At 43.5% G+C, this 576,716-nt stretch overlaps 1 protein-coding gene across 3 annotated transcripts; it reads left to right on the forward strand.

Moving 5' to 3' along the window:
* The first annotated feature begins 127,856 nt into the window (after nt 1-127,856).
* LMBRD1 (LMBR1 domain containing 1) lies at nt 127,857-398,488 on the forward strand. Of its 3 annotated transcripts, none has more exons than XM_073569390.1 (16): nt 127,857-127,875; nt 141,007-141,183; nt 146,716-146,779; nt 171,600-171,694; nt 204,933-205,000; nt 224,241-224,329; nt 230,856-230,929; nt 257,247-257,372; nt 267,493-267,645; nt 268,571-268,635; nt 307,470-307,572; nt 311,613-311,717; nt 316,381-316,527; nt 338,128-338,185; nt 394,828-394,919; nt 397,888-398,488. In XM_073569390.1, the coding sequence occupies exons 2-16, from the start codon at nt 141,157-141,159 to the stop codon at nt 398,008-398,010; spliced, it is 1,389 nt and encodes a 462-aa protein (XP_073425491.1). In that variant the 5' UTR covers nt 127,857-127,875; nt 141,007-141,156; the 3' UTR covers nt 398,011-398,488. The 3 variants fall into 3 exon arrangements, with proteins under 3 accessions (XP_073425491.1, XP_073425490.1, XP_073425489.1); XM_073569389.1 differs by lacking the exon at nt 127,857-127,875 and adding an exon at nt 128,592-128,681; XM_073569388.1 differs by lacking the exon at nt 127,857-127,875 and adding an exon at nt 129,107-129,263.
* The last annotated feature ends 178,228 nt before the right edge of the window (nt 398,489-576,716 follow it).

Here is a 576,716-nt window from a genome sequence, read left to right on the forward strand (position 1 = left end):
AGCGGTCAGAATTTCGGCCCTGATCTTTGGCCCTCCAATTACAGTTTGTCTGCATCAACAGACACTGTCTAGTCACCACATTCCTCTCCCTGTTAGCTCCGTTCCCCGACCAGCTCCCCCGGTTGGTACGGTCATCAGTCTTAATCGGGCCTACTGTCTGGCCTGAGTCTGACTCATTCAGGGTTTCACAGGAACTACGGTCTCTCAACATCGCACAGCCCGTTGAACTGCCACTTGCTGACATTCTTCGGCTATCTGCCCTGTCACTTCTTGGCGGAACCCTTCTGGTCCTTACATCTTGGGATGAAGGCGGCCACCACCTGGTATTCCATACTTCTTTATTAATTCGCCAGTGGTCCAGCTTCAACTGCTCTATTTCTTGCAGGTACCCCACTCGATACTCCACAAGCATCTGAAAGTCTCTCAGGCTCTTCACGGAGCCAACCACCATGATGGGAATCCTACCCACTTCACTGGATATCTGGTCTTCATCATCAGGAGGGATCCTCACCCTCACCACACCGGAGATATTCACAAGGTCTTGCATTACCTTCCCGGATCTTCCAATGATTCTCCCAATCAGAGCTTTGGGTACCGGAACCACATCTTACCGCAAACCCAGCCAATCCATAGCCTCCCTTGCTAACTCTAGGCGTCGAGCAGCCTTCACATTACTCTGCCTGACCAGCTGTTTGGTGTGGAGACATTTAGATGCATCTCCTTCAGGACAGCTACTCGGTTTGATGTATCTTCTCTGGCTGATACTATCACCAACTGCCGAGTCTCAGGTGCCCAGTGCACCTTACACGCTTTGACCGCCTCTTTGAAAGCCTCATGCACACCTTCCTCAGCACAGGTTTCTTGCATGTCCTCTGGTACATCAATCTCAGACTGGTAGGTTGTGGTCTTGCTCTCTTCCTGGACTGAAGGCTCTAGCTTTACCACGGACACTTCCCTCACTATCGCTGACCCGACCGGGTGACTGTCTTCTTCAGTTCTTAACTCACCAACTTCACACGATTTGATCACTTCATGACCCTTTGCCACAATGGCTACTGGCAGTTCTGTCTTATTATCACTCGCGCTCACCCGCGGCAACTCTTCGTCCAACTTCTTCTCCCGCAGAAGACCTTTTACTACTCTTCTGAGTTCTTCCATCTCTTCCTTAAGGCTCTTGTTCACACTTTGCCAAGTGGACAAGTGACCTCTGAGCTCCAAGACTTCTTTCTCGAGCCCCTCAACCCTGTGCTCGGCCATTTGTCTCAGGACTTTTTCTCTTTCGAGATGTTCTTCCACTGTCTCTTTTATCAACTGTATCTCATGGTCTTGTTCTTTTTTTGCCATCACGTGTTGCACCACTACTTCTTTAATTATATCTTCAAGGGGTACCACTGGGTCAGCCCTATCAGTCGAGTGAACCCTCCAGTTACTGTCCACCAATGTGTCTAGTCCAGACGTCTCATCTCCCAGCCCAGCATCCGTCTTGTCACGAGATGTCAGGTCCATCAGTTGGGCAGATGTACTTCTTCTTCTGGTCACTTCTACCTCTGACCTGTCCACGTCAAGAGCCATCACTGTCTCAGTGTCTGCTGGCCCCACAGTCGAAACATCTCCATCATCCGACCATACGTCATCAAACAAAACAAAGTCCCGGCCCCTCTCCAAGGCATAGACTAAGTCCCGTGGTATCCCGCCCCCTTGGCACTCACCACCTTTGGTCCCCTCAAACATTACTTGGTCTACTGCATTGTTCACCGTGACCCCATGTTTACAGCGAACCCTGGCGTTTTTCTCGGTCAGAGATAAAACGAGAGGAGTTCCTGTCAGAGTCACCTGACTCTCTGGGTCCAGTCTACCAGAGACTCCTTCCCGGTAGAGCATCACGGTACACACCTGCGGCCCATCATTATCTGGAAAATACATGCCGCACTCCTCAAAACTCATACAGACACACTGCAGTTCCACAGACATACCCACTGAGGCAACCGGTGCTGCCATTTCCTGAACCATCCCAATTTGGGTCGCCGCCCCCTCCCGTGACTCCACCCCTTTTTTGGTTTCCACCCCCTTCTGGGACTCCACTTCTTTTTGGGTTACCACCACACTTTGGGTCACCGCCCCCTTTCGGGACTCCACCCCCTTTTGGGCTACCACCCCGATTTGGGCCACTGCCCCCTTTCGGGATTTCCCCATGTCGGTTATACCGGTATTCTCAGACCACAGTTCACACAACACAGTTTGTCTCTTTTACGATACCACACAAGTCCTTGTTGGCACCACCACAGCTCCTGCTGTCACCGATCACCGACACCACACCAGTTCCTTCTGGCACTGCCACAGCTCCTGCTGCGCCATCTTCGTGGACCCGCCGATCCGCGGAAGCTACTTGTCCCCTTCGTAACCCCTACGAGTTACCGGAATCCGCTTGTCACCTTCGTGACTCCCACTGAGCCACCGCAGGCTGATTTGAGAAAAAAGAAAAAACACCACACAAAAAACTCATGTGTCCTGGCTGTGTGCTATTCAGGACTTACCGTCTCTTTCTGAGACCGTCCAACACACAGGGTCCACCGGGTGCTATTCAGGGAGCGTCCCTCCTCCACGGGTTTCCCAACACACCGGCCTCACCAGGTCCAGGGGCTTAGCGGGTGCTCTTCAGGACATCTGTCTCCACCTGAGACTGAACAACACTCACGCTTCACCAGGTCCAAGGACATACGTGCTCCAGGGATCCGATTCTTCTCCTAGAATCTCCCAACACTGACCCTCCAGGACCTAGCTCACTGAACCCTCCAGGTACACAGTCTTACTCACTGACCCAGGTCAGTACCACACGAACACCAGTCCATTAACAGTGTCAGCCACACAGGTCCTCGGATACCTCTTCTCCACAGAGGCGCCCTATAGCAATCACCAGTCTCTTTCTCACTGAGCCCGGTCAGTGCAACACGGTTTTCACGACTGTCACCTGCTGGCCGTGCAGGTTCTCGGACCCCTCTACTGCAGAGGTATCTTATAAGTCTTTTCCACTGACTCCAGTCAGCATATCACACGGCATTCCATACCGTCAGCTCTCCTGGCTCAGTGTTGCCCTTAGCAACCAACTTTGCAGTCCTTCCGTTACTCCTAGCAACAAGGCTATAACAATGTCCATAGCTTTCTCCACCAAATGTGAGGTAGCGCTGTCGTCTAAGTAGGGGATACTCGCTCAGCAGCCACAAAAAAGCAGATCCGGCACGGGTTTTCCATAAAACCATAACTCCATGCGGTTTATTATGCAGCATAAACCGTGACCAATAACATAAAGTTCATATCACCAGCATAGCGTCCATTACAGAGCTTCCCTCTGTTAAGCCTGTGGTCACACAGGTTGCTCAATGTCCAGTACTCAGGCTCTTCAGCCTCAAAGTTATCTCACCCGTCAGGGTTCTCTCATGGCTGTTCCTCCATGCTGCATGCATCCATTCCCTCCAGGGAACTAACAGGCACACGTCGCCATTACTCACAGCCACTTCACATGTGCTGTCAGGCAGGAAGCTCCATCTCAGTGGGACCTTCCACACTGGACCAACCAGGTCCCAGCATTCACTCCTTGTGACTCACCCTGGCCACATTATATCATTCATAGCCACGCCCACTGGGTCACATGACTCTGACCTCATCACAGGTCCTTCAGGCATTTTCACACTCTTTACAACAGTGCTTTAAACACACTCCCTGTGTGAGTTTGCAGGTGACCAGGTCCGCCCATCTCTCTAGTTACCTGGAGACTTCTCCCTTACACGTAGAAATGACACCTCAGCAGTATCACTGCTGGTCAATACATGCATCAGTCTCCATCTCAAGGTTACCCACCTTGAGATACATAATGGTCCTTCATGGTTCTGCCATTCATCCTTTCTCCTAGGACATCCGCACTGCACCCTCTAGTGAACACAGTGGTCATTACACCACACACCCCAATAAGCCTTTGAACCAACACACTGGATGGGCACAGGAAAATCTACTTCACATTATTCATTTTTTACTACCATTCTGTTTTCTTATGCATTGACTGCAAGGTCTGCCCTGCTACCAAGTCATATACACTCCAATAACCCCAATCCCCCTTGGAAGAAACATGGAGGAGGGCCTCTTAACAAAAAATGTCCCATTAAAATGGAGCGGGTCTTCTAGACTTGTAATGCCCATACACTAAGTGTGTTGGCTGGCAAACATGTTCCCCTATGGGGTACACCTCAACCTTTTCCATATCAAGTATTTAACGCCCAGCAAAAACACCCACCCTTGTTAGGATTTTGACAATGGCTTTAGCAGCATGGAACACGTTAACGCTGGTGATCTAGTGGCGGCGGATGATGAGACATGGAGGAAGTCCTGATTAAAAACTATGCCCAATTGAAAGGAGTGGGTCTCCTAGATTTGGAATGCCCATACACTAAGTGCATGAGTTGACAAACATTCCCCCCTGGGGGAGTAAAATTGTTAAAAATATTTTATGCGCATCTGTTATGATTCGGTCACCGAGGATTACGAGAAATTAGCTAAGCAACCAGGAAACCAGAAAGGTTGGAAACTTATCGGATTGCAGACCCCTAGACTAGCATTAGCCGTGGGACGTGCCTACGATGCCCTAGATGCCTCGGCACAGCCAAAGAGTTAACTAAGCCTAAAGCAAGAAAGGGGGAAGCTAAACTGCCCCGGACTAGAACCCCAAAGAAATAGATAGCCCCCAAACATATATTGTCGGTGAGACAAGATGAGGCACAAACGCAGGCAGAAAATAGAGTGAGCAAATGATGGGGTCCAAACTGTCTAGATAGGACAAGACAGAAAAGATACTGTCTGCAATCACGCAAAAACCCTAAAAAATCAAACACGTCTGATATACAAAAACACTGAGGCCACATGACCTCTCCCCCGCTAGATCAGCATTCTGGTGTGAACTGGAAGCAAAGCAAAAGATACTAATATAACAGGGAATTAGCAATACTGAACAGAATGACATAAGCTGTGACATATGAGCGGGGTCCAGCTCAAATCCCAGCAGGGAATAATGCTGAACCCACACAGCAAAGCAAAAAGCAGAGAAAGTAAAAACTATATCAAATGCAAAAGATTCCAGCAAACAAATAACTTATCTGAATGACGCAAGACCAAGGAGGGGAAAAAGCAGACTTCACAATGCACAGGAAGACAAACAAATCACCAGCAGCAACTGAAGGAAGCTTGCTCACTTAAATCCTCCCAGTCAGTAACCCCTGACTTCCAATCATCGTCTTCAGGTGATAGACTTCTGTCAATACAATCAGCTCTACTACTTGCGGCAACCACCAGAGGGAGCCCCGACTCAGAAGTCAGATCAAGAGAGTTCACAACAGTAACCTCCCCCTTGAGGAGGGGTCACCGAACCCTCCTCCACACCACCAGGCCGATCAGGATGGGCCCGGTGAAAAGCACGAACCAATCTCTCGGCATGAATTTCAGAAGCAGAAACCCAAGAATTATCCTCCTGGCCATAACCTTTCCACTTGACCAAGTACTGGAGTCTCCGCCTAGCTATACGAGAATCCAATATCTTCTCTACCTAATACTCCAGATTACCCTCAACCAATACAGGATCAGGGGGCGCAGCCATGGGAACCACTGGTTCCACAAACCTTTTTAACAAAGATTTATGAAAAACGTTGTGAATCTTAAACATTCCTGGAAGAGCCAAACGGTAAGAAACAAGATTAAGGACTTCCAAAATCTTATAAGGTCCAATGAACCTTGGCTTGAATTTTGGAGATGCAACTCAAATATTTTTTGAGGACAACCAAACCATGTCACCCACTTTAAACCGGGGACCAATGGTCCTATGCCGGTTGGCAAACTGTTGGGCCTGCTCCTGAGAATGAGACAACTTATCCACTACTTGATCCCAAAGGGTGTTTTTATGATGCCTGTTACTAATTTGAAACTAAAACAAATGTTATTCCCCCGGGGGGAACTGTCATAAAACTAAGATGTACGTATATTCTTCCCATTTATTCTTATACTTACCATTCTTCCTACCTGTGGAACATCCTCTTATGACATAGTGTATACTTCTCCAATATAAAAATAGTGAAATCCTATTATATTTAATTTACCGTATTTTTCGCTTTATAAGAAGCACCTGATTATAAGACACACCCCAAAATTTGGTGAAGAAAAAGAGAAAATGTAAAGGAGCCGGTCTCCTAGACTTGAAACGCCCATACACGCAGTGCATGGACTGACAAACATTTCTCCAAGGGGGTACTTTTTTTCAAAATATACTATGGGCATCATAGACACCCTTGCCAAAAAATGGACTGACTGTAATAGCACAGAACACGCTAACCCTGGTCATCAAGTGGCAGAGAATGAGGAGACGTTGATGAAGGCCTCAGTAAAAGCTAAGCCCAATGTAAAGGAGTGGGTCTCTTAGACTTGTAACACCCATACACGCAGCATGGAGGGTACATTTTTTCAAAATATACCATGCCTGTAGCAGCACAGAACACGTTAACCCTGGTCATCTAGTGGCGGAGAATGAGGAGACATAATGATAAATCATACTGAAATCAAACAAATAAATTAAAAATGAAATGTGAATCCACCTATGAAAAAAATAACAAAATGGAGGGGTGACACAGGTTCATAGATATGAAGCCAGAATGTGTTCAGCAAGATATGTTTGTCCCTAGCAACAGCTCAGAGACAGGGACGTATTTTTCGGATTATAAGACGTACTTTTGTTCCCCTAAATTTTGGGGGAAAGTGGGGGGTGCATCTTATAATCCGAATCTGTGTGCTGTACAGAAGGGGGGCGGCTCTGGCATGGTGTCAGGGGGCTGGGGTGGGCTGGCTGCAGGCTGCAGAGACACGTGGTCACATGCTCCCGCTCATTAGGCTCATGTAATATTCACTACACCCGCTGTCCATCACCTCGGTGCTGAAGCCGCGCCGAGTTGGTATACAGGGGAGCGGTGCATTTTGCATGTGCCTGCAGTCTCCCCCCGCCCTGTCACTATATTCTCCTTCGGATGATGACTCCGGGCTCCCAGCTCCCCCATGGCTCTTCCTGTGTCTGTGCCGACATCCTCCTTCTGTGACTCCCAGTGTGCACTGCGGTCACATGACGGAAGGTCCTGAAGCTACAATGAAGTGCCTGAATGAGCAGCTCCTGCCGTGCGCCCTCGCAGGATGAGGATGTCGGCACAGACACAGGAAGAGCCATGGGGAAGCTGGGAGCACGGAGCCATCATCGGAAGGTGAGTTAAGTGTTTGATATAATATCATGTGCTTGCCAGCAGGGGGGAATATAGGGGTGGGGGGGCCTGTGTGCATGCCAGCAGGGGGGAGTATAGAGATGGGGGCCTGTGTGCATGCCAGCAAGGGGAAATATAGGGATGAGGGACCTGTGTGCATGCCAGCAGGAGTGAATATTGGGACAGGGGCCGTATGCATGCCAGTAGGCGGGAATATAGGGACAGGAGGCCCGTGTGCATGCCAGCTGGGAATATAGGGATGGGGGGCATGTGTGCATGCCAACAGGTGGAAATATAGGGACGGGTGACCGTGTGCATGCCAGCAGGGGTGAGTATTGGGACGGGGGGGCTGTGTGCATGCCAGCAGGGGGTAATATAGGGATGAGGGGGCCTGTGTGCATACCAGCAGGGGGAAATATAGGGATGGAGGATCCGTGTGCATGCCAGCAAGGGAGAACATAGGGACGGGTGGCCCGTGTGCATGCCAGCAGGGGGGAATATAGGGACGGGGACTCATGTGCATGCCAGCAGGGGGGAATATAGAGAGAGGAGGGCATGTGCATGCCAGCAGAGGGGCATAGAGAGATGGGGGGCCATGGGAGTGTCAGCAGGGGGCATATAGTGACTGGGGGGCCATATCCAGGATGGGATGAGGGGGCCATGTGCCAGCACAAGAGGGCCATGTGCCAGGATGGGGGTTATATAGATACTAGGATAAGGGACATATATATATGATTTGAAAGACAGACACTGGCATTATAAGACACACCTCCATTTAACATAAAAAAAAATTTCTCTTTTTCTTCACCAAAATTGGGGGTGCATCTTATAATCAGTTGTGTCTTATAAAGTGAAAAATACAGTAAATCAAATTTAATAGGATTTCACTTTTTTTATATTGGAGAGGTATACATTAGGTCATAAGAGGATGTTCCACAATAGGAAAAATGGTAAATATAAGAATAAATGGGAAGAATATACACTCACTGGCCACTTTATTAGGTACACCTGTCCAACTGTGTGTTAAGACTTAATTTCTAATCAGCCAATCACATGGCGGCAACTCAGTGCATTTAGGCATGTAGACATGGTCAAGACAATCTCCTGCAGTTCAAACCGAGCATCAGTATGGGGAAGAAAGGTGATTTGAGTGCCTTTGAACGTGGCATGATTGTTGGTGCCAGAAGGGCTGGTCTGAGAATTTCAGAAACTGCTGATCTACTGGGATTTTCACGCACAACCATCTCTAGGGTTTACAGAGAATGGTCCGAAAAAGAAAAAAAATCCAGTGAGCGGCAGTTCTGTGGCCGGAAATGCCATGTTGATGCCAGAGGTCAGAGGAGAATGGGCAGACTGGTTCGAGCTGATAGAAAGGCAACAGTGACTCAAATTGCCACCCGTTACAACCAAGGTAGGCAGAAGAGCATCTCTGAACGCACAGTGCGTCGAACTTTGAGGCAGATGGGCTACAGCAGCAGAAGACCACACTGGGTACCACTCCTCTCAGCTAAGAACAGGAAACTGAGGCTACAATTTGCACAAGCTCATCGAAATTGGACAGTAGAAGATTGGAAAAACGTTGCCTGGTCTGATGAGTCTCGATTTCTGCTGCGACATTCGGATGGTAGGGTCAGAATTTGGCGTAAACAACATGAAAGCATGGATCCATCCTGCCTTGTATCAACGGTTCAGGCTGGTGGTGGTGGTGTCATGGTGTGGGGAATTTTTTCTGGGCACTCTTTGGGCCCCTTGGTACCAATTGAGCATCGTTGCAACGCCACAGCCTACCTGAGTATTGTTGCTGACCATGTCCATCCCTTTATGACCACAATGTACCCAACATCTGATGGCTACTTTCAGCAGGATAATGCGCCATGTCATAAAGCTCGAATCATCTCAGATTGGTTTCTTGAACATGACAATGAGTTTACTGTACTCAAATGGCCTCCTCAGTCACCAGATCTCAATCCAATAGAGCATCTTTGGGATGTGGTGGAACTAGAGATTCGCATCAGGGATGTGCAGCCGACAAATCTGCGCCAACTGTGTGATGCCATCATGTCAATATGGTCCAAAATCTCTGAGGAATGCTTCCAGCACCTTGTTGAATCTCTGCCATGAAGAATTGAGGCAGTTCTGAAGGCAAAAGGGGGTCCAACCCCTTACTAGCATGGTGTACCTAATAAAGTGGCCAGTGAGTGTATGTACTTCTTAGTTTTATGACAGTTCCCCCTGGCTGAATAACATTTATTTTAGTTTCAAATTAGTAATAGACATCATAAAAACACCCTTGCCAAAAATTGAGTGACTTTTGCATCACAGAATACATTCATCCTGGTGTTCTATAGGTTGTGGACGATGAGGATGAGGATAACACGAAACAGACCAAATCAGGAAGTGGATAGCCATGTGTGGTTGTGAAGAGGTGCATGAGAATACACCTCCACAAAAACGACAATGTATTTGAGGTTTTGCTTCGCTGTTTTTATTCGGTGGTGTACAGAAGTCTTGCCCAGCATTGTCAGTTGACAGGCGGATGCGCTTATCTGTTATAATTCCACCAGTGGCACTAAAAAGCCGCTCTGACAGAATGCTAGCAGCAGGGCAGGCCAGGACCTCCAAGGCGTGAGAGCTAGTTCATTCCACGTGTCCTTCTTGAATACCCAATAATTAAAAGGCACAGAGGAATCACGGAGGACGTTTGTACGATCTGCAAGGTACAGTACTCCCTCACCATCTTCCCAAACATTGCACTTCTTGTGACAGCACCCCTTGCCTCTGTGGCATCACGATGGGAGGGTCTGAGAAAACTGTCTCAGAACTTTGCTATTGTTCCTCTGTCTGAGTTGGATTGTACGTCTGTCTCTCTCGCTTGGACTCCATGGTTGTACAACAAACTCTGACGTCTGCTGCAAGCGTTCTCACATGGGAATTTTTTCTGTAATTCTGCTACAAGGGCCCTCTGGTACAGCAACATTTTTGTACACCTCTCTGCCTCTGGAAGAAGAGCTTGAAAGTTCTCCTTGTCGCATGGGTCTAGAAGTGTCACCACCCAGTAATGAGTGTCACCGAAAGTTTTTATAATGCGAGGGTCACGGGAAATGCAGAGAAACATAAAGTCAGCCATGCGTGCCAGACTGCTAACAGGCAAGACTTCAATGTCCTCATCAACAGGACGACTGACCATGCTGTCCTCCTAATCCTCCTCCTCCCTGTCCTCAGGCCATCCCCACTGAACAGACGGTATGACAGCTGTGCTTGAAGTACCATCTATAGCGCATGAATGTAGCTCCTGTTCTTTCTTGCTCCATGTCCTCCTGCTCTGCCTGCAATGCATCCTCTTTAATTGTGAGCAGAGAGGTTTTCAGAATGCTAAGATGTGGAATGATGACGCTAATTATGGCATCATCGCCGCTCACCATCTTGGTGCAGTCTTCAAAGTTCAGGAGGATGGTACATATGTCTGACATCCATGTCCACTCCTGAGGTCTTATGTGTGGAGTCTGAACTGAATATCGATGGCCTTGTTGATGCTGGTAGTTAACAACTGCCCTCTTCTGCTCACAAATCCTTTCCAACATATGCAGTGTAGAGTTTCAATGCGTGGGGACATCACACACCAGTCGGTGAGCCAGAAGCTGCAAATGCTGCTGAAGCACAGCAAGGGCGCCTGAAGCTGTAACTGACTTTCTAAAATGGGCAGACAGACGGCGTACTTTCACTAGCAGATCCGGCAGCTCCGGGTAGCTTTTGAGAAAATGTTGAACTACGATGTTAAGCACATGGGCCAGGCAAGGTACGTGTGTGAGCTCACCTTGCCTCAGAGTCACCACCAAGTTCCAGCCATTGTCACACATGACCATGCCTGACTGTAGGTTCAGCATTGTCATCCAAATATCTGACTGCTCTTTCAGCGCTGTCCACAACTCTTCTGCATTGTGTGGTTTGTCACCTATGCAGATTAGTTTCAGCACAGCATGTTGCCGCTTGGCTGAGACAGTGCTGCAGTGCTTCCAGCTTCTGACTGATGTGTTCATTTCAGAGATGGAAGCTGAAGAGGAGGAGGAGGTGTAGGAGCTGTAGACTGTGGGGGCAACCCTGATTGACGTAGGGCCCACAATCCTCGGTGTTGGGAGGATGTGTTCCATCCCAAGGTCCGACTGGGTCCCAGCTTCCACTATGTTAACCAGTGTGCCATCAGTGAGATGTACTGTCCCTGCCCACAAGCACTTGTCCATGTGTCCGTAGTTAGGTGGAATTTCACTGTAACAGCATTGTCGAGGGCACTGGTAATGTTGTGGGACACATGCTAGTGTAATGCTGGTATGGCACAATGGGAGAAATTGTTGCGACTGGGGACTGAGTACCTTGGGACGGCCGCTGCCATCAGGTTGTGGAAAGCTTCCGTCTAAACAAGCCTAGAAGGCAACATTTCGAGCACAAACAAGACGAGAAATGTGCGAATTAAGTACTGTGGCTTGTGGGGCATTGGCTGCGTATTTTTGCTTGCGTTCCAATGCCTGGGGTATAGACAACTGAAGGCTGGGCTGGGACAAGGACGTGGATGGGCTTGATGATGGTGCTGGTTGACTGTGGGGCAACAACAGGTCCAGGGCCCATGGCATCTTCACAGGCACGGTGAACTGGAAATTGGCTTGTACGCAAAACAGTGGAAGAAGCAGTGTTGTCACCTGCAGACAATGTTCCTGGAGCCTGGGGTTTAGCCCAGAAATTCAGATGCTTTGCTGCCATGTGCCTAATCATGCTGGTGGTGGTCAGGCTGGTAGTTTTGCTACCCCTGCTGATGCGGACATGGCAAGTGCTGCAAATGGCCTATTTAGGGTTATCGGCAGAGTCTTTAAAAAATAACCAGACTCTGGAAGATCTAAAAGTTGGAATGACAACTTCCGTCCTGTTGGTGTTACAGGGAATGGATGCACACCTTCTGTCTGCAGCCACCACACTGCTTCTTCCTGCCTGTTTGGGTGATATGCCTCCTTCCCCATGTGTGCTGCTGTCCTCGCTCTGCATGTCCTCCTGCCAGGTTGGGTCAGTCACTATGTCATCCACCACCTTGTCTTCCACATCCATACCCTGCTCCTCCTCCTGACATTCCGGCAATTGTGTCTCATCATCGTCCACCTTTTGTGACCATGGTTGCTCATAGATTTATGCATCGCTACATGGAATATCATCTTGCCCTGCTTCAAGTGGAGTTAGCAAGAGGCACGAATCTCCAAATGGAAAACTGAACAGCTCTTCGGAGTGTCCGAGTGTGGGATCAGTTGTCTCAGGGCACTCGGCATGGTGGGAGGAAGTAGGATCAGGGTGAGTAATATCCGGTCCACACTCACGGCTACTCAGACTTGACCGGATGGAAGACATGGTGGTGGTGGCTAAGTGACTGGAAGCATTATCTGCTATCCAACCAACAACCGATTCACAGTGCTCTGGCTTCAATACTGGTGTGGTGCGGTCCCCTAGAAACTGGGACAGGAAGGTCGAGCGCGAAGATGTGGGTCTTTGCTGTGGCTCAGTTTCAGCTTGGCCACAGCCTGGTCCTCTGCATGCACCATCAGCATCACGTCCACTTCCCCGTCCCTTGCCCCTTGCCTTGCCCATTTTAAATGGACTACTGAAATATTTTAAAAGCTCAATACAAATGGATTTATTTGGAGAAAAATTATACAGTGTCTTGCGAAAGTATTCGGCCCCCTGGAACTTTTCAACCTTTTCCCACATATCATGCTTCAAGCATAAAGATACCAAATGTAAATTTTTGGTGAAGAATCAACAAGTGGAACACAATTGTGAAGTTGAACGAAATTTATTGGTTATTTTAAATTTTTGTGGAAAGTCAAAAACTGAAAAGTGGTGCGTGCAATATTATTCAGCCCCTTTACTTTCAGGGCAGCAAACTCACTCCAGACGTCCATTGTGGATCTCTGAATGTTCAAATGTTGTCCTACATGACTAATGATGATGATAAATATAACCCACCTGTGTGTAATCAAGTCTCCGTATAAATGCACCTGCTCTGTGATAGTCTCAGGGTTCTGTTTTAAGCACAGAGAGCATCATAAAGACCAAGGGACACAACAGGCAGGTCTGTGATACTGTTGTGGAGAAGATTAAAGCCGGATTTGGCTACAAAATGATTTCCAAAACTTTAAACATCCCAAGGAGCACTGTGCAAGCGATCATATTGAAATGGAAGGAGTATCATACCACTTCAAATCTACCAAGACCCAGCAGTCCTTCTAAACTTTCATCTCAAACAAGGAGAAGACTGATCAGAGATGCAGCCAAGAGGCCCATGATCACTCTGGATGAACTGCAGAGATCTACAGCTGAGATGGGACAGTCTGTCCATAGGCCAACAATCAGTCGTACACTGCTCAAATCTGGCATTTATGGAAAAGTGGCAACCATTTCTCAAAGATATCCATAAAATGTGTCATTTAAAATTTGCAGCAAGCCACCTGGGAGACACACCAAACATGTGGAAGAAGGTGCTCTGGTCAGATGAAACCAAAATCAAACTTTTTGGCAACAATGCCAAACAATATGTTTGGCGTAAAGGAAACACAGCTCATCACCCTAAACACACCATCCCCGCTGTCAAACATGGTGGTGGCAGCATCATGGTTTGGGCCTGCTTTTCTTTAGCAGGGACAGAGAAGATGGTTAAAATTGATGGAAAGGTGGATGGAGCCAAATACAGGACCATTCTTGAAGAAAACCAGAAGGTCAGGGACAGGAACAGCATAGTAAGGCTAAAGTATAGTCAAAACACAGACTGAAGTAAAAACAAGAATCAAACAGGCTAAATAATAGCTGAAATAAACATACTGAACCAGAAAAAGAATACTGTAAACTATACCTATCACCTCCTAACAGTTACTGTAGTGGTGAGAGTTTAATTAGGGTGTGGTGCTGTGCCATTGTCCATAGCAGTGAGCTGTTAACTCCTGCTGGACAGCCCACACACCCACAGTGCCAGACTGGGTTGCATTACAGGACCCAGCCACACCAGCATGTCTGACTGGACAGATGCTGCACCCCCCAGAGCCTCCATCCCCAGCACCATCCATAGAATGAATACTGCTGCAACTAGTGAAAGAAGATGTCGCAGGAGCAGGAGCAGGTGGAGAAATGACAGATACCTGTTGGCTGACAGTTTTCTTAAAGAGAATCTGTCAGCCAGTTTGCCCCCATCCACTAATTGCTACCTGAATCTTGATAAATCCTCATAGGTTGTGTTATGCCACTGAGTTGCAGTGTGTGGGGACACACATGTGGGGACATATGACACAGCAAGAAATGACCTGGAAACCATCTGCAGTGACTTTGAAAACTTAGGCAAGAAAGTGAAAGAACTGCAAGCGCAGGTGGTCTTCTCTTCCATCCTCCCAGTGGATGACCATGGAACCAGGAGTTGGAATAAGATTCTGTAGGTGAACAACTGGCTACGTCGATGGTGCTGTCAGCAAGGATTTGGATTTCTGGATCACGGAGTGAATTACCTATACAATGGACTACTTGCTAGAGATGGGGTGCACCTTACGAAGACTGGAAAGCATGTATTTGGAAGTCGCCTTGCTACACTTGTAAGGAGGGCTTAAAACTAGAACAACATGGGAAGGGAAGCAAAAGCCCAGAAAAAGCCATACACCTGACAAATGCTATTGAGAACTCTGCTATTAGAAGTGGAAAGGAAGAACAAAGACAAAAGAATCTAATTAATAAAAATACTGGAGAAAGAGAAACCAATCACAAACTAAAATGTTTCTATACTAATGCACAAAACATGGGCAACAAACAAGGAGAATTGGAACTACTAACACAGGAAAAGAAATATGATGTCATTGGAATCACTGAAACTTGGTGTGATGATACACATGATTGGAATACAAGGCTAGAAGGATACAAGTTATTTGCAAGAAACAGACTTGATAAACGAGGAGGAGGTGTTACATTGTATGTTAGAAACGCGTATATCTGCACAGAGATTAACGCTTCAGAGACTGGGAGTCCTGTGGAAACTGTTTGGGTAAGAATACAAGGACAGAACAATGGAAAGGACACCATTGTAGGCATTTACTACAGGCCGCCTGTGCAAGCTGAAGATATGGATGAACTCTTTATGCATCAAATGGCCAAGTTCTCCAAAAAATATGACATAGTTGTCATGGGAGATTTCAACTATCCAGACATTTGTTGGGAATCTCTCTCAGGCAAAACTAACAGGTCAAGGAAATTCTTATCCTCTCTTGCTGACTACTTTATCTTCCAAAAGGCAGTGGAGAAAACAAGGGGATCTGCTACCTTGGATCTAATCCTTATAAACAGGGAGGAAATGGTTGAGGAGGTAAAAGTGGCTGGGACCCTAGGAGGTAGCGACTATGCTATTTTAGAAATTTTTATAACTAGACGAGGAAGACCTGTGAAGACTCAGATGTCAAGGTTAGATTTCAGAAAGGCAGATTTTAAGGGATTCAGAAAGAGAATTGGAGGGATCCAGTGGCTGGATATCTTTAAAGACAAAAATGTCCAGGAAGGATGGGAAATCTTGAAAAATGAAATTCTCAAAGCACAATTGTTAACAATTCCAAAAAGAGGGAAGAATAGGAAGCATTTAAGAAAACCAGGATGGATGAACACAGAACTTAAGCACATGCTAAAAAGGAAGAAATAAATGTTTTAAAAATGGAAAGAAGGAGGCATATCTAAAGAATAGAGTTGAGCGACTTTTGGTTTTTTATGGTCGAGTTTCAATTTCGTGAAACCCGACTTTTCCAAAAGTCCGGTCGAGCAAGATCGGCCGATTATAGGGAAAAGTCGGGGTCGTCCCGACACACGAAACCCAATGTAAGTCAATGGGGAATAAAAGTCGGCAGTGAGAGGAGGACAGGAAACACACCTACAGTGCTCATTTGAATGCCAAAAGCATCAATTCTTCTTACTTAAGCTGGTCAACCTTAATTAACTTCATAATACAAGTTACGCACTGAAAAATGGGGGTTATTTGGCTAAAGTTGTGGGGGGGTAGGGCTGGCTCCAGGTTTTCATGTGCCCTGGGCGAAAGAGCGCCCCTTTAACACATACCACAACTCATCATGCTCCGATACGGCAGAGAAATAGCGGTATAGTACAATGAAAAATACTACACTTTTTACATCTCATGACGAGGCCCATCTATTTCTCCATACAGAATCATTGGTCCCATATAATGTTTGAAACAGTATATGATGCGCTCCACATAATGCTACAGTATATGTTGGTCCCCATGGATGAAGCTCCACTGTCTTATGGGCCCAAATAATGCTCCAAACATAATGGGCCCCATTTCTAATGCTCTAGTTTATAATGGGCCCTGTAAATGCTGCTCCAGTGTCTGATGTCCACCTTTGGAATGTTCCAGTGTATGGTGGGCCCCATCTATCATTCTCCAGAGTATAGTGCTCCCCAAAAATTGCTGTCCCAACATTGAAAACAATGAAATAAGTCTCCTCGCTAGGGAATCCCTGTACTAGTCTGGACTCCTCGTCGTCCCCATCTTCCATCTCACTGCACAGTATTTCAACCTTGCAAGTGCTGTGATCCTGAGCAAGCAGGGGGGGCCCACTCGTTGGCGACGGCACTGGCACAGGGCCCATGATAGTACGGTGGTGTGTCTGATAGCGGGTGAGCCGAACCTGCACTTTCATCTGCAGCTTCCTCTTTGTCACCGTGTAAGATGGAACTGTATATGGGAAGGGTAACCTGAGTTGCATAAGGGTCAGATTCAGGCCGTGTAGCGTGCGAGGGGAATGTAGTGGTCTGGGTCAATGTACCAGCAGATTCATCGAGCAGTGGCTGGGCATCAGTGCACTTGTGTCGCCCCTAGGAGTACGGTCGCCATGGTGGCATTACCTTCCTCCTAGGGAGTGTGATGTCATGCTTGGGAGCAACGAAGGATCTCTCTAGCAGGTTAACTGATTGGGCGGCGTTATTCCCACGAGTCATGACCCTCCAAACAGCGTTCATGAAGGCAAAGTGTTTGTTTTACGTGGGCAGTATGGTTGCAAAGCTGAACCTTAAAGGAATGTCCAGAAGGGCACCACCAGGAGTGGAGCCTACGGCGTAATTTGACTCAACACGGGCAACCTCAACCATGCCAGCTACAGAACAGATGCACACATTGCAAGCTTAATTCCGTTAACGAACGAGACTCCGTCATGCCCCGCGGTCCGAGTCCGGCTTACTAGAGGGACACGTGAGGCTCTGGCACATGAGATTGGCCAATAACTGGTGTGTCATGCCCTTACATGTCCGTGGCTGCATGTGCGCTACACTGAAAAGGCCAGCGTTTGTCGCTTATAGGTGCAGATAACCCGCTGAACAACGTTAGTGATGGGGATCATTGATTACAATTATTACTCGTGAACGATGATTTCCCAGTAAGTGCAGGTCAACCGCAGTTCCGGAATTAGGCCTAACCGACATTCCTGAAAAAATGAAAAACTTACGTGTGCAAACCACAGGTGCTGTAGCTTGCTTAACAGCTCGCCAGCCGTTCTCACGCCCAGTATGGATTACACGTGATTGCACAAAGGTGAGAAAGGGTACCGTATCCCCGGATAACATGTATGGATAGCGTACACATTCAAAAGATATGTCTATACATCAGGAGGCAGGCTCAGACGGTGTTAGGCCCAGTATGACTTGCACGTGATTGCACAAAGGTGAGAAAGGGTACCGTATCCCTGGATAACATGTATGGATAGCGTACACATTCAAAAGATATGTCTATACATCAGGAGGCAGGCTCAGACGGTGTTAGGCCCAGTATGGCTTGCACGTGATTGCACAAAGGTGAGAAAGGGTACCGTATCCCCGGATAACATGTATGGATAGCGTACACATTCAAAAGATATGTCTATACATCAGGAGGCAGGCTCAGACGGTGTTAGGCCTAGTATGGCTTGCACGTGATTGCACAAAGGTAAGAAAGGGTACCGTATCCCCGGATAACATGTGTGGATAGCGTACACATTCAAAAGATATGTCTATACATCAGGAGGCAGGCTCAGACGGTGTTAGGCCCAGTATGGCTTGCACGTGATTGCACAAAGGTAAGAAAGGGTACCGTATCCCCGGATAACATGTATGGATAGCGTAGACATTCAAAAGATATGTCTATACATCAGGAGGCAGGCTCAGACGGTGTCAGGCACAGTATGGATTTGACGGCCCAGACTACACAGCGGAGGAGCAGGGAGAGGTAAAGATTGCAAATGCTGGGGCCCTGCCCAAGCAAGGGGGGCCCACTCGTGGGCGTCGGTACTGGCACTGGGCCCCTCATAGTACAGCGGTGTCTGACGGCGGGTGTGCACCACCACCGTCAGAGACACTTGATTGCACTATGAGGGACCCTGTGCCAGTGCCCGCGCCCAAGAGTCGGCCTACCCACCTGTCCAGGGCAACGGCACTCGCACGGTGTCGTGCGCTAGGTGGTGACCCCGGCCATGGGGGGGAGGCTGCACAGTTAGGGAGTTTTAGAAAGTGGCATATGTTGATGTTGGACATTCAGCTGATGCAAAAGGCGAAATAGGTCAAGTCCCAGGAAGAGGTGGACCAAAGCAAGCCATTTTTCTGTCACCCTATGTGTCATCAGGGGAAGGTGGGACAAAATCCTTGGAAACCCATGCATGGTTCATTTTAATGAAGGTTAGATCATCCACATTTTGGGTTGACAGATGGGTCCTTTTTTCTGTCAGGATTGATCCAGCTGCACTGAAGACTCTTTCCGATAGCACAATTGCAGCTGGGCAAGCGAGCTCCTGTAAGGCATATTGTGCCAATTCATGCCAGGTGTCCAGTTTAGCGGCCCAATAGTCAAAGGGGAATAACCTGTGTGGGAGAACATCGATATGGGAGGAAAAGTAGTTTGTAACCATAGTTGACAACTGCTGTCTCCTGTCACTTTCCATCGATGCTGTATTACCAGTTGTGTGAGCGGTACTTGAAAAATCAGTCCACAACATTGTCATGAAACCCCTGTCTCCAACGCCACTTCTGCTGTGTGCACCATGAACACCTCTGCCAAGCTGCCCCTGGCCCGTACGGCTCGTGTGAGAACCATCACCGCTGCTGTGTGCTGGGAATGCCTCAAGCAACCGATTTACCAGAGTTGCTTGTTTATTAGCCAATATTAGGTCAAGGTTCTCCTGTGGCATGATGTTTTGTAATTTGCCTTTATAGCGTGGATCCAGGATGCTGGCCAACTAGTAGTCGTCATCGTTCATCATTTTGGCAATGCGGGGGTCCCTTTTTAGGATCCGCAAGGCATAATCTGACATGTGGGCCAATGTTCCCGGTGTCAATGATGCACTGCGAGTGCTGGTTGGAGGAGCACTTTCTGGCAAATCCACATCCCTCCAGTCACGCACAAACCCTGTACCAGACCTTGCCACGCCAGCATTTTCACTTGCCCCACGAGATGCATCCTCCTCCCCTAAGTAATCATCCCCATCATCATCCTCCTCCTCCTCTTCTTCCTCCAACTCGTCCAGGAGAGGTCCCTGAGCAGACAATGGCTGAATGTCATCAAGGATTCCCTCCACCTCTTCCTCCTCGTCAACATTGGCTGCAGACGCCTGCTCCTTAAGGTGCATCAAAGTTTGCATGAGCAGACGCATAAGTGGGATGCTCATGCTTAGGATGGCGTCGTCTGCGCTTACCAGCCGTGTGCATTCCTCAAAACACTGAAGGACTTTACAGAGGTCTTTCAGCTTCGACCACTGCACACCTGTCAACTCCATATCTGCTCTCAAAGTGCCTGGCCATATATCCTCCCACAAATGCATTATGGCCTGCCTCTGCTCGCACAGCCGCTCCACCATGTGCAGGGTGGAGTTCCACCTTGTTGCAATGTCGATAATGAGGCGGTGGTTGGGAAGGTGGAGCAATCGCTGCAGCCTCTGCATACGAACGGAGTGTACAGGCGACCGGCGGATGTGCGCGCACAGTCTTCGCACCTTATGGAGCAGGGCTGTTAACTCCGGATAATTTTTGAGGAAGCACTGCACCACCAGGTTCAAGGTGTGAGCCAAGCAAGGTATGTGGCTGAGTTTTGAAAGGGCTATGGCTGCCACAAAATTACGGCCGTTATCACTAACTACCTTGCCTGCCTCAAGATGTACACTGCCCAGCCATGACTCAGTTTGTCGCTTCAAGTACTCGGCCAGCACCTCGGCGGTGTGTCTGTCGCCCAAACACATCATCTGCAACACAGCCTGCTGACGCTTTCCACTAGCTGCTCGATAGGGGGACACCTCGTGTGCAACAGTGACAGCTGCAGATGGAGTGCTCGTACGACTGCGCTCTGAGGACGAGCTTTCGCTTCTGGAGGAGGAGGAGGAGGAGGGTGGAACGCCTACAGCCAACTGTTTCCTATACCGTGGGCTAGGCAGCACTGTCCCACCACCGCTGTCCCCTGTGGACCCTGCATCCACCACATTAACCCAGTGCGCAGTGATGGACACGTAACGGCCCTGGCCATGCCGACTGGACCATGCATCAGTTGTTAGGTGCAACTTTCCAATCACTGACTGCTTGAGTGCATGGACAATGCGGTCTTTCACATGATGGTGGAGGGCTGGGATGGCTTTGCGAGAGAAGTGGCGACTGGGTAGGTCACAGCGTGGTACTGCATAGGCCATGAGTTCGCGGAAAGCTGTGCTTTCCACCAACCGATAGGGCATCATCTCAAACGAGATTAGTTTGGCAATGTGGGCGTTCAAACCCAGTGTACGCGGATGAGAGACTGAGTACTTTCTTGACCTACTCATAGTGTCTGGGAGGGTGAGCTGGACTTGAGAGCTGCATATGGTGGAAGTAGCGGTGGACAGGGCGGACTGAGAGAGGGTTGATGATGGTGATGGAGTTGGTGTTCTTTCTGATGGCCTAGATTCAGTATTTCGTTGATATAACAGTGGGATTCCCTGACTGCTGTGGCCTTGCAACGACACTTCAACATTTGCTGCTGTGCTAACCGGTGGGCTTACAGTGAGGGAAACAATGACTACCTCCTTTGTGATCAGTTGCACATGTGGCACTTGAGGTTTGGTATTGTGTCCACGCTTGCAAGTGCATGCTGGTTAAATGTCTAAGCATGCAACTGGTATTCAAATTTTTCAGATTTTTCCCTCGGCTAAAGATCTTTGCGCACTTCTTACAGATAACCTTGGCCTGATCATGAGGATTTTGTTCAAAAAAGTGCCACACTGCACTCTTCCTACTTTGGCAGACATTTTGCGGCCTAGCACGCTGTGATGTTTTGACCCTCTGGACAAGCTGTCCAGCAACTCTTTTGATTTTTGGAACCTGTCTTTGGAGTGCTCCGGGCCTGCCAGATAACAGCTGTTGCGATGTCGATGTATGCTGTGGATGCTCCTCATCTGAGCTATTGGAAGCAGCACCCTCTTCCCCCAATGGATGCCAATCTGGGTCAACAACTGGGTCATCCATCACCTCCTCTTCAATGTCATGTGCACCTTCCTCTGTGTCACCGTGTATGGTGGTATAGTGTGTGGGAAGGGGCACCTGAGTCTCATCAGGGTCAGAATATGGCTCTGTACACTGCGAGGACAATGTAGTGCTCTGAGTGAATGTACCAGCAGAATCATCTATCAGCGGCTGTGCATCAGTGCACTCCATGTCAGATAATAATAATAATAATAATTTTTATTTATATAGCGCCAACATATTCCGCAGCACTTTACAATTAAAGATGTCAGATTCATCTTGGCCTGGGTAATTCACCATTTCACTTGATAATCCAGGCATGGTATGTGAAAACAGCTCCATGGAGTAATCAGTAGTATGGTCTGCGTCATCCTTCAATCTTGGTTGGGGTGAAGGACACAAGGAAAGGTGTGGTTCATGAACATGAGCCTCCAATGACGACTCAGTGCTTTTACTTTTTACAACTTCAGAAGAGGAGGCGATAGAGCTGGAGGCTGAGTCAGCAATGTAAGACAAAACTTTTTCCTGATGCTCTGGCGTTAAAAGCGGTTTGACAACTCCTAGAAAACTAAGCCTTCGAAGCCTTATGGAGCCAGACGATGACACAGGCTCAACACCTCCTGCATTCGGTCCTATTTTGCTTTTGCCACTACCATCAGATCCACCACCAACACCATCATTACCAGCTGCCAACCCCCGCCCAATTCCACGGCCTCTTCCACCAGCCTTCCTCATTTTTGGTAGAAATGTAGACAAAATCCAACAAACTACATAGTAATGTAAAACAAGGTACAAGGTGTCTATAGGACAGGGGAGATTTAGATTTTCTGCAGGCACTTGTGGACACTGGACACTTGGATTGTGTGAGGCCCACTGAATATCAGAGCGCTATGTCACAGGCTCGATGGCACAGGTGTGAAAAAAGTGACTACAGGATAAGGGAGATTTTGAATTTCTGCAGACACTTGTGGACACTGGACACTTTTGGATTGTGTGAGGCCCACTGAATATCAGAGCGCTATGTCACAGGCTCGATGGCACAGGTGTGAAAAAAGTGACTACAGGATAAGGGAGATTTTGAATTTCTGCAGACACTTGTGGACACTGGACACTTGGATTGTGTGAGGCCCACTGAATATCACAGCGCTATGTCAAAGGCTCGATGGCACAGGTGTGAAAAAAATGACTACAGGATAAGGGAGATTTTGAATTTCTGCAGACACTTGTGGACACGGGACACTTTTGGATTGTGTGAGGCCCACTGAATATCACAGCGCTATGTCACAGGCTCGATGGCACAGGTGTGAAAAAAGTGACTACAGGATAAGGGAGATTTTGAATTTCTGCAGACACTTGTGGACACTGGACACTTTTGGATTGTGTGAGGCACACTGAATATCAGAGCGCTATGTCACAGGCTCGATGGCACAGGTGTGAAAAAAGTGACTACAGGATAAGGGAGATTTTGAATTTCTGCAGACACTTGTGGACACTGGACACTTGGATTGTGTGAGGCCCACTGAATATCACAGCGCTATGTCACAGGCTCGATGGCACAGGTGTGAAAAAAGTAACTACAGGATAAGGGAGATTTTGAATTTCTGCAGACACTTGTGGACACTGGACACTTTTGGATTGTGTGAGGCCCACTGAATATCAGAGCGCTATGTCACAGGCTCGATGGCACAGGTGTGAAAAAAGTGACTACAGGATAAGGGAGATTTTGAATTTCTGCAGACACTTGTGGACACTGGACACTTTTGGATTGTGTGAGGCCCACTGAATATCACAGCGCTATGTCACAGGCTCGATGGCACAGGTGTGAAAAAAGTGACTACAGGATAAGGGAGATTTTGAATTTCTGCAGACACTTGTGGACACTGGACACTTTTGGATTGTGTGAGGCCCATTGAATATCACAGCGCTATGTCACAGGCTCGATGGCACAGGTGTGAAAAAAGTGACTACAGGATAAGGGAGATTTGGAATTTCTGCAGACACTTGTGGACACTGGACACTTGGATTGTGTGAGGCCCACTGAATATCAGAGCGCTATGTCACAGGCTCGATGGCACAGGTGTGAAAAAAGTGACTACAGGATAAGGGAGATTTTGAATTTCTGCAGACACTTGTGGACACTGGACACTTTTGGATTGTGTGAGGCCCACTGAATATCACAGCGCTATGTCACAGGCTCGATGGCGCAGGTGTGAAAAAAGTGACTACAGGATAAGTGAGATTTTGAATTTCTGCAGACACTTGTGGACACTGGACACTTTTGGATTGTGTGAGGCCCACTGAATATCACAGCGCTATGTCACAGGCTTGATGGCACAGGTGTGAAAAAAGTGACTACACGATAAGGGAGATTTGGAATTTCTGCAGACACTTGTGGACACTGGACACTTTTGGATTGTGTGAGGCCCACTGAATGTCACAGCGCTATGTCACAGACTCGATGGCACAGGTGTGAAAAAAGTGACTACAGGATAAGGGAGATTTTGAATTTCTGCAGACACTTGTGGACACTGGACACTTGGATTGTGTGAGGCCCACTGAATATCACAGTGCTATGTCACAGGCTCGATGGCACAGGTGTGAAAAAAGTGACTACAGGATAAGGGAGATTTTGAATTTCTGCAGACACTTGTGGACACTGGACACTTGGATTGTGTGAGGCCCAATGAATATCACAGTGCTATGTCACAGGCTCGATGGCACAGGTGTGAAAAAAGTGACTACAGGATATGGGAGATTTTGAATTTCTGCAGACATTTGTGGACACTGGACACTTGGATTGTGTGAGGCCCACTGAATATCACAGCGCTATGTCACAGGCTCGATGGCACAGGTGTGAAAAAAGTGACTACAGGATAAGGGAGATTTTGAATTTCTGCAGACACTTGTGGACACTGGACACTTTTGGATTGTGTGAGGCCCACTGAATATCACAGCGCTATGTCACAGGCTCGATGGCACAGGTGTGAAAAAAGTGACTACATAATAAGGGAGATTTTGAATTTCTGCAGACACTTGTGGACACTGGACACTTGGATTGTGTGAGGCCCACTGCATATCACAGCGCTATGTCACAGGCTCGATGGCACAGGTGTGAAAAAAGTGACTACAGGATAAGGGAGATTTTGAATTTCTGCAGACACTTGTGGACACTGGACACTTTTGGATTGTGTGAGGCCCACTGAATATCAGAGCGCTATGTCACAGGCTCGATGGCACAGGTGTGAAAAAAGTGACTACAGGATAAGGGAGATTTTGAATTTCTGCAGATACTTGTGGACACTGGACACTTGGATTGTGTGAGGCCCACTGAATATCACAGCGCTATGTCACAGGCTCGATGGCACAGGTGTGAAAAAAGTCACTACAGGATAAGGGAGATTTTGAATTTCTGCAGACACTTGTGGACACTGGACACTTTTGGATTGTGTGAGGCCCACTGAATATTAGAGCGCTATGTCACAGGCTCGATGGCACAGGTGTGAAAAAAGTGACTACAGGAAAAGGGAGATTTTGAATTTCTGCAGACACTTGTGGACACTGGACACGTGGATTGTGTGAGGCCCACTGAATATCACAGCGCTATGTCACAGGCTCGATGGCACAGGTGTGAAAAAAGTGACTACAGGATAAGGGAGATTTTGAATTTCTGCAGACACTTGTGGACACTGGACATTTTTGGATTGTGTGAGGCCCACTGAATATCAGAGCGCTATGTCACAGGCTCGATGGCACAGGTGTGAAAAAAGTGACTACAGGATAAGGGAGATTTTGAATTTCTGCAGACACTTGTGGACACTGGACACTTTTGGATTGTGTGAGGCCCATTGAATATCACAGCGCTATGTCACAGGCTCGATGGCACAGGTGTGAAAAAAGTGACTACAGGATAAGGGAGATTTGGAATTTCTGCAGACACTTGTGGACACTGGACACTTGGATTGTGTGAGGCCCACTGAATATCAGAGCGCTATGTCACAGGCTCGATGGCACAGGTGTGAAAAAAGTGACTACAGGATAAGGGAGATTTTGAATTTCTGCAGACACTTGTGGACACTGGACACTTTTGGATTGTGTGAGGCCCACTGAATATCACAGCGCTATGTCACAGGCTCGATGGCACAGGTGTGAAAAAAGTGACTACAGGATAAGTGAGATTTTGAATTTCTGCAGACACTTGTGGACACTGGACACTTTTGGATTGTGTGAGGCCCACTGAATATCACAGCGCTATGTCACAGGCTTGATGGCACAGGTGTGAAAAAAGTGACTACAGGATAAGGGAGATTTTGAATTTCTGCAGACACTTGTGGACACTGGACACTTTTGGATTGTGTGAGGCCCACTGCATATCACAGCGCTATGTCACAGACTCGATGGCACAGGTGTGAAAAAAGTGACTACAGGATAAGGGAGATTTTGAATTTCTGCAGACACTTGTGGACACTGGACACTTGGATTGTGTGAGGCCCACTGAATATCACAGTGCTATGTCACAGGCTCGATGGCACAGGTGTGAAAAAAGTGACTACAGGATAAGGGAGATTTTGAATTTCTGCAGACACTTGTGGACACTGGACACTTTTGGATTGTGTGAGGCCCACTGTATATCACAGTGCTATGTCACAGACTCGATGGCACAGGTGTGAAAAAAGTGACTACAGGATAAGGTAGAATTTGAATTTCTGCAGACACTTGTGGACACTGGACACTTGGATTGTGTGAGGCCCAATGAATATCACAGTGCTATGTCACAGGCTCGATGGCACAGGTGTGAAAAAAGTGACTACAGGATATGGGAGATTTTGAATTTCTGCAGACATTTGTGGACACTGGACACTTGGATTGTGTGAGGCCCACTGAATATCACAGCGCTATGTCATAGGCTCGATGGCACAGGTGTGAAAAAAGTGACTACAGGATAAGGGAGATTTTGAATTTCTGCAGACACTTGTGAACACTGGACACTTTTGGATTGTGTGAGGCCCACTGAATATCACAGCGCTATGTCACAGGCTCGATGGCACAGGTGTGAAAAAAGTGACTACAGAATAAGGGAGATTTTGAATTTCTACAGACACTTGTGGACACTGGACACTTGGATTGTGTGAGGCCCACTGCATATCACAGCGCTATGTCACAGGCTCGATGGCACAGGTGTGAAAAAAGTGACTACAGGATAAGGGAGATTTTGAATTTCTGCAGACACTTGTGGACACTGGACACTTTTGGATTGTGTGAGGCCCACTGAATATCAGAGCGCTATGTCACAGGCTCGATGGCACAGGTGTGAAAAAAGTGACTACAGGATAAGGGAGATTTTGAATTTCTGCAGATACTTGTGGACACTGGACACTTGGATTGTGTGAGGCCCACTGAATATCACAGCGCTATGTCACAGGCTCGATGGCACAGGTGTGAAAAAAGTGACTACAGGATAAGGGAGATTTTTAATTTCTGCAGACACTTGTGGACACTGGACACTTTTGGATTGTGTGAGGCCCACTGAATATTAGAGCGCTATGTCACAGGCTCGATGGCACAGCTGTGAAAAAAGTGACTACAGGAAAAGGGAGATTTTGAATTTCTGCAGACACTTGTGGACACTGGACACGTGGATTGTGTGAGGCCCACTGAATATCACAGCGCTATGTCACAGGCTCGATGGCACAGGTGTGAAAAAAGTGACTACAGGATAAGGGAGATTTTGAATTTCTGCAGACACTTGTGGACACTGGACACTTTTGGATTGTGTGAGGCCCACTGAATATCAGAGCGCTATGTCACAGGCTCGATGGCACAGGTGTGAAAAAAGTGACTACAGGATAAGGGAGATTTTGAATTTCTGCAGACACTTGTGGACACTGGACACTTTTGGATTGTGTGAGGCCCACTGAATATCACAGCGCTATGTCACAGGCTCGATGGCACAGGTGTGAAAAAAGTGGCTACAGGATAAGGGAGATTTTGAATTTCTGCAGACACTTGTGGACACTGGACACTTTTGGATTGTGTGAGGCCCACTGAATATCAGAGCGCTATGTCACAGGCTCGATGGCACAGGTGTGAAAAAAGTGACTACAGGATAAGGGAGATTTTGAATTTCTTCAGACACTTGTGGACACTGGACACTTGGATTGTGTGAGGCCCACTGAATATCACAGCGCTATGTCACAGGCTTGATGGCACAGGTGTGAAAAAAGGGACTACAGGATAAGGGAGATTTTGAATTTCTGCAGACACTTGTGGACACTGGACACTTTTGGATTGTGTGAGGCCCACTGAATATCACAGCGCTATGTCACAGGCTCAATGGCACAGGTGTGAAAAAAGTGACTACAGGATAAGGGAGATTTTGAATTTCTGCAGACACTTGTGGACACTGGACACTTTTGGATTGTGTGAGGCCCACTGAATATCACAGCGCTATGTCACAGGCTCGATGGCACAGGTGTGAAAAAAGTGACTACAGGATAAGGGAGATTTTGAATTTCTGCAGACACTTGTGGACACTGGACACTTTTGGATTGTGTGAGGCCCACTGAATATCACAGCGCTATGTCACAGGCTCGATGGCACAGGTGTGAAAAAAGTGACTACAGAATAAGGGAGATTTTGAATTTCTGCAGACACTTGTGGACACTGGACACTTGGATTGTGTGAGGCCCACTGCATATCACAGCGCTATGTCACAGGCTCGATGGCACAGGTGTGAAAAAAGTGACTACAGGATAAGGGAGATTTTGAATTTCTGCAGACACTTGTGGACACTGGACACTTTTGGATTGTGTGAGGCCCACTGAATATCAGAGCGCTATGTCACAGGCTCGATGGCACAGGTGTGAAAAAAGTGACTACAGGATAAGGGAGATTTTGAATTTCTGCAGATACTTGTGGACACTGGACACTTGGATTGTGTGAGGCCCTCTGAATATCACAGCGCTATGTCACAGGCTCGATGGCACAGGTGTGAAAAAATCACTACAGGATAAGGGAGATTTTGAATTTCTGCAGACACTTGTGGACACTGGACACTTTTGGATTGTGTGAGGCCCAATGAATATTAGAGCGCTATGTCACAGGCTCGATGGCACAGGTGTGAAAAAAGTGACTACAGGAAAAGGGAGATTTTGAATTTCTGCAGACACTTGTGGACACTGGACACGTGGATTGTGTGAGGCCAACTGAATATCACAGCGCTATGTCACAGGCTCGATGGCACAGGTGTGAAAAAAGTGACTACAGGATAAGGGAGATTTTGAATTTCTGCAGACACTTGTGGACACTGGACACTTTTGGATTGTGTGAGGCCCACTGAATATCACAGCGCTATGTCACAGGCTCGATGGCGCAGGTGTGAAAAAAGTGACTACAGGATAAGTGAGATTTTGAATTTCTGCAGACACTTGTGGACACTCGACACTTTTGGATTGTGTGAGGCCCACTGAATATCACAGCGCTATGTCACAGGCTTGATGGCACAGGTGTGAAAAAAGTGACTACACGATAAGGGAGATTTTGAATTTCTGCAGACACTTGTGGACACTGGACACTTTTGGATTGTGTGAGGCCCACTGAATGTCACAGCGCTATGTCACAGACTCGATGGCACAGGTGTGAAAAAAGTGACTACAGGATAAGGGAGATTTTGAATTTCTGCAGACACTTGTGGACACTGGACACTTGGATTGTGTGAGGCCCACTGAATATCACAGTGCTATGTCACAGGCTCGATGGCACAGGTGTGAAAAAAGTGACTACAGGATAAGGGAGATTTTGAATTTCTGCAGACACTTGTGGACACTGGACACTTGGATTGTGTGAGGCCCAATGAATATCACAGTGCTATGTCACAGGCTCGATGGCACAGGTGTGAAAAAAGTGACTACAGGATATGGGAGATTTTGAATTTCTGCAGACATTTGTGGACACTGGACACTTGGATTGTGTGAGGCCCACTGAATATCACAGCGCTATGTCACAGGCTCGAAGGCACAGGTGTTAAAAAAGTGACTACAGGATAAGGGAGATTTTGAATTTCTGCAGACACTTGTGGACACTGGACACTTTTGGATTGTGTGAGGCCCACTGAATATCACAGCGCTATGTCACAGGCTCGATGGCACAGGTGTGAAAAAAGTGACTACAGAATAAGGGAGATTTTGAATTTCTGCAGACACTTGTGGACACTGGACACTTGGATTGTGTGAGGCCCACTGCATATCACAGCGCTATGTCACAGGCTCGATGGCACAGGTGTGAAAAAAGTGACTACAGGATAAGGGAGATTTTGAATTTCTGCAGACACTTGTGGACACTGGACACTTTTGGATTGTGTGAGGCCCACTGAATATCAGAGCGCTATGTCACAGGCTCGATGGCACAGGTGTGAAAAAAGTGACTACAGGATAAGGGAGATTTTGAATTTCTGCAGATACTTGTGGACACTGGACACTTGGATTGTGTGAGGCCCACTGAATATCACAGCGCTATGTCACAGGCTCGATGGCACAGGTGTGAAAAAAGTCACTACAGGATAAGGGAGATTTTGAATTTCTGCAGACACTTGTGGACACTGGACACTTTTGGATTGTGTGAGGCCCACTGAATATCACAGCGCTATGTCACAGGCTTGATGGCACAGGTGTGAAAAAAGTGACTACAGGATAAGGGAGATTTTGAATTTCTGCAGACACTTGTGGACACTGGACACTTTTGGATTGTGTGAGGCCCACTGAATATCACAGCGCTATGTCACAGATTCGATGGCACAGGTGTGAAAAAAGTGACTACAGGATAAGGGAGATTTTGAATTTCTGCAGACACTTGTGGACACTGGACACTTGGATTGTGTGAGGCCCACTGAATATCACAGTGCTATGTCACAGGCTCGATGGCACAGGTGTGAAAAAAGTGACTACAGGATAAGGGAGATTTTGAATTTCTGCAGACACTTGTGGACACTGGACACTTTTGGATTGTGTGAGGCCCAATGTATATCACAGCGCTATGTCACAGACTCGATGGCACAGGTGTGAAAAAAGTGACTACAGGATAAGGGAGATTTTGAATTTCTGCAGACACTTGTGGACACTGGACACTTGGATTGTGTGAGGCCCAATGAATATCACAGTGCTATGTCACAGGCTCGATGGCACAGGTGTGAAAAAAGTGACTACAGGATATGGGAGATTTTGAATTTCTGCAGACATTTGTGGACACTGGACACTTGGATTGTGTGAGGCCCACTGAATATCACAGCGCTATGTCACAGGCTCGATGGCACAGGTGTGAAAAAAGTGACTACAGGATAAGGGAGATTTTGAATTTCTGCAGACACTTGTGAACACTGGACACTTTTGGATTGTGTGAGGCCCACTGAATATCACAGCGCTATGTCACAGGCTCGATGGCACAGGTGTGAAAAAAGTGACTACAGAATAAGGGAGATTTTGAATTTCTGCAGACACTTGTGGACACTGGACACTTGGATTGTGTGAGGCCCACTGCATATCACAGTGCTATGTCACAGGCTCGATGGCACAGGTGTGAAAAAAGTGACTACAGGATAAGGGAGATTTTGAATTTCTGCAGACACTTGTGGACACTGGACACTTTTGGATTGTGTGAGGCCCACTGAATATCAGAGCGCTATGTCACAGGCTCGATGGCACAGGTGTGAAAAAAGTGACTACAGGATAAGGGAGATTTTGAATTTCTGCAGATACTTGTGGACACTGGACACTTGGATTGTGTGAGGCCCACTGAATATCACAGCGCTATGTCACAGGCTCGATGGCACAGGTGTGAAAAAAGTGACTACAGGATAAGGGAGATTTTGAATTTCTGCAGACACTTGTGGACACTGGACACTTTTGGATTGTGTGAGGCCCACTGAATATCACAGCGCTATGTCACAGGCTCGATGGCACAGGTGTGAAAAAAGTGACTACAGGATAAGGGAGATTTTGAATTTCTGCAGACACTTGTGGACACTGGACACTTTTGGATTGTGTGAGGCCCACTGAATATCAGAGCGCTATGTCACAGGCTCGATGGCACAGGTATGAAAAAAGTGACTACAGGATAAGGGAGATTTTGAATTTCTTCAGACACTTGTGGACACTGGACACTTGGATTGTGTGAGGCCCACTGAATATCACAGCGCTATGTCACAGGCTCAATGGCACAGGTGTGAAAAAAGGGACTACAGGATAAGGGAGATTTTGAATTTCTGCAGACACTTGTGGACACTGGACACTTTTGGATTGTGTGAGGCCCACTGAATATCACAGCGCTATGTCACAGGCTCAATGGCACAGGTGTGAAAAAAGTGACTACAGGATAAGGGAGATTTTGAATTTCTGCAGACACTTGTGGACACTGGACACTTTTGGATTGTGTGAGGCCCACTGAATATCACAGCGCTATGTCACAGGCTCGATGGCACAGGTGTGAAAAAAGTGACTACAGGATAAGGGAGATTTTGAATTTCTGCAGACACTTGTGGACACTGGACACTTTTGGATTGTGTGAGGCCCACTGAATATCACAGCGCTATGTCACAGGCTCGATGGCACAGGTGTGAAAAAAGTGACTACAGAATAAGGGAGATTTTGAATTTCTGCAGACACTTGTGGACACTGGACACTTGGATTGTGTGAGGCCCACTGCATATCACAGCGCTATGTCACAGGCTCGATGGCACAGGTGTGAAAAAAGTGACTACAGGATAAGGGAGATTTTGAATTTCTGCAGACACTTGTGGACACTGGACACTTTTGGATTGTGTGAGGCCCACTGAATATCAGAGCGCTATGTCACAGGCTCGATGGCACAGGTGTGAAAAAAGTGACTACAGGATAAGGGAGATTTTGAATTTCTGCAGATACTTGTGGACACTGGACACTTGGATTGTGTGAGGCCCACTGAATATCACACCGCTATGTCACAGGCTCGATGGCACAGGTGTGAAAAAAGTCACTACAGGATAAGGGAGATTTTGAATTTCTGCAGACACTTGTGGACACTGGACACTTTTGGATTGTGTGAGGCCCACTGAATATTAGAGCGCTATGTCACAGGCTCGATGGCACAGGTGTGAAAAAAGTGACTACAGGAAAAGGGAGATTTTGAATTTCTGCAGACACTTGTGGACACTGGACACGTGGATTGTGTGAGGCCCACTGAATATCACAGCGCTATGTCACAGGCTCGATGGCACAGGTGTGAAAAAAGTGACTACAGGATAAGGGAGATTTTGAATTTCTGCAGACACTTGTGGACACTGGACACTTTTGGATTGTGTGAGGCCCACTGAATATCAGAGCGCTATGTCACAGGCTCGATGGCACAGGTGTGAAAAAAGTGACTACAGGATAAGGGAGATTTTGAATTTCTGCAGACACTTGTGGACACTGGACACTTTTGGATTGTGTGAGGCCCACTGAATATCACAGCGCTATGTCACAGGCTCGATGGCACAGGTGTGAAAAAAGTGACTACAGGATAAGGGAGATTTTGAATTTCTGCAGACACTTGTGGACACTGGACACTTTTGGATTGTGTGAGGCCCACTGAATATCAGAGCGCTATGTCACAGGCTCGATGGCACAGGTGTGAAAAAAGTGACTACAGGATAAGGGAGATTTTGAATTTCTTCAGACACTTGTGGACACTGGACACTTGGATTGTGTGAGGCCCACTGAATATCACAGCGCTATGTCACAGGCTCGATGGCACAGGTGTGAAAAAAGGGACTACAGGATAAGGGAGATTTTGAATTTCTGCAGACACTTGTGGACACTGGACACTTTTGGATTGTGTGAGGCCCACTTAATATCACAGCGCTATGTCACAGGCTCAATGGCACAGGTGTGAAAAAAGTGACTACAGGATAAGGGAGATTTTGAATTTCTGCAGACACTTGTGGACACTGGACACTTTTGGATTGTGTGAGGCCCACTGAATATCACAGCGCTATGTCACAGGCTCGATGGCACAGGTGTGAAAAAAGTGACTACAGGATAAGGGAGATTTTGAATTTCTGCAGACACTTGTGGACACTGGACACTTTTGGATTGTGTGAGGCCCACTGAATATCACAGCGCTATGTCACAGGCTCGATGGCACAGGTGTGAAAAACGTGACTACAGGATAAGGGAGATTTTGAATTTCTGCAGACACTTGTGGACACTGGACACTTTTGGATTGTGTGAGGCCCACTGAATATCACAGCGCTATGTCACAGGCTCGATGGCACAGGTTTGAAAAAAGTGACTACAGGATAAGGGAGATTTTGAATTTCTGCAGACACTTGTGGACACTGGACACTTTTGGATTGTGTGAGGCCCACTGAATATCACAGCGCTATGTCACAGGCTCGATGGCACAGGTGTGAAAAAAGTGACTACAGGATAAGGGAGATTTTGAATTTCTGCAGACACTTGTGGACACTGGACACTTGGATTGTGTGAGGCCCACTGAATATCACAGCGCTATGTCACAGGCTCGATGGCACAGGTGTGAAAAAAGTGACTACAGGATAAGGGAGATTTTGAATTTCTGCAGACACTTGTGGACACTGGACACTTTTGGGTTGTGTGAGGCCCACTGAATATCACAGCGCTATGTCACAGGCTCGATGGCACAGGTGTGAAAAAAGTGACTACAGGATAAGGGAGATTTTGAATTTCTGCAGACACTTGTGGACACTGGACACTTTTGGATTGTGTGAGGCCCACTGAATATCACAGCGCTATGTCACAGGCTCGATGGCACAGGTGTGAAAAAAGTGACTACAGGATAAGGGAGATTTTGAATTTCTGCAGACACTTGTGGACACTGGACACTTTTGAATTGTGTGAGGCCCACTGAATATCACAGCGCTATGTCACAGGCTCGATGGCACAGGTGTGAAAAAAGTGACTACAAGATAAGGGAGATTTTGAATTTCTGCAGACACTTGTGGACACTGGACACTTTTGGATTGTGTGAGGCCCACTGAATATCACAGCGCTATGTCACAGGCTCGATGGCACAGGTGTGAAAAAAGTGATTACAGGATAAGGGAGATTTTGAATTTCTGCAGACACTTGTGGACACTGGACACTTGGATTGTGTGAGGCCCAATGAATATCACAGTGCTATGTCACAGGCTCGATGGCACAGGTGTGAAAAAAGTGACTACAGGATATGGGAGATTTTGAATTTCTGCAGACATTTGTGGACACTGGACACTTGGATTGTGTGAGGCCCACTGAATATCACAGCGCTATGTCACAGGCTCGATGGCACAGGTGTGAAAAAAGTGACTACAGGATAAGGGAGATTTTGAATTTCTGCAGACACTTGTGGACACTGGACACTTTTGGATTGTGTGAGGCCCACTGAATATCACAGCGCTATGTCACAGGCTCGATGGCACAGGTGTGAAAAAAGTGACTACATAATAAGGGAGATTTTGAATTTCTGCAGACACTTGTGGACACTGGACACTTGGATTGTGTGAGGCCCACTGCATATCACAGCGCTATGTCACAGGCTCGATGGCACAGGTGTGAAAAAAGTGACTACAGGATAAGGGAGATTTTGAATTTCTGCAGACACTTGTGGACACTGGACACTTTTGGATTGTGTGAGGCCCACTGAATATCAGAGCGCTATGTCACAGGCTCGATGGCACAGGTGTGAAAAAAGTGACTACAGGATAAGGGAGATTTTGAATTTCTGCAGATACTTGTGGACACTGGACACTTGGATTGTGTGAGGCCCACTGAATATCACAGCGCTATGTCACAGGCTCGATGGCACAGGTGTGAAAAAAGTCACTACAGGATAAGGGAGATTTTGAATTTCTGCAGACACTTGTGGACACTGGACACTTTTGGATTGTGTGAGGCCCACTGAATATTAGAGCGCTATGTCACAGGCTCGATGGCACAGGTGTGAAAAAAGTGACTACAGGAAAAGGGAGATTTTGAATTTCTGCAGACACTTGTGGACACTGGACACGTGGATTGTGTGAGGCCCACTGAATATCACAGCGCTATGTCACAGGCTCGATGGCACAGGTGTGAAAAAAGTGACTACAGGATAAGGGAGATTTTGAATTTCTGCAGACACTTGTGGACACTGGACATTTTTGGATTGTGTGAGGCCCACTGAATATCAGAGCGCTATGTCACAGGCTCGATGGCACAGGTGTGAAAAAAGTGACTACAGGATAAGGGAGATTTTGAATTTCTGCAGACACTTGTGGACACTGGACACTTTTGGATTGTGTGAGGCCCATTGAATATCACAGCGCTATGTCACAGGCTCGATGGCACAGGTGTGAAAAAAGTGACTACAGGATAAGGGAGATTTGGAATTTCTGCAGACACTTGTGGACACTGGACACTTGGATTGTGTGAGGCCCACTGAATATCAGAGCGCTATGTCACAGGCTCGATGGCACAGGTGTGAAAAAAGTGACTACAGGATAAGGGAGATTTTGAATTTCTGCAGACACTTGTGGACACTGGACACTTTTGGATTGTGTGAGGCCCACTGAATATCACAGCGCTATGTCACAGGCTCGATGGCACAGGTGTGAAAAAAGTGACTACAGGATAAGGGAGATTTTGAATTTCTGCAGACACTTGTGGACACTGGACACTTTTGGATTGTGTGAGGCCCACTGAATGTCACAGCGCTATGTCACAGACTCGATGGCACAGGTGTGAAAAAAGTGACTACAGGATAAGGGAGATTTTGAATTTCTGCAGACACTTGTGGACACTGGACACTTGGATTGTGTGAGGCCCACTGAATATCACAGTGCTATGTCACAGGCTCGATGGCACAGGTGTGAAAAAAGTGACTACAGGATAAGGGAGATTTTGAATTTCTGCAGACACTTGTGGACACTGGACACTTGGATTGTGTGAGGCCCAATGAATATCACAGTGCTATGTCACAGGCTCGATGGCACAGGTGTGAAAAAAGTGACTACAGGATATGGGAGATTTTGAATTTCTGCAGACATTTGTGGACACTGGACACTTGGATTGTGTGAGGCCCACTGAATATCACAGCGCTATGTCACAGGCTCGAAGGCACAGGTGTTAAAAAAGTGACTACAGGATAAGGGAGATTTTGAATTTCTGCAGACACTTGTGGACACTGGACACTTTTGGATTGTGTGAGGCCCACTGAATATCACAGCGCTATGTCACAGGCTCGATGGCACAGGTGTGAAAAAAGTGACTACAGAATAAGGGAGATTTTGAATTTCTGCAGACACTTGTGGACACTGGACACTTGGATTGTGTGAGGCCCACTGCATATCACAGCGCTATGTCACAGGCTCGATGGCACAGGTGTGAAAAAAGTGACTACAGGATAAGGGAGATTTTGAATTTCTGCAGACACTTGTGGACACTGGACACTTTTGGATTGTGTGAGGCCCACTGAATATCAGAGCGCTATGTCACAGGCTCGATGGCACAGGTGTGAAAAAAGTGACTACAGGATAAGGGAGATTTTGAATTTCTGCAGATACTTGTGGACACTGGACACTTGGATTGTGTGAGGCCCACTGAATATCACAGCGCTATGTCACAGGCTCGATGGCACAGGTGTGAAAAAAGTCACTACAGGATAAGGGAGATTTTGAATTTCTGCAGACACTTGTGGACACTGGACACTTTTGGATTGTGTGAGGCCCACTGAATATCACAGCGCTATGTCACAGGCTTGATGGCACAGGTGTGAAAAAAGTGACTACAGGATAAGGGAGATTTTGAATTTCTGCAGACACTTGTGGACACTGGACACTTTTGGATTGTGTGAGGCCCACTGAATATCACAGCGCTATGTCACAGATTCGATGGCACAGGTGTGAAAAAAGTGACTACAGGATAAGGGAGATTTTGAATTTCTGCAGACACTTGTGGACACTGGACACTTGGATTGTGTGAGGCCCACTGAATATCACAGTGCTATGTCACAGGCTCGATGGCACAGGTGTGAAAAAAGTGACTACAGGATAAGGGAGATTTTGAATTTCTGCAGACACTTGTGGACACTGGACACTTTTGGATTGTGTGAGGCCCAATGTATATCACAGCGCTATGTCACAGACTCGATGGCACAGGTGTGAAAAAAGTGACTACAGGATAAGGGAGATTTTGAATTTCTGCAGACACTTGTGGACACTGGACACTTGGATTGTGTGAGGCCCAATGAATATCACAGTGCTATGTCACAGGCTCGATGGCACAGGTGTGAAAAAAGTGACTACAGGATATGGGAGATTTTGAATTTCTGCAGACATTTGTGGACACTGGACACTTGGATTGTGTGAGGCCCACTGAATATCACAGCGCTATGTCACAGGCTCGATGGCACAGGTGTGAAAAAAGTGACTACAGGATAAGGGAGATTTTGAATTTCTGCAGACACTTGTGAACACTGGACACTTTTGGATTGTGTGAGGCCCACTGAATATCACAGCGCTATGTCACAGGCTCGATGGCACAGGTGTGAAAAAAGTGACTACAGAATAAGGGAGATTTTGAATTTCTGCAGACACTTGTGGACACTGGACACTTGGATTGTGTGAGGCCCACTGCATATCACAGTGCTATGTCACAGGCTCGATGGCACAGGTGTGAAAAAAGTGACTACAGGATAAGGGAGATTTTGAATTTCTGCAGACACTTGTGGACACTGGACACTTTTGGATTGTGTGAGGCCCACTGAATATCAGAGCGCTATGTCACAGGCTCGATGGCACAGGTGTGAAAAAAGTGACTACAGGATAAGGGAGATTTTGAATTTCTGCAGATACTTGTGGACACTGGACACTTGGATTGTGTGAGGCCCACTGAATATCACAGCGCTATGTCACAGGCTCGATGGCACAGGTGTGAAAAAAGTGACTACAGGATAAGGGAGATTTTGAATTTCTGCAGACACTTGTGGACACTGGACACTTTTGGATTGTGTGAGGCCCACTGAATATCACAGCGCTATGTCACAGGCTCGATGGCACAGGTGTGAAAAAAGTGACTACAGGATAAGGGAGATTTTGAATTTCTGCAGACACTTGTGGACACTGGACACTTTTGGATTGTGTGAGGCCCACTGAATATCAGAGCGCTATGTCACAGGCTCGATGGCACAGGTATGAAAAAAGTGACTACAGGATAAGGGAGATTTTGAATTTCTTCAGACACTTGTGGACACTGGACACTTGGATTGTGTGAGGCCCACTGAATATCACAGCGCTATGTCACAGGCTCAATGGCACAGGTGTGAAAAAAGGGACTACAGGATAAGGGAGATTTTGAATTTCTGCAGACACTTGTGGACACTGGACACTTTTGGATTGTGTGAGGCCCACTGAATATCACAGCGCTATGTCACAGGCTCAATGGCACAGGTGTGAAAAAAGTGACTACAGGATAAGGGAGATTTTGAATTTCTGCAGACACTTGTGGACACTGGACACTTTTGGATTGTGTGAGGCCCACTGAATATCACAGCGCTATGTCACAGGCTCGATGGCACAGGTGTGAAAAAAGTGACTACAGGATAAGGGAGATTTTGAATTTCTGCAGACACTTGTGGACACTGGACACTTTTGGATTGTGTGAGGCCCACTGAATATCACAGCGCTATGTCACAGGCTCGATGGCACAGGTGTGAAAAAAGTGACTACAGAATAAGGGAGATTTTGAATTTCTGCAGACACTTGTGGACACTGGACACTTGGATTGTGTGAGGCCCACTGCATATCACAGCGCTATGTCACAGGCTCGATGGCACAGGTGTGAAAAAAGTGACTACAGGATAAGGGAGATTTTGAATTTCTGCAGACACTTGTGGACACTGGACACTTTTGGATTGTGTGAGGCCCACTGAATATCAGAGCGCTATGTCACAGGCTCGATGGCACAGGTGTGAAAAAAGTGACTACAGGATAAGGGAGATTTTGAATTTCTGCAGATACTTGTGGACACTGGACACTTGGATTGTGTGAGGCCCACTGAATATCACACCGCTATGTCACAGGCTCGATGGCACAGGTGTGAAAAAAGTCACTACAGGATAAGGGAGATTTTGAATTTCTGCAGACACTTGTGGACACTGGACACTTTTGGATTGTGTGAGGCCCACTGAATATTAGAGCGCTATGTCACAGGCTCGATGGCACAGGTGTGAAAAAAGTGACTACAGGAAAAGGGAGATTTTGAATTTCTGCAGACACTTGTGGACACTGGACACGTGGATTGTGTGAGGCCCACTGAATATCACAGCGCTATGTCACAGGCTCGATGGCACAGGTGTGAAAAAAGTGACTACAGGATAAGGGAGATTTTGAATTTCTGCAGACACTTGTGGACACTGGACACTTTTGGATTGTATGAGGCCCACTGAATATCAGAGCGCTATGTCACAGGCTCGATGGCACAGGTGTGAAAAAAGTGACTACAGGATAAGGGAGATTTTGAATTTCTGCAGACACTTGTGGACACTGGACACTTTTGGATTGTGTGAGGCCCACTGAATATCACAGCGCTATGTCACAGGCTCGATGGCACAGGTGTGAAAAAAGTGACTACAGGATAAGGGAGATTTTGAATTTCTGCAGACACTTGTGGACACTGGACACTTTTGGATTGTGTGAGGCCCACTGAATATCAGAGCGCTATGTCACAGGCTCGATGGCACAGGTGTGAAAAAAGTGACTACAGGATAAGGGAGATTTTGAATTTCTTCAGACACTTGTGGACACTGGACACTTGGATTGTGTGAGGCCCACTGAATATCACAGCGCTATGTCACAGGCTCGATGGCACAGGTGTGAAAAAAGGGACTACAGGATAAGGGAGATTTTGAATTTCTGCAGACACTTGTGGACACTGGACACTTTTGGATTGTGTGAGGCCCACTTAATATCACAGCGCTATGTCACAGGCTCAATGGCACAGGTGTGAAAAAAGTGACTACAGGATAAGGGAGATTTTGAATTTCTGCAGACACTTGTGGACACTGGACACTTTTGGATTGTGTGAGGCCCACTGAATATCACAGCGCTATGTCACAGGCTCGATGGCACAGGTGTGAAAAAAGTGACTACAGGATAAGGGAGATTTTGAATTTCTGCAGACACTTGTGGACACTGGACACTTTTGGATTGTGTGAGGCCCACTGAATATCACAGCGCTATGTCACAGGCTCGATGGCACAGGTGTGAAAAACGTGACTACAGGATAAGGGAGATTTTGAATTTCTGCAGACACTTGTGGACACTGGACACTTTTGGATTGTGTGAGGCCCACTGAATATCACAGCGCTATGTCACAGGCTCGATGGCACAGGTTTGAAAAAAGTGACTACAGGATAAGGGAGATTTTGAATTTCTGCAGACACTTGTGGACACTGGACACTTTTGGATTGTGTGAGGCCCACTGAATATCACAGCGCTATGTCACAGGCTCGATGGCACAGGTGTGAAAAAAGTGACTACAGGATAAGGGAGATTTTGAATTTCTGCAGACACTTGTGGACACTGGACACTTGGATTGTGTGAGGCCCACTGAATATCACAGCGCTATGTCACAGGCTCGATGGCACAGGTGTGAAAAAAGTGACTACAGGATAAGGGAGATTTTGAATTTCTGCAGACACTTGTGGACACTGGACACTTTTGGGTTGTGTGAGGCCCACTGAATATCACAGCGCTATGTCACAGGCTCGATGGCACAGGTGTGAAAAAAGTGACTACAGGATAAGGGAGATTTTGAATTTCTGCAGACACTTGTGGACACTGGACACTTTTGGATTGTGTGAGGCCCACTGAATATCACAGCGCTATGTCACAGGCTCGATGGCACAGGTGTGAAAAAAGTGACTACAGGATAAGGGAGATTTTGAATTTCTGCAGACACTTGTGGACACTGGACACTTTTGAATTGTGTGAGGCCCACTGAATATCACAGCGCTATGTCACAGGCTCGATGGCACAGGTGTGAAAAAAGTGACTACAAGATAAGGGAGATTTTGAATTTCTGCAGACACTTGTGGACACTGGACACTTTTGGATTGTGTGAGGCCCACTGAATATCACAGCGCTATGTCACAGGCTCGATGGCACAGGTGTGAAAAAAGTGATTACAGGATAAGGGAGATTTTGAATTTCTGCAGACACTTGTGGACACTGGACACTTGGATTGTGTGAGGCCCAATGAATATCACAGTGCTATGTCACAGGCTCGATGGCACAGGTGTGAAAAAAGTGACTACAGGATATGGGAGATTTTGAATTTCTGCAGACATTTGTGGACACTGGACACTTGGATTGTGTGAGGCCCACTGAATATCACAGCGCTATGTCACAGGCTCGATGGCACAGGTGTGAAAAAAGTGACTACAGGATAAGGGAGATTTTGAATTTCTGCAGACACTTGTGGACACTGGACACTTTTGGATTGTGTGAGGCCCACTGAATATCACAGCGCTATGTCACAGGCTCGATGGCACAGGTGTGAAAAAAGTGACTACATAATAAGGGAGATTTTGAATTTCTGCAGACACTTGTGGACACTGGACACTTGGATTGTGTGAGGCCCACTGCATATCACAGCGCTATGTCACAGGCTCGATGGCACAGGTGTGAAAAAAGTGACTACAGGATAAGGGAGATTTTGAATTTCTGCAGACACTTGTGGACACTGGACACTTTTGGATTGTGTGAGGCCCACTGAATATCAGAGCGCTATGTCACAGGCTCGATGGCACAGGTGTGAAAAAAGTGACTACAGGATAAGGGAGATTTTGAATTTCTGCAGATACTTGTGGACACTGGACACTTGGATTGTGTGAGGCCCACTGAATATCACAGCGCTATGTCACAGGCTCGATGGCACAGGTGTGAAAAAAGTCACTACAGGATAAGGGAGATTTTGAATTTCTGCAGACACTTGTGGACACTGGACACTTTTGGATTGTGTGAGGCCCACTGAATATTAGAGCGCTATGTCACAGGCTCGATGGCACAGGTGTGAAAAAAGTGACTACAGGAAAAGGGAGATTTTGAATTTCTGCAGACACTTGTGGACACTGGACACGTGGATTGTGTGAGGCCCACTGAATATCACAGCGCTATGTCACAGGCTCGATGGCACAGGTGTGAAAAAAGTGACTACAGGATAAGGGAGATTTTGAATTTCTGCAGACACTTGTGGACACTGGACATTTTTGGATTGTGTGAGGCCCACTGAATATCAGAGCGCTATGTCACAGGCTCGATGGCACAGGTGTGAAAAAAGTGACTACAGGATAAGGGAGATTTTGAATTTCTGCAGACACTTGTGGACACTGGACACTTTTGGATTGTGTGAGGCCCATTGAATATCACAGCGCTATGTCACAGGCTCGATGGCACAGGTGTGAAAAAAGTGACTACAGGATAAGGGAGATTTGGAATTTCTGCAGACACTTGTGGACACTGGACACTTGGATTGTGTGAGGCCCACTGAATATCAGAGCGCTATGTCACAGGCTCGATGGCACAGGTGTGAAAAAAGTGACTACAGGATAAGGGAGATTTTGAATTTCTGCAGACACTTGTGGACACTGGACACTTTTGGATTGTGTGAGGCCCACTGAATATCACAGCGCTATGTCACAGGCTCGATGGCACAGGTGTGAAAAAAGTGACTACAGGATAAGGGAGATTTTGAATTTCTGCAGACACTTGTGGACACTGGACACTTTTGGATTGTGTGAGGCCCACTGAATATCACAGCGCTATGTCACAGGCTCGATGGCACAGGTGTGAAAAAAGTGACTACAGGATAAGGGAGATTTTGAATTTCTGCAGACACTTGTGGACACTGGACACTTTTGGATTGTGTGAGGCCCACTGAATATCACAGCGCTATGTCACAGGCTCGATGGCACAGGTGTGAAAAAAGTGACTACAGGATAAGGGAGATTTTGAATTTCTGCAGACACTTGTGGACACTGGACACTTTTGGATTGTGTGAGGCCCACTGAATATCACAGCGCTATGTCACAGGCTCGATGGCACAGGTGTGAAAAAAGTGACTACAGGATAAGGGAGATTTTGAATTTCTGCAGACACTTGTGGACACTGGACACTTGGATTGTGTGAGGCCCACTGAATATCACAGCGCTATGTCACAGGCTCGATGGCACAGGTGTGAAAAAAGTGACTACAGGATAAGGGAGATTTTGAATTTCTGCAGACACTTGTGGACACTGGACACTTTTGGGTTGTGTGAGGCCCACTGAATATCACAGCGCTATGTCACAGGCTCGATGGCACAGGTGTGAAAAAAGTGACTACAGGATAAGGGAGATTTTGAATTTCTGCAGACACTTGTGGACACTGGACACTTTTGGATTGTGTGAGGCCCACTGAATATCACAGCGCTATGTCACAGGCTCGATGGCACAGGTGTGAAAAAAGTGACTACAGGATAAGGGAGATTTTGAATTTCTGCAGACACTTGTGGACACTGGACACTTTTGAATTGTGTGAGGCCCACTGAATATCACAGCGCTATGTCACAGGCTCGATGGCACAGGTGTGAAAAAAGTGACTACAAGATAAGGGAGATTTTGAATTTCTGCAGACACTTGTGGACACTGGACACTTTTGGATTGTGTGAGGCCCACTGAATATCACAGCGCTATGTCACAGGCTCGATGGCACAGGTGTGAAAAAAGTGATTACAGGATAAGGGAGATTTTGAATTTCTGCAGACACTTGTGGACACTGGACACTTGGATTGTGTGAGGCCCAATGAATATCACATTGCTATGTCACAGGCTCGATGGCACAGGTGTGAAAAAAGTGACTACAGGATATGGGAGATTTTGAATTTCTGCAGACATTTGTGGACACTGGACACTTGGATTGTGTGAGGCCCACTGAATATCACAGCGCTATGTCACAGGCTCGATGGCACAGGTGTGAAAAAAGTGACTACAGGATAAGGGAGATTTTGAATTTCTGCAGACACTTGTGGACACTGGACACTTTTGGATTGTGTGAGGCCCACTGAATATCACAGCGCTATGTCACAGGCTCGATGGCACAGGTGTGAAAAAAGTGACTACATAATAAGGGAGATTTTGAATTTCTGCAGACACTTGTGGACACTGGACACTTGGATTGTGTGAGGCCCACTGCATATCACAGCGCTATGTCACAGGCTCGATGGCACAGGTGTGAAAAAAGTGACTACAGGATAAGGGAGATTTTGAATTTCTGCAGACACTTGTGGACACTGGACACTTTTGGATTGTGTGAGGCCCACTGAATATCAGAGCGCTATGTCACAGGCTCGATGGCACAGGTGTGAAAAAAGTGACTACAGGATAAGGGAGATTTTGAATTTCTGCAGATACTTGTGGACACTGGACACTTGGATTGTGTGAGGCCCACTGAATATCACAGCGCTATGTCACAGGCTCGATGGCACAGGTGTGAAAAAAGTCACTACAGGATAAGGGAGATTTTGAATTTCTGCAGACACTTGTGGACACTGGACACTTTTGGATTGTGTGAGGCCCACTGAATATTAGAGCGCTATGTCACAGGCTCGATGGCACAGGTGTGAAAAAAGTGACTACAGGAAAAGGGAGATTTTGAATTTCTGCAGACACTTGTGGACACTGGACACGTGGATTGTGTGAGGCCCACTGAATATCACAGCGCTATGTCACAGGCTCGATGGCACAGGTGTGAAAAAAGTGACTACAGGATAAGGGAGATTTTGAATTTCTGCAGACACTTGTGGACACTGGACATTTTTGGATTGTGTGAGGCCCACTGAATATCAGAGCGCTATGTCACAGGCTCGATGGCACAGGTGTGAAAAAAGTGACTACAGGATAAGGGAGATTTTGAATTTCTGCAGACACTTGTGGACACTGGACACTTTTGGATTGTGTGAGGCCCATTGAATATCACAGCGCTATGTCACAGGCTCGATGGCACAGGTGTGAAAAAAGTGACTACAGGATAAGGGAGATTTGGAATTTCTGCAGACACTTGTGGACACTGGACACTTGGATTGTGTGAGGCCCACTGAATATCAGAGCGCTATGTCACAGGCTCGATGGCACAGGTGTGAAAAAAGTGACTACAGGATAAGGGAGATTTTGAATTTCTGCAGACACTTGTGGACACTGGACACTTTTGGATTGTGTGAGGCCCACTGAATATCACAGCGCTATGTCACAGGCTCGATGGCACAGGTGTGAAAAAAGTGACTACAGGATAAGTGAGATTTTGAATTTCTGCAGACACTTGTGGACACTGGACACTTTTGGATTGTGTGAGGCCCACTGAATATCACAGCGCTATGTCACAGGCTTGATGGCACAGGTGTGAAAAAAGTGACTACAGGATAAGGGAGATTTTGAATTTCTGCAGACACTTGTGGACACTGGACACTTTTGGATTGTGTGAGGCCCACTGAATATCACAGCGCTATGTCACAGACTCGCTGGCACAGGTGTGAAAAAAGTGACTACAGGATAAGGGAGATTTTGAATTTCTGCAGACACTTGTGGACACTGGACACTTGGATTGTGTGAGGCCCACTGAATATCACAGTGCTATGTCACAGGCTCGATGGCACAGGTGTGAAAAAAGTGACTACAGGATAAGGGAGATTTTGAATTTCTGCAGACATTTGTGGACACTGGACACTTTTGGATTGTGTGAGGCCCACTGTATATCACAGCGCTATATCACAGACTCGATGGCACAGGTGTGAAAAAAGTGACTACAGGATAAGGGAGATTTTGAATTTCTGCAGACACTTGTGGACACTGGACACTTGGATTGTGTGAGGCCCAATGAATATCACAGTGCTATGTCACAGGCTCGATGGCACAGGTGTGAAAAAAGTGACTACAGGATATGGGAGATTTTGAATTTCTGCAGACATTTGTGGACACTGGACACTTGGATTGTGTGAGGCCCACTGAATATCACAGCGCTATGTCATAGGCTCGATGGCACAGGTGTGAAAAAAGTGACTACAGGATAAGGGAGATTTTGAATTTCTGCAGACACTTGTGAACACTGGACACTTTTGGATTGTGTGAGGCCCACTGAATATCACAGCGCTATGTCACAGGCTCGATGGCACAGGTGTGAAAAAAGTGACTACAGAATAAGGGAGATTTTGAATTTCTGCAGACACTTGTGGACACTGGACACTTGGATTGTGTGAGGCCCACTGCATATCACAGCGCTATGTCACAGGCTCGATGGCACAGGTGTGAAAAAAGTGACTACAGGATAAGGGAGATTTTGAATTTCTGCAGACACTTGTGGACACTGGACACTTTTGGATTGTGTGAGGCCCACTGAATATCAGAGCGCTATGTCACAGGCTCGATGGCACAGGTGTAAAAAAAGTGACTACAGGATAAGGGAGATTTTGAATTTCTGCAGATACTTGTGGACACTGGACACTTGGATTGTGTGAGGCCCACTGAATATCACAGCGCTATGTCACAGGCTCGATGGCACAGGTGTGAAAAAAGTCACTACAGGATAAGGGAGATTTTGAATTTCTGCAGACACTTGTGGACACTGGACACTTTTGGATTGTGTGAGGCCCACTGAATATTAGAGCGCTATGTCACAGGCTCGATGGCACAGCTGTGAAAAAAGTGACTACAGGAAAAGGGAGATTTTGAATTTCTGCAGACACTTGTGGACACTGGACACGTGGATTGTGTGAGGCCCACTGAATATCACAGCGCTATGTCACAGGCTCGATGGCACAGGTGTGAAAAAAGTGACTACAGGATAAGGGAGATTTTGAATTTCTGCAGACACTTGTGGACACTGGACACTTTTGGATTGTGTGAGGCCCACTGAATATCAGAGCGCTATGTCACAGGCTCGATGGCACAGGTGTGAAAAAAGTGACTACAGGATAAGGGAGATTTTGAATTTCTGCAGACACTTGTGGACACTGGACACTTTTGGATTGTGTGAGGCCCACTGAATATCACAGCGCTATGTCACAGGCTCGATGGCACAGGTGTGAAAAAAGTGGCTACAGGATAAGGGAGATTTTGAATTTCTGCAGACACTTGTGGACACTGGACACTTTTGGATTGTGTGAGGCCCACTGAATATCAGAGCGCTATGTCACAGGCTCGATGGCACAGGTGTGAAAAAAGTGACTACAGGATAAGGGAGATTTTGAATTTCTTCAGACACTTGTGGACACTGGACACTTGGATTGTGTGAGGCCCACTGAATATCACAGCGCTATGTCACAGGCTCAATGGCACAGGTGTGAAAAAAGGGACTACAGGATAAGGGAGATTTTGAATTTCTGCAGACACTTGTGGACACTGGACACTTTTGGATTGTGTGAGGCCCACTGAATATCACAGCGCTATGTCACAGGCTCAATGGCACAGGTGTGAAAAAAGTGACTACAGGATAAGGGAGATTTTGAATTTCTGCAGACACTTGTGGACACTGGACACTTTTGGATTGTGTGAGGCCCACTGAATATCACAGCGCTATGTCACAGGCTCGATGGCACAGGTGTGAAAAAAGTGACTACAGAATAAGGGAGATTTTGAATTTCTGCAGACACTTGTGGACACTGGACACTTTTGGATTGTGTGAGGCCCACTGAATATCACAGCGCTATGTCACAGGCTCGATGGCACAGGTGTGAAAAAAGTGACTACAGAATAAGGGAGATTTTGAATTTCTGCAGACACTTGTGGACACTGGACACTTGGATTGTGTGAGGCCCACTGCATATCACAGCGCTATGTCACAGGCTCGATGGCACAGGTGTGAAAAAAGTGACTACAGGATAAGGGAGATTTTGAATTTCTGCAGACACTTGTGGACACTGGACACTTTTGGATTGTGTGAGGCCCACTGAATATCAGAGCGCTATGTCACAGGCTCGATGGCACAGGTGTGAAAAAAGTGACTACAGGATAAAGGAGATTTTGAATTTCTGCAGATACTTGTGGACACTGGACACTTGGATTGTGTGAGGCCCTCTGAATATCACAGCGCTATGTCACAGGCTCGATGGCACAGGTGTGAAAAAATCACTACAGGATAAGGGAGATTTTGAATTTCTGCAGACACTTGTGGACACTGGACACTTTTGGATTGTGTGAGGCCCAATGAATATTAGAACGCTATGTCACAGGCTCGATGACACAGGTGTGAAAAAAGTGACTACAGGAAAAGGGAGATTTTGAATTTCTGCAGACACTTGTGGACACTGGACACGTGGATTGTGTGAGGCCCACTGAATATCACAGCGCTATGTCACAGGCTCGATGGCACAGGTGTGAAAAAAGTGACTACAGGATAAGGGAGATTTTGAATTTCTGCAGACACTTGTGGACACTGGACACTTTTGGATTGTGTGAGGCCCACTGAATATCACAGCGCTATGTCACAGGCTCGATTGCGCAGGTGTGAAAAAAGTGACTACAGGATAAGTGAGATTTTGAATTTCTGCAGACACTTGTGGACACTCGACACTTTTGGATTGTGTGAGGCCCACTGAATATCACAGCGCTATGTCACAGGCTTGATGGCACAGGTGTGAAAAAAGTGACTACACGATAAGGGAGATTTTGAATTTCTGCAGACACTTGTGGACACTGGACACTTTTGGATTGTGTGAGGCCCACTGAATGTCACAGCGCTATGTCACAGACTCGATGGCACAGGTGTGAAAAAAGTGACTACAGGATAAGGGAGATTTTGAATTTCTGCAGACACTTGTGGACACTGGACACTTGGATTGTGTGAGGCCCACTGAATATCACAGTGCTATGTCACAGGCTCGATGGCACAGGTGTGAAAAAAGTGACTACAGGATAAGGGAGATTTTGAATTTCTGCAGACACTTGTGGACACTGGACACTTGGATTGTGTGAGGCCCAATGAATATCACAGTGCTATGTCACAGGCTCGATGGCACAGGTGTGAAAAAAGTGACTACAGGATATGGGAGATTTTGAATTTCTGCAGACATTTGTGGACACTGGACACTTGGATTGTGTGAGGCCCACTGAATATCACAGCGCTATGTCACAGGCTCGAAGGCACAGGTGTTAAAAAAGTGACTACAGGATAAGGGAGATTTTGAATTTCTGCAGACACTTGTGGACACTGGACACTTTTGGATTGTGTGAGGCCCACTGAATATCACAGCGCTATGTCACAGGCTCGATGGCACAGGTGTGAAAAAAGTGACTACAGAATAAGGGAGATTTTGAATTTCTGCAGACACTTGTGGACACTGGACACTTGGATTGTGTGAGGCCCACTGCATATCACAGCGCTATGTCACAGGCTCGATGGCACAGGTGTGAAAAAAGTGACTACAGGATAAGGGAGATTTTGAATTTCTGCAGACACTTGTGGACACTGGACACTTTTGGATTGTGTGAGGCCCACTGAATATCAGAGCGCTATGTCATAGGCTCGATGGCACAGGTGTGAAAAAAGTGACTACAGGATAAGGGAGATTTTGAATTTCTGCAGATACTTGTGGACACTGGACACTTGGATTGTGTGAGGCCCACTGAATATCACAGCGCTATGTCACAGGCTCGATGGCACAGGTGTGAAAAAAGTCACTACAGGATAAGGGAGATTTTGAATTTCTGCAGACACTTGTGGACACTGGACACTTTTGGATTGTGTGAGGCCCACTGAATATCACAGCGCTATGTCACAGGCTTGATGGCACAGGTGTGAAAAAAGTGACTACAGGATAAGGGAGATTTTGAATTTCTGCAGACACTTGTGGACACTGGACACTTGGATTGTGTGAGGCCCACTGAATATCACAGTGCTATGTCACAGGCTCGATGGCACAGGTGTGAAAAAAGTCACTACAGGATAAGGGAGATTTTGAATTTCTGCAGACACTTGTGGACACTGGACACTTTTGGATTGTGTGAGGCCCACTGAATATCACAGCGCTATGTCACAGATTCGATGGCACAGGTGTGAAAAAAGTGACTACAGGATAAGGGAGATTTTGAATTTCTGCAGACACTTGTGGACACTGGACACTTGGATTGTGTGAGGCCCACTGAATATCACAGTGCTATGTCACAGGCTCGATGGCACAGGTGTGAAAAAAGTGACTACAGGATAAGGGAGATTTTGAATTTCTGCAGACACTTGTGGACACTGGACACTTTTGGATTGTGTGAGGCCCAATGTATATCACAGCGCTATGTCACAGACTCGATGGCACAGGTGTGAAAAAAGTGACTACAGGATAAGGGAGATTTTGAATTTCTGCATACACTTGTGGACACTGGACACTTGGATTGTGTGAGGCCCAATGAATATCACAGTGCTATGTCACAGGCTCGATGGCACAGGTGTGAAAAAAGTGACTACAGGATATGGGAGATTTTGAATTTCTGCAGACATTTGTGGACACTGGACACTTGGATTGTGTGAGGCCCACTGAATATCACAGCGCTATGTCACAGGCTCGATGGCACAGGTGTGAAAAAAGTGACTACAGGATAAGGGAGATTTTGAATTTCTGCAGACACTTGTGAACACTGGACACTTTTGGATTGTGTGAGGCCCACTGAATATCACAGCGCTATGTCACAGGCTCGATGGCACAGGTGTGAAAAAAGTGACTACAGAATAAGGGAGATTTTGAATTTCTGCAGACACTTGTGGACACTGGACACTTGGATTGTGTGAGGCCCACTGCATATCACAGTGCTATGTCACAGGCTCGATGGCACAGGTGTGAAAAAAGTGACTACAGGATAAGGGAGATTTTGAATTTCTGCAGACACTTGTGGACACTGGACACTTTTGGATTGTGTGAGGCCCACTGAATAACAGAGCGCTATGTCACAGGCTCGATGGCACAGGTGTGAAAAAAGTGACTACAGGATAAGGGAGATTTTGAATTTCTGCAGATACTTGTGGACACTGGACACTTTTGGATTGTGTGAGGCCCACTGAATATCAGAGCGCTATGTCACAGGCTCGATGGCACAGGTGTGAAAAAAGTGACTACAGGATAAGGGAGATTTTGAATTTCTGCAGACACTTGTGGACACTGGACACTTTTGGATTGTGTGAGGCCCACTGAATATCACAGCGCTATGTCACAGGCTCGATGGCACAGGTGTGAAAAAAGTGACTACAGGATAAGGGAGATTTTGAATTTCTGCAGACACTTGTGGACACTGGACACTTTTGGATTGTGTGAGGCCCACTGAATATCAGAGCGCTATGTCACAGGCTCGATGGCACAGGTATGAAAAAAGTGACTACAGGATAAGGGAGATTTTGAATTTCTTCAGACACTTGTGGACACTGGACACTTGGATTGTGTGAGGCCCACTGAATATCACAGCGCTATGTCACAGGCTCAATGGCACAGGTGTGAAAAAAGGGACTACAGGATAAGGGAGATTTTGAATTTCTGCAGACACTTGTGGACACTGGACACTTTTGGATTGTGTGAGGCCCACTGAATATCACAGCGCTATGTCACAGGCTCAATGGCACAGGTGTGAAAAAAGTGACTACAGGATAAGGGAGATTTTGAATTTCTGCAGACACTTGTGGACACTGGACACTTTTGGATTGTGTGAGGCCCACTGAATATCACAGCGCTATGTCACAGGCTCGATGGCACAGGTGTGAAAAAAGTGACTACAGGATAAGGGAGATTTTGAATTTCTGCAGACACTTGTGGACACTGGACACTTTTGGATTGTGTGAGGCCCACTGAATATCACAGCGCTATGTCACAGGCTCGATGGCACAGGTGTGAAAAAAGTGACTACAGAATAAGGGAGATTTTGAATTTCTGCAGACACTTGTGGACACTGGACACTTGGATTGTGTGAGGCCCACTGCATATCACAGCGCTATGTCACAGGCTCGATGGCACAGGTGTGAAAAAAGTGACTACAGGATAAGGGAGATTTTGAATTTCTGCAGACACTTGTGGACACTGGACACTTTTGGATTGTGTGAGGCCCACTGAATATCAGAGCGCTATGTCACAGGCTCGATGGCACAGGTGTGAAAAAAGTGACTACAGGATAAGGGAGATTTTGAATTTCTGCAGATACTTGTGGACACTGGACACTTGGATTGTGTGAGGCCCACTGAATATCACAGCGCTATGTCACAGGCTCGATGGCACAGGTGTGAAAAAAGTCACTACAGGATAAGGGAGATTTTGAATTTCTGCAGACACTTGTGGACACTGGACACTTTTGGATTGTGTGAGGCCCACTGAATATTAGAGCGCTATGTCACAGGCTCGATGGCACAGGTGTGAAAAAAGTGACTACAGGAAAAGGGAGATTTTGAATTTCTGCAGACACTTGTGGACACTGGACACGTGGATTGTGTGAGGCCCACTGAATATCACAGCGCTATGTCACAGGCTCGATGGCACAGGTGTGAAAAAAGTGACTACAGGATAAGGGAGATTTTGAATTTCTGCAGACACTTGTGGACACTGGACACTTTTGGATTGTGTGAGGCCCACTGAATATCAGAGCGCTATGTCACAGGCTCGATGGCACAGGTGTGAAAAAAGTGACTACAGGATAAGGGAGATTTTGAATTTCTGCAGACACTTGTGGACACTGGACACTTTTGGATTGTGTGAGGCCCACTGAATATCACAGCGCTATGTCACAGGCTCGATGGCACAGGTGTGAAAAAAGTGACTACAGGATAAGGGAGATTTTGAATTTCTGCAGACACTTGTGGACACTGGACACTTTTGGATTGTGCGAGGCCCACTGAATATCAGAGCGCTATGTCACAGGCTCGATGGCACAGGTGTGAAAAAAGTGACTACAGGATAAGGGAGATTTTGAATTTCTTCAGACACTTGTGGACACTGGACACTTGGATTGTGTGAGGCCCACTGAATATCACACCGCTATGTCACAGGCTCGATGGCACAGGTGTGAAAAAAGGGACTACAGGATAAGGGAGATTTTGAATTTCTGCAGACACTTGTGGACACTGGACACTTTTGGATTGTGTGAGGCCCACTTAATATCACAGCGCTATGTCACAGGCTCAATGGCACAGGTGTGAAAAAAGTGACTACAGGATAAGGGAGATTTTGAATTTCTGCAGACACTTGTGGACACTGGACACTTTTGGATTGTGTGAGGCCCACTGAATATCACAGCGCTATGTCACAGGCTCGATGGCACAGGTGTGAAAAAAGTGACTACAGGATAAGGGAGATTTTGAATTTCTGCAGACACTTGTGGACACTGGACACTTTTGGATTGTGTGAGGCCCACTGAATATCACAGCGCTATGTCACAGGCTCGATGGCACAGGTGTGAAAAAAGTGACTACAGGATAAGGGAGATTTTGAATTTCTGCAGATACTTGTGGACACTGGACACTTTTGGATTGTGTGAGGCCCACTGAATATCACAGCGCTATGTCACAGGCTCGATGGCACAGGTGTGAAAAAAGTGACTACAGGATAAGGGAGATTTTGAATTTCTGCAGACACTTGTGGACACTGGACACTTTTGGATTGTGTGAGGCCCACTGAATATCAGAGCGCTATGTCACAGGCTCGATGGCACAGGTGTGAAAAAAGTGACTACAGGATAAGGGAGATTTTGAATTTCTGCAGACACTTGTGGACACTGGACACTTGGATTGCGTGAGGCCCACTGAATATCACAGCGCTATGTCACAGGCTCGATGGCACAGGTGTGAAAAAAGTGACTACAGGATAAGGGAGATTTTGAATTTCTGCAGACACTTGTGGACACTGGACACTTTTGGATTGTGTGAGGCCCACTGAATATCAGAGCGCTATGTCACAGGCTCGATGGCACAGGTGTGAAAAAAGTGACTACAGGATAAGGGAGATTTTGAATTTCTGCAGATACTTGTGGACACTGGACACTTGGATTGTGTGAGGCCCACTGAATATCACAGCGCTATGTCACAGGCTCGATGGCACAGGTGTGAAAAAAGTCACTACAGGATAAGGGAGATTTTGAATTTCTGCAGACACTTGTGGACACTGGACACTTTTGGATTGTGTGAGGCCCACTGAATATCACAGCGCTATGTCACAGGCTTGATGGCACAGGTGTGAAAAAAGTGACTACAGGATAAGGGAGATTTTGAATTTCTGCAGACACTTGTGGACACTGGACACTTTTGGATTGTGTGAGGCCCACTGAATATCACAGCGCTATGTCACAGATTCGATGGCACAGGTGTGAAAAAAGTGACTACAGGATAAGGGAGATTTTGAATTTCTGCAGACACTTGTGGACACTGGACACTTGGATTGTGTGAGGCCCACTGAATATCACAGTGCTATGTCACAGGCTCGATGGCACAGGTGTGAAAAAAGTGACTACAGGATAAGGGAGATTTTGAATTTCTGCAGACACTTGTGGACACTGGACACTTTTGGATTGTGTGAGGCCCAATGTATATCACAGCGCTATGTCACAGACTCGATGGCACAGGTGTGAAAAAAGTGACTACAGGATAAGGGAGATTTTGAATTTCTGCAGACACTTGTGGACACTGGACACTTGGATTGTGTGAGGCCCAATGAATATCACAGTGCTATGTCACAGGCTCGATGGCACAGGTGTGAAAAAAGTGACTACAGGATATGGGAGATTTTGAATTTCTGCAGACATTTGAGGACACTGGACACTTGGATTGTGTGAGGCCCACTGAATATCACAGCGCTATGTCACAGGCTCGATGGCACAGGTGTGAAAAAAGTGACTACAGGATAAGGGAGATTTTGAATTTCTGCAGACACTTGTGAACACTGGACACTTTTGGATTGTGTGAGGCCCACTGAATATCACAGCGCTATGTCACAGGCTCGATGGCACAGGTGTGAAAAAAGTGACTACAGAATAAGGGAGATTTTGAATTTCTGCAGACACTTGTGGACACTGGACACTTGGATTGTGTGAGGCCCACTGCATATCACAGTGCTATGTCACAGGCTCGATGGCACAGGTGTGAAAAAAGTGACTACAGGATAAGGAAGATTTTGAATTTCTGCAGACACTTGTGGACACTGGACACTTTTGGATTGTGTGAGGCCCACTGAATATCAGAGCGCTATGTCACAGGCTCGATGGCACAGGTGTGAAAAAAGTGACTACAGGATAAGGGAGATTTTGAATTTCTGCAGATACTTGTGGACACTGGACACTTGGATTGTGTGAGGCCCACTGAATATCACAGCGCTATGTCACAGGCTCGATGGCACAGGTGTGAAAAAAGTCACTACAGGATAAGGGAGATTTTGAATTTCTGCAGACACTTGTGGACACTGGACACTTTTGGATTGTGTGAGGCCCACTGAATATCACAGCGCTATGTCACAGGCTCGATGGCACAGCTGTGAAAAAAGTGACTACAGGAAAAGGGAGATTTTGAATTTCTGCAGACACTTGTGGACACTGGACACGTGGATTGTGTGAGGCCCACTGAATATCACAGCGCTATGTCACAGGCTCGATGGCACAGGTGTGAAAAAAGTGACTACAGGATAAGGGAGATTTTGAATTTCTGCAGACACTTGTGGACACTGGACACTTTTGGATTGTGTGAGGCCCACTGAATATCAGAGCGCTATGTCACAGGCTCGATGGCACAGGTGTGAAAAAAGTGACTACAGGATAAGGGAGATTTTGAATTTCTGCAGACACTTGTGGACACTGGACACTTTTGGATTGTGTGAGGCCCACTGAATATCACAGCGCTATGTCACAGGCTCGATGGCACAGGTGTGAAAAAAGTGACTACAGGATAAGGGAGATTTTGAATTTCTGCAGACACTTGTGGACACTGGACACTTTTGGATTGTGTGAGGCCCACTGAATATCAGAGCGCTATGTCACAGGCTCGATGGCACAGGTGTGAAAAAAGTGACTACAGGATAAGGGAGATTTTGAATTTCTTCAGACACTTGTGGACACTGGACACTTGGACTGTGTGAGGCCCACTGAATATCACAGCGCTATGTCACAGGCTCAATGGCACAGGTGTGAAAAAAGGGACTACAGGATAAGGGAGATTTTGAATTTCTGCAGACACTTGTGGACACTGGACACTTTTGGATTGTGTGAGGCCCACTGAATATCACAGCGCTATGTCACAGGCTCAATGGCACAGGTGTGAAAAAAGTGACTACAGGATAAGGGAGATTTTGAATTTCTGCAGACACTTGTGGACACTGGACACTTTTGGATTGTGTGAGGCCCACTGAATATCACAGCGCTATGTAACAGGCTCGATGGCACAGGTGTGAAAAAAGTGACTACAGGATAAGGGAGATTTTGAATTTCTGCAGACACTTGTGGACACTGGACACTTTTGGATTGTGTGAGGCCCACTGAATATCACAGCGCTATGTCACAGGCTCGATGGCACAGGTGTGAAAAAAGTGACTACAGAATAAGGGAGATTTTGAATTTCTGCAGACACTTGTGGACATTGGACACTTGGATTGTGTGAGGCCCACTGCATATCACAGCGCTATGTCACAGGCTCGATGGCACAGGTGTGAAAAAAGTGACTTCAGGATAAGGGAGATTTTGAATTTCTGCAGACACTTGTGGACACTGGACACTTTTGGATTGTGTGAGGCCCACTGAATATCAGAGCGCTATGTCACAGGCTCGATGGCACAGGTGTGAAAAAAGTGACTACAGGATAAGGGAGATTTTGAATTTCTGCAGATACTTGTGGACACTGGACACTTGGATTGTGTGAGGCCCACTGAATATCACAGCGCTATGTCACAGGCTCGATGGCACAGGTGTGAAAAAAGTCACTACAGGATAAGGGAGATTTTGAATTTCTGCAGACACTTGTGGACACTGGACACTTTTGGATTGTGTGAGGCCCACTGAATATTAGAGCGCTATGTCACAGGCTCGATGGCACAGGTGTGAAAAAAGTGACTACAGGAAAAGGGAGATTTTGAATTTCTGCAGACACTTGTGGACACTGGACACGTGGATTGTGTGAGGCCCACTGAATATCACAGCGCTATGTCACAGGCTCGATGGCACAGGTGTGAAAAAAGTGACTACAGGATAAGGGAGATTTTGAATTTCTGCAGACACTTGTGGACACTGGACACTTTTGGATTGTGTGAGGCCCACTGAATATCAGAGCGCTATGTCACAGGCTCGATGGCACAGGTGTGAAAAAAGTGACTACAGGATAAGGGAGATTTTGAATTTCTGCAGACACTTGTGGACACTGGACACTTTTGGATTGTGTGAGGCCCACTGAATATCACAGCGCTATGTCACAGGCTCGATGACACAGGTGTGAAAAAAGTGACTACAGGATAAGGGAGATTTTGAATTTCTGCAGACACTTGTGGACACTGGACACTTTTGGATTGTGTGAGGCCCACTGAATATCAGAGCGCTATGTCACAGGCTCGATGGCACAGGTGTGAAAAAAGTGACTACAGGATAAGGGAGATTTTGAATTTCTTCAGACACTTGTGGACACTGGACACTTGGATTGTGTGAGGCCCACTGAATATCACAGCGCTATGTCACAGGCTCGATGGCACAGGTGTGAAAAAAGGGACTACAGGATAAGGGAGATTTTGAATTTCTGCAGACACTTGTGGACACTGGACACTTTTGGATTGTGTGAGGCCCACTGAATATCACAGCGCTATGTCACAGGCTCAATGGCACAGGTGTGAAAAAAGTGACTACAGGATAAGGGAGATTTTGAATTTCTGCAGACACTTGTGGACACTGGACACTTTTGGATTGTGTGAGGCCCACTGAATATCACAGCGCTATGTCACAGGCTCGATGGCACAGGTGTGAAAAAAGTGACTACAGGATAAGGGAGATTTTGAATTTCTGCAGACACTTGTGGACACTGGACACTTTTGGATTGTGTGAGGCCCACTGAATATCACAGCGCTATGTCACAGGCTCGATGGCACAGGTGTGAAAAAAGTGACTACAGGATAAGGGAGATTTTGAATTTCTGCAGACACTTGTGGACACTGGACACTTTTGGATTGTGTGAGGCCCACTGAATATCACAGCGCTATGTCACAGGCTCGATGGCACAGGTGTGAAAAAAGTGACTACAGGATAAGGGAGATTTTGAATTTCTGCAGACACTTGTGGACACTGGACACTTTTGGATTGTGTGAGGCCCACTGAATATCACAGCGCTATGTCACAGGCTCGATGGCACAGGTGTGAAAAAAGTGACTACAGGATAAGGGAGATTTTGAATTTCTGCAGACACTTGTGGACACTGGACACTTGGATTGTGTGAGGCCCACTGAATATCACAGCGCTATGTCACAGGCTCGATGGCACAGGTGTGAAAAAAGTGACTACAGGATAAGGGAGATTTTGAATTTCTGCAGACACTTGTGGACACTGGACACTTTTGGGTTGTGTGAGGCCCACTGAATATCACAGCGCTATGTCACAGGCTCGATGGCACAGGTGTGAAAAAAGTGACTACAGGATAAGGGAGATTTTGAATTTCTGCAGACACTTGTGGACACTGGACACTTTTGGATTGTGTGAGGCCCACTGAATATCACAGCGCTATGTCACAGGCTCGATGGCACAGGTGTGAAAAAAGTGACTACAGGATAAGGGAGATTTTGAATTTCTGCAGACACTTGTGGACACTGGACACTTTTGAATTGTGTGAGGCCCACTGAATATCACAGCGCTATGTCACAGGCTCGATGGCACAGGTGTGAAAAAAGTGACTACAAGATAAGGGAGATTTTGAATTTCTGCAGACACTTGTGGACACTGGACACTTTTGGATTGTGTGAGGCCCACTGAATATCACAGCGCTATGTCACAGGCTCGATGGCACAGGTGTGAAAAAAGTGATTACAGGATAAGGGAGATTTTGAATTTCTGCAGACACTTGTGGACACTGGACACTTGGATTGTGTGAGGCCCACTGAATATCAGAGCGCTATGTCACAGGCTCGATGGCACAGGTGTGAAAAAAGTGACTACAGGATAAGGGAGATTTTGAATTTCTTCAGACACTTGTGGACACTGGACACTTTTGGATTGTGTGAGGCCCACTGAATATCAGAGCGCTATGTCACAGGCTCGATAGCACAGGTGTGAAAAAAGTGACTACAGGATAAGGGAGATTTTGAATTTCTGCAGATACTTGTGGACACTGGACACTTTTGGATTGTGTGAGGCCCACTGAATATCACAGCGCTATGTCACAGGCTCGATGGCACAGGTGTGAAAAAAGTGACTACAGGATAAGGGAGATTTTGAATTTCTGCAGACACTTGTGGACACTGGACACTTTTGGATTGTGTGAGGCCCACTGAATATCAGAGCGCTATGTCACAGGCTCGATGGCACAGGTGTGAAAAAAGTGACTACAGGATAAGGGAGATTTTGAATTTCTGCAGACACTTGTGGACACTGGACACTTGGATTGCGTGAGGCCCACTGAATATCACAGCGCTATGTCACAGGCTCGATGGCACAGGTGTGAAAAAAGTGACTACAGGATAAGGGAGATTTTGAATTTCTGCAGACACTTGTGGACACTGGACACTTTTGGATTGTGTGAGGCCCACTGAATATCACAGCGCTATGTCACAGGCTCGATGGCACAGGTGTGAAAAAAGTGACTACAGGATAAGGGAGATTTTGAATTTCTGCAGACACATGTGGACACTGGACACTTTTGGATTGTGTGAGGCCAACTGAATATCACAGCGCTATGTCACAGGCTCGATGGCACAGGTGTGAAAAAAGTGACTACAGGATAAGGGAGATTTTGAATTTCTGCAGACACTTGTGGACACTGGACACTTTTGGATTGTGTGAGGCCCACTGAATATCACAGCGCTATGTCACAGGCTCGATGGCACAGGTGTGAAAAAAGTGACTACAGGATAAGGGAGATTTTGAATTTCTGCAGACACTTGTGGACACTGGACACTTTTAGATTGTGTGAGGCCCACTGAATATCACAGCGCTATGTCACAAGCTCGATGGCACAGGTGTGAAAAAAGTGACTACAGGATAAGGGAGATTTTGAATTTCTGCAGACACTTGTCGACACTGGACACTTTTGGATTGTGTTAGGCCCACTGAATATCACATTGCTATGTCACAGGCTCGATGGCACAGGTGTGAAAAAAGTGACTACAGGATAAGGGAGATTTTGAATTTCTGCAGACACTTGTGGACACTGGACACTTTTGGATTGTGTGAGGCCCACTGAATATCACAGCGCTATGTCACAGGCTCGATGGCACAGGTGTGAAAAAAGTGATTACAGGATAAGGGAGATTTTGAATTTCTGCAGACACTTGTGGACACTGGACACTTTTGGATTGTGTGAGGCCCACTGAATATCACAGCGCTATGTCACAGGCTCGATGGCACAGGTGTGAAAAAAGTGACTACAGGATAAGGGAGATTTTGAATTTCTGCAGACACTTGTGGACACTGGACACTTTTGGATTGTGTGAGGCCCACTGAATATCACAGCGCTATGTCACAGGCTCGATGGCACAGGTGTGAAAAAAGTGACTACAGGATAAGGGAGATTTTGAATTTCTGCAGACACATGTGGACACTGGACACTTTTGGATTGTGTGAGGCCAACTGAATATCACAGCGCTATGTCACAGGCTCGATGGCACAGGTGTGAAAAAAGTGACTACAGGATAAGGGAGATTTTGAATTTCTGCAGACACTTGTGGACACTGGACACTTTTGGATTGTGTGAGGCCCACTGAATATCACAGCGCTATGTCACAGGCTCGATGGCACAGGTGTGAAAAAAGTGACTACAGTATAAGGGAGATTTTGAATTTCTGCAGACACTTGTGGACACTGGACACTTTTGGATTGTGTGAGGCCCACTGAATATCACAGCGCTATGTCACAAGCTCGATGGCACAGGTGTGAAAAAAGTGACTACAGGATAAGGGAGATTTTGAATTTCTGCAGACACTTGTGGACACTGGACACTTTTGGATTGTGTTAGGCCCACTGAATATCACATCGCTATGTCACAGGCTCGATGGCACAGGTGTGAAAAAAGTGACTACAGGATAAGGGAGATTTTGAATTTCTGCAGACACGTGTGGACACTGGACACTTTTGGATTGTGTGAGGCCCACTGAATATCACAGCGCTATGTCACAGGCTCGATGGCACAGGTGTGAAAAAAGTGATTACAGGATAAGGGAGATTTTGAATTTCTGCAGACACTTGTGGACACTGGACACTTGGATTGTGTGAGGCCCACTGAATATCAGAGCGCTATGTCACAGGCTCAATGGCACAGGTGTGAAAAAAGTGACTACAGGATAAGGGAGATTTTGAATTTCTTCAGACACTTGTGGACACTGGACACTTTTGGATTGTGTGAGGCCCACTGAATATCAGAGCGCTATGTCACAGGCTCGATAGCACAGGTGTGAAAAAAGTGACTACAGGATAAGGGAGATTTTGAATTTCTGCAGATACTTGTGGACACTGGACACTTTTGGATTGTGTGAGGCCCACTGAATATCACAGCGCTATGTCACAGGCTCGATGGCACAGGTGTGAAAAAAGTGACTACAGGATAAGGGAGATTTTGAATTTCTGCAGACACTTGTGGACACTGGACACTTTTGGATTGTGTGAGGCCCACTGAATATCAGAGCGCTATGTCACAGGCTCGATGGCACAGGTGTGAAAAAAGTGACTACAGGATAAGGGAGATTTTGAATTTCTGCAGACACTTGTGGACACTGGACACTTGGATTGCGTGAGGCCCACTGAATATCACAGCGCTATGTCACAGGCTCGATGGCACAGGTGTGAAAAAAGTGACTACAGGATAAGGGAGATTTTGAATTTCTGCAGACACTTGTGGACACTGGACACTTTTGGATTGTGTGAGGCCCACTGAATATCACAGCGCTATGTCACAGGCTCGATGGCACAGGTGTGAAAAAAGTGACTACAGGATAAGGGAGATTTTGAATTTCTGCAGACACTTGTGGACACTGGACACTTTTGGATTGTGTGAGGCCCACTGAATATCACAGCGCTATGTCACAGGCTCGATGGCACAGGTGTGAAAAAAGTGAATACAGGATAAGGGAGATTTTGAATCTCTGCAGAAGTTGTGGACACTGGACACTTTTGGATTGTGTGAGGCCCACTGAATATCACAGCGCTATGTCACAGGCTCGATGGCACAGGTGTGAAAAAAGTGACTACAGGATAAGGGAGATTTTGAATTTCTGCAGACACTTGTGGACACTGGACACTTTTGGATTGTGTGAGGCCCACTGAATATCACAGCGCTATGTCACAGGCTCGATGGCACAGGTGTGAAAAAAGTGATTACAGGATAAGGGAGATTTTGAATTTCTGCAGACACTTGTGGACACTGGACACTTGGATTGTGTGAGGCCCACTGAATATCAGAGCGCTATGTCACAGGCTCGATGGCACAGCTGTGAAAAAAGTGACTACAGGATAAGGGAGATTTTGAATTTCTTCAGACACTTGTGGACACTGGACACTTTTGGATTGTGTGAGGCCCACTGAATATCACAGCGCTATGTCACAGGCTCGATGGCACAGGTGTGAAAAAAGTGACTACAGGATAAGGGAGATTTTGAATTTCTGCAGACACTTGTGGACACTGGACACTTTTGGATTGTGTGAGGCCCACTGAATATCACAGCGCTATGTCACAGGCTCGTTGGCACAGGTGTGAAAAAAGTGACTACAGGATAAGGGAGATTTTGAATTTCTGCAGACACTTGTGGACACTGGACACTTTTGGATTGTGTGAGGCCCACTGAATATCACAGCGCTATGTCACAGGCTCGATGGCACAGGTGTGAAAAAAGTGACTACAGGATAAGGGAGATTTTGAATTTCTGCAGACACTTGTGGACACTGGACACTTTTGGATTGTGTGAGGCCCACTGAATATCACAGCGCTATGTCACAGGCTCGATGGCACAGGTGTGAAAAAAGTGACTACAGGATAAGGGAGATTTTGAATTTCTGCAGACACTTGTGGACACTGGACACTTTTGGATTGTGTGAGGCCCACTGAATATCACAGCGCTATGTCACAGGCTCGATGGCACAGGTGTGAAAAAAGTGACTACAGGATAAGGGAGATTTTGAATTTGTGCAGACACTTGTGGACACTGGACACTTTTGGATTGTGTGAGGCCCACTGAATATCACAGCGCTATGTCACAGGCTCGATGGCACAGGTGTGAAAAAAGTGACTACAGGATAAGGGAGATTTTGAATTTCTGCAGACACTTGTGGACACTGGACACTTTTGGATTGTGTGAGGCCCACTGAATATCACAGCGCTATGTCACAGGCTCGATGGCACAGGTGTGAAAAAAGTGAATTGTAGAATTGGGCAGAATAGGAATCTCCCTAGAGTGTAGGTCTGTAAGATCGGAACAAGTCCTCCACTTATCCTTCCACAGTGACACACAGATAGCTTCACTGTGGCTGTGATAACAGCCGTTACACGGTACTGTGTGAGGAGCGTACACCGCTGTATGGTGTGAATAAATGCATGCTCAGTACCTTAGCAGGACAAAAAAAAAAATTGGGATTGCTTTTAAAAAAGCAGTTTGCAGAGCAGTGGGGAAACAGCAATGCAGCTGTCAGGAAGCCTTAGAAGGCAGCCTAACAACCAACACCGCTGATCCACCACAATATAGCCTCCCCTTGCACTGCACACACAGTGACTGGTGTGTTGCACAGGCAAAATCGCTAGCAGCAGAAGCAGTTTTTTTGTCTTCTTCCCTGCCTAACGCTCTCCCTACAGAATCAGCAACCTCTCCCTATGCTAAGATCGGCAGAAGTAAGATGGCGGTCGGCGTGCACGCCCTTTTATAACCCCTGTGACGCCCACCAAAGCAAGCCAATCACTTGCATGCCCTTCTGAAAGATGGTGGTGACCCCTGCCTATGTCATCACGTTGCCCACAGTGTCCGTGGATCCTGATTGGCTGAAAAAGAGCGCTAAACAAACTTTTGAAACGCGATTTTGGCGCGTAAGTCGCCGACCTCGTGGCCGACCTCATCCTAGGGTCGGGTTTCATTTCATGAAACCCGACTTTGCCAAAAGTCGGCGACTTTTGAAATTGTTCGACCCGTTTCGCTCAACTCTACTAAAGAAGAATATAATGTTGTCTGCAGAACCTGCAGGGCACAAATCAGATTATCTAAAGCTGACAATGAATTGAGGCTTGCAAGAGACGTCAAAAGCAATAATAAAGGATTTTGGGGATATGTCAAAAGTAAAAGAAAAGTCAAAGATGCTATAGGATTTTTACAGGATGAAAATGATGAAATGGTAAGACAGTATGTTGAGAAGGCCGTTCTTTTAAATTCCTATTTTGCATCTGTTTTCTCTCAGAAAGGAAATGTAACATCAACTGTTCTTCACTGTCCTATTAAGGGAATAGAAGAATCCAGGATATCTATTAACAGAAAGATAGTGAGGAAACACTTAGCTAACCTAAATGAATTCAAGTCTCCAGGTCCAGATGAATTACACCCCAGAGTAATGAAGGAGATAGCAGAATAAATTTTTGAACCCCTCTCCATAATCTTTGAAAATTCTTGGAGAACAGGAGAAGTCCCAGAAGACTGGAGAAGAGCAAATGTTGTTCCTATCTTGAAAAAGGGGAAGAAGGTGGACCCAGGCAACTATAGGCCAGTGAGTCTGACTTCTATACCGATCTTTGAACAAATTATTAAACAACATGTATGTCAGTACCTGGATAAGAATGAAGTGATTAAACAGAGTCAGCATGGGTTTGTAACTAATAAGTCATGTCAGACTAACTTAATTTCCTTCTATGACGGTATCACTGATTGGGTGGATCAGGGAAATGCTGTAGATATACAGGGGTTGGACAAAATAATGGAAACACCTGGAAACATCAACAAAAGTTAGTTTAATATGGTGTAGGTCCATCTTATGCGGCGATCACAGCCTCAATTCTCCGAGGTATGGAAACATACAAGGTGTGAATTGTTTCCAAAGGCATTTTAGCCCATTCTTTAGTTAAAACACCCTCCAGTTCTTTGAGCGATGATGGTGGCGGAAATCGACGTCTAACTTGAATCTCTAAAATCGACCATAAATGCTCAATAATGTTGAGGTCTAGGGATTGTGGGGGCCAAATGAGATGCTCAACTTCATTAGAATGTTCCTCGTGCCATGCTTTAACGATTCTAGCTGTATGAATTGGTGCAGTATCATCCTGAAAGATGGCGTTCCCCTCCGGGAACAGTGCTTGAACCATAGGATGCACTTCGTCGCCCAAAATGCCTAAATAAACTCGGCTGTTAATTCTTCCATGAAGGGATATCATTGGCCCGGCGGATCTCCACAAAATAGCACCCCAGATCATCACAGAACCTCCACCTTGTTTTACAGTTGGGAGAAGGCAGTCTGGATGGAATGCTTCTTTCGGCTGTCTCCAAACGTACACTCGGCCAGAGGTCGGAAATAGGGTAAATAATGATTCGTCTGAGAATATCACGTTTCCAATGCTTGAGGGACAAATTCTGGAGGTTTCTACACCACTCTAAACGCTTGGAAACATTTGTCATTGAGAGCAGCGGTTTTCTAATTGGAGCTCTTCCGTGGAATCCAGATTTGTGCAGCTCCCGACGTACAATTTTCATGGAAAGTGGGTTCTGTAGGTGTTCATTGAGCTCAGCATTGATTTTCTGAGCCATGGTCTTGCGATCCTCTCTCACAATTTGCTTTAGAGTCCGACGGTCTCTCTCAGTGAACTTTGACTTTCGGCCGGACCTGTGCTTTGCTGCGGATGTTTTTCCATCTCTTTCAAATGCAGTCATTACTTTGGAGACAGTACCTCTTGACACGCCAAGCATTCGGGCACTTTCTGTTACACTAGCACCTGCCATACGAGCACCAACAATTTGGCCTCTTTGAAAATCCAAGAGGCCTGCCATTGTTATCAGGTTCTCATCAATGTTCTTACAATTCTGCAAAACAAACAGTTAATTTACATACACATATCACATAACACAAATAATCAACTACAAAACATTACCATATGTCACAGTTTGCATGTTTATAACACGTTTGAAGATTATGATGCCAAAACGTTAGGGGTTTCCATTATTTTGTCCAACCCCTGTAGTATATCTTGACTTCAGCAAAGCATTTGACATAGTATCTCACACAATCCTTATTGAAAAAATTACTAGGTATGAAATGGACAAGGCAACTTTTAGGTGGATTCATAGCGGGCTTAGTGATCGGACTCAAAGAGTGGTCGTAAATGGCTGCACATCCAGTTGGAAGAATGTCTCAAGTGGGGTACCACAGGGCTCTGTCCTTGGCCCTGTATTGTTCAACATCTTTATCAACGATTTAGATGATGGAATTGAGGGTAAACTGATTAAACTGAGGAGACTTAATAGCTGTCAACAAATATCTCAAGGGCTGTCACATTGTAGAAGGATCAACTTTATTCTCATTTGCACAAGGAAAGACTAGTAGCAATGGGATGAAACTGAATTGGAGGAGACACAGATTAGATATTAGAAAAAACTTTTTGACAGTTAGAGTGATCAATGAGTGGAACAGGCTGCCACGAGAAGTGGTGAGTTCTCCTTCAATGGAAGTCTTCAAACAGAGGCTGGAGAGACATCTGTCAGGGATGATTTAGCAAATCCTGCTTTGAGCAGGAGGTTGGACCAGATGGCCCAGGAGGTCCCTTCCAACTCTACGATTCTGTGATTCTAAGTGCATTGAATCAGAGAATGTATTTGCTGTAACTCTGCATCATCAGATATCTGAGCTAAAGGGAACCTGTCAGCAGGATTGTGCACAGTAACCTACACACAGTGTCAGGTCGGCACCGTTATGTAGAACAAAATGATACCTTGGTTGACGAAATCTGTCTTGTGGCTGTTTCTTAATATTTATTATCAGTTTTGTGATAATGATAGGCTCGTGTCTTAAGGCGAGGCTGGGGTATGTGGTGCTCTGATTAGGTATTCATAATACAGACTGCTGACAGGTCACTGATCCCTCAGTGACCTGCCCCCTAGTTTGCATAATGAATACCATCACATACTGAATGAAAAAAAAATGCTTCTGCAGGCAGTTGCCTGCCATGGCACCAGCGCTGCAGCATAATCGCATGGTTACTGTACACTTATCCCTTTTGCAGATTTACTTGAGGAAAAAAAAAGTCATTTTGAAAATAGCACCCGCTGCGCCTGCAGCTATTGATTTGTATAGCGATCCGATAGCTGCTGTTGCGGCGGCGCCATCTTGCTGGAGAAGAAAAAAAAAATGTCCTCCTCCAAGATGGAGCCGCCCGCGTTTGTGCAATAGCAGCTGTCGGCGATCTCATTACCTGCCCAGAGATGCTTGCCTGTATTAAATATAGACAACGTGATATTTCAGTTTATCAATAAATAGCCTGAATAATCTTTTTCCCCAACACAACAGAAATCACAATTTCCAAATATCCTTACTAATTTGCACATATGATTTCTGCAATAAAGGACTTAGCAACTTTTGACATTTTCCAAAAGCTGAAATATTTTGTCAAGAATGAGAAAAATATTGCACTGCTGTACATTTCTTACCTTTCTTTCATTCTTTGCACAGTAACATATTCTCAGCCCTAAACCCTTAGATTGATGAAAAAGATATTGAGTTTGCAATATATTAAACTCATTGTACATTAGTTACATCAATATTATGCTTTACTCCCTCAGTGATAGCTCAATGACATTTATGAAGAAACATAGTATTATAATATATAATATTTGGGCACACATTGCCTTGTATATGGAAATACAGTAGGGAGCCCCAGACCAAGGAAGATTGACAGTCATCTTGTGCTTCTTCTATTTTCTTATTAATTGTGCCAACAGTTGTTGCTTTCTCACCAAGCTGATTGCCTATTGTCCTGTAACCCATCCCAGCCTTGTGCAGGCTTACAGTTTTGTCCCTGGTTTCCTTAGACAGCTCTTTGGTCTTGGCCATGGTGGAGGTGTTGGAGTCTGATTGATCGTGCGGACAGGTGTATTTGATACAGGTGACTAGTTCAAACACTAGTAGTTAATACAGATAATGAGTGTAAAGTAGGAGGTCTTCTTAAAGGAAAACTAACAGGTCTGTGAGAGCCAGAATTCTTGCTGGTTGGTAGGTGATCAAATAGTTATTTCATGCAATAAAATGCAAATTAATTATGTTAAAATCAAACAATGTGATTTTCTGTCTCTTATTTTTAGATTATGTATTTCACAGCTGAATTGTACCTATGATAACAATAACAGACCTCTCTATTCTTTGTAGGTGGGAAAACTCGCAAATTGTCAGTGTATCAAATACTTATTTTCCCCACTGAATACACCTCAAATAAATCCTATATTTTTAGGCACAAATATACTAAAGCAAACAATTGCACAAAACAAGCACTTTTTCTAAGCAGGAAAGATAAAGGCTTATCAAAAACAAGAGCTCGTAATTACATAAAAGCATCAAATTGAAACTTTATATTTCAGATGGAATTTTTGGATTTATGCACAAATAACACCCTTCAGCAATCACACATTTCTAGTCTATAATTTAAAATCAGTAATTGGAAAGTAATTGTAAGTAAGCTACCTTTTTTGCAAATGAAAATAGCTAATAGCACATTTTTCAAAATTACATTTTGTAAGTTAGGTTTTAATGAAAAGTACATATTTTACTAGATGTGCCACCAGTTAGAACGTGGGTTTCTGCTTCTGCAGCTCTCTGTCTTTACTGTGTTTGCTTACTGCAGCATCTGAGGAGTTTAACAGATACCATCGAGTTTAAAAACTACAATACATGAACATCTTGAAATTAATTAAACAAAAAATGAAAAAAAAATGAAATTCTGCTACTTTGTCTCAACTAGTGAATATCGATCAAAAAAAACCTTTGTCTCAACTAGTGAATATCGATCAAAAAAGCATACAATTGAGGAAAAAAAATTTTTCTACTGGGAGTCAAACACAAAAATATTGGTCATCTTTGCCACAGGCACTGGATACAACTTCAGCCCTGGTTCTCAGTATAGGTAGAATGCCACTCTTCCTGGCTTTCCTAGCCCTAGGGAGTCTTCTCCACTTCTAGAAGTATATTCGGATTGCTATACCTTCCACCCCATGTGAGTCCATCTTTCCCTGTAGCTTCACAAGCTGAGTTTTTCCCAGGCCCCCGCCGTCTATCTCGATGTTGCCACAGGCCATTAGATGGAATCACATGTGAGATATGGGAAAATGATATCATTTTGATTATTGATGGAATTCCCCATCAGGATAAGTTTGGACCAAAAATACTTGCTTCAGACCACTGAGCCCCCTCCCTTGGCATGCATTCCCCAAGGCCATAAAAAGCCATGCAATGTTTATCTTTAATTAACAACCAGGACCAAACCCTTTTAAGCTCCGTGACCACCAATTAGCACCAGGGTGTGAACTCTCCTGCAGCTACATGCAAACTGATTCAAACACATGGAGACAGTGTGGTACTGTAAGTCACAGCAGGCTTTGAAGTATTGAATTGGAAAATGACCTATAAAACAGAAAGCAATATCACTGAGACTAGCAGAGCACATAATCCGAATCGGCGTTCCTTCCCCCATACGCCAGTGCCCGGGAGCCACCTGTATCACTCTGCGTTTTTGAGTTATAAAGCATAGCTACCAGGAATTACATACGGTAGGCATATTTTGTCTCTATGTGCAGATAAAATCTAGCGGAACCCAGTGGCAGCACCATCAACCCATTCAGAGCTTCCGGCGGAAAGTTATGGGCTATCAATGATTATGGACAGAAAATCTTATTCCCAGACATGGGAGGAGGGAGGCATCACAGCCCAGGGGTGGCTGCAGAGTGTGGGAGGGAACAGCCTAGAAGATATAAGGCAGTCCCTCATTTTGGACTTGGTTTTTCTACTGGCAGGAGGGCCTGTTATGTGACGCGGCCAAGGAAAGCCAGTAACTAAGATTTGGACCTGTGATCCATCAGCGCCTCCCTGTGGTCACATGCTACATAACACGGTAATTGCAACCTATCTTTACCCTACCTTTGTACTGCATTGACTGTGAACAAGAATATTTGTTCTTGTATATATACCTGTATATTTCAAGTGCACCTTTTCAGCAATTAAATATAAAATTAATCTTGGGCTGCTCTTTTATCTCGATTCACGAATCCCCACATCCGCACGCTCCGTTGTTCAATTTTATGCTACCCGGGTTGGTTTCTGACCTGATATAAGCCTGCTGTCAGACAGGGCTTATTTCAAACGAGGAACTGTTGGCAGAATAGCATACTGTGTTAGTGAGGAAATCCAGAAAGTCATCTTGTCCGATTTAGTAAGATTTATTTTTCAAATTATGGTGGAAAATAAGTATTTGGTCATTAACAGAACTTCATTTCAATATTTTGTTATATATTCTTTGTTGGCAATGACAGAGGTCAAATGTTTTCTGTAAGTCTTCACAAGGTTGGCACATGCAGATCTCCTCTAGAGCAGTGATGCTTTGGGCCTGTCGCTCGGCAACATGGATTTTCAAATCCCTCCAAAGGTTTTCTATGGGGTTGAGATCTGAAGACTGGCTAGGCCACTCCAGGACCTTCATATGTTTCGTACAAAGCCACTCCTTTGTTGCCCTGGCAGTTTGCTTGGGATCATTATCATGCTGAAAGACCCATTCATGTTTCATCTTCAATGTCCTTGCTGATGGAAGGAGGTTTGCACTCAAAATCTCGCCATACATGGCCCCATTCATTCTTTCATGTACACGGATCAGTCGTCCTGGTCCCTTTGCAGAGAAACAGCCCCAAAGCATGAGGTTGCCACCCCCATGCTTCACAGTAGGTATGGTGTTCTTTGTATGCAACTCAGCATTCTGTCTCCTCCAAACATGTTGAATTTTGTTACTAGCAAACAGTTCTACTTTGGTTTCATCAGACCATATGACATTCTCCCAATACTCTTCTGGATAATCTAAATGCTCTCTAGCAAGCTTCAGATGGGCCCGGACATGTATTGGCTTAAGCAGTGGGACACATCTGGCACTACGGAATCTGAGTCCCTGGTGGCGTAGTGTGTTACTGATGGTAGCCTTTGTTACAGTGGTCCCAGCTATATGCAAGTCATTCACTAGGTCCCCCGTGTGGTTCTGGGATTTTTGCTCACCATTCTTCTGATCATTTTAACTCCATGGGTTGAGATCTTGCATGGAGCTTCAGATCAAGGGACATTATCAGTGGTTTTGTATGTCTTCCATTTTCTTATTATTGCCCCCACAGTTGGTTTCATCACACCAAGCTGATTGCCTATTGCAGATTAAGTTTTCCCAGCCTGCTGCAGAGCTGCAATTTTGTTTCTGGTGACAGCTCTTTGGTCTTTACCATAGTTGAGTTTGGAATGTGACTGCTTAAGGTTGTGGACAGGTATCTTTTATACTGATAACAAGTTCAAACAGGTGCTGTTACTACAGGTAATGAGTGGAGGACAGAGGAGCCTTTTTAAGAAGAAGTTACAGGTCTCTGAGTGCCAGAAATCTTGCATGTTTTAGGTGACCAAATACTTATTTTCCACCATAATTTGAAAAATAAATCTTTCCAAACCAAACAAGGTGATTTTCTGGATTTGTTTTCTCAATTTGACTCTCATAGTTGTGGTCTACCTATGATGTCAATTACAGGCCTCTCTCATCTTTTTAAGTGGGCGAACTTGCACAATTGGTGGCTGACTTAATTCTTTTTTTCCCACTGTTTCCCCAGCCTGGGCTGGTGATGTATATCCCCCCTTACTGGGAGCACCTCAATAACTCATAGCTATAAGTCAATGGTCCCCAACTTTTCTGACCTAGAGAGCCACTGCTATGGAACTGAGGGACACCGGCGCCGAGACGACCCTCATGCGGCCTGAGATAGTGTCCCCCAGGACTTGATACCTGTAAAAACCCTCGCCATCTCAGGGACTGGAGGCATCGAACTGGTGCTGCCCGTCACCAGGGTTCATCTGGACTGGGGTGCCGGGAGGAGAATGAGGGAGGTTGGAGTGTCAGCCAATATTCCCGCAAATGTTTTACTTGGGACAGATTTGGGGCAGCTAGTGTCACAGTATGTGGCTACTGAGACCCCAAATTCTGGTCCCACACTGCATCTTGATTTGTCTACTGCTAGTAATATTGTAAATGTGTTGCCTGTTCCTTCTGCATCAAGGGGGGAGGTAGGAGCGGAGAGTCACTCCTGCACTGACAGGACAGAGCAGGAGACATTGCCGGACACACATCAGGGGATGAACTGACGTGACTGAGCCCCAGTAACACAGGAACAAGTGTGGATTGTGCAGATGCCACTTCTGAGCAGCAACTGGTGGGGTTGGAGGCCAGGGGAAATATTAGAGACAGTGGAGCCAGAAGCCTAAGTGGAGCACGGTTAAAAATCAGTAGTAGTTTGAATGTGAAGGCAGCAGGAGACTTTGCCGTCCACACAGCAGGGGAGCAGCTGACGTTACAGAACCCCACTAACACAGGAGCTAGTGTTTTTCTCTGTGCGGACAGCACTTACGAGCGACAACTGGCTGTGTTGAAGCCCAGGATCAATCATGCAGGAGGCTGAGGCCTACTTGGAGCAAGTAGAAAATCGGATGTAGTGTGAATGTGGAGGCAGCAGGAGACTTTGCCGTCCACACAGCAGGGGAGCAGCTGACGTTACTGAACCCCACTAACACAGGAGCTAGTGTTTTTCTCTGTGCAGACATCACTACCGAGCGACAACTGGCTGTGTTGAAGCCCAGGGTCAATCATGTAGCAGGCTGGGGCCTACTTGGAGCAAGTAGAAAATCGGATGTAGTGTGAATGTGGAGGCAGCAGGAGACTTTGCCGTCCACACAGCAGGGGAGCAGCCTAAGTGGAGCACGGTTAAAAATCAGTAGTAGTTTGAATGTGAAGGCAGCAGGAGACTTTGCCGTCCACACAGCAGGGGAGCAGCTGACGTTACAGAACCCCACTAACACAGGAGCTAGTGTTTTTCTCTGTGCAGACAGCACTTCCGAGCGACAACTGGCTGTGTTGAAGCCCAGGATCAATCATGCAGCAGGCTGGGGCCTAATTGCAGCAAGTTTTATATAGGTTGTAGACTACTACTGGTTGTAACCGTGCTTCACTTAGGCCTCTGGCTCCACTGTCTCTAGTATTTCCCCTGGCCTCCAACCCCGCCAGTTGCTGCTCAGAAGTGGCGTCTGTGCAATCCACACTTGTTCCTGTGTTACTGGGGCTCAGTCACGTCAGTTGATCCCCTGATGTGTGTCCGGCAATGTCTCCTGCTCTGTCCACATTCCCACTACTAGTAATTGGAATGTGGACAGAGCAGGAGACATTGCCGGACACACATCAGGGGATCAACTGACGTGACTGAGCCCCAGTAACACAGGAACAAGTGTGGATTGTGCAGGGAAATACTAGAGACAGAGTGGAGCCAGAGGCCTAGTTGGAGCAAGTTTGAAATCAGTAGTAGTGTGAATGTGGAGGCAGCAGAAGACATTGCCGTCCACACAGCAGGGGAGCAGCTGGCATTATTGAACCCCACTAACACAGGAGCTAGTGTTTTTCTCTGTGCAGACGGCACTTCTGAGCAACAACTGGCTGTGTTGAAGCCCAGGGATTACAGTTCAGGTGGTAGAAACATGAACACAACAGGAGACCTGGATACTGTTGCCAACCAATTATTTATTCTGGAAGAGGACTGGCAAATTCTGGCGAGATCCAGGACTTGTTCATTTTCAGAAAATGAAGCCGGTCAACGTTGTCGGAGGATAATGAAACAAAACCGTTGGCACAACCCTGTAGTATTAGTGGTGCTCAAGTAGGATCCCAATCCGTGACTCGTGATATACAAAAACTTGGCACACACTTGTGGATTCTGATGCAGAAAAGTGATTGATTTTAATAAAGTACAGTACATACATATAGACGCTTCGAGCGCCATTGACTCGCGGCGGATACCGCATCCGTTTACTATCTTCTAGCAACGAGAAACGGCCTTTTGTGCCTCCTCATTTATCGGATTTCTAGATCTATGCCCAGTTATTTTTGAGCTCACAGTACAGTCTCACGTACACTGATGAAGGTCATAGACCGAAACGTCTATATGTATGTACTGTACTTTATTAAAATCAATCACTTTTCTGCATCAGAATCCACAAGTGTGTGCCAAGTTTTTGTATATCACGTTGTCGGAGGATAGTCTCGTGCAACGGTCTGTTAGTACACCACCTGAGGCACTAAAGACGCGTTCCGATAATACACTGGCAGCAGGGCAAGCCAGCACCTCCAATGCATACTGGCTAAGCTCTGGCCATGTATCCAGCTTAGAGACCCAAAACTTGAAGGGGGAAGAGCCGTCTGGGAGTACACTGACAGGGCAAGACATGTAGTCTGTCACCATCTGACGGAAACGTTGCCTCCTGCTGATTGGAGCCGTCTGTGATGGTGTAGACATTTGTGGCGGGCACACAAAACTTTGCCACATTTGGGCCATACTGGTCTTCCCTTGTGCTGAGGCGCTGTCTCTGCTCCCTCTTTGTGCAGAGCTTCCTCCACTGCCACGACACACAGAGCTACTTTGTAAAGCACTAGCAGCACTGCTCTCGGGTGGAATGGAGAACATGATGGACTGCACCAGTGTGTCTTGGTACTCCCGCATTTTACGCTCCTGATTCAACGGTGTTATGAGGCTTTGTAAGTTGTCCCGGTAGCGAGGATCTAGGAGGGTGTACACCCAATAATCAGCCGTGTTGAGAATGTGGGCGATGCGGCGGTCGTTTCTCAGGCACTGCGGCATGAAATCAACCATGTGCTGCAGACTCCCAACTGCCCAAGAAACGCTGTCCCCTGCTTGAGGCGTCATCTCTGCCTGCTCTGCATCATCCCACCCTTGCTGTACATACTGACTAGAGCATTGTGTACCTCCCTCCTCTGGAGAGATGTCTTCCTCCTCCATTGACTCCTCCTCATCCTCCTCACAAAGTGTCCCCTGCCTAGGCCTTTGTGAGGAACCACGTAGCGCAGACTGTCCAGAAGCAGATGGCATTTTTGACTCCTCATCCTCCACCTCTTCCAAAACCTCCTCCCTTAGTGCTTGCAGTGTTTTTTGAAGCAGGCAGATAAGGGGGACAGTCATGCTGACTAGTGCATCATCTGCACTCGCCATCCGCGTGGAATCATCGAAGGCACGCAAAACGAGGTATTGAGGTTGCTGACATTTTTCCCTCTTTTGACTTTCTGATGACACAGCTTGCATTTGACAAAGCAAATGTCATCTGCAACTGTGTCAAAAAAGGACCACGCACTGCAAGTCTTGGGAGCGCCCGTTTTGGCTTTTGGAAGAGGAATGCTCCTAACGGGTGCTGAAGTGGAGGCTACAGGCAACCAAGTCTGCCCCCTCCCTCTCCCTCCTGTTTTGGCCATTCGGGGAATCTCTTCCTCAGAGCTGCTCCCACCACCTTCCTGTTCCTCACGCCATGATGGGTCAAAGACCTCATCATCTACACTCCCCTCTTCAAACATCTCCTTCTCCTGGGTAGTCTCGCCAGCACCGTACGCACCAGAAAGTGGCACCTGAGTCTCGTCATCATTTGATGCGTACTGAGGTGTGCTGACCATAGGCACTGGCCTACCCGCCTCTTCAGATTCCGAGGGACAAAGAAGTTGTGCATCACTGCATACTCCCTCTTCTTCTCATTCTTGAATGCTGCTTGGCTGGCCCCCTCTTTCCAAGCCAACAGATTCAGAGAACAGAAGTAGAGACTGTGATGGCTCCTGTCCAGGGCTCTCTGACTGCCTGGGCACTTTGGCAGGTGGTGAAGAGACAGATGGTTGCTCTTCAGTGCTCTGGCCCTGAGAGGACGTGGAAGTCATTGAAGTCGATGAGTTAGCTGCCATCCATACGACAACGGCTTCAATTTGTTCCTCCCACAGCAGTGGGGTACGGCGAGGTCCTACAAAGCTATACATAAAGGACTTTTGCCTACTAAAACTGGGGGATGCTGACTCACTGGTGCCTGCAGCAGGCACAGAATCCCCATGTCCTCTCCCTGCAGAATCCCCACGTCCTCTCCCTGCCTTCTTCATCTTGGTAGATTGATAAAGATAGGCAGAAAAGTACAAAGGGGGGCTTAGTGTGCTTATTCCTGAACAGCTGCTAACAGGTATAAGAAACACTAATTTTATAAAGTGTGTGGACTACACTATAATATGAGCTAATGTGGCCTACACAACTGTCAAATGGAGTGTTTGGTGAACTTTATTTTGTTTTTTGTTTTTAAAAACTAAAAGGACGTGAAAAAAGATTTGAAAGCGATAGTATCACAAACTTTTTGGAGCTATTACAATGCAGGAAGGTAACCTACAATGCAAAAGATGAGGCTCCAAAAAATAGGGTAATACTAATCTGGCTGCGTCTGAAGGGCACAAGCCAGAAAAAAGGCTCCTCTATCTACTCCTATATAGTGTTTGCAACCAACCAATGTAGATGGATACGGATGGATGCACACTAATAGGAGAATGAAAAATGAGCTGCAATAAAACAAAAATATGTATGAGGCAGTGACGCACGCTGAGCGGCCTACAACCAGACATAGCTGTAGGACACACTACAGCATGAAGAGACCTCTCAGGCAGCCGTGAACAGTGCAGATAAGTGGGCACTAGCACTGAAAGGCTGCAGAAAGGCTCCGCTGTCTACTCCTATAGTGTTTGCAACCAATGTATATGGATACGGATGGATGCACACTAATAGGAGAATGAAAAATGAGCTGCAATAAAAGAAAAATATGTGTGAGGCAGTGACGCACGCTGAGCGGCCTACAACCAGACGTAGCTGCAGGACACACTACAGCGTGAGCTGCACTCACACACAGAGACCTCTCAGACAGTCGTGAACAGTGCAGAAAACAGGGCTCTAGCACTGAAAGGCTGCAGAGAGGCTCTGTCTACTCCTATAGTGTTTGCAACCAACCAATGTAGATGGATATGGATGGATGCACACTAATAGGAGAATGAAAAATGAGCAGCAAAAAAAGAAAAATATGTATGAGGCAGTGACACACGCTGAGCGGCCTACAACCAGACATGGCTGCAGGACACACTACACAGCGTGAGCTGCACTCACACAGACCTTGCAGACAGCTGTGAACACTGCTGCAAGGCAAAAGAAAGCTACTGTGGTTTATTATGTAGCCTGGGTAAAGCACAATATGATTTTGAAAATCGCTATCTCTAACTGTCCCTCAGAGTCTTGAACAGCAGCCTGTCCCTAACTGAATTCACAGCAGAGTGAACCCGAAATGGCGGCTGCGGCTTTTATAGTGCACATTACATCATTTCAGCAGCCAATCACAGCCATGCCATTACTTAACATGCCTACATGCCTAACAGGATGTGCCCACACTTCTGAGGATTGTCATTGGCTGAATCAAATCAAACTGGCTGATAGAATTATGGGAACTTCCGATTCCGGTATTCGATATGCTAAAAGTATCGGAACTCAGTATCGGAATTCCGATACCGTGAATATCGGCCAATACCCGATACTTGCGGTATCAGAATGCTCAACACTAGTGCTTGCATATGTGTAGATCAGCTATTTATGTTATTTCAGTGGAAAATTCAGAATATACTGTTACAGAAAAAGTTCATATGAGTTTTTAGAATTATAACAGAATATGTTTTGTATCATTTCTCAAAAACCTTACGTGATAGGAAAAATCTGAAGTCATTTCTGAAAACAGCATGAAAAAATCTATCATGAACACTCAAAATTGTCTGAGGGACAAAACCTTGGTAACACAGTATTATTTGATCCCTTGCTGATTTTGTAAGCTTGCCCACTGCCAAAGACTTGAACAGTCTATAATTTTAACCCCTTTCTGCCATCCGACGTACTATCTCGTCCATGGGACCTGGGCCCCTATGCCCATGGACGGGATAGTACATCGGCGCGATCAGCGGCGCCCACGTGGTGAGCGCCGCTGATAGCGGCCGGGTGTCAGCTGATTATCACAGCTGACACCCGGCACAATGTGTCAGGGGCAGTCACGGACCGCCCCCGACACGTTAACCCCTTGCACACCGTGATCAAACATGATCGCGGTGTACCGGGGGTTAAAGGGAAGCATCGGCAGGGAGGGGGCTCCCTCCGTGCTTCCCTGAGCCCCCCACGGCAGCGCAATGTGCAGCGCTGCTGCGGGGGGCTCCTTTCCTCCAGGCCCCCGAATCCAAGATGGCGACGGGGGCCTTCGGGGGCCTGAGGAAGCTGGCTTCCTCAGTGCCTGCAAAGCGCAGGCATGAGGAAGCCTTCTGCAGTGCCTGTGTCAGATCGCTGATCTGTCACAGTGATCTGTGATGTGACAGATCAGCGATCTGTCACAGGACAGTGATGTCCCACCTGGGACTATTTGATAAAGTAAAAAAAAAAATAAAAAAAGTGTTAAAATAATTAAAAAAAAATCGCCAAATAAATTACAAAAAAAAAAAAAATATTCCCCCAATAAATCCATTTTTTGGAAATAATAAAAAAAAATAATAAAAGTACACATATTAGGTATTGCCGCGTCCGTAATGACCCGCCCTATAAAACTGTCCCATTAGTTAACCCCTTTAGTGAACCCCTTAAAAAATAAAAATAAAAAACGAAGCAAAAAATAATGATTTATTATCATACCGTCAAACAAAAAGTGTAATAACGCGCGATCAAAAAGACGCATATAAATATCCATGGTACTGCTGAAAACGTCATCTTGTCCCGCAAAAAACGAGCTGCCACACAGCATCATCAGCAAAAAAATAAAAAAGTTATAGCTCGCAGAATAAAGCGATGCAAAAATAATTATTTTTTATATAAAAGTTTTCATTGCATAAAACCAACGAAAACATAAAAAAACGACCTAAATGAGGTATCGCTGTAACCGTACTGACCCGAAGAATAAAACCGCTTTATCAATTTTACCGCACGCGGAACGGTGTAAACGCACCCCCCCAAAAGAAATTCATGAAACGCTGGTTTTTGTTCATTCTGCGTCCCAAAAATAGGAATAAAAAGCGATCAAAAAATGTCACGTGCCAGAAAATGGTACCAATAAAAACGTCAACTCATCCCGCAAAAAATAAGACCTCACATGACTCGGTGGGTCAAAATACGGAAATATTATAGCTCTCAATATGTGGTGATGCAAAAACTATTTTTACAATAAAAAGCGTCTTTTAGCGTGCGACAGCCGCCAAACATAAAAACCGCCATAAATAGTAAATCAAACCCCTCGATATCACCCCCTTAGTTAGGGAAAAATAATAAAATAAAAAAAAAAGTATTTATCTCCATTTTCCCATTAGGGTTAGGGTTAGGGCTAGGGTTAGGGCTAGGGTTAGGGCTAGGGTTAGGGTTAGGGTTAGGGCTAGGGTTAGGGCTAGGGTTAGGGCTCAGATTAGGGTTAGGGGTGTGTTGGGGTTAGGGTTGGAGTTATAATTGGGGGGTTTCCACTGTTTGGGCACATCAGGGGCTCTCCAAATGCAACATGGCGTCTGATCTCAATTCCAGCCAATTCTGAGTTGAAAAAGTCAAATGGTGCTCCTTCCCTTCCAAGCTCTGCCATGCGCCCAAACAGTGTTTTACCCCCACATGTAGGGTATCAGCCTACTCAGGACAAATTGCAAAACAATTTTTGGGGTCCAATTTCTCCTGTTACCCTTAGGAAAATAAAAAATTGGGGGCAAAAATATCATTTTTGTGGAAAAAAATGATTTTTTTATTTTCATGTCCGAGTGTTATAAACTTCTGTGAAGCACTTGGGGGTTCAAAGTGCTCACCACACATCTAGATAAGTTCCGTGGGGGGTCTAGTGTCCAAAATGGGGTCACTTGTGGGGAGTTTCAATAGTTTAGGTACATCAGGGGCTCTCCAAACGCACATGACACCCGCAGACCATTCCATCAAAGTCTGCATTCCAAAACGTCACTACTTCCCTTCCGAGCCCCGACGTGTGTCCATACAGTAGTTTTCTCCCACATATGGGGTGTCAGCGTACTCAGGCCAAATTGGACAACAACTTTTGGGGGTCCAATTTATCCTGTTACCCTTGGGAAAATGAAAAAATTGGGGACTAATTGATCATGTTTCTGGAAAAAATACTATTTTTTTATTTTCATGCCCTGGCATTATAAACTTCTGTGAAGCCCTTGGGGGTTCAAAGTGCTCACCTCACATCTAGATAAGTTCCTTAGTGGGTCTAGTTTTCAAAATGGGGTCATAAGTGGGGGGTTTCCACTGTTTAGGTACATTAGGGGCTCTCCAAAGGCAACATGACACCCGCAGACCATTCCATCAAAGTCTGCATTCCAAAACGTCACTACTTCCCTTCCGAGCCCCGACGTGTGCCCATACAGTAGTTTTCTCCCACATATGGGGTATCAGCATACTCAGGACAAATTGGACAACAACTTTTGGGGTCCAATTTCTCCTGGTACCCTTGGGAAAATAAAAAAATGGTGACTAAAAGATCATGTTTGTGGAAAAAATACAAATTTTTTATTTTCACGCCCGGGCGTTATAAACTTCTGTGAAGCACTGGGGGGTTCAAAGTGCTCACCACACATCTAGATAAGTTCCTTGGGGGGTCTAGTTTACAAAAGGGTGTCATTTGTGGGGGGTTTCCACTGTTTAGGTACATTAGGGGCTCTCCAAAGGCAACATGACACCCGCAGACCATTCCATCAAAGTCTGCATTCCAAAACGTCACTACTTCCCTTCCGAGCCCCGACGTGTGCCCATACAGTAGTTTTCTCCCACATATGGGGTATCAGCATACTCAGGACAAATTGGACAACAACTTTTGGGGTCCAATTTCTCCTGGTACCCTTGGGAAAATAAAAAAATGGTGACTAAAAGATGTTTGTGGAAAAAATACGAATTTTTTATTTTCACGCCCGGGCATTATAAACTTCTGTGAAGCACTGGGGGGGCAAAGTGCTCACCACACATCTAGATAAGTTCCTTAGGGGGTCTAGTTTCCAAAATGGTGTCATTTGTGGGGGGTTTCCACTGTTTTGGTACATCAGGAGTTTTCCAAACGCGACATGGTGTCCGATCTCAATTCCAGCCAAAAACGTCAAATGGCGCTGCTTCCCTTCCGAGCTCTGCCATGCGCCCAAATAGTGGTTTACCCCACATGTGGGGTATCAGCGTACTCAGGACAAATTGCACAATAACTTTTATGGTCCTGTTACCCTTGGAAAAATAAGAATTGAGGGTGAAAAGATCATTTTTGTGGAAAAAATATGATTTTTTAATTGTATGGCTTTATGTTATAAACTTCTGTGAAGCCCATGGGGGTTCAAAGTTCTCACCACACATCTAGATAAGTTCCTTAGGGGGTCTAGTTTCCAAAATGGTGTCATTTGTGGGGGGTTTCCACTGTTTTGGTACATCAGGGGTTTTCCAAACGCGACATGGTGTCCGATCTCAATTCCAGCCAAAAACGTCAAATGGCGCTGCTTCCCTTCCGAGCTCTGCCATGCGCCCAAATAGTGGTTTACCCCCACATGTGGGGTATCAGCGTACTCAGGACAAACTGCACAATAACTTTTAGGGTCCTGTTACCCTTGGAAAAATAAGAATTGAGGGTGAAAAGATCATTTTTGTGGAACAAATATGATTTTTTAATTGTATGGCTTTATGTTATAAACTTCTGTGAAGCCCATGGGGCTTCAAAGTTCTCACCACACATCTAGATAAGTTCCTTAGGGGGTCTAGTTTCCAAAATGGTGTCATTTGTGGGGGGTTTCCACTGTTTTGGTACATCAGGGGTTTTCCAAACCGACATGGTGTCCGATCTCAATTCCAGCCAAAAACGTCAAATGGCGCTGCTTCCCTTCCGAGCTCTGCCATGCGCCCAAATAGTGGTTTACCCCCACATGTGGGGTATCAGCGTACTCAGGACAAATTGCACAATAACTTTTAAGGTCCGGTTACCCTTGGGAAAATAAAAATTGGGGTGAAAAGATCATTTTTGTGGAAAAAATATGATTTTTTAATTGTACCGCTGTACGTTATAAACTTCTGTAAAGCCCTTGTGGGTTCAAAGTTCTCACCACATATCTAGATAAGTTCCTTGGGGGGTCTAGTTTCCAAAATGGGGTCACTTGTAGGGGGTTTCCACTGTTTAGGTACATCAGGGACTCTCCAAACGTGACATGGCGTCCAATCTGAATTCCAGCCAATTTTGCATTGAAAAAGTCAAACGGCGCTCCTTCCATTCTGAGCTCTGCCATGCACCGAAACAGTGGTTCCCCCCACATATCAGGTATCTGCGTACTCAGGACAAATTGCACAATAACTTTTGCAGTCCAATTTCTCCTGTTACCCTTGGTAAAATAAAAAAAATTGAACCTGAAGTATTTTTTTTATGAAAAAAGTTAGATGTTCATTTTTTTAAAATATTCAAAAAAATTCCTGTGACGCACCTAAAGGGTTAATAAACTTCTTGAATGTGGTTTTGAGCACTTTAAGGGGTGCAGTTTTTAGAATGGTGTCACTTTTGGGTATTTTCTATCATATAGACCCCTCAAAGTGGCTTCAAATGTGATGTGGTCCTAAAAATAAAATGGTGTTGTAAAAATGAGAAATCGCTGGTCAACTTTTAACCCTTATAACTTCCTAACAAAAAAAAATTTTGGTTCCAAAATTGTGCTGATCTAAAGTAAACATGTGGGAAATGTTAGTTATCAAGTTTTTTGTGTGCCGTATCTCTGTGATTTAAGGGCATAAAAATTCAAAGTTAGAAAATTGCGAAATTTTCAAAATTTTCGCCAAATTTCCGTTTTTCTCACAAATAAACGCAAGTTATTTGAATTAAATTTTACCACTAACATGAAGTACAATATGTCACGAGAAAACAATGTCAGAATCACCGGGATCCATGGAAGCGTTCCAGAGTTATGACCTCATAAAGGTACAGTGGTCAGAATTGTAAAAATTGGCCCGGTCATGAACGTGCAAACCACCCTTGGGGGTGAAGGGGTTAAGGGTAGGTTAAATTTAACATTGAGAGATGGAATATCAAAAATAAAATCCAGAAAATCACATTGTATAAATTATATAAATGTATTTGCATTTTGCAGTGAGAAATAAATATTTGATCCCTCTGGCAAACAAGTCTTAATACTTGATGGCAAAACCCTTGATGGCAAGCACAGCAGTCAGACATTTTTTGTAGTTGATGATGAGATTTGTGCACATGTCAGGAGGAATTTTGGTCCACTCCTCTTTACAGATCATCTCTAAATTATTAAAATTTTGAGGCGGTCACTTGGCAACTCAGAGCTTGAACTCCCTCCATAAGTTTTCTATGGGATTAAGCTCTGGAGACTGGTTAGGCTACTCCATGACCTTAAGGTGCTTCTTTTTGAGCCACTCCTTTGTTGCCTTAGCTGTATGTTTTAGGTCATTGTGTTGCTGGAAGACACAGCCACGACCCATTTTTAATGTCCTGGTGGAGGGAAGGAGGTTGTCACTTAGGATTTTACAGTACATAGCTCCAGACATTCTCTCATTGATGCGGTGAAGTAGTCCTATGCCCTTAGTAAAGAAACACCCCCAAAACATAATGTTTCTACTTTCATGCTTGACAGTGGGGACAGTGTTCTTTGAGTCATAGGCAGCATTTCTCTTCCTCGAAACATGGCGAGTTGAGTTAATGCCAAAGAGCTCAATTTTTGTTTCATCTGACCACAGCACCTTCTCTCAGTCACTCACAGAATCATTCAGGCGTTCATTGGCAAACTTCAGATGGGCCGGCACATGTACGTTCTTGAGCAGGAACTTGCGAGCACTACAGGAACGGTGTAATGTGTTACGAATGGTTTTCTTGGTTACTGTGGTCCCAGCTGCATTGAGATCATTAACAAGTTCCCCCATATAATTTTAGGCTGATCTTTTACCGAGGGCCGCCATCAGGGCTTTACTGCCCTTACTGCTGTATGGGGCCTGATGACAAGTGGCACATAGAGGGGCCCGCAGTTTACCGCCTCTTGTGCTTCTGCTCATCGGGTCGGGGCCCCATCGTGAACTAATGTGCTTCTGTGCGCTGCGGGCCTGCAGTGCACATGTCATCTCCGGGGCCCAGGAGCTTTCTCGGCGCTGTGCACGGCCGTCTATCCTTGAAGGCTGCGCAGCTCCAACTCCCTCCACCCTCCCTGGACTTCTGGTCAGGAATAGGTTAGTACGCGATGACGTCATTGCGTACGCGCCGACATGTATGAGGACACGGTTGCAGCTAGAATGTATGGGCTCCCTCCAGGTCCTGACTACAGCCTATATATTCTAGCTGTCTCACACAAAGAAGGAAGAAGGAAAGCAAGCAATCAAAAATTAATACGTGTTATTAGTGATTATATATAATTTTTTGTAATTGTTTGCTAGCTAAAAAATGGACTTAGGTAATCAGGACAGTCGTAATTTACCAAAGACAACACAGAAGAACCACATAACGGCCATAAGTCCCTGATGATTATAATATTTATTAATACAACAAAATCATATATTAAAATGACATATGAATAGGAGGTCAAAACCAGTTTATAAAGCATATGCTGACAGATGTAATATTAAAGGGGAAACTACCCAGACCGTTTACATATAATAGTGCAAAAATTGTGATAAATACACACCAATATTAAATGTGCAAAATTGTGTTGGTTATAAATCTACATATACTTAACACATTGTTTTATAGAAATAAAGTGCTGTGCAATAAAATAAATAATAAACATAACTATGTCTGTGCACATTACATAAATAAAGTGCAATTGCAATTCAACAATACACCAGTAGGTGTCAGTGTGCCTATGCAGATCATACATATAATACTAAGAGACACACATGGTGTCACAATTCAATCAATATGTCTGCAGACCAAGGAAACAGTCAGTAAAGAAAACAATAAAAAAAAATCCTTTACAATAGTGACTTACAAAATAATTATGTGTTACTGCTCCAGGTCATCTGGGATAGCTGCCCAGCCCCAACGTGCGTTTCAGCGCTATGCCTTCATCAGGGGGTGGTGCCTATCAGAGACGGGAGAGTATTTATATAAAGAAAAATCAATGAAAAAAGAGGGTGTGTGTAAAGTGACCAATATGCAAAAAGGGGGGGGGAAACCAAAGTTGTGTCCAGACGTCATAGTTTATTGCGCATGACCGGAGGTCAATGAAACTACATATATTGTTCCACAGTGGCGCTGTTGCCAAGGTAAGCCCGGCGTCCATAGAAACCGGAAATAAACCGGTATATAACCGGAAGAAAATGGCCGCCAGTAAAAAAGTATCATAGTTGCTAAGAAACAGCCGGCACATGACCGGAAGAAGATGGCCGCCAATATATACCAACAGCGTCTGTGTTACTAAATATCATAGTTTATAAGAGACAGCCGGCACCTGATCGAATGAAGATGGCCGCCAATATATAACAACAGTGTCTTTATACTGAGTGATATCACACAATGGGCGGGTAAAAAGTACTTATATGTACACTCGGAAACCACTAATTGACAGGCCATGCACACATCAAATCTGAGTAGAAAAGCGACGCACATGTAACAGAGGAAGGCGGACGCACAGGGAGGGGGCGCGTCATGCCACCAAGCCACAACTATGTGTGACCAGGGGGCATAAAGACGCGACCACAACCCCAGCAGACCACATACCCCTGCCACAAGCGAGTACCTGCACCAGCAGATATGTGGTTAACAAACTTAAATCATGACCAATTAGTATTAATATTGAAAGATTATTCTTATAATAGAAAAATACATAAACATATTGTTAAAATATATAAACATTCTATTAGAATATATAAACATGTGAATAAAGATACATATATACGACCATATAAATGTACAATACAACCAAAGTTGCAAAAAAATCTGTTATGTATCTTCAATATTCTCAGCGTTTTTTCCTTTTCTTTTCAAATTAGAAAGAATCCATCATGAAGATCACCAGATGACAGTCCACTCCACATTAAGGCAACGCCCAGACTAATTAAAAGAAAAATAATGATTATGGATAAACAAATAATAAATAAAATATATAAAATAAAAAAATATAAAAAATAAAAATGAATGATTATACATGAGGTCATTTTAAAAATTAGATAAAATGCATTAAAATATACAATTATACACACATAATATATGTGTAAAACCCATATAAATGCTATTGATCACCAGGCACAACCATATTGTACCCAGTATAAAACCAGAACTACCATAATACCATATATATAATATTATATTTAAAACATGTCTCCAATAGGTGTAACAATCTAAAAAGTCAGTATAGTATACAATTGCTCCTAAAAAAATCAGAGAAATGGGGCAAAACTATTGTTTTCATTGAGGCCAAGTGGTTGGACCGTGTTGCGGGTCCAAATCCACCTGGTCTCACACTGTCCCAGCTTACGACTGACATTAGCACCCCTAATATTAGTGGATATCATATCTATTCCCTGAACTCTCAATTTGGTGCTGTCACAATTATGATGTTCTTTGAAATGCCTTGGGATTTTCTTTAAGGCATTAATATCATTCTCATTTGCCGCTGCCATGATACCCAGAACATGCTCACGGACTCTTATTTTAAACTGTCTCGTGGTCATGCCGATATAAATTTTCCAACGTGGACATATTGCAAAATACACCACCACTTTAGAGGTACATGTAATGTGGTGTCTAATATTAAATGTACGTGTTTCACCTTGATTAAAGAACGTTTTTGTTCGTTCTATATTCGCACAGGCAACACAATTGCCACATGGAAAACATCCAGAATCCCTACTAGAAAAATTATCTAGGAAGGTGGGTATCGGAGCTGAAATATAGTGACTTTTCACCAAATGATCACGTAAATTGTCTGATCGTCGAAATGTTATTTGAGGCCTACTTGGTAAGTAGGTAGCCAGAGTCGAATCAGCACATAAAATAGGCCATGATCTAGCCAAACACTCTCTAATATATTCAGCCTGAGCATTAAATTTCGTAAAAAATCTAATTTTATTTGTTGTTTCCCTTTGCCTACCGGAATATAGCAATGAATAACGAGACGAGTGTTTCGCTCTTAGATACGCTCGTTTAACCATACGGTGACTATAGCTACAAGCATAAAATCTAGCTTTTAAATCAAGTGCCTGTTTTTCAAACATATCATCAGATGAACAAATTCACCTCAAACGGAGGAACTGGCCAATGGGAACTGACCTGATTACTGATTGTGGGTGAGCAGACGTAGCATGTAGTAACGAATTTATTGATGTCGGTTTCCGAAAAATATCCATTTGTAACACATTATTAGAATCACGTATAATCATGATGTCAAGAAAGAAATTAGCATCCACAAAGTGAGTCAAATGTATGTTCATATTATTATCATTTAGACTCAACAAATATAATAAATATTAAATATATTATATATATGGTAATATGGTATTATGGTAGTTCTGGTTTTATACTGGGTACAATATGGTTGTGCCTGGTGATCAATAGCATTTATATGGGTTTTACACATATATTATGTGTGTAGAATTGTATATTTTAATGCATTTTATCTAATTTTTAAAATGACTTCATGTATAATCATTCATTTTTATTTTTTATATTTTATATATTTTATTTATTATTTGTTTATCCATAATCATTATTTTTCTTTTAATTAGTCTGGGCGTTGCCTTAATGTGGAGTGGACTGTCATCTGGTGATCTTCATGATGGATTCTTTCTAATTTGAAAAGAAAAGGAAAAAACGCTGAGAATATTGAAGATACATAACAGATTTTTTTGCAACTTTGGTTGTATTGTACATTTATATGGTCGTATATATGCATCTTTATTCACATGTTTATATATTCTAATAGAATGTTTATATATTTTAACAATATGTGTATGTATTTTTCTATTAAATATGGTCATTTAATATTAATACTAGTTGGTCATGATTTAAGTTTGTTAACCACATATCTGCTGGTGCAGGTACATGCTTGTGGCAGGGGTATGTGGTCTGCTGGGGTTGTGGTCGCGTCTTTATGCCTCCTGGTCACACATAGTTGTGGCTTGGTGGCATGACGCTCCCCTTCCCTGTGCGTCCGCCTTCCTCTGTTATATGTGCGTCGCTTTTCTACTCAGATTTGATGTGTGCATGGCCTGTCAATTAGTGGTTTCCGAGTGTACATATAAGTACTTTTTACCTGCCCATTGTGTGATGTCACTCAGTATAAAGACACTGTTGTTATATATTGGCGGCCATCTTCATTCGATCACGTGCCGGCTGTCTCTTATAAACTATGATATTTAATAACACAGACGCTGTTGGTATATATTGGTGGCCATTTCCATCCGGTCATGTGCCGGTTGTTTCTTAGAAACTATGATACTTAGTAACACAGACACTGTTGGTATATATTGGCGGCCATCTTCTTTCGGTCATGTGCCGGCTGCTTCTTAGCAACTATGATACTTTTTTACTGGCGGCCATTTTCTTCCGGTTATGTACCGGTTTATTTCCGGTTTCTATGGATGCCGGGCTTACCTTGGCAATGGTGCCACTGTGGAACAATATATATAGTTTCATTGACCTCCGGTCATGCGCAATAAACTATGACGTCTGGACACAACTTTGGATGCGCCCCCTTTTTGTTTATTGGTCACTTTACACACACCCTCTTTTTTCATTGTTTTTTCTTTATATAAATACTCTCCCATCACTGATAGGCGCCACCCCCTGATGAAGGCATTGTGCCGAAACGCGCGTTGGGGCTGGGCGGCTATCCCAGATGACCTGGAGCAGTAACACATAATTATTTTGTAAGTCACTATTTTAAAGGATTTTTTTAATTGTTTTCTTCACTGACTGTTTCCTTGGTCTGCAGACATACTGATTGAATTGTGACACCATGTGTGTCTCTTAATATTATATGTATGATCTGCATAGGCACACTGACACCTACTGGTGTATTGTTGAATTGCAATTGCACTTTATGTAATGTGCACAGACATAGTCATGTTTATTATTTATTTTATTGCACAGCACTTTATTGCTATAAAACAATGTGTTAAGTATATATAGATTTATAACCAGCACAATTTTGCACATTTAATATTGGTGTGTATTTATCACAATTTTTGCACTATTATATGTAAATGGTATAATTTATGTCTGGGTAGTTTCCCCTTTAATATCACATCTGTCATCATATGCTTTATAACCTGGTTTTGACCTCCTATTCATATGTAATTTTAATATATGATTTTGTTGTATTAATAAATATTGTAATCATCGACTTATGGTCGTTATGTGGTTCTTCTGAATTCTAGCTGTCAGTAGTGAATGCACTATACTGTATGGGCTCCTTGCAGGTCTTGTCATCAGCCCATACATCCTAGCTGATTCACTGCTGAAAATGATAGAATGAGCTGCGCCTGCTGGGGATCGCTTGTGGGGTAAGTATGAAAAACATTATTTTTCTTTATAAAATGAATTAAATGGGTGAGGGGGGCTGCAAATGATGGAGGGGGCTGCTAATGATGAGAGGGGGTGCAAATTATGAAAGGGGGGCTGCAAATGATGAAAGGGAGGCTGCAAATGATAGAGGAGGTGCTTCAAATGATGATGTGAGGGAGTTGATGGGGGACTGCACATGAATGGAAGCGGACTGCACATGATGACGTGGGGGGAGAATGGAGGACTGCAAATGATAAAGTGAGGGGGAGGGGGACTGCGAATGATGAAGTGAAGGGGGACTGCAAATGATGAAGAGATGGGGAGGAGGACAGCAAATGATGAAGTGAGGGGGACTGAAAATGATGAAGTGAGGGACGGGGACAGCAATTGAATTGAAGGTGGGAGATGGGGAGAGCAAATAATGATAAATTTTGAGGGTCGTGGGAGTAAATTATGTATTGAATGTGGGGGAGAGCAGTTGATAATGAATAGAGGGTGGGTGTGGGAGAGAGATAAGGCATAACAATGAATTGGGGCGGAAGTGGCAAGTAAATATAATGAATCGGGGGAGTGAGCACATAGTGGGGGGCATTGAGGATGCAGTGACTGGTAATGAATTGGGGGAAAGAGTACAGGGTCTAATTAATGTATATATTTATTAGGTGGGGAAAATGGCTAATTACAGTTGGTGGAGGCGCAGTGGTGGATTATAAATTATATTTGGAATGGTGGATTGCATAATAGCTCTATATATATATATATATGGTGGGTGCACGTCTTTATTCAGATATGTAGTGTAGAAGAAAGGGAAAAAGTGGAGAATGTGCTCTGGAAGCGGGGCTCTAGGTAACTATGTGTTATTTTATGCAGAGACGAGTCCTGGCTTGAAGAAATGATGACGGTCTGCACCGCATGAAAAAGAAAAGCAAAGATGAGGTACTTCAGCTAGAAAAGTTACTGGTGAGTCAGTGTGTTAGGCTGGTTTCACATTTGCGTTTAGGGCCGCAGCGTCGGCCTGCGCACGGCCGCCGCTAAGCAACGCCCCCTGCCGCGCCTCCTCCGGTAGCTCCACCTCTGGGCGCATGACGCTGCATGCGTCATGCGTCCCCTACCTTTATCACTGGGGATGCAGGCTGTGCGCAGTATGCGTTTTGGTGGCGCCTGCGTCCTGCAGCGTCATGCGCCCAGAGGCGGAGCTACCGGAGGAGGCGCGGCAGGGGGAGGGGCTTAGTGGCGGCCATGCGCAGGCCGACGCTGCGGCCCTAAACGCAAATGTGAAACTGGCCTTACCTGTACACTGACTGTATACACTCTATTACACTCTGTTCACTGTACACTATATACAGAGCTCGTGTATAATGTCACTGGTGATCACTGTGTTACCTGTTCACTATACACTATAGAGGGCTCAGTGTATAATATCACTGGTGATCTCTGTATTACCTGTACACTATACATTATATACAGAGCTCCGGTGTATAATGGCATTAGTGTTGTGTTTTTTTGTTAATGAACAGTATTGTAGTATTTGGTCGCTATATGATGGTAGTATGTGATCTGGTTATGGTGTGGCGGTATTTCTCCCTGTATGTGGTATTATTTGGGCACTATGTGATGGTAATATGTGATCTGGTCATGGTATGGAGGTATTTGTCCCTTGTATGTGGTATTATTCTTTCACTATGTGGTGGTAATATATGGTCTGGTCATGGTGTGACAGTTTTTGGTCCTTGTATGTGGTATCAATGATCATTCTAAAAAAATTTGTGACTCATTCTCTTAAAGATAAATTAATAAAAATATACCTAAAGAGTATTGGATATTTTAAGAAATGTTTAATAGGTAACAGTAGAGTATAGCCCAGCCAAAAGAGTCTACCTTGTCGTGGTTGTGGCTTAAAAATTCTTTTGGCCAAAACAAAAGTTGCTGGCAATGTATGTGATGTGGCGTCTGCTGGGAACTGTTAATATCAGATTGCTGAGGACATGGTGCAGAAGATGAGTTTTTCCAAGAGCGGGAGGTGGGACTCTGGAAGGTTCGAGGTGTGGAGGCAGAGCTGGGGTCGAGCCTGGGCGGAGTCTCAAGGGGGCCTGAAAATTTTGCCAGTATGGGGCCCTGAAATTCCTAGTGGCAGCCCTGCTCTTACCTTCCTCATGATCAAGGATAGCCCACGAGGTGAGATTTTGCATGGTGCCCCTGATCGATGTCGATTAACAGTCATTTTGCATTTCTTACATTTTCTTACTATTGCACCAACAATTGTCTCCTTCTCACCCAAAGTCTTACATATAGTTTTGTAGCCCATTCCAGCTTTGTGCAGGTCTATGATCTTGTCCCTGACATCCTCATAAAGCTCTTTGGTCTTGCCAATGTTGTAGAGATTGGAGTCTGACTAACTTAGTCTGTGAGTTCAATAGAATCACTGCACACGTAAATATGCTTAAGTTATTGAGTATTTATTAATTGATTTACTGTGAAGAAGCGACAGCTGACGTTTCGGCCTGATAGCGGCCTTTATCACATAGTCGCCCTTTTAAAGTAGAGGGTCTGTAGTCACCAGATAATTAGTGTCACTGCTAGGCAATATTTCAAGGATTGAAGGTTATCCAAATACCAATATGGCTGGTGGTACTGGTTTCAGTGAAGCTGAAATAGTAGAGATATGCCAAAGGATCACTGGTGGCGCAGTGGAGGATGCAGGCAGCACGGTGCCTGAGCAGTGAATCATATGTATAACCACAGTCGTATTTTATTCAATTACTGCCTGTCATGATCCAGGCCAGGTTTTATATCCTGTGTCTCTTTCCCGGACTGATCATGTCAAGGGATAACTTTTCTCTGCCTCGTTCTGGCTTCAGGCTGGCTATTTCTCTCCATTGAATCCTGCAGGCTTTGTCAGTTATAGTTTCTACCTACGGTGTGAGTAGATAACTCCGTGTATACCGATTTGTCCTCTTGCTGTTGCTGACTTTGCAAGTATCATTTTTGTTCCCCTCTTCCTTTCTGACACTGTGTTCCCCCTTTCATGTTTTTAACTCTCTGGTATTTGACTTGGCTTGGACCCTGACCTGCTATTTATCTTTTATCTTTGGCATATCTGCTCCTGACTGGTACTGACCCATTTGGCTTGCTTTTGACTCTGAGTTTGTTTATTCCTTTGGTACTGAGCTACAGACTATATCGACCTGGCTTGATTAACTATTCTGCTGCCAGCTGCTGGTGGCCTCACTGCTGCGCTGCAGGTCTGCTCTTACTGTGTGCAGTCCTCCCTCCATTCTACTGCCATCTAGTGGAGCTTGCATCTACATGCATAGCAGCAGCATGACACTGCCATTTAAATTCCACCAATCATCAATGTGTATAAAAATCACCTAAAACGCTCACACTTTGCTTTACCATCATTCTCTTTTCTCTTCTTCACTGCACCTGGGGAGATTCTCTTGTTTACATGTCCTCACCACTTATATTGAAAGTGTGCGCAATATCACAGTCACAGTTCATACTCACCTTAGTGTACAGCACATTAAGCATTAAACGTTATCACTTATAACACACCCCTTAATATTTGCGTTGGTGGATTTAGTGTTATAAGTAACTTGATCTCCTACATAAAATGGCCACTCAGTGTGGACTCCTGAAAAATGGCCGCCGGTCTACACATGCGCTGTGTAACTCCACACACCCACCACTTATCAGATCCGGTCTCCAACTTGTGGAAGCACACGTCTATGACGTCATCGAGGGATTTCCCTCAAGTGAGCTCTCCCAGAGAGGTCCGGACAGGTGATAATGTGGAAGGAACACACCACATGCGCACAGATGAGTCAGTCCACAGGACTTGTTTCAAAACTGCAACATGATTGTTTAGCTGTTCTTTTGCATACTTCTGGCACTGCATTTTATGGTGAGAGTGAAGGAGAGGTTTCCTTCTGATGTCTCTTCCATGAAGGCCATATTTATGCAGGAGTCTCTGAACAGTAAAACAATGTACCACAACTCCGAACTGCTAAATCTTTCTGAAGGTTTTTTGCAGTCAAGTGGGGGTTCTGATTTGCCTCTTTAGCATCCTATGAGCAGCTCTCATTGAAATTTTGCTTGGTCTTCCAGACATTATCTTGACCGCCACTGTTCTTGTTAACTGCCATTTCTTATTTCAATTTTGAACTGAGGAAAGGGAAACTTTATCTTCTTAAAGCCTTCTTCGGCCTGCACCATTTTCATTTTCAGAGTGCTAGGCAGCTGCTAAGAAGAACCCATGGCTTCAGTTTTTTCTACCGATGATAGTCAACAAGTCATAACCCTAATAGGCTAAATAAGGTCTGAAACCTTAGCCAAAGCTATTTGAGCACACAAATTTCCAAGGGCACTCAAACTTTTGCATTGGTCCATTTTTCGTTTTAAATTTTTAAAATGTAAAATATGACTATATATATATATGTATATATATATATATATATATATATATATATAAACACAGTAAATATATATACATATATACATTGTGAGGTAGTGCTGTCATTCGGGTAGGGGATACTCGCTTGGCAGCCACAAAACCAGATCCGGCATGGGTTTTCCATAAAACAAGCATAGTCCATGTGGTTTATTCAACATCATAAACCCACAGCAGCAACAAAACTTTATATAAACAGCAGAGCGTCCATGACAGAGCTTCACTCTGTAAACCCTGTGTTCACACAGGTTGTACAATGTCCAGCATACAGGCTCTCTAAGCTTCACTTATCTCACCCACGTCCGGGTTTCCTCATGGCTGCTTCAGCTTACTGCAGATGTTCATTCCCTCCCCTGGGAACTCTCAGACACGTGCAGCCATACACCACAGCCACTTCACAGTGTCACGCGGGGCTTAGGTCAACTAAGGCTGAAATACCCGGGGCCCCTGTGGTGTCCCTTTAACTAGGGGAAACCCTGTCTGACCCTCAACCCAGGGTTTTTGCTGATGGTGCAAATGCCTGAGCCTCCAACCTTTCCTTATCTCCTGCTCAGCCCTAAGCTTAACCCTCCACCCTCCACCCAGTGAGGAGACAAACCACCAAAGCCCCACACAGTAATGACAGACAGGGAGAACTTAAACTGCACCGCGCCGCATACACACAGGACTATACAGTAATGTGAACAGGGCACAACAAAACACAAATATGGGAAGGCGAAAAGGTAACAACGGATCATACGCCACCAGATGCGAATCTCTCTCTCTCCAACACCTCCACTCCAGACCGGAACCACTTGGTATGAAACATAAGCTATAATCGGCGACGCCCATAGGCCAGCACGACTATTTAAAGACCGTGGGCGTGACCAAACATCCAAGCTGATCTCCAGCTAGATTAACCCTAGATAGCCTGAGAAAATCAAGCCGGCGCCACTGAGGCTATAGTGGACGGAGGTGGAACTACCTCTGCCTGCCGGACGCTGTGGTGTGAATAGGAAGTTCCATCTCAGCAGGACCTTCCACACTGGACCAACTGGGTCCCAGGATTCACCTCATGTGACCTACCTTGGCCACCTTATATGGTCCGTAGCAACGCCCCCCGGGTCACATGGCTATGACCTCATCGCAGGTCCTTTAACCACTCATACCCACTTCACAATAGCTTCTCAAACACACCCCCTGGGTGGGTTTGTAGGTAACTGGGTCTTCCCGACTCCCCAGCTACCTGGAGACTTCTCCCTGACAGATTAAAAGAACACCTCAGCAATATCATTGCTGATCAACACATAAACATAAGTCTCGATCTCAAGGCCACCCTCCTTGAGATACATAACGGTCCTTCAGGATTCTGCCACTCATCCTCTCTCTTGGGACATCCACACAGCAGCACCTAGTGGACACAGTGGTCACTACAAAACAATATATATATAGTGACAGAGTCATTGGCTTTGTAGAGGAAGGGAGGTACATGTCACTGCACTTGCAGTGGTCAGTGATATGAAACAGAAGTAATTTTGTGCTTTCAACACACTATGTGCTGAGAAGCCGTGTACAGAGTTTTAATGGGCCAGTTTTATGTGAGCACCCATAGTGCAGGTGGTTTGGGTTAGGCCGGCGGCCTCCTTCTCATCTCCGGAGAGTAATGCATATGTCCGAAAAATACTAAGGCGAGCTATGCAGAAAATGACACCGGGGGGATGATGTGGAAGCCTTCTTGACTGTTTTTGAGCGGGTGGCTGAATAGGAGATACTTCCGCTGGAGCAGTGGGAAAAAGGGGGCTGTACAGAGTGTCCTGGCTAAATGCCAGGCCCCTCTGAAGATAACTCCATCAGGAGCATAGGTGAAGGATGTTCCCCTTTGTGTTCTTGCTGGAGAGGAGGACAAGACTGTACAAGACGAACCCAGTTTCCCTGATTTAGAAGTGCTCGGACAGAACTTTGGGAGTGCTCAGCTTCAAGACCTCACATTGAAATACGGCTTTGAAAATGTCACTGTATGTAATGATGTTGCTCAAGAGCCAGGGCTGACACCAGGTTCCTTCATTTTGCAGTGACTAGTGAGCTGCTGTATCGAGTGACCAAACCAAGTGTGACAGCCCCTCACAATAAATATATATATATACAGTGTATATATATGTATATATATATAGTATATATATATATATATATATAGTGGTGTAGTGACCACTGTGTCCGCTAGGGGGTGCTGTGTGGGTGTCTCAGGATGGGTGTACAGGCATATCCAGTGTGGTAATTGGAGTAGGATGCTAGATGACCATTATGTATCCCACGGTGGGTGGCCTTGGGATGAAGGCTTGATTATGTGTTGATCAGCAGAGGTACTGCTGAGGTTTCAGGTATAATGTGTCAGGGAGAAGCCGTCAGGTGACTGGTGAGACGGGTGGTACCAGTCACCTACAATCCCACCCAGGGGCGTGTGTCTAAAATGCCCATAGTAAAGCGTATGAGTATGAATGGTTGTAGGACCTGCGATGAGGTCATAGCTATGTGATCTGGTGGGCGTGGCTACAGACCATATAAGGTAACCAGGATAGGTCACGTGAGTGAATGCCTGGACTTGGTTGGTCCGTATGGAAGGTCTCGTCAGGCCGACGTGCTGGAAAATGTGACTGCCTTCCTGAGAGCATGTGTGGACGCTGTGTGTAATGGCTACGTGTGTCTGACAATTCCCTGGAGGGAACAGAAGTCTGCAGTGTGAAACAGCTAAGAGGTAACCCGGACAAGGGAGTGTAACTGAGAAACTGTATAGCCTATTGGCTGGATGAAGCACAGCCTGTGTGACCAGAGGGCTAAGGGGAGCAGAGCTCCACTATGAAGATACCCTGTTGTCTGCTGTAAGACTGTTGCTTGCTGCTTTGGGTGTATGATGCCCAATAAACCGCATGGACTATGTTGATGTTATATGAAAAACCCGTGCCGGACCTGGTTATTTGGCTGCACAGCGAGTATCCCTAACCAGAGAACAAGCGCTACCTTACAATATATATATATATATATATATATATATATATATATATATATATATACAGCTCTCGCAAACGTTAAGAGACCACTTCCAAATGTTCAGTTTGTCTGATTTTTCATTTTATAGGTATATTTTTGAGTAAACTGTTGTTTTAGTCTACAAACTTCTGACAACATGTCTCCGAATTTCCAAGCAATACATTTTTTTTTTTTTCTGAAAAGGAGAAATGGTCAAAATTAAAAAAAATGCTTTCAGACCTCAAATAATGCAAAGAAAACAAGTTCATAATCATTTAGAAACAACAATACTAGGAATTCAGAAATCAATATTTTGTGGAATAACCATGATTTTTAAAAACAGCTTTCATGCGTCTTGGCATGCTTGCCACCAGTCTTTCACACTGCTTCTGACGCAAAAGTTTAAGCAGTTCTTCTTTGTTTGATGGCTTGTGACTATCCATCATCTTCTTGATTACATTTCAGAGGTTTTCAATGGGGTTCAAGTCTGGAGAATGGGCTGCCCATGACAGGGTTTTGATGTGGTGGTCTCTAAATTTTTGCCAGAGCTGTATATATATGGACCTAAAATTCAAAGGAAATGTGTCATCTTTAACTTTGGCCCTTTGAGAGATCATTTCATCTTCAATTTGCTTAACTGTTCACAGTAATTTTGACCAGGGGTGCCCAAACTTTGACATGCTATTGTATAATATTGTATTACAGACTGTGCATTATATTAACCCCTAGCAATATTAGCGGATATCTACAAAGAGGGTTGGAGGGGGAAAGTCGTTCTTTTTCAAAGCGTTGAGATGACCAGTGGCATCATTGTAAATTTAGAAGTACGAGTCATTGTCAATCGCAAACTCTAAGATCATCATGTATTATTATCTAACGGCTGATCAGTAAATAAATTACAGAAAGTCTTCTTTCACCAACGAATGGAAAAAATATGGTTGTGTTTGTCCTTTATTAGATCAAGATTTTAATTCAGTCAAACCAAAGATTTAGCATATATAATCAGGACCGAAATAACCCATGAAAAGCAGCAACTGTTTTACTCCCCAGTCAACGTGTGACGCCATGGGGCAGCTGGATTATTGTAACCAACAAAAGCATTGGATGAAAGATCTTCTGTATGAAAAAGTCTGACAACTGGTTCACTCACATGAATCACTGCCATTGCAATAGTCTCATAGCGTGCGGTCACGACTGACGCTTTACATGATGCACAAAGTTCCGCCACCTTCAGTGTTCAAGAGACCACTTACTCAGATCAGCAAAAATAGCTGGGTCACAGAACACGCGATAAAACATTTAGCGGTATTATTAATTGTTTGCTATCGAATAAACTTTCCTTTGCTGGGAAGAGCTTATCCGATACATGACTGTCTGCGTCTGACAAGCAGCACCTGTGTACTGTGATTAATATTCTCCTAGAGTGGTAGGAAGTGTGTCATGGTAATACAACCAACATTACCATTTACAAACAATGCCACAAAAATACAAATATGAGCACAGGGTGCAGAAAGCCGGCATATTAAACATAAACATGATATTTCAGAAGGGCTACAACATATTTTTCTAATGTTCTATTAGTACTAGCAGGAAAGGGACTATATTATGGCTCATAACAGTTCTGTAACACACAAACTCCATGTTTCTGATATATTGTTTCAAATTCCATGTTTCTATAGTCATTACTCATTGATAAATGTGCTGCATGTGTAGCATTTCAATTTACAGATGGCACACACTATCATAGATGAAATGTCATAAATAGGATCTGTAACCTGGTCAAGTGGGTAGATTATACTATTATTTTATTTCTGTTGCTTCCCTAAGTATTAGTTTGTTTTTTTTTATTAATCCACCATATACTGTAGTTCCAGAGATATGAGCCTTTTTATTTAGTTTTAGGTTTTATTGTCTTTTCAAGGGGGTGTGACTCACAGGATTCTCTGGGGGCAAGTATTTGGGCTGCTGTATATAATTACCTTGCGAGCATCGCCCCCTTGGTAAAGACTATAAAAGTTAACACTAAATACAAAGGCACATGTCTCTGAAACCATATGGAAGATTTAAAAAAAATATATATAAAAAACAGAATATTCAGGGGAGCAATGAGAAAAAAACAAGGGTAAAAACTGGACACTTAACCTGATGACAGGTATTTTTTATGCATAGTTAGTCAAATTATGAAAATTGTACATCAGGTCTCTTGAATTTGTTGCAAGCATAAAGGGAACCTGTCAGCAGGATTTTGCTCAGTAACCTACAGACAGTGTCAGGTTGGCGCTGTTATACTGATTAAAATGATACCTTGGTTGATGCAATCTGTCTTATGGTTGTTGTTTAATCTTTATTTTCAGTTTTTAGTTAATGAGCTTCCTGTGCTTTGGGGCGGGACTGTGGGAGGGGCTTTATGTGGTGCTCTGTTCTCATATTCATCTGTATGGGTTTATGACAGGTCACTGATCCTTCACTGACCTGTCCCCTTTTTTACATACTGCATAAACTATTGTGAGGTTAGAACAAAAAAATTACATTCAGCAAAATGACGCTACTGCCTGTACAGTATCATGAATTGCAAAATGCATGTAATATTGTCGGGTAAAAAAATTTACTTCATTAAAATGGCGCCGGCTGTGTATTATACTATATGAAGGATATGGGCTGTGTATTATACTAATATGGAGGTGCATTATTCTATATGGAGGACTATGGGTTCTGCATTATACCATATGGAGGACTATGGGTTCTGCATTATATCATATGTGTTAGGCATCGGATTCCTGTAGCTACACAACAAGAGTCCAGAGCCTCACATACTGCTTTGCAGCAAGTCATTCCGGAGGCTAAGTCCCGCTGCCGCTCCACTGAGCATGCTCATGAGACGATCTCCCATTGGCGCTCAGGAGTCACATGCTCAGGTCCTTCCCCTGATCTGATTGGGCCATCTCAGATATCTGGAAGGTCCCGGCAGCGCACGGCTATAACAGGATGGCACCTTTGGTCCTGCACCTGTGACCTGATACCGTGTGTGCATATATCTGAGACCTGTGACACTAACAGGCTCAGCCTTTTTGTGTTTACCCCTACTGGCATCTCTGTGATTAAACAGTGATTGCTCTGCGCACCTGGGTGACGTTTAACCCCGTGCACATTATATCGCCATATAGCACGTCTGCCATTACTCAGCAGCAGTTATAACACCTTCTGCACTGTGGACCCCGAGCGGCGAACGCACTTTATTATTTATCTTATTTAATGCGTTCCGCCGTTCCTAACAATATGGAGGACTATAGGTTCTGCATTATGTCATATGGAGGACTACGGGCTGTGAATTATACTTTATGGATGACTATAGGCTGTGCATTATACTTTATGGAGTACCGTGGGCTGTGCATTATACTCCATGTATGACTATGGATTAACAAAAGGGTGTCCAAAGTTAATAATTAATGGCACTTGAAACTAATATTATAAACACCGATTCCAGTATGAAATTAATCATATGGAAAAAGGGAGGGACCCATCAGAATTAAAATATAATACATCGTTATTGGAAAATATTTAAAAACTAAGAGTGCCTAAATAGGGGGACCATACTAAATCCAGGAATAAATAGCAATAAAACATACATAGATGGATTATGAAGACCCTGATCCACTGAGATAAATAGTCCTAAGAGTATAAAGCACAGGATATTGTTTGAGTAGTATACAGTTGTGGCCAAAAGTATTGACACCCCTGCAATTCTGTCAGATAATACTCAGATTCTTCCTGAAAATGATTGCAAACACAAATTCTTTGGTATTATTATCTTCATTTAATTTGTCTTAAATGAAAAAACACAAAAAGAATTGTCCTAAAGCCAGATTGGATATAATTCCACACCAAACATAAAAAAGAGGGTGGAAAAAAGTATTGGCACTGTTTGAAAAATCATGTGATGCTTCTCTAATTTGTGTAATTAACAGCACCTGTAACTTACCTGTGGCACCTAACAGGTGTTGGCAATAACTAAATCACACTTGCAGCCAGTTGACATGGATTAAAGTTGACTCAACCTCTGTCCTGTGTCCTTGTGTGTACCACATTGAGCATGGAGAAAAGAAAGAAGACCAAAGAACTGTCTGAGGACTTGAGAAACCAAATTGTGAGGAAGCATGAGCAATCTCAAGAAGTTTAAAGCCCATGGCACTGTGGCTAACCTCCCTAGATGTGGACGGAAAAGAAAAATTTACAAGAGATTTCAACGCAAGATTGTTCGGATGTTGGATAAAGAACCTCGACTAACATCCAAATAAGTTCAAGCTGCCCTGCAGTCCGAGGGTACAAAAGTGTCAACCCGTACTATCCATCGGCGTCTGAATGAAAGGGACTGTATGGTAGGAGACCCAGGAAGACCCCACTTCTTACCCCGAGACATAAAAAAGCCAGGCTGGAGTTTGCCAAAACGTACCTGAAAAAGCCTAAAACGTTTTGGAAGAATGTTCTCTGATCACATGAGACAAAACTAGAGCTTTTTGGGCAAAGGCATCAACATAGAGTTTACAGGTGATAAAAAGAGGCATTCAAAGAAAAGAACACGGTCCCTACAGTCAAACATGGCGGAGGTTCCCTGATGTTTTGGGGTTGCTTTGCTGCCTCTGGCATTGGACTGCTTGACCGTGTGCATGGCATAATGAAGTCTGAAGACTGCCAACAAATTTTGAAGCATAATGTAGGGCCCAGTGTGAGAAAGCTGGGTCTCCCTCAGAGGTCATGGGTCTTCCAACAGGACAATGACCCAAAACACACTTCAAAAAGCACTAGAAAATGGTTTGAGAGAAAGCACTGGAGACTTCTAAGGTGGCCAGCAATGAGTCCAGACCTGAATCCCATAGAACACCTGTGGAGAGATCTAAAAATGGAAGTTTGGAGAAGGCACCCTTCAAATATCAGGGACCTGGAGCAGTTTGCCAAAGAAGAATGGTCTAAAATTCCAGCAGAGCATTGTAAGAAACTCATTGATGGTTACCGGAAGTGGTTGGTCGCAGTTATTTTGGCTAAAGGTTGTGCAACCAAGTATTAGGCTGAGGGTGCCAATACTTTTGTCTTGCCCATTTTTGGAGTTTTGTGTGAAATGATCAATGTTTCGCTTTTTGCTTCATTCTCTTTTGTGTTTTTTCATTTAAGACAAATTAAATGAAGATAATAATACTAAAGAATTTGTGTTTGCAATCATTTTCAGGAAGAAACTGAGTATTATCTGACAGAATTGCAGGGGTGTCAATACTTTTGGCCACAACTGTAAACTCAAAACTTATGGCGACCCATAGTTATACATTAAGCTAATTCTCACTTCATATATGTAGACAATCTATTATTAATCAAGCTAGCAGTATGCTCTGAAGTAAGGATGCAAATACTAAGACTGAATCGATATGGAACACCATAAGATGTTACAATACCTGAGATATGGGATCAGACGACAGCAGGAATTGTGAGCCTGGATAGAGCAGAATCTCCCTCTTCTTCCGGAGGCGTGTCAGAGTGAGGAGTTAATTTTCTTTCATATTAAACTACTGCCAATGAATGTTGGTGGTGATGATGTAAGCGCCTTTGACATTAATGGCGCATGATGTGTCCACCACTCCCTTTTAGGTAAATGTGATTTCCTCTGGAGCGCACATTGACACGAGTGGCGGAACGCATGCAGTCCAATCTTGCCCTTCCAGAAATCAGCCGGGTTGTGGAGGCTGTGCATGCGCACTGTCAATGACATGGGGAATAACCTGTGAAAGGACCATGGTGAGCGGAATAAGAAAAGTGCAGAAGAATAATGTGGATACCATTATTAGAGGAATGCACTAGGCTAAATACAAGTTAGTATATAGTGAATATCATTATAGCGACAAGAAAGTAGGTTAGGCTTTGTGCACACGCTGCGGATTGGTTTGCGGATTTGTATCTGCGGAACCGCAGGTAAAATGACCTGCGGTTTTACCTGCGGCTTGGCCTGCGGTTTCCCCCTGCGGTTTGACACCTGGACAATGGAATAGGTGGCAAACCGCAGCGGAATTCGCAGAAAGAACTGACATGTCAATTCTTTCTGCGGATTCAAAACCGCAGCTTTTCCGCAGTTGAAAAACCGCAGCATGTGCACAGCAGATAGTAAATCACATAAATTTACATGCTACTGTACACTGTCTGCAGAACTGCTGCAGATCTGCAGCGGCCAAAACCGCAGCGGATCCGCAGCAAAAACCGCAGCATGTGCACATAGCCTTAGGGTGATTGCTGTGTGATAAATGCAGAGAAAGGCAAATGAACAGACATTAATTTTAAAGACGTTTAAAGTGCGAAGTAATGAATAGAAAGTGAGAACACATTATTGATATATTAATACTAGATGGAGGCCCGATGCTATCGCATCGGGGGGCGGTAATATCACTCAGGGGACAGGCTTTGCAGCGTTGAGAATCTCTCCCCCCATGTGCTCACTCACCTATCCACTCTCTCTTCCCCCAAGTGCTGACTTCTCCCATCTGTGCTCTCATCTTTGACCTGTCTACCCCATGTGCTATCCCCCTTGTCTGCTGTCTCTCTCCTTCCTGTGCTGTGTTCTCCCCTCATGTGCTGTTCCATTTGAGCTGTCTTCCCCCATGCTCTGTCTCTCTCACCCCTGTGTCTGACCGTGTACAGAACACACCACAGCTCCTGGGCAGGGGAGGAAGCAAAAGAAAACACTGACATTACAGCAGGAGATCGCAGAGGACACAATTTGTGAGGTAAAATATTGTTTGTGTAAGGTTGAGTGAATGAGTGTGAGAGTGTGTGTGAATGTGAGTGTGTGTATGAGTGTGTGAGTGTGACTGTGAGTGTGAGAATGTGAATGTGAGTTTGTGTGTGTGAGTGTGAGAGTGGGAGTGCGAATGTGAGTGTGAGTGTAAGTGTATGAGTGTGTGTGTGAGTATGTGTGTGAGTGCGTGAGTTTGTGAGTTTTAATGTATGTATGTGAGTGTGACTGTGAGAGTGTGAGTGTTTGTGTGAGCGAGTGTGAGAGCATGAATGTGAGTGTGTGAGTATGTGAGTGTATGAGTGTGAGTGTGTCTGAGTGTGTGTGTGAGTGTATGAGTTTCAATGAGAGTGTGTGAGTGTGACTGTAAGAGTGTGAGTGTGTGTAAGTGAGTGTATGAGTGTGAGAGTGTGAATGTGTGTGTGTGTATGAGTGTGAGAATGTGAGTGTGTGAGTCTGAGTGTGTGTGAGTGTGTGAGCGTGTGTGAGTCTGAGTGTGAGTCTGAGTGTGAGTCTGAGTGTGTCTGAGTGTGTAAGTGAATGTGAGAGTGTGTGAGTGTTTGTGTGAGTGTGTGAGTGTGTAAGTGTGAGAGTGTGTGTGTGAATGTGTGACTGTGAGAGTGAGTGTATGAGTGTGTGTGTGAGTATGTGAGTGTGACTGTGAAAGTGTGAATGTGAGTGTTTGTGTGTGAGTGTATGAGTGTGAATGTGAGTGTGTGAGTATGAGTGAGTGTGAGTCTGAGTGTGTGAGTGCATGAGTGTGAGTGAGTGTGTGAGTCTGAGTGTGTGAATGAGTCTGAGTGTGTGAGTGAGTGTAAGTCTGAATGTGTGAGTGTGAGAGTGTGAGAGTATGAGAGTGTGAGAGTGCGTGAGTGTGCATGAGTGTGTGAGTGAGTGTGTGTAAGTGGTGTAAGTGTGAGTGTGTGTGTGAGTGTGAATAAGTATGTGAGTGTGTGAGAGTGTGAATGTGTGAGTGTGTGTGAGAGTGTGACTGTGAGTGTGTGAGAGTGAGTGAGTGTGACTGTGAGTGTGTGATGCGTACAGCGTATATAGTGTGTGTGTGAGTGAGTGTGTGGTGTATACGGCGTATAGGGTGTGTGTGAGTGTGTGTGTGTGTGTGTGTGTGTGTGTGTGTGGTGCGACAGTGTTCCGCTGGTGGTACTGCACAAGAGGCTGGTACCAGCAGCAGTTTCCATATTGAGACACGCATCACTTGGGTGTCCCAATATGGCTGTCGGTGAACTTCCTCCACTTGGAATTCTGGGATACGGTGACATCTGGACAGAACAGGAAATGAAAACATTACAAGGCAATTATATAAATAGATTTCTTGGGAAAAAATCCCCTTCTGCAGGCAGGCGCCTTGAGAGCTGCTATTGCGCAACACAAAAGAATTGCTGTCCACTAGGTCAGCGTAGGGTAAACTACATTAATTACAGTTTGCCTCAGGCAACAAAAAACCCATCTAAAGACCATAAAACATAAACTTTAATTTGCTGCTTAAGAAATAGATTATTAAAATCCTAACATAGGTCTATGTGCATAACGAGCCGATGAGATATATCCTATCTCTTACTGATCATAGTCCCAGTGCTTGTCTCCTTATTCATATGCTTTGCCATGTATCATGGTTTATAGGGATTTCATGGTGCAGCCGCTACTTAATTCCCTTCAAAGTAACCACGCACATAAGACTACTGTTAATTAAAATTGCCCTAAAGCCTCCCTGACATGTTTCACCAGAGACCAGGTGTCATCAGGGAATAGAGGCAAATCAAGGACATCATCAAGGACAAAATGTAGAGCCAATCAATGGCAGCCTATGGGTCATCCCTTTAACTAATCTCTTTCTTTGTAACACCTACTGTAAGTGTATATCCTGAACAACAATCATAGAGCAAGAACAGATAGAGAAATACCTACAAAAAACTCCATGAGAAAACACATGATAAATAAAAACACATTTTATATATTAAAATCAACAAGCAAGATAAAAATAAATATATTGATGAGAACAACACAAATGAGGACAAAATTGGTGGTACAGCCTGGACAGTACCAATATGTATAAAGATACTGTACACAAAAATAAGTGTATTAAGGCAATGAATATGGAGCATGCATATATAAGTCAACATAATCCAAGTGGATATGCAAATGTTACTAAATACCGTATTTTTCGGACCATAAGACGCACTTTTTCCCCCCAAAATTTTGGGGGAAAGTGGGGGGTGCGTCTTATGGTCGCAATGCACGGTACCTGGTGCGCTGGTGGCAGCGGGCGAGGCTCTGCGGTGCGGTGGTGGCAGCGGGCGGCGCTCTGCGGTGCGGTGGTGGCAGCGGGCTGTGCTCCGGTGCAGGGCGTTTCTTCGCAGCCCGGAGGCCACCGCACACCCCTTGCTGGGCGCCGCCATGTTGCGGTGGCCTCCGGGAGCATGGATGCCAGCAAGATGGCCGCCGGTCCGGGGACGGCGCATGCGCAGCTTCAGATCTCGTGCCGAGATCTCGGGGGGCGAGATTCAAATCTCGGCAACGAGATCTCGTGGTGGGGTGTGCGGTGGCCTCCGGGCTGCGAAGAATCACCGGCGGAGCCGCCGCCCCTGCACCGGAGCACAGCCTGCTGCCACCACCGCACCGCAGAGCGCCGCCCGCTGCCACCACCGCAGAGCCCACCTGTCCCTGCCACAGCTGCCCCTGCCTCAGCTGCCCCTGCCACAGCTGCTCCTGCCCACCTGCCCCTGCCACAGCTGCCCCTGCCCCAGCACAGCTGCCCCTGCCCACCTGCCCCAGCCACAGCTGCCTCTGCCCCAGCACAGCTGCCCCTGCCACAGCTGCCCCTGCCCACCTGCCACAGCTGCCCCTGCCCCAGCACAGCTGCCCCTGCCCACCTGCCCCTGCCACAGCTGCCCCTGCCCCAGCACAGCTGCCCCTGCCCACCTGCCCCAGCCACAGCTGCCTCTGCCCCAGCACAGCTGCCCCTGCCCACCTGCCCCAGCACAGCTGCCCCTGCCACACCTGCCCCTGCCCCTGCCCCTGCCACAGCTGCCCCTGCCACAGCTGCCCCTGCCCCAGCACAGCTGCCCCTGCACAGCCCACCCGCCCCAGCCCCAGTGCAGCTGCCCCAGCACAGAGCCGCCGCCACCGCACGAGCCTGGACCACTGAATGACCCCTGTGACTACTTCTCCACCTGTGCCGGATCCCTTCCCAGGTAAGCTGAATTCGGACTGTAAGACGGACCCCCATTTGACACATTATTATTTTTTTCCCTATTTTCCTTCTGAAAATAGGGGTGCGTCTTATGGTCCGCTGCGTCTTATAGTCCGAAAAATACGGTAATTCAAAACAGCAAAATAACTATTATAGCAGTGAATATAAAGGAATATCTACAGCTATCAAATATTGATATATAAATAAGTATAAAGTAACTTATTATTAGGTAAGGGTTAAAAATTAATCAAGATCTAAAACAGAAGTAGACCAAATAGTGAGCAATGCTTATGATCATACTCACAGCCCATATATAGTCAAAAGTGCACAAACATATATACATTACCAATAAAGAGTACAGGTGTCCACCACACCCAACGCACGTTTTGCGGTGAAGTTTGCGAAAAAAAAATTGCGCCATTTTCCGGTGATCTTGGGTCAGGTGAGGGCTTAATTTTTGCGTGCTGAGCTGACATTTTTAATTATGTAATTTTTGTGCGGATGTGATCTTTTGATCTTCCGCTATTGAATTTTAATGCAATGTCGCGCCAAGCAAAAAACGAAATTCTGCCATTTTGATTTTTTATCTCACTATGCCGTTTAGCGATCAGGTTAATACTTTTTTTTGTTGATAGATCGGGTGATTCTGAACATGGCGATACCAAATATGTATATGTCTGATTTTTTTTATTGTTTTATTTTGAATGGGGCGAATGGGTGTGATTTGAACTTTTATGTTTTTTTATTTTTTCATATTTTTAAAAACATTTTTCTTTAACATTTGGCATGCTTCAATAACCTCCATGGGAGGCTAGAAGTTGCAACAACTCGAACACCTCTGCTACATAGAGGCGATGCTCAGATTGCCTCTATGTAGCAGATTTACTGCATTGCTATGAGCGCCAACCACAGGGTGGCGCTCATAGCAATCCAGCATCAACAACCATAGAGGTCTCAAGGAGACCTCTGGTTGGCATGCTGACAAACCAATGACCCCCGATCACGTGACGGGGGTCACCGGTGAGTGCATTTACAACCGGATGGCCGGGAGCGCTTGTTAAATGTTGCTGTCAGAGTTTGACAGCGGCATTTAACTAGTTAATAGCCGCGGGCAGATCACGATTCCACCCGTGACTATTGCGGGCACATCAGCTGTTCAAAACAGCTGACATGTCCCGGCTTTGAGGTGGGATCACCGCCGTAGCCCACATCAAAGCAGGGGTGCTGCCATCGGACGTACTATTCCTCCCGATGGCAGAAACGGGTTAATTAAAGACAGCTGGACTCCAATGAAGGAGTAGAACCATCTCAAGAAGGATCACAAGGAAATGGACAGCATGTGACTTAATCCCTTTCTGAGCTTGGAAGTACTATTCCGTCCATGTGACCTGGGCCCCTATGACCATGGGCGGAATAGTACGTCATCTGCAATCAGCCGCGCTCACAGGGGGAGCGCGGCTGATCACGGCAGGGTGTCAACTGATTCTCACATCTGACACCAGGCACTAAGTGGAAGCAGCAGTCACGGACCGTTCCCGGTACTTTAACTCCCGGCACACTGCGAACAAACATGATCACAGCGTTCTTTGAGCAGGCAGAGGAACTGTCAGCCTCTCTGCCTTTGGATCGGACTCCCCGCGCATGGCGTGGGGTCCCAATTGCTCCCATGGTAACCCGATGTCGTCTTGACAACATCCGGGTTACCAGAGCTCAGAGACTTCCTTTCATGCACAGTGCATGTCAGGAAGTCTCTGAGGTCAGTGTGCACAGAGTGCAGCACTGACAGCTTCTATAGCATGCAGATCTGCATGCCATATAAATGATCAGCCTGCACAAAATGAGTGTCGCACAATAATAAAAAAATCAATATTTATTAAATCAATAAATAAATATTTAACCCCTTAGTGATGGGGTCAATTTGCAGCTTAATGACCAGGCCAATTTTTACAATTCTGACCACTGTCATTTTATGAGGTTATAACTCTGGAACACTTTAATGGATCCCGCTGATTCTGAGACATTTTTCCGTGACATATTTTACTTCATGATAGTGGTAAAATTTATTCGATATGACTTGCGTTTATTTATGACAAAAATGGAAATATGGAGAAAATTTTTAGAATTTTGCAATTTTCAAACTTTTAATTTTTATGCCCTTAATTAGAGAGATATGTCACAAAAAATACTTAATAAATAACATTTCCCACATGTCTGCTTTACATCAGCACAATTTTGGAACCAAATTTTTTTTGGGTAGGAAGTTATAAGGGTTAAAAGTTGACCAGCGATTTCTCATTTTCACAGCAAAATTTACAAAACATTTTTTTAAGAGACCACATCACATTTGAAGTCATTTTGAGAGGTCAATATGACAGAAAATACCCAAAAGTGACACCATTCTAAAAAATGCACCCATCAAGGTGTTCAAAACCACATTCAAGAAGTTTATTAACCCTTTACATGCTTCACAGAAACTGAAGGAAAAATTAACATTTAACTTTTTTTTACAAACATTTTACTTCGGAACCATTTTTTTTTGTAAAAAGAGAAAATGAACTACAAAATTTGTTGTGCAATTTCTCCTGAATATGCCGATACCCCATATGTGAGGGTAAACCACTGTTTGGGGACACGGCAGGGCTTGGAACGGAAGAAGCACCATTTGACTTTTTCAGAATTGTCTGGAATTGAGATCGGACGCCATGTTGCGTTTAGAGAGCTCCTGATGTGCCTAAACAGTGAAAACCCCCAACAAGTGACCCTATTTTGGAAACTAGACCCTTTAAGGAACTTATCTAGATGTGTGGTGAGCACTTTGAACCTCCAAGTGATTCACAGAAGTTTATAACATAGAGCCATGAAAAAAAAAAAAAAATTTTTTTCCACAAAAATGATCTTTTCGCCCCCAAATTTTTATTTTTACAAGGGTAACAGGAGAAATTAGGCCCCCAAAGTTGTTGTGCAATTTATACCGAGTACGCCCATACCACATATGTGGGGGTAAACCACTGTTTAGGCGCACGGCGGAGCTCAGAAGGGAAGGAGCACCATTTGACTTTTTCAATCCAGAATTGGCTGGAATTGAGACTGGACGCCATGTCACTTTTGGAGAGCCCTTGATGTGCCTAAAAAGTGAAAGCCCCCACAATTGATACAATTTTGGAAACTAGACCCCTTAAGGAACTTATCTAGATGTGTGGTGAGCACTTTGAACCCCAAAGTGCTTCACAGACGTTTATAACGCAGAGCAGTGAAAATAAAAAATCATTTTTTTTCCTCAAAAATGATTTTTTAGTCCACTCTTTTTTATTCTCACAAGGCTAACAGGAGATATGGCACCACAAAAGTTGTTGTGCTATTTGTCCTGAGTACACAGATACCCCATATGTGGGGGGACAACTGTTTGGGCGCATGGCAGAGCTCAGAAGGGAAGGAGCGCCATTTTGGAATGCAGACTTTGATGGAATGTTCTGCGGGCGTCATGTTGCGTTTGCAGAGCCCCTGATGTGCCTAAACAGTAGAAATCCCCCACAAGTGAACCCATTTTGGAAACTAGACTCCCAACGAACTTATCTAGATGTGTGGGGAGCACTTTGAGCCCAAGTGCTTCACAGACGTTTATAATGCAGAGCCGTGAAAATAAAAAATGATTTTTTTTCCTCAAAAATGATTTTTTAGCCCACTATTTTTTATTTTCACAAGGGTAACAGGAGAAATTGGACCACGAGTGTTGTTTTGCAATTTGTCCTGAGTATGCTAATACCCTATATGTGGGGGGGAACCACTGTTAGGGCACATGGGAGAGCTCGGAAGGGAAGGAGCGCCGTTTTGGAATGCAGACTTTGATGGAATGTTCTGCGGGTGTCATTTTGCATTTGCAGAGCCCCTGATGTGCCTAAACAGTAGAAAATCCCACAAGTGACCCCATTTTGGAAACTAGACTCCCCAAGGAGCTTATTTAGATGTGTGATGAGCACTTTGAACCCCAAAGTGCTTCACAGAAGTTTATAACGCAGAGCCGTGAAAATAAAAAAATCATTTTTTTTCCACAAAAGTGATTTTTTAGCCCCCAATTTTTTTATTTTCCCAAGGGTAACAGGAGAAATTAGACCCCCAAAGTTGTTGTGAAATGTGTCCTGAGTACGCTGATGCCCCATATGTTGGGGTAAACCACTGTTTGGGCACACGTCGGGGCTCGGAAGTGTGGGAGCACCATTTGCCTATTTGAAAGCAAAATTGGCTGGAATCAATGGTGGCACCATGTCACGTTTGGAGACTCCCTGATGTGCCTAAATAGTGGAAATCCATCAATTTTAGCTCCAACCCTAACCCCAACACACCCCTAACCCTAATCCCAACCCTAATCCCAACCCTAACCCTAATAAGAACCCTAACCCTAACCCTAATTCCAACCCTGTTATGAATGGGTCACCGAGGAGAAAAAAGCAAAACAAGCTAAGTCACAGAAAACCAGAGAGGTTGGTAACTATGCAGATTGCAGATCCCTGTTCTTACCACACAACTAGCAGCAGCCGTGGAGCGTACCTACGATGTTCCTAGATGCTTCGTCACAGCCGGAGGACTAAATAAGCCTGAATCATGAAAAGGGGAAAACTAACTGCCCCAGAGCAGACCCCAAAGGAATAGATAGCCCCCACACATGTATTGACGGTGAAACAAGATGAAGGCACAAACACAGGCAGGAAAATAGGCTGAGCAAACGATGGGGCCCAAACTAACTAGAAAGGAAAGGAAAGACACTGCCTGCAACCTGCAAAAAACCCTACAAAAATAATGTCCAACACTTCAGATAGCAAAATTAACCCTGAAGTCACGACTTCTCCCACTATATCAGCAGTCTGAAATATTCTGAGACAGAGCAAAAAGAGATCAAACTAGTAAGGGACAAAAAGCAAATTGGCAAACTACTGATACATAAGAGTGGAAATTCAGCACAGCCTCCAGCCGGGGCTGGCTGACCACACCAAAAAACTGAATAGACCAACAAAATCAAGTGTGAACATTAGCAGAAAAACTTAGCTTTAGATGACTGGAACAGACCTGAAAACCAAGAGCTGACAAGCCAGAAGGAATCACCAGCAGCTGAATAGGGTGTCGGCTGTCTTAAATCCAATCTGAGACTCCTGAGGTCCAATCGTCATCCTCATTCTCAGGTGGCAGATCTCCACCGATCAAATCTGCCTCACTACCTCCTGTTACCACCAGAGGGAGTCTGGAAGGTGAACTCACAACTGGTGAACCAGAGAATTAACTCACAACACCTAACCCTAATTCCAACCCTAACCATAATTCTAACCCTAACCCTAACTCCAACCCTAACACTAACCCTAACATTATTTCTAACCCTATCCCTAACCCTAATGGAAAAATGAAAATAAATATATTTTCTTTATTTTGTTATATTTCTCCAACTAAGGAGGTGATAAAGGGGAGGGGGTTATTTACTATTTTTTTTATTTTGATCACTGTGATAGGGTTTATCACAGTGATCACAATGTATGTTCAATGCATGAATGGAATCTGCTGGCCGGCAGATTCGGCAGGCGCACTGCGCATGCGCCTGCCATTTTCTTCCAGGAATAAGATGGCGGCACCCACCGGAGGATGCAGGAGGGCCTGATGACCACCGGGAAGTACTGGTGGTGATCGGTGACCCTATTTCTCCTCTGATGTGTGATCACGTGAGAGGAGAAAGTAAATGCAAAATTGTGACTTTTTTTGCTGTCGCTGTTATACGGTTAATAACGGCAAAAACCGACCCGAATCATGTTCTCTAGGGTCTCAGCTATCCCTGGCAGCCGAGACCCTGGAGAAAATCCGACGCTATACACTTTTTCCACAGTGCTCTATCCTCTTATGACTATATATCTCAGTGGTAGCAGTGTCTTCATAATCCATCTATGTATTTTTTATTGCTATTTATTCCAGGATTTAGTAGCGTCCCCATAACTAGGTACTTTATGATTTTTAAATATTTGATGTATTATATTTTAATTCTGATGGGTCTCTTCCTTTTTCTATATGATTAATTTCCTACTGGAATCAGTGTTTATAATGTAGGATTATGGGCTGTGTATTATACTAATATGGAGGTGCAATATACGACATGCAAGAATATATTGCTACACGGATGACTATGGGCTATATGGAGGACTATGGGCTGTGAAGCTTATTATAAGGAGGACTATCAGATGCATTATACTATATGGAGGACTATGGGGAATGCATTATACTTCTGATATGGGGCCCCATGTTCTATGTACGCCCCTGGTCAGCATAATGGTTTATTATTTTCTATACTGTGATAGGGACAGTGGTAGGATATGTGAAGAGAGATATGTGTCACAGAGACTGCTTTCCTCTGTGATCTAGAAACCCATAAGTTTCTTTTCACCATGATATGTGCTGAAGGAGATAAGCTGCCATGTTATGGGAGGGTTTTTATTCGAGTAGGTAAGAGACAAAACCCTAACCATGACATACAAAGCCATCCACAACCTGTCTCCTCCATACATCTGTGACATGGTCTCCAGGTACCTACTCGTACGCAACCTTTGATCATCTCATGATCTCCTTCTCTACTCTCCCCTTATCTCTTCTTCCCACAACCGCATACAAGACTTCTCCCGTGCTTCCCCCATACTCTGGAACACTCTGCCGCAACACATCAGACTCTCACCATCAACGGAAACCTTCAAGAAGAACCTGAAGACCCACCTGTTCCAACAAGCCTACAGCCTGCAATGATCCTCGGTCTACTGAACCACCGCACGACCTGCTCTACCCTCTCCTACTGTATCCCCACCCATCCCTGTAGACTGTGAGCCCTCGCGGGCAGGGTCCCCTCTCCTTATGTACTTGTGTGTCCCTTGTCTTACACATGTTTATCATACTTGTCTATATTTCCCCTTTTCACATGTAAGGCGCCATGGAATAAATGGCGCTATATAAATGCATAGTGATAATAATAGCTGGGCCGGACGCCTACTCACCATATCTCCACCTTAAGGGTGTGGCTGGGGAAACAAATGTCCAGCGTTATTTTCTTTGGTCTGTGTTGTGTAGAGGCAAGTCTTAGGCTGATGCTCCTGTGGGAGCTGCCATATGTGTTGGCCCAGAAGTGCTGGGCAGGACTGCTTATGAACTTTTTATTTCCTTTTAAGTCAGAAAGGCTGTTTTTTCTGTTACCATTTTGGGTTTATGATACAATAAACCACCCAAGAGACTCCATGTGTGTCTGTGTCTACCTCGAGGAGCAGATAAGTGAGCTGACCTGCCACACTACATTAAACGGAACCTGTCAGCAGGATTGTGCAGAGTAACCTACAGACAATGTCAGGTTGGCGCTGTTATACTGAATAAAATGATACTTGGGTTGATGAAATCCATCTTATGGTTGTTCTTTAATCTTTATTTTCAGTTTATGAGATTCTCTTGCTCTAAGGCAGGGTTGGTGTATATGTAACAAAGGCGACCAGGGGAGGGTAGTCAGAGCTTGGTTCTTAAAGGCACAGTACAGGAATAGAGTCCACTGAGCCTTCTGTCAGCAAGCACTCCCCTGGTCCCTTGCACATAGACAGATGAGACCCACACAATCTTCCTCATGACGTACCTTGTTCTTGCTCCAACCGCAGTTGTCCGGGCAAATCAAAGGATTTCAGAGTGGGGCCCTCCTATAGTCCTAGAGACCTGTCGTGCAAGCTGTAAGTCCCTTTTTCTCAGTCCTGTAGGATCCAGGGCAACAGTTCCCTCTTGACTGGAGGCCTGGCAGTGCCATTTCATATGCGTTTGTCCTGTCCGATGTCCCAGGCAGTTCTGGAAGGAAAGCAGTAGCTTCCCCCTCACTTTGTAGCTTCAAGTACAGCCCACAACAGTTAACTATCACTTTCCCTAAGGCTACTTTTACACTTACTTCATTTTTTGCGGCCCGTTATTGCGGCCCATTTTTGTGGGCAGTATTGCCGCTTTTTTTGTGGTCTGCCGCAAAAACGGACAGCAAAGGATCAACGTTTTTTTTTCCAATACTATTGAAATAGTATTGGTACAAAAAATGGCAATACGCAAAACCGGAAGTCACGGTGCGCCGGAAAAACAAATTCTGTTTGTTTTTGCGGCCCCATTGAATTACACGGCACACCGTGGAACTTTTGCGGGCCAATTTTGCCGCCCCATAGAAATCTATTGGGGCCGCAAAATCGGCCCACAAAAACATGGTAAGTGTAAAAGCAGCCTAACTATATACATACAGTATTGCATACAGTGAACACATTACATTTACAGCTACATAACATATACAACATAATAATATACAGGTGCATCATATGGCGATATACAAAGTGCATCAAGTGCACCGGGGTCCATACAGAAGGAGGAGAGGGCGCAACTGAGGGGACCTGCCACCCCCCCTTACATACAGCTCTGGCAAAATTTAAGAGACCACTGCACAGATTTATAAAAAATCAGCTTCTCTTCTGACAGCCATTCCATTCCACTGTCAGTTGAATTCCAATCAGAGTACACCTCATTCTACTTAATGTGCTTCTGATTTGGTGATCACCTGAACCAAATCTTATTTAATGAAGGAAAGTATAAAAAACCCTGCTGTGGTGTTCACAATCATCTTGCAATAGGACAAGCTGGATGGCAAAACAAGTGCCAGTAAAATCCCAAAAGTAATAGGAATGAAAAAAAAAATCTTTTAACCTTGTCAAAGGAGATGAAAAGAAAAGTCTTGAGTGAGGAAAAGAAAGGCTCAATTCTGGCTTTACTAGCAGAGGGATACAGTGAGCGTCATGTTGCCTTCATCCATAAAATTTCTAAAACGGCAGTCTATTACAACAAGGTCAAGCAGCAGATATTGGGGACAACAAAGTGTAAGGTAGCGCTTGTCATTCAGGTAGGGGATACTCGCTAGGCAGCTGATAAATCACGTCCGGCACAGGTTTCTTAACATAACTCAGTCCATTCGGTTTATTATGCAGCATTATCCAAAGCAACAGCAACAGAAAGTTCATATAAAGAAAACAGCATAGCGTCCATGACAGAGCTTCACTCTGTTTATCCTGTGGTCACACAGGTTGTTGTTATGAATGAGTCACCGGAGGAGGAAAAAACAAAAATACAAGCTAAGTTCAGAAAACCGGAGGGGTTGGTAGCTAGCGGATTGCAGACCCCTGATCCTATTTACGACAACTAACAGTAGCCGTGGGGTGTTCCTACGGTGGTCCTAGACACCTCGTTCACAGCCGGAGACCTAAATAAACCTAAAGAAAGAAAGGGGAAATCTAAACTGCCCCAGAGCAGACCCCAAAGCAATAGACAGCCCCCAACATGTATTGACGGTGAAAACAGATGAAAACACAAACACAGATAGAAAGACAGGCTGAGCAAACGATGGGGCCCTCACTAACTAGATAGGACAGGAAAGAAAAGCAACTGTCTGCAATCACGCAAAAACCCTGCCAAAAATAATGTCCAACACGTCTAATAGAAAAAGGCCCTGAAGTCACTAGACTTCAGAATCACTATATCAGCACTCAGGTATATTCTGAAAACAGAGCAAAGAGATCAACTGATCAGAGACAAAAATGGAGTTCAGCCAGTCCCAACCAGGGCTGGCTGAACACAAACACTAAGTAAACCAGACAAAATCTCATGGAACAATAGCAGAGCAAAAACTTAGCTTTAGTAGACAGGACTAAACTGGAGGTCAGAGCTCAGAGCAGAGAGGATCACCAGCAACCCAGCAGGGCGTCGGCGGCCTTATATCCACTCAGAGATTCCGGATGTCCAATCACACTCCACCTGTTCAGATGACAGGTTTTTCCCATCCAAATCAATTTCACTACCTCCTTTCACCAGCAGAGGGAGTTCATCGGACATCAAAGGTGAAGGAGAAAATGAGCTCATAACAGGTTGTGCAATGTCCAGCACACAGGCTCTCTAGCCTCACAGTTATATCCCCTCTCTGAGTTACCTTCTCATAGCTGCTTCTCGGTCCTGACGTTCATTCCCCCTCGTGGGAACTCTCAGACATATGCAGCCATTATCCACAGCCTCTCCACATGCTGTCAGGAAGGCAGCCACATCAGCTCAGATGAGACCTTCCATACGGACCAACCGGGTCCAAGCATTCACTCATGTGACCTATCTTGGCCAACTTATATGGTCCGTAGCCACGCCCACCGGATCACATGGCTATGACCTCATCACAGGTCCTTCAAGCATTCATACACTTTACTATGGCGTTCTAGACACCGCCCCTGGGTGGGTTTGTAGATAGCTGTTTCCGCCCGTCTCACCAGCTACCTGGAAAGCTCTCCCTGACACAGTGTAACGAAAGCTCAGCAGTACCTCTGCTGATCAACACACATATTCAAGCTTACATCCCAAGGCCACCTACCTTGGGATACATACTGTAACGATCATTCATCATCGTGCCACTCATCCTCTCTCCTGGGACACCCACACAGCGCCCCCTAGCGAACAAAGTGGTCACTACACCACATAAGCTACAGACCGGCAGATGGCAAAACCGACCCTCCATTGACCGGGATGACCATCATCTTATTCGAATGTCACTCAGCAACTACAGGATGACATCAAGTGACCTACAAAGGAATGGCAAATGACAGCTGTGGTGAAGTGCATTGCAAGAACAATTCGGAACTGTCACAGTGTGACAGGCCCTGCGTGCCGACCCACCGATCGGTCAGTCACAAGACCAACAAAGACAAGCAAGGGGACACCGGGGACACAATTACAACGGTGGGCCCTATAATATGGAACGGGGAAGTGGACACCTCCTGCACTCTCCTAAGGAAGAGCCCTGACTCTCCTCACGTTCCCTATACAGGTTCTTTCAACTTGTCGCCGACCAGGATACCTCAGTCCCTCACTTGCCCTGCACCTATGCCTTACTAGGGAACTGGCAAGTGCGGACACTGGTCCTCGCCGCTGTACTAATAAACACCAGGGAAAATAACAAACGGAAAAATCAACAAACTTAGCTTGCTCTGCAGTCATGCACCGGACCGCAGAGAAAGGCACCCGAAGACAGCTTCCAGCAGGAAAAACGCTTCTCCAGATAAGCTGTGTGACCAGCTGAGTGTCAGCTTACGCTGAGTCGTTCTTCTTAGAAAGAGTGGACCCTCAGGACCGTGGCACCCACCCACCTAGGGCGAGCTGACCTAGTGAGAACCACTCCCCTTAACAGGGAGTGTCAGGGGCAAGACCAAGGGGGTGAGCCACCACGGCTGCTGGACCAGACGGCCGGCTCAAGGAAACAAAACAAGGCAAGACGAGTCGTTAATTCAAAGAAACTTCATTAAGGAAGACTTCAGGTACAACAGGTGCAAAACGTGAACACACAGAAAATAAGACAAGGTGCGTGCAAGGGCACGCCGAGGTCCAAGACTTGAGGAACTCTTAAGGGTGCAACAGGAGCAAACGTGAACACACAGAGTTCATGAAACAGGGTGCGTGCAATGGCACGCCGAGGTCCAGGCATGGAACGTGCAGATGGTACATGGACATCGGACTCCGGACAACAGTCCACGATCAACCAGGGCATCAGGGTCTGTAGCTCAAAGGGTGATCGGCAGGATCCGGACATCCAGAAGTTAGCCAGGGTTCCATGCAAGGAAACAAGAGAGTTAGTGACATGGTGCGGTCAATGGACACGTCGGATCAGGTTCACAGGACAGAGACCTGCGCATGCTGAGGGGCATGCCAGGGACGGGTCAGGTTCACAGGACGGTGGCCTGCGCATGCCAAGGGGCATGCCAGGGACGGGTCAGGTTCACAGGACGATGGCCTGCACATGCCAAAGGGCATGCCAGGAAGAGGCACAGAGTACGGTGGCATTGGAATGCAAATGCTGGCATCGACCGACAGGGTCCAGGAATCAGGCTACGGACATCAGCTCTGGACATCAGGCCGCAGTCATCTAGGTCCGGACCTCTGGCAGCGGTCGGTAGGTTACGGAATCTGGCAGGCAAACTAGGGTTCGGAGCAGAGTAAAAGAGACAAAGACTTTGTGCAAGAGTAGCACGAAAAGGCACAGTGCGAGAACCAGCGTGAGTGCAAGGGAGCACAGAGACCACGGCTGGGAGCACCGGCAGGTGGTACTGACGATGGCAGTTGCAAGCGGGCACGACTAGAGGCGGCACCGCTGCGGGGCCACGCAGCCAGACCACTATAGCACTGGACGGGGCATGGCTGGGGCACACAGGCAAGCACGGCTAGAGGCGGTACGGCTAAGGCACACCAGGTAGGCACAGGCGACCAGGCACATGCACGGAGGCACGGAGCCACAAGGCAGGGCTAGGCAAAGGGTACAGGACAGTGCCACATGTGAGACAGCACGGCAAAGCCTAGTACAAAATGTGCAAGGGCACAAGAAACATCAGAGACAATACAAAGAACTAGGCAGAGACCTGCGCATGCAAAGAACATGCCAGGGACAGTCTAGCAGCGGAGCGTAGGCCAAAGCCCAGAGCCGGGCCAAGGAAGGACCTTGGGACTAGACAGAGCACAGAGCGAGGCCTGCGCATGCAGAGAGGCACGCCAGGGACAGGTGAGGCAGAGTCCTGCGCGTGCAGAGAGGCACGCCAGGGACAGGCGAGGCAGAGTCCTGCGCGTGCAGAGAGGCACGACAGGGACAGGCGAGGCAGAGTCCTGCGCATGCAGAGAGGCACGCCAGGGACAGGCGAGGCAGGGTCCTGCGCGTGCAGAGAGGCACGCCAGGGACAGGCGAGGCAGAGTCCTGCGCGTGCAGAGAGGCACGCCAGGGACAGGCGAGGCAGAGTCCTGCGCGTGCAGAGACACGCCAGGAAGAGGTTCAGAGCGGAGGGATGCACGTGTGAGGAGACACGTCAGGGACATGGTACAGAGACAGAGACCTGCACGTGTAAGGACACGCCAGGAACAGAGACACAGGCAGGGTACCTGAAGCCACAAAGTAGAGCGAGACATGACATGAGGACAGAAACATGGAACAGAATCAGAGCAAACAAGGACTACAAGGCAAAGCAGAGCAGGGACAGCACATAGCACGAAGGACAAACACTAGACAAGAGACGGAATACGAGCACGGAGCGTGTGCAGAGACGCACGACAGAGCAGAGTGCAACGGCACAGAATAGAGGGAGAGCCCCACAGACCAAGCAGACATGCAGGGACACCACACAATACTCAGGCCCTGAGCATAGGAAGGGGCGGCCTGATATAGGGCATAGCACCTCCTCTTCCAGGTCAGGACCAGGGGAGCACTTCCGGGTTCAGATCCACAGGGTAACAGAGCGTAGTCACATGATCGGAGTTCCAGACATGACGAGACGACTGCAGAATCAGTGCTGAAACCTAGACAGGTCACATGATCAGAGTTCTAGACATGACGAGATGATTACCAAACCAGACAGTGCAGGATCTTTAGGAAACGTCACATGATCAGCATTTCAGACATGACGAGATGATTGCAGAACCAGACAGTGCAGGATCCAGGCAGGAACACATGATCAGGGATTCTAGATATGACGAGAAGATCACAGAAGGCAGAGCAGAAACGCAGGCATCCTGCAGCTCAGACATGAGGTGAGTGAGCACACTGCTCTAGGGAACATGCAGGATAGCAGACAAGATATGTGCGTGCACATCACTCCAGGAGTTCTTGAGACAAAACAGACATGGCGGACATGACAAGCTGCAAACACCACTGCTCAAGGTAGCTTCTCTCCTCTGACCGGTTGGCTTCCAAATGACCAGTATTACCAACAAGGAGCTAAGCACCTGACCTCCTTTTATAGGAAGGAGGGGGTTGGTCACGACCTGCTGGCTAATTAACATGTAGTAACACCAGCGGCCACCGGGGGGAAAACCAGCACTAAAGCAACTACAGTTGTAGTAACACCAGCGGCCACCGGGGGGAAAACCAGCAGCAAAGCAACTACAGTTGTAGTAACACCAGCAGCCACTGGGTTCAAAAGGAAAAAGGTTTCTATAAGAATCCAGTGTGATGTACTGTGTACGATTCATATGGCGTCTTGTGCTTGGGTGCGAGGAAAAACACAGGAGACACAGGTGTGATTAGAAAGGACTTGTATTACTTCATACAAGTAAGCCAAAAGGGTTCACACAGTTTGCAGATACAGAGACAGGAGACACAGCAGGCCAGAGTAAACATTAAGCACAGCAGAACTTCCACAACAGGTTCATGGTCTCTCTCTGTTACTTCCCTTGCAACTGTGGATTTATCAGGCAGCAGGTTTCCAGTGTCCACAAGTGTTCAAAAGTTCCTCAGCAGGAGATGGCTGGAGTACCAAGTCCAAGACTTCCCAGGAGCAGGTCACAGGCTAACTGCAGACTTGATTCTGAAGCACTGATTGCTCAGCTGAGGCTGCTTAAGAGGCAAGAGGGAGAGAATCAGGGCGGGAACATGAAAGCTGGAAACTCCATATTAACTGAGGGCAAGAACCCTACATCTAGACTCTGTCACGGAACCAAAAATAGATTTTGACAGTTACAGGTTCCTAGAGGCAGGGCTCTAGTCATGTAAAGCTAGAAAAAAGCCTTTCATCAATGAGAAGGAAAGGAGAGCCAGGCTGAAGTTTGCTAAAGACCATAAGGATTGGACTATAGAACACTGGAGTAAGGTAATCTTCTCTGACGAGTGTATTTTCAGCTTTGCCCAACACCTGATCATCTAATGGTTAGACGGAGACCTGGAGAGGAGTACAAGCCACAGTGTCTTGCACCCACTGTGAAATTTGGTGGAGGATTGGTGATGATCTTGGAATGCTTCAGCAAGGCTGGAATTGGGCAGGTTAATCTTTGCGAATGACGTATACTACCATTCAAAAGTTTAGGGTCACTTAGAAATTTCCTTATTTTTGAAAGAAAAATGCAGTTTATTTCAATGAAGCTAACATTAAATGATTCAGAATTATACATTGTTAATTTGGTAAATGACTTTTCTAGCTGCAAACATCTGATTTGTAATGCAATATGTTCATAGGCGTATAGAGGCCCATTTCCAACAACCATCACTCCAGTGTTCTTATGGTACTTTGTGTTTGCTAACTGTGTAAGAAGGCTAAAGGATGGTTAGAATACCCTTGAAAACCCTTGTGCAAGAATGTTAGCACAGCTGAAAACAGTTTGGCTGATTAGAGAAGCTATAAACCTGACCTTCCTTTGAGCTAGTTGAGAATCTGGAGCATTACATTTGTTGGTTCCATTAAACTCTCAAAATGGCCAGAAAAAAAAGAACTTTCATGTGAAACTCGACAATCTATTCTTTTGCTTAGAAATGAAGGCTTTTCCCTGCGAGAAATTGCCAAGAAACTGAAGATTTCCTACAACGGTGTGTACTACTCCCTTCAGAGGAGAGCACAAACAGGCTCTAACCAGAGTAGAAAGAGAAATGGGAGGCCCCGCTGCACAACTGAGCAACAAGACAAGTACATTAGAGTCTGTAGTTTGAGAAATCGACGCCTCACAGGTCCTCAGCTAGCAGCTTCATTTAATAGTACACGCAAAACGCCAGTGTCAACATCTATAGTGAAGAGGCGACTCCGGGATGCTGGCCTTCAGAGCAGAGTGGCAAAGAAAAAGCCATATCTGAGACTGGCTAATAAAAGGAAAAGATTAATATAGGCAAAACAACACAGACATTGGACAGCGGAAGATTGGAAAAGTGTTATGGACAGACGAATCAAAGTTTTGAGGTGTTTGGATCACACAGAAGAACATTAGTGAGACGCAGAACAACTGAAAAGATGATGGAAGTGTGCCTGACGCCATCTGTCAAGCATGGTGGAGGTAATGTGATGGTCTGGGGTTGCTTTGGTGCTGGTAAAGTGGGAGATTTGTACAAGGTAAAAGGGATTTTGAATAAGGAAGGCTATCACTCCATTTTACAACATCATGCCATACCCTGTGGACAGCGCTTGATAGAAGCCAATTTCATCCTACAACAGGATAATGAGCCAAAGCACACCTCCAAATTATGCAAGAACTATTTAGGGAAGAAGCAGGCAGCTGGTATTCTATCTGTAATGGAGTGGCAAGCACAGTCATCAGATCTCAACCCCATTCAGCTGTTGAGGGAGCGGCTTGACCGTATGGTATGCAAAAAGTGCCTATCAAGCCAAACCAACTTGTGGGAGGGGCTTCTGGAAACACGGGGCGAAATTTCTCCAGATTACCTCTGCAAATTACGGTAACTGATAGAATGCCAAAGGTCTGCAATGCTGGAATTGCTGCAAAGGGAGCATTCTTTGACAAAAGCAAAGTTTGAAGGAGAAAATTATTATTTCAAATAAAAATCTTTTTTTCGAACCTTGTCAATATCTGGACTAGATTTTAAATTCATTTGGCAACTCATTTGATTTATAAAAGTATGAGTTTTCATGGAAAACACAAAATTTGTCGGGGTGACCCCAAACTTTTCAACGGTAGTGTATGAATAAAGCCGCCTACAAGTTTCTCCTGGAAAAACAGTTGATTCCTTCTGCTCAGGCAATGTTCCCCAAATCTGCGGACTGTTTTTTCCAGCAGGACAATGCGCCATGCCACACAGCTAGGTTAATGAATGTGTGGATGAAGGACCACCACATCAAATCCCTGTCATGGCCAGCCCAATCTCCAGACCGGAACCCCATTGAAAACCTCTGGAACGTAATCAAGAGGAAGATGGATAGTCACAAGCCATTAAACAAAGAACTGCTTATATTTTTGTACCAGGAGTGGCATAAGGTCACCCTAAATCACTGTGAAAGACTGGTGGAAAGCATGCCAAGACGCATGAAAGCTGTGATTAAAAATCATGGTTATTCCACAAAATATTGATTTCTGAACTCTTCCTGAGTTAAAACATTAGTATTGCTGTTTCTAAATGACTATGAACTTGTTTTCTTAGCATTATTTGAGGTCTGCAAGTACTGCGTTTTTTGTGTTAGTTTGACCAATTCTCATTTTCTGAAAATAAATACAAAATTTATTGCCTGGAAATTCTAAGACATGTTGTCAGTAGTTTATAGAATAAAAGAGCAATTTACATTTTACTCAAAAATATAGCTATAAAGAGAAAAATCAGACAAACTGAACATTTTGCAATGGTCTCTTGATTTTTACCAGAGCTGTATATGTGCTCTGATTAGGTATTCATAATGCAGACTGCTGACAGGTCACTGATCCCTCACTGACCTGCCCCCTAGTTTGCATAATGAATACCATCACATACTGAATAAAAAACCCAAAACGCTTCTGCAGGCAGGTGCCAGGCATGGCACCAGCGCGGCAGCATAATCACATGGTTACTGTACACTTAATCCCTTTTGCTTATTTAATTGAGCGAGGAAAAAAAAAGTCAATTTGAAATTGGCGCCCAGGGCGTCTGCGCAGTAGCAGCTATCAGATCTCTATACAAACCAATAGCTGCAGGCGCAGCGGGCGCCATTTTGAAATTGACTTTTTTTTTCCTTGCTCAATTAAATAAGCAAAAGGGATTATGTGTACAGTAACCATGTGATTATGCTGCAGTTCTGGTGCCATGGCTGGCACCTGTCTGCAGAAGTGTTTTTTTTTCTTTAGTATGTACAGGTATTCATTGTGCAAACTAGGGGGCAGTTCACTGAGGGATGCATTTTGAATACCTAATCAGAGCATCACATGAAGACCCCTCCCCCCCACAGGCCGCCCCGGAGCATGGGCATATCATTAACTCAAAACTGAAAATAAAGATTAAACAACCACCACAAGACAGATTTCATCAACAAAGGTATCATTTTAAGCAGTATAATGACGCTGACCTGACACTGTTGGTAGGTTACTGTGCAAAATCCTGCTGACATGTTCCCTTTAAAGAACAACAGAAGAACAGGGAAAATATGGCAGGATGGGGGATATACATATATACCAGGATGCAGACTCGGACTGGCCCACAGGGTAACATGGGAAACCCCCGGTGGGCCCCTGTGCACATCTGGGCCCCCAATCCCACTGTATGGGCAGTGCTTGGCATAATTCACTTGATTCACTCTGTACAGAAAAAGAAGCATCTCATCATTCATTATCCACTACCCAGTTTATTATTTTGCAGAGATATAGGTAAATTTGTGAAAGAGGGTAGTGTAATATTTGTATGCAGGTGAAAAGTGGGCCCCTCAAGGTCAATGTTACTGGTGGGCCCTAGGCTACCCAGGCCGACACTGCCAGGATGGGGCCCAGGATAAGGGGCATATGCAGGGCCAGACTGGGACTAAAATTCAGCCCTGGCATTTGAAGTTACACAGGCCCACTAGTCACATGGTGACTATATAATATTTTTGTACAGTTGTAGGTTACAAGAAGTGAGAGGAGATTAACACGACTATATAACATGTAGTCACAGCTGTGCCCAGTATTTCAGCTCAGTCCTATTTGTTGCATTTAGGTACAGTATTCCTCCCAAAGCTCTGTCCCCTTTTGTACGCACGGTGACAGAATTCCTGCCAGAACTGCTATCCATTGGGCAACCAGACCCCCTGGTCATAGCCGCCCCTATCATACCTGCCAACTTTTGACGAAGGGAAAGAAGGACAAAGACTGCTGCAAATTTTAGGCCATGCCCGGCCACACCCATTTCACATTTAGTCACACCCATTTCCACGCCTAACCGCACCCATTTAGCACTGCTGATCACACTGACTGGTACTGAGGGCACAGTGGCTGGCATTACGGGTACACTGACTAGCACTAAGGAAGAGAGAAAACAGAGAGAGAAAAAAGAAAAAAGAGAGAGAAAGAAAGGAGAGCGAGAGAGAAAGAAAGAACAGAGAGAGAAAGAAGAAAGAACAGAGAGAGAAAGAAGAAAGAACAGAGAGAAAGAAAGAGGGGAAAGAAAGAAAGAACAGAGAGAGACAGAGAAAGAACAGAGAGAGAAAGAAAGAAAGAAAGAAAGAAGTAAAGAAAAGAAAGAACAGAGATAAAGGAAGAGAGGAAAGAAAAAGAAAGAGGGGAAAGAAAGAACAGAGAGAGAGAGAGAAAGAAAAAACAAGATTAGAGAGTGAAAGAAAGAACAGGGAGAGAGAAAGAAAATGAGGGAAAGACAGAACAGAGAACGAGAAAGAAAGAACAGAGAAAGAAAGAAATAAAGAAATATTCTATAAAGATACTATAGCAGCCCGGCTCCCATTGTAGTGCCCACCTGAGCCTCCCGATGCAGGACCTATCATGATCCGCTCACACGGCCGGCATCCCCGATTCCAAGGCGATCCTGCTGTCTGCGCTGTCGGAGGAGGACACGGTGATGGATCTGAAGCATTCCTGGTTCCGTCACAATCTCCTCAGGAAATTATCTCATTTCCGGTCAGCTTCGAGCACATCACTTCCGGTGAAACGTCATGTGTGTGTTTTAAAATGCTCCTCGGGGCTCCGCCATGTACTCCTGTGTCCGTGGGAAAAGCCCGCTTTGTATGCTTCGTACACACTTGGCTCCGCTCCATACATCCCGTACACATATGGCTCCACTCCGTACACACGTGGCTCCGCTCCGTATACCCCATACACACGCGGCTCCGCTCCGTACACCAAGTACACACACGACTCCACTCTGTTCACCTCATACACACAGCTCTGCTACATCTACCCTGTAAACCCCTCCTGACCCCACACATACTTACCTCATCCAGCACCATGACAACAGCACAGCAGAGTCTTGCAGACACCAAGAGGCAAGGCTGAGCGCACAGGGCCTGTGATGAGGTCACAGGAGGGGCAGAGTTAGGGGTCACATGATTAGGGGTCTGGACAAAGGCTCCTGATCATGTGACTCCTGACTCCTCCCCTCCTGTGATCTCATCACAGGTCCTGTGAACAGAGAAGAGAGCAGGCAAGCGACGCTGTGAGTGGCTGCAGTGCGGGAGGGTTGGAAACTATAACCGCCGTGACCACAGAGGGCCGGCGGCAGGAGCAACAGCCAGGCCAGTGGCCGCATCAGCTGGCAAGCGCCCACATGACAGCGGCCCAGCGGGAAAATGCCCGGTTGGTTATATTACCAATCCGGGCCTGGGCATATACCAGGATGGGGTCAGGATGAGTTTTGATGCTTATTTTGGGTGCTACAGGCAGCAGATAAGGGTCAGCATGGGAAATGCAGTACCTGGGGCCTGCCACGGGGTATCTTTCTTAGGCCTCTTTCACACTTCAGTTTTTTTACCTCAGTCAAAATCCGCCACTTTTAGAAAAAAACGGATGCGCCCATTGATTTGCATTAGTGGCGGATTTTGACTGATGATCGTCCGTTGGGTCCGTTTTTTGACGGATCCGTGAGAATTTTATCGACTCCCGGGCTGACCAGACGGACACTGTAACTTTTTTTTGTTGACGGTCCGCTATTTTTAGCTGCGCATGCATGAAAGGTTTTCCCCGGGAGCAGTTTTAACCATGTAATGCCATTCCGGGAGCCGCTAAAATACTCTCTCTCCTCACCGGAACACTCCCTCACTTCGATTCTCGGCGATAGGCATCGACCTCCCGTTCCAGGCCGCGAGAACGCGGCGATGCAGGCCGCGGTCACTTTAAATCACGCCGCATTCCTTCTTCCACAGATCCGTACTACAACGTGGTCCGATGTCATCCGTACATCACTAAACGGAGACGGATCAGTTGTTTTTCACCTTTGGCGGATTTCAGCGGACCGCCGACAACGTAAGTGTGAAACAGGCCTTACCTATTTGGAATTTTGGAATGGTTTTCTGTGCAGTATATGGTAAAATAGATGGTGATGATCTGAACTACAACTCCACAAGCAAGTAAGAGCCCTCATATGGCTATGTCGGGGAGGGGGGAATTACGTTATGACTGTTGGAAAAAAGAGGAAAAATGAAACTGATTTCATCACTAAGTGGTAAGGGCAATTGTGATATTCAGCCCAAACATACCCACAAGTAAGAAGCTAACGCCGCATGCAGGCGCCATGCACAGTGCTGGGCGAGCAGGGACCTTTGCCTCCAGCAGTGACAGCACCGTGCTGTCAGTCAGCCTCAGCACAACCTGTCAGGGACGTGACTCCCCCTTGTTGCCGTGGTGACGGGGACGCTTCCAGTGCAGTCCTGGCTCCGCCCCCAGGTCCCCAGCACAGGAAGGAGGCGGCCCGATCCCCGGGATTGGATTATTCCCGCACCGTTACGGGCAGGAGCAGCTGTCACGGGGTTTGCGGGGGAAACAGGAAGCGGAGCGATGGCGGCTGACCTGGTGATCGGCTGGGGCATCTTCGGGCTGGTGCTACTGGTAGGCGCTGTGTGCAGGAGGGGGATGGTGCCCGCCCACCCAGGAAGTGCAGCCTGTGCCATGGGGCACACAAGCCTCACACATGCACGTGCTGCTGGTTCCATCTGATCGCGCGTAGTGGAGCTGTGCGGGAGGACCGGGCATTAGGGGCATAGCAGGCAGTACTGCTGTGTATGGGGATGTCTGCAGACTTCCAGGGTGCTTATGGGGGATCCTCACTGCGCACTATGCCGGGGGGGCAATATATGGAGCAGAGACATGGGGTGCCTCATAGCCAGAGTTCAGACCCCCACTGACTGTGGGATCAGGGATGTCCTCAGGCTGTGTGGGAACTTGCCCCTGTGCACGGTAACTGGTCCATGTACGGTCCGCTGTGCACATGGGCCCGGTCCATAGGTTGTGCTGTCCGCAGCGCCGTGTGCTCCTCCGTAAAGCGGCCGAATACTATATACTGTCAGATCCGTAGACCCGACCACCGCATGAGCGATCAGGTTCCCACGGACCCTCAGTCAGGCTGGTACATCGCTGGTGTGCTTGGGTTATTATTGGTATCCAAAAACTGACCAGCCGCTCCAGACAGAAAAACACAAGTGTGAACAGGTGCAAGCAGTTAGTGTAACCAAGAAAACACAGCTGCGCTCTGAAACGCTGTAATATGCAAACATTGAATACATGAAATTGGAACTACATTACTTTATAGAAAATGTTAAGAAATGAAAGTACTTGGCGCACAAATTGGCCAATTCATGAGCCCATCAGCCACGGCAAGGCATTCCGTATTATGGGGTCTGAGCACACGCTGATCTGCTATGTGCCCGTTTGGTGAGGCCTGATACTTTGTGTGTGACACTGCTGATTAAGCTCGGTACCGGCGGGGGGTTGCTGCTTGTGCAGACACACTCCCAACCTTTCACTGTATTTGTCGGCACCATCTGGATAAGGCTGCGTTCACATGTCTGTTTTTAAAACTGTCAACACACTGATCCATAGCGTTTACAGGGAACCTGTGAGATGGTTCATGCTGGTGGGCAGCAAAAATCAGGGCCTGGGTATGTACTCCGGGGTTTCCGATTTAGAACATGCGGCTGGAGACGAGCCTAATCCAGCTCTGTGACTGGTTCTCTTTCCCAGCACCGCTCTAGGTAACAGACCAGGTAGGCCGGGGTCACACTTGCAAGAAACTCGCATGAGTCTTGTGTCTCAATACCCGGCACTGCCGCCGGCACTCCGGCCGGAGCGCTCAGCTGCATAGAAATACATGGAGCCGCACACTCCGTTCCCGAGTGCCGGGTATTGAGACACGAGACTCGTGCGAGTTTCTCGCAAGTGCGACCCCGGCCTTACTTCCATCTTTGGATATTTATTTACTATTTTGTGTTCTAACTCTCTGACATAAAGTAATATAAATGAATCCCAATGAATAAATCCATTCTCCATGTCTGCCTTTAGACAGGAGCTTTGCTCGCTTGTTTGCTGAGCCGTGTAGTTCTTGGGGGTTTCAGAAACGGGACCCTGATGAATCTGCCTGGAATCAAGAGCAGTAAAGTATATAAAACTAGATTTACTAATATTTCAAAATTGTCATCAAATCTCAGATATTTTCATAAATGAGCGTAAAACAAATCGACCTAAATGTACTACTACTGTAAAATACAATGTGTCACAAAGAAAAATCTGAATCACTGGGATATGTAGAAGCATTCCAAAATTATTACCATGAAAAGTGACATATGTCTAATTTAAAAAAACATTGGTGACAAAGGTCAGAACTATGTCTAAGAGGTTAAACTCTTCCCACCATTGTCCCTACTGGTATGTTAAGTGTTGGATACTTGTGTATAACGCAGACGCAGGAACTTAGCCTACACCATAACTAAGGCCGGGATCTCACTATCGTGTGTGATGCGAGAAACTCGCACGAGTCTCTGCGTCAACTCGTGGCGCTGCTGCCGGCACTCAGGACCGGAGCTGCAGCTACATAGAAATATATGCAGCTGCTGCTCTGGTCCTGAGTGCCGGCGATAGCGCCGGGTGTTGATGCGAGAGACTCGTGCGAGCTTCTGGCGTCACACACGGTAGTGTGATCCTGGCCTAAGAGAGGTTGTTTTATACAGCCTGTGTCTGCCTCCTACCGGCAGTGAGCAGATCTGATCTCTACCTGCTGCTTTTAACCTTTGAAATAACATTGTCATACTATGGGGGCATGATGTCTCTCCTGCTTACCAAAGCCTTCCCTCTGTGTGATGCTGATGAGTTGGCATGTCAATTACAGGCATGCTGATGGCGCTAGCGCCTGTCTTGGCAGTAGCCTTGTGGAGACCAGCCTGTGTATGGGCTTCAAAGGAGACCAGCATTTTTCTCTCTACTCCCATAGTATATCAGACGATGGCAGGTTCAAGTCTCCCAAGGAGTCTAAAAAAAGTTTTGTTTTTTTAATGTAAAAATTGAAAGCATCCACCTTCTACAACTAATAACGCTGCGTCTGTAAAGGTACGATGAATGAACGTGTATGGTAACAGCTGTAAAGACAGAAAAAAATCCACACCCAAAAATAGTCGTAAATTCTTTTATTAGGCTGTATTGATAGATCAATAAAGGAAAAGAAAAGTTTTGGTCCTGGTAAGAAGGGGAGAAAAAAACAGAGGCACAAAAAAATAACATGCTCAGTCACGAATGTGTTATAATAGAAAGGCAAAGCACAAGGAATGTACAGAAGAATGACAGGCATGGGGTAAAAGAGGACATTGTAAGTATGTGTGCTTGGCTGCTGACCGGATCATCAACATAATTCTGTTACCCTAAACTTGGTCAAAGCTTCAAAGCTCTTGTGCTCCAGAAAGCCAGCTCTAGGGCCGAGATTGCTGCTTTACAAGGAATCTTCCATTCTGAGGACGGTATAAAATAAAGACAGATTAATTACAGCAGCATGTACCAGGATCCTTGCTGTAATTTTGATAAAAATCATTATTTGATCTTCTGCAGCTTTGCTAGTCTTCTCAATTATGATCTCTGTCTGGCATTGCCTCCAACATTGGTTCACCAGTTTCTGGGATATTACTAGCACTTGTTTTGCCGTCCAGCTTGTCCTTTTGCAAGAGGATTGTGAACACCACAGCAGGGTTCTTTAATGCGTTCCTTCGTTAAATAAGATTTGGTTCAGGTGATCACCTAATCAGAAGCACATTAAGTAGAATGAGGTGTCCTCTGGTGTCTTGCTAAATTTTCTCCCAAATTAGGTTATTTACCTCGAGTAACTAAACAACATCGAGGGGTTATCTGCATCACCTGCCTTTGCAGGGATCCCCATGAGTAAACCAACAACATCATGGGTTAACTGCATCACCTGCCTTTGCAGGGAAAACAAATCCACATACACCGTCCTAAAAACTCTACATCACCCCTGAGTACTTTAACAACATCAGTGGGTTAACTGCATCACCTGCCTTTGCAGGGACACCCTCGAGTAACTTAACAACATCGAGGGGTTAACTGCATCACCTGCCTTTGCAGGGATCCCCATGAGTACACTAACAACATCATGGGGCTCTGAGCCCTTGAGCTTATTATCCTATGCCTCTGCAAGTCCACTACTCCCCAATTCATGCGCTACTATATCATACAGAGCTTCGGTCCAGCCAGGAACCTCCGGTTTTTCCTCAACTTTTCTTTATTACTTCGCCTGAACATTGTAACAAAAATTTGGCAAAATGCCAAATGCTGATTTTTTTGCACAAAGAAACCTTAACTAATATTCCGTATTTTGACAAAAATAGAATTTCAAAATTATATTCAGGCAAAAAGTTATTTAGGATTTTCCAAAATTGGCTTTCTGCCAAATAGACGCAACCTATCACAACTTTACAATTATCACTTCTCCAGACTATAGAACATACCAAAAACCTTCCTAGTTACAACTACAAAAATCTTTTTACTCAAAAGCCTGAAATTTGAAAAATCCTGCCGACTACGCCAATTTATGTCTTGCTAAATTTTCTCCCAAATTAGGTTATTTACCTTAACTTACGTAGCGCTCACTGGCATCCCAACCAGGCAAAGATTATTGACAATCTTTTATTTTAGCAAGCAATCATTTTGTTTTACATAGCACATGAATAGTCTCATTGATTTAAAAACGACAGTTATGACATGAAAGATTTCAGCATCAATAATAATTACCGAGTTATTGTAGCATCACCCTTCGCATCGGGGGACCTCGATCAGCGGGAAGGGGTTTTCCTCGGTCAGCATCACAGACTAAGTGCGTCCACTTGAATCGTCTGGAAAGTCCCCACCCGCTGAGGAGGTCAGTACTTTTTATAATATCAATTGGAATGATCACGCACTGACATGCGCAGTAACTTGTTTTTTTTCACATTCCTCCTTTATCTCAGTTGGTTTGGTTCTCATATTCCTCCCTTCCAACTCCCACAACAATTCCTGAGCAGGTGGTTGCTTTTCACATTCCTGAGTGTGTGCTCTCCTCATGGTAGGAAAAGTTCAGATTCCGGTCACAATCCATAGTATCCAAATGGATGTTTCAATGTACTGCAATCACTACCTTATTGACTGGATGCCTATCTATACCAGTCTCTCACTCATGCATATCCCATTTGTATCACATCTGGCTGGAATTCAACTGACACTGGAATGGAATGGCTGTCAGACATGTAGGGAAGCTGACTCTTTAAAACTGTGCAGTGGTCTCTTAATTTTTGCCAGAACTGTATGTCCTGATTCATGTTATGTGCTGTTGGCCTTAGTTTAACACACACCAGGAAAAGCTCCCAACATTTCTCCAGTGGCATTCGTCACCCATAGGCTGATCCTTAAAGATGTTGTCCACTACATGTTCATCAATGTCTGGCCCGGGTCCGACGCCCGGCACTCTTGCTGATGAGCAGTTATCGTCGGCCCGCTCAAAGTACTCTTTTTTGCGGAGCTGGCAGTCTACTGATGGTGGCCACCACAGGGTACTACACATTCGCCTCATTGATTTGAATACCAGGCTTTATGTTCAGTACCCTCTGGTTGCCACTATTAGAAGACCGCCAGCTCCTCAAGGGAGTACTTTCGGCGGGCCGACAACAGCCGATCAACGGGTGCAGAATGTCGGACCCCTGCCAATCAGACATTGATGACTTATTATAAGGATCAATCAAAAAGCAGTGGACAACCTCCTTGGATACATTGTGAGCAGTTTCATGGTAAGGAGCCACGGCCTATGGAAATATTTAGGGCCTCATTTATCAATTGTCTAAAAAAAAAAAAAACTGTCTTTGTCCGTAGCAACCAATCACAGTGCAGCTTTTATTTCATAAGCTGCTCTGGTAAAATGAGAGCTGTCCTTGGATTGCTTGCTGTGGATAAGTCAGTTTTCCTTTTAGAGACTTTTTGCTAAATCTCCCCATTAGTGTGCATGTTTGGAGATTTTTCAGCTTGAACGCTAAACTTAGGCCAAAAATGTGTTCTGAATATGGCCTGAGATCTAGGATACGAGCAAAGAACTACTTTAATAAAGTGGAAATAGTAAGTTAGAATGGCTTTATTGCTACAGTACGTGTAAAAGCAGAATAAATGACAGTAGAAGCTAATGGTCTTTATTTCGTTAACTGTTGTGATTTTTAAATTGAGATTTCAGGCATCGGCTAATGTAACTTTAGTGATTTCAGTAATTATATTGCGTATTGTAAAATGCAATTTATTTTGTCATAAGCTTCTATTCATCTTGTTTGGTACTGATGCGGCCATTTACAATGTGGTAATTATCATTGCTTATGATTTAAAAATATTGAGGTTGTACATTTAGTTTCAGCATTGTATGAAACTGAACGACTATAAAAGCCAAATTGTATTTTATCTTCCGTTAAAGTCAACATCGCCTACGTGTTTAGTACAGGAAGATATACCATCTATACTAAATATATATCGGCAGCACTCCCCCCGATAATGGCAGCTTATATACAGGAGCTTCTCACAAAATTAGAATATCATCAAAAATTGTATTTATTTCAGTTTTTCAATACAAAAAGTGAAACTCATATATAGAGTCATTACAGAGTGTTTGTTTATTTCAAGTGTTTATTTCTGTTAATGTTGATGATTATGGCTTACAGCCAATGAAAATCCAAAAGTCATTATCTCAGTAAATTAGAATAGTTTATAACACCAGCTTGAAAAAAATGATTTTAAAATCCGAAATGTTGGCCTACTGAAATGTATGATCAGTAAATGCACTCAATACTTGGTCGGGGCTCCTTTTGCATCAATTACTGCATGAATGCGGCATGGCATGGAGGCGATCAGCCTGTGGCACTGCTGAGGTGTTATGGAAGCCCAGGTTGCTTTGATAGCAGCCTTCAGCTCATCTGCTTTGTTGGGTCTGGTGTCTCTCATCTTCCTCTTGACAATACCCTATAGATATGCTGGCCAATTTTCATCAACTCAATGCCGACTTTTATTTCCCATTGACTTGCAATGGGGTCGGGTTTTGGACGAAACTCCGACTTTTTTTTGCCCTAGTCGGACGAGTTTCATCTGAAACAAATTTTGTTTCATGAAACCCGATCCGACCAAAGTCTCTCAACTCTAGTCATGAGTGGCTTGACACAAGGAATGTGACACTTGTAGCCCATGCTCTGGATAAGTCTGTGTGTGGTGGCTCTTGAAGCAATGACTCCAGCAGCAGTCCACTCCTTGTGAATCTCCCCAAAATTTTTGAATGGCCTTTCCTTAACAATCCTTTCAAGGCTGCGGTTATCCCGGTTGCTTGTGCACCGTTTTCTACCACACTTTTTCCTTCCACTCAATGTTACATTAATATTCTTGGATACAGCACTCTGAACAGCCAGCTTCTTTAACAATTACCTTTTGTGGCTTGCCCTCCTTGTGCAGTGTCAGTCACTACCTTTCTGGACATCTGTCAAGTCAGCAGTCTTCCCCATGATTGTGCAGCCTACTGAAACGCTAAGGGACCTTTTTAAACGCTTATGAAGCCTTTACAGGTTTTTTTTTTTTTTTTTTAATTCTAATTTACTGAGAACTTTTGGATTTTCATTCGCTGTAAGCCATAATCATCAACAGTAACAGCAATAAACACTTGAAAGAGATCATTCTGTTTGTAATGACTCTACAGAATGAGTTTCACTTCTTGTATTGAAGAACTGAAATAAATCAACTTTTTGATAATCTAATTTTGTGAGAAGCACCTACATATATATTATAAATTACCGCAGTGTTACTGTGTATAACACAAATCAGTCTTCTATGGACGCCAGACAGAAGCTGTCATTCACAGGACTACACTCATGACTGGCACAGTGGTCTTCAGTAGACTCTGGCTGTCAAAGCAACCCATCTGTGCCCTGTGATCGAGTCAAGGGATTGAAAGGTGGTTAGAATAACGCTTCCCCCTGGAATACTCACTGTTAATGCCACTGTCGGAGAATTACATCAGCTTTTAATAGATTAATAGCCCCTCTGGCAGAGCACAGCTCCACTTATTGCTGCCAGTGGGAGGTGACGGCTGAATGGCACAGCTCCTGACCCCACTTCCAATCATCCGCTGCCTATATATGGCGCCGGTCGGTAAGGGGTTAGAGTAATTCTATTTAATATTTATTTCATAAATTAATATTTTACTTGAAAACAAAAAGCTTTGTAATATCAGATTTTTTTTTTTCCTCCAAGAGATCTGATCAACAATTTTCAAAATTATGTAGGAGGAGCTAGGCTTGTAACTCGCCCTCCTCCTCTTTCCCCTCAACAGAGTTGCTAATGAAAAGATTCTGCCATCACCTGTCTCGGTAAGGTATAAATCTGTCGTCACTGAATACAGATTTTACCCCTGAATTGAACGTTTGAAAACAAAGGATCAGTCTTTGCAGAGAAAGAAGCTGATTTCTGTGATAAGATATATTACAAAGTTGCTTATTTTTATGTGTACTATTTATTTAGAAAGTCTAAATTAAATTGGTTACTGTAAGCAATGCCCAACTCACCGCCCGCAACCGATCACCTCTGGTTGCCTCGGACAATGGTGGTGATAAATGGGTCACTGTTCAACAATTAAAACTGATGCCCAAATGAAATTGTACTGATTAATTGCAGGGAAAGCTGTACTTGTACCTATATGTAAGTTAGACTGCAAGTGCACTGGGCGTTGGATGGAAACTTGTAGTCTGTGGCTCCTTTTCAGTTCTCCCTGGCTGCTTGATAGCTGTAGATAATGTCACAGACAAGTGTCTTTGCTTCTACTGCCATGTAAGCAGCCCTGGGAGCTGCTGGGCACAAAGTATTGCAGAGGAGCTGTGGACTGCAAGTATACTTCCAACACCCTGTGCACTTGCAGTCTAATTTACATGCATGTGGATACCGGTAAATATTTCAATGCAATGAAGCAATGGCTCAGGCCAATATAGTATGTGTTGGTTTAATTGTTGAATAGTGACCTATATATAGGTCACTACTTCTGGTTTCTCTCTGTAAATCGCTTCAGTTTTCCTTTGAGTCCAGGAGAGTCACTTTAAAGCACATATACTGTGTTTTTTTTTTTTTTTTTTTTCCATTTTATGACTGGAATGGTGTTACTAATCCAAATTCCCTGCTCCTAGTATTATGCCCATTAGCTGTCGTCTTCATCTGATATTCGCGTCGCTCCGGTCGTTTTCTGTAGGTTGTGTGACCTGCTTGTTCTCTCCACTGTTTGCGGGGCGAGAAGGAAGTCATTTCTCAGTGTAAGTCTATTATAAAAGCCAGGACGAAGCGTGTGACTGTTCACTGTAACTTTCAGTCAGTTAGAAGTTGCAGATCAGGACTGCGCCAGGAACAGCAGAAGTATTTCACTTACCAGCCAACTGCTGGTAAGTATATTACTAGGGTCGGGGAACTTACATAAGTGGCACCACTCCAGCGCTGAAATAATAAAAAAAAAAAAAATAACCTGCTGGGGTAGTGCGTTTAAATAATTAAATTCTGGCTCCCTACAACTTCCACATGGGGGTGCTCTTTGCATACATTAAAATCAATGGAAGTACTTTAAAGGGAACCTGTCAGCAGGATTGTGCATAGTAACCTACACACAGTGTCTGGTCGGCGCCGTTATACTGAGTAGGGATTCAACTCTCTCAAGAGCCACGGGAGTCACAGGAGGCACGTTCCTTTAAAAGTTCATGTGGTTTATTGCTTCATAACCCATAAAGCAGCACATAACACAAGGAATAGCCTTTAGCTCAGGCGAAAGCAAGCATAAGTGTCCATTATTTCAGGCTTAGTCCTGGAGCCTCAGCAAACACAGGAGGCTTATACGTCCTCACGTACAGCCAAAATCCACAGGCCTCACCGGGTCAGCAGCCTCAGCACGTGGTCTTTAGGAAGGTAGCACACCTTCCTCCACCTAGGCCTGCCGGGACCATCCACATGGCTCAATCAGATCCATGCGCTCTCTCTCATGTGACATACCCTGGCCACATGATATGGTCCATAGCCACGCCCACCAGGTCACATGACTCTGACCTCATCACAGGTCCTTCAAGCCTTTCCACACTCTTTACAATAGTGCTTTAAACACACCCACTGGGTGGGTTTGTAGATAACCAGGTCCGCCCATCTCTCTAGTTACCTGGAGACTTCTCCCTTACACATTGAAACAACACCTCAGCAGTATCACCGCTGATCAACACATAAGTCTCCATCCCAAAGCCACCCACTTTGAGATACATAACGACCATTCAGTATTCTGCCATTCATCCTTTCTCCTGGGACATCCACACAGCGCCCCCTAGCGGACTCAGTGGTTACTACACCACAACTGATTAAAATGATACCTTTTGTTGATGAAATCCATCTTGTGCTTCTTTTTTAATCTTTAGTTATATGATATGCTGATATGCTGATGTCCTAAGGCGGGGCTGGGGTATGTGGTGCTCTGACTAGAAATTCATAATGCAGACTGTTGACACGTCATTGCTCCCGCCTAAGTTGCATAATGAATATACTAATGTGTGTATTTGAAAAGGAAAAAAAGTCACTTCATCAAAATGGCGCCCTTGTCAGTTAGTGCCTATTATCTTGCGCTGTTGAAAAGAAAACAAAAATCACCATCAAAATGGCACCGTTGCCTGCGCATTAGCATCTTTTGCGTTCCGATAGATACTATTGCGCAAGACCCTCCGCCAGCTCCTAGTTGCTGCAGACAAAATAAAAATTACACTACATCAAAATGACGATGTGGGCTGCGCCTGCATATTAGCATCTATTTTGTACCGATAGATTCTACTGCGCAAGCGCCTTCGCCCATCCCTTGTCACTGCAGCCAAAAAAATTTACACTACAACAAAATAGTGCCGAAGGCGGCGCATGTGCAGTAGCATCTATTGGTACACGATAGATGCTAATGCGCAGGCGCAGCCCACGGTGCCATTTTGAAGTAGTGTAATTTCATTTTCTCTGCAGAAACTAGGAGCCGGCGGAAGCTCTTGCGGCACTAGCATCTATCGGAACACAAACGATTCTAATGTGCAGTTGACGGCGCCGTTTTGATGGTGATTTTTGTTTCTTTACAGCAGCGCAAGATATAGGCACTGACAAGTGATAGTGCGCAGGCGTCGCCATTTTGATGAAGTGATGTTTTTTTCAAATACACACACTAGTACATTATGCAAGCTAGGAGTCAGGTCAGTGAGGGAGCAGTCTCCTGTCAGCAGTCTGCATTATATATAATCAGAGCACACATACATGAACCACGCATTAAGACACGAGCATATCATTTACTAAAAACTAAAAATAAGGATTAATAAAGAAGCACAGGACCAATCTCATCACAAAGGTACCATTTTATTCAGTATAACGATGCTGACTTGACACTGTGTGTTGCTTACTATGCACAACCTTGCTGACAGGTTCCCTTTAAATAGCCAGACCCCCCCCCCCCCACAAAAAAAAAAAGTTACTAGTATATTAATAAAAGTTTTGTGCAGGTAATTTCTAGCTACTCCAGTGTTTAGGGTTTTTACAACTCCGGATTTCTTTAAATTTTTGAATATGACGGAAGAATGGAAATGGTAAAGTGGACACCAGGGCATGGAATCACTGTATGTCTGTATATAGATGGCCCTAATGCAAGTGTGTTGGGAGACATGCTGCATATCTAGCGCTCAGGACAAAGCTTGATAGGACACCTTTCCAAAATGTTCTTTTGGGGGCAGGATTCCCTGCGGGCATCTCATCCCATGCTTGGTACCTAATATATGGCCCCACATACAGTTCTGCCTATGATTCTGCAGCATTCATCCACAGGAGGGCAAAACCAAGTTCTCATGTGAAGGGGACAAATCCTGTAAAATGATTCTTACATTCCTTCCTTTCTCTGCACATGGAAATTGTGGTTATTTCCTTTCTTTATACATGACCTGCCTCACCTTAGGCTCGTATAATGCACTGCCATAGTTTATAACAGCAGATTGTAAGTGTGACGAAGTTCAGGACTTTGACCGTAACTTCGTTACAATCTGCCATTCTAAACTATGGCAGTGCATTATACGAGCCTAAGGTGCTTATTAAAGGGTTTCTCCGGGCTTAGACAAAAAGATCGAGTCCCTGGGCAAGTGCGCAGTTATGTGAGCGCAAGTAAGCTGTTCGCATAGTTCGTCACGTGCTGACTATACTCTCCTCCACTTCGCAGCCCCCAAAAAACCCTTTTATAGTGCGATACAAGCTGAGCTAAACAGTCATTTTTTTTTTATTTCAGGCAATTTTGGCTTTTTGTTGGGTTTACATCCGAAAATACCAAAGCTGTCAGGAGAGTGAAGCGGTGTCCACCATCACAGCAATATTTTCCCTGGCTATTGCTCTCATCACGTCTGCACTTTTACCTGTGGACATTTTTCTGGTGTCTTTTATGAAGAATGACAATGGCACATTTAAGGTAATTGTAATGAGCTATTCTGTAAATTACTCCTGTCTAGTAGGAAATCCACTAAAGAGAACCTGTCATCTGATTCATGCTGTCCAACCGGGCAGCTGTGGTGGTTTCAGAGAAACTATACTTTAACCCCTTTACGACCTTGGACATATAGGTACGTCCAAGGTCGTCTCTCTGCCTTGGTGTGGGCTCCGACACTAAAGGTACTGTCACACTTAGCGATGTACCAGCGATCCCGACCAGCGTAACAGGAGAAATTAGACTGCAAAAGTTATTGTGCAATTTGTCCTGAGTACGCTGATACCTGATATGTGGGGGGAACCACTGTTTCGGTGCATGGCAGAGCTCAGAAGGGAAGGAGCGCCATTTGACTTTTTCAATGCAAAATTGGCTGGAATTCAGATCGGACGCCATGTCACGTTTGGAGAGCCCCAGATGTACCTAAACAGTGGAAACCCCCCACAAGTGACCCCATTTTGGAAACTAGGCCACCCAAGGAACTTATCTAGATATGTGGTGAGAACTTTGAACCCACAAGGGCTTCACAGAAGTTTATAACGTACAGCAGTACAATTAAAAAATCATATTTTTTTCCACAAAAATAATCTTTTCACCCCCAATTTTTATTTTCCCAAAGGTAACAGGACCCTAAAAGTTATTGTGCAATTTGTTCTGAGTACGCTGATACCCCATATGTGGGTGTAAATGACTATTTGGGCGCATGGCAGAGCTTGGAAGGGAAGCAGCGCCATTTGATTTTTTTGGCTGGAATTGAGATCGGACACCATGTCGTGTTTGGAAACTCCCCACAAATGACACCATTTTGGACACTAGACCCCCCCAAGGAACTTATCTAGATGTGTGGTGAGCACTCTGAACCCCCCAGTGCTTCACATAAGTTTATAATTCCCAGGCGTGAAAATAAAAAAAAATCGTATTTTTTCCGCAAAATGATCATTTAGTCTCCAATTTTTTATTTTCCCAAGGGTACCATGAGAAATTGGACCCCAAAAGTTGTTGTCCAGTTTGTCCTGAGTACGCTGACACCCCATATGTGGGAGAAAACTACTGTATGGGCACACGTCGGGGCTCGGAAGGGAAGTAGTGACGTTTTGGAATGCAGACTTTCATGGAACGATCTGCGGGTGTCATGTTGCCTTTGGAGAGCCTCTGATGTGCCTAAACTGTTCAAACTCCCCACAAGTGACCCCATTTTGGAAACTAGACCCCCCACGGAACTTATCTAGATGTGTGGTGAGCACTTTGAACCCCCAAGTGCTTCACAGAAGTTTATAACGCCCGGGCGTGAAAATAAAAAAATCATATTTTTTTCCACAAAAAATGATATTTTTGCCCCCAATTTTTTATTTTCCTAAGGGTAACAGGAGAAATTGGACCCCAAAAGTTGTTTTGTAATTTGTCCTGAGTATGCTGATACCCCATATGTGGGGGTAAAACACTGTTTGGGCGCATGGCAGAGCTTGGAAGGGAAGGAGCACCATTTGACTTTTTCAACGCAGAATTGGCTGGAATTGAGATCAGACGCCATGTTGCGTTTGGAGATCACCTGATGTGCCCAAACAGTGGAAACCCCCCAATTCTAACTCTAACCCTAACCCCAACACACCCCTAACCCTAATCTCAGCCCTAGTCCAACCCTAATGGGAAAATGGAAATAAATACTTTTTTTTAATTTTATTTTTCCCTAACTAAGGGGGTGATAACGGGGGGTTTGATTTACTATTTATGGCGGGTTTTATATTTGGCAGCTGTCACATGCTAAAAGACGCTTTTTATTGTAAAAATAGTTTTTGCATCACCACATATTGAGAGCTATAATTTTTCCATATTTTGAGCCACTGAGTCATTTGAGGTCTTAATTTTTGCGGGACGAGTTGACGTTTTTATTGGTATAATTTTCGGGCATGTGACATCATTTGATCGCTTTTTATTCCGATTTTTGGGACGCAGAATGAACAAAAACCAGCGTTTCATGAATTTCTTTTGGGGGGTGCTTTTACACCGTTCTGCGTGCGGTAAAATTGATAAAGCTGTTTTATTCTTCGGGTCAGTACGGTTACAGCGATACCTCATTTATGTCTTTTTTTTTTTTATGTTTTGGCGCTTTTATGCAATGAAAACCATTTTATATAAAAAATAATTATTTTTGCATCGCTTTATTCTGCGAGCTATTACCTTTTTTTTTATTTTTTCGCTGATGACGCTGTGTGTCGGCTCGTTTTTTGCGGGACAAGATGACGTTTTCAGCGGTACCATGGATATTTATATGCGTCTTTTTGATCGTGCGTTATTGCACTTTTTGTTCGGCGGTATGATAATCATTATTTTTTGCTTGGTTTTTTACTTTTATTTTTTAAGGGGTTTGCTAAAGGGGTTAACTAATGGGACAGTTTTATAAGGCGGGTCATAACGGACGTGGCGATACCAAATATGTGTACTTTTGTTTTGTTTTTTTTGTATTTTCCAAAAAATGAATTTATTAGGGAATTATTTTTTTTTTTTTTTTTTTTTTTTTTTTTTTTTAACTTTATTAGGTTGTCCCAGGGGGGACATCACTGTCCTGTGATATATCGCTGATCTGTCAGATCACTGTGACAGATCAGCGATCTGTCACAGGCATAGACGCAGACTTTCTCATGCCTGTGCTTTGCAGGCAGTGAGGAAGCCAGCTCCCTGCAGGCCCTGAAGGTCCCCGTCGCCATCTTGGATTCGGGGACCTGCAGGGATGGAGCCGCCTGCAGCAGCGCTGCACATTGCGCTGCTGTGGGGGGCTCAGGGAAGCACGGAGGGAGCCCCCTCCCTGACGATGCTTCCCTTTAACCCCCGGTACACCGCAATTGTGTTTGATCGCGGTGTGCAAGGGGTTAACGTGTCGGGGGCGGTCCGTGACCACCCCTGACACACAGTACCGGGTATCAGCTGTCATAATCAGCTGACACCCGGCCGCGATCAGCGCCGCTTACCACGTTGGCGCCGCTGATCGCTATGACGTAATATTCTGTCCATGGGAATTAGGTCCCAGGTCACATGGACGGAATATTACGTCCATTGTAGGAAAGGGGTTAAGAAAGTTTGCACTGAACCAGTAAGCCAGAGAAAAGGCAGGGAAAAAGTCATGTATATGAATGAAAAAGATGCCAGGCATAGCCAATATCGGTGCCTTGTAACATTCCTTCCACATTGCAGCACTCTATAAACTTTTTTTTACAGGGTTTCCGCACTCTTGGGTGATTCCTTAATCTGTATTAGTTGCTCGGTATTTGCCTCTACTTTTAGAACGACTTTCCTTTTGGAATAACCTAAAGGGCATTCAGTTCTGTACTTAATGAAGCCAAGTAGCTTTCGTTAGCCTGGTTTGGCCTGCCACTCCTGGGAATATTTGTGCCACTTTATTAAGTGTTCCCCATCTGCATAAATCAAAAATCCAACTCCTTTAGCCTGCGTTCACACTTTGTGGCAAAAACCCTGCAACTTGTGAACACAAAAGAATATAACCACTACTGCTAGCTATAAATATAATTGTATTGAATATCAATAACATGTTATAAAAAAAATGTGAGGTGCGATACAGAAAATTGTAATGAGAATTCCATCCAATATGGGGCCACATCTATAGGTCAATGCTACATAAGATTGTGATTACCATAGTAAAAAAGTGCACAGCATATAATGGGGTATAGACAGGGGATTTGCCTAGTGTGAACAGTGTATATACATCCCAAATATAACAAGTAAAAAGTACGGAAAATGCACCAAAGAGAAAAACTTCATGGGAAAAAATTGTCACAAACATTCTTGAACCTACCCAAAAGAGGAGACCCCACTCTGATGTACATTTTGCCTGAGTATCGGAGTGGGGTCTCCTATTTTGGCTATGTTTAAGTATGTTTGATATTTTTGAATAGTATTTTTTTTTTTTTTTTCTTGCTGTATTTTGGATGTATTATTATACACTGTTCACACTAAGTAAATCCTTCTTTTATTCTCCATTATATGCTGTGCAATTTTTTACTATGTTAATCACAATGTTAGGTAGCATTCACCTAACTATAGATGTGGCCCACTATCAGATGTAATTCTTATTACACTGAAAATTGTATATCCCCATATGTTTTTATAACTTTTTTCTGTATACGTTTTATGATGCAATTTCCATAAAATTTCTATTTATCAGTAGTGATTATATTCTTTTTTTTTTTTATAGGTTTCATTGCTTTGCTATACACTGAAAAATATATGCTTACTTGGATGTATTTTTTTTCCTAGGGTACTAACTTGTAATCGCAGCCTAAGGCCCCTTCACATGTCTTATATTTCCAGTACTTGTGGTATCATCTTTTTTTTCTTTTGTCACGGATGCCGCACATACCCATTATAACCTATGCTGCTATGTATATGTCTGTGTCTTTACACCGACTGTGTGTCGGTGTTAACCAGCACAGAGACATGCCCATTTTTTTACCGGCAACATGGATGATAAAAGCCAATACAAGTCTGTGGGTCAGTGTAAAACCGCAGAGCATAAAGATGTCATCCATGTGCAATTTGTCTTTTAACATTGCAAAGTCTAAGAGAAGCTTTGCCACACTGCCATGGTGGAAAAACACTTATCTGATGTCACCGCTACTGGCCTTTCCAGTGCCGGTTTTATATGCACATGTGAAGGGGGGCCTTATAGTGCGTGATCCTTTTAGGCCTGTTTCACACATCAGTTTTTTTGGTCAGTTAAAATCCGCAAAAAAGGCGGATAACGGATCTGTTCCTACCACAACGAAACGCGCGTTGGGGCTACGTGTCCTGGGATTCTGAGTAGAGGTACTATGGGTAAGAGTGGCGCTACTTATATTTTGTGGCTACTTTTTGTGATTTATGGGGAGATTACTTGTTCCTATTGTTCCTATTGGCTTTTTTAGCCATAAGGTTTTCTTATATTAAGCCTTGGTTATTGGTCTTTTGTGACTTTACTCCTCATTTGTTATTTTAATACAAACTTTGGCCTCATTTTATATGTGACTTTTTTGTAATCCATGTGTAGTAGTTGCCGCTCCCCCACCTCTTTACATACCATTCAGACCTGGTGTGACATATACTTTTTGCTTACCCTTCCCCTGTATTATGTAACTAGTCATTTTTGTGATATTGTATTACCTTTTCCAATAAAGTATTGTATTTCTATATATATATATATATATATATATATATATATATATATATATATATATATTATATATATATGACCTACACCTTGTTTTTTGGTCTTTTTATAAAGGGGTTCCCCCATTATTTGTGCAAACATCCTAAATATTCCAATGAAGTTCTTGCCTTTACCGTGCAGCTGTCGCGTTAATGTTGCACTGGTCATAGTGGGTTTTCCTAGAATCTCTAAAATCAATCTTTCTAATTTGATAACTTAATAATTACACAATATGAAGTTGTGCAGTTTACATGTGAGTGGTGTTGCAAAATGTATAGCAAGGCAAGCAGTGGTCTAATATGCCCTTTTATCCTATTTAGGGCTGGGCGGAGGATAATGCCACACGGGCTCAGATAGAGAACACCGTTTTATTTGGATATTACAGTAAGTATTAGATGCAAATGTAAGTTCATATGGAAAAGCATTCTGTAAAAAAAAAATCTTGTCTTTGGTTATTTTTGCATCCAATTGCCATAGCCTCTGAGAGCTAGTTCAGATTGCTACAGTTTAACATGTTATCGGTAGCAGGTAAAGGTACTGTCACACTTAGCGATGTACCAGCGATCCCGACCAGCGATATGACGTGGTCAGGATCGCTGGTACATCGCTAAGTGGTCGCTAGTGAGCTGCCACACAGGCAGATCTCACCAGCGACATCGCAGGGGTCGGGGGTCGCTACTTACCTGTCAGACGAGGCGATGAAGACGTCCTCCCGTCCACGTCCACGCGTCGCTCGTCGTCACAGCAGGAAGCTGACGACGAGAAACGGCCCAGGAGACGTTCTCGTGCGATCAGCGATAACCAGCGGGGGAGCGGTCGGAGGTAAGTATCACACATAGCAATATCGCTATAACTTCACAAAAACCAGTGACGTTATAGCAGCATTGCTAGCGATATCGCTTAGTGTGACAGGCCCTTAAGGATTCATACTTGTGATAAGTATTTACACAACCTACAGTACTAATCCTTTGACAAGGAACTTAAATTTACTTAAAATAAGAACAAGTGATTGTGCAGCAATCCTTTTATATGTAGGAGCTGGAATTTATTAGGCCTTAGATGAGACCACTGATTTCATTGACCCCCAACATGACAAATTGCCTTTAAAGCTGCTTGACATCACCTGAGTTTAACACTTGATGACTTCTGAAATGAGAGCTTCAGCCATTATGTTAGAAAAAGTGTAACATACCTTTAAATATCATTATACTTATACGGGCCTAAATGTCCTGTAAATCGGTGTGACCGATCCAGGTGCCGAGACCCTCACCATGCTGTGAAAGGAGAAGGAAAACTGGCACTAAACAAACTTGCATACCTCCACACGAGCATAAGATGCAGATTGCTACTTACACCGAAGACTGACAGGTGTTGTGGACACACCGGCAGATCAGCTCATTCAGATATGAAGGGTGGCACTTCGTGGACTTTGATTGGTGAAAACTTCTTTATTAGTTACATAAAGAGGACATAGAGGCGGGGGACCATGTGGACAACGGCTGTTTCGTGTACTCACTACGCTTCAACGGGCCCAGGTATGGCTTGGAACTAGAGGGGGAAACTTATATACTAACACCCCCATTCAAATGAACCCATGGTGTTCCTACAGAAAAGTAACACCGCAATATAAAAAATGAAAACACCAACAATAAACAACAATAGAGAAATTATAAAAAAAAAAAAAAAACACTGCCATGTCAAGTTTGTTGATAAGACCTACAGGATTCTGGACATTAGAACGCATTATCCACTTGGCTTCTCTCCGTAATAACAATTTGTATAGGTTGCCACCTTGAGTGGGTAAAAATACCCTTTCAAGACAAGCAAAACATAGAGCCTCGGGGTTTGCCTGATGGGCCCCTCAGATATGATTTATCAGTCTCATGTAACCTTTACTTGAAAATATAGAGGTAAATACGTTATTTTCTGCCCATGCAGGAGATTCTATATGAGAAAAACCATCAGAACAATGCATGTACGGTTTAGAAAAGATTTTAACTATATTTTCAGGTAAAGGATCCACGAGACTGATGGAACCATATCTGAGGGGCCCATCAGACAAATGATTATTTAAACCTAAATGGCTAAATGTATTATTAAATTGAGATAACGTGTTTTTGCGATGTTACAGAAGTTGCTAAACCTGTAATATATAGAAAAAGCTTTCCTTTTATGGTGCATTTTTCTAAGCTGCTGATCTGGAGAACTGCTCACAATAAACCTTGTTGTATTTGCTATGAAGCATTGTCCTTTGATAGAAATGTTGCTTATCCTATACTGCGTATGAGCTTTATTTTAACCTTTTTTTCACCCAGTGTAGCTGTGTATTCCAGGATTATTAGAAAATAAAGCCTACTATTATGCCCTTTGTGCACAACAATTGATTCTCTGGACAAAAGAGTAATGAAATCCTATTCCAGGATTCTGTTGTAGTGTTGTACCTTATTATGACATTTTTGACACCCTTGGATTTTTACTTGTTAATGTTTTGGTTTTGATAAGAAGAGTATTTTAGATAGTGTTTATATATCCAGTGGCCAATTATTGCCACATCCTACTTATTTCTGGCACACTGTGACTAGTTGGACTATGTAAATGCTTTCAGGTCATTGTTTAATATTGAACTTTGTCAATTCGAAAAATTATCATTATGTCCTGCACAAGCAAATGCCCCTTCTCCCTGCATTTATCTAGAATGAAGAAGAGAGCTCTGTTATAGGATGCATGCACACATCCATGTGTTGAGTCTGAGCAGGGCCGGCCCCAGGTTTCCGTTGACACCAGGCGAAAGAGTCTCAGTTGGCCCCTTTACACATGCCACGATACATGATGCACGGATACGGCTGAGAAATATAGATATAGTACAATGCCAAAGATTTCACTTCTTACATTACATGAGATATCTATTGTAAATTCTACGATAGCCCAGAAACCAGGCAGTATAGTCCTCCATACAATATTATGGGCACCACATGGAGCTTCATACAGATTAATGAGCCCCATATGTTGCTCCATACAGAATAATGGACCGCACATAGTGCTCCATACAGTATAATGAGCCCCATTTGTTGCTCCAAACAGAATGGGCCCCATATATTGCTCCATACAGTTTTGTGGGCTCCACATAGTGCTACATACAGAATATTGAGCCCCATATATTGCTCCATACAGTATCATGGGCATCACAAAGTGCTCCATATAGAATAACGACCCCATATATTGCTTCTTGTAGTGTAATGGACCCCATATAATGCTCCATACAACTTTATGGGCATAGCATAGTGCTCCATACAGAATAATTACCCCCATATATTGCTCCATACAATATAATGGACCCAATATAATCCTCCACAGTGTATTGAACCCCATATATTGCTCCATACAAAATAATGAACCAAATATATTGCCCCATATAATATTATGAGGATGGAGAGAATTCCAGCAATACAGGGTGAGGAAGGTAAAAATCCACGTTTATGGATTCATTTTAAAATGGTGCAAATGTTCACCACGTCCAGCAGCTGATATGATAAACCTATGCGTTTCAGCTTTTGCCAGCCATACTCATGGTTTATCATATGAGCTGCTGGATGTGGTGAAGATTTGCACCATTTTAAAATGAATCCATAAACGTGGATTTTTACTTTCCTCACACTCTCGCTGTTATCGTCTCTTTCCTGATTTATCTTCAAGCCTCACCCTGGGCTGTTCAGTGTGAGACACAAGATTGCATGTGCCCTTCACATCAACAGCGAGCAGACTCTCCCCCACCCCCTGCATATCATACAGTGTTATTGGCACCATATAGTGCTCCATATAGAACGATCAGCCCCATATATTGCTCCATACAGTATGAGCCCCAATTATTGCTCAATTCCGTATAATGGACCCCATATATTGCTCTATTCCGTTTAATGGACCACATATATTGCTGCATACAGTATGAGCCCCATATACAGTGCCTTGCGAAAGTATTCGGCCCCCTGGAACTTTTCAACCTTTTCCCACATATCATTCTTCAAACATAAAGATACCAAATGTACATTTTTGGTAAAAAATCAACAAGTGGAACACAATTGTGAAGTTGAACGAAATTTATTGGTTCTTTTAATTTTTTGTGGAAAGTCAAAAACTGAAAGTGGGGCGTGCAATATTATTCGGCCACTTTAACTTAATACTTGCGCCACCTTTTGCTGCGATTACAGCTGCAAGTCGCTTGGGGTATGTCTGTATCAGTTTTGTACATCGAGAGACTGAAATTCTTGCCCATTCTTCCGTGGCAAACAGCTCGAGCTCAGTGAGGTTTGATGGAGATCGTTTGTGAACAGCAGTTTTCAGCTCTTTCCACAGATTCTCGATTGGATTCAGGTCTGGACTTTGACTTGGCCATTCTAACACCTGGATACATTTATTTGTGAACCATTCCATTGTAGATTTGGCTTTTTGTTTGGGATCAATGTCTTGTTGGAAGACAAATCTCTGTCCCAGTCTCAGGTCTTTTGCAGACTCCAACAGGTTTTCTTCAAGAATGGTCCTGTATTTGGCTCCATCCATCGTCCCATCAATTTTAACCATCTTCCCTGTCCCTGCTGAAGAAAAGCAGGGCCAAACCATGATGCTGCCACCTCCATATTTGACAGTGGGAATGGTGTGTTCAGGGTGATGAGCTATGTTACCAAAAAGTTTGATTTTGGTTTCATCTGACCAGAGCACCTTCTTCCACATGTTTGGTGTGTCTTCCAGGTGGCTTGTTGCAAACTGTAAATGACACTTTTTATGGATATCTTTGAGAAATGGCTTTTTTCTTGCCACTCTTCCATAAATGCCAGATTTGTGCAGTTTATGACTGATTGTTGTCCTATGGACAGACTGTCCCACCTCAGCTGTAGATCTCTGCAGTTCATCCAGAGTGATCATGGGCCTCTTGGCTGCATCTCTGATCAGTATTCTCCTTGTTTCAGATGAAAGTTTAGAGGGACGGCCGGGTCTTGGTAGATTTGCATTGGTATGACACTCCTTCCATTTCAATATGATCGCTTGCACAGTGCTCCTTGGGATGTTTAAAGTTTTTGAAATAATTTTGTATCCAAATCCGGCTTTAAACTTTTCTATGACGGTATCACGGACCTGCCTGTTGTGTTCCTTGGTCTTCATGATGCTCTCTGTGCTTCAAACAGAACCCTGAGACTATCACAGAGCAGGTGCATTTATATGGAGAATTGATTACACAAAGGTGGATTATATTTCTCATCATTAGTCATTTAGGACAACATTGGATCATTCAGAGATCCACAATGAACTTCTGGAGTGAGTTTGCTGCACTGAAAGTAAAGGGGCCGAATAATATTGCACGCCCCACTTTCAGTTTTTGACTTTTCACAAAAATGTAAAATAACCAATAAATTTCGTTCAACTTCACAATTGTCTTCCACTTGTTGTTGATTCTTCACCAAAAATTTAAATTTGGTATCTTTATGTTTGAAGCATGATATGTGGGAAAAGGTTGAAAAGTTCCAGGGGGCCGTATACTTTCGCAAGGCACTGTATTGCTCAATTCAGTATAATGGACCGCATTTATTGCTCAATTCAGTATAATGGACCCATATATTGCTCTTTTCAGTATAATGGACCCTATATATTGCTCCATACAGAATAATGGACCCCATACATTGCTCAACACAGTATAATTAGCACCATATATTCCGATATACAGAATGAGTTCCATATATTGCTCCATACATAGTAGGACCCATATAATGCTCCATGTATAATGGGCCCCATATAATGCTCCGTACAAGGTGAGCCCCATTTATTGCTCCATACAGTATATGATGGGCCTCATATAATGCTCCTTACATAACAGGCCCCATATAATTCTCCATACATAATCGACCCCTATATAGTGCTTCCTACATAGTGAGCCCCATATATTGATCCATACAATACAGTATATAGTGAGCCCCATATAATGCTCCATACAGTTTATAATGCTCCGTATTTGATGGGCCCCATATAATGCTCCATACAATATGAGGGGCCTCATATAATACTCCAGATATTATGGGCCCTGTATAGTGTTCCATAAAGTATATGATGGACCCCATATACTGCTCCATATACTGTATAATGGGATCCATGTAATGATCCAAACATTAAAAAAAATTAAAAAAAAAAAATGAAATACTCGCCTCTCCTCGCTGGCCACTGGTGTCCCCAATGGTGAGTGGGCCCTCCTGCCTGCTCAGGGCCTCTGCTGTATATAACTGAGGCTGTCACATTTGCGACATGAGACCTGTGGACAATCCTTGAATTTTGTTTTATACTTGGATCAAGTTTTACGCATGTCTGCATGAGTCCTTAACATGAGGTGCTGCATGTTATTTGGTTTAACCCCTTTCCTACCTTGGAAGTATTGTGAGGGTGATCATATGCGAGGGTCGATATGTGTCCCCCAGGATGCGAACTGAGTCCTATTGAACCCGCTGGAGTGCCTTGTGTTAACAGCAGGATGCCTGTGAGTCAAAAGGCAAAATAAAAGAAGGGATGGATTGGGTCCACGTAGTGACTCAGGCAGAGTTTTAGGAAAACCTGTTAAGGGCTTTTATTTTTAGAGGGATTTTCAGGTTTGGTAGTAGGGTGAATCCCTCTCTATATTCCGGGTTTTGGAAGTGGTTCTTTGACCACGGATTCCATTTAAATCTGTCAGTTTTGCCTTGGGTGTGTTAATTTGGAGTTTGCAAGCTGCAGAGCAAGTGTCTTTGTGCAACCCAGGACTGTGTGAACCTACCACAGAGCCAGGGACTTCCAGGTGGCTGACGCATCCAAGAGGCACGGCGGTGTCATTGTATATAGCAATAGGTTGGGAACACGGACTGTATATATGGAAACTCTGCTACGATCCAGAGGATATCACTCCTGTATGTGTGTTTGCAATCAAGAGGCAGTTTATGTTGAACTTTCTGTGGTCCCTGCCTATCTGTCGCACTGCACCAACCCCACTGCACTACAGTATCTTTATGTCCCTGTGACCTGAGTCTCATTGACCTGGATACGTCCCAGCAATTTTGTACCCACACGAGTTGCAGATGCGCGATCACCACTGAGTGTCAGCTGATTCTGACAGCTGACACCCGGCACTAAGTGCCAGGAGTGGTCCTGCACCGCTCCCAGCACTTAAAATCCCTAAATTCTGCGATAAAACTCGATCACAGCATTTCGGGAGCAGATAGAGGGATGACAGCCCGTCTGCCCTTGGATCAGAGACCCCCGCAACATCACGTGGGATCCCGATCATTGTCATGACGACATCTGGGTCACCAGAGCTAAGAAAGTTGCTTGATCATGCTCCGCGCATGATCAGCAACTTACCCTGTCCGTGCAGCGCTGATAGTTTGCATAGCATAGGGATGCTGCTGCATCCCAGTGCTATACAAGCGATCAACCTGCAAAAAGTGATAGTCCCATAGTGGAAAAAAATAAAAAAGCAAGGCAAAATTTTTTTTTTTTTTATCATACCGCCGATCAAAATGATGAATATAAATAACAATGGTACCGCTGAAAATGTCATCTTGTCCTGAACAAAACTAGCCATCAGACAGTGGAAAAATAAAAGTTACAGCTATTACAGAATAAAGCGATGCAAATTTTTTTTTTTTCTATAAAATAGTTTTCATTGTGTAAAAGCGCCAAAACATCAAAAAAAATATAACTAGTATTGCTGTAATAAATAAATAAAACTGCCTTATCAATCTTGCCACAAGCGGAATGACATAACCCACCCCATTCCTCCTCCCCCCAAAAAAAAATCCTTAATTGCTATTTTCTGCTCATTCTGACTCCCAAAAATCGAAATATAAAGTGATCAAAAAATGTCATGTGTGTGAAAATGGTACCACTAAAATTGTAAAGTTGTCCCTCTAAAAACAAGTCCTGATATGACTCTGTGGACTGAAATAAGGAAAAATTATAGCTCTCAAAATATGGTGATGTGTTTTTGCAATAAAAGCTTTTTTCTAGTGTGACAGCAGCCATCACATGATTGTCGGCCAAACTATGAAAAAATGATAGTTCTCAAAATATGGTGATGCAAAAAACTATTTTTTGCAATAAAAAACATCTTTTATTGCAAAAAACTATTTTTTGCAATAAAAAACATCTTTTAGTGTGTGACAGCAGCCAAATCTAAAAACCCACTATAAATTGGTTATCGCTGTAATTGCACCGACCCGAAGAATAAAGTCGTATAATCACTTATACTGCACGAGGGATGGCGTAAAAAATAAATAAAACCAATTCTTCGCCTGCTGTTGAATTGTTCATTTTGCCTCACAAAGATTGCTGTAAGGCTCGGCTCACACTTATCCTGTGCACTTCGCTGAGAGCTTACATCGGCGTTTCCGTGTAAATCTCTGAAATACTTGATTCAGACAGAACCCCCTGTGGAAGATTCCCTATAATGTGGTCACCATAGATCCTGTGATCCGGCAGTGTCCATCTTTTTAGGATTGCATAAAAGTTCCGGCCACAGTATTGTGCTCTTCTGAAAAGGACACTGCTGAACAGAGGCCAGACGTAACTGCTGCCTCATTATAGTGAATGGAGAGTGGTGGTCATGGGGGATTCCCTGTGGAGAGGAACAGAGGCCGCTATCTGCATACCGGATATAACTTCAAGAGAAATGTGCTGTCTTCCAGGTGCAAAAATTAAAGATGTGTCTGACAGGATATCAGGACTCTTCAGACCTACAGATGACTACCCATTCCTGCTACTACATGTGGGGACATATGACACCGCAAGAAACGACCTGGAAACCATCTGCAGAGACTTTGAAGACTTAGGCAAGAAAGTGAAAGAACTGGGAGCGCAGGTGGTCTTCTCTTCCATCCTCCCAGTGGATGGCCATGGAACAAGGAGGTGGAATAAGATTCTGCAGGTGAACGACTGGCTACGTCGATGGTGCCGTCAGCAACGATTTGGATTTCTGGATCACGGAGTGAATTACCTTTACGATGGACTACTTGCTAGAGATGGGGTGCACCTTACGAAGACTGGAAAACATGTATTTGGAAGTCGCCTTGCTACATTTGTAAGGAGAGCTTTAAACTAGAACAACATGGGAAGGGAAGCAAAAGACCAGAAAAGCCATACACCTGACAAATGCTATTGAGAACTTTGCTATTAAAAGTGGAAAGGAAGAGCAAAGACAAAAGAATCTAATTAATAAAAATATTGGAGAAAGAGAAACCAATCACAAACTAAAATGTTTCTATACTAATGCACAAAGCATGGGCAACAAACAAGGAGAATTGGAACTACTAACACAGGAAAAGAAATATGATGTCATTGGAATCACTGAAACTTTGTGGGACAATACACATGATTGGAATACAAGACTAGAAGGATACAACTTATTTGCAAGAAACACTTGATAAACGAGGAGGAGGTGTCGCATTGTATGTTAGAAACGCGTATATCTGCACAGAGATTGAAGCTTCAGAGACTAGGAGTTCTATGGAAACTGTTTAGGTAAGAATACAAGGACAGAACAATGGAAAGGACACCATTGTAGGCATTTACTACAGGCTGCCTGTGCAAGCTGAAGATATGGATGAACTCTTTAAGGAACAAATGGCCAAGTTCTCCAAAAATATGACATAGTTGTCATGGGAGATTTCAACTATCCAGACATTTGTTGGCAATCTCTCTCAGGCAAAACTAACAGGTCAAGGAAATTCTTATCCTTTCTTGCTGACAACTTTATGTTCCAAAAGGTAGGGGAGAAAACAAGGGGAACTGCTACCTTGGATCTAATCCTTATAAACAGGGAGGAAATGGTTGAGGAGGTAAAAGTGACTGTGACCCTAGGAGGTAGCGACCATGCTATTTTAGAATTTTGGATAACTACAGGCGGAAGACCTGTGAAGACTCAGACGTCAAGGTTAGATTTCAGAAAGGCAGATTTTAAGGGATTCAGAAAGAGAATTGGAGGGATCCAATGGCTGGATATCCTTACAGACAAAAATGTCCAGGAAGGATGGGAAATCTTGAAAAACGAAATTCTCAAAGCACAATTGTTAACAATTCCGAAAAGAGGGAAGAATAGGAAGCATTTAAGGAAGCCAAGATGGATGAACACAGAACTTAAGCACATGCTAAAAAGGAAGAAAAAAATGTTTATAAAATGGAAAGAGGGAGGCATATCTAGAGAAGAATATAATGCTGTCTGCAGAACCTGCAGTGTTGTGAGTTCATTTTCCCCTTCATTACTGAGGCCCGAGGAACTCCCTCTTCTGGTTAAGAAAGGTAGTGAGCCTGATTGTCAATCACCTGAGGCTGATGATGAGGACTGACTGAGTGGAGTTACGGACTGGATATAAGGTTGCCGACGCCCTTCTGCCCTGCGGGTGATTTCTCTGTGGGATCCTTGGAGACGAGTCTGAATTCCTGCTCCTCCAAAGCTATGTTTGCTGCTCGGCCTTTTGCTTTTGTGCTTTGACTTTGTTTTTGCTTTGTTTTTCTGGATTTCTGCCATTCCCTGCTGGGGTGTGCTGAATTCATTTAGCTCTGTCTTCTGAGAATACCTGAGTGCTGATTCAGTTTTTGAAGCCTAGCTGCTTCAGGGCCTTTTTCATATCAGCTGGTTGGCTTATGTCTTTGATAGGGTTTTGGCAGATTGCAGACAGCAGCCTTCCTATCTAGGTAGTTTTGGGGCCCCGTCTTTGCTCAGTCTATCTTTCTGTCTGTGTTTGTATTTTCATCTTGCTTCACCGTCATTATATGTTGGGGGCTGCCTATTGCTTTGGGGTCTGCTCTGGGGCAGTTTAGATTTCCCCTTTCTTTAGGCCTATGTATTTCTCCGGCTGTGATCGAGGGGTCTAGGGCATCGTAGGAACCCCCCACGGCTACTGCTAGTTGTGTTGATAGGTTCAGGGGTCTGCAATTTGATAGTTGCCAACTTCTCTGGTTTTCTGGACTTAGCTTGTATTTCTGCTTTTGCCTCCTACGGTGACTCATTCATAACACTGCAGGGCACAAATCAGATTATCTAAAGCTGACAATTGAGGCTTGCAAGAGATGTCAAAACCAATAATAAAGGATTTTGGGGATATGTCAAAAGTAAAAGAAAAGTCAAAGATGCTATAGGATTTTTACAGGATGAAAATGATGAAATGGTAAGACAGGATGTTGAGAAGGCTGAACTTTTAAATTCCTATTTTGCATCTGTTTTCTCTCAGAAAGGAAATGTAACATCAACTGTTCTTCACTGTCCTATTAGGGAATAGAAGAATCCAGGATATCTATAAACAGAAAGATAGTGAGGAAACACTTAGCTAACCTAAATGAATTCAAGTCTCCAGGTCCAGATTACTTACACCCCAGAGTACTGAAGGAGATAGCAGAAGAAATTTTTGAACCCCTCTCCATAATCTTTGAAAATTCTTGGAGAACAGGAGAAGTCCCAGAAGACTGGAAAAGAGCAAATGTTGTTCCTATCTTCAAAAAGGGGAAGAAGGTGGACCCAGGTAACTATAGGCCGGTGAGTCTGACTTCTATACCAGGAAAGATCTTTGAACAAATTATTAAACAACATGTATGTCAGTACCTGGATAAGAATGAAGTGATTAAACAGAGTCAGCATGGGTTTGTAACTAATAAGTCATGTCAGACTCACTTAATTTCCTTCTATGACGGAATCACTGATTGGGTGGATCAAGGAAATGCTGTAGATATAGTATATCTTGACTTCAGCAAAACATTTGACAAAGTATCTCATACAATCCTTATTGAAAAAATGACTAAGTTTGGAATGAACAAGCCAACTGTTAGGTGGATTCATAACTGGCTTAGTGATCGGACCCAAAGAGTGGTCGTAAATGGCTGCACATCCAGTTGGAAGAATGTCTCAAGTGGGGTACCACAGGGCTCTGTCCTGGGCCCTGTATTGTTCAACATCTTTATCAACGATTTAGATGAAGGAATTGAGGGTAAACTGATTAAATTTGCTGACGACACAAAGCTAGGAGGGATAGCTAATACTAGAGAAGAGAGAGAGGATTCAAAAAGATTTAAATAAACTGGAGAAGTGGGCAGCAACTAACAGAATGGTTTTTAACAGGGAGAAATGCAAAGTACTACATCTGGGCAATAAAAATGAAAAAAGCATATATAGAATGGGAGGAATAGGGCTAAGTGACAGCACATGTGAAAAAGACTTGGGTATACTAATAGATCACAGACTGAATGAGTCAACAGTGATGCAGCAGCAAAAAAGGTAAATGCAATTCTAGGATGTATTAACAGAAGCATACAGTCTAGATCACGTGAAGTCATTATTTCCCTCTACTCCTCTTTGGTCAGACCTCATCTGGAATATTGTGTCCAGTTTTGGGCACCACATTGTAAAAAAGACATCAACAAACTGGAGCAAGTTCAGAAAAGAGAGCAACCAGAATGGTGACCGGTCTGCAAACCCTGTCTTATGAGGAAAGGTTGCAGGATTTGGGATTGTTTAGTTTGCAAAAGAGAAGACTGAGAAGAGACTTAATAGCTGTCTACAAATATCTAAAGGGCTGTCACATTGTAGAAGGATCAACTTTATTCTCATTTGCACAAGGAAAGACTAGAAGCAATGGGATGAAACTGAATGGGCGGAGACACAGATTAGATATTAGAAAAAACTTTTTGACAGAGTGATCAATGAGTGGAACAAGCTGCCACGAGAAGTGGTGAGTTCTCCTTCAATGGAAGTCTTCAAGCAGAGGCTGGACAGACATCTGACTGGGATGATTTAGCGAATCCTGCTTTGAGCAGGGGAGTTGGACCAGATGGCCCAGGAGGTCCCTTCCAACTCTACGATTCTGTGATTCTATGAATGGATCCCTTGCGGATTTCATCTGTCACGTCACTCGGAGATTTAGATGAAAACCACAAAGCTAGTGCTCAGCTTAGAGCGCAGCATAAATGTGATCACAAATGTTATGTAAAATGTTACCAATAAAAGCTTCAAATCATTCCACAAAAAAAGCAAGTTTCCACTCAGGTCTGTCATTTAACAGAAATATAGGGGGCTTCCACGTTACTGGTATACAATGGCTCTGGAAAAGCGAAATGGCTCCTTGCCCCCCAAAAGAAATTCAGCAAATTCTCCACTCCCAAATCCGAATGCCCCTATCTCTTCTGAGCCCCAGTGTGTTTAAACCACATTTAGCGCCCATAAGATTGGTATTTCTGTAGGGATGAGAGCCCGCCTAACTTACGGGTGCATGTCGCCCAAAGCATGAGCTGGGCATAATGTACTGGTGACTGCAACATACTGGTCACTACAATGGCAGTTTGCAATTTTCACGTGGCAACATTCATTGCTGCTTGTTTCTGGCAAGCATCATGGAGTCAAAATCGTCACTTCATCTGTTTATAAATTCCCAAAGGGGTATAATTTCCAAAATGGGTTCACTTGAGGTAGATTCTGCTCTTCTAGCAATTAGGGGCTCTGTATATGGAGTCCTCAAACTATTCTAGGAAAATCTGCGCTCCAGGAGGCAAATAGTGTTCCGTCCCTCCAGAGTCTCTCATCCATATGGTTAAGCAGTACTGTACAGCCACATATGGGGTATAGCCACATTCAGTAGAAATTGTGGACAACTTATGGTGTAATTTTTAGCCACTTCTTGTGTGAAAATGTAAAATATGGGGCTTAAACAAAATTTTCCTGCCACCCATGATGGCACCAACGAGAGGGGGGATCCGCCCCTGAAGGACAGGAAACCTTCAAGATAAAAAGCGGGGCTCCTCTCTCCGCATCAGTGGTTTCCTGTTCATGACGGGGGAACCTTAATCTGCACGGTGGCAGCAAGCATTGCAGAAGAAAGACAAGTTCCCAGACCTGTGCTGGTCAGTTGCGGCAGGGCACCATCTGCTTCGGTTGGCGCCAGGGGTACTGGAAGCGTCCCGGGGGGGGGGCCCGATGTGGTCTCGGTTGTGCGGGAGTCTGCAGCGCCATCACCGCATGGTTAGCCGGCAGCCCTGCGTCCCGGCGCGGTCACAGAGCGCGGCTGGAAGCCGAAAATTGCGCTCTGATGATGCAGCCGGGACCTTGCGGCTGGCACCTTTCGCCCGGAACACTTCCGGGGGCGGGTAGCGGAAGCTACAGGAGATGCCAACTGGCAGATCCCCCTACAGTCATAGTACTTAAGGGTAGATTGCTGGCCAAGCAGGGGCACTAGTGCAGTAATTGCTACACAGCAGCCCTCTCCACAGTGGCAGCAGAGTCTGCAGCCACAGAAGCAGCATTGAGAGTCAGAGCAGCCGCAGCGAGCCCGACGCCAGCCTCACCAGGATGGAACTTTTGGACGCTCCACCGGGGCATGCAGGTCCAAAGATTATAGGACATGTCGGCGCAGCTCTACCAGGATGGAAGATTCCGTGGTCCCTAAAGGAGACCTTTCGGATGTCCTGCCTCCTGTTCCGGTACCCTTCAATTTCCTCTGAGTGGTGAATGAGCTGCGAGAATACCATTGTAATAATGCAGATCTCTCTCTTCCTCTATCCTTCTCTGTCTGACTTTCTGGTAGGAGCCCCCTAGAAAGTGTACAAGGAAATCGAAGCACAGAGCCTGCTTCGTGTTTTTTTTTAAATGTATTATTTATTTACAGCACTTGAGGTGGCTAATGAACACACCCATCAGCCACTCCTGCTCTCCTTGTTATTAGTGGTAGCAGGTGTCGGATGATGGGAGCAGTAGTCCCATCCGCTGACATCAATGACCAGAGGTAAACTTTATACCTCCGATCACAGCTGAGCACTCATGCTGTCTTTTGGCAGCGTTTCAACTGCGGCTCCCTGACCGACAGGGATGAGTTCACCGCCAGTCAGAAGCAGTGTTTGCTGCACTGTCATGACAGTGCGACAAACACCCGTTGTTTGGGCAGCCGAACCAGAACAGTAACAAAGACTTCCTGGTGAAGTCCCTGTTCAGTGTCCTTGCCTGAACAAGTAGGTGTTTGGTATGGACGCCAAACTTTACTGTTCGGATTCGCCCAAGTCTACTGCCCACCAAAACTCTCAGCCCGAGCAAGGAGGTCATTAATCAGAGAAGCAGCACGTAGGTTAAAGGTAATCCTAAAGGAGCTGAGGGTTTTAGAGAATACACCTGAATTGATCAAACTATATTCTATATCCCTAGTGACTTAAGCAGTGTTCTTTTTATTTCATTAGGATATCTGATCAAATACCTGTAATAAGTATTATTTGCGAGGTTGAGTCTGAATGTAGACTATAGCTGTTCATTGTCAATCATAGTTCATATTCTGTGACACAGAACGGACATGCAGTGTGCTGTGTGAGCAAAACTTCTTTCTTTCTTCCTTTGAGGAAGATCAATTCACCTTGGCATGACTTGCTCTAGCTTTATCCATCTCCTTTTTTTTACTTTTTTTTTTTTTTTTTTTGTTATATATGCTTGAGCACAGATATATTATCTCATGAATCATGCCATTACTTTTCATCTACGCTGCACATCTTGAAAACTCCAAATGTTGAAAACCTCATTTAATTTTAAATGTGGGTATTTGAAAATTATAACAAAGTTCCAAGTGTTAGGAATACGAGTAATATAGAATTTCCACAAATGAACATGGATTATTTATTGCACATTTCTTCTATACGGTAGCTGCACTTCTATTTTGGTAGTAATTTAGGCACATAGCTATGCCCAGAGTTTTGACACCAGAATTCTGGTGTAAAATTAGTGAAAAGTCTCAGAATTTAGGCACAACTCGATTGCACCTAAATGTTGTGACTTTGGGCATTTTCATGACACTTTCTCCATCGTCTCTGAAATGGGTCTAGCTGGGGTGGGGATGTGGCAACCGCCACTTGTCAATTTCATGACAATCTGCACTATGTCACAATTTAATCCAGCAAGGGCTGGCATACAATTTTTGGCGAGGCACACACTGTGGTGCACACAACTTGTCTGACTCCAGCACAGCCGTGAACAACGCAGGTCTTGATGCATGGGGCCCATAGTCGTTAGTCCATCTGCTGCCTTCATTTAATCTGCACAAAAGTAGAATTTTGCATATGCATACGGTCAGTATTCCTTGCTATTTCCAGAATGCAATGGTAACTGCAAGTGTTTGCTCAGTTGTGGGTACATGTCAGGTTCTCTAAATGGCACACTCTGACTGGAACTTTACAAGTTGCGTACTGAGGGGTGACCACCCATTAAACTGGAAATACAGGGGAATCGTGACAGTGTGCTATGAGTTGCTGTCTGCAGACTTGTCTGATCAGTCCAGAATATCAGCTCAAAAATTGTGCATTGGAAGCTTGATGGCATTGGTTTCTATGGATTTGTAGCTGCATGCATGCCTTACATACCCAAGCATAATGGCAGGTATCAGATGGTGCGGTGTGAAGCATGATTACACTGGACTGAACGTTCTGTGAAGTGACAAATTGCACTTGTTTTTCTGGCATTCTAATGGAGTCTGAGTTTGGTGAATGCCACGAGAATGTTTCCTGTCTGACTGCATTGTGCCAACTATAAAGCATTGTGAAGGATGGATAATGCTATAGGTTTGTTTTCAAGGCTTGTGTCTAGGCTCCTTAGTTGGGGTGATAGGAATAATTAATGCCTCAGAATACCAAAACATCAACACAGCAAGGTCCATGAAGGCATAACGCTATCATGAGTCATGCCAAGGTGAATTAATCTTCCTCATAGGATAGAAGAACTTACAGTAATTGGTCCACATAGTGTCCTGACCTCAACACCGTCGAACACCTTTGGGATGAACTACAACAGAAATAAATAATGAATCGGGTTCTCTTCTCTTTCAGTAGCTGACTTCTACAAATGCTTCCATTGTCCAGTTGGTAAAAATTCACAATAAACTGTATTTAATAGCTGCACAGTTCTGTGCTATGTAATATCTTTAGTGCTTATTTATACTGCATAGTACGGCTGGTAGGACCTGTGGACTCCGATCATGTGACCCTTTTGCCATCATTGGTTCTTCTGCACGTCTATGGTGCTGCCTGCTCATGATTCGTCATTGTCATACAGGGGGCATAAATGCATGCCCCCAGGGAAAAATATCTAACACCCACTGGACTTATCTAAAGATAAAACATTAGGTGCCAAATATTTGATTGCTAATATCTGCATACCTAAAAAAAAAAAAAATCATTTTATTTCGCTGTGCAGCTACAATCCCGAATTAATTTTTTTTTCAACATGAAAAATTTGAAAAGTTGTCTTTATACAATAGGTCTTTTTCTAATAACAGATTTTTTAGTGTCAAGTCAGTCTTCAGGATTATTATGTGTGTTGCATATTGACTAGTTAGGTTGAGGTTTTAACTTGCGTCCATGTACCACGGTACAGACTGCTGTGCGCGGACTGACCGCGGGTCTCCTGACATTGACAGTTATACAGTAGGGAATAAAAGTATTTGATACACTGATGATTTTGAAAGTTTTCCCACCTACAAACTTCAACTGTGAGAGACAGAATTTAAAAAAAAGTCAGCGTATGATTTTTGCATAATTAATTTGCATTTTTCTTGCATAAAATAAGCACGTGATACAATAGAAAAACAGAACTTAATATTTGCAATGTTTCAAACAGGCCTGGACATGTGCTGGCATGAGCAGGGGGACCTTGCGTGCACTGCAAGACTTGAATCCAAATACTACGTAATGTTTTACTAACTGTAATGTTGGAGACTGTGTTCCCAGCTCTCTTCAGGTCATTGACCAGATCCTCCCTTGTAGTTCTTAGCTGGTTCCTGACTCAGAATCATACTTGCCCTGCGAGGCGGGATCTTGACTGAGGAAGATTGATAGTCATCTTGTGTTTCTTCCATTTTCTAATAATTGTGCCAACAGCTGTTGCCTTCTCGCCAAGCTGCTTGCCTATTGTCCTGTAGCCCATCCCAGCCTTTTACAAGTCTACAATTTTGTCCCTGGTGTTCTTAGAGATCTCTTTGGTCTTGGCCATGGTGGAGAGGTTAGCGTATGATTGATTGTGTGTGGGCAGGTCTCTTTTATACAGATAACGAGTTGAAACGGGTGCAATTAATGCAAGTAGTAAGTGAAGAATAGGAGGGCTTCTTAAAGAAAAACGAACACATCTGCGAGAGCCAATATTCTTGCCGGTTGGTAGGTGATCAAATACTTATTTCATGCAATAAAATGCAATTTAATTATTTAGAAATCCTAATCTGGTTTCTGGTTTTTATTTTTAGATTCTGTCTCTCACAGTTGAAGTGTACCTACGATAAAAATTAAAGACCTCTCCATTCATTGTAGGTGGGGAAAACAAAATTGTCAGTGTATGCATCACCGAATGAATATATATGTATTTTCTTATATTGGGTGTGGCAAAAAATGAGTTTACAATTTTTACTTTTGATATTGTATAAAAGATCAAATAACACAAATGCTTCTCTAAAAAGTGCAAAGCCAATGGACACAAACAGATAATGCTGGTATAGAGTGTTTCAAGGAGTAACACCCCACAAAAATTTCTTTTATAACTCGCAATAGCAAGATGAAGGCGGCTTATGTGTCCAGTCTAATCAAACTCCTTTAGGTGTATAAGCAGCCTCCGTTTTTATGCCTCTTTTATGTGGACAATTTTAAGGACCCTTTTGACAGACCCCCGTTACACATGCAGTCACTGAATCGGGGCGGTGTTAATGCCAAGTATATCACCGTGATCTAGTATACCAGCGTTGAATTCATATAGTGTTCAAAATACTGTAAGTATATCAAAGAATAAAAACACTTAGGGTCTCTTTTCAAAATTCACAAATGGAGAAATTTGTCAATTGCATAAACCTCTTTAGGACTCGAGACAGACCCTAATACACGTGGTGCAGTCGCTGAGTAGGGATGTAGTATTCATGCAGAGTCGATCACAGATGGCGATTTGGTATACCAGCTTTATATTTATACAGTGTTCGCAAATCATAAGGTAATCTTAGAGAATTTCATCAACCATCCTGGTTGTGAAAGTCTAGATATCCTTATGGATACAGCAAGCATCAAATTTTATTTGTGAGTGAAATGCCTCTATACCGATAAGATATGCAGTAATAGAGGAAAAGTTTTATGGTAGGACAATATACCGCCTCACCTTGTATATGTCAGATGACACCATTACTTTTGTACTATGTTGAAAAAATAAAGGAACAGTCTCACCACATTAGCAGGGCTTTGTCTTTCATACATAAAAAAAGTGCCCTGTCAGTCAGGTGGATGTTCTCCTTAAAGGGTCTCCGGGCTCAGTTCTGTAATATTGATTCATCAGGTGAGCTAGATTATTAAGTGTAGGTTGCATCAAGAAGAACATCTGAAGTGCCTCTTCTATTTAAAACGTTGAGCTCCAGCAAAGAACTTGCAGCGCTCTACCCACTTCCGGTTGGTGGACCGCAAGTACAGTATTTGAAGTGCTTATCCTGCCATTAAAGTGCATAGTGCCGGCCTGGCACGCACGCGTCACTTCTGGCAACCCTTGGAAAGTACAGTATCCTGACCAGGCATATGCTTAAGCAACATAAAGGCCTGGAGATGATGATGAAAAGTCACACCGTCGATTTATTCAGATCCTATGTTCAAGCCTAAAAAAGCATAGTACAGGATTGCTTCTTGGGTATATGAGAGAACACAATCCCATAGAGTTGTATTCCGAAAGAGTTACACACGATAATAGTGATTTGGCTTGACAGGATAAATCACATATTTGCTAACTCAAAAGATATAGATCCACTATTAATATTAAAATTGGTCCAAAGGACAGACGCGTGGAACCTATATCAAAGAGATTCATAAAAGTTATTTGAAGAATCCCTTCAAAGTTCCTTCACAAGGCAGATATTAATGAAAAGAGGAGACAAGTAAAAATGGGTGGGTTTCTAGTTGTGTATGTGTGTGTGTGTGTATATTCCTGACCTGATCTTGTATATAATATATAAGTTCAGGTCAGAAGACCAGTCAGTGCCTTGTGGTTGAGCTTGTCCTTAAAAGAAGGAAGAGGTGTGAGGACAATATTGTAATCGCCCTTTACGAATTAAGGCGTGCGGTATTTTATTTTTTAAAATTGCTTTTATCTCAATGAAATGCTGGCTGGACGGGTTTCGGATGAGTTCCTCTTGTTTTTATTGATCCAAAGGGAGAAACGAAATAAAAACAATTCATCAATTGAGGCTAAAATAATTTCTTTAAGACTTCAGTAAATGGCAGAACTTGCCTGGAGTGAAAGGCAATCTTGAAGGCAATTCTGTTTACTCTCATAGAAGGTTTATTTTTTGAAGCTTTCTTTCCAATCTCTAAGATCAAATGTCAAATCTTTACAACTGTTAATGTGAAAAGCCATTTCCTTCAATGATGCTTCGTTTCTAATCTCAGCAGGTTCCTTTGTATGGCGTATCCTCTAACTCTGAGATCACTAACTGTGGAGACAATTAGCAACGCTTCTTTTGATATCTTTATTTTTCATTCTCAGCTTTGTCTTGTGTTTTAAGCTGCCGTATATCTGAGGAGACCACACAGTCTGTAATTTACAGGTCGGTCCTGAATGTGCCTTTATACAGCACAGACATGCTGCAATTTACCTGTAAATAACAAGCCGCTGAGTGCAAATTACATTTTTTTTTCAATGCATTAAACTGTTTCTGGTGTGTTTTTACTGGGAGAGATCTAGATTTCATAACATTCTTCCATGGGCACAGCTAGCTCTTTTTTTTTTTTTGCTTTGTTTTTTTTTTTCTTCTTATATGCTTTCTGTCACCTTCTTTCCTGTAGCGTTATTTTATTCATTTTTTTTACTTTGGTATGCTTAAAAAGAATCTACTCCAAATGTCAGTGATGCGTATATTCTGTCTGACCACACTTACACCACATAACATCTTAATGTGCTGGTTACAAGACAGAGAATTGTAAGCAACCTTCAACATATCACAAGTGTATATTGCAATCCTCATTGCTATTTTAAAGGGGTTGTCTGGCCTTCGGGTACAAGTGTACATTTACTCTTTGACTGCAAACGTGTGAATCCTCACATCGCACATGTTGTGAGTAGGGCTGGCGAAAGTCTCAGTGGCCCCTTTACCACAATTCATAATGGACAGATAAAAAAAAAATGTACATATAGTAGAATGCCAAAGATTTCACTTAAATTACAGTGAGTGATATCTATTGTAAATTCTACAATAGCTCAGAAACCAGCGAATCCTCATGGCGCACAGCACATCTAGTGACAGAAGACTTACCATTTTAGACCTGACAGTATAGACCTCCATTTAGTTTTATGGGCCCCGGGCCCATACATTGCTCCATAGAGTTTAATTGGTCCTATATAATGCTCCATACAATATAATGGGCCCCATGTAATTACTATTTTTAAGTCAATAGGTGCTTTCAAGAAAGGAGCAGCAGTGGATGTTGAGTGAAAATTGCAAACTGCCATTGTAGTGCCCATACGTGGTAGTGCCCGGCTCATGATTCTGGAGACATGCACCCATAAATTAGGCAAACTTTCATTGCTACAGAAATGCCAAACATGTGGACGCTAAATGTGGTTCTTTTCATTTCTTTTGGTGGACTAGGAGCCACGGTGCTTTTCAGAGCTTTTGTACTACCAGTAACGTGGAAATCCCCTATATTTCCATTAACAGATGACGAACCTGAGTGGGGACTTGCTTTGTATTGTCAGGTGACAATCAAGCCCAAAGGTTAGTAATGGAGAAGCGTCTAGAAGACGTCCCCATTACTAACCCCAAAATAATATAAAAAAAGAAAACCACACACCCAGAATAAAATCCTTTAATTGAAATGATAGAGGCTCCTTTATTGCAGGTAACCGGCGTTGGCTGATGAATGACTACTGCTCCCATCAGGCTACGCCTGCTGTCACTGATAACCGTGATAGCATGCGCTGATTATGGGAGAAGTAGTCTATTATAATATTTAAAATAAAAATTAAAAACACATTATACTCACCAAACACCAAATCCCCGATGCCCTTGTGCCCTGTAAACAGTCAAAAATAATTACCATTTACTCTCCTGTCTGCTGTAGTCCACGTAATCCAGAGTGTCCCACGGTAATCTTACTTGTAGAAGAACAGTCACATCAGGATATGTGACCGCTCTAACCGGTCTAAGAGTCATCACTCCGTCAGTTTGTAGCACTGAGCTGCCGTGTGAGAGGTCACACGAGTTCATTAGTTGATGTTATTCGGTGATCTCCCTTACGACACCACTGCTGCATGAGCACTTTCTCATGCAGCGATGGTGCCGGAAGTGAGATCACCAGAGTTCATCAGTTGATCAACTCCGGTGAACTCTCACCGCAGCTCAGCACTACATACTGCAGCAGCAATTGCACACTCCTGTCAGTTTGTAGCCAGCTTTCCTTGAGAGCAATTACCTCAGTGACTGCTCTCAGTCTTTGGGATCATCATGGAACATTATTTATTATCTTCTCTGGACAGTTGAGGAATATTGTGGTTTATTATTTTAATTGTTACAGGAGACATTGGCTTCAGTGAATTGGGCAATAACATGAGTATGGTTTAATTTAGATTCAATAAAGGAATTTGTGTTATTATTTCAAATAAATTACTTTATTTTGTGCATGTTTTTTTTATAATATCACCATGGGTTTAGTAATGGGGGCGTCTTATAGACACCTCTCCATTACCAACCTCTCGGCTTGATGTCTCCTGACAATAAAAAGGTGACATCAACCCACTCAACTTTCACCACACTTGCTACTGCACCAGGGCAAGTGGGAAGAGCGAAGCTAAGTGCCAGAATTAGCGCATCTTATGGACATGCCATTTCTGGGGCAACTGAGAGCTGATTTTTTTTTTTTTTTTTTAGTCTGGGGAGGGCAATATCCATGGCTTCTTCCTAGGCTATTAATATCAGTCCACAGGTGTTTGTCTAACCTTTGCTGTTTAGATTTTATAGGGGGACCCTAGGTCAATTTTTTTTCTTGATTCCCCCTGTAAACTAGCCAGTAAAGGCTAAGCAAACAGCCGTGAGCTGATACTAATAGCCTGGGAATCTTTATGGCTATTGAATCCTTCCAAGAATATTAACATCAGCCCTCAGCTGTTGGCTATCTCTCTGCTGGTTATGAAAATTATGAATGAGCCCACCTATTTTTTTTTTTTTTTTTTTCATTGTGAAAATTACCAGTTGCTGCCGCTTACAATTACCAATTACAGCCTATGTAGGTTCATTCTGTTAACACTCCTACATAGGCTGGTGTGTGTGTGTGTGTGTGTTTACTAAACTAGTAAGTGAAGAGTTAAATAATGAGGGTGTCTGACTGACACCTCTTCATTACTAAACCTAGGGCTTGGTGTCAGGGACAGCTGCTAACACCAAGCCTTAATCCCACTACACTAATGCCACAGCATCAGAATGATAAAGAAGCTGTTGAACCAAGTAATTACATCACAAAACATTTTTTTTAATATCTTTATTTAGCCCAAAAAATCCTTCATTGCTGTACAAAAACGCACGCAAAACGCACCAAAAACGTGCATTTTTGCTGCCAAGAGATACAGAAATCTTTCGGAAAGTTCTGCAAGCAAATACTCAACATACGCACATAGCCTTAAAGTATCCTCAAATAAAAGTTCTATGAAGGTGGGAGGAAGTTCACATCACAACAGCAGCTCTGGGAGGCTATTCTGGCATCCTGGGAAAAAAGTACAAGCAGAAACAATCCAAAAACTCACAAGTTGAATGGATGCAAAAATTGCAAACTTCAGAGAAGGGATCCTATGTTACCATGCAACTTGACCAGTTAAGATGTTTTTGTTTCATAAAGCTTTTGATGCAATTAAATGTGACCTCTAAATTCTGCAAATTCAATAAATGACAATTTCCTGTTTACAACCTTTGGAAACTGTTGTGCATAATAATATGGAACTGTGCATTTTGTGTTTCTTCTTTTCAAAACTAAAAAAAAAAAAGTGTTTTCATTGTGCGGTTGGTCCATTTAATATTTGATATATATTCTAATGGTTGATTTGAACATTATACTGACTTATTTGCATCGACCATTTAGGAATATTAGAGAAAAATAGCATTTGCATAATAATTTGTAGCGTGATGTATTAATAATAGCACCTTGTTGCAGCATATTTTGAAAAAAAAAATTAAAAATAAAAAAAAATCTATACCTACTGGGTCAGCAGCATTCCTCTGACATCAGTCACGAGTCCGCTGCTGTTCACCTGACATAATGTCATGTGGCTGATGAGCTGCTGCACCCTTCCAGTTTTGTCCAAAAGGTAGAAACACCTGTCTTGTAGCAAGGCCGGGGACTTGGAGATGAGAATGAAGGAATGGCATTGTTCTCGGAGGAAATTATAGCTTTTTTTATTACAATTTTTATGCTTGGCCCTGATGCTGTTAATAAGGGGCTGTTCACTAGTGGACCATCATTTCAGTCTTAACATCTTTTTAGATCTATGTAGAACAGAAAGAACAGACAAAGAAAAGCATGTTGAAAAGTGACAATGACTTTTGTACTTCATTTGTTTTTTTCATACATGACCTTAAAGGGAATCTGTCAGGTTTGCTATATAATCTGAGAGCAGCATAATATAGGGCAAGTGATCCTGATTCCAGATGTGTGTTACTTATTAGGCTGTGTGCTTTAGTTTCAGTACAATCATTACCTTATCAGCAGGAGATTAACACTACAGGACTAGGCCTCAAGCTAGGTGCAGCTAATCTGTGCAACCAACCCCCCGCAACTGGTTGGCAGTGTACTCGGGAAGCTGCCAATCAGGGATGTGGGCTGGATTATTCACAACTCCGTAATCTGACCACTGCTACATCTACAACTAAGAAAACAGGGATTTTCTCAAAACTGCACCAAGCAGTCCAGTAAGTGACACATCACTGGAATCATTCTTTGTGCCCCTACATCATGTTGCTCATAGGTTAGCAAAAACCTGCTGATAGATTCCTGTTAATTTTTTTTTCTTTGATTCTTTTACTATACATTACCATTTGGGTATAGTGACTTTTTTCCCATTGTCCAGAAATAATTATCCTAGCCAACTAAAAGTTTTATAATAAAACATTTTGCGTTCTGTTTAATTAAAGGCTACAATTGTAACAACATAATATTTTGACACTTGCCTAATTTGTCTCATTTCTTTTTGTAGCCTTTTATTCCATTATCCTGTTCTGTGTGTTTTTGTGGATACCATTTGTATATTTTTACTATGAAGAAAAGGATGAGGACAGGACCAGCTGCTCAGTAAGTACTTGCGCTATATATATATATATATATATATATATATATATATATATATATATATATACACACTTATATTTCTTTATTGGTAGCTATAAGCTGACTAGCTGTTCTAAATGAGGACTCAATAGACAATCAAAAGATTCTTGCTTGCAGCTGAACATGCTTTTTTATTTTGTGTCCTATCCCTCCTACACTTCTGTGTAGCCATCATATACTACAGTGGCTTGTGAATATTTTCAGCAGCCCCTAACCGCACTCTTGACATTTTTCGTGCTTTGCTACCTCACAATCTGGAATTTCAGTTTTTTCTTTTTTTATCAGTTCACATAAGGAACATGCCTACAACTGTGAACATTTAGCTCTTGTTATTGTAAAGCAAACAGATATGCACAATGAAGTTTTCAGTTATGTTATCCTAAAGTCAGTACTTTGTAGAGTCTCATTTTGTGGCAATTGCAGCTAAGAGTCCTTTTGGGTAAGGCTCTATGAGCTTTCCACATCTTTCCATTGAGATTTTTGCCCATTCCTTAAGGGCAAGTTAGATAGTTTCCTTTGGTGAACTGCAATCTTCAAGTCTGATCACAGATCCTCAGTTGGATTAAGGTCTGAGCTTTGACTTAGGCCTTTTTCACATTTCCGTTTTTTGACGTCAGTGTAAATCCGCCAGAATGTGAAAAAAACGGATCCGTTTCCGTTGTGGCACAAACGGAGGCCACCAGATCTGTTTTTTTTGAAGGATCCGCATTATCAGCTAGTGGTGGAAATGTAAAGGAACACGAGCCTGAGAGAGAGAGATTTTTCTTCCGTCAGAACGGAATTTGGGGTTAAATTTCTGGCAAGGAAATTCTTCCGGGCATTGTCGGTGTCAAAAAGCGGATCCGTTGCCGGATTCCGTCAATAAACGATTGGGAACGGATCTGCCGCCCATTGGCGACCGTTATAACGAATGGCGGATAGCGGCGGATCCGTTGCTATCCGCTATTTTGACGCTGACAAACGTTTCATTGTCCGTCCACTCAAGTCATTGGACGCCAAAATTTTGGCGGATCCGTCAAAAAACGGATCCAACGGATGACCATCCGTCAAAATGCGCTGCTAATGCAAGTCGATGGGGAAAAAAACGGATCCGCCAAAAAAATGGCGGATCCGTTTTTTTTTTTTTTTTTGCAAAACGGCGGATTTTGACTGATGGCAACAAAGAGATACAGTATGTGAAACAGGCCTTAGCCACTCCAAAACATTTACATGTTTTCCCTTAACACTCGAGTGTTGCCTAAGGCCTTTTTCACATTTCCGTTGTCAGCGGTGAGCTGAAATCCGCCAAAAGGAAAAAAAAAAGGATTCGCCTCCGTTTTGTGACATACGGATTGTCAGCGGACTGCTTTTTAGGCCAGATCCGCTGAAGGTGTAAATTTAAAGCGACCTCGGCCTAGAGAGACAGAGAGAGAAAAAGAGAGAATTTTTGCCGCTTCCAGAAAACTTCAGGGTTAAAATGTTTCCCGGAGCAAATCTTCCGGGCATGCGCGCTTAAAGATAGCGGACCGTCAAGCCAAAAAAAAGTTTCAGAGTCCGTTTATTCCGCCCGGGAACTGCTAAAATTCTCACGGATCTGTCCAAAAACGGATGCAACGGACGACCGTCAGTCAACATCCGACACTAATGCAAGTCTATGGGGGAAAAAAGCGGATTTGCCAAAAAAGGGGCAGATCCGTTTTTTTCACAAACTGGCGGATTTTGACTGACGTCAAAAAAACAGAAATGTGAAGCAGGCCTTAGCAGTATACTTTGGAGAAATGTTACTCACATTGCTTTAGACTATTTAGTGCCAATGTAATTAACAAAATGGGTAAACAGCCAAGGGGTGAATACTTTTGCAATCCACTGTATTATCTGCCCTTGTTGCCTCATTTTGTTTGGATACAATGCCCAATTAACCCCTTACTGACAATCTGTTTTCACCTTCCTGACAGAGCCTATTTTTAAAATCTGATATGTCACTTTATACGGTGTTCCTGCTATATTTTTTCCATCCAAAGATGCGCCAATTGTGGCACTTTACCCGGATCTTCCCACTTCTCCTGTAGCGGTGTCAAGTGGAGTTCATTTTTGTGGGGTTGATGTCACCTTTTTATTGTCAGGTGACATCAAGCCCACGGCTTAGTAATGGAGAAGTGTTTATAAGACACCTATCCATTACTAATCCTATAGTTATATAGCAAATAAAGACACAGCCAGAATAAAGACTTTTAGCTGAAGTAATAACAGTCTCCTTTTAGTAGATCTTAATTAAACCATACTTACTGCATTGCCTATTCCTCCAACGCCATTGTCTCCTAGAAGAGAAAATAAAAAAGCAACAATATCCTTACCTGTCCGCCGAGAAGATATACATAATGTCCCACGACGAGTCCAGCTCTGCTACATCTGGATGCCTTTAGCTGGATGGTGGCTTTATGCCACCATTCAGCCGGACATCCAGAACAGAGCAGAGCTTGAAGCTGATGACCAGAGATAACTCTATCCCTGACAGTCACGTGCACTGCCGTTCTCACGGTCAGCTGATTGTGAGAACTTGGCTAGTGACCGTAGATAACACCCGTCCCCGGTGGTCACGTACACTGCAGTTCTCGCGGTCAGCTGATCAATCGCGAGAACTGCAGTGTAGGTGAACTTCCAGCTGAAACAAGGTACGCCATTATTTAAATTAGTTCACATGAGTAGTACGCTGCATTCACACACTTAATACGCATGTGACTAAGAAGATAATGCGATAACTGTCCGCAAAAAAAGCGGTAAGTGTAAAAGTAGCCTTAGAGTGACTTGTTGGGGGCTTTTCACTCCTATTTCATCAGAGAAAGTCATGCAGAGCTTGTGCATAAAGAATATATTTATGGCTCTGTCAATCACTTGTGACAGATTATCTCCTAGACCGTTCCTTACATGAACCTCTCAACAAAATGCTATTATAGCATGCTGACTCGGCATAATTGCAGAATAGTGATCATATGGGAAGCTTGTGCTCGCTATGCTTTGATGAGAATTGTCAATTCTGTGGTGTTAATGCTTCAGTAATAATTTATACATTGTTAAATCAACATTGTGCATCAGTTGTTAAAGTGAACTTTATGTATAGAAATACAAGAACATGTATTCTAGACCGTTCTGATGTCAGTTGTAAATGTTTTCACCTAGATGGTAAAGGCTATAAAGCGGGTAAAAATATTAATATTTAAAAAAAAGTCAAGTATGATATGGTATATTATGAATTTTAACTACTTTTTCTTGGCGTTTAAGTTGTTTTTGTAACACCTTGACACACCTTTTTTTTTTTTTTTTTTTCCCTCATTCCTTGACCTTTATAATAACAAGCACATCATGAATAATACATATAGAGCTTGATAAATAGAATTGCTCAGCGAGTACTGTGTTGGTACCCTTTCTAACAAAAATGCCCCAATAAACAGCACAATTCCAATTTAGTTAGAGAAAATGAGGTAATAGGAGGAGATGGAATAAAAGGGAAAACAAAAAAGTTAGCCACCTGTTAATTCCTGATCACTCTGCTGCTTTTCTTGCATCAGTCATGGTCTGTACATCCACATGACTGTTGTGGTTAGTCACTTGATGTCTAAGGTTGTGTGCCCACAAACAGGAATAGTAGCATTTTGGATTCAGCATGTTCACTGCCTACAAAATGCTGTGTTGTACAGTGCAAGCACAATAGATGGGATTAATAGAAATCCCGTACCCATAGTGCTTATTTTTTACGCTGTGTAAACTCGCCTGAGGTGCAGGTTTCTGAGCCGTACCATGTCATTTTCTCTTGCGGGAATGCTTAGTCTTCTGTGCGGACTTTCCCCTTAGGCTGGAGTCACACACAACGATTAAAAAATCGGTCCGATTTTTACAGTACGAAATCGCACAACGGTTTCTTGTCCAGGGATCCGCCTGTGATCCGAATTTCCAGCGATGAACCGATTTTATTCGCATCTAAGCATCAAATTGACATCCAATGCCTGATGCTCTTTCCTGTGAGCTGGAGAAGTCTTGCGATTTTATCGCAAGTCACACTTGTGGTCCATTTGTAATCCGATTTTTAATCGCACCCATAAACTTGCATTGGCGAGTCCGATCCGAAAATCAGTGACAATCGCAGCATGCTGCGATTGTCTCGGTTCGAGGAAATATTCCAACAAAAAATCGGATGATGGGAGCTGCCCCATAGAATAACATTGGGACGAATGCAATGCGATTTTTTTTTTTTTTATCACATTGCATTCGTCCGATTTTTTTCGCTAGTGTGACTCCGGCCTTAGACTTGCATTAGATGCCGTAAATCCGCAGTTAAATAAAAGTGCGTTGTAAAATGTGTTTCTACAATGCAAATGCACCCAGAAGGCGCATTTATATCATATATAAATGCTAAAAAAAAAAATTTGGGGGTCCACCCTATTTTTGATAACAGGCCCAGGTAAAGCAGATAGCTGCAGGCTAATGTTATCAGGCTGGGAAGGTCCATGGTTATTTTGCCCTTTCGAACCTGAAAATGCAAGCCTGCAGCTGCCCTAGATGTGATGTATCCAGGATGTGCCAGTTCGGGCACTTTGCCCGGCTCTTCCTGGTTGCACTGTTGCGGTGGCCATTGGGGTAATAGTTTGAGGTTGTTGTCAGCTTTGTAGTGTCAGCTGACACCAAGCACATGGGTTGGTAATGGAGAGGTGCCTACGAGACGCCTCCATTACTAACGCAGGAGTAATACAAAAAACTCACACAGGAAAAAAAGTTTATTTTAACACTCCCCGTTCATCAATTTATTAAAAAGCAAAAAAAGAAAGACGTGAAGTGTCCAAAACTGGGAACATGAAAGACCTAAAAAGAGAGAGTTTTAGAAATAAAAACAAGAGGCAGTCCCTCATTCACCAATTTATTTAAAAAAAAAAAAAAAAAATCTCCGCAGCTAAGACGTAATCCTTCGTGATCCCACGACGTCGAGCAATTCTGTACAGCAGCCTATGGAGCCTATTTTATCTGCATCCAAAATCCTGCGTTTTATTAAACTCGGGTAAATCCCCATGAGTTAATTGAACTATGAGAATTAACCACATCCAATACATTCTAATGATTACATTTCTGTATCGGAGACTCGCGTCTCTGCAAGAGAAATTAACATGCTGCGGTCCTGAAAGACGCGTCACATGTTAGTGTCTGCGAGTGATCTGCAGGCGCGCATGCATGCATAGTGGACGTGGGATTTCTAGAAATCCCTTCCACCCCTATGCTGTAACATCTGACCGTTGGTTACTGACCAGAATTGTCGCTCAGAGGATTCGCCCACCCCAAACAACAAGGAAGTAAGGTTTCTGGAGTACTTTATACTGCTGAAAACTCAACTTGAAAATACCCATTTTAAGAAAAGTGTTGGGCTCTGTAAATACATTTTTTTTGTAACGGTTCGCTATGCTGTTTTTTCTCTGATTAGTGTAGGCCTATCTTTTATAATCATGTCATTACACACACTGCACATACACAAACAGTAGGAGAAAAAAAAATGTAGTCAGCCACCAATTGACAAAGTTCTCCCAGTTAAAATGATGAGAGCGGTCTGTAATTGACATCATAGGTAGACCACAACTGTGAGGGTCAAAATGAGAAAACAAATCCAGAAAATCGCCTTGTCTGATTTGGCAAGATTTATTTTGCAAATTATGGTGGAAAATAAGTATTTGGTCACGTAAAAACATGCAAGATTTCTGGCTCTCACAGTCCTGTAACGTCTTTAAGAGGCTCCTCTGTCCTCCACTCATTACCTGTCATATATACACCTGAAGAAGGATCTTTTAGAGCAGAAACACGTTGTAATTTTAATACCCATTTAAAGTTTTTATTCTTTTTTTAATTATCACAAGCATGAAAGAATCTTTAATACTCATGTTTTTTTAAATAAATTTAATTTGACAAATGCAAAGTGTCTGCACCATTCTGGACATCGCCCAAAGGAGTGGTTCACATCTGACATCTGTTTGAGGATTCATTCCATCAGAGGGAAGCGCCACCATTTTCTTTTTTCCACATATCCATTGGAGTTTGTGAATGCAACAGGACCAGCACAACTCCGCACCATTCGGAAGAGCTGCATACCACGAGGTTGGATCCCCATTTGTGATCAAATTGCTACATACTGTTGTGCCTGCACAACCACCACAGGTGAGCATATATACATATACAGTACAGACCAAAAGTTTGGACACACCTTCTCATTCAAAGAGTTTTCTTTATTTTCATGACTATGAAAATTGTAGATTCACTATGAAGGCATCAAAAGTATGAATTAACACATGTGGAATTATATAATTAACAAAAAAGTGTGAAACAGCTGAAAATATGTCTTATATTCTAGGTTCTTCAAAGTAGCCACCTTTTGATTTGATTACTGCTTTGCACACTCTTGGCATTCTCTTGATGAGCTTCAAGAGGTAGTCACCGGAAATGGTCTTCCAACAGTCTTGAAGGAGTTCCCAGAGATGCTTAGCACTTGTTGGCGCTTTTGCCTTCACTCTGTGGTCCAGCTCACCCCAAACCATCTCGATTGGGTTCAGGTCTGGTGACGCTGGAGGCCAGGTCATCTGGCGTAGCTCCCCATCACTCTCCTTCTTGGTCAAATAGCCCTTACACAGCCTGGAGGTGTGTTTGGGGTCATTGTCCTGTTGAAAAATAAATTATGAATGAGCTATACACAAACCGGATGGAATAGCATGCCGCTGCAAGATGCTGTGGTAGCCATGCTGGTTCAGTATGCCTTCAATTCTGAATAAATCCACAACAGTGTCACCAAGCAAAGCACCCCCCACACCATCACACCTCCTCCTCCATGCTTCACAGTGGGAACCAGGCATGTAGAGTCCATCCGTTCACCTTTTCTGCGTCACACAAAGACACGGTGGTCGGAACCAAAGATCTCAAATTTGGACTCATCAGACCAAAGCACGGATTTCCACTGGTCTAATGTCCATTCCTTGTGTTCTTTAGCCCAAACAAGTCTCTTCTGCTTGTTGCCTGTCCTTAGCAGTGGTTTCCTAGCAGCTATTTTACCATGAAGGCCTGCTGCACAAAGTCTCCTCTTAACAGTTGTTGTAGAGATGTGTCTGCTGCTAGAACTCAGTGTGGCATTGACCTGGTCTCTAATCTGAGCTGCTGTTAACCTGTGATTTCTGAGGCTGGTGACTCGGATGAACTTATACTCCGCAGCAGAGGTGACTCTTGGTCTTCCTTTCCTGGGCCGGTCCTCTTGTGAGCCAGTTTCTTTGTAGCGCTTGATGGTTTTTGCCACTGCACTTGGGGACACTTTCAAAGTTTTCCCAATTTTTCGGACTAACTGACCTTCATTTTCTTAAAGTCGTGATGGCCACTTGTTTTTCTTTACTTAGCTGCTTTTTTCTTGCCATAATACAAATTCTAACAGTCTATTCAGTAGTAGTTTCAGCTGTGTATCCACCAGACTTCTGCACAACACAACTGATGGTTCCAGCTCCATTTATAAGGCAAGAAATCCCACTTATTAAACCTGACAGGGCACACTTGTGAAGTAAAAACCATTTCCGGTGACTACCTCTTGAAGCTCATCAAGAGAATGCCAAGAGTGTGCAAAGCAGTAGTCAAAACAAAAGGTGGCTACTTTGAAGAACCTAGAATATAAGACATACAGTATTATCAGTTGTTTCACACTTATTTGTTAATTATATAATACCACATGTGTTAATTCATAGTTTTGATGCCTTCAGAGTGAATCTACAATTTTCATAGTCATGAAAATAAAGAAAACTCTCTGAATGAGAAGGTGTGTCAAAACTTTTGGTCTGTACTGTATATGTATCACGATTCTTTTCTATATGTCATTTTTTGCGCTTAGGTAGCGCTGTCTGGTTTTCTCTCCCCTCACTTCAGTCTCCTGCAAAATGTTCTAATAATAAGAAAATGGAAGACATACAAGATCACTGATAATCTCCCTCGATCTGGGGCTCCACGCAAGATCTCACCCCGTGGGGTCAAAATGATCACAAGAACGGTGAGCAAAAATTCCCAGAAACACACAGGGGGACCTAGTGAATGACCTGCATTGAGCTTGGACCACCGTAACAACGGCTACCATCAGTAACATACTACGCCGCCAGGGACTCAGATTCTGCAGTGCCAGACGTGTCCCCCTGCTTAAGCCATTACATGTTTGGGCTCGTCTGAAGTTTTCCTGCAAGCATTTTCATTATCCAGAAGAGTATTGGAAGAATGTCATATGGTCTGATGAAACCGAAGTACAACTGTTTGGTAGAAACAAAACTCGTGTTGTTTGGTGGAGACAGAAAGCTAAGTTGCATCTAAAGGACACCATACCTAGTGTGAAGCATGGGGGTGGCAATATCATGCTTTGGGGCTGATTCTCTGCAAAGGGACCAGGACGACTGATCCATGTACATGAAAGAATGAATGAGGCCATGTATCGTCAGATTTTGAGTGCAAACCTCCTTTCATCAGAAAAGACATTGAAGATGAAACATGGATGGGTCTTTCAGCATGATAATGATCCCAAACACACCGCCAGGGCAATGAAGGAATGGCTTCGTAAGAAGCATATGAAGGTCTAGCCAGTCTCCAGATCTAAACCCCATAGAAAACCTTTGGAGGGATTTGAAAGTCTGTGTTACCCAGTGACAGGCACAAAAAAAATCACTGCTCTAGAGGAGAAGAGAACTGTATGGAGGAATTGGCCAACATACCACCAACAGTGTGTGCCAACCTTGTGAAGACTTACAGAAAACGTTTGACCTCTGTCATTGCCAACAAAGGATATATAGCAAAATACTGAGATGAACTTTTGTTAATGACCAAATACTTATTTTCCAACATAATTTGCAAAACAAATCATGCCAAATCAGACAAGGTGATTTTCTGGATTTGTTTTCTCATTTTGACTCTCAGGCCTCTCTCATCTTTGTAAGTGGGAGAACTTGCACAGTTGGTGGCTGACTAAGTACTTTTTCCCCCGCTGTATGCAGTGACTTGCAAAAGTATTCCCTCCCTTGGCATTTTTTGTGTTTTGCTACCTCATAACCTGGAATTTCACTTGTTTTGAGGGTTGGCATCTGTTCATGTAAAGAACATAACTACAACTTTGAACATTTGCTTTTCTTTTTATTGTAAAGCAAACAACAAATGGGACAAATTAACTGAAAACTTCAGTGTCCATTACCATTCATCCCTCTAAACTCACTACTTTCTAGAGCCTCCTTTTGCAGCAATTACAGCTGCAAGTCACTTTGGATAAGTCTCTGTGCTTTCCACATCTTGCCATTGGGATTTTTGCACATTCCAACTGCTCTAGCTCCTTCAAGTTAGATGGTTTCCTCTGGTGAACAGCAATCTTCAAGTATGACCATAAATTCTCAATTCGTAAGGTCTGGGCTGTGACTTAGCCACCCCAAAACATTTTACACGATTCCCCTAGAATCACTCGAGTGTTGGTCTAGCAGTATGCTTTGGGTCAATGTCTTGTTGGAAGGTGAACCTCCTTCTCAGTCTTAAATCACTGACAGACTGAAACAGGTTTTTTTTTTTTTGAATATCCCTATCTTTCACATCATCCATATTCCCCCCTAGACTCAGACCATTTTCGTTGTGCCTCCTGCTGAAATGCTGGAGGCCTCTAAGAAAATGATTCACTGCGTACTTGACCAGTCCTACCACCTCCTCAAATGCTGGTCCTGAATGTAACTAGGGCATGTTTTTGGAGTAGGGCTTAAAATCATGCTAGGTGTTATTATTTAGGGGAAAACTGTTAGTAGCTTCCCTGCTTTGCTTATGCTGTGTAGTGATCAGACAGTGAGGAGGCGATGGACAGATAAATTAGATTAGCTTTATCTTGGTGGAATTGCTGAGGTTGTTTCTCCAAGGATGACTGGAGATTGTTACTTCCTGGTCACATGGGACGAGCTGCTTCCCATCCAGTAAATTGCATTGCTCCAGAGACTTTTCTTTTTTCAGTTTGTGAATTTTATTTCTTTAAATGCAGGCAGCCCCTCTAATGAAAGTTTACTAATTAGAGATAAGTAAGCGCTTAAAATTATCTAAATCTCATGAAAATCTGAAGACAGGCTAACAAGCAATATGTTTTGTGGCTACTCCTTTGCTTTTATACTTCGTGCAGATTATATTCATGTGTGTCTCAAGGAAGCCCCCAATTAAGGTAAAAAGAGAAATAGTATAGAGAATTAATTGAGTTTAATGGAGCATTTATTTGTAAAATGCAAATGATGATGTTTGATATCTGCATGTTAATTTCCCTTTAAGTTTTTAAGGTAATTAGATTTTTTTTCTCTCCATTTAAGCTGTGTGCACATGAATTTCTTAACCTTCGTCTCTCTGTACGGCATTATGCATATATATTCCAATTTAATGTGCAGTATAATTGATCCCCGACTCTGCCATGTAGACTCGGGCTACCTGTAAAGAATCCTTGTATTATAGCAAGGTTATTTCGTGTTAATGTTGTTTTTTTGTTTTTTTTAGCACAAGAGCAGGAGTATACTCGATGAGGACACAATCAAGGCTTGCCTGAAATAAAATGAAACCGCAAAAAAGATTACAAATTTAGAATAGAATTAGACAAAACTCAAAATGTTAGACCAGCTGTGGGCAATTAATGTTCCAAAGAGGCCACATGAGATACAGTGTCTGTTGTGGAGCGCCCAAACAACCAAACTTATTTTTGCTTATTTTTATAGTTGTATATTAATTTTTTTCAATTACTATTGAGCAGAATTAAACGAAACCTGTCACCCTAACAAAAGCTCTGTTAACCTACAGATATGGGGTTAATCTGCTGGTTAATATTGTTATAACCTGTTACAACGCCCCCCCCCCCCCCCTAATTTTGCCACAAAAAACTGGGAAAACTTATTGACTCGAGTATAAGCCTAGGGTGGAAAATGCAGCAGCTACTGGTGAATTTAAAAAAAATAGATACCAATAAAAGTAAAATTAATTGAGACATCAATAGGTTAAATGTTTTTGAATATCCATATTGAATCAGGAGCCCCACATAATGCTCCATACAGTTCATGATGGCCCCATAAGATGCTCCATACAAAATACGCCCAATATAATGCTGCACAAAGGTTAATAATGGCTCCATAAGATGCTCCATAGAATAATATGCCCCATATGCTGCTCCATAAAGGTTATGGCCCCATAAGATGTTCCATAGATTATGCCCCCATAAGATGTTCCATAGATTATGCCCCCATAAGATGCTCCATAGATTATGCCACCATATGCTGCCCCCATAAGATGCTCCATAGATTATGCCACCATATGCTGCCCCCATAAGATGCTCCATAGATTATGCCACCATATGCTGCCCCCATAAGATGCTCCATAGATTATGCCACCATATGCTGCCCCCATAAGATGCTCCATAGATTATGCTCCATAGATTATTTCCCCATGTGCTGCCTCTGCTGCTGCTGCATTTAAAAATAAAATGACATGCTCACCTCTCCGTCGCTGGTGTCACTTCTGGCACCTGAGAGACTCGCCCTGTTCAGCAGAGGGCGTGGTGACGTGGTTAGTGCGCGCCGTGCCCCCTGCAGTCTGAACGTCACTGACAGATGACGTGCCAGACAGCAGCAAGCAGCCATGGACGCAGGACAGGTGAGTATTGCTATACTTGCGCGTCCTGGCGCTGTTTCTTCGCAATCTCCCTTCCTGCCTTCAGTGGTCACGTGGTACCGCTCATTAAAACTCATGAATATGCGCATATTCATGAGTTTAATGAGCGGTACCATGTGACCACTGAAGGAAGGAAGGGAGGTCACGGAGAAGCTGGGGGCTGCAGAGACAGCGCCAGGACGGGTAAGTATGACCTGACACCCCCCCTCCTCCTCCAACTCCCTGGTGTATATGACTCGAATATAAGCCGAGTGGGGGGACTTTCAGCCCAAAAAATGGGCTGAAAATCTCAGCTCATATTTGAGTATATACGGTAATTTTATTCACCCAACAGCGTTCAGAGGCAGTTCCGGCATCATTGCTGTGCACATGTCCTGTCAAATGTCACTTATTTTAACCTTTTTAGCATTCAGAAACCCTAAAGTGGTTAAAAGAAGTGACATGCTCATTCTCTGGGCAGCTTCCATTGAGAACCAGCCTGCTCTCTAACAGTATAAAGTAAGAGACGCCAGCGACAGCCGCTGCACGAATGAAACGCAAAGCCGCCTCATGAAGAAAGGCTTCCATATACTAGACCAGTGTTTCCCAAACTCCAGTCCTCACAGCTCCAACCGATAATGTTTTTGTGATTTTCTTAGTATTGCACAGTTGAGAGAACCTGTGGCAATTTGATACCTTGATAATTATTCATTTACTTGTGCAATACCAAGGAAATTTTGAAAAAATTTATCTGCTGGAGTCTGAGACGTTTGGGAGACTATGAACAGTGAAGGAAATAATTATTTGATCCTTGCTGACTTTGTAAGTTTGCCCACTGCCCAAGATATGAACAGTCTATAATTGTAAGGGTAGGTTAATTTTAACATTGAGATAGAATATCAAAAATATAATCCAGAAAATCACATTGTATAAATTTATTTGCATTTTGCAGTTGTCTCTAAGTCACCTTTATAAAAGACTCCTGTCCACAGACTCCATTAATCAGTCAGACTCTAACCTCTAGAACATGAGCAAGACCATAGGGCTTTCTAAGGATGTCAGGGACAAGATCATAGACCTACACAAAGCTGGAATGGGCTACAAAACCATATGTAAGACGCAGGGTGACAAGGAGACAACTGTTGGTGCAATAGTAAGAAAATGGAAGAAATACAAAATGCCTGTCAATCGACATTGATCTGGGGCACCATGCAAAATCTTACCTCACTTCCTTGATCATGAGGAAGGTGAGAGATCAGCCTAAAACTACACGAGGGGAACTTGGTAATGACCTCAAGGTAGCTGGGACCACAGTCACCAAGAAAACCATTGGTAATACCTTATGGCGCAAAGGTTTAAAATCCCGCAGTGCCCGCAAGGTCCCCCTGCTCAAGAAGGTACATGTGCAGGCCCATCTGAAGTTTTCTAAGGATTCTGTGAGTGATTGGGAGAAGGTGCAGTGGTCAGATGAGTTAATAATTGAGCTCTTTGGAATTAGCTCAACTCGCCATGTTTGGAGGAAGAGAAATGCTGCCTAGGACCCAAAGAACACCGTCCCCTCCCCCCCCCCCCCGTCAAGCATGGAGGTGAAAACTTGTTTTGAGGGTGTTTCTCTCCTAAAGTCACAGGACTACTTCACCGCATCAATGGGAGAATGGATGGAGCCATGTAACATAAAATCTTGAGTGACAACCTCCTTCCCTCCACCAGGACTTTAAGAATGGTTTGTGGCGGGGGCGTGGCCTGCGGCGCATGGAGAAGGAAGCACAGTAGAACTTCTCCGGTGCTTATTGACCCCATACAGCGGCACACAGCTACTTAAAGCAGCGGCTCCAGACCCGTCAGGCAGCGGAAGACAGAGGGACCGTGGGGCCATGAAAGAATTGCGAAGCAGCAGAGGGAGGAAAAGCCCCCTCAAACTCACTCAGTTCTACCCAGCAGCGGAGGGCGCGCAAAATGGCGCTGGGAAGCTCAAGCACGGCATGGAGGCATTGCAGAAAGCCACATCACGCATGAGAGGAGAGGTAGGAGAGACCCCGCAGGGGATTGAGGAGACATAAGGGGAACAGCCCCTCTGAACGGGGCAGGGATGACCATATAAGAGTGGATTCAGGGGATCCCACGGCACAAGAAGACAGGGACCAAGGGGAGGACCAAGAAATTCGGTCCCAGGCTTCCCCTCCTAGAAGAGGCCTGAAAGCCACAAACAGCTCCAGAGAACACAAGCAGAGCGTTGCACTAGCTAGTGCGGGAGAACCATTAACTGAGCACACTATGAGACAGCTTATGTCTGAAATAATGTCTAACTTCAAAAAGGACATGCAGAACATGCTTAGATCTATGCAGAGGGACATCAATGTTATAGAAGAACGCACATCCCACATAGAAGATAAAATGGCGGAATTGACCACAGCGCACAATGAGGTGGTGGACTCGGTGGTATCCACAGATGAAGAGATAGATGTACTTAAACTTAAAATAGCGGATATGGAAGATAGATCTCGCCGCAATAATGTCCGTCTGAGAGGCATTGCGGAAACGGTTAAAACTGAAGACCTCAAAGAATTTCTTACTGATTATTTCTCATGCCTGTTGCCGGACACCACACAGCTTGATTTGATTATGGACAGAGCCCACAGGCTTCCTAAGCCAAACCGTCTCCCGGCTGCGATACCAAGAGATGTTCTAGTCAGAATACATTTCTTTCATATAAAAGAGAAGGTGTTGGAGGCTGCTCGTAACCCACCGTCCCTGCCCGACCGCTTTAAAGATATAGCTATATATGCGGATCTATCTGCATTTACCCTAGCACGCAGGAGAGCATTTTCATCATGCACAGGGATCCTGAGGGAACACAATATCCCGTATAAATGGGGGTTCCCAGTGAAGCTGGTGATAACAAAAGATGGGCGAAAGCATGTAGTGAATAATCCGGAGCAAGCCTTACGCCTTTGCAAGGAGTGGAATCTCCCTTCTGATACTAGGGAAAACCAAGGGAAAAACCCACTACCACGACCAATTGTGGAGGAATGGTCCCAAGCGTGATTAAGATGTAACGAGGAACTGGTTTAACCTCACAGATCAGGATATGGAAACCTGGAAAGGATCTCCTGCTAAATGACATTTTTCAGAAGAGTTCTTATGGTTTTGAATTTCGGTTCTATAGGTTGTGAGCGGCAAGCCCTCTTAGGGAAAGACAGTTCGGGTCTGAGAAGTCGGGGGTCAAGTATGGCAGGACCCCCTCGATTATGGTTAGCGGGACTTGGACATGGATTGCCTAATAGGATTTTCTGATTTTCGGTTTTTGTTTTGTTTTTTTCTTCACATCGAGATCTTACAAGCAACCTTTCTGATTGCTCATTTTCTATTACCTTTTAAGGTTTTATTTTTTGTTTCTCCGGGGACCCGGTATTTTTTCTGTTTCCGGTTCCTATTAGGGTCATATGTCAGAACCCAGGTCACATCTAGTTCGCTAGACTTTTGCTGGGCTTCTGATTCCCGTGGAAGGCAGCCTGCACGGGCTCCCTATTTTTGTGCTCATGAGAGCAAAGTTTTTAGTTTGAATGTTATTTCTGTCTGTTTTTGTGTTTATCTTTTTCTTTATCCACAGTGGCAGCTTTTTCCAGTCGGATCTACAGGGGTGGAAAGGGGGGGCGTGAAGCAATTTGAAAAAACGATGGGCGTGGGCACCAGTAACCTAGATGAGTATGAGTTTGAATGTCTGACACTATGTTATGTAGACCCACGTATGGGAGGAGGGACAAAACACGCACATCAAATTCCAAAAAACAATAATATGAAAAATAATGTGGTATCTGAGTATGGCACTAAAGTGGTCTACCTTTCCAGTACACATAAAACAAGGGGGATAAAATATACTCAGCATAGACTCACAGCAATCTTGACCAAATTTATAGATGGTGATTAAATTCATATCAGTGAATGCCAAAGGCTTAAATTCCCCATACAAACGGTCAACTTTATGGAAAGAAGCACTGAGGAACAACGCAGACATACTGTGTGTACAGGAAACTCATTTAAACAGTGAAGACACAAGTAGATTAAAACATAAAAAATTCCCACACGTGATCCTGGCGCTGGCAGATAGAAAAAAAGGTGGGGTGGCGATTGCAATAAGGGACTCGGTGGCCTTTTCCCAAATAAACCAAATTACAGACCCACATGGAAGATACATTATATTGCAATGTATAATCAACAATATTCCATATACGTTGGTGACCATATATGCCCCCAACAAAGGACAATATACTCACATTAAGAAGATAATAGTAAAGGCCATTAAAGTCAAGAAAGGCTCTCTAATTCTGGTTGGGGATTTCAATGTGGCGTTGTGGCCAAACATGGATTCCACATCTAGATCAAATAAACTCAACCCTAGCCCGCTTACAAAACTGCTTCACATACAAGAACTATACGACATTTGGAGACTAAAGAATCCATCCACAAGAGATTACACGTTTCTTTCTCACCCGCATAACACCTATACGAGAATTGACTTTTTTCTAGTTGATAAGTCGGTAATTCCACAAGTGTTAAATGCCAAAATAGGAAATATAACATGGAGCGACCACGCTCCTATCACACTAGAAATAGAGGAAAAGTACACAATAGATAGATCTCCAATTTGGAGGCTTAACACCTATGTCCTGAACCACCCCACTTACGCATCACAAATGCAAGAATCCATCCACGATTATTTTATACAAAATGATAATGGAGAAGTATCAGACACAACACTATGGTGTGCACACAAAGCGGTACTGAGGGGACATTTTATAAAACAGGCTTCTCATTACAAGAGAACTACGCAAACTGCAGTAAATGACATCCAAACCAAGTTGGGAAGATTACATAGAATGCATAAACAATCTTACTCACCCACAAGAGCGGCGGAAATCTTAGTTCTACATCAACAGCTTCATGAGCTTAATCTACACACATACGAGAAGGCCCTCAAAAAACTTAAAATGAAATATTACTGGCATGGAAATAAATCCGGGAAATTATTGGCCAAACAGGTGAAAATACGCGCGGCTAAATTCCGTATCCCATATCTAAATGGCCCCAATGAGGGGAAAATAATAGATCCTCAGCGAATTGCCAACGAATTTGCTAAGTATTATGAAGCCTTGTACAACTTAAAAGGAGATGTCCAGACCTACCAACCTAGTGATGCAGAAATAGGGACATTCCTGGAGTCCGTAAGCTTACCAACACTATCAGCAACACAGAAAGAAACCCTGTCCCAAAAATTCACAACTTTTGAAATTCATAGAGCTATTGATACTTTGAAAGCACATAAAGCCCCAGGACCAGATGGTATGCCAAACGATTACTATAAAAAGTATAAAAATTTAATTTCCCCGTACTTGGTAAGAGTGTTCAACGAGGCAACCGAGAACAAAGCCTTCCCAGCAGAAATGCTGAACGCCCATATTATTACCTTGCCAAAGCCAGGAAAGGACCCAGACACCCCGGCAAATTTTAGACCAATTTCTCTATTGAATACGGACGTCAAATTATTTGCTAAAGTAATGTCTCTAAGGCTCCTGCACGTCCTTCCAGGGCTGATCCATTGGGATCAGGCCGGATTCGTCAAAAATAGACAAACCAGTGACGGAACCAAACGCCTTGTTGATTTGATCGCTGAGGCGGAGGGGGGTCGGACGCCTTCTCTGCTCCTATCGCTGGACGCGGAGAAGGCGTTTGATAGGATCCACTGGGGATTTATGGAGAGGACGCTTGAAAAATTTGGCTTCGGGGGACCCATTCTATCTTCCATTATGGCACTGTATTCTAGGCCCTCGGCCCAGGTATATACAAATGGATACCTATCTTCGGGTTTTAATATTACAAATGGAACACGGCAAGGGTGCCCTCTCTCCCCACTGATATTCGTATTAATGATGGAACCATTTGCCCAAATGATAAGAATGGAGAAAGAAATTTTCGGGATCAACGTGGGCACTGTGGAGAACAAGATAGGTCTATTCGCTGACGACGTCATACTGTGTGTCACGAACCCTGAGGTCTCTCTGCCCCATATATTTAGGATAACTACCCTTTTCGGACATGCTAGCTATTACAAAATTAATCTAAGTAAATGTTAGATTCTTGATATGGGTATCCCGCAGGCCACAAAACAGAAACTAATGAAACAATATCCCCTGACCTGGAAAGCTGACGCAATCCCATACCTAGGGATTCAATTAACTTACCCGATCAAAAACCTGGGGAAAACAAATTATGCACACTTATTGCAAAATATCCATAAGGAAATACAATCATTCTCCAAAGCAATGGTGTCCTGGTTGGGCCGAGTGTCAGTGGTAAAAATGATGATCCTTCCCCAAATTTTATATTTCCGCAACCTACCTATTCAAATCCCACTGCATACCCTCAACAAGCTCCAATCAGCTTTAATGAATTATATATGGAACCAGCGAAGGGCGAGAGTTTCGGCGAAATTCTTGTTCATGCCAATAAAATACGGGGGGCTAGGTTGTCCATGTATACGTACATACTATCGAGCCACGATGCTGGATCAAATTAGATGCTGGTGGGATGGGAACTCTCCAAAGGCATGGGTAAAATTAGAAGCGCAGATTGTGGAGCACCCCTCTATGGCCTCATATATGTGGCACCTTCGTTTGGCCCAAAAAAAGCAATTGCCAAGACACCCCACAATACGAGCGGGCGTGAATTTTTGGATGATGCAGTCATTAGGGCAGAAATTACTCCCCACAAGAATACATAAAATTCCAATGGATATTATGGGTAATTTAATCCAGAATATAGACTTGGGTGATTGGATTTCCAAAGGAATATTTAAAGTAGGAGATATTATGAACACCTTGGAACTTAGACCGTTTGGTGATCTGGTTAGCGTTTTTGGAGTAAACAAGAGGGACTTTTATAAATACCTCCAAATTAGACATTTATTATCAAGTGTGAAAACAGAACAGCAGGAGCTGGTCTCATCTTATGAGAATTTTTTTGCGGTAAACAAAGACACCAAAGGGGGGATATCAAAGGCTTATGAGGCCTTGAACGACACATGCAATCCGCACTCCTTGCCTTTTGTGGGGAAATGGGAAAAAAATTTGGGGAAGAACAATGGGAATATTCCTTCCAAATACACAAAAAAAATCTCACTGTATTAATCATTTGGAAACATCAAGGAAAATTCTATACAGATGGTATTATACTCCAGCGCACCTAAAAAAAAATATACCCTCAAAGTTTAGACACGTGTTGGAGGTGTAACAAGCGGCCAGGCTCGTTGTTCCACATATGGTGGGATTGTGAGCTGATCCAACCAGTTTGGACAGATACACAACAGAACTTAAGTTCAATACTAGGTTATAGTGTGAAGCTGGGACCAGAAACTGCCTTGTTGTCCATAGGTCTGGAGGACATGGACCACAATGACGCACTAGTAACTATACATTTTTTGACAGTAGTAAGAGTGTGCATCGCGAGCAAATGGAAGAGTTCACAGGTCCCGACCGCCCAAGAAATAATGACCAAGATGCAACATAATTGTAATATGGAGAGGATGATAGCAATCAGTAGTGATAGGGGGTTCAAGTTTGAAGTTGCATGGGGGAAGTGGTTGGATTACTCCAATTCTAGGTATTAATGGGAATAGGGAAATAATGATATGTGTATCCATTTGGTGCCGAAATAGAGATATAATCATTGGGGTTCATTGTTATATATTGTTGCTGATACTGAAAATTGGAATTCAGAATACAGATAATTATTTACTGTTATGGATTGTCGACTGGATCAAAATCAAAATCACAATGTAAATGGAAATGAATAATGCTGCCCATTATATGTATGTGCAATATTTGTTGTTAAAATTCAATAAAACTTATGGTTCAAAAAAAAAAGAATGGTTTGTGGCTGGGTCTTCCAGCAAGACAATGACCCAAAACATACAGCCAAGGAAACAAAGGAGTGGCCAGTCTCCAGACCTTAATCTCATAGAAAACTTATGGAGGGAGCTAAAGCTCTGAGTTGCCAAGCGACTGCCTCAAAATCTTAATTTAGAGATGATCTGCAAAGAGGAGTGAACCAAAATTCCTTCTGACATGTGCACAAACCTCATCATCAACTACAAAAAATAGTATTGAGTGCTGTAATTGACAACAAGGGTTTTGCCACCAAGTATTATATCTTGTTTGCCAGAGGGATGAAATACTTATTTCTAACTGCAAAATGCAAATAAATTTATATAATTTATACAATGTGATTTTATTTTTGATATTCTATCTCTCAATGTTAAAATTAACCTACTCTTAAAGTTATAGACTGTTCAAGTCTTTGTCAGTGGGCAAACATACAAAATCAGCAAGGGATCAAATACTTATTTTCTTCACTGTACTTGACTAACGTTTACTGAATACACTGATATTGCGTTCTTGGGCAATCTATCCAATGAACTGAGGGCCTCCCAACTCTTTCCTGACAGATGTTTTTAGGGGAAATGTCAGACTACAAACCTTTTTAGTGTTCACCTTCCTAAGTTGCCACCAAATAAGTCTTGCAGCAGCTCTCGTAAAGAAGACAGGTGTAGTCAGCAGAGCGAACACCTCTGTATACGAAAGAGTAAGGAGAGAGAACCGCTGAACAAAGATCTGCCAAACCGTCAATCAGCCTACCGCTGTCTATTGTGTATTGAGCCTCTTAGGCTAGTTTCACACTTGCTTTTTTTTGCAGCGCGTTTTTCCCGCAAAAAAACGCATTAAAAAAATGCATACAAATGCATACAAACGCTGCGTTTTTTTCCAGCATTTTAATGCGCATGCAGGAAAAAAACGCAGCGTTTTTGCGCGTTTGTATGCGTTTTTTGTGCGTTTGCGTTTTTTTACAGATTTTGGAAAAACCCCACAAAAAAGAAAATACAACCATTCAACAACACACAAGACCAATGGGACTTCATTGTGGGTGTGGTATGTTAATATATATATAGACCTTGTCTACAGTATTCTTCACATTTGCTTGATTCTTCTCGTGACCATGGATCTGCGCTGGAAGAGTTTTCACTTCAACTTGGATTTGGACATCGCGATGGCTCAGGCGTATGCAGTTGCTTGCCATGAACAAAGGAAGAGAGAGAGGCAGCGAAGACGGCGGCGTATGTGGATACATCCGATTGTTGAACTCCGGGAGAGCCGTGGGGCATACCACACCCTCTACAGCGAGCTACGTGCAAACCCGGAGAAATTTAATGATTATATCCGGATGTCCCACGAAAGTCTCATGGATTTGCTTGCTCGTGTCCAACAATCCATCCGGAGACAGGACACACAGCTCCGTCGTGCGATTCCTCCTGAGGAACGGCTACTGGTGACATTACGGTATGTTTTAAAAACAAAGGGGTGTGGTCTGATGTTTTTTTTTGGAAATTTAGTATTCAAAACCTTGGGTAATTAGTTTTCGTGAATGTACTAATATCTTATTTTATAGTTTTTAAAAATAATATACATAAATATTAATTTTACTTCTTTGTCTGTTCACAGATTCCTGGCGACTGGAGAAACCCTATCCTCACTACACTTCCAGTACCGTATTGGAATCTCTACCTTGTCTGGAATTGTTGCTGACACCTGCCGGGCTCTCTGGAATGTTCTTTGCCCAGAATTTATGCCCCTGCCCACCGCTGAAAAGTGGATGGAAATTGCTGACAAATTCTGGACAGTATGCAATTTTCCCAACTGTTTGGGAGCTGTTGATGGGAAACACATACGGATCATCAAACCCCAAAGAACGGGATCTGAGTACTATAATTACAAAAAGTACTTTTCAATAGTACTCATTGCAATTGCGGATGCCGGATGTATGTTTGTAGCAGTGGACATTGGAGCATTTGGCCGTGGTAATGACTCGCAGGCTTTTAAAAACTCAGACATGGGCCGGAGGTTGTATGGCAACCAATTTAATTTCCCTATGCCACGGCCTCTTCCTCACACCGAAGCTCCGCCACTGCCCTTTGTAATGGTTGGCGATGAGGCTTTTCAAATGTGCGGAAACTTACTGAAACCCTACTCCAGCCGGGACTTGGACCACACCAAAAAAATATTTAATTACAGGCTGACCAGGGCCAGAAGAACTGTCGAGTGTGCTTTTGGGATTCTTGTTTCCAGATGGCGAATTCTGGGCACGGCCATTAATCTTAAACTTGAAACAGTCGATGAGGTGGTGAAGGCCTGTGTGGTTCTACATAACTTTGTGATGGCTAAAGAGCACCCGACCTTTGAACTGGACGATGATGCTCCTAACCCATTGCCTGAATTCACTCAGCACACTCTCAGGTCATCCGTTGAAGTTGGCCAAATGAGGGACAAATTTGCGGCCTACTTTATTTCTGATGTAGGACGGGTGCACTGGCAAGATGAAATGGTGTAATGTTGTTGTTTATGGTAATAAAAATCCTTATTTGATACCATTACTGAGTGCACTATATTTTTTAAACTCCAATTAATTAAAAAACTTCCCATGTATAACTGAATTTTTTTATGTTCACACACCTGGGCAGGTAAATACACATATGAGTTAAAATTCAGCATTGCTAGTCTGCGTGAAATATATTGGAACGAGCAAAGCTGCAGGCCATGAATCAGGAAACCATTTTTTTTTCAATAGAAAATTGTGCAACTAGTTTAAAACAAAGTATGTGATTTTCTCAAAACACAACCCTCAAAACCCAACCCCAATGAAAGTCCATGGGGAATACAAGTAAGTTACACTAGGCCTTGGAATGACTATACTAGGCCGTGGTATTTCAAATATGAGTATATTAGGCCTTGTGCCTACTAGTATATTCATATGTGAAATACCACGGCCTAGTATAGTCATAACAAGGCCACAAGGCCTACTCGATTTTGGCAAACTAGTATCTTGTTTCACAAAACTTGACAAGTTTCAACAGTTTGAAAATAGATTCTAGTTGGTAAAACTAGAGTTATTACACTAGGCCTTGTAATGACTATACTAGGCCGTGGTATTTCAAATATGAGTATAGTAGGCCTTGGGGCTAGTAGTATAGTAATATGTGAAATACCACGGCCTAGTATAGTCATACCAAGGCCTTCTGTAATAACTCGATTTTTAACAACTAGCATCTTGTTTCACAAAAAACAAACTGGTGAAACTAGAAAGAAACTTATTTTTTAGACAAGTTTCAACAGTTTGTTTTTCATGAAACCAGATTCTATTTGGTAAAAATAGAGTTATTACACTAGGCCTTGGAATTACTATACTAGGCCGTGGTATTTCAAATATGAGTATAGTAGGCCTTGGTGCTAGTAGTATAGTAATATGTGAAATACCACGGCCTAGTATAGTCATACCAAGGCCTACTGTAATAACTCGATTTTTAACAACTAGCATCTTGTTTCACAAAAAACAAACTGGTGAAACTAGAAAGAAACTTATTTTTTAGACAAGTTTCCACAGTTTGTTTTTCATGAAACCAGATTCTATTTGGTAAAAATAGAGTTATTACACTAGGCCTTGGAATGACTATACTAGTCCATGTTATTTCACATATGACTATACTAGCCCTTGGGTTTGTTTTTAACATGTATTTACCCATCAGTGTGTGTGAGCGGCGCAAACAACATTAATGAAACTTATTAATGGTGAACCACAAATGTAAATTTATTTTTTATCACAAAAATAAAACTAAAAATTATTTTTTACGGCGTTTGGGGGCAGATGGTTTCAATTTGGGGGTGTGCAGGGAATATGCAACACTTGCAGTTGAAGACGGTGTTTGAGGGGAAGGGGCAACAAAACTTGTGGGGGAAGGTAGTCCAGTTAAGGGAATTAAAGTAGGAACACTTGTAGGAGAGGAAATCTGTTCAGGTACATTAGTTGTAATGGCATGTCGCCGTAGGCTTGTGTGCCTGGACCGACTTTGGCCCAATGCCCGCCTTGATTGATTTCGCCTTGAAGTAGGGGCAAATATGGAATGCAGGTCCCCCGTCTGCTGGTATTGCTGCTGAGGTGGTGGCTGCTGCTGAGGTGGCTGCTGCTGCTGAGGTGGCGGCTGCTGCTGAGGTGGCTGCTGCTGCTGAGGTGGCGGCTGCTGCTGAGGTGGCTGCTGCTGCTGAGGTGGTTGCTGCTGCTGCTGAGGTGGTTGCTGCTGCTGCTGAGGTGGCGGCTGCTGCTGAGGTGGCGGCTGCTGCTGAGGTGGCTGCTGCTGCTCTTCGTTGTCAGTGCTCGTCCTTGCAGGAGGACTGGTGGCGGCAGTGATGGTCCAGGTTTGCAGAGTGGTGGTGGCAGGGCTACTACATGTTGTTGTAGCGGCAGGGCTGTTCCATGTTTGCCTAGTGGTGGCTGAGCTCCACGCATGCATGGGATTGGCGGTGGTGCTCCAGACAGGAGCAGCGCTTGCCATGGTGGTGTCGGTGAAGTGACCAGCTGCACTCAGACTTGTGGTGGTGTAACGGTGGGTGTCCTGGCTTTGAAGAGAGGTGTCCGTGCAGTGGTATGCAGCACAAGTCGGTAGTGAGGTGAAGCGAGTCAATGGTGGCACAGGTGGAAAGGACACCACTGACTGCTGACCGTACCGATTATGCTGCATAGCCTGCAAGAAAGCATTGTTGCAGGCCTGCAGCACATTCAGCTGTTGATCAGGACTAAGGTGTTCCGCCATGCCCTTTTCAATCTTACTAAAAAAATGGTGTGCTGGTCTGTTGAGGTCGGCCTCCAGACGGTCAAGGCGCTGTTCTACAGAATTGAAGCGGTGTTCAAAGTGGTTAAAACCACGTTCCATCAGTGCAAAACCGCTTTCAACTCTGTCGGACAGTGACTTGAGGCTGGAATTAAATGTCTCGCTCAAATGCATAAACTCGGGCAAGACATTCCTGTCCAAGGCCCTCTGCCGCTGGCGGGTAGTGCCCGCATAACCAGTGGCAGAGACCTGGGACAGGGGAACACCTGATGGCCCAGCTTCCTGGTCACCAGCTGTGTGTGTGTGGGACCTGCAAGGTGCTTCCTGGCTGTCGGATGGCTGGGACGGGTCAGAGGACGTCCGAGGAAGGACCGCTCCAGGGCCAGGTTGCAGGGTGCTGCTCCAGGTGCTGTGGAAGAAAGGAAAATCATTACTACCATGCCTTTACAAGAAGCATCAGCTGTGGATTAGAAAAACACAGATTAATAAAAATAAAAACCCAAAATGTATAATACTTACGATCTTGTGGCAAGGACCGGTCTTAGGAACTGCAACGCGTGATAGTGACGGTATCTAGTTCTGGTCCTTGACGCAGATCCACTGCGAACCTGGCCCTCAGCACGAACATCACTGTTGAAGCGGTCCTTGATCGAACGCCAACGTGTTCGGACTTTGTCCACTGTTGATAAAAAAAAACAGTGCTGTCAAGGACAACAGTCACTGCGTCACAATGTAGCAATACAATACTCAAAGCAGTCACTGTAGACCCCGATGACACTGTTGGGTTTCCTGCTAGAATACACCTAGCACGAAACCCAACAGTGCCGTCAAGGACAACAGTCACTGCGGCACAATGTAGCAATACAATACTCAAAGCAGTCACTGTAGACCCTGATGACACTGTTGGGTTTCCTGCTAGAATACACCTAGCACGAAACCCAACAGTGCCGTCAAGGACAACAGTCACTGCGTCACAATGTAGCAATACAATACTCAAAGCAGTCACTGTAGACCACGATGACACTGTTGGGTTTCCTGCTAGAATACGCCTAGCACGAAACCCAACAGTGCCGTCAAGGACAACAGTCACTGCGGCACAATGTAGCAATACAATACTCAAAGCAGTCACTGTAGACCCCGATGACACTGTTGGGTTTCCTGCTAGAATACGCCTAGCACGAAACCCAACAGTGCCGTCAAGGACAACAGTCACTGCGGCACAATGTAGCAATACAATACTCAAAGCAGTCACTGTAGACCCCGATGACACTGTTGGGTTTCCTGCTAGAATACACCTAGCACGAAACCCAACAGTGCCGTCAAGGACAACAGTCACTGCGTCACAATGTAGCAATACAATACTCAAAGCAGTCACTGTAGACCACGATGACACTGTTGGGTTTCCTGCTAGAATACGCCTAGCACGAAACCCAACAGTGCCGTCAAGGACAACAGTCACTGCGGCACAATACAGAGCAGGGAAATACTCACTAAACGCCTTTTTGGCGGATGCTGTGGCGCTGTCCCAGCCATCCATCAACGCTGCGGCCACCTCATTCCATAGCCGCCGGGTCACCACATTGTCCTTGTACAGCCGGTCACGGCTGTCCCACAACGGCGAACGCTCCTGGACCAGGCTGATGAGCTGCTCATTATCCAGGTACACGTCTTCATCTCGTTGTGGAACCTAGACAAAACACATTCATTAGAATAATCCAATTTAAATTGAATAAAAAGTTACAAAAAAAGAAACATAAAAAAGAGTAAAAATAGAAGATAAAAAATAAAGAACATTACAAATCATTTGATACTTACATTCCGTATCACCACCGGGACTTGGCTTCGCTGCTCCTGCTCTTCGCCCTCACTAGTCCCGTCCACAGAAGAGGATGATGACGATGTCTTAAAAAAGTTGAAAAAAACGTAAGAGATTTGGAGAAGCAGCAGATATACTTACCAGATGCACAAAAATAATCACCTCACGGTCTGCTTGCGCCAATTCCTGCCGCGATGGGGAATACTCAGATTCTGAAGACATACTGCATGTAAAAATAATAAAAATCATTAGTACATACATAATTTAAAAGGACAGGCATATAATGTAATATACTCACATTCTTCGCTGATATAATGGGTTCTTGGTTGAATGTCTGCTCTTCAATCTGTCTAGTGTAGTATTGGCAGAGTTTTGGCAGGCACCTCCTTTATATAGACTTTTTTTTTTTGACTTTAGAAGATTCTAACTAGGATAAAAAGTGGACACCACCCAAAAAACGCAGCGCTAAAAAATCGCATACCTGCGCATGCCAGTGCGCACGTATGCGCATCCATAGGCTATAATGGCCATTTTTAGCGCAAAACGTGCGCATACGTGCGCATGCGATTTTTTTCAAGGACCAAAAAATGCAACATGCAGCGTCTGGAAAATACCAACGCACACCCCAAAAAAACGCAGCGCATGAAAATCGCATACATGCGCTTACAAGCGCGCAGGTATGCGCACCCATGTTAAATATAGGGGAAAAATCGCATGCGCACGTATGCGTTTTTTTCCAGCGCTAAAAAACGCAAATGTGAAACCAGCCTTAGGCTAGTTTCACACTTGCTTTTTTTTCCAGCGCGTTTTTCCCGCAAAAAAACGCATTGAAAAAACGCATACATAAGCATACAACTGCTGCGTTTTTTTCAAGCATTTTTATGAGCATGCATGAAAAAAACGCAGCGTTTTTATGCGTTTGTATGCGTTTTTAGCGCGTTTTTACCGCGTTTGCGTTTTTTTCCAACATTTTTAGGTGGCCCCTCACACTACCCAAACCATGACTTTACTAACCCTAACCCTGACCCTAACCCTGACCCTAACCATAACCCTGACCCTAACCCTTAACCAAATCATACTTAACCCTAACCCAAACCCTAAACCCTAACTAACCCTGACCCTAACCCTGACCCTAACCCTGACCCTAACCCTGACCCTAACCCTTAACAAAACCATACTTAACCCTAACCCTGACCCTAACCCTAAGCCTGACCCTAACCCTGACCCTAACCCTTAACCAAACCATACTTAACCCTAATCCTGACCCTAACCCTGACCCTAATCCTTAACAAAACCATACTTAACCCTAACCCTGACCCTGACCCTAACCAAAACCATACTTAACCCTAATCCTGACCCTAACCCTGACCCTAATCCTTAACAAAACCATACTTAACCCTAACCCTGACCCTAACCCTGACCCTAACCCTAACCCTGACTCTAACCCTTAACAAAACCATACTTAACCCTAATCCTGACCCTAACCATGACCCTAACCCTTAACCAAACCATACTAAACCCTAACCCTAACCCTAACCCTAAACCCCCTTAACTAACCCTAACTCTAACTCAAACCCCTAAATTCCATGGTTAAAAAAAAAAAACGCATATGCAAAAAAACGCTTACATGAGCATGCCAGTGCGCACATATGCGCATCCATAGGCTATAATGGCCATTTTTAGCGCAAAACGTGCGCATATGTGCGCATGCGCTTTTTTGCAGGGCCAAAAAATGCAACATGATGCGTCTGGAAAATCCAATCGCACACCCCAAAAAAACGCAGCGCATGAAAATCGCATACATGCGCTTACAAGCGCGCAGGTATGCGCACCCATGTTAAATATAGGGGAAAAAACGCATGTGCAGGTTAGCGTTTTTTTCCAGCGCTAAAAAACGCAAATGTGAAACCAGCCTTAGTTATGGAAATTGTCACTGTGCAAATAATAAACCCAATAGTGAATTTGAGCCCAAAGATATAAAAAGGCCGCTTAATCAGGTAAAAATACTTCAAATGTATTAGTGCACATATTGCGGCTTTGCCTCATAAGTGCAAGGTATTAAAAATCTGGCTGCACATCTTTCATTCATGCGTTGTATATTATATTTAGGGTCTTTTTATAGCCGTTGTCCGTTAATAACACCGCATAAAAGTTGAATTGATATTGCAGTCATTCTTCAGATGATCAATAGCCTTCTGAGAATGATCATCTTTGAGAATTTATGAAAGTCATAACATGTACACCTCTCTAAATGTAAAACACATTTGAATTAATAGAGAGGATTGTTAAGGTTAAAGAAACATTTTGAGCTGAATAATCTGCGAGTCAGCTGAGAAATATTCTACATTAAGGGAATTGAAAGAGCTAGGGATAACCGTAAGACGTTCCTGAATATGAAATAAGGCCAAGGTTGAAAGAAGTATGTGTAGTTTCTAAGGAGGATCGGGAAATGGGGAGACTGAATGAATGGTTCAAAGTTTTAGGCTTTTAACTTTGCTTAGGTTTAGCATACAAACCATTTAAGTTTTAAAATGTTAAATGATTTGTTTATCCTGCCCATATTAATTATCTAAAGAAAAGAAGAATTCCCAGTCCTAGTGGAATAAAACTTTGAGGCTATGTGCCTACGTTGCAGAAATTCTGCGGAATTGTATGCTAAAAATAATAAAAAAATAAAAAATAGGGATATACTTACCCTCTGTCGGCCCCCGGAGTCTTCCTGGCCCTTAGCTGTGCTGCCAGCAACTTCCGTTCCCAGGGATGCCTTGCACGAATGACCATCCGAGGTCATTCGCGTAATACATCCCTGGGAACTGGAAGTTGCTGGCAGCACCGCTGAGGAACGGGAGGACTCCGGGGGCCGGCAGAGGGTTAGTATATCCCTGTTTTTTATTTTCTATTTTTTACAGGAATATCGTACCCAGGTCATGGAGGAAAGTCTCCTCTCCTCCAGACCCTGGGTACTATCCGCACATGAAGCGCTCACTTTACGCATGGTAGTCATAGCCACATGCGTAAAGTGAGCGTTTCAATGCAATCCTATGGCGGCAGAATCGCCACGATTCCGCAAAATTAATGGACATTCTGCGGATTTTACCGCTATGCGATTCCGCAGCGGAAAAATCCGTGGCGTGGGGCACAGAAATTGCGGCATCCCATAGGATTGCATGGGAATGCGTTTTGTTAGCGTTTTTAAGCGTTTCCGCTGTGGCGGAAACGCTTAAAAAATGCAACGTGGGAACACAGCCTGAGGGTGGAAAAAAGATGTAATACATAAAAAAATACACTAACACTCTTAAAATGATTAATAAATCAGTGCTGTAAAAGGCACTGCACTAACCTGTAATGGGGTGTCCATATGTGCTGTAGAGCCATATTATACCCTTTGTATACAGTCACATACATACATAGTACCATCATCAAGGGTCCATGAGATTGTAAATATGCAAAAATATCTAAACAGCTTGATTTCAAGTTTCAGCTATTCCCTTCGCTGATGCATTGTAGCAAACCCTCCAAATAAGACATTTGTGCTACTGTAGCTTGATATAATTGTATTAAACTTGCAGTTGTCAGATAATTTTATCCTCTTGATGAGAAAAATATTTGCATACAGCCCATAGAGGACTCAAAACACTAAACATATAAGAAAGTTGCTGATATAACATATGGCAAATAAACACCTAAAAGAACAAGGTTTTCTTTGATAAAGCTAAAAAAAAACCTTTATTGATATATATTTAAAAAAAGTTTTCATTTTCAAGAAGATCATAAAACACATCAATAAACATGGGAATGCAGATACAAAAAGAGGTGGGTAATCCTGGATAAAAAAAATATACACTGAATAAATTGTAGAAGCAGTAGATGCTGCCGAAAGTAGATGGTATAATAAAGGATAGAATCTAATAATAATAATAATAATAATAATTAGTGATAACACAGCCTGTTAATAGAATGACAGTAGACTGTATGAGAAATCGTTATAAAAAAAGGCAATGTCATAAGAATATATTATACAGTCATATGTAAAAGTTTGGGCACCCCTATTAATGTTAACCTTTTTTCTTTATAACAATTTTGGTTTTTGCAACAGCTATTTCAGTTTCATATATCTAATAACTGATGGACTCAGTTATATTTCTGGATTCAAATGAGGTTTATTGTACTAACAGAAAATGTGCAATCTGCATTTAAACAAAATTTGACCAGTGCAAAAGTATGGGCACCCTTATCATTTTCTTGATTTGAACACTCCCAACTATTTTTTACTGACTTCCTGAAGCACTAAATTGGTTTTGTAACCTCATTGAGCTTTGAATTTCATAGCCAGGTGTATCAAATCATGAGAAAAGGTATTTAAGGTGGCCACTTGCAAGTAGTTCTCCTATTTGATTCTCCTATGAAGAGTGGCATCATGGGCTCCTCAAAACAACTCTCAAATGATCTGAAAACAAAGATTATTCAACATAGCTTTTCAGGGGAAGGATACAAAAAGTTGTCTCAGAGATTTAAACTGTCAGTTTCCACTGTGAGGAACATAGTAAGGAAATGGAAGAACACAGGTACAGTTCTTGTTAAGCCCAGAAGTGGCAGGCCAAGAAAAATATCAGAAAGGCAGAGAAGAAGAATGGTGAGAACAGTCAAGGACAATCCACAGACCACCTCCAAAGACCTGCAGCATCATCTTGCTGCAGATGGTGTCACTGTGCATCGGTCAACAATACAGCGCATGCATAACGCCTTTTTGTATGACCAAACAACTCAATCTTTGTTTCATCAGTCCACAGGACCTTCTTCCAAAATGTAACTGGCTTGTCCAAATGTGCTTTTGCATACCTCAGGCGACTCTGTTTGTGGCGTGCTTGCAGAAACGGCTTCTTTCACATCACTCTTCCATACAGCTTCTCCTTGTGCAAAGTGCGCTGTATTGTTGACCGATGCACAGTGACACCATCTGCAGCAAGATGATGCTGCAGGTCTTTGGAGGTGGTCTGTGGATTGTCCTTGACTGTTCCCACCATTCTTCTTCTGTCTTTCTGATATTTTTCTTGGCCTGCCACTTCTGGGCTTAACAAGAACTGTACCTGTGTTCTTCCATTTCCTTACTATGTTCCTCACAGTGGAAACTGACAGGTTAAATCTCTGAGACAACTTTTTGTATCCTTCCCCTGAAAAGCTATGTTGTTTTCAGATCATTTGAGAGTTGTTTTGAGGAGCCCATGATGCCACTCTTCATAGGAGAATCAAATAGGAGAACTACTTGCAAGTGGTCACTTTAAATACCTTTTCTCATGATTTGATACACCTGGCTATGAAGTTCAAAGCTCAATGAGGTTACAAAACCAATTTAGTGCTTCAGGAAGTCAGTAAAAAGTAGTTTGGAGTGTTCAAATCAAGAAAATGATAAGGGTGCCCATACTTTTGCACCGGTCAAATTTTGTTTAAATGCAGATTGCACATTTTCTGTTAGTACAATAAACCTCATTTGAATCCAGAAATATAACTGAGTCCATCAGTTATTAGATATATGAAACTGAAATAGCTGTTGCAAAAACCAAAATTGTTATAAAGAAAAAAGGTTAACATTAATAGGGGTGCCCAAACTTTTACATATGACTGTATATTCTAAAGCCTTAATAGTAGTATGCTTAATCGTGCAAGAAAACTCCATATAAGGTTAATAAATAGGAAAAACAAACCATGTAATACGTAGAGAGTAATAATGAACCTTCTGAAGGAGTATAAGAACAACAACCATACCAAATTGGACGCAACTGTCAAGGTAGCATTACCTTCAGTTTAGAGATCCAGGAACCCATCGCACCCCATGCGTTTCGCGCTAAAACGCTTCATCCAGGGTTGATGGTTTGCTGTTGTGGAGGCTATATAAATTGTCAAAGGCCATCGACAAGGAGGCAGTTGTCTCCATTAATTACCGATATGTAGGTCCACTTTCTCATAATGTCATTACCATCATTCTATATCGGCGTAACGTGACAGGCATGTGCACATGCGTCACCAAACATCCGCATCATGTCATTATAGAGGCGTGTATACGTCCGTATATAGTCCCGAAGTTGTCACATCACATGGTGCGGCCAGGTGTGTAGACATTACTCGAAATGAATATTCATTCCCTTTAATAGTTGACACACGTGATTAGACGGCAGCTGCGGCTAATACTGTTCCCACTATTAAAGATCATTGAATATTCACTATTCCACACGCCTATAGTCCCGACATGGGAAGCAGTAAGTATCAAGGCATCTGTCCTCTGCTTGTTGGCAGCGTACGACATCACTGCCACGCGCTGCTTACAAGCATAAATCGGCTGCTGGCATCTGACCAGGAAGCTGCGAGAGAGGGCAGGAAATTAAGTAGAATGTGCTTTTTTTTTTTTTTTTTTTAACGTTTTTCTGATGGGGCCATGCCTACCAGCATAGGGACGAGGGGGGGGGCATGCATACCAGGATAGGGATTAGTGAGTCCATGCATACCAGGATAGCGATGAGGGGGCCATGCATACAAGGATAGGGATGAGGGGGCCATGTATATCCATCTAGAAACACGGCCGGCCGGTGGACGTGTCCGACTGCAGGGCACTGCTTCTATCCATACAAGTGTATGGAGAGCGAGTCTGCGCCCACTGGCTGGTGATGTGCATAACTGATACATACCCCCCGGTCCCGGGTCTGAAATCGGCAAATCCTAACTTTTGAGGACTTGTGTACAACTCTTTTTATGACCCTTCTCCCTGACAACTCACAACACTGACATTAGCTATTCCATGGATATAACCCAGAAGGCATGTATAGGTGTCAAACGGTGGAGGGCATCGTTCTCCTGTGACCGGCTAAACCGAGTGGCTTGTGGAAAACCCTATTAAGAGCTGCCAGCATTCCTCGTACGGTGCACTATTATTTCCATTACCTGCAATTTATTTGAAAAAATATGCACTAATCTGCATTATTTTAGTGTAGTCTCCATACTAATCTTTTTTTATTTTCTTACAGCAAATAAAGACTGCACTTAAATACACCTTTGGTTTCATGTTGGTGTGTTCGTGCCTTCTTCTTATTGGGTGAGTATTGTCTGTGCATTGTATACATGTTATCTCATGATATACCTTTATTACAAACAATGACAGATATGCTGTACTAGTGTAAGCACACCTCTGCTAATTCCTTATTTTTTTTTATATTTGTGCATTACTCGGTGCCCACATACTTACTGGTAGTAATTCTAGTATCCAGTACAGCAGACACTCCATAAAACAGCTTTATTCTGTTATCTAAAAGAGGATATGAAGTAAGCTGAATACCCTTCATCTTGCCATCTCTATTAGCAGATTGTTACGGTTTACAAAGGGTCACATTTTGACATTGGTTCTAAATAAATTACTTTTCTACATTGAATTGATTTTTTGGTATGTTTACTTAGAATTTTTTTCATCCTTTTTATGCAAATGTCTAATCTTGAAATTGCAGAGACACAAGGTTTCTGCTTAGAATTACTGAAGCATAATTTGTTTAGATCCCTTCCTTTCTTTCTTTGAGTATTCATGAAGTCAGTCTTCAATTATATCTAATTGCATGTGCTTGGAGTACTGGTTAACTAGACAGGCAAGCGCACACATATGACCTATCCCTATATGCAAAGGTGAGAGGCTTTTCTATTACATGAAGGTTAATTCCTTTTTTAATTTATATCCGAATTGGCTTAACAAAGCTATTAATCAACAGGCCGTACGCCGTTTCAGAAAATCACATTACTAAATTGAGACGCTACCTGCCAACTCTTAAATAGTTTTTGACATAACCCTTAAAATTAGTTCCAGCATTTTATTGTACAGCAAAATTTTTAGATTTTTCCCTTCTGGAAATATTTCATCAGGTAATTATACATAAGACAAAGCGGCTCTGAGAATGGCGTACAGCGCAGTGTAACCATACATGGATACATAATAATGGAAACAAGTCTTGGCATTTTCCTACCTGGAGCCTTAGATGGAGGTTTCATTGGGGATAAGTCTGTCAGACAAAGCTTGGCTATGTGGTATGACTACTACCACACAGCTAGAAACGGAGACATCCAACAGGTAGTATTACGTTGATCTTCACCTTTCAATCAGCCCTAAATCTTACACCAGCGGCAAGATTTCAGCTTCTCCACATGGCTTTTCAAGAATTTCTGCCATTTTTTTCAGGATAATCGTTATATAGATAAAGGCAAATCCTTCATGACAAATTGTTTCATAAGACTACGTACACACGCATCATTTTTGCTACAGGTTTTTTTTTTCTGCAGCCGAGACCTGCTTTCTTGGCAGTAGAACTTCTCCTTTTAAAACGCCTAAGTGGCATTTTCATGGCATTTTACGCTGTCTTTTAAGCTGTTTTTATTTTTTGTGTGGATTACATGTGTGCTTTGTCTGCAATACATATTTAACAACTTGATGACCACCAATACGTCTTTCTACTGACCTGAGATATAAGAAAAGAGCATCCCCCAATGGGTGACAAGGCCGATACAGTCAGCAGTACACTATAGCTGACACCCTACTGCATGAGTCACATGCATCGACTGTGTTGGCATTGACCATGGCCGTATAACCAATTAGATGCTGCTGTCAATAGTACCTACAGCATCTGTATGGTTAAAGTGAACCTGTCAGCAGAATTTTGCTAAGTAAACTACAGGCATTGTCAGGTTGGCACTGTTAGGCTGTGTGCACACAGCGTTTTTTAGCAGATTTGCCAATAAATCCGCTTTAAAAATGCTAAAAATAAGCTTCCCATTCATTTTATATGCATTTTTCAATTTTTGTGCATATTGATGCTTTTTTTACCGTGAAAAAACCGCTTTGCGGTAAAAAACGCAGCATGCTCATTAATTTAGCTGATTTTTCTGCATTTCTGGCTATTTCTATGGGTCTGGAAACGCGTGGAAAAAAAACGCAAAACGCGTTTTTTGCGCAAAAAACGCACTGTTTCTGGGAAGGGAGTCCAGTTTTTAAGCAGAAATTTTCTGCTACGGGTGCACATAGCCTAAAACTGATTTAAAATGATACTTTGGGTGAAAAAATCCGTCTTGTGGTTATTGTGTAATCGGTGTTAGAATAATAATAATCTTTATATAGCACCAACATAAAAGTAAAAGTGGCTGGGACCCTAGGAGGTAGCGACCATGCTATTTTAGAATTTTGGATAACTAGAGGCGGAAGACCTGTGAAGACTCAGACGTCAAGGTTAGATTTCAGAAAGGCAGATTTTAAGGGATTCAGAAAGAGAATTGGAGGGATCCAATGGCTGGATATCCTTAAAGACAAAAATGTCCAGGAAGGATGGGAAATCTTGAAAAATGAAATTCTCAAAGCACAGTTGTTAACAATTCTGAAAAGAGGGAAGAATAGGAAGCATTTAAGGAAACCAGGATGGATGAACACAGAACTTAAGCACATGCTAAAAAGGAAGAAAAAGATGTTTATAAAATGGAAAGAGGGAGGCATATCTAAAGAAGAATATAATGCTGTCTGCAGAACCTGCAGGGCACAAATCAGATTATCTAAAGCTGAAAATGAATTGAGGCTTGCAAGAGATGTCAAAAGCAATAATAAAGGATTTTGGGGATATGTCAAAAGTAAAAGAAAAGTCAAAGATGCTATAGGATTTTTACAGGATGAAAATGATGAAATGGTAAGACAGGATGTTGAGAAGGCTGAACTTTTAAATTCCTATTTTGCATCTGTTTTCTCTCAGAAAGGAAATGTATCATCAACTGTTATTCACTGTCCTATTAAGGGAATAGAAGAATCCAGGATATCTATAAACAGAAAGATAGTGAGGAAACACTTAGCTAACCTAAATGAATTCAAGTCTCCAGGTCCAGATGAATTACACCCCAGAGTACTGAAGGAGATAGGAGAAGAAATTTTTGAACCCCTCTCCATAATCTTTGAAAATTCTTGGAGAACAGGAGAAGTGCCAGAAGACTGGAGAAGAGCAAATGTTGTTCCTATCTTCAAAAAGGGTAAGAAGGTGGACCCAGGCAACTATAGGCCGGTTAGTCTGACCTCTATACCAGGAAAGATCTTTGAACAAATTATTAAAAAACATGTATGTCAATACCTGGATAAGAATTAAGTGATTAAACAGAGTCAGCATGGGTTTGTAACTAATAAGTCATGTCAGACTCACTTAATTTTCTTCTATGACGGAATCACTGATTGGGTGGATCAAGGAAATGCTGTAGATAGTATATCTTGACTTCAGCAAAGCATTTGACAAAGTATCTCATACAATCCTTATTGAAAAAATGACTAAGTATGGAATGGACAAGGCAACTGTTAGGTGGATTCATAACTGGCTTAGTGATCGGACCCAAAGAGTGGTCGTAAATGGCTGCACATCCAGTTGGAAAAATGTCTCAAGTGGGGTACCACAGGGCTCTGTCCTGGGCCCTGTATTGTTCAACATCTTTATCAACGATTTAGATGAAGGAATTGAGGGTAAACTGATTAAATTTGCTGATGACACAAAGCTAGGAGGGATAGCTAATACTAGAGAAGAGAGAGAGGATTCAAAAAGATTTAAATAAACTGGAGAAGTGGGCAGCAACTAACAGAATGGTTTTTAACAGGGAGAAATGCAAAGTACTACATCTGGGCAATAAAAATGAAAAAAGCATATATAGAATGGGAGGAATAGGGCTAAGTGACAGCACATGTGAAAAAGACTTGGGTATACTAATAGATCACAGACTGAATATGAGTCAACAGTGTGATGCAGCAGCAAAAAAGGCAAATGCAATTCTAGCATGTATTAACAGAAGCATACAGTCTAGATCACGTGAAGTCATTATTTCCCTCTACTCCTCTTTGGTCAGACCTCATCTGGAATATTGTGTCCAGTTTTGGGCACCACATTTTAAAAAAGACATCAACAAACTGGAGCAAGTTCAGAAAAGAGCGACCAGAATGGTGACCGGTCTGCAAACCCTGTCTTATGAGGAAAGGTTGCAGGATTTGGGAATGTTTAGTTTGCAAAAGAGAAGACTGAGAGGAGACTTAATAGCTGTCTACAAATATCTAAAGGGCTGTCACATTGTAGAAGGATCAACTTTATTCTCATTTGCACAAGGAAAGACTAGAAGCAATGGGATGAAACTGAATGGGCGGAGACACAGATTAGATATTAGAAAAAACTTTTTGTCAGAGTGATCAATGAATGGAACAGGCTGCCACGAGAAGTGGTGAGTTCTCCTTCAATGGAAGTCTTCAAACAGAGGCTGGACAAACATCTGACTGGGATGATTTAGCGAATCCTGCTTTGAGCAGGGGGTTGGACCAGATGGCCCAGGAGGTCCCTTCCAACTCTACGATTCTATGGTTCTAACATATTCCACAGCGCTTTACAATTTAACAGTTTCAAACATAACAGTCAAAAGTAACAACTTTAGCAATAATACAATGGTTACAGCAAAATAAGATAACCCTGCTCGTGAGAGCTTACAATCTACAATGAGGTGGGGGAGATACAAAGTACAGGTGTGTATTTACAGTGATGTATTTACAATGATGGTCCAGCCATCTTGAGGGCGTGGGGGATAGATGGGGATAGTGAATGGGCTACACATGCCACTTACACATAAAATGACTGATTAGGGAATGTGATAGGCTGCTCTGAACAAATGTATTTTGAGGGAGCGCCTAAAGTGTTCTTAATGCCTACTGACTGGAGCCTAGAGAGTAGAAGATGGTAGTCATCCGTGTCGAAAGCTGCAGAAAGGTCGAGGAGAATGAGCAGAGAGTTGTCACCGTTACATTTTGCTGTCAGAAGGCCATTGATGACTTTGAGTGCAGTTTCTGTCTAATGTAGGGGGCGGAAACCGGACTGTGATGGGTCTTGGAGTGAGTGGAGAGGTAACTGGTAAGGCGGGAGTAAACCAGTCGCTCCAAGAGTTTAGAGATGAAGGGGAGATTGGGGACTGGTCTGTAGTTGTTTGTGCAGGATTGGATCGAGAGCGGGTTTCTTTAATAATGGAGTAATGATAGTGTTTGAAGGAGGAGGGGAAAATGCCCAAGGAGAGGGAGAGATTAAAGATTGTAGTTAGGTGAGTTGTGACGACTAGAGAGAGAGACTGGAGGAGATGTGGGGGAATGGGGTCAGTAGTGTATGTATTCGGACGAGAAGGAGAGTGGAGCCTGGAGACTTCTGTGATGGGATCAAATGTGGAGAGTGAGCCAGGAGAAATGCAGGGAGGGATGAGTCATGGCACCTGGTGGCTGGGAGCTGATTTCCTGATGGATATTATCTATTTTCTCTCTAAAGTGGGAGGCCAGGTCATCGGCACAAATGTCTGTGATAGGGGCTTTTCCTTTGGCCTGAGAAGTGAGTGAAAGGTATCAAAAAGTTTCTTGGGGTTGTTGGATAGTGAGGAGATCAGGGTGGTGAAGTAGGTCTGTTTTGCAAGGTGGAGGGCAGAATTAAAGGTTCTTAACATGAATTTGAAGTGTATGAAGTCTTCTGGTGTGCGAGTTTTCCTCCATAAGCATTCAGCACTCCTAGAGCATCGCTGGAGAAGTCAAGTTTGCGATGTGAGCCAGGGCTGTTTTACTCTGTGCTTGGAGGTTTTGCGGGTGAGGGGAGCTTGTTATGATTGAGTCACCGAGGAGGAAAGCAAGACCAAGCTAAGCCACAGAAAACTAGAGAGGTTGGTAACTAAGCAGATTGCAGACCCCCGATCCTATCCACACAGCTAGCAGTAGCCGTGGAGCGTACCTACGATGATCCTAGACGCCGCGACACAGCCGGAGAACTAAATAAGCCTAAAGCAAGAAAGGGGAAATCTAAACTGCCCCAGAGCAGACCCCAAACATATATTGTCGGTGAGACAAGATGAAAACACAAATGCAGATAGGAAAATAGACTGAGCAAACGATCGGGCCCACACTAACTAGACAGGAAAGGAAAGACTCTGTCTGCAATCACGCAAAAAAACCTGCAAAAAATGCCCAACACGTCTGATAGAAAAATACTGAAGTCACTAGACTTCGCCCACTATATCAGCACTCTGGCCTCTTTTTGCTCTGCTTTCAGAATATACCAATCTAATAAGGGACAAAAACAAACTGGCACAAGCAGTAACATAAGGATGGAAATTCAGCACAGCCCCAGCCGGAGCTGGCTGAACACACAAAACTAAAATAGACAAAACCAAATCAAATGTGAACAATAGCAAAAGAACACGTAGCTGTGCATGCAGGGACTGAGCTGAAAACTAAGACCTCAGGAGGCAGGAAAAAAATCACCAGCAGGGATAGAGGGAGTTGGCTGTCTTAAATCCAGTCAGAAACTCCAGATCTCCAGTCATCCTCCTCATTATCAGGTGGCAGGCCTCTGTTAGATCAGCTCCATTACCTCCAGTAACCACCAGAGGGAGCCCGGAAAGAGAATTTGCGACCCCTCTGTCAATATAACCAGCTCCACTACCTTCACTAGTGACCAGAGGTAGGCCAGAAAGCGAATTTACAACAGGAGCTACTTGGTCAAGGGTGCTTCTAAGAGTGTCGTTGTGATGTACAGCCAGATCAGGACAGAAAAAGGAGGAGATTGGGGACAATGATGATTGCAGGGAGTCTGCAAGTGTATGAGGGTTAATGGCTTGTAGATTTCTGAATGTGTGGTAGGTAGGAGGTGGGTGAGGATTTATGATTGTGAAGGAGAGAATGTTGTGGTCAGAGAGTGGAAACGGTGAGTTATCTAGGTGGGAGGTTGAACAGAGCCGGACAAAGATCAGGTCAAGGGTGTTACTGTCTTTGTGTGTTTCAGAGGTTGAGAGCTGTGAGAGGCTGAGAGAAGTGGTTAGTGATAGAAGCTGGGATGCAGCTGTGGAAGTGGGGCTGTTAATGGGGATTTTGACATCTCCCAGGATAAGGGTTGGGAGTTCTGAGGACATGAAATGCGGCAGCCAGGCTGAGAAGTGGTCAGGGAATTGGTGGGTGAGCCTGGGGGCCGGTATATGACAGCTACTCTGAGGGAGAGGGGACGGAAGAGCCTGATGGTGTGAGCCTCATTAGAAGGGAATAAGAGTGATGGAGCTGGGGGGATGACCTAGAAAGTGCATTGTGGGGACAGGAGTATGCCGACTCCACCACCAAGTCTGTTTGTGGGTCTCGAGGAATGGGAGAATTGTAAGCCACCATGGGAGATGGCAGCAGGGGAGACAGTGTCAGAATCCTGAATCCAGGTTTCAGTGAGGGCCAACAGATTAAGAGAGTTGTTCAGAAAGTAGTCATGCAGGAAAGGAAGCTTGTTACATACAGACCATGGATTTCAGAGGGCACAATTAAAAGGAGATGAGGGAGTGCAAGTAATATTAATAAGGTTAATAAGGTTTTGATATGAGGTAGAGTAGGGGTTGAGGGATGGTGGACCAGGGCTGGGGGAGATGTCCCCTGAAATCAGTAGGAGTAGGAAGATAAAGAGCAAGTAGTATTTGGAATTGTAAGTTTTTTTGTGCAATGTGTTTGGGCAAGATGGGCTGAGGTTTTTCAGGAAGGTGAGAAGTGCATAGGAGCTGTACATGGGAGAGGAAAGTATAGAGCGGCTGATGTATATGAGTCATGATGGAGGGGGGATGGGGTGGTGAATGTGGAAGGCAAGGGAACATAGGATAGAAATAAAGGACATGGATAGAACTGAGTGAAAAGTGTGATTTACCTGTCTCCTGCCATGGAATAACTGCTTCTTCTGGATGCTTAGCTAATGGGATGCTTTGCTGAGGGGATGCGCGTGCAAGCATCCCACACTGCTTGCACCCCTTAGAATGCAAGTTAATATATAGGCCACACTACAGGGTCAAGAGAAAGTGATTGTGGGAGCTGGTTTGGGATAATTTGGCAGCTGGAGCCACCACACCAGGGGGTGGTTAGATGATCAAAGACGTTGGGCCTGGCTACATCTATATGCTATAGCATCTTCCACCAGATAACATCTAGAGTGATCCCAGACATGAATATAAATCAGTAAGTATTAAATACAATGCAACAAATTAATTGTACTAAAGATTTAGCAGGCACATTAAAATATGTTGCAACATGGTAAAACAGCAGATAACAGACAGCAAGCAGAGGTGGGGAGTTGTACCATTGGAATATATTGCAGCACATGAGACAGCAAGCAGGGATGGGGAGTTGTACCATTAGAATATATTGCAGCACATGAGACAGCAAGCAGAGGTGGGGAGTTGTACCTGTGTGGCGAGAGAAGATGAATGTTAATTCTTCGCCATGGAATAACTGCTTCTTTTGGATGCTTAGCTAATGGGATGCTTTGCTGAGAGGATGCGCGTGCAAGCTGTGCTGCCCATGTTCTGGGACAGGATTGTAGACAGAGTCTTATCTTCCTGCTCTAAGCCAGAGAAACCAAGGAAAGACCTGCCCACAGGCCGCCCCGAAGCACAAACATGTTCCGCATCATAGAGGCAGAGAGACAGACAGACTGTTTGTGCTTTGGGGTGGTCTGTTGGCAGGTCTTTAATTGTTTTTTTTTATTTACTTGTAGCAAAGGCAGCAGCTGCTGAATACTCCCATCAGCCGGCGCCTGCTTTCACTGTTGTTAGCGTCAGCTGGTGTAGGCTGATGGGAGTAGTAATCCCTACTCCTGATCACCGGCAGATCAGTGGAGAATGATGAGAGGCGTTTTCAGCAGCCGGCATCAGGAAACAGCGCTAAGTGTGCCGCTGCTTCTCAGGCGCCGCTACGCATGGTACTGATGCGGCACACGTGTGCTCCAAGTATTACACTAGGAAACACGAATAGTGATATCTCCGGTACTGGTTTGTCAGGATGTGTGAAACTGGTCATAGATTGAGTGGCTTAATTTTTTCGATTTCTTTCTAAAATATTAGTTTTCTAAGATCAATCTGGGTAGGCAGGAGAAAATTTTACCAGGTTTTGGGTCAAGGGTAGGCAATTTAAAAAAAAAAAAAAAAAAAAAAAAAATATAGAGATCTTCAATATTCTTTTAATTATCATCTTTTAAAGTTACAGAATCCTGTTACACAAAAGCTGTGAAAGTCATCTGCACAAACTTACGGTTTGTGTTATGCAAAAAAAAAAAAAAAAAAACTGTACAAGGTCAATAGAGGCTAAATAACTATGAGCAGCCCTGTCTCCTGGAAATTCTATAAAACGAAAAATGTGGCGGAGAAATATTCTATTGTGAATTAAAGTTTTGTTATCTTTTTCTTCAAATGCTTTCACATGAGTACCAAATAGTAGTTGATAGGTATATCATGTGTAGCAAGCAAATAATATGGCGTACTTTCGTCCCATAAAAAAGCAATATGTCCTGAATAAAAGGGGTTAAAAAAGAGACCAGATATTTGTCTGAGGGAATTAAATGGTCACTGTGTAAGCAAATGACATAAATCAATAGTTTTGGCAGATATAAGACAACTTGTAATATACAGCTCTGGCAAAAATTAAGAGACCACTTTCAAATGTTCAGTTGGTCTGATTTTTCTCTTTATAGGTGTATTTTTGAGTAAAATGTAAATTGTTATTTTAGTCTATAAACTTCAGACATGTCTCCGAATTTCCAAGCAATAAATTTAGAATTTTTTTTCTGACAAAGAAAAATGGTCAAAATTTTAAAAAAGTGCTTTCAGACCTCAAATAATGCAAAGAAAACAAGTTCATAATCATTTAGAAACAACAATACTAATGTTGTAACTCAGAAAGAGTTCTAAAATCAATATTTTGTGGAATAACCATGATTTTTAATCACAGCTTTCTCTAGTCACCTTCCACGACAGCTACATCGGAGGATGTCTACCCCGCCCTAATAGGGGACAGGAACAGGAAGAGGTTAAATATCCCTCCCCTTCCTGCAACCACCAGTGTTTTCCTGTCCCCTATGGGGCATGAAGAGGTCTACGATGGTGCTGCCGTGGCCGGCGATCGGGAGCACCCCATGCCCAGTATCAGCTGGGATACCTGTCAGATGCCGGGCAGCCGAGGTCGGGGGCCTTGCTCTCCTCCTCCGATGGCTGCTCCCGTCTCCGCCTGCATGGTGGGACTCAGGACTCTCCCGCCTCTCCTGCTCCTCCTTTGGGGGTAAAGCGAGGCAGTGATGTGCACGCCGGGGTCCTCCAGATAGCTCCCCGGCTTCCTCCTCCTCCGTGCTGCCGGTTCCCGGGGGTTCACTCTGGCCTGGGGTGGCGTTCCTCCACTTCGGGCATTACTGGGCTTTCCACTGGGGTGCGCGTCACTTCCGGTCTGTCCCTATGTTTTCCACGGTGGAGCGCACGTGCGCGCCGGGGGGCGCGTTACTCCTGGGACCGGCAGTCACATTCTGGGGCGTCCTCATGTGGTTCCCCCCATTGGGCCAAAGGGAGGAGGAGGTGCACAAACAACGCTGAACCCTCGATCTTTCAAGGTCCGGGTGAGATCACCAGGTAAGACCTGTCTGACACTGACTGTAGATGGCATGGACGGTGACAAGCCCTCTCTCTGCGTCTGCAAAGCCCAGCATACCCCTCCTACTGTAAGTAGCAGGCGTCGGCCCTGGCTATCCAGCATTATTTACTAAAATGGCGTAGCATACCTCTCTCTCTAATATGGGGAGGAAAGGTCTCTGACCCTATGAGAATCAGCCACAAGTGTAAAATGTGTGCTGCCAGACTCCCTCGACATACGGGGAAAACTCTGCCTGTCCTGTACAGAGAGGTCCTTCACCCTGAGCAGCCCTCTCTCCTGGATAGCATCAAATCTCTCATAATACAGGAGGTTCACTCCTCCATGGCTCCCTTCTGCCAGAACACCTCCCTCTAGGAGGAGGAAGGAAGCTCTGATAGAATCAGACTCAGACGAAATTCAGTCCTCGGATTCAGAGGACGCTCGGGAGATTGAGGTTTCCTCTTCCACGTCCACCCCTAAAACCAGGGAACAAGAAATATCACTTGGTTCCGGCAATGTGGGTGAGCTAATCAGTATGGATAAGAGCACCATAGGGGTGGAGGAGGAGGAAGTTAAATACACGGCACAGGACGAGATGTTGGGCTGAAGCCCAAAGGAAGTGTCCTGTACACGAGAACGTACAGAATCTGATCCTCCATAAAAGGAGGCCTCCATATATAAAAATGAGGGCTCCTCCCAGCTAAAAGATCCAATGGATCGAGGGGAGAAAAAAAATAAATTAAAAAAAAAAATATATATATCTATCTTTTGAGAGCTTATCAAGGAAGTCCTGGGACACCTCTACAAATCTGCTGGAAAACTAATATGGCTTTCACATGCCCTGTCTCTGATTACGCACAGACTCAGGACACCTTAGGGGGAAAGATACCTGACGCCCTACCCGTACTGCAGAAAGCAACGAGGTTCCTAACCGATGCTTCCGCTGGCGGTCGCTAACAACTTGGGACCAGGAAGACCAGCCTGTAATTCGCAGGTATCGGGTAATTCTTTAATGCACCAGCTCTTCTAGGCTGAGCATGACTGCTCTCACCAGGTCCGGGTAGCCGCAAAAGCGGCCATCCTTTCTAACTCCCCTAGAGTAGTGTCCTGGTTAAAATCCTAAGGGAGTCGACTTATCTCCAAATGGTGCGCCATCCCCTTCCAGGGCCACTATGGGTTCAAGCCTGTCCTGGATAACATCCTGGACACAGCTTCGGACAAAAGCATCTCTTCCGAAACATAGAAATCCTAGGAGATGGATTTTTCGTCCCTCCCGTGACCAAACCTCTGTCAACAGCTAATCTAAGCTGAATTTGCATGGCCTCATCAGATCCCAGCCGCTAAGCAGCTTGAGGCTGGGCCAGTACCGGCATGAGACTGGCTGAGATTCCCTGGTCCTGTTGACATACTCAGGAAAAGCATAGGGAGACAAGGGCAGGAACATCCTTGTCTCTAACCAGCAACAGACCCCAGATAAGCAATGACTCCCGGTTGGGGGTCATCTCTCGCTCTTTTTTTTACCCGCTGGCAGTCCATCTCCACAAATCAGTGGGTCCATCGTATCATATGAGATGGACTAAAAAAAAAAAAAAAATTGGGTTCGAGAGTCCTTCCCTGTAATGCTTAGGGGTAACCTCCCTACAGCCTCCACTCCTTCAGGGCTCCTTACCAAAGATCTGCTCTGGTAGAACGCGAGGGTGCCAAAGCGGGAGAAGGACACGGCCATTATGCATGTCCCTTCCTGGTGAGAAAGCCATCAGAGAAGAACCGAATCATCATAAACCTGAAGCCATTAAACGAATCGGTCCGGTACAGGCAATTCAAAATGGAGTCAATCAGGGGCAGTCCCGCTCATCGGACTGAGCTCGGTAATGGCAACGGTAGAGCTGAAGGGTGCATATTACCATGTGCCAATCTATCCGACCACGTATCTTTCTAAGATCATGGCGGAAGCAGTGATTTTCATCCGGCGCCAGGGGATAGGCATTATCCCATATCTGGACGACTTCCTCTTCTCTATACCATCTATCTCATGTCAGAAGATGGACGTAGGAAAGACCCGGGGATATTAAGATCCCTGGGTTAGATACCGAACCTGGTCTATCCCTCCATGAGAGGGAAGCTTCTGGGAGTTCTCTCTGACTCAAGGGGAAAGACATCCTTCCTACCTATGATTTGTCAGGTCGACCTTGTCCACCAAGGACCTGGTTCAGGACTAGCGGGCACTGACCCTCAGTCAATGTATGCTCTAGGATCTCAGACCACATGCACCCAGGCGGTTTCTTGGGCTCAGGCACACAAAGCCATGTGCTTTTACATTCCAGGATCCGCCTGGCCTTCGCGGCTACAAATTCCATTGTCCTGAAGGATTCCCCCTCCCTGGTGAGGTTAAACCGGCCCTGAGGTAGTGGTTGAACTACCGAAATCTTCAGAAGGGAGTCAGCCAGATTCAGCTTCCCCTGAAAACACTCCGCTCAGATGCCAGCCAACGAGGCGGGGGCGCAGTAGTAGAGAGATCCTGTTTTCAGGGGAGATGGCTGCCGAGCATCAGCACCAGTTCCTCAAATCTGAGAGAACTGAAGGCGTTAGGAAAAGCGCTAAAAGACGTCATCGTTAATCCAAAATCGCCACGTCTGCACCTACTCGGACAACATGACCACAGTCGCCTATCTCCAGCCAAGGGGGTACGAAGTACGCCGGCCTGAAAGCAATATCAACAAGGATCTTCTCCTGGTCAGTGCATCTGAAAGGATCAGACAGCACCCAGGCAGATTTCCTCAGTCGAGAAGACGTTCATCTGGAGGAGTGGCGCCTGGACCATGCGGTATTCGTGTCCCTAGCCTCCAGATGGGGTGGAATTGGACCTAGCCGCCAACAGGCAAAATGCGAAGACGGGTATTCGTCTCCCTCAACCACATGGACGGAGTGCAAGGAATAGGTGCCCTTCACCCAATGGTGGGATTCCAACCTCGCATATACCTGCCCACCCACACCGATGCGGGCAAAAAACATCTCCGGAAATCCAGATGGACCGAGTTCCCACAATACTAATCGCGCCGCGGTGACCTGGAAGAAGTGGTACAGTGCCCTACCTGCCATGGCCCAGGAAGGTCCTGGCTTCTGCCCCAAAAAGGGCGACTTCCTTCACCAAGGTCCTCTGCTACACCCAGACGTAGGCAAAGGGAACCTGGCAGCATGGTTATTGAGACCGAATTCCTAAGAGCCAAATAGCTCTCGGATAGGGTAATCCAAACCCTTCAGGAAAGCCAAAAACCAGTAACCAAGGCCATCTATGCCAAGGTCTGGGAAAGGTTTATGCCCTGGTGCTCTCCAGGCACCCCTGATCCCTTCCATCTCAGTGCAGCACAGACCCTAGATTTTTACAAAAGGTCTGGAACAAAGCCTTATCCCCAGCACTAAAGGTATAAATATCAGCTCTTAGCACCTTTTTTGATCTTGACCTGGCCAGCCACTGCTGGATCCTACAGTCTATGGCTTCGGCAGCCGGGATTCGTCCTATACTCCGCAGTCAGGGGCCTCCTTGGGATCTCAACACCGTGCTCAAACCTAAGATCCATTTGAGCCTCTAGATTCCTTGACCATGGAAACCTAACCCTTTAACCGTCCTCTTAGTCGCAATTACTGAGGCTAGACGTATGGGAGAATTGCAGACCCTGTCAATTCAAGAGGCTTACCTTGCAATCATTACAGATATTATCTTGAGATTAGATCATGCCTGTCTTCTCAAAATTTCATAGGAATCAGGACATTGTACTGTCCTCATTCGGCCCAAGCTCTTCCAATCCTAAGGAAGAGACCTTCCACACTCTCGACATTTGCAGAGTGGTCCTGTCTACCGACAATAGAGTGAAGCCTAGCGGATTCACCAGAATCTATTCATCCAGTTCTCAGGACGAAATAAGGCAAGAAGGAGTCAAAGAACAATTGGATCACACAATCTATCTGCCTGACTTACACATCACAGAAGCTGGCTCCACCCGCCTCACTGAGGCACATTCTACCCATGCGACAGCAACGTCATGAGCAAAAAAAAAAAAAAGAAAAGGGGAATGCTTCGTCAGAGCGGATATGCAGAACCGCCCCTGGTCGTCCATCCACACGTTCACCAGGCGTTACAGGCTAAATTTCAATGGGGATTTAACATTTGGCAGACTAGTGCTGCAGGCCGTGATTCCCCCCTAAAGAAATTGGCTGTTGGTATTACTCTGCACAGTGACCTGGCAGATTGAGCTGCAGCTTCTACTAAATTTATTTTACTTCAGTCTTGGATTCACGGCCACTCAGCTCAGTACTATTTAGTGTCTTCCATGCTACTGCTCTCATCTGTGGGCTACAGAGAAAGGGAAGGAACCCAGCTCTGTGTATTGTACACTGCTCAAAAAAATAAAGGGAACACTTAAACAACAGAATATAACACCAAGTAAATCAAACTGCTATGAAAACAAACTGTCCACTTAGGAAGCAGCACTGATTGACAATAAATTTCACATGCTGTTGTGTACATGGAATAGACATCAGATGGAAATTATTGGCAACCCAGCAGCAGGATCACTACCTCAGCCTTTGTGCAAGGAGGAACAGGAGGAGCACTGCTAGAGCCCTGCAAAATGACCTCCAGCAGGCCACAAATGTGCATGTGCCTGCACAAACGGTTAGAAACCGACTCCATGAGGATGGTCTGAGTGCCCGACATCCATAGATGGGGGTTGTGCTCACAGCCCAACACCATACTGCCCTCCAAAGAAATGCCACCCCACACCATTACTGACCCACTGCCAAACCGGTCATGCTGAAGGATGTTGCACAAAGGCTGAGGTAGCGGTCCTGCTGCTGGGTTGTTGCCCTCCTACGGCCCCCTCCACGTCTCCTGGTGTACTAGCCTGTCTCCTGGTAGCGTCTCCAGTCTCTGGACACTAAGCTGACAGACACATCAAACCTTCTTGCCACAGCTCGCATTGATGTACCATCCTGGATGAGCTGCACTACCTGAGCCACTTGTGTGGGTTGTAGAGTCCGTCTCATTCTACCACGAGTGTGAAAGCACAGCCAGCATTCAAATGTGACCGAAACATCAGCCAGAAAGCATTGGTACTGAGATGTGGTCTGTGGTCCCCACCTGCAGAACCACTCCTTTCTTGAGGGTGTCTTGATGATTGCCAATAATTTCCAAATAATTTCCATCTGTTGTCTATTCCATTTGCACAACAGCATGTGAAATTGATTGTCAAACAGTGTTTCTTCCTAAGTGTACAGTTTGATTTCACAGAAGTTTAATTTACTTGGAGTTATATTCTATTGTTTAAGTGTTCCCTTTATTTTTTGAGCAGTGTATATAGGAAACGAATTAGTATCTTGTTTCCCCCACCAGCTCAGAGACAGCTGAAAATTAGAGCCTACAAAGGGGAAAGCTGGTGAAAAAAGTATGATACAGCAAAATAATGCTCATCCTCAGTACACACAACACCTGACTGTGAAAAATTATGCAAAACAGAAGCCGCGGAGACACCATCACATGTTTCTCAACGCAAGCAATGACCAGCCAGGTCTTTCCCCGGGAAGGAACAACCACGGGAAGGGCAGTCTCCAATGAAGGAAACCACCTATGCCAAAACATGGTATCCATCCACAGACAGCTGTTTCGGGGTAATGCCCCTCATCAGTGTGGAGTAGGAAACTGGCTGGTAGGAGCAATGCCTAGTAAAAGACTGTGAAAAATGAGGATGAATGAACTCATGGAGATCAACATCCAACACTGCGGAGACACATCACGTGTTTCTCAACGCAGTGATTCTAGAGCACTGCCCCCATCCCTTATGGGAAATATGCAAAACATGCAAAACAGAAGCCGCGGAGACACCATCACATGTTTCTCAACGCAAGCAATGACCAGCCAGGGCTTTCCCCGGGAAGGAACAACCACGGGAAGGGCAGTCTCCAATGAAGGAAACCACCTATGCCAAAACATGGTATCCATCCACAGACAGCTGTTTTGGGGTAATGCCCCTCATCAGTGTAGAGTAGGAAACTGGCTGGTACCATGTTTTGGCATAGGTGGTTTCCTTCATTGGAGACTGCCCTTCCCGTGGTTGTTCCTTCCCGGGGAAAGACCTGGCTGGTCATTGCTTGCGTTGAGAAACATGTGATGGTGTCTCCGCGGCTTCTGTTTTGCATGTTTTGCATATTTCCCATAAGGGATGGGGGCAGTGCTCTAGAATCACTGCATTGAGAAACACGTGATGGTGTCTCCGCAGTGTTGGATGTTGATCTCCATGTGTTCATTCATCCTCATTTTTCACAGTCTTTTACTAGGCATTGCTCCTACCAGCCAGTTTCCTACTCCACACTGATGAGGGGCATTATCCCGAAACAGCTGTCTGTGGATGGATACTATGTTTTGGCATAGGTGGTTTCCTTCATTGGAGATTGCCCTTCCCGTGGTTGTTCCTTCCCGGGGAAAGACCTGGCTGGTCATTGCTTGTGTTGAGAAACATGTGATGGTGTCTCCGCGGCTTCTGTTTTGCATGTTTTGCATATTTCCCATAAGGGATGGGGGCAGTGCTCTAGAATCACTGCGTTGAGAAACACGTGATGGTGTCTCCGCAGTGTTGGATGTTGATCTCCATGAGTTCATTCATCATTTTTGTGAAAAACTATGTGAAAAGCCAAAGTAGGTTTACCTATTACGGTATACTGTGTATGCATACATTAAAAAATTGCAAAATGGCCTTTTTGCTTTATGTATCTTCATCTAGAGGCTGTTAGTTTTGGTATAAAATCTATAAATCTGTTCAAAACAGCCTGTTCAATGTACAGAGAAAAAAAATCGCTTAAACCACCCCTCTGGAGTGGTACTTTAAATGTATTTCACCTGCCCCCTGTTTCATACTCAAATTACACCGCCTTCATAGTTTTCCAGCATCGCTTCCGTCAGTCTCCAGTGAAAAGTGACCTGTCGGCAGTTCCAGTGTTTCCTGAAGCTGCGTAGAGGTGACTCTTCAATACAAGTCTATGAGCTCATTGATCTGGCTCTCATAAACTTGCATTGAAAGCTTGTGACGTAGCTTCCGACTTCTGGCCAGTCAGAAGCTGCACTCGCAAGATGGCGTCGCAGACCAAGAGTTGCACTGAAAAATGGCGACGACGCCAGAGAGTGAGTATACAATGGTGAATAAGTATTTGATACACTGCTGATTTTGCAAGTTTTCCCACCTACAAATAATGGAGAGGTCTGTAATTTTTATTGTAAGCACACTTCAGACAGAATTTTTAACAAGGATCGAGAAAATCACATTGTATGATTACTCAATTTTATTAAAATCCTGCACGGCACACAAGGTTCTTCTGATCATGCCAGCACATGTCCAGACCTGTTTGAAGTTCACCAACGACCATCTGGATGTTCAACATGAGGCATGGAAGGTCATGTGGTCAGATGAGACCAAAATAGGACTTCTTGGTATCGATTCCACTCGCCGCATTTGAAGGAAGAAGAAGGTTGAGTACTAATTCCAAGAACACCGTTTCAACCGTGAAATTTTATGGGGGAAAACGTCATACTTTGAAGATGCTTTTCTGCAAAGGTGACAAGATGACTGCATCGTATTGAGGAAAGGATGGATGGGGTCATGTATTGCAAGATTTTGGCCAACAACCTCCTTTCCTCAATAAGAGCATTGAAGATGGGTCATGGCTGGGTCTTCTAGCATCACAATTACCCGAAACACAGCAGGGCAACTATGGAGGCGCTCTGTAAGAAGCATTTCAAGGTCCTGGAGCCAGTCTCCAGACCTGAACCCAATAGACAATCTTTGTATGGAGCTGAAACTCAATATTACCCAGCTACAGTCCTGAAACCTGAAAGATCTGGAGAAGATCTCTATGGAGGAGTGGGACAAAGTCCCTGTTGCAGTGTGTGCAAATTTGGTCAAGAGCTACAGGAAATGTCTAACCTCTGTAATTTGCAAACAAAGGTTTCTGTACCAAATATTAAGTTATTTTTTCGATTGTATCAAATACTTATTTCATGCAATAAAATGAGAAGAGGCAATTTGCATATTAAATTTCCCAGAGGATCATTGCATGGCGAATAAGCCTCCTTACCTTGACAAGCCAGAGCTGATATGTCACTCTCCACAAGGAGAAATCTTACCCCTTAGACCTCAGTCCAGAGCCTCTCACCTAGCCAAATCAGATCTCATACTTTGCATTGACGAGGGCCAATAGCCCGAAACACTGTGTCTGAAAATTGAGATTCTGATTTGGCTTTTATCCTAAGTCATATTACAAGACTCGTTAAAGGGTTGATTGTGACTTGTAGGATCGCTACTACCAATAGGTGTCGCTGTAGAGTAAAAGTCCTCTTTCTTTCTGAAGAGGCAATTTGCAACTGCAAGAAAATGCAAATTCATTTAGCGTAAAAATTATACAATATGATTTTTTTTTCTGTCTCACAGTTAAAGCGTACCTACAATAAAAATTACAGACTTCTCCATTCTTTGTAGGTGGGAAAATATGCAAAATTGGCAGTGCATGTAATACTTATTTTCACCACTGTATAACTGGGATGAGGGGGCTTACATATAAATAGCCACTCCAGCCCTGTCTGGAAAAAAATATGCTGGAGTCGTGCTTTAGGTGTTGTCTGGTAAATCTGACATTCTAATAGTTACTTGGTTCTGGTTTCGAGATGTATATGTGTTACTGAATAATTTATCTGTTTGTGTCTAGTGAGAAATGTAGCATGTCTTCTTTTAGCTTTGTTTTTTATTTTTACCCCCCCAAAAAAAAAAACTGAAACAAAGCGCTGGCTGTCATATATAATTATTGATTTTGTTTTTAGTGCATTTGCACCACTGGATATTCCTTCAGGCAAAAACATCTCTGAGATTGAGAAAATCAAGATTCTCTTTCAAGAGCTTGGAAGCAGTTGTAAGTGTTTTTCCTACATTCATCAAATGTATTATTTATCTAATTATTAATAGCTTATTGCTTGTCAGATTTTGCTTTTTTCTTTGTTCTTTAGTGTAATTATCCTCACAAAAATTAGACACCCAGTACTGGCTGGACTTCCTTGTTGATGCCTTCAGTCTCTATGGTGGGCTGCCTTTTGGTTTCTTCTGTTTTTGACACTGAGTGTTTTATTGAGCAGGTCTATAAAGTCCTGAGAGACCAGGTCCTGAGAGACCAGGTCCTGAGAGACCAGGTCCTGAGAGACCAGGTCCTGAGAGACCAGGTCCTGAGAGACCAGGTCCTGAGAGACCTGATGGGGCCCATCCTCCCTGTAAGAACATCGGTTTTCATGAAGTGCTCATCACAGACATTAGCGTGGAGAAGTTTGGTGTGCACTCAGAGTGCTAGGAAGGCGCTGGTTGAACTAGGTGATAACCCAAGTAGTCAGTCATACGAAAATCAACCGCACTCGCAAGAAGACTTTAGAGATTTTATAACGCTGAAATTGTATTTGTGTAAAAATAGCAAAACAGCGTTGGTGCTGTTGGAAAGATGGGTTAATAGAGTGCAAGGCTTCGGAGGGGGTTATGTTCGTCCAATGCATAATGTAGAAAATATAGAAATTGATGCATAGGGGCATGTACACTGCGGCTACTATGCCAACTGTAGTTGATGGACTTTGGATTTTAATCTAGCAGCCTGATGAACTATTACTACTCTCTATGCAGACACTCTTTTGGGGTTTATTCTGTGACAGGGAACTATGATTTATTTTTTTTACTGAAGTGATCAAATTGTAATAATTGAATAAAATAGCACATAAATGTCATTAATTTATATGTAACTACTAACTGCTTTTTATATGTATACAGTTAAAAAGATCTTTATAACTATCAATATATTGATATTTGTGCACAGTATGAAATGTGTTTGTTTGGAACGGGAGATAGTTTAACAAAAAATCCTGTACTAGTATAAGTGGTCCATCATCTGGCCTTAACTGGAAACTGGGCCATGACGTACACTAATAAATAACAGGGTTAGAATAATCCCAGAAGCCATGTTGCCAGTCGTGTTGAAAGATTACTGCAAGTACACAACTTTTTTTTTTTTTTTTTTAAATCCATTTATATAGATGTCAGTGCATGCATATTTTCCCTGGCTTCCTAAAAGTTCCTGCTGACTCTTTATTTTGATTGACCAGCTCCTTAATTCTACGTTACTTTGCCATCATCTGGTGAATACACAGTATGATTGTTATTATAAGTGTTTGCAGAACAATAACACAAAGCAATAAGCTGCAGCTTCCCATCGTAAATCATATCTAGCAACAAAGTAGGAAAGAAGAATGTGTAAGAGTGAAGATACATTTTTTTTCCCCACCTTCTTTGATCACCCACCAGTCATCATCACTGTCATATTTCACTAATCAGCCCTGGGCCATGTAACAAAATGTCTTTGGACATTTGGAAAATGTCTTTGCCGTGTGTCGTATGCATAACAATGTCCTCATCTATGAGGAACACGTATGAAAGTAAAACTAGAACAACTATTGTCTCTGTTATGTAAAATGAGGAAAAGTGGGAAAGTGTTAAAGGGAACCTGTCACCCCCCCAGGGTGTTTTTAAGTTAAAGAGCCACCTTCAGCAGCACTAAGGCTGCACTCTGTGAAGGTGGCTCTTCGGTTTCTGACCCCTAGTAACGCTGAAATATCGAATTTTGTAACTAGGTCCTCATACTTGTAATGTGTCCCATAGGTATGGTATGTCCCCCTGTATCAGCCGCCTACCATCCATCCATCATGCCCCTTGTCTTGTGTCTGGGTCCTGCCCACCATCCGTCTATCATGCCCCTGTGCGCCACTGCCTCCTCCTGATTTGTATGCTGGCACCTGCGCTGTGACAAGAGTTTTCGGGCATGCGCAGTGCACGCTGCCCGAGAACCGACATCAGGCTATTGCGCTTGCATGTTGCGGAGGCCCCCTGCCCCGCAGTTTGAATACATCATAACACACTGCGGGGCAGGATCTGGGGCCTCCGCAACACGCAGGCACAATAACCTGATGCCGGTTCTCTTGTCACAGCGCAAACGCCAGCATGCAAATCAGGAGGAGGAGGCAGCGGCGCAGAGGGGCATGATAGACGGATGGTGGGCGGCGCCCAGACACAAGACAAGGGGCATGATGGACGGATGGTAGGCGGCCGATACAGGGGGGACACACCATGCCTATGGGACGCATTACAGGTATGAGGACCTAGTTATAAAAGTTGATATTTCAGTGTTACTGGGGGTCAGAAACAGAAGAGCCACCTTCACAGAATGCAGCCTTAGTGCTGCTGAAGGTGGCTCTTTAACTGAAAAACACCCTGGGGGGGTGACAGGTTCCCTGACATTGTATATAAACCTGGTAAGTGGTATTATGCAGAATTTTCAACCTACATGCAAAAATTTTAGTGAAAGCACCACTCCAGGGCTAAAATAATAAAAAAAAAAAAAATACTGGCGTAGTGCTTCTAATCTAAGGTCCCTTCACCTTTTATTACTGCCGCTTCCATTTGGTCTTTGGCAGTTTGTGACCTGCCGGCTTCTCGAGTGTCTCATGAAGCGAGCCAGAGGTCACTCTTCCATGCAAGTCTATGAGACCTTCATTCTGGCTCTAACAGACTTACATTAAGAGCTAGTGACAAAACTTTTGACTTCTGGCCAGCCAGAAGTTGCGGTCACAAGATGGCGCCGCGGGACCAATGCGGCGGTGATGTAAGGTGAAGACGCCAGAGGATAAGTAGAACGGGATCAGGATCCTTTAAATAGAAGCGCCACTCCAGCACTGAAGGCAAAAAAAAACAGCCGGAGATGTATCTTCACCCTCTTATTTATTTTTTCTTATTTCAGTTTGGTTTTGCATCAAGAAAACAAAACTAAACAGCTTTGTACTATATACATAACTAGCTGAAGAGCCCGGCGCTGCCCGGGGATAGTAACTAACTGTGGTTAGTTGTAGCAAATTATAATTATCCTCGATCCCATAGTCCCGTGCCCATATACCCATCACACATCCTCCATCCCATAGTCCCATGCCCATATACCCATCACACATCCTCCATCCCATAGTCCCATGCCCATACACCCATCATACATATTTGCCATCCCATAGTCGAGTGCCCATATACCCATCACACATCCTTCATCCCATAGGCCCGTGCCCATATACCCATCATACATATCCTCCATCCCATAGTCCAGTGCCCATATACCCATCACACATCCTCCATCCCATAGTCCCATGCCCATATACCCATCATACATATTCTCCATCCTATAGTCCCATGCCCATATACCCATCATACATATTTGCCATCCCATAGTCGAGTGCCCATATACCCATCACACATCCTTCATCTCATAGTCTCATGCCCATATACCCATCATACATATCTTCCATCCCATAGTCCCGTGCCCATATACCCATCATACATATCCGCCATCTCAGTCCCGTGCCCATATACCCGTCATACATATCCTCCATCCCATAGTCCAATGCCCATATACTCATCACACATCCTCCATCCCATAGTCCCGTGCCCATATACATATCCGCCATCACATAGTCCCGTGCCCATATACCCGTCATACATATCCTCCATCCCATAGTCCAGTGCCCATATACCCATCACACATCCTCCGTCCCATAGTCAACCATTATGACATCATAATGAGCGGCGGCGGGGCTTGCGACCTATGATGACATCAGCGTCGCCATGGCAACCGTTGTGACATCATAATGAGGGGCGGGGCTTGATACGCACACACTGCTTCCCCAGTATGCAAATAGGGGCATTATGACATCACAATGAGGGGCGGGGCTTGACACACACACACACACACTTTTTCCCCCAGTATGTAGATAGGGGCAAAATTGTTTGGTGAATTGGAACATGCGGGGTTAAAATTTTGCCTCACAACATAGCTTAGGACGCTCTCGGGGTCCAGACGTGTGACTGTGCCAAATTTTGTGGCTGTAGCTGCGACGGTGCGGATGCCTATCCCGGACATACACACACACACACACACACACGCGCATACATACATACACACTTTGAGCTTTATATATTAGATCGAGGAGGTCACGCAGAGGCAGCCACTGCAAAGTGCACTTCTTTCTCTGGCAGATTCCACATCATCTAGCAGCCGATCATTTAATGGGAACCTGTCACCAGAAAAAATATTAACCTGAAGATATGGGGTTAATCTGCAGGTTCATAGCGTTGCTATCCTGCCCAGCGCATGCATGGTGCCGACCTCTGCAGGGAGAGAATGAACTTTATTCCCCCCTGCAGCATTCCGATATTTCAGTCATGGTGGCGGCACCAGGTTCAGTCACCGCTCTGAGAATACAGAGCTACTGCTGTAAGCGTGCACCCAGCCCTGACTGAGCTGACTCTAATGTAGAGCCAGTGTCAGCCAGGACGGGGGGGGGGGGCATGGTTACAGCCACCGAGCTGTGACTAAGCTGGCACTGCCCCCGTGACTGAAATCCGAACGCTGCTGGGGGAAATAAAGTTCATTTTCTCCCGGCAGCATTAGGCTAAGTGTGGGCGTCGGATTAATAACGCTAAACGCTATTAACCTGCAGACTGCCTTTACCCTTCAGATATGGGGCTAATCTGTCACCAAACTTTACCTATCTAAACTATTAGTATGGCCATACAGGTTATAGAATGCTGGAAAAGTCTTACCTGTATGCCTCATATCTGAAGTGTTGTTGAAAAATCATCTTTTATCAGTTCATATAAATGAGCTCTTCCAGACTCTGGGGAGGATGTTGCCTGGAAGATAACTCTGCCTCCAGAGCTTGTTTTACATGAAGGGGGAGTTACCAGTGAGACAAGTAACCAACACCGAACAGGAGAAATGAAATTTTTCTTCTTGCAAACACATTTTTTTGCTTTTTCTCTCTGAGCTCTGCTGTATTGCAACAATATTACAACCCTGTCTGCCTGTGAGATGGAAGCTAAAGCTGAGAGGAACCTGCAGATGTGTCAGTTATCATCATACTCAGCTCTGCAGTGAGATCAGGAGAGCAGAGAGCGGCCATTACACATCACCCTGTTAACTCCCCCTTCATGTATAATAAGCTCTGGAGGCAGAGTTATCTTCCAGGCAACATCCTGCTCACAGCCTGGAAAAGGTAATTTATATAAAGAATTAAGAGGATTTATCTATAACAACACAGCTGATGAGACACACAGGACTGTTTTCAGCGTTCTATAACCTGTGCACCCATATTAATAATTTAGTTAGTTCAAATGTGGTGACCGATTCCCTTTAATAGCTTTTTTTTTTTTTTTTTTTTTCTGTTGTACATTTAAAGGGAACCTGTCATGTACCTGATGGCACGGACACTTCAGATAGGCTGCAGATCTGCTACTTGATTGAGACTCTCCTGCAATAGTGGCACTGCTTCTAGAAAGAAGTTATTTTTTCCCCTATCCTCTGCCATTTCTTTCTAGGTTGTAATCAGACCTGCACCTTTTATGCACTATTAGGAGCCCAAACCAGTAAATGATTTGAAAAGCTGCTGAAGTTAAAAACGAGACTTACACATTACCTTTCTGTTAGATTCATTTTTGGCTTTTCATCAAAAATGAATTAAAAAAAAAAAAAACGAAAGCTGCCCTAAAGCAAGATCCGATCTATTCCCAAGGTTCACAGAATCAATTTACCTCTCTGAAGGGTTAATGCAGCTGACAACTTAGTGTAGATTAGATAAACACATATGCCATTACTTCTTGTTCAGCTGCTTAGAAGGAGCACAGCTGTTTCTCAATCCCAACTTGGCGAAAGCCTTCATAATTGCTGCTCCCAGAGGATTCTTCAAGCTTTAGGTGTATTGTTTTTTTCTTACTTTCCTTCTCCCTTTCAGTAGCTCTTCTTTGCGTTTATTGTTTGATTGACCTCTGACCGCTGCCCCTGTTCAGGCTCGCCACCTCTCCAGATGCCAGTCTTCTCCTAGTATGTAAATACAGAAAATAGTATGGTCTCGGTCAATATTCCTGAAACCATGTCCCACTTTGTTTTCTATTTTTTTTTTTTTTACTTTTCTCCTTCAGTTTATTGCATTGCCATCTGCTTATTGATATGGACATGGAATGATGGTCATGTAGGCATTGCTGAATTGGTAAAGAATAATATGGTGTATATACAGTATATTCAATGCCACAATTGTATTTTCTTCTTAGTTTAGTAAAACAAAAAAAGGTATTTTTTTTCTATTTACACAGATTTTTTTTTTTTAAATTTTTATATTGATTTGCCTGCCATATGTGGACCAGTTCTCGTCTATTTGTTTTGTGCTCCATATAAAAGAGATGTCTTTTGTATGTAAATAATTGTTGAGCGGATTGCATGATGCTTGTAATTTGGAACAGCAATAACACTAGCAAAAGATAATCTATTATGTTCCTTTCATGAGAGTTGTCACCGCATAAGACAAATTGTTTTTCAGATGGTTTGGATGGCCTGTCATTTTCCATCAGCTCCTTGACCTTGATAGGAATGTTGGCTGCAATCACCTACACAGTAAGTTTTCCTTAATTTCTACTTTAGTGTCCTGAAGGCCACATTTATTCTATTTTTCATCTATTTGTTTTCTTGTTGTGGCAAAATTTCAATTTTGTTTCCTGATTGTACTACGATTTCAATAAATTTATGCAATTTATTCCAAGTGCTGATTATGTCATTTATTTTTTTTTTAATTATAGTTTTTTGTGAACTTTTTAAAAGGAACCTATGGGCTTTTTAAGGAGCATAATGGAACGATGTTTTAAAAATGAAGTCTTTAATGTGCTAGACTGCAAATCTACAGGGTATCGCAACCCCCAACACTGCAGTCGTGGTCAAAAGTTTTGAGACTGACGGTTTGCTGCTTTAGTGTCTTTAGATAAGCATGTCATACGTTTTTACACTTTTATAGACAAACCTTTATATAAAGACTCATTTTGACCCTAATTTTTTAAGTCTTCTGCAATTGACCTCGCATGCCCGAGTATCCGCTTCTGAGTCAAATCCTGACAGATCGTACCCTACACTTGTCTAATTTAGTGCTTGAAGTTTATTACATTCTCTGTTTTTGTTTGTCCACCAGCACCAGTCTTTGGAACAGATTCTCAATAGGAGTTTCCTGTCTTTTGACCCAAAATTTCAATGTGTTTCACTTAGGCCGGTTTCACATTAGCGCTTTTTAAGCGCACGCACGGCCGGGGGTAGCTCCGCCCCCGAGCCGGCTCTCTGCCCGGCGTGCCCGCCCCTTGCTTGTAGCGCCGCCTCCTAGCGGACAGCGGCGCCTGCGATCGGCGCACCCTATCTTTAGCATAGGGTGCGCAGATCGTGCGCAGGCCATGCGCTAGTTGCGCTTTGACCTGCGCTGCGCACTTTTGACGGTGCGCCGTGCGCGCCAAAATCGAACTTTTCGGATTTTGGCGCGCACGGCGCACCGTCAGAAGTGCGCAGCGCAGGTCAAAGCGCAACTAGCGCACAGCCTGCGCACGATCTGCGCACCCTATGCTAAAGATAGGGTGCGCCGATCGCAGGCGCCGCTGTCCGCTAGGAGGCGGCGCTACAAGCAAGGGGCGGGCACGCCGGGCAGAGAGCCGGCTCGGGGGCGGAGCTACCCCCGGCCATGCGTGCGCTTAAAAAGCGCTAATGTGAAACCGGCCTTAGTTATCACTTTTGCCTTGTGAGATGTTGCTGCATCATGCTTGAAAAAGCATTGTTCATCACCAAATTGCTCCTGGGTCATTGGGAGAAGTTGCTCTTGGAGGATGATTAGATACCATTAGAGATGGGCAGACACCTGGATGTTCGGGTCTGGCGGGTTCGGCCGAAAAGTTACAAAAAGCTTGGGTTCGGGTGCCAGAACAGTACCTGGACCCGAATTCGAACTCAGACCCCATTCACTTGAATGGAGGGCCCAAACATCCAGTGTTTGCTGCGCTGTTATGTGCAGGACAGCGTGGCAAAAACCGATTCTGATCATCCCTGCCGGTCAGAGAGCCGTGGTTCCCATGCTGTCAAACACAGTCAGCTGTGATCAGAGGTATAAAGTTTACCTTCGGTCACTGGTGTCAGCGGATGGGACTACTGATGCTATCATCCAAAACCTGCTACCCGCTAATTTCAGTGAGTGTAGGAGTATTCATCAGCCCCTCCTGCACTGTCAATAAATAGTTAATTAAAAAAAAAAAAAAAAAAAAAAAAAAGCGTCATGGGTTCCCCTGTATTTTTGCTAACCAGCCGGACAAAACTCACAGCTGGGGGCTGTTAACCCTCAGCTGTCAGCTTCAGCAAGGCTAGTTAGCAAGAATAGAGGGGTCCCCATGCTGTTTTTTAATTATTTAAATAAATAATTTTAAAAAAAAAACGGCGTGAGGCCCCCTCATTCTTTGACAACCAACCTTCCTAAAGCAGACAGCTGGGGGCTGGTATTCTCAGGCTGGTAAGGGGCCATAGATATTGCCCCCCCAGCCTAAAAATAGCAGCCCGTAGCTGCCGAGAAAAGGCACACCTAGGAGCGGTGTTTGCCATGCACGGTACAGCGCAACAAACACCCGGTGTTCAGGCAGCCGAACCTGAACAGCAACATGCCATTCTTAATAATAGTATTCTTAGGCAAGATTGTGAGTGAGCCAACTCCCCTGAAAAAAGAGCAACCCTACATATAAATGGTCTTATGACGGCTTATTGTTGGCATGACACAGGACTCATGGTAGTGCTCACCTCTTCTTCTCTGGACAACCATTCTTTCAGTCCACTGCAGTCAAGTCCCTGTACATCTACAGACTGTCTACTGTAGTCCTGCCTGGAATTCTCTAATCTTCCCATGCCATGACTGATACAATACAATCACAGTCCTGGTAGGATAGCTGGAAATCTCATGCATGCGGATGACATGCTGGCGTTTCTGCCCAGATGTTGATTGTACTGAAGATGTGATTGATACCCTGGGAGGCATGATCAGAGGATTTAGGCAGGACCAGTGTAGGGGTAGCAATGCCGTGTCAGGCATAATTCTTTTCCACCTTGTTCACTGATGTTGATGAAATCTGCAATTCCACAACAGAACTAGTTTGCTCTTTCTCCTGTGAACAAAAATATCAGCAGTATTTTACAAAGTCCTGTATTGTACACTGTATATTGATAGGTATAGAATTACAGGTGATGATCATTGATGGTATGGATGCTTTTTGGGCTGTGACATGCTGCAAGACTGTGCTGACTGATGTTCATCAATCAAAAACGCCTACAGTGGGAAGGTGCACATCAATGCTAAACCTTGGAGCAAGGTGGCCTGGCCTGACTTGTCATGATTTCTTCATATGTCAATGTGGACAACCAGGTTGCATGTTCTTCACTGGCCTTATATTCCACTATTGGAAGAAACATGCTAGAAGAAGCTGGCCTTGGGCAATGTTTTTGCTGGGAAACCTTTGGTCTTAGCATATAAACATGAAATATATGAAACCTAAGTAGCATTACTGCTATAGAAAATAGGAAGAAAATAGGAGTTGTGCTGAGTACTGAGCACTCCACCCATCCATCAGCTTATGACTGTTTTAATCAGAGCAGGGACCTACCTACCCATATAAATGTAGGCTATCACAGCCCAGGAAATCACATTGGGAATGGTTCCCAGCAAAAGAAGATCGCCTTGTCGTGGCTGCTGGGCATGCGTGAATTGGCTAAATTATGGGCGAAGTATTTTCGTTTTTTTCCTATGTTCTACAGCAGTAATGCAATTACATTTCATATATTTAGAGTTTAAATGCTACAGCGTTACAGAGCGCAACTTTATGTATGGAGATGACTACTCTTTGTATGCACCTGTTCAGACCAGTATTCTGTTTACAAGTAGCTGTCAGTCTTTTATTATTTGAATCTTTGGTTTTGGCACTCAAGTTGGCACGATGGAACACAAGTGCCGATGCCGCTGCAACGGCGCAGGCACCGAAGGGGAGTATAAGCTTTTTTAATATTTGCACAGGGCAAATGCTCAGATCAAGAAGGGATTGTCCTAGTAGTGGACAACCCCTTTAATGCCACTTTACTATGTACCACCTACCTTAATATTGAATGAGGTGCTCTGCTACTTTGAAACATTGTTCAGTAATGGTTTGTGAAACATGATAAAGTTCGAAGTGTTCATTTGTCTTCCACATTCAACAGTTATCAATCAAATTAATCGTCTGTGGGATTTGCTGGAAAACCAAGTCTGATCCATTGACATGCTACTCAGCCATTTAAAGGGTTATGAAGGATCTTGCTACTAGATACCACAGGACACCCTCGCAGGTCTTGTGGACTTCACCGGTCAGGACCGTTCTAGTGGCACACATAGAACCTGCATAATATTAGGCAGGAAGGTTTAATGTTATGGCTGATTTAGAAGTGTTTGTATCACTTAAGATTTGTAGGTTTTAATGCGGCCATTGCTTTTACATATATTGCTTAACATGAAAGGCAATGGTACTCTAATTCACCAAACGCATAGTAGTCAGCCAATGCCCAATAATACGACATTGCAGGGTCATTTAGGATTTGCTTACACAAATAGGTTTTCTGTCTAAGCAAATATAAAAGTTTCCCCTGAATGATTGCTTTTTACCCTCCGTCTTGCGCCTTTTACCAGAAATGTCTCTTATTTTCAAACCTATTAATGTTGTTATATTTTATTAAAATGCTCACTAGGGGGCAGTGTTATTCAATTTATGCTCAGACTCGTGACTTCTCTGTATTTGTTTCTCAAAAGGCAAAGCATAAAATGAGTTGTTTTTTTTTTGTTTGCCATTTTTGCAATATTTATTATAACATTTGCGTCTGATGTATTCTTTAACTCCTTCATTGTAAATTGCCTCTGCGAAAGACCAAAATATCACTGTTTGCTCATGCATGGCACACTATGAGAAGACATATATACAGTTAATTTGAGTATGTGCTATGAAAAGGTATAGAGCGTTATTACAGGTCTCTACGTAAATGTTTACTTATATAGTATAGTCAATTAAATGCAATAAAAGTAATAGTGATTGGTGGTGTCTCCCTCTGCTCCTCTGAATAAAGGGGCTGAATGGGTCGGGTTGAAGCTCCCTACACAGTCTGGAGCACTGGAGAGCTTTTGTGCCATAAGAAAGTGATTGTGATTCAGAATTGGTGGGGTTACCAAAGCTTGGACCCCCTACTGATCATAAATTGATGGCATACCCTTGGGACGTGCCATCTTTTTTGTAAAATGGGAATATCATTTAAAAAAAACAATCTGAATTTATGACATAAATCAGTGTTTGTCAATGACCATGCCTTCACTCAAAGGCAACTTTCAAGGAGTAGACTATATTGGACATCAAGTCAAAGGGAGTCTGTCAACTCCCAAAATCAATATTGAGCAATAGTGTTATAGGGGACTTGGGCCCCTATAAAATTCATACAAGCACTGTACTGGTTAGTGGTGCAGTGGATTATTCTAAAATAATCTTAATTGGCATTCAAGTGAGGAGGCTTCTGTGCACACTTGGTGTGGTCAAGAGTTCAGTGTGCCATTATACCCCCTAATTTTAACTATTAAGGGCATAACCCCGCTTCTGATTGACAATACTTCTCAAAATGATCTCTGTCTGAACTCCGCATGAATGTTAGCACATGAGCACTGACACTGTCAAAGGCCAGTTGCACACAGTGTGGGCAGTTGCACTCTCCACATTGGCTTCTCTTTGCGGAAGTTCTCAACGCCCAGACGTGAAGTGACCAGCATCCGCAGAGAGGATCCATGGGGGGGAGAATGCGCCAGCCCACACTGTGTGCACGTCTTCACAGACGCTTTGCTTAAGCAAAGTCCGTGAGTATGGGCACGCACGTGAGTTAGATTCAGACAGTGGTCGCTCTGGAAAATCAGAAATGGGGGCATAGCCTCAACATTCAAAATGAGGGGACGCAACTGTGCACCCAAACTTTTGGCCTCGTCAGTGGACCGAAACACCTTCATTTCATGCAAATTAAAGCTATTCTTCTCAGGCACTGGACCACTAAAGGATAAAATACTAAAATACTAATGTGATGTTTTATAGGACCTAAGACTCCTATTTTATTGTATAGATGATTTAATATGGTTTCTGAGGGGTGACCGAATCACTTCAACATTGTGATGTAAGGCGAAAAAATGAATCCCATGATACTTCACCATAGCAGCACATTGGCATAAAGAAAAAGTATTGACTGAACTACTATGAGTACAGTGTACTATGTGTGTCTTTCCCTCTAAATACTTCTACTTTGGCTATAAGATGGTAACTATAATGTCAGAGCTTTTCTAATCATTGCTTTTAATTGAATTGTGTTGGGATTTTGTGTTCCCTCTGTGAAGAGTCTATGTGGTGCAGTTCATGAAATTTCATCTTGGGTTGCAGTCTGTGAGTGGACATCTACTAGAGTCACTCTTGGTAAAATGTTTGCTTTGGTTTATTGATCATGTAGACCCATACATCGTTGTGAAAGCAAGAGAGGGTTATTATTATTATTATTTATTGTTATAGCGCCATTTATTCCATGGCGCTTTACATGTAAGGAGGAGTATACATAAAAACAAGTACAATAATCTTAAACAATACAAGTCATAACTGGTACAGGAGGAGAGAGGACCCTGCCCGCGAGGGCTCACAATCTACAAGGGATGGGTGATAATACAGTAGGCGAGGGTAGAGCTGGTCGTGCAGCGGTTTGGTCGATCGGTGGTTACTGCAGGTTATAGGCTTGTCGGAAGAGGTGGGTCTTCAGGCTCTTTTTGAAGGTTTCGATGGTAGGTGAGAGTCTGATATGTTGTGGTAGAGAGTTCCAGAGTAGGGGTGATGCGCAAGAGAAATCTTGTATGCGATTGTGGGACGAGGAGATAAGAGGGGAGTAGAGAAGGAGATCTTGTGAGGATCGGAGGTTGCGTGCGGGAAAGTACTGGGAGACGAGGTCACAGATGTATGGAGGAGACAGGTTGTGTATGGCTTTGTATGTCATGGTTAGGGTTTTGTAATGGAGTCTCTGGGCAATTGGGAGCCAGTGAAGGGATTGACAGAGGGGAGAAGCTGGGGAATAGCGGGGGGACAGGTGGATTAGTCGGGCAGCAGAGTTTAGAATAGATTGGAGGGGTGCGAGAGTGTTTGAGGGGAGGCCACAGAGCACGAGGTTGCAATAGTCAAGGAGAGAGATGATGAGGGCATGGACTAGGGTTTTTGCAGATTCTTGGGTGAGGAATGAATAGATTCGTGAAATATTTTTGAGTTGAAGTCGGCAGGAAGTGGAAAGGGCTTGGATATGTGGTTTGAAGGAGAGATCAGCGTCAATGATTACTCCGAGGCAGCGAGCTTGTGGGACTGGGGAGAGTGGGCAGTCATTTACTGTAATTGATAGGTTCGTAGGGGGGGTCACGTGAGATGGGGGAAAGATGATGAATTCTGTTTTGTCCATGTTGAGTTTCAGAAATCTAGCGGAGAAGAAGGATGAAATAGTGGACAGACATTGAGGGATTCTGTTTAGTAGGGAGGTGATATCTGGTCCAGAGATGTAGATCTGTGTGTCATCAGCGTAAAGATGATACTGAAAGCCATGAGATTCTATGAGCTGTCCCAGGCCAAAGGTGTAAATAGAGAACAGCAGGGGCCCAAGGACTGAACCTTGTGGGACTCCGACAGATAGGGGGCGAGGTGAGGAGGTGGTGTGTGAGTGGGAGACGCTGAATGTCCAGTCTGTTAGGTATGATGAGATCCAGGATAGGGCCAAGTCTGTGATGCCGAGGGATGAGAGGGTCTGCAATAATAGGGAATGGTCCACTGTGTCAAAGGCAGCCGACAGGTCCAGGAGGAGGAGGACAGAGTAGTGTCGCTTGCTCTTGGCGGTTAAGAGGTCATTGGTGACCTTAGGGCAGTTTCAGTGGAGTGGTGTGACCGGAAGCCAGATTGTAAGCGGTCGAAGAGGTTAACAAATAACCATAGAGTATACCCCCTTAAAAATAGGTTTTATTTAGAATAATAAGGAACAAATAAGTGAATCAGATAGTAGCATAGAGGCTAATGAGCAAATGTGCAGGGAGATGCTGTTAAAGACATCAATTCTGAGGTAATAGAGTACTAAGAGTTAATCATCCCTAAAAAGTTTAAACAGGAGAGACTTTTGAATGAAAAGTGTACTTACATATATGTAAAGTTGCTTGCTATAGCATCCCCACCGCTCCGACGCACGTTTTGTTTAAAACTTCAGGAGTCATGTTTTGGTGAGAGAATAGATGCTATTATATAGTGTTCATCAGTGAATCATAGTGTTCGACTAAGAGGGTGTGTAAAACAGACGTGATCTAAACATTGGTGCAAAGTACTGACTGACCAATAGTAATGCTTGTTTGAGGGGGCATATAAGCCATGTGACCAATCACACAGTGAACATGTGATCGAGTTTATGACACACCCAGCCTGGTCTCTGGCGCCTGCATTGTTGGCCACGATCACCATATGGATGTTCCAACTTGTGGTGTCATTGAACACAAGCGCCGAGCCGTTGTCATAGAGATGGTGCATGCGCAAGCGTACATATAGGCCGCTTGTCAGAGTATCCGTGTTGAAAAAAATCCACATGCACACAAAGTCTGGAATGAACTAGTATAGATGTCTATTGAATCCTGTGTAAAGAAACAAGTTGGTTATGTCATGGTAAGCATATCAAACATATCAATGGTATGATTGGATCTCATAGTGTACCACTGTGCACTAAAACATTAAAAAGATTTTTTTGTTGTAAGTTTTATAACGAGACATAAATACCGTAAATAGTTTTGCATGGACTTTACCAATCAATGTATTTCTGCACACTCTATCCCGTTCTCTTGGTACAGTACTAGGTCAATTGCACTCTGATCTTCTTGAATCAAACAGACTCTTCACCTGTTGACCAAATGTCAATTTCTATATGCACAAGGACCAAAAAAAAGGAAAAAATGCTGGCACTAACACTACACCCAGTTACAAGAAAAATATATCAGATAATAGCCATGTCTTGCGGCGCTCAGCTTGATACTTGTAAATGATCATGAATATTCTGAGGAAAGCAAGAAGAGCTGCACTCGCAAGTGGCAATTTCATTAAAGTGCACATTATTTCGAGCACAGGCTTGCAGACAGGGACATGAGTAAATTGAGCAATAGCTGTTTCGCTTGAGTACACGCTTCTTCTGGCTCACAGATCGCTAGTACTTCCTCTCTTATACAACATATTGCACACATTATTTACCGCAAATGTATTACTATTATTTACTAATCAAAAATAAGACTATATATGAAACACAGACATACAATAAGAACAGGAGACACTAATATACTCTGCTAAGCAGAAATGAACTTGGATCATTGCGATCATTTAACCCTATGGATCCCAAAGGCCTCAGTCATGTGAATGAAACATATTCTTCTAAGTAACTTATTGATTCTGTCGCCACCATCTTTAGGTATTTGTGTAAAATTCAATCCTACAAAGGCATGTGGATTTGGTCATCTCCCCCTCCCACATCAACCTTTCTCATACGGCTGATAAGCATGGGAGAACCTTTTCCAGACAGTGAGTGTATGTGCTCACTAATACGTTTGTGCAAGGTACAAATAGTTTTGCCAATATGAAATTTACCGCGGTCACAAATGGTTGCATACACTATGTATTCATTCTGGCTAGTAAAAAGCTGATTGAGTCTATGGAAATAAGCCCCCCCCCATTAACTTGATTCTTACTATACCTAAATAATCTCGGTACTTGTTATCTACATTTATAATTTCCTTTCAGTAAAGTTTTTTTTATTATTATTAATAAGCCTGTCTTCTTTTTCTGCATGTCTGAACCTGCCTTTTACCAATATATCCCACAAGCTCTTATTCCTGCTAAATATAACCATCAGTCCTTATATGGCAAAATCCATAGCAAAGGGTCACTTTCTATCATGTACCGATATTTATTGATTATTGACCTCACTGAATTGCTCTTTGGACTATGTTTAAAGTACATGGCAAACCTTTTAACTTTTGCTTGTGTATGTTGTCAAAGTATTGAATTTCCAAAGGATGGCCACGTTGGTATAATCTACTTGCCAATTCACATGATTGATCTATAAAAGTCTTGTTCACACTGTGTCGCAATCTGAAAAATTGCCTATCGAGTAGGGATTCCTTAATATAAGGATGATGGCTGTCTAACCGCATCAATGAATTAGTTGTGGTGTGTTTGCGTTAACTCTTAGTGTGTATGGCTCTTCCCATAATCCCAATTTACACATCTAAAAATTAAATAGACCCCTCACCAATTTTACATGTGAATCTCATGTTCATTTGGACATCATTTAAATGTCATGAATTCATGGAATACTTGAAGTGCCAACACACAAATATCCTAAAAATATAAAAGCTTCCTCCTTGGTCCTGTATGCAGAAAGTATTACAATGCCAAAATACACATACACCGCTGATTTCATATTTTCAACTCCAACCTACCGGGTCTGCATCTCATCTACACCTCACTCAGATAAACTTGTTAAGATCACTGGGGAGTTTGAAAGGGAATCTGTAACCCCATTTTTGGCCAATAAGCTGTGGTCACAGCCATCAGGGGATTATCTACAGCATTCTGTAATGCTGTAGATAAGCCCCCGGTGTAACCTGAAAGATAAGAAAAAAGAGTTAGATTATACTCACCCTGCTGTTCGGTCTGGTCCAATGGGTGTCGCCGTCCCATCCAGCACCTCCCAGCTTAATACGATGATGTCCTCCTCCTTGCTTCTCCCTCGGCTCCTGCGCAGGCGTACTTTACCTGCCCTGTTGAGGGCAGAGTAAAGTACTGCAGTGCGCAGGTGCGGGACCTCTCTGACCTTTCCCGGCGCCTGCGCACTGCAGTACTTTACTCTGCCCTCAACAGGGTAGATAAAGTATGCCTGCACAGGAGCCGCAGCAGAAGTAAGGAGGAGAACGGCATCGTATGAAGATAGGAGGCACCGGACCACGACACCCACCGCACCCGACTCCGCCCCTCGGTGAGTATAATCTAACGTGTTTTTCTTATCTTTCAGGTTTCATCGGGGGCTTATCTACAGCATTACAGAATGCTGTAGATAAGCCCTTGATGGCTGTGGCCGCAGCTTATAGGCCGAAAATGGGGTGATAGATTCCCTTTAAAGAGACTCAAAAGGAGGCTGTAGATGAGGGTGATAAAAGGAAAAAAAAAAAAAAGATTTTTGCTCATTTTAAACCAGTCAACAATTCAGTAATGGTGAACACCGTGAGAGACATGGACAAAAAGCGGTAGGATAGCTGTTTCAAATCCATTCCAAAAAAATAAATGCTACCTTTTGATCCAACCAACTCTTGTGAATGCATTGGTGTTCACATGTCAGTAGACCAAGCCATCACAATTTTACTCATCTACAGACTCCCAGATGAAGGATCAACATTTCTTGAAATGTTTATATTAACACTTGAACATCGACAGTGGGTCATACTTAGAGCCTTAAATGCTCGGATGGACGACTGCCTCTTATTATCAAAAGGAAGCACGATGAATTTACTTGTTGTTCCAGTATCGTGATTCAGTTCCAGTAGGGACTTAATTATTACACCGACAGACGAGGGGGGCAATATCGTGATTGTCACGTAATTATTACATTCAGGAGTCACAACGTCAGCAATCTGATTTGATTCCTCTTTGTATGTACAGTTGAAATCTAATCCAAATTTTGCATAACAGAGCTTAGGAACTCTTTAGACCAGGGGTCTGAAACTCGGCAGAGTAAATGGGCCGCACATAAAAAAAAAAATTTGAGCTAGGGGGCCGCATTCCTTTCAAACTTAATACACCTCGTACACACGCGGCTCCGCTCCGTACACCTCGTACACACGCGGCTCCGCTCCGTACACCTCGTACACGCGCGGCTCCGTACACCTCGTACACGCGCTGCTCCGTACACCTCGTACACGCGCTGCTCCGTACACGCGCTGCTCCGTACACCTCGTACACGCGCGGCTCCGCTCCGTACACCTCGTACACGCGCGGCTCCGCTCCGTACACCTCGTACACGCGCGGCTCCACTCCGTACACCTCTTACACGCGCGGCTCCGGTCCGTACACCTCGTACAAGCGCGGCTCCGCTCCTTACACCTCGTACACGCGCGGCTCCGCTCCGTACACGCGCGGCTCCGCTCCGTACACCTCGTACACGCGCGGCTCCGCTCCGTACACCTCGTACACGCGCGGCTCCGCTACATCCACCCTGTAAACCCCTCCTGACCCCACACAAACTTACCTTCGTCCAGCACCATGACAACCAGCACAGACAGCAGCGTCTTGCATACACGGAGACCCGTGATCATGTGACCTCTGACTCCACCCCTCCTGTGACCTCATCCCAGGTCCTGTGCAGAGTGTGCACACAGAACAGCCATTGCAGATGGCATGCTCCTGAATGCGTGCCTTCCCCCTGCCTCAGGGAGTGAGACATGTGGCGCACCGCGGGCCGCAGATGCCTGTCTCGGGGGGCTGCATGCGTGTTTGAGACCTCTGCTTTAGACAGTGGTGGAAAAAGGAGTATCTTCTATAAGGCTGTGCTTACACACAGCGTTTTTTTAGCGGATTTGCCAATAAAAACGTTAAAAATAAGCTTCCCATTCATTTCTATGCATTTTGCAATTTCTGTGCCTGCTGATGCGTTTTTTTACCTCGGAAAAAACGCTTCGTGGTAAAAAAAACGCAGCATGCTCATTAATTTTGCGGATTTTTCCGCATTTCTGGCTAGTTCTGTGTCAGGAACCGCGTTGAAAATAACTCATAAAAACCGCAAGTTTTTTGCTCGGAAAACGTGCAGAAAAAAACCTGCGGTTTCTGGGAAGGGAGTCAGGTTTTTAAGCAGAAATTTTCTGCTACGTGTGCACTTAGCCTAAAACTAGCAAAAAAAAGATGGTGGAATATTCCCGAAAAAAACCATACTGATATTTATTCCCAAAATTCACAAATCCATGGAGAAACTGCCGGGTTATCCAATACTTTTAGGAAGTGACTCTGTTGCAGAGCCTTTGTCCTGCTTTTTAGATTACATGTTCTATCCCTTGGTACATAGTACTCCTTCATACATACACAACACTTGCTAAAATTGTTAGGTTCTGACTTAAGGGCCCATCACACTAAGCGATATCACTATAACGTCACTGGTTTTGCTATGTGTGATACCTCCGACCGGCTCCCCCGCTGCTCAACGCTGATCGCGTGAGAATGTCCTGGGCCGTTTCTCGTCGTCAGCTTCCTGCTGAGGGAGGACGTCAGGATCGCCTCGTCTGACAGGTAAGTAGCGACCGCCGACCGCTGCTATGTCGCTGGTGAGATCTGCCTAGCGATCACTTAGCGATGCACCAGCGATCCTGACCGCGTCATATCGTTGTTGGGATCGCTGGTGCATCGCTAAGTGTGACAGTACCTTTAGGATGCTGATGTTAGAACTGTAAGATGCTGGTTATATGCAACGAACACTAACCCGATTTTTACTGATCTCGAAGCAGGTAAAATAAGTACTAAACATGTTGCCAATTTTCTAAGTAAATATATCTCTAAAGATGCTATTGATATGACATGTTCACCAGATATTGGTTAACAGCCCATCCAATCCACACAGACAAAGAAATCAAACCATAAATGGACATAAATGAAATTATGTGTAGTGAGAATTGACACAGGGAAAAAAATATTGACCACATGAAAAAAGTGTAAAACCATGTGTAAAGTCATGATACCAGCTGAAATCTATCACTAATTAGAAGGCAATCTTGACAGTTAGTGAAAAATTATCAGCCGGTTCAACTGATAGTAGGATGCTGGGTGTACCCGGTCCACAGGAGCGCAAAAGTTCAACTGATAGTGTCTCATTGCCAAGGTACCACATAAGAAACATCTCATGATTGGTAAAACCATTGAGCAGTCTCAAAACACTTGCAACTTTATTGTTGCAAAATATACTGATGGCATTGCTTACAGAAGAATTCTCTAAACTACTGATCACAGTTGGAAAAATAAATCTGAAGTGGAAAGAAAATCATTTCACCATAAACCTGCCACGGCCAGGTGCTCCCTGCAAGATTTCAGACAGAGAAGTTAAAAAAATAATAATAATTTGCATAGTTGTCCAAAACCCAAGGACCACCAGTGAAAAGCTACAGAAAAACCTACAAATTACCTCAAAAGCATCATACCAGCATTGAAGTTTGGAGGTGGGAACATCCTTCTGTGGGGTTGTTTTTCAGCATACAGTACTGGTAAACTTCATATAGTTGAAGGGAAGATGAATAGACAAATGTTATTCTTGATTAAAAATCTGTTGTCATCTATCAGGATGATGAAAATGGGCACTTCATAAAGACTGATCCAAAACACGCAGCCAAGGAAACTCTCAATTGGTTTGAGAAAATAAAGGAAACACTTAGCTAACCTAAATGAATTCAAGTCTCCAGGTCCAGATGAATTACACCCTAGAGTATTGAAGGAGATAGCAGAAGAAATTTTTGAACCCCCTCTCCATAATCTTTGAAAATTCTTGGAGAACAGGAGAAGTCGCAGAAGACTGGAGAAGAGCAAATGTTGTTCCTATCTTCAAAAAGGGGAAGAAGGTGGACCCAGGGAACTATAGGCCAGTGAGTCTGACTTCTATACCAGGAAAGATCTTTGAACAAATTATTAAACAACATGTATGTCAGTACCTGGATAAGAATGAAGTGATTAAACAGAGTCAGCATGGGTTTGTAACTAATAAGTCATGTCAGACTCACTTAATTTCCTTCTATGACGGAATCACTGATTGGGTGGATCAAGGAAATGCTGTAGATAGTATATCTTGACTTCAGCAAAGCATTTGACAAAGTATCTCATACAATCCTTATTGAAAAAATGACTAAGTATGGAATGGACAAGGCAACTGTTAGGTGGATTCATAACTGGCTTAGTGATCGGACCCAAAGAGTGGTCGTAAATGGCTGCACATGCAGATGGAAGAATGCTTCAAGTGGGGTACCACAGGGCTCTGTCCTGGGCCCTATATTGTTCAACATCTTTATCAACGATTTAGATGAATGAATTGAGGGTAATCTGATTAAAATTTGCTGATGACACAAAGCTAGGAGGGATAGCTAATACTAGAGAAGAGAGAGAGAGGATTCAAAAAGATAAAAATAAACTTGAGAAGTGGGCAGCAACTAACAGAATGGTTTTTAACAGGGAAAAATGCAAAGTACTACATATGGGCAATAAAAATCAAAAAAGCATATACAGAATGGGAGGAATAGGGCTAAGCAACAGCACATGTGAAATAGACTTGGGTATACTAATAGATCACAGACTGAATATGAGTCAACAGTGTGATGCAGCAGCAAAAAAGGCAAATGCAATTCTAGGATGTATTAACAGAAGCATACAGTCTAGATGACGTGAAGTCATTATTTCCCTCTACTCCTCTTTGGTCAGACCTCATCTGGAATATTGTGTCCAGTTTTGGGCACCACATTTTAAAAAAGACATCAACAAACTGGAGCAAGTTCAGAAAAGAGCAACCAGAATGGTGAACGGCCTGCAAACCTTGTCTTATGAGGAAAGGTTGCAGGATTTGGGAATGTTTAGTTTGCAAAAGAGAAGACTGAGAGGAGACTTAATAGCTGTCTACAAATATCTAAAGGGCTGTCACATTGTAGAAGGATCAACTTTATTCTCATTTGCACAAGGAAAGACTAGAAGCAATGGCATGAAACTGAATGGGAGGAGACACAGATTAGATATTAGAAAAAACTTTTTGACAGAGTGATCAATGAGTGGAACAAGCTGCCACGAGAAGTGGTAAGTTCTCCTTCAATGGAAGTCTTCAAACAGAGACTGGACAGACATCTGACTGGGATGGTTAGCGAATTCCTGCTTTGAGCAGGGGGTTGGACCAGATGCCCCAGGAGGTCCCTTCCAACTTAAGATTCTATGATTAAGCTGCTAGAATGGACCAGCGAATCACCTGACCTGAATCCAATGGAAAATTTATGGAAGGACGTAAAGCTCAGCGCTTATAGGAGTCCACAGAACCTTCGAGAGCTTGTGTGTGGAAGAATAGGAGAAAAATCACACCTGCACAAATGCATGCGCCTACATTCTCTATACAGGCAGCATCTTGAAGTGGTCATCCTCAACAAAGGTTTTTGTACAAAGAAGTAAATTTCAGTAAGCATTTCCCAGTACTTTTCCCTGTGTCATTTCTCATTATTACACATAACTTCTTTATGTACATCTATGGTGTGATTTCTTTGCCTGTGTGGATTGGATGGGTTATTATCGACATCTGGTGAGCGTTTCGTGTAAATAGAAACCTATTTATGTATAAAAATGGTGACCTGTTCAATACATAATCACCCGTTGTATGTGAGGCACTACGTTTTATACTCGGACATAATGCATTTTAAATTAATGACCACCGGTGTGCCCAGACAGCTGGTACAGCAATGGGTTTGGTAAGAACTTTAGTACCGCTAATCCATTTGCCATTCATATGAAATTATTCCTACGTTATATAGATGATATTTTTGTGTGTGATGGCATTTCTCAAATATTCCATGAATTCTTGACATTTAAATGATAACCAAGTGAACATGAGATTCACTAGTAAAATTGGTGGTAGGTCTATTAAATTTTGTGATGTGAAAATTGGGATTTATGAAGTGCCATACACACGAAGGGTTATCGCAAACCCACCACAACAAATTCATTGATGTGTTGTTAGCCTTTTATCCTTGTCATATTAAGGAATCACTACACTACGGGCAATTTCTCAGATTGCGATGCATAAACAGTGCAGTCGAGACTTTTATAAATCAATCTCGCAAATTGGCAAGTAAGGATTATACCATTGTGGCCATCCTTTGGCCATTATTCACAAAAGTTTTTAAAAAGCATTCAAAACCATTGAATTCAAAATGAATTTCAATACCATTCGAAGGCAAAAGATAAAAAAAAAGTTTGTGCTTTTAAACATAGTCCGATGAGCAATTCCGGGAGCTCATTTTCAAACTGAGACAGTCATCCATCAGAGCATTTAACTAATGAATTCACAAGAGTTGGTTGGATCAAAAGGTAGCATTTATTTTTTGGAATGGATTTGAAACCACTACCACACTTCTCTTTTTGTCCATATGTCGCATGGTTGATTTCTTTAAAAAGTGCAAAATTTTTTTTTATTCACTTAGCACTTTGTCTACAATCTCCTTTTTGAGTCTCTTTTTAAAATCCACAGTGATCTTAACAAGTTTATCTGAGTGAGGTGTAGCAGATATACAGACCCGGATATACAGACCCAGTAGGTTGAGTTGAAACTATGAAGCTTTTTGTTGGGATATTTGCTTGGATCATAGTGTAAGAGATGAATCCTTTTAGCACCTAGGTGTCAATAGTCTTTTAGAACCTAGGTGTGAATAACAGCATGTAAAGGCCCCGTCACACACACACACAGCGATCTCGTTAGCGAGATCGCTGATTTTGTGACACATCAGCGATCTCGCCAGCGAGATTTCTGTGTGTGACGGGGATCAGCGACCAGCCCCCCTGCCGTTTATCGCTGATCGTGCAGCATCGGCCAGGGCAGTTTTTCGATCGCTGGTCTCCCGCTGGCCAGCGCGCATGTGCGTGTGGCAGCAAGAGAGCAGCTATCAGCGACGCTGGTTTCTAATACATTAGGAGTCGCGCGGCTCTTAGATACCTGATGTTTACCATGGAAGCCAGCGTGTACGCCGGTTTCCAAGGTAAACAGCGGGTATCTAGGAGCCACTCCTGGATACCCGACGTTTACATTTGAAACCAGCGTTCCCATTATGTCGGATCGTTGGTGGGATCGCTGGGACATCATTATGTGTAACGGGGGCTTTAGATACAAATTGGAAGTCTAAGGAGCAAGGAAAATGTTGAAAGTATTTCTGAGGTTATTATCTGAGGTTTTAGTAAGTGAAGATCCTTAATTACTCTGAGGTTGGAAGTGGAAAGCCCTTTGAGGAGTTCAGTTCCTTTGGTTGCTTTACTGACTGGACTTGTAATGAAGAGTCCAGTAAAATATTGGATGAGCTTCAAAAAGTAATTTAAGTAACTTTCTGACGGTGGCGATCAGCAGCCACTGCAATAATCTGCTTCCCCTCCGCTTCACTCTGCCTTCCGATTGCCCCCTATAGTCCCCCCGGTACCTCATGTGTCTTGGTACCTCCCGATGTCCCGCCGTCTTCTCTCCATGGGCGCCGCCATCTTACAAAATGGCGGGCTCATGCGCAGTGTGCCCGTGAATCTGCCGGTCAGCAGATTCATTCATTCTTTTTACAGGTACACGTTGATCACTGTGATAAACTATCACAGTGATCAAAATGCAAAAAAAAGTAAATAAAGCCCCCCTTTATCACCCCCTTAGCTAGGGACACATAATAAAATAAAGAAAATATATTTATTTTTATTTTTCCTTTAGGGTTAGAATTAGGGTTAGGGTTAGAATTAGGGCTAGGTTTGCAATCAGGGTTAGGGTTGCAATTAGGGTTAGGGTTGGAATTAGGGTTAAGATTAGGGTTAGGGGTGTGTTGGGTATGGGATTAGGGTTAGGCTTGTGGTTAGGGTTATGGTTGGGAATAGGGTTGGGGTGTGTTGGGGTTAGGGTTGGGATTAGAGTTAGGGGTGTGTTGGGGTTAGGGTTGAGTTAGAATTTAGATGGTTTGCACTATTTAGGCACACCAGGGGGTCTCCAAACGCGACATGGCGCCACCATTGATTCCAGCCAATTTTGCGCCCAGAAAGTCACAGTGCTCCCTCCCTTCCGAGCCCCGACATGTATCCAAACAGTGGTTTACCTCAACATATCGGGTATCAGCGTACTCAGGAAAAATTGCACAACAACTTTGGGGGTCTAATTTCTCCTGATACCCTTGGGAAAATAAAAAATTGGGGGCTAAAAAATGGTATTTGTGGAAAAAAAATGATTTTTTATTTTCATGGCTCTGCGTTATAAATTCTGTGAAGCACTTGGTGGTTCAAAGAGCTCACCACACATCTAGATAAGTTCCTTAGGGGGTCTAGTTTCCAAAATGGTGTCACTTGTGGGGGGTTTTCCACTGTTTAGGCACATCAGGGGCTCTGCAAACGCAACATGGTGTCCGATCTTAACTCCAGCCAATTCTGCATTGAAAAAGTCAAACTGCGCGCTTTCCCTTCCGAGCTCTGTGTACCTAAACAGAGGTTTACCCCCACATATGGGGTACCAGCGTACTCAGGACAAACTGGACAACTTTTGGGGTCCAATTTCTCCTGTTACATTGGTGAAAATAAAATATTGCGAGCTAAAAAAATTTTTGAGGAAAAAAATGATTTTTTTATTTTCACGGCTCTGCGTTATAAACTTCTGTGAAGCACTTTTGGAGTTAAAAGAGCTCATCACATATCTAGATAAGTTCCTTAGGGGTCTAGTTTTCAAAATGGTGTCATTTGTGGGGGGTTTCCACTTTTTAGGCACATCAGAGGCTCTGCAAATGCCGACATGATGCCTGCAGACCATTCCATCAAGTCGGCATTTCAAAATGTCACTACTTCCCTTCCGAGCCCCAACGTGTGCCCAAACAGTGGTTCCCCTCCACATATGGAGTACCAGCGTACTCAGGACAAACTGGACAACAACTTTTGGGGTCCAATTTCTCCTCTTACATTGGTGAAAATAAAATATTGCGGGCTAAAAAATCTTTTTGTGATGAGAAAAAATGATTTTTTTTTATTTTCACGGCTCTGCGTCCTAAACTTCTGTGAAGCAGTTTGGGGTTCAAAGAGCTCACCACCTATGTAGATAAGTTCCTTAGGGGTCTAGTTTCCAATATGGTGTCACTTGTGGGAGGTTTCCACTATTTAGGCACATCAGGGGCTCTCCAAACGTAACATCGTGTCCGATCTCAATTCCAGCCAATTCTGCGTTGAAAAAGTCAAACGGTGCTCTTTTCCTTCCGAGCGCTACTGTGCACCCAAACAGAGGTTTACCCCCACATATGGGGTATCCGCATACTCAGGACAAATTAAACAACAACTTTTGGGGTCCATTTCCTCTTGCTACCCTTAGTAAAATAAAAAAAAAGGGGCAAAAAGGTAATTTTTGTGAAAAAAAGATTTTTTATTTTTACGGCTCTACGTTATAAACTTCTGTGAAGCACTTGGGGGTTTAAAGTGCTCACCACACATCTAGATAAGTTCCTTGGGGGTCTAGTTTCCAAAATGGGGTCACTTGTGGGGGGTTTCTACTGTTTAGACACATCAGGGGCTCTGCAAATGTAACATGACGCCCGCAGACCATTCCATCAATTCCACATTTCAAAACGTCAATACTTCCCTTACGAGCCCCGACATGTGCCCATACAGTGATTCCTCCCCACATATGGGATACCAACGTACTCCGGACAAAGTGGACAAGTATTTTTAGGGTCCAATTTTTCCTGTTACCCTTGTGAAAATAAAAAATTGTGGGCTAAAAAATCATTTTTTGAGGGGAAAAAAATTATTTTTTATTTTCACGGCTCGGCGTTATAAACTTCTGTGAAGCTCTTGGGGGTTCAAAGTGCTCACCACACATCTAGATAAGTTCCTTGGGTGGTCTAGTTTCCAAGATGGGGTCACTTGTGGAGGTACTCCATTGTTTAGGCACACAGGGGCTCTCCAAACACGACATGGTGTCCGCTAACGATTGGAGCTAATTTTCCATTCAAAAGTCAAATGGCGCTCCTTCCCTTCTGGGCCCTGCCGTGCGCCCAAACAGTGGTTTATGACCACATATGAGGTATCGGTGTACTCAGGAGAAATTGCCCAACAAATTTTAGGATCCATTTTATCCTGCTGCCTATGTGAAAATGAAAAAATTGATGCTAAAAAAAAATTTTTGTTGGAAAAATTAATATGTCCATTTTTTCCTTCCACATTGCTTTAGTCCCTGTGAAGCACCTGAAGGGTTAATAATCTTCTTGAATGTAGTTTTGAGTAGCTTGAGGGGTGCAGTTTTTAGACTGCTGTCACTATTGGGTATTTTCTGCCATATAGACCCCTCAAAGTGACTTCAAATGTGAGTTGGTCCCTAAAAAAAAAAATGGTTTTGTAAATTTTGTTGTAAAAATGAGAAATCACTGGTCAACTTTTAACCCTTATAACTTCCTAACAAAAAAATTTTTTGCTTCCAAAATTGTGCTGATGTAAAGTAGACATGTGGGAAATGTTATTTATTAACTATTTTGTGTCACATAACTCTCTGGTTTAACAGAATACAAATTCAAAATTTGAAAATTGCAAAATTTGCAAAATTTTCGCCAAATTTCGGTTTTTATTTCACAAATGCAAAAATTATCTACCTAAATTTACCACTATCATGAAGCCCAATATGTCACGAAAAAACAATCTCAGAATCGCTATGATGCGTTGAAGCGTTCCAGAGTTATTATCTCATAAAGGGACGTTGGTCAGAATTGCAAAAAATGGCCTGGTCATTAAGGTCAAAATAGGCTTGGTCATGAAGGGGTTAAAGGTTGATCCCTTTTACTTGTCGCTACATTTAAGTACACTGCTGACAGATTAGTATTTTTCTTTCCAGTTTAGTTTTTTTGCTCAACTTCACCCTTTCCTCCTCCACGTACTTGTGGGTAAACCAAATTCCTTTTGCAGACCATGTCCCCTTCTGAAGACAACACCCATTTACACTAACCTTCCTTACCCATAAAATAAAAGTAATGGTAGCTAAAATGTAGTCATGCTTTCCTTTTATGCTAATGTGCTGCATATTCCCTTAAGTCCTATGTAACACAATGTTGGCAGACAAGTCTAGAAGACATATCATAGAATTAAGGGGTGGAACTTCATACTAACGCTAGTAACATCCTCTATGAGAACATATAGAAGTATTTGTAAGGATGTAAAATATGGCACTACATGTTTAGTGGAAATAAAAATTTACTGTAATATAAATTTAATGTAAGCTATACGGGCACCAAATTATACCAATTATACCACTAGAAAATGAGTTAAATGCTCACTGTTACCACCACTTGGTGACTGAATAATAAGAACATGAAACAGCTGTAACGGCCAATATTAACATGAATATTTCAATGAAATCGACTTACAATGGTAAGAAAGTTGCAGACAAATTTTGGTAGTTATTCATCCTTTTAATATCAAACAAATTGCATTTCCAAGTTACTAATATATGACATTTCATTAGGTTTTGGATGGAAATTTTATCTACTTTTTTTTGTCCCTTTTTTTCTGTAATGGATCCTGTGACCTTTTGAGGCTTCTACACATTATGTACACATTGTAATGCAGGATCACAAACTTTGAACAGCGCTGCTTGCAATAATAACAATACCCAGATATTTTCAGTCTATACAACCTGGTATTTTGTGGGAGCCTGAGATATATTCTATAAAATGATACATAATAGTATAATATACCTTCCAGAGATTAGTGATGAAGAAGGCTCTTTGTCCTTGTGAAGTATTATGACAAGCTGAATTTGAGGACAGCTTCAATCGCTTTTCCATATATTTTACATTCTAGACAGAAATTGTTAAAGGAAAAATTCTTATTCTGACTGGCATACAGTAGCTTGTAACTTAGAATTAGATTTATTGCTTGCTTTTTGTAGTAGTTTTTTTTTAAACTTATAGCTAGAATTTAGTATTTAAAGAATCCTCTCTAGGTAACAGTTCAAACAAAAAAGACCCCACTTTGTGATACTCCTATTTTTTTTTTGTAAGGTATTTCATATATAGCCGCTGTGTATGGCAAGAAAATCTGCTTTACATCCTGTTAACCTTGTTGTTAATAGCGCATTTTAAAATATTACCCCACTTGAACTCCCAAGTACAGCAGTTATGCATGCTCATATGCCTGTCCTATCATTTACTTTTCTGTGGGAGAATGGCTTTACATACGTACACACCAAAAACCCCTGAGGGTGCCATATAGTACAGTTTTAGGGGTCCCTAGTAGAGATAAAAACAGTAATGGTGCTATCCGGCAATTGTATTTGGAAAATAAGGTACAAGGGGTGAAATCCTTGCTTTAATTTGGTTTATATCCATCATTCTTAAACCTATATACTGTGTGTTTCATTTTCTTCTTTTCTGGGTGTGCAGCTATAATCATAAAGGTGCTAAGACTTTGTAGGTCCTTCATTGTTTCTCCAGTCACTGACCCATTCCATACATGACTGGTAGTGGATCATCTTTATTCAGGTGACCAGTGATAGTCAGACTCCTACTCATGACGTACTTCTTAAACATAGACCATCATGTAGTATACTTGGATGAATATTCCACATCAAACTTGTTTTTTTTTTTTAATCTTTCATTATCTCGTGCATTACTAGATTAATACTAACCTTGGGAAGTTTTGTTGTAGGCTCCATCCATTATTACACACACAACCATTATTAAATGTTTTACCAGTTTATTCTTTTCGAGGCGGTAGATGATTACACCAGCTGTATTTTTACTATTACGAGCGAAGAATGATTTAAAAAAAAACAAAAAACCCTTGAATGTGGTTCTCAAAGTCATGGAAAACGTTGGCACCCTTTTAATTGTTTAATGCAATTACATGTTTTGTTATGCACGTGTTTATTTACTTTGTGTTTATTGGTACAAGGGTACAAGACAAAAAAAAGCATGATGGGGAGGAAGGCAAATTGCACATACAGTGACTTCACAAAAAGAGAAAAAATTGGCTGGACAGAATTGTTGGCATCTTTCAAAAATTGTAGGTAAACAATTTTGTTTCAGGCAAGTGATGCTCATTCAAACTCGCCTGTGGCAAATTACGTGTGGGCAATAAGAAAATCACACCTGAAACCAGATGAAAAGAGAAGTTAATCTTTGTATTGTTTTTGTGTGTGAAACTCTAAGCATGAAAAACAAAAAGAGAAGTGGACTGTCTGAGGACTTGAGAACCAAAACTGTTGAAAAATATCAACAACCTCAAGGATACAAGTCCATCTCCAGAGATCTTGAGGTTCTTTTGTCCATAGTGTTCAAAATAATCAAGACATTTACAACCTATGGCACTGTAGCTAATGTCTCTGGACCTGGACGGCAGTGAAATGTTGCAACGAAAGTTAGTCTGGATGGTGGATAAGCAGCCATCAACATTTGAACTAAATTAAAATCTATAGCCGGACACCCATTAGGACGCCACTGCTGACGCAGACATAAAAATCTAGACTGAAGCTAGACTGTATTTTGTCAAAATTATCATGAGGAACTCAAAATCCCTCTGGGAAAGCTTGTTGTGGACAGATGAGACCAAGACACAGCTGTTTGGTAAAGTACGTTATTCTACTGTTTATCAAAACCGGAATGAGACCTACAAACACAAAACACACAGTACCTACAGTCAAATGTGGTGGAGGATCAAAGATGTTTTTGGGGTTGTTTTGCTTCCTCTGGCACTGGGTGCCTTGACTGTATGAAAGATATCATGAAATCTGAAGATTAGCAAAGGATTTTGGGTTGCAATGTAGTGCCCAATGCCAAAAAAAGCTGGGTTTGCATCCTAAGTCATGGATCTTCCTGCAGGACATTGATCCCAAACATACTTTTAAGAAGCACCCAGAAGTGGATGGAAACAAAGAGCAGGAAAGTTCTGAAGTGGCCAGTAATGAGTCTGGATTGAAGTCCCATTGAACACCTGTGGAGAGATCTTAAAATTTCTTTTGAGAAGGCACCCTTTAAATATGAGAGATCTGGAACAGTTTGAAAAAGAGTGATCCAAAATTCCAGTTGAGAGGTGCAAGAAGCTTGTTGATGGTTATAGGAAGTGATTGATTCCAGCTATTTATTCCAAAGGATGTGCAACCAAATATTAAATTTTATCTAGCCTATTTTGGGGGTTTTGTGTGAAATTGTTTAGTTTGCCTTTTGTGGTTTTTTTTGTTTGTTTGTGATGATTTTTTAATCAGATTTGTGTGTGATGGATGTGGCTAAACAGTTTTAAGTTGAAGTAAGAAGAATTTAGGGAAAAATTTTTAATTTGAGTTTAAAATAACTAAAAATTGTCTTGTGCATATGTATTTACCCCTTTGCAATTAACCCCCTAAACATTTCTGGTGCAAGTAAATTCCTTCATAAGTCACATGGTTGGTGAAAGGAAGTCTCCCTGTGTGCAATCTAAGTGTCACGTGGTCTGTCAGTATATACACACCTTTTCTGAAAAGCCACAGAGGCTGCAACACCATTATGCAAGAGGCACCACTAACCAAACAACACCATGAAGACTAAGAAGATCTCCAAACAAGTCAGGGACAAGGCTTTTGAGAAGTACAAGTCAGGTTTCACTTATTTAAAAAAAGAAAAAAAAATCACGATCTCTGATGATCGCCTGGTGCACCATCAAATCCATTATCACCAAATGGAAAGAACATGGTACCACAACAAACCATGAAGGAGTTGCAGAGTTCCCAAACGGAGACTGTCCATATGACCACAATAAGCCATACAGTCCATAGAGGTGGCCTTTATGGAAGAGTGGGCAGAAAATAGCCTTTACTTGCACACAGAATTTGTAAGGCTTGTTTTGCATGAGAGACTACCCAAATGTATGGAGGAAGGTTCTGTGGTCAGAGGCCACAATTGAACTTTTTAGACACCAAGGTAAACGCCGTGTCTGGCAGCAAACCAATACTGCTAATCATGCCAAGAACACCAACCTCACAGTGAAGCAAGGTGGTAGCAGCAGGGACATGAAATAGTCCGAGATTAGGGGACAATGCAAAATACAGGGATATTCTTGAACAAAACCTGTTTGTGTTTCAATGATTTGAGACTGGAATGGAAGTTCACCTTCCAAAAAGACAATGACCCAAAGCATACTGCTAAAGCAACACTCGAGTGGTTTAAGGGGAAACATGTAAATGTTTTGAAGTGGACTAGTCAAAGCCTTAATCCAACTGAGGATTTGTGGTCAGACCTGAAGATTGCTGTTCACCACAGGAAACCATCTAACCTGCTGCCGCTAATAACAGTGAGAGTAGGAGCGGCCGATGGGAGTATTCATCAGCCAGTGCCTGCACTGTAAATAATAAAAAAAATAAAAATAAAAACACTATGTTCCCCCTTATTTTTGATAACCAGCCAGGCAAGACTCACAGCGGGAGTCTGCAACTCTCAGCTGTCAGCTTCTGCAAGGCTGGTTATCAAGAATAAGGGGTCCCTATGCTGTTTTTTTTAATTATTTAAATAATTTTAAAAACACGGGATCCTTCCTATTTTTGATAACCAGCCTTGCTAAAGCAGACAGCTGGGGGCTGGTATTCTCAGGCTGCTAAGGGGCCCCCAATCCTAAACATAGCAACTGGGGTTGATGTCACCTTTGTATTGTCCGGTGACATCAAGCCCACAGATTAGCAATGGAGAGGCGTCTATAAGACACCTGTCCATTACTAATCCTATAGTTATATGGTAACTGTTTGGATACCGGGGCTCTCTGATTGGTGGTTATGCTTTCACCACAGATCAAAAGTGGTGTTTGCCATGCTGTCATGTTTTGTTTTATGTATATCTCTTTAATTCTACTTGTTGGTTAAAGATTATATGGTTCTGTATCTGTGTAATTGCATATAACGTGTATTTATTATAAAATTGGTATTGTATATTCAACCAAGGAAAATGTAGCTTTAAGATTGTGGCTTTGGGTCTGAAATAGATAATAACTTTTGCTGAGATGTGAAATCATTCCTGTGAACTGATTAAATGAACATGGTCTTTTCTTGTCACCTTTTGTTCTAGGCTTATGGGATGTCTGCACTGCCTCTAAACTTGATTAAAGGTACAAGAAATGTACATTATGAACGTTTGGAAAACACAGACGATATTGAAGAAGTGAATCTGGAAATTGAAAGGCTTAGATCAAAGGTAAGAGGCTTATGTATTCTTATTTTACCTTCAACATTTGATAATGTTTTACTCCTGATGATGTTCTCCAGTAGTGAGTCTTTTGTAGAACCCATCCTACGTCTGAAACTTCTTAACTGTTTTACTAATCATAGACTCTAGTAATTTATTACAGCAATATAATAAAAAAAATACACCCTCAAGTTATGTGCCACCTAGGATCTTTGCAATTGAATAGGATCGGAGCTGCATCTCGCGGCAATGGCCAATATACAATAAATGGTGTGCTGTAATGTACCATACACTATTTACATCCAGCTGTCACCAGAGTTAATAAGAGGTGGTCAGTGGGGATGCCGGGTGTCAGACCCCCACCAATCTGATATTGATGACACATGCTATGGATAAGTAAACAGTATAAAAATGATGTCTAAATTGGGTGGTTGATTCATATGGCATCGAAGGTAGTCACGATTCTGATTTTTTTTTTAGAAAATAAAATTAATTTTTGACCTCCGCCTCCTCTCCACCTAGCAGCGCTGTTTCTTTTCATCGGTGGATCGGACAGAGTAAGGGGAAGAGGAGAGCTGCTGAGCTCCTCGACTGGGCATCGCAGCTCAAACTTCAGCAGGTTCTGTGTAGGGAGAGCGGTGAGAAGTTGTTTATGTATTGGGAAACTTGGGGTCATAGGAGAGAACAAGCAGTAAGTGAGTTGTGCTGGAGTTGTTATCCTGTCTAGATTGTATAGATACAGGTTGCTGTTAAACTGAATCTGTCAGCAGGTACAACTCTCACAAGCCGTCTATATGGTCATGTAGGTCATAGAAAGTTGAATAAAATGATACCTTGATATCTGCGATTTCAATATTTTATTTCCAAGAAATACCGTATCTTTTCGAGTATAAGCCGACCCGAGTATAAGCCGAGGCACCTCGGTCCCATCGTAAGCATGGCTCCCCCGGTCTCATCGTAAGCATGGCTCCCTCGGTCCCGTCGTTGTATGCATGGCTCGCCCCCATCCCATCGTATGCATGGCTCCCGCCCCCTCCCGTCCTGGTATGCTTGCTTGGTATTGCAAAAAAACCCATCCTATTCACCCTCCTCCAGCGTGTCCTCGATGTATCTCACTGGTGCTGGCTTCCAGCAGCTCTTCCTGCTGAGCGATCACGTGGCACTGCTCATTAAGGTAATGAATATGCGCTCCACGCCTATAGGAGTGGAGTCGCGTGCATATTCATTACCTTAATGAGCGGTGCCACGTAATCGCTTAGCACAGAAAGAGCTACCGGCTCTGGGACCAATGGAGATGCAGTAACAGCTTGGAGGAGGGGTGAGTATGATGTCTTCTGGAAGCTGGCGGCTGCAGCTGTCACTGTGCACACTATTTAGCAGTGGCACAGACTTTAGCCACAGCCCCCTCTCCCGCTGGCTTTCTGGACAATGTCTCGTGTATAAGCTGAGGAGGGGGGGTGGGGGGGTGTATTCAGCACAAAAAATGTTCTGATATTCTCTGCTTATACACAAGTATATACGGTAAATGTTTTTCTCTTTCCCCCATGACGGCACCACGGAGAGAGAGGGATCCGCCCTCAGGGACAGGAAACCTACAGATGAAAAAGGCGGTACCTCTCTCCCACATCAAGTGGTTTCCTGTCCTTGACGGGGAACCTACAGCACGTACCTGCAGTCGACGCGGGATTCCGTTCCGGGGACCGATCCAGTCCGGTAATAGGCAGCGGGGCTCCCTGCCTCGGCTGGGTCGAGGCCTTGGACGGGCTTCCCCCGAATCACCACCACCGGGGTTGGCGTGCCTTCAGGGTGAGTGGGTAGAGGCAGTGAAGAACAGGAGATGTCTGCCAATCCCAAAAAAGGAAAAAAAGAAAAAAAAAATGGGGGGCTGCTTCCTGCAGTATAGTGACGGCGGTCACTATAGGGGAGTCCCACCGAGCACCGGACGAGGCAGCCTGTGGAGGTGGCGGCGGTCACCGGTAGCCACAAGACAGAGCCTGCCAGACCTCGGAGCTGAGAATCCCTAGTCGCCGGGCCAGTACTGGCATGGGAGACTAGGGCGGGAGCCGCGAGGTGCGCAGGTCTCTGCAGCTCGGAGCGGGGGCGGTGGCAGCCATCGGACCTGCGAGCAACAGAGCACGCCGAGTGGAGGGCGCAGGTTACCGGCGCCGGGACGCACGCAGGACGCCGATAGGGAGGGCGCGAGCAATCACAGCTCCCTTGAAGAAGGGAGGCGCGGTGCACCGCTGGGTAATCTCGCGGTGTGCATGCACGGGACTTCCGGCGGGGCGCAGGGATCCCTTGGAAGAGGGGGAGAAGGAAACACGGCAGCGGTCCCCGAAGCAGGGACCACAGCAAATGCAGGAACGGCGCCAGCACTTACAAGCGCGACTCTTCCCAGCAGCGCAGCAGCAGCGGTTATACGGGATCGCGGCGCAGCCAAATCTCCACCATGGCGGCACAGCCAGAAGTGGATTCAGCAGTGGAGATAATAACTACGGCCGAGACGGTATCGCTCGTTCCACAGGAGGGTGAGTGATCTCCGTGAATGCCCACTCGCTAATGTGCAATTATTAATTTTTCTCTTTCAGGGGCGTAAATGCACGACCAAATCTAAACACATGGTATTGGCTATATGCACGGAGGAGCTACCCCCTACGTGGGAGAAAAAGCTTTGTGCGGCTTGCATAGAGCAGACAATACAGGAGGAATCCCCGAGGTTTGCTTTAGACCTCAAAACACTAATAAAAACCCAGGTCGAAGACACCCTTAAGAGCGCCAGAACCTCAAAGAAAAAACACAGGTCCAGGCATAGATGTCCAGCGTTAGTGAGTCAGGAAGTGAACTATCTGACTTAAGTAATTCATCATCCTCAGAAGGGGGATGCAGCTGCTTTCCCATTGATGAGACGGATGCCCTGGTAAAAGCTGTGAGGACAACCATGGGGCTGGTAGACGAATGCCCTAAGAAAACGGCCCAAGATCTAATTTTCGGAGGGCTGGAGCAAAAAAAACGGAGGGCTTTCCCGATCAATGAGAAAATCCACTCCCTAATCAAGCGAGAGTGGAAAAAGCAAGACAAAAAAGTCCTCCTAACACCAAATAGGAAATACCCCTTTGACGACCCGGCCTTCTCCTTTTGGAGCAAAGCACCTAAATTAGATGTAGCGGTCGCAAAAGCTTCTAAAAAATTTGCCCTGCCCTTCGAAGACATGGGTACCCTGAAGGACCCAATGGATAAAAAAGCAGAAACTTTTTAAAAAAATGCTTGGGAGGCGGCAAGAGGGGGGCTAAAGCCAGCCATAGCAGCCACGTGTACGGCATGCGCCCTAATCGTCTGGTTGGACCACTTAGATTCACAGATAAAGGAAAAAGTCCCAAGAGAAACAATACAGAGATCAGTTTCTGTAATGAAGGGAGCAGCAACTTTCCTGGCGGATGCGTTGGTAGACTTGACCAGGCTGGCAGCCAGGACAGCGGCCTTCTCGAATGCCGCAAGACGCGCCTTATGGCTGAAATGCTGGCCGGGAGATTGGCAAACAAAAACCAAATTGTGCGCAATCCCGTGCGAGGGGGAATTCTTATTTGGCACAACGCTAGATGACATCTTGGACAAGGCAGGGGACAAGAAAAAATCCTTTCCCGGGTTCCCTAGCCAGGCATACAAACTGCCTTTTCGGAACAGAAGGTTTATGCGACGGAAGCCCCCAAAAGGGAACAAAGAAGGATGGGAGGATAGAAGGAACAAAAATAAAGGCTTTATGTTTAACAAACCCCCCGACCATAAGAAGCTGCAATGAAGGTACTCCCCGGGTAGGGGGAAGGTTATCCTACTTTCTCCAGGCCTGGGAAAAAATATCCACGAGTTCATGGATACTAAGCATAATAAAGGAAGGTCTGAGGCTAAAATTCATTACCCTCCCTAACAACTCTTTTATGATAATGCCCCAAAGGACATCACACGAGCAGCTGGCTCTGCAACAAGAAATAACGAATCTAAGAGAGAAAACGTATTACAAGAAGTTCCCTACCAAGACAGAGGCAAAGGCTTCTACTCCCCTCTCTTCCTTTGCAGGAAGCCAGACGGATCGTACAGGGCGATCATAAATCTAAAAAGGCTGAACAAGTTCCTGGAAATTCAGCACTTCAAAATGGAGGCAATAAAATCTTGTATAAAAATGCTTTCCCCATCTTGCTTCATGGCTGTATTAGACTTGAGAGACGCATATTACCATGTGCATATTCTCAGAGACCACAGGAAATATCTCAGGGTGGCGGTGACAATCCAGGGGGAGATAAAACATTATCAGTTCAGAGCCCTCCCCTTCGGGCTAGCTATTGCTCCAGGAGTATTTACAAAGGTAATGTCAGAGGTAATGGCCCACATAAGAGAGCAAAACTGTCACATCGCCGTCAGACTCGGGGCCCGCTGTTCCGCCCTCAGCCACTAGGAGGCGACGGACTGTCACGCCGCCCTCGGGCTCGGGGCCTGCTGTCCAGGCCTCGGCCACCAGGAGACGCCGGACTGACATGTCGTCGTCGATCTCGGGGCCTGCTGTTCCGCCCTCAACCACTAGGAGGCGCCGTGGCTCGCGCCCGAGTGAGGGCGGCAACAATGAAAGGGCTTCTGCGCAGGCGTCTACTGGACGCAGACTCCGCTCCTCTGTCAGTCATGAAGGGGCTGGTGCATCATCATCAGGTCTGGTCCTGGGGGCGGTCCTGATGACATCACCAGCCCGGGAGCCTGTGAGGGACGACCTGATCCCTCAAATACCTTGGGACTGGGCTTGCAAGCCGCCGGATATATTCTTGGTTCCCCTACGTGTTACTTGTGATTGCCTATCGTTAACTCCGACCTCAGCTTGAACTTCTGACTACTCTGTTGCCTGCCATTTTTGTACCTTGCATTTCTCCTGATTACTGACGCTGACCTTGGCCTGGATTCCTGACCCCTCTACTACCTGACGATTTTGTACCTCCGCTACTCTCCTGGTTTTTTACCTCTGCCTGGACTCTCGACTCTGCCTCTGCCTGCCGTTTCTGTACCTCTGCTGCTCGCCTGGTTTCCGTCTCCATTTTTGGCTCCCTTTCTGCTGTTCTATTGCGACCGTTCTGCTCTGGCACTCTGCTCCTGTTCAGACAGCGCTTCCTGGGCTCTGCAGTAAATCCAGATCCCTGTATAGGGGTAAAGGGTGTCGGTGCTACTCGGGGCGCTGTCTGTCTGCAGCCCAGACCGCAGACGGACGCGACATTAACATCCTGATAGTCCCATACCTGGACGATCTCTTAATAATAGGCGTCACCTTTCACCACTGCAAACAGCAATTGGACATGGTTATGAGGTCTCTACTGAGTCTAGGATGGATGCTGAATTTGCCCAAGTCCAGACTCGTACCAAGTCAAGTGCAGGAGTACTTGGGGATAATACTGGACTCAATCAAACAGAAATGTTATCTTCCGCAGACGAAGGTTCAAAAAATGGCACAGATGGTGTCACAAATGATAGCTTCCCCAACCACTACCCTGAGAAAAGCAATGTCACTATTGGGGTCAATGACAGCCTGCATGCCAGCAGTTCAGTGGGCACAGAGCCATACTCGAGACTTACAGTGGGAAATATTAGACGCAGACGTTTCCCTACATGGGAATTTAGACATGCAATTAGACATCTCACCAGAGACTATACATTCCTTAACGTGGTGGACAGATCCAGCCAACCTAACCAAGGGGGTTCCTTGGGCGTTGCCTGTGACAAAGATCCTAACTACGGACGCAAGCCCTTGGGGGTGGGGTGCACATCTAGGCAACCAGGTGGCGCAAGGGCCCTGGACCTAGGGAAGAGAGTCAGCTTCCTCAAATATGAAGGAGCTGCTGGCAGTAAAACTAGCTCTCATTCATTTTCTAGATTCACTTCGCTCCCATCACATAAGGGTCTTCTCAGACAACCAGGTAATGGTAACATATCTAAACCACCTGGGGCGCACCAGATCTCGAGCACTGATGGAGGTAACAAAGTCCATCTTCCACCTGGCAGAACACAATCTAGAATCCCTGACAACCCTTCACATAAAAGGTTCAGAAAATCGAACGGCGGACTTCTTAAGAAGGACACGTCTAAAACAGGGGGAGTGGGAACTAAGGCAGTCAGTCTTCAACCAAGTTGTGAAACTCTGGGGCTGGCCAGAAATTGACTTAGTTGCGAACAGTCAGAAATGGAAGTTGAGCAGAAGGTTTCCAATCGATCCCCGGGGGGCCCAGTAGCTCTAGACGCTTTCACGATACCCTGGGATTATCATCTGGCCTACGCTTTCTCTCCAATATCTCTCATCCCCTTAGTACTGAGGAAAATACGGGGGGAGAAGGCGACGGTAGTGGTAATAGCACCTTTCTGGCCACGGGGAATATGGATCCCCTGGCTGAGAAAAATGTCCGTAACAGATCCCTGGGTTCTACCAGAAACTCCAGACCTGCTATTTCAGGGACCAGTGTATCACCCCCACATAAAAAACTTACACATAACAGCTTGGCTTTTGAGAGGGAACGCCTAAGCAACAGGGGCCTTCTCGTCAAGCTTGATATCCACGCTTCTACAAAGCAGAAAGCCAGTAACCACTAAAGCGTATGGCAAAGTGTGGAAAAAATTCATGTCAGTGTCAGGCACCGATCCAACGGGAGAAATCCCAATAGACAAAATTCTGGAATTCCTACAGAGGTGGATAGAAAAGGGGTTAGCTACCAGCACCTTAAAAGTACAGGTGGCAGCCTTGGGAGCCTTGTATAACCATGACCTAGCCAAAAATAGATGGGTCATGAGATTCATTAGAGCCTCAAGTAGATCCAGGCTGATCCCCCTACGCACCCCCCCCCCGGATCTAAACCTAGTGCTAAACGCACTAACCAAATCTCCCTCCGAACCCCTAGCGGAGGTTCCCTTAAAAATATTGTCCCTTAAGACCTCCCTCCTCGTAGCCTTAACTTCTGCCCGCCGCATTAGTGATATGCAAGCTTTGTCTGCCCACTCACTCTTCACGCAAGTACTGGATGATAGGGTAATTCTTAGAACTGACCCAGCATATCTCCCCAAGGTATCATCCCAGTTTCATAGGACCCAGGAAATCTCCCTACCCTCCTTCTGTCCCAAACCCAAGAACAAAACAGAAGAGTTATTACACACTTTAGATGTAAAAAGGTGCCTGGTCCAATACTTGACAACCACGAGGGAGTTTAGGAAGGATAGGGCTCCGTTTGTCTGTTTTCAGGGTCCTCTGAAGGGTCAAAAAGCATCGAAGGCCACACTGGTGAGATGGATAAGAGAGGCTTGGTGAAAGCTTATTTTTTTGCATGCTGAGCTGATTTTTTTTATTGATACTGTTTTGGGATAGAAACGATGTTTTCATCACCTGATACTGCATTTTGCTGCAATATTGTGGCAACCCAAAACAAACGTAATTCTAGTGTTTAATTTTTTACACGTTGCGCCATCTACCGATCTGATTAATTATTTTTACATTTTGATCAGGCATTCCTGAACACGGAGATACCAAATAGATTTGTGTTTTTCTTTTTTTTTTTTTCCTTTTTTTTTTTTTTTTTGAATGGGGCAAAAGGGGGTGATTTGTCCTTTTTATATTTTTAAAAACCTTTTTTTCCACTTATTACATGATTCAGTAGTCTCCGTAGGAGACTTAAAGCTGCGATCTTCTGATTGTTAGTGCTACTCAGAGCAGGGCTGCAGCGCTGCTATGTGTAGCAGAAATGTTCATCTGCTATGAATGTTGGACACTGGTCGGCGCTCATAGTGTATCGACTGTGACAGCCACATTGGTCTCCTGCAGACTCCGGGTTGTCATGCCAACCAATCGGCGCCCTCGCAATCAAGCAACAGGGGCGCCAATGGGCATTATTTGTGACGTGCTTCTGGCGCAGCATGTTAATTGCCGCTGACAGAGATTGACAGCTGCATTTAGTGTGTTAGCCGCCATAGGTGGTTCACCATTCCATCCATGGCTGTTATAGTCACATCTCAGCTGATCAAATCAACTGCCATGTGCCGCAAAAGATGAGTGCTCAGCGTCAGAGCCCACATTAAAGGGGAATACATGATGTGCATGTTCTGAAGGGTTTAAATGAATGGTAGCGTCACCTGTGTGAGACATGTAATGACTGACAGTCTACTTTCATGACCTACATGTCTCACACTGGTAATGCCTCCTTTCATTTAACGTAAACCCTGTAACGCTGGTTTCACATTTGCAGACAGAGGGCTGCGGACTTCCTCTGTGAAGCCCCACCCCTTGCCGCGCCTTCTCCGGTCCACCTATTTATGCATGCGGCCTGCGTACCCTATCTTTAACATTGGGTGGTACGCAGGCCGTGCCGCAGCATGCGGATACCGACGCATGCGTAGTTTTGACGGTGTGGTGACCCTCGTAGAACGCATCATGTTGGAATTTTTTATGCTGGCGCGGCATTGTCAAAACGACGCATGCGGCAGCATCCGCATACTGCGGCATGGCCTGCGTACCCAATGTTAAAGATAGGGTACGCATGCAGAAATAGGCAGAGCTGACCGGAGGAGGCGCATCAGGGGGCAGGGCTTCACTGAGGAAGTCCGCAGCCCTCCGTCCGCAAATGTGAAACTAGCCTAAGAAGATTCTCATGCAAATCAATGCCCCTCTTATAGATCTTAACAGCTCATTTACATATAAGGAAATTATGAAGTTTTCAACAATAAGACATTTGATCGCAAATATCAAGGTATCAGTTTATTCATTTTCCTATGACCGGCTTTAGGAGGGTTGATCCCAATTACAGATTCCCTTTTAAGTTCAGGGAAGCAGTAAATGAGTTAATTGACTTGTTTCTGCAACTTCTGTCAGCTCAGGCTGATGGGTTAGTCGGCAGTTCTACTAGTGTCCACTGCTTGCTTTTCTGGACAAAATGTTTCCTGGGCACTCCTGGCCTCCTCCTTTCCTCAGTTCTGGTGTGCTATCAGTATGTCCTGTTCTTCTTCCTTTGGCCCCTCTCTACCTTGAATAGTGAGAAGTCAGATGTGCTCCTCCTCACCTTGTGTGTAAGAGGTTTAGCTCTTTCTTTCTCTGCTGCATCTAGTTTGTGTTGTTCCTCATGAAGGGGGGGAGGTAAAGATTAAACCTTTCATAAGCCCCCCCCCTACTATATCTGATCCTCTGTGGCCCCTCACCTCTGCATTATGCACCTCATAAACTGCAATAAAGATTATTTCTCATTGCTTGCCAGTTACAGCTATTCCCCCTTACTCAGTCTGCCCAGTTGTATCAATCCTCAAAGAAAAGAGTAAAAATGGTGAAATGATTAAAAATCTACTGCTGAAGTAGATTTCTAAAATTAGCCATTTTTTTCGCATATATTATACTAAATTTGTTGGGCTGCAGTTTGCCACGCCTTCTCTCCTAAGCTCCACCCACAATAAATTTAAAGTAAAATAAAAAATCATCCTTACAAGTTAAAATAACATTTATACTTCATTTCGCAAATCAATATATCCTACTAGACATTTGCTTCTTTTTCCTCGTGTATTATTTGTCTCCCAATTCATGGGTAAAATCTGTATTTATTCTGTGAAGTCAGATTTTCCCTTTTACTGATGAGGTAGTGCTTCTAAAATTCTATGGAAAAGGGATGGTCCGGAGGAGGGAAGAGATAGCGGCAGACACAGAAGTACAGCCTCAAGTTCTCCTGAAACAACATTTTTCCATAGAACTTTTTGATCACCAATTTACCATCTGTCATCACTTTTCTCAGTAATGGGAAAGTCTGTCTTCGGTGAAATCAGATTTTATCCATCAGTTGAGAATTGTGTGAATGAATGATCCATCATGGAGGAGAAAAAAAAAGCTGTTTTCTCTAATACAATGTATTATAGTGTTTATTTTTCATGTGTAGTATTGATTTATGGAAAAAAAAATTGCTCTTAAAATTTGAAAAAAAAATTGACATATTTATATATGATTAACTATATTACAAATATAAAATATTTTTGCAATATTGCCTAGCTAGGCTGAATTAAATGTTACCTGCTGCTATACATTTTGCATAAAATGAGCTGGTGGTATTAGATGTATTTATTTTTTATTATTTTGTTTAAATGTTAGTGTAGAGACGGAAGACCGCTGTCAAGTAACGACAGAAAAAAACTTTATAAACTTGAAGAAAAATTTCGAACATTGCAACGGAAGGAAAGACGTCTTGAATCTCGTGAAATGAGTTTTTGGACAAAATGCTGTAGCATCATGCGACCATTTAAGGTACAATATGTAAGAAATAAACCAACACTGAGGTGATGAATTTAAGGGGTCAATAAGTAGCCACACAAACAATATTTTATCAGTATTAAGCGGTAATCAATAAGACATGCAAACAAAATTTATCATATGCCATACTGGCATGGACAGGGACTTGGGCTTTTTTTTTTGGACTTCTAACTTTTCTATACAATAAGCTCATGTTCCACAATCTTCATCCAATGTCTGTACATAAACGTGTTTTCAATATTATTATCCTTCCTGCAGCCCTACAGATAGTTTACATTATTACAGGATGATTTACATTTTGATTTGTGTATAAAAAATATGTTTAATGACTCTGGTTGTTGTGGCTTAAAGATGTTGTCCGCTACTATTTGATGACCTAACCTAAAGATAGGTCATTAATGTTTGGCTGGGGTCCAACGCCCGGCACCTCCGCCGATTAGCTGTTTTCAGTTGTAATCTGGAAGTACTCACTTGGGGAGCTGGCAGTCTTCTGAAAGTGGCCAACTGCAGGGTACTACACATCCGCCTACTATTGATTTGGATAGGAGGCGGATGCCTCGGCCACTACCAGAAGACTGAGCAGGTACCTTCAGCACTGATAGCAGCTGCTCAGCGGTGGTGCTGGGTGTCGGATCCAACACAGATGACCTAGCCTAAGGATAGGTAATCAATCAAAAGGTAGTGGGCAACCTATTTAAATTCACAGCTAGTTACCTATTCATACTTGTCTGATCTCTAGAGGTCCTACTGCTGAGACCTCCACTTGCCACGAGAATGTACATTTATGCAGTTTTTTTTCTATTCAAATAATATTGGTATGAGAAACTTATGTTTTTACACTTGGGAATTCTGTAATATGTAATCAGGTTGATCTAATTCTTGTAATTCTGAGTTTCTTCTTTTGTTCTCTTTTTTGTAGATTATTTGGGGTATAGCGCTTTTTCTTGTGGCCCTTTTGATCATCGTATCACTTTTCCTTTCGAAGTAAGTACTATATTTTGGATTACGAAGTTAGTAATCTATTTAGTATTTGTGTTTTTTTCTTATTTTAATGTAAAGAACATAATTATGTGTGGCCGGTATATGTTTTGCCAGCTTTCAGGTTTAATAGCAGATTAGTACTAAGTACTACAGTCATCATGATCTGTTATATGTAGAACAGAGTTGGTGTGAATCAATTTGCAGGATCTAGTCCTTCTGGATGGGAGCCCCGAGAACTGACTCCTATGTCCTCGCATCCAAGGCTTTTCTTTTGATTGATTAGCCGGTTTGGCGTAGCATCCTCGTTGTGGCGTGATGCACATGTGATGTACCACTCCAGTTAATCACAAGAGTTGCGGATGCCAGAAGTTAGGCAGTAGTCGGGGCTCTCTTCCAGCGGCCCAATATTACCGGACTGGGTCCTGTGAAACGATTTGCACCGACTTTTATACATATAACAGATCATGATGACTTTAGTACTTGGACCATCACTAATAGTAAGTGATGTTTTATTGTGCATTCAGAGAAATAACCAGCAATACCCTGTTCATCTCGGGAAGCTATGTGCAATCTTCAGGTGCCATGTGATTGGCCAACAAACTTGTCTGACCTTAACCACTTAGAAAATCTATGGGGTATTGTCAAGAGGAAGATGAGAGACACCAGACCCAGCTATGCAGACGAGCTGAAGGCTGCTATCAAAGCAACCTGGGCTTCCATAACACCTCAGCAGTGCCACAGGTTGATCATCTCCATGCCACTCTGCATTGATGCAGTAATTGATGCAAAAGGAGCCACGACCAAGTATTGAGTGCATTTACTGAGCATACATTTCAGTAGCGCAACATTTTGGATTTTAAAATAATTTTTTCAAGCTGGTGTTATAAAGTATTCTAACTTACTGAGATAATGACTATTTGGGTCTTCATTGGCTATAAGCCATAATCATCAACATTAACAGAAATAAACACTTGAAATTGATCATTCTGTCTGTAATGACTCTATATAATATGAGTTTTACTTTTTGTATTGAAGAACTGAAATTAACTTTTTGATGATATTCTAATTTTGTGAGAAGCTCCTGTAATTTTATGGGGGAAATTACTAAAGGTGATTAGTTATCCAGCTTAGTAACAAGTCCTTATCAATCCATGCAAATATCTGTATCATGAAGTACTGTTAGTATTTCAGGATTAGCCATGTTTTCACTTTATGGGAACTAACAAGGATGCTGGATGCACTACAATATGATCACTAAAATTTACAAGGTGCCACCAAATGCATGGAAACAAACCTGGGGAACATATGCAAAAAAAAAACCCATGACATATAATCAGTGCACACTTGAATATCCATAAACGTATAATTTTATTAACATCACAAAAAACACTCAAGGGTTAAAAACAATTAAAACCAACAATCCGAGCCCATGTCCACTAGGGGACAGCTGTGAACTATACATGTATACACAATCTGATGAACACCTCTCAATTGAAGAATACCGTAAACTTATCTTCTATGTGCAAACTATACATGTGTACACATCCATAATCTAATGAATACCTCTCAATTGCAAAAATACCATATTGCTATACATGAATACAGACAGATGACTGTAGAGGGCGTCCCCAGGGACAGCAGCACGTCAATTAAAGAGGGAGTAATGTCTATAAGAGCACTAAATGGTCCCTACATTAATTCTCACTAGCAGACAGAAAACGGCTAAAATAGCCAGAAAATATGTAGAAGGTATAGAATGTAGCTGTATGCAGGAGAATCCCCCCAGAAAATGTCCCAAGTGGGACAAGAAGATGGCAGCACAAGGATATGATTAACCCTGCGCAGTCCAGGCCAAAAATAATGGAGGAAAAGCTCCCATATGAGTAAAGAGTCCTGAATGGGATTACCAAAGTGAAGTTATCGCTTGGAAGTACCGCCTGGTGGGGGGACAGGAGGTGGAGGAACAGGGCACAGGAAAGCCCCACGCGTATCACTGCCGCACTTCAGCTTCGTCAGGGGAAGTAAGGATGTGTGCATTTTGTGATCTATAAATAGTAGTTCAGTCTGACCAGAGATGACTTACCGGCATGTGGATCCTGCTATGGGAGGCGGCCTCTTTCCTGATAGCATTGTGCTGCTAGGGCACGCTGACTGGTTCAATCAGTGCAGCACCTGCCCAGTATCAGAATGCAGAGTTTGTTCCCCTAATATCACCTCTGTTAAGGATGGTTAAAACCCAGAGGGCAGAATCAGCCATCTTTGCAGCATACTTAACTTTGCATTTGTTGTTTTTTAGATTATTATTAACATGCTGACAAAACAGGTTGTGTCCAGGTGGACACACGAGTAAAGGCGCATGCGCGATGTGCGGCCGCACAGGGAAGGGAAAGAGAGAGCCCATTTATTATAAGAGTAGCAGTAGATGTAAAGAACACAAGTATGCCTGTGTACTCAGGGGTAGGGGGCAAACCAGCTGACCTGACCCAGGACAAATTATAATAAGGGGTACAAATCTGTAAAGATGAAAGTATAAGGAGAAGGGGGAGAGCATGGAAAACACTGTCCTCCAAACACATATGATAAGACAGGTGTGACCCATCAAACTCGTTCATACAAAGCAGGTTATATGCACGTGTGACCTATGCATAATTAAGACAAGATGGGGAAATATATATATATATATTTATATAGGTATGAAAAATATCATAGAAAAATTGAAAATCACAGCTGTCCCCTAGTGGACATGGGCACGGATTGTTGGTTTTAATTGTTTTTAACCCTTGAGTGTTTTTTGTGATGTTAGTAAAATTATACCTTTATGGATATTCAAGTGTGCACTGATTATATGTCATGGTCATGTTTTCACTTTATGGGGTATCTTGTAATATGTTTTGTTTGGGTTAAGTGACCTTTACATTGGTATTTGACCATTTTTTTATTTGCAGTAAAACAAATGATCAAGTTAGTAAGTTGTCCCCTTTATGTAGTGCTCTTATTTATTTTCTAAAGCCATAATTCATCATAACCATCAATTTGTTGCTGTTAATGGTCATTTCTCTGTGGTGAAAAGCCTTGAGGCTCTGAGTAAATCTAGCCAGGGTGTTATAATGTTCCCCTTTTTGTTTCCAATCCTAAACTCGCTGTAATTATGTTTCCTCTTCTGTATAAATGGAACCGTGATTGAGATGCAAAATTGCTTAGTTAGGACAAAATTTGACTTGTGATTCGCCTGCTGGATTAAGCCTCGTTTTTCTCCTTCAGCTTTATTGTAGCGCATTGATATTAATGGACAGCAACCCACTCTAAGTTCAAACTTTGGTCGGTGACATTTATTTATATTCTGTAAGTTTATGATTTTGTAGGTAGAAGGTCCTTCGGGGTTCACTTTTTGTGATTTTTTTATTTTTTTTATTTTTGAGTAAAATGCTGTATTTTGGAATAAAAATCACTTTTGCAATTGCGTTACTTTAAAAAAAATGTTGCAGTGTTTGGCCTTTACAGGGTCCCTTTTTTTTCTGCACATTCTAATTTCATGTGCTCTGTAGTCATATATCATCAGAGGAGCTCTGAAAAAAGACGGTTTGTCACAAACTCCGTCACAGTCATAGGGGGCAAACAGACAGATTTCAGTTAACTCATTTTACTGTCAGCAATAGACAGTCGGAGCAACACACAGGCTATAGAAAGCAAATAGTGCAACATTTGTAATGGATCTCAAGTACAAAAATTACTTTTAGCCTTAATTACACACACTTAAGGGAAAAAAAAAAAGATCCTTCAAGGTGGAGAAACCTTTTAAGTTGGGCTAATCTGCATGTGGCTACCTCTTGCAGTTTTCACAAGGAAGTTACTACAATGATTTACATGTCACTTATTACAGCCTTTTCTTTAAACATGCAGTGGATTTAAGACCTTGGAAGGCAGCTTGTGGATGTTTTTTGTGTGTAATAGGTGTGATCCAGGGCCAGACTGGCCATCTGGCATTTCTGGCAAATGCCAGAACAGCCGATCCCTGTGGTAGGACGCTCGATCTGTCGCCTTCTTCACGCGGTCAGCTTCTGCAGCCAGAAGCAATCGCGCTGCACTAATATCACTGCCACCGCGCTAGACAGGATGAAGTTTGCGGCCGCAGTCTGATGTCCTGATCACGATCTGCAGTGAGGTAGCATAGAGGTGGGAGGTTCGCTATGCTGTTCTCTGCTGCTCCGATACAGCCTCTTACTGCAGCTTGTGACCAGGATATCGGACCGCCCACTTCCTCCTGTCTAGTGTGGCTGCAGGGCCAGAAGGGATTTACACGCTGCTGATAACCTTAATGTGAGTGCATGGAGCAGAAGCCCAGGAAGCACCAGAGTTATTCCTAGAAATAAAGAAGCTGTTAAGAGGCAAACATTAATAGAATTATGAATAAGAAAAAAAAAAGCTGTGTCCACTCTGCTAACATGCCATTAAGTCCATGTGCACGGACAGCCACTGGGGAAGTAGCGCTATTGTAAGCTGTCATCCATTCTCTCCTGCTCTGTCGGCAAGCAGAGGAGAATGAATGAAAAACTGACATGCTGTGACCTCCGGACCGTGGAAGAATGCAGTTCAAGCTCTGTCACAGTGACCTCATCACTTGCATTTTCCCATGTTCCGGAGGTCACAGCAGGTCAGTTTTTCATTCATTCATTCTCCTCTGCTCGCGCTGATTGCAGCAGAGCAGGGGAGAATGGATGACAGCCACGTTCAGCATCAGCCGCCGGGGGACAGCGGCTTACAGTAGCGCTTCTTCCCCGGCGGCCATCCATGTGGTCCTGATGGAGCACACGGTTGCCACACATGTGCCGCATGTAGTACACACACGGTCACTGATATCGCCGGTACCAGTTTTTCCGGTACCGGAAATATCAGGACGTGTGAAACCGGCCTAAGTAAAAAACTAAGAGACCCAGCAAGCTTTGCATCTCCCACAGTACCCCTTTTATTTTAGACCTTTTTTTTTAATAACTTCCATATTTTCTTCAACTTGTCTAATTGCAGCCTAATTTCCATAGCAACATCGTCTCTAGTTATCCCCCAAAACTCAAAGAAATTACATGGACAGGCCGTTGACTCTGGAGCGATAGCAACTCCAAAATTGTTAGTCTCATGTGGTGTAAGGTGAATTCTCTAAGCCGTAGGTCTGGGTGAGCAATACGTACGAAAGACATTGGGCACAGCTGACAGCACTTGTCTGGCCGATATGTACAGGAACTCTTAATGGATAGTTAGTCCAAGACCTGCAGCAATTAAATGGTTAATGGCAGTGTAGTAAGCGATCAGCTTTCTGATGTTTAGTAGCGGAGAAGTATACAATTAGTAAAAAGTATCCATTAGTGATGAATTAACAACCTGGATATTTGCTAGCAGAAAAAATTACTTTGTTGCAGCAACATAATGGTGTGAAAAACACCAGTCCTGGCAGAGAAAAATTTGTAATGCTTACAGCAAATGAATGGTTTATGGCTGTTCTGAGCCCAGAAGTAATTGATAAAGAAGTAAGAATTTAATTATTAGGCCAGGGTCACACTTGCGTGTGGAATATGAGAAACTCGCGCATCAATACCCGCCTACTGCTGGCACTCTGGACCGGAGTGTGCCGCTGCATAGAAATACATGCAGCCACACACTCCGGTCCGTATGCTGGTGGCAGTGTCTGGTATTGATGCAAGAGTTTCTTGCATTGCACACACAAGCGTGACCCCGGCCTAATCATTAAACTCTTACTACTTTATCAACTACTTCTGGGCTCAGAACAGGCATTAATCATTCATTTGCTGTGACCCCGGCCTGAAATACCTGTGGAAATTGGATGCAAAGCAAATGAATACGCAGATGACACATAGCTGTCTGAGTTTGCTTTAAAAGGCCTTGGGTGGTGATGTCAAAGGAGTTTGTCAGGTTACTTGAAAAACTTGTCATATTCTGTAGCAAAATGAGGAGGCCATAAAAGGAAGCAAGTCCCAGCACTAGTGCTGCGACAGACAAGTAACGATTATAGCCTATTCCGCTTTTCAAAGTTATTTTTGTTATAATATAATAATAAAAAAAAAAATAATAATTTTTATTTATATAGTGCCAACAAATATAGCAGCGCTTTACAGTTTGCACACATTATCATCGCTGTCCCCGATGGGGCTCACAATCCAAATTCCCTGTCAGTATGTCTTTGGAATGTTGGAGGAAACCGGAGAACCCGGATCAAATAATTTAACCTCTTTACCCCCAAGGGTGGTTAATGACGTGGCTAATTCTTACAATTCTGACCACTGTCCCTTTATGAGGTAATAACTCTGGAACGTTCCATGGATCCTGGTGATTCTGACATTTTCTCATGACATATTGTACTTCATGATAGTGGTAAAATACCTTTGATATCACTTGCATTTAGTTGTAAAAAACGGAAATTTTGCGAAAATTTTGAATGTCGCAATTTTCCAACTTTGAATTTTCATGCCCTTAAAACATAGAAATATGTCACACAAAATAGTTCATGAATAACATTTCCCACATGTCTACTTTACATTATCTCAATTTGGAACCAAATTTTTCTTTTGTTAGGAAGTTATAAGGGTTAAAAGTTGACCAGCGATTTCTCATTTTTACAACACCATTTGGTTTTTTTTTAGGGACAACATCACATTTGAAGTCACTTTGAGGGATCTATATGACACCAGGCTAAAAACTGCACCCCTGAAGGTGCTCAAAACCACATTCAAAAAGTTTATTAACCCTTCAGGTGCTTCACAGGAAATTTTGGAATGATTAAAAAAATGAACATTTAACTTTTTTCACAAAGAATTTACTTCAGATCCAATTTGTTTTATTTTACCAAGAGTAATAGGAAAAATTGGACCCCAAAAGTCGTACAATTTGTCCTGAGTTTGCGGATATCCAGTTTTATGCAAGTAAACTACTGTTTGGGCGCACAGCAGAGCTCGGAAGGGAAGGAGCGCCATTTGACTTTTCAATGCAAAATTGGCTGGATTTGAGATCTGAGATCGGACGGCATGTCGCGTTTGGAGAGCCCCTGGTGTGCCTAAACGGTGGAAACCCCCCACAAGTGACACCACTTTGGAAAGTAGACCCCCTAAGAAACTTATCTAGATGTGTGGTGAGCACTTTGAACCCCCAAGTGCTTCACATAAGTTTATAATGTAGAGCCGTACAAATAAAAAAAATCTTTTTTCACAAAAATGATCTTTTCACCCCCAATTTTTTATTTTTCCAAGGGTAACAGGAGAAATTGGACCCCAAAAGTTGTTGTGCAATTTATCCTGGGTATGCTGATAACTCATATGTGGGGGTAAACCACTGTTTGGGTGCATGGCAGAGCTTGAAACGGAAAGAGCACCGTTGAACTTTTCAACGCAGAATTGGCTGGAATTGAGATTGGACGCATGTCGCGTTTGGAGAGCCCCTCATGTGCCTAAACAGTGGAAACCCCCCCAATTCTTACTCCAACCCTAACCCCAGCACACCACTAACGCTAATTCCAACCATAACACACCCCTAACCCTAATCCCAACCCTAACTTTAGCCTCAACCCTAACTTTAGCTCCAACCTTAACCCTAATGGGAAAATGGAGATAAATTAAATGTTTTTATTTTATTTTTCCCTAACAAAGGGGGTGATAAAGGGGGGTTTGATTTACTATTTGTAGTGGGTTTTTATAGCGGGTGTTTGTTTGACAGCTGTCACACACTAAACGATGCTTTTTTTTTTGCAAAAAATTGTTTTGCATCACCACATTTTGAGAGCTATAATTTTTCCATATTTTGGCCCACAGAGTCATGTGAGGTCTTGTATTTTGTAGGACGAGTTGACGTTTTTGTTGGTACCTTTTTCGGGTGCATGACATTTTTTTTATCACTTTTTATTCCGATTTTTGGGAGGCAGAATGAACAAAGACCAGCAATTCATGAATTTCTTCGGGGGGGCGTTTATACCGTTCCGTATGGGGTAAAATTGATAAAGCGGTTTTATTCTTCGGGTCAGTACGATGACAGCAATACCTCAAATCATTTTTTTATGTTTCAGTGCTTTTATAGAAGTAAGAACTATTGTATAGAAAAAATAATTTTGGCACCTCTTTATTCTGAGAGCTATAACTTTTTTTTTATTTTTCCGATGATTGAGCTATATGGTGGCTTTTTTTTTTTGCGGGACAAGATGAAGTTTTCAGTGTTACCACATTTATTTATATCTGTCTCTTTGATCGCGTGTTATTCCACTTTTTGTTCTGCAGTATGATGATAAAGCATTGTTTTTTTTTGCCTTTTTTTTATTGGTGTTCACTAAAGGGGTTAACTGGTGGCAGAGTTTTATAGGTCGGGTTGTTACGAATGCTTCAATACTAAATATGTGTACTTTTATTGTTTAGATTTTTTTTTATTCAAACATTGATGTAATGATTTTTTTATTTAATTCTTACTTTTACACTGTATACCACTATATGGGTTACTCATTTTGAGCATGCTGATCACTTATATGGCATGCAGATTTGCATGCGATATAAGCGGTCAGCGCTGCATTGATTTCTCACTAATGTCACAGACTTCCTGACATGCACTGCGCATGACAGGAAGTCTCTGAGCTCTGGTAACCCGGATGTCATCATGACGACATCGAGTTACCATGGGAGCGATCAGGTTACCATGGGAGCGATCGGGACCCCGCGTCATGCCTCGGGGTCTCCGATCCAAAGGCAGAGGGTCTGTCACAGCTGACAGCCCCTCTGCCTGCACCTGGAATGCCGCGATCAGCTGCGCTCCCCCCCCGTGAGTGCGGCTGATCGCGTATGACGTACTTTCCCGTCCATGGGCATATGGACGGGATAGTACGTCAGATGTCAGAAAGGGGTTAAAATCCTTCCCTCTCCCCTCTACCTAAGAAAACATGACAAACTACCAATTCAAGAAAACAGAAAAAAGTTTAAAAATGGAAACGTAAGAGCAACTCCTCAGTAATGCCTTATCAAAGTGAACGCGGCTCGCAAACTGAAACTCCAACAAATTGAAACCAGACTGCAAAACGGGTAGAAGTCTAAATGCTGATTTATCGGTTTTTGGCTAGTAAAACACCTTGATAAAATTTATTCATTTGTTAGCATCAGCTTTGTTCACTGAATTTTTCAAAGATGAGAAATGATAAATTTAATTAAAAACTGTGTGCTTCTTTGGGAACGACAGAGGAAAATGTCTGAAATCATTAGGTGGTGATGAAAAGGGTCCTCCACTCTTCCTTCATCAATCTCTATATATAAAAATGAATTTATGTATGTGTGTATCACCAACCAATCACGAAGCATATTTCACTAGAGCTGTTCAAAAGAAGCTCAGCTCTGATTGGTTGCTATGATCAACAGTTTTCCTTGCAAACAATCACTCATTTCACCAGAGCTGGTTAAAAGTAGCTGAGCTGTGATTGGTTGCTATGACCAACAGTTTTCTCACTGCATGTCAACACCTCAGCAGACACTGACATGGTGGGAGAAATCTAGCATCCCCAGGAACATAAGCTCCCAGCCATTGTCTGCCCCCCAGAAAGGAGCATAGAGCACATGACAGAAATGAATCCCCCCTCCTGTGGATCAATGGTATGCAAGTTAGGGCAAATCCACTCTGCATTTTGGTACTGACCCCAGACCTTTCTTAAAGGGATCTCCGGTATGGAAGGCAGGGCAAATCCATCCAGTTCTTTGGTTCTGACCCTGACCGTAGGAGGCAAAAACAGAAATGCTAGCTAAGTCCAGAAAACCAGAGAAGTTGGCAGCTATCGGATTGCAGACCCCTGAACCTATCAACAACAACTAGCAGTAGCCGTGGGGGGTTCCTACGGTGCCCTAGACCCCTCGATCACAGCCGGAGAACTACATAACCTAAAGACAGAAAAGGAAATCTAAACTGCCCCAGAGCAGACCCCAAAGCAATAGGCAGCCCCCAACATATAATAACGGTGAAGCAAGAAGAAAAAACACTAACACAGATAGAAAGATAGACTGAGCAAATGATGGGGCCCAAGCTAACTAGATAGGACAGGATAGAAAAGCTGCTGTCTGCAATCCTCCAAAAACCCTATCAAAACAAGAGCCAACAGACTGACAGGGGAAAAAAAAAGGCCCTGAAGACGCTAGGCTTCAAAAAGACTATGTCAGTACTCAGGTATTTTCTGAAGACAGAGCAAAAAGACACAAAGGAATTCAGCTCACCCCAGCAGGGAATGGCAGAATCCAGAAAAGCAAGGCAAAATAAAACCAAAACACAAATGCAAAAAGCAAGGCAGAAAACTTAGCTTTTGAGGAGCAGGAATCAGACTGGTCTCCTAGAATCCCTCAGAGAAATCACCAGCGAGGCAGAAGGGCGTCGGCTGCCTTATATCCAGTCAGCAACTCCCGTCACCCAGTTATCCTTTACCAGCTCAGGTGTTTGGTAATCAGCCTCACTACCTTCCTTCACCAGAAAAGGGAGTTCATCAGACCTCAATGGTGAAGGGGAAAATGAACTCATAACATGACCCCATGCCTCTCTTAAAGGGATCCTCGGTATGGAAGTCAGGGCAATTGCCTTCAAATGCTCTGGTACTGACCCCAGGCTCTCTTAAATGGATCTCCTTTAGGGAAGCTAGGGCAAATCCCTCAGCGCTCTGATTCTGACCCCAGGGTTCTATTAAAGGGATCATTGGTATGCAAGTCAGGGCAAATCCATCCAGCACTCTGGTTCTGATACCAGGCTTTCTTAAAGGGATCTCCGGTATGGAAGTCAGGGCAAATCCACTCAGCGCTCTGGTTCTGACCCAAGGCCCCTCTTAAAGGGATCCCCCGGTATGGAACTGAGGGCAAATCCATTCTGCACTTTGGTATTGACCCCAGTCCTCTCTTAAAGGGATCCCCGGTATGGAAGTCAGGGCAATTGCCTTCAAATGCTCTGGTACTGACCCCAGGAGCTCTTAAAGGGATCTCCTGTACAGAAGTTGGGGCAAATGCCTCAGCGCTCTAATTCTGACGCAGGGTTCTATTAAAGGGATCATTGGTATACAAGTCAGGGCAAATCCACTCAGCGTTCTGGTTCTGATCCCAGGCTTTCTTAAAGGGATCCCCGGTATGGAAGTTAGGACCGTTCCACTCAGCGCTTTGGTTCTGACCCCAGGCTGACGGGATGATGTGGGATATTAGGGGTAGTAGTCCGGTGGCTCTGGCTGACGGGATGATATGGGATATTAGGGGTAGTAGTCCAGTGGCTCTGACGGGAATGATGTAGGATATTAAGGGTAGTAGTTCGGCGGCTGTGACGGGATGATGTGGGATATTAGTGGTAGTTGTCCGGTGGCTCTGGCTGACAGGATGATGTGTGATATTAGGGGTAGTGGTCCGGTGGCTTTAACGGGATGATGTGGGATATTAGTAGTCTGGTGGCTCTGGCTGATGGGGCGATGTGGGATATTATAGTGAATGTGGCTATGCGGAGTGGGCGGGGCTATATATATATATATATATATATATATATATATATATATATATATATATATATATATATATATATATATATATATATCTCTATCTCTCAAAACAACACATAGACCAGCTAACCTCCGAGCTCTGGATGGTAAATACCTGTTACCTCTGTGTTGCACGGACCAAGACTGGGAACAAGTCCAACAATGTAGAAATCAAGGCAGAAAGAAGAAGGCGGCAGTTGCTACTGCCAAAACGCGTAGTCTGTTCAGCATTATGTCTGCATCTTGTTACTGAACTCTGGATTTTTTAAATTTTCTGCAATAAAAATTCTTTGGATTTTATTATACCACCTGAAGTTTCCGCTTGCTGGACTTTTCTGCCTTGATAGATATATATATATATATATATATATATATATATATATATATATATATACTCACTGGCCACTTTATTAGGCACACCATGCTAGTAACGGGTTGGACCCCCTTTTGCATTCAGAACTGCCTCAATTCTTCGTGGCAGAGATTCAACAAGGTGCTGGAAGCATTCCTCAGAGATTTTGGACCATATTGACATGATGGCATCACACAGTTGGCGCAGATTTGTCGGCTGCACATCCCTGATGCGAATCTCCCGTTCCACCACATCCCAAAGATGCTCTATTGGATTGAGATCTGGTGACTGAGGAGGCCATTTGAGTACAGTGAACTCATTGTCATGTTCAAGAAACCAATCTGAGATGATTCGAGCTTTATGACATGGCGCATTATCCTGCTGAAAGTAGCCATCAGATGTTGGGTACATTGTGGTCATAAAGAGATGGACATGGTCAGCAACAATACTCAGGTAGGCTGTGGCGTTGCAACGATGCTCAATTGGTACCAAGGGGCCCAAAGAGTGCCAAGAAAAAATTCCCCACACCATGACACCACCACCACCAGCCTGAACCGTTGATACAAGGCAGGATGGATCCATGCTTTCATGTTGTTTACACCAAATTCTGACCCTACCATCCGAATGTCGCAGCAGAAATCGAGACTCATCAGACCAGGCAACGTTTTTCCAATCTTCTACTGTCCAATTTCGATGAGCTTGTGCAAATTGTAGCCTCAGTTTCCTGTTCTTAGCTGAGAGGAGTGGTACCCGGTGTGGTCTTCTGCTGCTGTAGCCCATCTGCCTCAAAGTTCGACGCACTGTGCGTTCAGAGATGCTCTTCTGCCTACCTTGGTTGTAACGGGTGGCAATTTGAGTCACTGTTGCCTTTCTATCAGCTCGAACCAGTCTGCCCATTCTCCTCTGACCTCTGGCATCAACAAGGCATTTCCGGCCACAGAACTGCCGCTCACTGGATTTTTTTTCTTTTTCGGACCATTCTCTGTAAACCCTAGAGATGGTTGTGCGTGAAAATCCCAGTAGATCAGCAGTTTCTGAAATACTCAGACCAGCCCTTCTGGCACCAACAATCATGCCACGTTCAAAGGCACTCAAATCACCTTTCTTCCCCATACTGATGCTCGGTTTGAACTGCAGGAGATTGTCTTGACCATGTCTACATGCCTAAATGCACTGAGTTGCCGCCATGTGATTGGCTGATTAGAAATTAAGTCTTAACACACAGTTGGACAGGTGTACCTAATAAAGTGGCCAGTGAGTGTGTGTATATATATATATTTATATATATATATATATATATATATGTGTGTGTGTGTGTGTATATATATATATATATATATATATATATATATATATATATATATATATATATATATATATTATAATTTGTTATAACTAACCGTAGTTAGTTACTATGCCCGGGCAGTGCCGGGCTCTTCAGCTAGTTTATTTTATAAGCTTAGCCAGTAAGGCTACTTTCACACATCAGGTTTTCGGCGTCAGGCGCGATCCGGCGTCGTGCCGGAACGCCGGATCCGGCAAATGTTTAGTAAAACCGGATGTGACGGATCCGGTTTTCTGCCGGATCCGTCTTTTTCTTGACAGACAAAACCAGATCCGTCTCATCCGGTTCATCCGTTTTTCTATCCGTTTTTCGACGGATTACGCCGGATCCGGTTTTTAAAATTGACCCTTGTGGCCTTCCGAACGGGATTGGCTACTGGAAAACTATATATAGCATGTCCCTACAGCCCTTCTTTGACAGGTTGTAGAGGAGAAAGTGCAGGTTGGAGAGAAGAGCAAGTTTACTGGCGAAGATGGATGTTGTCATTGGAAATATTTTGAAGAATTTGGCGGATTTTACAGCGGAGGCAAATCGTTTGAGGGTGATTGTTCTGGAGAAGGAGAGAGCGAGACAGCAGCGCATCAGGCATCGTAGACGACGTTTGTGGATCCACCCCATCACAGCCAAGAGAATGACGCGTGGGGTCTATTCTACACTATGCATGGACCTTCGACGAAACCCGGATAAATTTTTTGGATATGTTAGGATGAAAATGGAGAATTTTGATTACTTGGTGGAGCGCATTGCACACCTCATAAGAAAAGCGGACACCTATTGCCGCTTCTCCGTTTCACCCGCAGAGCGTCTGATGGTGACTTTAAGGTAAGCCACATTTATTGGATATGATCGCATCAGAGCACACTTTCACTGCAATCTTGTTGGTGGTAATTTGTATCTCCAAGTGTTAGGTCAGTTTTGGTATGTAATGCTGTGATTTAAAACTAATTTATTGTTTGTTAATTCCCCACAGATTTCTTGCAACTGGAGAATCCCTTTCGTCACTGCATTTCCAGTACAGACTCGGGATTTCCACCATATCTGGAATTGTGAAGTACACATGCCGTGCACTGTGGGACTCCTTAGCTGAAGAGTTTTTACCAGAGCCCACAATAGAGAGGTGGATTGAAATTGCTGACAAGTTTCAACAGATATGTCAGTTTCCAAACTGCTTGGGCGCTGTGGACGGGAAACATATCCGCATTGTAAAGCCAGCTGGATCTGGATCGGAATATTTCAATTACAAGAAATATTTTTCAATTGTCCTCATGGCCATCGCTGACGCGGAATACAAATTTATTGCGGTTGATATTGGGGCCTATGGCCGCTCCAATGACTCTCAAGTTTTCAAACTGTCTGCCATGTGGCGTAAACTGTATGGAAACACCTTCCAGTTCCCACCACCTAGACCGCTGCCGCAAACATCTGGTCCACCTATGCCATTTGTCTGTGTAGGGGATGAAGCCTTCCAGCTGTCAAAACACCTTTTGAAACCGTACTCTAGCAGAGGATTGACAAGACCAAAACGCATTTTTAATTACCGCCTCACAAGAGCAAGAAGAATGGTTGAATGTACCTTTGGTATTCTGACAGCCAAATGGCGGGTCCTATTGACTGCGATCAACCTCAAGACAGAAACTGTGGACGAGGTGATCAAAGCGTGCGTGGTACTCCACAATTTTGCTATATGCAAGGAACCCATTTCCATTGAGGACACCTCTGAAGAAACCACCTTGCAAGATTACCATGACATTACCACTAGAAGTTCTGTGACGGTTTCAGTAATGAGGGACAATTTTGCACTATACTTTATGTCACCTCAAGGCAGAGTACACTGGCAGGATGACAGAGTGTGAAAGATTTGTGCCCTAACCAAACTTGTGTACCTTCTGTACCAACAGTATATACCTTTGCCAACCAAAGTTGGCTATCTTGTCATGGTCTCTATTTTTAGCTTTAGGCCACAGGTGTGTACCTGGTTGAGTTTTATGCAAAGTATTTCACCTTTTAACAAAAGTTGTGTACATTGTTCGGAAATCACCAACAATAAACACAACTTTTTAGGTGAAATACTTTGCTTCAAACACAACCAGGAACACAACTGTGGCAAAAAGCTAAAATTTACCCACAGTTATATACCTAGTTTTGAATACCATTTCACCTTTTAAATACCCTGTATTTAACCTTTTTCGCCGCAGAAAGAAATGACAGACAACCAGTGTAAAATAATTTAACTTTTATTGAAAAATGTTTTTTTTAGTAAATTTTTTTAAAATTTTAATAAACATGTTTAATAAAAATTTGAAACTATAAAACTGAAACCATAAAACTGGTCATTTTTATTTAAATACACACATTATAATTCTGTGTAGTGTGTGGTGGAAATACTGCTGTAGGGGCTGCGGGACACTTCGACACTGGGAGTGTGGAGAGAGGACTGGGATCGTTGTGGGGAAGGAACAGTTAGAGGTGAAGGTGTGGAAAAAACTACTGAATGGGTGGACATGTGGGAAGCAGAAGAGGTGGTGGGTGGTGGAGTGGAGGGTTGGGCAGGTACTGTAGGAGCAGATGATGTTGATGGCAAGTTGTATGGGGAAGGAGTTTGGTACGGGGCAGGTTGCTGGAAGTGGGGAGATGTCTGGTACGGGGCAGGTTGCTGGAAGTGGGGAGATGTCTGGTACTGGGGAGGTTGCTGGTACTGGGGAGGTTGCTGGTACTGGGGAGTTTGCAGGTACTGGTGAGGTTGCTGGTGCTGGGGAGGTGTATGGTGCTGGGGAGGTGGATGGTGCTGGGGAGGTGGATGGTGCTGGGGAGGTGGATGGTATGTAATAGGAGGGGGAGGATGGAAAGTGGCTGGAGGTGGATGGTATGTAATAGGAGGGGGAGGATGGAAAGTGGCTGGAGGTGGATGGTATGTAATAGGAAGGGGAGGATGGAAAGTGGCTGGAGGGGGTGTAGATGTAATAGGAGGGGGAGGATGGAAAGTGGCTGGAGGGGGTGTAGATGTAATAGGAGGGGGAGGATGGAAAGTGGCAGGAGGGGGTGCAGGTGGAGGAACTACTGTGGTGGGAGGAGGAGGAGGAGGTTGGGAGGTAACTTGCTGGAGAGCAGCATGGCATGAATGCATTACAGGCATCTGCTGGGCAGGAGAGAGCGTTTCCATGCGCTCCACAACAGACCTGAAAAAGGTGTGGTTTGGCGAAGATCTTGCTTCTGAATGCATGGTTTGCAGAAGTGTCTTCACCTCCAGAATGCTGGAGTTGATCTGCTGATAGCCTGCGGAGATTTGCTCTGACAAGACTTTTAGACAGTTCTGGAAAGATGCATTCAGATGCAAGAACTCTGGCGCATAAGTCTTTTCCTGACCCCTCTGCCGCTGCCGCCCAGTACCCGCAGGTGTACTAGAGGCGGCAGGGGCAGAAGGGTGGGGTAAAGGGAAAGCGATCTCCTCACCAGCAGCTTCATGTAATGTAGGCGGCCACGATGCTCCTGTGCTGGTGGATGGGACAGATGGGTCAAATGTGTGGGAAGGCTGGGAAGGTGCAGATGTACCAGGGCGGTCGAAGTGTCACTCGGTGCCGGTCTCCTCAGGGATCGCCTCAGAAGGGTCCAATCGTGCCGGCTCCCGAGTGCTGCTCACCGTGCTGTGGAATAAAGAGAAAAAAAAACAATTAAAATACTGACATGGTATGGCCCTGGCTGAAAAAAAAATTTACATCTAACATTTTTTTTTCACATGTGGTGTGTAATATTTACCTTCTGGTGACCATTGTTTCCCGGAGGAACGACAGGGCTTCTGCGTACTTGTACTTGCTCCTGCGTCCTCCAGATCCACTCGGGGCCCGCATCTCTTTATTGAACTCCTTCTTGAAACGATCTCTCACAGACCGCCACCGATTCACAATTCTGTTCCCTGAAACGAGAAAGGAGTGGTTAGTATACAACATCAGTGTTTCCCAAACTCCAGTCCTCATGGTCCCCAGGGGTCATGTTTTCAGGATTTCCATAGTAAATAGAAATCCTGAACACATGATCCGTGGGGACCACGAGGACTGGAGTTCGGGAAACCCTGGTTTAAATCAAGCAACCGGTACTGTATATACTTACGCTCTGTAATCTGGGCCCGAACATCGAGGTCCTCCCAGCGGCCCACAAGGAGCGAACAGATTTCCTCCCAGAGTCGTCGGGTAACGATCAGGTCAGCGTGGCGGCGGTCAGCCATATTCCAGAGCGGCTCCCTTTCTCTGACGAGATCGATGAGGCGGTCCACATCAATCCCTCCATCCTCAACGTCAGAGTCGGGAGCACGCTGTGAAGGCTGTTAAAGAAAAAGACAAAAATAACATAATTAGCCTCCACAAAAGAAATGAAATAAAAAGTGCAAAAAAACAAAGCAAAAATATTTATACTTACACGCTGGTGACCGCCGCGTTGCTGTCGCCGACGACCCTGGGAGGCACTGCGAGCACCTCTTGGCCAAGCACCAGATTGGGAAGACTAGAGAAGAAAACAAAAAAAGTTATGTTTTGGATGTAGGCATTTGTTTGCTGTGTGTGGTCTGCAGAACATTGTCTTCTATGTGTTGTGTGTAGTGTGATGTTGTGTTTCTGCGTTTGATGCAAAAAACTTACGAATTGTGAGCCCACTCCAGGTGTCTGTCCACCCCTTCCTTCTTCTTCTGGGAGCTCCTCTTCATCTTGTGATTCCTGTTTTGAAATAAAAGGCCATGAATAGACATATATTACAGAGAAGATGGATTTTGGAAATAAAAACTTACCGTCAAACGCTGACGATGCGAGGGAGGGCTCCCAGAAGATGATGTGCTGTCTTCCTGGTGGCCACACTCCATGCCTGTGGGTGGTGTTCCAGCTGCTGCCATTGCTGCTGCTGCTGCTGCTGCATCTATTGGGCGGCTGTTGAATAAAGAGAAACAAAGGGCCAATGAATATCTTGATATTCAATAGCCCTAGTTTGGAGGAATGGGTGATTTGATAATTACAGTCTCTCATCTGCTGCTGGACTCCCCTCCCGTTGTTCAGCATGCTGCTCCAATTGGGGTGGTGCTGATGGTGCTGCTGCAGATGTCTCCTGCCTTCTCCTGCGCCTGGTTGCTGTCTTGGGTGGCATGTTGGGTGTGGCTGTGGGTCCCACTGTCTTGCTTTTATATATGTCTTGTGGGCAGAGCTACTGAGCATGCTCAGACCAAAAAACCGGATCCGGCCGCCGGATCCGGCTTTCGCCGGATCCGGCGCATTGCGGCGCTCATAGGCTTTCATTGTGTGAAAAAGCCGGACGCGCCGGATCCGGCGTGTCCGGCTTTTTCGCCGGAGACAAAAAAACGTTACAGTAGACGTTTTTTCCAGACGCCGGATCGCGACACATTGCGACACATTGCCGGATCCGGCGAAAACCGGATGAAACGCATGGCCATCCGGCGCGATCCGGCGCAAATGCAAGTCAATGGGGGGAAACCGGATCCGGCATTGCATTTCGCCGGATCCGGTTTCTGTCAAAAGCGCCGGATCGCGCCTGACGGCGAAAACCTGATGTGTGAAAGAGGCCTAAGTCCTCTTTCATAAAATTAACAGATTTCAGTTTATTCACCCATCAGCAACCAGTACCCTTAAAGTAAGGGACAACCCTTTATTAAATGTCCAAAGTCCCCTGTGTAAAATAATAAAAGCTTATATTTTTCCTACACCGCATAATTCCAACGATGTTGGCACTCATGTTCCTGTTAGTCGCATCACTTTGTGTCACATGATCTGACCGCCAGTAGTTTTATCGATTTAGTTACAATTTCACATGCAACATTCCATTTTAAGATCTATTTTTTCCTATTACCGCTTGTGACAAGTTGGGGTAAAATCAATATTTTATTAGAAGAAGAAAAAAATTTTCATTTCAATAAAAGGTTGACAATTTTATTGAAAGCAGTTTTGAATAAATTGTGGTTGTTTTTAACCCCTTTCCTACATTAGACGTACTATTCCGTCCATGTGACCTGGGACCTAAGTCCCAAGGACGGAATAGTACATCTAGTGCGATCAACTGCGCTCACGGGCGGAGTGCAGCTGATCGCGGCCGGGTGTCAGCTGACACCCGGCACTATGTGTCAGGGGCGGTCACGGACCACGCCTGACACGTTAACCCCTGGCACACAGCGATCAAACATGATCGCGGTGTACGGGGGGTTAAAGGAAGCATCAACAGGGAGGGGGCTCCCTCCATGCTTCCCTGAGCCCCCCACAGCAGCGCAATGTGCAGCGCTGCTGCGGGGGCCTCCTTCCCTGCAGGTCCCCGGATCCAATATGGCGACGGGAACCTTCGGGGGCCTACAGGGAGCTGGCTTCCTCACTGCCCGCAGAGCGCCGGCATGAGGAAGCCTGCAGCAGTGCCTGTCACATGACAGTGATGTCCCCCCTGGGACATTATAATAAAGTGTAAAAAAAAAAAAAAAAAAAGTCTGAAAATAATTTTAAAAAAATCGCTAAATAGGTTAAAAAAAAAATTCCCTAATAAATTCATTTTTTGAAAATAACAAAAAGCAATAAAAGTACACATATTGGGTATCGCCGCGTCCGTAACTACCCGCCCTATTAAACTGTCCCATTAGTTAACCCCTTTAGCGAACCCCTTAAAAAGTAAAAATAAAAAAACAAGCAAAAAATGATTTATCATACCGCCAAACAAAAAGTGCAATAACGAGCGATGAAACCGACGCATATAAATATCCATGGTAGCACTGAAAACGTCATCTTGTCCCGCAAAAAACGAGCCACCACACAGCATCATCAGCGAAAAAATTAAAAAGTCATAGCTCGCAGAATAAAGCGATGCAAAAATAATTTTTTTATATAAAATTGTTTTCATTGCATAAAAGTGCCAAAACATAAAAAAAGACACAAATGAGGTATCGCTGTAACCGTACTGACCCGAAGAATAAAACCGCTTTATCAATTTTACCGCACCCGGAACGGTGTAAACGCACCCCCCAAAAGAAATTCATGAAATGCTGGTTTTTTTTCATTCTGCTTCCCAAAAATCGGAATAAAAAGCGATCAAAAAATGTCATGTGCCCGAAAATGGTACCAATAAAAACGTCAACTCGTCCCGCAAAAATAAGACCTCACATGACTCGGTGGGTCAAAATATGGAAAAATTATAGCTCTCAAAATGTGGTAATGCATAAACTATTTTTACAATAAAAAGCGTCTTTTAGGCTGGTTTCACATTAGCGCTTTTTAAGCGCACGCACGGCCGGGGGTAGCTCCGCCTCCGAGCCGGCTCTCTGCCCGGCGTGCCCGCCCCTTGCTTGTAGCGCCACCTCCTAGCGGACAGCGGCACCTGCGATCGGCGCACCCTATCTTTAGCATAGGGTGCGCAGATCGTGCGCAGGCCGTGCGCTAGTTGCGCTTTGACCTGCGCTGCGCACTTTTGACGGTGCGCCGTGCGCGCCAAAATCCGAAAAGTTCGATTTTGGCGCGCACGGCGCACCGTCAAAAGTGCGCAGCGCAGGTCAAAGCGCAACTAGCGCACGGCCTGCGCACGATCTGCACACCCTATGCTAAAGATAGGGTGCGCCGATCGCAGGCGCCGCTGTCCGCTAGGAGGCGGCGCTACAAGCAAGGGGCGGGCACGCCGGGCAGAGAGCCGGCTCGGGGGCGGAGCTACCCCCGGCCGTGCGTGCGCTTAAAAAGCGCTAATGTGAAACCAGCCTTAGCGTGTGACAGCTGCCAAACATAAAAACCCACCATGTATAGTAAATCAAACCCCCCTTTATCACCCCCTTAGTTAGGGAAAAATAATAAAATAAAAAAAATTGTATTTATTTCCTTTTTCCCACTAGGGTTAGGGTTGGAATTAGAATTGGGGGGTTTCCACTGTTTTGTCACATCAGGGGCTTTCCAAACGCAACATGGTGTCCGATCACAATTCCAGCCAAAAAAGTCAAATGGTGCTGCTTCCCTTCCGAGCTCTGCCATGTGCCCAAATAGTGGTTTTCCCCCATATATGGGGTATCAGCGTACTCAGGACAAATTGCACAATAAATTTTGGGTTCCTATTACTCTTGGGAAAATAAAAATTGGGGGTGAAAAGATCATTTTTGTGGAAAAAATGTTTTTTTTAATTGTACGGCTGTACGTTATAAACTTCTGTGAAGCCCTTGGGGGTTCAAAGTGCTCACCACATATCTAGATAAGTTCCTTGGGGGGGTCTAGTTTCCAAAATGGGGTTACTTGATGGGGGTTTCCACTGTTTAGGCACATCAGGGGCTCTCCAAACGTGACATGGCGTCCGATCTGAATTCCAGCCAATTTTGCAGTGAAAAAGTGAAACGGCGCTCCTTCCCTTCTGAGCTCTGCCATGCGCCCAAACAGTGGTTCCCCCCCACATATCAGGTATCGGCGTACTCAGGACAAATTGCACAATAACTTTTCCAGCCCAATTTCTCCTGTTACCCTTGGTAATATAAAAAAAAATTGAACCTGAAGTAATTTTTTTTGTGAAAAAAAAAGTTAAATGTTCATTTTTTTTTAAAACATTCAAAAAATTCCTGTGAAGCACCTGAAGTGTTAATAAACTTCTTGAATGTGGTTTTGAGCACCTTGAGGGGGTGCAGTTTTTAGAATGCTGTCACTTTTGGGTATTTTCTATCATATAGACCCCTCAAAGTGACTTCAAATGTGATGTGGTCCTTAAAAATAAAATGGTGTTGTAAAAATGAGAAATCGCTGGTCAACTTTTAACCCTTATAACTTCCTAACTAAAAAAAATTTTGGTTGCCAAATTGTGCTGATGTAGAGTAAACGTGGGAAATGTTATTTAAGTTTTTTGAGTGCCATATATCTGTGATTTAAGGGCATAAAAATTCAAAGTTGGAAAATTGCGAAATTTTCAAAATTTTCACCAAATTTCCATTTTTTCACAAATAAACACAAGTTATATCAATGAAATTTTACCACTAGCATGAAGTACAATATGTCACGACGAGAAAACAATGTCAGAATCACCGGGATCCATGGAAGCATTCCAGAGTTATTACCTCATAAAGGGACAATGGTCAGAATTGTAAAAATTGGCCCGAGAATTAACACGCAAACCACCCTTGGGGGTAAAGAGGTTAAAGTGTATTCACTTTGTGAGTTTTTTCCAATTTATAGGCCCTTCAAAGACACTCCATAGCCTGATTGCCTTATAAAAAGATTGGGATTTGTAAATTTTCATTTCTCTAAACTTTTAACTTTTCTAACATGCTAACAAAACTAAAGGGTGTTTGAAAAATTAGACTTGCATACAGAAAAAAAACATTTCCTAGGTCTAGTTTATGTCTAGTGTGACTATCTGGTTTAAGGGTGAAAACATTAAAAGTTTGACAGAATTGTGAAAAATTTGCAGTTTTCAATATTTTTTCATAAAAAAAATGTAAAACATATGGACTTATTTGCACTAGCATAAAGTATAATGTGTCACAAAAAAAGAAATCTCTTAATCACTGGGATATGTAAAAGTATTCCAGAGTTTTTACTATGTAAAATAATACCGGTCAGGTTTGAAAAAATAAGGCTTGGTTATAAAGATCAAAATTCACTAAAGGGTTAAAGATTTTTTTTTCCAGCAACCCCTTCACCTTGCTCCACAACTTTGCTTAACTGCTCATTAGGATTTGAGTATATGAATCCACCTGCTGCTGGCTTACTCTCATCTTTTGACCAGGGTGGCCGAGATGAGACTCTTTTGCTGTTTTTTGGTACTATTTTTTTTTTGTGCCTACCTCACTGCTTGGACTTCCTCTCGTCTAGTACTGACTCTTGAGTTTCAGATGCTGTTTTCAATACTTCCACTTTCGATGCTGCATCAGTCGCATGCTGTTGGGCACTCCCTTAATGGAGATACTACCACAACTACTCCTCACTGTCTCTCTGCTCTGTATTAAAAAGCTTTTCCATTGCTGTTACTGCTTTAAGATCCTTTTCTTCGCAACATAGAGCAGACAGGACACAGTTCATATCATAATATCCATGTTGCACAAATCTGTCTTTACACGAGACAGAAGAAAAAGTTCTGGAAAATTGAGTACCACTGCACATCTCCAAGAAAAGGTGTCCTATGTATCCACAATTTTTATCACTCTAAAGGGCCTTTTATACATAGCGATATCGCTAGCGCGTCACCGATTTTGTGATGCAGCAGCGATATCGCTACATGTGACACTCATCTCTGACCGGCCACCCCGCTGGCTATCGCTGATCACGCTAGATCGTCCTGGTCCATTTCTCGTCGTCGGCTTCCTGCTGGCGCTGACGATAGAGCCATGGACTCGGGCGGAAGACGGTCTTCATCACTGCGTCTGACAGGTGAGTAACGACCGCCGAGCATCGCTGCGTCGCTGGTGAGATCTGCCTGTTTGGCAGCTCACTAGCGACCATTTAGCGATGCACCAGCGATCCTGACCGGGTCATATCGTGGTCGGGATCGCTGGTGCATCGCTAAATGTAGCGGGGCCTTAAGGCCATATTTACAACCAGTCAGTATTTGGTTACTGTTTTACATCAGTATTTGTAAGCCAAATCCAGGAGTGAGTGATTAATACAGAAGTGGTGACGTGTTTGTGTTATATATTTTTCCTCTGATTGTTCCACTTCTAATCTTGGCTTACAAATACTGTTATAAAATAGTGACCAGTCACAGGAAAGGTATAACAGAAACTTGTGCACCACTTTTGTATTTTTTAACTCTCTTAGTTTTGGATTACTAATACTGATGTAAAATACGGACCAAATACTGAATGTGTGAACGTGGCCTAAAGGTGGCATTTTGGACTCTTCAAACATTAGTGTGTTCCTCAGAAATACTCTTCTGGATGAATGGGAATAAAATCTTACAGACACTTCAGAGTATTGTAGAAAGTCTTCCAAGGAGGTTTAAGAGTTGCCAAGTGGGGACCAATTCCACAAGGAAAAACTTTAGCCCAAAGGCTTTAACCTAGCAAACCAGTTTTACTGCTTTGCTCTGATGAGGGCAAAAAATCTGAAATGCCTGTTTGCAAATGAAGCTTTTCATTTGGCTTCGTATCCTAAGTTAACTGGCAAGGCCATTTTAAGGATCAATAAAAGGCCGTGGTCACATTAGCGTTGAGTACGGACAAGTGCTATGCGAGAAAACATTGCATAGCAGTCGGCCCAGTGTTAATCTATGGGGCAGCTCACATCACCGTTTTTTTTCTTGGGCGTATTCAGCGTGCGAGTGAAATCACAGCATGCTGCTATTGTATGCATATATTGGCCGAGTCTCGCCAATGCAAATCTATGGGTGCAAGAAAAAATTGGACACCACACGGGCCAGCCATGTAGTTTGCGACAAATACGCACACATTTTCCTAATTGCAGCTCGTTGAGCCATTAACCCCTTCACCCCCAAGGGTGGTTTGCACGTTCATGACCGGGACAATTTTTACAATTCTCACCACTGTCCCTTTGAGGTAATAACTCTGTAACGCTTCCATGGATCCCGGTGATTCTGACAGTTTTCTCGTGACATATTGTACTTCATGTTAGTGGTAAAATTTCATTCATATAACTTAAGTTTATTTGTGAAAAAAACGGAAATTTGGCGAAAATTTTGAAAATTTCGCAATTTTCCAACTTTGAATTTTTATGCCCTTAAATCACAGAGATACAGCACACAAAAAAACTTAAGTAACATTTCCCTCATGCTTACTTTACATCAGCACAATTTTGGAACCAAAATTTTTTGTTAGGAAGTTATAAGGGTTAAAAGTTGACCAGCGATTTCTCATTTTTACTACACCATTTTATTTTTACGAGCCACATCACATTTGAAGCCACTTTGAGGGGTCTATATGATAGAAAATACCCAAAAGTGACACCATTCTAAAAACTGCACCCCGCAAGGTACTCAAAACCACAATCAAGAAGTTTATTAACCCTTCAGGTACTTCACAGGAATTTTATGAATATTTACAAAAAAAATAATTCAGGTTCAATTTTTTTTATTTTACCAAGGGTAAAAGGAGAAATTGGACTGGAAAAGTGATTGTGCAATTTGTCCTGAGTGCGCTGAGACCTGATATGTGGGGGGGAACCACTGTTTCGGCGCATGGCAGAGCTCAGTAGGGAAGGAGCGCCGTTTGACTTTTTCAATGCAAAATTGGCTGGAATTCTGATAGGACACCATGTCACGTTTGGAGAGCCCCTGATGTACCTAAACAGTGGAAACCCCCACAAGTGACCCCATTTTGGAAACTAGACCCCCCCAAGAAACTTATCTTGATATGTGGTGAGAACTTTGAACCCACAAGGGCTTCACAGAAGTTTATAACGTACAGCGGTACAATTAAAAAATCATATTTTTTCCACAAAAATGATCTTTTCACCCACAATTTTTATTTTCCCAAGGGTAACAGGACCCTAAAAGTTATTGTGCAATTTGTCCTGAGTACGCTGATACCCCATATGTGGGTGTAAACGACTATTTGGGCGCATGGCAGAGCTCGGAAGGGAAGCAGCGCCATTTTACTTTTATGGCTGGAATTGGGATCGGACACCATGTCGCGTTTGGAAAGCCCCTGATGTACCAAAACAGTGGAATCCCCCCACAAGTGACCCCATTTTGGAAACTAGACCCCCTAAGGAACTTATCTAGATGTGTAGTGAGTACTTTGAACTCCCCCAGTGCTTCACAGAAGCTTATAACGCCCGGGCGTGAAAATAAAAAAATCTTATTTTTTCCACAAACATGATCATTTAGTCCCCAATTTTTTTATTTTCCCAAGGGTACCAGGAGAAAATGGACCCCAAAAGTTGTTGTCCAATTTGTCCTGAGTACCCTGATACCCCATGTGTGGGAGAAAACTACTGTATGGGCACACGTCGGGGCTCGGAAGGGAAGTAGTGACGTTTTGGAATGCAGACTTTGATGGAATGGTCTGCGGGTGTCATGTTGCCTTTGGCGAGCCCCTAATGTACCTAAACAGTGGAAACCCACCACAAATGACACCATTTTGGAAACTAGACCCCCTAAGGAACTTATCTAGGTGTGTGGTGAGCACTTTGAACTCCCCCAGTGCTTCACAGAAGTTTATAACGCCCGGGCGTGAAAATAAAAAAATCATATTTTTTCCCACAAAAAAAACTATATTTTTGCCCCCAATTTTTTATTTTCCTAAGGGCAACAGGTGAAATTGGACCCCAAAAGTTGTTTTGCAATTTTTCCTGCGTAGGCTGATACCCCATATGTGGGGGTAAAACACTGTTTGAGCGCATGGCAGAGCTTGGAAGGGAAGGACCACCATTTGACTTTTTCAATGCAGAATTGGCTGGAATTGAGATCAGATGCCATGTTGCGTTTGGAGAGCACCTGATGTGCCCAAACAGTGGAAACCCCTCAATTCTAACTCCAACCCTAACCCCAACACACCCCTAACCCTAATCTCAGCCCTCGCCCTAACCCTAATGGGAAAATGGAAATAAATGCATTTTTTTAATTTTATTATTTTTCCCTAACTAAGGGGGTGATAACGGGGGGTTTGATTTACGATTTATGGCGTTTTTTATTTTAGCTGTCACACGCTAAAAGACGCTTTTTATTGTAAAAATAGTTTTTGCATCACCGCATATTGAGAGCTATAATTTTTCCATATTTTGACCCACTGAGTCATGTGAGGTCTTATTTTTTGCAGTTGTCGTTTTTATTGGGACCATTTTCGGGCATGTGACATTTTTTAATCGCTTTTTATTCCGATTTTTGGGATGCAGAATGAACGTTTTTGAGCGTTTCATGAATTTCTTTTGGGAGGTACGTTTACACCGTTCCGCGTGTAGTAAATTTGATAAAGCAGTTTTATTCTTCGGGTCAGTACAGTTACAGCGATACCTCATTTATGTCATTTTTTTTATGTTTTGGCGCTTTTATGCAATAAAAACAATTTTATATAAAAAATAATTATTTTTGCATCGCTTTATTCTGCGAGCTATAACTTTTTTATTTTTTCTCTGATGATTCTGTGTGGCAGCTCGTTTTTTGCGGTACCATGGATATTTATATGCGTCTTTTTGATCGCGAGTTATTGCACTTTTTGTTCGTCGGTATGATAATAAATCATTATTTATTCGGACTCCTATGACAGCACCACAAGAGAGGGGATCCGCCCTATAGGAACAGGAAACCTACAGATACAAAAAGGGCGGCACCTCTCCCACGCATCAGTTTGGTTTCCTGTTCCTGAGGGGACGGGATCCTACAGAAGAGCCGGATCCCAGGCCGGCCAGCCGATACCGGTAGCGAGGGGGTCTCCTACCTCTGCCTGGTGCGGATCTCCTGGAGGACGCCACGGTGGCCCAGGATGGGTGTCACGGCGGTGGCGTGTGCAGCAGGGAGCGGCGTCCGGAGGATGTCCGTCTCCGGGATTAGGCCGCCGCCGGTAAGTATTTTCCCCCCGGGGGTTCCCGGCTCCGGCGGCGCAGGTACGACGGCAGCGCGGCTGCAGGGGGCTGTGACCGGGTGGCGCTGCTTCCGGGGCTCCCGGGCGTCCCGCGTGGCTTCCGGTCTTTCCCGGGGTAGCGGTGACGTCAGGGGGCGGGCGGAGGATGCGCTTCCGGGTCAGTGCGCCACTGCGCATGCGCGAAGGATCCAAGATGGCGGCGCCCATCGGAAACACCGATGGCGTCGGCTTTTGGACCGGGTCCGGCGCCAGCTGGGGTAGGGAGCCCTGTTAAAGGGTGGGAGGGGCACGGCATAGATACTGCTGACCGGAGGAGGGGTATTTAGGCAGGACCCCGGCAGGGTACCTTGCCTTGGCCACATTATTACAAGCAGCAGCGTACAGCAGCAGCAGTGGTAATGGAGAGTAATCGAGAGCAGCAGCAGCGGCAGAAGCAAGGGCGACAGCAGCGGCAAACATCACTGCCGCCCCTGGATGACCTTCGGCAGGTCAAACAGAAAAAGAAAGTGTCCCGTGACAGTAATGAGCGGCCGGGACGAAGTGACCAGTCCACTCGTAAGAGCTCCTCCAGGCAGACAGGAGCATCGGCTGAAAGAAATCCCCCTCATTCTCCGGTACTTGATTGTGGCACTGGTAAGTGATCTTCGTGAAAGTTCACTCAGTGACGGGACCCCCCTTCTGTGTTTTTTTTCTAGGGGAAAAAAGCTACAAGTAAGACTAAACATAGGGAATGCGCACTCTGTGCATGCCCGTTACCGGACGCGTGCCTCAAAAAATTGTGCCCCCCCTGTATTCAGCAGACAGTGGCAGAAGAGTCGCCCGCGGTAGCGGCGAGTTTAAGGGACATGGTCAGGGCAGAAATGAGGGAAACCCTAAAGTCCTTATCCCAGCCGGAAAGTCTAAGGGGCGAGGTCCCGGCGGAGTCGGATTCCTCGGTAGAGTGGAGAAAAAGCAGAGACTCCCAGGCTTCATCTCCCTCGTCCTCCTCAGGAGAAGAGGACTCGGGGCGATTTTGTCTGCCTCTTGACCGGGTAGACAAGCTGGTCAAAGCAGTCAGAGGGACAATGGAGGTAGAGGAGCCTAAGCCCCAATTGTCCATGCAGGATGTCATGTTCTGTGGGCTGGAACAGAGGAAGCGGAGAGTCTTCCCGTTAAATCAAAAAATCCAGGATCTGATCCACAGAGAGTGGAAAAAGCCGGATAAAAGAGGGTCACTACCACCAGCCCTCAAACGCAGATACCCCTTCGACGATCCGGCAGTGAATACGTGGGACAGAGCCCCCAAATTAGACGCAGCCATCGCAAAGGCATCGAAAAAATCCTCGCTGCCCTTTGAGGACATGGGATCCCTTAAAGATCCCCTAGACAGAAAGGCTGATACTTTCCTTAAAAACACCTGGGAAATGGCGGCCGGGTCCTTAAGACCAGCAGTGGCTTCAACGTGCACGGCCAGGTCCATGATGGTCTGGTTGGACCAGTTGGAGTCACAACTAAAACAGGGTACATCAAGACAGACAATTCTTGGGGCCCTACCGACCATCCAAGAGGGAGCAGCCTTCCTAGCAGATGCCTCAGCGGATGCAGTGAGAATGGCCGCCAGAGCAGCAGGTCTCTCTAATGCAGCTCGCAGAGCCCTGTGGCTAAAGTGCTGGCAGGGAGACATTCAGTCCAGAGCAAAGCTCTGTGCGATTCCATGTGAGGGCGAATATTTGTTCGGCGCTGTCCTAGACGAGCTGCTCGAGAAGGCGGGAGACGACAAGAAAAAATTCCCAAACCTTTCGTCTGCGTCCTACCGTCGTCCATTTGGCAGAAGGAGATTCGCCCAGGGGAGAAGGCGCAACTCTTCGCCTTTTAGAGATCGCCCCAGATGGGAAGACAGAAGGAGAAGAGGTACGGGCTATATGTTCACACGCTCGTCGAGAGATCAAAAGAGACTAAATCAATGACTAGCAATTCCCGTGGGGGGTAGACTGTCATCCTTCTTCCCGGCATGGTCACAGATTACAAATAGTGACTGGGTGCGCAAGGTAATATCCACCGGGCTTAGATTGGAATTTACCCAGATCCCGCGGGATACCTTTAAACTAATCCCCTTAAGATCTTCTCATCTCGAACAAGCGGCCTTAGAAGCGGAAGTCTTGAGCCTATGCCAAAAAAATGTCCTGGTAGAGGTTCCAGAAGCTGAAAGAGGAAGAGGGTTTTACTCTCCCCTGTTTCTAATCCAGAAACCTGATAAGACATTCAGAACGATTATAAACCTTCGTTCCCTTAACGAGTTTTTGATTAATCGTACATTTAAAATGGAGTCCATTAATACAACAATAAAAATATTGTTTAAAGGTTGTTTTATGGCAGTCATAGATTTGAAAGATGCGTACTATCATGTTCCTATCCATACAGACTTCCAACAGTTCCTGAGGGTGGCAGTTTCAGTAGATGGCACAGTGCGTCATTATCAGTATAGAGCCCTTCCCTTTGGTCTCTCGGCAGCACCCATGGTATTTACAAAGATAGTGGCCGAAGTTATGGCTCATTTACGGGTGGTTGACGTCTTAATCATTCCATATTTAGACGATTTCTTGATTGTGGGAAAATCAGTGGGTCATTGTAGATCCCAGATAGAAAAAGCTAGATCCAGGTTACAAAACCTCGGATGGATTTTAAACTACGAGAAATCCCGACTCCAGCCCTTGAAAATACAGAAGTTTCTAGGCTTATTACTAAATTCAGAGACTCCGCAGTGCCTGCTGCCACTAGATAAATTACAAAAGATACAGGAGCAGGTTCTTCGGGCAATTGATAATCCATCTATGACCCTCAGACACGCCATGTCCCTGTTAGGCTCTCTAACTTCATGCATCCCAGCAGTTAGGTGGGCACAATTCCACACCAGAGCCCTTCAAAACGACGTCTTGGTTAATAGCAGGGCCCTGGAAGGCTCCTTACAAGGTCGAATGTTGCTAAGCCCCTCAGCTGTTACATCACTGAGATGGTGGCTCGATAGCGAGAACCTAGCATCAGGGGTGCCCTTGTAGAACACAGATAACCCGTATTATAACCACAGACGCAAGTTCCTTTGGTTGGGGAGCCCATATGGGGGACATAGTGTTACAGGGACAGTGGGATTCTGATTCTGAAATCTCATCCAACCAGAGAGAGCTATTGGCGATAAAACGGGCAGTCAAAAAACTCATTATGTATCTACAGGGCCATCATGTGCGGATACACTCGGACAACCAAGTAGCGGTAGCATATGTCAACCACCAAGGTGGAACCCGCTCCAGCGCGCTAATGCAGATAACAGAACGGCTCCTCCAGATAGCAGAGAGAAATTTTCTGTCTTTAACCGCGCTCCACATCAGCGGAAAGGACAACGTAAGAGCAGACTTTTTAAGCCGCAAGGCTCTAAGACAAGGAGAATGGTCTTTGATATTTACCACTAGATTGTCCGCAGATGGGGTCAGCCAGAGGTAGACCTCTTTGCCACCAGAGAAAACAGAAAAGAAAGATCGTTCTGCTCTCTGAACCCCAGGGAAAATCCCCTGGCGGTGGATGCCCTCCTGATAAGATGGGACTTTTCTCAGGCAGACGCCTTCCCGCCATTGAATCTTCTTCCTCTGGTAGTCAGGAACATCAGACAGGATCGGGCAAAAGTCATACTAATTGCCCCCTTTTGGCCCAGGAGGACCTGGTTCGCATGGTTGAGGACCATGTCGGTAGGCGATCCCTGGGTACTGCCGAACCTTCCGGATCTCCTCTACCAGGGGCCAGTCAGCCACCCACAAGTAGCGGGACTTCATTTGACGGCGTGGTGTTTGAAAGGTCACTATTAAAATATAGAGGGTTCTCCAAGAACTTAATTGACACCCTCCTAAAGAGCAGAAAATTAACTACCACTAACATCTATGCTAGGACCTGGAAACGTTTCCCGTCCACCTTTCACTTTGACGTCAGAGACGGAATTCCCACGAAACATATTCTGGAATTTCTCCAGAAAGGTTTCGAATTGGGTCTCTCCACAAGTACATTAAAAGTGCAGGTTTCAGCCTTAGGGGCCCTGTTTGCAGGTGATATTGCAAAAAATTATTGGGTAGCAAGGTTCATCAGAGCAGCGGCCAGATCGAGACCTATACACAAAGACAGATGTGTGCCGTGGGACTTAAACTTAGTCCTTACAGCCATGACGGAAAGTACGTTTGAACCTTTAGATTCTGCCTCACTAAAGATTATATCTCTTAAGACAGCATTTCTGGTAGCTATAACATCCGCACGTAGGGTGAGCGACATACAGGCACTTTCCAGATTGCCCCCTTACACAGAGTTCTTACAAGATAGGGTAATCCTAAGGCCAGATCCAGCATACCTTCCCAAGGTAGCAACACAATTCCACAGGACACAGGAGATAGTTCTGCCTTCCTTCCTCCCTAATCCAACCAACCCTAAAAAGCAGAAACTTCAGGCATTAGATATTAGGAGGTGCTTACTTACATATTTAGCAGCCACGGATCCTTGGAAGAAGGAAAACGCATTATTCCTATCCTTCCAAGGTCCCAGGAAAGGATACAGAGTATCAAAACGCACGTTACCAAAGTGGATTAGGGAGGCTATCTCTCTTGCCTACACAGCAGGTGGCGGGCCAGCTCCACAGAATCTGAGGGCGCATTCCACTCGGGCCATGGCATCATCCTGGGCAGAAAGATCTGGAGTATCAATTGATCAAATATGTAAGGCGGCCACCTGGTCATCTCCTTCCACCTTCTTTAACCACTATCGGTTAGACATGGGGGCCTCCTCAGACCTCACCTTCGGGCTAAGGGTGCTGCAGGCTGTAGTCCCTCCCTAAGTTAGTTTACATCTCTGTAATTCTCTCGTGGTGCTGTCATGGGAGTCCGAATAAAGTATTAAGTTACATACCGGTAACAGTATTTTTCGGAAGCCCATGACAGCACCCTTAGTTCCCTCCCTTGTTCACATATAGGGGTGCACTCCTTTAGAAGATTGTTCATAAAGTCACCTTATGGGGGAGATGGTATAAAATAATTCTGGTAAATAGGGTAGATAGGTTGTATATATTAGATGTTGTGTACTAACCATGGTAGCCTCTCAAGCTCTGTAATCCAACTGATGCGTGGGAGAGGTGCCGCCCTTTTTGTATCTGTAGGTTTCCTGTTCCTATAGGGCGGATCCCCTCTCTCGTGGTGCTGTCATGGGCTTCCGAAAAATACCGTTACCGGTACGTAACTTAATACTTTTTTGCTTCGTTTTTTATTTTTATTTTTTAAGGGGTTCGCTAAAGGGGTTAACTAATGGGACAGTTTTATAGGGCAGGTAGTTACGGACGCGGTGATACCAAATATGTGTACTTTTATTTATTTATTTTTTTTATTTACAAAAAATTTATTAGGGAATATATATATATTTTTTTTTTTTATTTAGCGATTTTTTTTTTTAAATTATTTTTACACTTTTTTTTTCTTTAACTTTATTAGGTTGTCCCAGGGGGGACATCACCGTCCTGTGACAGATCGCTGATCTGTCACATCACAGATCACTGTGACAGATCAGCAATTTGTCACAGGCAGTGTGCAGGTTTCCTCCTTGCCTGCGCTTTGCAGGCACTGAGGAAGCCAGCTCCCTGCAGGCCCCCGAAGGTCCCGGTCGCCATCTTGGATCCGGGGACGTGCAGGGAAAGAGCAGCAGCGCTGCACATTGCGCTGCTGTGGGGGGCTCAGGGAAGCACGGAGGGAGCCCCCTCCCTGCCGATGCTTCCCTTTAACCCCTGGTAAACCGCGATCGTGTTTGATCGCGGTGTGCAAGGGGTTAACGTGTCGGGGTCGGTCCGTGACCGCCCCTGACACATAGTGCCGGGTGTCAGCTGTGATAATCATCTGACACCTGGCCGTGATCAGTGGCGCTCACCACGTGGGCACCGCTGATCGCGCTAGACGTACTATCCCGTCCATGGGCATAGGGGCCCGGGTCCCATGCACGGGATAGTACGTCTGATGTCAGAAAGGGGTTAAATTAAATGGGGAAAATCAGTGAGAAATGTAAAGCCATACGGATTTCATACTGATGTCATACGGATACATAGGTGCGAGATAATCTCAGCATCAAACTGCAAATGGATTACACACGGATGACCATGCGGAGAATACTTGTGCGACTCTCGGCCGAGAGAATCGGACCGATTTTTCATACGTTAAGGCTAAGTGCACACGTACCGGAACTCTCGCGGAAATTACCGCGAGAATTACTGAATTCCATTCCGCGGGAAAATCGCATTTTAAATTCCCGCGATTTTCCCACGGAAAAACTAGCATTTTGCAAGCGTATTTAGCTTGCAAAATGCAAGCGTTTTCCAAGCGATCTGTAGCATCGCTTGGAGAACTGATTGACAGGTTGGTCACACTCGTCAAACATAGTGTTTGACGAGTGTGACCAACTTTTTACTACTGAGGCCGCCTATGCGGCATCAATAGTAAAAGATAGAATGTAAAAAATAATAAAAAATGGTGTTATTACCTTCCGACGTCTCGCGCAGCCGTTCCCAGTAATCCTTTGCGAATGACCGCGAGACTTCGCGATCCCGCGAGAACGGACGTCATCGCGGGCATTTTCGCAAAGGCTTACTGGGAACGAGAGCGTGGAGAGAGGCGGGAATGCTGCGCGGGACGCCGGAAGGTGAGAATAACAATATTTTTTATTTTAAATTCTATTTTTTACAGGGATATGGTACCCAAAGCCCGGAGGACAGTCTCCTCTCCTCCAGACCGTGGGTACCATCCGCAATTGTTCTGCTTACTTTCCGCATGGTGTGCACAGCCACATGCGGGAAATAAGCGGAACAATACATTCCTATGGGTGCAGGATCGCAGCGATTCCGCAAATTAATGAGCATGCTGCGGTTTTTACCGTGAAGCGATTCCGCCGCGGTAAAAACCGCAGCATTAGCACAGCATTGCGGAATCCCATAGGAATGCATGGGATGCTTATTTTTCGCGGCAAAATCGCGAGGTTAAAACCGGCGCAGAAACGCGAAAAAAAACGTCACGTGTGAACTCGGCCTCAGTGTGACTCTGGCCTTAGATTTAACATTGCTAATGCCAGTAGTTAGAATTAAAATTCCTGTCCTCTCTAAAGAGGCTATTTGCATGTCTGCTGTCATAACAGCTGCAGTAAGTATGATGTATGTATGCGTATTTGGAGATAGCGGAAAGGCAAATTTGTGCTATCAATTGATAGACCTATTAATGATATGCAAATGATGAATAAAAAAAAACTTATCTAAATATCTCAATTTATTCTGTATCTAGAAATGAGTGCCACACACAGAAATACATGCACTTACATTCTTTGGCATGCTATTACGGAGGTTAATGGATTCTTGAAGATTGTACAGCCATGTTGAATGCACATAGGCATGCAAATCATCAAGATTTGCTGCTGGCACCAACTCTTGGAGTTATCAACCAATGACATCCCAAGCCCAAAGACTCTGTAGCCCATTGTAGCACATTTAGGCCACGTAGGCTATTTCTTTGGAGAAATTGCCTTGCTGCTAATTCAATGGCTATGGCAAGGTAATTCTATTTAGTGTACCTGGAAAGAGGATAAGAAAGGGTCCAGCTACCATACATTATGCCACCTCACACCATAATTCCCTCATGAAGGTCTCGTCTTGGCATCGCCCATGTTATTTTGCCAGATTTGAAGAATGGCACATAGTGATTCATTCTATACTGCAACTGAAATTATGCGTGAAATGCCAAACCTGAGGTGTCAAACATCTTCTAAACAAACCATCAGAAGGCGTTTTGATGACAATGGGCTACCAGCCAGAAGTCCAGCTAGAGGTCTTCCATTGACCTCCTTCCACCGCTCTGAAAGGCTATTGTGCAGCAGAGCAAGGCTGCAGTGAAGATCTATCCTCTTCAATGATGAGGTTTGTTTTTGTTTTTTTTCGCAGCTATAGTCATAGAGTGATCTGGAGATCACATGGGCAACTGAATGAGAAATCCTTTATAAGTGAACGTAAAAGTTTCTTGGGAGCAGTTTTTTTTTTTAACAGGACAGTTCTAAGCCACATGTTGCTCCTGCTATTGTGCACACCTTGCTTCACCTAAACGTGCTATCGTGGCTTGAAGCATCTCTGGTTTTGTCTCTCATTATAGATTATCAGAAAAAAAATATACAAATTATACTATATATATAATGAATAATATATATTATGGTTTTTATTTTTGGTTAGATCATATTAGCAGATGTGATTGAAAGTTTGCTACCTTTTTATTACAAAATATTTCACAATCCAGACCAAGAATAAATTAATTTTGCATGGTGCTTTTAACTTCAAGCCCGATAAGTTTTAAATATGTTCTGAGTAATGATGTCGGAAGTTTGAACTTTCTGCTCGTATTCTTAATCGCTAAACATCCACTGAAGAGCAGCAGAATGTTACCGAAAGCCACACTTGAGGGGGCCTGAGGCATTCCAAATACCTCTGGGAGTGAAAGGGTTAGTATGGCCTATCCATCATAATGAGTATAAATTGTACGTGGAAAAGCTCTTTATAGTCTCATTTGGCAGACAGGAAATATCATCCAGACCTAATGTGCCGTGATTATTCGTCTTTAACCTGAACATATTTTGCAGCAACCAAAAAGTTGCTAAAGCGTATTGAAATTTTGAAAGTAAATCTTTTATACTCACACCGAATCTTCATGTACAAAAAGCATTTTGGGTACATTATGGAACGTTTCTGTTATCTGATGTATGAAAAATTGCTGCAACTCTAGCAGCCAAGAGGCTTTATTTTATTTTTACACTGAACTAAAATACTAAGCTTTAAAATAAATATCCTGGAGCTGGATTTGTAATATTTAGAATACTGCAAGCTAATTTCTCTACATATGACCACTGTCTTTTCAGCAAACATGGCATAAATTAAAGAGGTTGTCCACTATTTTTACATTGATGTTCTATCCTATAGCATAGGTCATTAATTTGTGATTGGCCGGGGTCTGGTACCCCTGCCAATCAGCTGTCATCGGTGGTAGCCACCAGCCGGAAGTACGTACTTGTGGAGCTGGCCGTTTACTTGTAGTGGCCTGTGAAGAGTACTTCACATCCGCCTCCTATACAAATCAATAGGTGGCAGATTTTCAGTAACCAGCCCCGGCCACTACAAGTAGACGGCCAGCTCCGCAAGTACCGTAAGTACCTCTGGCTGACAGCCGCCACTGATAACAGCGGGGGTGCTAGGCGCCGGGCCCTGGCTGATCACACATTGATGACCTATCCTAATGATAGGCCATCAATGTAAAACTAGTGGACAACCTCTTTAAAGGGAACTGGACAGCAGGATTGAGCTCAGTAACTTGCATACACTGTCAGGTCAGCGCTGTTATACATATTAAAATGATACCTTGGAGATGAAATCCGTCTTGTGGTTGTTTAATTTTTATTTTCAGTTTTGAGTTGATAGGCTCGTGCTCCGGGGTGGCATGTGGGGTGGGGGGTCTTCATGTGATATAGATAGATATATAATATCTCTCTTGAAAAAAATATCCCCTTTTGCACATAGACACTGGCGGTGGTGCCTGCACTGCAGCATTATCGTATCGATACTGTGTATGTAATTCATTTCTTTGATATTCTTTGTTATCCATAAATTCATAAAAAAATCAATCCGATAGCTGCTACTGCACAGGCGCCGGTGGCGCCATCTTGCTAGAGATGAAATAAAAAATTGTCTCCACTAATATGGCGACGCCTGCGTACTAGCAGGTATCGATGATCCAATAGAAGCTACTGCGCATGAGCTGACGACGCCATCATAGTAGAGACATTTTTTAATTTAATCTCTAGCAAGATGATGCCGCCGACGCCTGTGCAGTACCGCCATTTTCAAACTGATTTTTTTTTAAGTGAATTTATGGATAAAAAAACAAAGAAATGAATTGCATACGCAGTATAGATGCTATCATGGTGCAGCTCCATAATATTCATTATGTAAACTAGGGGGCAAGTCACTGAGGGATCAGTGACCTGTTAGAAGCCATACTAATGAATACCTAATCAGAGCACCACATGAAGACCCCCCCACAGGCCGCCCCGGAGCACGGGCATATCATTAACTCAAAGCTGAAAATAAAGATTAAACAACCACCACGAGATGGATTTAATCAACCAAGGTATCATTTTAATCAGTATAACCGCGCCAAATTGACAGTATACGTTGGTTACTGAGCACAATCGTGCTAATGGGTTCCCTTTAAGAGTAAAAGATAGATTACAAATTTTCCGATTTTTATCTATCTTTATAAGAGAAATATGCTTCTTAATAAATAAATTTTCACTTTAGTGCTATATGTTTTGCATATTATCCAGTAAGGCCGGTTTCACATTTGCGCTTTATAGCGCAGCGACGGCCTGCGCACGGCCGCCGCTAAGCCCCGCCCCCTCCCGACTCCCTGCCCGCCCCATCCGGTCATCGCGTGCGGCTGCGCACTTTTGAAGGTGCGCCCGTGTGCGCTGAACGCAGCATGTTGCATTTCGGCGTGCACGGCGCACCTTCAAAAGTGCGCAGCGCACGGCAAAATCCTGCTAGCGCACGGCCAGCGCACGATCTGCGCACCCTATGCTAAAGATAGGGTGCGCAGATCGCAAACGTCCATGTGCGCTAGTAGGCGGCGATGACCGGATGGGGCGGGCAGGGAGCTGGGAGGGGGTGGGGCTTAGCGGCGGCCGTGCGCAGGCCGTCGCTGCGCTATAAAGCGCAAATGTGAAATCGGCCTAATATGTCATTTTGAGTGCATGTTATTTACAACAGGTAACCTGAATCATTTAATCCTGGGGACGAGGAAAATCAAAACTCCACGTGAGGGAGACAGACCTCTAATTCCTAATGTAATATGGCAGCTTACTATTTTTTCTGATTTCAAGCGTTTATATAAAAAAAAAAAAAATTACGTAAACTTTTGAATTTTCATTTGTTTACATTCAAATTCCTAATGGGTATGGGCAAAGCAGCAGTGTCTTGCCACAAATTGCTTTTCAGAAGACCTGGAATTTTAGTACATAATATCTACTGTTGTATTTTTTTTGTGTTTCCAAGACAGTTTCAACTTTATTCATTTCTTTTTTTTTCTTTGTATAGTCTCGACAAAGCACTCCATTCTGCTGGCATTGACACTGGATTTGTTCTCTTTGGAACAAACATAACAAACCCACTGAATATTATTCTTCCAATTCTTCAAAGGGTTAGTAGCATGCCCTTCAAGTTTATCATTGTCATTTTGTTTTCCATAAAAGAATTAAACCATGAAATTATATTGCAGCTAAGTTACTTTAATTTCCATTTTGTAAATCAATAATACACATAAAAATAAGAAACTTTGTAATATATCTTATCACAGAAATCGGCTTCTTTCTCCTGGACTGAAAATTCATTTTCAAAATTTTCATTTTTTGGGTAAAGCCATATCCCAGTCCCTCCACCTCCTCCTCACTGTCCTGTGTGCCACTGTAAGACAACTGTCTGCAGCAGAAGCCGTCCTGCTTTGCCCTGTTTGAAATGGGATAGTCAAGACTTTGTCTTCAGCATTTTCTATATGATCCTGAAACAAACAATGAGGGCCACTATATATATTTTTTATTTAATTTTAGCGTCTACTTTAATGTCCCTGCAGGTAAAAAATATATTTTTCAAATAGTCATTGTTCTGTATTTAGCCACTTTGCCAACTTTTGAGCACTATCTCATAATTCAGCCACTCCTGGCACACAGATACTATTCTAAAATATCTAAGAATATATTTATTATAAGGCTGAATGTCACATTTGTCATGCACCACATCTGGTGTTTTCTCACGTGCTTGTTGTCTGAGCCTAAACCGCAATTATGTCATGTGAGTACCATGCCAAGGTTTAGTGTCTGTGCTCAGAAATGCTGTTTTGGGTGAATTGGGAAAAAATTCCCAGAGACACACTTAAAAATATTGTATTGTACAAAGTTTTCCTAGAAGAATAGAAGCTGTTTGAGCTGCAACTTTGAGGGCCAACTCCACAAATAGAAACTTTTTTTCCTTATAACCACTGTCAAAGGCTTTAACCCAGTTAACTATTTCGTCTGCTTTGCGCTGATGAAGGGAAAAAAACCTGAAACTCCTGTTTGTAAAAGTGGGCACACTTATCCTGTGCAGCCAAGCACACTCACAGTAGTGGTAGACTTTGCACATGCAATCTCCTTCCTCTCCTTTCTACAGTGGTCATTTGCTGAACACAAGATCACACACTAACAGGTGCCTGATGCTTGCAGAAGTGAGGGTGTACATAATGTCAATTGTAAGAGTGACCGACACCCATTAATAAGCAGTTGCCAAACACCTCTCATTACTACTTCCCTGCCCCGGAAGAATGAAGAAACTGGCCTGGTAAAATCCTTCCTACCCAATCCAATGAAGAACCGTTTTGCAGCTTCCATAGTTTCACATTTCGATAAAAGAATAATGCCCAGTCTAATCCCTTTGAAATCCTAATACAAGTAAAATTACCACCCCACCTATGAGAGCTTTGAAATTCGCTGGAAATGGTTTACACGTTGAGCTGAATAATAACACGGACTGCAGTGTGCACATAAACTCTTCTCAGGGGAAACCGAATTTTACTATTCAGGTAGATGTGCAGTAAATTCTGATCTTTAAACCACTGTAAACTTACATTAGTCAATCAGTGTGCACAGTATTGGGCCATGTGCACACGTTCAGTATTTGGCCAGGTTTTTATCTCAGTATTTGTAAGCCAAAACCAGCAGCAGGTTAAAAATGCAGAAGTGGTGACGTGTTTCTATTACACTTTTCTCTGACGCTTCCTCTCCTGTTTTTAGCTTACAAATACTGATGGAAAACTCTCACCAAATACTCAACGTGTGCACGTAGACCTAATAGCATCGTATAAGAAGATAGTCTATCATTTTGAGTTGTGTTTTACCTACGCAAGAGTGTGAAAATTATATTGGTCTGTAATTGCTCAGTAGTTTTTCTTACTTTGTTTTCTTTTTTTACATTTACCGTATATACTCGTGCATAAGCCAAGTTTTTCAGCAGATTTTTCTGTGCTGAAAACGCCCCACTCAGCTTACACACAAGTCACGGTCCCAGAAAGACGGAGGGGGAGCGGCGGAGCAGCGGGTCATCAAGGCAGGAGCCGCGGCTGTGGCTAAAGTTTGTGTCGCGTCTAAAGACAAATGAATATTAATTTCTCTGTAATAGCGCACAGTGGCAGCCGCCAGCTTCCAGCACACATACTACTTACCTTCCATGCGCCTCCTCGCTGCATCTAGGGAAAAATAATAAAATTAAAAAAATGTATTTATTTCCATTTTCCCGTTAGGGTTAGGGCTGAGATTAGGGTTAGGGGTGTGTTGGGGTTAGGGCTGGAGTTAGAATTGGGATGTTTCCACTGTTTGGGCACATCAGGTGCTCTCCAAACGCAACATGGCGTCTGATTTAAATTCCAGCCAATTCTGCGTTGAAAAAGTCAAACGGTGCTCCTTCCCTTCCAAGCTCTGCTATGCGCCCAAACAGTGTTTTACCCCAATATATGGGGTATCAACCTACTCAGGACAAATTGCAAAACAACTTTTGGGGTCCAATTTCTCCTGTTACCCGTAGGAAATTAAAAAAATTGGGGGCGAAAAAACATCATTTTTGTGGAAAAAAAAATGAATTTTTTATTTTCACGCCCGGGCGTTATAAACTTCTGTGAAGCATTTGGGGGTTCAAAGTGCTCACCACACATCTAGATAAGTTCCTTAGGGGGTCTAGTTTCCAAAATGGGGTCACTTGTGGGGAGTTTCAACAGTTTAGGTACATCAGAGGCTCTCCAAATGCGATATGACACCCTCAGACCATTCCATCAAAGTCTGCATTCCAAAATGTCACTACTTCCCTTCCGAGCCCCGACGTGTGCCCATACGGTAGTTTTCTCCCACATATGGGATATCAGCGTACTCAGGACAATTTGGACAAATACTTTTGGGGTCCAATTTCTCCTGTTACCCTTGGGAAAATAAAAAAATTGGTGACTAAAAAATCATGTTTGTGGAAAAGTCCTAGGGGGTTCAAAGTGTTCACCACACATCTAGATAAGTTCCTTAAGCGGTCTAGTTTCCAAAATGGGGTCTTTTTTGGGGGGTTTCCACTGTTTAGGCACATCAGGGGCTTTCCAAACGCGGCATGGCGTCCAATCCCAATTCCAGCCAAAAAAGTCAAATGGCGCTGCTTCCCTTCCGAGCTCTGCCATGCGCCCAAATAGCCGTTTACACCCACATATGGGGTGTCAGCGTACTCAGGACAAATTGCACAATAACTTTTAAGGTCCTGTTATCCTTTGGACAATAAAAATTGGGGGTGAAAAGATCATTTTTGTGGAAAAAATGATTTTTTTTAATTGAATGAAATTTTACCAATAACATGAAGTGCAATATGTCACGAGAAAACAATGTCAGAATCACCGGGATCCATGGAAGCGTTTCAGAGTTGTTACCTCATAAAGGGACAGTGGTCAGAATTGTAAAAATTGGCCCGGTCATGAATGTGCAAACCACCCTTGGGAGTTAAGGGGTTAAACAATGTTGCGTAGCTGCTATGTTGTCCTGGGCTTAGAGCCCTTGGGGACCTGTTGGGCGTGCTCGCCCTTCTGACTAATTCCTACAACCTACACTTGCTTAACCCATAGCAGCTCCTCCTACAGTTAACCCTTAAGCAAACTTCCTAACAGCTATACCTAATAAGGCCCACTAGTATTCCCCCATCTAGTGGCCCGTTCCAGAACTACACTTAACCCTTTCTAAAAACTATATTACAAGTGCCCTCTTCCAATGTTCCCAAAGGAAGCACGATCTTACCTTAATCTATACAGAAATACAATAGTCATAATATCTTACAGTATATACAGTATGGTAACACACAATGTGGCAATACCAAAAGGACAGTCGGTAATACACAGCCGTGTAGCAGTACCGAAGCATAACAGTGTATTTGCATTAAAGCTCTTAAAGGGGAGGAGGCAGTAAAGGGGTGTTCTATCCCAAGCCCCTACACATACAAGGATGGGGATGATGAGGGGACAATGCATACCCGCTTATACTTGTGGCAAAACTAGGTGCCTCGGCTTACACTTGGGTCGACTTGTACTCGAGTATATACGGTAATTCTGTTATGTATGTCAATATACTTGGTGCATACTGTATATATATGGTTTAGTTTTTATTTTGTTTTCTTTTCTTTTTTTCTTTATAGGTTTTCCCTCTTGACTATATCCTGATTACAGTTATCATAATGTATTTTTTCTTTACTTCAATGGCCGGCATCAGAACTATGGGTATATGGTTCTTCTGGATACGGGTAAGGAATTTATGTAATAGATTGTGGGAAAACTTTGCATTGTTCACATGTCACAGCATTCATGTATTTTAACTTGTGCCGTAATATCCTATATTTCAGGGCACAGCGCTAATCAATGGAGTGCAACTATAGATAGATATACTGTATATAATGTCACTGTGCTGGTGACCAATCAACAGCAGCAGTATAATTGCTAGTTAGTATAGTTGAGGTCACCAAGATCTCAGATCTCTACTTTTTAACCCTTGAAACAATTGACCATGATGTCTTCTGATCTGGGATGTCGTCTCCATACAGGAAATGATTCATTTACGTGAACAAGCCTTTCTGTTTTTATAACAAGGTAGTAGAAAAATAAATGTCTACTTTGCCAGCACTACACATTATTGTAACTCAAGCCCATTCACTCATATTACTTGTTGGACTACTTTGTGAATGGATATGCTTATGTACCTGCGTAAAATACATATACGGTACTCACAATGGTTCTGCCAATTAATTTCATTAACTCCTCTCCAGCAAGCATTCATAAAATGGCACAGTAGACTATGTTGTACTATAGGGAAGTTTTAACTGACATATATATTAGCCAGGTGCGATCAGATGTGAATTTCCACTGGAGCTTTATGCTCCAGAAAATGTCAGGATTTTTAACACCTGCCCCGAATTAGGACATTTATGTACTATATCGTGAAGTGCTATGTACTACAGAACCTGGAACCATGCCTTTCACCACAATTACCAGCTTTTTCATCTCCTTAGATACCATGGTCACTATATACCCCATATCCTACGTAGCATGAGAGAGAGAAAATCGCTCAATCTGTCATCCACTTTATACCTACCCCTATCATCATCAATGGTGCTGATGCCTTGCAATAGTAGCGAGTAGCCGAACACTTCGCCTCTGGCTCTGCCAAGGACAGAAGTCCAATAGTTCTTGCCAAATGTTGGCCATCAGTGCAATACACTGGAATACACTTGTGTAGTGCATTATGTTATATCTGCAAATATTTTTTTGGGGTTTGCTTCTTCATATTGGGTTTGTTTTTTCTATATTTTTATTTAGTATGAAAAACTAAAAAAAAGACAACTATAGTCCCATTTTAAATAAGATATAATTTTCTTCGGAATAAAACATCCCCCTAAAATATCCTATACATTTTGTATTGTGCCATCTGTTACGTCACTTGGTATTAAACAATTTCATTATTTATCCTGCATAGTCAGTGCTGGTAAAAAAATAATAAAGTTGCTTTTTTTGTTTTGTTTTGTTCAGTTATTCTAAAATGAATAGCGTTTGCTCACATTTTTGTAGATTCTCTCATGTGAGAGAATCCGGCCCGTTATGCTAATAGCACTGTTCTAAAACGCTGTCAGAATTTTGATCCTAGTATCATCTGTGATCCGATTTTCTCACACGAGAAAATCGCAGCACGACTGCGGAGAAGATGGAGAACTTAATTTCTCCATCTTCTCCATTGCCTCTGTGTTCGTACATCGGACTGCACTCAGATGGGGTCTGGTGTTTTCATGGGCCCACATGATCCGAATATCAGAGCCACCATGAGAATACAACTGCAGATCAGCACTGCCTCATAGTATAACACTGGGCCGATTGCAAATTCACTTTGCAAATAGAAAAATACAAAAGCAAAACATATTCATAAATTGGGTATTACTGTAATTGTGCCAAACCACAAAACTACGGTAAGTCAAATTCTCAGTCATTATCAATAAAAACTTTAAAAATTAAAAACAATTCTAGATTTTTTTTTTTATTCATCCTTTCTACAAATAAATTGAGTAAATATAATTTTTTTTATGTACCCCAACATGGTACTAGTGAAATACATTGCTTGTTCCTTCATCTCCAAAAAAAATAAAATAAGTTGTGTGTCTCAGAATGTTATACATCTGGCACCGACCTCTAACAGGAGCTCTCATTGCTGCCATTTAGTCATTTACAATTTGCAAATGGGGTAAAACTGTCTCTTCCGGCACCCATCACCACTACTTTTCGGTTGTCTTGGCTCCCACTGAAGGCTCCCAACATCCCTGTCTTGTCCCTCCTGCAAAGACCATACTTTTTAGATTAGTTTTCTTATTTACTGCCATGACAATCAAATCATCGCCAGCACAGGTCCCTTAAGGGTGCTAAAAAAAAGTTAAAGAATCAAAAAAGGGTTTTTAAGAAAATCCAATTTCAAATTTCTGAAAACAAAAATAGATGCAAAACAGCGTGACAATATACTGCCAGGTCTGTTTAAGTCTGATCTTTGAAAATATAACACTATTTAACTCATTTAATGATAAATGCTGTAACAATAAAACCTGACACGTTCTAAATTATTTAAACCTAACGCTTTTTTTTTTTTTTTTTTTTCATCTGGAGGAAAGCACAGCACCTTGTCTTGGTGGCGTAATTACACGAAGCGTAGATCATCAGCAGTGAAAGTGTGAATGCTTTAGGCTTAATTGCTTTGGAAAAGTCCTTCACACAGCGTCATGGTAGCAGCCAAATGGCAGAAAAAAAATCTGTAGTGTTGTTTTTTCTTTTTTTCAACTGTAAGGAAAACTGCAATAAATTCATTGACAATAAAGTGATAAGGGAAAATCTGTGCAGAAATATAGTACAGTGCAAAATTTTACACAGATGTGTAGAAATGCTGCAAAGTAAGAATCAAAAGAAATAAACTTTGCATTTTGTTTTTTTTATTGTTAAAAGTGAATGAAAAAAGGATTAATCTAAATCAAATTATTATTTGGTGTGACCTTCCTTTACCTTCAAAGCAGCATCAATTCTTTTAGTTACATTGTTGCCTGCAGACACTTATTATTTTTCTGCTCTTCAATCCTTTGGTGAACAAACTTTCTCTCACTGACAAATATTTCACATTTTGACTACTCAGTCCACAGCACCCGTACCCCAGTTCCTGTTTTTACATAGTTGAGCTCCTTGTCAAAGTTCTAGCTTTTTGGCTTTAATTCTTCAATGAAGATAACTTCTCGCTTGACTTCTTTGAACAGTAGATGGATGTAGCTACCCAATCTGAGCTAGTGGCACTGCTGGACATCTTCCAGTTTTGAAGGGATGTAGATTTGATGAGCTTTTCATCTGCTGCAATAAGTTTCCTGCATCTACAGACTTATATTTTGAGCGTTTCTTGGTTCTTCTTCAAAAGACCTTGGACTGCACATCTTGAGACCCCCTGTGTGCTTTGACATCTTTTCCTGGGATAAACCTTGTTGATGCAATATCACGAACTGTGTCTTGTTGCTGTGCTCTGACTTGTCATTCTCTGTGACGTGAAACTGTGTTACTCAACATGGTGTTTTATAGCAAAGATTTGCTGTTTCTCACCAAGTTTAAAGTCGTCTATGCATCAGTTTCAGTTAATGAATGTGTTTCAACCTACATATGAAAATGGTGATCGTGATCACCTGGTTAGTATAATTGGTCACTCATAGGGTAGGCACAGATGCTCGTATTTTCAGTCCAAGTGCGCTCGGACCAATGTTAGTCAATGGGATAATGTATAAAAAAGAGAGCCATTACGGCATCAGACGCTATTCAAACACATTCCTCCTTTTTTTTGGTATGCTAAGTGTATGAGAATTCAGGTGGTGCTGTGCTGAGATCAAAGAGTTGCACATATGCGAAAAAGAAAAGCAGCACTCGCCACGTTCTTGCTTAAAAGTCCTTTAATCCGAAGAATGGGACCTTCTTGCGGTATGCAGTAGTAAAGGGACCCTGCATCTTGGACCCGTAGATGCGAAATGGCTGTTGTCCACATTACCCCTGCATACCACATGAATGTCCCGATAACAAGGAGAGTTCCACTTTTCTTCTCATATGTTAGTCTATGAGGCCGTGCACATGTCAGATTTCTTTCTCGGACGTGTAGCGATTTTTCCGGCGCTTTCCGAGTTTGATCCAATATTTGAAATATACTCGACAATGCCAGTCATTGAGTCCATTGAAACCACGGGACTGCACTCGGATGACATGAGTGCCGTCCGATTTCCATGGCTTCACAGAATGTAGACATTTTTTCTCCAGCTTCTCAACTGAGAGAATTGGATCACACTCTGATCATAGTGCAATTTGATTAGTTGACCTATTTCTTTTGTGTGAGGGAATACACTGTCATCTACACCTGCCCTTGCGCCTAACTTTAATCCTACAAATCCCTGACTTTCTGCAGGTGTAAATAGCAGAATTGATCTTGTTTTCAAGGCAAAAGGTTGCGACGCCAAACATTGATTTGCTGTAGATTTCACTTTTGTTCATTCACTTTGTATTTTGTTATTGATAAAAATGTTGTAATTGATAAAAAGAAACCAATAAGGCAATGTTCACACTGTGTTTTTGTTGCAAAAAAATGCAGCATTTTACTGTATCTGCAAAGAGAATGAGATTTCTGAATCTAGTGCACATGCTGCTTTTTTTTCCATGCAGATTGTAAGCCATTTCCGGCACAATGTGTGAACATACTCTTACGTTTTGGCTGTTTTTTTTTCCACCCGTGCCTGAAACTTTTGCTCAGTACAGTTAGTCACACTAAACAGCCATGGTCACTATGGCAATGGACTGAACGTTAGCAGTTAAATAATAAACTTTCTGATTTTACTATTGTTGAAATATTTGTCGTGTTAACAGTTGTACAAGATTAGAAGGGAACGAACGAGACCTCAAGCTCTTCTCTTTCTCTGCATGATTCTCCTGTTAATCGTCCTTCACACGAGCTACATGATTTACAGCCTGGCACCACAATATGTCATGTATGGAAGCCAAAAATATCTCAAGGTAAGATCTGCTTATTAGTTTGTGTAGCAAACGTTTCTTATTCCAGTGCCATTTGTTTTCAACAGTGGTATAATGACAAAAGTTATATTGCAAAAATTATAAAATGTGTAAGTATACGTTACACCTGACTATAGGAAGCACCCAGTTTTATACGGAAAAAAATGGGGAAAAAAGTACCATATTTTTCGGATTATAAGACGCCCTGGATTCTTAGACGCACCCCAAATTTTGAAGAGAAAAATAAATTGTTTTTAATAAAATGGTGGTGCTTCTTATAATCCATGCATCTAATTGCTTACCTGGGGTGGTGGCTGTGGTAAAGCGGGGTCCCAGGGTCACTGCTGGAGGAGCTACGCGATAATCCAGGCCCACGCTGCAGCTCCACAGCCCGTGCGCAGACTGACTGTGAGTAACTCCTACCCGTGAGCCCGCTCACCCCTGTCACCGAGAATTCGTCCTGAACTGTCTCGCTGACTGCTGCAGGTGCGCAGCCTAAGGCTAGTTTCACACTCGCGTTTATGAGCGCAGCGACGGCCTGCGCACGGCCGCCGCTAAGCCCCGCCCCCTGCCGCACCCCGCCGGTAGCTCCGCCCACCAGCGCATGACGCTGCATGCGCCCTGCGTCCCCTATCTTTATCACAGGGGGCGCAGGCCGTGCGCAGTATGCGTTTGGAGGCGCATGCGCCTTTTTGACTATGCGCCGACGCAACCAAACCAGCAGGTTGCGTTTGGCGCAGGTCGGCGCAACGTCAAAAGGACGCATGCGCCGCCAACCGCATACTGCGCACGGCCTGCGCCCCCAGTGATAAAGATAGGGGACGCAGGGCGCATGCAGCGTCATGCGCCGGTGGGCGGAGCTACCGGCGGAGGCGCGGCAGGGGGCGGGGCTTAGCGGCGGCCGTGCTCAGGCCGTCGCTGCGCTCATAAACGCTAGTGTGAAACTAGCCCAAGTCTGACCAGGTGAATCATATACAGCCAGGTCGCTTCACCCCCGCTTCCACCGCTGGACTGTTATACTCTGGCGGTGCCACAGACTATGTCTCACCACGTACGTCGCCCGAGGAATGAAGGACCTTGCCTAGGACATCCAGGATACGCCGCTTCCATCTGGAGACAGTGCCTCAACTTTCTTCAGGATCAGGCCAGAGACTTCACGCGTCACTTGCGGCGCCACCGTGGGATTACAAGTTTCCCCTGCCTGGAAACCATCAGACTGATTAGTTTAATTCCAAAAGAAGCCTAATAAAACAAAACTCATCCATAAATTAATTATAAATAACCAAGAAGAAAAAATGGATGCAAGAGCAAATAGCTGAAAAATGAATATATTCAATTTTTAATAATATAGAAAAAATGACAAGTAAAAATGCAGGATAAAAAATTCCTATAATAATAAAAAAGGGAAATAGCGACACCTAAGTGCCACATCCAATATGGTTGGTACACTAATTATTATGCCAAAATAAAGTACAAGAAAAGTTAATCCAAAAAAAGTGCTTAGAATTATATACTAATAATAGTGCACAGTAGAATCAATCATAAAACCTTTTTCAATATAAGACTTTAATAAAATATATAAAGTGGCAAGTGCAGCAACGTGGTCATATCAGACCTTCGAATAAATAAAGAAAACCATTTATAATGCAAAAAGGCTAGAGTGTGCAAAACAATCTAGGGCAATTGAAAAAGCATTAATGAAAAGATACAACACTCTGATAGGTACAGAAATAGAAGAACCAACCTACCGGTGATAAGAGCCGATGCACGCGATTGTAAATAGAGCGTCCGACATCACAAATACAGGCCCCCCTGCTGACGCTTCAGCTCGATGGGCGTAGAATCTGAGATGTCACATGGATGCGTATCCACGACAACGGCATAACACAGGTCACAGGAAGCGCACACCGCAGCAGGGCTACCGGAAAGGAACATGAAGGCGCAAAGGAGGGCAAGAATCACGCTAATAAAAAGAAAAAAACAATTGGTGCACATAACTTATATGAAAACCAAGAAGTATCACACAGGGATGAAAGAGAAAGGTGCGAAAAAAAATGACCAGGGACAAAAAATCTGAAAATAAGTAGAAAAGAATAATTAAAAGGTGCATAATAAAATGATAATAAATGATAAAGAAGAATAATTCTTTATTAAAGATAATAGTGATAAGAAAAATAAATGGAAATAATATATACATGTGACCAATAAATATCAGCAACACATGTTAGTGAACACATGGTGCAAAAAAAATATACCGTATATTAAAAGTATTATATCCATGAATAGATAAACATAGGTAAATGTCAAAAAATATTTTTATTTTCATAAGAGAGAATATGTATATAATTGTGTGAAACCTTTCAATTTAAAGGTATAGAAAATACAGAAAAATTGCATATTATATACACAAATATGTGCCAAAATAGAAAGACCAGAGAAAATCCAATTTCTTCATCTACCGTATATGGGAAAAGGCTCCAAATGTCCATATGCGCCGTGGAAAATCCAAATAAACAGGACACAAAAGGGAAAATTCATAAAAAACCTGCACAATCAAAGAAAAAAGGGGAGAGTTAAAATCCACACAATGATAAAGACAAGACACAACACAAACTCACACAAAAGGAACAAAATTGAGGACCTCATTAAGTCTTTTTGAACTAATTCAATCAATTTTAAGAATCCATTGTGTCTCAAGTTGGGATAATTTTTTCCTTGCATCACCGCCACATTTGTCAGTTAGAATGCGGTCTATGCCACTAATCCGTAATAGATTACTGTTGCACCCATGTGTCAACTTAAAATGTCTGTGATTCAGCGGCATTTTCAATATCACGGACATGTTCCTTAACTCTCACACGAAATTGTCGTGAAGTTAAGCCAACATATATTAGGCCACACGGGCATGTGGCATAATAGATTACATTCCCCAGTGCAGCAAGTTATATGAGGTGTAGTTTCAAATTCCCTAGATTCAGCACCAGAACTAAAAGAACAAGAGCGTTCCAAGTTCTTGCATACTGCACAATTTTTCAAAGGTAAAAACCCCACTTGAGCCCTTTTGATCCAAACATGCATTTTCGTTCTGGGCCTTTATAGTAATTGTGACATAAAAGACCCTTTAAGTTCTTATTTCTCTGATAAGTGATGGATGGTCGCAAAGAGGTACATTCAGCCAAGGTACGATCCTGTTTGATCAAAGACCAATACTTCTCCAAAGCAGTCCATACTGCAAATGAATTGTAGGCCCGATGCTATTGCATCGGGAGTGCGTAGAAATGAACACCTGTGTATCCTTAGTGGCGGGTGATTCAAATCCCACGCGGCACTGCTCATTGGCTCAGCCGGCGGGGCGGGGAATTTGAATTCCGCGCTGCTCATTGGCTGTCAGCGGCAGATCAGCCAATGAGCAGTGCTGCACGGCTTTGAGCGGCGCGGGATTCAACTCCCCCACCAAAGCTGTGCGGCACCGCTCATTGGCTCCGTGCCCCTGGCATGGCCCCGTCATCCCTATAATGGTATGCATGGCCCTCTCATCCCTATTCTGGTATATATGGTCACCTCATTCCCCCCAATCCTGTTATGCATGGCACCCCACTCCTCATCCTGGTATGCATGGTACCCCTCATCTCCCAATCCTCGTAAGCATGGCCCCCTCACCCCCCAATCCTTGTATGCATGGTCCCCTCACCCCCCCAATCCTGGCATGCATGGTCCCCTCAGCCCCTCCAATCCTGGTATGCATGGTCCCCTCACTCCCCAATCCTGGTATGCATGGTCCCCTCACTCCCCAATCCTGGTATGCATGGTCCCCTCACTCCCCAATCCTGGTATGCATGGTCCCCTCACTCCCCAATCCTGGTATGCATGGTCCCCTCACTTCCCAATCCTGGTATGCATGGTCCCCTCACTTCCCAATCCTGGTATGCATGGTCCCCTCACTTCCCAATCCTGGTATGCATGGTCCCCTCACCCCCCAATCCTGGTATGCATGGTTTTCTCACCCCCACAATCCAGGTATGCATGGTTTTCTCACCCCCCCCAATCCTGGTATGCATGGTCCTCTAACCCCCCTTTCCTGGTATGCATGGTCCTCTCACCCCCTAATCCTGGTATACATGGTCCCCTCACCCCCTATCCTGGTATGCATGGTCCTCTCACTCCCCTTTCCTGGTAGGCATGGTCCCCTCACCCCCCTTTCCTGGTATGCCTGCTACCTCTCACCCCCCCTTTCATGGTGTGCATGGTTCTCTCACCCCCCGATCCTGGTATGCATGCTACCTCTTTCCCCCCCCCCCCCCCCATCCTGGTATGCATGGTCCCACTCACCCCTATTAAACTGCACACATACAAAAAAAAAAAACATTTATACTCACCCTTCTTTCCTGTGTTCCAGCGCTGTCCCGTTCTGCTGGAGGCCGGGGGAGGAGTGTAGCGCCGGAGTATGCGCATGTCCATTCCACGCTGTCCGGCGCCATTTTGCTGAAGACACACTGCAAATGTGTCTTCATTAAAATGGCGCCGGATAGCGCTATGTGCATGCGCGACTCACACGCATTCCTGCCGCGGTCTCTGGAAGAAGAGAAGCATTTAGTTACATGTTGCGGTGACCAAAAAACGTAATTCTGGCATTTTTTTTCTCGTTACTCCATTTACAGATTTGATTATTTTGATATATTGATAAATCGGTCACTTCTGAACGCAGCAATACCAGATATATGCATTTTTGATTTTTTTTTTTTTTGTTTTGGTTTTTTTTTTTCTGAATGGGCAATGAGTTCAAACTGCTCACAGACCTATTGACTAATGGGTTTCAATAGCAGGGCACCAGATAAGGACTATGTTCTGTGTTCTGACATAGTTTTGTGGCTGTTTGATCCCTCTAGCGGTTTTTTTTTATTATTTCTGCGCTGGAGCGATGCCACTAATCTGCGTTTCCTGACCCTAGGATTATACTAATCAGCCAGTATCTTAAGCTCTTCCGGTGCTGGTCTGGTCCTTATCCACCATCTTGGGACCGCAACTCCTGACTGACGGGAAGTCAGAGGTAACGTCCGTAAGAACTGCATTGTGGCTCTCATAACTTTACATTGAGACGTGACTTTCTGCTCGCACAATAACTTCTATTAGCGCAAAGTTTTGATTTAACTCAGTTGTCCCCAAATTTTGCTACTTTTGAAAGCTTTTACTCCAGAATTCTGGCTTGAAAGCTTTGAAGCAACAAGCTCTGAGTCTAGGATGACTAATGAGAGGCAGGACCCTGGGCACTTTTAGACTAATTGGTCACTCCCTATACACACTTATGGGCACAGACCTGCCCTGCTGCTGGATACAGACAGGTCTCTTTCTATATATTTGCATATGGAGAGACAAGTTAGTCTAGAAGTGCTGAGCGGGGAAAGCCCTCCTGTCCCTTCCTCGCCTTGCTCAAAATGCTGTGCGGGGACTTTGCATCTTGAATAACGTAAAACATACAGGGCTGCAATGACACAACCAATGTCTGGTTCATATTGCTGGTGATTTGGGAAGGAGGAATCTCTTGCATAATAAGCCCTCTTTAGTGACTCCTGCGGGTAACTGAAAAGTTGAAATAGGAATGTTCACAAAATGTTTTACATTTCAGAGAGACATCTCTGAAGCTTGGATAGAGGGGTCTGATACAGTGGCGTAGCGTGGGGGGGGCGGGGGGGGCGGTCCGCCCCAGGCGGCACGTGTGTGGGGGCGGCGCGGCAGCAGAAGCAATTCCTCTCCTCTGTGGGAGAAGCGCGGAGCCTGGACTCACTGACTGTACATTTCGGCCTGCGGGGCTGTGCAGTGAGGGGGTAATGTAATGCAGCCTCTTCCCACCCTTCCTCCATCCTTCTCCTCCGCCTATCGGGAGTCTCTGTACCCCTGCTACCTAGCAGCTTCTCCCTCCTCTCCGCCTGGACCCTCAGTGAGCAGCGCTGCGCTGCGCAGAGGCAGTGCTGACGTCAGCCCCGCTGCACTGGAGGACTGTCATGGTGGGATGGTCGCGACTGCCAGGAATGTGATGCACACAAGGAGCCATGTTAGGAAGAGCCAAGCAGTGAGCTGGTGAGTGCGGGGCTGGGGTAAGGTGGTCTGCGGCTGCCCCCGGCGGCCCTGTGTGCAGGCAGCTGTCATCCTCATCACAGGCTGCGCTGGGTGTGTGTCTGCCTCCATTGTGTGCAGTTATGTGCCACCAACACCGCTGCCTGTGTCTCACCATGTGCAGCAGCGACAGGATCTGTGCTTGCAGCCACACTGTGTGTGTGTATGTACACTTGTGTGTGTGTGTGTGTATGTACACCTGTGTGTGTGTATGTCTGTGTGTGTATGTATACACCTGTGTGTGTGTGTACACCTGTGTGTGTGTGTACACCTGTGTGTGTGTATCCACCTATGTGTGTGTACACCTGTATTTGTGTATGCCTGTGTGTGTGTGTGTCTGTGTGTGTGTGTGTGTACGCCTGTGTGTGTGTCTGTGTATATACACCTATGTGTGTGTGTATGCCTGTGTTTGTGTGTGTGTGTGTGTGTATACACCTGTGTGTGTGTGTGTGTGTGTGTGTGTGTACGCCCGTGTGTGTGTATCCACCTATGTGTGTGTATGTACACCTATGTGTGTGTGTGTGTACACCTGTTTGTGTGTATCCACCTATGTGTGTATGTACACCTATGTGTGTGTATCCACCTATGTGTGTGTATGTATACACCTGTGTGTGTGTACGCCTGTGTGTGTATCCACCTATGTGTGTGTACACCTGTGTTTGTGTATGCCTGTGTGTGTGTCTGTGTGTGTGTATACACTTGTGTGTGTGTGTGTGTCTGTGTGTGTGTATATACACCTATGTGTGTGTGTGTACGCCTGTGTGTGTGTCTGTGTGTGTGTGTGTGTGTACGCCTGTGTGTGTGTACGCCTGTGTGTGTGTGTCTGTGTATATACACCTATGTGTGTGTGTATGACTGTGTGTGTGTGTACCTGTGTGTGTGTACGCCTGTGTGTGTGTCTGTGTATATACACATATGTGTGTGTGTATGCCTGTGTTTGTGTATGCCTGTGTGTGTGTATGCCTGTGTTTGTGTATGCCTGTGTGTGTGTATGCCTGTGTGTGTGTATACACCTGTGTGTGTATATACACCTATGAGTGTGTGTATGCCTGTGTTTGTGTATGCCTGTGTGTGTGTGTATACACCTGTGTGTGTGTGTGTGTATATACACCTATGTGTGTGTGTATGCCTGTGTGTGTGTGTCTGTGTGTGTGTATACACCTGTGTGTGTACACTCTGCGCATGTGTCAGCACAGCAGCAGCTCTGCTTTCCTAGGTTTTCTGTCCCGTCCTGGCACCGTAGCAGCTGCAGAGGCTCCGCCCTATTGATGCTCCCGGGAGGAGGAAAGAATATGGCAGTGCTGCTGCCCCGGCTGGGAGCGAGAGGAAAAGGGTAGGACAGTACTGCACGGGGTGAGGTGGGATACTGGGGAGCATGGTATGGGGGCGATTTGTGGGAGAGGCTGCTGGGTGCACCGCGGCCATTACCGGAGAATGCACCACCAACATCTGTACGGGAGAAGCCACAGACAGCTGTCACATGCCACATAGACATCACACCACAGGTGTCCTAATACAATAATCATCCCCCATATAAGTGTTCTCGTACATCCCCCCATATATACGTGTCCTCGTACATCCCCCTATACGTGTCCTCGTACATCCCCCCCATATATACGTGTCCTCGTACATCCCCCATATCCATATATACGTGTCCTCGTACATCTCCCCCTATACGTGTCCTCGTACATCCCCCCATATACGTGTCCTCGTACATCTCCTCCCCATATATTTTCTGTTTTTTTCTGTCACATTATTAAAAATTATTATTAAAAAAAGCCATTAGGTCTTCATCCAGCATCATCAAGCTAATACATACATATATATATAGAGAGAGAACTGCAAGAAGATGAAAGTCTAGAAATGTAGAAATAATAACAGCAGAGTTAGTAGCAGACTAAAAATTAGATCTTTGAGTGTAGTGTGGGCTCTCCTGATGCTTCCGGATTATCATCGACCAAAGGGGCGGCAAATTTTTCGACCGCCCCGGGCGCCACAAACAGTTGCTACGCCACTGGTCTGATAGCTTATGCTGCGTCATGAATTGATCGCCCTCCTGCGGGTCGGGTGACCGGGGTCATTGAAAGATCACCAGGTCCCGCAGGTACAGGAAGTCTTGTCCTTCACCCCGGGGGGTGGCTTTGCATGCTACCCCTCACCCCCAATCCTGGTATGCATGGTCCTCTCACCCCCCTTTCCTGGTATGCATGGTCCACTCACCCCCTAATCCTGGTATACATGGTCCCCTCACCCCTATCCTGGTATGCATGGTCCTCTCACTCCCCTTTCCTGGTATACATGGTACCCCTCACCCCCCCTGTCCTGGTAGCCATGGTCCCCTCACCCCCCTTTCCTGGTATGCCTGCTACCTCTCACCCCCCCTTTCCTAGTATGCATGGTTCTCTCACCCCCCCGATCCTGGTATGCATGCCACCTCTCACCCCCCTATCCTGGTATACATAGTACCCCTCACCCCCCTATCCTGGTAGGCATGGTCCCCTCACCCCCCTTTCCTGGTATGCCTGCTACCTCTCACCCCCCCTTTCCTGGCATGCATGGTCCTCTCACCCCCCGATCCTGGTATGTATGCTACCTCTCACCCCCCTATCCTGGTATGTATGGTCCCCCTCACCCCTATTAAACTGCACACATACAAAAAAAAAAAACATTTATACTCACCCTTCTCTCCTGTGTTCCAGCGCTGTCCCGTTCTGCTGGAGGCCGGGGGAGGAGTGTAGCGCCGGAGTATGCGCATGCCCATTCCACGCTGTCTGGCGCCATATTGCTGAAGACACACTGCAAATGTGTCTTCAGTAAAATGGCGCCGGATAGCGCTATCTGCATGCGCGACTCTCACACGCATTCCTGCCGCGGTCTCTGGAAGAAGAGAAGCATTTTGTTACATGTTGCGGTGACCAAAAAACGTAATTCTGGCATTTTTTTTCTCGTTACTCCGTTTACAGATTTGATTATTTTGATATATTGATAGATCGGTCACTTCTGAACACAGCAATACCAGATATATGTATTTTTGATTTTTTTTTGGTTTGTTTCTTTTTTTTTCTGAATGGGGCAAAAGGGGATGATTTAAACTTTTATATTTTGTTAATATTTTTATATTTTTAAAACCATTTTTCAAATGCCCCTCCGTGGCTGTGATTGCTCTGATTGGCTGTTTCACTTTCAACAGCCAATCAGAGCAATTGTAATATTTCACCAATGAAATATTACGATGCTACAATATCATCGGGCATGGCTGGATACCTCAATCTGACCCCTCCCCCCCACGATTGATGGGGGTGAAATGCCCCCGCCACCGACTGACGGCCGCGATCTGCCACCGCCATCAATATTTGCTCCCCCTCCCCTGCCCTCCTTTCCCCCCGCCTTACGATCCCCCCTCACCCCCCTGGTACCTCCTGAGTCCCGGTGTCCCTCCCGGAGCCTTCATGGGCGCTGCCATCTTCCAAAATTGCGGACGCATGCGCAGTGTGCCCACCGAATCGGCCGGCAGATTCATTCATTCCAAGTACATTTTGATCACTGTGATAAACCCTATCACAGTGATCAAAATAAAAAAAAAAAAAAAAGTAAATAAACCCACTGTTTATCACCCCTATAGGTAGGCAAAAATAATGAAATAAAATATATTTATTGTAATTTTTCTGATTAGGGTTAGAATTAAGGTTGGAATTAGGGTTCAGATTAGGGTTAGGGGTGTGTTGGGGTTGGGATTAGGGTTAGGCTTGTGGATAGGGTTAAGGGTGTGTTGGGTTTGGGATTAGGGTTAGGTTTGTGGATGGGGTTAGGGTTGTGGTTAGGGGTGTGTTAGGGTTGTTAGAATTGAGGGGTTTCCACTATTTAGGCACATCAGGGGGTCTCCAAATGCGACATGGTGCCACCATTGATTCAAGCCAATTTTGCGTTCAAAAAGTCAAACTGTGTTCCCTCCCTTCCGAGCCCTGACATGTGCCCAAACAGTGTTTTACCCCAACATATGGGGTATCAGCGTACTCAGGAAAAATTGCACAACAACTTTGTGGGTCTAATTTATCCTGTTACCCTTGGTAAAATAAAAAATTGGGGGCTAAAAAATTATTTTCGTGGAACAAAATTATTTTCACGGCTCTGTGACTGTTTTCTGTGTAAACTATTAATAGACAAAAAGCTGCCAATCAGTGATGTGGGCGGGGTTATACAGAGCTCAGCATTCAGGAAAATGCTACATCTGCAGCCGATAAAATCGTTATGTCAAAACTGCAGCAGGCAGCCCAGTAAGTGACACATTAACAGGAATCAGGGTTTCTGCCCCTACATTATGCTGCTCTTAGAATAGGAGACATAAATCTCCATTAACCGCTTCCGTTAATATAAAGTCTGAGAGCCCATCTTCAGCTAGCCAGGATTCCATACGAACATATTATCTCCAATTTATTATTTTTATGATAAAGAATGAAGTGGTATGTTTTGATTTCCCTCACTGACATATGAAGCTTTTGATTTTTATTGAAGTGGTTTTGTTTAATTTAAAACAGTAGTGAGAACATTATTCTCTGGGAACATTCTGTATGGATCACACTCCGCGTACTGTTGTTCTATTTTATTTATGTATAGTATCTGTGGGTGTATTGCAGGTTTGAGATTGACAGGGTCACATAGGGACCTACAGACAACAGGAATAAAAAAATACTCTAGTGAACAAGTTACATTTCATCTACAGAACATTTTTCATCATACAAGTTTTAAATAGAGTAGCTTCAACATCTTAGTGATGGAGCCAGTTTTGGCCTTAAATGAATTTTCTGCTTTCTAAAGACTTCTGCTCCCTGGCTCCAATTTATTGTTTTGTTTTTTTTTTAATGTTCTTTACTCGCCCTCCCTGATTTGAGCACTGAGAATCCACCGCTGCTCTGGATGTCTTATTATTTGCAGCCCTGACATTGATTCAACACTTCTACAGCCAATCACCTGTCTTAGCGGCTCTTCATGAGTTGATAGGAGGAACCACTTCGTTCACTTATTGTATACAATAAGACAATACAGACAATACAGTCACTGGAGCAGCACAGAAGACTTAGCAAATCTCAGCAAATAGTTTTAACCCCCTGAAAGCGAGCCTGTCACCAGGTTTGACCGATATAAGATGCGGCCACTGCCTTTCAGTTCTTATCTACAGCATTCCATAATGCTGTAGATAAGCCCCCGATCCGACCTGAAAGAAAATGAAAAATAAGTTTTATTATATTCACCCGAGGGGCGGTCCGTTCCGATGGGTGTTGCAGGTCCGGGTCTGGCGTCTCCCATCCTATGATCGCTGCCCCCCTGTGTATGCGTCGATCCCTCTGTTGGCCATTTTCCCCGGAGTACACCGCATAGGAAACCATGCAAACTGCAGGGGCTCTGTCCTTTCACAAAATGTCAGCAGTGCCCCTGCAGCCGCCTGGACCACCATCAAATCCATTATCATCAAATGGAAAGAACATGGTACCACAGCAAACCTGCCAAGAGAGGGCATAGACTGGAGTATCTGGCCATATGACCGCAATAAGCTGTACACTCCATAGAGGTGGCCTTTATGGAAGATTGGGCAGAAAAAAAAGCCTTTACTTGCACGCAAAATTTGGAAGGCTCATTTTGAGTTTGCTAAAAGACATGTGGAAAACTCGCCAAATGTATGGAGGAAGGTGCTGTGGTCAGATGAGACCAAAATTTAAACTTTTTAGCCATCGAGGTAAATGCTATGTCTGGCGCCAAACCAACACAGCTCATCACCCCAAGAACACCGTCCCCAAAGTAAAGCATGGAGTTGGCAGTATCATGCTGTGGCAATGGATTTCGGCAGCAGGGACAGAGAAAATAGTCGATGGGTAGATGGTGCGAAATACAGGGATATTTTTGAGCAAAACCGGTTTGTCTGTTAGTGATTTGAGACTGGCTCGGAGGTTCACCTTCCAACAAGGCAATGACCGAAAGCATACTGCTAAAGCAAAACTCAATTGGTTTAAGGGGAATCGTGTAATTGTTTTGGAGGGCTAGTCAAAGCCCAGACCTTATTCCAATTCAGAATCTGTCGTCAGACTTGAAGATTTTTGCTCAGCAGAAGAAACCATCTAACTTGAACAAGCTGGAGCAGTTTTGCCTTGAGGAATAGGAAAAAATTCCACTGGCAAACTTTGAAAACCTCCTAGAGACTTATCAAAAGTGACTTGCAGCTGTAATTGCCGCAAAAGGGAGGCTCCATAAAGTACTGACTTTAGGAGGGGGGAGTAGCTAAGCACACTGAAGTTTTCAGTTATTTTGTCCTCCTATTTGCTGTTAGCTTCACAATAAAAAGAAAACCAAATGTTTACAGTTTTAAGCACATTCTTTACATGAACTGATGCAAACCCTCAAAACAGTCAGTGAAATTACAGGTTGCAAGGTAGTTAAACCAGAAAAATGCCAAGGGGGTTCATACTTTTGTAAGCCATTGTATTGTGGCTCCAATCTGATTAATGAATTACACAGCTCTGTCTCAAATAGAAGGTGCACCATTTTGTTTTCAGAGTAGAACTTGTTTAATTCTAGCTTTCATTCAATGTTTAGCGTTACCAAAACAATAAACTCCTTCCGGGAAATAATGCTCATAAAGGGAGACACTATTTATGTGGATAGTAGCATAAAAAAATAAACTGCAGCTTACTCTTATCAAATCTTATTTTGTTCCCAGGATGAAAGATCACCGGTGGGGCAAGAATGAAAGTCTATTTTTCAAAGTGACTGATCATATAAGCTTACACATAAACTATGCGTCAGCACAGTGCAGTTAATGAATATTACTGTACACATTAAAAAACTTAAGGTGCTTTAAAAATTTTTGATAACAAAAATGCAAAAGGCATTTTTCACCACGTCAAGTTGCACCTTTCCATGTGGTCTTGCCTGTCTATGTGCCAAGCCAGGCCTCATCTGAACTGGGGAAGTGAAAGGAAGCCAGTAGTAGCTATTAATTAATACCTTGCTTGGGAAATAGTCGCAGGCAAGTGTACTGAGACCTGGAGGGAGCTATACCCCCCCCCCAATTATATATTCCAAAGAAGGGAAAAAATGGGTCCGCACGCCTTTAGTAGTAACCGAATGCACAGGACAAGTATTTGTCTGAATAATACAATTTGGTATGTGACGATCACTGCTTTGAATTGACTAAACAATATTTAGAAATTTATTGTAAAAGGAAACTTTTACTAATTATACCACGCATCCCTCTATATTCACCAAGGAGAAATTTATAGAAGGGAAGACTAGTGTAATAATTGTCTGTACCCTTGATGCAGAAGTGACCTCTTTAGCACCCACACAATTTTTACCAGACATGGCAGCTGTCTGTGAGAGCCTGGCAAATTGATTTGGAGGTTTCTACCTTCATGAGTTAAAAAGTTTGGGGTGTATCTTGTGTTCTTGCACACTTTGTGTATTTTATGCTGTATATACCACATTTGAAGAGAATAAATTAGCGGTAGAACAGGTGGCCTTAAGGCTTAAGAGCCAATAATCAGCTGATTAATTTTGGTTATGTTTACTGTTTTTTTCGGACTATAAGACAGACACACTTTCCCCAAAAAATTTGGCAGGAAAATAGGGGGTGCATGTTTTAGTCCAAATGCAGGCTTACTGGGGGTGGCAGTAATGGTGTAGTAGTGGAACCGGTGGCGGCCGAGGTGTGGCGATGCTGAGGCGGCTCGGTGTGGAGTGCACCTGAGCAGGCTCCCTTCTTCAGGATGCCGGCGACATAAATGTGGCGACGCCACAGCCCAGGGTCCACTGCGAGCAGAGCAGAGTGCATCATCTGTTTCCCTGCGGCCATCTTCCTGAAACCGAGGCAGCGTGTGCACAGATTGAAATCTTTGCAGCCCTCGGCTTCAGGAAAATGGCCGCCAGAGGCCACGTGTGGTCAGATTAAGATCTCGGCGGCCATTTTCCTGAAGGCGAGGGCCGCTGAGATTTGTCTGCGCACACGTGGCCTTAGGAAGATGGCCCCCGAGAAACCGGTGATGCACTTGGCTCTGCTCGCTGTGGACATCGGGCCACAGTGTCGCCACATTTCTGCTGCCGGCATCCTGAGGAAGGGACCTTGATCCATGCTCTGCGTCACCGCTGACACCGGACCCGCAATGTCGCACCCCGGGACTGCAGCATTGCCCCACTTCTGCCGCCGACGACCTCCTGAAGAAGGGACCCTGCTCCATGCTCTGCCTCACCGCCGACACCGGACCCGCAGCATTGCCCCACTTCTGCCGCCGCCATCTTCCTGAGGAAGGGACCATGCCTCCTGTGACCCCTGCTCTACCACCGCCGGCCCTCAGGTAATATACTTTAAATTCAGACAATAAGATGGACCCCCATCTTATAAAAAATCTCTTTTCTGCTATTTTCTACCCCAAAATTTGGAGTGCGTCTTATGGTCCGGTGCATTTTATAGACCGAAAAATACGTAAATGAATTTAAAAATTAATATTTTAGAAGGGAAATTAAGAAATTCAGTTTATTGAAGGTCATTTTTGTGAGAGATTGTGACATAACAGCTGCAAATAAAGCGGTCATATGAACTGATCTTGCAATCCAGTAGGCATGGACACTTTCTTTTTTTTTTTTTTTATATCAAACTCAAATTGATGGTGATATCCCACCAAAAAAATAATTTCTGGGACATTTGTGGGGAGCCATGACCGAGAACCGAAGGTCATGGGTTTTTGTAAAAAAAAAAACTCTTGCATACTACTCTCCTCATCATGCGCCTGGTCTCTTTGATGTCAGCTAGAGCATGCAGTGCTAATGAGACAATTCACCACCCAGGGCCTGTGCATAGTAATAAATGTCAGTGAGATATACAGTGCCTTGCGAAAGTATTCGGCCCCCTGGAACTTTTCAACCTTTTCCCACATATCATGCTTCAAACATAAAGATACCAAATGTAAATTTTTGGTGAAGAATCAACAACAAGTGGGACACAATTGTGAAGTTGAACGAAATTTATTGGTTATTTTAACTTTTTGTGGAAATTCAAAGACTGAAAAGTGGGGCGTGCAATATTATTCGGCCACTTTAACTTAATACTTTAGTGTGCCACCTTTTGCTGCGATTACAGCTGCAAGTCGCTTAGGGTATGTCTCTATCAGTTTAGTACATTGAGAGACTGAAATTCTTGCCCATTCGTCCTTGGCAAACAGCTCGAGCTCAGTGAGGTTTGATGGAGATCGTTTGTGAACAGCAGTTTTCAGCTCTTTCCACAGATTCTCGATTGGAACACCTGGATACGTTTATTTGTGAGCCATTCCATTTTAGATTTTGCTTTATGTTTGGTATCATTGTCATGTTGGATGACAAATCTCCATCCCAGTCTCAGGTCTTTTGCAGACTTCAACAGGTTTTCTTCAAGAATGGTCCTGTATTTGGCTCCATCCATCTTCCCATCAATTTTAACCATCTTCCCTGTCCCTGCTTAAGAAAAGCAGGCCCAAACCATGATGCTGCCACCACCATGTTGACAGTGATGAGCTGTGTTGCCTTTACGCCAAACATATCTTTGGCATTGTTGCCAAAAAGTTCGATTTTGGTTTCATCTGACCAGAGCACCTTCTTCCACATGTTTGGTGTGTCTCCCAGGTGGCTTGTTGCAACCTTTAAATGACACTTTTTATGGATATCTTAGAGAAATGGCATTCTTCTTGCCACTCTTCCATAAAGGCCAGATTTGTGCAGTATACGACTGATTGTTGTCCTATGGACAGACTGTCCCACCTCAGCTGTAGATCTCTGAAGTTCATCCAGAGTGATTATGGGCCTCTTGGCTGCATCTCTCATCAGTCTTCTTCTTGCTTGAGATGAAAGTTTAGAGGAACGGCCTGGTCTTGGTAGATTTGCAGTGGTATGATACGCCTTCCATTTCAATATGATCGCTTGCACAGTGCTCCTTGGGATGTTTAAAGTTTTGGAAATCATTTTGTATCCAAATACAGGTTTAAACTTCTCCACAACAGTTTCACGGACCTGCTTGTTGTGTTCCTTGGTCTTCATGATGCTCTCTGTGCTTCAAAGAGAACCCTGAGACTATCACAGAGTAGGTGCATTTATACTGAGACTTGATTACACACATGTGGATTATATTTATCATCATTAGTCATTTAGGACAACATTGGATCATTCAAAGATCCACAATGAACTTCTGGAATGAGTTTGCTGCACTGAAAGTAAAGGGGCCGAAAAAAATTGCACGCCCCACTTTTCAGTTTTTGAATTTCCACAAAAATGTAAAATAACCAATACATTTTGTTCAACTTCACAATTGTGTCCCACTTGTTGTTGATTCTTCACCAAAAATTTACATTTGATATCTTTGTTTGAAGCATGATATGTGGGAAAAGGTTGAAAAGTTCCAGGGAGCCGAATACTTTCACAAGGCACTGTATAAATAGTGCAGTGCATGTGGCTTAATGTATATGTATTTGGCTAATAAAAGAAAAGCCATTGGCTCCCACTTTATGCCATACGCACCACACACACACACACTATATATGCCGTATGCACCACACACACACTCTATACGCCGTACACAGCCTCTTGCGCGGTACCACCAGCGGAACACCGCCGCGAACACGCCGCCGGGACTTTTCGAATGATTCACTGACCGCTGCCATCTTTGTACAGGAGGAGCACATGTTCATTTTTAATGTGACCGCCGCTATCTGTCTGCACAAAGATGGCGGCGGTCTGATTTACTGCACCTGCTCGAACACAGGAGGGAAGAAGACCGCACAGTGGTGGAGAGAGAGCAGACAAGGGGGAGAGCACATGGATTACACAGGTCAAAGAATAGATGACATCAGCGGAGAAGCTCAGAAGATGGGGGGAGAAAAAGCGCACAGGGGTGAGAGAGACAGCACAGGGGGAGACAGCTCAAAGGGGACAGCACATGAGGGGAGAACACAACACAGGAAGGAGAGAGACAGCAGACAAGTGGGATAGCACATAGGATAGACAGGTCAAAGAAGAGAGCAAAGACTGGAGAAGTCAGCACATAGGGAAAGAGAGAGTGGGTAGGAGAGTTTCTCAACTCTGCAAAGCCTGCCCCCATCGTGACATTATCGCCCTCCCAATGCGATAGCTTTGAGCCTCCATCTAGTTTTTAATAACCAGCAAAGCCTAAGCAGACCACTGCAGACTGATATTAATAGGCTGAGAATAGACTGTTGCGCTTGGGGCGACACCAGAGAAGATGCTCAAGGAAGACCCTGGCGATGGGGAGCAGGAAGAGGGGGACACCTCCTAATAAAAACAAGAGTCTGATCCCTGCACCCCATATCGTCTCTAGATGCTTGTTTTCCCCCTGTGCGCAATCATATGCCTAGGCCCTTGCTGGTCCTGAACTTACCGTGTCTAGTGCATAGGCCGGTGAGGCACTAGTCGCGCTACTACAAAAAGACAACACAAGGAAGGTACAATAAACAACGGGAAAAGACACAACAAATAGCACTCCTATACTTCACCAACAGGAAACTTCACTGTTGCAACAGGAACAAACACCACAGCTTGTCCAGAGACGGACTCCTTCAAATAGATAAGTATAGATGAACTATAACCAGCAAGGAATGAAGCTAGTAGTGGGATTATATAGAAGAAAGGAATGGTCATAAGGTGCTGCAGCAGAGAACTCAGTCTCCAAGTTCATAGCCAGAAGACAAAGGGTCTTTAACCCTTTCAGCACCGAATAAAAGTAAATCCACTCCAATTCAAGATAAACGATAGCTCGCAGGTCCTCTTTTGGATCCATCTATTAAACGTGACCTTCTGATCCCAGTTCCTCCAGACGTCACATCAGGATGTAACACACCGTGGTGATGGGGACCATGGGTATTGCTCCCCTCCCAGACTGATAACACCAGCCCTCAGCTGCCCCATTAATGGTCCATCCATTAGTTGCGCGAGAAACTGGCTGCTGTGAACTGAGGTGACCTCAGTAATGTTAACTCGGTTCACAGCGGCCCATTTTCACTAGGGCAGAGCGAGTGCCGGACTCTCGGTCTCTCATTAGTCCGTCACTCGCACTGCCTTCTTAAGAACCGGAAGCTGTGACATGAGATAACTAGTGATGAGCGTAAGGTGTTATCCGAGCACACTCGTGTGCTAATAAAGTATCTTCATCGTGACTTATCTGTGCCTAAGGCCGGGATCACACATGCGAGGAATACGGCCGAGTCTTGCATGGTAATACCCGGCACTGCTGTCAGCTCACGGGAGCAGAGCGTGCGGCTCCATTTATTTCTATGCAGCCGCAAGCTCCGCTCCGGAGTGCCGGCACCAGAGCTTGGTTTTAACCTGCGAGACTCGGCCGTATCTCGCTGTGTGTGATCCCGGCCTAACTGTGATAGGGCCGGAAGTGCCACAAAGGAAAAGCTTGTTTGTTGTGCTGCAGACTTTTAACAAGCTTTGTTTGGGCTGCTGAACCCAAACAGTAACACAGACTTCAGTCAGAAGTCCTTGTTTGGGGTCAGTGTACGGACACTAGGTGTCTGGTATGGATCTCAAACTTTACTGTTTGGGTTCACCCATCCCTATATATATCATGTGGTGTAAAAAAGTGTTTGCTTCCTTCCTGAGTTACTCTTCATTTGCGTTCTTGCCACACTGAAATGTTTCAGGTCACCAAACAAGTTTAAATAGACAAAGATAACACAAGTAAACACAAATGAACTTTTTAAATGAAGGTCTTTATTAATAAGAGAAAAAATAAATTCAAACCTACAGGTCCCTGTGTGAAAAAGTGATCCCCCACCACCCTTTGAAATATAATTTAACTGTTTATCACATCTTTGGGAAGTTGAAGTCAAATTCTCTGGCCACACCCAGGCCTGATTACTGCCATTCCTGTTCTGAATCAAGAAATAACTTAAATAGGACTTGCCTAACAAAGTGAAGCAGACCAAAAGATTCTCAAAAGCTTAGACATCATGCCGCAATGGTTTAAATGAGATACAAAGTTAAAAAGCCATTTCTCAAGCTTTGGGACTCTAGTGAACCTCAGTGAGATCCAGTATCCACAAATGGCGAAAATATGGAACAGTGTTGAACCTTCACAGGAGTGACCGGCCAACCAAAATGACCCCAAGATTGCAAGAGGTCATAAAGAACCCCACAGTAACATCCAAAAAACTGTAGGCCTCACTTGCCTCAGTTAAGGTTAGTGTTCATAACTCCTTCATAAGAAAAAGACTGGGCAAATATCCCCTGCATGGCAGAGTTCCAAGACAAAAACCACTACTGAGCAATAAGAACATAAAGGCTTGTCTTTGTTTTGCCAGAAAAAATCTTGATGATCCTCAAGACATTTGGGGGAATACTCTGTGGACTGATTGAACTTTTTGGAAAGTGCATGTCCCCTTACATCTGGCGTAGAGGTAACAGCATTTCAGAAAAGGAACATTATACCCACAGTCAAATATTGTGATGGTAGTGTGATCGTCTGGGGCTGGTTTGCAGCTTCAGAACCTGGAAGACTTACTGTGGTAAATGGAACCATGATTTCTGCGGTCTACCAAACCATTCTGAAGGAGAATGGGTTATGTAGGACAATGATCCAAAACAAACCATCAAGTGCACCTCTGAATGGTTTAAGATAAACTAAATTAAGATTTTGGAGTGACCTAGTGAAAGTCCTGACCTTAATCTGACTGACATGCTGTAGCATGACCTTAAAAAGGCAGTTTATGCTCAGAACGCCCTACAGTGTGTCTGAATTATCTGCAAAGATAAGTGGAGCAAAATTCCTCCAGAGCGTTGTAAATGACTCATTGTCAGTTAACGCAAATGCTTGATTGTAGTTGTTGCCGCTAACGCTGTCCCAACCAGTTATTAGATTTTGGGGTCAATCACTTTTTCACACAGGGCCCTGTAGGTTTGGGTTTCTTTTTCCCTTAATAATAAATGCCTTCATTTAAAAACTGCATTTTGTGTTTACTTGTGTTATCTTTGTCTAATATTTAAAGTTACTTGGTGATCTGAAACATTAAGGCTATGTGCCCACATAGCGCTTAAATCCGGACACTGAAAACCGGACTCCTTCCCAGAAATCACGCGTTTTTTTCCGTGCAATTTTTACCGCGATTTCACCATGATTATGTTCGTGATTTTGCCGCGATTTTCGAATGCGATATTCAAGCACTTTCCAAGCGATTTGAAGAATCGCTTGGAAAGTGATTGACAGGTTGGTCACACTCGTCAAACATAGTGTTTGACAAGTGTGACCAGCTTTTTACTATTGAGGCCGCCTATGCGGCATCAATAGTAAAAGATAGAATGTAAAAAAAAATAAAAAATCGAGGTATATTTACCTTCCGACGTCCCGCGCTGCATTCCCGGACCTCAGCGTTCCCAGTAATGCCTTGCGAGACCTGTGATGACGTTGGTCTCGCGTTGCTATAGCGAGCTCACGAGACCACATCATCACAGGACCTTGCCGCAAGGCATTACTGGGAACGCTGAGGCCCGGGAATGCAGCGCGGAACGTCGGAAGGTAAATATACCCCGATTTTTTTTTTTTATTTATTTTTTTTACAGGGGTATGTATGGTACCCAGGGCCTGGAGGACAGTCTCCTCTCCTCCACACCGTGGGTTCCAACCGCACATGAGACGCTTAACTTCGATCATGGTGTGCATAGCCACATGCGGGAAGTAAGCGATTCTTATGCATTCCTATGGGTGCGGAATCGCGGCATTTCTTTGCGATTCCGCACAAAAGAATGAGCATGCCGCAATTTTTTTTCCGCGATGCGATTCCGCCGCGGAAAAAAGCGCAGCATTAGCACAGCATGTGCGGAATGCCATAGGAATGCATGGGGGGCGTTCTGTACAAGATTTTTAAACGTTTTTGCGCCGAAAATCGCGGCAGAAACGCTTAAAAATGGCATCGTGGGCACACAGCCTTAAGTGCGACAAACATGCAAAAGAATCGGAAATCAAGAAGGAGGCAAACACTTTTTCACACAGCTATATATGCACCCTCAGATGAGCACAATTTATGTACAATATTTAATATATCCTTTACATGGTGTTTTCAGTGAATTCACTTTAGGTAAACCTTTCTTAGCTTCCTTTGTTACACTTCTAAGTGTCCTTTTAGTCTGAATACAAAAGCTGAGAGCCCGAAGCTTTTACTTACAAGAGGCCTGCATAAAGAAATCATCCGTATGTCTGTAAATGAGGGTAAATGACAGCACACGTCTGCAGGCTGTTTTATATGAATGAGGTTATTAGGATCTAGCAGGTAAATATTGTAACTCTTTTCTGAAAATAACCTTTGTAACATATACCTGAGGCACATGCCTGGTTAGTGTGTATTTAGGATCCTCTGTCTCTCTACATACAATGTGCCAGTTACGGGTTAATGGCTCGGATAGTGAACCTTTTTGTATTTTATGTCTGTCAAGTAAAGATGTGTTTGTTTTTTTGTTTCCTTTTAGGGTAATAGAAACTCTTCTAGCTCAGTCTCCATAAATTGTGATGCAAATGCCCCTGATGGTAAGTTATTTTACACTATTATTATTCTTGTTGGATAGCTGTTTTATCAAATGTCATTGCTATTTTTTTAAATCTAATTATATATACAGTATATATATATATATATATATATATATATATATATATAATATATTTTTTTTTTTTTTTTTTTTTAAATAAATGTGATTTTTAACTAAAGGATTTGTAGGGGACTAGAAAAACATGGCCTCTATATACTCAAAACCGCACCACACCTGTCCATTGGTTGTGTATGGAATTACAACATTACTTTATTGACTTACATGGAACTTAAATGCAGTACCACATGTAATCTTCAGACAGGTGTGGCACTGTTCCTAGACACTACGCTTTTTTATAATTCTTTACTACCTCTAGCACCAGCAAATTCATATGCTTTGGAGAGCGCACATTTCCTTTTTAGCAGGCTCTGTAGACCGTTTTGTATAAAGCTGGTTTTCCATGGTTAAAGTCTTCATAAATTGCTAAATACTTCTGCATTATTTATTTTGTGCCTATCTTACGCGTCAGTTCTTAGGGCTTCAGTGACATTTTTGCTGAATATCATTGGACGCCAACAAGACAGATCATCCCTAAAAGCTTAGCTCAACTCCTATAACGAAGCAAGTTGTTTCCTACATCAGATGGCAATGCAGTTCCTGATAGAAGGAAGAAAGCTTTCAATGTTCCAATCAGTGAAGAGAGGTAGAAACAGACACTGAATAAGCAGCAAACAAGATTTCTGATGTGATTCCTACAGAGAAAATTGGAGTAACTTGTCCAACAAAAATCTTGAACAATAAAGTTTTATTAGAAAACCATATATAAAGACAATCACAAAAATAGTATTAATAAAATCGAAAATGAAGACTTAGATGTAGGTTATACATGGTCAAGACACAACTCATAAGGGGGAGGAGGTAAACCAACCCCCCCCCCTCCCCGAGGAAACCCAGGCAAAATGCACATCGGCGTTTCAGATGTGGTCTGACACAGGGACCAATGGGTAAGTCATAGGGATTTGATCACTGACAGTCTTATTTACTGTGGTGTTTTTCATCATACAGTGATTTCTTTACTATCAATCCATGTACTACACATTTACTCCATGTTATGCTACCACCCTTATGAGTTGCGTCTTGACCATGTATAACCTACATCTGAGTCCTCACCTTTGATTTTATTAATACTATTGTGATCGTCTTTATATATGGTTTTCTAATAAAAAGTTATTCTTCACAATTTTTGGTAGATGTATTACTCTAATTTTCTCTGTAGGAATCCTAATTGATTGTGGAGTTTCCCTTTTAGATAAATTTGATAAATTGTGACTCATGGCTTCTATTTTTTTGTTCAGTGTTACTTTGTTATTTCGGATGATATTGATTAAAGATTTCTGATGTGCTTCCTGCAGATGTCTTCTAGTCTACACCATATGTAATGAATTTCTAAAATGACTTTGCTTTTATGTTTAAAGTTGGTCCGAATTGTTTTGCACATCTCATTACATCAGACACGACAATGGTCTATAGCGGTAGCATGGGAGCTGGGTAGTTCTGCCCCTTCCCTGCTGCTCTTCTGTTGATTAGCCAACCTGGCATGAATTCATCATTGTGGTTTAATGCATGTGTGACTTTCACTCAAGGCCTACTAATCAAAAGAAGATCTGCAGATGCCGACAGGTAAGAGGTGGTGCCCTCCCGATACCATGCAGAAACCGTAGACCACTGCTGTAGCCGATTGATTGGGTTATATGAATCAATTCACTCCAACTTGAGTTTAGAAAATTTTGTATGTAGGGTAATCTAGATTAAAAAGTAACAAATATGGAAAGTTTTTGCCTAGACATTCACTTGAGGCTGAAGCACAGTCTGTCCTGTAATTCTCGCTAGTGTTCTTTAAATGTGTGCACTTTTTCTCTTCCTTTAGGCACAGTGATATTGTTATAGGCTGCCCTTGTTTGACTCATTCTGAAATGTGTACTAATTGATAACAAAATTTCTATTCATCCTGTTATAAATCCCTAACCTTCTCCGAGGTACAGTTTGTGCATTAATCTGCTCCCTGCTCAGATCTTTATTACAAAATCCTCAATGCCAAGACAATAAAAAGAGGAATTTATAGAAAGTGAGGTGCAGGTAATTTCTCTGAGGTCTGACAGTGCAGATTACAGCTTCATGGTGAATATAGAGGAAGTATAAAATATAGTTTGCAGATGTATCCATGAGAATATTAAAAATGTTTTCACTGTATGACGTTTTGATGCGTCTGAAAGAGTAAAATGGGTCAACAAATTCTGCATACTTGCGATCACATACTGACCATTTTCTCTTCCGTTTCTTTCAATTGAGGGAAGTACAAATATGCAAATAAAGTCTGTGGAGATTCATTTAAGAGTCTCAAACACGGGACTAGCCAGATCTTCCTCCAGGGAAGGACCCAGTCAAGGGGGGGCTCCTTTCGGAAACCACCATTACCACCATATTAAGTGGCCCTTTAAGTCAATATCCAGCACTGATTGAGCGCCTTTGCCGGCTGCTGCAGTGTTTTCTTTGACTGGTCTCCCTGAGGTCAGTGATTGTTTCGTGAAATTGAGGGAAGTGGAACAGAAAGCTGTCAACATGCAAAGCACATAGAAGCGGTTATATGAGGACCGCCAGGAGTGTGGAAACGGCAGAATCCCAAAAGTGAGTTTGATGCACGCTGTTAGGGTTTGCACATATTGGTCCTGGTCAAATTTCAAAATGTTTTGGGGAGACCCTTTAATAATTTAGCTGCTTGACTCTGAACCCTTTCTATCTTTGCTATATCCTTTTAAGAATATGGATCCCAAAACTGAATTCCCTATTCAACATTTGGATTTATAGAGGGGTAATATTACATTGCAATCATGGGTATTAAATGTTATGTCACTAGTTTTTTTGCCATCCCATCTGAGACCAGCATGATCTAGGGGCAGAGCTCCTGATTTCATCACTACAACACTTACTGGGCTGCCTGTTGCAGTTCAGGTAGACCTGCCGATGAACAGTGATTTTTTTCAGCTCTCTGTTTGCTGAGCTCTGTATAACCTGCCCACACCACTGATTGGCAACTTTCTGTGTACACTCTAAATAGGCAGAAAGCTTTCAATAAGTGGTGAAGACAGGGTTATTGAGAGCTTACGAATGTGTAGGATTATATTGTATGCTAGTCCTTTAGTGATTATCTCCTGCTGATAAAACAGTGATTTTATCAAAACTGCAGCATAAGCCCAGCAAGTGACATATCCCTGGAATCAGGATCTCTGTCTCTATATTGTGCTGCTCTCTGATTAGGTGGTAGAATCCTGGTGACAGTTTTGTTTTTTTTGGGGTTTTTTTTTTTTTTAACTATTTTGTAACCAAAACACCAAAGATGCTTTCTTTGTCGCTTATCCCCAGTTTTATTTCATTTATTGTATATGCAGCAATACGATTACTACAATGTAGGTACTTTACTGTACGTTTCTTAATTGGGGTTGTCCGGTCTAAAGCTACAAGTCTGCAGTCACTCTGTGACTCGTGAATCCTCACACGCTGTGAAGATTCTATGGTGCCGAGAGGGGGTGCTCGTGTTATCTCAGTTATGCGATGTGTACTCCTGGCCACATTCCAACTAGACTTGTTTCTGACCTTGCGCACATCTAGTCGTAATGTGGCCGAGAGTATGCATATTGCGTATTTATGGACATATGACCACTGCTCCCGGAATCTGAGCATCCTCACAGCCCACAGCAAGCACAATGTGAGGATTCACGAGTCTGCGGTCACATAGAATGACTGCAGACTTGAATTTTAAAGGGTTTGTTCGGTCTAAAAATACATATCCCATGTTCTTGCCATGACCACTACATAGTTAGATATTTATGATGTTGAGGGTTTTTGCTTGTTTTAATAATTTTATTAGCGTTCTGGATTAGAAAAGTGTCTCTTTATGCTATGGAAGAAGCTTGGAAAGATATTTATATACATTGATAAACGCTTTTCCGTAAAAACAAAGTGTCCATATTTCACCCGTTATAGGATCTCCTTCGTTTGCGTTTATAATTTTTTTTTCTTCAGGGATCTTTACATATTAGTTCTAATCCCCTTTTTGTTCAGCTACATGGTCCCTTTATATTTGGAAGAGTGATACATTTCTGAAGACTCTTTTTAAACTATTAGGCTATGTTCACATGTGGCGTTTTTGCTGCGGTTTTGCTTTTTTCTTGCGTTTTTTTCCCCGTTTTTGTCATGCTACATTTGTCTATTGTGTATGCTGATAAAGTTTAGTTACAAAAAAAAAAATATATTCTACTTAAGGTTTTTGCACAAAAAAAGCATCAAAACTTGACACCTCCATTTTTTCAGAGTTTTTTCACCACCCATTACTTTCAATGGATTAATAACACTGAAAAAACACTGAAAAAAGTGACGTGCTCTATTCTGCAAAAACCAAGCAAAGCACAAAATGCTGAGGGCAGAAAACACAATGTGCATGCACAAATTTTCTGAAATCTCAGACTTTGCTGTTGCTGTAAAATCAGCTGAAAATTTGCAGTAAAAAAAATGTATAAAAAAACGCCACTTGTGAACGTACCCTTAATTAAGTTTTCGGCGTAAACATATGGCATATGGTTGTGGGCTAGAAACTTGCAACATAGTACATTGAACAGGACAGGTTGCATGCCTCTGCTATTGTTACAAGCTTATGCTGGAGACACGGAACTTGTCATTCAATAGCAAAGAAACTTTTTATTTTTCATTTCACAACATTAATGAACTGTTCAGAATCGCCTTCAGAATCTCAAGACTCAAAATGAAATGTATTTGATAAGGCAAGTGTGCTTGAAATTCATTATGTTACACTGTTTGTTGTGTCTCAGCAAATACTAATCAGTCTATTAGGACGCCCACTGTGATTTGCCGGGATAATATTGCAATGTGACTTGATTGCCAAATTTGTAATTGCAGGTGATTGCATAGGGCCAATTGATTCTATGAAATGTCATTTAAGCATATTGTTACCTAGTGTCATGTAGGCATAAATAGATTATTATTTTTTTTTTTTACGGATCACAAGATACCATATAAAAAAAATATTTGCATAAGCTCCGCAAAATACAATATGGCTTTCTTGAACTTTTACTTTTGTCTATAATACTCTACAATTTTAAAAGAGCCCAAGAGGAGAATTAAAGGCGTTTTCTGGTCTAGTTTAAAATTTCACGGGAAGGGGGGCATGCTAATAATAGAAGAAACCAAGCTACTGTTGCCAGTGGAATCTTCTCTCCAATCCAGTGCTGCAGTTCTAACCATTGATCAGAAGCGTTAATTAAGGGGACTGGCTGCACATTTCAACAGCGAACCAGCGTTCTTCTGTGTCACAGCTGATGTATAAACAGAGAAATAAGACGTCTTGGCTATTGAAATGAGCAGTCATATACCACGAAATACAGCGATGTCATGCACTATGCCATAGGTGAAGCTAACTGGACAATAAACAGAAGTACCAAAGAATGGAGTGTCTAGTTGATTAAACTTGATTTGAAGTAGTACTGGGCAATTTAAACAAATAATTTCAATTAATTCACTACTTGAAACTTTCACAAATTGTTTTTAGACTCCTCCCCAAATCCCGCCCCCCCCCAAAAAAAAAAATTAGCACCACTTTTGGCAGCAGCTTTTCATCATTGGCTAGAGAAGACATAGCAGAAGAAAGCCTGTGAGTTGGACTGATGGTACAGGCAGAACAGCCACCATTATTAATCCTGGGTGAAACGTGTATGACAACAAGCTTGTGTACTGCCCTGACAGCAGTTTGTGTGCTGGGAGTTGAAAGCTGCTGATTAGTAACATAGTAGCTGTGACCCCTAAGTTGACCAGTGGTAACATAATGCTTAGGCACTGTTTGCCGTACAAAACTCCTTGTCAATGCTCGGTTGTCAGGTGACCCAGGACCAGGGGCTCCTACCCTGTCAAAAACACTATGGGGAGCTCTAGCTCGCCCTATTCCCCAGGTTACTTCTGAAGGTGCTGGTGCCACCAACCTTGCCTTATCTATGTATCCGCCCTCCATCTGTTCCCTTCCCCCTCCCAGGGAAGAGGGGAGCAACCGTGCATCGCAGTACACCAACCAAATATTCACTCACATATCACAGAGGAATGCACCAGGAAGTGGAGGATGGGGAAAAAAAACAAAGTAATGGTGGAAAGGGAATTATCACACTTACAAACCCAAGCAACAGTCACGGATAAATGCACCAAACTCCTCATATAACCACGAAGCCGCTCTCCTCTAAGCCATGCAGCATAAGCTAGCGATGATTATGTGTTTCAGTCAGGACCCAGGACTGGCACATGTTAGCTGCATCAGTGTATCCGCCCCATCCACTGGATAGGTGATGACTTTTGATCAGTCCATGTCTGACTGCTGTGGATTGGTGATGACTCATTTTCAGTGGAGAAACCCTTTACTGCCATTCTATTCTTACCTCAAAAAGCTATCCATACAGAAATAAGGGAGGACATCTTCACTCTAATTTCTGATATCCGTTGTTTTTTAAACTTATCTCGATCTATCTATATCTATTATAATTTTTTTTTTTGCACTGAGAGACATAACTTTTGAGGCTTCAGAATGCTAATCTAAAATCTGTAACAATCTTCACACTCGGCTGTCATGTGCCATTTTTTGTTTCCTTTTTGTGTGCAAGAAGGACCTTTTCAGAACTGTCTCCTCAGTGGATGCAGCCATAATGCCTCCTATACTCATTCCCCTGACCACGGTTTGTCTACTCCGCCTGCACCTCATTATGACATTGTGACCTTTAGATTAATAGGGTTCTGGATTTCCTGCATGCTATATTAACTCTTTAGAACATAGAAATACAAATCTCCAGTAGACATTTTGGCCACCTGAGGTTTTATCCTAACCATCCTAAAATATGAATAATGTATAACTCAAAGCATTAAGTGCATTTCGTTTACCCTAAGCTGGCGTGGTTGGAAACTAACCTTTAGGCCATGTTCACACGTTCAGTATTTGGTCAGTATAATACATCAGTATCTGTAAGCCAAAACCAGGAGTGGGTGAGAAATCCAGAAGTGGTGCTGGGGTTTCTATTATACTTGTTCCTCTCTTGGTTGTGGCCTACAAATACTGATGTGAAATATCGAACGCGTGCACATGGCGTTACAGAAATACAATTTTGATTGTATAAATAAGGATCCTTTTGTGTGACATAACCAGAGTACTACTCATTGATGAGATACCATTGATTCCGATTTCTTAGGGTACCGTTAAACTAAGCGACGCAGCAGCGATCCCGACGATACGGCCAGGAAAGGATCGCTGGTGCGTCGCTAAATGATTGCTAGTAAGCTGTCAAACAGTCAGATTTACCCAACGACGCAGCAACGATCCAGCGATCTGTATAACGACCTCAGCGGTCGTTGGGACCTTGTCACACAGCAGCAATTATAACGACTCCCGCCTGCGTCAATGATTTCTGAGTCGCAAACGAGGTCGCTCGTCGGTGTCAAACACAGCGATGCGCGCTGGCCAGTGGGACACCAGCGATCAAAAAATGGCCCAGGACATTCGAGCACGATCAGCAACATCGCAGCGGGGGCCTGGTCGCTGCTAAGTGTCACACCTAACGAGATCGCTGGTGAGGTCGCTGTTGCGTCACAAAATCGGTGATGCTTCAGCGATCTCGCTTAGTTTGAAGTACCCCTTAGGCTGCATTCTAGTCATGCTACCCTAGCATGGAAACCGGAATCACTGACTCAAATTTTGCACAACTGAATCTTTAACAATACGTTTTCAAGCCTCTGTCATAAGAGTGTATAAAACTAAAACATTGTATTGACATGGCCTTTCATTTTGTGTTATATAATAAAAAACTACATACAGTTAGGAATAATGTGCTGACTGTACAAATTAGCCTCTTTTTTTTTTTTTTTTTTAAGCCCAGGCTACAATTTACATGAAGTACACACAGCATTTTACAGTATGCAGTGTTCTTGTAAATATAACAATGTATTATACTGTGACTAATTGATGTTTATCTTAGTTCAGCACTTTTCCTAAGAGCTAAACTTGATCTATGTCTTGTAAGCTCAAATTACTTAGCAAAATTAGTATTGTAATCAATAATGCTAAGCATAATGTGTTTTGGTTCAGTAATTTTGAGCATCTACTAAATGAAATTTAAGTTAAAGCCGTGGAAATTACTGAAGGATAGATGCAATGCATGGAAGGTTTTTCTACAGTTTTGCACAGTTGTGGCTTTCTAGTTATTACAAAATCTTACAAAAGTTCAAACCTCTAATGACTACCACTTGTATATAGACAGACAGCCATTTATTATTTTAATTTGTCAGCATCATGCGAGATTAGGAAAGTCTGTTTTTATTACCCCGTTTTTTTTACTCCAGAGATAATGATGAAAAAAACTTCTACAGTACAAACGGTTTAGGTAGGCATTGACAAAAAATACTGCAAAGAAAGAAAGCTTTAAAAAATTAGTGTTAATAGATTATAATCAGTTATCAAGTTGCAAAGCGAATGAACAAAAGAGCAAAATTTTAAATCCAATAAATATTTGATCACTCTTTACCTTCAAAACCGCATCAATTCTTCTAAGTACACTTGCACGCAGATTTTGAAGAGATTCACACAGATTGTTCCAAACATGTTGGAGAACTAACCACAGATGTTTTGTGTGTGAAGGCTTGCGCAAATCCTTTTATCTCTGCATGCATATTTTTTTCCACACCGACTAGATCAGTATTTCAAATCATGTTTTCAGGATTTCCTTAGTAATTATTTCATTGGTGATGGAATGATCAAGGCATCAGAAGTTGCTACCAATTCTATTCACCTGTGCAATACTAGGAAAATCCTGAAAACATGATATGTTGGGGGCCATGAAGACTGGCGTTTGGGAAACACTAAACTAGAAGATGTAGAGATCAATGTTGTAGATGATGTTGAGATCAGGGCTTTGTGAGGGACACAATCTGTTCCCCTACTCCTTGTTTTTCTTTGAAGACGGTTCTTAATTACAATGATTTGACTGAAACAATAACAACAATTGTGTGGCATGCCATTAAATAATTTACTTCATACCTGCATTTTGAGTGCAAACTCTTTTACTTGCTTATCTACGGGTTGAAACCCTACTTGAGCACCTAGTCTCCGAACCCAGGAGTGCTGTTAATCTCTACAAAGTACATTGGTTGTATGTTTGTCGTTTTCCTGCTGCAGAAGAAATTTCAAGACCGTCATACGCCTCCTTGATGGCATTGCATGATGGATAAGTATCTGCCTGTATTGCTGGGCATTGAGGACACAATTAATCTTGACCAAATCTACAACTATTTACTGATATGCAGGCCCCAATTGGCAAGGAACCTCCCCCATGCTTCATTGTTTCCTGCAGACACTCATTATCGTGTGGCTTTGTAGCCTTTTGGTGAACAAACTTCCTTCTGTTACAGCGAAATGTTTAAAATTTGGACTCCTCAGTCCAGAATACCTGACATATTTCTGCTTACGAGCTATTATGTTTTTGTGCATAGTTGAGTCACTTGGCCTCATAGAATCATAGAATCGTAGAGTTGGAAGGGACCTCCTGGGCCATCTGGTCCAACCCCCTGCTCAAAGCAGGATTCGCTAAATCATCCCAAACATGTCGAACATGTATCTTCATGGCACACCTGTTTTTTTTTTCTCTTACCCATGCAGATAAGGCCTGGCTTGGCACGTATAGAGGTAGGACATTGGTGATAGGGGACCATCCATATTTAGGTTGGATGACTTTTTTGCTCTTTGACCAAAAGCCGCTAAGAACCGTACAATTTTAACTTTTACAACAATAGTAAAGTTTTTGTATTCATTTGTCGCCGTGTGCTGGTGCATTGTGTATGTATATAAACTGACAAAATCCCTTACTTGGTGCAAGTGTACTTAGAAGAATTGGTTCTGTTATGAAGGCTAAGGGTGGTAAAACAAATATTGATTTGATTTCTTTTTTGTTCATTCAATTTGCATGTTGTTAATTAATAAAAAATATCCTTTGAGTTTTTTTTAAAGGATTCTTACTTTACAGCATTTTTGCACACCTACCTAAAATGTTCGCAAATTACTGTATATCTTTTAGCATGTTACAATTGGTATAAAGTTTTAACTTTGTGCATCTGTCATCCCTAAAAGGAAGGTATTACTTTGATACTAATCAGTTGATGTCAGGGTATGTTTCCACGATCAGGAAACGCTGCGAATTGTACGCTGCGTACAGCCGCAGTGTCCAATCCGCAGCAGCCGGATGTTACAGCATAGTGGAGGGGATTTTATGAAATCCCGTCTCCACTATGCATTCAAAGACGCAGATGGCACACCTGCGTATACGCACATGCGTCGCGTCTTTATTAACCGCAGCATGTCTATTTATTAGAGTTGAGCGAAACGGGTCGAAAAAATTCAAAAGTTGCCGACTTTTGGCAAAGTCGGGTTTCATGAAACGAAACCCGACCCTAGGATGAGGTCGGCCACGAGGTCGGCGACTTACGCGCCAAAGTCGCGTTTCAAAAGTTTGTTTTGCGCTCTTTTTCAGCCAAACAGGATCCACGGACACTGTGGGCAACGTGATGACCTAGGCACGGGTCACCACCATCTTTCAGAAGGGCATGCAAGTGATTGGCTTGCTTTGGTGGGCGTCACAGGGGGTATAAAAGGGCGTGCACGCCGACCGCCATCTTACTTCTGCCGATCTTAGTATAGGGAGAGGTTGCTGCTGATTCTGTAGGGAGAGCGTTAGGCAGGGAAGAAGACAAAAAAACTGATAATGCTGCTAGCGATTTGGCCTGCACAAAACACACAAGTCACTGTGTGTGCAGTGCAAGGGGAGGCTATATTGTGGTGTATCAGTGGTGTTGGTTGTTGGGCTGCCTTTTAAGGCTTCCTGACACGCTGGCATTGCTGTTTACCCACTGCTCCGCAAACTGCTTTTTTAAAAGCAATCCAATCTCCCTTATCCTCTAGTCACTTTTGTCACAGCTGTGCCATCGAGCCTGTCACATAGCGCTCAGATATCAGTGGGCCTCACACAATCCACAAGTGTCCAGTGTCCAAAAGTGTGCGCAGAGATTCAAAATCTCCATTATCCTCTCGTCACTTTGGTCACAGCTGTGCCATCGAGCCTGTCACATAGCGCTCAGATATCAGTGGGCCTCACACAATCCACAAGTGTCCAGTGTCCAAAAGTGTGCGCAGAGATTCAAAATCTCCATTATTCTCTCGTCACTTTTGTCACAGGCAGCTGTGCCATCGAGCGTGTCACATAGCGCTCAGATATCAGTGGGCCTCACACAATCCACAAGTGTCCAGTGTCCAAAAGTGTGCGCAGAGATTCAAAATCTCCATTATCCTCTCGTCACTTCGGTCACAGGCAGCTGTGCCATCGAGCGTGTCACATAGCGCTCAGATATCAGTGGGCCTCACACAATCCACAAGTGTCCAGTGTCCAAAAGTGTGCGCAGAGATTCAAAATCTCCATTATCCTCTCGTCACTTTGGTCACAGCTGTGCCATCGAGCCTGTCACATAGCGCTCAGATATCAGTGGGCCTCACACAATCCACAAGTGTCCAGTGTCCAAAAGTGTGCGCAGAGATTCAAAATCTCCATTATCCTCTCGTCACTTTTGTCACAGCTGTGCCATCGAGCCTGTCACATAGCGCTCAGATATCAGTGGGCCTCACACAATCCACAAGTGTCCAGTGTCCAAAAGTGTGCGCAGAGATTCAAAATCTCCATTATCCTCTCGTCACTTTGGTCACAGGCAGCTGTGCCATCGAGCGTGTCACATAGCGCTCAGATATCAGTGGGCCTCACACAATCCACAAGTGTCCAGTGTCCAAAAGTGTGCGCAGAGATTCAAAATCTCCATTATCCTCTCGTCACTTTGGTCACAGGCAGCTGTGCCATCGAGCGTGTCACATAGCGCTCAGATATCAGTGGGCCTCACACAATCCACAAGTGTCCAGTGTCCAAAAGTGTGCGCAGAGATTCAAAATCTCCATTATCCTCTCGTCACTTTGGTCACAGGCAGCTGTGCCATCGAGCCTGTCACATAGCGCTCAGATATCAGTGGGCCTCACACAATCCACAAGTGTCCAGTGTCCAAAAGTGTGCGCAGAGATTCAAAATCTCCATTATCCTCTCGTCACTTTGGTCACAGGCAGCTGTGCCATCGAGCCTGTCACATAGCGCTCAGATATCAGTGGGCCTCACACAATCCAAAAGTGTCCACTGTCCACAAGTGTGTGCAGAAATTCTAAATCTCCCCTGTCCTATAGACACCTTGTACCTTGTTTTACATTACTGTATAGTTTGTTGGATTTTGTCTACATTTCTACCAAAAATGAGGAAGGCTGGTGGAAGAGGCCGTGGAATTGGGCGGGGGTTGGCAGCTGGTAATGATGGTGTTGGTGGTGGATCTGATGGTAGTGGCAAGAGCAAAATAGGACCGAATGCAGGAGGTGCTGACCCTGCGTCATCGTCTGGCTACATAAGGCCTCGAACGCTTAGTTTTCTAGGAGTTGGCAAACCGCTTTTAAAGGCAGAGCATCAGGAAAAAGTTTTGTCTTACATTGCTGACTCAGCCTCCAGCTCTATCGCCTCCTCTTCTGAAGTTGTAAAAAGTAAAAGCACTGAGTCGTCATTGGAGGCTCATGTTCATGAACCACACCTTTCCTTGTGTCCTTCACCCCAACCAAGATTGAAGGATGATGCAGGCCATACTACTGATTACTCCATGGAGCTGTTTTCACATACCATGCCTGGATTATCAAGTGAAATGGTGAATTACCCAGGCCAAGATGAATCTGACATGGAGTGCACTGATGCACAGCCGCTGATGGATGATTCTGCTGGTACATTCACTCAGAGCACTACATTGTCCTCGCAGTGTACAGAGCCAGATTTTGACCCTGATGAGACTCAGGTGCCCCTTCCCGCACACTATACCACCATACACGGTGACACAGAGAAAGGTGCACATGACATAGAAGAGGAGGTGATGGATGACCCAGTTGTTGACCCAGATTGGCATCCATTGGGGGAAGAGGGTGCTGCTTCCAATAGATCAGATGAGGAGCATCCACAGCAGACATCGACATCGCAACAGCTGTTATCTGGCAGGCCCGGAGCACTCCAAAGACAGGTTCCAAACATCAAAAGAGTTGCTGGACAGCTTGTCCAGAGGGTCAAAAGATCACAGCGTGCTAGGCCGCAAAATGTCTGCCAAAGTAGGAAGAGTGCAGTGTGGCACTTTTTTGAACAAAATCCTCATGATCAGGCCAAGGTTATCTGTAAGAAGTGCGCAAAGACCTTTAGCCGAGGGAAAAATCTGAAAAATTTGAATACCAGTTGCATGCTTAGACATTTAACCAGCATGCACTTGCAAGCGTGGACACAACACCAAACCTCAAGTGCCACATGTGCAACTGATCACAACGAAGGTAGTCAGCAACGCTACATTGTTTCCCCCACTGTAAGCCCACCGGTTAGCACAGCAGCAAATGTTGAGGTGTCGTTGCAAGACCACAGCAGTCAGGGAATCCCACTGTTATATCAACGAAAGACTGATTCTAGGCCATCAGAAAGAACACCAACTCCATCACCATCATCAACCCTCTCTCAGTCCGCCCTGTCCACCGCTACTTCCACCATATGCAGCTCTCAAGTCCAGCTCACCCTCCCAGACACTATGAGTAGGTCAAGAAAGTACTCAGTCTCTCATCCGCGTACACTGGGTTTGAACGCCCACATTGCCAAACTAATCTCGTTTGAGATGATGCCCTTTCGGTTGGTGGAAAGCACAGCTTTCCGCGAACTCATGGCCTATGCAGTACCACGCTATGACCTACCCAGTCGCCACTTCTTCTCTCGCAAAGCCATCCCAGCCATCCACCATCATGTGAAAGACCGCATTGTCCATGCACTCAAGCAGTCAGTGAGCGGAAAGGTGCACCTCACAACTGATGCATGGTCCAGTCGGCATGGCCAAGGCCGTTACGTGTCCATCACTGCGCACTGGGTTAATGTGGTGGATGCAGGGTCCACAGGGGACAGCGGTGGTGGGACAGTGCTGCCTAGCCCACGGTATAGGAAACAGTTGGCTGTAGGCGTTCGACCCTCCTCCTCCTCCAGAAGCGAAAGCTCGTCCACAGAGCGCAGTCGTACGAGCACTCCATCTACAGCTGCCACTGTTGCACACGATGTGTCCCCCTATCGAGCAGCTAGTGGAAAGCGTCAGCAGGCTGTGTTGCAGATGATGTTTGGGCGACAGACACACCGCCGAGGTGCTGGCCGAGTACTTGAAGCGACAAACTGAGTCATGGCTGGGCAGTGTACATCTTGAGGCAGGCAAGGTAGTTAGTGATAACGGCCGTAATTTTGTGGCAGCCATAGCCCTTTCAAAACTCAGCCACATACCTTGCTTGGCTCACACCTTGAACCTGGTGGTGCAGTGCTTCCTCAAAAATTATCCGGAGTTAACAGCCCTGCTCCAGAAGGTGCGAAGACTGTGCGCGCACATCCGCCGGTCGCCTGTACACTCCGTTCGTATGCAGAAGCTGCAGCGATTGCTCCACCTTCCCAACCACCGCCTCATTATCGACATTGCAACAAGGTGGAACTCCACCCTGCACATGGTGGAGCGGCTGTGCGAGCAGAGGCAGGCCATAATGCATTTGTGGGAGGATACACGGCCAGGCACTTTGAGAGCAGACATGGAGTTGACAGGCGTGCAGTGGTCGAAGCTGAAAGACCTTTGTAAAGTCCTTCAGTGTTTTGAGGAATGCACATGACTGGTAAGCGCAGACGACGCCATCCTAAGCATGAGCATCCCACTTATGCGTCTGCTCATGCAAACTTTGACGCACCTTAAGGAGCAGGCGTCTGCAGCCAATGTTGATGAGGAGGAAGAGGAGGAGGGAATCCTTGATGACATTCAGCCATTGTCTGCTCAGGGACCTCTCCTGGACGAGGTGGAGGAAGAAGAGGAGGAGGAGGAGGATGATGGGGATGATTACTTAGGGGAGGAGGATGCATCTCGTGGGGCAAGTGAAAATGTTGGCGTGGCAAGGTCTGGTACAGGGTTTGTGCGTGACTGGAGGGATGTGGATTTGCCAGAAAGTGCTCCTCCACCCAGCACTCGCAGTGCATCATTGACACCGGGAACATTGGCCCACATGTCAGATTATGCCTTGCGGATCCTAAAAAGGGACCCCCGCATTGCCAAAATGATGAACGATGACGACTACTGGTTGGCCAGCATCCTGGATCCACGCTATAAAGGCAAATTACAAAACATCATGCCACAGGAGAACCTTGACCTAATATTGGCTAATAAACAAGCAACTCTGGTAAATCGGTTGCTTGAGGCATTCCCAGCACACAGCAGCGGTGATGGTTCTCACACGAGCCGTACGGGCCGGGGACAGCTTGGCAGAGGTGTTCGTGGTGCACACAGCAGAAGTGGCGTTGGAGACAGGGGTTTCATGACAATGTTGTGGACTGATTTTTCAAATACCGCTCACACAACTGGTAATACTGTATCGATGGAAAGTGACAGGAGACAGCAGTTGTCAACTATGGTTACAAACTACTTTTCCTCCCATATCGATGTTCTCCCACACAGGTCATTCCCCTTTGACTATTGGGCCGCTAAACTGGACACCTGGCCTGAATTGGCCCAATATGCCTTACAGGAGCTCGCTTGCCCAGCTGCAAGTGTGCTATCGGAAAGAGTCTTCAGTGCAGCTGGATCAATCCTGACAGAAAAAAGGACCCGTCTGTCAACCCAAAATGTGGATGATCTAACCTTCATTAAAATGAACCACGCATGGGTTTCCAAGGATTTTGTCCCACCTTCCCCTGATGACACATAGGGTGACAGAAAAATGGCTTGCTTTGGTCCACCTCTTCCTGGTACTTCACCTATTTCGCCTTTTGCATCAGCTGAATGTCCAACATCAACATATGCCACTTTCTAAAACTCCCTAACTGTGCTGCCTCCCCCCCCATGGCCGGGGTCACCACCTAGCGCATGACACCGTGCGAGTGCCGTTGCCCTGGACAGGTGGGTAGGCCGACTCTTGGGCGCGGGCACTGGCACAGGGTCCCTCATAGTGCAATCAAGTGTCTCTGACGGTGGTGGTGCACACCCGCCGTCAGACACACCGCTGTACTATGAGGGGCCCAGTGCCAGTACCGACGCCCACGAGTGGGCCCCCCTTGCTTGGGCAGGGCCCCAGCATTTGCAATCTTTACCTCTCCCTGCTCCTCCGCTGTGTAATCTGGGCCGTCAAATCCATACTGTGCCTGACACCGTCTGAGCCTGCCTCCTGAGACATATATTTTGAATGTGTACGCTATCCATACATGTTATCCGGGGATACGGTACCCTTTCTAACCTTTGTGCAATCACGTGCAATCCATACTGTGCCTGACACCGTCTGAGCCTGCCTCCTGAGACATATATTTTGAATGTGTACGCTATCCATACATGTTATCCAGGGATACGGTACCCTTTCTAACCTTTGTGCAATCACGTGCAATCCATACTGGGCCTAACACCGTCTGAGCCTGCCTCCTGAGACATATATTTTGAATGTGTACGCTATCCATACATGTTATCCAGGGATACGGTACCCTTTCTAACCTTTGTGCAATCACGTGCAATCCATACTGGGCCTGACACCGTCTGAGCCTGCCTCCTGAGACATATATTTTGAATGTGTACGCTATCCATACATGTTATCCAGGGATACGGTACCCTTTCTAACCTTTGTGCAATCACGTGCAATCCATACTGGGCCTAACACCGTCTGAGCCTGCCTCCTGAGACATATATTTTGAATGTGTACGCTATCCATACATGTTATCCAGGGATACGGTTCCCTTTCTAACCTTTGTGCAATCACGTGCAATCCATACTGGGCCTAACACCGTCTGAGCCTGCCTCCTGAGACATATATTTTGAATGTGTACGCTATCCATACATGTTATCCAGGGATACGGTACCCTTTCTAACCTTTGTGCAATCACGTGCAATCCATACTGGGCCTGACACCGTCTGAGCCTGCCTCCTGAGACATATATTTTGAATGTGTACGCTATCCATACATGTTATCCAGGGATACGGTTCCCTTTCTAACCTTTGTGCAATCACGTGCAATCCATACTGGGCCTAACACCGTCTGAGCCTGCCTCCTGAGACATATATTTTGAATGTGTACGCTATCCATACATGTTATCCAGGGATACGGTACCCTTTCTAACCTTTGTGCAATCACGTGCAATCCATACTGGGCCTAACACCGTCTGAGCCTGCCTCCTGAGACATATATTTTGAATGTGTACGCTATCCATACATGTTATCCGGGGATACGGTACCCTTTCTAACCTTTGTGCAATCACGTGCAATCCATACTGGGCCTAACACCGTCTGAGCCTGCCTCCTGAGACATATATTTTGAATGTGTACGCTATCCATACATGTTATCCGGGGATACGGTACCCTTTCTAACCTTTGTGCAATCACGTGCAATCCATACTGTGCCTGACACCGTCTGAGCCTGCCTCCTGAGACATATATTTTGAATGTGTACGCTATCCATACATGTTATCCAGGGATACGGTACCCTTTCTAACCTTTGTGCAATCACGTGCAATCCATACTGGGCCTGACACCGTCTGAGCCTGCCTCCTGAGACATATATTTTGAATGTGTACGCTATCCATACATGTTATCCAGGGATACGGTACCCTTTCTAACCTTTGTGCAATCACGTGCAATCCATACTGGGCGTGAGAACGGCTGGCGAGCTGTTAAGCAAGCTACAGCACCTGTCCAGACAAGTACAGGGATTCCCTAGCGAGGAGACTTATTTGATTGATTTCAATGTTGGGACAGCAATTTTTGGGGAGCACTATACTCTGGAGAATGATAGATGGGGCCCACCATACACTGGAACATTCCAAAGGTGGACATCAGACACTGGAGCAGCATTTACAGGGCCCATTATACACTAGAGCATTAGAAATGGGGCCCATTATGTTTGGAGCATTATTTGGGCCCATAAGACAGTGGAGCTTCATCCATGGGGACCAACATATACTGTAGCATTATGTGGAGCTCATCATATACTGTTTCAAACATTATATGGGACCAATGATTCTGTATGGAGAAATAGATGGGCCTCATCATGAGATGTAAAAAGTGAGGTATTTTTCATTGTATTATACCGCTATTTATCTGCCGTATCGGAGCATGATGAGTTGTGGTATGTGTTAAAGGGGCGCTCTTTCGCCCAGGGCACATGAAAACCTGCAGCCAGCCCTCCCCCCCCCACAACTTTAGCCAAATAACCCCCATTTTTCAGTGCGTAACTTGTATTATGAAGTTAATTAAGGTTGACAAGCTTAAGTAAGAAGAATTGATGCTTTTGGCATTCAAATGGGCACTGTAGGTGTGTTTCCTGTCCTCCTGTCACTGCCGACTTTTATTCCCCATTAACTTACATTGGGTTTCGTGTTTCGGGACGACCCCGACTTTTCCCTATAATCGGACGATCTTGCTCGACCCGACTTTTGGAAAAGTCAGGTTTCACGAAACGAAACGCGACCCTAAAAAACCAAAAGTCGCTCAACTCTACTATTTATCTTGCGGAGATGCTCAGTCTCCGCATATAAATGTCACAGTCTATGTATAGGATGTGGTGATTCCGTATATGTTCAATGAACACATGCAGAATCACCGCACGTACAAAAACCGGCAGAACGGTGGGCGGAGCTGCGTCCAAAGCGCTGCCAATACTGACCATGGAAACTTACCCTAAGAGCTGAAGCTCAAAGCGTTTACCATGTGAAGTGAGCATCAGCTTAATGGAAACAGTCTGTCATTGCACAGTAGCAGGTGGTGGCATAATTGTGCGGCCTGATAACAGAGACGGTTACGTCAGTCCTGAGAGTGGTCTGTTCATCAGATTAAAGATATCAACTGCATACATTTTAAATAGATCACTTAGTCCTGATGACACTGGTGTATTTGCTCTCAGACAATTAATATAAAAATCAGGATTTTATTTTTAGTCGAGCTAAATAGTGAGAGCACGCAAGAGTTAGTTTATTCAGTCTCCACCAACCAAATCCAACATCTACAGCTTGTGCTGTGCAGTGTGAGATTTCAACAGGAAGGAGGGGACAAGGAGGAGCTGTCAATCAGGCGGTGGTTGGAGATTGAAAGATTCAGAATGATTATTCAATTTTTTTGTGAATGTTTAAACTCAAAGTGAGTATACCATGTTCACCAGGTCTGAAATATATTTAGAAATGCATATGCGTTATACCCCGACAAGGTTATCACATTTTAACACAGAATTATCTTCCTTGTGCTGGAGAGGCTGTGGACATCAAGGGAACCTCTGCCATATATTTTGGGATTGTTCAAAGATCAAAAACCTCTGGTTCCAGGTCACACAGCACATTAACCTCATTGCTAAGGACTTCACAATTACGCCTGAAAGAGCACTTCTTTCATTAGACATGGAACAATTTGATGATTCGGTAAGACATATTATCATACACATCCTCTTAGTGACTAAGACCATGTTAGCACAATGGTGGAAGAAAGTTGAGGTTCCTAAGTTTTTGGACATACTTGATAAAATAGGCCAACATAGTGATTTAGAACTCAGATTTGCGATTAACAACAATCACATCCACAAATATACAAAAAAATGGAAGACTTGGAACAACAAATTCCATTTCAAATACAGCTATTAAGAGGTATTATATTTTGAGGCCTAAACATGGCCGTTGTAGTACCGGGATGTTGTATCTCCTTCCAAGAATGTTACCCCATAATAAGGATTGGCGATTTTCTTTTCCTTTTTTGTTATTTGCTATATGCTATTTAATGCCTATTTGTGGGTTCTCTAGTTTTAAATTTTTTCCGTACCTGTACAAGGTTCTTTACTTCCCATTCCCTTTCCTCCCTTCCTACCTTCCTTCCCTTACCCTGTTTAATGACTGAAAACCAATAAAATTATTTGAAAAGAAATGCATATGCATAGTTTTCACTAGCAAAGGGAAGTTCACTGTCTTTGATCTGTCTTGTCCATATGTCGAAGGTTCAACAAATGGGTTAATTGAAGCCAATTTTCTAGAGTTGTTTTATTCCTCCACCCACAGACCATATCACAAAGAATGCAGCATGCACTTATTTGATCAGTTTCTTGAATCTGAAAAGTGCAGCCTTTGTGGACAAGCATATAGGGCCAGTCTAATAATTTTATCACTAGTCTGAATTCATTTGATAAGACATCTGAACATCGTGCCATATCTTGAGTCTTGTCACTGGTGATGAAAAGCTTTTGACATCAGGTTCTTATTTCTATTGCTATGAAAAAAAGTATAATTTTAACACAACAAAACGCTATCATTTTCATTCAGCAGAATTCATTTATGATGTTACTAAACGAATTACGAAACTCAAAGTCTTGCTTGTCTTGTGGATTAGATTGTGGACTGTTGACCTTTTCATTCTTAAAGGGGTTGTCTGGTCTAGAATAAAAATACTTTTGAATCCCTTGAGCGCACGCACTGTGTACTGCGAGGATTTTCTGGTTTCCACGGAGGCCAGAAGCCATCTAGTGGGCCCACTAGATGGCTATGCACTCTTTCCTTACACTTGTTCAAATCAAGTACAGCTGCTTGGTGCCTCATGATGCGGCCAATCATTAATATGCACCTTCTCATCTGCTTGGATTCCATCTATCTCCTTCCTTCTCTGGCTCTGTGAAGTAAGAAATGTCATTCAAATAAGGGGACGGTGGAGATAATAAAGTGAAAATAAGCTGGTGGGAAGATAAATTTAAATGATTGGCTTCCCCATGATTCACCAAGCGGCAGGACTTAGTTTGAACAGTCATCCTGTGCTGACAGACTCTTTGAAAGAGACTCTCGGCACAGGATGGCTGTTCAATTCAAGTGCAGTCACTCGGTGCTTCATGTTGGGGCCAATCATTCTCACTCTTAGGAAAATAAAAAATAGCTGGCTAAAAAATCATTTTTGAGGAAAAAAATGATTTTTAATTTTCACGGCTCTGCATCTATAAGATTCTGTGAAGCACGTGGGGGTTCAAAGTGCTCACCACATATCTAGATAAGCTCCTTCAGTGGTCTAGTTTCCAAAATGGGGTCACTTGTGGGGAGTTTATACTGCTTAGGCACATCAGTGGCTCTGCAAACACAATATGACGACCGCAGACCTTTCCATCAAAGTCTGCATTCCTAAATGGCACTCCTTCCCTTCCGAGCTCTCCCATGCACCCAAACAGTGGTCCCCCCCCACATATGGAGTATCATCGTACTCAGGAGAGATTGCACAACAACTTTTGTGGTCCAATTTCGCCTGTTACCTTTGAGAAAATAAAACATAGCGGGCTAAAAAAAATCATTTTTGAGGATTTTTTATTTTCACTGCTGTACATTATAAACTTCTGTGAAGCACTTGAGGGTTCAAAGTGCTCACCACACATCTAGATAAGTTCCTTGGATGGTCTCGTTTCCAAAATGGTGTCGCTTGTGGGTTTTTTTCACTGTTTAGGCACATCAGGGGCTCTCCAAAAGCGACATGGCGTCCAATCTCAATTCCATCCAATTCTGCATTGAAAAAGTCAAACGGTACTCCTTCCCTTCTGAGCTCTGCTGTGTGCCCAAACAGTGGTTTACCCCCACATATGGGGTATCAGCGTACTCAGGACAAATCACACAACAACTGTGGGGGGTATGATTTCTCCTGTTACTCTTGTAAAAATAAAAATTTGGGGGCGAAAAAATCATTTTTGTGGAAAAAAAATGATTTTTTTATTTTCACGGCTCTACGTTATAAACTTCTGTGAAGCAATTGAAGGTTCAAAGTGCTCACCACACATCTAAATAAGTGCCTTAATGGGTCTAGTTTCCAAAATGTGGTCACTTGTTGGGGGTTTCCACTGTTCAGGAACATCAGGGGCTCTCCGAATGCAACCTGGCATCCGATCTCAATTCCAGCCAATTCTGTGTTGAAAAAGTCAAACTGCGCTCCTTCCCTTGTGAGCTCTGCCGTGCGCTGAAAAAGTGGTTTACCCCCACATATGGGGTATCGGCATATTCAGGAAGAATTGCACACCAATTTTTGTGGTTCATTTTCTCTTTTAACACATGTGAAAATAAAAAAAAAAATAGGTTCTGAAGTAAATGTTTTGCAAAAAAAAATTAACATTAACAATTTTTTTCCTTCCACATTGCTTTAGTTCCTGTGAAGCACATAAAGGGTTAATAAACTTCTTGAATGTGGTTTTGATCACCTTGAGGCGTCTAGTTTTAGAATGATGTCACTTTTGGGTATTTTCTGTCATGTACACCCCTCAAAATGACTTTAAATATGATGTGGTCCCTAAAAAAAACTTGTTTTTGTAAATTTTGTCGTGAAAATGAGAAATCACTGGTCAACTTTTAACCCTTATAACTTCCTAACAAAAAAAAAAAATATTTCCAAAACTGTGCTGATGTAAAGTAGACATATGGGAAATGTTATTTATTAAGAAATTTGTGTGACACATCTCTGATTTAAGTGCATAAAAATTTAAAGTTTTAAAATTGCAAAATTTTCGCCATATTTCCATTTTTTTCAGAAATAAACACAAGACATATCAAAGAAATTTTAACACTAGCATGAAGTACAATATGTCACGAAAAAAACAATCTCAGAATCAGCGGGATCCGTTAGTGTTCCAGAGTTATAACCTCATAAAGTGACAGTGGTCAGAATTGTAAAAATTGGCCTGGTCATTAAGCTGCAAACTGGCTCTGTCACTAAGGGGTTAATTTTACCACATAGTATATATACTGTAAATGGCAATTCTGACATTTATTTTTTGGAACTTTTTTACAATGTAATACAATTGTGTAGTAAATATAACTTGACATCATGGTCCCTGTCAGTACGCCTACGTTACTACCAAACCCATCCGTTTTTTTTCTTATTGTACTGGTGGAACAAAAAACAGTTGTCACCATTTTACCATTTACCTAGACATATAATGAAGCTTTTTGATGGTATATATTTTGCAAGGTTAGCCTAAGATTTCATTTATGCAATCCTGGCATAAAGCTACAAAAAAGAGTTTACCGACTTTCATGGATGTGGCAGTACCACTTTTTTTTTTTTTAACTGGAGAAAAGTGTCATTTGCATTTTAAATTTTTTTTTTTTCATGTGTGTTAAATCACTTATTTAACTTCTAATCATATTTGTTAGTCCCCTTAAGGGACATTGACCTACGACCTTCTGATTATTTATACTATATACAGCAGTACTATGGTAAATCACAGTTTCTTTTAGAGCCAACCAATAGCTGGGTTTCAACAGAGCTCCATAATTGTGTAATGGGGCAGCCGATGGGCACATAAAATGGTATGCACATATGATCTGTGCACATTCTGCCAATTATTTTAGGCTAGTTTCACACTAGCGCTTTTGAGCGCAGCGACGGCTTGCGCACGGCCGCCGCTAAGCCCCGCCCACTGCCACGCCGCCGCCGGTAGCTCCGCCTACCGGCGCATGACGCTGCATGCGTCCCCTATCTTTCTCACTGGGGGCGCAGGCCGTGCGCAGTATGCGTTTGGCGGCGCATGCGTCCTTTTGACGGTGCACCGACCGGCGCCAAACGCAACCTGCTGCAGTTTGGTTGCGGCGGCGCACTGTCAAAAAGGCGCATGCGCTGCCAAACGCATACTGCGCACGGCCTGCGCCCCCAGTGATAAAGATAGGGGACGCATGCAGCGTCATGCGCCGGTAGGCGGAGCTACCGACGGAGGCATGGCAGGGGCGGGGCTTAGCGACGGCCGTGCGCAAGCCGTCACTGCGCTCAAAAGTGCTAGTGTGAAACTAGCCTTACTCTATATGATTAAAGGCCAAGTTTTAACTACTTTCTTTTGGTGCTGGAGAATATCTGCTTTTGTACTGTTGAGAGCACTGTTAATGCTGCTGGGCAAGTTCAGCTTGTGAACCCACTCCTGATTTGCACCATACTTGTATGGTGGATGTCGGAAAGGGTTTAAAGGGAACCTGTCACCAGGTTTGGCCAATATAAGATTCGACCACCGCCTTTCAGGGCTAATCTACATCATTCTATAATTTCTGTAGATGACCCCCGATCTGACATGCAAGAGAAGAAAAATAAATTTTATTATACTCGCCTGCGGGACGGTCCGGTCCCATGGGTGTCACAGGTCTGGTTCCGGCACCTCCCATCTTCTTGCGATGCCGCCCTCCTGCTTGCATCACAGGCTCCCTGGCATTGCGGTCCTGCACAGGCGTACTTATCTGCCCTGTTGAGGCAGAGCAAATTCCTGCAGTGCGCAGGCGCTGGGCTTCTCTGACCTTTCCCAGTGCCTTCGCCCTGCAGTACTTTGCTCTGCCCTCAACAGGGCAGACAAGTACGCCTGCACAGGAGCGCGATGCCGGGGAGCCATGAAGCAAGTAGGAGGGCGGCATCACGAGAAGAAGGGAAGCGCCGGACCTGCGATGCCCATCGAACCGTATCACCCACTTGGTGAGTATAATAAAACTTATTTTCTTATCTTTCAGGTTGGATCGGTGGCTTATCTACAGCATTATAGAATGCTTTGGATAAGCCCTGAAAGGCAGTGGGCATATATTATATCAGCAAAAAACTGCTGACAGGTCCGCTTTAAAGGGAACCTGTCAGCAGGATTGTGCACAGTAACCTACAGACAGTGTCAGGTCGGCACTGTTATACTGATGAAAATGATACATTGGTTGTTGAAATCCGTCTTGTGATTGTTTAATCATTTTCAGTTTTGTGTTAATGATATGCTTGTGCTTCGGGGCGGTCTGTGGGGGTTCTTTATGTGGTGCTCTAATTAGGTATTCATAATGCAGACTGCTGACTGGTCACTGAACCCTCAGTGACCTGCCCCCTAGACTGCATAATGAATACTAATACATACTAAAGGAAAAAAAACACTTCTTCAGGCAGGTGCCAGCCGCAGCATAATCGCATCTTGAGTGTCCAGCTATTCTTGATGTTATTGAGCAAATAAAAAAATACATTTGGAGTAGAAAAAAAGTCCTCCAGGATGGCACGCCAGTGCAGTAGCAGCTCTCGCAGCTAATCAGAGCACCACATAAAGACCTCTCCCACAGGCCTCCCCACATCACAGGCATATCATTAACACAAAACTGAAAATAAAGATGAAATCCACTCTGTGGTTGTTTTTTTGTCAGCAAGGTATCATTTTAGTCAGTATAACTGCGCCAACCTGACAGTGTCTGTAAGTTACTGTGCACAATCCTGCTGCCAGGTTCCCTTTAATAATCTCATTGATAGAATGTCAAGTGGCTGTATTGCTTTGCATGTTGCTGATACTGCATAAATAGAGATGTTTTGAAAATTTTATTTCCATTTTTCATCATTTGCATATCCTTAATGTCTTATCAATCTTGTTTTCATAATTCCACATCCTTTCCTTTTTGCTTCTGCAATTTCAATGTAATATAGAAACCAGAGAACTACAGGATCTTTAATAAAATTGCAAAAGTCTTTATTAATCCATTATAAAGTTAAAAAACACTCAAAAGAGATTTGTTCGACAGACACGAAAACAGGACCATATGGCACCAAGTACAACATATCCACATCATGACCTTATATGTCCGATAGAAATATATCCCACGAGTGAGCCCCTATATTATGTCAATGCACTATAGACACAATAAACCCCAGTCTCCCAATTTTGTATAGAAATCACCACCATTCTATTTTATGGGGACCGAGTAATCATAAATTATCCTCCAGAATATCACATCTTATTGCCATTTGCTATATACCATATCCATATGACCAGATATTCATATGGAGGACAGAGGGGGGATAAAAAATTCTCTCACCCAGTACTTAGGAGCCGGTCCAATGCACCCCGACTCACGTTTCGCTGCTGTTAATTTCGCTTTCTCAAGGAGAGGAGTAATGTACAGTATATGTTGTTCACAGTATGGCACAATTCACGTCACTTTTTTTCTCTATAGATCAGTGTGATAAATTTGTATGCTTAGACTTTTAATTGGGGGAAAAAGTTTTGTTTTTGCGTTTCTAAAGCAATAACATCTTTGTTTTCCATGTTTTAATAATCTTTTACTTGTTAATTATTTTTGTTGCCCCACTATAGCTTTTCCCATGTAATTGAATTCTGTAGATTGTTTGCCATACAGTCTCCGTGCACCCTTGGCCTGGCCCTACTATTTTTCCATCTATCTTCCACCCTTTTCTTGCTCTAGGAAACCAGAGCTGTCAAAGAAGAGGAGGGTTGACGATGGTGGAAAACAAGTAGACCGGATAGTGTGCTTAAATGTTTGGCTAACCTAAGGGTGCACCAAGTGTCTGTACTTTGTAAGCACAGAATGATTGTTCAAACAAACTCCCTTTTTAAAATTGACTTGCAATCAATTCGCATTTGTCAATGGCAGATCTTTACACTTATGTTAGGGAGCCTTCTGCCATAAGAACAAGCAACAGTTTACTGTTGCACGTCTAGGTGTGCAGATGCGGAAACGGGGAGGTCGATCTTTGTTTCACCTCTTAGTTGCCACAGTTGCTTTTAACCATGATATTTAAAGAGTTAAGTGGCAGATAGTAGCGTCATCTCCAGTCCCTGCGTTTTCAGTGGAATGTTGGCTGTGTAATTACCGGAAACAACAGTTGTCGATAATTTGGATGCAGGATCGCATACCATATCTGTAACTTTGCTTATTCAGGAAGTTAGTATACATCACAATGTGCAGTAAATGGCTAAACACACAGTTCCAGGTTCCCCCACAAATAAATGCTGATTACACTGCGCAACAAATTTCAGGGAAGTTCTTGTTCCTGAGAAAATTTTATTTTGTCTTATAGATTTTGATATGCTGAACACGAATATGTGCTCTAAAAGTCTGTATCACGTAAGGTTTTTAAGAAACAACAGTTTATAGTCTACATTGACGTCCAAGACACTACATACATGTGCATCAATGTCAGTAGCAAAAGCAATTGTTCAAAAGTGTTTTGCAGATGTCCTTCATTTATAATCTGTATCAGATGCTTCTCGAATAAGATTCCAGCAATAGTCAGCCAGCATTGACATACTCAACTTTCCCTGTTACCTTTTCTCCATCAGCGCAATGTCTTGATGAAATCTTTCAACGTGTTAATTGCTAACGGCACCAAGTTTGACTGGAAAAAAGTCCAAGTGATAATGTAGAAAATGCGTTATTAGTGACATATTGCTTTTCATCAAATGATATGCTGTGAGCATGTTGTCAACGAGTTGTTCAAAGTTCGGTGCCCTGCTGTTGCCAAGGAAGTTGAAGGTCACATCTTTAAAGGCTCTCCATGCCACTTGTTCAGCACCTTGCAAAAGACCATCAAAGCTACTGTCATTCATTATATCTCTGATCTGTGGGCCAATAAAAATACCTTACTTAATCTTTGCATTACTTATTCTTGGAAATTTCTGTTGCAAGTAAGAAAAGGCTTTCGATTCTTCATTGCTTTGACAAAATTCTTCATAAGCCCAAGTTTAATATGCAAAGGAGGGAGAATTATCTGCTCGGTCAATGAGAGAATTATGTTTAACATTCTTCTGTCCAGCAACCAGGTTTTCGCGGAGTGGCCAGTCCTTTCTGAAATAGTGCATTTCTCGTGCACGACTTTCCCACTCACAAATAAAACAACAATACTTGGTATATCCAAGCTGCAGTTCAAGAAGTGCAACAACTTTTAGATCACCACATATGTTCCAGTTATAATTTCTATTAATGTGGGTCAACAGTAACTCCATATTCTTATACGTTTCTTTCATGTGTACGGCATGTCCAATAGGTATAGAAGGATAGATATGTCTGTTGTGTAGTAAAGCAGCCTTCAGACTTAAAACTGACGAGTCAATGAACAGTCGCCATTACTTTGGGTCATGTTCGTATCCAAGAGCACGAAACAACCCTAAGACGTCATTGCAAAAGGTTAAACTGTCGACATGGTTGAAAAATTAAGGTCTTCTTGATGACTGCGAAAAACAAACTCTTGTTACAGGTAATAAGAGATTCCATTCTTATAGCCTTGATCCCAATAATTCTGCCTACCTCTTTGACAATTTCAAATATCTGACCAAGTCACTCAGATCAGCTTGACTGACAGATGTGGATTAGATGTAGAAGGCTCAATGCCTTGTTAGTTCATCTTCGTCATATTCCATTGTCCATACTTTGGGCGGCTTCGAAACACGAAGACTTTCATCGTGTGGCACTGGTCTTATGGCTGAAGGAAGATTAGGGTATTCTATTGATTTCTTTTTCTTTGCTGAATATCCTGTTACATTTGTAAGGCAGAAGTAGCAATCCGTTACATGCTCTCTCCATATCATTGGGACAATGAACGGCATTGAAGGTCGTGATCTATTCAGCCATGCTCTGAGTATGTCAGTATTGTCTTTTGATTCCTCCCCTGCCCAGGAGATGTGGTATGCTCCCTACACGGTCAGCCAAATGATTCACTGCGCCTGCATGGAATTCACATAGGTGCCTGCATATGTGTAGATCAGTGATTTATGTTATTTCAGTGAAAAATTCAGACTATACTGTTTCAGAAAAAGTTTTTAGAATAACAGAATATTATAATGTTTCAAATCATTCCTCAAAAACCTTACGTGATAGGAAAAATCTGAAGTCATTTCTGAAATCAGCATGAAAATATCTATCAGGAACTTTTCAAAATTGACCAATGGACAAAACCTTGGTAACAGCGTTATGTCTGTTTCTAGCAGCAGGGACCTTGTGATGTGCTTTAGCCTTTATTTTGTATTTCACTATACCTGAACCTAACTTTTCATTATTAATGAGCTAGTTATGATTTTGCACGGAGTTAAACAGAACTGTACACAGTTTTTAATTGCTTTTATATATAACATTAATCACAAAGACTTGCTTGTTAATAATGTAATACCCTTTGTGCTGTATACAAGTGTAATTTTCTTTTTACAAATGAGTCAAGATAAGTTAATAACCTTTTACTTAAAAATAGGTGCTGGGTATTCTTTACCTAGTATATTAAAACTTTTTATTGCAAAATATGCAGCAGGCAAAGGGGAAAAAGTAAGTTATTGCTTCAAGTAAATTGCTCTGGGAAAACCTTAATGTAATGTCCTAAATTAATTCTGATGGGAAAAAAAGTAAGAAAATTGCAACTCACATCTGCGGTGGTAATTGTTAAAGTTTTCCTTAAGAATCTGGTAATTCATTAAACAGGTTGTCCACTACTTTAACATTGTCCACTACTTTAACATTGATGGCCTATCCTAAAGATAGGTCATCCCTGTTTGATTGGTAGGAGTACGACACCTGATGCCTGCACTTATCAGCTGTTCCCAGTGTTGGAGATGGCCAGAACTGCTCAGCTATGGAGCTGCACAGCGCAGTTCCATCTATGGAATAGGGGCTGCAGTTGGATACTGCTTGTCCGCCCATATTGATTTGAAAAAGGGGCAGATGTGCAGTACCCGGCCGCAGTTACTAGAGTTGACAGAGCTGTGCAGTCATTGTAGAGTTCCGGCTGCTACTTTTCACCAGGAATAACTCATTGGCGGGGGCATCGGTTGTCGCACCTGACCATTCATACATTAATGACCTATCCTAAGAATAGGTCAACAATGTTAAAGTAGTGGACAACCTCTTTAAATGTTTGTCAAAGTTGAAGTACTTTGGATTCATGTTTCAGATTACTTATTTCTTTCTTAAGCCTTCCCTCCCTCGTACACATTTAAAGTTAGCCAAACCTACCGATATCGACAACTTCAATAGGCAGTGCAATGTATATTGGGGCCCTGAACCGATTGTCGGGAGTGTTAAGGATCTGATATGACTGATTTTGGACTGCCGATCATTTTTTTTTTTTCCCTGTTGCTCTAAGCTTCCACCAGAGATGTCTGCAAAGTGAGTTCTGCTATCTATGGTAGAGATTTCTGAGATACCTGCTGGATGATTGATCAGCCGAACCATTGTTAATCCCCCGTCACACACCGCGATCTCGCTGGTGAGATTGCTGTTGAAACCCGCTGTTTACCTTGGTTACCAGCTCCCTGCACCAGCGCGCTGGTATCTAAGGTACACAGCGACGCCGCGCGCTCGTTGTTGCTGGTGCGACACACCAGCGATCCTGACAAGTTCATATCGTTGTCGGGATCACTAGTGAGTCGCTATGTGTGACAGGGCCCTAAGGCTGAAAACCATCTAAGGTGTAATTGGGGCCTCTTTTCCTAACACATAACTGATTAATGAAATAATCTAAGTAACCTAAAAAGCATGATGGCTTTTTATTTTCTATAGCCTTTATAACTAGCATAAGGGCATTTTAATTTTTGTCCTGGCACTATAGAAGCATTATCATTACTTAGTCATTGTCCTGTCCTTTAAGAGGACCTTTCTCTAGCTTTAGTATGTTAAACTGGCCCCATAATGGAGTAGAGGCTGCGGAGTAAAATTTAGAATTCCTTTGTGAGTGTTTTTTTCTTTTTGATGTGGGGAGATTAGTTTTAGTTTTGTTAAGCCGTCATTTGTTATAGTTCAACTGGGTGTTACCAGACATTTGTTTCTAGTGCATGTACTTCATGAGTTTGACCAATCATAAGCAGGAATTGTCATTTAAGGGAGAATAGAACATGCCTTCCTCTCCTCACTGATCTGCTGTTTAGAGATATATATATTATATATAGCTGTGTATATCATTACAAACACTTCCAGATCAACTCTCATAGCAGTCAGTGTAGAGGGAGGGGCAGTACAGCGGAGTTCAGTTTTGTCTCATTACAAACATCTGTAGCTGCAGCTGTCCTCACAGTGCTTTCTGCTCTAATGTATCACCTTCCCCCCATACTGATTACTGTGAGATGAAAGCTGAAGGTGTAATCGCAATCTTCTCTGCTGTACTCCATTTCCCATGCTAAAGGTGTTTGTAATCTCTGCTCGGCTCCCCTTTTTTTATTCACTTTTCAGACTGTCATTACACATTGCGCAAACTGCTAAAAGCTTTTGTGGGGGCATGTTTTTTTTGTTTTATTTTTAAATCAAAGTGTGCTGCTCCTTGCTTATGATTGGTCAAACTCATGCAGGAGTAAAATCCATGGCAACGCCCCCTTGGATTTACCATAAATTATAACCTAAACTTTGCAAGCTAATATCTTTGCAATGGAGCGGCAAAATAAAAAAAATATTTTGTGACAAGTTGAATAAGCTCAAACTAGAGAAAAATCCTGTTAAAAATATAAATAGCCAAAATCTATACTATTTTTTTCTAGCTAAACAGATTTTAAAGAATTTTGTAAAGAATAATTAAAATTAAGATTTTTCCATTACCCTTTTAGACACTTTTTATACATCTGCTTTTTGAGTTTTTATATTTAACAATTCCTGAATTCATTCAGCAAATTGACTTATGCTATGTGCCCATGTTGCAGAAATGCTGCAGATAGAATGTTGAAAATAATTTAGAAAAAATAAAAAATAGAGATGTAATCACCTCCTGGTGGCCCCCGATCTCAGCGGCGATCCCGGTCCTCAGAGGCGCTGCTGGCAAGTTCCGTTTCCAGGCGTGCTTTGCGAGAATGACCTCTGATGACGCAGCGGTCGCGTGACAGCTACGTCATCAGAGGTCATTTTCACAAAGCACGCCTGGAAACGGAACTTGGCCAGCAGTCCTGCTGAGGACTCCAGGGGCCAACAGAGGGTAAGTATATCCCTATTTTTTATTTTAATTCTATTTTTTACAGGAATATGGTACCCAGGGCAAGGAGGAGAGTCTCCTCTCCTCCAGACCCTGGGTACCATCCGCACATGAAACGCTCACTTTACACATGGTAGGCATAGGCACATGCGTAAAGCGAGCGTTTCAATGCAATCCTATGGCAGCGGAATCGCGGCGATTCCGCAAAATTAATGGACATGCTGTGGATTTTTCCGCTATGCCGTTTTGTAGCGGAAAAATCGGCAGCATTGGCACAGCAACTGCGGAATCTCATAGGATTGCATGGGATGTGTTTTACCTAGCGTTTAAGTGTTTGCTTAAAAAAACTCATCGTGGGCACACAGCCTTAATCAGCCAGTTTGTATTTGGGTTTGAGTTGGAAAACTTTCAAAGCTCTGTTTTGCATATAACGTATTTGTGGAACAACTGTCAACCTATAGCAATATTGCTCTGCCACTTTTGTGAATCCAAGAAGTAATGGCTCTTTTAATTCTAATAGCTAAAATATGTAAGAGAAAGAAATGTATTATTCCAGCACTTAGACAATATGCTATCTGTTGTGAATGATGCACGCATGTCTGCACTGGCCCCCATAAATAAGCGACACAGAAAAAGGGAAGTGCTGTAATTAGAAAGACTTTCCTGCAGTTTTCTCACTCAGACTGTGTGCCCATCTGTTCTTTCTATGAACAATTGCTTCATCAAATACTTTACTGGGCAGAAATCCAACTGGCTGAGATGTAAAAACCAGCAAGAAATTTATGATAAACCCCAGTGACACAAACCTTGGGTCATCACTTCTGTAGTGTCCTGGAAGCCCTGCAAGACAAGGTCAAAGGAAATACTTTATTAGCCAAGAATGCCCTTTTATATTGGAAAATAATAACATGTGCCAAGAAATATCAGCAAGGGCACCGTGGTAGGAACGCACTAGACACTTTATCATTTAGTAATCTATTCAAGCTGCGTAATTTTAAAAGAAAAGTTAAATATGGCCTTACATCTTGCCAAGATTGTGATGCAATACATCTCATTTTGATCCTTCTCGTTGTGATGCTTCTTTCTTGTAGTAAACATTTTAAATACTGAATAGCTTGTATTGTAGACCAATTAAATTGTTGGGTTGCAGATTCTTTTAGACAAAATACTTAATTGCAATTAGAAATGTTCTCTTTTTAAACACTCACTGACGTTTTAACGTGCAGATTGTAAAATGAATTTTGTTTGTGTCAATTAATGACATTGGTGCTTGTCTGTTAGTAAAACTTACTTAGCCTAACTTTATGCAAAATTTACATTTGCTAACTTTAGTGAGTTTTACTGCCTAACACCAGGGGGATAAGAATCGAGAGACAACACTTTATAAAGATAAACGAGAAGACGCATCAGATCTTCAACTCCTAAGCATATTTGTCTATGTAGGAATTAAAAACTGGACCAGACCTTTGCCATCCTAGTTCTTCATTGTAGTAAAGAAATTAATAATGTACTGCAAAGTCTAGCTTATCCATTAACTAACATGAAAATTTTGTTGTTAAATTCCATTTTATAATCTATATGAACTGTTAAACACTTTGCTTTTCCTGTGGCATTTTTTTAAAGGGGGTTCATCTCTTCAGAGACAACCCCCTTTTAAACTGCAGGCGTTGGTGGCATTCCGATAATTGCCAAAGGTCCAGTGTAAAGTCATGGCAGTGATAATGATTCAGTTGAATAGCTGTCACAGGGAAAAATGGTGTCAAATAAGCATTACACCTACAATAGATTTAATGACATATTAAAATGGAGTTAGTCCACACTTAGTCACTATGACTACTTCCTATTTTTTGGGAATACTTTATACAAGATTTTAGAAAGTGTCTCATGGAATTTTTTGCCCATTCATCCATAAGCGCGTTTGTGAAGTCAAACACTGATATTGGTCTAGAGGCCATGGCCCCAATCTTCCAATTTTGTTTTACTTTACCCCAAAAGCATTTGTTTGGTTTCAACCAAAGGCTGTGCTGGCCAATCAAGTTTTTCCACACCAATCTTGCCCAACCATGCCCTTAGTATCATCTTACTTTGTGCCCAGTGGCACAGTCAGGCTGGAACAGAAAACTATACTATAGTCCAAAATACTATTCTGAAGCATTAAATTTACCTTTAATGGAAATAGGATCTAGGCCAACCCCTGAAAGCTAATCCATAGCATTCTCATCTCCACCAAACTTAAATTTGGCACAGTACATTTAGGCAGGTTCTTCTGTCATCCGCCAACCCAAACATATCCATGATGCTGCTACAATTCCAGCTCAAATGTAGCTGGAATAGATTGTGGATCTCATGGAGCATTTGCAGAGTCCCTGAGGTGCAAAATGGAAAACAATTGGACCTCATTTCAATAACTATAGCCGTTATTGAATTTATCTAGGGGTGTGCTGAGAATCTTGAACCCACTGATGCTTCACAGAATTTTATACTATTGAGCCAGGGAAATTATATATGACAGATTTTTCCACAAATATGTTGCTTTAGCCCCAAAATTTCTCACGCTGCTTGGGTCTACGCATACATGTTTTTATTTTGTGATTTATTTTGCAGTTTTAAAATTGTCCCAATATGCAACTTAACATTAATTATTTGACCTCCCACTATAATGGCAACCATCAGGTCCCCGCTGTAATGTAGCAGGGATGCCAATTGGAAGGGAGAAGGATTCCAAGCCTTCTAAATGCTGCAATCACTATTGATTGTAGCATTTAGAGGTTTAAGTGGCCGGTGGTAATGTGGACACGACACTCTGTGTGAGAACTAAAGCTCGGCTATCACTTAAACCGAGTTCCTGGAGACGATCGTGTCAGAAAAGCTGCTTTGCTGGCATAATCACTATGATGTACCGGAGTATACATTTGCGAGAAACACCGGCAAATGTTGCATCATGTGTCGGGAATGGGTTAAACACATCAGCTACTGGAAATAGGCGATCAGCCACCTCTAACGTATTAATACATATTGTGGTGTTTTTTTATTTTATTTTTTTTTTAAGTAATCCAAGTTTAATTTAGCATCTGACCTTTAAAAGACTACTTGAAATTGGAAGAAAAAAAGTATTTTTTAGAAGGACAATTTAACAACTTTTCCTGCGATTTTAAGGTCAAACATCTGAAAATGTGAGGTAATTTGTGCAATCATGTTTCTATAGTGCGCCATCTGTATTTTCCTGATCTGTCAGTAATTAAGGTGAGCAGCTGCGGGGTTGCAGATGGTGACAAGTCTGCAATTCCCATTGGATCTGTTTTCATTTATACCTTACAAATAAGAATAGGCTTAACTCTTGTTAATCCACAATTATCAAATGTAAAGCAATGCTGTAAGTTTTTACGGTTAACGTATTGAGAATTTAACTTTTTGCTAATGTTTACAAAGATTTTTGTCTTACTGAGGTGAATAGTTACATAACCTGAGTTATGCTGTAGATTGTACATGATGGTTGTTCTACACCCATAACTCAGAAATATTGTTCTTAAGATTAGCATTAGGTTTGTTCGGAGGTAAAAACAAAGTTTGGGTGCACGTTTGTAGTGTTTGACCACTTTCTACACCACAATGTTTCTCTGTCACTTTTTCACCCTGTAGAACATTATGAAATTTTTTGAAAATTTTGAAGACCAAATATGTGAAACAATGCTGCTATTTTACCTGAAATCTTCCTCCTGTAGCAGAATACATCTGTGCATTGATCAACTCGGTTGCATAAATTGGCTTCTTTACAGTTAGGTTCAGAAGTATTTGGACAGTGACACAAGTTTTATCATATTCACATATTCAAGATAATTATAGAATATGGGCTTAAAGTGAAGATTGTCTGATATAACTTGAGAATATCCACATCCTAATTAGAGTAAAGTTTTAGGAATTACATCTCTTTATTATGTAGCGGCCTCTTTTTAAAATGACCAAAAGTAATTTATATTAAAAGCTCTTTAATGGGCTGCATGAGTTATTGCCTCATTAATCCATCATCAGTTAGGTAGGTAAAAGGTTAGGAGCTGACTTCAGGTGTGGGGTTTGCATTTGCAAACTGTTTCTTTGAACCCACAACATGAGTCAATGGAAGAGAAACACGCCATCATTAGGCTGAAAAAAAAAAAGAAGAAATCCATCCGATTGCAGAAATGTTGAAGGGTAGCCAAATCAATAGTTTGGTACATTCTGCCAAGAAAAGAGCGGGTTGGTCTACCACATCCTCTGTAAAACATGGTGGTGGCAGTTTGATAGCGTAGGCATGCATGACTTCCAGTGGCACTGGGTTACTAGTGTTTATTGATGATGTAACTGAAGACAGAAGAGGCTGTATGAATTCTGAAGTGTACAGTGCTATAATAACAATAAATTTTATTTCTATAGCGCCATATTCCACAGCACTTTACATACTATACTTTCTACTCAGATTTAACCAAATACAGCTAGGTGGATTGGACAGCGCCTCACAGTACTGATGGACAATGAGCCAACCCAGGAGTTTAACCCCTTTCTGACATCTGACGTACTATCCTGTCCACGGTACCCAGGCCCCTATGACCGGGGACGGGATAGTATGTCATCGCGATCAGCGGCGCCCCCGGCCAGGTGTCAGCTGATTATCACAGCTGATTATCACAGCTGACAAGTTAACCCCTGGCACACTGCGATCAAACATGATCGCAGTGTACCGGGGGATTAGAGAAGCATCGGCAGGAAGGGTGCTTCCTTGAGACCACCAGAGCAGAGCAATGTGCTGCGCTGCTCTGACTGTCTCCTTCCCTGCAGGACTCTGGATCCAAGATGGCCGCGGGGGCCTGCAGGAAGCCTGTGAAGCGCCTGTCAGATCGCTGATCTGACACAGCGCTGTGTTCAGTGTCAGATTAGCGATCTAAAACTTCACAGTAATGTCCCCCAGGGGGACAAAGTAATAAAGTAAAAAAAAGTGTGAAAATTTATAAAAAATCACTAAATTAAAAAAAAAAAAAAAAATCCCTAATGAATTCATTTTTTGGAAATGAAAAAAAAAAAAACAATAAAAGTACACATACTTAGTATTGCCGCGTCTTTAACGACCTGCCCTATAAAACTGTCCCACTAGTTAACCCCTTTAGTGAACCCCTTAAAAAATAAAAAAACAAAGCAAAAAATAATGCTTTATCATACCGCCGAACAAAAAGTACAATAACGCGCGATCAAAAAGATGGATATAAATAACCATGGTACCGCTGAAAGTCATCTTGTCCCGCAAAAAACGAGCCACTGCACAGCATCACCAGCAAAAAAATAAAAGTTATAGTTCGCAGAATAAAGCAATGCAAAAATAATTTTTTATATAAAATTGTTTTTATTGCATAAAAGTGCCAAAACATAAAACAACAACATAAATAAGGTATCGCTGAAATCGTACTGACCCGAAGAATAAATCTGCATTACCAATTTTACCACACGTGGAACGGTGTAAATGCACCCCAAAAGAAATTCATGAAATGCTGGTTATTGTTCATTCTGCATCCCAAAAATCGGAATAAAAAGTGATCAAAAAATGTCACGTGCCCAAAAATGGTACCAATAAAAAGTCAACTCGTCCCGCAAAAAATAAGACCTCACATGACTCGGTGGATCAAAATATGGAAAAATTATAGCTCTCAAGATGTGGTGATGCAAAACCTATTTTTACAATATAAAGCGTCTTTTATCGTATGACAGCTGCCAAACATAAAAACCTGCCATAAATAGTAAATCAAACCCCCCTTTATCACCTCCTTAGTTAGGGAAAAATAATAAAATTAAAAAAAATATATATTTATTTCCATTTTCCCATTAGGGCTAGGGTTAGGGCTGAGATTAGCGTTAGGGGTGTGTTGGGGTTAGTGTTGGAGTTAGAATTGGGAGGTTTCCACTGTTTAGGCACATCAGGGGCTCTCCAAACGCAACATGGCGTCTGATCTCAATTCCAGCCAATTCTGTATTGAAAAAGTCAAATGGTGCTCCTTCCCTTCCAAGCTCTGCCATGCACCCAAACAATGGTTTATCCCAACATTTGGGGTATCAGCTTACTCAGGAGAAATTGCACAACAAATTTTGGGGTCAATTTCTCCTGTTACCCTTGGGAAAATAAAAAATTGGGGGCAAAAATATTTTTGTGCAAAAGATTTTTTTTTATTTTTATGGCTCTACGTTATAAACTTCTGTGAAGCACTTAGGGGTTCTAAATGCTCACCACACATCTAGATAAGTTCTTTTAGGGGGTCTAGTTTCCAAAATGGGGTCACTTGGGGGTTTCCACAGTTTAGGCACATCAGGGGCTCTCCAAAGGCAACATGACACCCGCAGACCATTCCATCAAAGTCTGCATTCCAAAATGTCACTACTTCCCTTCCGAGCCCAGGCGTGTGCCCATACAGTAGTTTTCTCCCACATATGGGATATCAGCGTATTCAGGACAAATTGGACAACAACTTTTAGGGTCCAATTACTCCTTTTACCCTTGAGAAAATAAAAAAATTGGGTACTAAAAGATCATGTTTGTGGAAAAAATGTTTTTTTTATTTTCACACCTGGGCTTTATAAACGTCTGAAGCATTTGGGGTTCAAAGTTCTCACCACACATCTAGATAAGTTCCATGGGGGGTCTAGTTTCCAAAATGGTGTCATTTGTGGGGGGTTTCCACTGTTTTGGCACATCAGGGGCTTTCCAAACGCGGCATGGCGTCCAATCTCAGTTCCAGCCAAAAAAGTCAAATGGCGCTGCTTCCCTTCTGAGCTCTGCCATGCGCCCAAATAGTGGTTTACCCCCACATGTGGGGTATCAGCGTACTCAGGACAAACTGCACAATATCTTTTAGGGTCCTGTTACCCTTGGGAAAATAAAAATTGGGGGTGAAAGATCATTTTTGTGGAAAAAATGACTTTTGTAATTTTACAGCTGTACGTTATAAACTTCTGTGAAGCCCTTGGCAGTTCAAAGATCTCACCACATATCTAGAGAAGTTCCTTGGGGGTCTAGTTTCAAAAAATAGTGTCATTTGTGTGGGTTTTCCACTGTTTTGGCACATCAGGGGCTCTCCAAACATGACATGGCGTCCATTCTGAATTCCAGCCAATTTTGCAGTGAAAAAGTCAAACGGCGCTCCTTCCCTTCTGAGCTCTGCCATGCGCCAAAACAGTGGTTCCCCCCACATATCAGGTATCGGCAAACTCAGGACAAATTGCACAATAACTTTTGCAGTCCAATTTCTCCTGTTACCCTTGGTAAAGATAAAAAAAATTGGACCTGAATAATTTTTTTTGTGAAAAAAGTTAAATGTTCATTTTTTTATTTTTTTTTTAAACATTCAAAAAATTCCTGTGAAGCACCTGAAAGGTTAATAAACTTCTTGAATCTGGTTTTGAGCACCTTGAGGGGTGCAGGTTTTAGAAGTTAATTTCTCCCACTGCTTTTGAACCCCTGAAATGAGGAAGCTTTGTAGACAAATGGTTTCAATTTGATAGGATATTTTTGTTCAACTCCTTTGATTAAGCCTTAAAGTCTACACTTCAATTGCAATTCAGTTGTTTCATTTTAAATAAAAAAAAAAATAGTGGCATGCATAGTAACATAGTTAGCAAGGCCGAAAAAACACATTTTTCCATCCAGTTCAGCCTATATTCTGTAAGAATAAATCCCCAGATCTACGTCCTTCTAAAGAACCTAATAACTGTAAGATACAATATTATGTTCCAGGAAGACATTCGGGCCTCTCTTGAACCCCTCGACTGAGTTCGCCATCACCAGGCAAGGAATTCCAGATTCTCACTGTCATAACAGTAAAGAATCCTCTTCTATGTTGGTGAAAAAACCTGTCCTCCAGACGCAGAGAATGCCCCCTTCTGACAGTCACGTTCCTTGGTATAAACAGATCCTCGGAGAGATATTTGTATTGTCCCCTTATATACTTATACATTGTTATTAGATCGCCCCTCAGTCATCTTTTTTTCCACACTAAATAATCCTAATGTTGCTAATCTCTCTGGTATTGTAGTTCCCCCATCCCATTTATTAATTTTGTTGCCTTCCTTTGTACTCATTCTAGTTCTATTGTATCCTTCCTGAGCACCGGTGCCCAAGACTGTACACAGCACTCCATGTGTGGTCTAACCAGAGATTTGTACAGAGGCAGTATAATGATCTCATCATGTGTATCCAGACCTCATTTAATGCACCCCATGATCCTGTTTGCCTTGGCAGCCGCAGAGACCAAATCACAGATTCACAGTCCAAATATTTCTGGGCCTAACTGTATTTTAAAAAATTTTCCACATTCTTTCACTTTTGAATATTAAAAAAAAATAATAAAATATTTGAAAGAACTAAGTAAACCCATTACAATGTTTTTTTTTAACTTCTTATAAGTGCACTTGTTTTAGGACTTAATGACTTGGTAATTTTTCATTAGCTCATTCTAAGAGGCAATTTTTTTTTTCTTCAATATAGCTTTGATTTTTTTTATACCCCATTTTATTTTTAATTTTTAAAAAATGGAGGAATATCGTTAATAAAAAATATACAAAATTTAATTTCAAAATTGTTTTTAGTTTCCTTAATCTGCTCACTGCAGATCTGTGTGAATATGATTAATGACTTTTATTACGAATAATTGCATGCACCGTGTGGTATGTAAACATTAATTTTATCAGCACATTTAAGTTACTGTAATGCCAATTGTATATAGTTTTTTAGGTTTTTTCCATTAAAAATACATGGTTTTTGTGTCATTCTGAAAGTTATTACTTTGTTTTTCTGAAAACGGAATCTGTAATCTCGTTCTTTGCAATATCAATTATGTATGCTTTTTCTTTTTTCTTTTTATTCATTTAGTTTTTTTGTTACAATAATAAAGATCTTTTATTCTATTTTTTTAACCCCTTAATGACCCCAGCTTTTTTCAGTTTTGTGTTTTCGTTTTTCGCTCCCCTTCTTCCCAGGACCATAACTTTTATTTTTCCGTCAATATGGCCATGTGAGTGCTTATTTTCTGCTGGACACGTTGTACTTTTGAAAGACATCATTGGTTTTAGCATGTCATGTACTCGAAAATGGGGAAAAAAATTCCATGTGAGGTGAAATTGCAAAAAAAGTGCAATCACATGTTTTTTGTTTGGCTTTTTTGCTAGGTTCACTAAATGCTAAAACCGACCTGCTATTATGATTCTACAGGTCATTACGAGTTCATAGACCCTTACCATGTCTAGGTTGTTTTTTATCGAAGTAGTGAAAAAAAATTCCAAAATTTGCTTAAAAAAAAAAAATTGTGCCATTTTCCAATACCTGTAGCGTTTCCATTTTTTGTGACCTAGGGTTGGGGGAGTTCTTATTTTTTGCATCCCGAGCTGACGTTTTTAAGGATACCTTTTATGTGCAGATACTATCTTTTGATCGCCCGTTATTGCATTTTAATGCAATGTCACGGCGACCAAAAAAACTTAATTCTGGCGTTTTGATTTTATTTTCCCGCTACGCCATTTAGCAATCGGGTTAATCCTTTTGTTTTTTTTATTGATGGATCAGGCGATTCTGAATGCGGCGATACCTAATATGTGTATGTGTGATTTATTTTTGTTTGTTTTATTTTGAATGGGGGTGATTTAAACTTTTTTTTTCATATTTTTGAAAACATTTTTTTTTTTAATTTTGGCATGCTTCAATAGCCTCCATTGGAGGCTAGAAGCTGCCATATCCTGATCGGCTGTGCTACATATAGGCGATGAGCAGATCGCCTATATGTAGCTGAATTACTGCATTGCTATGAGCGCCTACCACCGGGTAGACAGATGGTGGTCTGGGAGATGAGGTGACTGGAGTGGACACACGGTCAGAGGGTAACTGGAGGGTTGACTCGGATGATCAGCATGACTCAGACTCTAGGGGTGACTGTGGCTCTGAGAGAGAAAGGGAGCACAGACTGGATGAGCTAGAGAAAGAAGTCTTTGAGCTCAAAGGTCACCTGGCATCGTGGCAAGGTCTGAATAAGTCCCTCAGAGAAGAGGTAGGAGTACTAACAAAAACTGTAAGAGGTCTTCTGCGGGAGAAGTGGGACGAAGACTTACAGCGGCCAGGCCTGAGTAACAGTGTGAAGACAAAAAGAAACTGAAAAGTATGGAAGCAGAGGTGATTCGTTTGCAGATGGAGCTTGCTGCTGCAGAGTGTGCTAAAAGACAAGCACAGCAGGAAAAAGATGAACTGGCTGATGTGATTGCCAACAACAGAGGTGACGGTGCTCTGGCTTTGGAAGAAAAGAGGCGGTTAGAGTCTCGCATTGTTCAGCTTGAAGAAGTGGAGGAAGAACACGGCAACGTTGAATTAGCCAATGACAAGCTGAGAAAGGCCACACTTCAGGTTGACCAGATTGCTGATCTGAAGACAGAACGTAGTAAGGCTCAGAAGAATGAGAATGCCCATCAGCAGTTAGTTCGCCAGAATAAGGACTTAGAAGCAAAGATTGCACTACTGGAGGAACAGCTTGATGCAGAAATTAAAGTGCGACAATCTGCTAGCAAACACGTACGTCGTACAGATAAAATACTGAAGGTTGTACTAAGGCAAATGGATGATGAAAGGCGTAATTCTGAGCAGTACCAAGACCTGGCGGTGCGAAATGATGTGCGTCTGAAACAGTTGAAACGCCAGGTGGAAGAAGCAGAGAAAGAGGCTCAGCGTGCCTATACGTTGCACCGTAGATTACAGTGTGAACTGGAGGTTGCTACAGAGACAGCAGATGCAAAGAACTGAGGTTAATGCACTGAAAAGTAAACTTAGATGTGGTGGGGTACCATTTGTTACAAGACTCTTAGATAGAGAAAGGATGGTGACTAACCAGTGTCTGATGATGCAGACAGACCGTGACTGGAGGGTCAAAGCCAATGACCGATATTCTGACCGCTGGAGGCGGGGGAGGTCTAACTTAGGAACGAGGCCGTATGACAGATGGAGACAGTTCTCTCGACCTGTGGGGCAAGGTGTAGTGAGTGCCCGGTCGTGAGACCCTGGTGTAATGTTGTGTGTTCAACCCCACAAGTTTGAACAGAGGGGAAAGGTATGTGGTGTAGTAACCACTGAGTCCGCTAGGAGGCGCTGTGTGGATGTCCCAGGAGAAAGGATGAATGGCAGAATACTGAATGGCCGTTATATATCTCAAAGTGGGTGGCATTGGGATGGAGACTTATGTGTTGATCAGCAGTGATACTGCTGAGGTGTTGTTTCAATGTGTAAGGGAGAAGTCTCCAGGTAACTAGAGAGATGGGCGGGCCTGGTTATCTACAAACCCACCCGGGGGGTGTTTAAAGCACTATTGTAAAGAGTGTGTAAAGGCTTGAAGGACCTGTGATGAGGTCAGTCATGTGACCCGGTGGGCGTGGCTATGGACCACATAATGTGGCCAGGGTAGGTCACATGGGGGTGAATGCAGGGACCTGGTTGGTCCAGTGTGGAAGGTCACACTGAGATGGAGCCTCCTGGCTAACAGCCTGTGGAGTGGCTGTAGTGAATGGCTGCACGTGTCTGAGAGTCCCCAGGGGCGGGAATGAACGTCTGCAGTAAGCTGAAGCAGCCATGAGGAGACCCGGACATGGGTGAGATAAATGAGGCCAAGAGAGCCTGTATGCTGGACATTGTACACCCTGTGTGAACACAGGGTTTACAGAGTGAAGCTATAATGGACGCTCTGCTGTTTATATGCTGAACCTTTGGAGTTTATGATATTGCTTTGGTTTATGATGATGAATAAACCTCATGGACTATACTGCATCATGAAAACCCGTGCTGGATCTGGTTTTGTGGCGGGTAAGCGAGAATCCCCTATCTGAATGACAGCGCTGCCTCACACAATCCATCAGCTCAACAATTGGCACAGGCATATTAGTGGGGTAAAAGTGTGTATCCTCCGTTTGTCTAACGACTTAAATGCTACTTTTGATATTGACTGTGGCATCTAAGGTGTTAACTCCAAATTTGGCGTTTATCACTGATTGCCTCAGGACCTTAGCGATGTAATACAGACACACTTAAGTAGTTGATTTAACAAAAGAGAAACACTCAATACACTGATATTTTCATCATGGATTTGAAATTGTTGCTGTGGACCTAAGTCTATAATGATGTACAGACTAATAGCTGCCAAAGTGATCGTGGTGTATACAGAAACCAAGCTGTTATGTGGGTTTACAAGTTACAATTGGTTTTCAGTGACTTTTACTTGGAAATAATTTATTTTTAATCCCAAGTATGCTGAGTCACACAGCAGAAACTAGAGAAAGTTATGATTAATTATATTAATTACTATTACTATTTGAAAAATCATGCCAGTTGGCAATAACGCTGTATGACGGTCACTGTGTTGTCACAAGGTGGGTCCATAATCTTAGTGGGGTTATTTTTACAGACAATGGATTTTCACTTGCGTAAATGTCTGTAAAAAAAATCTAAGTCTTGCCTCACTTGCACCATGTGCAACATTATTCAGAAACTCTTAGCAGATTTCATGTAGAAATTCATTAATCTGAATGTTTGAATATACAGTCTCAATCAAAAGTTTAAACACACCTGTTCCATGCATTGCGTTTTCTTATTCTTATTGGAATATGCGCATTGTAGATTCAACCCAAAGACAATAAAACTATGAAGGAAGACACATGGAAATTAGGAGTAAAGAAATGTGTGTGAAAACCAACCAGAATATGTTAGGGTTAGATTCCTCAAAGTACCCCACTTTTACTTTAAGAAAAAACCACTGTTCATCATTAAATTAAGACTTTAAGGACAGTCAGTTCAGAAAGTTGCTTGAACCTTGAAACTTTCTTCAGGTTCTCAAGATGACCGCCCCAGGAAAGGAGGTCCAAGAATTACCTCTGCTGCAGAGAATAATTAATCAGCCACATAAGCCAGAAATTGAAAGCATCTCTGATAATATCCCTCATAAAGGATGCACAAACATCACTTTGCAAACACCTCTCAACATCAACTGTCCACAGTTGTGCAAGAAGCCAGGCATTATGGTCAAATTGCTGCAAAGAATCCACTACTAAGGATCACAGAGCATGGCTACCAAAGCATTCTGCAATGACATGACATTTTATCTGGTTAGCACATAGTGGCGCCATCATTTGTGTTGCAGCAGTGAAATGACACAAACCCAGTGTGCTATGTGACTAACAGGCGCATGGAGTGGTGCGTTACATGACTACCTCCACATAAATCCAATTCAATTTAGATGGCTTGGGATGACTTGGACCGCAGTGAAGATAAAGCAGCGAACAAGTGCTCAGCACCTCTGGGAACTCTTTTTCCTTCCATTCTAGTTTACTACCTGATGAAGCTGCTTGAGAGAATGTGTGTGTGTACAGATGTCATCAGACAAAATGGAGGACTCTAAGGTTTAAAGGGAACCAGTCATATTGAATATCTTTATTATTAACCCAATATCTGCAGTTAAATTGTATTATAAAGGTGCCTGGCCGCCATAGTTTGGCTACCAAGAGAAAATGAACTTTATTCCTTCTCGGAGCTTCTAATTTTGAGTCATACAGACGTGACTGCGCAGTTAGTCATGGCACTGTGTGGCAGCTGTAAGCACACTCTAGTACTTTGACTGACCGCTGGCTTTGACTGACAGTCGGCATTGCAGTGAAAAGTGCTGATGCGTAATTACGGTCATGGTTCTGTGAGAGGTGACTAGCCTTGAGGGACACCTCTGACTGAAGGACGTCATCTCCAGAGAGGAATAAAGTTCATTTGCTTCATGGAACCATGCTTTCAGTATGGTGGCCGGGCACCTTTGTAAAGTTTATTTACCTGCACACTAACTCTAGAACTGCAAATAAATAGAATCAACGCCCAGTGTGACACGTTCCCTTTAACACACATTCTGGTTTGTTTCACACGTGGGTTTGTGTGTTTATTTTTTTATCCTTTTTTAATATATAACCTTTCATGATTTTGCTGCCTTTATTCTGACTTTACAACGTGCATACCCCAATAAGAATGAGGAAAATCATTACGTGTACATGTGTCCAAATTTAGAGATCTCTAGGACTCAGTGCTACGTGTGTGTATGTGTGTGTATATATATATATATATATATATAATGTATGTGTATGTATAGGCTTGAACCCTCTCAGTCAGATAGAGTCTGGCTATGGATAAGAGTTCAAGAGTGGAAGCACCATCAGCTATTTCCACTACATGGATGACATCAAGCTGTATGCGAAAAACGAACAAGATATCAATTCACTGATCCACCTGGCAAGGAACTACAGAGAAGACATCTGGATGTCCTTCGGACTGGAGAAGTGCTGCCGGTTGGTAATATAGAGGCAGGGTAGTCAAGGCTGTTGGAGTGGAATTACCAGTAGGGCACATAGCAGATGTATAGACATGGTACAAGTACCTCTGCATCCCACAAGGATACGATAACCATGAGGAGGAGGCAAGGAAAGCAGTAACATCCAAATACCATCAAAGGGTAAGACAGGTCCTAAAGAGCCAGCTCAATGGGACGATTAAAATCTGCACCATCAATACATATGCCCTGCCAGTTATCAGACACCCTGCTGGCATAGCGTGCTGGCCAAAAGAAGAGATGAAAGCTGCAGATATGAAGACACGAAAGCTCCTCACAATGCATGGCGGTCTCCACCCTAAGTATAGCACCCAAAGATTGTATACCAACAGAATGGAGGGTGGTCGAGGCTTGAATAAGCATCCAATCCACCATCACGGATGAAACCAGGAGTATCCAGGAATACATTATAACAATAGCACCAAAAGATGAGATGCTTAGAGAAAGCTTAAGGCTGTGTGCACACGATGCAGATTTGCAGCGGATTTTACTGCGCAGAAACGCTGCATATCCGCATTGTGATGTACAGTAGCCTTAAAATCAATGAAAAAAAAAAAACCGCTGTGCAGACGCTATGGATTTTTCCGCGCGGTTTTCCTGCGGTACAAAATCCGCAGCATGTTACTACTTTTGTGCGGTTTTCCATCTCCCCTGTCACCAAATCCGCAGGGGGAAAACCGCAGTGGAACACCGCAAAAAAACGCAGGAAAAATGGAAGAAATCCTCAGGAAAATGCAGGTCATTTGACCTGCGGATTTCTTCCATTCTGCGCGGAAAAATCCGCAGGGCTAAAAAGTCCGTCTGCACTCAGCCTAAGACAGCAACAACAGATCTGGAAGGAAGGACAGGAACATGAAGCGTCATGGCAAGACAAGCCACAGCATGGAATGTACCATCGACAGGTAATGGAGATGGCTGACACTGAGAAATCTTACCAATGGCTGGAGAAAGCTGGACTCCAAGACAGCACAGAGGCATTAATCATAGTGGCACAAGAGCAAGCACTAACTACCAGATCCATAGAAGCAGGAATATACCACGCAAGACAAGACTCAAGGTGCAGATTAAAAAAACCTTAGAAACAGTCCAGCACATAGTGGCAGGATGCAAAATGCAAGCAGGAACAGCGTATACCGAACACCACAACCAATCAGCGATCAATGCATACAGAAATATCTGCACAGCATATGGGCTAAGTCCAGGTGGGAGACCCCAGAGAAAGTGGTGGAGAATGAAAGGGCTAAAATTCGGTGGGACTTCAAGATCCAGATGGATAAGCGGGTGTTGGCTAGCCAACCAGACACTGTGATGGTAGATAAGGATCATACAACAGCAATGATAATAAATATGGCATTGCCAAGTGACAGCAGCATCAGAAAGCAGGAATATGAGAAGCTGGAGAAATACCAAAGGAGAACTGGAGAAGATGTGTAAGATGAAGGCAACATTGATTTCAGTGGTGATAGGAGCAGTTGAAGCAGTGACCCCTAAGTTGGGAAAATGGCTATAACATATCCCAGGAGCAACATCTGAACTCTGTCCAGAAAAGCGCAATGCTGGGAACAACTAAGATCCTGCGCAGAACCCTCAAACTCTCAGGCTATGGTAGAGGACCCGAGAATGAGAGAGGACAAAAAAGACCACCCCCACTGGGGGTGAGAAGGAAGTTATTTATAATATGTGTATATACACATACACACACACCAGGTGAAATGCATATTGAACACGTCACCAATTTTCAAAGTACATTTATATCGAAAGGTGCTATTGACATTCCAGTTTGTATGTTCTCCCCGTGTTTGCGTGGGTTTCCTCCGGGCACTCTGGTTTCCTCCCACACTCCAAAGACATACTGATAGGGAATATAGATTGTGAGCCCCATCAGGGACAGTGATGAAAATGTGTGCAAACTGTAAAGCGCTGTGGAATATGTTAGCGCTATATAAAAATAAAGATTATTATTATTGACATGAAATTTTCACCAAGTGTCAGTAACAATCCACCCTGGCAAAGAAATCAAACCATAGATGTCCATAAATTATATGTAATAATGAGAAATGACACATCAGAAAAAGTAATGAACATGCTTACTGAAATTTATTTAATCCTCATTACAAAAGCCTTTGTTGGTGATAACTGCTTCAAGACCCCTCCTGTACAAACAAACTAGTCACATGCATTGCTCAGATGTGATTTTTTTTTTTTTTTTGTCCACACTTCCAATCAAACACTCTTCATAGAAGGAGCCCATGGAACCATCAGGATTTGAACTCTGAGCTTCAGTTCCTTGCATGAATTGTCTCTTGGATTCAAGTTAAGTGATTGGCTGGGTCATTCTAGCAGCTTTATCTTCTTTCTCTAAAACCAGTTGAGAGTTTCTTCAGCTCTGTGTTTGGGATCATGGTCTTGTTAAAATGTCCACCCTCGTTTCATTGTCATTCTGATAGGTGGCAAAACCAATTGAGAGTTTCTTCAGCTGTGTGTTAGAGATCATGGTCTTGTTAAAATGTCCAACCTCGTTTCATTGTCGTCATTTTGATAGGAGGCAGCAGATTTCTATCAGGAATGTCTCGGTACATTTGTCCATTCATTCTTTCTTCAATAACACGAAGTTTGCCAGCGCTGTATGCTGAAAAGCAACCCACACGATGATGTTCCAACCTCCAAATTTCACTTTTTGTTTCTATGGTGTTTTTGGGGTGATATACAGTGTCTTTTGGCTTCCAAACATGGTGTGTATTATGGCATCCAAAGAGTTCAATTTTGGTCTCATTGGACCAAATTATATTGTCTTGGTTTTTAACAGACTTTTCTAAATGTGGTTGATCAAAGTTTCAAAGCAATTGAGCATGCTTTTTGGTTAGCAATGGAGTCTTGGGTGGTGAGGGTGCATGCAGCTCACGGAAGTTGAGTGCATTCTTTATAGTTTTCTTTGAAACAATTGTACCTGCTGATTCCAGGTCTTTTTGTAGCTCTTCATGGGTGGTCCTTGGCTCCTGGACAACTCTTCTGATAATTCTTTTCTCTCCTCTGTCTGAAATCTTCCTGGAATGACCTGTTTGTGGCCGATTTATGATGAAATAATGATCTTTTCCATTCCTAGCTTATGGCCTAAAGAGTGCTCACTGGAACCTTCTGTAGTCTTAGAAATCCTTCTGTGACCAATGCCATCAGAATGTTTTGCAGCAATAAGGTTGAAAAAACTAAAGTATTTGTTCCAGCTCCTTGAATAAAGCGTCTTCAAAATTTATTGATAAAATTAAGATACAGGACATGAACAAAGTTATATACACTGACTGATCCAATCAATCACCGGCATATATCAAAGGGAAACAGACGCCTCAATAATCAATTAAAAACAAACAATACAAAAGATAATCACAAAGAAAAAATATTTTAAAAAGAAAAATCAATGATAATGAAACATAATTTCATTGCGTCTGTTCTGTCCATTTGGAAACCTAGTATAAAGATGTTGCAATTGATGACATTTCTGATTATTAAATGTTTGAGAAAAATCATGATTATGAAAAATTTTAGTATTTATCATTTCAACACTAAACAAGTTGTATATAAAATTGATTGCATTATGTGCAGGTTGGAATATGTGGAATGTACGTCCAGAAAACTAAAAAGTCGCATTGCTGAACATTTAAATGATATTTCTAATGGTACAGTTAATAATAACTTTAATCGTAACATATCTTCTGTTGCCAAGCATTTTTTTCAACAGCATGCAGGTGACATTTCTTGTTTACGAGTATGTGGATTGGAAAAGGTGAACAAACCCGTACGTGGTGGAGGTGTCAGGTATCGGCTGTTAACCCGTGAAGCATATTCGATTTACTATCTTGATACCAGGTTCCCAAATGGATTGAACAGACGCAATGAAATTATGTTTCATTATTGATTTTTATTTTTATATATTTTTTTTTTGTGATTCTCTTTTGTATTGTTTTTAATTGATTGTTTATTGAGGTGTCTGTTTCCCTTTGATATATGTATCTTTCAGGACCTTATATACTATCATGTGATCCGATACCTGTGTGATTGGATCAGTCAATGTATGTAACTTTGTTCATGTCCTGTAGACAGCAGCTTTGATAAAGATCGCTTGTGCGATCTAAACACGTCGCTTGTTGTCCCTTTGTGTGTTATTGGTGTGGTCTTGGATCATTTTTTATGCTGTATTTTAATTTCATCAATAAATTTGGAGACGTTTTATTCAAGGAGCTGGAACAAATACTTTTTTCTTTCTGCTATTTATCGTCTCATCAGGACGGAGTTCCTCTGCACCTGAAACTTCGGTGAGCTGGCTTTTTCTTTTCCTTCTGCTCCAACAATAAGGTTGCTAAGGTCTTGAGAAAGCTCACTGATTTTACCCATTTTGAGATGTTTTTTGTGTGGCACCTTGGTAATAAGACATCTTTTAATAGGCCATCAGATGAACCAGCTGATAGTTTTCACTAAGTGGTTTCATTGCGTTCTAATTTACTGATAGATTTCTACTGGTGTCATGACTCTTCATGGCTTTTTTGCACATCTCCTTCTTTGTGTGTTCAATATTCCTTTCCTGTGTCATTTCTCATTATTACATGCAACTTAATGTTTGGACATCTATTGTTTGATTTTTTTTTTTTTTTTTTTGTGGATTGGACTCTTTTTCACGGACAACCGGTGAGAATTTCAGGTCAATTGCCCCTTTAGAAATATATTTACTTTAAAAAAAATTGACATGTTAAATACTTATTTCACTGTGTATATGTTTGTGTATATAATATATATGTGTGTACGTATGTGTGCACATATATAGTTACATATAGACTCATTCATGCCACATAATTCTGTAGGCACCAACCAGTTCATCTAAAGTGGGCATTTTGTATTTCATTTCAGTTCTTCCTTGTTCTTTTTGTAACCCAAAAATAAATTAAGGCTCTTTTAATTAAAGGGAAAAAAAAATTGCAGAAATTTAGTATATCATTTGAAAACTTTCAACATGTAATGAAAACAAGAAAGAAAAAATAATTACTGCTGTTTTGTATTACACAGTCAGTCTGGCAGAACAATTTATTGATAACACCACAGGCGTTGTGTGAAAAGAATGTATTTTAAGAGATCCAGAACTTAAAACTACATTTACAGGTTATTACTAGTAATTACTGTTTGAAACTTTCACTCAAGCAGACAAGCTAAAAGTCTGTTTCTGTTTTATTGTCTATACCTAAAACTTTTCACTTGTTCATAACAATTTTACTACGTGCCTACTTGTTATACTAGATATAAAATTATTTTATATATAGATACAGCTGTCTGTTTTAAATCATCTTAATATACGTTGTTTAATGATGGTGTTAATAAACTGACCCACCACCAAATCATTTTTTGTGCAATACCAAACCCTACGTAATACTTTGAATCAGTGGCAGAAATAATAAATGCAATATAATATCTCTATTGAGAAAGTTATAGGAGGACTAATTGGTTATGAGCAAAACATAACAAGTTAGTGAAATGATTTACAAGAGTTATCTGTAATTAGAACGGTGACCTAGGCTTTATTTTCCCTTTAGAACTTATATTCTTTTTTTCTGCAATGTCCCAACTGTGTGATGATTCTATTCAGCATCTAGACTGGAAAATTAGAACCTTGTGGTTAGACCTGTCAGGATTTGCCATGTTTTATCATTTTGGCATTTCCATTGGGCCATAAATGCAATTGAAGAAGTGGTTTACCCATGTTTCTCAAAATCACCAAAATAAAATATAAAAAATATGACTTAAATCACCATTTCGTCCCAAAGGGTAGTGAATTTGCATGAGAATTTCTCACTTTTGGCTAAGAGCCTAAACATTACTTTTATATGGAATATTGTTGTTAATCAGCCACTGTTAAATATGCATCCCCCATGAGGGTATACAGCTCCTTCTAAATGGTTAACCTGAAAGGAGAGGACATAGTTGCTTATAAAAGACTAGCTATGAACCCGTTCTACGCCTGGGTGGCGAGCATTTTTATTGGTATATGGTCTCCCATCCTGGTATGTGCTGCCCCCCTCCTATCCTGGTATTCATGGTACCCCTCATCCCCCAATCTTGGTATGAATGGTACCCTCACCCCCTTATCCTGGTATGCATGGTGTTCTCACCCCCCTTTCCTGGTATACATGCTACCCCTCACCCCCCAATCCTGGTATACATGGTCCCCCTCACACCCCTTTCCTGGTAAGCATGATACCCGCACCACCCTTTTCGTGCTATGCATGGTCCCCTCACCCCCTATCCTGGTATCCATGGTCCTCACCCCCCCTTTCCTGATATGCATGGTCCTCTCACCCCCCCTTTCGTGGTATGCATGGTCCCCTCACCCCCTATCCTGGTATCCATGGTCCTCACCCCCCCCTTTCCTGATATGCATGGTCCTCTCACCCCCCCTTTCGTGGTATGCATGGTCCCCTCACCCCCCTTTCGTGGTATGCATGGTCCTCTCACCCCCCCTTTCGTAGTATGCATGGTCCCCTCACCCCCCCTTTCGTGGTATGCATGGTCCCCTCACCCCCCTTTCGTGGTATGCATGGTCCCCTCACCCCCCTTTCGTGGTATGCATGGTCCTCTCACCCCCCCTTTTGTAGTATGCATGGTCCCCTCACCCCCCCTTTCGTGGTATGCATGGTCCCCTCACCCCCCTTTCGTGGTATGCATGGTCCCCTCACCCCCCTTTCGTGGTATGCATGGTCCCCTCACCCCCCTTTCGTGGTATGCATGGTCCCCTCACACCCCCTTTCGTGGTATGCATGGTCCCCTCACCCCCCCCTTTCGTGGTATGCATGGTCCCCTCACCCCCCCTTTCGTGGTATGCATGGTCCCCTCACCCCCCCTTTCGTGGTATGCATGGTCCCCTCACCCCCCCTTTCGTGGTATGCATGGTCCCCTCACCCCCCCCTTTCGTGGTATGCATGGTCCCCTCACCCCCCCTTTCGTGGTATGCATGGTCCCCTCACCCCCCCCTTTCGTGGTATGCATGGTCCCCTCACCCCCCCCTTTTGTGGTATGCATGGTCCCCTCACCCCCCTTTCCTGGTATGCATGGTCCCCTCACCCCCCTTTCCTGGTATGCATGGTCCCCTCACCCCCCTTTCCTGGTATGCATGGTCCCTTCACCCCCCTTTCCTGGTATGCATGGTCCCCTCACCCCCCCTTTCCTGGTATGCATGGTCCCCTCACCCCCCAATTGATATGCATGGTCCTCTCACCCCCAATCCTGATATGCATGCTACCCCTCACCCCCTATCCTGGTATGCATGTCCAGCTGTCTGTGCCGTTTTCTTCAAAAGGTCTGAGGAGTGGGATTGTGCGGCCATAATTGGCGCCCGATTTCGGCGCCACAACCTGCCGTCTCCTGACTTCACGGCAAATACCTGATCGGTAATCTGTTGTGCCGTGCTGTGACGAGAAGGAGTGTTGTTGCTCCGGAATCGGCGCCTACGCATTCCTCTTTCCGGCGTCATTATCTTGAAGACGCTCTGCAGTGTGAAGACAGTGTGTCTTCCACAAAATGGCGCTGGAAAGCACGGACTGTCCATGCACCGCTTCCAGCGCCACAACCCACCCTCTCCTGTCATCACAGCAAGACGCAAGACACCGCGGCCACACCGAATCGGTAAGGTGTTGTGCCGGCGATCTCCTGGGGGGCTGCGTGTGCCGGCCATCTCCTTGGGGGGGTGCGTGTGCCGGCCATCTCCATGGGGGTGTGCGTCACATTGTCTGGAGCCAGACTGCGCAGGCGCGTCGCGCTTGCACAGTCTATAAAGGCTTTGGACAGAGTAACGCTTAGCCCGTTATATTATAGATTAAGCTACAAAAGTTAGGGACATTATGATGTAAAGGCTTAATCTGCAAAAGTAACCAGCTGCTCTTAAAAGGTTAATCTAAGACTCATGCATTCTGTAATGGCCACAGTTTGAACATGCTCTTACACATTACACTTATATCAACTTATGTTCCCACTCATTTGTTTGGTGTTGCTGTAGTCTCTTGTACTTTGTACAAACTGGCGTGGGCTCCCCTATTTGAGTTACAGTGCTGTGCAAATTAATTGGGACAAAGCATTTTTTTTTTTAAGTAAAATCGTAAGTTGGTTACCAGTCAGTGATTCAAACCAGTTTTAACTGCTTTGAACAGGCACTCACACCTGTTCAAAGCAGTTAAAACTGGTTTGAATCACTGACTGGTAACCAACTTACGATTTTACTTTAAAAAAAAAAAAAAAAAAAAAAAAAAAAATGCTTTGTCCCAATTTGCACAGCACTGTAGGTATCTCATCTATATAGCTTTCTATGGGCAAGTGTCTGAACAGTCAGGCCTGGGTCCTGCTCTCCCCCATCTATATCAAACTCTCCCCTCTCCAATCTGTCTTGAATGCTGCAGCCAGGATCATATTCCTCACCAATCGTTACACCGATGCCTCTACCTTGTGCCAGTCATTACACTGGCTACCCATCCACTCCAGAATCCAGTACAAACTTATTGCCCTCACCCACAAAGCCCTCCATACCTCAGCACCACCTTACATCTCCTCCCTTGTTTCAGTATACCACCCTACCCGCACCCTCCGTTCTGCTGATGAACTGAGGTTAGCATCCTCAATAGTCAGAACATCCCACTCCTGTCTCCAAGACTTTACACGTGCTGCGCCAATTCTTTGGAATGCACTTCCCAGGTCAATATGATTAGTCCCCAATCCCCACAATTTTAAGCGTGCCCTGAAAACGCATTTATTCAGACTGGCCTATCGCCTCAACACATTAACCTAATCTATCCCTGTGTGGCACAGCCAAATGTTTTACCATAACCAGGTTCCCCGCATCATGTTCGCACATGCTTTATGCATCCATCAGCCCTCTGTGTCTGTACTGTTACACACTTAACATTATGGCTGGTCGAAACAATCAGGGCAACTGTTACCACCCACCTTTCGTGTCTCCCTTTTTCCCTCATAGACTGTAAGCTTGCGAGCAGGGCCCTCATTCCTCTTGGTATTTTGTTATAATCTACTGTATGTGCTTATTGTTATGCTGTAATGTCTATTGTCTGTACAAATCCCCTCTGAAATGTAAAGTGCTGCGGAATATGTCGGCGCTATAGAAATAAAATTTATTATAAATTTATTATTATCTATATTGAGGTCTGCTAACACAAGGTGAAGTTTTTATGTTAGAGATGGGACCATCCCAATTGCGTACAACTTGTTGCGGGGGGATCTCTTTTACGTGTTTGTGATCTAAATTTAGTTATGTGTTAGGGCAAGTTAGGCTAGGATATGGGTTGAACTAGATGGACTTAAAGTCTTCCTTCAACATTAATAACTATGTTACTAGATACCCTATTTACATGTAATATTGTTATGTACATGTACTATTACTATTTGTTTGCTTACTACAGAGTATTTGCTCTCTTTGTTTTTAGACTGTACGCAGACAGCTTGGGTACTGCTTCTAACCGCCTCCTGCTGTTCTGGAATCGATCTTACATTAATCTTATATTCCTATCGATCCTTGATTGTCTCTATAATTAGGATTAAGTACAAAATGGTAGCACACATATCCCCTGTTTTTGTTTTCCAGGTCCCCTTGAGCATAAAAAGTGTTACTTCAAGCTTCTAAGTCTGGAGATATCATACAGTTGTCAAATTGATGAGACCGAGTTTGGCTTCAGTCTCACGCTCTCTCTTATAGCGCTAGAGTTATCAGTAATTGAGAAATTGTATACTTTTTCTGGAGTTGATCATTCTTTTTTAAGCAATAATACGTTCAGACTTGTGATAGTAATTACCCCAACTGCTTTAACTATGGTTTCAGCTTTTTTTAGTAGCCGCCATGTGCGAACTTGACCTAAAAGTTATCAAAATTGGTGAAGGCACAGGCTGTCGGTTCAGGACATGTGACTAGCAATACGGGACATAGTATATTTATCCATTTCATTTAGAATTAGGGTAAAGCATGGCAGCATCCCCCAGATTGCCTTTATTGCTCTATATTATATTCAGGGGCAGAATAAGAACTTGTTCTCAAGACCCAGGTGTAATTAAGGCGTACTTATTTTAACATTTTTTTAACTCAATTATTTCCCCCTAAACGTGTTCAATCAGTGGATATACGAGTCCTTATCTACCCACTAATCAAAAATCAATAGCTCCTGTATTAGTTCACACAAAGCTGTTACAGGCTGTATGAGCCATTTCTACAGTCGTATGTGTATATGTATATCATATCTTCTAGAAGGTAAACTGCCAATACTGCTATTGACACTTAGGGCTGTATTGCCAATGTGTATAAATTCTCTTCTTTCTTTTCCAGATCAGTGTACAATTACTAGGACCTACTTGTTTCTGCATAAGTTTTGGTTTTTCGGCACCATTTATTACTTTGGCAATTGGGTGTTCATCGGTGTAAGTACAATTTCTTTGTTTAAGGCTCCTTAAAGAATATCCATTGGAGATCCTTCCAGAAATGCAGGATACAATAATGCAGAACTTCCAATATTCTTACCTGTATGTCGGAGATGTATATTGTTTTTAGCTAATAGCACAAAAAACTAATCGCTACATTATTATCTTAGATGAGAATCTGTAAAGAAATTATACTGACTAAGCTAATAAGAAACAAACCTTTTATGATTTTTTTTTTTCTTGGTTATAAAAAGTGATAAAAGAAAAAAGAACTACTAATTTCTATTGAAACAATTCCTAGTGGAATAGCTTTGTGTGTGCTTCAAGGGGTTGTCCACCTTTCGGGGGCAATTTATTTTTACTAAATGCATGCAATTAGGTCTAAAAATAATTTGGCTGCTGGTGGATGTACATGTGACCGGACCTGTCCATCAGTCTTCTCTAATATCCATTAAAATCCATTTTCTAATCAGGATTTCAATTGAACAAGACTGATGGTCTCGTCACATATTCTCGCACCATCTGGCATTTTTTGTACTGGGGAGCTGTTCAGTCTTTAGGGAAGCTGCATTAACAAGTGCAGGATAAGAACCTATAATAGTAAGTGCCACAAAATGATGTCCTCCAATATCTTATCAGATAAAGATAGAGGCCGAACCCGCTAACGCTTTCTGCAGCCATTAAAACCGTGTAATATAGCCGCTATAGGAGGCATATGGTGCAAAATTGTTAATAAAACTCAATTGCGAAAATTATTTTTAGCCCCAATTTCATGCATTCAAGTAAGAAAAAAAAAAGTATCCCCAAAGGACACCCCATCTAAATGATTGGTTATTTGTTTTTTGAGGGGTTTTTTATTGCTTATTTTCCTAATGTTATGTAATTTTGCTTTTCGCCAATCAACGTGTCATCATTAGTGATGAGCGACTATGCTCGTTACTCGGGTTTTCCCCTAGCATGCTCGGGTGTCCTCCGAGTATTTTGTAATGCTCGGAGATTTAGTTTTCGTTACCTCAGCTGCATGATTTGCGGTTGCTGGACAGCCTGAATACATGTACAGATTGCCTGTTTGTTAGGCAATCCCCTAATGTATTCAGCCTGTCTAGCAGCTGCAAATCATGCAGCTGAGGCAACGAAAACTAAATCTCCGAGCATTACAAAGTACTCGGAGATCACCCTAGCATGCCCGGGGAAACCCGAGCAACGAGTATACTCGCTCACCACTAGTCATCATAAGTGATGCCACAAATATAGGTACTCTGAACCATACATGCACTGTGAGCAACTGTGCTTCAAACATAGTACATGCACTGTCAGAGTTCACTTTAACCTGCCCACGTACGTGTCGTTTCTTGTTATGACGTGCACACACAGGGAAAAAACTCAAGCAGAAAATGTGAACTTTAGCAAGAAAGGTAAATCTGTTAGCAAGATATATAATAAAATACATTTTATTTGGATATAAAGTCATTTTTAAATACTTTGTCCCAAACAACCACTTTTGATCTACTATGGTGTATATAACTAGCTTAAGGTTCATTTTTCTAATTACATGGTCTCACAACTGATGATCGATTGCCAGTGGTTTTCAGTAGCACTTAAAGGGTTTCTCTCTGTTCTAGTGCACAGCGCTCCCCAAGTTCCTGGCTTACTGCTTTACTAGGGAGTGATGGCCTTCTGCTTGATTGACCGTTCAGACAAGCAGTATTGTCGTGCCACTGGCCTATACTGTACACTCTTCGATACTGCTATATGATGCATCTTTGCCTCTACAGCATTTAAATGGGCAGTGAATCTGGCCAGGATTGAGAGCAGACAGTGCTTTTTAGTGATCTGGGCCACATTCAGAGCAGTGCTTACATGCTCTATCTGAAAAGCTTATAAGTAGAGATGAGTGAACCAGAAATCAAAATTTCGGAGTTTGTACCGGACAGTTAGTGTCCAGTGCTAAATGTCGAACACTGACTTCTCTGGGAGTCCGTTGCAGTGTTTGGAGTTCTTGGGGAAGTCCATTGCAGCGAGAGAGGGGAAATTTTTTTCCAGCTCAAAAGTTCAGGTCCCCATTGTTTTCAGTGAGGTTCTGGTTCAAGCTTGGGTACAGTTCTGGTACCTGAACCAAACTTTAAAAAGAAGTTTGGGTCAGGTACCAGAACCCAATCTTCCATGGGGGTACGCTCATACCTACTTGTAAGCACTATGCATGATCACTCGGCCAGCAACCTATGCACTGATGTAAAAAGAAAAAAAACTCCATTCTTGAGAATGCAAAGGATTTTTAATGAACAGTAAATTGAAAAGTTTCTAATATTTTACAATCTTTTTGCAGTTTTGCACATGAAATAACACGTGAATAAGCATTTAAAATGTTTCTCATCAGAGGTTTGTTCAGGGGTGTACCATCTCTTGGCTTCCTCATTGCCGTGGAAGTGTGCGATACTGCTTGATTGTCAGCTTGGGACAGCGGCATCATTGCACCACTGGGCTGAATTGTGCACACCCAATGTCGCCTTATGAGGGTGCTTTGCCTGTGCAGCATTAGAGGTGCAGTGACTCTGACTCTGGCAGGGTTCGGGAGCTAATGGTGTGCTTCAGCGATCTCCAGCTGCACTGCTGTGCTTGCAACCTCAATTGGAAAGGGATGTAGGAACTACACCTGTTCACCTACCGTTGTCAGATTGCAGCCGTGGCTGGTGCCCTAAGCAGCAATCTATTAACTGTGCAATTAAAAAAAAAATAAACTTCTATCCTGAGAACAGAGTAATTTTAATAACAAATGTCAAAGTTGCTTGATTTTACAATCCCTTTGCAATTTCACCAATATAAGAAGATAGGAATAGCTCTCTAAAGTAAATTTCCTAGATCACCACAATATCATGCAGTGACAAGCTTAGTACTGCTACAATCTTAATGCAAGACCAACTATTTTCCTGCTTAAACTTATCCCTAATTTCCGTCATGTTAATTGCAGGTGTTCATTATTGGACTTATTGTCTCCTGCTGCAAAGGGAAGAAATCCATTATTGAAGGCGAAGTGGAAGATGATGATTCTGATCTAAGTGATGATGAAGACCCATCACATATATATTCCTAATATGCAGTGTTTCTATGATCTGTTCAGCTGACTTTTTAAGCTGCAAATATAATCAAATACTGGTGTATTTTTAATTGTTTGGTTGAAGAGTTATTGGCATGTTAAAAGAATTAAACGGACTTAAACACAAACTTAGTGTTACTAATATATTTGTTTCAGGTACTAAAATATATTTAAAATGCTGCAGCTAAAATTGAAAATGTATATAATGTTAAAAAATTCAGAACTATGCACTAAAAGAAACTGATGCCAATAGAAAACCTGCCATTGTACTCCTTGTCAGTCTCTAGAATTTCAAATATATTCTTTAAACTGTGTAAAAGTAAATTCTGTTCTTGTTGTTTTCCTTTTTTTTTCTCCTTGTCTTCTTTGAAGACATTTTTTTCTTTCAAACTACTGACACTTTAATTTATAAAATAAATTCACCTGTGTGAAATTTTATATATGGCTAATAAAAGGTTACTATGTCTTGAACAATGCTGTGTACAACCTGTTTGTGTTTTCTTTCTTGCATGAGATCTGGAAAAGGAAATTATGTGAGAGACTAATAGTTGTGATAGAGGTCAGGTTGTCATTGGTAGAGTGGAGAGTGAGTGTTGGGAGGTATTTGTGAATTATCATAGTTGTAGTATAGAACAGAAGTGAATTGGGCTTTTTTTTATTCGGAAAGCCTCTCTGCTCTTCATAGGAGACTGTAGTTTAACAAAGCTCCTAGTCATGTTTCATGATTCTTCTGTGGAGCAAACATGGACTAGTAAGGTTGCTGCTGCGAGTAGATGGCACTAGTGTTCGATTTTCTCCATTGACCTCAATGACTGCACCATAGGAGGCGTTGACTCTATACCCTAATTGGAACAGGAAACTGGTAAATGGCCTCTCCAACCCTCAGGGTTTTTCCTGTCCCTTTGGGGCATGTAAAAGTTCACATGTAGTGATGAGCAAACGTGCTTTGATGAGGTGTTATCCAAGCGTGCTCATGTGCTAACAAACTGGCAATCCCTGCATGCATTGTGACTGTTGTACAGCCGTGAGACAGGCAGCCCTGGGACTCAAACATATTTTTTGAGAACACCACCGAAGACACAGGTTTAGCACTCGAGCATGCTCGGATAACCCTTTATCCAAACACGTTCACTCATCACTATTAGCCTGTTTTCATTTGGGAAGTGTCTCCTCCTGGGTACCTCCTCATCCAGCTTGCCCTGTACCCCACATCATGTGATGGGTGCTTTTGGTTTGTGTTTGAGGCCGAATTTGCTGTAGAACACTAATTGCATGTTAGGTCAAAATTGCTGCCTATAAAGCTTCACTGACTAAAGAGATTCTTCTAAGGAAGGACTGATTGATGTTGTATGTTCCTTATTCTTAATCCTGAGGGTACTTGTTAGTCTCAATCTGGGTTAATAGAACTTAGGTGAATCCCAACATAGTAAACAGATGGGGTAATTTACCCCCTTGGAGGAGGTTTATTTCATTTCCCTCCTTTCTTTCCCTTTCCAGGGTGACATATACGCTATTTCTTAGAAAGCTCCATTTTACACTTAAATAGTTGTCAGAGAGTAGCAACCCACTTTTAATGGGTTAAATTAGGGTATTAATATTATAGGAGATTCAGTCTTCTGTAGCCTCCTTTCCTATAAAAAAAAAAATCCAGATCAATAACTCTAGGTCCTCTACCCAGGAATAGTAAAATTACTTTGGAAGAATCTCACATTCTGAATTGGAATGTTATCAGCCTTCCATTTCTGAAGATCCCTAAGTAGAACAAGAGTTACCTCTACTCCTTTCTGTAGAGGGAGATAAGTATCATTTCTCTTCTAAATTTATGTACAAGTTGTTGAGTCCTGTAACTACGAATGCAGCGGATGTTTAGGTGTCCTTAACACTACAAGATGAAAAGTTGATTGTAACCCCAGAAAAAAACGGTTTTCTATTCGTGATATTATCTGCAAACTCATTATTGAAGAATTGCAATATCCAGAAGAGCACTTATTCGTTTCAAGGGAATTTTATCAGATTTAATTTTGATCAAGTAAAAATCTGGTCAAAGATCCAGAAAATAAACATTCAAGTGGCAAAAGTAGCTAAAAATACTATTTGAGAGGACACATCAACACTAATGTGTTACATCAACACTAATATATAAAGTGCTCTCAGTGAGAGCACTTTATATATTTTTTTCTACTGGCTTACACGGTACCTAACCACTTTTTTCGTATCAACACTGTGTTAAATCAGGCTCAAAAACGCTACTTCAGGCAGACTTGGCACATATCTGAGGATCCCCCGACCTTCACTCTTTAAACCTTGTATAGGGATTTCATCTTATAATGGGGTCCACTGGATTGCTTTCAAGGAAGGTATGCCGGGTAGTCGTCACAAAGGATAAAAACGCATTAGTAACATCAAGAGACAAATAAGAAGGCAAGCAGGGGGTCAAAATACAAGCCAAGGGTCAGAAAGCAAAATATACTAAATAGCACAAAGGAACAAAGAATCAGACTGATTCAGATCTACCTGAACTAAATAACTGAAAGCTAGAAACTGCTGTAGTTTTTATAGAAGAGAACGCCATATATGACTCCCAGCAGAGGGCCATTTGCATACCAGCTCACTGTTAGCAAAGCACAGGGGGACAAGAACTGAAGAACTAGTCTCCACAATCTAAAAAACTAAACTTCCACACGTTTCCGACATCAGCTGTAACCGTGATATTAGTATATCTCCACGTAGTGACCAGCTCTGTCCTTGTAACTGCATGTTTTGACACAGATGTGACAGATATCCTATGAATTGAAAAGCTGCTAGCCTTATACAAAAACCTCTGGGAGACTGCTTCTCTACTGAATTACCAAGGTTTCCACTACTGGCATACCAAGGTGTATGTTTTGCTTGATTGGTTAACTGGAAGATCAACTTGGAGAAGGAACTTCTAAAAAATAAATTCTCCAATCTCTTCCTGTTCTTAAAACAGCTGCAGAATTTCCACCAGACTTCTCCGTAGAATCAGAGTGGCTTCAAGTGTACCTGTGTTGTCTAATGCAGCACGAATGGCTTTATGGCTGAAAATATGTACAGGGAATGACATTTTAAAACCCATATTCTTTCATCTCTTTCCAAAGTGAATATGTATTTGATCCAACTCTTCACATATTTCTTGAAAAAGTCAGCATTAAATTGCTTGGAAAACCTAAAGTTAAGGGGACATTCCCTTTTATTCTCCCTTAGAAACCTCAACAATAATGTATATAAAGGAAAGGGGAAGAATGGTAGATAGAGCTACACAAAAGGAGGAAAGGTAAAAAGTATCTTATTCAGCCGAAGTAGACAAAATTGGACAACAGTGATGAAACATTTGTTAGGAGGTGGGGAGAGACAATTTAACCAATTTGTGTTGCCTGTTCTTATTAGTATGTGGAGTCAATCTCTTCCTGTGTTGCGGTCATGGAGATTTCCATAAAATAAATTTAGTAAGGATAGTTCTATTTTTTGGCTTTCTGGAGAAGTAATTTGTATTAGTTAAATAAAAAGTATATCAAAATGCTTATCTTATTTCACTCCTACTCCTGGACCTCTCACAATGAGCAAGTAAAAGTCATTATTTTTACCACTGGCACAGTGGTTTTACTGTACTGCTGGAATAGAATAGTATTGTACTTGTATTAATCATGTAAGTTCGATGAAAACATTGAATTGATTTTGTAACACATAACTCATTTGACCCTAATATAAATGTGATCGACATCGCTTATCTTGATGCTAAATTGTATATTTCCCAAAGTGTATTGTCTGCTGAAATAGTTTGAGCACTGGAGTCACTTTTTAAGTTTATCTGAACTAAAATTTAGGAAGAATATAAACAGACAAGTACAGTAATATAGGACATTAAATTATCTAGTATGCATAATGGAAAAAAACATGCTAACTGCATGCTTATTGCAAGAATAGATTTGATTTTCATTAGGTTAAAGCTGGCAAAAAATGTTATATTTTTAGCCCATCAAGCTTTTCTGGCAACCAGAAGCTCTGAAACGCTTGAACCCACACAACAGGATATCAGAAACAAGCATTATACTAGAAATAGATTTTCATTGGCAGCAATATATAGCTGATCTGTGATGCAATGTATAAATTAATAACTTTTAAAAGGAAAATGCACTATATTTTCATATGCAGTTTAGATGAGATGTAATGCATTCTTGAAAATTACATGTAGGTATTTTATTGTATTGTCCACGTTCAAAAAAATGTTTATTATGCTTTCTGCTCTTGATCCTGAAACACCAACCAATTAGTCTCAAATGTAGTTTTTATTAATTTCATATGAAATTGTTCTTCAAATGGGCAGATAGCAAGAACTATTGCCAAATATGTCATGTTTGATTACTGCAAAAAAACTAAGGAATTAGCTGGCTTGACCAATGTAAAGAGCACGATTAATCACTAATAATAATCTTTGGATAATTTGACAGCCTTGACCATGAGCAGTATCATAATAAACCCATCTGTTGCACAAACAGCTGTGTGCATGTCCAGTACTTAAATTGGCAAATTTTGTTGCTGCTTTTAGTTACTATTTTAGTCTGGAAAATCAGCCTAGGTATCAAAACTGGTAGTTAAAACTAAAGAGTCCAAAGTAGTGTTGACAAATGTTACCAGCATTCATTATCTAAAGTTGATTTGTTTAAAAGAAAAATCCTTAAAATAACGGGATATGCCTATTTTTAGGGTCTGGGGGTGTGGGGTCTGGCACTTGTCTCGCTACAGCACAAGTATCACTGCAGCAAAAGTATCTTGAAGATGCAGTTATTACAATGGCCGATAATTAACATCCACCTCCTCTCCTCTCTTCACACAGGTACAATCCCTGCTTGCTGTCTACTGCAACATTTCATTTAATGGTACAATCTCTGCTACAATCCCTTTCTTACAGTCACTTTCTTTGTAGCATTTCATCTTTCTCTTCTGTGTACTTAGTGTATTCATCTCACTAGATGAGCCATAACAGAATACTGAGACAGTGGATTCCATGAGTGCAAGGGCATCACACTTTTGGATAAGGAGAATTTATTTGGCCTGGTTATGCAATTTGCTGTGAGTCACCTGGAGATTTATTGACTTGGGCTGCATAATTATGGGAACAGGACAATCCTATTTGCTTATTTGGGAAAGTGTATGTTTGTTCATCTGTATTGTGAATAAAGTTACTGATTTAATGGAGGAAAATCTTTTTTTTACAAAGTTCTTAATTATTTTCGCCACAAATAAAATTAACACTGTGTATTGTCATAATAGTAATGGTGTGGATAATCCTATTTCCACATCATTTTTATTGCAAAATGAAAGCTTTAAATAGAAAACCCCCAAACAATTGTGCAGTTGCGCTTTTTTTTTGCTATTTTGCTACACTTGGTATTTTTTACTGCTTTCCAGTACATCTTATGATTTAATTGCTGATGTCATTCAAAAATGCAACTAGTCCGACAAAAAAGCCCTCATGCAGCTATATTGACATAAAATAAAAAAGTTATAGCTCTTGGAATAAGGGGAGGAGACAATGAAAGCTCAAAAATGGAAAAATTGCCCTGTCAGGAAGGGGTTAAAGAAAAGTCAAATATTCTTTTTTAAATACCTGTTTAGCTGTCTAATTTATAAACCGCATAACATAGACCTAACAACCACACTGCATGATGTTGCTGCCTTTTCATTTCTGGTCGTGAGCCTAAATTTCGTTACTACGCCACAAGGCATTTTTGTTGAAAGGCAATTTAAAATTATGGAAAAAAAATACAAAAAATGTTAAGGTTTTGCTAATGTTTTACTAATTTCATTTAACAATTGTAGGCACCACAATACTAATGTTGGCTGTTACTTTCTGTGCATGTACAGTATCAACATAGCGACCTAGTTTATAAGGCTTAAGAGATTTTCATTGCGCTTTTCTTCTGCAGCCAAAACCTGCACTCTTGGCAGTAAAAATGCTGCGTTCAAAATGCACATTTTGCTGACTTTTCACCTTTTTTGCCTCATTTTATTTGCAGTATTTTTAGGTGTGGATTACTTTGTCTACAGTGAATGTTTAAGAAAGTTAATTTTATTCACCAAAAATGTTGGTTGCATTTTTCTCAGTGTTTTTTCGCAGCGTTTCTTCACTTTCTCATTGCTTTCATTGGGAAGAAAAAATACTACAAAAATGCTGCAAAAAAGCGAAAGAAATTTCTAGTGACAGATTTCTTGTAACTACATTTAATATGGATAGTGCCTAAATATGCAGCCAATAGGATGGTGAAGATGTTTAACAGGTTAGAGTCACCGTATATACTCGTGTATAAGCCGAGATTTTCAGCCCATTTTTTGGGGCTGAAAGTCCCGCTCTCGGCTTATACACGAGTCATATACCGGGGGGGATCGGCGGGGGAAGGGGAGCAGGGGTGTCAGATCATACTCACCCTTCTCTGCAGCTCCCCTGCTTGTTCCATGTTGGCGCTGCTCTCTTCCTGCTTTAGCTGTCAAATGGTACCCGCTTATTAAATATGCGCATATTTAATGAGCGGGTACCACGTGACCGCTGAACCAGGAAGAGAGCAGCGCCGACAACGTGGAACAAGCTGGGGAGCTGCAGAGACAAGCGCCAGTACCCGGTGAGTATGAAGGGGGGGTTGGGAGGCATATTCACCTGTCCCTGCACTCTGCTGTCTTGCGTCCTCTGCAGTGACATTCAGGTCAGAGAGCGCTATCGCGCTCTGCCTGCACAGTCACTGCAGAGCGCAACGCTGATGAGCAGGGGGCAGCGACGGAGGTAAGTATACAGGTTTTTTTTTTTTTTAAGGGAGGCAGCAGCAGCAATATGATGGGGCCACTCACTGTGCATGAGAACTGGGGCCACTCACTGCGCATCATATCTGGGGCCACACACTGCATCATAACTGGGGCCACTCACTGTGCATGATAACTGGGGCCACTCACTGTGCATGATAACTGGGGCCACTCACTGTGCATGATAACTGGGGCCACTCACTGTGCATGATAACTGGGGCCACTCACTGTGCATGATAACTGGGGCCACTCACTGTGCATGATAACTGGGGCCACTCACTGTGCATGATAACTGGGGCCACTCACTGCATGATAATTGGGGCCACTCACTGTGCAGCATAACTGGGGCCACTCACTGTGCAGCATAACTGAGGCCAACCACAGTGCACCCTCGGCTTATACACGAGTCATTAAGTTTTCCCAGTTTTTTGTGGCAAGATTAGTGGGGTCGGCTTATACTCGAGTATATACGGTAAGTAGAGAAAGTATAACAGGGATGTTCAATTTAAGCTATTAGAAGGACACTTTTAGCTTGGATTTGAACTTTTTATTAATAATTTTTTCTTTGGGGATTGGAGGTTTTTAAATCAGGCCACAGAAAAGCTAAATACTCCATTAGCAGATATATACGATAAATCTGTAGTGTACAGGCAGATAATCTTTGGCAAAGCAAGTTATTAATCATGTGTCCTTTAGATGAATCGATCTAAAATTATGTTTGCTGATTATTAATGTATTAGTTTTGATAAATTATATATGAATTGTAGTGTTGAATAATGAGTATTTATGGACACAAGCTTATGAATTCTTCATGTATATATTTATGTACAATGTACTTTGTCTTTTTCCTCTTTCAAGGATATGGACACATTTGGGGGTCATTTTTTTACCTAAATGCATAGGCTAAAAACAATTTTTGTATTTGGGTTTATTTAAAAAAAAAATCATTTTCTGCCTTTTGCAGTCTTTGTTTTCCTGTACATTCCTGGCTGCTCTGTTTGTCACACTTTTACCTGTCTTTTTCTGAATTCCGCTCAATTAATTTATAACTGCATAAAGGTTTAGCTCCGAAAGAGACAGATGAAAGAGTTCCATACTCCCAATTAAAACAAATTCACTGACAAACGGGGAGACAGCAGGGAATAGGGAGAGGGCATGAAAGCCGTGAGTGCAGTGTCCACCCCACTGCACTTGCAACTCATTAACATACAATGTCAACAATTAAAGACTCTAAAACAGCAAAACTAATTTTTACAAGAAGGCCGGGGTCACACACACGAGAAACTTGGACGAGTCACGCACATCAATACCCGGCACTGCCGCCGGCACTCGGGAGCGGAGCGTGCGGCTGCATAGAAATACATGCAGCTGCATGCTCCGCTCCCGAGTGCTGGCGGCAGTGCCGGATATTGATGTGTGAGACTCGTCCGAGTTTCTCGCATGTGTGACCCTGGCCGAAAGGTAAGAATTTACTCAGCATTGAAGCACATTTATATACATGCAATTAGTTTGGGGTATTAAATTCTGATATAGTAAGAAGAAATGGTACAAAAACCAAAGCCAGCTCACCAACCAGACCATCAGGTGCACGGAACTCCATCTTGATGAGATGTCATCTTATAATAGTAGGAAAAAAAATCTGTTTTTGAGAAAGATCTGCAATAGATCGAAACACGTCACTTGCACTCATATTTGCCCACTGTCTGTGGAGTTTTTTTTATTGTGTGAATACACCATTTTTGGAATTATTAAAGAAACAAAATTTTTTAAAGGAGCTGGAACAGATTTTTTTTTTCCTACTATTAAATTCTGATGAAAGGTTCTCTTAAGTAAAAAAAAAAAAATGCCCTTAGAAGTTATCAATCAATCAATCAATCAAATTTATTATCGCCAAGTACATATTACATATATACAAGGAATTCTTTGTGGCAAAGAGGCAACATAATATATAACAACAGATACAACAAGTAACATCTAACAAGACAGATACAGTATATAGTCTACACATGACGATTTAATTGTTGAACAGAGAGTGGATAGAAGCTGTTCATATGGCGGTTGGTGCTGCATTTGGGGACTCTGAAGCGACGTCCTGAAGGGAGTAGTTGGAATGAGGAGTGTCCCGGGTGAGAGGGATCGGATGAAATTTTCAATGCGTGGGATTGAATACTCTTATCATAAAGATCCTGGATTTTAGGCAGGGGGGAGCCTATAATTCTCTCTGCTGTTCTGAAAGTCCTTTGTAAGCGGAGTTTGTCATGCGCAGTGGCTCCCCCATACCAGACTATCAGAGAGGAACAAATCACAGATCTGATGACAGCATTAAAGAATAAGATCAGCAGATTCTTAGACAAACCATATCTTTTCAGCTGACGCAGGAAGAACATCCTCTGTTGTGCTTTTCTTATAACAGCATCCACGTTTTTCCCCCATTTAAGATCATGAGAGATGATAACACCAAGGAATTTGGTCTCTGTGACCCTAAGAACCACTTCGTCATGGATGTAGATTGGAAGTATCTCATGTTGATCTTTCCTAAAATCCACAACCATCTCAGCAGTTTTTTTAGTGTTGAGTACAAGATTATTGGCTTTACACCAGTCATATATTCTTTCCACCTCACTCCGATACAAGTCTTCAGCATTTCCCCTGATGAGACCAATCAGTGTCATATCATCGGCAAATTTCAAGATTTTTACTGAGTCTGCTGAAGAGATGCAATCATTCGTATAGAGAGAAAACAGTAACGGGGACAAAACACACCCCTGAGGTGCCCCGATGTTTGTGACCAAGGTGTCCGAAGTGAATGGTCCAACTTTTACACTCTGTATCCTGGCTGTCAGGAAGTTATAAATCCACAAGCATAAGTTGAGAGGGACTCCAAGAGCTACCATTTTCTTATGAAGTAAATTCGGATCAATGGTATTGAACGCTGAGCTAAAGTCCATGAAAAGAATCCGGACATGAGTGCCGTTCATCTGTATGATCCAAAATGTACTTCAGTGCCAGATTGACAGTGTCGTTTGCCGAACGATTCTCCTTATAGGCAAACTGAAGCGAGTCCCATAGCTTCTGCGTGAATTTTATCAGGTGGGACATCATAATTCTTTCGAAGACTTTCATAGCTACAGATGTGAGTGCTACTGGTCTATAGTCGTTCAACTCAGAGGATCCCACTTTCTTGGGGACAGGGATAATTGTGGAATTTTTCCAACACTGAGGTACAACGCACTCTTTCAGTGACACATTGTATATATTTGTCAGTATAGGGGCAAGCTGGGTAGCACATACTTTCAGACACATTGGAGATACACCATCAGGGCCAGGTGCCTTTTTGACCTTAAGTCCCTTCAGGATGCGTATCACCTCTGCCTCGGAGATCACTACTTGGGTGTTGCACAATGAATGATCTTTATATGAACAGACTGAGGAGCTTAGAGATGAATAGCCACTGTGTGTAGAGCTTGCCTCAAATCTGCAGTAGAATTCATTTAACTCTGCTGCCAGACTTCTGCTGGGGTTCACTATAGTGGGGTGGCTTTTATAATTGGTGACGTCTCTTAATCCTCTCCATGCAGATCTAGTATCTTTTGATGAGAACCTTTCCTCCAGAATCTTTGCATACTCGTGTTTGGCTAACTTGATCTCTTTAGATAGCGAGTTCCTAAGTTTCTTGAATTCAGTAATATCGCCTGCTTTATAAGCCTCCTCTTTTCTCTTACGGATCAACCTGACTTTATTTGTAAACCACGGCTTGTTGTTTCCCCGAAAGTGGACAGATTTGGATGGAATAAACGTGTCTTCACAAAAACGGATATATGAGGACACTGCATCAACCCATTCATCCAGACCCGAGCATGTTTCCTGGAATACCTCCCAGTCCGTGCATTCAAAGCATGCTTGCAGTTGCAATTTTGCCTCCTCAGACCATGTCTTCTTTGTATAAACTGTAGGTTTGGATGTTTTCAACCTTTGCCTGTAGGCTGGAATTAAATGAATTAGACAATGATCTGAAAAGCCCACTGCTGCTCTCCTCACTGCCCTGTAGGCCCCTTTTAAGACAGTATAGCAGTGATCAAGCGTATTGTTCTCTCTCGTGAAGCAGTTTATATGTTGAGTAAATTTGGGGAGATCCAGGTTGAGTTTTCCTTTGTTAAAGTCCCCCATTACGATCACAAATGCTTCAGGAGATCCTTTCTCCCATTCTGATATTTTGCAAGCTAATTCACCAATAGCAGCTTTAACAGATGCTTGAGGGGGAATATATACTGCAACCAGAACCATAGATGAAAACTCTCTTGGAGCGTAAAATGGTCTACAATTGAGTGCAAGGTACTCTAGATCTGGAGAGCAACCTTTTCCCAGTATGTTAACATCACAGCACCAGCTAGTGTTGATGTAGAGACATACCCCACCCCCCCCTTTGTTTACCTGAAGCTACACAATCACGGTCAGCTCTGTAGATAACAAAACCAGGTAGATCCAGACTACAATCAGGGATGGTGTCATTCAACCAGGTCTCCGTAAAACAAAGAACAGCTGAATTGGCCATATCAGATCTCATGTTACAATGTAAGTTCAGTTCCTCCATTTTGTTAGATAAGGAACGGACATTAGCCAAGTGGAGTGAAGGAAGAGCTGTTCTGAACCCTCTCCTCCGAAGGCGTGCCAGGACTCCTCCTCTCCTACCTCTCTTGCAGTACACCTCCACAGGTTTCACAGAAGTAATGGATTTTATGTACTCAATTGTTGAATTAGCAATCATGCTCCAAGAAGGGGAGTCCATGAGAAATTGCGGATGATTCCAGAATAATAAATCGTCCCTTGAAATCATAAGAGTAGGTTTACAGAGTGCCGTGGCCATGACTACACTCAGCTTGTAGCTATAAAGACTGAACAGTCACAGCTTAGCAGAGTTAAATGTACAACTTTCCATAAAGGGTGCTCCCAGCACTGCTGGGGGGGAGGGCATGGGTGCAACAAGACAGGGACATCAGGGGACACACCAACAGTCAGTCCAAACCTGCCCAGCTCACCCTTTCAGCTCCACCTGGATCACAAGATCTCCAGAACATCTCCAGCACCGCACACTCCACCAGCTTTCCTATCCCGGGATCATCTGCATGCTGGAAATGGGTACAAGGCAGGTAGCCAGCAGCTTCACTCTCTCCCAGCTGAAACCAGGCATGGAGCTCCACGAGGACAGAAAGACACCGGTCCCAGCTGGTCGCAGTCTCCACACTACTCCCAGCTCTGCCGAATCCTGTAGCCCTACAGCTCCATGTGGACCACAAGATCTCCAGAACAACTCCAGCACCGCACACCACCAGGTTTCCTATCCTGGGATCATCTGCATGCTGGAAATGGGTACAAGGCAGGCAGCCAGCAGCTTCACTCTCTCCCAGCTGAATCCAGGCACGGAGCTCCACGAGGACAGAAAGACACCGGTCCCAGCTGATCGCAGTCTCCACACTACTCCCAGCTCTGCCGAATCCTGTAGCTACGCAATGTTGAGTGAACCAAAGGGAGAATTAACAATTAAACGGGGTAAAAAACTAAAAAACTCAGGAGCCTCATGCCAGAGCAGCCATCTCTCGGCGCTCCTCTATATACATATCATTATCATATCATATTATCCATATCACTTTAATCATTATTTTTTTGCAATTAATTTATAAGATTTTTTTTATATTCCTCATCTGCCTTTACTAGCTCAGAAGTATCCTAGTACCATTTTATCTCATCTCAATCTATTATGTCCCACAGTTTTTTTTTGGAAGCTTAAAAATTATTATGTGTATGGTAATACAAAATTGTATGTCATTGTTGTGCTCTATGTTGTAGACCCCTTGGTGTTGCATGCCTTTGCAACACATTATCATTTTTCCACCCTTGAGTTGATTTCTCGTCTGTGATCAGTATGAGCCCCAGTTGGGCAAGTTTATTGCAAACCATGAATCGAATCTCAAAATGTTTTATTTCATGCGCAGCCCCAAATTTCAGGAAATTTTACCCAAATTCGATCCTCCTCGGATCAATCCACTTGTCTCTACTCAGGGGTTTTATGGTTCTTCCTAGCCTATGTAGGAAGATGGACCGGGCCAGTGCTACCTCTCGCGCCAGTTCCGGAACTGTCTGGGCTGTCGTTGCTAGGGGGAAAGCTTTCTGACCCGGACAGACCTTTGCACTGGACTGTAGGGGTGTGTTGGGGATGGCGTGTGGGAAAGCTGGAGACTTGGCGGCAAGACAGGGTGTGCAGCTGGAGCAGGTTGGTTCACTCTCCTGTCAGCGACGCGATACCTCATTCCGTGCTGTATTTCCCCGGCCTATGCGCGCACTGACTGTGAGCAGAGAGTAGCTGTGAAGTCCGCTCACTCCTGACACCGAGAAGCTTCCTCTCAGCATCCTGCTGATTTCTGTGGGCTCACGGCCCAAGACTGACCTGGTGCTTCCCACAGAGCTGGGCAGTTTCACCCCTGCTGCCACTGATAAACTGAGCCACGCTTTGGTGATTCTACAGACTGTGACACCGCTTGTTCGTCAACCCGGTAATGCAGGACCACGCTTAGGAGAGCCTGGATATACCGCCTTTGTCGGGAGCCAGCTCCTAAACTATCTTCAGGATCACGCCATAGACTTTACGTGTCACCTAAGTGAACACCACCGTGTGATTGCAAGCCTACACAGCCAGGACACCAGCAGACTGATAAGTTTACCTGTTTCATGAACCATTATTCTTATATAGACATAATATTCATGGTTACTCTCTATTAACCCATTACCTCCCTGCGTGGAGTATTCCCTGTTATAAACCCGTTAGCTCTTGTTCTGCCTCCTGCTCGTCACTGCATCCTCCGTTTCCTGCTATCTCACACCTACTTAATCAAACAGCAGCAAGTCCACCACTCAAGAAATGTCACAAAATGTTTAAACCCTTAACTCAATCCATAAGCAATGTAAAGCCTTATGCCATAGTTGCAATATCCATGCCTGCATAGTGTATCTACATTTAACTTTTTTTTGGCCTTTTCCTCTCCCTAATGTTTAGTTCTCAATTCTTTCTAGCCTATGTATCTGATAAAACTAAAGGATAAGACATCCACTTTAAAATTTCTGTCCCCTTTTAGGATAAAGCAGCCATAAGGACTGCCATGTATCCCCAGTTTAATTCATGATAACCCTTGAACCTTTGTGTACCTTCATACAGATAAACTCCAAAACCAAGATGTTGAATTATCTATTTACCATAAATATCAAGATGTTTAGCTAGTACCTACAGAATTTATGTCACCTTCAACCATTGTCTCCCTTTCTAACTTATTGGACGATTGTCCCAGTTTGAATCTTTCAGAATTTCAGGTTAACCACTCTAAATCTAGAGCTTTAAATTTATACCTCACTTTCATCTCAGCCCTTTAAGCAGTGTTTTAGTTTCACTGGCTCCCAACCCCTCTTGAATATATGAGCAATCACACTAATTTCATACAATCTGTTCACTCAGTTAACTGTCTATCATGCTTCTGCAACTATGGCTGCTATTAGGGGAATGGAAAAGATGTCACATTTCTTTGATTAGCTGCATATATGGAGTCAAAATGATGTCTATGACCAAAATATACTATATTTTATGTGCTCCCAGTATTTTTCTAAGGCTAATACAAATGGGCACTCCAGTAACTGATATTGAAGGTCATCTAGAATGAACCGTGCCTATGATCAACAGCCCTACTCTTCATAGTAACAAAACGCAATGATTAACTGGATGACTCAGCTGTCACCTAGTCTAAATAATATGAGCCCAAACTAAACTACTGGCTTTAAAAAAAGCTATGAACAGAAAATGACTTTTTTTTTTAAATCAGGGTTTTGTGTTAAATGAATCTGTTTGCCATTTTTAACAGCAATAAGTTTTACAAATAAAAAAGAGGAATCTTGGAATTTTCACACTGGCAACAGGTGCTGTTTTTTTACTATAACTTGCTTTTGGTTGCTAAAACAAAGCATGTACATAATTACAATAGTCAAATCCTATTTTTTGTATTGAAGGGTTCAATGAGCCTCTGTGAAAAGGTCATGGTGAAGAGAGAGGGAGTAGGGTCAGCTATAGCATAGTCTATTATGGTTGGTTGAGCCTTTATTTTGAGTTGTGTATAGGATCTATAGGGTAACGTCTGTCTTTGGGCAGAGTGGCATGCCTGTGTAAGGAGACATAGAGTCCATGCAATGCTCCGCTAGGAAATTAAATATGCAAGTTACCTCTTCAGAGAAGAGAAGGACTTGAACACTATCACCACCTACTGGAAGTAGTAATCCTAAAATTCAATATTGACCCTCTAATGAGCCTTGCCATATGACTTCTGAAAATTGTAATTACAGTTCAAATGCAGCAGTACAAATGCCAGCTGTATAATATCATGGCTCAATTACACTGAGTATGGTACTGCTGCTGTCACCTCTTCTATCACTACCTCACAGTCATAATTGAATATCAGTATTATTTATGGACTACTACACTCAGTTTCTTCACTGTAGCAGTTGTACAACATATTAGGGCCCCGTCAGACTAAGCGATGCACCAGCGATCCCGACAACAATATGACCCGGTCAGGATCGCTGGTGCATTGCTAAGTGGTCGCTAGTGAGCTGCCAAACAGGCAGATCTCACCAGCGATGTAGTGACGCAGCAGCGGTCGTTACTTACCTGTCAGATGCGGCGATGAAGACGTCCTCCCGCCCGCTTCCACTCTTCGCTTGTCGGCGCCAGCAGGAAGCGGCCGACGAGAAACGGCCCAGGACGTTCTCGTGGGATCAGCGATAACCAGCGGGGGAGCCGGTCGGAGGTAAGTATCACACATAGCGATATCGCTAGCAATAATCGCTGCTGCGTCACAAAATCGGTGACGCTTTAGCGATATTGCTAGCGATATCGCTTAGTGTGACGGGGCCTTTACTGTCTGGAATATGTGTTAAATGGTTTAAAGTATTCTCTTATCTTTTTTTTTTTTTTTTTTAGCAGTGAGCTCTGAAGACCTTTCAGTATTTTAAATCACCCTAAAATGGCTGTTGCATTCCCTGCGTCACTTTTATACATGCAGTGATAGTCGCTCCTTCTTAGGCTAGTTTCACACTAGCGTTACTGGGCGCAGAGCATGGCTGCTGCTAAGCTCCGCCCCCGGCCGCCCCCCTCCGGTCAGCTCCTCTGATCGCATGACGCTGCATGCGATCAGCGTACCCTATATTTAGCGTTGGGTACGCTGGTCGTGCGCTGGCACACTTTTGCCGGCGCAACTTCCCTTTTGGCGCTGCGCTGAGCGCACAAAAATGCAACAGTGCATTTGGCGCACGTCGGCGCGGCGGCAAAAGTGTGCCAGCACACAACCAGCGTACCCAATGCTAAGTATAGGGTACGCTGATCGCATGCAGCATCATGCGATCAGAGGAGGAGCTGACTGGAGGGAGCGTGGCTGGGGGCAGAGCTTAGCGGCGGCCGTGCGCTGCGCCTTGTAACGCTAGTGTGAAACAAGCCTAAGTTCAACACATGTTTTATTCACATCAAACTAATCTCAGAATTCTGTAACAGCTATAATTTTTTCCAGCCTGTACAATAGTTTTAAAAGGTTATTAAATTCTTTTGGTGAATAATCCAAGCATTACTTTTACAATGGGTCACTTTGCTTAGAAAGCACAAAATTTTATAGTGTGTGGATTTAGAGAAAAGTGTCATTTTGGGTTAATGCTCAAATAAGGTGTTATCTGAGCATGCTAGATTGCTAACCAAGTGCCTTTGGTGTACTCAAATAATATGTTCGATTCCCAGCGCCTGCATGTCTTGCAGCTGTAATGCAGCGGCAACACATGCAGAGATTGCCTATTAGGTGTTTGCTGCCGTGGGGACTCGAACATATTATTTGAGCACACAAAAGACACTCCGTTAGCACTCGAGCATGCTCAGATACTGCCTTATTCAAGCACATTCACTCATCACTATTACCTATTCATTTTGGATATCTTTCATTTTGGAGTTGACAACTTTTCTATGCTTATCCTCATAATGAAATATTTAAGGTTGTGTTATTGGGTTACATTGTGTTACTGTCAATACTATTTTAACTGCTGATGTGTCTAAAGCAAGCATGCTTTCACATCTGCAGATCATTCTCACTCTACAGACGAGTTCTTACGGTTAGATTTTTCTTCAAGAGGAAAGCTCATGTCCAAATTGCTCATACTGCTGCATTTTCTAGCATGGGTTCTTGGTAGAGATGTTACACTAGTGGAGGTCTGTACTATATTTCATATAGTGTTTCACATTATTCAGTTTCTCTCAGTGCTGACAGAAGATGAAATGGATAGGACAGTTCTTTGCACGGCCGTTCATCTTTCTTTCACCTTATCTGTCTGAAGGTGTGATTTAAAAATCTACAATGTCATACAACATCTACAGTTCATCATGTTCTTATTGCCTGGAAACCAACCATCCATTCATCAGAACACTATCTATCACCATTTTGATTCTAAGATTATTAGACTTACAAGTGAACTTTACGTTGTGTGTTCTTTCACCTTTGTTTTGTGTATTATATTTTTACAGACACAGCTTTATGAATCTAATAGAGAAAAGAATGTCACACGAGTAAACTGAATCCAAAATATGTCAATCCTGAGCATTCGATGGTTATTCTTTCTAAACAAGTAACAATATCTTGTCCTTAAAAGGCTTTAAAATATATGAATTTATTAGAGGTGAAGGACTTATAGATTTACTTAAAGTCAGAAATTGGCTTAAAGGGTTGTCAGGTCTAATTGATGTCTTCAGTTACTCTGTGTGACTGCAGACTTATGAATCCACCAGCGCATGCACTGTGCTGTGCGGGGATTTACCGGTTTCTGTGCCAGAATTGGCAGGTACGTATGCCTTATACATATTCCTGGCCAGAACCCAACTAGTGGGTGTGGCCTCGCTGCATACACTTGTATTTAATGAGGCCACACCTACTGGATGGCCATGCCTACTGAATGGTCATGTCAATAAATGGTGACAAGTGTATGGAGCGAGACCGTGCCCACTGGTCGAGTTGCATGTATAATGCATATGTACACACCGGTCCCGACTCAAAAACTGGTGAATCCCCCAGCGCATGCAGTGCGACTGCAGACTTATCAATGTAGGCTGGACAACCCTTTTAAATTGCTTCTCCAATCTATGGCAGCTCATAGCTGGTGTAGTCTTCATTACTGGTGAATGGAAAGGTAAAAAGGTTCCAAACTTAAGTTCTTCTTAATAATTTGGTGTATCTTACTCTAGGGAAGATCTTAAAAGCCACATTCAGCTTTTAGAGATGGTCGTGAGCCATGTTCAGCTCTGAGAGAGGGTTGCGAGCCAACCCAGCTCACAGCCCCTCACGGTCCTAGTAACCAAAGCCCCCCATTACTGGTATTATGATAACCATAGCTTTTCTGTAGAAATCACCCCAAATCAGTATACCAAGGTGAAGGAGTTCCCACAATACCTCCAATCAGTATTCTGCCATCAAGCACTCCCAACACACTGTCACATCCGGCTTCAAGCACCTCCTCTAAAAGGCAGTATCATCCTGTCTCCAGAAAACTATACTTAAATTATCTTTAAACCCCTTAGACCAGTAAATGTGCATCCAGATCTGCTCCTCTGTGCTGGACTACTCACAAAATTCCCCATTTTGCGATGTGCTCTTCATACCTGTTTGCTAGACCTGGAGCTAATGCACCAAGTTGGCAGACAAGTCGTGAGCCATAATTCATGGAGCAACGAGCCACATGTAATGCCTGAGCTACAGGTTGGTGATCCCTGCTCTAGAGCATTGCTGTTTAACACTATATAAATTGCCAGTTAAGTAAATTTCCTCTTTTTTGCTTTAAATCCTTACCATTTTCAAGATATTTATTTACTTCCAGTAATTAACACTGATGAAAGACTGCATACCTAAGCATTTCTAATCCTGCTCTAAGAAGTAAAGGTACTGTCACACTTAGCGATCCCGACCAGCGATATGACGCGGTCAGGATCGCTGGCACTTCGCTAAGTGGTCGCTAGTGAGCTGCCACACAGGCAGATCTCACAAGCGACATCGCTGGGGACGGGGGTCGCTACTTACCTGTCACACCAGGCGAGCCTGCGTCCTCCCGCCCGGCTCCACGCGTCGCTCGTCATCACAGCAGGAAGCTGACGAAGAGAAACAGTCCAGGACGTTCTCGCGCGATCAGCGATAACCAGCGGGGGAGCGGGTTGTAGGTAAGTATCACACATAGCGATATCGCTAGCAATATCGCTATAACGTCACAAGTTATAGCGATATTACTAGCGATATCTCTTAGCGTGACAGGCCCTTAATACAGTTTTATCTAGTCCAGGCAATGCTCTGTGATCAAGCAGTATGATCAAGATGGACCTTTCAACGCACCGCTCCTACATAAAATGGGGATGTAGCCAGGAAATAGGCTGCCCAGTGCCTCCACACAACACTGCCTCTGCTTTGATTACTATAACACTGTAATCTCCCCCTCTATATTAGAGCTGTATTACTCCTCTATGACTGTGTGTGAATTAAAAACCGCTACATTCTATAAAAAGTGCCCTCACCTCTTCTAATATTATCACAAGAGATAGTTGGGAGGGCATGACATGGAGTGGGCTCACAGCATTTGCAGAGTCCATGACGTGACATCAGAGCTTCAGACAAACAAGAGATACTAGAGCAGCGGTAGCAAGCTGGTGCTGGACCTTCAGATGGAAAGCAATGTTCAATTTTTTATATAAAATTACTAAAGCTTACAGCAGAAAGTTTTGTAAAAGGGGACAACCCCTTTAAGTGACTGAGAGTCCTGTACAGTGTCGTTACATGTGACAAGATGTTGCACTCCCATGCTGCTATTTGAGTTTTTGACATCTATAACATCAGTGCTTATTTCGGTATATCCCGCATATAATCCTTGTACATGTGTAGCCCCTCTTTTTTAATGTGCATCATGCCTGATGTTACTACTGAGTACGGTTTTGTCAGCCAAGTATTGCTTGATCATCTTTTAAAACTTTTCCCTCCTTGTCAAAAATACCCAGTCATCAGAGCCTGAACTCTGGGAGGCTGTCATGAAATTGGCCCAGGCCTTTCACAGTTTACCTCTGCTTCTGCTGTACCTGGTGTGTGTCTCCCTAGCCTCTCCTTGTTTGAGCAAGGAATCTTGCCCCCTGCTGCTAGTGTTGTCTGATGTGAATTTTGCACCATTGTATTAGATCTATCCACCTCAGGAAGGAGAGATGCAAGGTTCTTTGTAGTGTGGGTCCAGCAGGGCAAACAACCAGTAATCTGTTTTGTTCAAAATGAATGTAACGAGAAGTTCATGGGAAAAGCAGAGTTACATAAAGTTAACCATATGTGCCAACCTCACTACAGCCAACACTTCCCTGTCTCCACCATGACGCCTACTTGCTATCTCTTCATCCTCAGTCCCTCAGCCCATCCAAGTAGGAGAGACAGGACAAAGTTTGTGTGGGTACTAGTCTCTTTTGCTCTTGCCACCAGCTCCAGTTTCTCCTCCCCACGCCTACAGCTCCTCATTGATACCCATTCTGCGCTAAGCAGATGAGATGAGGCTGGGTAGTATCACACTGTCTTCCTCAATCTCCACCTAATCCACATGCAAAGCTTCAGCTTTAATTGTGAGCAGCAACTGTTTAAGTAGGAACAGATGCTGGATTGTTTTGCTTAGCATGGCATCACCATCTTTGTGGGGTCCTCAAAGTCTAGGAGAACCACACAAATCTCAGCCATCCATATTTCAGTTGTTATGTTTGGAGGTTGACCTGAATACTGACAGGCACGTTGGAGCTGATATTCCACAACTGGATTCTGCTGCTCACAAAGTCTTGCCAGCATGTGCAGTGTGGATTTCCAGCACATAGTCACGTTGCACGCCAGCCGGTGATCTGACACTTGCTTGTGGTGCTATAGCACTGCCAGAGTGGTGGCAGCTGTAGCTAACTTGCAGAAAAGGGTGCTGCTGAGGCGTATGTTGACCAGTAGCTCTGGCAAATCTGGGTAGGTTTTCAGAAACCACTGAACCACCAAGTTTAGCACTTGAGCCAAGCATAGTATGCATAAGAGCTTGCCAAGCTTCACAGCCCATTATCACACACACGACCATGCCTCGTTGCAGGTTCAGAGTCACAGATTTGCCTGGTCTCTTATTCCTTTCAATAACTCTGCATTGGTGTCGGCTTGTCTCCTAGAGAAATTATCTTCTGCAGAGCCTGTTTAAGAAACACCTGCTGTCGTTTCCTCTTGGCTGAGCTCAAGTTGGTGGTGCAGGTCTTACTGTGAGATGATGATGAAGTGGTGGAAGAAGCAGAAACCTGGCCAAAGGACCATCCAGCAATCCTCAGTGGTGGTTATATATCCGCTAGAATGACTTCTGCCTTTGGCCCAGCCGCCACTACATCTACCCAGTGGGCAGTTAGGGAGATGCAATGTCCCTGGCCATGATTACTGATCCACGTATTAGTCGTTATGAAGACCTTGCCACTGATGGCGTTGCACAGTTTACATCTAATTTTGTCCATCACATGTGTGTGCAGGGCAGGGATGGCCCGTCTTAGGAAGTATAATTACATAGGTTAAAAAAAGACCTAATTTCAAACCTCCTCAACCAATTGTATATGTTTTCATTAATTTAACTAAAACACACAATAATATGTGTATTGAGGAAATTATCCAGCCCTTTTTTTTAAAAGCTGTTACAGTATCTGCCATTACTACCTCTTGTGGTAGGGCATTCCACAGTCTGGCTGCTCTAACTGTAAAGAACCCTTTCCTATTTACCTGCCAGAATTGCCTTTTTTCCATCCATAATGAGTGCCCCCAGGTCCTTAGTATGGTCTTTGGAAGGAATAATTCATGTCATAACTTTGTACTGACCACACATACAGTATATTTATACATGTTTATACATGTAAATAAGATCTCCTCTGAGGAGAACATATGGAGAAAAGAAAGGGCGCAGCAGGAACTATTCAAAAAGGGATATTTTATTGAAATATCATACAAAAATATAGCATAAAATCATTAAAAAGCAGGTAACCCAAAAATATTTAAATGGTGAGCCAGGAATGCGGCTCCACCGCCTTACAGGAGAGTTTTGTTACAGGAGCAATTATACTGTGATATGAACAGGTAAAATTTCAGGACATTGTAAAGCCAGTGTAAACATTGAAATACCAATTAGATACTAAAATGCATGTACTATGAACACCAGGGAAAACCTGAATATATTGATGCATTTTGCTATGCTGCAAAGTCAGAAAACATATTTACCTGTGTAACAGCAATGCTGCCACTTCCCCAATGTGCGTTTCGGCGGTGTGCCTTTGTCAGGGGGAGTGTCGTCATGGCATACTCAAGCTCATTAAATACCCAAATCCCTCCTCTCAACCTATCATGGCAGTCTTCACAATATGAATCCAGGCGATTTGATTCGTTTGCGTCATGGGGGTTGTATTGCTTCTTGCTGCAGTGGCAGCGCATAAAGCGCCAACGTCATCCTGAATCCAGATGCAGCCGAGGGCAAGAATGGGGGTGGACCAGCCGCGACTCATCTGACACCACCCACATCACGTTAGTGGAGCAGATAGGACACGGGCAGAGACCCACTGTCAGAAGACATCATCAGATGTACCGGACATGGAGCGTCAGTGCGCATGCATGTCAGCAAGTAAATAGGTATCATATAGGGGTTTGGTGGATATACGGATTCATTCATCATCCCAAATGTTTCCATATAACAAAGACAGTCGCTATGAGGCAGCAAAAAGAATGGATGGGTGGATCTATAAGAACCCATGATGAACTCCCCTACCCATAGGACAAAATTTATGAATCTTATAAGTGTGCAGCAAAACAAGGCGAAAGGCAAATTGATTAATGCAAGTATTTTACAGCGGTTGATGAATCTGGGTCATAGTTTCCATGAAGGAACCTTGAACTTAATGTTCTTCGAGGACAACCACATCATATCACCAACACACAGGTCTGGACCCACGAAGCGTCTCTGATCAGCCATGCTCATATATTTGCACACTACCGCTTTCAAATTATTAAGAACACCTTGCCACACTGATGTAATAGACAAAGAAAACCATTCCTCCTCAGGTACTCCTGAAGAACGATTCTTATTGAAAGAGCAGAAATGAGGATGAAAGCCATATGCCCAAAGAATGGTGACTTGCCAGTAGATTCATAACAACAGATATTCACTTTAAACCCAACTAAAGGTAAATAAGACCCAATCCTTATGATTCTCGGACACAAAGCACGTGTTATTTCTCAAGATTCTGACTCACTCATTTAGTTTGCCCAATAGGCTGAGAATGAAAAGTGAATGAGAATGAAAGATCAATGCCCAAGAGAGCACAACATTTTTTCCAAATTTTCGGTAAAGCAGGTAGCGTAATGAAATGAGTCATCCTGCTGAAATTGTTCTGGACCACCAATATTACAGTGCTACCTTATGATATGGGTAGGTCAATGATAAAATCTACAGATAAATGAGTCCATGGTCTTCACCGAATCGCCAAAGGTTGAAGAGCCTTTGTCTTAAAATGTGCATAAGTACTGCAGGTAGTTACATATTCCTGAACAGACTGGTGCACCCCGGACCACGGAAAATTAGTCATGGGGGAAGATTTGTGATTGCTTTACTACCAGAATGTCCGTTGCTCCGAGAAGTGAGGAGGCAACCTGAAATAAAGTTTACAGGTAACCCTAAAAGCTGTGAATGTATCCCAACCCCAGTGAACCGAGCCAGAAGAGTGGTCTTGGGCTCCGCTAAGACTTGCCTGGGAGCCACATGCCCTAAGCCTTGAGTTAATGGGTGCTGCAAAACACCTGAGTGCAAGTCCGCCACCTCCAAGCTGAGTTGTTGTAGATACCTGTTGTGAATTCGCTTTCTGGCCTCCCTCTGGTTATTACTGAAGGTAGTGGAGCTGGTCAGATCGACAGAGGGGTTGTGGGTTCTCTTTCTGGGCTCCCTCTGGTGGTTACTGGAGGTAATGGAGCTGATCTGATTGACAGAGGCTTGCCACCTGATAATGATGATGACAATTGGAGATCTGGGGTTTCAGATTGGGATTTAAGACAGCCGACTCCCTCTATCCCTGCTGGTGATTTGCTTCCTGTTCCTCCTGAGGTCTGATTTCTCCAGCTCAGTCCCTGCATGTTCACCTAAGTGGTTTATTTGCTATTCTGTTTGCATTTGATCAGGTTTTTCTATCTCTTCTTGGTGCGGGTCAGCCTGCTCTGGCTGGGGCTGTGTTGAAACACCGCCCATTTTACTGCTTGTGCCAGTTTGTTTTATCCCCTGTTAGAATGGTCTCTTTTTGCTCTGCTTTCAGAATATATTAGAGTGCTGATACAGTTGTGGCCAAAAGTATTGACACCCCTGCAATTCTGTCAGATAATAATCCGTTTCTTCCTGAAAATGATTGCAAACACAAATTCTTTGGTATTATTATCTTCATTTAATTTGTCTTAAATGAAAAAACACAAAAGAGATTGAAGCAAAACATTGATCATTTCACACAAAACTCCAAAAATGGGCCAGACAAAAGTATTGGCACCCTCAGCCTAATACTTGGTTGCACAACCTTTAGCCAAAATAACTGCGACCAACCGCTTCCGGTAACCATCAATGAGTTTCTTACAATGCTCTGCTGGAATTTTAGACCATTCTTCTTTGGCAAACTGCTCCAGGTCCCTGATATTTGAAGGGTGCCTTCTCCAAACTGCCATTTTTAGATCTCTCCACAGGTGTTCTATGGGATTCAGGTCTGGACTCATTGCTGGCCACCTTAGAAGTCTCCAGTGCTTTCTCTCAAACCATTTTCTAGTGCTTTTTGAAGTGTGTTTTGGGTCATTGCCCTGCTGGAAGACCCATGACCTCTGAGGGAGACCCAGCTTTCTCACACTGGGCCCTATATTATGCTGCAAAATTTGTTGTTAGTCTTCAGACTTCATAATGCCATGCACATGGTCAAGCAGTCCAGTGCCAGAGACAGCAAAGCAACCCCAAAACATCAGGGAACCTCCGCCATGTTTGACTGTAGGGACCGTGTTCTTTTCTTTGAATGCCTCTTTTTTTCTCCTGTAAACTCTATGTTGATGCCTTTGCCAAAAAAGCTCTACTTTTGTCTCATCTGACTAGAGAACATTCTTCCAAAACGTTTTAGGCTTTTTCAGGTAAGTTTTGGCAAACTCCAGCCTGGCTTTTTTATGTCTCGAGGTAAGATGTGGGGTCTTCCTGGGTCTCCTACCATACAGTCCCTTTTCATTCAGATGCCGATGGATAGTACGGATTGACACTGTTGTACCTTCGGACTGCAGGCCAGCTTGACCTTGTTTGGATGTGAGTCGAGGTTCTTTATCCAACATCCACACAGTCTTGCGTTGAAATCTCTTGTCAATTTTTCTTTTCCGTCCACATCTAGGGAGGTTAGCCACAGTGCCATGGGCTTTAAACTTCTTGATGACACTGCGCACGGTAGACACAGGAACATTCAGGTCTCTGGAGATGGACTTGTAGCCTTGAGATTGCTCATGCTTCCTCACAATTTGGTTTCTCAAGTCCTCAGACAATTCTTTGGTCTTCTTTCTTTTCTCCATGCTCAATGTGGTACACACAAGGACACAGGACAGAGGTTGAGTCAACTTTAATCCATGTCAACTGGCTGCAAGTGTGATTTAGTTATTGCCAACACCTGTTAGGTGCCACAGGTAAGTTACAGGTGCTGTTAATTACACAAATTAGAGAAGCATCACATGATTTTTTGAACAGTGCCAATACTTTTGTCCACCCTCTTTTTTATGTGTGGAATTATATCCAATTTCGCTTTAGGACAATTCTTTTTGCGTTTTTTCTTTTAAGACAAATTAAATTGAAGATAATAATGCCAAAGAATTTGTGTTTGCAATCATTTTCAGGAAGAAACTGAGTATTATCTGACAGAATTGCAGGGGTGTCAATACTTTTGGCCACAACTGTATAGTGGGGGGCAAAGTCGTGTAACTTCAATGTTTTTTGCATCAGACGTGTTGGACTTTTTGCAGGGTTTTTTGCGTGATTGCAGACAGTGTCTTTCCTTTCCTGTCCTGTCTAGTCAGTGTGGGCCCCATCATTTGCTCAGTCTATATTCCTGCCTGTGTTTGTGTTTTCATCTTGTCTCACCAACAATATATGTTTGGGGGCTATCTATTCCTTTGGGGTTTGCTCTGGGGCAGTTTAGATTTCCCCTTTCTTGCTTTAGGCTTAGTTAGCTCTCCGACTGTGCCGAGGCATCTAGGATTATTGTAAGTACGCTCCACGGCTACTGCTAGTTGTGTGGATAGGACCAGGGGTCTGCAATCCGCTTAGGTACCAAGCTCTCTGGCTTTCTGTGGCTTAGCCTGGGCCTGCTCTCCTCGGTGACCCATTCATAACAGATACCCTGCTACCCAGGCTGCAGAATGGATCCAAAAAGAGGTATGGCCAGTAATAATGTCACATAGTGACAATGGAATGATCAATTGAACTTGGAGGCACCCTAGTCTACGCCCACCCCTCAGATTACCCAAGAAGGAGATGCCAGGGTTACATACCAATCAATGCTGCTATCTTAAACCTTATCTGTTCCCTCCTTCACCCAGGGAGGTGTGAGGCTGAAGTGTATATGATTACATTAACCAAACAAACAAGGGAAGACAGGGATGGAAAAAAACTTCAATCAAATAAAAACATTCACAAAACAAAAAAGTGAAAAACAGGGGAGGGATAGGTAGGAGAAACCAAATAAGAGAGGATGAGGATTAACATACAAACCAACTCCTTGCAGAGATTTCCTGAACAATTCTTTAATCTCCAACTCCAAACACTTAATTTTTTCCTCCAACTTCTAACCAGTCAGTAAGAACTATCACTGACAATTCCCAAGTGCAAGTGTTGAGCATATTTACCATAAGGGAGTGACCAACACAGAACATCTGAGATAATTCAGGATGGAGAACTGTAGAAGATCAACTGACCTGATTAACCCTTGCAATGGCAGAGGAAGGAAAACCTGAACTGTTTAATAGGATGGTGAGTAGCAAAAATTCACTGCACACTCTAATGAAATAATTTGCAACCAACAGTGGAATTTTATTTTTGACAAACCGATAAGTGCCAAGTTACAAAAATTGGTCCAAAACCCAGTAAAATAGAAACACCTGATGTTTCGACCCTCCCGGGTCTTAACCCCTTACCTACAATGGACGTAATATTCCGTCCATGTGACCCTGGACCTAATTACCATGGACGGAATATTACGTCCCAGCGATCAGCGGCTCCCACGTGGTGAGCGCCGCTGATCGCGGCCGGGTGTCAGCTGATTATCACAGCTGACACCCGGCACTATGTGTCAGGGGCGGTCACAGACCGCCCCCGACACGTTAACCCCTTGTACACTGCGATCAAACGTGATCGCGGTGTACCGGGGGTTAAAGGGAAGCATCGGTAGGGAGGGGGCTCCCTCCTTGCTTCCCTGAGCACCCACGGCAGCGCAATGTGCAGCGCTGCTGCGGGGGTCTCTTTCCCTACAGGCCCCCAGATCCAAGATGGCAACGGGGGCCTTCGGGGGCCTGTAGGGAACTGACTTCCTCACTGCCTGCAAAGCGCAGGCATGAGGAAGTCTGCAGAACTGCCTGTGACAGATTGCTGATCTGTCACAGTGATCTGTGATGTGACAGATCAGCGATCTGTCACAGGACAGTGATGTCCCACCTGGGACAAGGTAATAAAGTAAAAAAAAAAAAAAAGTGTTAAAAATAATTTTAAAAAAATCGCTAAATAAATTAGTAAAAAAGAAAAAAATATTCCCCAATAAATCCATTTTTTCAAAATAAAAAAAACAATAAAAGTACACATATTTTGTATCGCCGCGTCTGTAGCGACCCGCCCTATAAAACTGTCCCATTAGTTAACCCCTTTAGCGAACCCCTTAAAATATAAAAATAAAAAACGAAGCAAAAAATAATGATTTATTATCATACTGCCGAACAAAAAGTGCAATAATGCGCGATCAAAAAGACGCATATAAATATCCATGGTACCGCTAAAAAAACATCATCTTGTCCCGCAAAAAACGAGCTGCCATACAGCATCATCCGCAAAAAAATAAAAAAGTTATAGCTCGCAGAAGAAAGCGATGCAAAAATAATTATTTTTTATATAAAATTGTTTTCATTGCAAAAAACCGACAAAACATAAAAAAAACGACCTAAATGAGGTATCGCTGTAACCCTACTGACCCGAAGAATAAAACTGCTTTATCAATTTTATCGCACGCGGAACGGCGTAAGCGCACCACCCAAAAGAAATTCATGAAACGCTGGTTTTTGTTCATTCTGCGTCCCAAAAATCGGAATAAAAAGCGATCAAAAAATGTCACGTGCCCGAAAATGGTACCAATAAAAACGTCAACTCGTCCCGCAAAGAATAAGACCTCACATGACTCGGTGGGTCAAAATACGGAAAAATTATAGCTCACAATATGTGGTGATGCAAAAACTATTTTTATAATAAACAGCATCTTTTAGCGTGTGACAGCTGCCAAACATTAAAACCGCCATAAATAGTGAATCAAACCCCCCGTTATCACCCCCTTAGTTAGGGAAAAATAATAAAACTAAAAGAAAATGTATTTATTTCCATTTTCCCATTAGGGTTAGGGCTAGGGTTAGGGCTAGGGTTAGGGTTAGGGCTTGGGCTAGGGCTAGGGTTAGGGCTAGGGTTAGGGCTCAGATTAGGGTTAGGGGTGTGTTGGGGTTCGGGTTGGAGTTATAATTGGGGGGTTTCCACTGTTTGGGCACATTAGGTGCTCTCCAAAGGCAACAAGGCGTCTGATCTCAATTCCAGCCAATTCTGCGTTGAAAAAGTCAAATGGTGCTCCTTCCCTTCCAAGCTCTGCCATGCACCCAAACAGTGTTTTACCCCCACATATGGGGTATCAGCCTACTCAGGACAAATTACAAAACAACTTTTGAGGTCCAATTTCTCCTCTTACCCTTAGGAAAATAAAAAATTGGGGGCAAAAATATCATTTTTGCGGAAAAAAATGATTTTTTATTTTCACGCCCAGGCGTTATAAACTTCTGTGAAGCACTTGGGGGTTCAAAGTGCTCACCACACATCTAGATAAGTTCCGTGGGGGTCTAGTTTCCAAAATGGGGCCATTTGTGGGGGGTTTCCACTGTTTAGGTACATTAGGGGCTCTCCAAAGGCAACATGACACCCGCAGACCATTCCATCAAAGTCTGCATTCCAAAACGTCACTACTTCCCTTCCGAGCCCTGACGTGTCCCCATACAGTAGTTTTCTCCCACATATGGGGTGTCAGCGTACTCAGGACAAATTGGACAACAACTGTTGGGGTCCAATTTCTCCTGTTACCCTTGGGAAAATAAAAAAAATGGGGACTAAAAGATGATGTTTGTGGAAAAAATACGATTTTTTTATTTTTACGCCCGGGCATTATAAACTTCTGTGAAGCACTGGGGGGTTCAAAGTGCTCACCACACATCTAGATAAATTCCTTGGGGGGTCTAGTTTCCAAAATGGTGTCATTTGTGGGGGGTTTCTACTGTTTTGGTACATCAGGGGCTTTCCAAACGCGACATGGTGTCCGATCTCAATTCCAGCCAAAAACGTCAAATGGTGCTGCTTCCCTTCCGAGCTCTGCCATGCACCCAAATAGTGGTTTACCCCCACATGTGGGGTATCAGCGCACTCAGGATAAATTGCACAATATCTTTTAGGGTCCTGTTACTCTTGGAAAAATAAGAATTGAGGGTGAAAAGATCATTTTTGTGGAAAAAATATGATTTTTTAATTGCACGGCTGTATGTTATAAACTTCTGTGAAGCCCTTGGGGGTTCAAAGTTCTCACCACACATCTAGATAAGTTCCTTGGGGGGTCTAGATTCCAAAATGGTGTCATTTGTGTGGGGTTTCCACTGTTTTGGTACATCAGGGGTTTTCCAATCGCGACATGGTGTCTGATCTCAATTTTAGCCAAAAATGTCAAATGGCGCTGCTTCCCTTCCGAGCTCTGCTATGCGCCCAATAATCATAGCTCTGCTATGTGCTCTGCTATGCGCCCCACATATGGGGTATCAGCGTACTCAGGACAAATTGCACAATAACTTTTAGGGTCCTGTTACCCTTGGAAAAATAAAAATTGGGGGTGAAAAGATCATTTTTGTGGAAAAAATATGATTTTTTAATTGTACCGCTGTATGTTATAAACTTCTGTGAAGCCCTTGTGGGTTCAAAGTTCTCACCACATATCTAGATAAGTTCCTTGGGGGGTCTAGTTTCCAAAATGGGGTCACTTGGGGGGGGGGTTTCCACTGTTTAGGTACATCAGGGGCTCTCCAAACACGACATCGCGTCCGATCTCAATTCCAGCCAATTTTGCATTGAAAAAGTCAAACGGTGCTCCTTCCCTACTGAGGTCTGCCATGCACCGAAACAGTGGTTCCCCCCACATATCAGCTATCAGCGTACTCAGGACAAATTGCACGATAACTTTTGCAGTCCAATTTCTCCTGTTACCCTTGGTAAAATAAAGAAAATTGAACCTGAAGTATTTTTTTTGTGAAAAAAAGATAAATGTTCATTTTTTTTTAAATATTGAAAAAATTCCTGTGACGCACCTAAAGGGTTAGTAAACTTCTTGAATGTGGTTTTAAGCACCTTTAGGGGTGCAGTTTTTAGAATGGTGTCTCTTTTGGGTATTTTCTATCATATAGACCCCTCAAAGTGGCTTCAAATGTGATGTGGTCCCTAAAAATAAAATGGTGTTGCAAAAATGAGAAATCGCTGGTCAATTTTTAACCCTTTTAACTTCCTAACAAAAAAAAATTTTGGTTCCAAAATTGTGCTGATGTAAAGTAAACATGTGGGAAATGTTACTTATCAAGTTTTTTGTGTGCCGTATCGCTGTGAGTTAAGGGCATAAAAATTCAAAGTTGGAAAATTGAGAAATTTTCAAAATTTTCGCCAAATTTCCGTTTTTTTCACAAATAAACGCAAGTTATTTGAATGAAGTTTTACCACTAACATGAAGTACAATATGTCACGAGAAAACAATGTCAGAATCACCGGGATCCATGGAAGCGTTTCAGAGTTATGACCTCATAAAGGGACAGTGGTCAGAATTGTAAAAATTGGCCCGGGAGTTAACGTGCAAACCACCCTTGGTAGTGAAGGGGTTAATCATGGTTTTTACTAAAAGACAAAGAATAAGCGAATAAAAAATATGTACATATATACAAGAAAAACACTAAGAGCATACAGAAAAGAACAATAATAAAAAAGAAGAGATTCTCAAGGTGCAAATGGCACAAATAGAGTTGCAACCAGGTCTAGTACATTAGTCGATGTCTAGTTTTGTAACTTGGCACTTATCAGTTTGTCAAAAATAAAATTCCACTGTTGGTTGCAAATGATTTCATTAGAGTGTGCGATGAATTTTTGCTACTTATTTCAGGGACCACCACGGTCCGTTCTACCAGCACCTCGCTTCTACAGTTACCTCGAGTGCACACCAATACCTACTCTACTAATAGGATGGTGAAGCAGTTCAAATCAGTTCAGGATTTTGTGTGACCAGATGCTGCGATCTTCTGGCCCCTCTCTGTCATGGTATCCCAGTGTCAGCAGGTAGTAGGGCGAGAAGATGCAAGGAGCCTCACCATTTCTTCTTCAGTGACCAGTTCAAAGACTTAAAGTGAGCTAGATGCCATGTGGGAGTGAGAACAATGCTTGATATTAGGGGATTGGAAGAAAATTTCCTGTCGTATATGGTCAATTATTTCTTTGAAATTGGCCAAATCGTCAACACTGAGATTGGTTGTAGGGGCCTTCCTTACTTGGATTGAGTAAAGAATTAAAAGTGTCAAAGAGCTGTTTAGGATTTTTGGATAGTGAGGTGATGAGAGTGTTGAAGTAGGTTTGTTTGCAGAGGTGAAGGGCAGATTTGTATGTTTTAAGTGTAAACTTAAAATGGATGAAATCTTCAGCCAGATTGGAGTTTATCCACAGATGTTTAGCACACTTGGGGCACCTCTGAAGAAAACACGTTTCCAGCCATTTCAAGGGTTGGCACCATTTGTGCCAAGTTGTTACAAACAGAGGAGTTGCAGCTTCATCCAGGGCAACTTGTAATATATCATTATAATGTTTCAGTGCAGAGTCAGGACATGAGATGGAGGAGATTGGGGACATTGATGACTGCAAATTCTTCATAACTTTATTGTTATTAATAGCACATATATTTCTATTTAATGTGGTAAGTAGGGTCCTTAGTGTTCTTAGTGGGCTGACAGTTCTTGACAGAGAAAAAAAAAGAAGATTGTGGTCAGGGGGCAGGAACGGGAGTTAATAAAGTCATACACAGAGCAGAGGCTGGAGAAGACTAGGTCCAACGTATTCCTGTCTTCATACGTAGGAAAATTAGTAAGCTGTATGGTTAGAGCTAAAATGTGAGTGGCAGATGGGGAGAGAGGATCACCAATGGGGATGATAAAGTCCCCCTTGATGAGAGTGAGGGTAGAAAATGTGTCAGCCAGGTGGCAAAGTGATCCAGCAACTGATGGGAAATGCCTAAAGAGCGATACACAACCACCAACATAGGAAGTGGGGTGCAGAAAAATGGCAGCAGGTGCCCTAAACTGATGAGTAAAAATTTTAAAAAAATGTTCTGTAACAAAAATCAGTTTGTTCACTGAATGATGGGAGAGCAGTACAATAATGAGTGAAGAATGGTGGAGGTTCCTTGTAAGTTTCAAGCTGTATTTCAGCAAACAAAGTTTGGGATTAATGGTGTCATCAATGTTGAAAAATACTGGACAGGTACATACTGTACGTATGCACTATGTAAAACCATCTTCAAGGTGTCTGATTGATTTCACATTTATTCCACAGATGCAAAAAACACAGATTTTGGTTGCACAAATGCAGCAGATTTAAGACACCACATGCACAATTTGTGTACAGTTGCCTTCTGATGTGATTGCCACTGAGTATATATGAAAGCAATGGTGGGATGTGGTAACTCTCAACAATTTTTCAATACCAGTTGTTAACCAATTGAGTCGACTCACAGTGGATGACAACTTTGTTATACTGCTGCTACCCACTTGCAACTGTGAAGATCAGAGATAACTCCAATCATAGTTTAACCCTTTAGATACATAGAGATCACATCCTGTACGTGCTTACCCCCCAATATATGGTGAATATAAATATAAATTTTAGATTTGTCTAGTTACATTTTCTTATTCAGTTATGCATACAGTGGCATTTAAAAGTTTGCGCACCCCTGGTCAAAAATTACTGTGAACAATCAATAAATTTGAAGATGAAATGATCTCTAAAAGACGTAAAGTTAAAGATGACACATTTATTTTGTATTTTAGGTAAAAAAAAATGTAATTTTTACATTTTAAAAATTACAAAAAAGAAAATGACCTGATGCAAAAGTTTGGGCACCTTTGGAGATTTGTGTGCTTAGCTAACTTTGACCAAGATTTCAGACCTTAATAAGCCTTTTAGGGTTATGGCTAGTGTTGAGCGATACCGTTCGATACCCAAAAATATCGTATCGGATGGTATCACCCGATACGAAAAAAATATCGGGTATCGCCGATTCCGATACCGGAAGTCCCATTCAAGTCAATGGGACTTCCGGTATCGGAATTAAAAAAAGGCCTTTATTTCCTTGTTGGCTAATTCTACATATTTGAAAACAAATAAGAATCATGTAGAATGTATTGTGGGAGGTGGAGGAGACATTAAAAGCATAGTGGTTTATTCAAATCACATGGCATAGCATTAATTCCAATTTTTTTTTTCAAGACGTTCGGAGTTAAAAAGATATTGACTATGTTAACCTTTTTTATATTTAGTCAGATATGTATGTTTCACAACTTCCATGCTCTTCACCTTCTTTTGTACTTCTCCCACACTTTCTCCTTCATGATCCGCAGCAGTAGCATTTTTTTCATCAACTTTTTCTTCACCTTATTCATCTTCTTCTTCTTCATCTTCTTCCCATTATTTTTTTTTTCCATTCTTCATATTCTTCTTATTCAGCTATTATTAATTTTCATATGCTATTTCTTCATCTTCCTATTCTTCTTTTTCTTCATTTTCTTATGGTGACAGGCATTCCTGTAGTACTTATCTATAAAAGTTATAAGATTACACCTTACGTTCTGCCTGTCACAAAAGATTTACAACAGGATTTGTCCGCGTTCAGTTTGGCCTGCAGCAGCAGGCATTTTCCAGGGGCACCACGAGGAGGAACGGACTCACCCCCATTTACTGCTTAGTCTTCTTCTGCTTATAATTTTGATTTCTTCTATGCTGATTTTTTGTCTTATGCTTAATGTTCTTCTGCTTTCTGTTCTTCTGCTTTTGCTTCTTCTGCTTCTTGTTCTTCTGTCTTTTGTTCTGTATCTTGGTGGTTGTCTTCATGTTCTTTGTCCTCTTGGTCTTATTATTTAGGGTCATAATTCTGGTCTTCTTTGGTGTGGTCTTCAGGGTCGTCATCATCAGGGTCATCGTCATGGAGATCAATAAGGATTACCAAAGACAATTTCAAAAAGCTTGATCTTGGAAATATAGCAGAAGGTACAAGAAGGCTGAGAAACTGGCGAGAACCAGCAGACAGTGCTGGCACCCGGATGGGTAGCAGAAGGAACAAGAGCCAATGGCACTACCGAGGACCAACTGACGGTGCTGGACCACGGTTACTAAGCAGAAGGTACCTGTGCTAAAAAGCACTACCAAGGACCAGCTGACGGTGCTGGACCTCGGATACCGAGATGGAGGCACCTAGGCCAAAGGCTGTGGCGAGAACCAGCAGACAGTGCTGGCACCCGGATGGGTAGCAGAAGGAACAAGAGCCAATGGCACTACTGAGGACCAACTGACGGTGCTGGACCACGGTTACTAAGCAGAAGGTACCTGTGCTAAAAAGCACTACCAAGGACCAGCTGACGGTGCTGGACCTCGGATACTGAGATGGAGGCACCTAGGCCAAAGGCTGTGGCGAGAACCAGCAGACAGTGCTGGCACCCGGATGGGTAGCAGAAGGAACAAGAGCCAATGGCACTACCGAGGACCAACTGACGGTGCTGGACCACGGTTACTAGGCAGGAGGTACCTGTGCTAGAAAGCACTACCAAGGACCAGCTGACGGTGCTGGACCTCGGATACCGAGATGGAGGCACCTATGCCAAAGGCTCTGGCGAGAACCAGCAGACAGTGCTGGAACCCGGGTGGGTAGCAGAAGGTACCCATTGAAAGCAAAGTAGCCAGGCCGCAAGCCGGCCGCAGTTACCGAAACCCACAGTCCTACAGGGGGTCCATGTCCCATTGGCACTACAGATCCAGCCTTCAGTGCCAGTTCCCGCAGCCCACATAGGAGTCACCTAAACTGCAGGCACCGTAGAGTCGGCTAACCCGGCCGCAAGACGACAGGACAACGGATTGGTGGCATAGTGACCTTGACACTACCCGGAAACAGCAGGCGTGCTGGAACCAGGCTGGGCAACAGGGAGTCCCCGTGCCAAAGACACTGCCGAGAACCAGCTGACGGTGCTGGAACCCAGATGGGTAGCAAAAGCTACAAGAGCCAATGGCACTACCGAGGAACAGCTGACGGTGCTGGACCACGGTTACTAGGCAGGAGGTACCTGTGCTAGAAAGCACTACCAAGGACCAGCTGACGGTGCTGGACCTCGGATACCGAGATGGAGGCACCTAGGCCAAAGGCTCTGGTGAGAACCAGCAGACAGTGCTGGAACCCGGGTGGGTAGCAGAAGGTACCCATTGAAAGCAAAGTAGCCAGGCCGCAAGCCGGCCGCAGTTACTGAAACCCACAGTCCTACAGGGGGTCCATGTCCCATTAGCACTACGGATCCAGCCTTCAGTGCCAGTTCCCGCAGCCCACATAGGAGTCACCTAAACTGCAGGCACCGTAGAGTCGGCTAACCCGGCCGCAAGACGACAGAACAACGGATTGGTGGCATAGTGACCTTGACACTACCCGGAAACAGCAGGCGTGCTGGAACCAGGCTGGGCAACAGGGAGTCCCCGTGCCAAAGACACTGCCGAGCACCAACTGGCGTTGTTGGAGCCCAGGGACAATCATGGTGTAGGCCGAGGCCTACTTGGTGGTAGTTTTAGATTGTTTGTAGGCTACAACAGACTGTCAACGTGCTCCAATTAGGCATCTGTCTCCACTCTGTATCCATGATTTCACGTGACTACCAACACCGCCAGGTTATGCGTACAGTAGCCGTCTGCCCAATCCACACGTGTTCCTGTGTTACTGGTGTTCTGTAATGTCAGCAGATCCCCTGATGTTTGTCTGCCAATGTCTCCTGCTCTGTCCACATTCCCACCACTTGCAGTGGGAAGGTGGACAGCGCAGGAGACAGTGCCGGACACACATTGGGGGATCAGCTCACGTTACAGAACACCAGGAACACAGGAACAAGTGTGGAATGCGTGGACGGCAACTGTGAGCAGGAACTGGCAGTGTTGGAGGTCAGGGGAAATACTAGAGACAGAGTGGAGACAGAGGCCAAATCAGAGAATGTTTAAATCTGAAGTAGTTACAATTTGGAGGCAGCAGCAGTTTGCCCTCCACACAGCAGGGGATCAGCTGACGTTACTGAACCCCACTTTCACATGAACGAGTGTGTTTTTCTGTGTGGACAGCACTTCCGAGCACCAACTGGCGGTGTTGGAGCCCAGGGACAATCATGGTGCAGGCCGAGGCCTACTAGGAGCCAGGTGTAAAGCTGAGGTATTTTGACTTTGGAGGGAGCAGGACACTTTGCCCTCCACACAGCAGGGGATCAGCCGACGTTACCGAACCCCACTTTCACATGAACGAGTGTGTTTTTCTGTGTGGACGGCACTTCTGAGCAACAACTGATGATGTTGGAGCCCAGGGATAGTCATTTTGTAGGCTGAGGCCTACTTGGAGGCAGTTTAAGATAAGACGTTGTTTGAATTTGGAGGCAGCAGCAGTATGCCCTCCACACAGCAGGGGATCAGCTGACATTACTGACCCCCACTTTCACATGAACAAGTGTCTTTTTCTGTGTGGACAGCACTTCCGAGCACCAACTAGCATTGTTGGAGCCCAGGGAGAACCAGGGTGCAGGCCGAGGCCTACTTGGTGGCAGTTTTAGATTGTTTGTAGGCTACAACAGGCTGTTAACGTGCTCCAATTAGGCATCTGTCTCCACTCTGTTTCCAGGATTTCACGTGACCACCAACACCGCCAGTTTATGCGTACAGTAGCCGTCTGCCCAATCCACACGTGTTCCTGTGTTACTGGGATTCTGTAATGTCAGCAGATCCCCTGATGTGTGTCTGCCACTGTCTCCTACTCTGTCCACTTTCCCACCGCTTGCAGTGGGAAGGTGGACAGCGCAGGAGACAGTGGCGGACACAAATTGGGGGATCTGCTGACATTACAGAATCCCAGTAACACAGAACCCCAGTAACACAGGAACACGTGTGGAATGCGTGGACGGCAACTGTGAGCAGGAACTGGCGGTGTTGGAAGTCAGGGGAAATACTAGAGACAGAGTGGAGACAGAGGCCAAATCAGAGAATGTTTAAATCTGAAGTAGCTAAAATTTGGAGGCAGCAGCAGTTTGCCCTCCACACAGCAGGGGATCAGCTGACGTTACTGAACCCCACTTTCACATGAACGAGTGTTTTTTTCTGTGTGGACAGCACTTCCGAGCACCAACTGGCGTTGTTGGAGCCCAGGGAAAATGAGGTAGTAGGCCGAGGCCTACTTGGAGCCAGGTGTAAATCTGAGGTTGTTTGACTGTGGAGGGAGCAGGACACTTTGCCATACACACAGCAGGGGATCAGCTGACGTTACCGAACCCCACTTTCACATGAACGAGTGTGTTTTTCTGTGTGGACAGCACTTCTGAGCACCACCTGACGGTGTCGGAGCCCAGGGAAAATCAGGTAGTAGGCCGAGGCCTACTTGGTGGCAGTTTGCGATTGTTTCTAGACTACTACTAACTGTCAACGTACTCCAATTAGGCCTCTGTCTTCACTCTGTTTCAAGTATTTCCTCTGGCTTCCAACCACGCCAGTTGCTGCTCTGAAATGCCGTCTGCACAACCCACACTTGTTCCTGTGTTACTGGGGTTCTGTAACAGCAGCTTCTCCCTAGAGGTGAGTCAGGCAATGTCTCCTGCTCTGTCCACATTTCCACTACAAGTAGTGGGAATGTAGACAAAGCAGGAGACATTGCCGTGCTCAACTCTGGAGATGAGCAGATGTTACAGGACCCAGGTACCACAGGAACAAGTGTGGATTGTGCAGACGGCACTTGACAGCAGAAACAGGCGGTGTTGTAGGCCGGAGGAAATACTCAAAACAGAGTGGAGACAGAGGGCAAATCAGAGAACATATTAAATCAGAGGTAGTCAGAAGTTGTAGGCAGCAGGAGAGTTTGCCGTACACACAGCAGGGGATCAGCTGACGTTACCGAACCCCACTTACACATGAGCGAGTGTTTTGTCTGTGCGGACAGCACTTCTGAGCAACAACGGGCGTTGCTGTAGCCCAGGAAATAAAGTTCAGGTAATAGAAACATGAACAAAACAGGAGACCTGGATCCTGTTGCCAGCCAATTATTTATTCTGGAAGAGGACTGGCAAATTCAGGTGAGATCCAGGCCTTGTTCATTTTCACAAAAGTAAGCCGGTCAACATTATCGGCGGATAGTCGCGTGCGACGGTCTGTTACCACACCACCTGCAGCACTAAAGACACGTTCCGATAATACACTGGCAGCAGGGCAAGCCAGCACCTCCAATGCATACTGGCTAAGCTCTGGCCATGTATCCAGCTTAGAGACCCAATACTTGAACGGGGAAGAGCCGTCTGGGAGAACACTAACAGGGCACGACAAGTAGTCTGTCACCATCTGACGGAAACGTTGCCTCCTGCTGACTGGAGCCGTCTGTGATGGTGTAGCCGTTTGTGGCGGTCCCACAAAACTTTTCCACATTTGGGCCATACTGGCCTTGCCTTGTCCTGCGGCACTGCCTCTGCTACCTCTTTGTGCAGAGCTTCCTCCACTGCCTCTACCCACATGGCTGGTTTGAAAAGCACACTTGTGGGGGGAATGGAGAACATGATGGCCTGCACAAGTGTTTCTTGGTACTCCCGCATTTTTCGCTCCCGGTTCAACTGTGGTATGAGGCTTTGTAAGTTGTCCCGGTAGCGAGGATCTAGGAGGGTGTACACCCAATAATCAGCCGTGTGGAGAATGTTGGCGATGCGGCGGTCATTTAACAAGCACTGCAGCATGAAATCAACCATGTGCTGCAGACTGCCAACTGGACCGGAAACGCTGTCCCCAGCTTGAGGCAGCATCTCTGCCTGCTCAGCATCACCCCACCCTCGCTGTACACACTGACTACTAGAGCCTTGTGTACCTCCCTCCTCTGGAGAGATGTGTTCCTCCTCCTCCACTGACTCCTCGTCATCCTCCTCACTAAGTGTCCCCTGCCTGGGCCTTTGTGTGGAAGCACGTTGCGCAGACTTGCCAGAAGCAGATGGCATTTCTGACTGCTCATCCTCGACCTCTTCAAAAACCTCCTCACTTAGTGCTTGTAAGGTTTTTTGAAGCAGACAGATGAGGGGGACAGTCATGCTGATTAGTGCATCATCTGCACTGGCCATCCGCGTGGAGTCATCGAAGGCACGCAAAACTTGGCAGATGTCCCTCATAGTGGCCCACTCAGTGGTGGTGAAGTGTGTCCGGCGCACAGTGCGACTTGTTTGCGCCTGATGCAGCTGGTACTCCATTACTGCTGCCTGCTGCTCACACAACCGCTCCAACATATGTAACGTTGAATTCCACCTGGTGGGGAGGTCACATATGATGCGATGTTCTGGCAGGCGGAATCGGCGTTGCAGAGATGCAATGCGCGATCTTGCCATGCTGGAACGCCGCAAGTGAGCACACTCTAGGCGAACCTTGTGCAGCAGTGCATCAACATCCGGATAGTCCCTCAGAAAGCTCTGCACGACCAAATTGAGCACGTGTGCCAGACATGGTATGTGAGTGAGGTTGCCTAGGCCCAGAGCTGCCACTAGATTTCGGCCATTGTCACTCACTACCAAACCTGGCTGGAGATTCGCTGGCACAAACCACACATCGCTCTCCTGCTTGATGGCATTCCAGAGCTCCTGTGCTGTGTGGCTCCGATTCCCCAAAGAAATTAATTTAAGGATGGCCTGTTGACGTTTGGCCACACCTGTGCTCATATCTGGCCTAACAGGCTCACGCAGTGCTGATTCCGAGGAACTAGAGTAGGAGGAGGACTCAATATGTACAGACTGCATTCCTGCAATCCTTGGAGTTGGCAGAATACGTACAGAGCCACTCTCCAGATCTGTACCCGGCTCCACAACATTGACCCAATGGGCAGTGAGGGAAAGGTATCGTCTCTGTCCATGGCTACTGGTCCACGCATCGGTGGTCAGGTGGACCTTGCTACTGACGGCATTTAGTAGCGCATTTTTAATTTTTCCCTCCACATGCTTTTGCAGGGCAGGGACAGCTTGCCTGCTGAAATAAAAGTGGCTGGGCACATTGTATTGTGGAACTGCCAATGACATAAAGTTCCGGAATGTGTCAGTCTCCACCAGCCTGAATGACAGCATCTCAAGGGCCAGTAGTTTGGCAATGCCGGCATTCAGAGCCAGTGCTCGGGGATGGTTTGCCGAGTATGGCCGCTTTTTCTCCCATGCCTGTGCTACCGATTGCTGGTGAGTGGCCTGGGAGTGTGCTGATGACTGCGAACGTGGTTCAGTGGGTGGAATTTCACTGGGTCTCTGGACAACAGTGGCAGTGGTTCTTCCATGGCGTTCCAGTGAGGAAGCCGAACCAGCTGTGTGTGAGCTGGATGAAGAGGCCCCAACATGAGCTGAAGAGGTGGTAGGTGCTGCTGAAGGTTGGCCTACATCTTCAGTGTGTCTGTGTAACTCCACCTCGTGCTTGGTACGCACATGTTTCCACATATTTGTGGTATTGAGGTTGGTCACATTTTTGCCTCGTTTCACTTTCTGATGACACAGCTTGCATTTGACAAAGCAAATGTCATCTGCAACTGTGTCAAAAAAAGACCACGCACTGCAAGTCCTGGGAGCGCCCGTTTTGTGTTTTGGAAGAGGATTGCTCCTCACGGGTGCCAAAGTGGAGGCTACAGGCAACCAAGTCTGCCCCCGTCCTCTCCCTCCTCTTTTGGCCGTTCGGGGAATCTCTTCCTCAGAGCTGCTCCCACCACCTTCCTGTGGCTGACGCCATGATGGGTCAAGGACCTCATCATCTCCACTCCCCTCTTCAAGCACCGGCTGGTCCTGGGTTGTCTCGCCAGCACCGTACGCACCAGAAATTGGCAACTGAGTCTCATCATCATCTGATGCATACTGAGGTGTGCTGACCATAGGCACTGGCCCACCCGCCTCTTCAGATTCAGAGGGACAAAGCAGTTGCGCATCACTGCATACTCCCTCTTCTTCACGCTCTAGAATGCTGCTTGGCTGGCCACCTCTTTCCAAGCCAACAGATTCTGAGAACAGAAGTAAAGATTGAGATGGCTCCTGTCCAGGGCTCTCAGACTGCCTGGGCAATTTGGCAGGTGGTGAAGAGACAGATGGTTGCTCTTCAGTGCTCTGGCCTTGGGAGGATGCGGAAGTCATTGAAGTGGATGCGTTAGCTGCCATCCATCCGACAACGGCTTCAATTTGTTCGTCACGCAGCAGTGGGGTACGGCGAGGTCCTACAAAGCTGCGCATGAAGGACTGTTGCCTGGTAAAAGTGGGGGATGCCGGGTCACTGGTGGCCGCAGCAGATACCGAATCCCCACGTCCTCTCCCTGCTGAATCCCCCCGTCCTCTCCCTGCTGAAACTCCATGGCCACGACCACGTGCCTTACTCCCTGCCTTCTTCATCTTGGTAGACTGATAAAGATAGGCAGAAAAGTAAAAAAGGGGTGGCTTAGTGTTCTTATTCCTGAACACCTGCTAACCAGTATAAGAAACACTAATTTGGCTAAGAGTGTGTGTACTACACTTTAATATGATCTAATGTGGCCTAGACAACTGTAAAGTGGAGTGTTTGGTGAACTTTATTTCCTTTTTTTTTTTTGGGTGGGAGGAAAGGAAAGGATGTGACCAAAGTTTGAAAGCTATAGTATCACAAGCTTTTTGGAGCGATTACAATGAAGGAAGCTAATCTACAATGCAATTGATGAGGCTCCAAAAAATAGGGTGATACTAGCCTGGCTGGCCCTGAAGGGCACAAGCCAGCAAAAAGGCTCCTCTATCTAATCCTATATAGTGTTTGCAACCAACCAATGACAATGGATGCGGTTGGAAGCACACTAATATAGGAGCAAAAATCTGGCTAAATTTGCTGCAAAAAAAGGACTATGTATGAGGCAGTGACGCACGCTGAGCGGACTACAGCTAGCGGTGGCTGTAGAACACACTGCAACGTGAGCTGCACTCACACACAGAGAGACCTATCAGACAGCCAAAAACAGTGCAGAGAAATGGGCTATAGCACTGAAAGGCTGCTGAAAGGCTCCGCTGTCCACTCCTTCAGTGTTTGCAACCAACGTATATGGATACGTATGGAAGCACACTATACAGGAGAAAAAAAAAGCAGCAATAAAAGAAAAATGTGTATGAAGCAGAGACACACGCTGGCCAGCCTACAAGCAGACATGCCTGCAGGACACACTACACAGCGTGGGTCTGCACTCACACAGACCTTGCAGACAGCTGTGAAAACAGCGCTGCTAGGGAAAAGCAAGCTACAGTGGTGGTTTATGTAGCCTGGGTTAAGCACTATATGTTTTGTGGAATCGCTATTTCTAACTGTCCCTCACAGTCTTCAACAGCAGCCTGTCCCTAACTGAATTCACAGCAGAGTGACCAGAAATGGCGGCTGCAGCGCTTTTTATAGTGCATCATGACATCATTTCAGCAGCCAATCACAGCCATGCCAGTAGTTAACATGCCTACATGCCTAACAGGATATGCCCACACTTCTGAGGATCCCCATTGGCTGAATCAAATCGAGCAGGCTCCTAGCATTATGGGAACTTCCGATTCCGTTATTCGATATGAAAAAAGTATCGGAACTAAGTATCGGAATTCCGATACAGCTAATATCGGCCGATACCCGATACTTGCGGTATCGGAATGCTCAACACTAGTTATGGCATGTTCACTATCATTGTTAGGGAAGGCCTGGTGATGCAAATTTACCAGCTTCATAAAAAACAGTCTCCTCAAACCTTACCAAAAAATAGCAGCCATGAGTTCTTCTAATCAGCTGGCTCATACTCTGAAAATGAAAATGATGAACGCTCACAAAACAGGTGAAGGCTATAAGAAGATAGTAAATGATTTCCAAGTTGCCCTTTCTTCAGGTCAAAATATAAAAGAAATGGCACTTAATATTAAAAGTGGAGGTCAAGATAAGGTCTGGAACACCAAGCAAATTAAGAAATATTAGGATTGCTAGAGAGGCCAATCAGAACCCCCATTTAACTGCAAAAGACATTCAGAAAGAGTTAGCAGGCTATGTAGTTGTGGTACATTGTTCTAATGTTCAGAGAAAACTGCACAAATATGGCCTTCATGGACGAATCATCAGAAGAAAACCTCTCCTGCATCCTCACTATAAAATTCAGCTTCAGATGTTTGCAAAAGAACATCTAAACAAGTCTGATGTGTTTTGGTAAAAAGTCCTGTGGACGGAAGAGGTTAAAATAGAACTCTTTGGCCACAATTATCAGTGGCATGTGTGGAGAAAAAAGGGCACAGAATTTCAGGAAAAGAACATCTCGCCACACATTAAGCATGGGGGTGGATCATTTATGCTTTGAGGTTGTGTTGCAGCCAATGGCACAGGGAACATATCATGGGTAGAGAGAAAAATGGATTCAATGAAATTTCAATAAATTCTTGATGCAAACATAACACCATCTATTAAACAGGTTAAGGTGAAAAGAGGATGGCTTCTACAGATAGATAACAATCCTAAACACAAAATGGATTATCTCAAAAGGCACAAGCTGAAGATTATACAATGGCCATGATCTGAACATCATTTAAAATATGTGGTTAGACCTAAAAGTGTCAGGGCACACCAGGAGAACTAGGAATCTCACAGAACTGGAAGAATTTTCCAAGGAAGAATTAATGAAAATCCCTTAAACAAGAATTAAAAAAACTTTTGGCTGGCTAGAAAAAAGTGTTTAAAAGCTGTGATACTTTCAAAAGGGTGCTACAAGGTACTAACCATGCAGGGTACCCAAACTTTTGAATTGGTCCATTTTCCTTTTTGTAATTTTTAAAATGTAAAAGATGAAAATATATTTAGATTTTTTGTCTAAAATGCAAAAAAATGTGTCATCTGTAACATTAGGTCTTTTAGAGATCAATTCATCTTCAACTTGCTTATCTGTTCACAATAACAGTAATTTTGACCAGGGGTGCCCATACTTTTACATGCCACATTATTAGGTAATAAATACTAGAAAATTAAACATAAAGCTTCTGCAGATGCTCACAGATGGCTGAGTGGCAATAGTAAGCTTATTGAATCAACTCAAACACTCCCTTTGCTTAATTTATAAACCCTTCACAACCTTATTAGCAATTCTAATACATTTGAACAATAGTTAGCATTCACCTTTTTGCATAGTACACTGAAAAGATGAAATGCATTATTAATTAATCTTTGCTGCTAACACTAGTGTTTACGTGTGAGAGCAACTCAGAATCCTTTGTGTCATTTTATAAATGACACTTTGCGCAAAGCTTGATTAACTTTTCAACATGAATATAAATCATGTGGTTTTGGAGCTTTATGCAAACTGCATTATGATGTAATACTATGAAATATGAATTATGAGGTTATTTGTGTACGATACCTGATTTGTGGACCTTGTCCACTCAGGAGTGATACAAATTTAACTTAACTAAATTATATTTAATGATCACTTAGGGCCAATGACATTTTTTTAAAACATTTTTTATTATATTGTTTATGGATAGGTCATAAAGTGCATTTTCATTTGGAGAAGATACATAATACCTGTAAACAATTTGAGGCATCTTCAAGCTCTTTGAGACCATAGATACTTTTATATAATCCAAAGCTCAGTGAAAAATTATACTTTGAAAGTACATGCCAATAAGGCTGTAAATGTATTGGGATATGGGCGACATGCTCCTCGCTCCTTTGTCTCCCTCTGTATTCCCTGCCTAGCACCACCCACCTCTGGTTGATTGACAGCTTAGTGGCTTTGTTACATGACATAACGGAGCAATGATCAGTATCAACAAGAGGAGGAAGGCTCTAGGCAGGGAGTACAGATGGAGGCTTAAGGTACTATCACACTAAGCGATGCTCCAGCGATTCCGACCAGCGATATGACTCGGTCAGGATCGCTGGTGCATTGTTAAGTGGTCGCTAGTGAGCTGCCACACAGGCAGATCTCACCAGCGACATAGCAGCGGTCGGGGGTCGCTACTTACCTGTCAGATGAGGCGATCCTGACGTCCTCCCGCCCGCGTCCACGCGTCGCTCGTCGGCGCCACAGGAAGTCCAGTAGGAAGCTGACGACGAGAAATGGTCCAGGACGTTCTCGCGCGATCAGCGATGAGCAGTGGGGGAGCCGGTCGGAGGTAAGTATCAGACATAGCGATATTGCTAGCAATATCGCTATAACGTCACAAAACCAGTGATGTTATAGCGATATTACTAGCGATATCACTTGGTGTGACAGGCCCTTTAGTAGGAGAAAGTGCATTGTTACTCCCCAATACTCTACCAGCCTAATTTGTATACACCTTGAAAATGTGATTTTTTTTTCTCACTCAAACAGTGATTTGGTGAAGTAGTTATCAATCTTGTTATATTTTCAAAAGCTACAGCCATATAAATGGTCTGTGGGGAGGGTGTGAGTGGTCAAAGTAGCTGACAGATTCCCTTTAAGGGCCAATTTCATTATTTTTTTTCACATATAGAATCTATTGATAGGTTTTTGCCAATTATTATGCATTTAACCAACCTCGTTTTTGTGTGAAAGAGAGTGAATGCAATACCTTAGGCTAAGTACATACTGCGCATGCGGTCATTGTTGGCCACAGAGTACGTTCAGTAGGTGTTTGCATAAAACATAACGCCAGACAGAATATACTAATGGCCTCTATCTCTTGAGTGATAGCTCATGATTAGAGATGGACAGTTAGTGTCTGATGCTAAACGCTGAACACGGACTTCTCCCAGAAAAAGAGATAGATTTTTTTTTTCAGTTCCATAGTTGGGGTCTCAATATTTTTCAATGGGGTTTTGGGTTCTGGTTCAAGTTCAGGTACAGTTCTGGTACCCAAGCTGAACTTTGGAATAAAGTTCGGGTCGGGTTCCAGAACCTGAACTTCCACTGGTCTACTCATCCCTACTCATGATAGCAATAAAGTGCAAAGAGTCGACAAAGGCCCTAACTCATACTTTCAAGTTGTTCGCAAAGGCAGTCTGCTCTTAGCCTTAATAGTCATTCTCACAATTGTAATATGTCAAACTAGATGGAGGCCTGATGCTATCGCATTGGGAGGGCGGTAATGTTACAATGGGGGCAGGCTTTGCAGCTTTGAGAATCTCTCCCCCATGTGCTCACCCACCTATCCACTCTCTCTTTCCCTCTCTGCTGACTTCTCCCGTCTGTGCTCTCTTCTTTGACATGTCTACCACATGTGCTATCTCCCTTGTCTGCTGTCTCTCTCCTTCCTGTGCTGTGTTCTCCCTTCATGTGCTATCCCGTTTAAGCTGTCTCCCCCTGTGCTCTGTCTCTCTCACCCCTGTGCGCTTTCTCTCTACCCCATCTGCTTTCTTCTCTTCTCATTTTCTGAGTCAGACCATGTACAGAACATACCACAGCTCCTGGGCAGGGGAGGAAGCAAAAGACAATACTGATATCTCATCTCCTGAGATCTTGGTGCCGAGATCTCCATCTCTGTGTGTGCCAGCCCCCGGCGGCCATTTTCCAGGAGTTCACCATGGAACTGCCAAGGGGCTCTGGCCTTTCACAACATTTGGGCAGAGCCCCCCGCAGCACCGCCAGACACAGGGCAGGACAGCGGCAGCACCGGACACAGAGCAGCAGCAGCACTGGACACAGGGCAGTGGCAGCACCAGACACAGGGCAGCGGCAGCATCGGACACCCACAATGGCGCGCCGATAAGGTATATACGCATTATAAGACGTACCCCCATTTTCCCCTGAAATTTTGGGAAAAAAGTGCATCTTATAAACTGAAAAATACGGTAATTATGCATTTTAAGACTGTAATTGAAAAGGTATTAAAATAAATTCAAAATTACTTTATCAAACTTTATTAAGCTAAAGAGAATTATTTATTCCAAAATTTCTGTATGGGGCTGTGCTGTAGTTTCTGGCATAGTCAATGATCACAAGTGTCACTATCCTGTACAGATAAAAAATTTCCAATGATACATCCCTAAATTAGCAATGTAGCCTTTTATTTCTAAGGATTACTGGAGGTAATGGCAATTGATACAGTATGTCAGCATATTCTGTGATGGCAATTACCCTTTCAGGAAATTGAAGTAGATAATGGAGAACAGCCTAAATTTTTGGCTTTATAGTACTCTACAATAATCTCAGTGTATTAGCCTCTACCCTATCCACTAGTATATGGATATATTAAAGGGAATATGTTAGCAGGCTTTTGCTATGTAAACCTTATTGTAATACCGAATTAGGTAGGGGCTGAGACACTGATTTCAGCGATGTGTCACTTATTAGATTGTGTGCTGTTCTTTCAATACAATCAGTGTTTTATCAATAGGAGATTATTACGGCCAGGGTAGCTGTCTGCATGCATCCTGGTCCAACTATGCCACCAACACTGATTAGCAGCTTACTTTTCATATACAATGTACAAAGAAAGCTTCCAATAAGGGGTGTCAGAGGGGTTAGCTTTCTTAGCTCTGCTACATTATACATTTAAAAACTCTGATTGTATCACAACTGCTGCACCAAGTAACCTAAGTGATACATCACTGGAATCAGGGTATCTTCCTCTACATTATGCTGCTCTCAGATGAGGCAGCAAAAATCTGGTGACAGATTCCCTTTACAGGGTTCACTTACACTTAAATTGGACAAATGCAATCCGATAAAAAATAGGATTGCATTCAGACCAATGTAGTTGTTATTCAGCCCAGAGTGACCAGATTTTCTTGACGTTAGTACCTGTTCTGTTAGCATAGCTGATCGTTTCTCATTGATCATATACAAAGAGATTTGTGTTCTTCTGAGAGGTCTTTGACTACTCTAGCTGTGGTCAGATACCATCTCATCCCAACTTTATGGTTTTTTGTAATAAATCAATAGGACATGTGAAAATAAGAAACTTTATATCATATCTTAATAGAGAATCAATTTGTTACCCTCCTGAACAGATCATTTACTCTCAAAATTCTCAATTCAACAATTAGAAGCGCAAAAGGATTTTATCCGGTTTACAATCAATTAAATGAGTAACAGTTAGGGTATATTACCCTGATTAAGATGTGATCACACAACATTAGAAAATCATGTAATCCCAGCTGCAGTTGGTCCACCAGTCCTGAGACCACGCTAGATAGTGTAGAAGGTTTTTGACCGGAGGAAGAAGCATGGTACTTCGAAACGTGTAGACGAAATTAAAACTGTAGAATCTTCATTCACCACATTTTTTCCTTCTACACAATTAATAGGGATGATGGTTGGTGCTCATAAACTTTCAGGAGAACTTGCAGTAGATTGTCTTTGTCTCTAGCTGCTCCATTCATAGAATTTTAAAGCACCAACTGTCGTCTCCTAACTCTGTAATGAGAAAATCTGACTTCACTGAAAGCAAAATTTACCCATGAAATGAGAGTGAAACATCAGTCAAGGAGAAGAAAGAAGGATTTTTTTCTTTCATAAGATACATTACAAAGTTGCTTATTTTCATGTGTACTATTGATTTATAAAATTAAAATAAAAAATACCCATTTTTTTACTTTTCTTTTGTCAATGTATTTAAAACTTTTTATTTTCAACCGTTTAGAATTATCTGGGAAAGCTTATAGATGTCAAAATGAAGGCACACACTGCAGTATTTCCTATACATGTCTCTAGCCACTGCCAGCTGTAGATGGAGCCTGTTATCAGATTCATGCCGAATGATGTAAGGGCAGCATGAATCAGACACTGGCTTCTCATTGCAGTCATGTATGCTTTGCTCTGAAATCTCTGTAGTTTTAGAGAAAACATACAGGAGCTTCTCACAAAATTAGAATATCATTAAAAAGTTAATTTATTTCAGTTCTTCAATGCAAAAAGTGAAACTCATATATTATATAGTCATTTCAATCAGAGTGATCTATTTCAAGTGTTTATTTCTGTTAATGTTGATGATTATGGCTTACAGCCAATGAAAACCCAAAAGTCATTATCTCAATAAATTAGAATATTTTATAACATCAGCTTGAAAAATGATTTTAAAATCTGAAATGTTGGCCTATTGAAATGTATGATCAGTAAATGCACTCAATACTTGGTCGGGGCTCCTTTTGCATCAATTACTGCATCAATGTGGCGTGGCATGGAGGCGATCAGTTTGTGGCACTGCTGAGGTGTTATGGAAGCCCAGGTTGCTTTGATAGCAGCCTTCAGCTCGTCTGCATTGTTGGGTCTGGTGTCTCTCATCTTTCTCTTGACAATACCCCATAGATTCTCTATGGAGTTAAGGTCAGGCGAGTTTGCTGGCCAATCAAGCACGGTAATACTGTTGTTTTTAAACCAGGTACTGGAACTTTTGGCAGTGTGGACAGGTGCCAAGTCCTGCTGGAGAATGACATTTCCATCTCCAAAACGCTTGTCTGTAGAGGGAAGCATGAAGTGCTCTAAAATTTCCCGGTAGACGGCTGCGCTGACTTTGGTCTTGATAAAACACAGTGCACCTACACCAGCAGATGACATGGCTCCCCAAACCATCACTGATTGTGGAAACCTCACACTAGACCTGAAGCAGCTTGGATTGTGTGCCTCTCCAATCTTTCTCCAGCCTCTGGGACCTTGATTTCCAAATGAAATGCAAAATTTACTTTAATCTGAAAACAATATCTTGGACCACTGAGCAACAGTCCAGTTCTTTTTTCCTTGGCCCAGGTAAGACGCTTCTGGCATTGTCTATTGATTTCATGAGTGGTTTGACACAAGGAATGCGACACTTGTAGCCCATGTCCTGGATAAGTCTGTGTGTGGTGACTCTTGAAGCAATGACTCCAGCAGCAGTCCACTCCTTGTGCAATCTCCCTCAAATTTTTGAATGGCCTCTTCTTAACAATCCTTTCAAGGCTGCAGTTATCACGGTTGCTTGTGCACTTTCTTCTACCACACCTTTTCCTTCCACTCAAGTTTCCATTAAAAAACTCGGATACAGCACTCTGTGAACATCCAGCTTCTTTAACAATTACCTTTTGTGGCTTACCCTCCTTGTGGAGTGTGTTAATGACTGCCTATTAGACATCTGTCAAGTTAGCAGTCTTCCCCATGATTGTGGAGCCTATTGAAACAGACTAAGGGACCTTTTTAAGTGCTTAGGAAGCCTTTGCAGTTTTTTTTGTTAATTATTCTAATTTACAGAGATAATGACTTTTGGATTTTCATTGGCTGTAAGCCATAATCATCACCATTAACAGAAATAAACACTTGAACTAGATAACTCTGCTTGTAATGACTCTATATATACTATGTGACTTTCACTTTTATTATTGAAGGACTGAAATAAATTAACTTTTTATTTTAATTTTGTGAGAAGCACCTGTACTTTGAAGAGCAGGACTGGGACTGTGCATCGGCTGACTAATCTGAAGCAGAAGTTGTGTAGGGAGAAGTCTACTGGAGACCTCATATGTCTAGGTAGCCGAAAACATAATCCTCAGGAGACTTTTAAAAGTATATTTACTGTTAAATGCAGCATCATTTTAGAGTAAAACATGCCTGGGTGCTATCATGCAGCTAATATCTGATTTATGTTGTCCTTGGTGCTGGTAACATGAATCTAATGGCACGTTCCCTTTAGGGACCAAGTCATAACTTTATTTTATTGCTGTCATAGTTATATAATGGCTATTTTTTTCACAGGATGAGTTATATTTGCTATTGGCAGAATTTAATTTACCATGTAGTGTATAGGAAAAAAAATTATTTGAGACGTGAAAATGAATAAAAAAGCAGTTCCTCCAATATTTTTTGGGATTCAATATTACAGCATCTGCATCTACTGTATGTTAAAAATGTTCTGGTATATTTATTCTGCAGATCAGGATTATCACTGTCATACCAAATTTATATATATACAGTAGCGGCCAAAAGTTTTGCTTTTTTTTTAAAAGTGTGATTACTTTTCCGGTGCGCAGGCGCCGGGAAAAGTCAGAGAGGCCTAGTGCCTGCGCATTGCAGTATTCTGCTCTGCCCTCAACAAGGCAGATAAAGTACACCTGCACAGGAGCGCGGCAGAAGTTGGAAGGAGGACGTCATCGCTAGAAGATGGGAGGCACCGGATCCGGACCACGACACCCATCGGACCGGACCCCCGGGTGAGTATAATATAACTCGTTTTTCTTCTCTTTCAGGTTACTTCGGGGGCTTATCTACAGCAACACAGAATGCTGTAGATAAGTCCCTGATGGCGGTGGCTGCAGCTTATATACAAAAAAATAGGTGTCAGATTCCCTTTAATTTTAACTAAAATGCTTTAGGACAGGGGTCCCCAACCGCCGGTCCGCGGCCCAGCACCGGGCCGCTGCAGTGCCCTTGCCGGTCCGCGGACACAAGGGGAGCCAGGGGCGGTCAGTGGCGTAGCGGGGGCTGGGGCGGCGCTCAGCAGTTCTTAGACTGCCCTCATGTGTAGCGGCGGCCAGGGAGCGATCTAAGCAGCTCCGCTGCCTGCAAGAGGGAATAGCAGGAGCGGAGCTGTAAGGACCCGTCCAGCTTCCTGCCCGCCGCCCGCGCTTCCTGTCTCTGAGTGACACAGAGAGGAGCGCGGCCGCTGCTGTGTCAGAGCGAGGAAGCGCGGGTGATGCTGCGGACAGGTGAGAGGAGAGAGGTGGTGTCTGTGTGTATGTATAATGTGTGTGTGTGTGTATGTATGTCTGTCTGTGTGTGTATATGTATGTCTGTGTGTGTGTGTGTGTTTGTCTGTGTTTGTGTAGGTGGAGCCTGGCCCTGGAGGAGATGGGGACATGAGGAGAAGACCGTGATGGGGAGAGAAGGCCATGAGGGGGTAATGGGAGAAGGCCATGATGGGAGTGATGGAGAGACGGCAGTGATGGGGTGAAGGCAATGATGGAAATAAAATAAACTGCTAGGAATAAATAAATGCTTGAATGAGAATGCCAAAATTAATATACCTTTAAGGTCCAGCACGTCCCACAATTGTGCTCCCCGATGCACGTTTCGGAATTAATCCTTCATCAGGATGATGATCAGTGCGGTTTATTTGCACAGCAATGTAGTGAAGTCTTTGTTGCACACTGCACTTCAGCAAGCAGTGGTTTTATCTAAACTCCATATTGGTGCACGGCACTTTATATACTATATCACTTTATTCTTGCACAGCAATTTGTTGCAAACCTTCCCTCTCTTTTTTTGCACTGGCACACTGCACTTTAGTAAGCAGTGTTTTTATAAGTTGATTCCCTTTGCACCATTCACTGTTTATGTGACCATTATTTGTTACAAATTTTCACTGTATTATTTGATTTTTAAACACAAAACTTTTTTCACAGTATTATTCAATTTTAATAAGAGGAATTCATCATTTTTTCATTTTATTATTTATTATATATAAAAATTTTTTTTTTTTAGGAATACTAAAATATATATTTTTGTATGAATGCATATGTAAATACCATATAATTGGTCCCAGCTATATAATTTTTTTACTATTGTGTAAAATTGTCCCACTTGTGCTTAGTGTTTTTTATATATTAATTTTATGGTATTTTATACCACCACTGATGTATTATTAATAAAGGTATCTATTGAAGATTATATCTTGTCTGGTTTTCTCTTGTCCACGGGTCCTCTTCGGTATTTTCTTGTTTGGTCGTTTGCAACTAGTGGGTTCACCACTTACCTTCATTGAACACTGGTGGTAGTATATTTAAACAATATAACACTTACTACTATGACTATTATTCAGATAATTTGTGTAGATATATCCTAAATATTCAGTGTTCGTGTGTCTTTTCCCAATGGCAAATGCAGAAAAGCAGCCCCAAACCATGACATTGCCACCACCATGTTTCACTCTAGGTGTTTGTTACCTTACATCATTACATTTTCCAATTGGGTTGTGTATAGTGCTTGCCATCACTATCAAACATATTGAACTTGGGTTCATCTGACCACAACACCTTAGACCAATCTGAGTCTTTCCATTTGCTGTGTACTTTGGCAAACTCAAGTCGGATCTTCCGTTTCTTTGCATAGATGAAAGAGATTACTTGACTGGAACTTGTGCATTCAACCCTACTACATTTAGCCATCACACCACAGTTTGGTGACTCACTTTCAACCCAAATCCTTCATTCATTTCATAGGAAATCTGTCCAGCACTTTTATGAACATCAGATACTGACTTTTTCTTAACCTTGGAGGAAGTCTTCCGTGGTTATCCAGTTTTAGGTTTGTCAGCAGTTCCACAGCCGTCTTTTTTTTTTCTTTATTATACGTGACACTTCGCTCTGAGAGCAGTTGAATTCCATTGCTCCCTCTCTTTGGCTTTTGCCTGACTTCAATCTCAGAATAATAAGCTCCCTGACATCTGGTGATAAATTTGGATTTTTCTTTGCCATGTTTTAACCTCAAAATACACAACCCCCCAAAAAATAAAAATTTTAACCAAAATTCGACTACCCATGGGATAAAACAATGTCAAACACATTTTTATCCTTTTAGCTGACAACCATTTGCTTATGGTTTACTAAAATCACCAGGACAATGGCATCACAACAACAAGACAGAAGTAATCACACTTGTAAAAAAAAATGCAAAACTTTTGGTCGCTACTGTATATTTCTTTACTGCTTTACCAGCTTCAAAAATAAAAAGGTGGTTTGTCTCACTATGTAATGAGACCCATGGGATACGGAAGACATTTTTTATTGTGAGTGAGCTCTAGTTTTTTTTTCTGTGACTTGGAATTGCATACAGCTAGCGATGAGTTGATAAATCTGCTCAAGATCGAATTTGAATTGAATATCCCGAAAATCTCAGTTTCACACAAATTCAAACATTTTGAGATTTGATTCATGGTTTGAAAAAAAAACTTGCCCATTACCATTTTGCACAGTACTGAAGCATCAAAGAGTGGGCTTATGTCATTTTTTATTACCGTTCGGGGCTCCCCATAATGGCCTGCAGCTATAGCATCTAATGGATTACATACCTTGTACAGTTGTTGTCAGTACCTGGGTCATCACAGATCATCGGTTCCTAGCAAAGCACAGTTTGTATGCAGTCATTTTACATCTTCAGAGTCACTAGGTAATTTGCTCAGCCAGGGCCTCTCTCTCTCTTTCTTGTAAAGTGTAAGCTCTTAAGGTCATTAAGACCCTCACTTTTCTGTAGAACTTTTGTTCCTAAAATCAGCAAGGTCCTCTGTCTCTTCTGTACAGTGTACACTGTAATGGTCAGCTGGGTTCACTCTTTTACTCCTGTAGAGTGTAGACTATTATGGTAATTGAGGTTCTCTGTCTCTGTCCTGTAAAATGTAAGCTCTTATGACCAGCAGGGTTCTCTTTTTTTCTCTTCTTTTACTCACGTGTATTTTCAGAGCAAATACAAGTTTTCCTGTTTTGACATAAATTCTATGCAAATCACATTTTTGGGGCAATTTTTTTGATGTCGGTGAATTTGATCCGCTCATCTCTACATACAGTTATTTGATTTTTTGCAAGAAGCAACATGACCAGAAAACAACAATTCTAGAATTTTTTTTCTTTCATTTACTGGGTGCCACCTAACATTCACCAGGTGTTAATGTTTAACTAGTTTGGACTTTTACAAACACATCAATAATCATTGTGGATTTTTGCATTTGTCTACATTTTTTTTTACTACATCTCTCACCAACATAAGACGTACTGGTATGTCATATGCTGATTCGTGACTTTGATTCTGGCTCAGAAATTGAGCCCATATATCTACCTGCAGATGATGACTGTGATATTCAACCATCATCAGCCTCTAACAGCCGAGTGTGGAAAGAAACTCTACCTGTGGCTGTTAACTTGTTAATTACCGTGGTCAATCTGTGACAGAGGCAATTAAACTCTGTGACTCTATGTCTGAGTGCTGATGCGTTGCTGTGACAGCTAGAGATCTGCTGGAGACCACCATATCTGTCATGACGGTACTCCTGTTAAAGCCAGACCATAGCTGGTGTTCATAGGAGACCATGATTTTTACTATAATCAGCAATAATGATGTATTGATGTATAAAGCACAAGTGATCAGACGATCGCAGGTCACATCATGGTATCGCTATATTCATAAAAGTCAGATGTATAAAAATATAAAATTAGTTAGCCCTATCGATAAAAGGCCAAATGAGAAAAAAAATTAATTGATGCAACATTTCTTGTCGGCTGTGTGCTGTTATTTTTAGGCTGGGGGGATCATTATCCATGGCGCCTTACCAGCCTGAGAATTCCAGTTCCAATATGTCAGCTTTAGCTTGGCTGGTTGCCAAAAATGGGGGTGACCCCATGCCGTTTTTTTAAATAGTTTATTTCAATAATTAAAAAATATGGCATGGGGACCTCTCTATTCCTGATAACCAGCCTTGCTGAAGCTGACAGCTGATTATTTAAGCCCGCAGCAGTCAGTTTTGAGTGACTGATTATCAAAAATCTATTAACATGATCTTTAAATTGGGCAAGGCAAAAATCCACCACTTACTATAACAGCACACAACCCCAAATAATAGTTTGGGGAAAAGGCGGTTCAATTGTAAGTTTCATTTAAAATAACATTTTTATTACTAGAATTTTAAAACAACAATAAAATTTCAAGCTCTAGAACCAAAGGTAGTGCGCTGGCACCGGAAGTACATTTCGAGATGACAGGATTGTTTACACACAATATATATATTATTACACCTGAAGATGGTTAACAAACAGGTAAGTACAGTGTATTAGTATAATAAATATTTGATCCCTTGCTGATTTTTGTTGATTTTGAGATAATACAGCCTCTACAAATCTAAGGATTGTTCCCTTATACCTAATATATAAAGCTCAAAGTGTGTATGTATATATGTGTGTATGTATGTGTGTATGTCCGGGATAGGCATCCGCACCGTCGCAGCTACAGCCACAAAATTTGGCAAAGTCACATGTCTGGACCCCGAGAGCGTCCTAAGCTATGTTGTGAGGTGAAATTTTAACCCTGCGCGTTCCAATTCACCAAACAATTTTGCCCCTATCTACATACTGGGGGAAAAAGTGTGTGCGCGACAAGCCCCGCCCCTCATTATGATTTCATAATGCCCCTATTTGCATACTGGGGAAACAGTGTGTGCGTATCAAGCCCCGCCCCTCATTATGATGTCACGATGGTTGCCATGGCAACGCTGATGTCATCATAGCTTGCAAGCCACGCTGCCTCTCATTATGATGTCATAATGGTTGACTATGGGATGGAGGATGTGTGATGGGTATATGGGCACTGGATTATGGGATGGAGGATATGTATGACGGGTATATGGCACGAGCCTATGGGATGGTGGATATGTATGACGGGTATATGGGCACGGGACTATGGGATGGAGGATGTGTGATGGGTATATGGGCACTGGACTATGGGATGAAGGATATGTATGATGGGTATATGGGCACGGGACTATGGGATGGTGGATATGTATGATGGGTATATGGGCATGGGACTATGAGATGAAGGATGTGTGATGGGTATATGGGCACTCGACTATGGGATGGTGAATATGTATGATGGGTTTATGGGCATGGGACTATGGGATGGAGGATGTGTGATGGGTGTATGGGCATGGGACTATGGGATAGAGGATGTGTGATGGGTATATGGGCACTCGACTATGGGACTGAGGATATGTATGATGGGTAAAAGGGCACGGGCCTATGGGATGGAGGATGTGTGATGGGTATATGGGCACTCGACTATGGGATGGTGAATATGTATGATGGGTATATGGGCATGGGACTATGGGATGAAGGATGTGTGATGGGTGTATGGGCATGGGACTATGGGATAGAGCATGTGTGATGGGTATATGGGCATGGGACTATGGGATGGAGGATATGTATTATGGGTATATGGGCACGGGCATATGGGATGGTGGATATTAATGATGGGTATATGGGCACAGGACTATGGGATGGAGGATATGTATGATGGGTATATGGGCATTGGACTATGAGATGAAGGATGTGTGATGGGTATATGGGCACTCGACTATGGGATGGCAAATATGTATGATGAGTATATGGGCATGGGACTATGGGATGGAGAATATGTATGATGGGTATATGGGCATGGGACTATGGGATGGAGGATGTGTGATGGGTATATGGGCACTCGACTATGGGATGGAGGATATGTATGATGAGTATAAGGGCACGGGACTATGGGATGGAGGATAATTATAATTTGTTATAACTAACCACAGTTAGTTACTATGCCCGGGCAGCGCCGGGCTCTTCAGCTAGTATAGAATAAAAATGCCACATTGATAACACTCTCTCTGAAATCCAACAGCATTCCCCATTACGCTACAGGATATACAGTGGGGGAAATAAGTTTTTGATCCCTTGCTGATTTTGTAAGTTTGCTCAATGACAAACACATGAACAGTCTATAATTTTAAGGGTAGGTAAATATTTGTGATGAGCGTCAGCTTACGCTGAGTCGTTTTTCTTTAGAGTGGACCCTCTGGGTCGTGGTACCCACCCACCTAGGGCAAGCTGACTTTGTGAGGAACCACCCCCTATACAGGGAGTGTCAGGGGCAAGACCAAGGGGGTGAGCCACCATGACTGCTGGCACCAGATGGCTGGCTCAGGGGGGCACTATGTGAGTGTCTGACAACCAGGGACAAGCAGGAAGCAAGACAAGATGGAAGTTCAAGGAATCTTCATTAAGTCAACTTCAGGATAACATGCAGTGCAAAAAACATGAGAACAAGCAAACACGGCAAAGTGCGTGCGTGGGCACGCCAAGGTCCATAGCATGGTATGTGCCAGGTGGCACACCTGGGTACAGGTAAAGGCACAATGGCATCGGACTCCGGACAGCTGGCGACGATCGACATGATCAGGGCATCAGGCTGCGGACATCAGCTTCGGACATCAGGCCGCAGTTATCAGGCTTACAATCTCTGGCAGCGATCGGCAGGTTCCGGGCATCCAGCTGGCAAACCAGGGTACAGGCAAGGAGGCACGATAGATCTCCAGACATGATGCGTGTCAGCGAACATGCCGAGGTCCAAGGCAGGATTCCAGGCAGGGTGTGTGCTAGGAGCACACCAGGGTTCAGGGCAAGGTACAAGGCAGGGTGCGTGTGTAGGGGACATGCCAGGGTTCAAAGCAAGGTGCAAGGCAAGGTGCGTGTGTAGGGGACATGCCAGGGTTCAAAGTTCAACAAACAAGACAGGGTGCATGTATAGAGACACACCAAGGCACAAGGTACAAGGCAGAGTCCTGCATGTGCAGAGAGACACACCGGGGTCAGGGTTCATGGCAGAGTCCTGCGCATGCAGAGAGACACGCCAGGGTCAGGGTTCGAGGCAGAGTCCTGCGCGTGCAGAGAGACACGCCAGGGTCAGGTTCAAGGCAGAGTCCTGCACGTGCAGTGAGACACGCCAGGCTCAGGGTTCGAGGCAGAGTCCTACGTGTGCAGAGAGACATGCCAGGGTTAGGTTCAAGGCAGAGTCCTGCGAGAGAGACACGCCAGGGTCAGGGTTCGAGGCAGAGTCCTGCGTGTGCAGAGAGACACGCCAGGGTCAGGTTCAAGGCAGAGTCCTGCACGTGCAGAGGGCACACCAGGGTCAGGGCTCAAGGCAGAGTCCTGCATGTGCAGAGGGCACGCCAGGGTCAGGGTGTGAGAACAGGGTTAGGGCCTGTGCATGCAAGAGGGCACGACAGGGTACATGACAAGACCTGCGCGTACTTTTACAGAAGCACGGGGGAGGTATGCCAAGGAGCAGGCGAGGGCCTGCGCGTGCTTTAGAGAGCACGTAGAGCACAGTGCAGAAACAGCGTGAGCTGCAAGGAAGCACAGAGAGCATGGCTGGGGCACTGGCTAGCTGGACGGACTGCAGCACAAACAGGCGGGTAACACTCCAGCGAACCCGACTGAGGCATAACAGGCGACACAGCTGTCACTGATCAACGAGCACAGCTGAGGCACAAGAAGGCGGGCACAGCAAGGGCGGGCACGGCTGAGGCACAAGCAGGAGTCTAGGAAGGCCAGGCGCATGCAAAGGGCACACAAAGAAACAAGGCAAGGCTAGACGAGAAACAAGGCAAGACTAGGTACGGAACACGGAGCGGAACGTAGGCAGAAACACAGAGCCAAGTCAGAGAGAAAACAGAACTGGCAGCGGAGTGTAGGCCGAAGCCCAGAGCTGGGCCAAGGCAGAGCCTTGGGACTAGCGTGGAAATGTGCAAGAGAGCACGATAGGACAGAGTCTAGCAGCGGAGCGTAGGCCGAAGCTCAGAGCCGGGCCAAGGCAGAGCCTTGGGACTAGACATAGAAATGTGCAAGAGAGCACCAAAGGGCAGAGTGCGGAAAACCAGGCAGAGACAAGAAACATGAGAAGTACTACAAGGCTCAGAATAGCACAGACCAGACATGGCGAAACAGGCTAAGCCAGAGAACAGTGGAAGTACTACAAGGCAAAGCAAGGCAAGGACAAACATGTCACGAGAGACAACACAAGACATGGCACGAGACAAGAGACAGAAGCACAGAGCGTGTGCAGAGATGCACGACAGAGCAAAGTGCAGGGGCACAGACTAGAGGGAGTGACCAAGCAGCCATGCAGGGAAGCAACACGATACTCAGGCCCTGACCATAGGGAGGGGCGGTCTGATATAGCACCATAGCACCAGTACTTCCGTGTCAGGACCAGAGGAGAACTTCCAGGATCACAGAGAGCAGTCACATGATCAGGGATTTCAGACATGCAGAGATGATTGCAGAACCAGACAGTGCTGAAACCTAGGAAAGGTCACATGATCAGGATTCCAGACACACAGAGATGATTGCAGAACCAGACAGTGCTGGAACCTAGGAAAGATCACATGATCAGGAGTTCTTGGAACACAGAGACGATGACAGAAGGCAGAGCAGAAACGCAGGCATCTTGCAGCCAAATAGTCATGAGGTGAGTGTGCACACTGCTCTAGGAACATGGAGGATAGCAGACATGAGATGCGCATGCACACTGCTCCAGGGGTCATGAGGCAAAACAGACATGGCGGACATGACAGACAAGGCGAGCATGACAATATTAACATTGAGCGATAGAATAGCAAAAATAAAATCTTTTAAAATCACATTGTATAAATTATATAAATTTATTTGAATTTAGCAGTGAGAAATAAGTATTTTATCCCCTACCAACCATTAAGAGTTCTGTCTCATTACAGACCAGTTAGACGCTAATAATCAGCTCGTTACCTGCATTAAAGACAGGTGTCTTAGGCTGGTTTCACATTTGCGTTTTTTTCGCGGTAATTTAGCGCTAAATAGCGCATGCGTTTTTTCCCTATACTTTGCAACTTGTTGCATTTTTTGTGCGTCCGATTTGCCTCAAAAAAACGCATGCGCGCGCAATGCGTTTTTTTACAGCAAGACACCCATTATAAGTCTATGGTGAGCATATGTGCGCATTGGCATGCTTATGTATGCGTTTTTTTGTACATGCGTTTTTTTTTTACCATTATTTTAGACTTTACCCAAATTTATGGGTTTGGGTAAAGTTAGGGTTAGTTAAGGGGGTTTAGGGTTAGGGTTAGGGTTAGGGTTAGGGTCAGGGTTAGGGTTAAGTATGGTTTGGTTAAGGGTTAGGGTCAGGGTTAGGGTTAGGGTTAGGGTCAGGGTTAGGGTTAAGTATGGTTTGGTTAAGGGTTAGGGTTAGGGTCAGGGTTAGGGTCAGGGTTAGGGTTAAGTATGGTTTGGTTAAGGGTTAGGGTCAGGGTTAGGGTTAGGGTTAGGGTTAGGGTCAGGGTTAGGGTTAGGGTTAAGGTTAAGTATGGTTTGGTTAAGGGTTAGGGTCAGGGTTAGGGTTAAGTATGGTTTGGTTAAGGGTTAGGGTTAGGGTTAGGGTCAGGGTTAGGGTTAGGGTTAGGGTCAGGGTTAGGGTCAGGGTTAGGGTTAAGTATGGTTTGGTTAAGGGTTAGGGTCATGGTTAGGGTCAGGGTTAGGGTTAAGTATGGTTTGGTTAAGGGTTAGGGTCAGGGTTAGGGTTAGGGTTAGGGTCAGGGTTAGGGTTAGGGTTAAGGTTAGTTAGGGTTTGGGTTAGGGTTAAGTATGGTTTGGTTAAGGGTTAGGGTCAGGGTTAGGGTTAAGTATGGTTTGGTTAAGGGTTAGGGTTAGGGTTAGGGTCAGGGTTAGGGTTAGGGTTAGGGTTAGGGTCAGGGTTAGGGTTAGTAAAGTCATGGTTTGGGTTAGTGTGAGGGGCCACCTAATGTTGGAAAAAACGCAAACGCGGTAAAAACGCACTAAAAACGCATACAAACGCATAAAAACGCTGCGTTTTTTTCATGCATGCTCATAAAAATGCTTGAAAAAAACGCAGCAGTTGTATGCTTTTGTATGCGTTTTTCAATGCTTTTTTTTGCGGGAAAAACGCGCTGCAAAAAAAAGCAAGTGTGAAACAGGCCTTACATAGTCACCTTTACAAAAGACTCCTGTCTTACAAAAGACTCAATTAGGCTGGTTTCACATTAGCATTTTGTGCGCAGCGCATCGTGTGCGTCCATGCACATGCTCCATGTGTCCCTATGTTTAACATGGCGGGCGCATGGTCTAGCCTTTGCATGCGTTCGTATGCGTTTTTGTGCGCATGCATTTTTTTGTAGTGTGCACCTAGGCGCGCCAGATGCAACCTGTTGCATTTTTGGGTCCGTCCAATGGCGTAAAAAAACCGCAATGCGCTCGCTTGTGCACGGAATGCGCCAAAATAACACATTACAGTCTATGGGAACGCAGGAGTGCGTACCTAAACAGTGGAAACCCCCCACAAATGACACCATTTTGGAAACTAGACCCGCTAAGGAACTTATCTAGATATGTGGTGAGAACTTTGAACCCACAAGGGCTTCACAGAAGTTTATAACGTACAGCGGTACAATTAAAAAATCATATTTTTTCCAAAAAAATGTTCTTTTCACCCTCAATTCTTATTTTTTCAAGGGTAACAGGACACTAAAAGTTATTGTGCAATTTGTCTTGAGTACGCTAATACCCCACATGTGGGGGTAAACCACTATTTGGGTGCATGGCAGAGCTCGGAAGGGAAGCAGCGCCAATTGACGTTTTTGGCCGGAATTGAGATCGGACACCATGTCGCGATTGGAAAACCCCTGATGTACTAAAACAGTGGAAACCCCCCAAATGACACCATTTTGGAAACTAGACCCCCCCAAGGAACTTATCTAGATGTGTGGTGAGCACTTTGAATCCCCCAGTGCTTCACAGAAGTTTATAACGCCCGGGCGTGAAAATAAAAAATTCGTATTTTTTCCACAAACATGATCTTTTAGTCACCATTTTTATTTATTTTCCCAAGGGTAACAGGAGAAATTGAACCCCAAAAGTTGCAGTCCAATTTGTCCTAAGTACGCTGCCACCCCATATGTGGGAGAAAACTACTGTATGTACACACGTCGGGGCTCGGAAGGGAAGTAGTGACGTTTTGGAATGCAGACTGATGGAATGGTCTGCGGGTGTCATGTGCGTTTGGAGAGCCCCTGATGTACCTAAACTATTGAAACTCCCCACAAGTGTCCCCATTTTGGACACTAGACCCCCCACAGAACTTATCTAGCCATGTGGTGAGCACTTTGAACCCCCAAGTGCTTCACAGAAGTTTAAAGCGCCCGGGCGTGAAAATAAAAAAATCCTTTATTTTCCACAAAAATGATATTTTTGCCCCCAATTTTTTATTTTCCTAAGAGTAACAGGAGAAATTGGACCCCAAAAGTTGTTTTGCAATTTGTCCTGAGTAGGCTGATACCCTACATGTGGGGGTAGAACACTGTTTGGGCGCATGGCAGAGCTTGGAAGGGAAGGAGCACCATTTGACTTTTTCAACTCAGAATTGGCTGGAATTGAGATCAGACACCATGTTGCATTTGGAGAGCACCTGATGTGCCCAAACAGTGGAAACCCCCCAATTCTAACTCCAACCCTAACCCCTACACACCCCATAACCCTAATCTCAGCCCTAACCCTAGCCCTAACCCTAGCCCTAGCCATAACCCTAACCCTAGCCCTGGCTCTAACCCTAGCCCTAACCCTAATGGGAAAATGGAAATAAATACATTTTCTTTTAATTTTATTATTTTTCCCTAACTAAGGGGGTGATAACAGGGGGTTTGATTTACTATTTATGGCGGGTTTTTATGTTTGGCAGCTGTCACACGCTAAAAGATGCTTTTTATTGTAAAAATAGTCTTTGCATCACCATATATTGAGAGCTATAATTTTTCCATATTTTGACCCACCGAGTCATGTCAGATCTTATTTTTTGCAGGACGAGTTGATGTTTTTATTGGTACCATTTTCGGGCACGTGACATTTTTTGATCGCTTTTTATTCCGATTTTTGGGATGCTGAATGAACAAAAACCAGCGTTTCATGAATTTCTTTTGGAGGGGTGCGTTTACACTGTTCCGCGTGTGGTAAAATTGATAAAGCAGTTTTATTCTTCGGGTCAGTACGGTTACAGTGATACCTCATTTAGGTCTTTTTTTATGTTTTGTCGGTTTTATGCAATGAAAACTATTTTATATAAAAAATAATTATTTTTGTATTGCTTTATTCTGTGAGCTCTAACTTTTTATTTTTTTGCTGATGATGCTGTATGGTGGCTCATTTTTTGCAGGACAAGATGAGGTTTTCAACGGTACCATGGATATTTATATGCGTCTTTTTGATCGCGTGTTATTGCACGTTTTGTTTGGCGGTATGATAATAAATCATTATTTTTTGCTTCGTTTATTATTTTTATTTTTTAAAGGGTTCCCTAAAGGGGTTAACTAATGGGACAGTTTTATAGGGCAGGTCGTTACGGACGCGTCGATACCTAAAATGTGTACTTTTATTGTTTTTTTTTTTATTTCCAAAAAATGGATTTATTGGGGGAATATTTTTTTTTTCTAATTTATTTGGCGATTTTTTAAAAATTATTTTAACACTTTTTTTTAACTTTATTACATCGTCCCAGGTGGGACATCACTGTCCTGTGACAGATCGCTGATCTGTCACATCACAGATCACTGTGACAGATCAGCGATCTGTCACAGGCAGTGCTGCAGACTTCCTCATGCCTGTGCTTTGCAGGCATGAGGAAGTCAGCTCCCTGCAGGCCCCCGAAGGCCCCGTCGCCATCTTAGATTCAGGGGCCTGTAGGGAAAGAGACCCCGCAACAGCGCTGCACATTGCGCTGCCGTAGGGGGCTCAGGGAAGCACGGAGGGAGCCCCCTCCCTGCCGATGCTTCCCTTTAACCCCCGGTACACCGCAATCATGTTTGATCGCGGTGTGCAAGGGGTTAACGTGTCGGGGCAGTCCGTGACCGCCCCTGACACATAGTGCCGGGTGTCAGCTGTGATAATCAGCTGACACCCGGCCGTGATTAGCGGCGCTCACCACGTGGGCGCCGCTGATCACGGTAGACGTACTATCCTGTCCATGGGCATAGAGGCCCGGGTCCCATGGATGGGATAGTACGTCTGATGTCAGAAAGGGGTTAATATCCTGCAGTACCCGCAAGGTGCCCCTGCTCAAGAAGGCATATATGCAGGCCCGTCTGAAGTTTGCCAATGAACACCTAGATGATTCTGTGAGTGATTGGGAGAAGGTGCTGTTGTCAGATGAGACAAAAATTGAGGTCTTTGGCATTAACTCAACTCGCCATGTTTGGAGGAAGAGAAATGTTGCCTATGACCCAAAAACACCATCCCCACTATCAAGCATGGAGGCGGAAAGATTATGCTTTGAGGGTGTTTCTCTGCTAACAGCACAGGACTACTTCACCGCATCAGTGGGAGAATGGATGGAGCCATGTACCATAAAATTCTGAGTGACAACCTCCTTCCCTCCGCCAGGACATTAAGAATGGGTTATGGCTGGGTCTTCCAGCAAGACAATGACCCAAAACATACAGCCAAAGCAACAAAGGGGTGGCTCAAAAAGAAGCACATTAAGGTCATAGAGTGGCCTAGCCAGTCTCCAGACCTGAATCCCATAGAAAACTTATGGAGGGAGTTGAAGCTTCAAGTTACAAACTGACAGCCTCAAAATCTTAATGATTTAGAGATGATCTGCAAAGAGGAGTGGACCAAAATTCCTCCTGACATTTGCGCAAACCTCATCATCAACTACTGAAAATGTCTGACTCCTGTGCTTGCCAACAAGGGTTTTGCCACCAAGTAATAAGTCTTGTTTGCCAGAGGGATCAAATACTTATTTCTCACTGCAATTTGCAAATAAATTTATATAATTTATACAATATGATTTTATGGATTTTATTTTTGATATCTCTTAATGTTAAAATTAACCTACCCTTAAAATTATAGACTGTTCATGTCTTTGAGAGTGGGCAAACTTACAAAATCAGCAAAGAATCAAATACTTATTTCCCCCACTGAATATCCTGTAGCATAATGGGAAGTGCTGTTGGATTTCAGAGAGATAGTGTTATCAATGTGGCATTTTGATTCTATATATAAGGGAACAATCCTTGAATTTATAGAGGTTATGTTATTTCTAGGCAATATATACTTCTCACTAGAAAGGTTTTTAACCTTCATTTATGCAATGTGGCTGTGAACTCTGTTACCTGAGTTTAATCCACTGGGTCTCATGGTAGCTCCAGTGTCGGACTGTTGGATGTCAGACTTGCGGGCATTCATCAGTCTGGCACTGGCACTTGCAAAGCAAGAGAAACAGCTGCAATGAACTCAGGTGACATTACTGTTCTTGTTGACAATTAAAAAGTAATACAAAAAAGCATGCGAGTCCCCCATAATTTTCATAATCAGCAGAGGGAAAGCCAACAGCTGGGGGCTGATGTTAATATTCTGGGAAAGAGACAATATTCATAAAGGTTCCCATGCTATTAATATCAGCTCACTGCTGTATAATTAGCATTTCCTGGTTATTAAATGGGGGACCCCACAAAAAAATCACGTAGATTCCCCCAATATTTAACAACCAACAAAGGCTAAGCAGACAGTTGTGGGCTGATATTAATAACCTAGGAATGGGCTATTGATATTGGCCCCCTCCCAGACTTAAAACATCAGCTCTCTACCACTACATAAATCGTGCATCCGTAAGATGTGGCAAATCTGGCACTTATCCGCACTCTTCCCACTTGCCCTGGTGCAGTGGCAAGAGGGGTGATTGTTATAGACATGGATATAGATACCTCTCCATTACTAAACCATGGGCTTGATGTCACTGGATAATACAAAGGTGACATTAACCAAAGAAATATCTAGTGGTGGCAAGTGGAAACAGCAAGGCAATGTGCCAGAATTGGTGCAGCTGGTAGTTGAGCCATTTCTAAGCAGCTAAGGACTGCTATTTTTAGGCTGGGGGCCAATATCCATGGCTCCTTACCAGCCTGAGAATACCAGCCTCCAGTTGATAAAAATGGGGGGACCCCACGCCGATTTTTAAAATTATTTATTTAAATAATTCAATCCCTTTCTGACATCGGGCTTAAATGTACGCTGATGTCGGACTTCCTCCCTTTGATGTGGGCTCCGGCACTGAGCCCATATCTTTTATGGCACACGTCACCGCAGGTGGAATCACAATCCAGCCGCAGCTGTTAATCCATTAAATGCCGCAGTCAAATTCTGACAGCGGCATTTAACTTGTGCTTCTGGCAAGCGAGCCGGAAATCCCGCCAATCGTGACCTTGTCAAGTGATTGTGGGTCACTGATAGGTTGGCATGACAAACAGAGGTCTCCAGAAGACCTCTATGGTTGTCACTGCCGGATTGCTATCAGCGCCACTCAGCGGTCGGCTCTAATAGCAAGTGAGCAATTCTGCTACATACAGGTGACCTGATCATCACCTGTATGTAGCAGAGCCAATCGGATTATGGCAGATTCTGGTCTCTCATGGAGACTATTGAAGCATACCAAAAGTAAAAAGTTTTTAAAAATATTAACCCCTTTATCCCCAAGGGTGGTTTGCACGTTAATGACCAGGCCAATTTTTACAATTCTGACCACTGTCCCTTTATGAGGTAATAACTCTGGAATGCTTCAACGGACTTGGTGATTCTGACACTGTTTTTTCGTGACATATTGTACTTCATGCTAGTGGTAAATTTTCTTCAATATAACTTGCGTTTATTTGTGTAAAAAACAGAAATTTGGCGAAAAATTGGAAAATTTTGCAATGTTCAAACTTTGAATTTTTATGCCTTTAACCCCTTCCCAACTTATAATGCCTACGTAGGAGTCATGGTGGAAATCGTGTCCCTGCGGGTCGGGTGACCAGGGTCACTGAAAGGACACCCAACCCGCAGATACAGGAGGACTTGTACTTCAACCCAGGGGGTGGCTTTTCACCCCCATGGCTACGATCGCTCTGATTGGCTGTTGAAAGTGAAACAGTCAATCAGAGCGATTGCAATATTTCACCAATGAACTTGGTGAAATATTACAATCCAGCCATGGCTGATGCTGCAATATCGTCGTCCATGGCTGGAGACCGCGATCTGCCCCCCACGACTAATGAGGCGATCTGCCGCCGCCGTCAGTATTTGCTCCCCTCTTCTACCCTCTGCTCCCCCTGCCTTCCAATCCCCCCTCCCCCAATACCTCCTGGGTCCCGGTGTCCCTCCTGGTGTCCCTCCATCTTTCTCCATGGGCGCCGCCATCTTCCAAAATGGTGGGCGCATGCACAGTGTGCCCGCCGAATCTGCCAGCTGGCAGGTTCATTCATTCCAGGTACATTTTGTTCACTGTGATAGACCCTATCACAGTGATCAAAATAAAAAAATAGTAAATAAACCCCCCTGTATCACCCCCATAGGCAGGGAAAAATAATGAAATAAAGAAAATATATTTATTTTCATTTTTCCATTAGGGTTAGGGTTAGAATTAGTGTTAGGGTTGGAATTAGGGCTATGGTTAGGGTTGGAATTAAGGTTAGGGTTGGAATTAGGGTTAGGGTTGGAATTAGGATTAGGGTTGGAATTAGGGTTAGGGTTGGGATTAGGGTTAGGGGTGTGTTGGGGTTAGGGTTGTGGTTAGCGGTGTATTGGGGTTAGGGTTGGAGTTAGTATTGAGGGGTTTCCACTGTTCAGGCACATCAGGGGCTCTCCAAATGCGACATGGCGCCACCATTGATTCCAGCCAATTATGCGTTCAAAAAGTCAAACGGTGCTCCCTTCTTTTCAAGCCCCGACATGTGCCCAAACAGTGGTTTACCCCAACATATGGGGTATCAGAGTACTCAGGAAAAATTACACAAGAACTTTGGGAGTTTAAAAAAATCATTTTTGAGGAAAAAAATGATTTCTTACTTTCACTGGTCTGCATTATAAACTTCTGTGAAGCACCTGGGGGTTCAAGGTCCTCACTAGAGTTGAGCGACTTTTGGTTTTTTAGGGTTGAGTTTCGTTTCGTGAAACCCGACTTTTCCAAAAGTCGGGTCGAGCAAGATCGTCCGATTATAGGGAAAAGTCGGGGTCGTCCCGAAACACGAAACCCAATGTAAATCAATGGGGAATAAAAGTCGGCAGTGAGAGGAGGACAGGAAACACACCTACAGTGCCCATTTGAATGCCAAAAGCATCAATTCTTCTTACTTAAGCTTGTCAACCTTAATTAACTTCATAATACAAGTTACGCACTGAAAAATGGGGGTTATTTGGCTAAAGTTGTGGGGGGGGCTGGCTCCAGGTTTTCATGTGCCCTGGGCGAAAGAGCGCCCCTTTAACACATACCAAAACTCATCATGCTCCGATACGGCAGAGAAATAGCGGTATAGTACAATGAAAAATACTTCACTTTTTACATCTCATGACGAGGCCCATCTATTTCTCCATACAGAATCATTGGTCCAATATAATGTTTGAAACAGTATATGATGAGCTCCACATAATGCTACAGTATATGTTGGTCCCCATGGATGAAGCTCCACTGTCTTATGGGCCCAAATAATGCTCCAAACATAATGGGCCCCATTTCTAATGCTCTAGTGTATAATGGGCCCTGTAAATGCTGCTCCAGTGTCTGATGTCCACCTTTGGAATGTTCCAGTGTATGGTGGGCCCCATCTATCATTCTCCAGAGTATAGTGCTCCCCAAAAATTGCTGTCCCAACATTGAAAACAATCAAATAAGTCTCCTCGCTAGGGAATCCCTGGACTAGTCTGGACTCCTCGTCGTCCCCATCTTCCATCTCACTGCACAGTATTTCAACCTTGCAAGTGCTGTGATCCTGAGCAAGCAGGGGGGCCCACTCGTTGGCGACGGCACTGGCACAGGGCCCCTGATAGTACGGTGGTGTGTCTGATGGCGGGTGGGCCGAACCTGCACTTTCATCTGCAGCTTCCTCTTTGTCACCGTGTAAGATGGAACTGTATATGGGAAGGGTAACTTGAGTGTCATCAGGGTCAGATTCAGGCCATGTAGCATGCAAGGGGAATGTAGTGGTCTGGGTCAATGTACCAGCAGATTCATCGAGCAGTGGCTGGGCATCAGTGCACTTGTGTCGCCCCCAGGAGTACGGTCGCCACAGTGGCATTACCTTCCTCCTAGGGAGTGTGATGTCATGCTTGGGAGCAACGAAGGATCTCTCTAGCAGGTTAACTGATTGGGCGGCGTTATTCCCACGAGTCATGACCCTCCAAACAGCGTTCATGAAGGCAAAGTGTTTGTTTAACGTGGGCAGTATGGTTGCAAAGCTGAACCTTAAAGGAATGTCCAGAAGGGCACCACCAGGAGTGGAGCCTACGGTTAAATTCGACTCCACCTGGGAAACCTCAACCATGCCAGCTACAGAACAGATGCACACATTGCAAGCTTAATTCCGTTAACAAACGAGACTCCGTCATGCCCCGCGGTCCGAGTCCGGCTTACTAGAGGGACACGTGAGGCTCTGGCACATGAGATTGGCCAATAACTGGTGTGTCATGCCCTTACATGTCCGTGGCTGCATGTGCGCTACACTGAAAAGGCCAGCGTTTGTCGCTTACAGGTGCAGATAACCCGCTGAACAACGTTAGTGATGGGGATCACTGATTACAATTATTACCCACGAACGATGATTTCCCAGTAAGTGCAGGTCAACCGCAGTTCCGGAATTAGGCCTAACCGTCATTCCTGAAAAAATTAAAAACTTACGTGTGCAAACCACAGGTGCTGTAGCTTGCTTAACAGCTCGCCAGCCGTTCTCAAGCCCAGTATGGATTACACGTGATTGCACAAAGGTGAGAAAGGGTACCGTATCCCCAGATAACATGTATGGATAGCGTACACATTCAAAATATATGTCTATACATCAGGAGGCAGGCTCAGACGGTGTTAGGCCCAGTATGGATTGCACGTGATTGCACAAAGGTTAGAAAGGGTACCGTATCCCCGGATAACATGTATGGATAGCGTACACATTCAAAATATATGTCTATACATCAGGAGGCAGGCTCAGACGGTGTTAGGCCCAGTATGGATTGCACGTGATTGCACAAAGGTTAGAAAGGGTACCGTATCCCCGGATAACATGTATGGATAACGTACACATTCAAAATATATGTCTATACATCAGGTGGCAGGCTCAGACGGTGTTAGGCCCTGTATGGATGGCACGTGATTGCACAAAGGTTAGAAAGGGTACCGTATCCCCGGATAACATGTATGGATAGTGTACACATTCAAAATATATGTCTATACATCAGGAGGCAGGCTCAGACGGTGTTAGGCCCAGTATGGATTGCACGTGATTGCACAAAGGTTAGAAAGGGTACCGTATCCCCGGATAACATGTATGGATAGCGTACACATTCAAAATATATGTCTATACATCAGGAGGCAGGCTCAGACGGTGTTAGACCCAGTATGGATTGCACGTGATTGCACAAAGGTTAGAAAGGGTACCGTATCCCCAGATAACATGTATGGATAGCGTACACATTCAAAATATATGTCTATACATTAGGAGGCAGGCTCAGACGGTGTCAGGCACAGTATGGATTTGACGGCCCAGATTACACAGCGGAGGAGCAGGGAGAGGTAAACATTGCAAATGCTGGGGCCCTGCCCAAGCAAGGGGGGCCCACTCGTGGGCGTCGGTACTGGCACTGGGCCCCTCATAGTACAGCGGTGTGTCTGACGGCGGGTGTGCACCACCACCGTCAGAGACACTTGATTGCACTATGAGGGACCCTGTGCCAGTGCCCGCGCCCAAGAGTCGGCCTACTCACCTGTCCAGGGCAACGGCACTCGCACGGTGTCGTGCGCTAGGTGGTGACCCCGGCCATGTGGGGGGAGGCAGCACAGTTAGGGAGTTTTAGAAAGTGGCATATGTTGATGTTGGACATTCAGCTGATGCAAAAGGCGAAATAGGTGAAGTCCCAGGAAGAGGTGGACCAAAGCAAGCCATTTTTCTGTCACCCTATGTGTCATCAGGGGAAGGTGGGACAAAATCCTTGGAAACCCATGCATGGTTCATTTTAATCAAGGTTAGATCATCCACATTTTGGGTTGACAGACGGGTCCTTTTTTCTGTCAGGATTGGTCCAGCTGCACTGAAGACTCTTTCCGATAGCACACTTGCAGCTGGGCAAGCGAGCTCCTGTAAGGCATATTGGGCCAATTCAGGCCAGGTGTCCAGTTTAGTGGCCCAATAGTCAAAGGGGAATGACCTGTGTGGGAGAACATCGATATGGGAGGAAAAGTAGTTTGTAACCATAGTTGACAACTGCTGTCTCCTGTCACTTTCCATCGATGCAGTATTACCAGTTGTGTGAGCGGTATTTGAAAAATTAGTCCACAACATTGTCATGAAACCCCTGTCTCCAACGCCACTTCTGCTGTGTGCACCACGAACACCTCTGCCAAGCTGCCCCCGGCCCGTACGGCTCGTGTGAGAACCATCACCGCTGCTGTGTGCTGGGAATGCCTCAAGCAACCGATTTACCAGAGTTGCTTGTTTATTAGCCAATATTAGGTCAAGGTTCTCCTGTGGCATGATGATTTGTAATTTGCCTTTATAGCGTGGATCCAGGATGCTGGCCAACCAGTAGTCGTCATCGTTCATCATTTTGGCAATGCGGGGGTCCCTTTTTAGGATCCGCAAGGCATAATCTGACATGTGGGCCAATGTTCCCGGTGTCAATGATGCACTGCGAGTGCTGGTTGGAGGAGCACTTTCTGGCAAATCCACATCCCTCCAGTCACACACAAACCCTGTACCAGACCTTGCCACGCCAACATTTTCACTGGCCCCACGAGATGCATCCTCCTCCCCTAAGTAATCATCCCCATCATCATCCTCCTCCTCCTCTTCTTCCTCCACCTCGTCCAGGAGAGGTCCCTGAGCAGACAATGGCTGAATGTCATCAAGGATTCCCTCCTCCTCTTCCTCCTCATCAACATTGGCTGCAGACGCCTGCTCCTTAAGGTGCGTCAAAGTTTGCATGAGCAGACGCATAAGTGGGATGCTCATGCTTAGGATGGCGTCGTCTGCGCTTACCAGCCGTGTGCATTCCTCAAAACACTGAAGGACTTTACAGAGGTCTTTCAGCTTCGACCACTGCACACCTGTCAACTCCATGTCTGCTCTCAAAGTGCCTGGCCGTGTATCCTCCCACAAATGCAATATGGCCTGCCTCTGCTCGCACAGCCGCTCCACCATGTGCAGGGTGGAGTTCCACCTTGTTGCAATGTCGATAATGAGGCGGTGGTTGGGAAGGTGGAGCAATCGCTGCAGCTTCTGCATACGAACGGAGTGTACAGGCGACCGGCGGATGTGCGCGCATAGTCTTCGCACCTTCTGGAGCAGGGCTGTTAACTCCGGATAATTTTTGAGGAAGCACTGCACCACCAGGTTCAAGGTGTGAGCCAAGCAAGGTATGTGGCTGAGTTTTGAAAGGGCTATGGCTGCCACAAAATTACGGCCGTTATCACTAACTACCTTGCCTGCCTCAAGATGTACACTGCCCAGCCATGACTCAGTTTGTCGCTTCAAGTACTCGGCCAGTACCTCGGCGGTGTGTCTGTCGCCCAAACACATCATCTGCTACACAGCCTGCTGACACTTTCCACTAGCTGCTCGATAGGGGGACACATCGTGTGCAACAGTGGCAGCTGCAGATGGAGTGCTCGTACGACTGCGCTCTGTGGACGAGCTTTCGCTTCTGGAGGAGGAGGAGGAGGAGGAGGAGGGTCGAACGCCTACAGCCAACTGTTTCCTATACCGTGGGCTAGGCAGCACTGTCCCACCACCGCTGTCCCCTGTGGACCCTGCATCCACCACATTAACCCAGTGCGCAGTGATGGACACGTAACGGCCCTGGCCATGCCGACTGGACCATGCATCAGTTGTGAGGTGCACCTTTCCGCTCACAGAATCTGGCTCTGTACACTGCGAGGACAATATAGTGCTCTGAGTGAATGTACCAGCAGAATCATCCATCAGCGGCTGTGCATCAGTGCACTCCATGTCAGATTCATCTTGGCCTGGGTAATTCACCATTTCACTTGATAATCCAGGCATGGTATGTGAAAACAGCTACATGGAGTAATCAGTAGTATGGCCTGCGTCATCCTTCAATCTTGGTTGGGGTGAAGGACACAAGGAAAGGTGTGGTTCATGAACATGAGCCTCCAATGACGACTCAGTGCTTTTACTTTTTACAACTGAAGAAGAGGAGGCGATAGAGCTGGAGGCTGAGTCAGCAATGTAAGACAAAACTTTTTCCTGATGCTCTGGCTTTAAAAGCGGTTTGCCAACTCATAGAAAACTAAGCGTTCGAGGCCTTATGTAGCCAGACGATGACGCAGGCTCAACACCTCCTGCATTCGGTCCTATTTTGCTCTTGCCACTACCATTAGATCCACCACCAACACCATCATTACCAGCTGCCAACCCCCGCCCAATTCCATGGCCTCTTCCACCAGCCTTCCTCATTTTTGGTAGAAATGTAGACAAAATCCAACAAACTATATAGTAATGTAAAACGAGGTACAAGGTGTCTATAGGACAGGGGAGATTTTGAATTTCTGCAGACACTTGTGGACACTGGACACTTTTGGATTGTGTGAGGCCCACTGACTAGTATGTGAGCGCTCTGTCACAGGCTCGATGGCAGAGCTGTGACCAAAGTGACTAGAGGATAAGGGAGATTTTGAATTTCTGCACACACTTGTGGACACTTATGGATTGTGTGAGGCCCACTGACTAGTATGTGAGCGCTCTGTCACAGGCTCGATGGCAGAGCTGTGACCAAAGTGACTAGAGGATAAGGGAGATTTTGAATTTCTGCACACACTTGTGGACACTTATGGATTGTGTGAGGCCCACTGACTAGTATCTGAGCGCTCTGTCACAGGCTCGATGGCAGAGCTGTGGCCAAAGTGACTAGAGGATAAGGGAGATTTTGAATTTCTGCACACACTTGTGGACACTTATGGATTGTGTGAGGCCCACTGACTAGTATCTGAGCGCTCTGTCACAGGCTCGATGGCAGAGCTGTGACCAAAGTGACTAGAGGATAAGGGAGATTTTGAATTTCTGCACACACTTGTGGACACTTATGGATTGTGTGAGGCCCACTGACTAGTATGTGAGCGCTCTGTCACAGGCTCGATGGCAGAGCTGTGACCAAAGTGACTAGAGGATAAGGGAGATTTTGAATTTCTGCACACACTTGTGGACACTTATGGATTGTGTGAGGCCCACTGACTAGTATCTGAGCGCTCTGTCACAGGCTCGATGGCAGAGCTGTGACCAAAGTGACTAGAGGATAAGGGAGATTTTGAATTTCTGCACACACTTGTGGACACTTATGGATTGTGTGAGGCCCACTGACTAGTATCTGAGCGCTCTGTCACAGGCTCGATGGCAGAGCTGTGGCCAAAGTGACTAGAGGATAAGGGAGATTTTGAATTTCTGCACACACTTGTGGACACTTATGGATTGTGTGAGGCCCACTGACTAGTGTCTGAGCGCTCTGTCACAGGCTCGATGGCAGAGCTGTGACCAAAGTGACTAGAGGATAAGGGAGATTTTGAATTTCTGCACACACTTGTGGACACTTATGGATTGTGTGAGGCCCACTGACTAGTATCTGAGCGCTCTGTCACAGGCTCGATGGCATAGCTGTGACCAAAGTGACTAGAGGATAAGGGAGATTTTGAATTTCTGCACACACTTGTGGACACTTATGGATTGTGTGAGGCCCACTGACTAGTATCTGAGCGCTCTGTCACAGGCTCGATGGCAGAGCTGTGACCAAAGTGACTAGAGGATAAGGGAGATTTTGAATTTCTGCACACACTTGTGGACACTTATGGATTGTGTGAGGCCCACTGACTAGTATGTGAGCGCTCTGTCACAGGCTCGATGGCAGAGCTGTGACCAAAGTGACTAGAGGATAAGGGAGATTTTGAATTTCTGCACACACTTGTGGACACTTATGGATTGTGTGAGGCCCACTGACTAGTATGTGAGCGCTCTGTCACAGGCTCGATGGCAGAGCTGTGACCAAAGTGACTAGAGGATAAGGGAGATTTTGAATTTCTGCACACACTTGTGGACACTTATGGATTGTGTGAGGCCCACTGACTAGTATCTGAGCGCTCTGTCACAGGCTCGATGGCAGAGCTGTGACCAAAGTGACTAGAGGATAAGGGAGATTTTGAATTTCTGCACACACTTGTGGACACTTATGGATTGTGTGAGGCCCACTGACTAGTATCTGAGCGCTCTGTCACAGGCTCGATGGCAGAGCTGTGACCAAAGTGACTAGAGGATAAGGGAGATTTTGAATTTCTGCACACACTTGTGGACACTTATGGATTGTGTGAGGCCCACTGACTAGTATCTGAGCGCTCTGTCACAGGCTCGATGGCAGAGCTGTGACCAAAGTGACTAGAGGATAAGGGAGATTTTGAATTTCTGCACACACTTGTGGACACTTATGGATTGTGTGAGGCCCACTGACTAGTATCTGAGCGCTCTGTCACAGGCTCGATGGCAGAGCTGTGACCAAAGTGAATAGAGGATAAGGGAGATTTTTAATTTCTGCACACACTTGCGGACACTGGACACTTATGGATTGTGTGAGGCCCACTGAATATCTGAGCGCTATGTTACAGGCAGAAATTGGCTAGTGTATCACAAACTACAAGGTGTATGTAGAATTGGGCAGAATTGGAATCTCCCTAGAGTGCAGGTCTGTAAGAACGGAACATGTCCTCGACTTATTCTCACAGAGTGACTCACTGATAGCTTCACTGTGGCTGTGATAACAGCCGTTACACGGTACTGTGTGAGGAGCGTACACCGCTGTATGGTGTGAAAAAATGCACGCTCAGTACCTCAGCAGGACAAAAAAAAAAAATTGTGATTGCTTTTAAAAAAGCAGTTTGCGGAGCAGTGGGTAAACAGCAATGCAGGAATGTCAGGAAGCCTTAGAAGGCAGCCCAACAACCAACACCACTGATACACCACTATATAGCCTCCCCTTGCACTGCACAGTGACTGGTGTGTTGTACAGGCAAAATCGCTAGCAGCAGAAGCAGTTTTGTTTTCTTCTTCTCAGCAGGGCAAAAAAAAAAATTGTGATTGCTTTTAAAAAAGCAGTTTGCGGAGCAGTGGGTAAACAGCAATGCAGGAATGTCAGGAAGCCTTAGAAGGCAGCCCAACAACCAACACCACTGATACACCACTATATAGCCTCCCCTTGCACTGCACAGTGACTGGTGTGTTGTACAGGCAAAATCGCTAGCAGCAGAATCAGTTTTTGGTGTCTTCTTCCCTGCCTAATGCTCTCCCTACAAAATCATCAGCAGCAGCAGCTCAACCTATTCTGAGATCAGCATGAGTAACATGGCGGTCGGCGTGCACGCCCTTTTATACCCCCTGTGACGCCCCCCAAAGCATGCCAATCACTTGCATGCCCTTCTGAAAGATGGTGGTGACCCGTGCCTATGTCATCACGTTGCCCACAGTGTCCGTGGATCCTGATTGGCTGAAAAAGAGCGCAAAGCAAACTTTTGAAACGCGACTTTGGCGCGTAAGTCGTCGACCTCGTGGCCGACCTCATCCTAGGGTCGGGTTTCGTTTCATGAAACCCGACTTTGCCAAAAGTCGGCGACTTTTGAATTTTTTCGACCCGTTTCGCTCAACTCTAGTCCTCACCACACATTTAGATAAGTTCCTTGGAGGGTCTAGTTTCAAAAATGGGTCACTTGTGGAGGGTTTCTAGTGTTTAGGCACATCAGGGGATCTGCAGACGTAACATGACGCCCGCAGACCATTTTATCAATTTATGCATTTCAAAATGTCACTACTTCCCTTCCGAGCCCCGAAGTGTGCCTAAACAGTGGTTCCCCCCACATATGGGGTACCAGCGTACTCAGGAAAAATTGCACAACAACGTTCGGGGTCTAATTTCTCCTTTTACTCTTGGGAAAATATAGAAATTGGGGGCCAAAAAATTATGTTTGTGGAAAAAAAATATTTTTTTATTTTCACGACTCTGCGTTATAAACTTCTGTGAAGCACTTGGAGAATCAAAATGCTCACCACACAACTAGATAAGTTCCTTGGGGGGTCTAGTTTCCAAAATGGGGTCACTTGTGGGGGAGCTCCAAAGTTTAGGCACACAGGGTCTCTCCAAACGTGACATGGTGTCCGCTAATGATTGGAGCTAATTTTCCATTCAAAAAGTCAAATGGCGCTCCTTCCCTTCCAAGCCCTGTCATGCGCCCAAACCGTGGATTCCCCCCACATATGGGGTTTCTGCATACTCAGGACAAACTGGACAACAACTTTTGGGGTCCACTTTCTCCTTTTACCCTTGGGAAAATAAAAAAATTGTTGCTAAAAGATCATTTTTGTGACTAAAATTTAAAAGTTAAATGTTCATTTTTTCCTTCTATGTTGCTTTTGCTGCTGTGAAACACCTGAATGGTTAATAAACTTCTTGAATGTGTTTTTTTTGATCAGCTTGAGAGGTACAGTTTTTAAAATTGGTGTCAATTGGGTATTTTCTGCCATATAGACCCCTCAAAGTGGCTTCAAATGTGAGGTGGTCCCTGAAAAAATGGTTTTGTAAATTTTGCTGTAAAAATGAGAAATCGCTGGTCAACTTTGTAGACATGTGGGAAATAATATTTATTAACAATTTTGCGTGACATATTTATCTGTTTTAACCCCTTCACGACCCAGCCTATTATGACCTCAATGACCTGGCCATTTTTTGCAATTCTAACCCGTGTCCCTTTATGAGGTAATAAGGAATGCTTCAATGGATCCTAGCGATTCGGAGACTGTTTTTTTGTGACATATTGGGCTTCATGTTAGTGGTAAATTTAGGTCAATAATTTTTGAGTTTATTTGTGAAAAAATCGGAAATTTGGTGAAAATTTTGAAAATTTCATGATTTTCAAATTTTGAATTATTATTCTGCTAAACCAGAGTTATGTGACACAAAATAGTTAATAAATAACATTTTCCACATGTCTACTTTACATCAGCACAATTTTGGAACAAAAGTTTTTTTTATGTTAGGAAGTTATACGGGTTAAAAGTTGACCAGCGATTTCTCATTTTTACAAAAAAAATTACAAAACCATTTTTTAGGGACCACCTCACATTTGAGCCAATTTGAGGGGTCTATATGTTAGGGATGGCGGAATGCACTAAATATAAAGTAAATAATAGGAAGTGCGTCCACCACCCGGGGTCCACCGTGCAGTAGATGTAACAACCGCTGCTGAGTAATGGCAGACTCGCTATATGGCGGTACACTGCGCTCGGGTTAAACGTCACCCGAGGTGCGCAGAGCGGACTCTGTTAAACTCACAGAGGTGCTTTAGTACAAGTAAAGCAAAAACGCCGAGCCTGTTGGCTTCACAGGTCTCAGCTGGCATACACACACGGTATATGGTCACAGGACACGGCCCAAGGCAGAGGTCGGTGTCTGACTTGACCTACCGTGTGTGCGACGTCGCTACCGCGGATGCCAGTAGGTGCTGCTACCTGCAGTGCGGCGGTAACTGCTGCCGCTGTACGACAGTGCCGTGAGGCATCACACTATCGGACGCTAGCGTAGCAGTGCGGTATGCACTGTGGCGTATGGCTTGCCACTGACTGGCACTGACTACTAAACTAATTCCCTAACCACATGCGTAATATCAGAGGGAATAGGTTTCAAATGAGTCAGTCACCAGAATCATACATCCGTCACCATTCACACATAGCACATATTGTCTATACTAGCATGCGGGCCTGTTATAGCCATGCGCTTCCGGGACCTTCCAGACCTCTGAGATGGGCCAATCAGATCAGGACAAGGACCTGAGCATGTGACCCCCGATCTCCACTGGGAGATTGTCTCGTGGGCATGCCCAGTAGCGCGGCGAGAGGACTTAGCCTCTGGAGTGGTTTCCTGCAAAGCAGGTTGCCCTACGATTGTTGGTCCAGAGTTGGCAGCAACATCCAGACCCAGAGAGCTGGTCTGAGCAGGGCACCTGGATCGCCAAGATTGCTGTGCAGGTCCCTGAGCAGTTGGAAAGGAATGGGAGACCGCTGGATGTATGGCTCTGGATTCCTGCTGTGCAGCTACAGGAATCTGATGCCTAACATTATAAAGCAGAAAATACCCAATTGACACCATTCTAAAAACTGTCCCCCTCAAGCTGAGCAAAACCACATTCAAGAAGTTTATTAACCCATCAGGTGTTTCACAGCAGCAAAATCAACGTGGAAGGAAAAAATGAACATTTAACTTTTTAGTCACAAAAATGATCTTTTAGCAACAATTTTTTTTATTTCCCCAAGGGTAAAAGGAGAAGTTTTTGTGAAATTTATCATGAGTATGCTGATACCCCATATGTAGGGGGGGGAACCACTGTTTGGGTGCAAGGCAGGACCCAGAAGGAAAGGAGCGCCGTTTGACTTTTTCAAACTAAAATTGGCTGGAATTGAGATCGAATTCCATGTCGCATTTAGCAAGCTCCTGATGTGCCTAATCAGTGGGAACCCACCACATGTGACCCCATTTTGGAAACTAGATCCCCTAAGGAACTTAACTTATCTAGATGTGTGGTGAGCACTTTGAACCCCAAAGTGTTTCACAGAAGTTTTATAATGTAGAGCTGTTTTTGCCCCAAATGTTTTATTTTCACAAAGGGTAACAGGAGAAATTAGACCCCAAAAGTTGTTTTCCAATTTGTCCTGAGTACGCTGATACCCCATGTTTGGGGGGTACCACTGCTTTGGCACAAGGTAGGGCTCAGAAGGGAAGGAGCGCCGTGTGACTTTTTCAAACTAAAATTGGCTGGTATTGAGATCGGACAACATGTCGCGTTCGACGAGCCCCTGATGTGCCTAAACAGTGGAAATCCCCCACAAGTGACCCCATTTTAGAAACTAGATCCCCTAAGGAACTTATTTAGATGTGTGGTGAGAACTTTGAACCCCCAAGTGTTTCACTAAAGTTTATAATGCCCGGCCGTGAAAATAGAAAATCCTATTTTTTTCCCACAAAAATGATCCCCAATTTTTAATTTTCCCAAGGGTAACATTAGAAATTGTATCCCAAAAGTTGCTGTCCAATTTGTCCTGAGTACACTGGTACCTGAAATGTGTGAAAAAACTACTGTTGATACCCCATATATGGGAAAAATCTGTTTAGGCACACGTCAGGGCTCGAAAAGGAAGTAGTGACATTTTGGAATGCAGACTTTGATGGAATGGTCTGCGGGCGTCATGTTCCATTTGCAGAGCCCCTGATGTGCCTAAACAGTAAAAAAAAACACATTTTGGACACTAGACCCCCAATCTAGATGTGGCCCCTTTTAGGAACTAATCTACTGTTTCCTGTAAAGCAAATAAGTAGTGCATGGAGGTGTGGTACAATTTGATGCAATCCTTCATACACAGGCCAGGTTTTTCGGGACAGGTGTTACATTGATAAATGGTGTCCTTGCGCATTCCCTTTTTGTAACACACTCGGCACTTTTTTTGTGGCTTACCTTTTCTTCTAGTTGGCGGGACCAAACCCGGAAAATGCTGACCAGATACGATACGAGCACCTTCAGTTCCAGAAGTACCAGGGGCCCGCCCCTTCCGGAGTGCCAAATATCAGGGCCTTAACCACTACCTCCTGGAACTGATGGTATGATGTATCGGTGTGGCATGCACATCGTGACAGCAGGAAAGCGTTGAACATTGCCATTTGTACGATGTGCATGGACAGTTTTTTTTGCACCTCAACTTGACCTTTCTCAAAGCATTGTACGGCTGGAGGAGTTGATCGGAGAGATCAACGTTCCCCATGTTTTTGTTGTACCCCAGTATACAGGTCAGTTTGCTAACCTGTGTAGAGGTACCCCGTACAGTGCTGAGGGTGCTCCCATCACCGTGTATGGTGGTCAAGAGAAGGACATCCCTCTTATCTTTGTACTTGACCACCAGTAGGTGGTCATTGTATTGGGCTCTGCTGTCACCCTTCTGAGCATCTGCCCAAGTAACGTTTTTGGGAGGCCTCTCTGATTTTTGCAGACAGTACCTCGCACAGAGAGGGATTTGTAGAGTGGGATGCTGGTATAAAAGTTATCGGTGTAAAGGTGATAACCTTTATCCAGCAGTGGGTGCACCAAATCCCACACAATTTTGCCACTCACTCCCAGGACAGGGGGACACTCAGGGGGTTCATTCCTGGTGTCTTTCACTTTGTAAACTCTAAACCTGTGGGTGTACCCTGAGGTACTCTCACACAGTTTGTAGAGTTTGATTCCGTACCTTGCCCTCTTCCTGGGCACGTACTGATGGAATCTGAGCCTTCCCTTAAAATGAACTAAGGACTCATCCACGCAAATGTCCCTTTGGGGCATGTGTTGAGAGTTCATTTTCCCCTTCACCGTCGATGTCTGATGAACTCCCTCTTCTGGGGAAGGAAGGTAGTGAGGCTGATTACCAAACACCTGATCTGGTAGATGATGACTGGGTAACAGGAACTTCTGACTGGATATAACGCAGCCGACGCCCTTCTGAGTCGCTGGTGATTTCTCTGCTGGATTCTTGGAGACCAGTCTGACTCCTTCTTCCCAAAGATAAGTTTTTGCTCTGCTATTGAACTTACTAGTTTTGTTTTGTTTACCTTGTTTTTTGGAGTTCAGCCATCCCCGGTCGGGGGTGTGCTGAGTTCCATTTTTGTCTCTGATCAGTTTGTCTCTTTGCTCTGTCTTCAGAATTTACCTGAGTGCTGATATAGTCATTTTGAAGTCCTAGCCACTTCAGGGCCTGTTTTTCCTATCAGTCTGTTGGGACATTTTTTGGTAGGGTTTTTTACGGATTGCAGACAGCAGCTTTTCTATCCTGTCCTTTTTAGTTAGCTTGGGCCCCATCATTTGCTCAACCTATCTTTCTATCTGTGTTAGTGTTTTCATCTTGCTTCACCGTCATTATATGTTGTGGGCTGCCTATTGCTTTTGGGTCTGCTCTGGGGCAGTTTAGATTTCCCCTTTCTTTCTTTAGGCCTATTTAGTTCTCCGGCTGTGATCGAGGGGTCTAGGGCATCGTAGGAACCCCCCACGGTTACTGTTAGTTGTTGTGGATAGGATCAGGGGTCTGCAATCCGATAGCTACCAAGCTCTCCGGTTTTCTGGACTTAGCTTGTACTTTTGTTTTTTCCTCCTTCGGTGACTCATTCATAACAGAATCACCAGCCATACCGCAGATCCTAGGGTACTCAATAGCAAGAGCAATAGCAATTTTTTTTGTGTATATTTTTTCCTCTATGTCTCTGAGGCCGTAGGGGGAATTTTTTTTTCTTTCTCAATGGAGATGAAACAATTGTCTGATCGTGTGGAGCAGCTCACTGCTGAAGTGCGGGGAATTTCCGCCTATCTTGCTCATTCACATGCTGCTGAACCAAAGATTCCTACTCCTGATGTGTTTTTTGGGGATCGGTCTAAATTCTTGAATTTCAAGAATAATTGTAAATTATTTTTTGCCTTGAAGCCTAACTCGTCGGGGAGCTCCGCGCAGCAGGTTAAATTGTCATCTCTTTGCTGTGCGGCGATCCCCAGGATTGGGCGTTTTCTTTGAAACCTGATGATCCTATTCTTACTAATGTGAACGCATTTTTTCAAGCCTTGGGGTTGTTGTATGATGAACCTAATGCTATTGATCAGGCTGAAAAGGCCCTGTTGGCATTGAGCCAGGGTCGGGATTCTGCAGAGTTGTACTGTCAAAAATTCAGAAAGTGGGCGGTCCTTACTACCTGGAATGATGGTGCCTTGGCAGCTCTCTTTCGGAAGGGTTTGCCAGAAACCATAAAAGATACTATGGTGGGATTTCCTGTTTCCTCTGGTCTTGACGATTCTATGTCATTAGCCATTCAGGTTGATCGGCGTTTGCATGAACGCAAAACCGCACGAGAGGTGTTGCCACCTGTTGAACAAATGTCTGAACCTATGCAATGTGATAGAGTTTTGTCTAGGGCGCAATGTCAGGAGTTCAGAAGGCGTAATAAGCTGTGTTTCTTCTGTGGTGATGCCTCGCATATTATTTCTGTCTGCCCTAAACGAGAGAAACGTTTTGCACACACATTTGCTGTGGGTGGTGTTCAACCTAAGTTTCTTCTGGCAATTACTCTGATCTGCTCCCTGTCCACATTTTCATGCTAAGGCTTTTGTGGATTCGGGAGCAGCTCTGAACCTGATGGACTTGGATTTTGCTAAATGTTGTGGATTTCCTATGACACCTCTGCAGACGCCTATCCCTTTGAGGGGTATTGATGCTACTCCTTTGGCGAAGAATAAACCTCACTTTTGTACCCAGGTGGTAATGCGGGTCGCTCCAGACCATCAAGAGAATTGCAGATTTTTGGTGCTGCATAATTTGCATGATACCATTGTTCTGGGGTTTCCCTGGTTGCAAATCCATAATCCAGTTTTGGATTGGAAATCTGTGTCTGTGGTGAGTTGGGGTTGTCGGTGTGCCCTTAGTGATGCCCCTGTTTTGTCCACCTCTCCCCAGTCGCATGATGCTCCTGACTATTTGGCTGTTTTTTATGATGTATTTAGTGAGAATGAGTCTGCGTCTTTGCCTCCTCATAGGAGTTATGACTGTGCAATTGAGCTGAGCCCTGGGTGTAAATTTCCCAAGGGTCGACTTTTCAATTTATCTGTACCCGAGCACGAGGTTATGCGATCCTATATTAAGGAGTTGTTGGAGAAGGGTCATATTAGACCATCCTCTTCACCCTTAGGTGCTGGGTTTTTTTTCGTGGCTACGAAAGATGGGTCATTAAGGCCTTGTATTGACTATCGTTCCCTCAACAAAATTACTGTTAAATATCAGTATCCGTTACCCCTGATTTCTGATCTATTTTCCAGAGTTAAAGGTGCTTGCTGGTTTACAAAGCTTGACCTCAGGGGGCGTATAATCTTATACGCATTAAGCATGGGGATGAATGGAAGACGGCGTTTAATACTCCGGAGGGACATTTTGAGTACCTGGTGATGCCTTTTGGGCTCACTAATGCCCCTTCTGTCTTCCAGTGCTTCATGAATGATATTTTCCGAGACTTGGTGGATACATTTTTGATCATCTATCTGGATGATATTTTGATCTTTTCCAAGGATTGGGACTCTCATGTGGAACATGTTCGGACTGTGTTCCGGATTTTGAGGGAGAATTCCCTGTATGTCAAGGGATCGATATGCCTTTTTGGTGCACAGAGGATTTCATTTTTGGGATTTATTTTGTCTCCGTCAACTATTGAAATGGACCCGGCCAAGGTACAGGCCATTTATGATTGGGTTCAGCCCACTTCTTTGAAGGCCCTCCAGAAGTTTTTGGGTTTTGCTAATTTTTATCGTAAATTTATAGCTAATTTTTCTGGTATTGCCAAACCATTGACTGATTTGACTAAGAAGGGTGCTGATGTGCTGAATTGGTCTCCAGAGGCTGTTTCTTCCTTTCAGGAGCTGAAGCGAAGGTTCACTTCTGCTCCGGTTTTGCGGCAACCTGATGTCTCACTCCCGTTTCAGGTAGAGGTGGACGCTTCTGAGATTGGTGCAGGAGCTGTTTTGTCCCAAAAGATCCTGTAACATCTAAAATGAATCCCTGTGCTTTCTTTTCCCGAAAGTTCTCCCCATCCGAACGTAACTATGATGTGGGGAATCGGGAACTGTTAGCCATGAAATGGGCATTTGAGGAGTGGAGACATTGATTGGAGGGAGCTAAACATCAAGTCGTGGTCCTTACTGACCACAAGAATTTGATTTACCTGGAGTCGGCCAAACGCTTGAATCCTAGACAAGCTAGGTGGGCCTTGTTTTTCACACGTTTTGATTTTGTGGTCTCTTTTCTTCCGGGCACTAAGAATGTCAAGGCAGACGCCCTCTCTATGAGTTTCTTTGCTGATTCTTCTGTTGTGACCAAGCCTGCTACCATCTTAGGTGAGGAGGTAGTTCTTTCTGCCATCTCGCCCGATTTGAGACGTGCTCTGGAAGAGTTTCAGGAGGACAAACCTGAGCGTTGTCCCATTGGAAAATTGTATGTTCCTGACCAGTGGAGGAAGAGAGTGATGTCTGAAGTTCATTGCTCTGCATTGGCTGGTCATCCAGGTATTTTTGGTACTAGAGATTTGGTGAGTCGGTCTTTTTGGTGGCCCGCCTTGCCTCGTGATGTCAGGAATTTTGTGCAGTCCTGTGGGACTTGCTCTCGGTCTAAACCTTGTTCTCGCTCTAGTGGGTTGTTGATGCCTTTGCCAGTGCCCAGGAGGCCATGGAACCATATTTCAACGGATTTTATCTCTGATATGCCTGTCTCTCAGAGAATGACTGTTATTTGGGTGATTTGTGATAGATTCTCTAAGATGGTCCATCTTGTACCACTCCCTAAGTTGCCTTCTTCCTCAGAGTTGGTGCCCTTGTTTTTGCAACAGGTGGTTCGCTTGCACGGGATTCCTGGGGACATTGTATCTGACAGAGGAGTTCAGTTTGTGTCTAGATTTTGGAGGACTTTCTGTTCCAAGCTGGGAATTCAGTTGTCCTTCTCCTCTGCATTTCACCCTCAGACCAATGGGCAGACGGAGAGAACAAACCAGACTTTGGAGTCGTATTTGAGATGTTTTATTTCTGCTGATCAGGATGATTGGGTTTCATTTTTGCCCTTGGCCGAATTTGCTTTAAATAATAGAGCTAGTTCTGCCACTTTGATGTCACCTTTTTTTTTGTAACTTTGGGTTTCATCCTCGATTTTCTTCAGGGCAGGTGGAGCCTTCTGCCTGCCCAGGTGTTGACACTGTGGTAGAGAGAAAGCACCAGATCTGGGACCAAGTTTTCTCTCTCCCAGGAAAGGGACCAGCGGTTTTCCAACCGGCATAGGACCATTGGTCCCCAGTTTAAGGTGGGTGATATGGTTTGGTTGTCATCAAAGAATATCGCTATGAAGCTGGCTTCTCTAAAGTTTAAACCTAGATTTATTGAACCTTACAAGATTTTGGAGATTCTTAATCCAGTCTCTTTTCGATTGGCTCTTCCTGTTACATTTAAGATCCATAACGTGTTTCATAAGTCTCTGTTAAAGAGGTTTGTTGGGCCAGTAGTTCCTGTGGTGGCACCTCCTGACCTGGTATTGGTTGAAGGTAATGTGGAATATGAGGTTGAGAAGATACTGGATTCTTGCCTGGCTAGACGGAGACTCCAGTATTTGGCTAAATGGAAGGGTTATGGCCAGGAGGATAATTCTTGGGTCCCTGCATCCGATATTCATGCCGAAAGATTGGTTCATGCCTTTCATCGGGCCCATCCTCATCGCCCTGGTGCCGTGGATGAGGGTTCGGTGACCCCTCCTCAAGGGGGAGGTACTGTTGTGAGTTCATTTTCCCCTTCACCGTCGATGTCTGATGAACTCCCTCTTCTGGGGAAGGAAGGTAGTGAGGCTGATTACCAAACACCTGATCTGGTAGATGATGACTGGGTAACAGGAACTTCTGACTGGATATAAGGCAGCCGACGCCCTTCTGAGTCGCTGGTGATTTCTCTGCTGGATTCTTGGAGACCAGTCTGACTCCTTCTTCCCAAAGATAAGTTTTTGCTCTGCTATTGAACTTACTAGTTTTGTTTTGTTTACCTTGTTTTTTGGAGTTCAGCCATCCCCGGTCGGGGGTGTGCTGAGTTCCATTTTTGTCTCTAATCAGTTTGTCTCTTTGCTCTGTCTTCAGAATTTACCTGAGTGCTGATATAGTCATTTTGAAGTCCTAGCCACTTCAGGGCCTGTTTTTCCTATCAGACGGTTGGGACATTTTTTGGTAGGGTTTTTTACGGATTGCAGACAGCAGCTTTTCTATCCTGTCCTTTTTAGTTAGCTTGGGCCCCATCATTTGCTCAACCTATCTTTCTATCTGTGTTAGTGTTTTCATCTTGCTTCACCGTCATTATATGTTGGGGGCTGCCTATTGCTTTGGGGTCTGCTCTGGGGCAGTTTAGATTTCCCCTTTCTTTCTTTAGGCCTATTTAGTTCTCCGGCTGTGATCGAGGGGTCTAGGGCATCGTAGGAACCCCCCACGGCTACTGTTAGTTGTTGTGGATAGGATCAGGGGTCTGCAATCCGATAGCTACCAACCTCTCCGGTTTTCTGGACTTAGCTTGTATTTTTGTTTTTTCCTCCTTCGGTGACTCATTCATAACAGACATGTACACTTCAGCAAACTTTTTGTTGAAGTGTACGATGACCGGCCGAGCATTGAACAAACGGTCAAAGTTGGGGTCAACTTGTGCAGGACACTGTGCATTATCGGTATAATGCAGGAATTTGGGGATGGCCTCAAAACGCATCCGGACCATGACCATTCGGAACACTGGAGTGTTATATAAAATATCAACACTCCAATATTGCCGAAGTTCTGGCTTCTTCAGGATCCCCATATGAAAGACCAGGCCCCAAAACTGTATTATTTCAACTGCATCTACAGGAGTCCAGTTAGAAAATGATCAACGCGGGTTTTGTTCCAAAAATTGACGAGAGTACAAATTAGTTTGCTCCACCATGAGGTTAACAAAATCCTCAGCGAAAAAGACTTTGCAAAAGTCTATTTCTGTGAGCCGGGGGTCTCAAACTTGATTCCTGATTCTGCCACAAAATCAGGAATCAGTGGCTCGCAATTTTTTGGGGGGCGAGGTCCATACGTGGTCCGCAATGGGGTGCGCTGGTTCAGCTGCAGGAATGGTGGGCGCTGTCTCATCTACTGTCCTGGGGTGTCTGTGTGGCAGATCCGCAGGACCCAAGGAGGAAGATGAGGAGGAGGAAGAGGATGAGGGTGAAGAATCTGAAAAGTACAGAAATGTGGGATCCTCTCCCTCGCTATCAGTGTCGGAGGCAAGAATATGCCTCCTCCAATGAATAGCACTGTTGGGATGAACGTGATGAGTAGGACATTTTTTGTGTGAATATGGTGGTTGGTGTGTACTTTATTGATAACTGTATGTGTATGTGTGGGGGAGATAGTGATTGGTGTAAACTATTCTGAAAAGAAAAAGCTAAAAGAAAAAAAGCAAATAGGGAGAAAAAAATGCCTGTGAAAAAAATGTCTAAAACAGCAGGCCCTAGCTCTGATAAATGAACTGCGTCACTTATCAAAGTTCGGCAGCTGCTGGATGTGCGCAAGGAGATGGCGAAAATAAAAGTGTCTAAAACAGCAGGCCCTGGCTCTGATAAGTGAACTGTTTCACTTATCAGTTTGGTGGCAGCTGTATGTGCGCATGGGGGTGGCACAAAGGGGGTGAAAAAAAGGAAAATGGCAGGCACGAGCTCTGATAAGTGAACTGCGTCACTTATCAAAGTTTGGCAGCTGTGGGATGTGTGTACGGAGTTGGCGCAAAGGGGGCTGAGGAAAAAAAGCAAGCACGAGTTTTGATCAGTGAACTGCATCACCAATCAAAGCTCGGCGGCTGCGCAAAGGGGGGTGGAGGGGGTTAAAAGAGTGGGAAGGGGGATTGGGGTGGCTGAAGAGAGATCGGGCAGAGATCAGGGATCAACAGTTAGGGTTGTAGTCAGGTGGTGAAAAGGGTGGTGAAAAAATGGAAAGCGGCAGGCACAAGCTCTGATAAGTTAACTGCATCACTTATCAACGTTTGGCAGCCGCAGGATGTGTACGGAGTTGGTGCAAAGGGAGCTGAGAAAAAAAATGAGCACGAGTGTTGATTGGTGAACTGCATCACCAATCAATGCTCAGCATCTGCGCAAAGGGGGGTGGAGGGGGTAAATAGAAGGGGAAGTGAGGGATTGGGGATTGGGGTGGATGAAGGGAGATCGGGCAGGGATCAACAATTAGGGTTGTAGTCAGGTGGCGCAAAGAGGGGGTGAAAAAAATGGAAAATGTGCGCAAAGAGGGGTGGAGGGGGTAAAAAGAGGGGTTAGGGGGATTGGGGTGGATGAAGAGAGATCGGGCAGGGATCAGGGATAACACTTACAGTTAGAAAGCAATTCAACACAGGTACCAAAATCATACTCAATTATATATATATATCTATGAAAAAAATGTGAATTTGGTACTAATATCATGGACTAAAGTATGGACTGATCGCAATGTAAAACCGCATAGACCAACAGAAAAAATACGATCATACAGTCCAGGAATATTGTGAAAAAATTCATACAAAATCCTTTATTATATAAAAACATACAGGTAAGGTAAAACCACATTTGTGCAAACAGCAAGAAAAGCTGACGGCGCTTACACGTCACACTGACACCTCATCATTATAACATATAATAGAAAAAAGATCATCATAAATATACTCCCCTGTGTCTAACAAGATAATGATAGTACCCAGTCACTTCACAAAATCCTGTGCCAAAGTGTAATTAGAAGTGAAACTCAGCTAATACATAGGTGAGAGCCTGTACATAGGACACTCACATAACGATCACAGCCAACAAATAAGGAGACAGTCATACCTAATAGGCTGAAAGACAACAGGGGGCAAGAGGCCACAGCGTTCGGTGTCCAAGCGTCTCCCCAACGCACGTTTCGGAGCCCTGCTCCTTCTTCAGAGGGCGTGGTTAGGGAATGCAATGTGCCATATTATAAAGCGCACCGACCGGAAGTTCAATGAGCGCCGCGGCTGCCAATCAACTCTAGACCGCGCCCCTCATCCAGTGAACGCCGGAAACATGCGGGCCCACATGATCAGACGTCATTAGGACGAGGGAGCCCCAGCAGAGCGGACCACAGCACGCGTTCGCAGATACTAAGCGCCATATTGAAAAAGGGCAAAAGTGAGGGCAAATACATAAAAATAAAGCACCTTAAACCCTTAATCAAATATAAAAGGGCACATAGAGATAACGTTAGCCTAACTAAAAAATAACATAGTGACATAAAAAGAAAATAACAAAAGGAAAAGAAAATTATAAAATATAACACATAGGAGAATGAAATGATCATGCTACATAACCAACCCAAAATAACACAGTCAAAAGGTGGATTAAGCCTACTGGATGACACAACACATCATTAGACAGTACATATGTGCACAAGGACATATCCATGCATATCTCTTTTATCAGCCAAATAATAGCATATAATATTAAGATGCCTATAAGTAAATAATATTTAATCCAGAAGATTTTAATTAAAGTATAAAAACATATGTCCGTCATAACTAATATGAATAGTATACACTTATACAATGGTAATGTACACTACATGCACAAGATGCAATACGACTATACATTGCATATCCAAAGAAGTAACGCTGTCCATCAATTATAGGCCTCCATTACTCTCCAAGTGAACGCTGTGGCGTCTTGCCCCCTGTTGTCATTCAGCCTATTAGGTATGACTGTCTCCTTATTTGTTGGCTGTGATCGTTATGTGAGTGTCCTATGTACAGGCTCTCACCTATGTATTAGCTGAGTTTCACTTCTAATTACCCTTTGGCACAGGATTTTGTGAAGTGACTGGGTACTATCATTATCTTGTTAGACACAGGGGAGTGTATTTATGATGATCTTTTTTCTATTATATGTTATAATGATGAGGTGTCTGTGTGACGTGTAAGCGCCGTCAGCTTTTCTTGCTGTTTGCACAATGTGGTGTTTTACCTTACCTGTATGTTTTTATATAATAAAGGATTTTGTATGAATTTTTTCACAATATTCCTGGACTGTATGATCGTATTTTTTCTGTTGGTCTGTAACACTTACAGTTGTAGTGTCTCTTCTTTTTTATTTCTTCTTTCTTCAGCAGGGATTGTGGTGTTACAGGTTGCTGTGGCACCACAATACCCAGCACAGGAGAAGCTCTGGCTGTGTGACCGCTCTGCAGAAATCCTCAGCTAGAGTAAGGACCCCTGCAGAGCAATCAGACAGGTCACAGGCAGGTTAGAGACAGGTCACAGAGCAGTCACACCACTCCTGTGACCTGCCATTGGTGGGAATGGAATGATCTCATTGATCCCACTAATCACTGCTGGCCCTGGTGACCATGGCAACTGCCTAGGATCTTTCTGAACCTAGGCAAGTCACAGTCAGGTCACCAGCAGGGCACAGAGCGATCACAGCATGACCGCAGTTGTGCCCTGTGATTGGCGTGATTGACGATGACATCGATTGCGCCAACCAGCTCTTGCAAGCCCTGCTGGGCCTGTCCTAGGCTCCAACCTAGGTTCGGTGCTATTACAGCATGGTAATATCGCTGCTGTGCCCTGCGATTGGCGTGATCGATGCGATCGGCAATTGCGCCAATCCGGGGGGATTTCGCCTGTGCCTGGCATTGCCAGGCAGCGGCCTAGGATCAAGTACATTGGTACCTGATCCTAGCCTGAGACCTCATTGTTTCAGCCAATCTAATTAGCTGAAACAATGAGAAAGGCTGCAATTGTCTGTTCAGAATTGAACAGCTAATCACAGCGCTCGGGAGGGTGGTATTAGAGCCCAGGATGCCGACATCATCTTCCCTAAGTCGCAGTTTTGCATTAAAGGGCATAACGTACTATCCCCTCCATGGTCATATGGACCCAGGTCACCTGGACGGAATAGTATGTCAGATGTCAGAAAGGGGTTAAAAAATTTAAAAAAATATAAAAGTTCAAATCACCTCCCATTTGCCCCATTCAAAATAAAACAAAAACAAAATCAAACATACACATATTTATATATTTGATATAACCAAGTTCAGAATTGCCCTATCTTTCAATATAAAAAAATTAGCCCTATCACTAAACGGCATAATGTAACGAGAAAAAAGTCAAAACGCCAGAATTACGTTTTTTTGGTCGCCACAACATTGCATTAAAACGGATGATCAAAAGATCACATCTGCACCAAAGTTATATCGTTAAAAATGTCAGCTCAGTGTGCAAAAAGGAGCCCTCACCCAACCTGAGATCACGAAAAATGGAGACACTACGGGAATCGGAAAACGGCACTATTTAAAAAAAAAAACTTTGGAATTTTTTTCACCACTTAAATAAAAAAGAACCTATACATGTTTGGTGTCTTTGAACTTGCACATTCTTGGCATTCTCTTGATGAGCTTCAAGAGGTAGTCACCGGAAATGGTCTTCCAACAGTCTTGAAGGAGTTCCCAGAGATGCTTAGCACTTGTTGGCCCTTTTGCCTTCACTCTGCGGTCCAGCTCACCCCAAACCATCTCGATTGTGTTCAGGTCTGGTGACTGTGGAGGCCAGGTCATCTGGCGTAGCACCCCATCACTCTCCTTCTTGGTCAAAAAGCCCTTACACAGCCTGGAGGTGTGTTTGGGGTCATTGTCCTGTTGAAAAATAAAAGATGGTCCAACTAAACGCAAACCGGATGGAATAGCATGCCGCTGGAAGATGCTGTGGTAGCCATGATGGCTCAGCATGCCTTCAATTTTGAATAAATCCCCAACAGTGTCACCAGCAAAGCACCCTCACACCATCACACCTCCTCCTCCATGCTTCTTGGTGGGAACCTTTTCTGCGTCACACAAAGACATGGTGGTTGGAACCAAAGATCTCGAATATGGACTCATCAGACCAAAGCACAGATTTCCACTGGTCTAATGTCCATTCCTTGTGTTCTTTAGCCCAAACTAGTCTCTTCTGCTTGTTGCCTGTCCTTAGCAGTGGTTTCCTAGCAGCTATTTTACCATGAAGGCCTGCTGCACATAGTTTCCTCTTAACAGTTGTTGTAGAGATGTGTCTGCTGCTTGAACTCTGTGTGGCATTGACCTGGTCTCTAATCTGAGCTGCTGTTAACCTGCGATTTCTGAGGCTGGTGACTTGGATGAACTTATGCTCCGCAGCAGAGGTGACTCATGGTCTTCCTTTCCTGGGGCGGTCCTCATGTGAGCCAGTTTCTTTGTAGCGCTTGATGGTTTTTGCCACTGCACTTGGGGACACTTTCAAAGTTTTCCCAATGTTTCGGACTGACTGACCTTCATTTTTTAAAGTAATGATGGCCACTCATTTCTTTTTACTTAGCTGCTTTTTTCTTGCCATAATACAAATTCTAACAGTCTATTCAGTAGGACTATCAGCTGTGTATCCACCAGACTTATGCACAACACAACTGATGGTCCCAACCACATTTATAAGGCAAGAAATCCCACTTGCGAAACCTGACAGGGCACACCTGTGAAGTGAAAACCATTTCCGGTGACTACCTCTTGAAGCTCATCAAGAGAATGACAAGACTGAGCAAAGCAGTAATCAAAGCAAAAGGGTGTCTACTTTGAAGAACCTAGAATATAAGACATAGTCTGCATAGACTTCAGTCTGCATTGTGATTGCTATAAGTGTGTGCTAGAAGTGTGAAGATTAATTTAAGAATTAAAACCAGAAGGATGTATACAGACTGTGCCCTGCTACCTGCCACCATCGCACTCTAACAAGCATCTCTATTCTTCCGACAGGTATGTCCATCCACCCAGCTCTCCTGCTCTCCTGCTGTCTGTCTATGAAGGACACACAGTGCGTCACCCAGCTTTGAACATAGACTTGCCTCTGCACCTAGCATTCACATGGTATGTCCATCCACCCAGCTCTCCTGCTCTCCTGCTGTCTGTCTATGAAGGACACACAGTGCGTCACCCAGCTTTGCACATAGACTTGCCTCTGCACCTAGCATTCACATGGTATGTCCATCCACCCAGCTCTCCTGCTCTCCTGCTGTCTGTCTATGAAGGACACACAGTGCGTCACCCAGCTTTGCACATAGACTTGCCTCTGCACCTAGCATTCACATGGTATGTCCATCCACCCAGCTCTCCTGCTCTCCTGCTGTCTGTCTATGAAGGACACACAGTGCGTCACCCAGCTTTGCACATAGACTTGCCTCTGCACCTAGCATTCACATGGTATGCCTTTCAGCTAACCCCAGCTTACCCCAGTGTTATTTATGACCTTGTTTACTCTGGCTTGATCATATACATCTGGTCCACTCTTAATTGTCTGGCCAAGATGAGCAGAGACCACTCCTCTCTGCTTCACACCTGACTGCACTTAGTTGTACATATATTGCAGAGTACAAGTCTGCATAGACTTCAGTCTGCATTGTGATTGCTATAAGTGTGTTCTAGAAGTGTGAAGATTAATTTAAGAATTAAAACCAGAATTGAACCAGAAGGGAACTGAAGGTAACTGTACACAGTCACTGTAAACAATGTTTCTGTTTGTTTTCACTTTCACCCCAATAATCCTTCACTTTCTGCTAATTCCCCTAATCCCTACTCCTAGTAAGGAACTGTTCATCTCTTCTTCAATCCTCCCCATCCACCTCACCTCCGCCTCAAAACTGTTCCTTAACATACAATCCTCTGTCTCCAAACACAGACAGCCCCCTCATGCCCTCTCCTGCTCCCACCTGGTAACACTTTCTCTGCTCCTTCTCACTGCTGGTGATATCTCTCCAAATCCTGGTCCTCCTCACCACATTCCCACAGTCATTTCTACCTCCCATCCACGCTCTATCACAACCTTCCGTAACCTCTCCAACCTTATACCCATTCACCCAGCCCCCGCTTCCCCAGTCCCACTAACAGGAGCTCTGTGGAACGCTCGCTCTGTCTGCAACAAGCTTTCCTACATCCATGATCTTTTTGTTACTACCAAACTCTCCTTCCTCGCCATCACCGAAACCTGGCTCACCCCTTCTGACACAGCCTCTCCTGCTGCACTTTCGTATGGCGGCTTCCACCTTTCTCACACCCCCCGCCCCAGCAGCAAACATGGTGGAGGAGTTGGTTTTCTCCTGTCAGATACCTGCTCCTTCACCCCAATCCCACTGCCACCCTCTGTTACCCTCCCTTCCTTTGAGGTGCACTCTGTGCGCATCTACTCCCCCTCCAACCTCCAACTGGCTGTCATCTACCGCCCCCCAGGGCCAGCCACCACCTTCTTTGACCACTTCACCACCTGGTTACTTCATTTCCTTTCCGCGGACATCCCTACTATCATCATGGGCGACTTCAACATCCCCATTGACACTTCCCTCTCAGCTGCCACTAAACTTCTATCTCTCACTTCCTCCTTCGGCCTCACTCAATGGTCTTCTACAGCCACCCACAAAGATGGCCACACACTGGACCTCATCTTCACCCGCCTCTGCTCCCTATCTAACCTCTCTAACTCACCTCTTCCTCTCTCTGACCACAACCTGCTCACATTCTCTTCCCTCTTCACTCCATGTCTACAATCCCCACCCCACAAACTTTCACACCCTCGCAGGAATCTTAAACACCTTGACCTACACTCATTCTCCGAATCCCTCCTCCCTCTTACAGATATAAGTTCCTTACACAATGCGGATGACGCTGCCGCTCTATATAACACCACAATAGCTGTAGCTTTGGAATCCGCTGCCCCACTTACACATACCAAAACTCGCAAAATCAACAGACAGCCCTGGCACACCAGCCTGACCAAAGAGCTGAGGCGAGCTTCCAGGGCTGCTGAGCGCAGATGGAAAAGATCCCACTCCAACGAGCATTTCATCGCATTCAAACAGTCCCTCACTACTTTCAAGACCACACTCGCCACAGCTAAACAAACCTACTTCTCATCTCTCATATCCTCCCTGTCTCACAACCCTAAACAGTTATTCAACACCTTCAATTCTCTCCTCCGCCCCCCAGCACCTCCTCCCTCCCCACTCATCTCAGCTGAAGACTTTGCCTCATTTTTCAAGCAGAAAATTGATAACATCAGGGACAGTTTTGGTCAACAACCCCCAGAGCCCTTCCTCCCGACTTCCCAGCCCTCCACCTTCAAAACCAACTTCTCCACCATTACAGAAGATCGACTCTCCACTCTACTCTCAAGATCACATCTCACCACCTGTGCACTCGACCCGATCCCATCCCACTTCATCCCAAACCTCACCACAGTCTTCATCCCAACCCTAACCCATCTCTTCAACCTATCACTAACAACTGGTGTTTTCCCCTCAAGCTTTAAACATGCCTCCATCACACCTATCCTCAAAAAGCCCTCTCTTGACCCATCCTCTGTATCTAGCTATCGCCCTATATCACTTCTCCCATACGCCTCCAAGCTACTGGAACAACACGTCTACCTTGAACTGTCCTCCCATCTCTCTTCTTGCTCCCTCTTCGACCGCTTACAATCTGGCTTCCGGTCACACCACTCCACTGAAACTGCCCTTACTAAGGTCACCAATGACCTCTTAACTGCCAAGAGCAAGCGACACTACTCTGTCCTCCTCCTCCTGGACCTTTCGGCTGCCTTTGACACAGTGGACCATTCTCTATTATTACAGACCCTCTCATCCCTCGGCATCACAGACTTGGCCCTCTCCTGGATCTCATCATACCTAACAGACCGGACATTCAGCGTCTCCCACTCACACACCACCTCCTCACCTCGCCCCCTATCTGTCGGAGTCCCACAAGGTTCAGTCCTAGGGCCCCTGCTGTTCTCTATTTACACCTTTGGCCTGGGACAGCTCATAGAATCTCATGGCTTTCAGTATCATCTTTATGCTGATGACACACAGATCTACATCTCTGGACCAGATATCACCTCCCTACTAACCAGAATCCCTCAATGTCTGTCCACTATTTCATCCTTCTTCTCCACTAGATATCTGAAACTCAACATGGACAAAACAGAATTCATCATCTTTCCCCCATCTCACGTGACCCCCCCTACGAACCTATCAATTACAGTAAATGACTGCCCACTCTCCCCAGTCCCACAAGCTCGCTGCCTCGGAGTAATCCTTGATGCTGATCTCTCCTTCAAACCACATATCCAAACCCTTTCCACTTCCTGCCGACTTCAACTCAAAAATATTTCACGCATCCGTTCATTCCTCACCCAAGAATCTGCAAAAACCCTAGTCCATGCCCTCATCATCTCTCGCCTTGACTACTGCAACCTCATGCTCTGTGGCCTCCCCTCAAACACTCTCGCACCCCTCCAATCTATTCTAAACTCTGCTGCCCGACTAATCCACCTGTCCCCCCGCTATTCCCCAGCTTCTCCCCTCTGTCAATCCCTTCACTGGCTCCCAATTGCCCAGAGACTCCATTACAAAACCCTAACCATGACATACAAAGCCATCCACAACTTGTCTCCTCCATACATCTGTGACCTCGTCTCCCGGTACTTTCCTGCACGCAACCTCCGATCCTCACAAGATCTCCTTCTCTACTCCCCTCTTATCTCCTCTTCCCACAATCGCATACAAGATTTCTCTCGCGCATCACCCCTACTCTGGAACTCTCTACCACAACATATCAGACTCTCACCTACCATCGAAACCTTCAAAAAGAGCCTGAAGACCCACCTCTTCCGACAAGCCTATAACCTGCAGTAACCACTGATCGACCAAACCGCTGCACGACCAGCTCTACCCTCGCCTACTGTATTATCACCCATCCCGCTGTAGATTGTGAGCCTTCGCGGGCAGGGTCCTCTCTCCTCCTGTACCAGTTATGACTTGTATTGTTTAAGATTATTGTACTTGTTTTTATGTATACCCCCCTCACATGTAAAGCGCCATGGAATAAATGGCGCTATAACAATAAATAATAATAATAATAATAATAATAATAATAATAATAATAATAATAATATTTTCATTTGTTTCACACTTTTTTGTTAATTATATACAGTAGCAGCTTTTTGGCCTCTGTGAAGGTGTGGTCTATGCGTTTCATTTAACCTCCAATTGAATTCAATGGGGTTCTGATATGTTCATCGAACTGTTTGCAGAACATGTTCTGCAAACATCATGACATTCACAGAGCCAAATCAAACGGAACCTTGAAAGATTCGCTCATCTCTAGTCGTGATCTTAGGATATGATCTGCAGCCTTCCAACGTGCACTCTAAGCCGAGCAAGCGCAGGAATATCCTGGGTCTAGTAAGTGGGGTTTTAGCGCATGGCAGTGGTAAAAAGAGTAGCCTAGAACAGTATGGGGGACAGTAAGAAATTGGCTGTGAGCGGAAAAGTATTTTTTTTCTTACATTTTACTTGTATTATTCTCTGGAATATCTTCATGGATTCGGCACATTCAATACTTGTTAGATCCACTTACCTCTATTATGAAGCTTTGTCAGTGGCAGGGCTCCATTGGAACATACAGTTGTGGCCAAAAGTATTGACACCCCTGCAATTTTGTCAGATAATACTCAGTTTCTTCTGAAAAATGATTGCAAACACAAATTCTTTGTTATTATTATCTTCATTTTATTTCTCTTAAATGAAAAAAACACAAAAAGAATTGTCCTAAAGCCAAATTGGATATAATGCTCCAGCTCTCTGGAATGCACTTCCCCAGACGATCAGACTGATACCTAGCCCTGACCTATTCAAGCGCGCTTTGAAAACCCATCTCTTCAAAGAAGCCTATCACATCAACTACTCAGCAAGCTAACTTTGCCCTGTTCCCTCCTTCCAAATATTATTCTGAATCTGCACCCTACTATTCATCTGTCTCCACACCCTTCATGCACATAACTGCACTTGATACTTGTCTATTGCACTTAAACACACGGGCTGATGACCGGATCATGCAGCTTTATATGAAAATCCCTATTATAATTGCCAGACCTGAATTAACAAGCATTTCTCACCTACTGTGTCCCCCCATTTCCTTGTAGATTGTAAGCTTGCGAGCAGGGACCTCACTCCTAATGTCATTGTTTGAATTGTCTTAACTTGTATTGAATTTATTGTCTGTACATGTCCCCGCTTAATTGTAAAGTGCTGCGGAATATGTTGGCGCTATATAAATAAAAATTATTATTATTATTTATTATTATAATTCCACACCAAACATAAAAAAGAGGGTGGACAAAAGTATTGGCACTGTTCGAAAAATCATGTGATGCTTCTCTAATTTGTGTAATTAACAGCACCTGTAACTTACCTGTGGCACCTAACAGGTGCTGGCAATAACTAAATCACACTTGCAGCCAGTTGACATGGATTAAATTTGACTCAGCCTCTGTCCTGTGTCCTTGTGTGTACCACATTGAGCATGGAGAAAAGAAAGAAGACCAAAGAACTGTCTGAGGACTTAAGAAACCAAATTGTGTGGAAGCATGAGCAATCTCAAGGCTACAAGTCCATCTCCAAAGACCTGAATGTTCCTGTGTCTACCGTGCGCAGTGTCATCAAGAAGTTTAAAGCCCATGGCACTGTGGCTAACCTCTCTACATGTGGACGGAAAAGAAAAATTGACAAGAGATTTCAACGCAAGATTGTGTGGATGTTGGATAAAGAACCTCGACGAACATCCAAACAAGTTCAAGCTGTCCTACAGTCCGAGGGAACAACAGTGTCAACCCGTACTATTCGTTGGCATCTGAATGAAAAGGGACTGTATGGTAGGAGACCCAGGAAGACTCAACTTCTTACCCCGAGACATAAAAAAGCCAGGCTGGAGTTTGCCAAAACTTACCTGAAAAAGACTAAAACGTTTTGGAAGAATGTTCTCTGGTCAGATGAGACAAAAGTAGAGCTTTTTGGGCAAAGGCATCAACATAGACTTTACAGGAGAAAAAAAGAGGCATTCAAAGAAAAAACATGGTCCCTACAGTCAATCATGGCGGAGGTTCCCTGATGTTTTGGGGTTGCTTTGCTGCCTCTGGCACTGGACTGCTTGACCGTGTGCATGGCATTATGAAGTCTGAAGACTACCAACAAATTTTGCAGCATAATGTAGGGCCCAGTGTGAGAAAGCTGGGTCTCCATCAGAGGTCATGGGTCTTCCAGCAGGACAATGACCCAAAACACACTTCAAAAAGCACTAGAAAATGGTTTGAGAGAAAGCACTGGAGACTTCTAAGGTGGCCAGCAATGAGTCCAGACCTGAATCACATAGAACACCTGTGGAGAGATCTAAAAATGGCAGTTTGGAGAAGGCACCCTTCTAATATTAGGGACCTGGAGCAGTTTGCCAAAGAAGAATGGTCTAAAATTCCATCAGAGCATTGTATGAAACTCATTGATGGTTGCCGGAAGCGGTTGGTCGCAGTTATTTTGGCTAAAGGTTGTGCAACCAAGTATTAGGCTGAGGGTGCCAATACTTTTGTCTGGCCCATTTTTGGAGTTTTGTGTGAAATGATCAATGTTTCTTTTTGCTTCATTCTCTTTTTTGTTTTTTCATTTAAGACAAATTAAATGAAGATAACAATACCAAAGAATTTGTGTTTGCAATCATTTTCAGGAAGAAACTGAGTATTATCTGACAAAATTGCAGGGGTGTCAATACTTTTGGCTACAACTGTAAACAAGTGAAACAAGCTGGCCTGCAGTAGACCCCCAGAATTTATTATGACCCATCAGTACCGCATGATTGCTCGTTACTCTATTCTAGAACTTAAATGCCTTGCTCACTACTGACAGTAGCACTTATGTGGTTAAAATAAGCACAAGAATCTCCAGTCTGTTGCTTAAGCCATTTAAAAAGAAGAATAATCATTATAATCTTACCCATATTTTATCATTAAATAGTGTGAACAGCCAAAGTAAGTATTTCTTCCATCTAAGATCCCTTGTAGAAAGAAAAACACACATGCTGCTACTTTCCAATGACAAATATATGACAGGTCACAACTCCTACGATCTAGATAATCAAGAAGTGTAACCAGCGCCGTCATTTTCTAAGGAGAATGTGATAAACCACATAATAAGAGGACTGAAATGAAGCAGGACATATACTCCTTCATTTCTGGAAGTTTCTCTCAGCACTCCAAATATCTGTGATGGAAAAAAACATAAATACATTATATACCGATCTCATTTGGAGCCCTGACCTTGAGGTTGCTTTTTTTTTTATACATTCGCTCTGGTAGTCTTTACTTGGAAAAATTGTAGTCTAGCTGCAGCAAGAAGCTCTGTTGATTAAGGTTTTCCTCTGGATTGATAAAGAAATTATTAATGCTTTTACATACTTAAAAGCTAATGCTATGCTCCAGGCAATGAGAAATCATTTCTACATTTATTTCCCAATTACTATCAACATTACACACAATGCAGTTTATTTTCAGCCATACACCAGCTCAAATTATGCTAAGTGTTTTTCTGTAATAGCTATTATCACAGTCATTTGCACTTTTATATTGATGTAGAAAATGCACAATTTGTTAAAAAAGACTATGAGGTTTTATGCCAATTTTTGGATAACATTAAATATTTTTTTTTCTAAACAATTAGGAGTTTGTCATAAAATTATATATTTTATAAACTTCTTTATGTTAATTTAAAGGAACTGGAAGAAAGCAAAATTAGCAGGACAATTATTTTACGGATGATATTATGTCCGCTAACTTGGTAATGTTTTTCGAAGAGGATTTGTGCATACTTCTCAAACCAGTTTTATAAAGTAGCTTGTAGGAGGTGCGGCAAATGTTTAAACACCCTTTGTGGTCAAGACCAAGAATGAGAGTGGAAAAACAGTTCAGTGAGTTGTTTATTAGAACTCTTCTGGCAGGAGACACTTCTCTTTAAACATTGTGAGTTAATTATTCTATTTTATTGTATTTGAGAAGTATTTTCATCTTCCAATCTTCCACAGGTTTGTACATGTGTTCGGAAACTACTTACACTTATTGGCACAGTTTTTTAAGCTTGTGCTCAGGCCTAACTATGCTGACCAGCCAACCTCTCCACTGGATTCACCAGTTTTCCTCTCTGTTCCCTCATTCGTCATCAGAGGCAGTACAGTACCAACTGGATGTCTCTTCTAGGTGAATAACATGGACCTAGTAGTCTCTAGGAATGGGGCAAGTCAGATTGACTCTCACTGAGGGCGGCAAGGAGCCATCCAGCAAGGAAGGGTCTGAAAACAGCTCAGTAGGGACACAGTCAGTTTGCAAGTCAGAATGCTGAGGGATGGATGACTTGGAGTTAGCAGCTGGAGCAGTGGGGAGGGAGTCAACCTTCTCCTTGTTCTCCTGTCGCCTTCCCGCCAAATCTCTCTCGTTCCCACGCTCAGTCGCTTTTATCTCCCCCACACCCCCTGCTGTCCAGTGCAAAGGTATTCCCCTCCCAGAAGAACCTTCCTCTGGCAACAGTGGTGACAGTCCCGATAGTTCCGGCCTCAAAGTGCACCGGAAACCACTGACTCTGTCCCAGCTCATCTTCTTAAACTATATAAGGCAGGCGATTAGATGCTCTTCTTTCTACTAAAATACATGCATAAATACTATATGTCATAATATTTCTACATGGACTGTGTAATGTATCAAAAATGCAAAAGTTGATCATACAAAAGTTTATTAGCTGCGTTGAAAACTTGGAGCCACCAAACATTTACTATGGCATAATAATTTATGTGTCAATTTAATGTATGAAAATGACAAAAATATTGGCACTCAATGTGTGAAATATTCAGATGCTTTTTATTTCGTGCATCCAGACAGAAAAGGTTAAACGTTTTTGGTCCACTATAGGACCTTCATCAGAACAATCTTGTTTACTGAAACAGAGAAATCCTTTAACTGCTAGTCAAAGAGGACAAAGTAGAGAGTCTGGATAGCCTGTGAATGTGTTAAGTAGCTGGTGTCTGGGAAGCGTGTATGGACTGGACTGTCCAAATTTAGAACAGGCAGTTGTGCACTGTAGGGCTTCAGAGAAGAGACCTCCAGGGTCACTGGTATAGGGAGGGGAGACAGCACTGATAGCAGTGGGTCTGTGGCTGCCAGACCACAGACCAGGACGTCACTTGCGCTATACTACCCCAGAGGTTGTATACCCACTGCTATCAGTGCTGTCTCCCCTCCCTATACCAGTGACCCCTGTTATTGTGAACAGTTAATCAAGTTGAAGATGAAATGATTTCTAAAAGGACTAAAATGAAAGATGACACATTTCCTTTGTATTTTAGTAAAAAAAATATGTATGTGTACATGTATATATATATATATATATATATATATATATGTATATATATATATATATATATATATATATACAGTGGGTACGGAAAGTATTCAAAACCCTTTTTAATTTTTCACTCTGTTTCATTGCAGCCATTTGGTAAATTTAAAAAAGTTATTTTTTTTTTCTCATTAATGTACGCTCTGCACCCCATCTTGACTGACAAAATAAAAAGAAATGTAGAATTTTTTGCAAATTTATTAAAAAAGAAAAATTGAAATATCACATGGTCATAAGTATTCAGACCCTTTGCTCAGTATTGATTAAAAGCACGCTTTTGAGCTAGTACAGCCATGAGTCATAGGGAATGATGCAACAAATTTTTCACACCTGAATTTGGGGATCATCTGCAATTCTTCCTTGCATATCATCTCCAGTTTCATCAGGTTGGATGGTGAACATTGGTGGACAGCCATTTTCAGGTTTCTCCAGAGATGCTCAATTGGGTTTAGGTCAGGTCTCTGGCTGGGCCAGTCAAGAATGGTTACCGAGTTGTTCTGAAGCCACGTTTTTGCTATTTTAGCTGTGTGCTTAGGGTCATTGTCTTGTTGAAAGGTGAAGGTGAACCTTCGGCCAAGTCTGAGGTCCAGAGAACTCTGGAAGAGGTTTTCATCCAGGACATCTCTGCACTTAGCCACATTCATGTTTTTCAATGTCAACCAGTCATCCTGTCCCTGCAGCTGAAAATCACCCCATAGCATGATGCATCCACCACCATGTTTCACTGTTGGGATTTTATTGGGCAAGTGATGAGCAGTGCCTCCACACATACCGCTTAGAATTATCACCAAAAAGTTCTATCTTCATCTCATCAGACCAGAGAATCTTATTTCTCATAGTTTGGGAGAACTTCATGTGTTTTTTAGCAAGCTCTATGCAGGCTTTCATATGCTTTGCACTGAGGAGAGGCTTCCGTCGGACCACTCTGCCATAAAGGCCCAACTGGTAGAGGGCTGCAGTGATAGTTGACTTTGTGGAACTTTCTCCCATCTCCCTACTGCATCTGTGGAGCTCAGCCACAGTGATCTTGGGGTTCTTTTTTACCTCTCTCACCAAGACTCTTCTCCCACGAATTCTCAGTTTGGCTGGATGGCCAAGTCTAGGAAGACTTCTTTTGGTCCCAAACTTCTTCCATTTAAGGATTATGGAGGCTACTGTGTTCTTAGGAACCTTGAGTACTGCAGAAATTCTTTTGTAACCTTGGCCAGTTCTGTGCCTTGCCACAATTCTGTCTCTGAGCTACTTGGCCAGTTCCTTTGACCTCATGATTCTCATTTGGTCTGACTTGCACTGTTTGCTGTGAGGTCTTATATAGACAGGTGTGTGCCTTTACAAATCAAGACCTATCAGTTTAATTAAACACAGCTGGACTCCAATGAAAGAGTAGAACCATCTCAAGGAGGATCTCAAGGAAACAGACAGCACGTGACTTAAATATGAGTGTCTGAGCAAAGGGTCTGAATTCTTATGACCATTTTATATTTCAGCTTTTCTTTTTTAATAAATGTGCAAACATTTCTACATTTGTGTTTTTTCAGTCAAGAAGGGGTGCAGAGTGTTCATTAATGAGAAAAGATAAAAAAATTAAACTTTTTGGAATTTATGAAATGGTTGCAATGAAACAAAGAGTGAAAAATTTAAAGGGATTTGAATACTTCCTGTACCCACTGTATAATTTATATATATACACTGTATAAATGTCACATGCCCCGTCCTGTGTGACATGGCCAGCAGGCCGGTAACCAATACAACGGGACACGGCACGTGTAATTGTCCAGTGTGATGAGGCCCGCAGGCCGGTAACTAAAACAACAAGACACAGGGGAAAGGGAAAAATGATTTTCTGGTTGAGCCAGAGGGAAGGCCCCAGACCCTGATTACTGCTGCTGGAACTGCTTCAACACACCATGCAGCTCCTCACTCACCCTAGTGAGGCCCAGCAGCAATTGCTCACATGTCTGAACATGGCCAAAGGCTCACCAGAGAAAATGTATGTTTGGTGATAATGTCTCGTGCCCCGTCCTGTGTGACACAGCCAGCAGGCCGGTAACTAATACAACAGGACACGGCATGTGTAATTGTCCAGTGTGACGCGGCCTTCAGGCCGGTATCTAATACAACAAGACACAGGGGAAAGGGAAAAAACAGTTATAATGGTGGGCCCTGCGATGGGGAATGGGGAACATGGAGACCTCCTGCACTCCCCTGAGTCAGTGTCCCTAACACACCTAACGTTCCCTATACAGACTCCTCACCTGTCGCTGATCAGGATACCTGTCACCCTAGCACACCCTACACCTATTCCTTACTAGGAAGCTGGGTGGTGCAGGCACTGGCCCCACCGCTGTACTAACACCAACATGAGGAAAAGTGACATACAGGGAAACACTTAGCTTTGCTCTGATGCACTTGCTCCAACACCTGAGTGCATCTTCCTCCCACCGTGTCCAACACCTGGGTGCAGCTTTACAGCAACCGCGTCCAGCACTCGAGTGCCGCCTTGGAGCAACAGAGTCCAGCACCTGAGTGCAGCATCCAGCAACGGAGTCCAGCACCTGAGTGCAGCTTTCCAGCAACAGTGTCCAGCACCTGAGTGCAACTGTCCAGCAACGGAGTCCAGCACCTGAGTGCAGCTTCCAGAAACAGAGTCCAGCAACTGAGTGCAGCTCTACACCATAGCTGCCACTCCACCAAGCTTTGCAAGAATTCTTCACTGACACCATAGCTGCCACTCCAGGACTCTGACTGAGCTGCCCTGGACTCTCCTCAGCTCCTTCCTTTACCCAGGATGGTTGGAAAAGACCAGCAATCTCACCAATGTGAGTGAGCACAACTGACACAACTTTATTGAGTAAACACACCTGTTAGTGATTCCCGGGCAAGTACACTAACCAACACCAGGGGCAAAAGTATCTCTAAAAACACCAGTGCAATGACCATACTTGCCAGTGGGGGCAAAACTATCTCTAAGCACAAAGCTTAGAGAGAGAAAAAAAAGGTTACCAGTGCTCTTATCTGACATGATCCCGCATGGATCATGACAATATATATATGTATATACTGTGTGTATATATATATATATATATATATATATACACACATTATCAATGTTTACATTTTAAAAATTACAAGAGGAAAATGGGCCTATGCAAAAGTTTGGGCACCCTTGGAAATTTTGGTGGTCTCCTTAATTAGCCTGTTAGTGTTATGGGTTGTTCAATATCATCGCTAGGAAAGGCCAGATGATGCAAATCTCACAGTTTAATAAAAACCCAGGCTCCTCTAACCTAGAGCTAAAAAATAGCAGCCATGGGTTCTTCTAAGCAGCTGCCTAGCACTCTAAAAATGAAAATGATGCAGGCTCACAAAGCATGAGAAGGCCAAAAAAAAGATACCTGAACATTTTTAAGCCCTTTCCTCAGTTCAAAATGCAATTAAAAAATGGCACTTTAGAAGGAACAGTGAAGGCCAAGATTGCATCTGGAAAGCCAAGCAAAATTTCTGTGAGAACTGCTCATAGGATTGCAAGAGAGGCAAATCAGAACCCCCAATTGACTACAAAAGACCTTCAGAAAGATTTAGCAGACTCTGGAGTTGTGGTACATTGCTCAGAGACACCTGCACAAATATAGCCTTCATAGAAGAGTCATCAGAAGAAAACCTCTCCTGCGTCCTCATTATAAAATTCAGTTTCATAAGTAAGCAAAAGAACAACTAAACAGGTCTGATGCATTTTGGAAACAAGTCCTGTGGACCGATGAGGTTAAAATACAACTCTTTGGCCACAATGATCACACAGGTATGTGTGCAGAAAAAAAAAGAGCACAGAATTTCAGGAAAAGAACATCTCACCAAGCAATAACCATGTGGTGGATCAATCATGCTTTGGTGCTGTGTTGCAGCCAATGGCACGGGAAACATTTCACAGGATGAGGGAAGAATGGAGTCAATGAAATGTCAACAAATTCTTGATTCAAACACAGCACCATCATAAAAATGCTGAAGTTAAAAAGATGGCTTCTACAAAAGGGTAGAGTTGAGCGACTTTGGTCGGATCGGGTTTCATGAAACAAAATTTGTTTCAGATGAAACTGGTCCGACTAGGGCAAAAAAAGTCGGAGTGTCGTCCGAAACCTGACCCCAATGCAAGTCAATGGGGAATAAAAGTCGGCATTAAGTGGATGAGTGTCATATGCTCAATGCCGACTTTTATTTCCCATTGACTTGCATTGGGGTCGGGTTTCGGATGAAACTCTGACTTTTTTTGCCCTAGTCGGACCAGTTTCATCTGAAACAAATTTTGCTTCATGAAACCCCATCCAACCAAAGTCGCTCAACTCTACAAATGTGTAATGATCGTAAATACAAGTAAAAATCCACAATAAACTACCTAAAAAGGTGCAAGCTGAAGGTTTTTCAATGGCCTTCATAGTCCCCTGATCTGAACATTGTTGAAAATCTGTGCCTAGACCTCAAAATAGCAGTGGTTGCAAGATGACCCAGGAATCTCATAGAGCTGGAAAATTTTTCCAAGGATGAAAATCCCTCATACAAAAATTGAAAGAATCTTAGCTGGCAACAAAAAGTGTTTACAAGCTGTGTTACTTGAAAGAGGGGGTGGGTGCTACTAGGCATTAACCATGCATGACGTCCAAACTTTTGCATCAGCGCAATTTCCTTTATGTAATTTTTAAAATGTAACAGATGAAAAGTTATACATATTTTTTGCTTAAAATACAAAGGAAATGTGTTTTCTTTAACTTTAGCAAGCAAAACTTTAGAAATCATTTCACCTTCAACATGCTTAATAGTTCACAATAACAGTAATTTTGACCAGGGGTGCCCAAACATCTACATGCCACTGTACATCAAGTAATTCAAATATAATTGTGAAGAACATATAAGCTTATAACTAGAGGCGCGAAAAGATCAGAGGTAATGAATGACTCCAATTAATAATACTGTGCAAACTATAATTCAACGTGAGATTTTATCAAGTTCTTCCCAAGATCAGATGCTTATGTCTCTACAAAAGACACTGGTAATAAAAAAAGATAGACAGAACCAGCGTATTGTAGATAGATGCTGTGAAACTGCTACAATGGTCCTCACTCCAAACTATGAACGCTATGGTTTTAGCGTAATAATAACAACTGTGGCAGAAGTGTCACTAATGCATGTGCACCTGAGTATATAGGAATTATGCTGTTATCAACCGGGCTATGTGTATGCGGGTGAAATCCTGTTTCTCTTGCGTGGGTTGTACAGGATAATGCTTATTGGTCCTCATCCATCAATAAAACTGTCTTTGCGCCCATAGACACTAATCACAGCTCAGCTTTCATTTTATTATAGCAGTATACGGAATAAATTAGGCACACGTTACTCTTCATTGCCAGTAGGGTCATACTGGTTGTGTAGGACAGTAGCATTGTTCTTGGTTGTATATGACTCAACTAAGACTTGTGATCATGAACACCAAGATATAAATTAAGAGATAGTGAAAGAATAATGAATATTATCCAAATACTGTGCATCATAGAACAATTAAAAATGTTCAATCCGAATAGCATAACTCTCTGTATAGCCATTCTCTCTAGCTTGTTACGGCCCGTCTCCCTGATTAATGTTAAATGTAATATTAAGGAGATCACCTCGTCTAATGAATTTGCACATATTTTATTCAGCATGATATTCCTGAACAATATTTTAATGATACTTTGTAATAAATAATATATTGGATAACGGTCAGGCATTTACAGAGTACACGTAATCTACATTTCAGAGATACAAGAAGGATGATTTTCATCACCATACAAATATGCAGCATACTGGGTACTTACTTGTAGTGGGGTTTCCCCAGCAGCCTCCCAGGTGGTGAATTGCAGAACATATTTGTACTATATCTCCCCACACTACGGAATGAACATATGTAGTGGAGTCTTGTTATCTCCGTAGTGCACTTGTATACCATAATCTATCCATTTTTCAGGCCTCAGCTGTGCTTGAGAATTATTTTTGTGATTTGTTATAGTGTTATAGTCTCTAAATATTAAATTCATTGGTGTTCATCTGTTGCCTTTTATTATTTCATTTCCCAGCGTAGTTCATTGCTTAGTTCTTTGATTATTTTCTTTTAAGGGTTTTTTCAGTGTAGCTCTGTTCTAAGAAAGTGAACAGCTTGTTCAATGGAGAAGGCTATTTACAACTGCATTCAAAAGTACAATATCAAAGAAAAATCTGATATGGAAATGATTAACATAACAAAAACTACAAATTGGATCCAGTGGCTGGCATTACTAGGAGGATAAAACATAGCTATGTAGGATTTCCAATAGAAATGGACAAGGGGATTGAGCTAATTTTCAGAAGCGAGATTAAAGTGACTCATACAATGTATACCTGACCAGTGTACAAATCATAGCGCTTTGTAAATTAATCTGTAGTGGTCAGTTCAATTCTCTATATATTCACAATTTCCAAACAAAGATATTCTGAGGCATAAAAAAAAAAAAACAGGAAAAAAGCCCACATGAAAATTACCGTATTTTTCGAACTATAAGACGCACCAGACCATAAGATGCACCCCAAATTTTCAGAAGAAAAATAGGGAAAAAAATTAATGCGTCAAATGAGGGTCCGTCTTACAGTCTGAATTATTCAACTTACCTGGGGGGTAGGGTGTGATATGGAGTGCTGGTGGAGTGGGGTCACAGGAGGTGGTCTGGCCCATCACTGGCTGGTGCAGCAGGTTCAGTGGTGTGGGGGCTCTGCCATTTTGTGAAAGCCCCCACACATCCATCCTAGGCTGATGGGCGGTGATTTGGCATATGATCGGTGGTGCGGGGGCTCCGCCGGCATTGGTGGAAATCCTGGAGCCCCCGCACATCCATCCCGGGCTGGTGCGGCACTTTTGCAGGTGATCAGCAGTGCGGGGGCTCCGCCAGCCTTTTGTGAAAGGCCGGAGCCCCCGCACTTCCATTGTTGTAATGCTGAATTGAGCTTCATGAAAATGGCTGCGCATAGTGAGATCTCGGGAGACGAGATCTTGTCTCCTGAGATCTCACTCTGCACATATGCCGCCTCCAGCGGCCATTTTCCTGAAGCTTAACTCAGCATTACAACAATGGAAGTGTGGGGGCTCCGGCCTTTCACAAAAAGCCGGCGGTGCATGGTTCACCTGCAAAAGTGCCGCACCAGCCCGAGATGGATGTGCGGGGGCTCTGGGATTTCCATCAATACCGACAGAGCCCCCACTCCACCGATCATCTGCCAAACCGCCGCCCATCAGCCTCGGATGTGTCTCCTGGTAAGTGCATCCGGACCACAAGACGCACCCCCATTTCTTATAGTCCGAAAAATACGGTATGCACTGAAAAAAATTTCACTTTTGTATAAGACTACATGTTCAGTATTTGGTCAGTATTTTACATCAGTACTTGTAAGCCAAAATCAGGAGTGGGTGAAAAATGGAAAAGTGGTGACGTGTCTCTATTATACTTTTCCTCTAATTGTTACAGCCTTGATGTAAAATACTGACCAAATTCTGAACATGTGAACATGGCCTGGCTTTTTTGGTTTAAACAATGAGGTGGATCCTATAAGCCCCAGTTCTAAGTGGGCACATGCACCCTGCATGTTGGTGCGGCAAGCAGGAAGGCAAATGGGCATTGAGGACTTAACACACTCAGTAATCTTGGAAGCAGCGTGATGGATGAAGTGGAACCCAGCTGTTACTGAAGCAAGTTAATGCCCAGAGTGCACAGAATGTGGAGTGCACCAAATAAAAGTCTTGAGTCTTAATCCTAAAACACAGGTGTGTGTCCTAATGGGCCATAAGTAGGATTGGGTAGATGAAGTTACTAAGCCACACTGGACAACCTGCAGAGCCCAACATGGATAACAACAGAGGGCAGTGGACTGAGGTGAAGGATGCAGAGCCAGGGATAACTGGAACTGGTGTGTAAAAGTAACATATGGACACTTGTTTGTGAGTGCAATCTTCTTAGTGGGCACTTTTCTTTAACCCTAGTATGTGTGACATCAGAAATCTTCATATTAACATATTGGGGGCCTTTTAGGCCCCAATGCAAATCATATGGAAAAACACACTTATATAACTTTTACAAGTTTATTTTAAAACTGCTAAATAAAATATGATTAGTAAACAAAATTTTAATTATAATTTTTCACCGAAAACAACAAAAATTTTTTTTTTTTTAAATTTCACACAAACGTATGAAAAAACGCACAAAAACGCATAGAAATCTATACCAAACTAGCTGCAGCTACATTTCTATTATGTTTCTTTTCTATTATATTAGTCTTCCAAACAATTTTGACAAGTTATTTTTTCGGAAGAATGTTCTTTGCAGACATTTTCCTTACAAATTGAACAAAATCTCTCAGTTTTCCTTTCCAAGTTTCTTGGACACATGAAACAGCGCTTTCTTTTTCTTTCTCCTGGCCCTGAAATCATCTGAAACTGTACGCCACACTGTTTCATCGCTTCTTTAGTTTGCTTTAGCAAGCCTTTCACGTCGCTTCGCTGTATCATGTGAGGCATTACAAGTTCATGACAAAGGTCCTTCAAAAATAGGCGTCTCCTGTCCTTCCTCCGTGCATGGAATACTGAATGCGTTTCTGTATAAATGATGAATGAATTTAGGGCTGCTACATCAAGCATATTTGAAAAAGTACTACAGGCCATCGTTTTGTTTCCCTCTTGCATGAATATTCTCCCACCGTCTCATCCATTTTGTCTACACCTCCTTTTGTTTTATTGTAATGCAGAATGATTTCTGGTTTTAATTTTCTGTCATTGCTGTTAATACTGCAACTGTGATGCATGGTACTGAGTAATATCACTGATTCTCCTTCTTCGCTTTGTAAGATACCAAAGTCGCTTTGTTATTGAATCCAAAGACACTCTCATAAAGTGCTCGCTGACGATTGTGTTTCAGTGCTTCTGGAATTTCTCGTCAGTTTGACTTGATAGTGCCAACAAGTGAAATAGCTTTTTGAAGCAGAAAATTGCCTAGTTCAACATTGGTGAAATAATTGTCCATGGTAATGTTTCTACCTGAATTGAAAATTGGAACAGCAAGAGTTTTGACAATTTTAGACCCCAGATCCTTCTGTACTGGTGCACCAACCTCTTTACCACTGTAGATTATGTCATTTATGCCATAATAATTTCCAGAATCACACATCCAGAAGATTTTGATTCCATATTTGGCTGGCTTGCTGGGAATATATTGTATGAGCTTGCAGCATCCTCTGAATGGTACAAGTTGCTCATCTACTGTAACATTAGTACTAGGATTGTAAAGTTTGGTGCAATTTTTTATAAATATGTTCCAGATATAACTGATAGGGGCTAATTTGTCTGTTTCAAACCTCAATGCACGTGTTCGCTTATCATCAAATCGAATGTGTCTTCTAATTTCCTCATATCTGTTCACTGACATTGTCGCCTTGTAGTGTGGATCAGAAAGTGGGTCCAGAAATAATTCTCGTATTGGAACATCATACGATTTTTGACAGAAGCGATACACCTTCCTTATAGGTTTGAACATAAAAGAACCTCTTCTGCAATATTGTCAGAAAAAAAGTACAGAATACGTCTTTAGGGGAAAAGTAACTGGGACTTCCCGCAGCTCCATGAGCCTGTCTCACAATATTATGGATTGCAGTACGTCCGACTAATGTAGGATTACTGTCCCAAAAAGCATTAGTTTTGGATGTTCTACTTGTCACTTCTTGAGGATCCACTGTATTCACTTCTTCATCATCAGCAGAAGAATCACTTGAGGATGTTTGATTTTCTGGTGGCAGGTACTCGTCAAAGGACAAAGATAGTTCACTTTCATCATCACTTTGAAACACAATTGCTTCAATCTCTTGGTCACTCAGACGCTTGGAGGAAGACTGTGCCATTGCTGACTAGATGTTATCAAACTAAAAGAAAAAACAATGAACACAATCAGGGTTGTCCACTCTTTGCTTGTGTGTGAGACACTGTAAGTGTAAAGTGCCACCTCCCTCCTCTCACCCTCTCTTACCTTTATTTTAGGTGTTGTACAATTCTCTGGATGTCTGTAGCTCAATAGCTTTACCCTTGGCAGGCTTCTTAGAATCAGAGAAACTGAAACTGAATCAGACTTCCTCTCAACATCTTATCTTATCTCAGGTCCTTCACAATTAGCTCACAGTGCATACTGTCCTCATTACTCTCTACACAGCTCATTACTGTGTTCAGAAGGACCTGAGATGATGTCATGGTTTTCTCTCCCTCGAAAAATTACATGACATCCTCATATGGCATTATCCACACCCTGGCCCCTCCACCAGCATTACTGAGTACAAATAAAGTAACTTGAGACACAAACACTACTGAGAACATGATACAAAATACATGGGAGCCTAAAAGGCCCCCAATCCGTACAGATTTGGTTTTCACCAACAAAGCATTGTTACACCGAAATGCCTATGAAAAAAATTATATGAACAACTGGATATTACCAACAACGACATACTTGAGGATTACCTGGAGTTTCAAAATTCTAACTTAAGTAATTTTTCAGATAATAGCAAAAAAGTAAGCATGGGGGCCTAAAAGGCCCCCAATACGCATGCTAGGGTTAAAAGAAAACATTACAAAAGAATATAAGTATTTACTGTTTTATTTCAAACACTTATTTATTGGACACTTTACACTGTCGCTGCTTCTATTCTGAAGTTTTACCATATCAGTTAGATGCTCAAACTTTGATTTTACAAGTTTAACAGTCAATATATGTTTTATTTATAGAAATGTACATCACTTAAGGCCCCCATACACATTACAATAATGTAGGTAGATCCCACTGCTTTCCTCAGATTCGGCTGACAGTTTAATGTGTATGAGAGCCCTGACACTCTTCAACAGCTGATATTGGAGGAGATAAGGATCTGGTATTTCTGATTTTGGCCTGCTGATCCTTTTGTTTTCATTGGGATGATCTACAACCAGAGATGTCTGGCAGTAGCTTTTTCAAAGAGAACATAGGAAAGATTTACAGAACAAGCGTTTCTATGTACGGGGAATTTGGACAAAATAGCTGTCCACCTAACCATCATTTCTCTGTCAGCTATCTAAAGTGCATGAGAACCTTTGGGCCCTATTAGGGTCGAATTCCACCATCACATTTTAAATCTTACTTGAGTAGGATAATACTTTTCTCTTGATCACAGATGAAATACAGTACATGCACAATGCAATATAGCCCTGTCATTTCATCACAGTTTGCCAATAAGTATGCTAAATGACCAGGGAATGTGCGGTAATATAACAGCTTCTCACTATATGCAAACACTGAAGCTCCAAATGCACTCAGTTTAACTCGATATATGTTAAAAAGTTTCTGACCTGTTATCCTTAATCTGGAGTCATGTACAGTTGTGGCCAAAAGTATTGACACCCCTGCAATTTTGTCAGATAATACTAAGTTTCTTCCTGAAAATGATTGCAAACACAAATTCTTTGGTATTATTATCTTCATTTAATTTGTCTTAAATGAAAAAACCACAAAAAGAATTATCCTCAAGCCAAATTGGATATAATTCCACACCAAACATAAAAAAGAGGGTGGACAAAAGTATTGGCACTGTTCGAATAATCATGTGATGCTTCTCTAATTTGTGTAATTAACAGCACCTGTAACTTACCTGTGGCACCTAACAGGTGTTGGCAATAACTAAATCACACTTGCAGCCAGTTGACATGGATTAAAGTTGACTCAACCTCTGTCCTGTGTCCTTGTGTGTACCACATTGAGCATGGAGAAAAGAAAGATGACCAAAGAACTGTCTGAGGACTTGAGAAACCAAATTGTGAGGAAGCATGAGCAATCTCAAGGCTACAAGTCCATCTCCAAAGACCTGAATGTTCCTGTGTCTACCGTGCGCAGTGTCATCAAGAAGTTTAAAGCCCATTGCACTGTGGCTAACCTCCCTACATGCGGACGGAAAAGAAAAATTGACAAGAGATTTCAACGCAAGATTATGCAGATGTTGGATAAAGAACCTCGACTGACATCAAAACAAGTTCAAGCTGCCCTGCAGTCCGAGGGTACAACAGTGTCAACCCGTACTATCCGTCGGCATCTGAATGAAAAGGGACTGTATGGTAGGAGACCCAGGAAGACCCCACTTCTTACCCCGAGACAAAAAAAAGCCAGGCTGGAGTTTGCCAAAACTTACCTGAAAAAGCCTAAAACGTTTTGGAAGAATGTTCTCTGGTCAGATGAGACAAAAGTAGAGCTTTTTGGGCAAAGGCATCAACATAGAGTTTACAGGAGAAAAAAAGAGGCATTCAAAGAAAAAAACACGGTCCCTACAGTCAAATATGGCAGAGGTCCCCTGATGTTTTGGGGTTGCTTTGATGCCTCTGGCACTGGACTGCTTGACCGTGTGCATGGCATTATGAAGTCTGAAGACTACCAACAAATTTTGCAGCATAATGTAGGGCACAGTGTGAGAAAGCTGGGTCTCCCTCAGAGGTCATGGGTCTTCCAGCAGGACAATGACCCAAAACACACTTCAAAAAGCACTAGAAAATGGTTTGAGAGAAAGCACTGGAGACTTCTAAGGTGGCCAGCAATGAGTCCAGACCTGAATCCCATAGAACACCTGTGGAGAGATCTAAAAATGGCAGTTTGGAGAAGGCACCCTTCTAATATCAGGGACCTGGAGCAGTTTGCCAAAGAAGAATGGTCTAAAATTCCAGCAGAGCATTGTAAGAAACTCATTGATGGTTATTGGAAGCGGTTGGTCGCAGTTATTTTGGCTAAAGGTTGTGCAACCAAGTATTAGGCTGAGGGTGCCAATACTTTTGTCTGGCCCATTTTTGGAGTTTTGTGTGAAATGATCAATGTTTTGCTTTTTGCTTCATTCTCTTTTGTGTTTTTTCATTTAAGACAAATTAAATGAAGATAATAATACCAAAGAATTTGTGTTTGCAATCATTTTCAGGAAGAAACTGAGTATTATCTGACAGAATTGCAGGGTGTCAATACTTTTGGCCACAACTGTATATAATGTAGGTCTCCATTTTGGCAATGTACGACCTTCGCCATGATTGTGGTCTTGCTAGCCTTTCATGAAGACACACTCTGGATTGAGTAGCCATTGCAGTTGGCCACCTTGTTTCTTCACACACCACTATGCTCAGTCATTATATTCTACCAATAAATTTGTGATGAATTGATAAACTTTTCTATTGTTATTTTTAGAACTCTTATAATAAAGTTAATTTTTGAGATGTGTACGTCTGCTGGAATAGCACCAATACTTTATTCAAGTGTCAGTAATGTTAAGTTTAGAAGACTGGCAATTAAAGGGGCAACAGAAGAACATTTTAATATCTAGATGTTCTCACCTGCATGAATTCTCATGAATATTTCACCTGCATAACCAGGTGCTTCTGTAACAAACCAGTGGTATGGTATGGGTGCATAGAATATTATGAACACCCTATATTAACCCCTTTGAGACTGAGCCCTTTCTCATTTTTGTGTTTCTGTTTTTCGCTCCCCTCCTTACCAGAGCCATAACTTTTTTACTTTTTTGTCAATATGGCCACGTGAGGGCTTGTTTTTTTGCGGGACAAGTTGTACTTTTGAACGACACCATTGGTTTTACCATATTGTGTACTCAAAAATGGGAAAAAAAATCCAAGTGCGGTGAAATTGCAAAAAAAGTGCAATTCCACAACTTTTGGGGGATTTTTTTACAATGTTCACCAAATGCTAAAACTGTTTTTTTTTTGTATGAAACACTGTCCAATTTTTTATATGCTTGTGTGAACCTACTGATCCTGACTATGACTGTATGCACAACAACCAAGGAGTGGGATATTAGCACTCAAAGCTGAATTCTACTACTCTTTGTTTTAAAGCATCAATACAATATTTTCTTACGTGCAAAACAGGAAAGCTGAGCATCTATGATTATAAATGACAGCTTATTAATAAAAATATAAATTATTATATATGATACTTCTTTATTTTTTTGATTACACAATCAGTTCCCCTTTTTACTTTGTATTAAATGTTTCAACGATCAAAACTGAAAAATGAAAATGTAACCAAACACTGTCACATTACCATCTTCACGCAGGGCACTCATCCTCTTATGGCTTAGTGTGGCAGATTCATATGTTATGCATAGGTTCCTCATCACATCTTGACAAGTGATATGCCATGAATATTCAGCTAGTATGGTGTCTCAGGAATCGGTCTACCTAGAGGGTAGACAAGCAAATCTTGACAAGCAAATCATATTTTGTCTTTGATTGTGACAAGAAAAGTAAATGAAAGCAAGGTGCACTTATAGTGAATGTTCTTAGCTAATGTGATTGAGCAAAACAGTCGATAATTTTTCCTGAAATTGATGCCAGATTTATTGCTCAAAAAATGTAAGGAATATGCACATGTTCATAATGACATTCATTTCACTAATGTACATATTGAAGTGCTGAAGGACTTTCTTATAAATTTGTTCGCACTGATGTCTTAAACAGAAATAGACCTGCAAACTCATGTCCTGAAAAAAGCTGCACTGAAATTTAATGGATGTCAAGCTGCTAAAATGGTCTAACAAATTTGTTGTGATTGTGCTTACTGGCCTGTACTAGAAGCGTGGCCAATCAACCACGATTGTGTGTGCATTATGTAGAAAAGAACATGATTAATTCTTGAATTCAGCTCCATGGAATGTTCCTTTTCTGTCATTTACCATGGTAATGTTTATCAGTGGAGATGTTAAAATTGGCTTACTAAGTTTGAAGTTTTTAGTGATTTCGGATGATCTGTAATTGTAGAAATCATTGGAGAATGATTGCTTTGGATATTATGCTAAAGCTTCATAAGATACTCTACTGTAAATTTTTTGTGGATTTTAATCTGATACACTGACACCCTTTCATGGGTTTTTGTACTGATGAAGAGGTCGTGTGTGACCTTTGAAACGTGTTGACCTGCAAACCTTATAATAAAATCTGTTGATTTTATCCTGCTATTGAATCCTTATCGGCAGCGCAGTTGATGACACCTTCTTACTACTTTTCATTTACCCCGGCCACATTTGGGACCAATGATGAACTAATTACCGTCGGAAATGTACGATGAACTAATTACCTTGGGAAAGTTTCTGACTTTTTTCCCATGCTCATTAGTTCACCTCAGGTCAGCCAGGGACTCCCGCTGACGTCACTGAGGCTGCGGGGAGTCCCCTGGCTGACCTGAAGTGAACTAATCAGCGTGGGGAAAAAGTCAGAAACTTTCCCATGGTAATTAGTTCGTCTCCAGGCAGCCAGGGAGGCTGCGCAGAGCTGAACTAATTCATTCTGCAGTAGTTTGCAGTGGGGCTGGTCGCATTAGCACCAGTGGGACAAGACTGAACAACGGAGAAGTAAGTATATTGTTTTATTTTTTTTTTGTAGGTCATGGTTTTTGTTGTGATTACCAGAGTAATAAAAATTTGTCAAAATCTTGGTGTCTTAATTTCACTAAAAGACTTTTTAATTAATGTCTGTGTGTGGTTTTTAACCCTTTCATAGTATATGGTTAATAATGGATTGGTGTCTTATTGACACTTCTCCACTATTTGGCTTAATGTCACCTTACAATCGAATGGTGACATTAACCCTTTGTTATATTAACTCAGTAGCCACCGCTACAGGGCAATAGGAATAGAGAGGATAAGTGCCAGAAAAGGCACATCTTATTAGATGCGCCATTTCTGGGGTGTCTGGGGGCAGATTTTTGTAGCCAGGGGGTCCAAAAACAATGATCCCTCTCATGGCTATTAAAATCTGCCCTCACTCACCTGCTTTTCCTCTCTGGTTGACAAATTACCACGGGAGCCCACGTATTTTTTGACAATGAATTAACCCCTTAAATTAACACCTACACCTCCCAAATTTTACACGTCAACCTGTCATGCTCACCATGTCTGTTAGGTCTGCCATGTCTGTTTTGCCTCATGACTAGTGTTGAGCGATACCATCCGATATTCAGAAATATCGGATCGGATTAGATCAGCCCGATACCCCAAAAAGTATCGGTATCGCCGATTCCGATATCGGAAGTCCCATTCAAGTCAATGGGACAGAAATATCGGAATTAAATAAACCCCTTTCTTGCCTTGTACATCCTGTTCGGGAGGGGGGAAGAGTGTGGGCGGTGCGTGGGTGGACACTGTGCGTGTCTGTGTGTGCGGGCGGGCTCTGTGTGGACCTCTCGGGGGTCTGTGCCGACTGTCGGGGGCCTGTGCTGGCTGCCGGTGGTCTGTACGGGCCTCTCGGGGGTCTGTACAGGCCTGTCGTGGGCCTGTGCCGGCTGCCGGTGGTCTGTACAGGCCTCTCGGGGGCCTGTGCCGGCTGTCGGTGGTCTGTGCCGGCTGCCGGTGGCCTGTGCCGGGTGCCGGTGGTCTGTACGGGCCTCTTGGGGGCCTGTGCCGGCTGTCGGTGGTCTATGTCGGCTGCCGGGGGCCTGTGCTGGCTGCAGGTGGTCTATACGGGCCTCTCGGGGGTCTGTGCCGGCTGTCGGTGGACTGTGCCGGCTGCCGGGGGCCTGTGCCGGCTGCCGGTGGTCTGTGCGGGCCTGCCGGGGGTCTTGTGTGTGTGCAGGCATCGTCCGATGGGAATACAAGTCCCATCGGGCGATGCCTGCTACAAAGACAGTGATTGACACATTAGCCAATGATGGCACAGTAGTAGTCCCATCATCCGGCTAATGTGTTGAATGTAAAAAAAAAAACAAAAACATACTACATACAGTTGTGGCCAAAAGTATTGACACCCCTGCAATTCTGTCAGATAATACTCAGTTTCTTCCTTAAAGTGATTGCAAACACAAATTTTTTGGTATTATTATCTTCATTTAATTTGTCTTAAATGAAAAAACACAAAAAGAATTATCCTAAAGCCAAATTGGATACAATTCCACACCAAACATAAAAAAGAGGGTGGACAAAAGTACTGGCACTGTTCGAAAAATCATGTGATGCTTCTCTAATTTGTGTAATTAACAGCACCTGTAACTTACCTGTGGCACCTAACAGGTGTTGGCAATATCTAAATCACACTTGCAGCCAGTTGACATGGATTAAAGTTGACTCAACCTCTGTCCTGTGTCCTTGTGTGTACCACACTGAGCATGGAGAAAAGAAAGAAGACCAAAGAACTGTCTGAGGACTTGAGAAACCAAATTGTGAGGAAGCATGAGCAATCTCAAGGCTACAAGTCCATCTCCAAAGACCTGAATGTCCCTGTGTCTACCGTGTGCAGTGTCATCAAGAAGTTTAAAGCCCATGGCACTGTGGCTAACCTCCCTAGATGTGGATGGAAAAGAAAAACTGACAAGAGATTTAAACGCAAGATTGTGCAGATGTTGGATAAAGAACCTCGACTAACATCCAAACAAGTTTAAGCTGCCCTGCAGTCCGAGGGTACAACAGTGTCAACACATACTATCCGTCGGCATCTGAATGAAAAGGGACTGTCTGGTCGGAGACCCAGGAAGACCCCACTTCTTAACCTGAGACATAAAAAAGCCAGGCTGGAGTTTGCCAAAACTTACCTGAAAAAGCCTAAAACGTATTGGAAGAATGTTCTCTGGTGAGATGAGACAAAAGTAGAGCTTTTTGGGCAAAGGCATCAACATAGAGTTTACAGGAGAAAAAAAGAGGCATTCAAAGAAAAGAACACAGTCAAACTTGGCGGAGGTTCCCTGATGTTTTGGGGTTGCTTTGCTACCTCTGGCACTGGACTGCTTGACCGTGTGCATGGCATTATGAAGTCAGAAGACTACCAACAAATTTTGCAGCATAATGTAGGGCCCGGTGTGAGAAAGCTGGGTCTCCCTCAGAGGTCATGGGTCTTCCAGCAGGACAATGACCCAAAACACACTTCAAAAAGCACTAGAAAATGGTTTGAGAGAAAGCACTGGAGACTTCTAAGGTGGCCAGCAATGAGTCCAGACCTGAATCCCATAGAACACCTGTGGAGAGATCTAAAAATGGCAGTTTGGAGAAGGCACCCTTCAAATATCAGGGACCTGGAGCAGTTTGCCAAAGAAGAAAGGTCTAAAATTCCAGCAGAGCATTGTAAGAAACTCATTGATGGTTACCGGAAGCGGTTGGTCGCAGTTATTTTGGCTAAAGGTTGTGCAACCAAGTATTAGGCTGAGGCTGTCAATACTTTTGTCTGGCCCATTTTGGAGTTTTGTGTGAAATGATCAATGTTTTGCTTTTTGCTTCATTCTCTTTTGTGTTTTTTCATTTAAGACAAATTAAATGAAGATAATAATACCAAAGAATTTGTGATTGCAATCATTTTCAGGAAGAAACTGAGTATTATCTGACAGAATTGCAGGGGTATCAATACTTTTGGCCACAACTGTACATACTACATATATACTACATTCATACAGCATACATACATACTACCTACATGCTACATATATACTACATTCATACAACATATACTGTATACATGCTACATACATACTACATATATACTACATATATACTACATTCATTCATTCAGCATACATACATACTACATACTACATACATGCTACATATATACAACATTCATACAACATACATATATACTACATACATACTACATGTATACTACATTCATACAACATACATACATACTACATACATGCTACATACATACTACATTCATACAACATACATTCATAGTACATACATACTACAGTCATATGTAAAAGTTTGGGCACCCCTAATAATGTTAACCTTTTTTCTTTATAACAATTTTGGTTTTTGCAACAGCTATTTCAGTTTCATATATCTAATAACTGATGGACTCACTTATATTTCTGGATTCAAATGAGGTTTATTGTACTAACAGAAAATGTGCAATTTACATTTAAACAAAATTTGACCGGTGCAAAAGTATGGGCACCCTTATCATTTTCTTGATTTGAACACTCCTAACTACTTTTTACTGACTTCCTGAAGCACTAAATAGGTTTTGTAACCTCATTGAGCTTTGAACTTCATAGCCAGGTGTATCAAATCATGAGAAAAGGTATTTAAGGTGGCCACTTGCAAGTAGTTCTCCTATTTGATTCTCCTATGAAGAGTGGCATCATGGGCTCCTCAAAACAACTCTCAAATGATCTGAAAACAAAGATTATTCAACATAGCTTTTCAGGGGAAGGATACAAAAAGTTGTCTCAGAGATTTAACCTGTCAGTTTCCACTGTGAGGAACATAGTAAGGAAATGGAAGAACACAGGCACAGTTCTTGTTAAGCCCAGAAGTGGCAGGCCAAGAAAAATATCAGAAAGGCAGAGAAGTACAATGGTGAGAACAGTCAAGGACAATCCACAGACCACCTCCAAAGACCTGCAGCAACATCTTGCTGCAGATGGTGTCACTGTGCATCGGTCAACAATACAGCGCACTTTGCACAAGGAGAAGCTGTATGGGAGAGTAATGCGAAAGAAGCCGTTTCTGCAAGCACACCACAAACAGTCGCCTGAGGTATGCAAAAGCACATTTGGACAAGCCAGTTACATTTTGGAAGAAGGTCCTGTGGACTGATGAAACAAAGATTGCGTTGTTTGGTCATACAAAAAGGCGTTATGCATGGAGGCCAAAAAACACAGCATTCCAAGAAAAACACTTGCCACCCACAGTAAAATTTGGTGGAGGTTCCATTATGCTTTGGGGCTGTGTGGCCAATGCCGGCACCGGGAATCTTGTTAAAGTTGAGGGTCGCATGGATTCAACTCAGTATCAGCAGATTCTTGACAATAATGTGCAAGAATCAGTGACGAAGTTGAAGTTATGCAGGGGATGGATATTTCAGCAAGACAATGTTCCAAAACACCGCTCCAAATCTACTCAGGCATTCATGCAGAGGAACAATTACAATGTTCTGGAATGGCCATCCCAGTCCCCAGACCTGAATATCATTGAACATCTGTGGGATGATTTGAAGTGGGCTGTCCATGCTCGGCGACCATCATACTTAACTGAACTGGAATTGTTTTGTAAACAGGAATGGTCACACATACCTTCATCCAGGATCCAGGAACTCATTAATAGCTACAGGAAGCAACTAGAGGCTGTTATTTTTGCAAAAGGAGGATCTATGAAATATTAATGTCACTTTTATGTTGAGGTGCCCATACTTTTGCACCGGTCAAATTTTGTTAAAATGCAGATTGCACATTTTCTGTTAGTACAATAAACCTCATTTGAATCCAGAAATATAACTGAGTCCATCAGTTATTAGATATATGAAACTGAAATAGCTGTTGCAAAAAACAAAATTGTTATAAAGAAAAAAGGTTAACATTAATAGGGGTGCCCAAACTTTAACATATGACTGTACATACTGTGATAAAACACTCCGGGATCGCCTTTGCTGGGGTCAAAGGCTCACATGCGTTCAGCATGAAACTCAGGCGCACAGCCGGGGTCCGGGTATAACTGACACTGGGTCAGGTTTATTAAAGGTGAAAGCAATGCATAAAGAAAAAAAACATAAAACAAATCCTCGCCTGTCCGGCACTAACTAAACAAAGTACAACCTAACTACCAACTGGCGGGCATCTCCCGTCCAGCAAAACCACAGTTGCAGTGGGCACTACTTTCACTCACGTGTGTCTCTCACACAGACAGGCTCTCTATATTCCCAGGCTGAGACACTCACACAACCACCTGGCATCCTTTTATATCGGCCCTCCCATTATTCATTAGAAACCAGGTGAGATACTGACCAGACTAGGCCACATAGGAAAGGTATCTGGGCGAGATATACCTGCCCTCATCCACTATTCCCACATGATTCTCACAATACATACATACATACAACATGCTACAGACATACAACATACATACATACTACATACTGCATACATACTACATACAGTTGTGGCCAAAAGTATTGACACCCCTGCCCTCATCCACTATTCCCACATGATTCTCACATATCCCCCCCTCTGCTCAGACCACTCCGGTCGAGCAATGACACCTGCCAAACAGTGCACTCGGGACAGGGCATCTGCATTCCCCATCCATACCCCTTTGTTAGATCTAGGGTCGTAATATACCGGGCTTTTCCTAACCGATCTATTAACTCGTCGACCCGGGGCATAGGGTAGGCATCAAATTTTGAGACCGCATTCAGTTTCCTGAAGTCATTGCAGAAAAGGATGGTGCCGTCCGGTTTAGGAATTAACACAATCGGGCTGGACCAAGCACTGTGCGATTCCTCAATGACACCTAGCTCTAACATTGCCTTCACTTCTCGGGAAACGGCTTCACGGCGCACTTCCGGAATTCTGTAGGGTTTCACGTGAACTGTGACACCAGGTTCTGTTACGATGTCATGTTTCATTAGCGTAGTCTGCCTGGGTTTTTCTGAGAAAAACTTTTGGTTGTGAAGTAGAAACTGCCTGACCTCAGTCTTTTGCCGCTCCGAGAGAGTCTCTGCAACCCGTACCTCCGGTACGGTATGTGAGCAGACGGGATGGGCCAGCTCCGCTGACAAGGCAGACCGATCTTTCCAGGGTTTTATCAGATTTACATGATAAACCTGCTCAGGTTTCCGTTTACCTGCCTGGTATACTTTGTAGTTTACTTCACCAATTCTTTCCTTAATCTCAAAGGGGCCCTGCCACTTTGCTAGGAACTTACTGTCCTCCGTGGGAACCAGGATCAACACCCTATCTCCGGGTGCGAACGTACGGATCTTGGCGCCCCTATCATAGATTCTTTTTTGGGCTCCTTGAGCCTGCATCATGTGTTCTTTGATGATAGGCATAACAACCGCAATACGGTCCTGCATTTGGGATACGTGATCTATCACCGTTTTAAACGGAGTGACCTGACCCTCCCAGGTTTCTTTGGCGACGTCTAACAGTCCGTGAGGACGTCGGGCGTACAATAACTCGAAAGGCGAGAATCCCATGGAAGACTGGGGTACTTCCTTGATGGCAAAAAGCAAATACGGAAGTAAATAGTCCCAGTTCTTCCCATCCTTGTCTATCACCTTTCTCAGCATCTGCTTCAGAGTTTTATTGAACCGTTCGACCAACCCGTCTGTTTGAGGGTGATACACGGATGTGCGTAACTGTTCGATTTGTAACAACCGGCAGAGCTCCTTCATTACCCTGGACATAAAGGGGGTCCCCTGGTCGGTGAGTATCTGTTTTGGTATACCAACCCGACTAAACACATGCACCAGTTCCTTGGCAATCGTCTTGGTAGCCGTGATACCCAAAGGGATGGCCTGCGGGTAACGAGTGGCATAATCCAAGATGACCAGGATATGTTGATGTCCATGTGCAGACCGTGGAAGGGGCCCAACTAAATCCATCCCAATCCTCTCAAACGGGACTTCAATAATAGGTAGGGGTATCAAAGGGCTACAGAACCGGGGCTTAGGTGCAGAGGCTTGGCAGTCACGACAAGGCTCACAATATACACGAATATCGTGATGCATGCCTGGCCAAACAAAACAGTGTAATATCCTTTCGGTGGTTTTCTGGACTCCCAGGTGACCTCCCAACATATGTCCGTGGGCCAGGACCAGCACTTGCCGCCGGTAGGGTTTTGGCACGACTAACAGTTGCACCGTGTCTTCCCCTTTTTCTCTATCTGATATAGCAAATCATTCTCCAGGACCATGTAAGGATATGCCAGCCTAGAGCCAGGTTCTACAGGTACCCCATTTATCACTTTTACATTTGTCCTAGCCTGAGAAAGGGTAGGATCCTTTATTTGCTCTCTTTGGAAGTCATCTTTCTGGACTTCCAAATCCGGCAAACGGGGAGGTGGATGGCTGTCGGCCTCTTCCTCTTCCCTGGTCTCCTCCGTATCACCTGCCAAGACTGAAAACGGGAACTGCAGGTCATTTCCAGCAGACTCTTCTCCCGAGTCTTCCTGGGGGACCTCTTCCAGGGGTTTGGGACCCACACGCGCCCTGGGAGAAGAATCATGTACACTATTACCCGGGGGCATCAACTGATTCTCCCACAATTGCCAGAAGTGGGGAAAATCCCGGCCCAAGATAACATCATGCAATAACGCAGGGACGAGTCCCACTTTGTGTTGCACAGACCCTTAGGAAAACAAAAAACAAAAAACACAAATATCCTGAACTAAAGAGTAAAAAATATACTGCAAATAATGCATAAAGGTAATAATAATAATAATAAGGGTATTTAGTAAACATAATTTTGATCAAAATAATGTACAAGCCATCCCGCCACGTCACGGCAACCCTTGTGGGACAGTCCCTACTCTAGTATTTAAAACCTTTTCACTGGCCTAAGCTGTTACTAGTGGTTCAGCCGCTCGACCCTTATTCACATTCACGCCACTTGGCAAGTGAAAAGGTTTTAAATACTAGAGTAGCGACTGTCCCACAAGGGTTGCCGTGACGTGGCGGGATGGCTTGTACATTATTTTGATCAAAATTATGTTTACTAAATACCCTTATTATTATTATTACCTTTATGCATTATTTGCAGTATATTTTTTACTCTTTAGTTCAGGATATTTGTGTTTTTTGTTTTTTGTTTTCTCTGGTTAATGGTCATGTGTTAATATGCACTTACATTGTGCATACACATTAACTTACTTTTCTCGGTTCAGATTTGTTTTTTATTCATTTCATTGTGCATTCAGTGCATATATGGGTGTGACTGCCCTCTTTCTGAGCTGGGAAAGCCATCCAGTCTGGCCTAAGCTGTTACTAGTGGTTCAGCCGCTCGACCTTTATTCACATTCACGCCACTTGGCAAGTGAAAAGGTTTTAAATACTAGAGTAGGGACTGTCCCACAAGGGTTGCCGTGACGTGGCGGGATGGCTTGTACATTGTTTTGATCAAAATTATGTTTACTAAATACCCTTATTATTATTATTACCTTTATGCATTATTTGCAGTATATTTTTTACTCTCTAGTTCAGGATATTTGTGTTTTTTGTTTTTTGCTTTCTCTGGTTAATGGTCATGTGTTAATATGCACTTACATTGTGCATACACATTAACTTACTTTTCTCGGTTCAGATTTGTTTTTTATTCATTTCATTGTGCATTCAGTGCATATATGGGTGTGACCGCCCTCTTTCTGAGCTGGGAAAGCCATCCAGTCTGGCCTAAGCTGTTACTAGTGGTTCAGCCGCTCGACCCTTATTCACATTCACGCCACTTGGCAAGTGAAATGGTTTTAAATACTAGAGTAGGGACTGTCCCACAAGGGTTGCCGTGACGTGGCGGGATGGCTTGTACATTATTTTGATCAAAATTATGTTTACTAAATACCCTTATTATTATTATTATTACCTTTATGCATTATTTGCAGTATATTTTTTACTCTTTAGTTCAGGATATTTGTGTTTTTTGTTTTCTCTGGTTAATGGTCATGTGTTAATATGCACTTACATTGTGCATACACATTAACTTACTTTTCTCGGTTCAGATTTGTTTTTTATACAGACCCTTAGGAAGTAGTAATGCATATGACCGTGGTGAGGTATGAACAGGTGTCTCCATGCACACACGTTACAGAAAATTTGTCTGATGGTCCAGTCGGGGCTGACACCAGACTGGCCTTCACCAGAGTCACCACACTTCCTGAGTCTAACAATGCCACCACATTTTTGCCATCAACAGTTAAATCACACAAGTGTTTTTCCACATCCTTTTGACCGGCATTCACACTCACTACCCGTGCAACCACAGACATGCGGTTTTTAGAGTCTGTGACGTTGCACTGCATAGGTTCAGTAGTGACTGGACAGTTCGCAGCAATGTATCCCATCTCTTGGCAGCGGAACGGGCACCTTGCTTAGACCATAGTTCGTTACTCTCAGCCTCGCAGTGCGGGCAGTCCCGTTTTCCTCCCCCACTGTCTTAGGGATTTTTCCTTCTCCCCTACTCCCTGGAACAGTCTTACCGGTTCCATGTGGAGATGATGAAGAACGAGGTGGGGTAGCGTCATCTCAGAGTCCTTCCGCCACGGAGTAACGTTCAACCAGATCCACCAGTTGATCTGCCGTCGTAGGATTTCCATGGCTTACCCACTTCCTCAGGGCTGGCGGTAGAGCTCTCAGGTACTTGTCCATGATGACTCTCTGGATTATCTCTGGTGCTGTCATCACCTCGGGTTATAGCCACTTCTTCGTCATGTGGATCAGGTCGAACATCTGTGACCGTGGAGGTTTATCCGGCTGATAAGTCCATTGATGCACCCTCTGTGCACGGACAGCGGTCGTCACTCCCAGCCGGGCCAAGATCTCGGCTTTCAGTTTGTCAAAGTCCTGTGCGGCTTCAGGTTCTAAGTCATAATAAGCCTTTTGGGCCTCACCGGAAAGAAAGGGGGCAATCAGGCCGGCCCATTGTGCCTTCGGCCATTTTTCTCGCACCGCCATCCGTTCAAACGTGGTCAGATATGCCTCGACGTCATCTTCGGTCGTCATCTTCTGCCAGTACTGACTCACGTGAATCACTCTCGACTCGGCTTCCAGGTTAACCTCAGGTAAGCTTGCCAGGCGCTGCGCCACCTGCTGGAGAAGCGAACGATCGGTAGCTGTCATGTCCACCAACTCCTTCAGCTGGGCCATCATCACCCGATTAGCTTCTTGCTGGACGGCGGTGGACTGTACCAGCTCTTTCACCACGTCCTCCATGTTCATGCTTCCAACGTGATGCCCGCGTTCTCCACCACAATGTGATAAAACACTCCTGGATCATCTTTGCTGGGGTCAAAGGTCACGTGCGTTCAGCATGAATCTCAGGCACACAGCCGGGGTCCGGGTATAACTGACACTGGGTCAGGTTTATTAAAGGTGAAAGCAATGCATAAAGAAAAAAAGCATTAAACAAATCCTCGCCTGTCCGGCACTAACTAAACAAAGTACAACGTATCTACCAACTGGCGGGCTTCTCCCGTCCAGCCAAAACACAGTTGCAGTGGGCACTGCTTTCACTCACAGGTGTCTCTCACACAGACAGGCTCTCTGTGTTCCCAGGCTGAGACACTCACACAACCACCTGGCATCCTTTTATATCGGCCCTCCCATTATTCATTAGAAACCAGGTGAGATACTGACCAGACTAGGCCACATAGGAAAGGTATCTGGGCGAGATATACCTGCCCTCATCCACTATTCCCACATGATTCTCACAATACATACATACATACAACATGCTACAGACATACAACATACATACATACTACATACTGCATACATACTACATACAGTTGTGGCCAAAAGTATTGACACCCCTGCAATTTTGTCAGATAATACTCAGTTTCTTCCTGAAAATTATTGCAAACACAAATTTTTTGTTATTATTATCTTCATTTAATTTGTCTTAAATGAAAAAACACAAAAAGAATTGTCCTAACGCCAAATTGGATATAATTCCACACCAAACATAAAAAAGAGGGTGGACAAAAGTATTGGCACTGTTCGAAAAATCATGTGATGCTTCTCTAATTTGTGTAATTAACAGCACCTGTAACTTACCTGTGGCACCTAACAGGTGTTGGCAATAACTAATTCACACTTGTCACACTTGCAGCCAGTTGACATGGATTAAAGTTGACTCAACCTCTGTCCTGTGTCCTTGTGTGTACCACACTGAGCATGGAGAAAAGAAAGAAGACCAAAGAACTGTCTGAGGACTTGAGAAACCAAATTGTGAGGAAGCATGAGCAATCTCAAGGCTACAAGTCCATCTCCAAAGACCTGAATGTTCCTTTGTCTACCGTGCGCAGTGTCATCAAGAAGTTTAAAGCCCATGGCATTGTGGCTAACCTCCCTAGATGTGGACGGAAAAGAAAAATTGACAAGAGATTTAAATGCAAGATTGTGTGGATGTTGGATAAAGAACCTCGACTAACATCCAAACAAGTTCAAGCTGCCCTGCAGTCCAAGGGTACAACAGTGTCAACCCGTACTATCCGTCGGCGTCTGAATGAAAAGGGACTGTATGGTTGGAGACCATGGAAGACCCCACTTCTTACCTCGAGACATAAAAAAGCCAGGCTGTAGTTTGCCAAAACTTACCTGAAAAAGCCTAAAATGTTTTGGAAGAATGTTCTATGGTCAGATGAGACAAAAGTAGAACATTTTGGGCAAAGAGTTTACAGGAGAAAAAAAGAGGTATTCAAAGAAAAAAACACGGTCCCTACAGTCAAACATGGCGGAGGTTCCCTGATGTTTTGGGGTTGCTTTGCTGCCTCTGGCACTGGACTGCTTGACCGTGTGCATGGCATTATGAAGTCTGAAGACTACCAACAAATTTTGCAGCATAATGTTGGTCCCAGTGTGAGAAAGATGGGTCTCCCTTTGAGGTCATGGGTCTTCCAGCAGGACAATGAACCAAAACACACTTCAAAAAGCACTAGAAAATGGTTTGAGAGAAAGCACTGGAGACTTCTAAGGTGGCCAGAAATGAGTCCACACCTGAATCCCATAGAACACCTGTGGAGAGATCTAAAAATGGCAGTTTGGAGAAGGCACCCTTCTAATATCAGGGACCTGGAGCAGTTTGCCAAAGAATAATGGTCTAAAATTCCAGCAGAGCATTGTAAGAAACTCATTAATGGTTACCGGAAGCGGTTGGTTGCAGTTATTTTGGCTAAAGGTTGTGCAACCAAGTATTAGGCTGAGGGTGTCAATGCCAAAAGTGAGACTAGGGACTATTTTCTTACAGTAGCGGAGGAATACAGTGCGGAAGGATACCTACCTCCCATCATTAGATTATTGAAGCCACTAGAGAGCGGTCGCATCAGCTGAGGCTGCTGTTCTCCACGGGAAATCGTCGTGGGACCCTCGTGGATTTCTGCGGATCAGGGAGTATAAGGCTTGTTTGTTATTTTCATATTTTTTCATAGATGACACTGGCTTTGGGGATCAAAGTGACAAGTGATGGTGAGTATGTACTCTATGTTATATGTACTGCATGTCTATTTATGTATTGTATGAATGTATTGTATGCAGTATGTATGTAGTATGTATGCAGTATGTAGTATGTATGTATGTTGTATGTCTGAAGCATGTTGTATGTATGTAGTATGTACTATGTATGTATGTTGTATGAATGTAGTATATATGAAGCATGTATGTAGTATGTATGTATGTATGTATGTTGTATGAATGTAGTATATATGTAGCATGTATGTAGTATATAGTATGTATGTTGTATGAATGTAGTATATATGTAGTATGTATGTATTATGTAGTATGTATGTATGTTGTATGAATGTAGTATATATGTAGCATGTATGTAGTATGTATGTATGTTGTATGAATGTAGTATATATGTAGCATGTATGTAGTATGTATGTATGTTGTATGAATGTAGTATACATGAAGTATGTATGTAGTATGTATGTATGTTGTATGAATGTAGTATATTTGTAGCATGTATGTAGTATGTAGTATGTATGTATGTTGTATGAATGTAGTATGTATGTAGTATGTATGTATGTTGTATGAATGTAGTATATATGTAGTATGTATGTATGTTGTATGAATGTAGTATATATGAAGCATGTATGTAGTATGTAGTATGTATGTATGTTGTATGAATGTAGTATATATGTAGCATGTATGTAGTATGTAGTATGTATGTTGTATGAATGTAGTATATATGTAGTATGTATGTATTATGTAGTATGTATGTATGTTGTATGAATGTAGTATATATGTAGCATGTATGTAGTATGTATGCATGTTGCATGAATGTAGTATATATGTAGCATGTTTGTAGTATGTATGTATGTTGTATGAATGTAGTATACATGAAGTATGTATGTAGTATGTATGTATGTTGTATGAATGTAGTATATTTGTAGCATGTATGTAGTATGTAGTATGTATGTATGTTGTATGAATGTAGTATGTATATAGTATGTATGTATGTTGTATGAATGTAGTATATATGTAGTATGTATGTATGTTGTATGAATGTAGTATATATGTAGTATGTATGTAGTATGTATGTATGTATGTACTCTATGTTATATGTACTGTCTGTCTATTTATGTATTGCATGAATGTATTGTATGCAGTATGTATGTAGTATGTATGCAGTATGTAGTATGTATGTATGTTGTATGTCTGAAGCATGTTGTATGTATGTAGTATGTACTATGTATGTATGTTGTATGAATGTAGTATATATGAAACATGTATGTAGTATGTATGTATGTATGTATGTTGTATGAATGTAGTATATATGTAGCATGTATGTAGTAAGTAGTATGTATGTTGTATGAATGTAGTATATATGTAGTATGTATGTATTATGTAGTATGTATGTATGTTGTATGAATGTAGTATATATGTAGCATGTATGTAGTATGTATGTATGTTGTATGAATGAAGTATATATGTAGCATGTATGTAGTATGTATGTATGTTGTATGAATGTAGTATACATGAAGTATGTATGTAGTATGTATGTATGTTGTATGAATGTAGTATATTTGTAGCATGTATGTAGTATGTATGTATGTTGTATGAATGTAGTATGTATGTAGTATGTATGTATGTTGTATGAATGTAGTATATATGTAGTATGTATGTATGTTGTATGAATGTAGTATATATGAAGCATGTATGTAGTATGTAGTATGTATGTATGTTGTATGAATGTAGTATATATGTAGCATGTATGTAGTATGTAGTATGTATGTTGTATGAATGTAGTATATATGTAGTATGTATGTATTATGTAGTATGTATGTATGTTGTATGAATGTAGTATATATGTAGCATGTATGTAGTATGTATGTATGTTGCATGAATGTAGTATATATGTAGCATGTATTTAGTATGTATGTATGTTGTATGAATGTAGTATACATGAAGTATGTATGTAGTATGTATGTATGTTGTATGAATGTAGTATATTTGTAGCATGTATGTAGTATGTAGTGTGTATGTATGTTGTATGAATGTAGTATGTATATAATATGTATGTATGCTGTATGAATGTAGTATATATGTAGTATGTATGTATGTTGTATGAATGTAGTATATATGTAGTTTGTATGTAGTATGTATGTATGTTGTATGAATGTAGTATATATGTAGTATATATGTATGTATGTTGTATTAATGTAGTATATATGTAGCATGTATGTAGTATGTATGTTGTATGAATGTAGTATATATGTAGCACGTATGTAGCATGTATGTATGTTGTATGAATGTGGTATACAGTGGGGCAAAAAAGTATTTAGTCAGTCAGCAATAGTGCAAGTTCCACCACTTAAAAAGATGAGAGGCGTCTGTAATTTACATCATAGGTAGACCTCAACTATGGGAGACAAACTGAGAAAAAAAAATCCAGAAAATCACATTGTCTGTTTTTTTTTCATTTTATTTGCATATTATGGTGGAAAATAAGTATTTGGTCAGAAACAAAATTTCATCTCAATACTTTGTGATAAATCCTTTGTTGGCAATGACAGAGGTCAAATGTTTTCTGTAAGTCTTCACAAGGTTGCCACACACTGCCCCAAGTTTCTAATTTTTCTAAAGGCTAATTGGTAACATTTTTTTTACAACAAACTGAGGTCAATTTTTTCCTGAGTACGCCAATACCATACATGTAATCGGGAAATATTTTTAAGGCACAGTGCAAAGCTCAGAAAGGAAGGAAAGCCATACTATAGTGCAGATTTTACTTTTAGGCTGGCGTCACACTAGAGAGGAATACAGACGAGAGAGAGGCGTTAAAAAAATGCATTGCACACGGACCAATGATTCTCTATGGGGTAGCTCCCATCAGCCATATTTTACTCGCGTATTTTCTACGGTCCGTGCCAATCGCAGCATGCTGCGATTGTCAGCGTATTACGACCGTAGTACGCCAATGCAAGCCTGGGTGCGCAAAAAAAAGCATTACACACGGACCACCCGTATGACTTGCGAGAAATACGCAAGACTTCTCCTGGTGACAGGAAATGGGCCAATCCATCATCGGGAATTTTAGACATGCAAATTAGCTCAAAAGCACTCCAGACATCCAGGAAGTACGCCTCCACGGAGTACAGCATCATGGCACCCTACTAGAATCTGAATGTGGAGCTGCTAATTGTTCTTGTGCAGGATCGCCCGGAATTTTGGGACCAAAGGGATGCACATTATGCCGACCAGGCAAGAAAGGAGGCTGCATGGAGGCGCATATGTCGCAAAATGTTCCCTGATTTTGGTGATCGGCCACGTGAGGAGCAGCAGCACATAAGTACGTGCACATAAATTATGTATGTCAAACTACCTACCATCAAAAAATTATTGTACAAGTAGGCCCCCCCACATCCTGTGCTTCTGATATTGGGCTCTAGTGGCTTGTAAATTATTTTTGGACCCACTGTTTGACCCTGAGAGAATGTTACCCTGTCCCCAAGCTCCTCATAATGCCTAGCAAAACAGTTTAAAGAGTTGCTACTTGCCACATGAGCTACTGTGACCCTGTGCATCTGGCCTGGTTGCACCAATGCTATATGCCACCCTGGGTAGAACTCACACCCTAGAAGGCCACATCACTTTGATACTAGTTCAAAAACTAGTTTTAGGCAAATTGTAATTTTTCAATTTTTCATTCTTTTATGTCACATTGCAGTCGAAGATGTGATGAGACGCTGGCGCAGCATCCGTGACCAGTATCGCCGTGAGCGCCAGCAGCGGGCAAGAAGTGGTTTTGCGGCCCACACAAAGCGGAAATATGTTTATTTCGACTGCCTCTCGTTCCTCGCTCCAATTAAGGATCTCAGACCGTAAGTATACCAAAAACACCACATGACACAAATGCTTTATAGGGTCCGATCAAAAATTTCCTTTTTCTACATTTCATATTTAATCACAGAACTCAGTCTAACATCACTGAAAGGGAGACAGGGTCTGATTCAGAGGCCATCATCGATCCTGTAGGTGGAGGGGTTGAGGTATCTGGCACATCTTGTGACCTTCCAAGGAGCCAGGCCCAAGTGACTTCTCCTGCTCGACCTGATCCTGCCCTAGAAACTGGCCCGCCACCAGAAACACCACCACCAGGAACAGAGCCACTACAAGGACATCACCACCTGACATCCAGGATGAACAGGGCAACAGCAGCAGCCCAACTGTTTGGCTAGAGGGCTCCCCCCAGCCTGCTGTGTCATCCAGGCGACGTAGATGAAGGCGCCATATCCCTGCCACTGTTACCAGGACCAATGTGGATACAGGGGACCAAAATTCTCTTACCAGAGTTGCCACTGATGATGGGGAGGAGGAGTACTCACGCAGCCTTACCCATTGTCTTCATTCCCTTCCCCATGAGGTGCGGCTACGTGTGCGAGGATCCATTCAGATCCTAATTGACGCAAGCTCACCCCCCAATACCCCTTATGAGGTGTTTGAGTTTCTGGAGAGGTGGCAGCTGTCACCCAGGAATCTCATGCGTATTAACCCACACCCCCAAGTGCTTGCTGAATCAGGGTCTGAGGATCCTTCTACACGTGGGCCTACACCTCACACCCTTCCCCCCCACCCAACATTGGCAACATCATTCCTAAATGTCAGGGTATAACCCAGCACCCCAATATGGCCACTTTTTCCCAGCCAATGTTGGAGGCTGGTCCCAATCTGGTTGGGGCGACTTGGCCATTTTGGTGGTTTAGACTCACGGCCCTACCAGCCCCAACAGGAGAGTCGTCTCCAATATCATAGTGCCCAGTATCCACCTCAAGCCCATGAGCCGGCCCACGACCTCCTTCATGGGCAAGAGTATGCCCCCACACAGGCCGAGGGCCAAGTTGGCCAAACTAGCCATCAGGCAACACAGGCTGGGCTGCCGCCTTCTCCCCTCCTACATACTACAATTTATAAGTTTGTGTGTTTTTTTGTGGTTAATGCTGTATTGCAACATTTTAACAATTTTTTTGGTTCTAAGGCCAATTATGGCCATTTTGCTAAATAACATATGGCTTCACAAGACCTTTAAAAAAAGGATACATAAAAAGTTTTAACTTTCAATTGTTGTTGTCTTTATCAATGATGCACTTACATCATGACATGCTGCCATATGCTTACACATTGATTTAGAAACAGAGAAAAGACATAAGGGATTGTAATATATATAGTTTCCAAAAGGCCAAAAAAGAAAAATTTACAACATAAACACAGCATGCTCTTGCCAAGAAGTTTCCCCCTCAGGTGACATAAAGTAATTTGTGAAAATATCACGCACTTTGAGCCCAGAGAGCGGTCTACATTGAGGGTTGATAGGTGGTCTCGCCCTATGTACATTGTCTGACCCACGCACAACACCAGCAGAGGAGGAACAATCATGTATCCTGGTGAAGTTATGGCGAACGCTACATGCTTTAATTACTTCATTTACATTTTGTTCACTCAGCTGAATGGCAGACTGTAGGACCCGCCATTTGGCCCAATGAATGCCAAAGGAACACTCCACCAGCCGCCGAGCACGTGATAGGCGCAAGTTACAAATTCAGCGCCAGTGGTCCAGGTTGCATCGGGGATATGGCCTCATGACATTGTGCGTTAACTGAAATGCCTCATCTGCCACAAGGACATAAGGGACTGATTCTTGAGTGGATCCTGGTAGCTGGCGTGGTGGTGGTAGATCCAACTGGTTGGTGCGTAGCCGCCGACCCATAATGGAAGTATGGAAGTATTGAAGACTCTAGAGTCTCCCTTCCTTCCATAGGCCCCAATGTCAACAATTATAAACTTGTATTGAGGGTCAGCCAGAGCCAATAATACAACAGAAAAGTATTATTTATAATTGAGGAATTGTGAGCCAGTATTCGGCAGCTTACGCACCCGGATATGTATGCCATCAAGTGCCCCAATACAATTAGTAAACTAGTATTCCTCCTCAAAGTCCCTTGATATCCTCAACCAGTCTTCCATCCTGGGCTGGGGCATGACAAGTTGATGTAGTCTTGACCATATTTGACTTCATGTCGACCTGACTATGCCAGAAATGGTAGATCTTCCAATGAGAAACTCATGGTGGAGGGCGGCATAAGACAGGCCAGTGGACAGGAAGCTGAAGAACAATAGAAATGGAACATTTTAGAATGCAGAAATTAACAAAACACCAGGTACATACATACCAAACTTGTTAGTGATTCATATCTACTAACACACATATATTTGGTCGCACAATCACTACGTGATATTCAGTACATATTACACATAACATTCTGGTCTGTAAGTTTATATATATCTGGAATAAGATAAGGGCATTAAACTTAGGACAAAATAAAACACATACTTTGGGCAACACATCATGAACATAGAGAATGTGGTTGTGTAGTACATACCGTAATGTGAGTAGAAGTCACTCCTCTGCAGATATAGCTTTGCGCATCCTTGTGTCCTGAAAGGTTATCCCAGGATCCCAGGGCGCACTGTCTCGAAGAGTAGATCAAATGTTGCAAGTCTCATGCGACAGTATTTGTAAATTTTTTCTGGATAATCCCGCAGAGAAGAATAGAGGGGCTGAAAATGACCTCTTGTGAGTCGTTGCCTCAAAAGTGGATGGACCCACATGTGTCTCCTCCTCCTCAGATCCACAATCACTGGGTATGGCTGGCCAAAGCGCCTGGACAAAACCCAGTTGAAGAGAACACGGTCAGTTGGGGTGAACTGAAGTGTGTCAGACATGTTTGCTGACAACCAGCAAGTCACCAACACAAGCACAGCACCAAAATGGGCAGATTGGAGGCTGCCATCTGATGTTGAGGCAATAAATAGGGTTGGTGCTGATGATTTAAATTATGTGCAGGCCTCAAAACCGTTAAATGTCCACTTTGCAAGGTTGCGAGAAAAAAAAACGGTATACGGATCACATACGGATTACATACGGATGCTTACATGAGAAAAATACGTGGCCACACCCTGACAACGGATGACATACGGAGCACTATTTAGGGACCATTTATGCGTATTACGGACGTAAAATACGGTCCGTATTTTTCTACCTTGTGTGTGACTCCAGCCTAAGGGTATGTTTCCACGGTCAGGAATGGCTCAGGATTTGCTCAGGATTTGGCGCAGGTGAAATCTGCAATAAATCTGCACCAGAGGTCACTGGCAGGTCACCAGCATTTTTTATTCATTTTTTTACATGCGTTTTTGATGTCTTTTTGAAAGCTAAATAAAGATATACTATTTAGCCCCCCCAAAAAAGAATAGTGATGTCATTTCCTTGTCCAACCTCCTTTTTTACATACTCCATTGAGGAATAATACACAGGCAGACAGACAGACAGATATGGGATAGATAGATAGATAGATAGATATGGGATAGATAGATAGATAGATAGATATGGGATAGATAGATAGATAGATAGATATGGGATAGATAGATAGATAGATCTATCTATAGATAATACCAAGCCCGATGTTTAGTAACAAACATAATAAAATGGTAAATAAAGAATTAAAGACACACACAAAATCTGCATTATGCCGGAGTCAGACATGTGAGAAACTCGCACGAGTCTAGCATGTCAACAACACCCGACACTGCCGCCAGCACTCGGACCGAAGCGTGCGACTGCATAGAAATACATGCAGTTGCACGCTCCAGTCCGAGTGCCGACGGCACTGCCAAGTATTGACATGCGAGACTCGTGCGAGTTTCTTGCGTGTCTGACCCCGGCCTAATATATAATGTCCATTCCTATCCATTATTAATCCTATAGTTAGAGGGTTAAAAAGAGACACAGCCAGAAAAAAGTATTTTAATGAAATAAATATATAAAGTGCTCTCAGTGAGAAACAAAATAGGAATCTTGTGGGTATGATACCTTTTAATGGCCAACAAATAATAGTGAATGATGATACAAAGCAATCTTTCGAGACAAGCTTGTGTTGTAACATCATTCACTATTATTTGTTAGCCATTAAATGTGTCATACCCACAAGATTCCTGTTTTGTTTCTCTCACTGAGAGCACTCTATATATTTTTTTTCTACTGGCTAACACGGTACCAAACCACTTTTTTTGTTTTAATGAAATAAAACACTACACAGTTTCCCATATTTTTATTGCTCGCCCAAATTCAAGTGAAGCCCTCGATCTCCTGAGAAAAAAATATTAAACCAACACAAATACTTCCTGTTCCGACGTAGTTCATTTAATCATGAGTGTCACACGACGAGTTCAGCTCTGCTACATCTGGATGCATGACTTCCGGATATAGCAGAGCCTGTAGATGACCGCCAGAGATCTCTGGCGATCATCTACACTGTAGTTCTCGTGGTCAGCTGACCGTGAGAACTAGCCTAGTGACTAGAGATAACCTCCGGTCACGTACACAGCAGTTCTCATGATAAGCTAAGTTATCACGAGAACTGCAGTGGACATGGACAGGTAAGAACTTTATTTAAATTAGTAGACATGTATATTAATCTGTGTTTACGCAGTTAGTACGCATGTGAATAATCATTAGATGCGGTTTTACCTCATGTAATGATAGTCTATGGTAAATTTACGGTGCGGCAATGGAGCGTCGCCGCATTATAAACAGACATGCTGCGTTCTGGAAAGACGCACTGCATGTCCGTTTACACAGGTCTGCCACCTGTGTCATTTAATGCATAGTGGAGACCACTATGCTGTAACATCTGGACTCCTGTGACTGTACGCAGCGTCAAACACGCAGCATTTCCTGACTGTGGAAACATACCCTTATGGTTTGAGGGTGCCATGACCCACTCGGAGAGCCCCTGAGTTGCCAGAACAGCAGAAATCCCTATAAGTGACCTTATTTTACAAACTACACATCTGAACTAATTTATCTAGGGGTGCAATGATCATATTGACACAATGTGTGTGTTAGGCTACTTTCACACTTGCGTTTTTTTGCGCTGCGCACCGTGCGCAGTGCAAACGCACATAAAAAACGCATCATGCGGTTTTGTGCTGTTTTGTGAGCGTTTAAAAAAAAACCGCATGCTTTTTTTGCGCTGACGTGCGCATTGCCATGTGCACGTCAGTGCACCAATAGACTATAATGGGTGGTTGGGTGAAAAAAAACGCATTGCGTGCGCATGCGTTTTTTTGGGACAAGTCGGACGCACAAAAAATGCAACAGGATGCATTTTGGGTGCCCGATCGCACACTACAAAAATACGCATGCGCATACAAACGCGTACAAACACATGTTTATGCGCACCCATGTAAAGTATAGGGAAAAAAACGCATGCATAAAAACAGCACAAAAAAACGCAAGTGTGAAACCAGCCTCAGAATTTTTTACCATTAGGCAGTGAAGAAAAAAATTAAATTTTTACTACCAAAATTTTGCTTTAGCCCCAGATTTTACATTTTCACACCAGAAGTGGGTAAGAATGACACCATAATTTGCGCCACAATTTCTACTGAACGTGGCAATACCCGATATGTGGCTGTACAGTGCTGCTTAGCCATGCGGAGGGACTCGGGATGGACGGAGCGCTGTTTGCCTCTTGAAGCGCAGATTTTCCTATTTGAAGACTCCATATACAGAGCTCCTAAATGCTAGAAGACCAGAGTCCCTCCCTTAAGTGTTCCCATTTTGGAAATTATACTCCTTTGGGAATTTATCTACAGGTGCAGTGACGATTTTGACTTTTTTTTGTGGGATGAGTTGACATTTTTATTGGTACCATTTTCAGACACGTCATTTTTTGATCACTTTCTATTCCAATTTTTGGGAGGCAGAATGAACAAAAACCAGCAATTCAGATTTTTTTTCTTTTTATCTACAGTAGTTCCCGTTTGTTAAAATTGATAAGGCAGTTCTTTTCTTCGGGTCAGGACAATTACAGTCATACCCCATTTATATCTTTTTATATATTTTGACACTTTTACTCAATAAAAACTATTTTATAGAAAAAAATAATTATTTTTGCATCGCATTATTCTGAGAGCTATAACTTTTTTTATTTTTCCATTGATGGAGATGTATGATGGCTTGTTTTTTGCGGGACAAGATGTAGTCTTTAGCTATACCATTTATATTTCTTTTTCTGATTGCGCTTTTTCCACTTTTTGTTCAGCAGTTTTATGATAAAGCATTGTTTTTGCCTTGTTTTTTTATTTTTTTGTTTTAAGGTATTCACTAAAGGGGTTAACTAGTGGGACAGTTTTATAGGTCGGGTTGTTTCACACCCAGCGTTACCAAATATATGTACTTTTAACATTTAGATTTTTTCCGTCATAAAAATATTCATGAGTACAGTAAATTTGATTTTTTAAATCATTTTTTGATGTTTTTGTATTTTTACAATTTTTAAAAAACTTTTTAAACTTTTTTTTACTTTTTTACTTTGTCCCACTATGGGACTTTCATTTTTTTTTTCACTCTGATCGTTTGTATAGCATAGAGATGCAGGAGCATCCCTATGTTATGCAAACTGTCACTGCTGCACTGACAAAGTTGCTTTCTCATGTTCTGAGCACGATCAAGCAACTTTGCTATTTCTGGTGAGCCTGATGTTGTCATGGTGACATTAGGTCACCATGGCAACGATAGGGACCATATGATGACATCACGGGGTCTCCAATATAAGGGCAAAGGGGCTGTCTTCCCTCGACCCGCTCCCGAAAGGCTGCAATCAGGTTACATTGATTTCTGTACCTCCCCGTGATCTTCTTGCCTCCCCACGTTGATCTCTGTGTCCCCCGGTGATCTATAAGCCCCACCCCATGATCTATGTGCCTCCCTGGCGATGCCAGTCCCCCCAGTGCTGTATATCCCCCTTTTTTTGTTCTCTGCTCTACTCACCATCCGAGCGAGGGACCCGCTTCTCTGCACGCCCAACGATGGATGCACCTCAGCTGTTCATCCTCCCCCATATCCATACCTGGGTGAGTCCCAATATGGAAACTTTGTGTATGTACAGCACTTGAACTATCACCTGTATACTGTATATAGACTGCTGTGTATACAATATATAGGTGATACTGGCTGCTAAGCGTGTATAATCACAGTGTCACCTATATAATGTATATACAGCAGTCTATATACAATATATGGGTCATAATGTGACTCTGCTGTTTACACATTATATAGGTGTTACTGGCTGCTGAATCTGTGTAATCACAGTATCACCTATATAATGTAGTAGCTGAAGAGCCCGGCACTGCCCGGGCATAGTAACTAACTGTGGTTAGTTATAGCAAATTATAATTATCCTCCATCCCATAGTCCCATGCCCATATACCCATCATACATATCCACGATCCCATAGGCCCGTGCCCATATACCCATCATGCATATCCTCCATCCCATAGTTGAGTGCCCATATACCAATCACACATCCTCCATCCCATAGTCCCATGCCCATATACCCATCACACATCCTCCATCCCATAGTCCCATGCCCATATACACTCTCGGGGTCCAGACGTGTGACTGTGCCAAATTTTGTGGCTGTAGCTGCGATGGTGCGGATGCCAATCCCGGACATACATACATAAATACACACACTTGAGCTTTATATATTAGATATACAGCAGTCTATATACATTATATATGTGATACTGTGACTTAGGCCAGGGTCACACTAGCGTGTGTGATGCGAGAAACTCGCCCGAGTCTCTCGCATCAACACCTGGCGCTGCCGCCGGCACTCGGACGGGGGCGTGTGGCTGCATGTATTTCTATGCATGTATTTCTATGCAGCTGCACGCTCCGATCCTGAATGCCAGCGGCAGCGCCGGGTGTTGATGTTAAAGACTCGTGGGAATTTTTCGCATCACACATGCTAGTGTGAAACCAGCCTTATAAATACAATATATGGGTTTATACTGCTGTACATATGTTACATAGGTGATAACTCGACTATACACCCCAGTTACAGTATCACCTATATAATGCATATACAGCACTCACCTATATGATGTATGCAACATATTATAGTATATAGTATAATGCTGTCTTAATATAGTGTATAATGTAGAGTTGTGCATATATATACATATATATATATACCGTATGTAAAAAATGTACAGATGTTTATATAGTATGTTGCTGTCTATATACTATATAGTGTGGAATTCACACTATATACACTGTCCAATCTCTATACTATATACTATATACGCAGCTCCACTCTACATTCCTTACCACAGTATATATTGTGGAGCTGTGTATACTTCTCCTGTCCTGTATACATGGTGTAATTCTGAGTATCTGTTCTTATTGTGTGTGTATGTGTGTCTATATATACTGTATATATTATATATATACTGTGTATATATATATCTCCGATAATTTGTGAAAAAAGTGGTGGACTCTTTATTAGCTCATGTGGCAACGTTTCAGATCGATAACATAACCTTTCTCTGCTGTGGAACTGAAATGTTGCCACATGGGCTAACAAAGAGTTCACCCCTTCCCCACTCGCTCAGGGCCACGGCACTTGTGTTATTTACCTCTTCCCGCTCCTCCTCTGCAGCATCTTCTGACTGTGATGTTTTAGGTCAGAGGGTGCAGTGACGTCATGTCTGTGCCTCCTCTGCCTAAGCAGTCACAGTGCAGAGAGCCGGAAGATGCTGATGTTTAAGAGTCTGGAGCAGAGCAGCGGCCAGAGGTGAGGATTTCAGTTTTTTTAAAATGTTTTGAGCAATATATGGGACCCATCATATACTGGACCATCATATGGAGCATCATATGGGGCCCATTATATACTGGAGCATAATATCGGGCCCATTATACTGAAGCATAATATGGGGCCCATTATATACTGGAGCATCATATGGGGCCCATTATATACTGGAGCATCATATGGGGTCCATTATACTGAAGCATAATATGGGGCCCATTATATACTTGAGCATTATATGGGCCCATTATATATGGAGCATCATATGGGGCCCATAATATATGGAGCATCATATGGAGCCCATAACATATGGAGCATCATATGGGTCCCATAATATATGGGGCATCATATGGGGCTCATTATATTTGGAGCTCATATGGGGCCCATTGTATATGGAGCATTATACGGGGCCCATTTTGTTTGGAGTTTGGATCAATATATGGGGCCCATCAAGTCCTGTTTGGAGCATTATAGGGTTCCATCATATTCTGTATGGAGTATTATATGGGGCCCATTCAGTATGAAGCAAGGTATAGGGCTCATTATACTGTATGGAGTATTATATGAGGCACATTATACTGTTGTTAGCATTATATGGGGCTCATTATACTGTTTGGAGCATTATATGGGGCTCATTATACTGCATGGAGCAATACATGGGGCTCATACTGTATGGAGCACTATGTGGTACCCATAATACTGTGTGGAGCATTATATGGGTCTTATTATTCTGTATGGAGCAATACATGGGGCTCATTATACTGTTTGGAGCACTATGTGATACCCATGATACTGTATGGAGCAATACATGGGGCTCGTTATACTGTTTGGAGCATTATATGGGGCTCATTATACTGTATGGAGCAATACATGGGGCTCATTATTCTGTATGGAGCATTATATGGGGCTCATTATACTGTATGAAGCAATCATGGGGCTCATTATACTGTATGGAGAAATATATGGGGCTCATACTGTATAGAGCAATACACGGGGCTCATTATACTGCATGGAGCACTATATGGTACCCTTAATATTGTGTGGAGCATTATATGGGTCTTATTATTCTGTATGGAGCAATACATCGGGCTCTTTATACTGCATGGAGCAATATATGGGGCTCATACTGTATAGAGCAATACACAGGGCTCATTATACTGAATGGAGCACTATATGGTACCCATAATACTGTGTGGAGCATTATATGGGTCTTATTATTCTGTATGGAGCAATACATGGGACTCTTTATACTGTATGGAGCAATATATGGGGTTAATACTGTATAGAGCAATACACGGGGCTTATTATACTGCATGGAGCACTATATGGTACCCATATTACTGTGTGGAGCATTATATGGGTCTTATTATTCTGTATAGAGCAATACATGGGGCTCTTTATACTGTATGGAGCAATATATGGGGCTCATACTGTATAGAGCAATACACGGGGCTCATTATACTCTATGGAGCAATATATGGGGCATGTTATTCTGTATAGAGTAATATATGGGGTTCATGATACTGTATGGAGCATTATATGGGGCTTATTATTCTGTATAGAGCAATATATGGGGCTCATTATACTGTGTGAAGCAATATATGGGACTCATACTGTATGGAGCAATATATGGGGCATGTTATTCATATAAAGCTCTGTGTGGTGCCCATAATACTGTATGGAGGACTATTCTGTCTGATTTATGACCTATTGTAGAATTTACAATAGTTATCACTCATGTAATGTAAGAAGTAAAATCTTTGGCATTATATACCTATATTTCTCTGCTGTATTTGTGAATTATGAATTGTGGTATGTGTTAAAGGGGCCACTGAGACTTTCACCCGGGGCCCACAAAAACCTGAAGCCAGCCCTGTATGTACTGCACAGTACTGCTTCTTCTGTCCTGTTGTCGAAGAGGTGACATTGGGCTTTGGGAGGGTCAATATTGGTTTAGTATTTTCAAAATTACTATGGCCAAATAAAAATAAAATATTGGAAAAGCTGTTTAAATGGATTATCCCAAGTAATCCCCTCTCCTCTGGATAAGGGATAACTTTCCAATAGCTGGAGATCCGACTGCTGGGACTCCTATGTTCCTGAAAATCGGAGCTCTGTAGAGCACCATGTAAAAGCAGCTGTGGTCGAGGGGCACGACAAAGTAAAGCAAAATTCACTGGTGAGGAGTGTTATAGTTTGTGGGCAGGTGGGGTTTGTGTGGTAGGGCCTGTGTCTGGGATAATTTAGTGAATCCTACATTGAGATAGGGGTTGGACCAGATAACCCAGGAGGTCCATTCCAACTCTACCATTCTATGATTCCATGATTCTATGATTCTTACACATGGGGAACATGGACATTGGCGCCTGGGACCAGGGATATCGAAGCCAGGGAGCAGGGACATAGGTGCCAGAGACATGATGGTAAGGGGCCGAGGACATTATTAGTTAAAAGGGCCAGGTTGAGGGACATAATTACTGCATGGAGGTCAAAATGAGGAACCTACATTATTAGTTTATGGTGGAAAGTGAACGGACATAATTACTGTAGAGGCCAATTAGGGAACATTACTGTTGTAATATAATTTATTTTTTAGAATACTGTTTTCCATTGGAGGAACAAAAAGGAGGTCCTACTGCTGTGCAGGGCGACACTATGTCACCTTTTTCCTTCATCTGGCATAGTGCATAAGTCGGGGAATAAGTGGAGAATGTGCTCTAGAAGCGAACAGCTATTAATAACTGTCACTAGTGTTTCAGGTGTGACAGACAGTCATCCTGGATCCAGCTGTAGAAAGTCTTTTTGATTAGTGCTGCAAGCACCTGCTTGATTTTTGCATCTCAGTTGTGGAATGATATCCTTCTCCCACTAGGACCCAACAGTTACCTCCACCTTCAGCTGATAATTAACTCACCTTAGCTAAAGGTTTGAATAAATTCAGTTTCTTCAGCAGGGTGCTGGCATTAGCTCAATTTCCCTATGTCTGGTTGGAAGCACTAACAGTCGGCTAGTGTCTTCTTGAAGTTTCCTTGGAAGATTGCTTGTGTGATATATCGGTGGACTTCTCAAGCTAAGTGTATCTCCTCGTCCGTCCACCCTCTCTGTCTTTAGTGGAAGTGGGGACTGACTAGTGCAAACCCCATCCCCTCCCTATCCAGGGCCTATCACTAGGGTCAGCAGGGATTAGATTCCTGATTGGCGATAGGTGCAGAACCTATTAGGGACGTTTAGGGCAGACAGAGAGTTGTTGTTAGATCTGCCTAGGATTCTCCACTTCTCTCTTCCCTAGTGTTTGGGCCTCCCCTTCCCTTTCCCCATTGTTGTACACCTTACTTCGCCCTCATCCAGCATAACGTTAACGCCAGCCATACACTTTCATTAAATAAAATCAATACTTGTTTTTTGTGTGTGTTTTTTGGTGTTTTTTTTTCTTTTTCTGGGTTCTTGGATCCCATTTCTGTGCTGGCAGAGCAGCTGCAGATGTTGTCACTGGATGTGACTGACTTTTGATCTGAGGTTCAAAAACCAATGGCAGTGGCTGCAGACTCCTACTTTGGGGGTCTCTGCGGGTACGCCGGTCCAACTTGAACCCAAAATTGAACTCCCAGACAGGTTTTCAGGAGGTAAGGACAAGTTTTTTTCATTTAAAGAAGCATGTAAAATTGTATTTTAAACTTTCTCCTTACTCTGCTGGAGATGAGCAATGAGTGGGAATTGTGATTTCACTGTGGAAGGGGGTCCTCAATCCTGGGCTTTTTCTTTGCCACAGAGGTCTATTTGTCTCCAGTCCGTACAAGGGTTTTTCAGGGCTTTAGCCCTTATCTATAATGATCCTGACCATATTTCCTTGTCTGAATCCAGGCTGCGTTGCCTTCACCAGGGGAATCATTCAGTGGAGCCTGATAGCTCTGAATTGTGCAGGTAGGCAACCAATACCAAATGGAATGACCCGGCACTAAGAAATCAATTTTGTCAAATATCTTACTCAAAGGTTAAAAGGTGCATTGGCAATGTATGAAACCCCAGAGTCATTGGAGACTGCCATGTCATTGGCTATACGGGTGGATAGACACCTGTGGAATAGATTGGTAAGACCACCTTCTCGTGAGCCCTCTTTCCAGGACGATATCTCTGTGCCAGGGGGAGGGTCCAGGGGTGAACCTATACTTGTGGAGTTAGAGGAACCCATGCAGTTAGGAGGGGCTTCTGTGTGGTATTTTCCCCCTGACATTCGCAAGAAAAAGGGAGTGTGTTTTTTTGTGGGAGGAAGGGACATTTTATTGGGGCCTGTCCTTTGTTTCTTAAACAAAAAGAGACTCAATTAACCTTTGGGAATCTGGAGTTTGATAATCAAGGGGTATCTTCATCTTCAACCTGTTATCCTTGGTTTGTCCTGAGAGCAGAGGGGGTGCAAGAGAGCAGTACTGAGAGTAAAAAGTAAAAAAAAGTTTTAAAAATAGGAAAAAACCCATAAAAGGTCAAATCACCCCTTTTTGCCCTATTAAAAATAAAACAAAGCAAAAAAAATTAAAAAATGTACATATTTGGTTTCGCTGCATTTGTAAATGTCCGATCTATCAAAATAAAAATGTATTACTCCAATCAGTAAATGGCGTTACGAGAAAGAAATCAAAACACCAGAATTAAGTTTTTTTGGCTGCCACAGCATTGCGATTAAAAGCAATAATAGACGATCAAAACATTTACTGTAATCTACTCCAAAATTGAATAAGTAATATCTTAAACTTATGGTGCTAAAGAAAGCCCTCACTCAACCTTATATCCCCAAAAGTGAAAGTGTTACAGGTCTTGGAATATGACGACAGAAGCAACTATTTTTTTTTTTTACAAATTTCAAATTTTTACCATTTAAATAAAAAAAAATAACTATACATGTTTGCGTAATTATACAGACATGGAGAATCATATTCCCAGATCACTTTTAGCGTATAGCAAACATGCTAAATAATTTTGAAAAAAGAAACAATTTTGGAATTGCATTTTTTCTTGCTTTCCTGTATATCAAATAATATAATTAATGGTGTCATTCAAAAGCACAACTTGTGCACTGCTTTTTAATGGTGCTGAGAAATAAGGTTATAGCGCCTCCCAGCATTGGAAAATCTCCAGGGTCTCGGCTACCAGGGATAGCTGAGACCCCGGAGAACATGATTCGGGTCAGTTTTTACCGACCCCAGTGTGGCAATCACCATTAATCGCAGAATAACGGCAACCGCAAAAGAAAAGTCTGATTTCCCATTTATTTCTCTCTTCTCTGAAATGTTCTCGTACATCAGAGGAGAGAGAAATGGGGTCCCCGAGCCCCCTCGGCACCTGCAATGTTGCCCAGTCCCTTCATCTCTGTCCCCCGGCCCTCGGCGTCTTCTTCCGGGGTCATGCGCAGTGCGCCTGCAGAGTTCTGCCAGCCGGAACCCGGCAACAATAGGAGATTTCTAATATTGGTTTATTTTGATCACTGTGATAGATCCTATCACAGTGATCAAAATAAAAAAGTACAGTAAATCAAACCCCCTTTTCACCCCCTTAGTTAGGTAAAAATAATAAAATAAAAAAAGTATTTATTTCCATTTTTCCATTAGGGTTAGGGTTGGGGCTAAAGTTGGGGTTAACAGTTGGGGTTAGAGCTAGGGTTAGGGTTGGAGCTAGGGTTAGGGTTGGGGTTACAGATAGGGTTAGGGTTGGGCCAGGGTTAGGGTTGGGGATAGGGTTAGGGTTGTGTTGGGGTTACGGTTGTGGTGTGGGGGTTACAGCTGTGGTTTTGGGGTTAGGGTTGTGTTGGGATTGAAAGTTGGGGTTACAGTTTTCTTTTGGCTACAGTTGGGGTGTTGGAGTTAGGGTGGTGTTGGGTTTAGCTTTGTGGTTAGGGTTGAGATTAGGGTTAGGGTTGGGATTAAGGTTAGGGGTAGGGCTGTGATAGGGCTGGAGTTAGAATTGGAGGGGTTTCCACTGTTTAGGTACATCAGGGGGGCTCCAGATGAGACATAGGTTCAAAAAGTCAAACGGTGCTCCCTCCCTTCTGAGCCCTGCCATGCACCCAAACAGTGGCTTTCCCCCACATACAGGGTATCAGTATACTCAGGAGAAATTGCACAACAAATTTTGTGGTCCATTTTCTCTTGTTACCCTTGTCAAAATAAAAAAGTTTGAGTCTAAGTAAATTTTTTGTAAAAAAAAGTTAAATGTTTATTTTTTCCTTCCACATTGCTTTAGTTCTCGTGAAGAACCTGAAGGATTAATAAACTTCTTGAATTTGGTTTTGAGCACCTTGAGGTCTGCAGTTTTTAGAATGGTGTCAATTGATGGTATTTTCCGTCATATTGACCCCCCAAACTTGCTTCAAATGTGAGGTGGTCCCTAAAAAAATGGTTTTGTAAATTTTATTGGAAAAATTAGAAATCGCTGGTCAACTTTCAACCCTTACAACGTCCTTTCAAAAAAAAAACTATGTTTCCAAAATTGTGCTGATGTAAAGTAGACATGTGGGAAATGTTATTTATTAACTATTTTGTGCCATATGACACTCTGATTAAAGGGCACTAAAATAAAAAGTTTGAAAATTGCAAAATTTTCTACATTTTCGCCAAATTTACATTTTTTTCATAAATTAATGCAATTCATATCCAACAAATTTTGCCACTAACATGAAGTACAATATGTCACGAAAAACATTCTCAGTATCAGTGGGATCCTTTGAAGCGTTCCAGAGCTATAATTTCATATAATGACAGTGGTAAGAATTGTAAAAATTGGCTTGGTCATTAAGTACCAAATTGGCTCTGTCACTATAGGGTTAAACAGTTACTATTTACCTTTGTATATATTTCCTGTTTGTCATTCTTTATTGCAGTTTTATGTTTATTTGCAGGTGCTTATGTAAATAGCATTTATTTGCATGTAATGAATGGTAATTATAGTAGAAGAAAAGCTGTGCATTGTGAAGTTGAAAAAAATCTATTATGTAAATCCTATTAAGATAGCCACAGCAAACCAATAATACGGTTTATAAAGTTTTGTTAATAGTGTTTGTATAACGTGCTATATTATAAGAACAGTTGTGTATATTTAAAATTAATTACTTTGAAACAAGAGAAAAACATCTATCATTTGCTGTGCAAGATATTAAATTCAGTCTACAAGGACTTTATAACCAACAAACAATGAACATTTTGCAGCTTACTCTAATATTCTGTTTGTTTTAATTTATTTTTCTTTTTATGTTCATTTCACAACTCTCCAAAACAGATCTTAAATTATCTCTAGACATTGATCAAATAGAGACTCACCTATATCTAGGCCACCATGGTGGCTCAGTGGTTGGTTAGCAGTGGGGTTCTGAGTTCAGATCACGCCAAGGACAACATCTGTAAACAGTTTATATGTTCTCCTTGTGTTTACGTGGGCAGGACCGGTTTTAGGCAAAGTGGGCCCCTAGACAAAAGTTTAAAATGGGGCCCCAAATGCTAACATATTGCACATCACACAGAAGCATTTCCGTTGTATTTACGTGCGCTGAGTTCAGGCCGCTAAACGAGTGTGATTAACAATATTGAAGTCGTTCGATACTTGTTTCCCAGCCTCTTTCCATCGGCTGAGGAATAATGATGGGAACAGAACAATCACAATTAGATCATTCTGTCCCCATACGGTATCACGTTATCAGCAGCACATCTGCTGTTTTCACTGGGTGATGTGCTGCTGAGAACAATGATTTTTGTCCGGCATAAACAATCACTCTATGAATATGCAGCATTTTGCTTGTTTAATATAATACACCCCTTAGTCCTCCATATGTTATAATGTGCACCACAGTCCTCCATATTGTAAAATGCACACCCCATAATCCTCCATATAATATACTGTGCCCCATAGTCCTCCATATAGTATAATACACTCCCCATAGTCCTCCATATAGTATAATACACTCCCCATAGTCCTCCATATAGTATAAAACACTCCTCATAGTCCTCCATATAGTATAATACACTCGCAATAGTCCACCATATAGTATAATACACACCCTATAGTCCTCCATATAGTATAATATACTCCCTTTAGTCCTCCATATATTAAAATACACTCCTCAGTCCTACATATAGTATTATACAGTTCTCATAGTCCTCCATATAGTATAATACACTCCTCATTCCTCCATATAGTGTACTACACTCCTCGTAGCCCTCCATATATTAAAACACACTCAGTCCTCCATATAGTATAATACACTCCTCAGTCTTCCATATAGTATAATAGACTCCTCATAGTCCTCCATATAGTGTAATGCATCACCATAGTCATCCATATAGTACAATTCAATTCCCATAGTATAATGCACCCCTTAGTTCTTCATATAGTATAATATATTCTCCATAGTCATCAATACAGTATAATGCAGCCCACATACAGTATAATGCAGCCACTTCAGAGTATAATGCAGCCACCCCACAGAGAATAATTCAGCCACCCAACAGAATATAATGTAGCCCCTCAGAGTATAATGCAGCCCTGCCATACAATATAATGTAACCCCCCATAGAATATAATGCAGTGACTCCATAGAATATATGGTAGCCCCTTCATAGAGTATAATGCAGCCCCCATAGAATATAATGCAGCCCCTCCATAGAATATAATGCAGCCCCCTTATATAGTATAATGCAGCCCCCCATAGAATATAATGTAGCCCCCTCATAGAGTATAATGAGGGGCTACATTATGGGGATACAATATAATGCAGCCACCATAGAATACAATGTAGCCCCCTCATAGCCTATGATGCGAACACCCCTCATAGAATATAATAAATATATTACAGCCCACCATAGAATATAATGTAGCCCCCATAGAATATAATGTAGCCCCCTATAGAATATAATACAGCCCCCTCATAGAATATAATACAGCCCCCACAGAATATAATACATCCCCCATAGAATAAAATACAGTCCCCCATAGAATATAATACAGCCCCCCATAAAATATAATACAGCCCCCCATAAAATATAATACAGCCTCCCCATAGAATAAATACAACCTTCCACATAGAATATAATACAGCTCCCATATAATATAATACAACCCCCCATAGAATATAATACAGCCCCCATAAAATATAATAAAGTCTCCCCCATAGAATATAATACAGCCTCCCCCATAGAATATAATACAGCATCCCCCATAGAATATAATACAGCGTCCCCCATAGAATATAAAACAGCATCCCCCATAGAATATAATACAGCCCCCTTCCCTGTCCCCATAGAATAAAATGTAGCCACCGCCCCAGACCCCATAGAATATAATGTAGCCACCCCCAACAGTCCCTATAGAATATAATGTAGCCACTCCCACCAGTCCCATAGAATATAATGTAGCCAACCCCCACCAGTCCACATAGAATATTATATTATGTAGCCACCCCCCAGTCCCCATAGAATATAATGTAGCCACCCCCCCACCAGTCCCCATAGAATATAATGTAGGCACCCCCCCACCAGTCCCCATAGAATATAATGTAGCCACTCCCCACCAGTCCTCATAGTGTTAGGAGTCGGATTTCTGTGTTTACTCAGCAGGGATCCAGATCCTCACATTCTGCACTCTACTCCTATTTTTCCACTGCAGAGGAGATTGCAGAGGAGATGGCCTTGCAGCAAATCTCTCCTGAGGCTAAGTCCTTCTGTCCTCTTAGGCTACTTTCACATGTCCGTCGGTGGCATTCTGGCGCCGTGCGTCAAAAAGATGGAGTGCCGGATCCAGACGTGTACGGAGGGACCGGAAGTATATGCGGCGCATCTTACGGCGCCTGACACGGCTATGTTGCAAAGGAGTCACTGGGGAAGAAAAAAATCCACGAGCCAGTGAATGGGGTATGAAAAAGAGAGAGAGAGAACGGGGTATGAAAGAGAGGGAGAGAACGGGGTATGAAAGAGAGAGAGAACGGGGTATGAAAGAGAGAGAGAACGGGGTATGAAAGAGAGAGATATCCGGGCATGCGCACAGTGTAAAACCATGCATGCGGTGACCGGATCAGGTAGAAGCCTGATCCGGCAGCCGGAATGTGCCATTGAGAAACATTGTCCAGCAGAGCTGGAAGGGTCGCATACGTCCATGTCCGGCTTTTTTCGCCGGACAAAAAAACGCTGCAGCACCCGTCCTGTCCGGCCGCTGGACAGAGGAATTCAGCCGGATCCGGTAAAAACCGGAACAAACGGAAGCACATGCGGCGCGTTCCGGCGCATGTGCTTCTCAATGACAAAAAACCGCATCCGGTGGTAAAAAAAAAACGGATCCGTTTATTTACACACATGCCGGATTGTGCCTGACGGCACAAACCGGATGTGTGAAAGAGGCCTTACTGGGCATGCTCATGGGACGATCTCCCATTGGACCAGATACTGTGTGTGCATTTACCTGAAGCCTGTGTCACTAACAGGTTCAGCGTTTTGTATGCTATCTGAAGCCTGTGTCTCTAACAGGTTCAGTGTTCTGTGTGTTTCTGTTGTGGCACCTCTGTGTGTGAACAGAACCCACTCCGGGTGAAGTTGAACCCATGTGCATCATACCGCCATATTGCTCCTCTGTCATCACTCAGCAGCGGTTGTTACACCTACTGCACAGTGGACCCCGAGCGGCGAACGCACTTTATTATTTTTTTTTATTTAGTGCATTCCGCTGTTCCTAACAATATACTAGCGCCCGGGTCTGGCTAGTGATGGCAGAACAGCAGCAACTCTTACAGTGTATTAGGAAGCTTGAGGGCCGGCTGGCCACTCTTGAGAGGGCTCTCTCAGCTGCACAATCCACCGAAGCTGCTGTAAAGGCAATCACAGACGCGGTTTCCCGTATGTCCACGTCCTCCCCCGTGCCGACAGTTACTCGCCTCCCGTTGCCCGATAAATTTTCTGGCGATGACGCCTCCTGTAGGAGTTTCATCAGCCAGTGCTCCATTCAGCTGGAGTTACTGGCTGCGCGATTCCCTACGGAACGGGCCAAGGTGGGGTTTATTGTTTCCCTGCTGTCGGGCAAAGCGTTGGAGTGGGCTACGCCATTATGGGAGCATGGTGACCCAGAGGTCCGGACCGCTGCTCACTTTCTAACAGCTATTAAGCAGGTCTTCCTCGGTCCACGGGTCACGCACGATATATCTCTTCAGCTTTTTGGTTTGACTCAGGGTGCTCTCTCGGTTAGTCAGTATGCCGTCCGTTTTCGGACACTGGCTTCCGAGTTGGAGTGGTCCGATAAAGCCCTCATCCCTGTGTTTTGGAGAGGTTTGGTGGAGCACGTTAAGGATGATCTCTCCACTAGAGAGGTTCCTGCCAGTTTGGAAGAGCTGATTGCCATTTCCACCCGCATTGACCTCCGTTTTTCGGAGCGCAGTATGGAGCGTGCTCAATCCAAACGGAATGTTACTCCGGCTCCCCATTTTTTTGAGCCTCTGGAACTACCCGAGCCAGAGGCTCCACCCCCAGAGCCTATGGAGGTGTCTTGCGCCGTTCTCCAGTTGTGTCTGGCACAAGACTCCAGTCGCGGTCTTATTTGTCAACACGCAGTGTCTCAGAACAACAGTGCCCCGCAACGGCCAAATTCTGTACCGCCGGGTAACACCCTTGCTTCTCCCTACCTTCTGCCAAAGGTTCTTGCCTGGGCACACACGTCCAGGAGGTGTGGTCACTGTGGCTATATGCAGACCACAAAACTCCTGGCAGGGTCTTACTGGTGGCGGCACAGGGCTCGGGATGTTAAAAAATATATTCGGGCCTGCGCCTTTTGTGCTCGGAATAGCCTCCTTAAGCGAAGAGCGGAGACGCCTGCTGACACACGGAGGTGTTCCACTTTTACTTCCGCTTCCGCTGTCTCCCACGGGTCTCTTCTCAGACCTGGTGATCTTGCCACCCCTGAGGCCTTCCACATGTTCCGGGTCTCTCTGTCATCTACCGGGACATCAGACTTGCCTGTGGACGAGTCCGAGCCCTATACCTCTTACAGGCACAAGTTGGTGGATCGTAAGGCTCAGGGAGGGGGGGCCCTAGGGGGGGTAATGTTAGGAGTCGGATTTCTGCATTTACTCAGCTGGGATCCAGATCCTCACATTCTGCACTCTCCTCCTATTTTTCCACTGCAGATGAGATTGCAGAGGAGATTGCCTTGCAACAAATCTCTCCTGAGGCTAAGTCCTTCTGTCCTCTTACTGGGCATGCTCATAGGACGATCTCCCATTGGAGATCGGGAGTCATGTGCTCAGGTCCCGCTCCAGTTCTCATTGGTCCATCTCAGAGATCAGGAAGCGTGCAGAAGGTCCCGGCTGCTATAAAAGGCGCGCATGGCTGTTCCGCCATGTGCTAGTATAGACTATACTTGCTATGTGTGAATGGTGGCGGATGTATGATTCTGGTGACTGACTCATTTGAAACCCCTTCCCTCTGATATTACGCATGGTGATAGGGTATTAGTTTAGCAGTCAGCGCCAGTCAGTGGCAAGTCTTAAGCCACTGTGCACACCGCACCGCTACGCTAGCGTCCGACATCGCGCTTGCTATCTGGCTTTGTCGTCGAGCGGCAGAGTCCTGCGCCGCGCTGCAGTTGCAGCCTTTCTTGGCTTTCGCAGCAGCGACGCCGCACACACGATAGGTCTAGAGGGACGCAGCTCCTCTGTCTTGGGTTATGCTCCTGTGACCAGATACCGTGTGTGCATTTACCTGAAGCCTGTGTCACTAACAGGTTCAGCGTTTTGTATGCTATCTGAAGCCTGTGTCTCTAACAGGTTCAGTGTTCTGTGTGTTTTTGTTGCGGCACCTCTGTGTGTGAACAGAGCTCACTCTGTGCACTCCGGGTGAAGTTGAACCCATGTGCACCGTACCGCCATATTGCTCCTCTGTCATCACTCAGCAGCGGTTGTTACACCTATGGCACGGTGGACCCCGAGCGGCGAACGCACTTTATTATTTATTTTTATTTAGTGCATTCCGCCATTCCTAACACATAAAATATAATGTAGCCCCCCTTGAGAATGGCCACACAGTCTAGTACTCACTCACTGACATATTAAAAAAAGACACAATCCTCATCTCTCCTCGTGCCCTGCGCTGCTCCCGACTCCGATCTCAGCAGCTGCACTGCCCGGCACACAGCGGGTACGCGATGAAGTGACATCATCATGCACCCGCAGTGTCAGAGGCAGAGGTGAATTATGGGAGAGGGAGCGTCATGTCACACTCTCTCCTCCATCATTGCATTGAACTGTACCGGCACATAGACACCAGTATAGTTGAAGGCGGTGGTGGCGGCAGTCGGCGCTGGCAGCAGGCAGGCCCCCCTGACTGGGCCCCACAGCGGCCACTGTCAGAGGGCTCCTGGGGGAACGGGGCCCTAGGCAGCTATCTGGTCTGCCTGCCGCTAACACCGGTCCTGTACGTGGGTTTCCTGCAGGTTTGACGGTTTCCTCCCACACTCCAAAGATATACTTCCTGATAGGAAATTTAGATTGTGATCCCCAATGGGGACAGTGATGATGATGTCTGTTAAGTGCTGTGGAATAAGTGGTGCTATATAAGCAATTAATAGTAAATCTCAATTGGGTGATCCCTTAAAGAGAAAGTTCTCTAGTAAATATCTGACATGAATTACTAAAATCTTTGGATTTGACAACATAAATCTCCCATTCACTGTTTTAGGACTGTATTGCACATATTGAAGTAACTTGGATAAAATAAACTACAGATTCAATGATTTGTACAACTCCAAGTGAGAAAACAAAGGCTCACAGGAGCCCATCAAACCTTTTAGTTTTACTTAGATTACTGGATGTGACAAAGCACGTTTTTATGACATATTCAGACTTTTATTAGAGACATGTCAGAATATATTTTATTTCCTGTTCTTTAGTTACAATAGAAAAGATGAGAAAGCTATCTGAAAAAAAACCTAAAAATGCTATTATCACCAATCATAAGTAGTGATAGGGGTATAAAACTACCTAGAAAGATATTGGACTATGTCCTAAGTTGTCTATATGGGCAAGTAGGTCATAAAAATAAAGTTATAGAAAAGTTGAATAGAAAGTTGAATAAAATGATACCTTGATATCTGTGTCACATGTCTTATTCCTGAGAAATTCACATTTTTCTTAATTTGTAACGAACTGTTAAGAACTACAGTATGGGCTGGACATGTACTGTATTTCCCAGAGAATCTACGCTCAGAGCTTATTTTAAATGAAAGGGGGAGCTACCATTGTGAGACATGTAATGGCTGACAGTCTGATCTCCTGATGTACATATCTTGCGCTTGTAACAAAAATTATAAAAGCTCTGGAGGCAGATTCTCTTGGAGATCTGTGTCCAGCCCAAAGATCTTAACAGCTCATTTACTAATATAGAAAAGTGGTTTAATCTGAAATAAAACAATGCATTATAGATATCAAGAAATCATTTTATTCAACTTTCTATGTCCTTTGCACCCACATAGGAGGGTTCATCCTTAAGACAGATGCCAGTTATCAAATATATGGTAGGAAAATTGATGAGAGAGGTCTTAAAATAGCATACAAAGAACTTAAGACTTATCTGGAGACATCTACAGTGATCATTTCAACCCATACCATCTACAGTGGGTGTGGAAAGTATTCAGACCATTTTAAATGTTTCACTATTTCTTTCATTGCAGCCATTTGGTAAATGTAAACATTTTTTCACATTACTGTACACTCTGCACCCCATCTTGACTGAAAAAAAACAGAAATGTAGACATTTTTGTAAATTTATTAAAAAAGAAAAACTGAAATATCACATGGTCATAAGTATTCAGACCCTTTGCTCAGTATTGAGTAGAAGAACCCTTTTCAGCTAGTAGAGCCATGAGTCTTCTTGGGAATGATGCAACAAGTTTTTCTATCAGTACGGGTCCATTTGACCCCAGTCCCTTTGCTTCCAGGACCCGGACACATAAACAGTTCACTAAAGCACAAACCAGGCCCGTTGGCCAGTCTCTTTCCTGTTTCTCTCAGTGTCCACATACACATCATGGCCCACATGGCCAATTTACCACAGCTCCAACAGTCTAGGAGCATTTACAGTTCACATACTTCATCAGTCCTGACCTGGCTCTCTCATCCTCCTGAACATGTTTTCCTCCCTCCCTCCTATTTTCAGATCACGATCCCTTTAAAACGTGTGCATTGCTCTATTCACCTAGAAACAAACTTCAGGTTAAGCGAAGACATTTCACAGTTTACAACACAGTCCTTTGAGTAGCCAGTCCATTTTCAGTACACAGTGCACCGTCACTTGGAGGGGGAACAAAACAGTTTAATCCTCTTACTGTGGCCGTACTGACCGCTCTGCATTCAGGGCTCCTGCCCTCAGGGACGCATTACAGTCCCGTATATACAGTACCAATAGGTGCAACTAGCACAACTCTTTCTTTACTTAAAGGGAAGGTCCAGTTCAGTCACTGTCCTTATGTCTGATAGCCTCCTGTGCCTCAGACCAGCAGGGAGAGATGGGGCTCGGCGGTTCTGCAGGTCTCTGCTGCGATGCAGCCCGTGCCCACACCTGCTCCTGATGTTCCAGCCATTCCAGATCCTCCATCGGAGGCAGCAAGGTGATGGCTACCGCAAAGGGCCCCGATTCTTTTATAAATGAGACTCTGTCACCTTCCTGCAGGGGGCGCTCAAACTTCACCAAGCTTGTGTTAATGTAAAATTTGTCATAAGTGCGGGTTTCCCTTATAAACTTGTACCCACACAAAGGCTTGGTGAAAATCAGCAGGCTGCTGATCCGTCGGCTGGCCATGGCACCCCCTCCCAGGTGGCGCAGCTCAGCCCAGATCTCCCGCTCCATCCCCTTTTTATCCTCTACGACTTCAGCGATCCAGGCTGCCTGCCTGGGAGTTGGGAGCGGACCCACCCTGTCCTGGTATCGAGGGGCTGGGCCGGGGAATGGAGCTTCGGCGAATACGGGCCGGCGGACTGGGACCAGGGGTCTATCACTGGCTGCTGCTACAGATCTGACTCCTGCTTCTCTGCCAGCACTCCTGCGGCTGCTCTGCGACCTTCAAAGTCAACCTCCGCAGCTGTGGCTCTCTCCAGTTCAGGCGGACTTGGCACGGAATCCTTCTGGTCTGGCTCCCTGGCTTCCAATTCCTCGGGAATGGCTTCCGAGTCCGTCGTCTGTGACTCAAAGTCATCACAGTCCACATCCTCCCAGTTCAGCCCCTCCAGGCTGGTGTCCTGCGACCCGAACTCCTCCGCCATCCAGCTGCTAGTCCCCTCTTCCGGGTCAGCTTCCGCCCTCCGGGCGCCATACGCCTCTGGCTCACCATGGCGTTCAGTCTCTGGCAGCCACCAGTACTGCTCCTTGGCAGCAAGTGGGAACCGATCCAGTTCAAATTTTGGTTCTTACTCCTACATTCCCCACAGCCATCCGGGGTGGGCCCTCTCCTGCTCCTGTCGTCTCTGCCACTCAATGCGCCTGATACCATTGCAGCATCAGGTGCATGAATGCGCCATCTCCACCAGTCCCATCTCACACAATGGCAGCATCAGTCACGCACATTTTTTTTCTTCCTGGCCTCTCCTGGCCCAGGGCGGAGCTGCCCCGGGTCGCTCCACCTGTTCATCATCAGGCTCCTCCTGTCCTTCAGGAATCTGCTGCAGAGGACGGGGTTTCTTCCTCCTTTGCCATGCCTACGAGGGGCATGGCCTGAATTCAGTCCACTGTCTTCCCCAGATGGATTTTTGCACCAATTTAGTCTTGGTACGCCCATGATGGGTGGAGCTATCGCCAGCCTCCGCTCCACCATCCACCATTTTACAGTCTTTCACGGCCGCCATCTTTGCCATGCTAGGGGCTCCTCTGTTCTCTATATGTGAGGAATCTTCATCCTGCCTACCATGCCAGTTTGCAACGTGGGCCAAGGTGGTAGTTATGGCGAGGAGCTGCTGCTGTTCCAACACACCCTGGCACCCCGCTGCATTAATTATTGTCCCTTCCTGTCTGTTTTGTGTGTGCGGTGCAATTCACCCAAATGTGGGTTGGAGTTCTCCTCAGACTGCTGAATTCCCGCTTTCTTCAGCAACTCGCAGAGATTCTCAAAATCCAAGTTCTGTCATGACCTGTCAGTTCTGTAACTCTTCAATAACTAACTGATTTACCTCAGGAAAGACTCTCCTGACCCTTTCACTAGCTCCTCCCACTAGATAACATCCTATTGGTTGAACTTTTTCTAATCTTAGCTCAAGCTAAACTAATACGCTATAGTGCCCCCAACTGTTCTAATTCCTATATTAGCCCTATTTCTATCCCTAACCCATAAAGGTACATAACTTACACAATGCAGTACATTGCTTGACACATTAATATACAATCAAACAATGTCACATGACACATTACATATAAAAAGTACCCGGTTTCACTAAGAAGGTATGCACAGGGGTGCCGGGCATGAACCAGCCTCCAGCACACCCCCTACACCCCTATATTAGACCTAATGATTTTTAAGTCTAAATGTGGCCTTCTGATTTTTCACTGAAACACAGTTTTATCCCAATTGATTTGGATTAGAAAATAGGGACTCCTGGCTTAACCCCTATATTAGGCCTAATGGTTTTAAAGAGGAAATGTGGCCCACTGATTCCTCACTGCAACACAGTTTTTACCCAGATGATTTTGATTAGCTAATGGGGCCTCCTGAGATTGCAACACAGTTTTAGCAAAATCTTGTTAGATAGTGGATGATCGATTTCACACAGGACAGGATCCTAGAAACAGAAAAAAAAGGTATTTTAGCTCACCAAACATTCATCCAAATGAGGTCACTCTGGAATTAGTAGGGTGCGGTACAGGGACATGGAGATCCTGAGCCGATTCCCAGGTGAATAAACCAAATACAAAAAAGGAGGAAGCCCAGTCACCAGCAAAATGGCTAATTTTGATAGAGGAAAATTAGGCTATGATATAAAAAAAAACCTTTATCATTTATTGTAATTTCATAAAACCATCTATGTCATTTTGCTGGTGGCTGGACTTCCTTCTTTTTTTGTATAGGACAGGATCCTATCTAGCTAACTGCCAAGTTCACTTTCAGAAGCATCATTAATAGTAGTGGCTTCTCTACCCTGTGACACTGAGAAAATGGGACAGTAGAACAAGATGTCTGCTTTTTATATGGACAGGGACATGTGACTTTGGCAGCCAATCACAGAAGACCTTGTATCATGAAGTTGTGGATGGTTTTTGAGCCCTGATTGGCTGCCGGAATGTACACACATTAAGTTATTAAAGAAAAAAATGAAAAATAAAATTACTCTCCGCAGCTCCTCTGACCTAGACACAACCCCACCTGACACGTCCCCCCACTCATCATACAGCCCCACTATCCCAGACAAAGTGAAAACTAAAACATTAGTGGAAATGCAATCATTTACCGAATTGTGACCAAATTTTGCCAACTTTGAGGTAAATTGCTTGGGAAATCGTACACGAATCCGAATAAGCTTCATTCGTGCCGAATTTCAGATTGGCGAATGTTTTACGAACAAGTTTGGTCTTCTCTAATAGAGATATACTGCATGAGGGAGACTAACAAAAAAATACAGGATACAAGTATTACAATGGATTGGGATGATGTTATCCCTCATATACACTCACATGATATATTATTCTGAAAAGTTGTATGAAAGTCGAGGAAACTACGAGCAGACAGAATATCAGAAGCTCACAAATGACTGAAAAAATTGTTCTGTTAAAGGTTGTACTAGTCTAAACAGCCAAGTATTAAGGAAGGCTGTGTTTAATCCAGTCCATGTCATTTATTGTGATTCTTCTTTGCTTCTTTTTGTAAAGGACATCATGCATGGAAACAAATCAGTGTTTTTCATGATTATATTTAGACATAAAATATTCTAATAATGCACAGTAGGTAGTTATCCATTTATTTCTGAAGACATAGGCTTTTATATAATAAAAAATAATGGATGTTAAATAGATATGGGAGAATCGATTCACAGGACTCAGATCCATTGGCTAGATCAGTAATTTGTGACAGCTAAACAGAAGGCTTGAGAATCTCCTTACCTCCCCATTGATTAGCTGGGCTAGTGCGATGTTGTGTGTGCATCACGCTGCAATGATGATGTCCCGCTAGCTCAGCTAATCAAAAGAACGGCTAGTAATGGCAGGAGGTCAGAAGATTCTCAGATCTCCCTTGCAGTGGTCCCATAGTATTGACCTTTCCTGCAAATCAATTTTCCCATATCTATGGTTAATAGTGCTGCTGACCACAATTACATATACAGACAGTAGCTAAACTTGAAGCTCAGGTGCCCAAATGCTAAATCTCCAACTGGATCCCAACTATCACTTGCCTTTAACAGAACTGATCTTTTTATGTTGGTTAAAGGGACCTTTGCTCCTCTTAGCTTAGGTTTCAGGGCTCAGGTGCGACTGAAAACCTTGCACACATTATATATAGTTAAGACCCTGGACATGACCCCTTCACGACATGCGCCATACTACTACTGTGCATGTCATGTCTCCTCCTTTGATTTGGGCTCCGGCGGTGAGTCCACATTTTTCCCTGCACATGTCAGCTGTTTTGAACAGCTGACATGTGTCCAGAACAGCTGTGGGTGGAATCGCGATCCATCAGCGGCTATTAACCCGTTAAATGCCGCTGTCAAACTCTGACAGCGGCATTTAACATGCAATTTCGGCAATTGTGTCGGAAATTCGCCCATCAGTGACCCCCGTCACGTGATGGTGGGTCACCGATGGGTTGGCATGACAACCAGATGTCTCCTGGAGACCTCTATGGTTGTCAATGTCTGATTCCTATGACCGTCAACTGATGGCAAGTGAGTAATTTTGCTACATACAGGTGATCTGATTATTGTCTGTATGTAGCAGAGCTGATCGGGTTATGGCAGCTTCTAGTCTCCCATGGAGACTATTGAAGCATGCCAAAAATAAAAAAAAATGTTTTTAAAAGTATTTTAAAAAAGGTAATAGTTTAAATCACCCCTCTTTTGCCCCATTCCAAATGAAACAATAAAAAAACAAACATACACATATTTGGTATCGTCGCATTCAGAGTCACCCGATCTATCAATATAAAAAAAAATTAACCCAATCGCTAAACAAGAAAAAAAGTCAAAACGCCAGAATTACATTTTTTTGGTCGCTGCAACATTGCATTAAAATGCAGTAACGGGTGATCAAAAGATTGTATCTGCACTAAAATGGTATCAATAAAAACATCAGCTTGACACGCAAAAAATAAGCCCTCGCACAACCTGAGATCACAAAAAATGGAGGCGCCATGGAAAAGGATGCAATTTTTTTTTTAACAAACTTTGGATATTTTTTCACCACTTCAATATAAAAGAACCTAGACATGTTTGGTGTGTATGAACTCATAATGACCTGGAGAATCATAATGGCACGTCAGTGTTAGCATTTGGTGAACATGGTAAAAAATATCCAAAAATAAGTTGCGGAATTGCCCTTTTTTTGCAATTTCACCGCATTTGGAATTTTTTTCCTGTTTTGAGTACACGATATGGTAAAACCAATAGTGTTGTTCAAAAGTACAACTTGCTCTCCAAAAATAAGACCTCACATGGCCATTTTGATGGAAAAATAAAAAAGTTATGGCTCTGGGAAGAGGGGAGCGAAAAACTGAAACGCAAAAACGAAAAATGGCTCCATCATGAAGGGGTTAAACATTTAATTTGTTTTCAAGTGATTAACATTTGAGCAACCTTATGATTATAACAATCAATTAATTTGCCTTTAAAGAGGTTGACCACTTTATTCTGTCCAAAACATGGCTGCTTTTGGAGGATCATCTGATCAGACTAGTCCATCAGCTTACTTCAGTTGTAAAATACCTCTGATGGGTGAGGATGATGGATAGATCTGATCACATGCTCCTCTATAAGCAGACATTTTATGGAAAGTAGTGCTCGTCAACTTGTCAATAAAGCTGCACTAACAATAAAAAGTTATCAACCCATTTCAATGCGTTTGACCGCAATATATTGAATAATTGCTTTTATCATTCTTCATTAACATTCTAGGTTATTGCTTTTCTAGGTAGCCTATTGTATCATGTGGGTAATATTATTAGCTGTAAACATCATCACACCAACTTCTAGATATTTTAATTCTTGGTCATAAGTATGTCAAGTTTCTAATCTAAGATGAAGCATTTTGAGTTTTATGCTATTTATTAGCTTTGCTCTCTTAAAGTCTGCACAATCCATTAATTTTAAGCCCATAAGGTCTCCAAGAAAGGAAAAAAGGTGGATTCATGCAACTACCATCCTGTAAGTTCGATATCGGTAGTGTGCACAATTTTTGAGGACATTATAAGAGATGATCTTCAAAAATATATTGCAGTGAACAATATCATAACTGACAACCAGCATGGATTCATAAAAGACAAGTCGTATCTAACTGACATGCTGAGATCTGGATCAAATCTGGATTTTTCTTTTTTTTATTAACAATCTTGTGGATGGAATTAAGAATAAAGTGTCAGTCTTTGCTGATGGTAGAAAAGTTTGTAGGATAATAAAATTAATATTAATATTCAGGTAGCAGTATTCTACTACATTGATTAAACTTATTACCAATTAGTTTTTATACAACAGGGAATGCCGTGAACACAAAGCCCAAGAAAACAAACAGCATTGCATTTTTTTTTCAATTTCACCGTACTTGGGACTTGTTTCCTATTTTCCAGTGCATTGAATAGTGTTATTGAAAACTAAAAGAAAAAAAAAACAAGCCCTCTAACAGCTATGTCTACAGAAAAATATACAAGTTATGACTCTAGAAAAAAAATAGAAAAAAAAATTGCAAAAAAATAAGTAAAATCATTAGTAAGGAATGAGTTAAAACTTCCTAAAATCAATTTGTTTAAAATTTTATGAAATTCAAAGGTCCTTAAGAAATTAAAGGATTTGAAAATTGGCAAAAAATATGCCTCCTTTCAGGCCTTGTGGCTATCACGTCACTTAGTATAGTATAACTAATTAAAAAGGACTATCATAGCCTGTATAAAAACTGAGGTAGGGAATACAGCATCCATATTGTGATTTAGAATAGTGAGAGCACACAGCAATGAAGATAGGAAGAGAAAACCCTAAAATATTAGGCAGTAATGTGGCGTACAACTGCAGCACAGAAGAAGATTATAATTTTCTGCACATAACAAGAGATTCAATTGCCAGGGAGAGATAAGCGCCCGTTACACATAGCGATATCGCTAGCAATATCGCTGTAACGTCACCGTGACGTAGCAGCGATATTGCTAGTGATGTCGCTACATGTGATACTTACCTCCTACCGGCTCCCCCGCTGGTTATCGCTGATCGTGCGAGAAGGTCCCGGACCCTTTCTCGTCAGGCGCTTCCTGCTGGGCTTCCTGTGGCGCCGACGAGCGACGCGTGGACGCGGGCGGGAGGACGTCAGGATCGCCGCGTCTGACAGGTAAGTAACGACCCCCGACCCCTGCGATGTCGCTGGTGAGATCTGCCTGTGTGGCAGCTCACTAGCGACCACTTAGCGATGCACCAGCTGTCCATATCGTTGTCGGGATCGCTGGTGCATCGCTAAGTGTAACGGTACCCATAGATTAGAGATGTTCTAGCAAGAGAGAGACTCATTCTTAATGAACTAGAAAGAAGCAGCAAAGCAGTACAATGTTTTTATCAGGAAAAAAAAAGCAGAAATCAGTGTCAGTCAGAGATGGTGTGCTTGCTTGTCACATGTGACTGTATGAGTTTTTGTGCAATCCTTTTTGTAAAGGAGGGAAATAATTGTTTTTTTTCTTAATTACAAAAGAAAATTATGCAAAATCCAGACATTTAACTGTGACTGTTTATCTCACAAAATGTGCATGTTGTTATCATTTTGTATTTTGCACATCTGTCTTAGGCTACTTTCACACATCAGGTTTTCGGCGTCAGGCGCGATCCGGCGTCGTGCCGGAATGCCGGATCCGGCAAATGTTTTGTAAAACCTGATGTGCCGGATCCGGTTTTCTGCCGGATCCGTCTTGTTCTTGACAGACAAAACCGGATCCGTCTCATCCGGTTCATCCGTTTTTCTATCCGTTTTTTCGACGGATTACGCCGGATCCGGTTTTTAAAATTGACCCTTGTGGCCCCTCAAGGCAGAGTACACTGGCAGGATGACAGAGTGTGAAAGATTTGTGCCTACTTGTGTACCTTCTGGACCAACAGTATATACCTTTGCCAACCAAAGTTGGCTATCTTGTCATGGTCTACTATTTTTAGCTTTAGGCCACAGGTGTGTACCTGGTTGTGTTTTATGCAAAGTATTTCACCTTTTAACAAAAGTTGTGTACATTGTTAGGAAATCACCAACAATAAACACAACTTTTTAGGTGAAATACTTTGCTTCAAACACAACCAGGAACACAACTGTGGCAAAAAGCTAAAATTTACCCACAGTTATACCTGGTTTTGAATACCTTCTTACCTTTGAAATACCCTGTATTTAACCTTTTTTTTAAACATAGTTCGCCGCAGAAAGAAAAGACAGACAACCATTGTGAAACGATAATTTAACTTTTATTTAAAATTTATTTTTTTTTTGTAAAATGTTTTTAAAGTGCAAAAAACTTTTTTAATAAAGGTTTTAAACCCAATGGGCATTTTTATTAAAAAACACACATTACAAATCTGTGTATTGTGGGGTGGAAATACTGCTGGAGGGGCTGCGGGACACTTCGACACTGGGTGTGTGGAGAGAGGTCTGGGATCGTGGTGGGGAAGGAACAGTTAGAGGTGAAGGTGTGGAAAAAACTACAGAATGGGTGGACATGTGGGAAGCAGAAGAGGTGGTGGGTGGTGGAGTGGAGGGTTGGGCAGGGACTGTAGGAGCAGATGATATTGATGGAAAGTTGTATGGGGAAGGAGTTTGGTACGGGGAAGGAGTTTGGTACGGGGAAGGAGTTTGGTACGGGGCAGGTTGCTGGAAGTGGGGAGATGACTGGTACTGGGGAGGTTGCTGGTACTGGGGAGGTTGCTGGCATGTAGTAGGAGGGGGAGGATGAAAAGTGGCTGGAGGGGGTGCAGGTGGAGGAACTACAGTGGTGGGAGGTGGAGGTTGAGAGGTAACCTGCTGTAGAGCACCGTGGCACGAATGCATTACATGCATCTGCTGGGCAGGAGAGAGCGTTTCCATGCGCTCCACAACAGACCTGAAAAAGGTGTGGTTTGGCGAAGATCTTGCTTCTGAATGCATGGTTTGCAGAAGTGTCTTCACCTCCAGAATGCTGGAGTTGATCTGCTGAAAGCCTGCGGAGATTTGCTCTGACAAGACTTTGAGACAGTTCTGGAAAGATGCATTCAGATGCAATAACTCTTGCGCATAACTCTTTTCCTGACCCCTCTGCCGCTGCCGCCCAGTACCCGCAGGTGTACTAGAGGCGGCAGGGGCAGAAGGGTGGGGTAAAGGGAAAGCGATCTCCTCACCAGCAGCTTCATGTAATGTAGGCGGCCACGATGCTCCTGTGCTGGTGGATGGGACAGATGGGTCGAATGTGTGGGAAGGCAGGGAAGGTGCAGATGTACCGGGGCGGTCGAAGTGTCCCTCGGTGCCGGTCTCCTCAGGGATCGCCTCAGAAGGGTCCAATCGTGCAGGCTCCCGAGTGCTGCTCACCGTGCTGTGGAATAAAGAGAAAAAAAAACAATTAAAATATGGCCCTGGCTGAAAAAAAAAAGTTACATCTTTTTCACATGTGGTGTGTAATATTTACCTTCTGGTGAGCATTGCTTCCCGGAGGAACGACAGGGCTTCTGCGTACTTGTACTTGCTTCTGCGTCCTCCAGATCCACTCGGGGCCCGCATCTCTTTATTGAACTCCTTCTTGAAACGATCCCTCACAGACCGCCACCGATTCACAATTCTGTTCCCTGAAACGAGAAAGGAGTGGTTAGTATACAACATCAGTGTTTCACAAACTCCAGTCCTCATGGTCCCCAGGGGTCATGTTTTCAGGATTTCAATAGTAAATAGAAATCCTGAACACATGATCCGTGGGGACCACGAGGACTGGAGTTCGGGAAACACTGGTTTACATCAAGCAACCGTTACTGTATATACTTACGCTCTTTAATCTGGTCCCGAGCTTCGAGGTCCTCCCAGCGGCCCACAAGGAGAGAACAGATTTCCTCCCAGAGTCGTCGGGTAATGATCAGGTCAGCGTGGTGGCGGTCAGCCATATTCCAGAGCGGCTCCCTTTCTCTGACGAGATCGATGAGGCGGTCCACATCAATCCCTCCATCCTCACCGTCAGAGTCGGGAGCACGCTGTGAAGGCTGTTAAAGAAAAAGACAAAAATAACATAATTAGCCTCCACAAAAGAAATGAAATAAAAAGTGCCAAAAAACAAAGCAAAAATATTTATACTTACACGCTGGTGACCGCCGCGTTGCTGTCGCCGACGACCCTGGGAGGCACTGCGAGGACCTCTTGGCCGAGCACCAGATTGGGAAGACTAGAGAAGAAAACAAAAAATGTTATGAGTTTGGATGTAGGCATTTGTTTGCTGTGTGTGGTCTGCAGAACATTGTTTTCTATGTGTTGTGTGTAGTGTGATGTTGTGTTTCTGCGTTTGATGCAAAAAACTTACGAATTGTGAGCCCACTCCAAGCGTCTGTCCACCCCTTCCTTCTTCTTCTGGGAGCTCCTCTTCATCTTGTGATTCCTGTTTTGAAATAAAAGGCAATGAATAGACATATATTACAGAGATGATGGATTTTGGAAATAAAAACTTACCGTCAAACGCTGACGATGCGAGGGAGGGCTCCCAGAAGAAGATGTGCTGTCCTGTTGATGGCCAGACTCCATGGCTGTGGGTATTGCTGCTGCCAGTGATGCCATTTCTGCTGCTGCTGCTGCTGCTGCATCTCTTTGGCGGCTGTTGAATAAAGAGAAACAAAGGGCCAATGAATATCTTGATATTCCATGGCCCTAGTTTGGAGGAATGGGGGATTTGATAATTACCATCTCTCATCTGCTTCTGGACTCCCCTCCCGTTCAGCATGCTGCTCCATTTGGGGTGTTGCTGATGGTGCTGCTGCTGCATCTCTTTGGCGGCTGTTGAATAAAGAGAAACAAAGGGCCAATGAATATCTTGATATTCCATGGCCCTAGTTTGGAGGAATGGGGGATTTGATAATTACCGTCTCTCATCTGCTTCTGGACTCCCCTCCCGTTCAGCATGCTGCTCCATTTGGGGTGTTGCTGATGGTGCTGCTGCTGCATCTCTTTGGCGGCTGTTGAATAAAGAGAAACAAAGGGCCAATGAATATCTTGATATTCCATGGCCCTAGTTTGGAGGAATGGGGGATTTGATAATTACCGTCTCTCATCTGCTGCTGGCCTCCCCTCCTCAGCATGTTCCATTTGCTGCTCCATTTGGGGTGGTGGTGGTGCTGATGGTGCTGCAGTGGTCTCCTGCCTTCTCCTGCTGCGCTTGGTTGCTTTCTTGGGTGGCATGTTGGGTGTGGCTGTGGGTCCCACTGTCTTGCTTTTATATATGTCTTGTGGGCAGAGCTACTGAGCATGCTCAGACCAAAAAAACCGGATCCGGCCACCGGCATTGCGGCGCTCATAGGCTTTCATTGTGTGAAAAAGCCGGACGCGCCGGATCCGGCGGGTACGGCTTTTTCGCCGGAGACAAAAAACGTTACAGTAGAAGTTTTTTCCAGACGCCGGATCGCGACACATTGCGACACATTGCCGGATCCGGCGAAAACCGGATGAAACGCATGGCCATCCGGCGCGATCCGGCGCAAATGCAAGTCAATGGGGGGGAAACCGGATCCGGCATTGCATTTCGCCGGATCCGGTTTCTGTCAAAAGCGCCGGATCACGCCTGACGGCGAAAACCTGATGTGTGAAAGAGGCCTTACTGATCGTGCTTCACATCTGTACGCACCACACTAATCTGGACGCACCACACTTTTGCAGATATTGGATATTAGATGTTTACCTAGCATTTATTATCTCATTTTGGGGAAGGAGGTTGAATCTTGTTAAATTAGGAAAAAAATTAGATATTTAACTGTATATGTCTGTTTTTGCACACCTTTTTACCTTAAAACCATACACGCCATATTTTTACTGTGGCCTGCTGTCACATATTGCTTTCTGTACATGTATTTACATAGTATTTTTTGTTGCATCTTTTTTGATTAAATAATTGTGGCTAAATAGGTTGTCAAAAGTTAATTATAGTGTTATATAAAATGTATTGTAAAAGAAAAAAAAGGGAATTACTAACAGATGAATAAGTAAAAAATAAAAAGAGCAATACCATAGCTAATAATATGGGAATCGCCAATATCAGTAGCACCAGCTGTTCGCGCAGTAGTACTACCAAATGCAGGCCTCTTCAATACTGGAAAGTATTTTAGTGGCAAAGAAGTGGAGGACATTATGCAACATATGGTACGTCCCTCATCTCAGTCACCGCAGGAAGATGTTAGCTCTGACAGTACATATCTGTTTTTCCACACCTGCTTTATTAGTCCAATTTTACAGCTATACACACCATGCATATAGTGTCACGTGCTGTCCTGTTTCACTTTCTGTACAGTATATGTACAGTACTTAGCTAGTATTTTTTGTTATATCTATTTTGTCAGGTGTTGAATAATTGTAGCTAAAAGAACTGTCAAAAGTTAGTTATAGTGTTACAAAAAATGTATGGTAAAAGAAAAAATTACAATAGTAACAGACAAGTTAGTATAAAATAAAAAAAGCAATACCGTGGCTAAGAATATGGGAGCTGCTAGTATCAGCAGGCAAGTTTGTCACGATTCCTCCTCTGCTCTGAGTATCTTGGACTCAGTGATGGACAGCGCTGTCATTCTATCCTGTGTTGAGCTATCAGTGCTTTGATTGACAGCTTGGTTGACCTATTTGACTGGGAGGTGCAGATATTTCCACAGGTGCTCCTTATTCTTGGTAATTGCTCTGCTATTTAGGTGAACTGTCTGGCCCAGATCATTGCCAGTCAAAGCTTGTTCTAAGCCTGTGCTCTCTGTTGTGTATTTGTCTGATCCCTGTGCTGTAAGTTCTGATCTTCTGCTGTTGACCTTTGGACCGTGTTCTGACTACGCATTTGTTACTGCACCTTTGTATGTGATATTCTGCTGCCGACCTTTGGACCTTGTTCAGACTACCCGTTGGTTATTGCCCCTTTGCATCTGATATTCTGCTGCTGACCTTTGTACTGTGTTCAGACTACCCGCTTGCTATTGCCCTTTTGTGTATTCGTTATTACTTTCTCCGGTTTTCTGACCATGGCTTGTGACTTGACTTACAATTTCATATTTTCCCTTGGTTTACTACGTGCTCTTTTGGTATTGACCCTGGAACGTCTCACTTTGATGACTCACAGTCTGTCCGTGGGTTGTGACTAGCATCACAGAGTTTATATAAGATAAAAAAGCAACACCATATCTAAGAATATGGGACCTGCTACTATCAACAGCAACACCACCACTGACACCAGTTGTTTGGGCAGTAGTACTACCAAATGCAGGCCTCTTTTCCGCAGGAAAGAAAAGTAGTAGGAAAGTGGAGGTAATTATGGAATATATGGTACATATATGGTACATAATAATAATATAATAATTTTACATCTATAGCACCAACATATTCCACAGCACTTTACATTTTAGAGGGGACTTGTACAGACAATAATGGACATTACAGAATAACAATAATCACATAAATCATCAGATACCAAGAGTAGTGAGGTCCCTGCTCACGGGAGTGGGAAGTTCAGATTACTGAGGATGTTAATCTTAAGTCATTAGTAGAATGGAGGGCACATAGGGTGATAGCCTGAGACAAGGGAGGAGATGTAGGGTGGTGCTGACCCATGGAGTGCTTTGTGGGTGAGAGTGATAAGTTTATGTTGAACTCTGGAGAGGATGGGTAACCAGTGCAATGGCTGGTACAGGGTAGAGGCATTTGTGTAATGGTTGGTGAGGAATGTGATCCTGGCTGCAGCAATCAAGACAGACTGGAGAGGAGTGAGTTTAGTAAGAGGGAGACTGATTAATAGAGTTACAATAGTTCAGACGAGAATGAGTAAGAGCTAGAGTAAGAGTTTTTGCAGAGTCGAAAGTAAGAAAAGGCTGAATTCTAGAAATGTTTTTAAGATGCAGATGGCAAGAGCAAGCCAGTGATCAGATGTGGGGGGTGAATGAAAGATCTGATTCAACTATAACCCCAAGAGAGGGGCATGTTGCTGGGAGTATTGGTAGAGCCAAATATGGAAATGGCAAAGTCGGGCATAGGTAGGTTAGTGTGGGGGAGGAAACACAAGGAGTTCAGGTTTTGACAGGTTCAATTTCAGGTGGAGGGAGGACAGCGGTAAGACAATCATTGTTGTTTTGTAATAATGTAGGCGTGATATGAGGAGTAAAAATGTATAATTGGGTGTCATCAGCATAGAGATGATACTGGAATACTAATCTACTGATTGTGCAATAGGACAAACTCTTCTCGCATCACGCATCTCAGTCACAGCAGGGAGATGTTACCTCTGACAGAAACACTGTCAGTTTGAGTCATTGATGTGCACAGAACAGTCTGCCTGATCATATATATAATAGGAATAATACTTGAACCATTTTTTAATTTTAATGAACATGAGCTATTGGTTATTAGTAGTGATGAGCGAGCATGTTTGCCACTACTCGGTACTCACCCGAGTATCGCTGTACTTGCGGTACTCGGTGAGCACCAGGAATTTCCAGGATTATTCGCCGGAAGCTCGGGTCTCCGCCCTGCAAGTTTGGTGCTCTTTAAAGCATGAATCAACATGCAGGGATTGACTACCACGCACTGTAATGCCGCAGCCATCTTTGTTGTGGCATTACAGTGATTGGCTGGCAGCACAGCGTCATCAGGTCTTTATCAGACCTGGCGCCACCCTGCTTAGTCCAGTCGCCTCCGGAATCAGACAGTGTAGGAGAGCTGCTGCTGAGTTAGGGAGAGATTTGTGCTTTTATTAGTTAGTGTTGGTATACCATCATTGAATCCACATATCCAGCTAAACAAACAGTTCTTCTAAGGACTAATTACGGGGTATATAGATTGCAGTGCTAGGTAGGCAGGGGAGTGTATGTGGCTATATCAACATCAGCGCAAGGCATGCAGGCACTGTATGTGGGTATATAGATATCATTGCATACATCAAGAGGGTCCATTCCATTACTATCTGCAGCTGCTGTCTATTACATATATCGACCGTATATACATAGCCCCCGGCATTAATGGGCAGTAATAATTTTTTTGGCATCCTAAACCTGATTATTTTATTCGAAAGCAATCCAGAGCTCCTTTCTTTTTCTTCATTTGCTTGTTGACATAGCAGAATACAGCCAGAGCCTTTTCATAGTACAGCGTGAAAATTGAGCTATTTTAAATGGGGTTGCCCATCCCAGCCATCATATATGAGTGCGCAGAAAGTTCTGACAATGTTGTGGTACTGTTAAATTTTTTTGGAGTGTCTTATAGAATTTCTTGACATCATTTTTCTGCCCAAAAATACTTAGCTTCCAAAAAAATATTTAGCTACAGAGCAGATATTTTACACCGTGTTTTGTCCACCAAACATATCATTGCGCTTAAAATTGTGCATTTTCAGGCCTCCATAATTTTTTTTTTTGTTGTGTCTTATCTTAGCCTACTTGTTGACACAATTTAGCTGGGCTACAAATTTTAAAACTACAGACCACATATTGAACAGTGTGGTATATTCATTAGACGCCTGATCTATCTGTGGGCTACAAATTGTGGCATTTCAGGCCTCCATTCTACTGTTTTTGTTGTTTGTTACCCTAGGTCTATACACTATTTTGGGGTAAAAAATAAATAAATATTGACCACGTATTGAACAGTGTGGTATTTCCGTCGGACACCTGATCTATTTGTGGGCTTCAAATTGTGGCATTCCAGGCCTACATTCTCCTTTTTTTGGCTGTGTCTTACCCTAGTTATTGAGACCAGTTTGATAGCCAACAACAAATTTTTACCTACAGTCCTGATATTTTAAAGTGTGGCTTTACTGCACACGGATCACATACAAGTTCGTACCAATTCAGCCATTTGCAGTGAACATGGAAAATATTGTAGTTCATTTAAAATGGGCAAGGTGCGTGGCAAGGGACAGGGAAGTGGACGTGATGGTGATGGTGCATGCAGATGCCGAGGCCGTGGGCAAGCTGAAATTGTACCACAACAAACACCAACATCTTCTTGCCCAATCTTCATGATCCAATTAATATAATAATAATTTTATTTCTATAGTGCCAACATATTCCGCAGCACTTTACATTATAGAGGGGACTTGTACAGACAATAAATATTACAGCATAGCAATAAACACATAGATCAAAACAGATACCAAGAGGTATGAGGGCCCTGCTTGCAAGCTTACAATCTATAAGGGAAAACGGGAGACACGAAAGGTGGATGGTAACAATTGCTTTTATTGTTTTTATGGTTTGTACCTTCCCTAGTGTAAGAATCGGGTGTTCCTGTTGCTGCATGAACCAGTTACCAGTCTAAATATGTAACAGTACAGACACAGAGGGCTATTAAATGCAAAAAGCATGTGAGAACATGATGTGAGGAACCTGGTTATGGTAAAAAAATTTAAAAATGAGCCACACAGGGATATTTATGTTAATGCGTTGAGGTGATAGGCCAGTCTGAACAAATGAGTTTTTAAGGCACGCTTAAAACTGTGGGGTTTGGGGATTAATCGTACTAGCCTGGGTAGTGCATTCGAAAGAATTGGCGCGGCTCGTGAAAAGTCTTGGAGACGGGAGTGGGAGGTTCTGATTAATGAGGATGTAAACCTCAGGTCATTAGCAGAACGGAGGGCTCGGGTAGGGTGGTAGGCTGAGACGAGGGAGGACAATTACTAGGGACCTGCAGCAGGACATCATTTTGAAACCAGAGCAGTGTGAAACGGTGGTTGGTTGGTTAGCGGAAAATGCTTCCGGTCAGTTTTCCACCACCACCACTACCACCCTGTCTTCCACATGGTCATGTCTGAGTAGCTGTGAGTCTGGACCGCATAGTCCTCACTATGATCTTCCTTCCTCCCACCATGCCAAGTGCCCGGACACAACTGGTCCCACACTTGGACACTCCGAAGAGCTGTTCACTTTTCCATTTATAGATTCAGGCATCTTGCCCGGTCCACTTGAAGCAAGGCAAGATGATATTTGAGCAGCCATGGTCATATGAAGGTGACGGTGAAAATGTGTCACAAGAGGTGGACGATGATGAGACACAATTGCCAGCAAGTCAGGAGAAGGACCAGAGTGTGGAAGTGGAAACCGAGGTGGTGGATGATATAGTAACTGGCCCAACCTGGCAGGAGGACATACAGAGCGAGGACAGCAGCAAACAGGGGGAGGAAGGCATATCACCCCAACAGGCAGGAAGAAGCAGTGTGGTGGCCGCAGACTGAAGGCAGGCAACCGTTCCACGTAAAAACAACACTATGGAAGTTAGCAGTACAACTGTTAGGTCTTCCCGAGTCTCATTGTATTTTAAAGACTCTGCCAATTACCCCAAACAGGCCATTTGCACCTCCTGCCATGCCCACATCAGCAGGGGTAGCAAAACTAACAGCCTGACCACCACCAGCATGATCAGACACATGACAGCAATGCACCCAACTTTGTGGGCCGAACCCTAGGCTCCAGGAACAGTGTCTGTGGGTGAAAACACTGCCTCTTTCACTGTTGTGCATGCAAGCCAATCCCCTGTCCACGGTGCATGCGTAGATGCCTCCTGCCCTGCACCTGTCGTTGCTCACACTCAACTACCACCATCATCAAGCATGCCCACGTCCTTGTCTCAGCACAGCCTTTAGTTGTCCATACCCCAGTCATTGGAATGCAAGCATAAATTTGCAGCCAACGCTCCACAGGCAACACTACTAAATTCACACATTTCTCGTCTGTTTGTGGTTGAAATGTTGCCTTTTAGACTTGTGAAGACAGAAGCTTTCCACAACCTTATGGCGGCGAAAACTGTGTGGGAAACACACTTTCTTCTAATAGGAACATTTTTTGTCATGAGGCCCTCTGTTGAAAGGCTTATTGGGGTGCGTGTGAACTTGGTGCATGGCAGGCCTTGCATTCAGTGCATAACCAAACAGTATGGGAGTACCATGTAAAACTGGAGCTATGGTTGCATGTGGCCATCCAGTACATGGGTACATGGCTTCAAAGGCTTATTGGGGTGCATGTAACTTTAGTGAGGGGCATGCCTTGCATTCAATGCATAAGCAAACAGTTTGGCAGTACCAAATGAATTATGTGAACTTGTTTTTCCTGTGGCCATCTAGTACGTGGGTTCAAAGGACTATTGGGGTGCATGTAACTTTCTGGCAGGGCAGGCCTTGCATTCAATGCATAGGCTAACAGTATGGCAGTACCAAATGAAAAATAATGGGAACTTTGGTTTCCTGTTGCCATCCAGGACATCTGTTACAAGGGTTATTGGGGTGCGTGTAACTTTGGGGCAAGGCAGGCCTTGCATTCAATGCATAGGCAAACACAATGGGAAACCCACTTTCATAAAATGGGAACATTTTTTCAGGAGGCCCTCCTGTACATCTCGTGAAAGGGGTATTGTGGTGCGTCCTAATTTTTGGCCACCCAGCCACTCAATGCATAGGCAATAACAGTATAGGAGACCCACTGTTTAATAATGGCCATTTAACCCCTTTCTGACCTTAGACGTACTATTCCGTCCATGTGTCCTGGGACTTAATGACCGTGGACGGAATAGTACATCAGCAGTGATCAGCCGTGCTCATAGGGGGAGGGTTAGGGTTGGGGCTAAAGTTAGGGTTGGAATTAGTGTTAGGGGGTGTTTGGGTTAGGTTTGTGGATAGGGTTATTGTTAGAGTTGGGATTAGGGTTAGGGGTGTGTTGGGGTTAGGATTGGAGTTAGAAATGTTTTTTTTAACTGTTTAGACACATCAGGTGCT

The sequence above is a fragment of the Dendrobates tinctorius genome, unplaced genomic scaffold (genome assembly GCF_039654945.1).
Source record: "Dendrobates tinctorius isolate UK_male_01 unplaced genomic scaffold, ASM3965494v1 ptg000024l, whole genome shotgun sequence".
Taxonomy (NCBI): domain Eukaryota; kingdom Metazoa; phylum Chordata; class Amphibia; order Anura; family Dendrobatidae; genus Dendrobates; species Dendrobates tinctorius.

Excerpts from the sequence above, each read along its gene's own strand:
- LMBRD1 (XM_073569388.1), top strand. The coding sequence starts at position 129,213 with ATGGCGGCTGACCTGGTGATCGGCTGGGGCATCTTCGGGCTGGTGCTA. Across the intron at positions 268,636-307,469 it reads GTATCACTTTTCCTTTCGAA|TCTCGACAAAGCACTCCATT; the intron begins GTAAGTACTATA and ends TTCTTTGTATAG. Across the intron at positions 307,573-311,612 it reads TTCTTCCAATTCTTCAAAGG|GTTTTCCCTCTTGACTATAT; the intron begins GTTAGTAGCATG and ends TTTTCTTTATAG.